Source organism: Perognathus longimembris, chromosome 4, assembly GCF_023159225.1.
Source record: "Perognathus longimembris pacificus isolate PPM17 chromosome 4, ASM2315922v1, whole genome shotgun sequence".
In the NCBI taxonomy this organism is placed as follows: domain Eukaryota; kingdom Metazoa; phylum Chordata; class Mammalia; order Rodentia; family Heteromyidae; genus Perognathus; species Perognathus longimembris.
In genome coordinates, this window is record NC_063164.1 from 46,026,624 (window position 1) to 46,444,262 (window position 417,639).

At 38.1% G+C, this 417,639-nt stretch overlaps 5 protein-coding genes across 7 annotated transcripts; 3 read left to right on the forward strand and 2 right to left on the reverse strand.

Moving 5' to 3' along the window:
- Window positions 1-28,103: 28,103 nt before the first annotated feature.
- On the forward strand, window positions 28,104-313,380 carry Ttn (titin). The gene is given in 316 exon segments (XM_048345167.1): window positions 28,104-28,300; window positions 30,709-30,812; window positions 33,574-33,600; window positions 33,603-33,776; window positions 35,318-35,605; window positions 36,162-36,247; window positions 36,826-37,070; window positions 40,969-41,308; window positions 42,000-42,152; window positions 42,603-42,740; window positions 44,378-44,506; window positions 45,676-45,813; window positions 46,417-46,554; window positions 47,020-47,157; window positions 49,958-50,251; window positions 50,353-50,475; window positions 52,150-52,434; window positions 52,697-52,762; window positions 53,762-54,020; window positions 54,230-54,293; window positions 54,410-54,625; window positions 56,289-56,431; window positions 57,356-57,561; window positions 58,480-58,713; window positions 58,820-59,064; window positions 60,318-60,604; window positions 60,717-60,881; window positions 60,991-61,159; window positions 61,277-62,970; window positions 63,078-63,359; window positions 64,775-65,041; window positions 65,133-65,405; window positions 65,779-66,042; window positions 66,153-66,413; window positions 68,823-69,083; window positions 69,840-70,103; window positions 70,197-70,457; window positions 70,589-70,849; window positions 71,737-71,997; window positions 72,468-72,609; window positions 72,702-72,867; window positions 73,847-74,078; window positions 76,080-76,364; window positions 76,579-76,704; window positions 81,231-81,419; window positions 86,930-86,986; window positions 101,687-101,965; window positions 103,596-104,159; window positions 104,666-104,947; window positions 105,054-105,332; window positions 105,760-106,038; window positions 106,136-106,414; window positions 106,529-106,816; window positions 106,931-107,209; window positions 107,306-107,587; window positions 107,679-107,957; window positions 108,069-108,347; window positions 108,449-108,727; window positions 108,963-109,250; window positions 109,376-109,654; window positions 109,807-110,088; window positions 110,189-110,467; window positions 110,586-110,864; window positions 110,977-111,255; window positions 111,369-111,656; window positions 111,903-112,181; window positions 112,366-112,647; window positions 113,810-114,088; window positions 114,204-114,482; window positions 115,203-115,481; window positions 115,586-115,873; window positions 116,028-116,306; window positions 116,428-116,706; window positions 116,813-117,091; window positions 117,210-117,497; window positions 117,614-117,901; window positions 118,499-118,780; window positions 119,173-119,451; window positions 119,566-119,847; window positions 119,990-120,268; window positions 120,361-120,648; window positions 120,827-121,105; window positions 121,553-121,831; window positions 121,932-122,210; window positions 122,348-122,635; window positions 122,781-123,068; window positions 124,472-124,753; window positions 124,982-125,260; window positions 125,940-126,221; window positions 126,335-126,613; window positions 127,584-127,871; window positions 127,980-128,258; window positions 128,367-128,645; window positions 128,731-129,009; window positions 129,815-130,102; window positions 130,245-130,532; window positions 130,986-131,276; window positions 133,200-133,487; window positions 134,029-134,121; window positions 134,246-134,531; window positions 135,583-135,766; window positions 136,190-136,279; window positions 136,376-136,643; window positions 136,742-137,002; window positions 138,665-138,874; window positions 139,103-139,180; window positions 139,273-139,299; window positions 139,667-139,726; window positions 139,969-140,052; window positions 141,632-141,706; window positions 143,866-143,919; window positions 145,820-146,224; window positions 146,667-146,726; window positions 147,111-147,188; window positions 147,347-147,424; window positions 147,976-148,062; window positions 148,280-148,360; window positions 149,563-149,643; window positions 150,048-150,134; window positions 152,277-152,360; window positions 152,580-152,660; window positions 152,810-152,890; window positions 153,283-153,360; window positions 153,654-153,755; window positions 154,588-154,695; window positions 157,442-157,522; window positions 157,714-157,791; window positions 158,034-158,117; window positions 158,270-158,353; window positions 158,642-158,725; window positions 158,949-159,032; window positions 159,705-159,785; window positions 160,094-160,312; window positions 161,375-161,452; window positions 161,650-161,724; window positions 161,918-162,010; window positions 163,012-163,089; window positions 163,286-163,546; window positions 163,763-163,843; window positions 164,016-164,093; window positions 164,584-164,667; window positions 164,921-165,004; window positions 165,198-165,281; window positions 165,492-165,782; window positions 166,113-166,190; window positions 167,319-167,393; window positions 167,551-167,634; window positions 168,165-168,239; window positions 168,852-168,944; window positions 169,524-169,601; window positions 171,001-171,069; window positions 171,261-171,380; window positions 171,517-171,813; window positions 172,591-172,671; window positions 173,410-173,487; window positions 180,774-180,860; window positions 183,176-183,259; window positions 183,743-183,826; window positions 184,891-184,974; window positions 185,086-185,166; window positions 185,278-185,361; window positions 185,443-185,526; window positions 185,675-185,761; window positions 185,888-185,971; window positions 186,101-186,184; window positions 186,319-186,396; window positions 186,796-186,879; window positions 187,315-187,425; window positions 187,696-187,773; window positions 190,915-191,028; window positions 192,347-192,415; window positions 194,744-194,824; window positions 195,674-195,748; window positions 196,356-196,448; window positions 196,881-196,943; window positions 197,371-197,460; window positions 199,074-199,124; window positions 199,721-200,122; window positions 200,292-200,570; window positions 201,037-201,312; window positions 201,440-201,579; window positions 201,874-202,000; window positions 202,093-202,356; window positions 202,875-203,141; window positions 203,279-203,542; window positions 203,632-203,771; window positions 203,921-204,047; window positions 204,173-204,439; window positions 204,543-204,809; window positions 206,339-206,605; window positions 206,697-206,836; window positions 207,263-207,389; window positions 208,226-208,368; window positions 212,622-212,745; window positions 213,204-213,470; window positions 215,058-215,155; window positions 215,915-216,083; window positions 216,177-216,443; window positions 216,541-216,807; window positions 216,899-217,177; window positions 217,270-217,678; window positions 217,784-217,908; window positions 218,007-218,273; window positions 218,847-219,116; window positions 219,205-219,507; window positions 219,600-219,902; window positions 220,869-221,056; window positions 221,351-221,465; window positions 221,575-221,859; window positions 221,947-222,098; window positions 222,940-223,087; window positions 223,239-223,416; window positions 223,786-223,907; window positions 224,005-224,292; window positions 224,393-224,689; window positions 224,825-225,011; window positions 225,522-225,637; window positions 225,727-226,026; window positions 226,215-226,514; window positions 226,610-226,715; window positions 226,822-227,018; window positions 227,101-227,406; window positions 227,507-227,785; window positions 228,293-228,592; window positions 228,706-229,008; window positions 229,124-229,486; window positions 229,790-230,092; window positions 230,217-230,516; window positions 230,611-230,907; window positions 230,997-231,281; window positions 231,405-231,698; window positions 232,538-232,837; window positions 232,950-233,258; window positions 233,347-233,537; window positions 234,581-235,010; window positions 236,366-236,674; window positions 236,811-236,959; window positions 237,045-237,077; window positions 237,171-237,300; window positions 237,387-237,686; window positions 237,778-238,095; window positions 239,034-239,330; window positions 239,431-239,730; window positions 239,824-240,138; window positions 240,229-240,377; window positions 241,033-241,183; window positions 241,275-241,556; window positions 242,837-243,139; window positions 243,843-244,145; window positions 244,246-244,527; window positions 244,623-244,922; window positions 245,016-245,318; window positions 245,405-245,713; window positions 245,823-246,104; window positions 246,203-246,502; window positions 246,585-246,878; window positions 246,976-249,942; window positions 250,224-250,544; window positions 250,644-250,928; window positions 251,027-251,326; window positions 251,619-251,921; window positions 252,282-252,557; window positions 252,661-252,960; window positions 253,050-253,352; window positions 253,625-253,924; window positions 254,712-254,999; window positions 255,320-255,616; window positions 255,700-256,002; window positions 256,103-256,408; window positions 257,288-257,575; window positions 257,671-257,961; window positions 258,051-258,338; window positions 258,713-259,300; window positions 259,391-259,495; window positions 259,925-260,122; window positions 260,222-260,518; window positions 260,613-261,200; window positions 261,292-261,594; window positions 261,704-278,809; window positions 280,065-280,361; window positions 280,462-281,049; window positions 281,143-281,445; window positions 281,559-281,855; window positions 283,104-283,391; window positions 283,517-283,816; window positions 284,060-284,362; window positions 284,452-284,757; window positions 284,846-286,612; window positions 286,918-287,211; window positions 287,992-288,279; window positions 288,393-288,692; window positions 288,789-290,855; window positions 290,950-291,252; window positions 291,569-291,874; window positions 291,967-292,257; window positions 292,341-292,637; window positions 292,760-293,065; window positions 295,116-295,421; window positions 295,507-295,788; window positions 295,968-296,561; window positions 296,667-296,954; window positions 297,050-297,349; window positions 298,083-298,385; window positions 298,637-298,939; window positions 299,044-299,628; window positions 299,743-300,048; window positions 300,164-300,463; window positions 301,065-301,640; window positions 301,733-302,038; window positions 302,709-303,302; window positions 303,440-309,051; window positions 309,329-309,485; window positions 310,213-310,904; window positions 310,993-311,146; window positions 311,623-311,925; window positions 312,062-313,380. Coding segments are annotated over 315 exon segments (100,689 nt in total). The 5' UTR covers window positions 28,104-28,300; window positions 30,709-30,721; the 3' UTR covers window positions 312,361-313,380.
- Window positions 313,381-331,068: 17,688 nt separating this feature from the next.
- Plekha3 (pleckstrin homology domain containing A3) lies at window positions 331,069-358,048 on the reverse strand. Its single transcript, XM_048345168.1, has 8 exons — window positions 357,698-358,048; window positions 352,685-352,801; window positions 347,134-347,289; window positions 343,271-343,407; window positions 340,813-340,977; window positions 337,262-337,305; window positions 334,941-335,053; window positions 331,069-333,440 (listed from the first exon to the last, which is right to left on the reverse strand). The coding sequence occupies exons 1-8, from the start codon at window positions 357,735-357,737 to the stop codon at window positions 333,313-333,315; spliced, it is 900 nt and encodes a 299-aa protein (XP_048201125.1). The 5' UTR covers window positions 357,738-358,048; the 3' UTR covers window positions 331,069-333,312.
- A 1,392-nt stretch (window positions 358,049-359,440) lies between these two features.
- On the forward strand, window positions 359,441-368,272 carry Fkbp7 (FKBP prolyl isomerase 7). Of its 2 annotated transcripts, none has more exons than XM_048345170.1 (4): window positions 359,441-359,743; window positions 360,619-360,770; window positions 364,483-364,616; window positions 366,996-368,272. In XM_048345170.1, exons 1-4 carry the CDS (start codon window positions 359,535-359,537, stop codon window positions 367,155-367,157), a joined length of 657 nt encoding a protein of 218 aa, XP_048201127.1. In that variant the 5' UTR covers window positions 359,441-359,534; the 3' UTR covers window positions 367,158-368,272. The 2 variants fall into 2 exon arrangements, with proteins under 2 accessions (XP_048201127.1, XP_048201128.1); XM_048345171.1 differs by having other exon boundaries at window positions 364,486-364,616.
- A 3,411-nt stretch (window positions 368,273-371,683) lies between these two features.
- On the reverse strand, window positions 371,684-380,686 carry Pjvk (pejvakin). Of its 2 annotated transcripts, XM_048344221.1 has the most exons (7): window positions 380,654-380,686; window positions 378,273-378,462; window positions 377,094-377,289; window positions 376,190-376,331; window positions 374,029-374,146; window positions 372,641-372,739; window positions 371,690-371,982 (listed from the first exon to the last, which is right to left on the reverse strand). In XM_048344221.1, the coding sequence occupies exons 1-7, from the start codon at window positions 380,684-380,686 to the stop codon at window positions 371,690-371,692; spliced, it is 1,071 nt and encodes a 356-aa protein (XP_048200178.1). The 2 variants fall into 2 exon arrangements, with proteins under 2 accessions (XP_048200179.1, XP_048200178.1); XM_048344222.1 differs by lacking the exon at window positions 380,654-380,686 and having other exon boundaries at window positions 371,684-371,982; window positions 378,273-378,769.
- A 1,094-nt stretch (window positions 380,687-381,780) lies between these two features.
- Window positions 381,781-402,041, forward strand: Prkra (protein activator of interferon induced protein kinase EIF2AK2). Its single transcript, XM_048345172.1, has 8 exons — window positions 381,781-382,046; window positions 382,625-382,794; window positions 386,619-386,700; window positions 389,345-389,423; window positions 391,098-391,215; window positions 391,994-392,088; window positions 397,959-398,133; window positions 401,715-402,041. The coding sequence occupies exons 1-8, from the start codon at window positions 381,982-381,984 to the stop codon at window positions 401,870-401,872; spliced, it is 942 nt and encodes a 313-aa protein (XP_048201129.1). The 5' UTR covers window positions 381,781-381,981; the 3' UTR covers window positions 401,873-402,041.
- The last annotated feature ends 15,598 nt before the right edge of the window (window positions 402,042-417,639 follow it).

Sequence of the window (417,639 nt, forward strand, 5' to 3'; positions counted from 1 at the left end):
TTAAAAGTACATCCTTTGAAAGACTTGTTATGAAACTCAGGAGGATACACTTAGCATGTTATAGAGCAAAAGTATGAAAGAAGATATTATAAGATAAATTTTAGCCTTTTAAAATAATTATCACTGAAATGTTGACAAATGTTCTATGCTTCTCTGAAATGCATTATTCAGAAAGGAAGAACATCTTTTTGGTTCCTTTAAAGATAAGAGGCAACTGTTTTTAAATTTTAAACATAGTCTGTCAGACTAGGGCAAAATCTTAAATTGAAAGAATAATTTATTACAGATTCTCGATGAAGGTGAGGAATTAATTATGTTGCTGAAAGACTGTCTACAAATAATCAAAATATTTAAATGTGATATATTCTAGTTGATATTAAAATGTTACTGAATCTTTCTCTGGGTATGTGAAATGTCTAATCAAGTAAAATGCTGGCATGTTCTTTTTTTGTGCTGCATATTCAATTTAATTAAAAAACTAAACCGTTATTTTCCCCCAAATTTGGCAAAAACCTATTAAAAACTTATATACACAGGATACTATGGATCTCATAATCTGTTAACAGTCCTATCGATTTTGTCTAATTTCAAGTATATTTTTGTATCTTGCTTAACTGCAATAGCTGAGTTAGAAGCTAAAGAGTGAAAGCTATTCACCATATGGTCCATCTCTCCCCCATTAATTTGGTGAGATTTCCTTTCCAATTTTAGGGCTTGGTTGTATTTATGTTTTGGGATTGCTAGAGCCTGTGAATTGTTGGTTTTCTATACCTTTTGTATTCCAGTTAATGTTGATCCTTTGAAGATATTCATCACAACCTACAAACAAATAAGACTTGTAAAATACCTCAATATCCATATATGAATGCATATATAAAGGAAACTCAAATATACCGTACACCTGGGCTATTTATTGGTTATTCACACCATAATGAAGAAGGATGAGCTATATTCTTCTAATTCTTCTAGAAAATGAATGAATTCTCTTGTTGACAAGATTTCTATCTGGATCAAAGAATTCTTACACAGTAACTAGTTAAAAAGATAATACCTTGCTGGGCACTGGTGGCTCATGCCTATAATCCTAGTTACTAAGAGGCTGAGATATGGGAATCATGGTTGAAAATTAATCCATGCAGAAAAGTCCCTGATACTTTTATCTTCAATTAACCACCAGTAATAAAGCTGTGGCTCAAAGTAGTAGAGTGCTAGCCTGGAGCAAATAAAGGGCTCTCTCTCTCTCTCTCTCTCTCTCTCTCTCTCTCTCTCAGTTATATAAACCTAAGAAATTAAAATAATTTTTTAAGATATACCCATGATTTATACACATCTAGTTCTGGAGAAATTTCTGAACAATAGAATCAAAATACCACCATCAAGAAAGTTAAAATGACCGGAGGAGGGGGGGCAAGGGGAGGAATGAACGAAGAGGTAACAAGTTGGATAAAAAATGTACTTGCCTTACAGATGAAACTGTAACCCCTCTGTACTTCACTTTGACAATAAAGAAAAAGAAAAAAATGAAAGTTAAAATGCAAATAAATATTTAAATTGCAATAAGTACGATTTGAGCTTCCTAGAGAATAAAAAATTGTTTTCTAGTTTTGATTTTTCCAATAAAATGATGTGTAAATATTTGGTGATACTTCTTTCACGTTCAACTGCAGGAGAAATTTGTTGTAGGAATCTTGACATTTGAATTGTTCTATAATTCTAAAATATTTGAAAATCATGATTTCAAGATTAGATAGGTATAAATTCCCTCCAATAGTACAAAGGTCCGTTAGAATTTGTCCTTTCCTTCCCAGCCTTATGAAAACAACATTTTACTTCAGGTATGCAATCTGTAAAGCTCTTCTCTTCAACTCTTTCTTCCTAGGATTTCCTTACTATATTACACCCTGTCTTCCTCTGGCATAATTCCTACTTCTTCTCAGTTCCATTTGGGACCCCAAGAAACCTTCTGGCCCAGCCAAATCCAGTGCAAATATTCTTGCTGTGTGCACTGTCAGCACTTAGCCCATGCCACATTCCTTAATGCAGAGTGTCAGAGTCCCATGGCCTGGCATCTGCCTCTTCTCAGGAGACTGTCAGCTCTTCCTTGTCAGTATGATCCATGACAGGCCTGTTTATTATTCCCAGCACCCAAAGAAGGATCACCCTCAATAAAGACTTTACTGTTGACTTGTTGTCAGAGATAAACAAAAATAAACCTAGTTTGTTTTTTCATCACTTCTTTAGAGGGATTACAGGAGGAAATTTAAAAAGAGAAAGGTGATTCTTTTGTCTTACAGACATGAACCAGAGAAAGCCACAGTCCAGTCAGGAACATGCATCAAGCCCTTTTACCACACATATGGAATTTGTGTGCAAACCCTCCAGACCTTCTGCACTAGACTGTAATTGAAATTTAAACTTGAAAATAGGTGATGGCTCCTGGAGTCCATGGTGAAGAGGAAGAGAAAAAGTGCAGGATCACTGTTTCAATACCTTTTGGTATAAGTGGTGATGGAGATCAAATCCAGGACCTTATATATGTTAGGCCAACCACTTTAACACTACACCTCTAGCCCCTCACTATTTCAGTTATTTTATGTTATTTTATCTTATGTTTGTTTTGTGGTACCAGGGATTGAATTCAAAGCCTTATGTTTGGCAAACACTCTACCACTGAGCCATAGTCCCAGAACTTTAACATTTTTTTTTCATTTTTCAGGTAGATTCAGCTAGATTCTCACTCAGTGTGACCTCAAAATGTGATGACCCTGTTAGCACCTCTCCACCTTAACTAGGATTAGGGGCATGTGCTACCATACACAGTCTCCCCTCAACATTTTAAAGCAAACATGTTAAGGCAAAAGCATCATCAATTGCAAGTTAGAAAGTGAGTATCTTATTTCTCTGAATAAATCCAAAAAACCCAATCCAGAATGTATGTACTTCTTTAAAACACTATATAAATTATCAGCATTTAATTGTAGCTCAAGCTCAGTAATGTAGTTGTGAACAGATCTTACATAAAATCAGCATTTCATACATACTTATAAATACATCTTTAAAAAGCCAGATTCAAACTCTTAGAACATTTGAATTTCAGATGAAGGAAGGAAAGAATATTGGATCTTGTTCCATTTTATGTTTGCCTTTATTTGTGACAATTCCTTACTAAAAATGACTATCTGAAGCTTTTGACATTCCTGGTATATATACGGTATTTTAACTGTGGACACAAAATATTATTCGAAGCAAGAAAACAGTACACTCTCATGTTGTGCAGGTCAATGCAAATGCCAAAGCATGACAGCCTGTTTTCCATTTATAATAAGCAGAATCTTGAGCTGCATCAGAAAGCCAAAAGATTTACATTCACTAAATGAAACAGTGTCCTGCTAAAAGAAACAACAATTCATTTTCTCTGCTCTCATCGCAGAAAATGAGATTTGAATGCTCGCTGCTGTGCATGAATTCAATCTCCTACACAAAGCACAAAACTAGTAATTTGGCCTTTTTCCATGTGTCTCCATGCTCATGTTCTTAGGTTGGTGAGCTATCCAAGTGTCAGTGCTGAAGATTGCATGTTTACCATACTTCCCAATGATTCTGATTTCAGAATTTGAGTGTTTGTCCAGCTAGCTTTTTGTTGTCTGTTGCATATTTATTTGTGTAAATCAGCTTTGAGAATATCTGATTCTACTTTTTGTACCATAAAATTAGGACTCTATCCTCCTCAAAAACAAGAGAGAATTATACATTGTTTATAAGTAAGCATTTCCAGTTTGTCCAGTAAAAATTGGGTAAACTACTGTACCCTTCTGTACATCACCTTTACAATAAAAATACAAAAAAGTGTATGAGCCTAAATATATTTTAACCATAGAAATAGGTGGAGAACATTGATCAAATCTAATTGTTCTTTAAGTTAGAACAATAATAATTACATAATTTGAAGATTTCTATTTGTGTTCTGATGGCTTCCTGCTATGGCTCTTTCTCCATTTAGAGTATTTCTTTAGAGTATTTATATTTAGAGTATTTATATTTATTTAGAGTATTTATATTTATATTAATAGTTGTGAAATAACAGCTAAAGGGCTAAGTAATAAAATGAAGTAAATTTTCCTTACTTTTTTCCCAAGAACTTTATAGATCCAAGCAACTATAATATGATACTTTTATATAACATTAGCATTAAACATCATGTAATGAAAACTTTTGAAGACAAAAAGTCAAAGAATATAATAAAATAGAACAAACTTCATCCACAGCGAAGGCTATAATGTTGCCCAAGCCACCTTTCCTCATAATAAGTATTATCCTTTCAATAAACAAGCTGGTATCACTAGGGTACTAGAAATGCAAAGTAGAAAGCACTTACTGGGCTGATTCACAAAGGTTAAAAATACTCAACTGCTCTGAAGAGTTTCCTGTAGTAGTACTGCCATGCAAACCCTGAGACTTGCCTTCAATTCAAGCTAGTACTGCTCCAGAAAGGCCTCTTATTCATTTCTCTTTTTTATTCATCCTGATTACTCTTTTTTATTTATTCCTTTCTATAATTTTATTATAAAATTTCTTATCACATTCTGATTATTAGATTGAGATTATTTAGCCCTCCCTACCCCTATCCCTCTCCATCCACAGAATCCTCAGTTGAATCAGTTAAGACAAAGATGGCATATGAGAGAACCTAACTATACAAAAACGTTGCTGCCCAATTAGAGGAATATCTAGGCTGAATAATGCCAAAGTCAGGGTAGATGCTAATATGTTGGCTAGTTTCATTATAAAGAGACAAAAAGAAGGACACAGGTAGAACTTACAAAGGGGAAGACTATGTGTACAAACATACGTGTGGGAATTGTGCCATTTCTACAAGCTACAGAACAATAGAGATTATAAACCCAGAAACTGAAACAAGAGAGGGAGGCATTCTTCCCTAGGACTTCAGAGAGAATGTGAACCTGTTGATTCATCCTTTGTGCTTAGGGCTTTTAGCCTTCAGAACTACGAAGGAATAATTTTTGCTATTTTAAGCTACCTGATTCATAGTATCCTACTATAATAGTATTGGGAAACTAATACAAAGTACCTGTTTTAGAAGAATCTGTGGAAGTCTTTCTCTGACAATAAAATCCCCAGAGACATTCATTTATAGGCACCCAACAGCCTTTAAAGTTAGCACTTCCAAGCTATGCTGGTTGCTTCCCTTCTTTCTTGATTTGAGGAGTCACCCTGATTCATTCCAGTCCATCAACAACTATTCATCTACATGAACATCACCTGCTATGTGTGTGCCATGGTGTCAGGTGTTCTAGGGAAGCAAAGAACCTCCAAGGCATGAATTTGCTACTTGCTTGATAATGGTACAATGCAAGAACAAGAAGAAAAACAAAGACAGTATACAATCCATGTAAGAAAAAAAATTGGCTTTTGATTAGGAGTAAAACAAAGGAAGGTTATAATAAGAAATATAACCAGAGTAGAAACATGGAGTGTGAGGCAGAAGAAACATTTATCCCCTGTTGTCAAAGTATTTGATTTTGGTACCCTGAATATTGTATATGTTAATCTGAATTAGGGAAGGGAAGGGGAACATCAAAATGGTAAAACAAAGGACAAAGGGTGAACCAATGCAACAGTGACACTCACAAGACAATATGTTGGAAATTAACTGTACAGCTTGGGGCTCTGAGGAAGAGGGAAAATAGGAGAAAAATGAGGGATGGGGTAATAAGTTTGATAAGAAATATACTCATTACCTATGTATGTTAACTGCAACCCCTCTCTACATCACCTTGACAATAAATTTAAATTTATAAAGGAAAAGAATTTAGGAATAGACAGATACTAGGAAACATATAATCTAGATATATGATCTCAACAGATCTATCATCCACCTACTTGTTAGAATTGGCACTTGTAAATATTCCACCCAACAACAGGATATGCATTTTTCATCCATTCATAGTCATAAAATCCATCTTAACATACATTTAAAAGAAGGAGAGGCAACTATACAAAGCATTTCATCAAGCCACAAGGGAATTAAGCTAGAAATCAGTAACAGAAGACAATTTAAAAAGCTTAAAATATTTGGAGAGTAAATGACTTTCTTCTACATGAAGCAAAAAATAAATCCAAGGGGAATTTTTAAATATTTTATAATAAGTAAAATTAAACTATAACTTCAAAAATTGTAGGAAATTGCAAAGGCAATGCTTAGAAGGAAATTTACAGCATTAAATGTAAATACTAGAAAAGAAATTTAAATCAATTGAGCTTTAAGGAAATTTTAGAAAAAAAATCTATTTAATTCTATAGTGCTAATAAAAAATTTAAAAATCAGAGTTTAAATTACTGAAAATAAGAAAATCATTGAACACAAAAAATAGCTTTCTCTGATTATTAAAATTGATAACACCTGTAGCCAGTGTAATCAGAAAATAGAAAAGACAAAATTAACATTTGAAATGTGAGTAAGCACTGCTAACCCATGTATAATGGGTACATATAAACCATGTGAACAACTTCATAATCACAGAAAACTAAAATTAAATATATATCAGATATATATATATATATATATATATATATATATATATATATATATATCAGGTCCTTGAAGGATTCAAAGTATGCCAAGCAGAAATAGACAATCTAAGTAACCATGTTTTTGTATTACAGAAATTAAATCAATAATTGATAACTTTCCCACCAAGAAAGTACAAGGTGTAGATCATTTTACTGATAAATCTACAATCATTTTTTAAATAGTAATATCAATAATCTTTTCCAGAAAAGAAATCATTCTATGAGGTGGAATTACCCTAGTAAAACTAGGTAAGCATATTAAAAGACAAAAAACCCTACAAAACAGTATCTCCCATGAATATGTAAACATGAAAACCCTCAGCAAAATGTTAACAAATCACAATGCATATGCTACAAAATTAAGAAGAGTGAGGGAGGGGCTGACTTGAGAAGGATGGGTCAGAATATTGAAAAGAATGATATGATTTGAGGAAGGCAAGGGGAAGCACAGAAATGGTGGGACGAAGGGTGAACTAATTCAGCAGTGATAGTCACATGACGCTATATTGAAAATGAACCATGCAACTTGTGGGGGAGGGGAATCAGAAGGGGAAAACTGGGAGAAAATGAGGGAAGGGGTGACACTCTTCAAAAAAAGTACTCAATATCTGACTTATGTAACTGCAGTCCTCTTTTACATTGTCTTTACAACAAAAGTGCATTGTATTCATAAATGCTTTGTTAAATGGCAACTCCTTTGTACAACTACTTCACTTTTTGAAAATCTTTTCAAAAGATATTAACAAATCTGACAATAAATGAAAAGAATTACACATGTGAGAAGTAGAATTTCTTGTAGGTATACCTAAGTATATAAGTATATCAAAATTCAAAAATACAAAAATCAATTAATACAATACAACCAAAGACAAAAGAAGAAAAATATGTCAGTTATGGAAATAACTGACAGAAATATGATATATGCTTATAATATTCTTTTAAAACTCTTAGCTAGTACTAGAGAATACGTGATAAAGAACCTCTATATAAAAGATACCACTATCTTTATCTTTAATGGTGAGGGAGTAGACACTTCCCCTAAGGGTAAGATCAAAGCAAGGATGTGCTTTCTCACCAATGTTATTGAACTTCACTTTAGAAGCACTAACTAGTGAATATGACATGACTATAATTTGCATGATTGTAAACAAAGAAATAAAACTTAATTTGATATGTAAGTGTTATGGTTTTCCAAGTAGAAAATCTAAAGACTCTCAATAAATAAGTGTCTCCGGAAGCTAATGAGTATAGCAAGTTCACCAAAAGTAAGAGACCAGCAACAATTGCATTCAGAAGAAACTCAGGGGTTGTCAATAAATGAACCATAGTAAAATAGGCCATGGCAAACACAAGCAATATGAAACCACTCCCTTCCCATAAACTGATTACAGATAGTACAGAGCTTTGACATCAAACTGCAGCATCTCACACTTCCTTGATCTCTCAGATTCCAGTGGTATTTGTGGGAGCTTTGAGAGAGGTAAACCACTTAAAATCATTGGCTGGTCAATATCATTATCTACAGATCAAAGGAGAAAAATTAGAAAAACAAGAATCCCTGGTTAGGGCTTGCATTCCAGTATAAAATTAAAATTACAGCATTGTATAAATCAACTTTTTAAAAAACAGTTAACATAATCAAGAAACACATTATGCTCTCTGATAGCACTTCTCTTCCCAGAGTAGATGATCTGCAGATTGGTAAATTGTAGCACTGGAAGAATAAATGGAATTCCCATTTTTGCTGGTACTTTACTACAAGTAAAAAAATGGGCTCATACTGGTAGCATTATTTATGTTTCTTGTTAAACTAAGCTAAAATATGTTTACATTTTTATTTTGCTTTTTTTTTTGTTGTTTTGGATATGACGATTGACCTGAGATCTCATGCATGCTAGGCAAGTATTCTTCCACTTGAACCATGACCCCAGCCTGTTTTTGTTTTTGAGACTGAGTCACTAACTTTGCTTCAGCTGGCCTCAAACTAATGATCCTCCTGCCTCTGGGCCTCCTGCATAGCTGGATTACAGGTGTATACCACAGTACCCAGCTATATACTTTAAAAAGTAGCATTTCATAAAATCACATATTTGTTAATTAAAAGATAAACTGCAAGTTGCTACTTTGACACTATTATCTTCAGACTTCTCAGAAAAGTTGTTGTGTTATTATATAAATTTTAAATGTAATTGCTTTTATCTTTTCCATTAAACATTTTCTTAAAAGTAATTTTTGGTGTTACATGTCACATGTCTAAAGTACAGGGGCATAGTACTTTATCACTTGGAAGAAAGCTCATTGATCCAGCAAAAAATCCAAATATTAGACTTTTACTTTCAAAGGCTTTGTAAATATAAGTGTGTAAACAGTGGAGTGCATTAACTCCCCTCCAAGATTTATGAATGAATATGCAAAGAACTTGCTTTAAATTTTGTTCAAATACATGTTGCCCAAACATTAATTTACTGTTTGAATTTTTAAAATATCATCAAGTGCTAGATGTGGTAGTGTATGCCTGCAATCTCAATATTGGGAAGGCTGAAGCAATAGGATGGCAAGTGTGGGGCTAGTTTAGGCCACTTAGTGAGTCCATAGCTAGCCTATACTCCATAGCAAAACTCTGTCCAAAAAAAAAAAACAAATAACAAAACCCAAATAACAAAAAAAAAAAATCCCAAGGGCTCAGATACACTTTAGTGATGGAGTGCTTGCCTAGCATATGCAAAACCTTACACTCAATCTCTTGCACCACAAAAAACAAAAATCATGAAACCACATTAAATATCCCAAGCTTCACGGAATACACATACAAATCATGATCACAATCTAAAGCACAAGACTAACCTCAGTTATAACTGACATTTTCTTTTTTGTTGTTGTTTATATGTCTATTTGTCTTTGTCCTCAAACCACTGTGTAATGTGTAATTTTGATTGGACTAAGATATGCCTTAGATGATTAGTAGAGTATACCTTGAGGTGTGCCTGTGGTGGCATTCCAAGGACACTGAAATCATGAGGACCCTGACATTTTCTTGAAACATGGTTCTCATACTTCTGTGTTAGGATTGTAACTCATTATAAAAAAAAAAACTCAGCAAGAGGAGTGGAACCATTTCCAAAAGCCCACAGAATTGGTAGCTTGTGGGATTTCTTTAAATATGAAGAATTTTTGTTGGTTGGCTTAAACACAATTGCGTGTTAAGAGTGTGTCATACAACATTAACATTTTGAATGAGGAAGAATAATTTTGGATCCAAAATTATGAATTTTCATGGTGTGTGTATGTGTGTGAGCGCACACACACGTGTGTGCATGTGCTTCACGTGTATGTGCCTGCTTTTCAGTATGAGATATCTGTATGCACGTAATACATAAAATATCAAGTGATATATTGTAGAATCAGTTTATGAAGAAACCTCATGCTGATGGCATAAGCAAAGTGAGTGATAATGAAGAATAGCTTCCCTTAATTTAATGGTAGTACTGTATGGAGTCATTAATATGCATTCTTCAGATAAAATACTCAACATCACTTAGTGTTGAGTACATGATTAAAATGTTTATTTCAAACAATATTTATAGACAGCTGTAGAAAAGAGAAACTACTGATAAAATATAGGTACACATATATCATCTTCAAATATAAACACATTTAAATTCCTTACAGACAGCAATCCAAAAAGGATTATCTCCAAATGGAATTGTGAAGTTACTTTCATTTCAATGCAATAAGGTAATAAATCTTGGTTAAAAAGCAGCTGTTAGTTTTTTTCAATCCATTGGTTATGATGTTTGAATTTTCCATAAGAAGTACTAACTCTAGATCCTTAAACATAAATTTTTCCAGGTTATTTCTCAAGGTTATTCGAGCATATATAATTAGTACAATAAAATATATCAACTCTTGTACATTGCTAATGGTTTAAATGCTGATGATGAAATGTATAGTGTTTCTATTAAATATTTAGAAACAACAAAATTTACTTGCTTCTTAGCATTACTGGAAATTCTTTAAAATATAACTTTATATCCAGTTCCTATGAAAACATTAACTTTAATATGATTATCTCATTCAACTCACTGTAGCTAGAATATAGTTGTTTTTATAAATTATTGATTCACAAGTACCCTTAATAAATACATTGATCCAATTCAAGAGAAAATATCATGGTTGTTGATATTTGCAAATAGGAATTTCTATAACAATGGTGCTTCATATGGCAAGAGAAGAATATAAGCAAGTAAAAAACGTTCTGTTTGAACTCAGGGCCTTGCACTTGATAGACAAGTGTTCTACTGCTTAGACCACACCTCCAGTCCTTTTGCTTTGTTTTTTAGATAATACCTTATGCATATATCCTAGCCAACCTTAAATGGCAAACCTTCTACTTCTCCTGCTCCTTGAATAGCTGGGATTACTGGCAGGTACCACCACATTCAGCATATGAAGAAAATTTTTCTAAATTCAAATGCAACATCGTCATTTGGTAATTTTGGTTTTCACATATGCACACAGTGAACAAATGTTCCCTCATCTCCAAATATGAAACTTCAAGTTAGCATAAGCAGAATCCATATAAATACAAAATGTATGTCTGTAACAATGACACCCATATTTGAAATTTAAGCAATTTGATATTGACTGTATATATCATTGGAAATAAATTATAGCCAAGTATTGCTTTCTTAAAATATTTTCATATGTGTTTATCTTATGTGTCTAAGTAGAATTTGCCTTCACATAGTAAGTAGAGCAGATAAAACAGACTCTTTACTAATATTGCTCTGAGAATACTAGAGGCATTTACATCTTTTCAATTGGCCAAACATAAGACTTCTTGTTAAGGTTGTCAAATCTAATAATGCTGTTTAAAATGTGATTACAGGGCTGGGAATATGACTTAGTTGTCAAATCTAATAATGCTGTTTAAAATGTGATTACAGGGCTGGGAATATGACTTAGTTGTAGAGTCCTTCCCTTGCATGCATGAAGCCCTGGGTTCGATTCCCCAGCACCACATAAACAGAAAAAGCTGGAAGTGGCGCTGTGGCTCAAGTGGTAGGATGCTGGCCTTGAGTGTAAAGAAGCCACGGACAGTGCTCATGTATTGAGTCCACGCCCCAGGACTGGCAAAAAGAAAAAAAAAAGTCAGTACACTGGTATTATAAAGTTACTGTGCATTTAAGCTTTTTCAACCTCATATTCAAATAGAAATGAGCACTTTTCATAAAGACCTAAATCATTTTGTATTATTCATCTTACAATGTTGCCGTTTGGAAGTGCTAAAGACACGAATTCAAATCCTAGTCTTGCTACAGAAGACCTCTCAAGTCTCTGATTCTCACATTTCTATAAATGAGGATGCAATTGCACCACACATAAAAGTACCCCTTGGAGCACTAAGGGGCCTCACACACAACTTGACTTTAAAAGCTAGTTTACCCAAGGTGCTTTCAGTACTTTAATGCAATAACACTTTCATAATGAACTCTAAAAAATGGAAATAAGAGGTGTTTTTATTTTATTTTACTTTTATGTGGGATCGCTCTTTCGACTTCCCCTTGCTTGGGGGGGAAGGGGCTTTTCTGCCCCTTCCTGGGTGAGCCCTTTATCGCTCTCACGTGGGAGCGATGGCCACAGGTAGCCTTGTCTCTCTCTCGAATTCCCCTCGCTTGGGGGGGAAGGGGCTTTTTCCGCCCCTTCCTGGGTGGTCCATTATCGCTCACGAGGGAGTGATGGCCACAGGTAGCCTCGGTGGCGTGTGATCGCAGGGTGCCCGGACGCGTAGGCCCCTGGAGAAAGCCTCTAGGGCTTCTGTTTATTCAAATGAGGAACCTCCCAGATATACTCCAAAGGCGGGCACAAGAGAGGGGCCCCTGATTGGTCCCAAGGAGCTGTCCCTTAAGTGATGTCAGACTTCCTTCTCTTCCGGTTAAAGACAGGAAGGGGAGGGACAGGCTGAGGTCAGCTGTGGCCCCTTAAAGGTGCAGCTGACCCCAACATCTGCTACTCTTTTTTTTTTTTTTAATTAGTAGGGGATGTTGTAAACATACATGTAGGCATAAGGCAAATGCTGACATAAGACATATATATAAATATATAGGGGGCCTCTTCCACAGAGGGAAGGGGTAGGTAAGGTGGCCGTCCATCTGGCTTTGTCCAGAGAAGCTGGAATCCTCAGCTGGTTTCTGCCAAGTGCAGGAAGGTGCAGACATCAGCCCTCTTTTGGTGATGAAGTAGAAGTAGGCTGGAGCTCTGGCATCCCTGGTAGTTCACAGTAGCTGATAATTTAAACATAAGTGATTAGTAAAACATTCTTTTTATATATAAACATTGAAGCAAAGGTGTTAAACTTTTGCGCCTACTTTTTTTTTTAAACATTAAGGTTGGGCGTCAAACCCTCAGCTCCTATTTCCCTGTAATGGGACTCCCTTAAACCAAACAGTAGGGGGAGAGGAGTGGAAGAAACATGGTGCAAAATTTCTTTAATTTTTGTACAAAACTGCAAGCGACACTGCCACAGCTAAATATTGCGCCTCAAGAAGCGCTTATTCTCTTTAGAAGAGCAGAAGAATTGCAGTATATTCCTTGTTTTCCTGAAGAGAACAAGAAGAGACATTTCTCCAGAGCAAGTGCTCTGGGTTTTTAGTTTTCCAATCTGTAAAAGCCTTTACAAGGCTCTTTCCCACTGTTTTGGGAAGATTTAAATTTTCTTAAGATATTTTCTTAAGATATATAATATGAGCATAGCTATCCTTAGTAATCATGGGGCCTACTCTCCTCTCTCTCCCTCTCCTTTTTTTTTTTTTTCAATTTTTATTTTTATTTATTATTTTTTTTCTTATGACATGGCAGGGCACCAGGCTGGGTCCAGGGAAGAAACAGGGCCGACACTGCGTCCATCGCTGGTACAGGCAGGCTTTCCCGTTTCTCCATGGAAAAATCCACTGCGGTCTTTGTTATCCTGAAGAGAAAACAAGGGGAGACATTTCTCCAGAGCAAGTGCTCTGGGCTTAGTTTTCCAATCTGTAAAGGCATATTCAAGGCTCTGGGGATTTAGTTCAGCGGAAGAGCGCTTGCCTGACTAGCGCCAGGTCCAGGGTTCGGTCCCTGCCTTCGGGGGGGTGGGGAACAACAACTATAGGTCAGAGAAGAAAAAAAAAACCAAGGCAGTTTGGGAGCAGACTGTGGAGTCAGCTTCCTGTAGCCACAGACTACCACAGTCCATGCAGCTAGCACACGTCGACCTGCATCCTATAAAGCAAAGTATTAATCCTGAGTCAGGAAAATCAAGGTTTGCGTAGTTGTTCCAAAATGACTCTGGTCCCTTGATCTTAAAAGAGTTTATGAGAGCACAGGAGAGGAAGAATAACTTTTTTTTTTCTTTTGGCTTGGAGTTTGGTGATAAGAGTCACACCTGCCTCCAGGCTGTTTAGTGATAAGAGTCACACCTGCCTCCAGGCTGTTTACTGTGACTCCACCCACAAGCTGCAAAGAACAGTTTAACATTAAGGATTAGAGTTAGATTAGTAGTCAAAAGGCAAGTAACTTTGAAACCACGTTTTACCAACACACACGGACAGACATACTGATACTTGTGCACAAGTTTTGAGGCACGCTTAGAATTTAATTTTTTTTTTAAATTGGCCATGTAAGTTTTCTGGAATTCCCGTGGCAAATGGTATTATTTTGCCCATAATAGAACCACGTAGTTGATAAAAACAAAAGGAAACCTCTCCTCACTCAACAGAATCACTCACAGACTCACAGATGCATGTTGTATACTCACAATAACTCTATGCACGTTGCCGCCGGTGCTAGGCTCCACGAGGCCCGCGCTCTCGGAGATCCGAACAATGCCGGGCCGTGACCCCCTGCGGCTCCCGTTGCTGCCTTGGGTCCCGCGTCCCCGGAGGCCAGCGCCCATTGCGCGTGGCTGCTCCCTACTTGGGACTTTAAAAGTCTCAGGCGGGAGCCCCTGGGCTAGACTGCCGCTGCCGCCCTGCCTGGCACCCGGAGGCACGAAGCTGCGAGCCCATCTCCAAGGGCTGCAGAATTCCCTCAGCCCTTGGTCAGAGTGCCATTGATCCAATCCGGCCTCTTGGGACACGGATTGATTCGGATCTGCCCCATCACCGTGGATGGGGGTACCACACACTCCGGATTACTCACTCCATCCTTCCCGAAGGCTACCGACAGCTCTGATTGCTTTTCCCGTGGGCATCCTGCCCCATGCCGGGCCGCCAATTTGTGGGATCTCTCTTTCGACTTCCCTCTCGCTTGGGGGGGAAGGGGCTTTTTCTGCCCCTTCCTGGGTGGCCCTTTATCGCTCACGAGGGAGCGATGGCCACAGGTAGCCTCGGTGGCGTGTGGTCGCAGGGTGCCCCAAAGCCGCCAAGAACGACACGGACACGTAGGCCCCTGGAGAAAGCCTCTAGGGCTTCTGTTTATTCAAATGAGGAACCTCCCAGATATACTCCAAAGGCGGGCACAAGAGAGGGGCCCCTGATTGGTCCCAAGGAGCTGTCCCTTAAGTGATGTCAGACTTCCTTCTCTTCCGGTTAAAGACAGGAAGGGGAGGGACAGGCTGAGGTCAGCTGTGGCCCCTTAAAGGTGCAGCTGACCCCAACACTTTTACAGTTCTTTTTTTTTTTCCCATTTTCCCCTTTTGTAGCTGTATTTGATTTCTGTACTTTTGTCTTGTATGTAAGTTTATCTAATTTGGGAGGTGAAACACAGAAATGTTAAGACAAAGGGTGAACTAATTCAGCAGGGATACTCATTAGACCCTTTGTTGGAAATGAACTATAAAACTTGGGGAAAGAGGGGAATCTGGAGGGAAAAAAACTGGGAGAAATGAAGGAAAGGGGTAACACTGTTCTTAGGAAATGTACTCACTACCTGACTTATGCTTTGATAGTCCCTCTGTATAACACCTTTACAATAAAAAGACTTCTTTGATAAAATAATAGACAAATATGACATATAATAGTAGATTAAAATGTATTCCTGTGTGTATAAAAAAAGTAAGCGTTCATTAGCCCATATTTTGTCATTCTCTAGAGAATGCACCCTGAACTGAATATTCTCTTTATATGCAATGGGTAATTGTAAAAATGGGTGGTAGTGTTCCAGACACAGAATGTAAAAGGTCACACTGATATATTTGGTACCTGGATACTTGGCAGGACAGAATAGGATGGCACGGATACAGTAGGATAGCATAAGACAGCATAGCATAGCGTAGGATAAGATAAGATGCCATATGTGACAGTGGCACCCTGAACAGAGCCACGGGCAGGTCCCACGCACGCAGTACTCACCATAAGATAGTACTCAGTACCAATCGCCAGGAACCAAAAAATTTCAGTCTTTATGATATTGAAGTGAAGGTTGTTGTTTTTTTGCCAGTCCTGGGCCTTGGACTCAGGGCCTGAGCACTGTCCCTGGCTTCTTTTTGCTCAAGGCTAGCACTCTGCCACTTGAGTCACAGCGCCACTTCTGGCCATTTTCTGTATATGTGGTGCTGGAGAACCGAACCCAGGGCTTCAAGTATACGAGGCAAGCGCTCTTGCCACTAGGCCATATCCTCAGCCCGAAATGAAGTTATTTTGTGTACTTTTTTGATGCTTTTTTCTAGATGGTCCGTGTAAATCAAGGCTTTGTTAAAAATTATTTGATTTCGTCTTATTTACTTTGATTTCAGTGATTTGATTTTCTTTGATTTTCCTCAAGGAACAAAAATTGTTTAAGTCATTTTAAATGTCAACTCCTTAAGGCAACCAAAGTAATGAGGAATACAACATAGTTTGTTAATTTTCTTCCAAAGTAAAGTTAAGCCTGAATAACATACTAAGTGCCTAACATATTCAGATACTACTTATAATTTTATTATTTCTATAGGAAATAATGTGTTTCACTAAAACATATCTAAAAGGAAAATATGATTTCGTGATCAAGCAAAATGACTTGAACCCTATCTACTGACCCCTCTTTCAGCATCACCAGTGTGGCTAAACCAAAGGAAATATGGATGGGCTGGGGATATGGCCTAGTGGCAAGAGTGCTTGCCTCCTCTAGATGAAGCCCTGGGTTCAGTTCCCCAGCACCACAGAAAACATCCAGAAGTGGCTCTGTGGCTCAAGTGATAGAGTGCTAGCCTTGAGCAAAAAGAAGCCAGGGACAGTGTTCAGGCCCTGAGCCAAGCCCCAGGACTGGCCAAGAAAAAAAAAAGGAAATAAGGAACACACTCTCACAGATCAGGGCCAAATAAGAAAGACACAAACAGCATCACCAGTATTCAGAGACACCCAATTTCAACATGAACCAGAAGGGCAAGGCAACACCTATGTTTTTGAATAGAAGGGAAGTCTGTTGCCCTGTGATAGAGCACAAACTGTAGTGCATGATAATTTCATGTCTGGTCTCATGTCAGTTAATCACAATGAAGTATCAATGGTGTATTTTACTTGGTGACTGATCTTAATCAATGTATGCAATGAAAATATTTCCATGGCCTTTAGTATGTTAGAATGCTTTACAATGATTAATCGACTGGTGTGTAGAAAGATCAGAAAATGTTCTCATAAAAAGCACTGCTTAGGCTTTGAGGCAAGCCTCCCAAAGGATACTGTATATACTCATTCAAGTATTTAAAGATAAGGAAAATGTATTCATAATTATTCCTTTAAGGCTAGATTTCTCAGTCCTGGCACTGTTACACATTCTTTTGTGTGGGGAAGTGGCCAATAGTCCATCACAGGGCATTCATTAGTATTCAGGGTGTTCACCCACTGGATGCCTTGGCCTGGCCCATGACCTCACTCCAAGTATCACTAGTCAGTGTCAAATATGCAAGGGCAGGAGCCAGCGACAGCCATTTTTTTTCAAGTACAACTTAATATAAGCTTAGTTAGGACTGCCATTTATAGTTTAGCAAACTTTAGAAGGTAAAATCCAGCAATGCATGGGGCCTTCACAAATCATGTTTCCTTTCTCACCCTTATTTACCTTTTTTCTTTACCTCCCCCTGCTTCTCTTTCATCTTCTTTTCCTTCATAAGTGGCTTGTTACTACTCTGGATAGATTAACTTGAGTTGAACAAGTTTGAGAGCTATTTGAGGGTTAAAATTCCAGATACATTCCTTCTATTCAATAACAACATCAAATGAAAACCAACAAAATTCCTCAGATTGAGATCTTTACACTCCAAGAATTTAGTAGGAGAAAAACTGCAGATGGTAGCCTTTTTTTTTTAACTAAGAGGTCCCTCAATGCATGTGCAATCAACAGCTATATTGATGTAAGACTTTATGTCTACTTCCATATTTCTTCTCTCTAAATCTGTCTACAGTAAGGTCACCAGGAGCAAAACCTTTCACTCTGAATGCTGAGATCCTCAGCAGACCATTGGTACTTGGAACTTAAAGAACACATTTCTCCTCCTGTTGAGTCATTTGGTCCTTATGTGTGAGGGAACTAGAGTTTAACAGGATGACAGGAGTCTTGACATAAAGTTGGTCTTATAGGTTTTGGTTTTTATGTTTGCCTCTATATCATTTAGTATACATATATATAATATGATACATATACACATATCATTTAGTATAAATCAAAATTCCAACATTTGTAGAAAGTGTTAGATTAAACCTGCTTGACGCCAGGAAGAAGATGTGATTCTACCCTGCAGGGCCTAGGACAGGGCTATCAGTTACTTGGTTCAAAGATGGACTCCTTGTGGTACCTGGAGATGTTAAAGCACATCTTGTGTTTTTCCATTTATTTTCAGAATAATTTTGGTATTTCCTAGATTTTTCTCATATTTTCCTTCCTATATTCCCTATATTTGCTTTTCTTGGCAAGATTCAGTGGTTGTGATAATGAGTGGACACAGATAAAACTTGCTTGCTTGTTTCCTTCCTTCCTTCCTTCCTTCCTTCCTTCCTTCCTTCCTTCCTTCCTTCCTTCCTTCCTTCCTTCCTTCCTTTCTTCCTTCCTTCCTTCCTTCCTTCCTTCCTTTTCAGTCGTGGGGCTTGAACTCTGGGCCTGGGCACTGTCCCTGAGCTTACATGCTCAAGGCCAGTGCTCTACCACTTGAGCCACATCTGACTTCCAGCTCGCGGGTGGGGGTGGGGGTGGGGAAGCGTGCACGCACATATATGTGATTTATTGGAGATGAGTCTCACAGACTTTCTTGCCCAGGCTGGCTTTGATTTGTGAGCCTCAGGTCTCAGCTTTCTGAGTAGCTAGGATTACGGGTGTAAGCCGCTGGTGACTGACTCTAAAACATTTTCTGCCTCTGAGACAGCTTTTGTCTCAATAGCAAGGAAACAAGAAGGATCCACTGCTATAAAAACAGTAACATCTTCTATGGTAGATCATAATCTCATTTGTACAGCACATGAGTGAACAGAATGAACCTTTTCTCCCAAAGAAAGAATAAAGTGATGTGTTTCAGACAGAAACTAAACATAAACGAGACTTTTTGCCCCTAAGTCAACAGTATTACTTCTTGCTAGCAACAGTTCTTGCTTTAGTATGAAAGTACTAGAACTCATTGTACACTTATTAAAAGCGTCAAGTACTAAAAGACTTACAAGGAGATAACCATACTTCAGGTTCAGATCTTTGTATGTGGAACTGCCTATATCCCTAGTTAATATTGTATAGGTTGCAGCCTTCTTTAACAGCTATTATTATTCTAAATTATAATTGCATTAGACATTTTTAACACAGAGACATAGTATAAACAAATACCACAGAGTTCTCATTTCTGATTTCCCATAAATTCTGATTTTTATACTCATCCTAGGAAACTAGTATATGAAAACAACTCATTTACCAAGAGAGTAAGCTCAGTCTACTCAGAAGCCAGAAAAAAATTATAGTTGGTTTCTTTGCCCCTCACTTTCTGCACATTATGGAATATACACTAACTATCCCAAGTTCTTATTTATTCTGGCCCAAAATGATTCAGAATATACTCCAATTAAAAGGCAAAAATACAAAAGCATGGACACTTGCTGCGAACCCCCACGGACCAGCCGCAGCAGTTGACAGGGTACCAAGGAGTGTGGAGTTGGCTCAGGAGTGAGAGAAGTGGAGTCGAAAGTGATGAGTTAGTCTCTGGCCCAAATAGCTCAGAGGTCTTTATTTATACTATTTTTAAGCAGCAAAATGGTTACAAAAATCACCTATTTTTTAAAGCACGTATCTTTCACACATGACTCCAAGGTTTTTTTCTTTTCCAGTAAACTCTAACCAATCATTTGCATATTGCTCAGCTGTCTATAGTTATATTAACATATCCTGTCGGACTAGACATTGGGTTTCTAACCACAATAAAGCTTTGGTCAGAGGTGTGAAACATGTCTTTATCGTAAAGCTTGCAGTTTCTGCATTATTTTTATTTGTCCTACCAAATGCCAAGTAAATTAGCCAAATATTTAACATGGTTAGTAATTGTAAAATCTCAAAGGGCTTCTCTCTTTTAGTAATTGTGCTTTAAAATCCATTATCCTTTCACTTTACTGTCAGGTTTAAGATAGGCATAAGTACACCTTTTTTGTGGTATTCTCCTGCACACTTTTCCTTCTTTAAGCACTATTGTAACTGTTTACCCATTATTCCTTTTTATGTTAAGTCATTTGTGTACCATGGCTTTCCAAACCACCTTATTCTCTCCCAAATAGAAAGATTTGTGCATCTCACTGTTTTGCCACAAATCCTATCTTCCCTTTTTCTCTCATAGTTATAATATCCTGTTCAAAATTTTTCCAGGCTAAGTGTGGTCAACAACCTTTTCCCATTAGCTGCTGCTCCTGTGGGGGCCTTCCACATCCTACTTTCTATCATATATGCCTCATAGAAAGGTTCCCCTATGGTGGGAATTAACGGTTTCACTTTTGTGGATGAGGTTGTAGGGCCCCAAATACCAAGTCCAAATTTTGGGATTTAAGAAGGGTTTTCTAGCTCTTAAAGCTAGCTACATGGGAGGCTTATTGAACTCTGGGTCTTTCTCTTCATCACTAATAGATTTCTTTCTAAGTTGCTCATACAGCTGTCTTGCAGGCTTTTCCCCTTGCAGCAATCCTGAGCTTTAACAGCTGCCATTTCCCCCACTGGTGAGGAAGTAGTTCTTTTTGTGTCAGCCACATAATCATGCACTTTCTTCTCTACAATGCCCTTATCTCCCAGAAAATATGTTACAAATACAAATACACTAATTATAAAGCATGTCTTTGGCAATGTGAGGAGAAGTAGGAGAAGCAAATGCAGTCTCTGCCCCGGGCCTTGCCTACGAGGCTTTTCCTCCCCGGGATCTGTGTCAAATGGTTGGAAAGTCAGGAGAGGCTCCTCCAGACAATAGCAAACCTTGAGGAGGATATAGAGTCATGAGAATTCTCATTCATTGATGATGAGAATGAAAATGGTACAGTTGTTTTGGAAGACACATTTGCACTTTCTTAAAAAACTAAACATGCTCTTACCATGATCCAGAGATCTTTGTCCAGATCAGTAGGAAAATCAGTCTACACAAAAGCCTGTTTATATGACAAAGCAATGAAGATGCCCTTCAAAAATAAGTGAGTAGAAAAACTTTTGTGCATCTAGACAATGAAATATTCATCAAGAAAAATACCTGAGCTGTAAAGATGCAACACAAATATACACAGAGTAATCTTAAATGCATAGCTTTGTGGTGTGTGGTCCCAGCTATATTAGAATAGGAAGAAGGCGAAAGTATAGAGACACCAAAAAGATCCATGACAGCCAAAGAGCAGGGGGAGAGAAACAAGGAAAAATGAATGGAAATGTATTAACTCATGTTAGTAATAAGACAAACTATGCTGGGGAATCAGATGGATTTCTGCTCAATTTCCCATAAACCTAAATGTCTAAAAATAAAGCCTGTAAATTTTTTCAATAAATAAAACTACAAAATAACTTTTGAAGTAGTAAGGTTTGATATCTAACTGAATTTTAGGTTTTAGGCATACATTGCTTAAGCTTGATGCTATTTACGCATCATTTTGAATACTATTTTCCCTTCATCATACGGTGATGTGTAAGCTATTCTACCTCATTAAGGTCACTGTGTAACTACCTACCTCCCATCCAAGAACATCAGTTTGATGCTCATACAACATTCCTGTTTTCCCTTGCTTTCACATTCTGGAGCTGCCTCGGAGTTATCCCTGGTCCCTTTAGACAGATGGTGGTCCTGTGCACTGGCAGTGTGGAGCATTACTGAGCCACATGTCTTCAGTCATTTCTCATGTGGTATCAAGAGAACAATTGAAATGTCAATTCACCACAGTCAATAGCATGTCTTTAGAAGTGTATTGTTATTGGAGTGTCTCTATCTTATCTCATGAGGAAGTGAGTGTGTCCTTCATATTCAAACCATCCAATCTGGAATATGAGTTGAACAACTGAAACAAGTAAAAATCAACTCAGCATAGCCTAAACATGACATTTCACACTTTTCTCAGAGAAATCAAAGGACGCTTCTGTTTGGAGCCTGAAGAATCCTCCAGTTACATTCTGTTCTTCCTCGTCTTCACAAAAGAAAATTCATAGCAGAGATCCACACACTTTCATTACATGCCACCTTATGGAAATGGATTTATCTAACACTAATAGTGACATTGAATCAGAAGGATGCATTCCAACCCCATTTGTTACCATTAACATCACCCTCCTCGAAGCATCCATTCCTGTTGATTTTTCTGCTACCATTCTCATTAGCATTTCCTACTGTGCTCATCTTGGTTTTCTGGGGCACTGTTTACTCCTGTAAGTCAGTGCTTTCCCATGCTAGTTCTCCATCCTTTGGGCCTTTGTTCACTCCTAAGTGTTTAGTGACAAACAAGCCAACAGCTCCAGTCCAGATTGCTATTGCAAGCTTTCAATTCTGTCATTTACTCAGAACACCCAGTCACATTTCCCATTGGCACCTTACTTTCGTTTGTATTAGAAGTTATCTCAAACTGGACCAACCCTTAACTCACTTAGAGCTATTATTAGTACTGCAGGTATTTAAACCAGAAATCCTGGAATTATTTTTGTGTCAATTTCCCTCACTTTCCTCATTTTGTCACTTAGTCATGGAGAAAGATTGTTTGTTTGTTCATTTATTATTTCACTTTTTTCTCAGTCATGGGGCTTGAACCCATGGCCTGGGTGCTGTCCCTGATCTCTTTTGCTGAAAGCTAGCTTTCCACCACATTGAGCTACAGCTTCACATTCAGTTTTCTTGTGATTAATTAGGGATTACCAATTTCCCTGCTCAGGATGGCTTTGAACCACAATCCCCAGATCTCAGACTCCTGAGTAGCTAGAATTAGAGGAGTGAGCCACAAGGTCTAGCTTATTTATTGTTTAAGAGTGAAAGAGTGTTTGGTATTCTCAATCTTCCTTTTGTGTTTCAAGGCAATAGAGATGCCTGCAAGGTAATTTTCATATTTCAGTTCCATGAATGTTCTCTGACCCAAAAGTCAGATCTGCCCATTAGTATACAGAACATATAGGAGATATGAAACACTTAGGATATATCTGTCCTAAATGCAAGTGATCATATCTGCTTTTGTTGGCATTTGGTGAATATCCATTATTCTCATTTTTTCAGACTTTTGTATTTTAGACTGTAACTTATTTTTTTAGCTCCCAAACCCATTTGGCAATGGAAGATCCCTTAATCCCAGGCTTATGCTTGTAGGGGTTCCTGGATGAACTGAGCGAGGCTGATCCCCTTTCGCCTGAGTAAGGCTCATTTTTTACAGCAATGTACTTTCCTGTGTACCTGCAGGTGGTTCATCTGATCTGGTTTACAGTTTCATGTTCCAGGCTTCCAGAAACCCAGTTCATTTCTTCTTTAAGATTCTACTGCTGCTTGGGCTTTGCTTTAATCCACATATAAATGTGATGTCTACTTCTGGTCACTGGTCACTGCCACCAAGAAAATTCAACTTCAACCTTGTGGAAGGGCAAGGGAGTGGGTGCCAGTGTGAGTGTAAAGAGCAGACATACTTCAAACTTGTCACCCTCCTGCCTCAGTCTCTCAAGTGCTCAAATTACAAATGTGAATCCTCATACCCAGGTAAGGCTTTAACTTTTTAATAAACATTTCAGTCATTTAAAAATAATCTTTATGTTGTCTTTAAGATGACATTATCTTAATATGTGCTAATGGTCATGTTAGTACATTGATAAGTAGTTGTGGAAATAAATCCATTTAATTATATTACTAAGGTTATTATAAAAGGGAAAAATTATAGTGGGACAAAAATATAATTATAAGGAAACATAAAGTCTTCTCCTAAATGTGAAGCAACCATCTTCTGCCTCCCATGTTCCTGGATGCTTTGTCTGCCTTCATCAGACAAAGAGTATGGGCTGCCCTGCTTGAGCATAAAGCTTGTTTGGCTCAGCATCTATGTTTCCATGCACTTCTTGAATTTGCTTTGTTCTGCAGTCTTGTGTAAAATTCACTTTGCAAGAAGCTTTTATTTCAACTCTGCTTTTTTTTTTTTTTTTTTTTTTTGGCCAGACCTGGGCTTGAACTCAGGGCCTGCGCACTGTCCTCAAGATTCTTTTGCTCAAGGCTAGCACTCTACCACTTGAGCCACAGCACTACTTCTTTCTTTTTCTGTTGATGTGGTACTGAGAAACCAAATCTAGAGTTTTGTGCTTGCTAGGTAAGCACTCTACCACTAAGCCACATTCCCAGCTCTCTGATGTATTTTATGAGTAGAAAGGATTCAGCTGATCTTATGTGAGTATATATTAGTAAAATGTACACTTTTGAAGGGCAGAGATTTCCATCTGTGTTGTGCATTGCTATAATCTCAGTATTTGAATTGTGTTTAACACAATAGAACATATACATTTTAAGTAATTACAAGAGGCATTAGTTTGCTCCTTTTTCTCAGAATATATTCTTACATTTACCTTAGAAACTTTATCAAGGGCTCGTGATATAGCTCAGTGTTAGGCCTAGTATATACAAAGCCCTGCAAATACCCTTGTTTTGTAAATATACATATATGCATAACATAGATTACTATAGTAAGGAGAAATCATAATAATTTTAAAGCCAGGTATGGCAGCATATATCTCTAATTCCAGGAGGCTGAGGCAGGAAGATCATGAGTTCAGGAGCAGCTCGGGCTACATGATGCGACCATCTTCTCAAAAATAACAAATTGCACTCATTTCTTCAGTTACTCCTAGTAATCCTGAGCCCTGGCAAATGGCTCCATGTAATCTAAAAGTTTGAAGCCAATGCTATTTAGAAGGAACTTTTGCTTGAATTCTGCCTATGAACTGCAGAAGTTTATTTGAATCATAATCTCCAAAGAATCCAATCACCAGTCTTTTCCAGATCTGTTTAGGCATCATCTAATACAATTCCAAGCACAAATTTACCATGCAGCAATTATTTGTTGAGTCAATAAATGATAGAATACAGAAATCATAATCATTTGTCATAGTGTTTGGCACTGAACATACACTAAATAAGTAGTTAGTAAATTACATTGAGTTCAAATTTTAAAGAGAGAACCATACCATACATTCCAAAACTAAGTACGCATTATATTTGAATTGCCAGCTGTTTGAGATTATCTGTATGGCCCCTCCCTAGAGAACTAAATGGAGATCATACAGCATCAGCTAACTCTAAATCTGAGCAGCAGTTCATTCCCACTGAGCTAGCTTACTGTATTCCAACTGTGGCATATTTAATTTTAAAACCAATAATTGTCATGATATTATAAACTGTCTGATGCTGTCCACTCAAAGCCCTCTTTCACAAGTACTATATCAAATTTACTATCTTTTCCTTCCTTGTTCTTATCCTTTTCCTTTTTTTCTTCCTTTATTTATTTAACCCTAAATGTTATATAAGGACGTAAAAGACAAAAGTAAGGATCTTATCAATATTTAAAGATCTGGAAAAGTCTAAGAACACTGGATAGATAGACATTCTTATAAGACACAGATTTTATTTTTTAGTACTTATAATATATGGTTCAGGTTTCTGGCTATTGAGCTTCCTGAATTATGTGACATAAGCTTGAGAATTCTACTCTTTTATTAACTCTAGTTTCAAAGTTTTTAAAATGGTCTGGCTTTAGTTCCAGCAAACATTGTTTCCAGCAATGAAACAGAGTTATGGCTGACATGATCTATGACAAGGTGGGAAGAGAATGAGGCTACCCACACATAAAATACACTTTTTTAAAGGAGCAAAATGTTTAAATAAGTGCATTGTGTCAACTTGTCAATAGAGCTGCATGAATCAATTGTTGGTAAATTTAAGCTCTGTTCAAAGTTAATAAATTAATCATTATATAAATAACTGCAAGGTATAAAAAATAAGTTGACCTGCTTTGGAGCATTTACCCAAATGACTGCAAGCAAGACCACCCTAAAGCTACCAGCACAACTATGTTCATCACAGCACAATTTACAATCGCTAACATATGGAACTAACCCAGATGCCCCTCAGTATGGATCAAGAAACTGTGGCTCATATACACAAGGGAATTCTATGCTTCCATCAGAAAGACTAACATTGCCACATTCGTAAGGAAATGGAAAGGCTGAGAAAACATACTAAGTGAAGTGAAGCAGACCTAAAGAAACATACTATGGTTTCCCTCATTGGTAATAATTAATACATGTCTAGGATAGTCCTAGCAGAAGATCACAATAGCTCAATAGCTATGTAACTATGAACACATAAGATGATGGTAAATGAAATGAACTGCAAGTTATATAAATAAACAATGTATCATTGTTATTTTCAATGTACCATGTAAAATTATACCTTTTTCTCTTGTCTTTCTTCACCATGGTTTTACCCCTGAGGTCAATGTAACTGATTTTGGTACCTTGGGTATTGTGTATATGTTTATATACATAGGGAAGGGAAGGAGAATATCAAAATGGAGAGACAAATGGTAAAAGGTGAACCATTGTAACAGCAATACTTAGAAGACAATATACTGTAAACCAACTGTACAACTCCCAGGTCAGGGAGGGAGTTGGGGAGGGGGGAAGGTAGGAGAAAAATGAGGGAGAAGGTAACAAGTTTGAAGAAATGTACTCACAGGCTGGGAATATGGCCTAGTGGTAGAGTGTACCTAGTGGTAGCCTTGCATACATGAAGCTCCAGGTTCAATTCTTCAGTACCACATATATAGAAAAATCCAGAACTGGAGCTCTGGCTCAAGTTGTAGAGTGCTAGCCTTGAGCATAAAGAAGCCAAGGACAATACTCAGGTCCTGAGTTCAAGCCCCAGGACTGAAAAAAAAAAAAAGAAAATATGTGTACTCACTGCCTTACACATGAAACTGTAACCCCTCTGTGCATCACTTTGACAATAAATAAATTAATTAATTTTAATAAGTAAGTTGAAAGGCCTAACGAGGCCCATAACACAGAATATTTTTATTTTAGGCATTTAATTTTAAATTTTAAGTTTTTTGTCTATTCTATTGATGAAAGTCTCTTTCTGTTATCCATAAAGATAATTTTCCCCTCTGAGAGTTTTATAAATCTCTCAGCTGAGCCATACTATAAAGGTCTTTTGGTAAGCACTTTTGTATTTGAAATATTCCTTGTCTGAAATTAAATTCAGTCCTAAAATAGCAACTATATCATCCCTTAGCCACTTCCCATTAGTAACAGCAAACTCTAGAGATTAGTAGAGCAACCTTTATCTTCTGGGAAGAAAAAAAAACTGTATGGATAATTTAGACCTTAGTCTTGACTACTCATTGTGAAGCAGTGTGTGTGTATTTGTAAATATTAATGGCAGACAAAAATGAAATCTGACAAAAGTGAAGCAAGTTATTCTTTTAAATAGACTACTTCTAAACTGAATACAGATTTTGCCTTTCAACTTCAACTTTTTTAGAACTATGAGACATTAATATGGCCTAAGTCATCCCAATGTACAAGTGGATTCTAGAGAATGTGTATAGTGCAGATGAAGTCTTTTCAAATTTAAGGTTTATAACAACTGATTTTTCAGAAAAGATGACGCCTTAGACAAGAGATAAATTTCTTGCTCTGCTGCATGATTGACGGGTCCATTTGGCCGAGTGGGGGAGGGGCAGGGAATGGGAGCAGGGCCTGATTCACAGGGCACCGACTTCAGATTTGGGGCTGTTTGTATAATCCTGTACGTTTGCTACTTATTGCTACATCTTTGCTTTAAACCCTCATGGACATATCTTTAACACTGGAAACACATGCTCTTCACTGAGGTTCCTTTTAAATACATTTCCATTTCCTTGGAAAAGTCTGTTGGAGGGGGCTAAATTTAGCATGGTCAATCAGAACGACAGGTGGTAGAGTGAGGCTACCAAATAGGTCCTCTCCCGGCAGGCTTTCCTAAAAGAACCAATCACCAAGGCCCCTCTGGAAGATGTGGGGCTGTCAGCAGATCTGGTAGATATAAGGACGGGCCAGCCCCTGGCTCTGGAGCAGTCGCGCATTCCCACCTCGCCTCGGGTGTAGGGATTGCACAGGAAAGCAAAACTACACAGTCTTGACTGTGTAGTTTTGTTTTTAGGTTTAGAGGCTCACCGATTCATGTCGGAGATGGTCGGAAAAACCAACTCTACATAGGACGTCGTTTCAGAAGCAACTTTGGGCTTAGTCCCACCCTTTTTAGGCGCTCTTGAGAAATCAGGTGAGTGAGAAGCCACTTTTCCTGTTAAATATTAGACCTATGTTCTTATGGATGTCTAGCTGCCGATTGTTTTTCTACATTAAGTTCTTCCATTGCTGATCTTGACCTCTAAATGTGTTTGTTAAATTCCATCTTAAAATGTGTGAGCTTTGCTTTGCCTCTTTTTTTTTTTTAATCAAATGCTTTCGACTGTCCTCACAGTCAATATTTCAGATTGCTGAAATGCACCTTATTTTCTAAAACTGGGGGTCTGATGTGGTGAGAGAAGTGTTTGCTTTCTTTTAAAGACTCTGTGTCTGTTGAAAATGTTCAAGGTTATATTACTCAGTGATAAAGCTAGACACACCAAGAATAGCTCTGATAAAATGCATGTGGTACCAGCTACACCCTGATGACTTTTTAAGGGAATCAACTACTTGAGGTATCAGTTGCAGGCGAGTGACAGAACACTTGCCTGCTGTCACTCAATGCTGCAGGATTTATTTTGGGAGCATGACATTTTAGATGCATACCTTCGGCCTTGTTAGACAAAGGCCTCTCTTTGAAAAAGCAAAGTATTAAAGCAACAAAATTCACCTACACATTAGACGTGGGAGACTAATTTAGGTCACTTCATGACAACCTTTTAGAAATTTGGAATAAGCCAATAGCATTGTTTTTTTTAAATAATCTGAATCACATTATGCATTTTAACTCAACTCACAATCCAGTTATATGATATATAATAAATGTCAATGCTAAGAAGAATAAGAAATAAAAAGCTTTTAGTTCTTACATCCATTACCATTTTATTACTTCCTGGAATTAGTTTAACAATCTCTAATGGCTGTTATTGCATAGATACACAGTACTGTTATATATCTAAGAAGATATCTATTTTTAGAAGGCAAACTAGCTTGCTAATGGGAAAGTTGAGAAGAAAAAGTTGTTTATCCTGAAGATAACCTAGTACAGAAGAGATTTCTTGACAAAAGTTTCATGTAAAACCTTTTTAAACATTATGAATTTCCCAAATCTGAATTTTGTCTCAGAAAAAACAGATTTCCTTTACCTTGTAATTAACTCCAAATTTATAGTAAGGTACAACATTAGCACCAAGAAGATTATTGATCCATAAAGCTTTGGTTAGCAAAGACTTTCATGAAGAAATAATAGTGAAGCTATTGACAATTCAGAAATTGCCTTTTTAGTTCAGAATAGTAGAAAAATCATGTTGAATAATTAGGTATGTATGCATAAGAAATTTTTTCACAGGACCTCTGAAACTGATAAAGTATTTTCTTCTACTTAGAAAAGAATTTAACTGCAAATTTTATAGTCATTTCTTTGATGTTGAATATTTTATGTTATAAAGCATAGGTCTTTTCACTTCACCTTCATTTCCCACCAGACTTCCATTATTCAGAGTTTGCAAATTGTTCCATATTAAGAACTGAAGCCAGTATTTTTATTTCATCTCTATATTAAAATTTGGCCTGCCTATTAAATTCTGTTCTGAATATCTTCTTCAGCAATGGTAATATTAATTACACATTTATAGTATGAACAGGTATTAAGAAATAGAAAGCATTCTCTACTGTCTAGAAAAGGTGTGTGTATTTGTTAAGGCTTGCCCAAAGCATATCAGGTCAGTAAAAGAATGGTTAAGTCAATATATTAGATTTTAGTGACGATTTTAAGTATTCAGACAATGATTGAATTGATGACTCTTTATGAACTCATAACAGTGAGTGAAAACTATTGGGAAGTAAAAAAAATTTTTTAAACTAATTGCCATTTGTTGGGTGCCAGTGGTGTATGCCTGCAATCCTAGCTACTCAGCACGTTGGAATCTAAGGATCTTGGTTCAAAGCCAGTCAGGGCAGAAAAGTCCATGAGGCTCTCATCTCCAATTAACCATAAAAGCCAGAAGTAGAGCTGTGGCTCAAGTAGTGAAGTACTAGCCTTGAGCAAACAAGCTCAGGGACAGCACATTGGCCCTGAGTTCAAGCCCCAGTACTAGGGGGAAAAAAGTCTCTTATACATCAAATTGATGCACAGAGTCACTGTTCACTTGTTACATTATTCTTTGCTACTCCCACATTATTCTAGCTCTCTTTTTTTTTTTCCAACTCAACCTTATTTTTCACCATTGGTAATACTAATAGATGACCCTGGAACATTCTTTAATCTGTTTGGTCCATGTTTCTCCAATTTCATCTTAAATTCGCTATTTCCTGTTAGTGTTCAGGTCATCTCCAAGGGCAGCTGTTCAAGTCCAAGCCAGGATGGGGAAGGCCTACTTTAATGCTACTGAAGACTAATGGAACAATCCATTTGGAGAAACTTGTGTCTCTGTCATCTACACAAAGTATCCTGAAATGGGCCTTGGTCTTGACACACTCATTGATTTTCCTCTTTCTTTTCAGAGTGCCTAAAAAGATGGCTACTCAAGCACCGACGTTTATGCAGCCGTTACAAAGTGTTGTGGTACTGGAGGGTAGTACCGCAACCTTTGAGGCTCACGTTAGTGGTAAGTCCACACAGAAGTCCTACTTTTGCTTTTTCTGCTTTCTCTCTAATAAAGTAACTTTGGGGGTAAGAGTCAACACTAAGTTGAAGCTGTGCTTTCTCTTTGTTAAGTTGTTAGGGTCATTTTATAAGGACAAAACCATTCACAAAGTACTGACAAAAGCTGACAATATAATGACTCAAAAGTGGCTTATTCATATTTATAATCCCACACAGCAAAAATTAATTAACATTAAATTAAAAATTGCTGTCAAAATCCAGCAACAATGTAGGAACAAATTTGGGCATTCTATATTTGGATTCTACTGCAGAGCCAGCCCTGCAGTCCGGAATCCTAACACAACCAGGTGCCAGCCACAGTGTGTCTGGACAGGTAGTGAGCGTACCTGAACTTCAATTATTTTATATGGGAAGCAACAGTGTGTCGAGCCTTCCACAGAGGCTTAGTTATTCAGTGATGTGCTAAGTCCTAATCACTTTATTCTTTTCCTTCATCTTTATTAAGTGATCCTAGTAAACGAGAGACTTTTGGATCATGTTGAAATGACAATAAATAAAACGTCAAAAATATTCTCCTTAGAATTATATTTTTATTAAAAATTATCCTCGAGTCATTGTACGAAGGGGTTTTAGTTCTACATGTCAGTTTGTGAATACAATGCACCTTGATCCTGCAATTTTATTTAAAAGGAGTTTTGTCTATTTCTTCCTTTCCTTCTTTTCCTTCTTCATAAATCAATGTAAGGATAAATCCAGAAAGTAAATGTTTCCAGAAAGTGCATAATTTTTTTTTTTTTTGGCCAGTCCTGGGGCTTGGGGGCCTGAGCACTGTCCCTGGCTTCTTTTTTGCTCAAGGCTAGCACTCTGCCACTTGAGCCACAGCGCCACTTCTGGCCATTTTCTGTATATGTGGTGCTGGGGAATCGAACCCAGGGCCTCAGGTATACGAGGCAAGCACTCTTGCCACTAGGCCATATCCCCAGCCCCCAGAAAGTGCGTAATTTTAGGAGCCTATCAGCTTATGAAAAAATGAAGATTTTAATGAACTATATTATAACTAATTTCAAAATCACCTAGTCTGTATTTCCTGGTATTGTATCTGGCTATATAATATTACATGGATCAATTAAAATTATGCTTGAACTTTAATTCAATGCATCTCTTTGTTTTCTGTTTTTTAACCTTATTGTATGTAATAAAAACAAAAAATAAGATTTCCTTTTACATTGCCTTTTCTATCTTACATACCAGTCCTTTCCATAATTGCTATTTCATTTTGCATTGCAAAAAATCATATAATCATTCATTTTCCTTTGCATGGACACCAACTTAATTCTCCTCTTACATAACGAATTCTTATTGACTTCTAAATGATTTAGTGATGTATCTTAGAATGTTTTATAATTCCTAAACTGGTTAGTTCACACAAGTGCTAATAACATTTTTAAATATATCACCATTGAAAGGGGTGACATTGATCAAGATGCATTTTATTCATAAACTGCTTTGTTGAATGACAATTCTTTTGTATAACTACTTAAACATAATTAAAAAGGGAAAGGAAAGAAGAAAGAGAGAATAAAAAGAAGGAAGAAAAGTGAGATTAATGTGGTTCAAAGCCAGCCTTGGTAGAAAAGTCCCTGTGTCTCTTATCTGCAGTTAGTCTTACACACACACACACAGAGAGAGAGAGAGAGAGAGAGAGAGAGAGAGAGAGAGAGAGCTGGAAGTGAAGCTAAGTGTCAAGTGGTAGAGGGTAAGTAAGCCTTGAGCAAAAATGCTCAGGGACAGCATCTGGGCCCTGAGTTCAAGCCTGAGGAAAGGTACCAAAACAAAGTATTATATATACAACTGAAAATGTCCAATACCTATGAATTATTAATCGAATACTATTCATTCTTCCATAGTGAGCCATTCTTCAAAAGTGATTCATTCTTCCATAGAGATCCACTAAGAACAGCCCAGTGAAATTTCATTCAGTTATTTTCACCTCCTAGCTCAAGGAGATAGATCACCAAGTCCCACTATGTCAAACTTAAAGTAAATCATTTCCTGAACTAGCATTATGACCTTTGGAACACCAAGTTTCCGTATACATAAAACAGCAGCATATCAGTGACATAGAGTTCTTCACTGGTCAGTGAAGACTTTGCTACTTGCAAATCCAACTCTGCCATAAATTTGATTTAGTCACTTACGTGAGACTCTGGCTATAGTGTTTTAGTCATGAGTACATGTAGAAGCAGGAGCATTCAGGAAGACGGTGTCCCTGTAATGGCAGAGGAGGAAGGCAAGATTCCTCCTGCTTTTGTGGGGCACAACTGTTAGACACCTTGCAGCATTTGTCCCCCAAGTTTTTGCAAACAAGATACCAGTTACTTTCTAATTTGTTCCCTTGCCTTTCCACTGTTAGAAATCCTTTCATGATTTTAATGATGTGTATTAAACTACATCAGATTGAGCACTCTGCAGAAGGTCAGGAAATGAAAATTCTTTTCCTCTCTGTGGCACTAGTGACTGAGGCTCTTGGAAAATCATGTTTCCATGTAGCAAAAGTACTGACTCCTCCATAAACTATAGAGCCTTCCTAAGCTACTGTGGCCTACAAGCTGATGTCTGTCATGTCACTGCCCTGTTGTGGCAATCAAACGGTTTCCATTCTTACTTTTATGGGGCAGGGCAAAGCCTGGATCATGATGGGACAGCACAGAGGACTTTAAGTGCCCACTTGAACGTAAGGATGAATTGTTCTTTCTTTCCAGGTTTCCCAGTTCCTGAGGTGAGCTGGTTTGGGATGGCCAGGTGATTTCTACTTCCACTCTACCCGGTGTGCAGATCTCATTTAGCGATGGCCGCGCTAGATTGATGATCCCCGCCGTGACTAAAGCCAACAGTGGACGATACTCCCTGAGAGCCACCAATGGATCTGGACAAGCGACTAGTACTGCTGAGCTTCTCGTGACAGGTAGGCTGCTGGTGACTTGCCTGTCCTGTGAGAGGTCGAGGCTGCGCAACGCACACAGGTGGAGACAAAGCTGTTTAGCTTAAAGAATTGGATTCTCCTTTCAAAATACAGTGCAAAAGTAGAGAAACACTGTCTTGGTACATATGGTAAAACATTCAAAAGTATATTAAGGGACTAGTTAAAATCCCATTTCTCAGCAAGTAGAAGGGCTGAAAGCCCGTGTATTAACCTAACAAGGAGTACAAGATATTTACCAGTAATTCCCACAGGTTGAGCCTGTCATCTACAGGTAATCTATAGACTCGGCACCATGGGAAAAAAATTTACAGTACTACACAGAAAACATACTACAAAAAAGGCAGGCAAATATTTATTTTTTCAGTATGATTCCATTTCCCCCAGAGATATTCTCATCCAGCTTAGAAGCCTTTTTTTCACTCCTTCACCATCTAGGAAAACATGCTTACTAAGAATAGGAAGTACTGTACACATTTCATAACAATATCTTGCATGAAACCCAGGATGGTACATGCTTATCCAGTAAATTATACCTTCATCTATGTCCAATTGCAGGGCCATAATTATCCTAACTAGAAGGCACACAAACACGATCCACGCAAAGCTTGGAAATGGAAAGCAGACTGACAACATCTGCAATTATGTATTCAAAAAAACACCTAAAACTCACTCCTATTTACCCTTTCCACTTGTCTTATAAAAAATTTCTTTAAATAGTCAACTCCAAAGCCCCCAATTCTGTAGCATAATTATTATGAACTCAGGTCATTATTGAGATTCATATTTTAAATACCAGAAAATATTTAGGTTATTTGAATACTAATATATTGGAAAATATTAAAAGCTTTTGAATCTCTAAGTCAATGGTATATCCATTTTACTAACCATTCAAATTCATTTTAATACAGCTTAAAGTATGCAAAGTTGCCTTAACATGTTAATAATTAATAAAAGATATGAGACTGAAAAGTGTGGAAGGGGTTCTTTAGAAATAGTACACAAGATCTAGTGTAGGCTTTAGGAGTTAAAAATTAAGACATGTGCTGGCTTAGAATGGCTAAGCAAAGATAAACTAAACATAATAAAATACTTAGCAGAATAACATTGTGTGATCTGCCTCCATTCTTGCACCATTTGGTGGGTGATCTTGGTTCAAGGACAGTCAAGGAGTGATGAATCATGGCCTGGATTTGGAATCTGAGCTGTGGTTGTTTAAAAATACTCTAGCTCTGGTTGCTCATACCTGTAATCCTAGCTACTCAGGAGACTGAGATTTAAAGATCATGGTTCAAAGCCTGCTGGGGGAAGGAAATTCCATGAGACTTTTATCTCCAGTTAAAAGAACTGGTAGAAAAGTGGTAGAGTGCTAATCTTGAGCATAAAAAGCACTCTCTCTCTCTCTCTCTCTCTCTCTCTCACACACACACACACACACACACACACACACACACACACACACACACACCCCTTCAAACTTGATGGTTCCCAAGCCAGATTTTTATTTTCTTCCTTGGCCCTTGCAGCAGAGACAGCACCACCCAACTTCACACAACGACTGCAGAGCATGACCGTGAGACAAGGAAGCCAAGTGCGTCTCCAAGTGAGAGTGACAGGAATCCCTACACCTGTGGTGAAGTTCTACCGGGATGGAGCCGAAATCCAGAGCTCCCTTGATTTCCAAATTTCACAAGAAGGCGACCTCTACAGCTTACTGATTGCAGAAGTGTACCCGGAGGACTCCGGGACCTACTCCGTGAATGCCACCAACAGCGTTGGAAGAGCTACTTCCACTGCAGAATTACTGGTTCAAGGTAAGTGCTGGTGGTGGAGGAGCAGGGATTAGGAGAGAGAGAGATCTGAGCTAGGATTAAGGGCTGGGGGGGAGGTGGTGCTGGAGTCCATGCTACCCTTCTCATAGCCCTGGAAATGCTGTGATCTGAAATCAACAGCCACCAGTCTATGGTTCTAGGGAGGAGCTCAGTACTGAAGCAATCTGCAGTTTGCAGTTATTAATCTCATCATCATAAACTAGGAAGTGTTTCCATTGACTTTTCTACATCCTCCCCCAACAACCTCCACTCCCAACATTGAACCATGATCCTCAGATCTCAGCCTCCTGAGTAGCTAGGATTATAGGTGTGAACTACCAGTGCCTAGATGATAATGGCATTTAAGAATAACAAATGATTTTAGGTAAATTTTCATTTAATTTAAAATTTCTATTTTAAAATCTAACATATTTATTCAAAACATTCTACATTTGCCCTCATAGGTACACCTAGACATTTTTAATTAACTCTGTGGTTACCATTAACAGTCTTTTAGAATGGATGATTATTTTCCCCATCAATACTCATCTTTCTCCAGGTGAAGAAGTGGTACCTGCTAAAAAAACAAAGACAATTGTCTCGACTGCTCAGATTTCAGAAACAAGACAAACCCGAATTGAAAAGGTATTTTTAGTTGTTTTATTGTCTTTAAACTGTTGTACAAAGGGTAACCATTCAACACGTGAATGTACTGTATCTTGAACAATTACACCCTTTCCATTATTCTCCCCCATCTTTCTCAGCCCCACCCATTCCTTCACATTGCCTGGTGCCATTTTCACACATGTACATTGAATGTGTTGGTCCACCCTTCCTTTCTTTCTCCATTAGTCTGCCCTTCCTCTTCTTTACCTCCCTGAAAAGGTTTATTTGTTTTTTGGTTGTTTTGGTTTTTTTTTGTTTTTTTTTTGGCCAGTCATGGGGCTTGGACTCAGGGCCTGAGCACTGTCCCTGGCTTCTTTTTGCTCAAGGCTAGCACTCTGCCACTTGACCTGTGTGCCACTTCTGGCCATTTTCTGTATATGTGGTGCTGGGGAATTGAACCCAGGGCCTCATGTATACGAGGCAAGCACTCTTGCCACTAGGCCATATCCCCAGCCCGGTTTATTTGTTTTTTAAATCATGCCATTGCTGCTTCCAGCTTGTGTGCCCTACCTTCTAGCAATTCCTTCTCAATATGGACTTTGTTTCATCTTTTCTAGAAGATTGAAGCCCACTTTGATGCCAGATCAATTGCAACCGTTGAGATGGTCATAGATGGTGCCACTGGACAACAACTGCCTCATAAAACACCTCCTAGGATACCACCAAAGCCAAAGTCAAGGTCTCCAACACCACCATCCATTGCTGCCAAAGCACAGCTGGCTCGTCAACAGTCCCCATCACCGATAAGACACTCCCCCTCCCCAGTCAGACATGTGCGAGCACCAACCCCATCCCCGGTCAGGTAAAGCTTCTTTGAACACATCCACTTCTTCTTCATTTTTAAATAGGTTTCATGCAGTCAAAAAATATAGCATGCCATAAAGCCAGTAAATAAAAAAGTTAATATCTACAAGTGAAATGAAGGACTTTATAGACTCTATTTTTGAATTCCTATTTATATTCTTTTTACCATAAAAGATGATTTAGGAGCCAAAAAGTGGCAGAGGGAAATGAAAAACAAGTTTTAGGATTTAGTCAGTCAGCCAGATCACTTGTTAACAGCTTAACATAACGCAATAATGATAAAAGTGAAATAATCACCACTGTGTATCCATCACTACCTTTAGGCTAGTCATTTGATTAGCTGTCTACCTATATTATCCATTAAATATTCACAGCACTTAATAATTGTAATCCTTAATGTTACTGGTAAGTTGCTAGAGGTCAGGTAGCTTGAAGTCTTAGTTCTAACTGTAGATTGAAGAGAATGATCTCAAGGTATGTTGTAAGATAATTACTTGAGATGTTCCTTGTAAACTGAAAATACTGTCCAAATGCTCAGGCTAAAGAAAAATAAAACTTCAAAATATTTTGCATATGATTATGTTGGGTTTTTCTAGAAATAAAGAGGATTTTTATGTTTAGTGAAAATGCTTAGTTAAGTAAGCCTGTATCATCAGGGCTCAGAAATTATACAATCAAGTGTAAATTACCCACAGCAAATGAAACTTTTGGATCTAGTTCAACATGATGATGCTTTTAATATGATAAACTAAAACATCTACAAATTTTGAGCAAACAAAAAGGTATATCCTGATCAATGTTAGTAAAATAAGAAACATAAAGACATATCTCTTCCAATACATTTTTTAATGCAGAGTAAGATGATAGTTGACCTTAAAATATTCAAACTTACTGTGAATAATATGATGTGGCTGGATGTAGCTGAAAGGGAGGGTATTTAGTTCGCTTGTATGAGATGCTGATTCAATACCTAGCACTACAAAAGGGAATACAAAATGAATAGAATAATACTTCCAAAGCAAAACATAGAACAAAAATATAATAAAAGTATACAAGGAATTTGTTTAAAATTAAGTGCCTTTCTAATTCTGGAAAGGGAGAGAGTATTTTACTTAATAAAGAATATTGTCAAATTGGGTGCTGGTGGCTCACACCTATAATCCTAGCTACTCAGGAGACTAACATATAATTATTGAGGTTTGAAGCTTTCTGGGGTTGAAATTTTCCAGAGTTATTTCTAGTTCATCAGCCAAGTGCAGAAAGTGAGTAGTGGCTCAAACTGAAAGCCAAGTGAGAGTTCAAGCCTCGGTACAGGCAGGGGGAGAGGGAGAGAGAGAGAGAGAGAGAGAGAGAGAGAGAGAGAGAGAGAGAGAGAGAGAGAATAGAGACTATCTCAATTGTTATCCATGTGGAAGAAAATAAGCATAAACTTCTACCCCACATCATTTACAAAACAAATCTCAGATTGATTAAAGAGTTAAAAGAAAAAAACAAAAGCAGAGAGAGAGAGAGAGAGATGGAAAGGGAAACCATTTATAGGGAGAGCTTTGCAAAAATAGATCACAGATTCACTGTAAAAATGAATATATATGCATATGTATAGAGAGATAGACAGATTATTGATTTCCAAGCCATTCATTTTTAGAGTAGAGCCAAAGCAAGGTCATTGCTAGACCAAATTGTACATTTGTAATAAATGTACAATGGTCCCCTTCCTATACTGTCATAATAGCCCTTAGCCTGTATAACTGCAACACATTTATGCTTGATAAGACTGTAAACAAGAAAAATGCAAATCAGTCTGGAGGCAGTGTAAGCAGCACCTGGAACTAGGATACCAAACGCAAGGGAAAAGTCCCACGAATTGATTTTAACAAAAAACCCCAAATGCATAATGGAAAAGTCACAAACAAATACTTCACAGAGGAACCAATGTAAATGCCTCCTAAATATATAAAATAAAGGCTAGGTATTTTCTAATCTCTATTGTTTGGGGGTACTTAAAAGTGAAAGCTATTGACAGTCTAATGTGAAAACTTGAACAAAAGCTCAGATTTAAAAGCATGTCTATCGCTCTAATAAAATGGTGTTTTCTCAAGCTAACTCCAAGTTTTGCACACCGTGACATCCTAATCCCAGCCAAATGGGATTTCTGGGGGAGATAACAACCTTGCTAGATTTTACTTCCAAACTGAAGGATCATTTAGAATCACAGACTTAGCTTGATCCCACATTCTGACTATCTTAATATTACAAATTATTAGTAAGCATCCAATTGCTTAGTCCTCCAAATTTACTTTAAAATAATTGGAAAATCAAAATGTCAATTTGTGGAGAAAATAATGGTTATCCCAGATAGACCTCTTCCTAAAATTCCCTAATCTCAAATTTTTCTGTAGATAAAGAAGCCATATTTCTTTGAATAAGGTGTGTGGCATCTAGCTGTGACTGATTATTTTTTTATTGTAAGTGCAGAAATAAGCACTTTCCTATAATAACTCAAATTACATTGATTTTCACAGTTATGTGCTTACCTGTGGCCTGCTGCTAATCACTCATGTCATGCTAATCATGTCTTTAACTCTTTTTGAATTAAACCCACTTTCCTAGGTACAGCCAGAACAAAGCACCAGAGGAAACTTGGACACGCCTGTCTCTTTACCTTTCATCAATTGGTGTAGGCCTTATGTCTTTGTTAGATTTCCAAGGCAATCATTTTAAGAATAGAGGCATGAACCTCACATCTCTTTTTAGTTTGATTACTGTTTCATTTATAAAATTTAAACTAATTTTCACATACACACAAAAAAGTCTTCAAGAAAATGATTAAACCTTTCTTCATGAATCAAGTTAATGTCATAATATTCTGTTAAATTACTCTGTAATTTGGTGTAAATAGCCATTGCAGCTTCAGCTTAATTAGAATGATTGTTTTCCCCATATTCAGTGTAAACTAAATATTCTATACAGTATCAGGATACATTAACAAGTGCTTTTCTTATGTGCAAATAATCAAATCATAATAATGAGACAATACTGCCACCTAGAGGGAATTTATTGATTAAAATTAAATTCATCTTGAAATTTTTTACTTTAAAATAGCTGACCAATTGCCAGAATTATTTCTGTAAATGATCAGAACTTTCCTTAAGGGCATTTAATGCCAACATTTAGGGTCCATACTCTTTGACTCATGCTATTTGTACTTTAGATACACCTAAAAAGCAAACAACAAAAACTAATTTGTAAGAAGCTACCTCATCAGTTCAATGAAAAACCACAGAATCATTAGGTTTCAAATTAGCCAATTCCCACAGCAATTATTAAGGTTAGTTAAAGGAAGTCCTCAATCCAGTACAATACGGATGGGTATAAATAAAGACAGGGCATTGAAAGGAGCAGCCTCAAGCTCTGCATAGCTAAAAAGGTTAGCAGAACCAAAAGGGTTCTGTTTTAAGGAACCCTACTCCTGACCTGGAAATTCACAAAACATAGACATGGCAAAGCCATGGGAGTCTTAGAAGAAGGGAAGGAGGGAGGAAAGCAGAAAAGGAAGAGACAGCTCAGTTAGCCTAGAGAGGCACACACATTTTGGTTACAGAAACCTTTCTGCATCTATCACCTACTTGGCATTTGCCCATTCCTGGCCAGAATTGGGATGAGAGGGAAATTTAGAGAAGATGACTACTAGATTGGCAGTGCCCCTTCTTGAGGCTTAAAATAAATTACTTTCAAGTAGCTTCTTTACACTCTGGATAGGTGGTGGCAGCATGCATTTTAAAACTCTTGTCTTTAAGAACTTCCAGATTTTCATCCCATTATCCAGATCTGATTATGCCTCCTGCAGCTTTCACCTCTGTCATTCTAACATCTGACCTCTGCCATTTGGTCTGCAGATCCGTGTCTCCAGCAGGGAGGATCTCCACGTCTCCCATCAGATCAGTCCGGTCACCCTTACTCGTCCGGAAAACTCAGACACCTACCATGGCCACAGGCCCCGAAGTGCCTCCTCCTTGGAAACAAGAAGGTTATGTGGCCTCTTCCACTGAGGCTGAGATGAGGGAGATGAGAGAGACGACAGTGACAAGCTCTACTCAGATCAGGAAAGAAGAGAGATGGGAAGGGAGATACGGTGTCCAGGAGCAAGTGACCATCACCGGTGCAGCAGGCGCTGCCACTAGTGTGTCGGCCAGTGCTTCCTTCTCAGCAGGAGCTGTGGCTACCAGCACTAAGGAGGTACTCTATTTTGATCCCTTCTTTTACATTCTGGTTTCTCGGATCCTGTTTCTGGTGTGAAACTTGGTGTGTATAGACTGAAGGTAAAATGCATAGGAATATGACAGTATAACCAAAACAGAGAAGCTGAGTGCTGGTGCCTCCCACCTGTAAACCTAAATACCCAGGAAACTGAGGTATGAGGATCTGGTTCAAAACCAGCTTGGGCAGAAAAGTCTGTGAGACTCTTATCTCCACTTAGCTGCAACAAAACAGTAAGAGGAATTGTGAGCTCCAGCCTTGAGCAAAAAAAGCCAAGCTAGAGCTTGAGGACTCAGTGAACAAACAAACCCTAATACAGAAGACTGATTTTGGTTGTCATGATCTATAAGTATATTCTTCATTAGACCAAAGGTCCTAATATCTGAGATTTGCATTAATGAGGCAGACCCTGTTTCTATGGCAATGACAAGTTTTTCTGCAGGAAGAATTTCTACTCCAAGTCACTCAGTTCCCTTTGTCTATACGTTTTTTGGCAGGTATACCTTTTTTAAAAGACATTTAAATTATCTTTAATCATATAAAGGAGTTACCATTTAACAAAGCAGTTAATGCGTACAATATATCTTGATCGGTGTCACCCCTTTCAACATTCTCACCCATCCCTGTGTGCCATTATAAAAGTGTTTGTGTTTGTTCATTCCCAATCCAGGTGAAACAAGATACTGACAAAAGTGCAGCTGTGGCGACTGTCGTTGCTGCAGTTGACATGGCCAGAGTGAGAGAACCAGTTATCAGCGCTGTAGAGCAGACTGCTCAGAGGACAACCACGACTGCTGTGCGCATCCAACCTGCTCAAGAACAGGTAAGCACTTGACCGCCAGCATCCGGAGCCAGGTCCTCTCAAGCAAGACCCACTGCTCCCCTGTGAAGCCACTGATCCAGGCTTTTAGAACTTTCTTAGCAAAAAGTGGTCTAAACTGCTAAATGGGATTAAACTGTAAACATCACAAGAGCACACCAAGTCAGAAGAAATAGCTGTATCAGACAGTTGAATACTGTATTCAAGGTTTCTATCAAGGGATTTCCTGATGTAGAGGTCAAATGTGACAATTGATGTATGGCTAAACAGAGCTATAAATCCAGAATAATTTCCTATCTCATATTTGAATTGGTTTTTCTTTAGTTTCAAATTACTCTAGCTTTCTTCCTTATCTTCTTTTGCATGACACTTATGCCTTAATCTTGATATATTATTGTAACTTTTCATACAAAGTACATTGAAGTGTTTCTTTTTTTTTCCTATGAAAATCAGATCAGAAAGGAAGCGGAAAAGACTGCTATAACAAAGGTAGTAGTAGCCGCTGACAAAGCCAAGGAACAAGACTTAAAAGCAAGAACTAGAGAAGTAATTGCAACAAAACAAGAGCAGATGCACATAACTCATGAGCAGGTGAAAACGGATTTTGATTTGGAATTCATTAATTCATTGATGATATATCATGGGCCAATGCAGTTGATAATCTTTACTATGAAAATAATTATCTCTTGAGCCATGTGACTGTGGCTACTACAAATTCCTCTTATTATGCATATATATTCCTTGGTACTGGAGACAAAGGTCTCTTTGTGTCACTAAACATCCCTCCTGAGTAACAGGGATTTCACCAGTTTCCTTCATGTTCATGACTAAGTATGTGACTGTGAAGAGGGGCAGGTGGAAGACATAGATGGTAAGGTAGAAGAAGGAGCATGGATACCTGAATATTTGAATACCTAGGTCTTTATGTGGCATGGGACAGTATGGCTTCAGAAGATGGAATGCACAGAAAAACTGAAAAGGATCTCTCCTGATTGTAAAGTTTGGAGACCAGTTGATAGAAATGTTGGTTAGTGGAACCAACTGTGAGTTAAGTTTTAGGGAAGATAAATTTTCAATCCCAAGATCCTATGATTCAGTGATGAGATGTCTGAGGATGGGAAAGAAGCAGAGAGGAGATCATCTACCCTGTGTCACCCCATTCTCCAGCATCCAGAGAGAGTGCAGCACCTTTCCTGGATTAAGGAACTAAAAAGCATTTGCTTAGTATATATACCAAATTTTTCTTCTCATAACATCTCAAATTTGAAAAAGTCAGCATAGTTAGGAAAATTTACCAACCAAATCTCATGGAAATTCATACTACAAATTATCCATGTTTGATTTCTCATATATAAATTGAGTAGCAAAATTACTTCTCAGTCTTTCCACTATTATAATATTTTGTGCCCTAAGAGTACCTTTAGCTGGAAAATTAGCATAGACTTATGTATATATGAAGCATATATTATATAGAATTAGCATGCTTTTATGTAAGTAGCATAGATACATATAATAAGACATATATGTCTATGATAATATATTACCATATATTCATTTGTAAAAATTTGAAGTTCATCTGGACATGCTTACTCAAGCCTGTAATCTTGATGAGAGGCAGAGAAATTATAATTTGAAGCCAACTTGGCAAACAAAGCCAAACAGAAAAGACAGCTCATGAAATTCTACCATAAGCAATGTCCAATAAATATGGCTTAAATCTGTCTCAAGAAAGCATATTAGTTGGGTACAGAGGCATCCATCTGTCATTCCAGTACTATAGGGAAGCAAAAATAGGAGGACTGAAATCCAGGTTAGCCTGGATACAAAGAAAGACACTATTTCAAAATAACCAATGCAAAAATAAGCTGGTCGAGTGATTCAAGTAACATAATGCCTGCCTAGCAGGCGGGAGGAGGCCCTAAGTTCAAACCCCAATAGTGGAAAATATTTTTAATGAAAGTTTTTTTTTTTAAGAAAATTGTAACTCTCTTATTCAAAACACATAGTCTTGTGTTCAACATTTTTTTCCTCTAAATAACCTAATTGATAATTTAGACCAAGAAAGATCATGGTCATATTAATTAACACAAGACTATTTGACTTAGTAATATCTCCAGAGAAGGAAATTTATTTATTCAAATTCCAATTTTGTTGTACTTAATAAATACTGTGTTACTTCTATTAGAGATTAGAAAATTATAAAGCTTTGTCTTTATTATTAAATGCAGATAAGAAAAGAAACTGAAAAAGCGTTTGTACCAAAGGTAGTAATTTCTAAAACAGCCAAAGAACAAGAAACCAGAATCACTGGAGAAATTACTGCAAAACAAGAACAAAAGCACATAACGCAAGAAACAGTAAGTCCAATTTTGTAAAGACTTTGTGGTTTGTTAACTGATTTTACATTTTGAGAAAGCTGCATGTACATTATAACCAATATTTCAAAGTGGAGTCTGTCCTGTTCTTTCTTCTTGTTACTTCTCTGTGTGTGGTATTGAAACTCTTCCATGATGGAATTTCTCCAATGTCTTTACATTATTTTCCACATACTCGATCAGTTTGAGAGAGATTGTCTAGTAAAACAGTTTAGGGCATACCGATGAAATTTTTGTGGCAGAAAGGTAGAGCTCATCTCTGTCCACTACTCTTTGGGACGGGCAATCTTTTTATGCACAGTCTGTAACCTTGGCCGCTTAGTTTGTACCACCCAGCCTTTATACAGGTGTGAGGAAGGTACATACGAGTACCTATATGTATACTTATGCCACAAGCAGTCCAACTAAATAGTGGAGGAAAGTGAAGTAATGCTGCACAATAGGGAAGATTGGAACTTGCTCAAGAAAATGCCCTAGCCTCCTGTGTGCTAAGCACAGAGGTGGAGCTGTTGGCTGCTTTTATGCTGGAGAGTCATGTAAAGGCAACTTCAGTGTCACTCAAATCCACTTTTATCCCTTACACAAAAACAGGTCTCATAGGAGAAAGGCCTCCTTCAGATTCTTTCCTTCTTGTCTGGGGGACATGTTTGCTTATATGTCTTTATCTCCGACTCTTGGCTGGGCCCAGAACCATGTATTTTAAGGGCAAATTGGGAATGCTGCATCCATAGCTGTCTGAGCAGAGGCAGTTGGCTGTGTTTCCTTCCCCTTGGAGAGTCCCTAGACCTGAGTGAGAATCCTTGAATGAAGCATGAATCCCACTTGGAGTAACGAAGAGCACAGGAATCTCCATTGCTATTGCAAAGCCAGTGATGGATAAGTTTCTAGGCATTGCCACCAGCTGCTTGGTTGATTTCTTAGCATGTCAAGATGTTTCAAAGAAGAGACATTTTCAGTAAGTTTACCCAGAGGCCCAGCCCTCAAGAAAATAAAAACATCTGTGTTGTAAGCACAATATGTAGGCATCTGAAATCAGAAAGTGACATTTTCTCCCTCATCACTGTCTTCTATACTCTGAATGTGGCCAGATCTGCTTTCCATTGCTTTTGTGCCTTTTGACACCCAAATCTTCGTTCTACTCTAAAACTCAGATGAGACAGGAAACCGAGAAAACTGCTACATCCATGGTAGTAGTTGCCACAGCAAAGTCCAAACAACTAGAAACAGTCGTGGGATTTCAAGAGGAAATTGCCATGCAACAAGATCAAATGCAGCTCACTCACAAACAGGTGATGACTTCTGGTCAATGTGAAAGTCATTCTTGCATCATTCCACCTGCAAGCCGCTTACATTTTCATCACGGGTGTTAATAATCATCACTCTTCAACTCCTTCTCTTCTTATAACTCAAACTTTCTTTCAAACTTGCCCATGAGCCTTTGCCACCATCTGACTTTCACTGTCACCTCTCATGTCTAACTTTCAGGCTTCCTTTGGATTGTTAGTAATATATTCAAGTTCATTCTGCCATCTTAATTTTGAAGTAGAAACCAGCATGGAATCAATTGATAATAGAAAAATTTTATGCTATTTATGGCTCTGCTCTCATCCCATAAGTAATTATAAGGATAACATTAAAAAGAAAAATAGAATTTATTACTCTTATATTTCTAATCATATATTTTTTTTCTTCTTGTGTAATTACTTTTTATATTTTTGCCAATGAAACAATATGAATGATCAAAGTAACTCAAATACTATACATATGCACAATTAAAATGTTTGTGAATAAGAAGAAAGATTTTCTCTGCTTTCTGGTTGACTTCTTTTATTAGAGGCTCATGAGATTTAATGAATATTTTCTTACCTTTTTATTTTAAATCATATAACCAGATGATGAAAGAAACTAGAAAAACAGTGGTGCCTAAAGTCATAGTTGCCACACCCAAAATCAAAGAACAAGATTTCATATCAAGAACTAGAGAAGGCATCACTACAAAAAGAGATCAAGTCCAAATAACTCAGGAAAAGGTGAATACAGATGTTTGAGATGTGACAAACTTCTTTTAACTAATTTCTAGCTAGTACTTAACTATTATGTGGTAGGAACTATTAATCTGTATTTTCCTTTTTAAAAATCCATAACTAAAAACAAAATAGTAAATAAGACTGATCACCATTAATTTCTGCCCATTTGATTTTCATCCATCTGTAACATTCATTTTATTCACCATTATTCTTTGCATGAAGATTCATATTATCACTTATTTTGGAAAAAATAATATAGGGAAGTATTGTGATTTTTTAATAGCTAACATTTAGAAGATCTGTAATTCTGTCATTACATGCAAACTTTCCAAGTGAAAATTAATTTCTCTTGTGTACTTAACCCTGAATAATTTCCCCCTGCACCCCCACTAAGAAGAGGGGAAGGGTCAAATCATGTGCATGTTAAGCCCCATGCAACTTAAACTTTGATTTTACTGTAACAATCAGATGAGAAAAGAAGCTGAAAAATCTGCCTTGTCTACAATAGCAGTTGCTACTGCTAAAGCCAAAAAACAAGAAACAATTCTAAGAACTAGAGAAGGAATGGCTACTAGACAAGAACAAGTCCAAGTTACTCACGGAAAGGTGATTATTGTCATTCCAAGTGTGAAATCTTCCATTGCAATATATTAATACCAATTCTCATGTGAAATATCCCATTATAATATATTAATCCAAACCTCAGTCTTTTTACATATGAGACACTATTAACCAGATTCATTTTTTAGATAATTAAACAACTAGAAACTAAAAACTCAACTTAGCTATTATTGTTAATATTACTACGTACTCCTTTTTCCTTTTTCACTGTTGTCTTCAACTTTTTATTATTAACATCCAGAATATTCCAGAAGTTGAGGATTGAAATTGCATAAAAGCTAATTTGGAGAGACTCCATAAATATAAAAAAGTAGTTGTATATGTAAATGGCAAATCTTACTATCAAGAAGATGTGTGTTTACAGAGGTCATAAATTCACTAGAGTATGAATTCCAGTAAATTGCCCATAATCTTCTTTGTGTGAAACTTTAATGTTTTCTTCCTGTAACTATCAGATAAGAAAAGAAACCGAGAAAAGTATAGTGCCTGCTCTAGCATTTTTCAGGAATGTCATAGATGATCAAAATTTTACTATGAAATAAAATGATTCATTTTTTTTAAGTTTTGTTGATGTGCTGAATCACATAAATTTGACTTTTTTTGTTAAATATTAGCTAAGGATGGAAGCTGAAATGTCTGTATCTAAGCTAATAGTTACTACTGCAAAGCCTGCTGAACCAGCCCCATTGCCAAGGACTAGGGAAGGATTTGCTACTCAGCAAGAACACATGCATCTTTTTCAAGAGGAGATGAAAACTAATGCTGTGAAGGTGAAAGGGTTGTTTCATCCCATTTCATCATCATCTGTCATAACTTTTCATCCATCATCAGTCATTGTGCTCCGAGTGATCCATTTATGTGCTTTACAGATCAGCAACATGTTAGAGAGGAGTAGATTCAGTTCAAGACCTCTAATGGAACCATTGGCATTTCTAGTTGTGAAAGAACAGATTAAATAACACCTTTATTTGTGTGTCCTAAATTAATCATCAGCATGTAACTGGTTGGGATCTTCTAAATTCTATATGTCCTTCTGCTTATCTATATTTTCAAAATATAAATGATATCTCAGTCTTCTAAGAAATATAAGCAGCTACCAACATAGAGTACACATTTGTAGTTGTCAGCCAAACAATATATGTTATATTGACTTAATATATATTAATTCAAGAAAAAATATTCACTTTCTTAGTTTAAAATATCCTGCCATAATTAATATTTTAATATGTTTTAAATTTAGAACAGGATGTATATATTTCATTTGTGTGATTTTTTTAAATTAACGGACAATTTCTGAGTTTACTCATTGTTAAATAAAATTGAACTTTAGTTACTATCCCATCATAGACAAGTTGAAAGATGAAAATAAGATACCGTAGAAATTCAATTTCTATGCCAGCCAAATTATACATTTAATATTTTATATAGCATATATTTTATAATATTTAATATGACATATTTAGTATTCCAGAAATGAACATTTTAGAATTTCTATAAAATTCAAGTCAGCAAGGTGCTGCATTTTGTTCAAAAAGAAACAAATAAGTGAACAAGCTTAATTCACCTAAACTGCATGTATAGTTTACAGTTTCTTCTAAATGCAATCTGAAATGAAGTTGGTATTTATAATCCTTCAGTTCAGATTAAGCTGTTTATGGCTTCTAAGAAGGCACACCTAGATGGAAGCTCTTCATCACTAAGGACCATTTACACCTTGCAAGGCCTTGTTTGTAACTTAACTGGTTCTGAGGATAATTTTTAAAGATACACAGAAAGCATACTTGAAACATATTTCAGATGCATAGTAAATACTATGCAAAGAAAATTGAGTATCAACAAAAGTATTTTTAAAGTACACTGGATGGCCATGGTCCCCTGAATTTTACAGTGAGCTATTCTGAAGATTGAATAGAAACATAATACCAAGCCACAGCAGCCGCTTTGCTTTCTTAAAAGAAACTCTTTTAAAACTTGTGTTCTCATTTTCATTAATCAGCTTCATAGAAAAAAAAATGATTTTTTTCTGTTTATTCATTGCTTTAATTCCCAGTAAAAATGAAAGCAAATAGAGCTTCAGTCTGAAATGTTCTCTTGAACCCAAACATGGTAGCAGTTAAATTTTAGTCACAATGTTTTCATTGATGTATTTTTGAAAAAGATATCTTTAATGACTTAAACTAATCTTATCCCTAGCAAACCACAAGTAAATTCCTGTGTTCATACTGTGCTTATGAGTTTTCACATTGACTCACATTTTGCATGCAAACTTAGAGCTCTAGCAATTGATTTTTCTGGATGAGATGATGGCAGTATTTGTACTTTTATCATTACTGTCACTGTGTCAACACCAGACTAAAAGATAACCAAGATAATTAAAAAAAAAATCAGTGACAGCTTCGTAGTTCTGATTTCACAATTGCTAACTGCTCAGATAAATTGCCAGAAAAATCCAAAAGGTCCTTATGACTTTATATTCTATTGCATTGCCCTTATTATGTATGATCTGTTATCTAATATGATTAAGCAAATATGAGGAGTATATTACATAGATGTCTACACAAATTATAGCTCATGAATTGTTAAATTCCCAGAAGCATTGCTGAGTTACATTTCTGACACATTAACATTGCTATGTAACATGGATGCTATCTGCACATCATGCCTTCAGTCATTATTCTGTTCTGGATGAGTAAGAGGAGATATCCCAGGAGGATGTCCCTGGGAGGAGATGTGCTAGTATAGCTTTGACATTGCCATGTATTAATGAGGGAAACCTTGTTTCCAGGTGGGCGTTGGGAAAAAGGCTGAAGCTGTAGCAACAGTTGTTGCTGCAGTAGACCAGGCCCGTGTGAGAGAGCCCAGAGAGCCTGGGCATCTGGAAGAATCATATGCTCAGCAGACCACTTTAGAGTATGGATATAAGGAACACGTATCCACTACAAAGGTGCCTGAGCAACCCCAGCGTCCAGCCTCCGAACCCCACGTTGTACCTACAGCAGTCAAGCCTGCCGTGATTCAGGCTCCTTCTGAGACTCATATCAAAACTACTGATCAAATGGGAATGCACATATCATCACAGGTGAGTGGTGCAGCTGGGTCTTCATGCTGTTCTCAGGACACAGTGTGAATTGCTGTGGTAATCTGAGGAATATTATCTCACTGAGTTTCCTGTTAATGCAGATCAAGAAAACTACAGATATCACATCTGAAAGATTAGTCCATGTGGATAAACGCCCCCGCACAGCAAGCCCTCACTTTACTGTTTCAAAAATTAGTGTTCCTAAGACAGAACATGGACATGAGGTAAGGAATTTATGAATCACAAGAAAGAACTGGCAAGTATCTCAAGCATGATATAGAGTTATCGTTTATGTCTGTCAATGTGCCTCTTTTGAATGGTGTCTGTCTGCCTTGAGGGCGGACTTAGGTACCCTCGGTTTGGTTTCTTTTCTCTCTCTCTCTCTCTCTCTCTCTCTCTCTCTCTCTCCTTCCTTTCTTTCTTTCTTTCTTTCTTTCTTTCTTTCTTTCTTTCTTTCTTTCTTTCTTTCTTTCTTTCTTTCTTTCTTTCTTTCTTTCTTTCTTTCTTTCTTTCTTTCTTTCTTTCTTTCTTTCTTTCTTTCTTTCTTTCTTTCTTTCTTTCTTTCTTTCTTTCTTTCTTCCATCCTGGGGCTTGAACTCAGGGCCTGGGCTCTGTCCTTGAGCTCTTCAACTCAAGGGTAGTGCTCTTCCACTTGAGCCACAGTGCCACTTCCAGTTTTCTTGTGGCTAATTGAAGATAAGAGTTTCATAGACTTTCCTGCCTGGGCTGGCTTTGAGCCATAATCCTCAGACCTCAGCCTCCTGAGTGGCTAGGATTACAGGTGTGAGCCACCAGCTCACATCACTTGGTTTGGTTTCTGGAGAAAGTAGTGGGTAGTTAATTTATTCTTGTGAAGAACAACATCCACACAGGTTCTCTGTTGCCCTTTTCAGGGAGAGGTCATACTCAGTTATTTTGATTACTGTTGTAATAATTTTGTAATGTGATTTTGTTTATTATACAGTATAACATTCCTTGAGTTTTACATTTCAGAGCCACTTAACTGAGAACCCATTTTAATAATGAATGAAGAAGTTGAGGTCACATATTCATTTACCCAATATTGCAAGAGGAGAGGTGATATTAGAAGGGGATTGAGTTGAGCTGTGAGATTTTTTTTTTTAATCCTTGAATTATCTGTTTCTCTCCTGTGTTGACTCTGTCACCAGGAGTAAATAAACACACTAGTAAACTACATAGAACAAGTCTGGCAGATTGATAGCACACTGTAATTCTCCATATTAGCTACTGATGTTATTATTCTAAGATCTTACCTTAGAAATAGAATACCAAAGACATTTGGGCAATTAAAATTTGTTTCAAGGAGTTTCAAGGAATAAATAATGTTTATGTTGGAGATAGTCTCAAATTACAAAAGAAAATAAAGTAGCCATAAACAGAGTAAAATTTAAAAAAAATTAGAATAAAAAAACAATAAGAAAGCCATTAAAATAGTTTCTGAAATCTCTATTTTCACAGGTCACATAGCTGAAATCCAGACCAGCAGTTTCATGGTATTTCTTAGAATGTACCAAATACTTTAGCAAATTCTTGATTTTGAATTTCCTACTGTAGTTTCAAATACAGCATTCACTGATAGGGATAAATAAAGAACATTATGTCCAAGCTTTAGATTATCTGAAGTCCTTTTATGATATGAAGTGTAAAATTATGAGTTCTTAATACAATTCTTTTAAGCAAATTTTTCAAAAATCTCTTTTACAAACTCAGGAATGAAAAGGAGCATTATAATCAACTTATGTCTCCTATAGTAGCTGTACATGTGATAATCAGAGTATTAAAAAATAGATAATACTAAAAATAAACTGAGATTCAACATAGGAATGCTAGTTAGATGACAATGAATGACTTCATTCTCTCACTCCTTTTCTATGTAGGCATCAATAGCCGGAAGTGCTATTGCCACATTGCAAAAAGAATTGTCAGGCACATCTTCTTCTCAGAAGATCACCAAATCAGTGAAGGCTCCTACGGTAAAGCCTGGTGAGACTCGAGTAAGGACAGAGCCTACCCCTTCACCACAATTTCCCTTTGCCGACACACCGCCAGATACTTATAAGAGTCAGGCTGGCATTGAAGTGAAAAAGGAAGTAGGGGTGAGCATTTCTGGCAGCACGGTCCGTGAAGAGCACTTTGAAGTCCTGCATGGGCGTGAAGCCAAGGTTGGTCACTGGTTTGCATGCTGTATTTTTTTAATCCACTCCCACAGTTCCATGGCAGAACAACCCACCAAGTGTGTGACCTACCTCCTTTTCCTCACCCAAACTTAAATTTTTATGGAACATGCTATTTATTTATTTTTTCTCCAAGATATTTTCATAATTTTACATGTGTTAAGAGATTTAGGAGTTGTTTATATGTGTTAGGAGATATTTTTTCTCCAGTATTGGGAGCATGTTGTAACATCTTTTGTAAAACTTGTAGGTAACAGAAACAGCAAGAGTGCCTGCACCTATGGAGATCCCTGTTTCACCACCTACTTTAGTCTCGGTGAGTAAAGGCATGCAAGGTATTGGTCCCTATGTGTATGCGCTCAAATCACTTCAACATAGATTTGCAAATCACATCTAGGAAATATTAGTGGGCTTATAATACTTATGTTCATATTACACTATTTGGCAATGAAGAGGGGATTCTGCTCAATTGCCATTCATGGATTTAACAGATAGAGTGAATTTCTGGTATGTGTGAGGTAAGATTTAAGGAGATGTGAAGATGTTTCATCCTGGTTTGAAATCTTTGCCATGCCACCAGAGAAAATACCCATATACAATCATAATAAGCATAACTGCAAAGCCTGGCACTTATGGCTCACACTTGCAATCAGGCACTTAGTCATTCAATAGGCTGAGATCTGGGGAGCATAGTTTGAAGCCAGCCCAAGCAGAAAAGTCCATGACACTAATCTCCAATTAAGCACAATAAAAAGCAAGCAGAGCTGTGGCTTTAGTGGCAGAGTTCTAGCTTTGAGCACAAAAGTCAATGACTGTACCAAAGCCCTGAGTTCAAGCCCCAAGACTGGCATACAAAAAAATTGAATAAATGAATGAGGTAATGAACACTTAAACAATTTCATAGGATGCACAGGAAGGAGGGATTCCATTACAGTTAGGGGTAATTTGGCAAAGTTTTGTTGAACAAGTCATATTTACTGCCATGCCTTCCAGCTTCATTAGGATTTGAATATGTGAGACTAAGAGAAGGTTCAGAAATTCTTAATTAGATAGCATTATTATATATAATATAATGTGTTAATACCATCACAAGGGCTAGGAAATGTCTGGAATTAATTTCAAATTGGGAATATTCCAAGTCTAAAAGAATCTATGTTTTAAGAGTTCTAGAGTCCTGATTAAAAGACATTTTGTCATAATTTTTGTGGTATCTGTGGTAATAAAATGTGCAAGTTCAACTCCCACATTTATTGTAACACAGAGAGATGGTTGATGATGGTACACACATATTATTTCCCTTGTCTTCTCTCTACAGGGCTTAAAAAATGTGACAGTCATAGAAGGTGAATCTGTCACCTTGGAGTGTCACATCTCCGGATACCCATCCCCAAAAGTGACGTGGTACCGAGAAGACTACCAAATCGAAAGTTCCATTGATTTCCAAATCACCTTCCAGACTGGGATTGCTCGTCTTATGATTCGCGAGGCCTTTGCAGAAGACAGCGGGCGATTCACCTGCAGTGCAGTGAATGAGGCTGGCACTGTCAGCACGTCCTGTTATCTGGCTGTGCAGGGTTAGTGGCTGCGGTCCTTCTCAACCCTAATCTGGGGAACTGCTCTCAGCTAGTGCCTCTTCCCAAGAGAGAGGGTCTGCATCCTTTATGAACTTGTCTCTTTTTGGAACCATGGGGGAGACTATGGGGTTCTCTTCACTTCATTGCTAAGCAGTCACTGATTGAAACAGACCAGATGACTCACCCAAGAAATTTCTGTCTTCTTTTAGTGTCTGAAGACTTTGAAAAAGAAACAACAGCTGTGACTGAGAAATTTGCCACAGAAGAAAAGCGGTAAAAGATTCTTTTGCCAAATTTTCTGCTGTTTCTGTAGTAGTTTCAATGTTTTATCCCTTTGGAATTGGCCAATCACAACATAGAAACTAATCAGAAAGGATTTCTCTTTCTAGCTTTACTGAAACAAGAGATGTGGTCATGACTGACACCACCATCACAGAGGAACAAGCAGGACCAGGAGAGCCTGCTGCACCTTTCTTCATTACAAAACCAGTGGTCCAGAAACTGGTAGAAGGTGGGATTGTTGTGTTTGAATGCCAGGTGGGCGGTAACCCAAAGCCCCACGTCTACTGGAAAAAGTCTGGTGTCCCACTCACCACTGGATACAGGTACAGTGATGGCTGAATGTTTTCTGTGTTACTTGTACAACATGAAGGAGGCCTAGAGAGAGAGCCTTCACAGTTGTTGGGAGGAGTTTTTAATATTTTCATACAGCTTTATGGAAAATTAAAGCTATGTTAAAAATATGTAGAGGATATATTTCGAAATTCTACTTTAATTCATTGTTAGTGCTAGAATAGTTCACATACACTTCTGACAAGTTTTTGAGACAATTTTCAATAAAAAGAATATATCATAGTTGTCACTATTTAAAAAATAAAGGATTGTATGATGAACTCAAGAGCTGGTTATGAATGAAAACCTATGCTAAAAAGGTACTTTTTGCAATTGAACACAAAATTTATGTTCTGACTTTCCTACAATTCCTTTTAATTCTAAAGCTGGCAACCTGATAATCTAAATATGCAGGTGCAATAATTTAATAATAAATATACAAGAGGCTTAATACTGAATATGAAGAATTTTTGTTTTTATTATCATTTGATCTTCAAAGGACATAATGAACAGGGAAAATATGTATTATTTAAACAACTTTATCATTTGCTAACAAACACTGAAAGCACATATTTTATAAGTTTCTATTTTATTCGATTATTTTTTTATTGTTACTATTATTATTTATTCTATTTTATTATTTATTTACTTATTTTTGTGCTGGCCCAGGGACTTGAACTCTGGCCCTGTCCCTGAGTTTTTGTGCTTCAGGCTAGTGCTCTACCACTGGAGTCATAGCTCCATTTTCAGCTTTTTGGTAGTCAATTGGAGATAAAGAGTCTCACAGACTTTGCTGCCTTGGGTTTACTTCAAACCATGATCCTCAGATCTCAGTCCCTTGAGTATCTAGGATTATAGGTGTGAGTCACTATTGCCTGGCTCTATTATTTATTTTAAATAATACTTAGATATACTTTCCTTTTCTATTTTTTTAAAGATAGGGTCTCACTATGTTGTTCAGGCTAGCTTTTAACTCCAAAGCTCAAGAGTGTTCAATTTCAAAAGAGAGAATAGGGGAGAAAATAGACAAAGAGATGATTCAACACCAGCACTGGTTAATTAGGGGAAAAATAGACAAGACTGCATAGAGGAGGCTATTTCCCGCCAAAGCAAGAGACTTACTCCTTGCTTACAATTTGAAGTATTTATCATGGTCTAAAAAGAATGTTAGAATTGTCTAGTGAGTGTGGTTTGAAAGTAACTAATAGTGGGATAAATGGTGGGAAACAAGGTCACAGCTCAAGGGATGGAGGGAGGAAGTCAAGCCTGGATATCTTGCCTGCCTGTGCATGAATTTATCTACTCTAGAAAGAAGGGCAAGGTGGGAGTGTTCGTAAATCACTGAGGCCTCAAGATAAGGGCCTCTGGCCATTTGAACCTAACAAAGAGATCCTCCTTTCTCAGATTCCCAAACAGCTGGGACCATAGGCACACACCACTGTGCTATTCTGAATAATCTTTAAAATAAAAAAGTAAACTTATATGGCTTGCGTTTTCCTCAGTTTGGATCAATTGGTAGTTATAACCTATGACTTTATCACATGTTTCTAGTCATTGAATTTTGCATCACAGAGTCAGTCTATCTACAAATAAATTCTTTTATTCTCCCTTGGGTTATTTGTGACTGACGTGCTTAATGTGTTTATTTCCATGAAGATACAAAGTGAGTTACAACAAACAAACTGGTGAATGCAGACTGGTGATTTCTATGACTTTTGCGGATGATGCTGGAGAATACACTATTGTTATTCGAAATAAGCATGGAGAAACTTCTGCATCTGCTTCCTTACTAGAAGAAGGTAAACATAACTCTAAGTAGCTTTTCTATACATAACTAAAATGCAGTCAGTAAAGCAGCTATGTTGTGCATTTGTTCAAAGTTCTGTCACAGTACCCTAGTTCTAATAGTTTGTCCCTACTCCTTTGGCCCCAGTTGTACAGGAAATGTTTTAGAACACATGACCTCAAAAGCCATATTGGGGATGAATTTCCAACATCCTGGGAGCAACTTCTATTTTGCTTCTTTCTGAAGATTCAGGGATTCTAACACTAGTTGCCTGAAGGAAAGCTCCAGACAGGTTAACACTGTTGAGCACACCAATGCTAGCAAGTTGGAGAGCATGTGTTTTGCCTCAAGAGGGCAGTAGCCCCTACCTTCAATGTGGTTGTTCCTTTGCAATCACATTCCTAGTTCAATAGTGCTGAACTTCTGGCCTTTTAGAGAAAAGAAGCTGGAAAACAGGATTTTCAGTGTTTATGGTTTGAAAATGGAAAAGCAGTAGAATTCATGTCAAACAAAATATATATGAAAGTCACCATTGACCTCTGCTAGTTTTTCACATTTACAATGAGGCCATCCCCTACTTTAGCTCACTTGCTGTGCTCTGTCCCTTAAGGAAGTTAACTTTATTCATTATCATTCCCGTTTGGCAGCTAATGCACAGAAAACTCAGGAAAGTAAACAAATTAGCAAAAGTCACACAACAATAAGGATAAGCTCCCAAAGGACAGACTGCTAATAAAAAAATTTTCCTACAACATTTTGACTTGTTATTTTTAAGTTTAGTTTGGAAATTAATAGGTACTAATTTAACACTTTAATAGTTGAAAATTGAAAAACTTTCCTTAGAGTATCAAATTCCCTAGTATTAGCTTGCCCAAATGAATTCTGACATGAGTGCTTTTTAATAAGATAAAAACTAACTTCAATTTGTCTCTCCTAGCTGATTATGAATCATTGATGAAATCCCAGCAAGAACTGCTTTATCAAACACAGATGACTGCATTTGTTCAAGAACCCAAAATTGGAGAAATAGCACCTGGATTTGTATACTCTGAATATGAAAAGGAATATGAAAAAGAGCAAGCTTTAATTAGGAAGAAAATGGCCAAAGATACTGTAATGGTCAGAACATTTGTAGAAGACCAGGTTAGTATAGCAATAAGCATTAACCTGGCTATTATACTTCCCTCCCAGAATGCTCCTTTTGTTTGATATTTTCATTTTAAATGAATAGCATCAGATTTAGACAACTATTTGTAAATTCAAGTTTATTACTAACAAATTTCCTGAATCTTCATGAAATGTCACACTTAAAACTTTAAAATAGATATTCTAAATATGCAACAAAATTATGACTTCAAAAATGAGATTGATATCTATGTGACTATATGTATATTTGTGCAAATAAATATATTTTTCCACATATATGGAAATTAGCATAATCAAATCCATTAAAGCCACAATTTCTCCATCTATATGATAAAGATTCCAAATATTAACTGTCACTATAAAAATGCCATTTTACACAAAATACCACAACATTCACTGGCAAAGATAACTTTTAGGCAGACTAATAACCAAAACACATAAAAGAGACCTTCTAGACTCTTCAGCCTCTTAAAAATTTAGATCAAAGCAAGGCTACAATCTGGGGATCATGATTCAAAGCCAACCCCAACAGGAAAGTCCGAGACTCTATCTCCAATTAATCACCAAGAGAAAGAAAGAAAGAAAGAAAGAAAGAAAGAAAGAAAGAAAGAAAGAAAGAAAGAAAGAAAGAAAGAGAGAGAGAGAAAGAAAGAAGGAAAGAAAGAAAGAAAGGAAGGAAGAAAGAAAGAAAGAAAGAAAGAAAGAAAGAAAGAAAGAAAGAAAAGAAGGAAGGAAGGAAGGAATAGGAAAGAAAGAAAGAAATCAGAGAAACATGGACAACACTTAGGCCCTGAATTCAAGCCCCACTACCAGCACACACACAAAAATATTAGATCAATGAATCAATTATCAACAGTGAATTTCTATCAGTGGAGATATATCTTTTTAACAAATCATCAACCTTTTAATTCATAGGAATTCCATATTTCTTCCTTTGAGGAGAGGCTGATTAAAGAAATTGAATACAGAATAATAAAGACTACATTAGAAGAACTACTTGAAGAAGATGGAGAAGAAAAGATGGCAGTTGATATTTCTGAATCTGAAGCAATTGAGTCAGGATTTGATATAAGACTCAAGAACTATAGAATTGTTGAGGGGATGGGTGTCACTTTTCATTGCAAGATGTCTGGATATCCATTACCCAAGGTAAAGCTTAAATATTTATAATTCCATGCCACAATAAAAGTACAAATAGATCACACTGTAACTATTTTATTCAATTTTTTTCACATATGTATGGTATTCTTTGCAGATTGCATGGTACAAAGATGGTAAGCGCATCAAACATGGAGAAAGATACCAAATGGACTTTCTACAAGATGGCAGAGCTAGTCTGCGTATACCTGTTGTCCTTCCGGAAGATGAAGGAATCTACACTGCATTTGCCAGCAATATTAAAGGAAATGCAATTTGCTCAGGGAAATTGTATGTGGAGCCTGCTGCACCACTTGGAGCTCCAACTTACATACCCACACCAGATCAAATGAGCAGAATCAGGTAAGACTTGTGGTAATTTCCATTGTTTTCTCTTTAAACCAAACATTTCAGAAAAAGAAAAAAAACATGATTGTTGTCATGTGAAAAAAATTGAGGGCTGAGATATCACAGTAACTTATGATTGGCAATACTGACTGTTGCTAAGAGCTGTTTTCTTTTGTAGCATATTATTAATTTTTATAGTGCTACATCTGATATTACAATAGCTATTGGGTTTTTGCTGATATGAGATCTTTATCAATGTTATAATGCATATAGCAACCCTGCAGTATAGAAATTATCATTGCCATTTTGGAAAGGGGAACACTAATGCTCTGGGAGCCTGTGAAAATTGCCTTTTATCCAGTCTGTCATTGTGCTAGTATTCTAAATCCAAGCCACTCTGGGTACAAAATAAAGATAGGGTTTTATTTAATTTTGTTGCCAAGTCTAATTTCTATATTTTTCTTTCTCTTAAGTAAAAAGTATAGTTTTCTTTTCTTTTTTTTAAGGGCTCATCAACTTTTATTTATTGGAAAGTCATGAAATTTCTTTTTTTCTGAAGAATTATTTATTGTCAAAGTGATGTACAGAGGGGTTACAGTTTCATACATAAGGCAGTGGGTATATTTCTTTTTTAATTTTTAATTTTTATTATTTTATTTTTTATTTATAAATTTCTTTTTTTCTTATTTATTGTCAAAGTGATGTACAGAGAGGTTACAGTTTCATACAGTTTCATAGGCCTTGGGTACATTTCTTGTACTGTTTGTTACCTCCTCCCTCATTCCCCCTCCCCCTTCCCTTTTTCCTCTCCCCCCATGAATTGTTCAGTTGGTTTACACCAAATGGTTTTGTAAGTATTGCTTTTGGAGTCATTTGTCTTTTTATCCTTTGTCTCTTGACTTTGATATTCTCTTTCCCTTCCTTAGTTCTAACATTGGTTTATTTAATCAATTACTATTTAATTGAGTCAAGAGTGCATGGCGACTAATTAAGTCCAAGTGATGAGGGAAAGATGATGTTAAGGATTATTTCAAGAATTTGGGTTGGGTGCCTGAGTGTGTTCAATGACTACTGACCAGGAAAACATAGCTTTCGGTACAATAGTACTTTGTTCTGGTTTGGATTCCAGTGAAACATGTAAATAAATAAACATGTAAATAAATAAAGTCTAAAATAAACATTAACAAATAAGATAGAAAGAGATTTGTTTTGCTGAATTTCCTGTGTGCTTAATGAAAAGAAAAAATCTGCTTGCCTTTGTTTTTCAGATCAGTCTCTCCACGTTCAGTGAGCAGGTCTCCTATACGCATGTCCCCTGCTCGGATGTCCCCTGCTCGGATGTCTCCGGCTCGGATGTCCCCTGCTCGGATGTCCCCTGCTCGAATGTCTCCTGGACGCAGGCTAGAGGAAACAGATGAATCACAACTTGAAAGACTGTATAAACCAGTCTTTGTTTTAAAACCTGCTTCTTTCAAATGTTTAGAAGGGCAAACTGCCCGATTTGACTTAAAAGTTGTGGGTAGACCTATGCCAGAGACATTCTGGTTCCATAATGGTAAATATAAGATTCTTTTTTCCTTATAAATCTTTACGCTTGATATCTGTGTCCACATTTTTAAATCTATTTTTAAATCTATTTCTGTTTCTGCTTTTTTTCCCCCTCACAGGCCAGCAAATTGTCAATGATTATACCCATAAAGTGGTCATTAAAGAAGATGGTACACAATCATTGATTATTGTCCCTGCATCCCCTAGTGACACTGGGGAATGGACTGTGGTTGCCCAAAATAGGGCAGGCAAATCTTCAATCTCAGTGATTTTAACTGTGGAAGGTAAAAATAAAATAAGATCAAAATAAAGAAACTGCCTTATTGTTAGGTCTATTAACAAACATTTCTAGTTGTGCTACACTTGTTCTAAATTTCAACCTTTCTTTTTCAGCTGCGGAGCATCAAGTTAAACCAGCATTTGTGGAAAAACTGAAAAATGTCAACATAAAGGAAGGTTCTCGACTTGAAATGAAAGTCAGAGCTATGGGTAACCCCAACCCTGACATCGTATGGTTGAAAAACAGTGACATCATTGTACCTCACAAATATCCAAGAATTAGGTACATTTGTTTGGAAGGAATAAAGCTAAGCTTGTCTACAAATCCAATAACCAGAGAAGTATTACTACTTTTATACTGACGATTTTCTTTCTTTTGTTTTCTTTTTAATTTTTATAGGATTGAAGGAACCAAGGGAGAAGCTGCCCTTAAAATCGATTCCATTGTCAGCCAAGATTCTGCCTGGTATACTGCAACTGCAATTAACAAGGCTGGCCGAGACACCACCAGGTGTAAAGTTAACGTGGAGGTTCAGTTTGCAGAGCCTGAACCAGAGAGAAAATTAATCATCCCACGAGGGACATACAGAGCAAAGGAGATTGCAGCCCCAGAACTGGAGCCTCTCCACTTGCGATATGGTCAAGAGCAGTGGGAGGAGGGCGACCTCTATGACAAGGAGAAGCAGCAGAAACCATTTTTCAAGAAAAAGCTCACTTCCTTAAGACTGAAGCGCTTTGGGCCTGCCCACTTTGAATGTAGATTGACACCGATTGGTGACCCCACCATGGTGGTGGAATGGCTCCATGATGGGAAGCCACTGGAAGCAGCCAATAGGCTCCGCATGATTAATGAATTTGGTTACTGCAGCCTTGATTATGGAGTTGCGTATTCTAGAGATAGCGGTGTCATTACCTGCAGAGCCACTAACAAATACGGAACAGATCATACATCTGCCACCCTCATTGTTAAAGATGAGAAAAGTCTTGTGGAAGAGTCCCAATTGCCTGAGGGGAGGAAAGGCTTACAGAGAATCGAAGAATTGGAGAGAATGGCTCATGAAGGTGCACTTACGGGTGTAACAACAGATCAAAAAGAAAAGCAAAAGCCAGACATCGTCTTATTCCCAGAGCCAGTGAGAGTCCTGGAAGGGGAGACAGCTAGATTCCGCTGCCGAGTAACTGGCTACCCTCAGCCCAAGGTCAACTGGTACCTCAATGGACAGCTCATTCGCAAGAGCAAAAGGTTCAGAGTTCGCTACGATGGCATCCATTATCTGGACATCGTGGACTGCAAATCCTATGACACTGGTGAAGTCAAGGTCACTGCCGAAAATCCTGAAGGTGTAACGGAGCACAAAGTGAAACTCGAGATCCAGCAAAGGGAAGACTTCAGGTCTGTCCTTCGACGTGCTCCGGAGCCAAAGCCTGAGTTCCATGTGCACGAACCAGGAAAACTTCAGTTTGAAGTCCAGAAAGTAGACAGACCTGTAGACGCCAGTGAAACCAAAGAAATTGTGAAGCTGAAAAGGGCTGAAAGGATCACCCATGAGAAAGTGTCTGAGGAGTCCGAAGAGCTGCGCAGTAAATTCAAGCGCAGAACGGAGGAGGGGTATTATGAAGCCATTACAGCTGTGGAGCTCAAGTCGCGCAAGAAGGATGAGTCCTACGAAGAACTCCTGAAGAAGACAAAGGACGAACTTCTACACTGGACCAAAGAGTTAACCGAAGAGGAGAAGAAAGCCCTCGCGGAAGAAGGCAAAGTCACTATTCCAACTTTTAAGCCTGACCGAATTGAACTTAGCCCTAGTATGGAAGCGCCCAAGATCTTCGAAAAAATCCAAAGCCAAACAGTTGGTCAAGGATCAGATGCACACTTCAGGGTCAGAGTTGTGGGAAAACCAGACCCTGAATGTGAATGGTACAAAAATGGTGTAAAAATAGAACGTTCCGACCGCATCTACTGGTACTGGCCAGAAGACAATGTGTGTGAATTGGTCATAAGAGATGTGACCACTGAGGACTCCGCCAGCATCATGGTAAAGGCCATCAATATCGCTGGGGAAACCTCAAGCCATGCATTCTTACTTGTACAAGGTAATTTGAAAATCTCTCACTTGGGTATTTACTATTTCTTATTTTCCCCATTGCTCATTTTATGAATTTAATTCAATATTCTTTTCTTTTTGCCCCACTCCCCATAGCCAAGCAATTGATCACTTTCACACAAGAATTACAAGATGTTGTTGCTAAGGAAAAGGACACCATGGCGACTTTTGAATGTGAAACTTCAGAGCCATTTGTCAAAGTGAAATGGTACAAAGATGGTGTGGAGATTTACGGGGGAGACAAATATAGGATGCACTCTGACAGAAAGGTTCATTTCCTGTCTGTACTGACCATTGATGCCTCCGATGCTGAGGACTATAGCTGTGTTCTTGTGGAAGATGAGAATATTAAAACCACAGCAAAACTTATTGTTGAAGGTAAAAAATAAAATAACAATTGCACTGTTTAAATTTGAAAGTTACCTTTACACTGTGATAAAATTAGCAGGGCAAATTACCTTTCATGAAAAGAATTCTTGTGGGGTTTTTTTGTTTTATTTTTTTTTTGTTTTTGCCAGTCCTGGGGCTTGGACTCAGGGCCTGAGCACTGTCCCTGGCTTCTTCTTGCTCAAGGCTAGCACTCTGCCACTTGAGCCACAGCACCACTTCTGGCCATTTTCTGTATATGTGGTGCTGGGGAATCGAACCCAGGGCCTCGTGTATACGAGGCAAGCACTCTTGCCACTAGGCCATATCCCCAGCCCCTTCTTGTTTGTTTTGTGCCAGTCCTGGGGATTACACTCAGAGTCTGGGTTCTGTCCCTTAACTTCTTCGTTGACGGCTGATGGTCAAACCACTTGAACCACAGCTCTTTGGTGGTTACCTGCAGATAAGAGTCTGAAGGGCTTTCCTGCCCAGGCTGAATAGCTAGGATTAGGTAGCATGAGCTACAAATGCCTGCCATCATAAAAAGAATTCTTTAGGAATTAGCAAAATTTATGAGTTTATAATCTTTTTTAAATTTAATTTTATTGTTAAGGTGATATACAGAGGGGTTACAGTTATATACATAAGATAGTGAGTACATTTCTTGTCAAACTTGTTACCTCCTCCTTCATTTTTCTCCCACCTTCCCTCCTTCCCAATCACCCCCCCCCAAATTATACAGATAGTTTACAACATAGTGTTTTGTAAGTATCACTGTTACATTGGTTCGTACTTTGTCCTTTATATCACCATTTTGATGTTCCCCTTCCCTTCCCTAATTCAGATAAACGTATAAACTATACCCAGGGTACCAAAATCAAATACAGTGACAACAGGCAAGAATAAATTTGACATAGTTACATTAAAAATAACAACAATGAAAAACCATCTATTTTCATATCTTGTAGTTCATTTCATTTAGCATCATCTTATATGATCATGTATACATAGTCGATGAGCTATTGTGATGCTCTGCTGGGACTATCCTAGATATATACTAATTATTACTAATGAGAGAAAACATAGAGTCGGTGTTTCTTTGGGTCTGGCTCACCTCACTTAGCATGATTTTTTCCAAGTCTTTTCATTTTGAGTTTATATCCTTAATTAAGAATTTTGAAAATCTGGATATTTTAAGTAACATTTTTTCATGTCTCATATTTTATGTTAAGTATACCTGTTTACAAAATAACTCAAAAATCAAGGTAACTCTATTTTATATAAAATGTATCAGTCTACTTTCAGGTAGATATTAAGAATATCCCTAATAGTATGTGGAAGATAAAAGAGATATAAAGGGCATTGTCTCTCAAAAGTCTAGCTGTATAACTTACTAGAGGAATTAATCAACCTTAACATACTTACAGGAGCTGTTGTTGAATTTGTGAAAGAACTTGAAGACGTAGAAGTTCCAGAATCATTTTCAGGAGAGTTAGAGTGTATTATATCCCCAGAAAATATTGAAGGCAAATGGTATCATAATGATGTAGAGCTTAAATCCAACGGCAAATACTCAATCACATCTCGCCGTGGACGTCAAAACCTCACAGTCAAAGATGTAACCAAAGAAGATCAGGGAGAGTACAGCTTTGTTGTGGATGGGAAGAAAACAACCTGTCAACTTAAGATGAAACGTAAGTCTCCCCATCTCTGTCAGCCTACAGTGAGGATCAATATGGTTTTTGACAAAAAGGATAACATTCTTTATGTCCCCTTGTTTCCCAGCCCGCCCCATTGCTATTCTACAAGGACTCAGTGATCAAAAAGTCTGCGAGGGTGACATTGTCCAGCTTGAAGTCAAAGTCTCCTTAGAAAATGTGGAAGGGGTCTGGATGAAAGATGGACAAGAAGTCCAGCACAGTGACAGGGTTCACATTGTGATAGACAAACAGTCCCACATGCTTCTTATTGAAGATATGACTAAGGAAGATGCCGGAAACTACTCCTTTGCTATTCCCACCCTTGGGCTTTCCACCAGTGGGCGTGTCTCTGTCTACAGTGAGTACTATTTACAAGTCTTCTGTTTCTCCTGTTAAGTGGGATAAAGAACTTCACTGATTTTTTTTTTTTTTTTTTTTTTTTTTTTTTTTTTTTTTTTTGCCAGTCCTGGGGCTTGGACTCAGGGCCTGAGCACTGTCCCTGGCTTCTTTGTGCTCAAGGCTAGCACTCTGCCACTTGAGCCACAGCGCCACTTCTGGCCGTTTTCTGTATATGTGGTGCTGGGGAATTGAACCCAGGGCCTCATGTATATGAGGCAAGCACTCTTGCCACTAGGCCATATCCCCAGCCCTCACTGATCTTTTAGGAACATTCCAAGCATGTATATTCATACTTTATATTTACATTCTTTTATTTGCATTGGCTTTTGCAGGTGTTGATGTGGTAACACCTTTGAAAGATATCAATGTGATTGAGGGTACCAAGGCTGTACTGGAATGTAAAGTCTCAGTCCCTGATGTGACTTCTGTCAAATGGTACCTAAGTGATGAACAAATCAAGCCTGATGACCGAGTTCAAGCCATCATCAAAGGAACTAAGCAGCGCCTTGTGATTAACCGAACTCATGCTTCAGATGAAGGACCTTACAAACTGATGGTGGGGAGAGTTGAAACAAGCTGTAATCTCTCTGTAGAAAGTAAGACATTGTGTCATTTAACTCACCATTATTTTAAGCATTCTACTTTCTCAGTAGAGTATGATCCAATAATAATAATAATAATAATCACCTTTTTGTTTTGCTCCAAGAAATTAAAATTATTAGAGGCCTCCATGACCTTACCTGTACGGAAACTCAAAATGTAGTCTTCGAGGTTGAGCTGTCACACTCAGGAATTGATGTCCTATGGAATTTTAAGGACAAGGAAATCAAGCCCAGTTCTAAATATAAAATTGAAGCTCATGGAAAAATATATAAACTGACAGTTCTAAATATGATGAAAGATGATGAAGGAGAATACACATTTTATGCTGGGGAAAATATGACATCTGGGAAACTTACTGTTGCAGGTTGGTACATCTCTCATTGATGCTAAGTTCTTAATTAAGGCAATTGTTTTAAGAAATTGCTGCTCATTCTCCTCCAAATTTCCACCCATTTCCTACAGCCATGCCTCAGCTTATGCTGATCTCTTGGCCAATATTCCGTCAACATCAGCCAGCCTAAATTCTGAATGTTGCCCACAGCTATCTCAGATGAAACTCTGTGATACCTTCCTTAATTTCCCCATGTATATGGGATTGCTCCCTCCCATCAGGTTCTTCCTGTGTTCCTCTTTGGTTGTTCTTGCCTTCCAGTAGTCTTATTCCACATTTTCTCTTCTTATGACAGAATAAACTTCTTAAGTCTCGAATTGCTTCTTTCTCTTCTTGGTGTGCTTTACAAGTTACACAATTAATAAATGTTTACTGAACTAAGCTTTATTTAAACTTTGCTACTCTAAAGATTTATTTCTTTTTAAGTACTTCTAGTTTTAATTTCACTTCTTTTTATTTACTTAGTTTTATCTTTAAATGGTTTTCCAACAGATTGACAATTCAACATATCTATGTGCACAGAACATCATTTTTTTCTTTTTCAAATGTATGCGCACATATATTATAGTTATCGTAGAGGTGAAGTACAGAGGGATTATGGCTACATAAGTCAGGCAATGTGAACATTTCTTTTTGAACAATGTCACTCCTTCCCTGGCTCTCTTACTCAGTTACCCCTTCCATCATTCTCCCTCCCTCTGTCACCTGTCCTTTCTCCAGCCAGCCACATCAATTTTCCCACCTCCTTTTTCACAAAGGTACATTGAGTATTATGATTGTTTTCATCCACCATTCTTTTTTCTTTTCATCTGTCCCCACTTCTAACCTCCCCATTCAAAATATGCTTCAACTTCCTGATATTCATTTTATCAATCGGTTAATGTTCAAAGTATATACTATGAAGTGTTACTCCTGTATATACTACTTTTACTTCTTTAAACTTTTATATTTCTCTTATTTATACCTTATGTTTTTGTTTTTTGTTTGTTGTTTTTTGTCAGTCATGGGGCATGAGCTCTGGGCCTTGGAGCTTCAGCTCAAGGCTCTACCACTTGAGCCACAGCACCCCTTCCACACCTTATGTGTTTGGACCCAATTAAAGAATTTAAATACACTCAATGTGTACCTTTCTTATAACTTCAAATAGAAATGAGATCATTTCTATCTTGATAGATCCTTAGCTTTAAAATAAAAAAAATCAAAAACATAAACCAATTAGAAAGAACTAGTAATCTTCACTAATTTTTTTGGTTCAAGCCCTGAATAGTCAAGAAAATATGTTTAAATATGTCTCCATGACATCCAGAATAAAAGCAAGCCATATGGAAAAGTGTATCATATTTGATATGGTTTCATGACTTATACTTTATTGTATGAGATTTCTTCATAAAAAGACTGATAAAACAAAATTTTAGTTTCCACTTTTCTCTCACTATTAATTACATATTCTTAAATAAGTGTAATACAAAAATCAATTAAGTCCTTATATAATTTCACTCAATATTTTTAAATTAACTGAAATAGACCAGGTATTGATAGTAACGCAAAGCTATAAAGTGAAGGAGGTATGATATTTTTTCAAAGAAAAAGTTTAAAGGTAAGAGATACACAAACACCAAAATTGTTACATATTTATTACTTTTTTAAAACAACATTAATAACTTGAACATTTTCCTCATTCAAAAGCAAACAAACTCCCAGGAAATAATACTAAAAGGAGCAAGTAGAACACTTTGAAGTAGAAGGGATTGAGTTTAACCACAGCTATGTGGCATAGTGGGCATTATGATCCTTAGAGCGTTATATTAAGCACTTGATTGACTTGCAGACTTTCTTGTGACTTTTTTTTGGCCAGTCCTGGGGCTTGGACTCAGGGCCTGAGCATTGTCCCTGGCTTCTTTTGGCTCAAGGCTAGTACTCTGCCACTTGAGCTACAGTGCCACTTCTGGCCTTTTCTATATATGTGGTGCTGAGGAATCGAACCCTGGGCTTCATGTATACGAGGCAAGCACTCTTGCCACTAGGCCATATTCCCAGCCCCTGACTTGCAGACTTTCTTGACCCCAGGATCCTCCCTGGGTACTAGCCATGCATAGTAAAAGTAAGGGATTTCTTTGATGTTTTCCAATCATCTTTATGTATTTGTTCAATGTGGTTTCAAATCAACATATCAGTTTATGAGTACAATGACTCTTGATCAATGTCACCCTATCCATCACTCTCCTCTAACTCTTCATCTTTTCAATGTGGGTAAACATAGTTTTATTTGACACTTCACAATATTTAAGAGCTCTTTTATATTTGATACTTGATTGTACAAATATTACATTATTCTATAAATACTTGTAAAGGACTCACATATGTACTTCTCTTGTTCTCAAGGGGGTGCTATCTCCAAGCCACTCACAGACCAGACTGTCGCTGAGTCCCAGGAAGCTGTGTTTGAATGTGAAGTTGCCAACCCCGATTCTGAAGGCGAATGGCTGAAAGATGGCAAACGGTTGGCACTGAGTAATAACATCAGAAGTGAATCTGATGGCCACAAAAGGAGACTGATCATTGCTGCCACAAAATTAGATGACATTGGAGAGTACACCTACCAGGTGGCCACCTCCAAAACATCAGCCAAACTCAAAGTTGAAGGTCAGCAATTCAGCATCAGATTTCTCCTTTCCATTCACACTGCTGTCTTAATTTACCATTTTAAAAGTCAAATGGTATGAACGTGTTGGAAGACATAAGTTTTCATTTTATAAAATTATAAACACTCCATTTTTCCTTATGAGCCATATACCACAAGGTGAAAAATAGCTCATCAGACATGTTTATGTGATGAAACCATTTTAGGGTCTGTGAAGCAGTTTTAAATCAGACATTCCGGTTCTGTATTCCTCTTTCAATCTTTCTTTTCAATCTACTAGGCTATCAGGGTAGGAAAATGTAAACTTCATTCAATTCAAGTTCAGAAAAATCATTACACAATGCCCATGTCCAATTGGACATGGTTTCCATAGGTAATCTCAAGATATCTTTTTTCTTTTTTTGCTGGTCCTAGGGGTTGAACTCAGGGCCTAGATGCTGTCCCTGAGACTCTTTGTGCTCAAAGCTAGCACTCCACTCATTGAGCCACAATGCTACTTCTGGCTTTTTCTTAGTGGTTTATAGGAGATAAGAGTCTCACAGATTTTATAGAACAGTCTGGCTTTGAGGCACAATCCTCAGATCGTAGCCTCCTGAGTAGCTAGGATTACAGGTGTGAGCCACCCATTGACACCCAGCATAACCATTTTCTGAGAACTATTCTTTTACAATATGACTGGATAACAATCATTTACAGGAATTCTTTTAGTTGCTTGTCATCATTAACATTATCTAAGCAAATATTCATTTCGTTTTCAGCTGTTAAAATCAAGAAGACTCTAAAGAACCTGACAGTGACAGAGACACAGGATGCTGTCTTCACTGTTGAGCTTACACACCCTGACGTCAAAGGTGTCCAGTGGATAAAAAATGGAGTTGTGCTAAAATCCAATGACAAGTACGATATCTCTGTCAAAGGAACAGTTTACTCTCTGAGAGTTAAAAACTGTGCAATTGTAGACGAGTCTGTCTATGGCTTCAAACTTGGAAGGCTAGGAGCCAGTGCCAGGCTACATGTTGAAAGTAAGTTAATCTAGAAATAGTTTACCTAAGAGTCCACCTAGGATTACCATAAGGTTAACCCTATGACTGAATATCTCCAACTTTTCTCATTAGCTGTCAAGATCATTAAAAAGCCCAAGGATGTGACAGCCTTGGAAAATGCCACCGTTGCTTTTGAAGTCAGTGTCTCCCACGACACAGTTCCAGTGAAATGGTTCTATAAGAATATAGAGATTAAGCCAAGTGACAAGCACAGATTGATCTCAGAGAGGAAAGTCCACAAGCTGATGTTGCAGAACATTTCCCCCTCTGATGCTGGAGAATACACAGCCATGGTGGGGCAGCTGGAGTGCAAAGCCAAGTTGTTTGTGGAAAGTAAGTCCTATTCAGCACCCTTTGGGCATGGCATTTTCCTTGAGGACTCCTTTGTGTTCACTAGTTTGTATTGCTTCACCCATTTTTAAATGAAAATATATTCACGGAAGTCCCTCTCTGATTCTCCCAAGCACTACATATTACAAAAACTATGAAGAGTATTGAGGTACCAGAGACCAAAACTGCCTCCTTTGAGTGTGAGGTATCTCACTTCAATGTCCCTTCCATGTGGCTGAAGAATGGTGTTGAAATTGAGATGAGTGAAAAGTTCAAGATTGTGGTGCAAGGGAAACTCCATCAGCTGATCATCATGAACACCAGTACAGAGGACTCAGCAGAATACACATTTGTCTGTGGCAATGACCAAGTCAGTGCCACCTTGACTGTGACCCGTAAGTACAAAAAACACACATGTATATACAAATACATAGTTGACTGTTATTTCATATCCTGTACATTTCTTCACTGACCACTTAGACTACTCAAAATCCTTACTAAAACATAGACTAGTGGGCTGGGAATATGGCCTAATGGTAGAGTGCTTGCCTCACATACATGGACCCTGGGGTCGATTCCTCAGCACCACATATATATTCCTCAGCACTACCAGAAGTAGTGCTGTGGCTCAAGTGGTAGAGTGCTAGCCTTGAGCAAAAAAAAAAAAAAAAGCCAGGGAGAATGCTCAGGCCCTGAATCCAAGCCCCAGGGCTGGCACAAAAACAAACAAACAAACAAACAAACAAAATGTTCTGTATGTTCATACTGAGTTAAATGCTAACATCTCCACCTAGACAAAATTTCCCAATCATAGTAGTGTTAAAGGGCTAGCTAGAACTGTGTACAATGGTTCACACCTATAATCCTAGCTACTCAAAGGGATACTTGCAGGATCACAGCTCTAAGCAACTTGGACAGAAAGACTTTCATATTGCAGCTCCAGTTAAGCAGCAAAATTCTGGACTGGAGACAAGGCTCAGTGGTATAGTGCCAACAGTGAGCAGAAAAGATCATATGGCCTGGAACACCGGTACAGGCATAGAAAAAAGAAAGAAAGAAAACAATAACCAAAAGCTACATAGAAATATGTTTCAGTGTCTTCACTTCATCACTCTGTTCATCTCTCTTGGCCTTGCCATGCACAGGGGTATACATCTCTTCATTGTATTCACCTCAACACAACTACTGACAATATCTCAAGTTTTCATCCTGTGCCTGTTAGAACCTATATCCTATTTACATTGAAATTCTCCTTGGATGTTTCTTATTTCCTCCTTTGCAGCAATCATGATTACATCCATGCTTAAGGACATCAATGCTGAAGAGAAAGACACCATCACTTTTGAGGTGACAGTAAACTATGAAGGCATCTCTTACAAATGGTTAAAGAATGGTGTGGAGATCAAATCAACGGATAGGTGCCAAGTCAGAACCAAAAAACTCACACACTCACTGAACATCAGGAATGTGCACTTTGGAGATGCTGCTGATTACACATTCGTGGCTGGAAATGCTACATCAACAGCCACTCTTTACGTGGAAGGTATGGTTTCATAAATGCCCAATCTGTAGAACAAATATGCCATGTAAAATGTTATTGGGTGATGAACAGGCAAATAAAATTTGGTATATCTACCCAAACAGATTGATCAGCAATAAAAGGTAGTACTAATACATGCTTCTATAGAAATACTTAGAACTTCATCCGAAAAGAGGCTAGCAAGAAAGAACCACATATTGTATGAGTACCTTTATAGGAAATGTGTATAACACACAAATATATTCAAACATAGATCAGTGTTTTTTTTATAGAGAGAGAGATGATAGGAAAGGTATAAGATGAGAAAGCCAGAGTTCCTGCTTTATTTGGAGGGAGGGGACAAGAATATTCTAAAATCATGATAATGACTGCCCAAATCTGCCTACCCAGGAAGCCACTGAATTATACACTTTATATTAATTATATCTCAATAAGGCTGTCAAAATGTTAACTTTTTACATGCTCTCTTTCAGCTCGCCACATAGAATTTAGGAAGCATATTAAAGACATAAAGGTTCTTGAGAAGAAGCGAGCCATGTTTGAATGTGAGGTTTCAGAACCTGACATTTCTGTCCAGTGGATGAAAGACGGCCAAGAGCTGCAGATAGAAGACAGGTCCGTTATTTTGTCTTGCTACGCTGCATTCCAGGAATTCTCAGCTTCTTTCGAATCTCGGCATTAAACTCCAATTTCCTTTCTACCCGTAGGATAAAGATTCAGAAGGAGAAATATGTCCACCGCCTTCTCATCCCGTCTACGCGCATGTCCGATGCCGGACAGTACACAGTGGTGGCCGGAGGCAACATGTCCACTGCTAACCTTTTCGTTGAGGGCAGGGATGTGCGCATCCGAAGTGTTAAAAAGGAGGTTCAGGTATTGTCTGCATTTTGGACTTTGGGGAGAAATCATCAACTGTCTGCAATGCAGTTTTCTTATTTAACTTTTGACTTTTCCATTTCCTGGCCAGTCTTTTAAAGTCTGAGATCAGCTCATTCCTACTGGCTCAGATTCTTCTACCCACATCCATTTAAGTCATAGTTTCTGCTCAATTAGGGAGCACACTTCTAACATCAGCTACAATTAAGAGAATTTAGGATGAGGTGGCAGAGTCTCAGGACTTTGTCAATGGAAAGGCAGGTGCATAGGAACTTGGTAGCTGAGATTATGTCACATGAGTGCTAAGAAGCTTGCCATTCTGAACAAAGTTAGATTCCTGGCAAGGACACTGAGCAAACACTTTTGCCCTCTACTGCCTCTCAAAGCCTGTCATCACACCACCAGAGTTACCAAGTGCCATCATGAAGAGAGAAATATTTCATCAGATTGTTACTCCACAGAGAATCATGCTTTAGAGGCTTCAGAGAGAACTTCAGTGAGAACTCAGACAACCTAGCTATGTCTTCTATCCTTTTTTTTCTCTAATTTTGAACCTTAACTTCCTCACCTTTAAAGCAAGATTAATAATTTCTCTCTAGCTCACAAAATTAGAGTCAAACGATAGGCAATCAAGTAGATAGTAATTTCCAAGAGCTCTATAAAGAATGGAAAGCCCTTAGATGTCAATTGTTGTAGTTCAGTTATTATTCATGAAGAAGCAAACATTTAAAGATGAAATAACTGTCTCTTTGAGAAGCCTCCCTCATTAATGCAGGAGCAAGCATGATTTTCTATGAAAGGAATTTGAGTACCATTTGTCCAAGATCAGACAGGAAAAATTAAATGTGCTACCATTAGCTTATATTATGCTATATGGATTTTGTATGTTTTTCAAGTAAACATTTTTAGAAACATGGTAATAAAAAGGAAATCAGCTAAGTTTTCAGTTTTCTTTTTCATGTTGTTTAATCAACAGGTTATTGAGAAACAACGTGCTGTTGTTGAGTTTGAGGTCAATGAAGATGATGTTGATGCCCACTGGTATAAAGATGGCATTGAAATTAATTTCCAAATTCAAGAACGACACCAATATGTGGTGGAGAGAAGAATCCACCGGATGTTTATCTCTGAGACCAGACATAGTGATGCAGGCGAATACACCTTTGTGGCAGGAAGAAACAGGAGCTCAGTGACTCTTTTTGTCAATGGTATGTAGAAAGAGACTTTAACACATGGGTCTCTCTGGAATAATCCTTTCTTAAGTCAGCTATTCATTGGTGGTTCTGGGGCATTTCCTAAAGAACCTTGGACACTCACAAGATGCAGTTGCATGTGTTGTTATATTGTGGAAAAGAAAGACAGCTGTTAACAGAACTATTCATGTATTATTTCCAGGAAGCACCTACTTGCTAAATCTTCATTTGCTTTATTGACACTACTGAACCTCTAGTGTATGTCAATTTTATTATGCTCCAAATGGGTTTCCAGAAATAATTAAGCTGTTTTCACTCTCTGCCCTATACCCTAACTATTTAAGTATTGGTAGCAATACCAATACCAAGCAACATGGAGACATTCAGCTTCTGGTATATAAAAGATGAGAGAACCCAAATGTCCCCTTTGAGAATCATGCTGGGCCTAGACAGCTGCAGGCAGTATGGAACAAGGAATGATTTCACATACTACCAAGCATTGCCAGGAACCTCATAACAGTCTTATAAAGCTAGAAAGTTCCATTCAATTTCAGAATTCTTCACTGGAATCTCTAAGGCTTACCAAAATTAAGACTAGCCTAGACAAGTAGAAAAAAATGGGAATTTCCTCCCAATCCCATTTTGCACTATATCTCTGAACACAAAAACACTAGGACAGATGAAGGAGCAGTAGGGATCTTGTCAAGATTCCCAGATATGAAGCACTTGCCCAATATTTTGCGAGTTCTGGGACTTGAACTCTGGGCTTGGGCTCTTTCCCTGAACTTCTTTTGCTCAAGGCTAGTGTTCCACCATTTGAGCCACAGTGACATTTCTAACTTGTTCTGGATAGTTTATTGGAGATAAGAGTCTCATGGATTTTCCTGCCCAGGCTGGCTTCAAACTGCAATCCTCAGATCTCTGCCTTCTGAGTATCCAGGATTACACATATGAGCCACTGGAGCCCAGTGATATCCAGTAACTTTTAAAGTCAGTGTAATAGTAGAGAAAGTAATTGAAAAGTAAAGTGTTTTTTTTTTCTATAATAGTATCAGATATCAGCTTCACATAGGCCTTTTCTCCCAACTTCTGGGTTCAACCTAAGTCCCCTCACTCACAACTAAGAATGTACTCTATTATCATAACCAGAAAGCTGAATTTTGTTAAGTCTGCTGAATTACATTTAACTATTCTGAAATAATTTGCATTTAGTCATTCAATGCTTACTGATTGCGTTTCACTGGCACCTGTACATAATGAAATGAGTTTGATGTACACAAATACAAACAAAACAAAATGAACAAAAATTGAATAGACTAAGCCTCTTTACCATGGTGCTTTACCTGAATGTCTTTTAAAACTAGATAGTAGCCAGGTATCAGTGGCTTATGCCTATAATCCTAACTACTCAGGAGGCCAAGATGTGAGGATCGTGGTTCAAATCCAGCCCAGGCAGGGAGCCTTTGGAACTCTTACCTCCAATTAACCACCAAAAATTCAGAAGTAGACAGAATTAGAGCTATTTCTTGAGCAAAAAGCTCAGGGACCCAGCACCCAGACTATCCCCTCTCTCCCCCCCTCTGTGTCTCTGTCTCTGTCTCTCTCTCCCTCTCTCCCTCCCTCTTCTTATCCCTGTCCTTCTCTCTCTGTTCTCTCTCGCTTGCTCTAATAAAAGTACATAGTATAGAAGTCATTCTAGAATCCTTTTATGTATTGCTGTGTCCCATGATGAAGCCACATGTTGCTCTTGTATTAAGCTGTTCAGTCCTCTGGGCATACTCCCCTAGACATCAAGAAGAGCTTCTAAAGCAATTCCTTCCACTTCCACTTGAGGGGTCAAATACCTTCTTAGAGCAGAGAGTTGTTCTTGTAATATTCTGATGCAAGTAAAGAGATCACAATTCCCCAGTTTTGTTTCTAGGCACATACCACCCAACACTAAAGTAATACAGTGTTTTGTAAGTTTTTTTGTGACTTTGCTGGTTTTCATGGACTACTTGTATCATTTACCTCTAGCCCCTGAACCACCTCAAGTTCTGCAGGAGCTCCAACCCATTACAGTCCAGTCTGGCAAGCCTGCTCGCTTCTGTGCTGTGATATCTGGCAGACCACAGCCCAAAATTTCCTGGTACAAGGAAGAGCAGCTGCTTTCCACTGGCTTCAAGTGCAAATTTCTTCATGATGGGCAAGAATACACACTTTTGCTGATTGAGGCCTTCCCTGAGGACGCAGCCATCTATACTTGTGAAGCCAAGAATGACTATGGCGTTGCCACCACCTCAGCGTCACTGTCAGTAGAAGGTAGGAAAGCCTGGCCACTTCCAGCTGAAAACACAATGCCAGCTCCAGGCTTGTCTAGGCTATTTAATTTACAATTTGGAACTCATAAAAAAAAATGGATGACTCCCCAACTTTGAAAGCACCGCATTGCAAAATAAAGATAAATGTGCATGCTTCTATCTGTGAGGTTGTAGAGTGACATAATTGTGACAAATCTCATGGTCTCTTTCTTTAGTTCCGGAAGTTGTGTCTCCAGATCAAGAAATGCCAGTTTATCCTCCTGCCATTATCACACCACTTCAAGACACTGCCACCTCTGAGGGACGGCCAGCCCGCTTTCAGTGCAGAGTTTCTGGAACAGGTAGGTGTTTGAACATATGATATTATTGATCATATTTACAGAGTACTGAAAAAGAAAAAGTACTCTTGCCTTTCCCTCCACAGCAGACATCTCTCAGGTTTCTTTTGATACATGATCATGGGCAGCCAGCAAATCACTAATTTGAATTATTCACCTAAGAATGAAAGCAATGTTTTCCACTACTGTTTTGTTCCCTTTAAAAATGGTCAGGGTAGATCAAGTGTGGTGTAACACACCTGTAATCCCAACTACCCAGGAAGCAGAGATAGGGTTGAAATCCGAGGACAGCTCAAAGTTAGTGGAAAACCGATCTGTAAAGCAAGATAAAAATGAAAGACTACTGGGTGGCTTACAAGCTAGATAGAGCACTTGCCTAAGAAATGCAAGATCTGCAGCTAAATCCTCAGTATTTACAAAAGAAACTCTCAGAGTAACAAATATTATGTGCGTTTTTTTTTCCATCAAATTTTCCACAACTCTTAAATAATTGTTTTTCCCAAATCTTAAAAAAGCCATGTTCCTTTGCAGTATGATTGTATCTGCACTTTCATCTCTTGATTGCCAAATTACAATGACAAAACTATTATTTGCTTAATTATAATAGCATAAATGCACATATCTATTAAGTCTATTTGCAAGTGCACAAGATATATTCCATTGGAAGGCAAAGCCTATAGTGAACCGAAGTTTAAGCATTCAATCTCAGAATCTATATTTCATGAGGTCAGAAATTCTGCCTGCTACCAGTAATGGTAAAAAGTATATCCTTACCCTAGAGTAATGCCTAGACATAGTAGATGCACAATAAGGAAATTATTGATAGGATAAATGAATAGCTTAAATGATTATACACCAATCACAAGATATTATTAGGATCAAGTTAGATAATAAGTCAGCATATAGGACACTGTCACCTTATAATAATCACCCAATCACAGTTAGCAACTTCCATTTTTAATTGGAACATGCTTCTGAAACATCACCAGTATTTCTCCTCACTTAACTTTGGTAAGATGTAAATATATACACATACCGTGCCAAACCAAATCATTATTGAAGATTGGCCTCAGATAGAGACTAGATAAAGCAAATAAGTGAAAGATTGATTTATCCCAAATGAAAACCACTCCTTCATTTTCTTAGTTTTTGTAAACCAACATCAAAGGGAACATCTCAATAATTGTTTTATCATGTTTCTCCCATTAGTTCATAGCATAATCTTTATCTTGCCAAGAGTTATTTTTCTAAACAAGTTAGTATTTCAGTAAGGTTTCTAATATAAGGGTCTCCTTCTTTTGGATGGAGATAAGAATCTCCATCCAAATTAATTAAATCACAATGTATGGAAAGCACCTATAGGTAGCATGGCTACAAGGTAACTTATGTTCAATGCATTTTTATAGCCACAAAGAGACTTGTTAAGATACAAGTATTGGATAAGCAAAGTGGACACATACTATTAACTTTCATCTTTTAAAACTACTAAATATCAATAAATTAGGACTGAATTAATGACATCCTAATAACACAATAAAGATAATTTAAAAATCAAATTCAACAAAGCTATATTAAATAAAGTATCCATTCATTGACTTTTAGAATATTTTCCTATAAACATATATGTGGATTATTCAAAGTGATAATAATAATCATATTAGCTATTTTTATGTAATGATCCTAAGTTTATAGATCACATTAAAGTTGTCTGTCTAGGAGTGTACAACTACATCTTAAAACTTCAATAGGGCTCTGATTTTTATGGAATAAGAAAAATTTCTCTTTGCTATATGACTAATGTCTGTAAATATTAGAATGGATCTTATAAAACATAAGATTATTATAACCCTAAGGACAGAAATATTTATACACATATAGAAGTTTTTCTGTCTTCTTGTAGACATATTTTCTATACAATGAAAATTTAAGTTATTAAATAAAATGCTCCTTATTAAATAAAATGCTTTGATAAATCATCTAATTTTATTCACTGGGACTGAAATATTTACCTAATATACCCTAATGAGTTATTGAATAAGACACTAAGCGCAGCCTTTCCAAAAATTATAGAAAGTTATGTGCTTTCAAAGGTCTTGGTCTTTCCATTTTTGAAAACTGAGTACTACCTGAAGCATAAAATCGTTCTGAGAAATCTAGTGGCACTAAACACTGAAAATTTTATCAATTAAAGGTTTCTGGTGCCCCCTGCTGGTAATAGAGAAATTTGAAAAAGAATTGTAAAATGTTACAAAGCTAACTAGCTAACTTCTTGGTAGTGTTTATTATACAGAGGATGAGCCTGTCTGACTTGAGGGCCTACAGAGTAGCAGCTGAATGAAATAACAAATCATTAGTCTAGAAACAATAGTTTCCCACTGTTAATTTAAGAATCTATTCCATTTTTATTTTACCTATATGTATTGTGCCATTGCTTGTTAAGATACCACAGCAGAGGCCAAGAGTGTCTAGACTGGGCCCCTATAGTTCAGGAGCTTAATATATGGATGAGAAGATGTATGAATACACTTAGATCCAAAGTTGTGAGTACCATCACAACACTTTATTCAGTGTTCTCTACCTGGAGTGGGGTAAGGGCAGTTAGAGAAGTATGATCAATGAGTACAATGGCACAAAGGCAGAAAGAATAACATCCATAAAGTGAAATAAGCTTTAGAGAACTTGTCACTTGCTGCAAATTACAAGTGGTTTAAGGATGGTTAGGAAGTGGTATCATGAGGGGCTAGAAGGCTAGAGAAGAAGACCACGTCCAGACAGTAAAATGCAGTATTCTGTGCTTAGGATTTGAGAGTTGATCTGGCTAATATTGAGGGACAACTGAAGGATTTTTAAGCCCCTAGGTTACATGATCAAGGTTCTCTTTGTCTTTAGAAACAATAATGTGAGAGAAAAAGGAGGAATGGCCAATGTGATAAATGAGCCCAACATGAAGCTACTGTAATAGACTTAGAGGCTATTGAGACCTTCACTAAGGGGAGGGAGAGAAGTGAAGTAGATTGGAGAAGTATTCAGAAGGTAAGAGGACCAAGATCTAAGAGTCAAGTACAGAAGTGAAAGCAGGATACGTGGAGTAGCCTCCAAGAGCCGTAAGAGATCAGTGACCAACAAAGATAATAGAGACCCAGCCTGAACACTAAGTGCATTGCCAAGAGAGGCTTTGCCTTTTAGCTCATTTGTCAAAGAAAGTTCTGGCCCAATGGCCTTCACGTGTGTCCTGGTGCCTTATTTAGTTTATCAAAGGGAAAATTGCCAGCGAAGAGAATCTTTTAAGGGAAGATATTCAAGCCTTCACCTCCCATTTCTAATGGTTATTAAAAACACAAATACACACAAAAGAACTGGTTGCAGAATGATCATTAAAATCCTTGTAGCAACATTGGTTATTGTATCACAAGGTTTTTGTTATGACATCAAAGACACCACTGCTCCCTCCAATGTTATATTCGTTATATTCTTGCTTTAATGGCTGAGTTGTACCAGTAATTTATAAAGCTTTTTATGCCTCTTATATTGTTTAATTCTCATGGCAATTGTCTTCATCGAATAGTACATGAATTACTTTATTTCCAGTTTCACAAATGAGAAATCTGGTCCAAAGATATTAAATGACAAATCTTAGGTAACATAGCTGCAAGATTGCAGTGTCAGGATTTCATTTTTTTTAACCTGTTACCCCGTAGGCAACAAGGAGCAGAGACATTTCTTTCTTTAAAAGGAGAAACTGTAGTTTATAAACAACTCACATTATAAGAAGGAAGATAATCTTCATAAATTAACATTGGTGCCAGAAATATGACAATATAATAATTCTTATTTTATCATTACTAAGGTTTTTTAAATTTTCTATTAAGATAGCTCAAATCCTTGTACAGAAATAATTTTATCCTAATGTATTATAGCTGCTACTATAAAAAGGAAATAGGTATAAAATGCTCAAATTCCATAGTCTCTCGATTAAAAAATTAGTTTCTGGACAATTATTTGTACAGATATTTGTACATATATCCTATTTGGCTGGAGCCTTTGCACACCTGCTCATTAAGAATGAAAATATGAAGGCCTTTATCTCCACCTTTCGAGTGTGTGTCTATCTTAGACTCTATGGGATATTGATCTTCTTTGGCCTCATTAATCTTTCTGTAAACTGGAAATGGAGATTTTTCCCACTTCTTATTGCCAAACACAGCCACAGTCTTAGATCCAGTCTTTCATGAGGAGGCCAAACCATGGCCATCTCAAAGCTCCTTGTATGTCAAAACCACAAACTCTTTTCTACCACATGACATGCAAATACAAAAAACAATATTACCAAATTCTGTAAGTTTTTAACATTACAAGTTCAACAGTACAACAAGCTAGAGTTATTTTAGAGTCTGCTTAGAAATGAACTGAAAACATATAAGATAATTATGTAATGTAGTCGCTAGTCTAATCAACTCTTTGTTGGCAGGTAATAAAAATCCACTCTGTTTGTGATCTAAATATCTTTTTTTTTTCCTTTTGTGATACAGATCTAAAAGTGTCTTGGTATAGCAAAGACAAGAAAATCAAGCCGTCCCGATTCTTTAGAATGACTCAGTTTGAAGACACTTACCAACTCGAAATTGCTGAAGCCTACCCAGAGGATGAAGGAACTTACACTTTTGTTGCTAACAATGCTGTTGGCCAAGTATCAAGCACAGCCAACCTGAGACTGGAAGGTAGAGTAAAACATCTTCAAGAACCACATTTAAACAAAGATCTAATCTTACAATGCCAGTAACAATTACTAAAATGTCAGTGTCAATTATCATGGGTTCCACCATTTTTCTTTTAACTCCACTAATTATTTCCATGTTACATGTGATGCTGTCGCTGCTCATATACCTTCTCCTAGGAATGACAAATCATCACCTTTTATTTTCCCTGCTTATCATCCATAAAGTTTTGTAATAATGATTGTCATTGCCAGTTTTCAGGCTTCCTAGTTAACATGTATCAGAATGGGGAGAAATAAGGTAAAGCAATACACATGTTTTGTTTCTCACTTGACTAGGATGAAAAATCTTATTTAAAAAAATATGAAAGTGTTATCATTCTCTCTTTGTGTTGGAACAACTATGATTTTACAGGAGTTATTGTAAATATTTCAGAGCTGTTCACAAGCTAGATGTTACTAAACATTACTCAAAGAATGTCTGGATGTTGAAGGGCTCTGTGATAAGGTAGCTGAACATTTCTGACAGCTGGGCTTTTAAACTGAAATCAGAAACACATCCTCACTTTACACAAGCCATTTTAACTCACAACAAGGATAACTATGGCCTAGGATGTGGCTCACCACATAGTATGCTGGAGATGCTGGATTTGGTCCTCTGCACCAAAAAAATCAACAAGTAAAAATAAAACATAGGAAAAGAAAATAAGTACAGTAAGATTTTTTTCTGGTTGTACCTTTTTTCTGAATGTAAAAACAAAGAAAAATATTTAGAAAAACTGTCATTTCTTTTCCTTAATTTTACGCATTATAATGGAATGTCTTAATGATTTTAAGTGGTTTACAAAATAGAAAACTTTGTTTTACAAACAAAGAAGAGAAAATTGAGTGCTCCAATATGGTTGCAAACTCCACTATTGCCTTCATGAACAACTTAGTGAAGTTCCTTAAGTCACTTGTGTCACAGCTTTCCTGCTTGGTCAAGTGGGGCTTGGCTTCAGTGGTGACACACAATGACCAATCATTAAGAATAAACTAGGGCTGGGGATATGGCCTAGTGGCAAGAGTGCCTGCCTCATATACATGAGGCCCTGGGTTCGATTCTCCAGCACCACATATACAGAAAATGGCCAGAAGTGGCGCTGTGGCTCAAGTGGCAGAGTGCTAGCCTTGAGCAAAAAGAAGCCAGGGACAGTGCTCAGGCCCTGAGTCCAAGGCCCAGGACTGGCCAAAAAAAAAAAAAGAAGAAACTAGATTCTAGTCCATTGCTGAAATTTGTGACAGGTCTATAGACACCTCCAAAGGAATTTTGGATTCAATACAGGGAAAGGTATTAAAAATTGGCATGCTTCTTTTCAGGATTTAGCAAATTTGAAGAAGTTACATCCAACTCTCAATGGCATGTCTCTTCATCAATTTCATTTAAGAAGGAGGCCCTTGGCCAAAAGCCCATCTTCATCCAACCTCTATCAAGCCTCAGGGTGCACAGCGGGGAGACAGTCAGATTTTATGCAAGGGTTTCTGGTATTCCTAAACCAGAAATTCATTGGTTTCATAACCAGCAACCAATTCTGCCAACAAAAGATGTAGTTTTCCACTTTGAGGAGACCACAGGCATGGCATTAATGCTTATAGTTGACGCTTACTCAGAGCATGCTGGGCAGTACTCTTGCAAAGCAGCCAATAGTGCTGGGGAAGCCAGTTGTGCAGCCACACTCACAGTGATTCTCAAAGGTAAAGCCCATCTTGCTTCAAAGACTTTGATTTGCTGCATACCTCCTAGTCCCACTGTTACTAACGAGGGTCTCTACTATTTGTTTCATTGCATACTGTGATCAGTCCCTAATCTACTAAAAAAAACAAAACCCTAATACCTAACAAATCTCTCCCCATTCAATTTTGGATTTACCTGTGTCATTCCAATTTCAATCAAGTATGTGATCTATGCATTCATGAACCAATGATTGTTTTGTGAGGTACCAACTTTGCTTGGCTCTTTTTACCTTGCTAAATAACAACACATCATTAAAATTTATTTGTTGTTTATTGTCTTAATGTATATGATGGAGAAAAGACAAATGGAGACAGAATATGTTACTTTATATAGTTGCGAAGATACCAGACAGGAAGAGCTGGGTTCTGTATGACATCCACATAGAATTTCCTCAACAACTCACCACTGGATCATTGCAAATGGACTTTCTTTTGTGTGATCCTGACATTTTAGACCATTTGTATCCAGCATGCTGCTCCCAAGTGGCAATGACATCTTTCACCTTCATCTTCCATGCTTTATTATGTTACTAACCTAAAGTGACAATGCCTAGATCTTAATATTCTTTTCTTTTTCTTGTCACTTGATTATACAGTGCAAGTCCTAGATACGCAAAGTTTGTGGGGGGGGGATGTAAGGACGTCCACCAAGTCAGGCAGTGGCAGATTCCTCTTTCACAAAAAAGAGAGCAAAATAGCAAAATATCCCAAAAGGAAATTAATTCATTTCCTTTATCTTCATATAAATGTGAAGGGCAGGTTTTTGAGAGTGTGTCTCAAAGTTCCACCCACACAGCTGCATCTGTTCAAGAGGTACAGCTGTACTAGACAGCAACCCTGTCACAAATGGCCGACAGCACTGAGTTATCTGAAGAGCTAAGGGATGAAGTATGGAAGACTCTCCTGCATCATCAAGACCTCACCATAAAGCTTGGTGACACCACTCAGTTTCTCAGTGTTATAGAAGATGAATCTTCTGTTGTTGTAACCTGGACTCATGAAGGTGTAAAGACAGAGGACTCTGAGAGAATCAAGCAATCACAAGGTGGACATATTCATTGTCTTATTATATGCAATATTCTGCTGGTAGACCAAGGATTGGACAGGTACATTGTACATAATTACTATGAAGAGAAGATTACATCTGCAGTACTACACACAGAAGGTGGTTAATTGATTCTTAGTTATGACTTGCTTCATTTCATCTTCATTACTTTATGGAGATTTATGAAGTTTTTATACAGCTATGAGAATCAAATTGATGAATATGTTAATTAAAATACCTCTAGCATTTAACTTTCATACTTAGTTTAAGGAAGTCAAGGTTTCCTTCAGATGTGCTGCTTTTCTAATATTTACCAAATGTAGATCTAATAAAGATACTAAAGGAAGCTAAAAAGTTATAGTTGGCTAAAAACTTGTATTTATTTTACTGATACTGTCTAATATTTGGATCTAATTGCTTTAATAATGAAGGCTCCCAGTTATTACCTACTCTTTTCAGATATAGAGGCTCTAGCAGTTCATAAGGAAGGCATAAAAATAGGAAACTGGCAACTGAAAGTAATAAGGCTCGGATTGGCACAAAATTAGCATTTATAGATAGATCTGAATGAATGATATTGCTTTTGCAGCCATCAATTCTCCTAGAATTGTATGATTTCCTCATGGCAAGATCATTATTGTTGTTACTATTTTGCCTGATTCTCCACTTTTTGGAAGAGCACAGATCAAATTGTCTGGACGAGGGATAACATCTCCCTCTTACCATAGCCTTGCCTCTTACACACTAATAAAATGAGAAAATCCTTTGAGTGCTGGAAGCTGGCAGTATGCAACTAAAGTCAAAGGGGCTTCATTCAGTCCCAAGGAGAGGACTTGATGAAAGATTATCAGTCATGCCTACGGGTTATGAAAAGTTCTTCCCTGATATTGGCTGCATTATTGTTGAAATGTTAGAGATGAACAGAGGGTGGCACAGTGCTATCTATCTCTGCACAGCATTTTAAAACCTAGAACTTGCTTTCTCTCAGTAGATGATTAATCAAGCTCACAACTAATGATCTAATTGGGCTCATTAATTCATTTAATGCATCTGTAGTACCCTCTCACCAAAAAGGGACTGTTGTATTTCTTAACCTGAGATTTTATTGTAGATATATTTCTGGTTCTTTTTCCATAGCCTTCTAAATGAATATCTCAAATACTCATATCTACTTATTAGATGGGAAACCCCATCATCTAGAGGACTGGCCCTCATTTCACTGTAACTTGTGGCTAGGGCTAGTGAAATAACCACATAGAATGATGATTTATCTGGAGGTATTGTCTATGACAGTTTCTGCAGCAATGTGTAATTGAGAGTTATCTTTGTCATGGAGTGGAAGAACTCTGTATCTTTTGACTTCATTTGTAAAGGATTCAGTGCCATAAATTAGTATTTGAATGTCAAATTATTAGATTGGATTAAAATGAGTATTTTTGCCCTAGGAGTTTACTTGGTTCCAATTAGTAATATTCATGTCATAAAGCAAGAACAATCTCTTAAAAGTCCAGACAGCTTTTTGTACTTACAAAGTTAAAAGAAAATATACCTTAGACATTTGAAAACTGAAGGATCAGGCATAGTTCTCTAATTATTGAACATTAAACCAATATTTACATATTTTGCCCTTGTTTTGGCATAATAAGTTTGTGTAGGCAACACAACTCAGGTAAGAATACCACTTAGGTATGCTTGAATAGAGTTCTTGAGTTTATAAAACTCAAAGATGCATCATATATTGTTTTGGAGACTAATATAGCAGCCTTTCCATCTCATCCTAATGACATTCCAACTTCTCAACATTCTTATAAACACAGCTAACTGTGCCTTTCCCAAACACTATTCTTACTAGCAAAATAATTGCAAACCAGAGCAGTTACAAAAAATTACTCTTGGTTCAGACACCAAAAGTATCCAAACACTCAAAGAAACACAAACTAAAACAATCCATGAAGTGAAAAGAGAATTGTCAAAGAAAACATCAAGTTTGTCATTCACCTCATGCCAAAGACCACAAGAAACTGAGAAGAAAGGAGTCAAGTCTACTAAGAGTGTGCCACATGGCCGGAAGAATGGCTGGTCTCAGGGTGCCACAGCTTTTCCAAGGGTAGGGAGGGGGGATGCCTTGTAGACAACTGTCTAGAAGCTATTGTAACTGTTCCTTGTATAATAAAAGCAATTTTGAGTTTAGGAGTCTTTGTCTTTCTCCTTGACATGTAATTGGGCTTGTAATTTAAAGTTTCAAAGGACTGCTTACTAGCCAGAAAAATAGTTTCATTCTGCAGGATAAACTGAGAATAGCCCTCAACTAAAAGTGCCAAGCAAGAAAATGCATGTTCCTAACCAATGTGATTTCATCTTATACCCAGTGTTTAGTCAATAGGAAACTTTAAGCACAGAATATTCCTTTATATGTGGATTGCGTTTCTGAATGCATGTGAAGGCATGGGGAAATATAGGAGTAAAAGTGAAAGTTTCAGAGAGAAGCTAAAGTGAACATGTTTTTAATCTTTCTGTCCACCTTGTTATCTACTTTATCAGCTCAGGATTTTGTTTGGCATGCACTTTGGTGACCTTGGGGGATGCAATTTACTGGATTGATAATAAAGAGAACATTCGAATCATCTGAGTCATGAATTCAATAAGAAGTATATACAGTTAATCACCAAAATCTCTATTTTCTTTTTTATTTTTAGCCCCGGAATCAATTTTACATGAGAGGATTGAACAACAGATTGAAATGGAGATGAAAGGTATTGTTATAATGAATGTGAGATTAAAGTAGAAATTCCAATGGATTAGAAGAATCCTTGAGCAGCCTTATTTCTCTTAGTATTATTAAAGAAAAATGACATAGATGTTCAAATATATCTCTTAGAGCATATATTACTATGTCGCATGCTTGGTTTAGTATGCTAATTGTTACATGCATTCCATGGTAATTTGTTGTTATGGTAATTTAAAAGTCTCATATTGGAATTTTCAATTTAATATTTGCAGCTATTTTCAAAAGTGTATATTATAAAAAGGTGTCATCTTAATGCATGAAATCATGAAATATAAGTTTGTTTTCCAAATCACAGCAAATTAAAGTTCAGCAATAGACAATAACCTGACTGTCATTTTTAGAATGCAATGTCATGAATGAACTATGACTGAAATGCTACTGTATTTAGGATGTGTGAACATATTCTCATTCTTGGTTTACAATTCATGCACAGATATCATTTTAACATTGATATGTCTCTTACACTGGCTTGCAGATAGCTGTCTCATGTGATCCTTATTGCCTGCTTTTCTTTGCATAACATTGTGACTTTATGGCTGTATTAGTTCGAATAAACGCCTTCTCATTTTACCTACTTATTTATGGTTACAGTTCTTGCATATACCTTAAATAGTTAAGTCTCAAAAATATAGTAATCTAATCTACAATCAAAAGGATCAGAAAGGGCGTTTATTCCACTCTCTGCAAGTCAGGTAAGACTTTCCTCTTAGCCATCAAAACAACAAAGCTTTCCTGCTCTCAAAACAAATATGCACAGGAATATGTTATTTTGAAATGCATTTTTGCTTGTTCAAGAAGAAAATTCAACAGTTTGAAGAAAAGACCAGACAACGAACGATTTTCGTGTCAGAATCTTTTAAACAGAGCATGGTGTTGCGTTTATTCGAACAAATATGGTGAGTGAATTTTTTTCTGGATTTGTGAGAATCTGAGCATGTACTTTTATTTCATTTCCTATTTTGCAATTTCATTTTTTTCCAACTTTTTCAAGTACTGTGGAAAATAGTAAAATGCTTTATAATTTAATATTTTTTTAGAATTATTCTATGAAGAGGAAGCTGAACATTCTGAAAGAGATTCACGGGATGCCTTTTCAGATTCTGAAGACATAGACCACAGCTCCATGACTGCTAAGAGATATGCAAGTAGAATATCATCTACAAGCTCCTGGCCTGACTATTTCAAGCCTTCTTTTACACAAAAACTTACATTCAAATATGTGTTAGAGGGTGAACCTGTTGTGTTTACGTGTAGCTTACTGGCTTGTCCAACTCCAGAAATGACGTGGTTTCATAATAATCGGCCCATTCCAACAGGTCTTCGTCGAGTCATAAAAACTGAGAGTGATTTACATCATCACTCTTCCAGTTTAGAGGTCAAAAGGGTCCAAGATAGAGACTCTGGGTGTTATAGATTATTGGCAATTAACAGTGAAGGGTCTGCTGAATCAAGTGCATCATTGCTTGTAATCCAAAAAGGGCAAGATGAGAAATACTTAGAATTTCTCAAAAAGGCAGAACAGACATGTGAAAACCTAGAGGCTCTAGTTAAAAAGAAACAAGGTAGGATAAAGGTTGACCTGAGATTTACTGGTTCTCCCTTTAACAAAAAACAAGACGTGGAACAAAAAGGGATGGTGAGAACTATACACTTTAATACATTAAGTCCTGGCAAGAAGGCAGATTACACATATGATGAAGAATGTGTAGAAAGTAAATCTGATGTAGGAGGATGGCTTAATATAGGTGAAAGCTTCTTGGATGAGGAGACCAAAATGAAGTTGCAACGTTTACGAGAGGCTAGAAAAATACTAATGGAGAAAAAGAAGTTATCCCTTTTAGATATGTCATCTGGAATAGGCTTAAAGACTTTGAGAAGTGAAGCTGGTGATGAAGGCATTCTGTTTTCTATGGAGGAAATGAAGAGCATGTCTTTGTCTGATGTAGGTGAAAATAGGGAGAAAATAGATCTTCCAAGTCAGAATATTGTCCAAAATCCATATGCCTTTCCTAATCAAATAGCTCAGAATATAGAATCTAGAGAACCTCCCACAAGTGTTCAAGCTACTGTTGATGAAGAAATTCTCAAGACTGAAATTAGACTGAGCCAACAGGCACTTCTAGAAGAAAGTCCACCAAAAGACTATGTATATGATAATTTTCTGGTGAATGAAAATATTCAAGCAAGACAACAGCTAGAAGGAATTATGAACAGCACCAAAAGCACAGAGTCATCTGCATATATCACTAATGTATATAGGAATGAAGAAATATATGAGATTCCTGACAAGATATCTCAGGTTCCAGTGCCACACACTAGGGAATCTTTGGATGCATTTATAAATATCAAAGAAAGTGAACAGATAAGCAGTGGAAGAATTGCACAGAGTGAATGGAGGGAGTCACAGTACTCTGCTTCCACAGAAGTTGAAGAATTACAAGCTGAACCAGAGGAAAGAACAAAAATTTTTGAAAATCCTTTCCAAAAACGTCCTCAACGTTGTCCACCTTCCTTTCTTCAAGACATCGGATCTCAAGAAGTCTATGAAGGTGACAGCTGCAAATTTGTATGTCATTTTCAAGGATATCCTCAACCCATAGTGACATGGTACAACAATGATAAACCAATCCCACGGAATCAAGAGTTTACCACTCATACTTTGGAAAACTACTCAACATTAACTTTTTCTTCCATTCATCCACAAAATGAAGGTTCTGTGACTTGTGTGCTGTTTAACCAATACGGAACAGTAAAAACAACTGGTACACTCAGAGTGAGAGCAAAACAAAGATATGATGTCCAACCACACAAAATTTCAGCATTCCATGACTACACAGAGGAGGAGGAAGAGCTGGCTTTGATGTTTGACCAAGCAAAAAGCAGCCATCCATCTCTGGGCCAAACCAATGTCCACATGTTATCAATGAATCCACCAGGCTCTGCCTCTGCAAAAACCGAACTGCTGTCTTTCCCTGTAGAAATTCAGATAACAGCAGCCACGCCAACCCCAGAACAGGATAAAGATTCAAGAGAAGTATTTCAGCTGGAACCTGAAGCCACATACAGAGATCAAGCTCGTCAGTCACCAAAACACAAATTTATATTCTCGAGCGATATTACTAGTGAGCCACCAAAAATTTTACAAGAAATGCCGAAGCATGCCAGATGTAGAGAAGGGGATTCTGTAATTCTTGAATGTGTGATATCTGGTGAGCCTCAGCCAGTGGTAACATGGTTTCAAAATGGAGTCCCTTTAAAACCAAACCAAAAGTTCCAATGTGAAGGAATTAATTGTAGCTACAGATTATATATCAATGACGTCAAATCTCAAGATTTTGGAAATTATAAATGTGTTGCTGAAAACAATTCAGGTACAGCTGAGAGTATTTTGAATCTAACTGTAGAACCAGTCACGTATAGGGAATATAGTCAATTTGAAAATATTAGTGAAATGTATGCACAATATCCTGGAGATCAACAAGCACAAATTCAGAGAAAACCTGTACAGTCTCATTCTTATGATTATTCAGCTGATCCTTTCACTCCTCAATCAAGTGTAAAAGAATATTCTGTAAGGGAGTATTTTCAAAGCCTTGAGAAGGTAGAACAGGAAAACCAGAAAGATCAGGTATACCATACAACATCTAGAGAAAGACTACCCAGATTTATACAAGATGTTTCTCAACCCACAAAAATCAACCATCCTCTCACACCTGAACTCATACAATGGGCAGATGAAGAGAAAGAGGAACATGTAAATGAAAAGGCAAAGCTGCACCAAGCAGAAGGTATCATTTATCCATTTGTTGATTTAAGTCCAGATAATATCAGGAAAGATGAAAAACATGATTTTGGAAAATCTGGTGGATATGAATGGGAAAATGTACAAGAATGTGATACAAGTGACTATTTATTAAATCTGCACTCCAAAAGAACTTCAGAAAAAGTTCAAAATACACAGGATTCATCTCGAATTACATATGAAGAACCCCTGGTAGAAGAGAGGTACTACCCTGGAAAGAAGGTAAAGCATAAAATAATTGCATTTGAAAAGTTAAGACATGTAGAAAAAGGAGTTCTAGAAAAAAGACCTACAAAGAAATCATTTGTTAGCCCTCCTCAAAGGAAGCTTGATAACACAGACTTTTTGTTAAAGCAAAGAGAATCAAGATCGGGCAATCTAAATGCAAATATACATGAGGAAGAGAAAATACTTTCAAACACAGAACCAGATTCATCTAACGTTATCATGAATTTAAAGCTACTTTCCTCTCAAATTCATAAAGAATCTGAAGTGCAAGAACAAGAGCAACAGAAAGAAATGGGTTCCCCAGATCAATCTGTTGTTCCCGAAACCATTGAACATGAAGTCCCTATTACATTTGACCTAAAGCAATTTCATTCACAAATAGAAAATGCAGATATACAATTCCAAGAATTAAAGAATGGACAAGAAGAAGCTTACTCCAAGATCGAACACCCTACTTCAGAATTCACAGATGCTCCACACATTGTTTTTGATCTAAAACAAGTATATTCTTATATAGGAGATTCAGTCAAGGAGTTCCAAGGAGAAGAAACTAGACAACAACAGGAAACATATTATAAAGAAGAACTTCCTACTTCTGAAACTTTACAACATGGACAGAAACAAAATATATCAATTTTAGAAACAGATCCTTCTCTTAAATCAGAAGCAATCCATAATGAATTATGGGCCTTATTTCAAGCGCCATCTATAAATATAGGAGAAACTGATATTTTGGGGAAAGATAGTTCTCTAGAAAATGGAGATGACAGTTTCATCTCACATTTGAAAAAAGCAGCAAGAGAGGAAAGACTCTTTGAGGCTAATGTAATTGAAGAAGAATCCACTTTTGGAGATGAGCTGGCATTAAACCAAAAGCAAGAGGGTAGGACACGGGAATTTACAACTGGAAATTTGGAAGAGCACAGAGATACTGTTGAGGAAACAGATATGTTCCACAGACAACTCTCTTTGAGTCAGTACTTGCCTTTCTTGATGACTGAAGAACAGAATCCAAGTGAACAAATAAGCAAAACAATTGATGCTTCACAAGACAAATGTTATGAAGAAGTTCAAATTCAAAAAGAGGTCTCTTTCTCCACCACAGAAGAAAAGACAGAAGCTTGTTTTCCTGAAAACCTTCCTCAGTTGGAGGAAGTACATACAACTGAAGAAATAGAATCTGAGACCTCTCTAACACAGTATTTACTAGCTACAGGAAAGCACCAGGTTCCTCAAACTAAAGACACCAAACATAAAGCAGAGCTTGTTCACAGTGAATCAGTCACTTCAATGGAGGTCGAAGAAGTCACATTCAACACTGTGTATGAATATTACAAACAAAAACAGGAATCCCTAGATCGCCCATATTCCCCTGAATCTGATATTTCAATTGATGTGGGAAGTACCAGCAGTGAAGATATCTCTGAGTTAGATCAGTTCTATACTCCACCATCATCTGTGGAACACTTTGAGTCTCAGAAATCTCCTGATTTCTACTTTAATCCTTCAGATACAACTAAGGAATCCTTGGTTGATATAGAAGGCAAGACTTTAGAAAGATATTGCCCACCCTTAGAGGAAGTTGCTGAAAAATACTTAATACCTTCTGAAGGTGAAACAATGGAAAGATATGCCACACCCCCGGGGGAGGCTCTAGAGAGATTTTCTACACCCCCAGGGGAGGCTCTAGAGAGATTTTCTACACCCCCAGGGGAGGCTCTAGAGAGATTTTCTACACCCCCAGGAGAGGCTCTAGAAAGATTTTCTACACCCCCAGGGGAGACTCTAGAGAGATTTTCTACACCCCCAGGAGAGGCCCTAGAGAGATTTTCTACGCCCCCAGGGCAGATATTAAAGAGCGAAGTTACAGCTAATAGAGGACCAAAACCCACTAGTAATGTAAAAATATACCCATCAAAAATAGAAAGGGAAGACAGTACTCCAAACGAGCATTTCCATACACCTACAGAAGAGAGAAGTTCAACTTATGAAATGTGGCGTTCTGATTCATTTGGCACACCTAATGAAGCCATTGAACCAAAAGACAATGAAATGCCTCCATCTTTTATTGAACCTCTGACCAAAAGGAAGATATATGAAAACACAACATTAGGCTTCATTGTTGAAGTTGAGGGCCTTCCAATACCGGGTGTGAAATGGTATCGAAACAAATCTTTGCTAGATCCAGACGAAAGAATCAAAATGGAAAGAGTGGGTAATGTGTGTTCTTTGGAAATTTCTAACATTCAGAAGGGAGAGGGAGGTGAGTACATGTGCCACGCTGTAAACATCATAGGAGAAGCAAAGAGCTTCGCAAAGGTGGACATAATTCCCCAAGAAGAAAGAGCCGTTGCGCTCCCGCCTCCAGTCACACATCAGCATGTCATGGAGTTTGATTTGGAAAATACCACCTCATCAAGAACACCCTCTCCTCAAGAAATTGTCCTGGAAGTTGAATTGAGTGAAAAAGATGTCCAAGAATTTGAGAAACAAGTGAAAATAGTCACAGTTCCTGAATTTACTCCTGATCATAAGAGCATGATTGTCAGTCTAGATGTTCTGCCATTGAGTCTGGCAGATCCACACCTGAGTTCTGTAGGAAAAGAAGACAGAGATTTAAAAATTGATTTAGAAGTATTTGAAATGCCTCCCCGCTTTATAACACCTATTTGTGATTTTAAAATTCCAGAAAATTCAGATGCTGTTTTCAAATGTTCAGTCATAGGGATCCCTGCTCCTGAGGTTAAGTGGTATAAAGAATATATGTGTATTGAACCAGATAATGTAAAATATATGATCAGTGAGGAGAAAGGATGCCATACCCTTAAGATTCGAAATGTCTGCCTTTATGATAGCGCAACATACAGGTGCAGAGCTATGAACTGTGTGGGAGAGGCTATCTGCCGGGGCTTCCTCACCATGGGAGATGTTGAAACCTTCAGTATGCTAACACAGAAGAGTAAAGTGACCTTAAGCAGTGTGAGGGAAGAACTAGTCTTAAGAAGCAAATATGCAGACAGCTTTTTTGAATTTCAGGTGGTGGAAGGGCCTCCCAGATTTATCAAAGGCATTTCTGACTGCCATGCACTGTTAGGAACAGCTGCATATTTCCAGTGTTTAGTCCGTGGCTCTCCAAGACCCACAGTTAACTGGTACAAAGATGGGAAGCTGGTCCAAGGAATAAGATTCAGTGCTGAGGAAAGTGGCATAGGATTCCACAATTTATTTATAACAAGTTTAGTAAAAAGTGATGAAGGTGAGTACAGGTGTGTAGCTACAAACAATTCTGGAATGGCCGAGAGCTGTGCAGCCCTCACTTTAACATAAAGACCCACATTTCAGGACTTCAGTAATTATTAGTACTGGAGTGCTTTCATATTTTTTCCAGAGAATATGAATCTAATACACTTTCAAATATGTCTGTTCTATTTGAATCACAATTCTGAAGATTCTCGGAGAAGCTATCTCATCATGTGGAAATTTCATCTTTGTAATCCATGTAAATATTCTGTTATCTGCACTGTGGTGTCATCACTTCTGTCAATAATGCTGTGTATCCTCAAGCACCATTAAATATCTTCTTGGCTACATAATTGTTGTACTTCGCCTTTTTCCCTTCTTCCTCTTCTGTACAATGATTCCACAGAATGCATTCTCTTTCAGCAGATAAATTCTACATGCAAAAATACAATAGAAAACTGTATAATTGCTGGGTGCAGGTGGCTCACACCTGCAATCCTAGCTACTCAGGAAGCTGAGATCTGAGGACTGATCATAGTTTGAAGCTAGCTTGAGCAAAAAAGTAAAAGAGATGTTAATGTCCAGTTAAATAAGGAACAAAAGCTGAAAATAAAGATGTGGCTCCAAACCGGGAGCTGATGGCTCATGCCTGTAATCCTAGCTACTGTGGAGGTTGAGATGTGAGTATCATTGTTCAAAGCCAACCCAGGCAGGAAAGTCTGTGAGACTCTTATCTCCAATAAACTACTCAGAAAAACTTGGAAGTGGCACTGTGGCTCAAATATTAGAACTCTAGCCTTGAGCACAGAGAGGCTCAGGGACAGAGCTGAAGCCCAGTGGACGGGAAAAAAAAAAAAAAAAGACGTGGCTCTAGTGGTAAAGAGTGGTACTAGCCTTGAGTGAAAAGCAAGCAGAGCACAAGGCTCTGAGTTCAAGACCCAGACTGGCACATGTATGCACACACACACACACACACACACACACGTACACACACACACACACACACACACAATGAAGTATATGTCAGATAAATTGGTAAGGGAAAAATCTCTCTGCTCCCATTCTAAGTCATTTTTTGGAATTTTAATGCTTTTCCATCCAAACCTATGTTTATTTGCTCTCTGTAGAATAAGCTAACTAAATAATAAAAGCAAGCTATGCCCGTATGCACTGTTCTAAAGTGCAACTTTCATGCGTTAATTTACCTTTAAAAGTATTTTCATAATTAATATCCCTCTTGTTTTCTATAGTATTTGAAGGGATCATTTGTATCCTCTTTAGAAATATGATTTTTCTAGAATTTTTATAAATATGTAGACAATGATCATTTCACATTTGGAATTATTTATAGTGCAGCATGTGTTTAATATGGGACTAAGAGAGGGAAATTACCATATTGCATTTCTGTATATATTTAAAACTGCATTCTGATTTTAGAATATTTAAAGGTAGAAAAATAAAGAAAATGAGACATTGTTATAACGGAAATCAATATGGTAATCTGTGTTTCAGATTATACACAAATAACAAGATCCTAAGATTCAATATCATATTTTACTGATTTTTATTGTTGAAACTAGCTGCAGATTTCACTGTTTATAAATATTTGTTAAGTATAAACTAAAAATTCACAAATTCCTTAATATTTTACCTATGAATCCATAAATGTTCTCATGCGAGATTTAAATGAAAAGCTAGTATAAGACCTCAGAGGTGATATTCAATACTAAAGATCTGTTGTTATCCTACTGGTAAATACTCTTAATTATGATTGATAATAAAATTTTAGTTCTATAATAGATGAGAGAAATAATAGAATCTACAAATGAATCTAACCCCTCTCCACTTCTTAAAGTAGTATTACTTAGTGACTATCTCTCATCCACAGGAAGCAGCATTAAGTGTCATGACTATATTAAGCACATTAATTTTAAATATAGAACATTTGATGTAAATTTGTCTTCAAAATAATTCAAATATCTGATTGTTTATTACATTTCTTTCAGCTATTACATTCGTACTCCCACAACAAGAATTCCCTAACAGCTATCCAAACTAAAAGAAACTAAAAGAATATACTGAAAATCCAAAGAGCCCTCAGGATTTTCTGTTTGCCATCCACAAAATGTTTACAATTAATTTAGAGTAATCATAACTTATAATGAGATAGATTAAACACTAAGTAGTAATCATCTGCTTAAGCAACAAGTGCATAATATTGATAATAATTATATTGTATCATAAATCTATAAAATCAAATGAATTATGTGAGCTTGGTATCTAGGTTTTATTCTACTTTAAGCCATATAATGTTTATTAATACTAGCCATATAATGCTTATAAAAGTTAATTCGGAATTCAGATCACTACAAACATGACAGACACATTTACCCTCAGACCATATTCAATATGTTTCTTGAAGAAAGAGAAAAAAGGAACAGAGAGAAGAAGGAAGGACATGTTTTATTTTTCTAGATTTTTAGAAGGGCTGAAGATTATATTTATTTAAAAAGAGGACATAAAATGATTTTGCCCATTAAAATTCTGTTAGTCTCAAATGCACTGAACTTGATGATATGTAGAATAACAATGACAAAATAAAAATAAACCTTTCCCATACCTACTTTACATATTGATTTGCATATATAGTTAAATGATTTTTTTTCTGTTTGAAGACACATTACTTAAGAGCCTGAAATATTGATTTTCCTGGTGCTAAAGAATGCATTGTATTATACATAGTCAAATTTAGACATTGTTGTTACTGCTTCATGTACTTTTAACTGCACTCTTATGTTTCAGCACATTTGAATTTTATTTACTATCTTTTCATGGTTAGTGCACCATGTTTTGAAGTAGGAGCAAGCCATTGAAAATATTAACACATTAGTGAGTAAGGGCATTTTAACTATATTCACATTTATTCATTTTTCTAGATAATTTAGGAGTTAAAAAGATAGGAAAACTAATAGAAGTAGTACAAATTAAATATCAAGTTAAGTGGCCATCCTTACTTTATGAAGCTAATCAATGTTTTTATGGGGTTGCTAAGAGCAAGTGTAAACCTCTAAGTATATGTTCTACATGTTACATATTCTAACAGTATATTTATAGCCAACAGACATAAGTTCAGTCTTATAGTGCTTACTCATTAATATAGAAGAGAATTGAGACTATGAATATTCTCTGTAAAATGAATGAAGTACCCTAATAACATAATACAACCACTTCTCAGTAAAGCCATGAAACTATTTGCAGCAAGGCTATGCTATGTCCTTAGCAGACTTAGTGAAAAGTCTTAATTCCCTTTTATCAAGTTGCTTTCATCCTGTCATCCATGATACTGTTTAAGAGTATCTGTCATTCACTGTTTCCTGATCAATAATGCTGTATAGATTTTCCCTACAGAATAGACTACAAAAATTTAATATTGGAGTCTTTTTCTCTTATTTCTTAATTCCTTGATTCTTCTTATCAATGTTCTATAAGAGCTATGTTGAAGTAATGTGACAATTTACACTGGCAAAAGAAAAGCTGATTTTCTAGTAACTGACAATAATGGCTCCTATGCAAATTAGTCTTCTTAAACTAAATTAAATGTTTACCTTAGATCATCAGCCTCTAAGCTGATGCCAGTATGAAACATCTTATATAAACATCTTACATAAAATATATCTTGTATAAAGTATAAGATGTTTTCTTTGGAAGCAATCAGTCTTTAACAAAGAAGATCATTTTTAAACATATTGCAATTGTGTCATTTCATATAATAAACTAAAAGAAATTAGAAATATGTTTTGATAATCTCAGAATAATCTAATGGCTCCAGAAAAAATAGGCAGAAGTTTCTCAGTTTGTACTTAATTCTTTGATTGCTTTTTGCTGTTGTTAACATCTTATAGTAAAATAATAATATTTTCTCCATACAGAGATTTCTAGTTTTCTATCTGCTGATGAAGAAGGACTTCAGACCTACAATTCTGAGCTTCAGCTATGTAATATAAGTGAAACACTTGAACTTTTGTCTGAACCAGTTCACTCAACTAAAACAGATTCCCCAAAAGAAGGCAGGGCTCCAGTTTTTATCAAAGAAGTTGCAAATACTGAAACAAGTATTGGGGATGTTGCTAAACTGTCTGTCACTGTCATTGGCGTTCCCAAGCCTAAAATTCAGTGGTTCTTTAATGGAGTAATGTTAACCCCTTCTATTGACTACAAATTTGTTTTTGATGGTGATAATTATAGCCTGATAATTCTATTCACCAAAGTTGAGGATGAAGGAGAGTATACATGTATGGCCAGTAATGAGAATGGAAAATCGGTATGTAGTGCTTATCTAAAGATAAATCCCAAAAGAGAAGGACACAAAGAGATAGAAACAGATGCAGCAGTGCTTAAGTCTCAGAGAAAGCTGGAGGGTCCCTGTCGCCCTTACTTTCTTAAAGAGTTAAAACCAGTCCACTGTGCTGTGGGGCTCCCTGCCATCTTTGAGTACTTGGTAAATGGGGATCCACCCCCCACCGTTTTATGGTTCAAAGAAAATAAGCAGCTTTGCACCAGTGTTTATTATACCATCATTTATAATCCTGATGGATCTGGGAAACTCATAGTCAATGACCCTCAACAGCAGGACTGTGGCCTGTACACCTGTAAAGCTGAGAACGTGTGGGGTAAGTCCACCAGCACTGCACAGCTGCTGGTGCTCCCGGAAGACACAGACATGAGTGATGCCCCAGGCAAAGCAAAGTCCATGTCTGAGGCTCCTGATGATGTTTCAGAGATGCTATTAAAGAGCCCTGCAATTGGGACACTGGATTCAGAGCAGGAAATGTTAGCTTTTGTTAAGGACACCATTTTGAAAGGTTCTTTAATTGAAGAAGAAAAGGAGCAATATGAACATATTATGAAAGCCAGTGATATGAGCCATGGAGTTAATTTAGGGGTTCAGCAATTACAGTCCACAGTCCTTTTGGAACAGGACAGGCCTACTCCTGAAAGCAGCAGGGAGCTTTCTTCTCTCGGTGGTACTGTTCATGTGCAGCCCATTCAGGAACCACCTCCCAATGTACAGCTGCAGATTATCCAGCCCCTGAACACTCCCTCCAAAGAAGATACTCTGAAGTGTCAAGAGCCTGAAAACATTTTCCCAAATGCTTTGTCTGTAGAACAAGTAAGTTCTGAAACAGTAGCTGAACCTGAATGGATTCATCCACAATACTCAACAGAACCACCAGCACATTCTGATTCATCATCTGTAATTGAAGAAACATCCATCTCTGGAGTGGAAATAGAACGAATAAAAACTCTTCCAAAACAAGAGACACAAAGTGCTCTGCTCCTGAGTCAGAGCTTACCTGAAGGACAGGTGGAAAGTTTTCAGGGTCCCGTTGTTGAGATCTCTGAGGTAAACTATGAGCCCCAGGTTTCTTCAGAGCACATATGCACAGAAGGAAAAATCCTGATGGAAAGTGCAGATCAGCTAGAAAGTGCAGGGCAAGATTTTGCTGTCAAGACTGAGGAAAGCAAATCCTTAAGGTTTCCACTAGAACTTGAGGAAAAGCAAGTCTTACTTAAGGAGGAACATTCTGATGACCCAGAAATGTCCCTGAACCAAACCACTGAATATAAAAAAGAGCCTCAGGTGATAATGGGAGTGCAAGAAGTGCAGGGAAGTGGCATTTTATCAAAGGAAAATCGGCTTCCTAGTATTCCAGAAGAACAACGATTGAACCTAAAAGCTCAGATCCGGAGGGCTCTGCAAGCTGCTGTGGCCAGTGAACAGCCAAGTCTTTTCTCTGAGTGGTTAAGAAACATAGAAAAGGTGGAGGTCAAGGCCATAAACTTCACCCAAGAGCCCAAACGAATCCTGTGCACCTACCTTATTACTTCAGTGAAGTCTTTAACAGAAGAAATGACCATTGCCATTGAAGATATTGATCCTCAAATCGCTAACCTGAAATCTGAACTTAAGGATGCTTTGTGCTCTATTATATGTGAAGAAATAAACATCTTAATAGCTGAGGATCCCAGAATTCAGACAGGAAACACACTAGACCTGCAGAACAAAATGGCCTGTTTTTCAGATCCACAGAAAGGTGATGCCATCACTGAACCAGAAGTCGCATCTAAATACTTTGTTTCCACTGAAGAGGTTAGTTGTTCTCATGTGGAAAGTCAGGTCAAAGAGGTGGATCCCACTGCCACTGAGAAGGCTGCTTCCTCTGCTGTGCCCGATGAAACTCAGGAAGAGATTCTGAAACCCTTAGAGGAAAAAGAGAACCCCTCTGATGGTGCTACCCAGGAGGTTGCTTTGGGAAAGACACAGGTTGCTGAGGATAGCTTAACTAAAGAGCATCAACCTATTATACTTATGCCCTTAGTAGATGTGCTTTCTGAAGAAGGTGATATTGCATATCTCACATCATCAATAGCGAATGCTAATGAGGTAAATTGGTATTTTGAGGGTAAACTGGTATCTTCAGATGAAAAGTTCAAGTGTTTACAAGAGCAAAATACATACACACTAGTAATCAGCACAGTAAATGCAGAAGAACATCAAGGAGAATATGTCTGTGAGGCCTCGAATGACAGTGGGAAAACAACAACTGCAGCCAAACTCACTGTAGGAAAAAGAGGTTGGATATTATGAATGATATGGCTCAAGCTCTAATACCCACTGGATTATAATATAGGTTTCATCACAACTGTCACATTTTTCACTATCAGAATGCAAGTTATTTAGAACAAGAATAAATTCACAGACATAATCATGGTTATTATATTTTCTTCTACTGCCTTGTTGGGTAGTACACTATCATATCCATGATGCTATTTTCAAATAAAACATATTTTATATGTTTTATGATATTGATGAATATGTTTTTTATTTTATCTGCCACTATTTTAATGATATGTAATAAAAAGTTATCTGTGAACAGCTAGCTACTTCAAAATAACCACTCCCATCTATAAACTGAAAATAACCATGATTAGTTGTCCGTTTGTGTTTCTCATTTGGGTTTATTTTTTGCTATTGCTTCACTTAATCACCTTACTTAATGTATCATACTTTATCACATCAGTGTTCCTGGTAAGCATGGTATATTTAAATGGTATATCATGCTTTAATGCATGTACACCCAAAGCATCTCATTTTAATAATACTTTTTCACAAGTCACTGCATTGTAACAATTGAATATGTTGAAAGCTGCTTATTGTCTTCTTTTGCCTTCAGTGATCTCTCTCGTTTTCCAGGCATTTGTCTTAAACTGCTGTAATCCACCTCACGAATTTCAACTGTTTTACTTCATTAGCAGCAGCAAAAGTTAGAAGAAAAAGAAAAGCATGGGATGCTTGATAAAGAGGAATGCTAATGTATTATGTTTCCTTTGCAGTTGCCCCTGTGATCAAGAGGAGAATTGAGCCTCTGGAAGTAGCTCTGGGTCACCTTGCCAAATTCACCTGTGAGATCCAAAGTGCACCCAATGTGCACTTCCAGTGGTTTAAAGCTGGCCGAGAAATTTATGAGAGTGACAAGTGTTCTATTCGGTCTTCAAATTATGTATCCAGCCTGGAAATCCTAAGGACTCAGGTAGTCGACTGTGGCGAGTACACCTGCAAAGCTTCCAATGAATATGGCAGTGTCAGCTGTATGGCCACACTAACAGTGACAGGTAAATGTGTACATGGTCATGGAGGTTGTCACTTTGTTTCACATTGTTGCTAATGTTATTTCCTTTGCAGGAGCAGAAAGCACTACCAGCCAGACACACCAACAACCACAGTGGGAACATGGTGGCTAGGAACTGCACAGCTGGTGTAGAATGAACCATTATTCTATCCAGTTCTGTTTTTATTAGCAGCCAAAGCAAAAAGGAGATTAAGAACACCATTAAGTCATCAAATGAGCCTGGCTAAGTCTTTAATATAAAATATTTCAAAAAGAGTGTGGCAGTGATAAAAAATAAATAATATCCCCATGTATCTAGAACTAAATAGTCCATTAGAAACAGAATTACCATAAACTATTTAAGTCAGACTCCAAGAGTACAATTAAATCCTAAGTAAAATGAGGGAGGATAACTAATATAGAACTACAAAAAAAAGACTCTTATCAAAAGCTTTATTCCAAACTTAAGGAGGAGACCCACTACACAAATATTATGTTCTGTTTTGTAATTGACATATAGGATTACTTTCACCAAGTTAGTACTCACCAAATGCTTGAAATTGGTTTTAAAAAACATCAATAGCTGCTCTGTGCTCTCTCCCTCTTTGTCTCTCTCTGTGTGTCTTCTCTCTCTCTCTCATTCTCTCTCACACACACACTTTCACACTTTCACATTTTCTTTCTCCCAAAAGAAAGTGTGAGTAGTGAAGAATGGTCACAGTGCCCTGAAATAATGTACTGCTAGAGGGTTATATATTTTTCAATAAAAAGCATCCAAAGGCAAAAACACATGCAGCGTATATCCTGGACATAAACAAAGCAGAGTTCTCCTAAGCTTTCTCTTTCCAGACACCTCTTTAATCAGAAAATCAATGAGATGCCAAGAAGCCCAGCCCATAATGGTCCAGCCAGTGGTTTTCATTTTGTAATCAAAATAGCTCCATACAATCAAGTATATGGAATTATTTTACATGATTTCTTTGGGTGTTTCTTTACTCATATAAGGCCAATTCAGTAATATGACTGAATCAAAGCTTCAGTAAGAGGAAAGGACAAAGGAGGTTAACTTAATAAAGCTAATCGGCAAAAGAGATTTCTAAAATCTTGCTACAAAATGGAATGGAAATGAGAAATGACAATTAAATGTTTTTGTAAGTTTGATATTTAAAGTCAAACATTTAAAGATATCGTGACATTTAACATGAGGGTTTGAAAGTCCTTAAAAAACTCTTTCAATCTTCTTCTCACCTAACACTAATACTCTTTAGAGTTGAGTAGTCAAGTACCATTTCTTTGTCTTTCTTACAGTCTTCTCATTTTCAGAATTAAAATCACAGCTGAATTGCTTATCAAATAATTCAAATTAATCCACTAGAATGAGGACAAAGCTATAGCAATGTTGCTTCCAAAAAAAAAAAATTCGTTCTCTGATAGATACAAAGTGATGTGCCATTCCCTTATAAAGAACACTCCTCCTTTTCCTTGAAAGAATCTTTGGGTCTTATTAAATAGATCACGTTAAATAATATCTCATGTTTTCCTAAAGAATAACTCATCTCTGTCTTGGAATAATATAATTATGGCAAGATCTTTGGTGAGAACTACCTGTAATGCTTGAACATTTTCTTTTACAGAGGCATATCCACCAAGCTTTCTCTCCAGACCCAAGTCTCTTACAACTTTTGTGGGGAAGGCAGCCAAGTTTCTCTGCACAGTGTCAGGGACTCCTGTGATTGAAACCATTTGGCAGAAAGATGGATCTGCCTTGTCCCCTTCACCTAACTGTAGGATTACGGATGCAGAGAACAAGCACAGTTTAGATCTTTCGAATCTTACCATCCAGGACAGGGGAGTTTACTCTTGTAAGGCTTCCAACAAGTTTGGAGCAGATATCTGCCAAGCAGAGTTGATTGTCATTGACAAACCACACTTCATTAAAGAGTTAGAGCCTGTGCAGTCAGCCATCAATAAGAAGGTTCACCTTGAGTGTCAAGTGGATGAAGACAGGAAAGTCACAGTCACATGGAACAAAGATGGGCAGAAAATTCCCCCTGGGAAAGATTACAAGATCTATTTTGAAGATAAAATTGCATCACTTGAGATCCCTCTGGCCAAATTAAAAGATTCCGGAACCTATGTATGCACAGCTTCCAATGAGGCTGGGAGCAGCTCTTCTTCAGCCACAGTCACTATTCGAGGTAAGATTCCCAAAGAGCCATTTGTCACTTCCTTCTTTGAAAGAGAATCTTAGTATAACATTATTCATGTGCTTTGGTATTAAAATAATTCCATTTAGCCAACATGTGGATCTGGGAAAGTTCTGGCATTATTTGAATATATTTTCTGAATCTTCTTCAAAATTCTTTTGTTCTGTTAAAATTATGTGTGTCATGTACCAAGCTTGCTTAAAATTTCTAAGATCTTCATGTGTAGGCAATTTGTAATTATCTTCTTTTATTAAGTACCTCTTTGTATAGATACTCCCTTTGCTTCCTTGTTTGTCTGTCTGTTTGATTCTAAATCAAGGAACTAGTAATGTGCTTGAAATTTCCAACCAGCTGTCAAATACATCACTAGTTTTCCAGAAATTTCATGAAGCTATTTTTCTATGTCCTGTCTTTTTTGTACTATGAGTCTGCATATCTTCTGTGGAATGTATCCTTCAGCTGTCTTTTCCATTCTCTCTTTTGTACACTTCACGTAGAACCACCATCCTTCGTGAAGAAGGTGGATCCCTCTTACTTAATGCTCCCCGGTGAATCAGCTCGCCTACATTGCAAACTGAAAGGCTCACCTGTGATCCAAGTTACCTGGTTTAAAAATAACAAAGAACTTAATGAAAGTAACACAATCCGAATGTCTTTTGTCAATTCTGAGGCTATCCTTGACATCACGGATGTGAAAGTTGAAGACAGTGGCACTTACTCATGTGAAGCCACAAATGATGTGGGTAGTGACAGCTGCAGTACAGAGATAGTTATCAAAGGTTTGTTTACTATATTGTGGGCTCCTGGTTCTCTGAGGGGGGGGGGGAATCCCTTTTTCGGTGCTGGGCATGCATTACTTACCCAATGCTTTCGTACTTTTTGTAGAGCCTCCTTCTTTCGTCAAAACTCTTGAACCTGCAGATATAGTGAGAGGAACAAATGCCCTACTACAGTGTGAAATCGCAGGCACAGGTCCATTTGAAATTAGCTGGTTCAAAGATAAGAAGCAAATACGAAGTAGTAAAAAATACAGGTTGTTTTCCCAGAAGTCTCTTGTGTCTCTGGAAATCTTTGCTTTCAATAGTGCAGATGTTGGTGAATATGAATGTGTTGTGGCCAATGAAGTTGGAAAGTGTGGCTGCAGTGCAACACATTTATTAAAAGGTCAGTGTGTGAAAAGCCACTATGTCTTTAATGAATTGCCCAGATCACTTTTTTAATGCATGAAAAGAAAAATGACACTTTTGTTCCTCTGGTCTTCTCCTAGCCTTAAAATTTTACTTTGTCTTGGTTCAAACTTGGGACTCAGGGAACAAAATCAATGACTGTTCATCTTATTGGGATGCCATTGTAAATATTTATTATCTAATAATGTAATCAGGTATTTTGCCAGCTGATAAGCATTTATCTTCTATGTTAGTCTCTTGGATAGAATTGTTAATCCTTGAAATCTTTTTCTTTCTAATTAATCAATTCTATCAAATAGTAGTAGTGGGAAAGACAAATGTAATCTAGGTAGAAACTCTTAAGAAGAAATAGTGCTGAGAGTGTGTGGGAACTGATATGTTACCTGCTCTCTTTCTTTAACTAGAACCGCCAACCTTTGTCAAGAAAGTAGATGATTTTACCGCACTTGTAGGACAAACTGTTACCTTGCAAGCTGCTGTCAGAGGGTCCGAACCCATCTCTGTCTCATGGATGAGAGGCCAAGAGGTTATTAAAGAAGATGAAAAAGCCAAAATGAGCTTTTCCAATGGTGTTGCTGTCTTGATAATCCCTGATGTACAGATTAGTTTGGGTGGCAAATATACATGTCTGGCTGAAAATGAAGCTGGAAGTCAAACCTCTGTTGGTGAACTGACAGTGAAAGGTTAGTGTAGGAACATTTTGAACTTGAGTCATCCTTTCCTTTTAAAGTGGACCCCTTATCTACATGTAGGTATACTAACGCTTTCATACCATTGTAGAACCTGCAAAAATCATTGAAAGAGCAGAGCTGATCCAGGTGACTACAGGGGACCCAGCCACGCTGGAGTACACAGTCACAGGCACCCCAGAACTCAAGACCAAGTGGTACAAAGATGGAAGACCCTTGGTTGCCAGTAAAAAGTACCGAATAAGTTTTAAAAACAATGTTGCCCAACTCAAATTTTATTCAGCTGAATTGCATGACAGTGGCCAGTATACATTTGAGGTTTCCAACGAAGTGGGCAGCTGCTCCTGCGAGACTACATTCACGGTATTAGGTTAGTATTTTCAGAAAACTATGTTACCTGGTTCTTTAAAACAAATGACCAAAACTGAGCCACTGAGCACTTTCCCATATTCTTCTTGCTTTTTCCTTCTTGTGTTGTGAACAGATCGAGACATCGCTCCATTTTTTACCAAACCTTTACGCAATGTGGATAGTGTCCTTAGCGGTGCCTGCAGGCTAGACTGCAAGATTGCGGGTTCCCTCCCCATGAGGGTGTCCTGGTTGAAGGATGGTAAAGAAATAGCTGCATCTGACAGATACAGAATAGCCTTTGTGGAAGGCACAGCGTCTTTGGAGATCAGCAGAGTAGACATGAGTGATGCAGGGAATTTCACTTGCCGAGCCACCAATTCTGTGGGAAGCAAGGACAGCAGTGGAGCCCTGATTGTGCAAGGTTGGCAGAGACTTTGCATTTCATTTGTACTATAGACATTGTTCAGATTAAGTGTTCTTCCCTGAGAGCTCACCTCTTAACTCTTTAAAATTCTTCCTTATACTCCTTCTTCAGAACCACCCAGTTTTGTAACTAAACCAGGATCCAGGGCTCTTCTCCCTGGCTCAGCGGTCTGCTTAAAGAGCACTTTCCAAGGGTCCACTCCTCTTACTATCAAATGGTTTAAGGATGACAAAGAACTGGTTTCTGGTGGAAGCTGCTATATTACCAAAGAAGCTCTAGAGAGTTCCTTGGAACTCTATGCAGTAAAAACGTCTGATTCGGGCACGTATACATGCAAAGTTAGCAACGTTGCTGGAGGCGTGGAGTGCAGTGCAAACTTGTTTGTAAAAGGTTTGCCTTCTTTTCTTGACATCTTTGTTCTATCTTGTTACATGAGATCTTTTTCTTCTTGGTCATGTTTCTTAATAAACTGCTTTCCTTCCACAGAACCTGCTACATTTGTTGAAAAGTTAGAGCCATCACAGCTGTTAAAGAAGGGAGATGCCACGCAACTAGCTTGCAAAGTAACTGGTACCCCTCCAATTAAAATAACATGGTTTGCAAATGATAAAGAGATCAAGGACAGCAACAAACACAAAATGTCTTTTATGGACTCGATTGCAGTTTTAAGACTAGCAGATATTGCCATCGAAGACAGTGGTGAATATATGTGTGAAGCTCAAAACGAGGCTGGCAGTGACCATTGCACTAGCATTATAATAGTCAAAGGTTTGTGTCCACTTTGTCCTTGCATTATCATGTTTTGGGTCCATAGCACAGACCCCTTGCCAGCTAACATGTCATTCCTTTTCTACTATAGAGTCACCTTACTTTACGACAGAATTTAAGCCAATAGAAGTATTGAAGGAATATGATGTCATGTTATTGGCTGAGGTGGCAGGTACACCTCCCTTTGAGATCACTTGGTTCAAAGACAACACAATCCTGAGAAGTGGTAGAAAGTATAAAACCTTCATTCAGGATCAACTAGTTAGCCTGCAGATCCTCAAGTTCATTGCTGCTGATGCTGGTGAATATCAGTGTCGGGTGACCAACGAGGTGGGCAGCAGCACCTGCAGTGCCAGGGTGACTTTAAGAGGTTAGTGTCGGCTCAAATTAGAGCCTGGCTCTTCTGTAGTGTTTATTCTTTACATTGAAATACTAGTTTTCTATAGAGCTAGTATTGATTGAAAACCCATTCTTCTATTAGAACCCCCATCCTTTATAAAGAAGATTGAGAGCACCAGCTCCCTCCGCGGAGGCACAGCCGCCTTCCAGGCCACTCTGAAGGGTTCCTTGCCAATCACAGTGACTTGGTTAAAAGATAACGATGAAGTCACTGAAGATGATAATACAAGAATGACGTTTGAGAACAACGTGGCCAGTCTGTACCTCAGCAGCATTGAAGTCAAGCATGATGGGAAATATGTCTGTCAGGCCAAAAATGATGCAGGAATACAAAGATGTTCAGCATTGCTGTCAGTCAAAGGTTGGTTTAGAAAGGTTGCGTTGGCTTTGAAGAAGAAATACAGATGTCAGCTTATCAGAACAGCATCTCACAACCTACATCTATCCCTTTGTTTTCTTCAGAACCTGCAACAATCACAGAAGAGGCTGTGTCCATAGATGTCACCCAAGGAGACCCAGCTACTTTGCAAGTTAAATTTTCAGGAACTAAAGAGATAATAGCCAAATGGTTTAAAGATGGCCAAGAACTGACCCTAGGACCAAAATACAAAATCAGTGTCACTGACAGGGTCTCAATACTAAAAATTATCTCTACAGAAAAGAAAGATAGTGGAGAATATACATTCGAAGTCCAAAATGATGTTGGGAGAAGCAGCTGCAAGGCTAGCATTAATGTATTAGGTTGGTATTGCTTATCAGTAAAGAGGAGCTGGGCATTTCTATGCTTCTCTCTCTCTTACAGTTGGAGAAAATACAGGGCTTGGGTATAACTCAGTGGCAGAGCACTTGCCTAGAATGGGCGAGACCATGAGCTCACTATTCATTATAGCATACTAAAAGAGATGAAGGGGAGAGGTAAAAGGAGAATGAGAGAGAGAGAATAATTTTTCCTTTCTTTTGCTTTTTTATTGGATAGATCTTATCATACCTCCTTCATTCACCAAGAAGCTGAAGAAAATGGACAGCATTAAAGGGTCTTTCATTGACTTAGAATGTATAGTGGCTGGGTCACATCCCATAAGCATCCAGTGGTTCAAAGATGACCAAGAAATATCAGCTAGTGACAAGTACAAGTTCTCTTTTCATGATAATACTGCCTTCCTGGAAATCAGTCAGCTGGAAGGTTCTGACAGTGGTACCTACACTTGTTCTGCCACCAACAAAGCAGGCCACAACCAGTGCAGCGGGCATCTGACCGTCAAAGGTTGGCAACTTTTACCTCTATTCATCGAGAGTATTGATCACTCATTTCTTAATTCTCCTCTTCATTGTTCAGTTATAAAACAAAATTTCCATCTCTCTATTTTGCTTCTTGTTCTTTCATCCCAGAACCCCCTTACTTCGTGGAAAAGCCACAGTCACAAGATGTCAACCCCAGTACACGGGTTCACCTAAAAGCACTTGTGGGTGGCACTGCACCCATGACCATAAAGTGGTTTAAAGATAACAAAGAGTTGCACTCTGGGGCATCTCGCTCCATTTGGAAGGATGACACCTCTACCATTCTAGAGCTCTTTTCAGCCAAAGCCTCCGACTCTGGGACCTACATTTGCCAACTAAGCAATGATGTTGGCACAGCAACCAGTAAAGCCACTGTGTTTGTTAAAGGTCTGGTGTCAACATCTTCTCATTTTCTTGCTTTTCTATGTTTTCTTGGGGAGGGGGTAGAGGAAAGATGTGTATTAAGAAAGCATTGCTAATTTTACTTTATTGTAAAAAAAAATTCCCAATGTCACACTCCTTTCTTTTTCCATCTTCAGAACCTCCTCAATTCATTAAGAAGCCCAGTCCAGTTTTAGTGCTGAGGAATGGACAGTCAACAACATTTGAATGTCAAATAACAGGCACTCCAGAGATCAGAGTGTCTTGGTATCTGGATGGGAACGAAATAATAGATGTTAGGAAACATGGCATTTCCTTTGTGGATGGTGTAGCCAGTTTACAGATTTCTGGTGCCAGGGTAGAAAATAGTGGGACTTACGTTTGCGAAGCTCGAAATGACGCAGGCACAGCAAGCTGCAGCATTGAACTGAAAGTGAAAGGTTGGTTATCGGACTATGCTTTGCATTTGGGCTATGTTGCCTGATGGTCTTGGGTCTTCCCTGGAGTAAGTTACTCTTTGTCTTCCTTTAAACCCTGTAGAACCACCCACTTTTGTTAGAGAGCTGAGGCCTGTGGAAGTTGTGAAAGACAGTGATGTGGAACTGGAGTGTGAAGTTACAGGAACCGCTCCATTTGAAGTCACTTGGCTGAAGAATAATAAGGAAATTCGAAGTGGCAAAAAGTATACAGTGACTGACCAGGTGTCAGTGTTTCACCTCCACATAACAAAGTGTGACCCTTCTGACACTGGTGAATATCAGTGCATTGTAGCCAATGAAGGTGGCAGCTGCTCTTGTAGTACTCGAGTTGCCCTGAAAGGTCAGTGATAAGCAAGGAGAAGCTACCAACTAAAATCTCTGAATGGTCTTTAATCTTAGGATGGGTTGGAGTTGAAAATGTCTATCCCATCTTTACACACTGTCTTATTGAATCACAGATCCACCATCTTTCACCAAGAAGATAGAAAATGTCACCACTGTCTTGAAAAGTTCTGCCACCTTTCAGGGTACTGTGGCAGGCTCACCCCCCATCTCTATAGCATGGCTAAAGGATGACCAGATTCTTGACGAAGATGACAATGTCCACATTTCATTTGTGGACAATGTGGCCACACTTCAAATCAGGAGTGTGGATAATGGACATAGTGGGAGATACACTTGTCAAGCCAAGAACGAGTCAGGCGTTGAGAGGTGTTATGCCTTCCTTTTAGTACAAGGTTGGTGCGCTATTCCCCTTCCATGGAAATCTGTGGAAACCATTTCATAAACACACTTTAGTTCTCATGGAATTATCAGTGTAACTCACCTCCATTTTCATTCTTACTACAGAACCTGCTCAAATCATAGAGAAAGCTAAATCATTTGATGTTACTGAGAAAGACCCTGTTACCTTGGAGTGTGTTGTGGCCGGAACACCAGAACTCAAAGTGAAATGGCTTAAAGATGGGAAACAAATCGTACCCAGTCGATATTTTTCAATGAGTTTTGAGAATAATGTAGCCAGTTTCAGGATCCAGTCAGTAATGAAGCAAGACAGTGGGCAGTATACGTTCAAGGTGGAAAATGATTTCGGAAGCAGTAGCTGTGACGCCTACCTGAGGGTGCTAGGTGTGTATCGCTGCCCAGTCAACTCCCTTGTTTAGAATATGTCCTTTATAATAAAGTCCAGATCATCTCAAATCCACATTAATGGATGTGTTTTTGCTGTTTGCATTGAACAGATCAAGATATTCCTCCAACATTCACCAAAAAATTAAGTAAAATGGATAAGGTTCTGGGCTCTTCTGTTCATATGGAGTGCAAAGTGTCTGGCTCACTTCCTATTAGTGCTCAGTGGTTTAAAGATGGCAAAGAAATATCTACAGGTGCAAAATACAGACTTGTGTGTCATGAGAACACTGTGTCACTGGAAGTTAATAATCTGGAGTTAGAAGATACCGCAAATTACACTTGCAAGGTGTCAAACGTAGCAGGAGATGATGCATGCAGTGGCATCTTAACTGTGAAAGGTTAGAATTTCTTTACCTTCTTGGTTCCTCTTTATGAATATTTTGAGAATATGTTACTCTTATTCTTATATCCTTTAAGGCTAAACTCTCAAAACTTCTATTTCTTTAGGTATGTGTTTATTGAATTTAAGAAAGATTCGGCCATTATCTCTTTTTCTGAGTTTTTTTCTTATATGTACCTCAACTGGTCAAAATATTTCAACTACAAGGGATGTAATAAAAATAAATCTCTCTTGAAATCTACAGAACCACCAAGCTTCCTAGTGAAACCTGAGCGGCAACAAGCCATACCTGATTCTACAGTAGAATTTAAGGCAGTACTAAAAGGAACACCACCGTTTAAAATAAGATGGTTTAAGGATGATGTGGAACTTGCCTCTGGACCTAAATGTTTCATTGGTTTGGAAGGGTCAACTAGCTTCTTAAATCTCTATTCAGTCGATGCTTCCAAGACTGGACAATATTCTTGCCAAGTTACCAATGATGTTGGTAGCGACTCTTGCACTACAATGTTGCTTGTGACAGGTGTGCAAGTTTGATTGTTTTATGTTTCTGTCTGGCCTGTAGCTCTAGTTCCTCTGTGCTGTTCTAATGTATCTTTCTAACACAATGGATTGTATTTGTCAGACATCACTCATGTTTTCTCTTACCTATATATGACTAAACTTGTGTTATTCACCTCATAATCTTCTCTTTCTTGACTCTCTAGAACCACCAAAGTTTGTAAAGAAACTAGAAGCATCCAAAATAGTGAAAGCAGGTGACTCTACACGCTTGGAATGCAAGATAACTGGATCTCCAGAAATCAGAATTGTGTGGTACAGAAATGAACATGAACTCTCAGCCAGTGATCAATACCAAATGACCTTCATTGACTCAGTGGCTGTCCTACAGATGAACAGTCTCAGTACTGAGGACAGTGGAGATTTCATTTGTGAGGCCCAGAATCCTGCTGGCAGCACAAGCTGTAGTACCAAGGTTATAGTAAAAGGTAGAATCTTATTTCCATTTTCTTAATTAATGGAAACTTACCTTCTTCTCCCTGGATATCACAGCTTTGTATTCTTTTCCACTATCTCAGTTTTCATTTCAGATCATAGGATGCTTCCTTATGCTAGTATTATTTCCTTTTTTAAATGTTATTTCTTCTTAGTTATTAGTTATTAGTCATTAGTTATGACCTAGTCATTTTGAGATATTTTTCCTGTTATTTCAATGTCATAATTTTTATCATCTCAAAATACATTGGCCAAGCATCTAATGTGATGTTTTGAAGACATACACCAAAAGCAGCATTTGTAAGATTAGTCTCTTGCCTTCCATAAACTTATACATATAGTATTTTCTGCACTTGTAATGTGTATCTTAATAACATGGTTATTCATTACATTTATGCAATGCGCAAGCAGGATCGACTTTAACATTGAATTTTTGAAAGGAAAATAATATGTTTTTTAAGAGTTAGTTTCTGTCTTTAAGCATATGACTATTCCATGGTGAAAATAGTGTTGGTATTTCCTGCTGTCATTTTCCAGAGTCAAAATCTATCTATATAATATATATTTAATATACATACATACATTTAGTATACATAATATACATACATATATTTAATATACATACATACGCGCTGTATATTGATAAGGACAATATACAGAGTGAAAGGTTTATTTTTGCCACAAAGCCCAAGTGTATCATGTTGCAATGCAGTTGTTGCAATCACCATTTTCCAAATAGGAAAGCATAGATCTCAGCTATCACGGTGGCTTTAGACTACCTCAGCTGTTAAACATACACATTCCAGACAGTAGAATTCCATAACTCCTGCAAATCATTTTTGTTAATATACTTATTTGATTACAAGTTTTGTACTGACTTTGGTAAAGGAATGAGAAAGAGTAAATCGAATTTTGAACTGCTCAATCACAACATCTAGGATCTTTATATGTTTCCTACTCACCTAGTTGATTATCTTATAAAGATTAATGGCCTCTCAGAAGCAGTTGTTGTCCAATTGTAATTATGTTGGATGCCATTTACCCATTATGGTCTCTTACAACATTCTTCCAATTTATGAACAAGAAATGAGCAAAAAGCCTTTATTCTAAAGAAACTGAATAGTCCAATTCATGAGACATTCTTATTTTCCACAGAGCCACCTGTTTTTAGCAGTTTCCCTCCTGTAGTAGAAACTCTTAAAAACACTGAAGTTAGTCTTGAATGTGAGCTGTCAGGAACACCACCATTTGAAGTGGTATGGTACAAAGACAAGCGGCAGCTCCGAAGCAGCAAGAAATACAAGATCTCCTCTAAAAACTTCCATGCGAGTATTCACATCCTCAATGTGGAATCCTCAGACATCGGTGAATATCACTGCAAAGCACAGAATGAAGTGGGAAGTGACGCTTGTATTTGTAGAATACAATTAAAAGGTAAGTATGTTTCCTCTATGTGGCAGACATGCCAGGAATGCATGAAATGCTCACTTCTCTCTTCTGCTATCTGGACCCTCTTTGAAACAATCTCCATCCATCTTTTCCTGTTCAGAACCACCAAAATTTGTTTCCAAGCTGAGCAGCCTGACTGTAGTAGCTGGAGAACCTGTGGAGTTACAAGCATCCATAGAAGGTGCCCAGCCCATTTCCGTCCAGTGGCTGAAAGAGAAAGAAGTGATTAGAGAAAGTGAAAACATCAGAATTACATTTGTGGACAATGTCGCAACCCTACAGTTTGCAAAAACAGAGCCAGCTCATGCTGGGAAATATGTCTGCCAGATCAAGAATGATGGTGGAATGAGGGAAAGCATGGCCACGCTGACTGTCTTAGGTTGGTACCACAGTCTACTGATAGAAATGGATGTCAGATGTTGGAATAACTTATAGGCAGAATCTTTTGTTCTGAATTCTTCTACCACCAGTTTGATCCTCACCTATTTGGAAGATGTAGGGGAAAGACCTAATGAATCTCTCTCAAACACCCTCTACTTTTTCTATGATTTAAAAAACTAGGCATCTGCTTTATGGTGCATATACTACTTGAGATATACTACTTGACATATACTACTCAAGTTAATATCTTGAGATATTATCAAATACAATCTTGTATATCTTTTCACTAAGCAAGAATCAATTTGGAAGCCCAACATGTAATACCAGGAAATTTTGTTTCCAGAGTATTGGTTGTTAAAGCTGATGACAGTCCAAAGATCAACATTTGATAAGGACAAAAACTGTTTGCATAACAACTTTCAAACTATTGTTAGCATTTAAATGAAAGGGAAATACCAAAAAATTCATAACTACAGGTAGTCTTAATCTAAAGATGGCCAAGTGTAAATCAAAACACACTGCCTATTGTACATTGTCTAAATTGTTTGGGGAGTTGTATAGTTCTCAAATATTTTCTTATAATAGCTGCTATATTATAATTGCCTATAATTCTGAGTCACATTTAGGTCAAGAGAGAGAAGTCTATCTTAATGAGCTCAATAACAGAGATACATAAAGACTGCAGACATTGACAGGTGGATGTCACATTGCATTTCAGAGCCTGCAGTCATTGTCGAGAAGGCAGGATCCATGACAGTGACTGTAGGAGAAACATGCACCTTGGAATGTAAGGTGGCTGGCACTCCTGAGCTCTCTGTTGAATGGTACAAGGATGGAAAGCTGTTGACCAGTAGCCAAAAACACAAATTTAGCTTCTACAACAAAACCTCTTCCTTAAGGATTCTCTCGATTGACAGACAAGATGCAGGCACATACACTTTCCAGGTTCAAAACAATGTTGGAAAAAGCAGCTGCACGGCTGTGGTTGATGTCTCAGGTTAGTTCTGGTTTCTTATGCAAATACATTTTGCAATTTTTTCTTCTTTCATATCTCTTTCATTCTTTCAAATTATGATGAGTCTTGTGCCTTTCCTTCTGCAGACCGAATGGTTCCTCCTTCTTTTACCCGAAGACTGAAAGATACTGGTGGGGTCCTGGGTACCTCTTGCATTCTGGAATGCAAAGTAGCAGGATCCTCGCCTATCTCTGTTGCCTGGTTTCATGAAAAGACTAAGATTGTCAGTGGAGCAAAGTACCAAACTACTTTTTCAGATAATGTCTGTACATTGCAGTTGAATTCTCTGGACTCATCGGATATGGGCAATTACACATGTGTGGCTGCTAATGTTGCTGGGTCTGATGAGTGTCGTGCAGTGTTGACTGTACAAGGTCAGTGTTGCAGTTCATTTAGCAAGGAATTTCTTAAGATTCTTTGGGCACTTATTCCACTAATACCCCTTCAAAGGTTGTCTTAGTGTTTTAATTTAAAACCACAATGAAATTTGAAACTTATAGGATCTTTTCATTATCTCCCTCTCTGTAGAACCTCCCTCTTTTGTGAAAGAACCTGAACCTTTGGAAGTACTTCCAGGTAAAAATGTAACTTTCACAAGTGTTATCAGAGGAACTCCTCCATTCAAGGTTGGCTGGTTCCGAGGTGCCAGAGAACTAGTGAAAGGAGACAGGTGTAACATCTATTTCGAAGACACTGTGGCAGAACTGGAACTATTTAATATTGACATATCTCAGAGTGGGGAATATACCTGTGTGGTTTCTAATGACGCTGGCCAAACATCCTGCACTACACGGCTCTTTGTAAAAGGTTTGCTCAATTGTATTCACTGTCTTCCTATATTCCATGTTCTTCTATCTTTTTGAGGAGTGGGGGGGGGGGGCGGGGTATGTGTGTGTAACTCCTGTGCTTTGCTTTGTCACTTAACCAGAACCAGCTACATTTGTGAAGAAGTTAAGTGATCACTCTGTAGAACCAGGAGCATCTATAATTCTGGAGAGCACCTACACAGGAACACTGCCAATTTCAGTCACCTGGAAAAGGGATGGTTTTAAAATATCTTCATCTGAAAGATGCAGCATCATCACAACAGAGAAGACTTGTATCCTGGAAATTCTGAATAGCACAAAAGGAGATGCGGGACACTATTCCTGTGAGATTGAAAATGAGGCAGGAAGGGATGTGTGCGAAGCTCTGGTATCTACATTAGGTGTGTTCTCTTAGTCTCACAAATGTTTTGCATCCGTCTTTAGTGGAACATAGTGTGTTTGGTTTTCTGTAACTCCTCTTCCTGATTGTGAGCCTTTCTTCTTTAGAGCCACCTTATTTTGTTACGGAACTGGAGCCTCTGGAGGCATCTGTTGGAGATTCTGTTTCTTTGCAATGCCAAGTTGCCGGAACACCAGAAATCACAGTGTCTTGGTACAAAGGAGATACCAAGTTGCGGTCAACTCCAGAATACCGAACCTACTTCACAAACAATGTGGCCACTCTTGTTTTCAATAAAGTGAGCATCAATGACAGTGGCGAGTACACATGTATAGCGGAAAACAGCATAGGAACTGCTACTTCTCAGACTGTCTTTAGAATTCAAGGTGATGATATTCTTTTATACCTGAAGAATTTTCCCCCTATTTTCTTTACTCTTTCATCTTTATAGGCAATTGTTTATTTCAACTACTAATGCTTCGGGTATCATTTGCCTTCCTACAGAGCGCCAGCTCCCACCTTCCTTTGCAAGACAGTTAAAAGACATTGAACAAACGGTGGGGTTGCCTGTTACTCTCACTTGTCGACTAAATGGCTCTGCCCCTATCCAAGTGTGCTGGTACAGAGATGGTATACTTTTAAGAGATGATGAAAACCTACAAATGTCATTTGTGGATAATGTGGCAACTTTAAAAATTTTGCAAACTGACTTGAGTCATTCTGGCCAGTATTCTTGCTCAGCCTCCAATCCACTTGGAACAGCATCTTCGAGTGCTAGACTGACAGCCAGAGGTTGGTTCCCATGTCATTCTTTCTCTTTGCAAACTATCACATCTTTGTGAAGGTAGAAATAGCCAACAGAAAAACAAAACAAAAAAAATACTTGACCTTTTCTTGTCATCTTCTAGAACCTAAGAAATCTCCCTTCTTTGACATCAAGCCGGTATCAATAGATGTTATTGCTGGAGAAAGTGCTGATTTTGAGTGTCATGTTACTGGTGCTCAACCAATGAGAATCACTTGGTCAAAAGATAACAAAGAGATTCGTCCTGGAGGAAACTATACAATTACGTGTGTGGGCAACACTCCCCATCTGAGAATTCTTAAAGTAGGCAAAGGAGACTCTGGTCAATATACTTGTCAAGCAACCAATGATGTTGGTAAAGACATGTGCTCTGCTCAGCTGAGTGTGAAAGGTATCTCCACATGGCATTGACTTGCACTTGCACTTTTCACCACGTGCATTTAATTTTCTTCTAAAAGTTTTCTTTTTAAACACTTGATATAAACTAATTGAACCACACTGGAATTTGTGTATTAATGTTAGATGTCTCTATTTAACCAGATTTCTGTCTTCTCATTAACATGTTCAGTACATAGGTGTGTTTATAAGTGTAATCCTATCAAAGGCAATTATTTCATTGAATCTTGTAAGATATTATTTCAACGATCCACTCTACTTTTACATTCCTTTCTGTTATATAACTCGCCCTGTTACTGTTACTAAATTTTGATCAGATCTATCTAAAAAATATTAACTAATATAGTTTAACTTATATGCCCACACTACAATGTATTAAATAAACTCTCTATTAAAATATTAAAAGATTATTTAGTAAGAGATTATTTATTTTACCACAAAGCTCATAGAAAACATATTCTTAATAATATATTAATGTAGCAATAAACCAGCTTAAATATGATGGCTTTTTAAATAGAGGCTTCAGCTACGAAAGGAAATTATTTTAACATGCAGACATCCCTTCTTGATTTTTTCCTGTTTGGTTTAATAGAACCTCCAAAGTTCACTAAGAAATTAGATGCTTCAAAAGTGGCAAAGCAGGGAGAATCCATCCAACTGGAATGCAAAATAAGTGGTTCTCCAGAAATTAAAGTTTTGTGGTTCCGAAATGACAGTGAACTTCACGAAAGCTGGAAATACAACATGTCATTCACTAATTCTGTGGCCCTACTTACCATCAACGAAGCCAGTGCTGAAGACAGTGGGGACTACATCTGTGAAGCACATAATGGCGTTGGTGACGCCAGCTGCAGCACCGCCCTGACAGTTAAAGGTTAGACATTCTCTACTTCTTATTTCCTTCTGCTCCAGTCGGGACTTTATTCCCAGCAATATTATAAGATTCAAAACTAAAAGATATGTTTGTCTGTTCGCTTGTTTTCTGTTTAGTTTGTGCCAGTACTGGGGCTTAAACACAGGGCCTCATCATCTCACTTGGCTTTGTCACTCCAGCCTGGTGCTCCACCATGTGAGCCACCCCTCCACTTAAATTAGTTGTCATTGTGTGTTGTCACTTTATCATAGCAGTCACTCTACATGATCCCTAATACATAGGAAGTATCTCTAGATTCTAGAAACTCAAAATCTAGAACCTAAATATCTTTTTTTTTCTTTTTGGTAAGCAGCTGTTCTCATTTCCATCCTCTTTTTGTTTTTTTCTGGTAGCTCCTCCTGTTTTTATCCAGAAGCCTCCTCCAATAGGAGCCCTTAAAGGTTCTGATGTAATTCTCCAATGTGAACTTTCGGGGACTCCCCCCTTTGAAGTGGTGTGGGTTAAAGATCGGAAGCAAGTCCGAAGCAGCAAGAAATTTAAAATCACTTCAAAAAATTTTGATACAAGTCTTCATATCCTTAACCTTGAAGCCTCCGATGTAGGAGAATATCACTGCAAAGCTACTAATGAGGTGGGAAGTGACAGCTGTGTCTGCGCAGTCAAGTTTAAAGGTTTGTACATGGGGGCACAAAGATGCATCTTCCTTGAGAACTCTTCTTGCTTGACTAATAACTATGTTGCTTAGATTCTCACTTCTCCCTCCAACCCTGAATTTATTTCATCAGAACCTCCACGCTTCGTGAAAAAGCTCAGTGATACCTCCACCCTTATTGGAGAGGCTGTCGAGTTACGAGCTGTGGTGGAAGGGTTCCAGCCAATTTCTGTTACCTGGCTCAGAGATAAAGGTGAAGTTATCAGAGAGAGTGAAAACATCAGGATATCATTCAGTGACAATATCACAATCCTCCATTTGGGAAGCCCAGAAGCATCACATTCTGGGAAATATGTGTGCCAGATCAAAAACGATGCTGGGATGAGAGAATGTTCAGCAGTCTTGACCGTTCTAGGTTAGTAGCCAAATCGTCTAGGACAAAAATGAAGCCCATTGAATGGGTACATTATCTTCCAACCCAACTAGAATCTGCCATACTTCAACTAGGCTGTTTGAAAGGTGACTTTGTTCTCAATGCCAACTCCTTCTTCTTTTAGAACCAGCCAGAATCATAGAGAAACCAGAACCCATGACAGTCACTACTGGAAACCCTTTTGCATTGGAGTGTGTTGTGGCTGGAACACCAGAACTTTCAGCCAAGTGGTTCAAAGATGGAAGAGAACTATCTGCAGACAGCAGACATCACATTACATTTGTCAAAAACGTGGCTTCCCTTAAAATCCCCTCTGCAGAAATGAATGACAAAGGGTTATATAGCTTTGAAGTGAAAAATAGTGTTGGCAAAAGCAATTGTACTGTCTCTGTCCATGTTTCTGGTGAGTAGGCAGACATGGTAATGAAAGAACAATTTTGATGAGATAGATAAATAGAGCAGCTATTTAAATTGAAAATATCTTTCTCTACCTAGATCGTGTTGTACCTCCTTCCTTCATCCGAAAACTGAAAGATACCAATGCCACCCTGGGGGCCTCAACTGTTTTAGAGTGTCGCGTCTCTGGCTCGGCCCCAATTTCAGTTGGCTGGTTTCAGGATGGAAATGAAATTGTTAGTGGACCCAAATGTCAGTCCAGCTTTTCTGAAAATGTCTGTACCTTGAGTCTGAGCTTACTGGAGCCCTCTGACACAGGCACCTACACTTGTGTGGCTGCCAACGTGGCTGGTTCTGATGAATGCTCTGCAGTTCTGACTGTCCAAGGTCAGTTTCAAGGCTGAGACAAGATTTCTCTTCCCTTTCGCTACTTGACTTAATTCCTGGGGGACTCCTTTGTCTTCATTTTTCATCTTCATTCCCTTTTCTTTAAGTAACAAACACTTCTCACTTGGTTTTTTCTCACTCTCTCTCTCTTGATCTGCCTTCCCCCTGGGATATCTAGAGCCACCATCTTTTGACCAAACCCCTGATTCTGTGGAAGTTTTGCCTGGAACAAGCCTCACATTCACCAGTGTCATTAGAGGCACCCCTCCCTTCAAGGTCAAGTGGTTTAAAGGCAGCAGAGAACTGGTGTCAGGGGAGTCATGCACCATCTCTCTGGAAGACTTCATCACAGAACTGGAGTTACATGAGGTGGATCCGCTACAGAGTGGAGACTATTCCTGCCTGGTGACAAATGATGCTGGAAGCGCTTCGTGTACTACACATCTCTTTGTGAAAGGTTTGCTTTTGTTTTTCTTTTTTTTTTTTTACTAGAACATTTATTATTTTTTTCTTATTTATTGTCAAAGTGATGTACAGAGAAGTTACAGATTCATACATTAGGCATTGCATACATTTCTTGTACTGTTTGTTACCTCCTCCCTCATTTCCCCCTCCCCTCCCATTCCCTCTCCCCCCATGAGTTGTTCAGTTGATTTGCACCAAACAATTTTGCAAGCATTGCTTTCGTAGTCGTTTGTCTTTTTATCCTGTGTCTCTCCATTTTGGTATTGCCTTTCACTTTCCTAGTTCTAATACCAGTATAAAAAAACACGAAACTACAAAAGACCAAAAAGAAAAACACAAGGCAACAGCATGCTTTTGAGTTTCAATTCCTATATCTTCCAAACTTTTTCTAAGTCTTCATTGCAAGGTAGAAATTTACCTTCATGTTTTCTCTTTCTAGAACCAGCCACGTTTGTGAAAAGACTGGCTGACTTCAGTGTTGAGACAGGAAGCTCTATTGTTCTAGAAGCCACTTTTACTGGCACACCTCCCATCTCTGTGAGCTGGATGAAGAATGAGTATGCTCTTTCACAGTCTCAAAACTGTAGTATTACCATGACAGAAAAATCTACCATACTGGAAATTCTTGATAGCACAGTAGAAGATTATGCCCAGTATAGTTGCCTGATAGAAAACGAGGCTGGGCAAGACATATGCGACGCTCTGGTGTCTGTCTTAGGTGTGTGACAGTTACTGGTATTTATTGTTGTCTTTTCTTTCTTTTAAAATGTCCTCTTGTGGTTAGCACCATTGATTGATTATCATCATTTGTACCTTAGAACCGCCTTATTTTATCGAGCCTCTGGAACATACAGAAGCAGCCATTGGAGAATCTACAACCTTACAGTGTAAAGTGGACGGAACCCCAGAAATTAGAATTTCTTGGTATAAAGAACACACAAAGCTACGATCCGCTCCTGCATATAAAATGCAATTCAAAAATAATGTTGCCTCTTTAGTCATCAACAAAGTGGATCACAGTGATGTGGGAGAATACACCTGCAAGGCAGAAAACAGTGTGGGGGCAGTGGCTTCTTCAGCTGTGCTCGTTATCAAAGGTGATGACGTTTTGCTTCACAAGTCTTGTAATGTGTTGACAGACTAATTTTCTTAAAACCAAAAATTTTAATGGGATGAGATCCATTGCAGATGTTTTCTCACTTGTAAACAAGTATTATCTGTAACTTCTTTACAGAACGCAAACTCCCACCTTCTTTTGCAAGAAAATTGAAAGATGTTCAGGAGACCCTTGGCTTCCCTGTTGCATTTGAATGTCGCATCAATGGCTCAGAGCCTCTTCACGTGTCTTGGTACAAGGATGGGGTACTTCTGAAAGATGATTCCAATTTGCAAACATCTTTTGTTCATAATGTGGCAACTCTTCAGATTTTGCAAACTGACCAGAGTCATGTTGGTCAGTACAATTGTTCAGCTTCTAATCCTCTCGGGACTGCTTCATGCAGTGCCAAACTCATTCTCTCAGGTGAGTGGAGTAGTTTATTGTGCGACCCTTTAATACAAAGGAGCTTCTCTGTTTGGGGCTACCAAGGAACCTGTGCTCTTTAGTTGTGTTCTATGTCTGGGAGTCTAGACATTGAAATCACTATGATGCTCTTCATTCTTTTCAGAGCATGAAGTGCCTCCTTTCTTTGACCTAAAACCTGTGTCAGTAGATCTTGCTCTTGGAGAGAGTGGCTCTTTTAAATGTCATGTCACTGGAACTGCACCAATCAAAATCACCTGGGCCAAAGATAACAGAGAAATTCGCCCTGGAGGCAACTACAAGATGACTTTGGTTGAAAATACTGCCACACTAACTGTTCTCAAAGTAGCCAAAGGTGATGCTGGACAGTACACCTGTTATGCAAGTAATGTTGCTGGAAAAGACTCTTGTTCTGCTCAGCTGGGTGTACAAGGTACTTGTTACAAGGATGAACCCAAGATGTCTTTTGTATTTTTAAAAATCTCTTAATAAGAGGGGTAGATATACTAGTAAAGTATGTTTAGAACCATAGTTTAGTAATTAGAAATGACCACATAGGGCCTTAGAGATTAAACTAAGTGGCAAATTGCTTGACTAGAAGCTACAAATCCCTGGAGAGAAAGAGACAGAAAGGTAGAGAAGAAGAGAGATAGACAGAGAGACAGAGAGAGAGGAGATCAAATGTACCAAATGCTCAAGGGCCTACAAAATGGGTCTGTTCTTAAAAATTACTTTAAAAAGATGAAACTGGAAAGACAAGAACTGAAAATATTTTTTAAAGTATCCAAATAGAGACCAGGGCAAAAATCAAACAAAACTTTGACCACCCCCCCCCCAAGAAATTATCATAGGATTAAAAATGAAAAAAAATTCCAAACCACTTATTTTCCATAGTAAACAAATAGACTTCCCCCTCTTAGGTATAGCATAATGTCTAAAAGGTCCTTCAGAAGAATCTATATTAATCAAAGGTGAGCTTTGCTTTTCCTCCATCAGCCCTGAGTGCATCATTATCTGATATTATGGAACATGTTCTCAGGCCTTTCACAACTTCTGTTACCAGAAATTAAATATCTAACCAAAGGAACTATTAGCCTAACCCATTAGAGCATTTTTATGACTCTTTATGGAACAGTTTATAAATAACTTGAAGTTAAAATAGAATTAGAAGCAGCAGCCCATTTGTTCTCTGACATATAGCTAATCATTTTTATCACTTAAGTCAATACTTTTATTATGGGTAATGAAGTAAGCTTTTGCTTCAATCATGTCAAAACGATTACAAAGGTTGGAGAAATCTCTACTAAGGTATATAAGAGATTACTGTACTTTTAAAATATTAAAATATGTGATTCATTTTTCTCTGGCCTTCATGATACATAAGTAATGTCTTTGTCGCCTTATGAAATAGACAGTCCTCCAGTGGCTCACACACAGACAGGTAATCAAATTATCTCATTTTTTTCTGACTCCAGAGGACTCTGTTCTATTGCCTCAGTCTGGCACTAAAGAAGTGATTTCTCTTGCTAGAAAGAGAGACAGACTGTAAAGAATGTCTTTTTCCCTCCTGTAGCCATCTTATTTAAGATGGGTGCTCACAGAAAGATAAACATATTTTATTTCAGACATTTTCTATTAGGTTTCACTTACCTATCATTTTCTGAACTGCCTCAAGTGATATTTGGTTTCTGGAGCTAAAGACTTCTCTGAAAGTGGTTTCTCTTTTTTTCCATATCTTGAATTATAAATGTTCTTCTTTTCTTTTTTTTCTTTTTTTCTTTTTTTTTTTTTTTTTTTACTGTCTCTTACCCTGTGTTTTCCTTCTTGGCGCTGTAGAACCACCTAGGTTCATTAAGAAGCTAGAACCTTCAAGAATTGTGAAACAAGATGAATATACAAGATATGAATGCAAAATAGGCGGATCTCCAGAAATCAAAGTTTTATGGTACAAAGATGAGACTGAAATTCAAGAGAGCAGTAAGTTCAAGATGTCCTTCGTGGACTCAGTGGCAGTGTTGGAAGTGCACAATCTCGTGGTGGAAGACAGTGGAGACTATGCGTGTGAGGCCCGCAATGCAGCAGGCAGCGCAAGCAGCAGCACCTCCTTAAAAGTTAAAGGTCAGGCCCTCCCCTGCCTCTGGGTTTTCACAATGGCCTCATTTGGGGAAGGGGGGAGGTGGTTCTTCTTCATTCCTTTAACACACCATTGTTTTTAAGTTGTTCATGCATACAATAAAAGAAATCAAAGGAGATATGTTCTTTCTCTGACAGACTAAGAAACTGATTCTTACCTTCACCCAGATGTTAAACTAAATTCAACCTGATTTTCCTATTTTCTACTTCTAGAACCACCTATTTTCCGCAAGAAACCTCACCCTGTGGAGACACTTAAAGGAGCAGACGTGCACTTTGAATGTGAGCTTCAGGGCACTCCCCCATTTCAAGTTTCTTGGCAGAAAGACAAGAGAGAACTCAGGAGTGGCAAGAAGTACAAGATAATGTCAGAGAACTTCCTTACAAGTATCCACATTCTGAACGTGGATACAGCAGACATTGGGGAGTATCAGTGTAAAGCCACCAACGATGTGGGCAGTGACACTTGTGTTGGTTCCATCACAATGAAAGGTTAGACTAGTTTCATTCTCTTCTGCTTATTAGTTTCCTACTAATTTCAATATTTATACTTTTTTCTTTTTCTGAATCATTTTATATATCATCTGCTTCCATTTTTTTCATCATACCAATATATTTATACAATCTTGCCAACTGGTTTCAATGACATTTAAGAAGTTAGCTAAGAGTCAGGTATCAGTGGTATTACAATAGCCAGGTACCAGTAGGATAACAGCCCATTCCTTTAATCCTAGCTACTCAGAAAGCTGAGATCTGAGGATCACATTTTGAAGCCAGCCTGGACAGGAAAGTTCATGAAACTCTTATCTCCAATTAACCACCAAAAATTTCAGAAATGGAACTGTGACTCAAGTGGTAGAGTGATAGCCTTGAGTGAAAAAGCTCAGAGAGAGTGCCCTGACCCTGGGTATAATATCCAGGACTGGTGCACACACACACACACACACACACACACACACACACACACACGTTAGATGAGACAATATGTTCAATTTCTTTTATTACTTAATACAAACTTGAGGGTAACTTTGGCCTCATCTACCAAGAATGCCTTATTTTAGAAAAGGAGATATGGTATTATCACTTGTTTGATTTCATGCTTACATTATTTGAAGGAAACTCTATCAGTCATACACATCTTAAAACATTGACTTGCTTCTCTTTGCATCAGCACCACCAAGATTTGTGAAGAAACTCAGTGACATCTCTACCATCATTGGAGAAGAAGTCCAGCTGCAGACGACAATTGAAGGAGCTGAGCCAATTTCAGTGGTGTGGTTCAAAGATAAGGGGGAAATCGTTAGAGAGAGTGACAACATATGGATTTCTTATTCAGAAAACATTGCAACTCTGCAGATTTCAAGAGCGGAGCCAGCCAATGCTGGGAAATATACCTGCCAGATCAAAAATGATGCTGGAATGCAAGAGTGTTTCGCCACACTATCTGTTCTTGGTTAGTACAAATTGAAAGTTAGGAACACAAAGTGCATACTTACCAGGGTCTGTTTCCTTTCCTTTTTAAAAATTTTGATTTCACAATGTGATACGATTTTTTTCTTATTCCAGAGCCTGCAGCAATTGTGGAAAAGCCAGAATCCATGAAAGTTACAACAGGAGACACCTGTACCTTGGAGTGTACAGTGTCTGGCACACCTGAACTCAGTACTAAGTGGTTTAAGGATGGAAAGGAGCTGACAAGTGACAGCAAATACAAAATAAGTTTCTTCAACAAAGTATCTGGCCTTAAGATAATTAATGTGGCTCCCAGTGATAGTGGGATATACAGTTTTGAGGTACAAAACCCTGTTGGTAAAGACAGCTGCACAGCCTCCATCCAGGTCTCAGGTTGGTTGACTTCTCTTTTCATTCTTCATTGTAACAATGTAGTTCCCAGCTATCTGTATGCTTCAGTTTAACATGAGTCTCACATCCATTTACTTCGTAAAACTAGAGGTTAACACACCTATAGAATTAAAAGGAAGTGGCCTGGTGCTGGTGCCTCATGCCTGTAATTTTAGATACTCAGGAGGCTGAGATATGAGGATCATGGTTCAAAGCCGACCTGGGGGGAAAGGCCATGAGACTCTTAACTCCAATTAACCACCAGAAAACTGGAAGTGACATTATGACTCAAAGTGGTACAGTGCTAGTCTTGAGTAAAACAGGCTCAGGTACAGCTCTCATGCCCCAAGTTCAAGCTCTGTAACTGACCAAAAAGAAAAAAAGAATTAAAAGCAATCATATTCAAAAGTTATAGTCCTTTCTTTTGCAAGGGATTCCAAAAGCATGGTAGGAGTGAAAACCAATCCTTGGGAAGGGTTAGAGTAGTTTTCCCACTATTACTTATGCTAGAACATTTTCAACGTATGAAGACACACAACAACAAAAGACTAAAACTTCTGACTGGGAATGTGGCTCAGTGGTACAGTGCTTGCCTAGCAAGCTCAAGGACCTGAGTTTAATTCTCAGTTGGAAGGGAGGGAGGGAAGAAAGGACCCCAAATAGTAATCCTACAGATTCTCTAGACTTCTGTTTATATAATGTCACAGAGGATTTTTTGAGACTTACAAAAGAGCTTGACAGAGCTAATGAAGTTACACCAAAAAGATAAGAATTCTCTAAACTCAATGTGATTATGCATGTCTTCCATTCCAACACATTGGGGACAGAGGAAGGATTTTGGGTTTGAAGCCAGACTGAACTACGTAAACAATATCCAAAAGAGTAATCATTAAAAATATAATTCTCTTGAGTGACTTTATAACCAATATTCCTCCATTTTATTTATTGTTGTTCTCTTATAAATCACATTCAGATCGGATTATTCCTCCTTCATTTACAAGAAAACTGAAAGAGACAAATGGTTTATCAGGCTCCTCCATTGTGATGGAGTGCAAAGTCTATGGATCACCCCCAATCTCTGTCTCTTGGTTCCATGAGGGAAATGAGATCAGCAGTGGAAGAAAATATCAGACCACTCTTACAGACAACACTTGCGCCTTAACTGTAAACATGCTAGAAGAATCTGATGCTGGTGACTACATGTGCATAGCTACAAATGTAGCTGGTTCTGATGAATGTAGTGCACCCTTGACTGTGAGAGGTTAGTTCAAAATAGAGTAAAATGGAACTACATTTCTGACATGATTAAGCACTGTTATCATCATAGTTCACAAATGCTAAACTGTCCATGTTGTGTCTTTTCATTTAGAACCTCCATCTTTTGTTCAAAAGCCTGAGCCCATGGATGTCTTAACTGGAGCCAATGTCACTTTCACAAGCATCATAAAAGGAACACCTCCTTTCAATGTTAATTGGTTCAAGGGTAGCAGCGAGCTAGTCCCTGGGGCTAGATGTAATGTATCCTTGGAAGATTCGGTAGCTGAACTGGAATTGTTTGATGTGGATACATCCCAAAGTGGAGAGTACACCTGCATTGTCAGTAATGAAGCTGGAAGAGCTTCCTGTACGACAAGTCTCTTCATAAAAGGTTTGTCAGCTATCCCATGTTTACAAAATTGATATTAGTGTACTGATCAGATATGCTGTATCTATGTGTATATGCATTGGTTTCATGTGTTCAATCTGTTTACTTTAGCTCCAGCCAAATTTGTGAAGAGGCTGAATGATTACAGCATAGAGAAAGGAAAACCCTTAATCTTAGAGGGAACATTCTCGGGAACTCCTCCCATCTCAGTTACCTGGAAGAAAAATGGGATAAATGTAACTCCTTCTCAGAGGTGTAATATTACCACAACTGAAAAGTCAGCCATCTTGGAAATTCCAAGTAGCACAGTAGAGGATGCAGGACAGTACAACTGCTATATTGAAAATGCTTCTGGGAAAGATTCCTGTTCTGCCCAAATTCTGATACTAGGTTTGTCATGTTCATTCACACCTTTGTATCCAAGTTACGATTCTCACATGTCACCCTCATAACTGATTATCTCTCTTGGCTACAGAACCACCATATTTTGTGAAGCAGCTAGAGCCTGTGAAGGTGACTGTTGGAGATTCTGCCTCTCTACAGTGCCAACTTGCTGGAACCCCTGAAATAGGGGTGTCTTGGTTTAAGGAAGATACAAAATTGAGACCCACCACTACCTACAAAATGCACTTTAGGAACAACGTGGCTACACTGGTTTTTAACCAGGTTGATATTAAGGACAGTGGAGAATACATCTGCAGAGCTGAAAACAGTGTGGGAGAAGTTTCTTCATCGACTTTCCTTACTGTTCTAGGTGATTACGATATGAAAAGTGATTTAATTGGGCTTCTTTTGAGATAGCATTTAAAATACCTTGTGGGGGCTTTCTTTGAGGGATAATCTTCCTGAATTCTAAGCTTTCTGCTTATATTATTCCATCTTTAGTCAATAGCTGATCGTTTTCTATATTATTTGAGGAGACAAATGATTACTAAGTGCAATTGAGAGAGTGAGTGGTTTGGTCACTTTCCTCTATAATTAAATCCTTAAGAAAAATAAGTGACTATATATTTTTAAAAAACTGCACTCCATGTATGTCTTATCCAGATTTCTAGAAGGCAGTCTTAAACAATAGGAGGAACTGATATATGACTACATTAAATCATATCCACTTTTTAAAAAAATAATTTTATTTATATTTATTTAGTCAGTCAGTCCTGGGCCTTGAACTCAGGGCATGAGCACTGTCCCTGGCTTCTTTTCCACTCAAGGCTAGCACTCTGCCACTTGAGCCACAGTGCCACTTCTGGCCGTCTTCTATATATGCGGTGCTGGGGAATCGAACCCAGGGCTTCGTGTATGTGAGGCAAGCACTCTTACCACTAGGCCATATTCCCAGCCCCCAAATCATATCCACTTTTGCAATGGACTTTATGTGTCTTACTGTATAAGACTTTCCCCTAAATCTCTGTTTCCCTCTATCCCCAAGTTAATTTAGGAGCTTTGAATATTTCCTAATATCTTTACAGAAAGTTCATGTATATTTGTGAGAACAAAATATGTAATAAGTTAAAAATATCCCAAAGCCAATGTTGATTGCTTTAATCTTCTTCCTTCAGAGCAAAAGCTTCCACCATCCTTTTCTCGACAACTGAGAGATGTACAAGAAACAGTTGGACTGCCAGTGGTTTTTGAATGTGCCATAAATGGATCCGAACCGATTTCAGTATCTTGGTTTAAAGATGGCAAACCACTAAAAGATAGTTCAAATGTGCAAACATCATTTTTAGATAATGTTGCCACTCTCAATATTTTTAAGACAGATCGGAGTCTTGCCGGCCAGTATTCCTGCACTGCTACAAACCCAATAGGCTCTGCTTCTTCTAGTGCCAAGCTCATCCTCACAGGTTAGTGGATTCTTACATTTCTATCCATGTAATTGAAGTTATTGTAACTAACTACAAAATTAGGGAGGAAATGCTACTATTTCTGTAAGCTGAGGTGATCTAGCCAAGAGCCTGAAAACTTGTCTTTGTGCTCTCCTCTTAGAGGGGAAGAACCCACCATTCTTTGACATTCCTTTGGCTCCTGTGGATGCTGTGGTGGGAGAGAGTGCTGACTTTGAATGTCATGTCACTGGGACACAACCTATCAAGGTCAGCTGGGCCAAGGACAAAAGAGAGATTCGAAGTGGTGGCAACTATCAGATTAGTTACCTGGAAAACAGTGCCCATCTGACAATCCTCAAAGTGGACAAAGGCGACTCTGGACAGTACACCTGCTTTGCTGTGAATGAAGTGGGAAAAGACTCCTGCACAGCTCGGCTTAATATAAAAGGTAGCAATTGTTTGTGCATGGGGTGCAGCTACAACTGTCCTACTAGCATAGTTTTTATTTTGGATGAAATGTAAGGCTCCATTTGTAAGCAAATGACATGAAAATGTCTAAGAGGTAATAACTTTCTCTAAAGAAAGAAGTAATCTTAAACTATTTTCTTTCCTAAAACCGTGTATGTCTTACCATACTTTAAGAACAAACCTTTTGTTTTACAAGGGTCTGCATCTATAAATGGCTATACATTATTCTCATCATCCATGTTCTAAGTCAAAGAAATGTTTAGAACAAGCTTGTAGAAAGAAGCAAGAATGCCTACGAGTCTGTCCTCCTACACAATGGATTGAAGTGATTAGCCTTGGTTTTTAACTAAAAGCAGGACTTCCCTTTCTTGGAAAACCTTATATAAATAATCGAATTATAGATTCTATTTTCTATATCCTCAATTTTTTACAGAGCGATTAACCCCACCAAGTTTCACGAAAAAGCTCTCTGAGACAGTAGAAGAAACGAAAGGAAATTCATTCAAACTTGAAGGGCGTGTAGCCGGTTCCCAACCCATAACCGTTGCATGGTACAAAAATAATGTAGAGATACATCCGACTTCAAACTGTGAAATCACATTCAAGAACAATGCTCTACTGCTACAGGTCAAGAAAGCAGGCATGGCTGATGCTGGGTTGTACACTTGCAAAGTGTCAAATGATGCAGGCTCTGCTCTGTGCACCTCTTCAATTGTCATCAAAGGTCAGCTACCTTACAGCCACATCCTGTTGTATTTTCTTTTCACCATTTGCTACCAATACATATTTCTTCTGACATCTTGATTAAATATGTTATATGAGACAAAAATATCCATTATCTAGTCAGAATTTCATCATATCACATGTGTTCACTAAAATATATTATTTTAACCTAATAATTCCTAAGGTCAATGCCATTTATTAGACTGAGATCAGTTCTCTAATCATATCCCAAAATTCTGTTATAAGTCAAAGCCTACTTTGAAATGTGTGTACAAGTAACAGATACTTTCCCAAAGCTCATTTACTTTGAAAAACATTAAAAACTGCCAGAGAACAATTTATTGGTTTTGTTTACTATTAATGAAATGCTGAAAAATTCCCCTTCTAAGTATATTTCCAAAGGATTGTTGCTTAACATATATTACTCAAAGCTTTTGTCCTGTAATTCAATATTAACTTCAGAAAATAGAATAAAATTTGCTCAAAACAAAACCAAATATGGATGGAAGATATTATATATCATTATAAAAAACATACTAAATACACAGTCATAATTTGAAGCAATAAAATACACTGTTGTTTAAAGGGATCATTATTTGGTTTTCTGGCTATAATGGCTTCATCCAGTTTACATTAGAGATTATAAGAATTACTTTCAAACTAACTTCTTAGAACATCTTAGAGCTAATAACCAATTGACAATTTTGTTGGCCATCTCAGAGTGCACAGATAGTGGGTTAGTATCAATAGGATAATATCATTAACAAGATAGTAGTACCTGGTTATCTAAACTAATTCTAATTCTCCACTCATTTGATGGAATTGAAATGCATTTAGTTGATACATTTACTAAAATAAAAATCATTTACTCTTATCAGGTTTATATTCATGATGATTTTGCCATTGAAGAGACAGATGCTTTCTATAGAATTCTAAGGCTGCCTAGTGAGGCATTTTAAAAGAATAATTATCAGAAGTTATCACCTTCACCTTCTTCTTCTTAGTTATAGGTCCTGGAATCAATGAATCAAACTATTACATAACACCAAGTTTCATGTGGCATTCTCTCATATTACTCTTTTATATCCATTTTCAGTTGAGCACTAAGTTTCATTATCAATTCCTTGACCTAGGATTGAATTTTAAATGCAACTAGACCTGTAGCTAATAGCTAAAAATAAACATCAGGGAAAAAAAATCATACATTAAGATTAGGACTCATACACTGCTCAGAGTATGGCTCTCTTTCCCAGAGAGTAATGCTTTTTGCTCCAAATGTAGTTTTTTTTTAAAGGTGAGAATCCCTTAAAAAGCTAGCTTTTTGGTTCAGTGAAAATGAAGCTGGAGGCAGATTTTAGAAAATAAAAAATCTGTTACATGACTTAGAAGTTGTTGGCAGTGTCATGTTTGTAGTGCTTAATAAGGACACAGATGCTTGAGTGGCTTGTGGACAGCATGGCATCTGTTGTTTGCTTGTTTCTAAAATCTTTATGTTTGAAAAAAGAAATCCAACATATGTTAACAATTGCCCCCCAGAGAAGAGTAAAGCATGGCACAGAATTCCATCCCTTTGCCTATTACCTGTTAGAATGATTGACCTGTTGAAAGAATAACTGTTTTACTCTGTTCCTTTCATGGAACTTAAAACTTTCTTTTAGGGCTGGGGATATGGCCTAGTGGCAAGAGTGCTTGCCTCATATACATGAGGCCCTGGGTTCGATTCCCCAGCACCACATATACAGAAAATGGCCAGAAATGGCGCTGTGGCTCAAGTGGCAGAGTGCTAGCCTTGAGCAAGAAGAAGCCAGGGACAGTGCTCAGGCCCTGAGTCCAAGCCCCAGGACTGGCCAAACAAAAAAAAACAACAAAAAAAAACCTTTCTTTTACTTCATACTCTTCATGAAAAATCTCTTTTCAATTCCAGAACCCAAGAAGCCACCTGTATTTGATCAGCATCTTTCTCCAGTAACAGCGAGTGAAGGAGAATTTGTACAGCTCAGCTGCCATGTATGGGGATCTGAGCCAATCCGAATCCAGTGGCTGAAGGCAGGCAGGGAAATAAAGCCTTCAGACAGATGCAGCTTCAGTTTTTCTAGTGGGACAGCCGTGCTGGAACTCAAGAATGTGGTGAAAGCAGATTCAGGAGATTATGTGTGTAAAGCTTCAAATGTGGCTGGAAGTGACACCTCCAAATCCAAAGTGACAATTAAAGGTAGAGACACCTCAACAGCCAATGAATGGAATTTAATTTTTAGAAATACCAATTATTGGTCATTGTAATTTTAACTTCCTTATTATACCTGAAATATTGGGTGATATGACAGAACTAATTTCAACACAAATAATGTGAAGTTATCCCAAGTTCACAACCTACTCCTTGACTAGATTGGAAGAGTCCAGCATATCCATAAGAATATGTGTTGTGCTCTTCCAAAAATTATGTTCTCTCAATGTGATATAAAGTATCCCTGGAAGAGTTCTATAAAATCAAGCCAAATCTAGGAATATAAAGTTAAAAGCTACTTGTGATTATAGCTCCACTTACAAATACTTGTCACTAGAGAAGTCTAGGCAACTGCTATATCGCCTATAAAAACAGCCATATTTCCTATCTCATTTTCATATATGTAGCAAATCTTGGAGTACCTGATATTTACAATACTTCCAAGCTCTTATAACCTATTTTTACATGGGGGAATATTAGACACAGTTTTAAGGTTGTAATAACGACACATGCCAATGTGTATTTTCAGAAAAACCAGCCACAGCACCATCAGCTAAGAAAGCAGCAGTAGATGGCAAACTGTTTTTTGTATCTGAACCTCAGAGCATTCGGGTTGTAGAAAGTAAGTATTTCATGAAAATACATCATCATTTCTTACACCTTTTATGAGCTGAGTTCATTTTGGAGGAACCAATTTGGGTAACTTGTCCAGTTTTTGAAATAAATTTGTTTTTGTTATTCCATAGAAACAACTGCCACATTCATTGCAAAAGTTGGAGGTGATCCAATCCCAAATGTTAAGTGGACAAAAGGGAAGTGGAGACAACTGAACCAAGGTGGTCGTATTTTTATCCACCAAAAGGGTGATGAAGCAAAACTGGAGATTAGAGACACCACAAAAACTGATTCTGGATTATATCGCTGTGTTGCTTTTAACAAACATGGTGAAATAGAAAGTAATGTTAACTTACAAGTGGATGAAAGGAAGAAACAGGAGAAAATTGAAGGTGATCTTAGAGCAATGCTGAAAAAGTAAGTTCACACATAAACATGCATGGGTATCATTTATCCACAAACAGACTTCTCAAGAAGTCAGCTTATTGCTTAGTTTGTCATATGGCATACAACACTTATGAGAAACAATAAGCCAGTACCCAATATTTGGGTTAAAATTGGTAGTTCATTAGCATATATTTCTGAATTATCATAAGAAAGTTTTAAGAATGACGTTCATTGTAAAGCTTTTAAACAAAACAACTTCTCCAGAGAAGTTCAATGAGTCTAAAGTATCTAAACATGATTTTCTTGTCTTTACATATGACTTGTTAGGCTCTAAATTATTTTTTTAACATTTTATGCATGTTTAACAATTGCCAAAAATTTCAATACAATTTATGTTTAAAATAATTATTAAATCAGCACTCAATTCTATACTTCCCCCCCAATGGCATGAAATATTTACTTCTTGTGAAGTTTTCAATTGCTGTTATTCTCTTTACATTGCTGTCTTTTTTTAGCATGATATTTTCTTTTAATTTAATTATTATCAAAGTGATGTACAGAAGGTTTACAGTTTCATTTTTAAATATGGTATTTTTTTTGCCAGTCCTGGGGCTTGAACTCAGGTCCTAAGCACTGTCCCTGGCTTCTTTTTGCTGAAGGCTAGCACTCAACCACTTGAGCCACAGTGCTACTTCTGGATATATATATAGCTGAGGAATCAAACCCAGGGCTTCATATATGCGAGGCAAGAACTCTACCACTAGGTCATATTCCCAGCCAGTATTGCAGTCTTAATTAGGCTCTCTGCTCAGAAAGTTTACAGAAACATTTCTATTATTCTTCCTTTTCATATACTCTCTGATTGAATTTCTATACTTTGTAACAAGTTCAGTACTAATCCAGTCCATCTCCAAATGCAGATTGGTTTTTATTGTTTTAGTCAACATGCTAAAATTAATATTTGTTGACTAAAAACCAAGAAATATTCTTCTGGGAGAGAAAATGACATTCATAATCTTTCAATTGCAATAAATAATTTAAAATAAATCTAAGTCAAATGATTTGTATTTATTTTATCTAGGACACCAGCCTTAAAGAAAGGATCTGGAGAAGAAGAAGAAATTGATATCATGGAACTTCTCAAAAATGTTGATCCTAAGGAATATGAAAAATATGCCCGCATGTATGGAATCACTGACTTCCGGGGGCTCCTCCAAGCATTTGAACTTCTTAAGCAAAGTCAGGAAGAAGAGACACATCGATTGGTATGATTTTTGTGTACAGCATATGTAAAAGAAATCCTATTTGAAATACCTAGCGTATTTCATATTAACACAATTACTTGTTACCATAACCCTATAGTTATGAGAGATCAACTAATGTACTCTAACATCAAGAATAAGGATAGGAAGTGGGAGAAGGAGAATGTAATCATAATACTCAATGTGTGTTTTATGAAATTAAGCAAACTGAGGGTTAGGAGGTGCTGGGTTGAGAGGGATGGGGAAGAATGATGAACAGGGGAAAATTAATCAAGATGCATTGTATTTATAAATTGATTTTTGATTAGTATCTCCTTTGTGCAACTATTTAAAGATAATGAATATAAAATTTTAAAATGGAAGTGGACAACAGTAATACATATAAATTTTTATTTTTTATGTAATACTTATTTTTATACTCCTCAGGAAATTGAGGAAATAGAGAGGTCAGAGAAAGACGAAAAGGAATTTGAGGAACTTGTATCATTTATCCAACAAAGACTGACTCAAACAGAGGTAAAATGAAATCTGCTGGTAATGAAGAATACAAAGTATTAACCAAAAAATAAAAAAGAAAGAGTTATTCATGTGTTTCAATTCTTTCTTCCCTAGCCTGTCACTCTGATCAAGGATATTGAAAACCAGACAGTCCTCAAAGATAATGATGCTGTCTTTGAAATTGACATTAAGATTAATTACCCAGAAATCAAGCTCTCATGGTACAAAGGGACTGAAAAGTTGGAACCCAGTGATAAATTTGAGATAAATATCGATGGTGACAGACATATACTCAGGGTCAAAAATTGTCAACTGAAAGATCAGGGCAATTATAGACTGGTTTGTGGACCACATATTGCAAGTGCCAAACTAACTGTAATAGGTAAGAAAACACTTCACCAAATCCTTATGAGCTTAAATTACTAATTGAGCATCTCTTCATGTGATATTAAACAAAACATGTTACTGTGTCCCATACAGAGCCTACATGGGAAAGACATCTTCAGGATGTTACTTTGAAAGAAGGCCAGACTTGTACCATGACATGCCAATTTTCTGTGCCAAATGTAAAATCTGAGTGGTTTAGAAATGGCAGACTACTTAAACCCCAAGGTAGAGTGAAAACAGAAGTGGAACACAAAGTCCACAAACTGACCATTGCAGATGTTCGAGCAGAAGATCAGGGTCAGTATGCCTGCAAACACAATGACCTTGAAACTTCAGCAGAGCTTAGAATTGAAGGTGAGTAAAAGGCTGTGACTGCATAACTCCAATGACTTGTGACCAGCATAGTGCAATGGCAAACACTGTGAAAGGCCCCTGACTTTCCATTAGCAAATAGATCCCAAAGGGCCTCTGTGTTTTCTTTTTCTAATATGCACACTGAAGATGTTCATTCTCATCTCAAAATTCATACCAGTTATAAGGAAAGTACTGAAATAAGTGCCATTTCTTTTAACTCTTTTATACCACCAACACATTTTAATCTAGTCATGATTTCTCCACAATTATTTCTACTTAAAATCTAAATTCTATAATTCTAATATCAATCATTCTGGTTCCCAGAAGGAAGCTTTGAAAAGGATCAGATATCATAGCTATAGAGCTAGAGAATCTTGGCCAGGAATTAATATTTTGCTTATTGGACTTAATGTGATTTGATGTGCATGAAATATGGGTAAAATTAACAACAGATATGGCAAATAGCAATCATTTTTCAAGAACATTGATTTCATTTGATGACCATATTCCAACTTTCTGAAACATTGAAATTAAGTGAAAGTTCAATACCTAAGAACGATGATATTGATTTGCTAATTACTTAATTGTTGGTATTTTCCAATGACACCTCTCAAACTTCTCTGAGAAGTTTTTACTATGATAATAGCATCTACATCCAATTTTTAGTGCTCATTTTTACTAGTTCAGACACAATTACATGATACCTTATTTACATAAACATATTAACTTTTCTGACTTAATTTAGAATGAATATCAATGTCTGGTTGTATTTTAAACTTCAATACTTGTTCATTGGTTTTCAAATGAGACAGCATAGTTGAAAGTGTTTCTAGCATAAATGACTAAATACTTTAGTTATGATTTTTTCAATGTCTATAGCTCACCTGGGTATCTTGATTGATAAGACATTCAGGGAACTGTTTCACATATAATTTCAGATTTCAGTGGACTCTCTATTCCAGTTAAGTCTCTTAGAAAGTATCTTTTCCATACACAATGCGTTGACTCCTTTGTATCTGCCCATATGTGTATAAAAAGCAGGTTTCTGAATCTGAATAGTTGGAAATTTAAAAGTGAAGATTTTATGTTGTATTTTAATTAATTTGCCTGTGTATCTAGTCTGTGCTTGCATATGTATGTAATATATATAATTATTTTACAGACACAAAAAGAACTCAACAGAGTAATTCACTGTAGAGTAGAACCTCCTGTTCCACTAATACTTTTGAAATTTAATTTTATATTTTAGTTCTAATCTCTCTTGGACAGTTCTTTTATATAAATAATATAAGGACTTCCAGAAACTTCTTTACATTTTCCTTCCTTTATCCTATAGAAAAGCACCTAAGAATTAGGACAGTTTTAATTCCTGATGCAAGAAGAACATTCTGTTCTGGAATTACACTTTTGTATGTTTGCTGCTCTTTTACAATTGAATACAAAAATGGAGAAGTCATGACTCAGTCTAGTTTAAGATGTGTTGGTGGTATAAAAGAGTTAAAATAAATGACACTTATTTTGGTACTTTCCTTATAACTGGTATGAATTTTGAGATTCTGTAACTGTAACCCCCATTCATCACCTTCTCAAAAAAATAAAGTTAAATTAAAAGAGATTCTGTACTTTATAATGTAACATCAAACGCATTTTGTATTCAAACAGCTGAGCCAATTCAGTTTACCAAGCGCATACAGAACATCGTGGTGAGCGAGCATCAGTCTGCCACCTTTGAGTGTGAAGTGTCCTTTGATGATGCGATTGTAACATGGTACAAGGGACCTACAGAACTGACTGAGAGCCAGAAATACAACTTCAGGAATGATGGTCGCTGCCATTATATGACCATCCACAACGTGACTCCAGATGATGAAGGTAACTTTAATGAGTTTCCCAATAACTATATATTTAACCCTCACCTATTCCATACATTACTACATGTGTATACATGGATACTCACATTTTATTTTTTAATGCATGCAAATAAGCACCTCAAGTATTTAACTTAAAGAGATATTATCTTAACTTAAAGATATTATTAACTTAAAGAGATATTATTTGCAATATCTCAGAAATCTCAGATTTGATGATTTATCTCTGTAGGTGTGTATTCAGTCATTGCTAGGCTGGAGCCCAGAGGTGAAGCAAGAAGTACCGCAGAACTGTATTTAACAACCAAAGGTGAGGAAACACCCAGTTCACACCACATTGCAATCTGGAAAGCAGTCTGCCCAGACAATTCTAAATACTTTATTTATTTATTTTTATTGCAGAAATCAAGCTTGAGCTGAAACCTCCTGGTAAGCTTTTGTTTCTATCTTTCTTACAATAAATTCAGCATAATTTGTTACTATCAGAAGCCAAACTAAAAGGTCTATTGTTTTCCTTTATAATAAAATAATATCCAATAAAAACAAAAATGATTTCAGTAAACTAAGAAAACTTTAGGCCCCATGAATTAGAGCAATTAGAGATAATTTGATCTCATGAAGAAAATAAATTTTCCCAGTGAAGAAACTGGCCTGTGTTATTCCACACAAAAATATAATACCTTGCTATCTGTATGTGTGTGCTATTGGTGTGTGATAGTAAAAACATATTTTAGTTGTCTAATCAATATCTGAGTCCTCAGTTCCTCCATGCTTACCATTTGATGTCACTTTCCAGATATTCCTGATTCCAGAGTTCCAATCCCAACCATGCCCATCAGAGCTGTCCCACCAGAAGGTAAGACCTCCTGTCTGTGCTCAGAGCAACCATGTTCCATGTCATATTCTCCACTGTGCTTGTAAAAGCCAAAGTGAAAGTGCAATTACAGTAATCAATATATGCTAGGTTAACTTGCTCTGCCTTATGAATTGACACCCTCTACCTCTGAGGTGCAGAATGAAATGCATGAGACTTTTCATTACACTTCACATAAGACAGGAAATTAAAATGTATTACTGACGATAACATCTGTTTCTTAGAAATCCCTCCTGCAGTTGCTCTTCCTATCCCTCTTTTGCTACCATCACCTGAAGAAAAGAAACCACCAGCAAAACGTATTGAAGGTATTATATATCATCTATCTAAACTCCAGAATATGAAATTTCCCTATGGCTGACTGCAAAAAAATAAAATAAAATAACTGTCCCTTAATACAACACGTTTGCCCTCTAGTGTTCAAGAAGTTAAATTACCTTCAAAATAGTAACTAAATGTATAAGACATTTGCTTAAAACCCTAAAAATCATCAAATAAGCCAAATACTAGGCTTAACAGTAAAATATAATGTAACCAACTTTGCAGCATGCAGCTTCTGGAAATAAACCATAATGGTTTATAATAAAATAAAAACAATGGTTTCTTGATTCCATTTTAATTTTAACTACTGTTTAAAGTTTGTTTATTTGTCCAAAAGTATGGTGAAGAATAGCTTTGACCTATCCAACTGGGTCTTTTTATGCAGTTTTATGGCTAGTTTTTATTTTAAGTCATGAACTAAGCAATAAAAAATCATAAGTATGCCAAGGAATTTCCTTTGCAAATAGTAAATACTTGAGAAATTATAGTGTTTATCCCACAAAGCTATTTAATGAAGACAATCAATTGCCTCAGAATTTAGAGTTGTTAGTTCAGAAATGCTATTATGATAGAACTCTGTCTGCATAGACAGAAAATATTCTCCATATCAAAGTCACATTTTTCTATACTCAAGCCATTACTGTTGTTTTAAGGTTTCAGATGTTCTCTACTAACACCCACTACAATTAGTACCAGATACTTGAGCCATTTTTCAACTAGTATCAAAGGAAATTCAATTCACAAAAATTCAAGTTTAGTGATCAATACACCACAGTTACTAAAGAGAAACAATAACATACTTCAATATATTTCCTCCATGCATAACATCAGGATAGAAGAATCAATAATCAAAAACTTTCATTTTTATTTCTGATGTTAGAAATAATTGTATGTCTTACATAAATTGTGTACCTTAAATAAATGGTCTGCAATGTCTACATGATTAAGTTTGAGTAGCTACTTGTAAAATCTAGGAAATCAAATCATGCTTTAACAATTAAGACACAGCTATCTATACATGAGTACTAGCAGCCCTAATCAAATGTGATTAGGAAATGCTGTCCAGGTATAAAAACCACCAAACAAAAGTAGACACTCTACTAGGGATAAGACTTTAATTTCCGCTGGGTACTGGTGGCTCACACCTACAATCCTAACTACACAGGAAGCTGGGATCTGAGGATTGTGGCTCAAAGCCAGCCCAAGCAGGAAAGTCCATGGTACTCTCCTGTTCAATGAATCAGCAAATTACTAGAAGTGGAGCTGTGTATGCTTTCCATATATAACCACTACTGAGGTTTGCTCTGTACATTTTGAAAACTTGAATTCATAGCAGACATAAAATCAGTTAAGTATGATCAAAATACATAATACATCTCCCTCCAAAACTTTTGGTTTTGCATTTGAACCCAAGATCTTTCTGAAACAAATACTCTGTAATCATGTTCGTACTCTCTTGGAGTCACCAAATATCTGAAAAGATAAACTATGTCAAGTAGTTTATCTACTTAGTTATTTAGACCTAGTTACATCTTAGTTATTTACACCTAATGTCTTCTTTGGTAGTGACCAAAAAAGCTGTGAAGAAAGATGCCAAAAAGGTTGTTGCGAAGCCCAAAGAGGAGGCACCACCACCTAAAGGTATTGTAAATCTTAATCTGTGAAAGGAAGAGGAAACATAAGAATTTGAATGGTCGCTATTATTTCATCCTCTCCAATCCTGTTTCACTCAGACTCCTGTCTTCCTGTGTGTATACCTGCACATAAAACCCAATAGGAAGACCAGAGAATTCTGGCTAGTTATCTCTGGCTGGTAATTTAAAGGAGACCTTATCCTTTAGTCCCAGAACTGGTCTTAACCAAGACCTCTTTTTTTTTTTTTTTTTTTTTTTTTTTGTCTTTTCCTTTTTTGGTACTGGGGATTGAACCCAGGACATTGCTAAGCAAGTGCTTTGCCACTAAACTACATCCCAGCCCCCAAGTAATCTTAAGAGGAGGCCAAGGGTAGGTGCTAGTTCCAAGAGACAGCCCAACTCAGGGTCCTCCCTGCCTTTCCTGATCTAAATAACAATGACTGCATGAATTAGGAAGAGGAACAAGTTTTGAAAGAAGATAAATTCAAATCACCTTAAGTTTTAATACTTCCTGGAAGAATTTTGGGAAGAGAGTGGGTAACTAAATTTAAACCTGTGTTTAATTTGTTGTTTTGTGCCCATCCCTGGGGCTTGAACTCAAAGCCTAGGTACTGTCCCTGAGCTTTTTTTTGCTCAAGGCTAACTGTACCTCAAGACACAGCTCTACTTCCAATTTTTTGGGGGTGGGGTGGGGAAGTTAATAGGCAGCAACAGTCTCACAGACTTTCCTGCCTGGGCTGGTTTGAACCATAATCCTCAGATCTCAGGCTCCTGAGTAGCTAGGATTACAGGCCTGAGCCAATGAGCACCCATTTGCTTCAGAGTAGAGTAACTCTTTAACAGGAGAATACAGAAAAGCATGGGGCACATTTGTTACTCAGACTTTCATGAGTGGTCATTTGTAAAATGTAATAAACCAAGAGGAGCAATCTCATGAACTTATAATTAATAACCAAAAACAAATTAAAAATTACACAGATTGCTTTTAGCATTAAATATATAAACAGTTCCTTCATATTTTATATAAATACCAATTACTTGATTTTTTTGTTTTTTTTTCAAATTTTTGTTATCAAACTGATGTACAGAGAGGTTACAGTTTCATATGTTAGGCATTGGATACATTTCTTGTGCTGTTTGTTACCTTGTCCCTCATATCCCTCTCCCTCCTCCCCCTTTCCCTTCCCCGCCCCCCCTTCCCCGCCCCCCCCCCAGGTGTTCAGTTCACTTACACCAAACAGTTTTGCAAGTATTGCTTTTGTAGTTGTTTGTCTTTTTTTACCCTGTGTCTCTCAAATTTGGTATTCCCTTTCAATTTCCTGCTTCCAATACCAGTATACACGGTTTCCAATATACTCAGATAAGATTACAGAGATAGTGTAGGTACAACCACAGGAAGGTGATACAAGAACATCATCAATAATAGAAGCTACAGATACACATGGGACGTTGAAAGTAGTTACAACTGTGATATAACAATTGTTTCCATAACAGTTCATTTACACTTAGCATCATCTTATGTGTTCATAAGGGTATAGCTTTGTGATGCTCTGCTATGACTTGCCTAAACCTGTACTAATTATTCCCAATAAGGGAGACCATAGAGTCCATGTTTCTTTGGGTCTAATACCAATTACTTTAAATAAACCTAACCTAGAATCAATTAGCAGCCATATATCACAAAAAATGACTAAGGCTCATGGCCTGTAATCCTAGGTACTCTATACACTGAGATTGGAGGATTACAGTTCATAGCCATCTTGGACTCTTATTTCCAATGAACCACCAGAAAGCCAGAAGTGGAGCTATGGCTCAAGTGGTAGAATCCTACCCTTGAGCTACAAAGTTCAAGGACAGGCTCTGAATTCAAGAGCACAAGGGAAGAGGTAACAAGTTGGATAAGAAATGTACTAACTGCCTTACATATGAAACTGTAACCCCTCTGTACTTCACTTTGACAATAAAGAAAAAAATTGAAAAATAAAAGAGGACTGGCCTGTGCACGCATGTGAACACACAAACACAAACATGCATACACACACACACACACACACACACACACACACACACACACACACAGAGAAAATTTTAAGAGAAATGCCCAGGACTGATAAACACTAAACCTTATATGAGCTAGAACTAAATGTGCACTTTATGTTTTTGAAGTTCCAGAGGTTGTCAAGAAGCCCCCGCCTCCTACTACCTTGATTCCTGCAGAAGGTAAATTGTAAAAATTTATGTAACTTTTTTTTTCTGTTTACTTGTGAGACCTGATTTCTGCAACTTAAATGTTAGACTTCCCACTGATTGTAAACTTATAGAGCCTTCCTCCTCTGCTGTATCAAGATGAAAATGAGCATCAGTAAGTAACAAGTGGCTATTTCATCACTCCCATCCCAGTTGAGAGGTAGGGAGAGAAGCAGTGAAGACCGGAGAGAAAATGCTTATATCTTACTTCTTAGTTTTAACATTGTACTCAGCACAAATTTTATGGAAGCTACAAATCATGGTAGCATTACACACGCACACACACACACACATATATGCACACACACGTAAACAATTGAAGTTTATTCATCCATTATAAAGAACGATATTGTACCATTTGTAAAGAAAAGGAAAACCTGGAAAAATTATGCTTAGTTAAGTAAGTTAAGTCCAAAGAAACAAATGATGTATGTTTCCCCTTCTATGTGGAAGCTAGAATTAGCTCATAAACTTATAAGTAAATACATTGGATAGTATGCAAATGCTTGCAAGTATATTGACTGAAATATGGTAGATTCAAGGGAGAATTCAAAAATTCCTTAGAAAGGCAGAGTAAAGTTTAACAAAATAAATCCCAGAAAGTGGGTACTTGAAAGGAGTGGGGTGAGATCAAAGGGGAAGGGTTAGACAAATGAAGAACAGAGGGAAAAATGCAGTCAGTAATTCCATGTATATCCTACAAAAGTAAGAATTGTTGACAGAAGGGGTAGGTAGGGGATGGATGGGTGAGGATGTTGAAAGGGGTGAGATTGATCAAGATGCATTGTATTCATAAACTGCTTTAAGTGGCAACTCCTTTCTACAACCATTTATAGATAAATTTTTTTAAATAAAAAATGAATTAAATTGGTTAATCTTAAATATTATTAAACTGACTCCCTAGTCAGATAACTAGTCCACAGTGTGTCAGTAGAGGGCCTATTCAACAGCCAAAAATGTAGTGTAGGGATAGGAAGATTGTGGTTCAAGATTAGTCCAGGCAAAACAAATGAGCAAAACTCCACCTCAAGGGACAAGCAGGAGGTTATAGTATATGCTAATAATCTCAGCTGTGTGAGAGGTATAGGTAGGGGGATCAGAGCCTAAAGCAGTCCAGGACAGAAAGCAGGAAACGCTGTCTAAAACATAACCAAAAAAAATAATTTAAAATGTAATGTAGGTTCAAAAAGAAATGTGATAGTGTGCATAATTTGAGCCTTGAATGAAAACTAAACATAGAAACATGAAATTATCAAATCTTAAAATATTCCAAGGGAAGTTACCAGGAATTCAACAAACTGAAGTTGCTATAAGAATATGATTGTGTGTCCTTTTGATACTATTTATTGACTCCATGTTCTTTACACTGAAAAATTCCTCAAATTAATTGATTTTCTTTTATTTGCATTGTACAAGGGAGTTTCATTGTTATTTTCTACATATTGTTATTTTCTACATATTGTTACATATTGTCTACATATTTTCTACATATTGTTATTTTCTACATATGTTATTTTCTACATATGCATATAATATGCTTTGATCATATTTACCCCCTCTATACTCTTTTGTGTCCTCCTTTTTAAATTTTATAGAGCTTCATTATTTCCAAATATACATCTAATTTACTTTTATCACCTTTGTAGATACTCTTTGTTGTATTCCACAGTTAATAAAAACTTAATTAGAATCGATACAGAGAAAAACATTCAAAATTTCAATATAAGATCTGAGATACTCAATATTGTTTGAATTATCTATTGTATTGATCTTATTTCATAAAGCAGTTGAATTGATGCAATTAGTATAACTGACCTATATTCTTATAACTTATATTCCTTCCTTCCTTCTTTCTTTCCTTTGTTCCTTCCAGCTCCTGAAATTATTGATGTAACCTCTAAGGCCGAAGAAGTAAAAATAACAACCATAACCAGGAAGAAGGAGGTTCAGAAAGAAAGAGAGGCTGTGTACGAGAGAAAGCAGGCAGTCTATGAGAAAAAGGAAGTTTACATAGAACCTTGGGACGAACCCTATGAGGAACTGGAAGTGGAACCATACACGGAGCCATCCGAGGAGCCCTATTATGAAGAGCCAGATGAAGACTATGAAGAGATCAAGGTAGAAGCTAAAAAGCAAGTTCATGAGGAATGGGAAGAAGACTTTGAAGAAGGGCAAGAATATTATGAAAGGGAAGAAGGTTATGATGAAGGGGAGGAAGAGTGGGAAGAATCTTACCAAGAAACACAAGTCATTCAAGTTCAAAAGGAGGTTCATGAAGGTATGTATACATTGGATTACTTGTCTCCCTCTTTTCCACAGTTTTGCTCAGCTCATTATACTATTAAACTGATTTGCGGTAGATATGAAAGAGAAAAAAAATTCAATTTTTGTGCTTAGAAGTCTTTAAAAGTCATTGAACTTCAAAACAGTCATTTTCTTCAGAATTCCTGTCATGCTTTGACGTAAATTGCCTAATATTTAGTCCTATTGCTAAGACTAAATTCCAAATGCTGTTCTAGTGTAGAAGTTCAATGTCCACAAGTATAATTTGCATCTCTACTTGTTCTTCTTTGAAACTCAGCAACAGGAGTAATAATAATATGCTACCCATTCCAATTCTTTACATGACGTTATTCTTAAATTTGATCATTAACAATTAATACATATTATTAGAACCAACTGATTTAAGCACCTCTCTTTACATTGTGTTTTTATTAAAGAATTACATGAGAGAAAAATTCCAGCAAAAGTGCCAGAGAAGAAAGCACCACCTCCTAAAGGTATGTCATTGAAATGATTTTAAATAGATCAGTACATCAACATCATTATCATGGTTTGTTTGACAAAGATATATGAATCACCAGTTAAATCCAATAGGCACAACTTCTTCTCTAAACTTTATTGTATCCATGAATATTTTTCTTAAGATCTTCTATCTAATTCATTTAATTAAAAAGATAATAAATGAACATTATGGTTTTTTTTAAAAAATACAACTAAGAAATTTGATTACAGTAATTTGTACTTGAATTTTAGCACATCAACTTTATCTCTCTCTAAAAAAATTATACAGATCTACAAATAGATGTGTGTGTCTGTAGAGAGAGTGGAAGAATTTTAATAGAAATTCTAAAAACACTGCAATTTCTTTAAAATGCTTGCAGTTGTAAAGAAGCCAGTAGTTGAAAAAGTTGAAAAGACATCTCGAAGAATGGAGGAAGAAAAAGTTCAAGTCACCAAAGGTATATCATCATTTAAAGTATTTCTACTATCATTTACACAAGTAATCTGTTTGCTGACATATACTCACATTAGTTTTTATAGTCCTCTAAATTATTTGTACCATTTGTGAAAAGTAATATCCTTTACAATACAAATATATTTGTACATATTTTTTAAGTACCTGAAGTTTCTAAGAAGATTGTTCCACAAAAACCTTCCCGGACTCCAGTACAGGAAGAAATTATTGAAGTAAAAGGTATACATCTTTGTCTTTCAGCTACAGATTTTAAATACTATTTATACATATGGACAGCTGTACATATATTAATCAATGCTTCACAGATCACTATCAAAATAACATTTTAGGATACCAATTTGATGTGGAGTTGTGCATAAATATAATTGAAAGCATATAATAATAATCTATTTTTTAGCTTTGCTTACATATTACTTATTCAAGGAGGTTTCATATGGAATGAACAGCCTTCTAACATTACTATGCAATGGATTCCATTGCATCTTATAGTTCCCATCCTTTGTTTCATATGACAAAATCCTAGTGGATTTGGAAAAGTACCACATTGTGTGTGAAGAAGTTGTGTCTATTTGATTCTGACTTAACAGTAACTTATAGAGGCTGCATGTGTTCTTAGTCCATGATTTGTTTCCTTGTCAATACTAAGTCTCTTCTTGACCTCTCACATTAACCTGCTTATTCTGTGTCTAAAGACTTACATTGTACTATGTGTCTCATTTGATGTCTTATCCTAGAAGAAGAAATACTAATGTGAAATGCTCTCTTTAAAGTACCAGCTGTGCACACAAAGAAGATGGTTATTTCAGAAGAAAAGATGTTCTTTGCTTCACACACAGAGGAGGAGGTGTCAGTCACAGGTATAGGCAAATTTGAACTTGGGGACTCAAATGGAAAATTGTAGATAAATTTTTATCCTCTTTTTATCTAGCATGTGTGTATAACTGTCTCCTTGTAATTTATTCTCTGTCATCATTTCATTTCATGTTTGTCTCTGACTTAATATTGGTAGCTTTAAAAATTACAATGGCCACCAACAACACGGCTTATCAGTAATTGAAATGTATATTTTTTAAGTCCCTGAAGTACAAAAGAAAACTGTGACGGAAGAGAAAATTCATGTTGCTGTTTCTAAAAAGATTGAACCACCACCTAAAGGTATTGGTATCCATTATTTTAAAAAACCATTTTTTAATTATACTGAAGATACAGTGTCCTGGAGCCACTTCATACCAGCTCACCAGAATCTAGGATTACATTTTCAAAAATACTTTTAGCCAAATTAAAGTTGTTAATTTTGTTAGCTAATAATTTAAAATTTAATATATTAAAGTTAAATTTGCTGGATGCTGGTGGCTCATGCCTATAATCCTACCTACTAGGAGGCTGAAATCTGAGATCTGATCCAGACGGAAAAGCCCATGAGACTCTTGTCTCCAATTAACCAGGAAAAAAAAAACCCTAGAAGCAGCAGTACTATGGCTAAATGGTAGAATATCAGCCTTTGAGCAGAAAATGTCAAGTTAAGAATGTGAGCCCTGAGTTCAAGCCCCAGTAATGGCTCACATACACACACAAACACACAGTTAAATTGTATTAATGTATATTGTAAATTGTATTAATGTATAGTTAAGTAAATTAATAAGTATTCAAACCTTTCTACTTCCTCATTTTCTGCATTTTACCATCACAGGTGTTTCTGAGGTGGTTTGTGTCTTTGTCTATGTGGTAAAAATAGTACATGCACATGTCTTTCCAAGTCCAAGACAAGGAAGTCACACTAGTAACTCAATAACAGCATTTACACCACTATAGAATGTTATAGTAACTGCTATATACCAAGGCTCCCTCCGCTCTCTCCTAGCTAAAATTTAAATGTAAACATTTAGGATTAAAAAATTCATATAATCTAATGTGATTGTTCTCATGTAACTAACTGCCTTATCAGGAGACTTACCCAATTCTATAAAGAAATGCTACAAAAATGAAAAAAAAGTCAAATCCATCTGAATCAAAAGTTATATTATGAGAAAGTAAAATTGCTAAAAGGCTCCCTTCAAAATGACTTATGTTCATCAAATCATGGGTCTCCAAAAAAAGCAGCTTCTGCCCCTCTGAAGAAGGGGTGCTCCCAACCCACTTGTTCCTGAGCAAGTAGAATCTCCTGTAGTGCAAAGAGACAAATGTTATTGACATCTTTCTAATTAGCCATCCAGGCATCTCCATTTACCATAGATTCTAACTCATAATTTTCTTGTATTTCATTAGTATAAAAGGGGAATGTCTACTCTTTATTTCTAAGTCTTACAAGATGCACATTTGCTAAAAAAAAAAAATAATATATATGTTTCTTTTTAAAGTCCCTGAGCCTCCTAAGAAGGCAATTCCAGAAGAGGTTCCTGTTCCCACTCCTAAAAAAGTTGAACCCCCAGCAGTCAAAGGTAGAATCATGTTTTTGAAAAGATAGCTCTTAGCTTCCATCTTTGTGCCTCTTTTGCCTCTATGGTTTATGTGTCTTCAAAACAGTATTGCTAAACCATCAGTAGAACATTTAATTCTATGTGTATTGATCTCACTAATTTGTAGCAATGTGTTGCATGAATAGCAGTAGCAGTTTTTCATGGCAGACTATCCTCCCTGGGTATTGATCTGCTTTCTGTAATAAGTGTAATGTCTACACGGTGTTGTTGTATTTTTACCATTTCTTTCTATCCTTAGTAGAGTATATGAATTTACTTTTTAATTCTTGCACTCTTACGGAGGAATAATGCTTGAATGTAATCTTAAGTGTCTCAGAAGGAGACTAAAATATTCACCATTTTTTTCAACAATGATATATTTAAAGTTCCTGAGGTTCCCAAGAAACCTGTGCCAGAAGAGAAAAAACCAGTTCCTGTACTCACAAAGAAAGAACCTACAGCTCCCCCAAAAGGTACACCGCACTGACAATGGGGAGACCCTTTGCCCAGCTCTTGGCTTCGCATGGTCTTCAGATGCACTGTGCTATCCTTTGTTTGTGTCTCTTACAGGCTTCTCATGTTTTTCATGTTTGTCCTCTTTGGGGTTGTCCTCCTGAAATAGATTACGAATAGTGCTGAATATTCCTAAGGCAACACTTAAAAGTATTATTATCAAAAAGAATAGCTATGTCAAACTGGTATCTTAAATGTTTAATATCTTCCCTCTTTTAGAGAAAGATTTGTGAAATTTGTCTTCTGCAAGACATTTTTCTAGGAAGAAGAAAATACATTATTCTTTATTTATCATATGCATATGTGCCTTCTTCATGAAAACAGATAGGTTGTAAGACAAGGACAACTGAAGAGTGTTTGGCAGAAGGGAATGCCAACTAGAGAAACTGCCACACTTCTTCCAAGCCAATAATGGCAAGTCTTCAGTAACAGAGAACACTGAGATTTTTTTTATATTTATTTTCACCAAGTTTCTTGAGATATTAATTGAATTTCATTATTTCCAGTGATGATGAAATTTTATGATTAGCTAGTTTCATTTCTAATGTGTTGCCAAGTTATTTCAGTAACTAATTGCTTTGGGTTTTTTGTTTGTTTGTTTCTTTATTTGTGAGAAAAAAAACATTACTAAGGAGTGAAGCTCCAAATTTCACACATTTGGTCAATTACTAAAGAATGAAGTTCCAATTTCACACATCTGATCAGTTACTGAGAGAGAAACAGCAAGACCTCAGCACCATCTGATTTGGAGCTTTTCTGTCTTGCAAAAATCTTAGTCTTGAAAAATATTACCTTTTGCCTGATTGTTTTTTTTTCTTTCTGAATCATATCTGCTTCTCTCTTTCTAAAACTTTGCTCATTCAGAAATATGGACCATTTTTTCAATCATATAGTTGAAAAAAATGATCCTTTATTATCTAACCCTTAAATATGAAAATCGTATTCATCAAGCCAATGCCATTTGAAATAGACTTTGTAACCTCCAAAGAAGAAGCAGGTATTTTATTTTACTAATGAAAACAAAAATCATAGTAACATATGTATAGATATGTACAGATGGTGCTTACATAGACAATATTATGTATGTGTGTAAATATATATACATATACTTGTGTACAAATGTACATCTACTTGATTATACAAAATACTACAAACACAAATATAAATTCAGGGGTTCAGAAAGCTGCCAATATCTATTTTTAAATGAGTACAGTTATTTCCAGGAATACATAGGGTTAAATTCATCTTCCATTTAACAAATTAACCCCATCAATAATGGTCATAGATAAATCAAACCACTATGAACAGTTTTAGGGTAAGAGAATTTGTCTGAAATTGTAGAGCCTAAGGATAAGGAGAATGATATGCCTATAACCCCAGCTACTGAAGAGGTGGAGACAAAATTGTAATCTGAGACTGCCCTGGACAAAGCTAGTATATCTTATATTAAAAAAAAAAACCCAAAACAAAAATGGTCTTAGAGCTTGGTTCAATTTTGATAGAGCACTAGCTCAAGAAACCTGTAGTCCTGATTTCATACCACAGTACTGATGAAACTATAGAGTCTATTAGAGAACTATAGAGTCTATTAGTTATATAAATATCCTCACAAAAAGCCTTTGATCATATTGAAACCTCTGCTCTATCACTTCCTGTGTTTTGCCTACACTACAGACAATCAAAAAATTAAAAAAAAAAACAGAATAAGAGAGGATAACTACAACTATTTTATTACTTTATAGTACTTGGATTAAAGAGTCTTAAATCCATTGTCATTATGTATATAATGTCTGTACTGTCCATACTGTACATTGTTTATAAAATGCTAGTTGTTTTCATCACATACCAACATATAAGTAAATTATACATAATGTAATATATATTTTCATATACATACATACTTTGTCTAAATGTCTCTAAAACATTATTTGTGGCATTTATTTTACCATGACCTTCATAACATTATAAATGCTCTGAATTTTTATTTTGCTGATGCATAGGTAATTTATGACATTAATACAACACACAAAGATTGTGGATTCCCATAGTCTATTCACTGAGATGAAGTATGTGTGAACTAACAAATTATTCTAAACTTTAAGTCCCAGAGCTGGCAAAGAAACCTGTCCCTGAAGAAAAGATTCCTGTTCCAGTGGCAAAGAAAAAGGAAGCACCCCCAACTAAAGGTAGGGTGACTTGCTTATTAAACAAGGCCCATGTTTACGTCTTGAGTGCAAACTTTCTGTGTTCATCTGTTGAGTTTGTTTTTATTCAAAATGAATGTTTTATGATGTGAGAGAACTCAACCCAAGTGGTTGTTCACCTGTCTATTTTCTTACAAAATAACTATGCTTTGGCCACTTTGGAAAAGATAAAGTCATTTATTTAAAAAATGTCTTTTCAAGTTCCTGAAGTACAGAAGAGAGTTGTCACAGAAGAAAAAATAACCATCATTACTCAAAGAGAGGAATCTCCACCGCCTGCAGGTACTTAATCCCATCTCCATGAAATAACCTTGTCTTTCCCCCAAGCCTCTTTGATTGCATGACATCTTTAATAGCCTTGCCAGTCTTGTTTCTCATTTGTTTTGCATCTTGGGGTATACAATTTTTAAAATCACACACTATTCTTTAAGTGCCAGAAATACCAAAGAAGAAAGTTCCTGATGAAAAAAGGCCTGTTCCTCGGAGAGAGGAAGAAGCCCCACCACCGAAAGGTATTGTCATTCCATCCTTTTTTTTTTTTTTTGGCTAGTCCTGGGCCTTGGACTCAGGGCCTGAGCACTGTCCCTGGCTTCTTCCCGCTCAAGGCTAGCACTCTGCCACTTGAGCCACAGCGCCGCTTCTGGCCATTTTCTGTATATGTGGTGCTGGGGAATCGAACCTAGGGCCTCGTGTATCCGAGGCAGGCACTCTTGCCACTAGGCTATATCCCCAGCCCTTGTCATTCCATCTTTCCAAGAGCTGTCTCTATGTAATAACTACGTGTAAGGATATTGTTAGGTTTGTGATGTGAATGCCTTGTAGGTGTAAATGTGTGTTCTGTGTTTGGCTTCAGTGAGAAAACACTGAATCTCTGAATGTGCATACTATTTTTTTAAAATGCCAGCTCTGCCTAAGAAACCTGTCCCAGAGGAGAAAGTTCCAGTGCCAGCTCCTGTCACTAAGAAAGCTCCTCCTCCCAGAGGTAGGATTCGTCTCTGTCCCCTGATGGTCATCTGTTAGCATATGAATTCTTTCTTCATTTGTCCAGTGTCTCCTTGTATTGACCTGTTGTCTTGCTTCTGAGATATTTTGGTATATATATATATATTTATGAAATATATATATTTTATATATATATATATATTTGCAAAAGACTGCGTCTTTTTTCCATTCCACTGGAGAAAGTGATCTATGTAAATCTTCCTCAACCTGAAGAGAAAGAGACTGGTTGAAATTCTTCCTTTTAAAACTTCAACTTTAATACTTTCCTTAAAGCTGAAGTTTCTAAGAAAACTGTCGTAGAAGAAAAAAGACTTGTTGCGGAAGAAAAGTTATCTGTTACCGTTCCTCAGAGAGTGGAAGTCATGCAGCATGAAGGTACAGCCCCGGAAGTGAGGGGAGGAATGAGTTGGGGTTTCTGAAAAACTCTTCTTTCAATGTGATTGTTTTCCTTGTCGCTTGTCCTTATCTGTTATTTGCCCTTGTGTTGGTATTGGAATGTGTCTATCTGTGTAGCTTTGTGCAATAGTCTTGTGCCTACATTGATCTTGAGTCATTCTAAGAAAGGGAATAGGGTACTAAATATACATTGTTTTGGAAATTGGTTCACTGAGACTTAATGAGAACTTCTCTCTCTCTGTCATGGGCTACACAACCCTTATCTTCAATCAGCCCTCTTCTTACAAAGAGGATATACTATGCCAGAAGATAGAATACATCGGCAGTGAATGCAAGAATGTTGAACTTAAATCCAAATCTTATTCTCCCCTTCCCCAAATCCCAATCCTGGGGCTTGAACTCTGGGCCTGTGCCCTGTCCTAGAGTTTCTTCTGCACAAGGCTAGCACTTGGTCCACAGCATCACCTTCAGTTTTTTCTGAGTAGTTTATTAGCGATAAGTCTCACAGACTGCTGCCCAAGCTGGCTCAAACCACGATCCTCAGATCTCAGCCTCCTGAGTAACTAGGATTACAGGCATAAACTGTTGGCACTCTGCTCAATCTTTTTTGTGTGTGTTCTGCACTTGGGGCTTCAATTCAGGGCCTAGCGGCTTGTTTTTGGTGGTTAATTGGAGATGAGCATCTCATGGACATTCTTGCCTGCGCTGGCTTTGAACTGTGATCTGCAGATCTCAGCCTCTTGAGAAGCTAGGATTACAGGAGTATGCCACTGATGCCCAGCCCAATCTTATCTTTTAAACATATCCACAGAGGAGGAATGGAGTTACTCCCAAGAAGAGGAAAGAGTATCCATTTCCATTTATAGAGAAGAGGAAAGAGAGGAGGAAGAAGAACAAGCAGAGATCATAGAATATGAAGGTAAAAGATGCAAATAAATTAGAGATAATTTCTAGCAAATAAGCTAGAGTATTGATGAGGCATTCTCTTTCACAGATTGCTAATCAGACTACTAAACAGTAGCTCAGAGATCATCCTCTGGCCTTATTGTTCTTGCACAGCGTGTGTGTGCGTGTATGTGCTTGTGCATGTGTGTGTGTATGTGTGTGTGTCTACTGGTCCCAGGGCTTGAACTCATGGCCTGGATGTTGTCCCTGAGCTTTTTTGCTCATGACTGCCTCTATACCACTTGGGCCACATCTCCACTTCCAATTTTTTGTTGGTTAATTGGAAATAACAGTCTCACAGATTTTCCTGTACCACCTGGCTTTGAGCCTCAACCCTCAGAGTAACCCTCCTGAGTAACTAGGATTACAGGTTTAAGCCACTGGTACTTAGCTAAACTATATCTTTTAATCTGAGCACAAGATTAAGTATAGAATGACAAACCCTTTTGTATTATTTTGTAGGTATAAAATAATAATAAATATGTAATTTATAATAATAAAAATGTAATTTGGAAAAAGATTCAGGAACATTACACCAGGGTAGATTAAATGTATACTTTCTTGGCTACATAGGGAAATTTTATATATGTGTATGTGTGTGTATATACATTGTATATATGTGTTTGTGCATATATCCTATCATGACATGAGACAGGACTTATCATCTTGGTTATCCAATGTCTAAACAGTTTTTGTCAAATATATTTTTACCACAGTCCACATAAGGAATATATTTTACATTATAATCCTGCACACACTTATATGTATACACACAAGCATATCTGAGACAATGTTTTGTAAAACAATATTACCCTGATATATTTTGATTGTTTCTAGTTTTTGACTTAAAACTTCAAGTGAGAATCCATCAAATGGATTTCATAAGTTATTAATGTGTCCTTAATCACAGTTTTTAAATGAACAAGGAAACACAATGCCTCATTATTTTATAGAAGTCATGATTCTGAAACACTGGCTACAAAGCATTCCCTCTGTTTCCCATATGGAATAAATAACTCTGTTGTACCTGTGGTCAAACTCAGATATTTCAACACATACAATGCTAGTTCAATATCATTTAAGGATTCAAATATCCAACTTCATTTCATTGGTCTATCTCTTTAGTGAATTAAGATATCACTGAATTCTCTGCTAAAATCCAACATTCTTGCTAAACCTATATATCTAAAAATACATTCCTAAGAAAGTACTAATATTGCTCTGCTTTAGAGGAAAAGAAGTGAATTACATAACAAATTTTCTTTGTAATGAAATATAAGTAGTATTGTAGTGCCTTTAGATATCTTCAAGTACATCTCTGGTTCATAAAAGGTTCTAACCCTCCCTTTCTCTACTTGGAAATTTAAGATTCAGTCTTAATGGAATAGCTTAGAATATATCTGGATGGAGCACAACTCCCAAGAAGAAGCCTACCTGTTTTGTGCTTCCTGGAAGAGTCCTTGATGTTGGGCATAGTCAAAAATCAGTCGATTTGAAAAGACTCTTTTCCAAGTATTTTGTAAAAACAAAATGTAACATGTGTATAATGAAAGTTCTCATTCCTTAATTCTTGGGGTACTCTCAGTTGTTGTTTTTTTTTGTACAGTATAATCTATAGCTCTAAGTTACAACTGTAAGTCAATGTTTCATACTCTTAAATAAAAGTGTAAGCCAACCAGGTGCTGGTGGCTCATCCCTCTCATACCATCTACTTAGAAGGATGAGATTATTGGAATGGCAATCTGAGGCTGGGAAAGGCAAAAAAAAAGAAGTTCTAGAAACTCTTCCTCAATAAAAAGCAAGATGCAGTGTAACATGGCTGCTACCCCAGATACCAAGAAGCCTAACACAGGTAGATCAAATGTATGCCTATCTAAAAAGTAGCCAGCAAAAATCATGGCTGGAGGCATGGCTTAGTGGTAAGAGCACTGTTTAGGAAGCATGAGGCCCTGAGTTTAAACCCTAGTACCACTAAGATAGATAGGTAGGTAGGTAGGTAGGTAGATAGATTATAGATAGATAGATAGATAGATAGATAGATAGATAGATAGATAGATAGATAGACTGACCATAGGACAAGGAGGCATTCTATGATATTTTTATATCTTTATTAAGCTGAAAAGATGGGTAGCTCATTAGACTTACCTTCATTCTAAAGAGCACAGGTGTTTTAAATTTGACCTTTCTATTCTATAACTAATTTTATACACAAATGCTCAAAATCACGTGAAATCTTCTGAATCTTCTACTTAAGTACCCTCCCCCCAACTTGAAAATAAACATCCTGTGATTCAGTTTTAAAATGTCAAGAGTACATTTCCACTTTACAACCATCCAGTCTGGATTGTTGGGTTATTGTTAAAATTTATCTTCATATTCTTGTATTCTTATTCAATTAGCCACTAAAATTGTTTTATCTTATAGATGTTCTGATATTTCCATGCATATAAGCATGACTATAGTACACTAAATATTAAACTAGTGTACATTACCTTCATTATAATAATTTAATTTTAATTAAACTAGTGATATATAGTTCCCATTCTCCTTATTGAAACATATGTTTTAGTTAGGTAGTCCTTGGACTTTTTAAATGGGAACAATCAAGAATTCAGCAAGTGTTCATCTTTTGCTATGTTAATTAGTTTTTGAAGTGATAAGTTATAGCCAATATTCAATATGAAAACTCTACAATTTGCTTTAAAATTAATATTTTAAAGTGATGGAGGAACCTGAAGAATATGTTGTGGAAGAAAAGCTGCACTTTATCTCTAAGAGAGTGGAAGCGGAACCTGCCAAAGGTATCTAACTCTTAAGTTAGTTTTATTTCTACCCTGACCTGCTTCATTCTTTATGTTCTCTTATATTGAATTTACCATCTTCATTGCAAATACTCATAAGTAAAATGGCTAATAAAGAGATTTTTTTAAAGATTTTTCTATTGAGAAGAAATCTGGACTTTTTTTCAAATGTATTTTATAATCTTTTCAAGTGCCTGAGAAGCATGAGAAGAAAATTATACCCAAACCAAAAGTTCCTGCTAAAATCGAGGAGCCTCCACCAGCTAAAGGTACCATTTTTCTCCAAGCAATGCAATACTATTTTGATTGCAAATACAATAGATATTTTCTAGTTTACCTTAAGTTTTTGTCAGCACAGATGTCTAAATGTTTTTGTCTAGTACAGTCATGAATGTTTTTGTCTAGTGCAGCATGGACACATGTGTCCATGTGTGATCTTTCAAGAAGTAAATTCTAAGTGAAGTGTCATGTCTTATTGTAAAACAAACTGGTATTCTTAATCTTTCTAAAGTTCCTGAACCACCTAAGAAAATTGTGCCAGAAAAGAAGGTTCCAGCCCCAGTTCCTAAAAAGGAAAAGTTGCCACCAGCCAAAGGTATATTGGATTTTATTAATAATCTTTTCTTTTAAAAAAATCTTATATTTGTACATCTTCAAATTTTTATAACATTAGGAAGAAACTAAGTGTGCCTGTGTTTAGTGCTTTTCATATTATGTGTTTGACCACGTTGCCTGATGTTTTTTAAGTGCCAGAAGAACCAAAGAAACCAGTTCCAGAAAAAAGGGTTCCTCCCAAAGCTGTTGAGGTAGAAGAACCTCCTTCAGCCAAAGGTAAACAAAATCCTCCAACACACATGCGCATGTGCGTGCACACACACACACACATTGAGAACCTTAAAGTCTTGTCTTTTGTTCTCTAGTTGCTGTCCTTTGGGTCACACCTTTTATAATGAGATCGTTTGTGTCTGTTGGTGGCAGTGATTGTATTATGGCTTTGTCTTTGGGTAGAATATTACTTGTGATGTTTTAGATGTGTGTGCCTTATAAATTCTTCTACTTTAAAATCATGGTAATCACTTTAAATGATATTGCTACCTAACCCAAAAATTATCTTTTAAGTGACTGAGAGGCACATGGAAATTACCCAAGAAGAAAAAGTTCTTGTTGCTGTAACTAAAAAAGTGGAGCCTCCAAGGAGGAAAGGTACATCAGCATTCCAATACTCACACTATTTCCCAGTCCTCTTTCCTTGCCAAGTGCACTGACTATGGTGTGGGCTTTTGTAGTCCTGTCTTCCTTGTAAAATACTGTTTGATGTTGTAAATGATGAAATCGTTGAGTCTTTTATGTCTGAGTTACTACTTCATGGTTGCATTTGTGGTTCCATGAGGAAAACAATTCTTTAAAGAGATATCTGTCTTTAAAGTGCCAGAAGAACCTCAGAAAGTTGTCCCAGAAGAAAAGTTTCCAAAACTCAAACCTAGAAGAGAGGTGGAGCCACCAGCTAAAGGTATATTAACTCTAAAGAAATCACACCAAGTATCTGGTGTTAAAACTAATCTATTAGAAGTGGGATCCTTAGAGAAAATAATTTAAATAGATACTATAAATAAGTGATATATGTAAGTTCTTTCATATCACTTTAGAACTAAACATTCTAAAACCAGAAAGTACTTTTTTTATAAAAAAGCTAAATCTCCTCCATATGTGTAGTTTTCTTTAAAACGTATTTGTCATCTCATATGTGTGTTGTCCATCCAGCAAACTATTCTTTTTAAATGCTTGTTTTATGTGATAATTTTTTATTTCATTTTAAAGTATTTTAAATCTTCAATTTTCTACATTGTACCAATAGAAGTTATGAAAATACCTCAGAATTAAGGTGAAGACAGTATTTACATAATACAAGTTTCTTTCTGATGCTTATATTTAGTTTCAGTCATTGTTTGTGCATTTTTGTTTGTGTTTTTTGGGGTCCTCCTGTTAATGCTACTTGGTCTTCCTAAAGTTCCTCAGTATCTTTGAAGCACTATTTATAATGACATTAGACTGTGTTTTTTTTCAAGTTTATTGATTTTTCTTGCCCTTTATATGAAAACCTTAATGAACACCAGTATGGATATTTTTGTCCTTTGTTTACTCAAAATTCCTCTTAACACTTTTAATTATTACTCTTTTAAAGTGACAGAAATCAAGAAAAGAGCTATAAAAGAAGAAAAAGTTTCCATTGAAGTGCCAAAGAGAGAATCACATCTCACTAAAGGTATATTAAAATTTGGTTAAATTACATAAAGCATGAAGCTATAAATCCATTTGTCCTGCGTAGTCCCAATTTGATTCCTATACTTGCATTGGTTTACTCTCGATTAAAGTAACTAACTTGAACATTGAAATAATTAACTACTAAGTGTACATTATATGATTCATTGGCTACAAAAAGACAATCAAGTTCTCCTGTAACTGGTGCATGAACCATCACAAAAGAATGAAATAAAAAAAAAAAAAACATTGTCACTACCATCTCTAAAAGTGCCCCAAATAAATTGCTGTCTATTGTCAATACTATTCTAGAAGTAACTATAACAGAAGAGAAAAAATGGTCTTACACACAAGAGGAAGAAATTGTTTCAGAACAACAGGAAGAGGAATATGAAGAATATGAAGATTATGAGGAGTATAAAGAATATGAGGAGTATGAACCAACAGAAGAATATGACCAATATGAAGAATATGAAGAACGTGAATATGAACATTATGAAGAGCATAAAGAGCATGAAGAATACATCACAGGTATGAGCACAACTGCAAAATTCCACACTAAATATGCACAAATTCAACTAGAACAGGATTAAAAAAAATGGAGACCCAAAGAGATTTGGAAATGACTTTGCTTCATTTAAAAAACAAAGAATATTCTTGAATGTCTTCTGGAAGATAACAACTCTCCATAAATCTTAAAGTTATTGTTAGGGTTCTTATCACCATAACTTTACAATGAGGGCTTTCAAAATAAAAGCAGGTCAAGGATTGTGTTTTACTTAATGAAGCTCAGATTTGTATACATAGAGTTTTGGTACCAAATAATTCATTTTACTCAAAGAATAAATTCCTATTGAAATTTTCAGACAAATCAGTATTGTTTCATTTGCTCAGTTTTTAGTGTTTCATAGCCTAGAATCTTCTAGAGAAAATTCTGGTTTTACAGATATCATTAAAAACTAGCATTATATTGCTGGGTGCCAGTGGCGTGGCTCCCATCTGTCATCCTAGCTATTCAGGTGGCTGAGAACTGAGGACTGCAGTTCAAAGCCAGCCTGAGCAGAAAAGTCTGTGAAACTCTTCTTATCTACAATTAATTACCAAGAAAACAAAGTGGAATTCTAGCTTAAGCAGTAAAGTGCTAGCCATGGACAGCTCAAGGACAACACCCAAATCTCAAGTTTGAGTCCCAGAACCAGCACCGAAACAAAACAAAACTAGTATTATAGTTTGAGGAATTTTAATCATGACTTTGTCTTTCTAAAGTGAGACAAGAATTTGTAGGAGTTACAATTACCTAATTGAAATCACCAGCAAGGAAGAAAGCTTAGAGCAAGCTTATTTAAATGTTTCAGACCTACTCTACTTGGATGTCTAATTCTTACCTCTAGAGATTATACATATACTATAGGTGAAAAAAATCTTGCGTTCCACTTAAGAAGTATTTTTTTGTTTTATGTCCTTATTATGTTTATTGTTTTCCAAAATTCATGCATATCTCTTCCATGTTGAAGAATACTTGACTTGCAATGTAGTACATTTTTAGTTGTGCTCTAAACTCTAACATTAAATAACTTGTGTGTATTTTTAAAGAACCCAAGAAGTCTATTCCGATAAAGGCTGTCCAAGAAGAACCCGTTCCCACAAAACCAAAGGCCCCACCAGCAAAAGGTAGAGTGAGAAAAACTCCTTTCTGGGATCTTTTGCTTGCTGCACATCTGTCCACTATAAGTATATGTTGAAGTGGCTCTGTGTAAAATCATGTGTGTTTGGAAATACATTGCATTATGTATCTCTTAGCTTTTTTTCTTACTAATGCTTAAAATACCAGATTCACTTTTTTAATCTCTTAATTTAATATTTTAAAGTGCTGAAGAAAGCTGCCCCAGAAGAAAAAGCACCTATCCTCATTCCTAAGAAACTCAAACCACCACCACCCAAAGGTATACTGCAGAATAATAAGTCCCCCCAAACAACTCCATTACTTCGGTTCTATAATTGTGTCTTACTATCTTGTCTGCCGTTTCTGTACATTGGTCTGGTCCTGACTCTTACATGTCAACTTTTCATGAATGCTTGTTCCATAGTGTTCAAATGGTTGGTTCTCATGCTCTTTAATAATTAATGTCTTTCAAGTTCCTGAAGAACCAAAGAAAGTTGTTGAAGAAAAAATACGTATTTCAATTACCAAACGTGAAAAAGAGCAGGTGACTGAACCAACTGCTAAAGGTATAATCATTTCCTTCTCAGATTGTGGTCTTTTGTAATGTCTTTCTAAAATTAATGTTTTGGTATTTGGCTTTATTTTGTTGTTTTGGGTCTTTCTAGTTAATTGTTTGGAGGATGTTTAATGTCAAAATTTCATAAATATGAGACAGGAAGATATTACATTTAAAAGGAAAAAAACCTTTGAGATATAGCCACACTATCTTATGCAGTGTCTATGACCATGTATAGCACACAGTGTGACACAATATGTATAAAATGGAATGCTCAGGCCTCAAATCAGTGACTATTTGGCATATTCCTGATATACTAAATTGATGTAATATTATAATAGCATTCACCAAAATGCTAAAACTATTCATTCTAAACTCGTGTAGAAGATTTTCAAATGAAAGCTAAGTCAAATGTTCAGTTTTTCTTGCTTTGGATTAATAGACATCACTTATTTGCAATTTGGGGAACTGTATTTATCCAGAAGTTAAATTTATCTTTTCTTTAAAAGATATTCTTATAAGCATAGACACTTGAGCACAAACATCATTTCCTGTTTGGGTTCTGATATAAGGCACCCTGACTTGAATACTTCTATAGATTATCATTTCTATGATCTTCAGAATTATTGTCACAGGAAATATATATATGTATATGTATATATATATATGTATATGTATATAGCCAATGCTGGGGCTTCAACTCAGGGCCTGGGCACTGTCCCTGAGCTTTTTTTGCTCAAAGGTACCACTATACCATTTGAGCCACAGCACCACTTCTGGCTTTTTCTGTTTATATGGTACTGAGGAATCAAACCCAGGGCTTCTTGTGTGGTAGGCAAGCCCTCTAGCACTAAGCCATATTCCCAGCCCAAAAGTGTAGTTTCTTATAGATTAACACATATCTGTTACATTACAGATAGATAATTTATCTGACTAAAATAAAAACAAAGCTACCATTAACTAGATAGCCAGGTTCTGATCATAAAATGTCCTTATATTTAATATTTCAAGTGCCTCTGAAGCCTAAGAAAGTTGTCCCAGAAGTAAAAGTTCCTGTTCCTAAAAAGGAAGTAGCAGCTCCAGTTAGAGGTAATATTAAGATATCACTTGTTTTGATTACTTGTTTTGTCTTTTTTTCTGTTGAATTTATGCTCAGTTCAATATGTGTGGTTCTTTTGTGGGAAAGGTAAAGCCCATTCTTTTGTTAGAAATGGACCTCTGTTCTTAAAATGTCTTAATTCTGTTTAACTGGAAAATGTCCAACTTAAAGATAATGTCTTTAAAGTGCCAGAAGTACCTAAAAAACACGAGCCAGAAGAGGTTGCCTTTGAAGAAGAGGTCGAAACCCACGTTGAGGAATATATTGTACAAGAAGAGGAGGAGTATGTTCATGAAGAAGAGGAAGAATATGTTCACAAGGAAGAATATCTTCATGAAGAAGAAGAGTATGTCCATGAAGAAGAGTACATCCAAGAAGAAGAGTACATCCATGAGGAAGAGGAAATCATAACCGAGAAAGAAGTAGTGCCAGTGATACCAGCCAAAGGTACTCGATGCCTCTTGCAAAGTGCAATGCAGCAGCATCCTTGGAATTTGGGTAACTGACTTAGTTCAGTTCTGGGGTGGTACAGTATTGGTGACCAATTCTGCAGATATTTTTAGAAGCAGATATTTTTAGATGATGAAACATATTTATGGAGAGCTTTTCACGCTTTATATCTTTCCAACAACATCTTGAACATTCTTAATAATATCTTTAAAGTGCCGGAAGTACCCAAGAAACCCGTACCACAAAAGAAAATGGTTCCTGTTCCTCAAAAGAAAGAAGCTCCACCAACAAAAGGTATACCACCACTCCCATGCTGGGTAGATAGGAGACTTAATCTGTCCTTAAATAATCAACTCTCTTCTGACTGAAAATCTTGTATGTGTTGTGATTGGTGAAAACATTAAATGTGCTTGATATGAATGTATGTGACTCATAATTATAACAACAATAAATAATATCTTTAAAGTGCCTGAGATTCCTAAGAAGCCAGAAGAGAAAGTTCCTGTGCCTATTCCTAAGAAAGAGAAGGCTCCACCAGCTAAAGGTACATCCTTTTACAATCCATCAAGTGGAATAATTGAGTAGCTTACCCAGGTAGTGTAGCCTGGTGAGCCGCCCCAGTCCTTTCTCTGTGACAATAATAATGCCATAACAAGGACCACTCAACTGGTCACTGAAGTAGGTTACCATATATTTATCTCTGAATTTTGTCATTTAAGCATGCTGTCTGCTTAATGGTTGTCTCCTGATCTTCTTTGGAAAATTCTTAACATAAAATAAGTTCAACAATGTCAAAATAGCCAAAGCTATCATTTGCCAGGCCTTTTGTGTTGTCTTTATCAATAGTCTTCCTTTAATTCAGTGTGTTTTTATTTTAACTTTTGTGTATGTCCTGCCCATTGTTGTGGCTATTATTTTCTGTCGTAAAGTGATATTGTAACAATGTGTGTGATTCTTCAACTAAGACCTTAAATTTCACAATTCTTTGCTGTTGCTAAACAACATGACCTTAACCATATCTGGTATCTTTAAAGTTCCTGAAGTCCCCAAGAAACCAATGCCAGAGGAGCAAGTACAAGTGCCTGTTCCGAAAAAGGTGGAGGCCCCACCAGCCAAAGGTACATGAACTTGCAACATCGCAGAAGGTTTTATTTTCATAGGAGTAAAGCACAAAAAGTAATTGGCTCAGTTCTATGTGCTTTAAGGATACAACTCTTGAACAGGATATCTTTATGAACATGAAAATATTTTTTAAATGCTTCTTAGAATGTTTTGTTATCACTTGATTGCCTTATCTTAATTTTTGAAACTATACTTGAACCTTGTGTTATTATATTGTATAAAATGTTTCTCTCCATCCTTTCATTAAAGTGCCAGAAGTCCCCAAGAAGCCTGTGCCTGAGAAGAAGGTACCAGTGCCTGCCCCTAAGAAAGTTGAGGCTCCACCTGCAAAAGGTAAATCACTTTATCATTTTAAGTACCTGGGGGAGAAACCTCACATTTATGAATATTATTATACAGATGCCCTCATGATATTACATTTTTGAAATGTCTTATTAAGAATGTCAGGCATTTAATAATTTTTTACATACCTATGGCTCTAAGACAATGTAAGAGAACATATTCTTAAAAACAAATATCTTTAAAGTGCCAGAGGTGCCAAAGAAGCTCATCCCAGAAGAAAAGAAACCAACTCCTGTCCTGAAAAAGATGGAAGCACCAGCACCGAAAGGTACATTCATCTCTAACAGAGATAGGGCCTAATGAAAAATGAACGGGTGTTTGACAGCTTCACTAATTATAATTAATGCTTGATGATATGTATGTTTATCATAACTAATATTTTATGGTCATAATATATGTGCTTTCTGTGTTTTTTTTCCTTGTCTGAATATTTTTTATAAATGTGATGCTTGTGCAATTAAATAAAATATCTTTAAAGTGCCAAAGAAACGTGAAGCAGTCCCAGTTCCTGTAGCTCTACCTCAGGAAGAGGAAATTTCATTTGAAGAAGAAATTACCCCTGAAGAAATGCTACCTGAGGAAGAGGAAGTTCTTTCTGAGGAAGAAGAAGCTCTACCTGAAGAAGAGGAAGTTCTTCCTGAGGAAGAGGAAGTTCCTCCTGAGGAAGAGGAAGCTCCTCCTGAGGAAGAAGAAGAATTTGCACCCGAGGAAGAAGTGGTGCCTGAAGTTCTTCCACAAATTAAACCTAAGGTGCCAGTACCTGCACCAGGTATAACAGCTCTTCTTACAATAAAGGCTTTTCTGTGTGATGTTCTAAAATTCTTTTTGTTCACCTCTAATTTTGTTGATAATATTTTGCTATGTTGTCTTACCATCTAAATCTTAGAAAACATTTCAGACTTGTCCTGCTTTTCTGTACCTGTCCATTATTATTATTATTATTATTATTATTATTATCTGAATGTCTCCAAGTTTTGTTCTATGAAATGTTTAGTTATTGATGGTCTTATTTCCATGTATCCTTTTGTTTATACATGTGTGTTTGTTTTAGTGTTTAACGTTTTAATATCTTAAAATGAGATTTTTTATGTGTCTCAAGTACCAAAGAAAACTATACCTGAGAAGAAAATTTCTGTTCCTGCTCCTAAAAAAGTGGAACCTCCACCTCCTCCCAAAGGTATATGTCCCCCACATGAATAAGCATTCTCTACCTATAGCTTTACCAAATAAAATATGATGCAGCTGTATTTCAGGGGAAAAAAATCCTAGAATGCCACATTTTTACTTTTAAAAGTGTTTCAAGACACTGATAACCATTTTTATCTTTTGGTGCTTTGAATTATATATACATATATAACATAACATACACATATGAACAAGCAAAAGTGAAAGTCTTCCCAAAATTAGTATCAATATTCTAATTGACTTCCAATAACTTTATTAAATAGAATATTTGCTCAAGTCATTCATTTGCAAAGCTAAATTACCTATAGGAACAAAATTACCTGAAAAATATAATGAATAAATGTTCTCAAATTTAATCCTTCACTGATATTTTATTAAATGCCTTTATAACACCAGTCTGTAAGAAAAAAATGATTAATATATTTATGGAAATTTTTAATCATTTAAGTTTTCTGATACATGTGTATAAGTGGTAGCCTAGGAGATTTTGATTTCAAGTTTGATTTTATACCTTGCAGCACTACCTTACGAAAATCCTTTAGGCAACCTGAGCCTCAATTTTTTCTCCCATAAAATGGGGAAACTAGTGAGTTCTAGGGGGCCAAGATAGTATTGTGACAGTAAAAATCAAATAAGAAATAAAAGTACCCTATTATTGAATAAATAAAATAAAGATGAAGCATGTTAAATTAGGGTACCATGCAGTATATGTGAACCGTTATGTCTTAAAGCACAAAAATCTTTTCTGTAAAATGTCATAGAACCACTATGGAAAATAAGGATCACTCTTCCACTCTACCAGCACTGTAGTCATATAATCTGTGCAATGAAAAGACTGGCCCTTGGTTGGATTTCAAGAATTCTCAAGTATTTTCTAGATAATAATAAATTGTTAATGTAAGCTAAACAGGAAAATACTAGCATCTGTTCCCAGATACTTGAATAGATTGCCAATCCTTTGATCTACAAATCCTAATCACATCACACTAGCTGAGTCCCTAATTTGCATTACTTCCCTTTCCTAAGTGACTGTCACTAGTTGGTCTTTCCATGTGTGTTCTTGTTGCTGTTTTTCTTCTCCTTCTAAATAAGTTCTTATCATAAAATAATGTCTTTAAAGTGCCTGAGATCAAGAAGAAAGTGCCAGAGAAGAAAGTGGTTGTTCCTAAGAAGGAGGAGGCTCCTCCTGCCAAAGGTACTGCTATTGTCAAGAATATTAGATGCTGCCATTTCTTCCCTTCACCCATGAAATCAAAATATCCTGTTTGGTCCTTATTAAAATTGCTTATATTATTGCTACATGTCTGTTGTCTGTGTGTTTGTGAAACTGAAATTATACAATATCTTTAAAGTGCCTGAGGTACCTAAGAAACCTGAACCAGAAAAGAAAGTGCCTCCTCCAACTCTTAAGAAAGCCACAGCTCCACCTGCCAAAGGTACCTGGTGTCTCTGGGATATACTTGATGCACCAATGTTGAACTGTGGTCTCATTCACACAAGAGCATTCAACATAAATCTTTGTATCCTGTGCTCTGTGATTGACATTCTTCACTTGTGATTTGTATGTACCTGTGTTGGTATCATGTCCATTTTTTATTTTATGTTAGTATATTTTACATTATATCTCTATATATGTTGTTTCTCAAAAGCACATAGACTAAAGTTATGTATCTTTAAAGAGCCACATGTGACCAGGAAACAAATATATGAAGTACCTGTCATTCCTCTTAAAAAAAGAAGAAGAAGAAGAGGGTACAGTAAAAATTAGGATTTCTCTTTAATTGGCTCTTCATCCTAAACCACAAACCTCTTTATTCTTCTCATACTCTGTGAAATGTCCACGTTTTATCTCATGCATGTGTGTTGTGATATTTACTCCTTTGTGTTAAAAATATGGGAAGCTTGATCATATATTCTTCTTTGGCTCTTGCATTTTAAGTGCCTAAAACAATCAATATCTTTCAAGTTCCTGAGGTACCTAAGAAAGTAGAAGAGAGACAAGTCATTCTCCCTAAGGAAGAAGAAGTTCCACCCTCTGAAGGTAGATGACTTCCTAAGAAAATAGCATGCCAAAGGCTTCACTGTGTTACCATTGTCCAGTATTTTAATGAGGGGTGCATATTTCATCTTAGGATACAAGCATATTCAAACCAATTATACATATACATTATCTAGTAGAAATTGGGAGGGCAAACTAATGAGTTTGAATCTCCTTCTTAGCTGTTTTGTCTGTTTGTTTGTATGTTGGTTGTATATTTGATTTCAGTGGAAAGTTTTGAGGGGAAACTTTGTTGGGGAAATTTTTTCACCAAAGAACTTGATTGACAATAATGGAATGGGATTTCCTGAGAGAAATTTCAGGTCAACCTGAGAAACTAGTGCAAAAAATCTGACTTCTGTGGCTAAGTGGCTGTTTGACTCCAAACAAGTCCACCTTCCTAGTGAACTACAATAATTTCAACTGAATTATCAGAGCTTCTATATAACTCCAAATGCTGCGAAGAGCCTAACTTATTTTGATTATCAGTAGATTTTCTTTTAAAGATTAATGAGTTTTATGATCATTTATATACCTGTGGAGGTAGAAGAGCTATCATATTAACTCAATACTCAAGAGAATTTTTAAATGACATATAAAATAATCTTTTTGAAGTGTTTGAGGAACCTGAAGAAGAGCCAGTTCCAGAAGAAATCCCAGAGGAGCCACCTAGCATAGAGGAGGCAGAAGAGGTGACACCACCTAGAGGTACAACCCTTCTTATAAGTTAGACGCTTAAAATACTTGGTGTTCCAAATCTTGTTCTAAATTTGTCCAAATCTAATATTCACCAGTATTCTTTTCTTATATCACATCAGTGACATTAGAAGAATAGTTATTCTTGGTGCCTGAGGCTGTGTGTCCCTTTCTACTTTCTCACTTTTCCTACTTCATCTATAATATAACTAAGACTAAAAGATGACTTTTTTCTTGTTGGCCTTTTAATCCTTTCTTCTTAGAATGTAATTCTTAGTTTTGTCTTCATTCCTAAAGTGAGGAAGTCTATTTGTTTAGTAAAAGTATTCATGTTTTAGTATAATTCTTACTTGTTTGTTCCTGAAGACTATGGCACTCTCTTGCATGCTTAATGCTATGTTTGCATATTTGATGAATAAATATTATCCTTCATACACCTGTAGAGTCACTGTTTCATCAACACTACCACCACTTAGATTGCTAATCTCTTTTTAAAATAGATACATGGTTTTTGTTGTTTTGTTTGCTATATAAGTATTGTTCTGTTCATTGCATGCTTTTTAAAAATTATGTCAATAAAATATTTTTAAGTGCCTGAAGTTGTTAAGAAGCCAGTTCCTGAAGCACCTACTCCTGTTCCTAAAAAGGTGGAGGCACCACCAGCTAAAGGTATAGCAAATCCTAACTGATGTCATTAAATGTGCATTGATTTTCATTCTAGAGAAAAATATTTTCTCTTTTACTTCTTTCTGATAACAATTTAAACAGCAAATTAATGACAACTAAAAATATCTCATTCCATTTTCTAGACCTTTTTGGAATGTGGATGGATGATTATGTGTAAATTATTCTAGAAGCTTATTATTTTAAACAGCTGAAAATTTTGTAGGATAGTATATCTCTTTGTATTTCTAGGCATAACAATGAATCCCTCTTTCTCACTTCCTACTCCTGGATTTTGTTAGAGTTTTGCTATACAATATAATTTTCACTATATTTGTGATTTTATAGAGAAAGATCTGTTCTGATACTTGAATAATATTTTGAATAGCTTTGTGTCCCTTTTGTATTATTTATACTAAGAATTCAAGGTTATTATAAAACTCCTCACTGCCTCCTAATTTAGTTAATGATTCCAATAATATCTGCAGCCATCACAATATACTGTCTATATCCCAACCAACTCCTCAACAAATATAATAGTGCCCATCAGAACATGAACTCTACATCAGAATCAGAGTACTCTTAAGACAGTACTACCCCCACCCCCAATTCATCAATCGGCACCACTGGTTTACACCTGTAATCTTGGCTATTCCACAGACAGAGTTCTGAAAATTGTGGTTCACAGAACGTCTGGGCAGGAATACTGTGAGATTCTTATCTCCAATTAACTAGCAAAAGACCAGGAGTGGAGCTGTGGCTCAAGTGATAGAATGCTAGCCCTGAGCAAAAGAGCTCAGAGGACAGCACTCAGACCCTGAGTTCAATCCCCAGGACTGGAACAAAACAAAAAGAGAAGAAAAAAAAACCCTCTTCATTATAGTAAAAATAGTAGAAGTTGGCTCAAAATACTTATAATCTCTACTATTAAAAAGAGAGAAAGAGATTCTTACCAAGCTGTGGCTCTTGCCTCTGATCCTAGCTACAGAGCAGACAGATCTGAGGATCAAACCCAGCCCCCACAGAGAAGTCTGTGAATCTCTAACTCCAATTAACTAGCCAAAAAGATAGGAGGTGTGGCTCAAGTTGTAGAGCAACCAGCATTGAGCAAAAACTGCAAGGGCGAGAGTGCAAGGCCGTGACTTAAACTAAGCACTGGCAAATAGCAAAAAATAAACAAAATGATAAAAAAAAAAAAAAAAAAGATTCTTCATGAATGTATCTTCACTTCTAGTACAAATAAGAAAGTTAGGAATGTATTATAATTGTCTCAAAAGTAAGTGTCCAACCAAACAAAGTAACTTTGACACTTTGATAATCACAATGTTATCATTGTTCCTACTGTTTATATTTGTGTGTATTATTGAGCATTGTCAGCTAATGAAAGTGCCTAATATCTTTAAAGTACCAAAGAAAATTCCTGAGGAAAAAGTACCTGTTCCTATCAAGAAAAAAGAGGCACCACCAGCCAAAGGTACAACTTTTTCTTTTAAACCCCAACTTTCTCCTTTATCTTTCTTCATTAACATATGTGTATAGATTTGCACATATATGTATATGTAAATATATAATTATGTATCCTTGTGTCCTGAATGTTTTTTGATATCTGTTGTCTCTGAAAACTTACTCTTGACAAGTTTAAATGTTAAAAATATATCTTTAAAGTGCCTGAAGCCCCAGAAAAAATCTTGCTAAAGAAGGTCCCAGAAAAGAAAGTCCCAGAAAAGAAAATCCCAGAAAAGAAAGTTCTTGTGCCTAAAAAAGAAGCTGTTCCCTCTGTTAAAGGTATTTTGGAAAAGATCTTTGATTTTCTTGTGTTGTTGCATGCAAATCTTTTGTCATTTTTGTGTTATATTTTTGTGTATCTTTGCATCTCCTATGTTTTTAAAAAATAAGTCTCTTAAAGTAGATACTCTTTCAGGGAGAACATTTGTTGAAGAAAAAGTATCAATTTCCTACCAGCAAGAGGAAGTAGTAAAAGAACGAATAGAATTAGAATTAGTGGAAGCAAAAGTGGAAGAATTTTTTGAAGAAGAAGAGTTCCATGAAGTTAAAGAATATTTTGAAGAAGAAGAGTTCCATGATGTAGAAGAATTCATCAAAATAGAAGAACGCCAGTTTCAAGAAGAACAGAGAGTAGAAGAAGTCCATAGGGTGATAGAATTTTTAGAGGCCGAAGAAGTGGAAGTATATAAAAAACCTAAAGCTCCACCTAAAGGTATAGGAATTCTGCAGATACTACAAACTGTAATATCCTACTCCAACTGACTTTCTTTTGAAAATATTTTGTATGTTTGGTTGGGAACATTAGAAACCTTACGAAGTACTTTAAGTATGAGCTTGATTTATTCGATACAAAATTTATATTGAGTAGAGATTAACCACAGAATATAATTTTGTAGGCAACAAAGTAATATTTGATACTTATTAATGTAGGTAACTCTATGAATTTCTGAGTTCTTTTTGAAGTATAATCAAGAATGTTAAATGATTGTTGCAGGTAGAGGGATAACTATCCAGTGCCATTCATTGCGTAAAAGAAACTCAGATCACTGAGAAATTTACATGTCTGGGCAAAATAACCATGGCTTTCTTAATATATTAGTCAATTGTGTGCTCACTAATTAATTACATAGCACAAGATTTTGGCATGTAATGGTATCTTTTGTAGAGAAAGAAGGAAGTAAATGAACTATAGTTAATGACACCTGCATTCTAGTGAATTCTGAGGCTAAACCACAGCATAAATAAGTTCTCAACAATACCAATCCAGATCTTGCATGAGTTAATACATGTGTAACATAAGGATTATGTGCATACAGTCCATGTACAACATAGGTAGCACAATCAAATCTTTCTAGAAAGTAGTCATAGTATAAGTGTAAAGTATAAAAAAATCATTTTGTGGTCCCTCTTGGCACTAACTTTAGTGGTAGTGTTTCATACTACTTTGGGTTCATTCTAAATCAATATCTAAATGCTAATATCTTTGAAGGACCTGAGATATCTGAGAAAATCGTCCCTCCAAAAAAGCCAGCAATTAAAGTTGTCCCTCGAAAAGAGCCACCAGCTAAAGGTATTTTATTAGTGAAAAATCACTTACCTCATTTGATATACAGTCACACCTTGGTTGCTTTACAAGTTTGCATCCTACTTGATGTTTTTCTTCTGTGTTTTGGAAACTCTAAAACAAACTAATATCTTTAAAGTTCCTGAGATCCAAATGGAAGTCTACCAAGAAAAATGTTGTCAGTGTTGTTAAATGTAAAACATCTAAACCAAATACTTTTACTAACCATACACTTTGGTTCAGTTTGGTTCATTAATGAGTTTATTGATAAATTCTTATTTTCTTATTGATTTACTAATTGTATTAACCCATTAAATATAAATCTATTACAAATGTGTGGCTAATATCCCTGTTTTATTCATTTTTGTTAACTTGTTGAGTATCTCAGTAGAAAAAAATTTAAATCTTTTAAAATAATACAAACATATCTTCAAAGCCATTGAGGTATACAAAGAAGTTATCTGTGAGGTACCTTTTTTCTGCCAACACAAGCAGAATTTGCACAAGATAAAGGTGTTTTGTGAACTCTTCATGTCCAGTTCCTACACTCTAACATGAGAATTCCCCTGGATTTGTTGTTGTCATATTTGTTATCAAACTTGAACTTATGTTAAATATTGTCCTGTGTGATGAAGTAATATATGTGTTTCATATTTAAGCCATGTTATACCTGTTATGTCTTATGGTCTAAAAATTCTTTATGAGCATTTCATATAAAAGAAATCATTACTGTTATCTTTAAAGTACCAGAGGTGGCAAAGAAAATTGTGGTAGAAGAAAAAGTACCTGTTCCCGAAGAACCCAAAGTTCCACTAGCTAAAGGTATCTGCCTTTGCTGATTCACTACTAATATTAAATCCCTTTGCATTCACTTTTTTATATACTTTCTTTTTAAACAACAATTAAGCACAATGAGCTCCTCAACTTAACTTTTAAATATGATTCATCTTGAAGCTCTTGTTGTTGTAGCACTGGAAAGAAATATTTTTCTGAGTGACCAATATGTCAAAGTATAAAGCTTCTCAGAATAAATCATAACTTCATCAACAAGGCAATCCAGTGAAATGCATTGTGGATTGACTTAGATTTGTGGAATTTTTTACATTTTCCTTGTTAGATGTCCCCTTCTGCTTTGATAATCCAGACCTAATTATGTAATTAAATTAAGACAAATAAATATCTTTAAAGCACCTGAAGTACCCAAGAAAACTGTACCAGAACAAAAAGTTCAAGATGCCATTTCGAAAAAGCCTGAAGTTCCATCAGCTAAAGGTATACACTGATACTAATCGCAACTTGAAATGCCTCTTTGGTTAGTTTTTCCTTGTGTCAGACTAAACTGCATATTATATTTTTTCTTTTATTTACATTCTTCATATCTTAAATTTCTTATGAATACCAATTAATATACTAATATCTTTAAAGTTCCTGAGGTGCCTAAGAAAATTATTCAAGAAGAAAAATCATCTATAATTCTTGCTGAAGACACAGAGATATACAGTGAGTGTAGAAAAATGAACAGTTCACATTTGTTTTACGTGTGTTCGTACTTTTATTGTATGTCTGAGTAGCTTTAAAATGTAAGTGTATTAATATCTTATTAAAGTTCAACACAACAATATTCAGCGAAAATTAAGTAACTGAATGGCTATATGCTTCAAATAAGATAATTTCCTTGCTAATTTCAAAATTCGTTGTGTACATAAAACATCACTCACTTTACTCATCACTTTACTCATTTGTCTTTTGGCTGGTTTCTAACATGTTCTAACATGTCTGTACACAGACATCTTTTGTTTTACTATTATCATCTTTTGCTGTTCACATTTCACTCATATTTTGTCAATCCTATTTAGTGACCACAAATTTACAAAACTACTACAGTACAAAAGAATTATCAACACTTTTTGTTTCCTATAAAAGTATCAATTTAAATAGTAAAATAACATAAAAAGTCAATTATTTTTAGTAGAAAACTACTCAACATTCTGAATAGTATGTGCTAGTAAAGCTAGTCTTCCATTTTTTAATCTAAAAAATTCTCATTAAGACTCATTTTGGGGAATGTTTTTATATTAGGTTGAGATGAAGATATATATAAATTTAAAGGTATATATGTGTGTGATACATATATATGTGCTCACTCCCTTCTTTGAATATCTTTTTCCATAATTAAATTTGGTTATTGTTATCATCCAATCTGCCTTTCTAATAGCCAAAGAAATTCTTGATAGTCTTCATTTGTTTTATTTTCCAAATAGTAAGTCATTTTTCTTGTTCTTTTCTGCTTTTTTACTTTTATTGCTGGGTTTTGTTTTTGGGTTTTTTTTGTGCCAGTACTGGTGCTTGAACTCAAGGCCTTGAGAGCTTGCTTGGCTTTTTTCTGTCAAGGCTAGAGCTCTACAACTTAAGCCATTACTTCCACTTCCAACTTTTTACTGGTTAATTGAAAATAAAAATCTCATAGCTTTTCTGCCTGGGCTGGCTTCAAACCACAATCCTCAGATCTCAACCTCATAAGTACCTAGGATTTCAAGTGTGAGCCACTGTTACCCAACTTTGCTTTCTACTTCTAATCTATAGATGTTTCTCACACTCATAATAAACTAAAGCCATACATTAAATGTGATTTTAAAACATGTATTACTTTTATTAAAAATTCTAAATTTAAATTTGAAATATGAATTAAATGCAGAGAATTTTCCTACAACACAACTACTTCTGTGTCCTTTATATACAAATCCACTAAAAGTGACAGTAATAGGATAATTTTACCAATAACTTTCTGCAGATAAATGGAAGAATTGCATAGTCTTTGGCTCATGAGGTCCTCAATTTTGTTATTATGATCATAAAGAAGAACTTGGCATCTTGTATCACAAGATTGAGAATGATGTTTATTTAAGCCAATATGTTCTTCTATATCCTGCCACTAATTTGCATAATGAGTGTGGATTATGTGTTAAGTTTTTAATATTATTCTCATCTACTTGACATACTTCTAATTGTATAATACTAATATCTTTAAAGTTTATGAAGCATCTGAAGAATCAATAGTAGAAGAAAAGGTGCTTGTGACTCAGCCACAAAAGACAAAAACCAAAGTACTAAAAGGTATATATAACACTCCAATTCAGTCTGAATCAAACTTATCTGGGACTCATTTTAGAAGCTTAAATTTCTCTTCCCCATTTACAAATACAACTTCATTCATATCTTTTAAGTTCCTGAACCACCTGAGAAAGTTGCTGTAGAAGACAAAATTCAAGTGACTATTCCTAAAAAAAGAGGAACACCAGTACCTAAAGGTATATTTCAACTACATCAAATTCAAATTCAAATGTCTTTGGCTTTAAGATTTTAAAAAATCATATTATTTATTTCATTGCCTTTACAACATTGTAAACCTACTAATATCTTTAAAGAGCCTGAGACAACCAGAGAAGTTTTTCCAGCGTGGAGTTGCCTGAGGCTGTTCCTGAAATTGCAGAACATCCTCCAACTGAAGGTATAATTCTCTAGTTCTGAAAATCTTAAGAAAGTCTTTCTTCCTCCGTGTACAAAACATGTTTAATGGCTTACATACATTCTCACAACCTCTAATGCCTGATACTTGAAGGCATCTAACAAGGATGCCCAACACATGGAACTATAACTTGCTCCCAAATAATACATCAAGTATTAGAGCAAAAAAACAAAATTTGTTACTTAAAATTCCTGTTATTTTACCTTTCTTTGTGTTTCATGTCATTGTCTTTGCCTTTCCTAAATTAAAAAATACTAATATCTTTCAAGACTTTGAAACCTACAAGGAAGTGTTTGCAGAGAGAAGAATACATGTTACCAAAAGAAGTAAAGTCCCACCACCAACAGGTACAAGCCCAAAGAAAGCCTACCTTCTTACAACCTTATGTGTGTAGCTGTAGTTAATGTGTGTAAACACTAATATCTTCAAGGCTGAGCTGCTGCTACTCTAGTTGTTCTGCCTGTAATATTGGGGCTCCCCATTAGACACCTTAGTACCCTCGTGTGTGTGTGTGTGTGTGTGTGTGTGTGTGTGCGCGCGCGCGCAATATTGAGGCACTGGTGGATTTTAAGTTCTCACTTGGATTTTGTTGCTCAAGGCTGGTGCTCGGCCACTTGAGTCACACGTCCACATCCACCTCATTTTGTGGGAGTTTCATGAAATGTGCTACCCCAGCTAGCTTTGAACCTTGATCCTCCAATTTTAGCCTACTGTGTAGTTAAAATTGTAAGAATGAACCACTTTAATTTATAAGTCTGAAATCCTTATGTTGTTCTCTTCTCCTCTATCCTCAAAATATACTTGCTTTAAAAAAAAAAAAAAAGCAACTTAGTTAAAGGCTCAAAAAAAAAAGCCAACCCAGATCAGGAAGTTGCTATTTTGATCTTCTCAAACTGTCACAGACAGATGAGTAATGAAAATCATTTTTTACTTTCCCTGAGATAATTTTCTTTTTTTTTTCTTTTTTGTTGGTTGTGGGGCTTGAACTCTGGGACTGGGCACTGTCCTTGAGCTCTTTAGCTCAAGACTAGCATTCTACCACTTGAGCCACAGCACCACATCTGGTTTTCTGATGGTTAATAAGTCTCATGAGCTTTCCTGCCTGGGCTGGCTTTGAACCATAATCCTCGGTTCTCAGCCTCCTGAGTACCTAGGATTACAGATGTGAGCCACCAGTGCCTGGACATGATGTAATTTTCTATGCATCATTACTAATAATGATAGTGCCTGACAAGACCCAGAAAACATTTCCTAATAATCAGAAATTTGGAGAATCAGGTTCCAGGAGCTCCATTCTAGAGCTGCATATACTTATTACAGAAACTCTTCATTGCTCATTATAACTCCCAAGTGCGGTGCATTCATGTCTTTAAAATGCCTGCAATCACCTCAAAAGTGCAATCACCTGCAATCACCTCATGAAAGCCAGACCTGTGGTGGTTCCCTCTAAAATTGATCCCCTCCCTCCAAGGGCATCATGGCTGCTATTATTCTTTCCTTCATTTATTTAGTAGCATTTGGTAAGTTTATTATGGCCAAAGTGGCCACAAAGTGGAAATTAATACATAAAACAAATGAGGTATGATTCCTCTCACCAAGAGTCTATAGCTCATCCATTTCTGGAGGAAGTACCCTGCAGCCACAGAAATCTCTTTGGCTCACTTCATGGTATTCATGTTTCTACTGATCCTTTGAAATTCTGACTCTAATACTAATATCTTCAAAGAACCTGAAGCTGTGAATGAAGTTGTTCTTGAAATAAAAACATTTGAAGATGTTCCTGAAGAGCCAGAAACACCACCCATAACAGGTACCTGTCACCTGTAAGCAAAAGTGGAAGAAGAAATCATCTGCCCTTTGACTTCCATCTAAGATTTTTTTCTAACACACTTCCTAACTCCTAAATGTATGATTTTACTAATATCTTTAAAGTCCCTGAAGCTCCACAGTTAGTTCTGTCTCTGTAGAAAGGATTAATAGAAATTCCTGCTGAAACTAATCCTTCTTCTAAAAGTATTCTTGGCACAAATACAACCTGCCTCTCCATGAAGGACTGATTCCAGGAAATCGCCTCCTCCACTGCAGATTCCAAAATCTGCAGATGCACTATTTCCTTACACAAAATGACACAGCATTTGCATACAACCCAGGCAATGCTTCCATATGCTGTACATTGCTCTTTTTCAGATTATTTACAATAGCTGAAACAATGTAATTAATATGTAAATAGTTCTTACAATGTTCAGGCAAGGAAATATTATAGGTAGGAAAACTCTGTATTTAAAGTCATATTTCACATTTAAATTTAGAATTATTGAAAGAGTATTGTTAATATATATTTTAAAATCACATTTAATGGGGGCTGGGGATATGGCCTAGTGGCAAGAGTGCTTGCCTCTTATACATGAGGCCCTGGGTTCAATTCCCCAGCACCACATATACAGAAAACGGCCAGAAGTGGCGCTGTGGCTCAAGTGGCAGAGTGCTAGCCTTGAGCAAAAAGAAGCCAGGGACAGTGCTCAGGCCCTGAGTCCAAGCCCCAGGACTGGCAAAAAAAAAAATCACATTTAATGTATGGCTTTAGTTTATTATGAGTGTGAGAAACATCTATAGATTAGAAGTTAAAAAGAAGGGGCTGGGAATATGGCCTAGTGGCAAGAGCGCTTGCCTCTTATACATGAAGCCCTGGGTTCGATTCCCCAGCACCATGTATATAGAAAACGGCCAGAAGTGGCGCTGTGGCTCAAGTGGCAGAGTGCTAGCCTTGAGCAAAAGGAAGCCAGGGACAGTGCTCAGGCCCTGAGTTCCAGGCCCAGGACTGGCCACAAAATAAAAAGAAGTTAAAAAGAAATTACAGACGTAATTTTTCCATCTACAGTTGGTTGAATGGAGGACGGGGAAGTCTGACTCTACCATGAGAATGCAGGGTCTCATAAGAACGTCTCTGTAGTATGAAGTAGGACAAGATCCTCTCAAGGATGCCAGGAATCCCTGTAAACTAGTTTATTGATGGAACAAGAGGAGAGAGGGAAAGAGCAGACACTTTTTAAAAGCTTCATTTGCTAACTTTGTGGCTACTATTTTCATTAATCATTTTAAATATTCCATGTGAAATACTAATATCTTTCAAGTGCCTGAAGCACCTCAAGAAATTCTGCCTGCTAAGAGAGCTCCAGCCAAGAAAACAGAAGCTCCTTCAGCTAAAGGTACAAGTCACCAAGCTCTCAGGCTCAACAACTAGTTCTAGCAGTTCTGAAAATATTTTACTGCTCCTAGTCATTTTCAAACTACTAAATGTAAACATACTAATTTCTTAAAGCGACTGAAATGCATCAAGAGACTGTCCCTGAAAAGAAAACATTTGGGATTCCTCACAAGCGGAAAGTTCTTTCAGATGAAGGTATAATTCACTGGAAGTTTGACAGGGAAGAGAAAATGTTTTATTCCTGTCTCAGTGTGTTTCCTGGTTGTTTTGATTCATTTAATGCCTAAATGTAAAAATATTAATATCTTTAAAGTGCCCGAGGCTCCTAGAGATGCTATGCCCAAAAAGAAAATACACCCTCCCCAAAGGCCTGAAGTTGTGCCTGTCAAAGGTACATTCCTAACTTTTCTTTTCATGCATCATAGAGAGGTGGGGGAGACAGAAAGTCTTGGAAATGTTTGTGATGTATGTCATTTGTGTCTGTGTGGATTCCTTTGTCTCAAATATAAATTTACTAATATCTTCAAAATGCTTGAAGCCCCCAAAGAAGTGCCCCCCACCAAAAGAAAATAACAGAAGCTTCCACCTCAAAGCCAAAAGCACCACCCAGTAAACGTACTGGCTATCCTTGATTGGAGGTTCAGTGGTGGGAAGAACAACTCTTTCAATTGTTATTGTAAATGTTTCAATGTGTCTGTTGGTCTTTGTACTTTCTAAGTGTAAAAATATACTAATATCTTTTAAGTGCCTGAGGCTCAAGAGATTGTTCCTGAAAAGAAAGTGTCAGTGGTGCCTAAAAAGCCAGAAGTCCCACCTGTGGCAGGTACTTGTCACTGACCTGAAGCTTTCTAAGCTCTACGTCTTCTGCTCTTGCAAATACAAAATTCTAAGTATAATTTCACTAATCTCTTTAAGTGTCTGAAGTGCCCGAAGAAGTTGTCCCTCAGAAGAAAGTATCTGCAGTATCTCCTAAAAAGCCTGAAGCCCCACCTGTTAAAGGTAGACACCTTGATGTTAGTGCATTTGATAGCATCCACTTGTCTTTACTGTGTCTAATTATAAAAATGCTAATATCTTTAAAGTACCTGAGGTGCCAAAGAAAGCCATTCCAGAAAAGAAGGTGCCAGAATCTATCCCCCCAAAACCAGAAAGCCCACCTGTGGAAGGTAATGTCAGAACTATTCAAGTTATGAAGACAAATAACTATTCTTTTTATGAGGTAATTATATGAAGTAATCAGGAAGTCTTAGTTTAAACATCTTACTAAATAATATAGGAAAAATATCAGTAGCTATCTAAAATAGCTTGGTGAATGACTATACAACATAAGTTTCATTTTCACATTTTCTAAGCACATGTTATGTGTTATTTTTGAAGTGCCTGAAGTACCACCAAAAGAAGCCATCCCAGAAAAGAAAGTACCAGTGACTCCTCCCAAAAAGCCAGAAGTTCCACCTCCTAAAGGTAGGTACCATTACATATTGTTGATCACCTGTCTCAGAGGACTGGGGAAAGTGTATCAAAGTGTCCACTAGTCTCATGCATTACATTTTCTTGGATATTTTGTCAACATTCCTTCTTTATGGTTCTAACTAAAACATACTAATATCTTCAAAGTTCCTGAAGCCCCTAAAGAAGTTGTACCTGAAAAGAAAGTATCTGTGACTGTTCCCAAGAAAACAGAAGCCCCACCTGCTGAAGGTATTTGCTCCCATTGCTATGTCAAGAAAATATCATGTCTTATATTCCCCATGGTCAAAAACTATGATTGTAAAACATATCTTCACAATTCATGAATTCTAAACCTACTAATATCTTTGAAGTGCCTGAGGCTGCTCAAGAAGTTATTCCAGAAAAGAAAATCAGTAGGAGACTTCCCACAAAACAAGAAGCCCCACCTGGCACAGGTATATGTTAGCTCAACATGATTCTACAGAAGGAATGCCTCTCCCATCTTGAAAATAAATGTATCCTACAGATCATCATTAACCTAAGTATTAAACTACTAATATCTTTCAAGTACCAGAAGTTCCTCAAGAAATTGTCCCAGAAAAGAAAAGACCAGTGGTGCCTCCTATAAAGCAAGAAGCCCCACCAGCCCCAGGGACTTGTTACCTGTCTTTATTCTGTAGAAAGAAATATCTCTTCCATCTTAAAAATAAATGTAGTCTCGTGGTCTTCATTAACCTAAGTGTAAAATTACTAATATCTTTCAAGTGCCTGAAGTTCTCCAAGAAATTGTCCTTGAAAAGAAAACATCAGTAGTGCCATCTAAAAGGCCAGAAGCCCCTCCTGTGAGGGGTATATGTCAGCTGAACATTATTTTGCAGAAAAAAACATGTCTTCCCCTTGAAAATAAATATAGCCTATTGCTATTCTAAATCCTAATTGTAAAATTACCAATATCTTTCAAGTGCCTGAAGTTCCCCAAGAAAGTGTCCCTGAAAAGAAAAGACCACTGGTACCTCTCAAAAAGCCAGAAGCCCCACCTGTCACAGGTACTTATCACCCATCCTTATTCTACAGAAGAAATATTTATTTCATGAAAACAAGTGTAGACCTATGCTCTTCAAAAAAATCTAAGTGTAAAATTACTAATATCTTTCAAGAATCTGAAGTTCCCCAAGAAATTGTCCCTGAAAAGAAAAAGCCAGTGGTGCCTCCTAAAAAGCCAGAAGCCCCACCTGCCTCAGGTACTGGCCACCTGTTTTTATTCAGTCAAACAAATATCATTTTTATCTTTTAAAAAATGTGGTATATTGCTTTTCAAAACTCTAAATGTAAAACTGCAGATATCTTTCAAGTGCCTGATGTTGATCAAGAAGTTGTCCCAGAAAAGAAGATCCCCAGTGTACAGCCCAAAAAACAGGAAGCCCCACCTGCCACAGGTATATGTCAGCTAAACATTCTGCAAAAGAGATGCCTCTTATCTTATAAAAATAACTGTAGTCTCCTGGTATTTATTAACCTAAATTTAAAACTACTAATATCTTTCAAGTACCTGAAGTTCCCCAAGAAATTGTCCCAGAAAAGAAAAAGCCAATGATGCCTGCTAAGAAGCCAGAAGCCCCATCTATCCCAGGTACTTGTCAGCTGTCCTTATTCTACAGAAGAAATAGCTCTTCCATCTTGAAAATGAATATACTGCATTGGTCTTCATTAACCTAAATGTAAAACTACTAATATCTTTCAAGTGCCTGAAGTTCCTCAAGAAGCTGTCCCAGAAAAGAAAATCTCCAGGGTACTGCCCAAAAAACAAGAAGCCCCACCTGTCACAGGTATATGTCAGCTAAATATTATTCTACAGAAGAGATGCCTCTTCTCTTGTGAAAATAAATGCAGTCTCTTGTTCTTCATTAACCTAAATACAAAACTACTAATATCTATCAAGTGCCTGAAGTGCCCCAAGAAATTCTCCCTGAAGAGCAAAGATCTGCAATGTCTCATAAACTAACAGAAACCCTGCCTGTCCCAGGAACTTGCCACCTGTTCTTTCTGTAGGAGAAATATGTTTTCCATCTTGAAAATAAATAAACTGTGTTGGTCTTCATTAACCTAAATGTAAAACTACTAATATCTTTCAAGTGCCTGAAGTTCCTCAAGAAGTTGTCCCAGAAAAGAAAATCCCCAGGTTACTGCCCAAAAAACAGGAAGCCCCACCTGCCACAGGTATATGTCAGCTAAACATTATTCTGCAGAAAAAAAAATGAATTTTTGTTTGAAAATACAGTCCATTGCTAATCAACAACCTAAGCATAAAACTACCAATATCTTTTAAGTGCCTGAAGTTCCCCAAGAAATTGTCCCTGAAAAGAAAAAGCCAGTGGTGCCTCCTAAAAAGCCAGAAGTTCCACCTGTCACAGGTACTTGCCACCTGTTTTTATTCAGTCAAATAAATATCACTTTTATCTTTGAAATAACAATGCAGTATACTGCTCTTCCAAACTATAAATGTAAAACTTCAAATATCTTTTAAGTACCTGATGCTGATCAAGAAGCTGTCCCAGAAAACAACATCCCCAGGGTCTTGCCCATAAAACAGGAAGCCCCACCTGCCACAGGTATATGTCAGCCAAACTGTCTCTTCCCTTGTGAAAATGAACCAGTCTCTTGGTCTTCATTAACATAAACATAAAACTACTAATATCTTTCAAGTGCCTGACGTTCCCCAAGAAATTCTCCCTGAAGAGCGAAGACCTGTCGTGTCTCATAAAATAACAGAAGCCCTGCCTGTCCCAGGTACTTGCCACTTGTTCTTTCTGTAGAAGAAATGTTTCCATCTTGAAAATAAATGTACTGTGTTGATCTTCATTAACCTAAATGTAAAACTACTAATATCTTTCAAGTGCCTGAAGTTCCTCAAGAAGTTGTCCCAGAAAAGAAAATCCCCAGGGTACTGCCCAAAAATCAGGAAGCCCCACCTGCCACAGGTATATGTCAGCTAAACATTATTCTGCAGAAGAAATGCATTTTTGTTTGAAAATAAATATAGCCAATTACTAATCTAAAAACCTAAGCATAAAGCTACCAATGTCTTTTAAGTGCCTGAAGTTCCTCAAGAAACTGTCCCTGAAAAGAAAAGACCACTGGTACCTCCTAAAAAGCCAGAAGCCCCGCCTGTCACAGGTACTTGCCACCTGTATTTATTCCCCCAAAGACATGCTCTTACAGGTTGAAAATGAGTGCAGTGCAGTGCTGTTCAAAAATCTAAGTGTAAAATTGATAATATTTTTCAAGTGGCTGAAATTCCTCAAGAAATTGTCCCTGAAAAGAAAAAGCCAGTGGTGCCTGCTAAAAAGCCAGAAGCCCCACCTGTAACAGGTACCTGCCACCTGTTTATATTCTGTTCCATCTTGATAAGAGTTTTAGTCCTTTGTTCTTTCTTAACTAATTGTGAAACTATTGATCATTTTCAAGTGCCTGATACTACTCAGGAAGTTGTCCCAGAAAGGAAAATTCCCACGGCCCTACCCAAAAAACCAGAAGCCCCACCTGTCACAGGTATTTTTTACCCTGCTCCTCAGAAGTATCTCCCCCCTCTTGGAAATACCTTTAGCCTGTTTACTCACTGATCTAACTGAAAAAAATACTAATATCTTTCAAGTGCCTGAAGTTCTCCAAGAAATTATTACTGAAGAAAAAGGACCAGTGGTGACTCCTAAAATGCCAGAATCCCTGCCTGTCACAGGTACTTGTCACCTGTCCTTATTCAGCAGAATAAATATCTCTTCCATTTTGAAAATAAATGCAGTACATTGGTCTTCAGTAACCTAAATGTGAAATTACTAATATCTTTCAAGCACCTGAAGTTCCCCAAGAAATTGTCCCTGAAAAGAAAAAAACAGTGGTGCCTCCTAAAAAGCCAGAAACCCCACCTGCCAAAGGTACTTGTCACTGACCCTGGGTTTTATGAGACCTAACTCTTCTCCTCTTGAAAATTTTGCTCTATTGGTATTCATGATCCCTAAATGTAACTTCACTAATATCTTTTAAGTGCCTGAAGCACCCAAAGAAGTTGTCCCAGAAAAGAAAGTGCATGTGGTTCCCCCTAAAAAGCCAGAAGTTCCACCTGTGAAAGGTATTTATCGCTGACTTTAAGCTATATGCACTCTAACTCTTCTGTTCTTAAAACATTTTCATCTATTGCCCTACATAAGTCCTAAATATAATTTTACTAATATCTTTTAAGTGCCAGAGCCTCCCAAAGAAGTCCCTGAAAAGAAAGTACTTGTGACTCCACCTAAAAAGCCAGAAGTTCCACCTGTGAAAGGTATTTGTCACTGACTTCAGTCATCACAAGATCCAGCTCTCATACTTTGGAAAACATTTTGGTCTATTGGTCTTCAGGAGCCCTAATGTAATTTAACTAATCTCTTTTAAGTGCCTGAAGTTCCCAAAGAAGTTGTCCCTGAAAAGAAAGTGCCTGTGGTGCCGCCTAAAAAACCCGAAGCCCCACCTGTGAAAGGTAGTCACCCCATTGTGACTGTGCTTAATAGCGTTTACATATCCTTGCTATCTAATCATGAAAATACTAATATCTTTAAAGTACCTGAGGTGTCACAGAAGGCTGGCCCTGAAAAGGAGGTACCAGAAGCTATTCCCCCCAAACCAGAAAGTCCTCCTCCTGAAGGTAATAATGAAACAATTTAAAAAAAAAAAAAACAATTATCTTTTCAAAGATTAAAATTTCTGCTTCCTGTTAGAAAAAATTCTTTTTTGAAAACTGTACTGTACACATTAGTCAATTTCAATATTAACATGATCTAATATCTTTAAAGTGTATGAGGAGCCTGAGGAAATTGTTCCAGAAGAGCCTCCAGAAGAAGTTGTGGAAGAACCACTGCCGGCCGCCGCACCCCCCAAAGGTACATAGCAAACTGCAAGAACACCTCGGCCCATCTCACCCCAACTCTTGTCTTCCCAATTCTGGACATGATGAGCTTTCATGCTTCTCCTCAAAGCTTCTAAAATATCAACTCTAATATCTTTAGTGACAGTGCCACCTAAGAAGCCTACTCCTGAAAAGAAAGCACCTCCTGCCATTGTCAAGAAACCCCAACCATCAGCAGCCAAAGGTATTTCTCCCTGCTTTTGACTTCTTACAGACGAATGTCTGTCTTTAAAATAACACATTTCACTGCTCTAGCTAATAGTGTCTATATAACATGGAACTCTGAGCTTAGAGCTACTACTATCTCTTAAAGTGCCTGAGGAGCCCAAGGAAGTGGTTCCTGAAAAGAAAGTGCCTCGTGTGGTCCCCAAGAAGCCAGAAGTCCCACCTGCAAAAGGTACATGTGCCAGTCCTCTAATTGATGGAGGCAGAAACAGCCTCAAACTTTTTTTTAAGTGTTTTGTTCTGTGTAAATGTAATGAGTGTTTGCTGTTCATTGTTCATAATGTTAAAATACTAATATCTTTAAAGTTCCTGAAGTTCCAAAAGAAGTTGTCCCAGAAAAGAAAATAGCTGTTCCCCCAAAGCCAGAAGTACCATCAGCCAAAGGTACCTATTACTAATAGGATTCTACAGAAAATTGTACATGCTTGGTCCCAAAAGTCACTTGTTATCAAATTCTTTGCCAATATTCTTACATCTTTAACTACAATGCTGCTATTTGGGAATTTTAGGGTTTGTATGCTTTAAAAGAAAAATCACGACTTAAAAAAAGATGTATTTATTACTCCCATTTGAAGGTTACTAGCATTACATTATGAATCTTATGAGTTATCATTTTCTTCTCCAGTAGTAGAGATAAGGATTCAGGGACAGATCACTGACCTTGTTGTGACTTTTGTTCTTAGATCTGTCCCTGAGTTATTTTTAACAAAATGTAAAAAATAAAAGTTTCATAAATTTCATGTACTTGTCAACTATCCTTAAATAAAACTAATATCTTTAAAGTGCCAGAGGTGCCAAAGAAACCTGCCATAGAAGAGAAACCAGCAGTTCCTGTTCCAAAGAAAGTGGAGTCTCCTCCCCCAGAAGGTACTCATAAGACCATTGCTAAGCTGCTGCTAAGGATATTTTGAATCTAAGCTTTGTTCCTCTTCTTTTCTAACTCTTTATCCTTTGTCATTTTCAGTTATTTGTCTTACTTCATTATTTTATATTAACTCTGATCTCAAATCTATGCTCGCATTCAGTCAGCTGTGTCTATTCAGGTCCTAGTAAGCTCTATTATACAAAGCTTCTGTAAAGTACACAGAAAATAATAGGGGAGAATTCATGAGTATCAATGATTTTAACCACCAAAAGGGCTTTCCAAGCCTTCAAACCAATAGAAATAGAAGTTAGTGCAGATAAGATATATTTCATATTAAAAATAAGAAAGAAATCAAGATTGCCATTTATTTCCTTGGTGTTGTGTGCATTTTAGAGTTTTATCCCACACACTGAAATAATTCACTGATATCTTTAAAGTGTATGAAGAACCTGAGGAAATTGCTGTTGAGGAAGAAGCGCCAATTCCTGTAGAAGAAGAAGCTCCAGTAATTGAAGAAGAGGAAGAGCCAGAAGCCCCACCCCCACCAGGTACAAGGCATTATCTCCTACTGGATAAAATACATTCATTTGATTTTCATATTTATAATATATCTTACTTAAGGTAAAATATCCATCTTCTGTCTCCTAGCTTGAAATTTACCTTCTTTGATGAAAATAAGAGTTCTTTTCACACATAAAACATTGGTCCTGTGGAATTTTACAATGTACACTTCAAAAAATAGCTGTGATGCATTTCATTTGTTCATTTAACTTGTTCTTGTAATCATTTGACTCTAAAAGAAATTCCTATTCTTCAAGTGCCTGAAGAGCCCAAGAAGATTGTCCCAGAGAAGAAAGTTCCTGTCATCAAAAAACCAGAAGCTCCACCTCCTAAAGGTACTTATGTTATACAAAGTACATCTTTGTGTCATTTTTTTCACATTATCTGAAATTCATACTCTTTCTTAGTGTGTATTCTTCTGTATTATGTATTTGTTGACTGTTACCTGTACGTCGTGGTGTTAGACTTGTAAGATTAATGTGAATATATTACATCTTATAATTCTATGTAGTTTAATGCTACTAATATCTTTAAAGTACCTGAGATGCCAAAGAAAGTTGTCCCAGTGAAGAAAGTCCCAATTGTTAAGAAGCCAGAACCACCAGCAGCTGAAGGTATTCATTTACATCATCCTTGATTTCCTAATTCTCCCAAAACTACACTATTGTCTTATAATGGGGCCCAATAAGTTTCCTTTATGTTATTATAACCTAGAGACAAAGATATCCTTATTTGTTTCCACTAACTTTAATACTACTATATTAATTACAGAAGTTTTATTCTTAACATTTTTAATGTTCTTACATACTCTTGTTAAAAACAAAACTAATATCTTCAAAGCACCTGAGTTGCCCAAGAAACTTGTTCCAGTAAAGAAAGAACAGCCTGTGCCTGTTACCAAAAAGCCAGAAGTCCTGCCTGAAAAAGGTATCTACCAAGAAGAACTATATAACCATTTACGTATTTTATATTAGTGCTTAAAGGAAGCAATACAATATATGTAATTATACACAAGTCACATTTCATAGAAAGAAGGGGAAGATGATGAAGGCAAAGAGAAAATTAAACAGATGGGGCAGGAGATTATAAATGAATGTTGTGTGGAGACTACAGGTGGTAGTGCTCAGTTCCGCTTATTCATTTAAATATTGCCATTAACAAGAAACTGTTTTAGACAATAGGACTTTGGAAGTAGAGTTGTCACTCCAGTGGTAGAGTGCCCGTTTTGAGCAAAAAAGCCAAGCAAAGGTGAGAGGCCCTGAGTTGTAGCTCAAGTACGAGCATGAATAGAATAGAAAATTTTAAAACTTGATATTTTCTTCAAACAGCTTAAATCTGGTCAGAGAAAAGATAACTCTAATACAAGTGCAATGAATAATAATATTTCCAAACAGTACAAAGAAGCAATGTATAGAAACAGAGCAAGCAAGGATTAATTTCAATCAGAGGCATCATGGAAAGCTGTATAGAAGAAATAGTTTCAATTGTTGATGGACTTTTGCATGCAGAAATTGGGAAAATAGTATCTTAGACAAAGAAGAACTATATTGAAAGGCAGAGTATCTAGAAGTACTGTCAAGTAAATGTAACACAATCTGAGTATACATTGGTTGTGGAATATCTTGAAAGATATTACTAGATATAAAGAAAAGGCTTATATTGTGACATTCTTTGAACGACAGTATAAACTTTGGACTTCATGCACAGGCAATATGAAGCTTCAGAAGTTTTGAAGGAAGGTCACAGAGCAATAGGTTTTGAGCTGTAGAGAGATAAGTGGCTCAAACTACTGCCAGTTATAATAGTAAAAGGTGCCATACTTTAGAAACCAGTTTCCTCCATGAACTCTTGTAAGATGAAGGTCTTCATGTGCCGTCTCTTTGCAAAATCTTGCACACCTTCGTCTAAGTTCTAAGTAGTAAAGTAAGTCAATATTTTTTAAGTGCCTGAAGTACCTAAGAAAATTGAGAAAATCATCCCAGAAAAGGAAATGTCTGTTCCTATGCCTGAAGAGCCAGAAGCTCCACCCACTCCAGGTACATGGCCATTTTATAAATCTTGGAAAGTTGACCATGATCTCCATCTCTTCATCATCTTGCTTTGGCCGTGTGTGTGTGTGTGTGTGTGTGTGTGTGTGTGTGTGTGTGTGTGTGTGTGTTAGAGAGAGAGGGAAGAGAGAGAGAGAGAGAGAGAGAGAGAGAGAGAGAGATGGATTTACCCATTAGCTGTCTCATGTATTGATGTTATGATATCTTAGGGACAGCTAAATAATAAAGAGAGACTTATGAATCAATACATTGCAGCTTAGCAATTGCAGTGCTCTTTACTGAGTAGAGCCTAATATAAAATACTGCTTTTTTAAGCTGAAGAGACTCGTGAAGAAATAATACATGAAGAAAAAACAACCATAACCATTGGTAAAAAAGAGACTCCCCCCGTTGAAGGTATATGCTTATATAAATACATATTTTTTAATCTCTTGAAAACTTTCATTAGAAATACAAAGGTTTTTGTCTATGTGGTAACACATTCTTACTAGAAACTATATTAAAAAGTATTCCAGTACTTGTTGAAACACTTGGCTTATCAAATTGTTTTACTTCTATTAAATTAGCATCTTTAATACAGATATTCTTAGTAGTAACTAATTCAAAAAGGAATGGTTGTTTGGATCAAATTTTGAATAATTGCACTGTATCTTCAAATGATTTTCCAGTAATACATTTTTAAGTCATCTCATCTGCAATCCACATACATGGAACTAAACTCACTGTTAATAGAAAACAAATGTAAGAAAATGAAAATCTTCCCTCTTTTTCTAAACAAATAACTGCACAAATTGTGTATTTTTGTCTGTGTAACTGTAATATTTGCATCTATGTAAAATTTGTATGAGTCTGTGGGAAGAAGTATATGTTACAATCTTATATCCTTTATGAATATTCTTTAAAGAACGTGAAATACAAAAAGTTATTGAGGCTGAAGAACCTAAGCTTGAACCTGGACTTGAACCTGAACCTGAAACTATACCTGAACCACAGCCAGAAGAAATAGCAGTCCAAGGTATTCGATTAGCTGGACAAAAATCTTCATCCTCATATTCTTCATCTTGAATTGTCTATGGTTTATGTTGTCTCTACATGTTAGTAGGTCTCTTTACATTTGTATGTAATATGTTGAACACATAAATCTTATTCATATGTGTCCATGTGATTTGAACTACTTACACTGTGTTAACATGGCTTATTTGGAGATTTCTTATGTTGTCTTTGTTGTGTTCTTATAACTTATATATAGATGTTGATGTTTCTGTGTTTCATGTTGGACACATTGTTTTGTATGTTGGACACCAATATTACATATCAAAAAAGTAGACTTTTCATTTCAAATATACTTAAATTTCTATCAAATATAGTATACAGACATGTGCAAACTAAAATATACTAGTACTAATGCTTCTGAAATACTTTTTCAAGAACCTGAACCTGAAAAGAAGGTTATTGAGAAACCAAAACTCAAACCAAGACCCCCAGCACCAGCTCCTGCTCCACCAAAGGAAGATATAAAAGAGAAAATGTTCCAACTTAAAGGTATAAAATGTCACTTTCGAAGCCTTATTAACCTGTTTCAAACTTGTGTTCAGCCAACTGAAGAGCTTGCAAGAAATCTATTACTTTTGGAAGTGTACACTTTTAGACATGATCGTTCTATGAGAATTGGAACCATTAATTTCTGCTGCTCCAAAAGACCATGAGTTGGCTTGTCAAGCCATGCGTGCTACCCTAATGTCATTTGACATTACTCATCATTGTGCCTGGCATCTGTCTATGGCGGCTATATAGCTAACCTTCTAATGTGAAATGGTGGAGAAATAGCTACTTTATTTCAAAGCCTCATTGCTGTGCATATCTTGAAATCGTAAGCATGTAAAATAGGTAAGAAATCTTTGCAAGATACTTTAACATTGCAGTAACAAAGTTATATAAATGCCAAAACTTCTCCTAAAATTACATGTTCTTTTAAATATACTGTAATATATTTTTGGTGTCTAAAGTAGATGATGTGGGCTCATATATCATTGGAGGAAAAATGCACAAATGCCTGAAACTGCTGCTCCCCACTTTCCTTCTTGTTTTTGTTCTGGTTCTTTTGTTGTTGTTAACTTTATAAAACCTAGTTATGCGAAATGCTTGGAAAGAGTGTTTCTGGATACATTTGTTATCTAGCATCTCTTTTCTTTATTGAACTTCCCTTCAAACATTCTGTGTTTTGATGTTTTCATTTTTCCTTTATTGATGCAGTATTGTGTAATTTTTTAAAAATCATATCAATAGGTCTGAATTAAATTGGAAAAACTATATTATTTTATTTTCCTAAACAGCCACCTCGGTGGTAATATTAACATATTTGTCACTTTAAATGAAAATAGCTATCTTATATAGATAATGTTCTCAAATTTTTTGTACATCTACAAAGCCAGAATCTAAGATATTGCTTCGAGCCATGCTTGCCCCTCCACAACACTACTTAGTTTTAGGTCAGATGTAGACAAACAGGGGTTTGGGAGGAACCTCTTAAAAGTGTCACCCATCTATTGAAATCTATTGATACTCTTTGAAGACACACCACTTAAGTACAATTGATAATTAAGGGAAAACTTTTTCTTATGAATAATTTTTTAGGAGCACCTTCCTTCTTTCTCAGGAAGTCTTCATTTAAAATTCAAGCTTGAAGTGAAATTGCAGCCCATTTTTGTGCTTCAGTGCTTCTTTGATGCTCATCAGTGGCTGTTCTTGGCTGTGATTATTGCTTTCTGGTTGTAGGCAAAGCTTGATTTTGAGCACAAAATTAGTCATTTGTCTCAGATTAAATGTTCAAATAATAAAAGTATGGTCATATTCTTTAAAGCTGTTAAGAAGAAAGTTCCTGAAAAACCTGAAGCTCCAGAAAAAGTTGAGATCACACCTCCTCCAACAGGTATTTCACAGGCTGGAGAATTCATGTGTACATATTAGCTCTTTGATCTCTCTTCCTATCTTCTTAGACTCCTCTCTCTCTCTCCCTCTCCATATATATATCTATATCTATATATATATAGATATAGATATATATGATCAGAGGAGGAAAGTTCTGCCATTCATTTCTTGTATTTTTGTGGCTTTTACAGTCCTGGCTCATGTGTGTTAGTGTTTTCTTTGTCTCACATCAATTTCATACATTATATGGATATTTATCTTTGTCTCATTTCCATATACTTACTTGCTTTTTTCTAAGCTTAAAAATATCATAATTTTTCTGCTTAGCTGAAATTGATATCAGGAGACATCTAGTTTAAAATGCCATGGATACGAGGTTTTGTGTGGACAGAAGCATTTTAACCAGTGTGATGTTACAGGCCATGTCATTCCATGTCATCCTCCTTCCATACTACTAAACCATTCACATGCTCATCAACTCCAAGTTATCCCTTTAGATGGATCATATCACTGCAGGTCATTTTCCAAAAGATATTTTTCTTTAATCTTTTCCCTGTCTAAAGTTAGACCCTAAAGAAAAAAATCATAAAAATACAGAAATTACCTATTTGAGATAAAATTAGTCTACCATGTTTAGTGGGTAGCAGTATTCTGTTTAAGCAATCAACATATCCATTCTCAGAAACTGAATCTATCCTTTATTACTGTGGAGTTTTTCTTTGATCACCTATATACATTTCTTGGTTCATATAAAATGTTTCTGATATTCATATAAAATATTTTTATCATAGGTAACAACTAATAAATATTCAACATTAACATAATGACATATTATGGTTTTAAATTTTGAATCCCAAGCATCAATAAGATATTTTAAAATAAAATATTAATAATATGGATAACTGTGCACAGATATATATTTAGTATGTTCATTATAGAATTAAGGGAAATGTGTGTTTCGTTATGTCACAACATGTTAATTATATCATGGGTTCCATCAATGAAAATAATTATTCATGAAGAATCTTGATAATTTACTAATAGTATTGAAAGTAGGCACTATTGACCTTGGATAAAAATGAAATGTTTAGTTGCTTAAAAGTTGACTTTATAAAACATTATATAAAACAAAATTCATACTTTTATGTTTCAGTTTTTGAGGCTTAAGCAAAGTTAATTTTACACTTACAAAATATTGTTTGATGAATTTCAACTGTCTTCTTTAAAGACTAAGGCAGGAGCACTGATATTTCAAAACCAGCCTGGGCTATACAGCAAACCAAACCCTGTCTCAAAACACTGAAAGAAAGAAGAAAGAAAAGAAAGAAGGAAGGAAGGAAGGAAGGAAGGAAGGAAGGAAGGAAGGAAGGAAGGAAGGAAGGAAGGAAGGAAAAGGAAAGGAAAGGAAAGGAAAGGAAAGGAAAGGAAAGGAAAGGAAAGGAAAGGAAAGGAAAGGAAAAAAATTAAGTTACCAAATGGGACAATTTGTAGAAATATCAAAGATATTCAGATTTCATGAATGAACAAATACAAATAGATGTTTTAAATTAGATTTTAATTGACATCAGTAGAAGGTAAAATGGTTCAATAACATTATATTTTATTTTATTTTTGGTTGTTATTTCCTATTTAAATCCATAGAATCTATAATAGCAATAAGTGGCTCTCAAAAAAAATGTTCCAGATGATTGATATTCACTGTAGCTGCAAGAAAACGTGATTTAGAAATCTTTGGGTCATTTTTCATTTGAACAAGATGAGAAAATGAGCTCTGTATACTAGCTTTGAGATGCTGTAGTTCTATAATTAGTATCATTTCAAAAAAAAGAGGTTTTAAGGAAAAATATTTCACTTCAGAGAGTGACATTTGACCTTTCCATGACATGAAGGTCAAAAGCTATATACCTTTGCTTCCTCTTGAGTGGAGAACACTACACTATAGCAATAATGCCTACCACTATCATTTAATGTATGTAATGGTTAGGAAGATACCAGCATAGAATTAGGCAATAGCAATTAAAAATTAGAGAAAAGATGCTAGGAAGATTCTATTTGATGAAAAAATTTTTTCAGTATAGAGCAATATCCTCTAGGTCCATTAAAATGACATATTTACCTGCAGTTAAATTAATGTGATTGAATTTTATCACAAGATTGTACAGGTGTTTTGAGAGGAAATAAATTGAAATTATTTGCTTTTAAATTTGGTGACTATATATGCAATTATATATATATTCTACTTGACCAATTTGAAAAGAGACATTTTGTCTTACTGAGGTTTCATTTTTATATGAATTCACTTCAAAATTTGAAATCATATTCTTTTAAGTGCCTGGACCTGAAAAGAAAGTGCGCAAATTACTTCCTGAACCTAAACCTCAGCCCAAAGAAGAAGTTGTTCTGAAAAGTGGTATAGTATTTTTCTACTGGAACACAAGTTTCATGTATCTAAAATTTTAACTTGAAAGCTCACAAAATATTTGTCTCTTGTTTTTACGATTACCAATTTATCAAAATTTGCTGGTGGTTTCATTAAAAATTACAAAGACTAATATTTTAAAAGGCAGAAATTTTATGAGCATTCTCCAAACTTTAAAATTTATAATGTTAATAGACATAACTAAATTCATACTCTAAACTAGCACAGTGAACACAAGTGTCATTTTTATAATCAAATTATGTAATAAAATACACTAAAACTATTAAATATTTTACACAAAACTATTTAAGCCTAAATTAGCACTCATTTTTAAAGTGCAACTCAGGATTACCATAACTAATAACATGATTTTTTAAAAACTGAACATCTCTTACTAAATATTAAAGAATTAGAAGGGGGATAGTCACATGAATCAAGTGCTAACATTATCTTCAAATAATATTACTGACCTCAAGATTACACATTTCTTTACATATCCTCCCATTTAAGTAAATGTTCTGCTTCTTATTTGAATAGTCTGTAATGAATTAAAATACTGAATTATTAGAATTCATTGCTATTCAAATGATTTGGAGCCACTTTGCCATGTGATTGTCTCTAGACAATAATATCTAAAGATACATAAAGTGAATTTGAGTACTATGTGAATTAACATCAGCAACCTAGATTTATTGTAGATTGGCATTTTTTGTTTAAATCCTAATTTCCCCAGGCACTAGCTTGCATGTTTTCCCTTGCTTTGTGTGTTACTTGCATTCATCAAGCATCATCTCCACCAGTTTGTCTTGGTTTACATATAAACCTTTTTGTCTTTTTAAGTTCTAAGAAAGAGACCTGAAGAAGAAGAACCTAAAGTAGAGCCTAAAAAAGTAGAAAAAGTTAAAAAACCAGAAGGTAGGAATCTCAGTGACCACTTGTACATTTATCTTTTTACAAAATGGACACTTAGCAAAAGGTTTATCTTGTAAATATCAACATAGCTTCATACTTCATCTGTATGTGCTGTGTGTTTTCCATTGTCTGCTTTCTGTTTAATTATTTTACAGTACTTCTTAAATCAATTTATATCTTTTCTCCCAACTTTATTATTATTATGTGTTCTAGTTCTCTCAGAGGAAATGATAGAAATAATCAAGATGCTTGTAGAATAAGCTCAAGGGAGGATGATGGGAAATGTTTCATAAAATTCAGGGGCTTTAAAGTGGGTTGGTTTTTAATGTATTGCCAATTTTCAGTGAGTGTAATTATTGAGAATTATTGCAGAAGTAATTTAGAAATAAACAGGGAATGGGCATAAAGAAAAAGTGGATAGAATAATGTAAGGGAAAATAAATTGAAACACATTCAAAAATACAAATCAAGTCAGATGATAAAATATGGGATTTTTGTACAAGTCTTCAGTATAGTATTTAAAAGTAAATTTTAAAATTTGATATTTAAAAATAATTTATTGCTATGTGTTCAGATCTTAATACTAGAAAATTACCTTATTATCTTAAAGTACCATCACTACCGCCCAAAACTGCTGAAGAGGTTGAAGCTCCTCCAGCTACTGTTCCACAAAGAGAAAAGAAAGTTCCTGAACCAACAAAAGGTACTTTCTGGTACTTTCTTAGTCTCTCCAAAAATACAAATAGGTGTCACTGAAATGTCATTATGCTGTCATCTAGATTTGAATACATGACCTTCATCTGGTTATCATATTTTTCTTATTTACTACCTCATTTATTAATTTGCCATCTCACCCATCTGTTAAATAATTTGGAAAAATATATTACCAGGCAATGAGCTGAATAACAATGTTATTATAAATCCAATAAAATTACATTAATGTACTTTTTGACAATTTAGTTTAAAATTAATGGCAACTTTAGAATAAAAAAATGAATTTGAAAACTGCTTGTGTATAAATTCTAAAATCTTCCATGTAATGGCAAATGTGCCTAATTTTAGCTTTAACTTTCTAAGAAGAAAAAGAAACTATAAAAATACTGTTCAAACCCTCTCATTTCTTGAATTATTTTAGTGCCTGAAATTAAGCCAGCAATACCTCTTCCTGGACCTGAAGCAAAACCAAAGCCTGAACCGGGTGAGTGAACTCACACAAAAAAATACAGAGTTAATGTAAAAAAGTAAGTGAAAGGCTGGGGATATGGCCTAGTGGCAAGAGTGCCTGCCTCATATACATGAGGCCCTGGGTTCGATTCCCCAGCACCACATATACAAAAAATGGCCAGAAGTGGTGCTGTGGCTCAAGTGGCAGAGTGCTAGCCTTGAGCAGAAAAAAGCCAGGGACAGTGCTCAGGCCCTGAGTCCAAGCCCCAGGACTGGCCAAAAAAAAAAAAAAAAAGTAAGTGAAAGTCCAATGATTTCTAATGGCTCAATATGTTATCTGAAAAAAGAGTTAGTTGAAGAGTTCAGCATTAGAACAGAAAAGGTTAATGAACAACCCTCCCCCCATGTAGTTTTAGAAAGTGACAAATGAATGTATTAACACAATGGCCATCTTTCTACAGAAGTGAAAACGATGAAAGCACCCCCTGTGGAACCTGCACCAACCCCCATTGCCGCCCCAGTGACAGTGCCAGTGGTTGGAAAGAAAGCAGGTATCTGCCCTGTAGTTACCTTGTTGCTAATTTGCCTTGGTAGCTTAATAAAGTATTCCCACTGTATTAAAATTCAGTCCTCTTTTTATATTGAGCATAGGCATAATTTCAACAGTGGGAATGAGTGATCAGTTCTGACATTTTCCTCATCCAATATGTCTTAATCGTCTAATCGCTCACCCAATGCATGCATTTTGTGTTTGAATTGGATTGTGCATCCTTACAATACATCATTTCCTTCATATGCTTTTGGGACTAAGTAATGAAGATGTGTAGGATTGATGAAAATGAAGGGACAGTCATTTTCTAACTACATATTTATAACAGTCCCCTAGAATTATATCCTTATATCCTACAGGGATCATTCCTCATTTAAAAAAAATTATGATAATAAAGTTATGTAAATGGACACTGTTGTTGTTGCAACCAATTGTGCAGTTCAAAATGTCTAAAATGGTAAATTTTATGTAAGGAATATTTTACCCCAAAAGAAAAAGAAAAAAGATCGCACAATTCAGCTTTTAAGCTGGGATAAGGATTTGGTTAACAATAATTTTCTTATATATAGTAGTAATGGTATAATCATCTCAAGCCCAGTCCTTGTTATTTATGAACTATTTAGTAGTTTGTTACTTAGATGATAATTTCAAAACCAAACTGATTTTACTATGATTATTAATCATAAATAAATATGCATCCTAATTATTTGGCTTGTGAGAAAATACATACTCTATATTTTTATTTAAAAGAATCTCCCAATATTTGAGTTTTGATTATGTTTAATGACATGGAAAAATACTGTTCTTTGGGCAGTAGATTAATTTTTAATATTCATGGTACTTTTGGTGATATAGATATTTTTCTGTTAAATGTTTTTAAAAGTGAATACATCATTATTAAGCCAATTTCCACACATTTCCCCTGGGTTTGTTTTTCTACTCAACTTAAATATAAAAAGAAGGGCTTTTTGTTCCTTCTGGCACATTTCTTTTTTTCCTACACTTATTCTTTATTGTCACCAACTTTTTTGTGTGTTTTTTCATAACCCAGACATACAAAAAAAAATCATGTAAAATACTTTGCATAGCTAAATAAGGGCAAAACGCTGCTGCACAGGCCAACAGCAAGTCTTCCACAAATACAAAGAGAATAGGGGCTGGGAATATGGCCTAGTGGTAAAGTCCTCGTCTCGTATACATGAAGCCCTGGGTTCGATTCTTCAGCACCACATATATAGAAAAGGCCAGAAGTGGCACTGTGGCTCAAGTCGCCGAGTGCTAGCCTTGAGCAAAAAGAAGCCAGGGACAGTGCTCAGGCCCTGAGTTCAAGCCCCACGACTGGCTAAAAAAACAAACCAAAAAAAAAATACAAAGAGAATAAAATGCTTGTCAGGAGATTTTTTTAGTCTTAAATGATGGTGGCAATCTAGCTTGATCACATCAGTCAAGACTATGCCCTCTTGGAAATATCAAAGAATTCTCCATGCAAGTCATATAAGTGAAACCAACTTCCCTTTACACCTTAACAAAGAGCAAGATTCATCCCACGTGGCTTACTCGTAAGCTTGAAATAAATCTGAAGTTGTATAATGCTGAGTCTTCTCTTTATTTCAGAAGCCAAAGCGTCTAAGGAGGAAGCTGCTAAGCCTAAGGGTCCTATCAAAGGTGCGATTCATTCCTTTCAGACCTGTATGGTAAACTTCCTCTTGTGAATGCCCAAACTCTGCATGCAAGGGGAAAATAATTCCAACATTTATACCAATCTTGATTATTTCTAATTGATTTTGCTGAAAATAAAATGCCCTATAATACTTTTACTCCACTTCTAATATTATTCAAGTGGATATCATGTATATAACCAACTAAATTTTGGCATAATGAACCTGGCATAATGTACTCAATATTTATACCAGAGAGATAAAATTATTAGAAATTTATACATATATATATATATATATGGTCTCGCAGAGACTTTTACTGCCTGGGCTGGCTTTGAACCATGATCCTCAGATCTTAGCCCCCTGAGTAGCTAGGATTACAGGCATAAGCCACCAGCATCTGGCTAAATATTAAGATATGAAAAAATGAAGTGCATTTGTTATTCATGAATTCTATATGCTATCTAGGTTCCTTTTTACCATGCAATTGCCTGGCCTTTAGTTTTCTGTTCTTGTCTTCTAGTTGTAGCTGGGTTTGTCCAGTAGGTACTTAGCTACTCCCATCAAGTCACTAAATCAGATTTTCATTTTACTTTGAATTAGGTGTAGCCAAAAAGACTCCTTCGCCAATTGAAGCTGAAAGGAAGAAGTTAAGGCCAGGAAGTGGTGGGGAAAAACCTCCTGATGAAGCCCCATTCACCTACCAGCTAAAGGCTGTGCCGCTGAAGTTTGTGAAAGAAATTAAAGACATCGTCTTAACAGAGGCAGAGTCTGTTGGCTCCTCTGCGATCTTTGAGTGTTTAGTCTCCCCATCCACTGCAATTACAACGTGGATGAAAGATGGCAGCAATATCCGTGAGAGCCCAAAGCACAGGTTCATCGCAGATGGTAAAGACAGAAAGCTGCATATCATTGATGTCCAACTCTCCGACGCTGGGGAATACACCTGTGTTTTACGTTTGGGAAATAAAGAAAAGACCTCCACGGCCAAACTTATTGTAGAAGGTAACTTTTGGTCTTCTGAACATTAATCTTATCATGTAGAATAAACTTGGTAAAAATAAATCTCAATTACAAATTCTATGAATATTTTAGACAATAACCACTACTTGCCAAGTTTTGTTTCATTGAAAGTGTTGCATTGTGCTGAAATATATACTGCAATTCTCCACAGAACTTCCTGTGCGTTTTGTAAAAACACTGGAGGAAGAAGTAACAGTGGTGAAAGGCCAGCCATTGTATCTGAGCTGCGAGTTAAACAAAGAGCGTGATGTGGTCTGGAGGAAAGACGGGAAGATCGTGGTAGAGAAAGCTGGTCGTATTGTGCCAGGTGTCATTGGCTTAATGCGAGCTTTGACCATCAACGATGCAGATGACACTGATGCTGGAACATACACCGTGACTGTGGAAAATGCCAACAACCTGGAATGTTCATCTTGTGTAAAAGTTGTAGGTTCGTATCTGGAGAGCTGAGGATGGAGAATTGCTTGAGCACAGGAGTTTAAGACTAGTCTAATTACACTTGCAAGACACTGTCTCAAAACAAATCAAAAACAAAACAAACAAGTAACAGGTTCATATTTTGCAAGAACTTTTTCCCTCCATATCTGAATATCAGAAATCTTGGACCTTGTGTTGGAAAATACCAGTTTATCATGACAGATTAATTATATCCCGATTTATAAATTATTTTCTATATTAGAAATTCACTAACATTGTTTAGGTAACTTATTAAGATCATACTTCTTTTCCTCTTTTTAAATTTTTTTCAATATTAAGCCACTTTTTTATTTCTATTATATTTAAGCAGTTGTACAAAGGGGTTTTATGTCACCTCATTAGTTTATAAGTACAATGCATCTTGATCAGCACCATCCTTTCTCACCTCCTTTTTCTTCTTGTCTCACTCTTTTTAATAGAAATCATTAGAGAATGGCTAGTGAAACCTATTCGAGATCAACATGTAAAGCCCAAAGGCACAGCCGTCTTCACTTGTGACATTGCAAGGGATACACCAAATGTGAAGTGGTTCAAAGGATATGATGAAATTCCCTTAGAACCAAATGATAAGACTGAGATATTGAAAGAAGGAAATCACCTAATTCTCAAAGTTAAGAATGCGATGCCCGAAGATATTGATGAATATGCAGTAGAAGTTGAAGGGAAAAGATATCCTGCAAAACTGACACTTGGAGGTATAAAAATCTTACCTTTTATTCTGAAATAGGTTTTAAGTGTTTAAGGCAGAATAACACATCAAAAACATGAAAGCAAGCCATTGCTAGTTTTAAAGCATTGTTACTTAATCTCTGACCAATGCAGAGCGTGAAGTTGAACTGCTTAAGCCAATAGAAGATGTCACCATTTATGAGAAAGAGAGTGCCAGCTTTGATGCAGAAATCTCAGAAGCAGACATCCCTGGACAATGGAAGCTGAAGGGAGAACTCCTAAGGCCTTCACCAGTAAGTAATTCCCCACTTCCAATTGTTATTCATACAATTTAACTACATTCTATATACATGTTTGACATTCAGATTTATTATAAATAGTGGGGTTACTATGGATTCCTAAAGTCTCCAAGAAGGAAATCCATTATTTGTAGGCAATGTGGACACTTTTCATAAAATTGTATGACAGGAGGCATTTTGCTTACATTTATTAGTAGTACTTTCTATAACTCTATAGAAATCTAGACCTAAAATATTTCTCCTCTAAGGAATACATCTTATGCGAATGTGCTTTAATTTTCTTTTCAGACTTGTGAGATCAAGGCAGAAGGTGGAAAACGCTTCTTAACTTTGCACAAAGTCAAACTAGACCAAGCTGGTGAAGTCCTCTACCAGGCACTGAATGCAGTTACAACCGCCATTTTGACAGTCAAAGGTACAGGCTTCTACGACATATGCAGTAGATTCAACTTTATCTCCCACCCCATGCATTCTGATAAACCACATTCTTAATATTTGACTTTTCAGAAATCGAACTTGATTTCGCTGTGCCCCTAAAGGATGTTACTGTTCCAGAAAAACGACAAGCTCGATTTGAGTGTGTCCTTACCCGAGAGGCAAATGTTATCTGGTCTAAAGGACCAGACATAATCAAGGCATCTGACAAATTTGATATCATTGCTGATGGAAAGAAACACATGCTTGTTATCAATGATTCTCAGTTTGATGATGAAGGAGTGTATACTGCTGAAGTGGAGGGCAAGAAGACATCTGCACAGTTATTTGTGACAGGTAAGAGCAAATGAGACCTGTGACATTCCATATGTATATACATAGGTTAATTTAAAGGCAAGATACCATTTCTAAAAGCTGTGACAATCAGTGCCACAATATTCTTTCACAATGTTACCAAAAAAAAAGATAGCTTTTTAAAATGGAGAATAACTCTACTTGAAAAGAATATAATAGATGCCATGTGAATTGGTTGTTTTTTTTTGTTGTTGTTGTTGTTGTTTTTGGCCAGTCCTGGGCTGTCATCTCAGGGCTTGAGCACTGTCCCTGGCTTCTTTTTTGCTCAAGGCTAGTACTCTGCCACTTGAGCCACAACACCACTTCTGGCCATTTTCTGTATATGTGGTGCTGAGGAATCGAACCCAGGGCCTCATGTATACGAGGCAAGCACTCTTGCCACTAGGCCATATTCCCAGCCCCAATGCCATGTGAATTGGATCCCAATAGCCTATATAGATTAGTGTGATCTCTCTGTAGATAAATTGTTTCTGAGTATATTATCTATACTTGCATTACAGGTATAAGATTGAAATTCATATCACCTCTTGAAGATCAGACCGTGAAAGAAGGTGAAACAGCAACTTTTGTGTGTGAACTCTCTCATGAAAAAATGCATGTCGTCTGGTTCAAAAATGACATCAAACTCCACACAAGCAGAACAGTACACACGTCTTCTGAGGGCAAGACTCATAAATTGGAAATCAGGGAAGTGACACTGGATGATATATCTCAGATCAAAGCACAAGTCAAGAACCTGAGCTCCACAGCCAATCTGAAGGTCTTAGGTAACTGGGGCCAACTCTAACTAGGCCAAACAGTTTCTAGATGGCGGGAGCAAATAGTAATTGTTTTAGCTTTCATATTCTTTAATAGACTTTAGTTTTCCACACTCTTCCCATAATGTGTTGAATGTCCTTGACAGAGGCCGAGCCCTACTTCACTGTGAAATTACATGACAAAACTGGAGTTGAGAAGGATGAGATCATTCTGAAGTGTGAAGTGAGCAAAGATGTGCCAGTGAAATGGTTCAAAGATGGTGAGGAGCTTGTACCTTCACCCAAACATTCCATCAAGACAGATGGCCTGCGCCGCATCTTGAAAATCAAAAAGGCAGAACTTAAAGATAAAGGCGACTATGTGTGTGATTGTGGCACAGACACAACCAAAGCAAATCTTACTGTTGAAGGTAAGTTGTTCCCAAACTAATTACTGGCCAATTCGGAACCTGCAGTTCACCTGTTCAGTCACACTAACAAAACTTTTATATACTTTCAGCTCGACTAATAAAAGTAGAAAAGCCTCTGTATGGAGTCGAATTGTTTGTGGGTGAAACAGCTCGCTTTGAAATTGAACTTTCAGAACCAGATGTTCATGGACAATGGAAGTTAAAAGGAGAACCTTTGACTGCTTCTCCTGTAAGTCCAGAATATGGGACCACATGGGAAAGGGAGTTGCCTCATTTATTATGTTCAAAAAGAAGGAAAAAGAACTCTCTTGGTGACTTGCAGAAAGACCTCACTGGTATAAATAATATTGTTGTTCTTCTAATCCTCATTGTAACCAGGACTGTGAAATCATTGAAGATGGGAAGAAGCATGTTCTGGTTCTTTATAATTGTCAGCTGGATATGACTGGAGAGGTTTCCTTCCAAGCTGCTAATGCAAAATCTGCAGCCAATCTGAAAGTGAAAGGTATGCTCTACCTGCTAGGGACCTTTCCATATTTTCTTTGCAAGACTTTCTTCTGAAACCCTGAGCTGGTCTGGGGTTGTTAATGGAAGTGTTTTCTAACCTGATCCACTGACATCTTCTTTCAGAACTGCCACTCATCTTCATCACGCCTCTCAGTGATGTAAAAGTCTTTGAGAAAGATGAGGCTAGATTTGAGTGTGAGGTATCCAGGGAGCCCAAAACATTTCGTTGGCTGAAAGGAACCCAGGAAATAACTGGTGATGACAGATTTGAGCTTATCAAGGATGGCACTAGGCATTCAATGGTGATAAAGTCAGCTGCCTTTGAAGATGAAGCCAAATACATATTTGAAGCTGAAGACAAACACACTAGTGGCAAACTGATTATTGAAGGTAAATATTGTTGTCAAACAAGCTGCCATTAATTTTTCCCTTCAGTTTCATAATTCCTTGATAAAGTGGCTGGATTAATGAAGGAATTTTTCTTCCTTGACAGGAATCCGGCTCAAATTCCTTACTCCTCTCAAAGATGTAACAGCCAAAGAGAGGGAAAGTGCTGTGTTTACTGTGGAGTTGTCCCATGACAACATCCCTGTTAGCTGGTTCAAGAATGACCAGCGCCTACATACCAGCAAGCGAGTCTCCATGCATGATGAAGGGAAAACACACTCAATCACATTCAAAGATCTGTCTATTGATGACACCTCCCAGATTAAAGTAGAAGCTATGGGGATAAGTTCAGAAGCTAAACTCACTGTGCTCGGTAGGTGCTTTTTTGTTTTTTATTTTATTTATTTTTTTTTTTTTTTTTTTTTTTTTTGCCATTCCTGGGCCTTGGACTCAGGGCCTGAGCACTGTCCCTGGCTTCTTCCCGCTCAAGGCTAGCACTCTGCCACTTGAGCCACAGCGCCGCTTCTGGCCGTTTTCTGTATATGTGGTGCTGGGGAATCGAACCTAGGGCCTCGTGTATCCGAGGCAGGCACTCTTGCCACTAGGCCATATCCCCAGCCCATTGTTTTTTATTTTTATTGTTATTATAAAGGTGATATACAGAAGTGTTACAGTTACATAAGTCAGGTAGAGTACAATCCTTTTTTGACAGTGTCACCCCTTCCCTCACTGATAGGTGTGATTTTTTAAATTTAATTTTATTGTATTAAATTAAATAGAAATTTGTAAGACATCTATTATATAAAATAGTCTACCTGGTTCTATCGTATGTTATCAGGCTTCCTTCTAAAAACATTTTTTTTGTAAAAAGTATAAGGAAATTAAAGTAATTAAGATTGTCTCTTTAGTCCACAAAATAGCCAGTTAAAGTGAGGATTAAAATGTGTTACTAAGCTAGGCATTGGTGGTTCACCCTTGTACTCTTAGCTTTCTCAGGAAGCTAAGATCTGAGGATTTTAGTTCAAAGGCCAGCCCAGGATGGAAAGTCTATGAGACTCTTATCTTCAATTACCTACCAGAAAGCCAGAAATTACTCTGTGGCTCCAAATGGTAGCCCACTACTCTGAGTTCAAGACCCAGGACTGGCACTAAACAATCAATCTTAATAGCTGTTGTAACTATGCTAATGGTTCATGCCTGTGATCCTAGCTATTCAGAAGGCTGAGAGTCTGAGACTCAAGTTCGAAAGCCAGCCTGGACAGAAAGTTAGTGAGACTTGACCTCCAATTTCCTAGCAAAATGCTGGATGTGGAGGTATGGCTCAAGTGGTAGAGTGCCAGCATGAATGAAAAAGCCATGCAAGAGTATGAGCCCCAAGTTCAGACTCAGTATTGCCCCTGCACACATGTGCAAAATAATAATAATAAATGAACATTTATCCCTGTAATGGTTAAAATAAGAATGTGTCCTGTTATCAAAATCATTTCAGAAAAATGTTTCTCAAGCTTCTGATAAGAACAGATAAAAGAATCGACTTTATAAGCATTATTTTGCTTTGCCCCTGAATGTCAAGAAGATTAAATATTAATTCTACTAATATAAAGACACTATTAAATGAAAATGTTGGGTAGATAAAGAAAAGCAATATTCATCTTAAAGCTTAACGTCACAATACAATTTATGGAGAAATTAGAAAATTGAAAAAATAATGAAAGAACATAGATGAAGGCTAACTTGCTTAGTGTCTGACAAGTTCTATTTCTATTGTTTAGTTTTTTTAAGCATGTTGAATGACGGAAGAGTTAGTGAAATTGTTTAATAGACTTAGCTGTCAAACTTCAGGAGAGATTGTCCATTCTCTGGGTGAGGAATAAAGTTTCTTCACTTATGCTTGACTTGCAGAGGGAGATCCTTACTTCACAGGAAAGCTTCAAGATTACACAGGCGTAGAGAAGGATGAAGTGATTCTTCAGTGTGAAATTAGCAAAGCAGATGCACCAGTGAAGTGGTTTAAGGATGGGAAGGAAATAAAGCCATCAAAAAATGTGGTGATTAAGGCAGATGGCAAGAAGCGCATGCTGATCCTAAAGAAAGCCTTGAAATCGGACATAGGACAATATACCTGTGACTGTGGAACAGATCAGACCTCTGGAAAGCTTGACATTGAGGGTAAGGAAATTTCCATGACTTCTACTCTTGAAGCTGCTGGGGTTATTTCTGCCACAGTCTCATTTCACATGCTGACCCTTCACTTTTCCAGATCGGGAAATTAAACTGGTACGACCCCTATACAGTGTGGAGGTGATGGAGACTGAGACGGCTCGCTTTGAAACTGAAATCTCTGATGAAGATATCCATGCCAACTGGAAACTCAAGGGAGAGGCACTACTCCAAACACCTGTAAGGCTATTTCTGAACTTGTCAACATCAAGAGGAGCAGTGTAAAATAAAAAAGGACAGGCGAAAAGTCAGAGTGCATGCAGGGCATTTAAAATATGGTCTTGGGTTCTCTACTAGATTGAAAGCCAATATTAGATACTGAGGTCTGCCAATGAGCTTGGATAGTTATGAATTGCTTCTGATCTAGCATAGTATCACTTAAATGTATTCTGTGGTACTGATAATGGGCTTTGAATTTTGTATGTAAAGTAAATGTTGCTTTCCTAATAGTACATGTAAGGTTATCACGTGTGCAAATACACACACACACACACACACTCCTACTTATTTGAAACACTGTTTTAGTTAAAGTATTTTATCCCTAGAGGGAAAAAAATCACAAAGAAAATTACGAACTACAAAAGTTTTTTACTGTTTATGACACAGGATTGTGAAATTAAGGAAGAGGGCAAAATACACGTCCTTATTTTGCACAACTGCCGCCTGGATCAGACGGGTGGGGTGGACTTCCAAGCAGCCAATGTTAAATCTAGTGCCCACCTCCGTGTTAAGCGTAAGTATTATGTATTTTTTGCCAGAAATTCAATGGGTATATGAAGAATGTCTGGTATTTGAAAATTGTATCCAGTATTTGAAGGGTATGTGTTATTTGAAAATGGATGGACAGGAAATTAATTGGAATTATTTAAGTAACTAGAAAACATTAAAGTGTGAAAACTAGTATTTTCTTGTTTGATATACTAAATTAACATGAAATGCTAAGGTCTTAAAATTTTTTCATTGACCCTAGCATTCAAAACAAAAGAAAATTTAGCAAATCAGGTTTCTTTTCCTTGTAATCCTTTCATTCAAAGTAGACAAACATGCATTAAGGTTTTAGCTGAAGACTCCTGAAGGCCGTATTGTTCCATGGGCTGTAAAACCATAGAGAAAAACCTTTGCTGTGTGGGCATTTTACACTCAAGAAAGGAGGCTGGGAGTGCTAGGCTCACATTTTTGGAAGGTGTGAAGTGGCGATCCAGAGAAACGGGCTATGTGACTGAGGGCCCCTGGTCCTCTCCCAATCAGAGTCTTAGTTATTTTGGAAGTCACATACCTTATGTAGCCAGAAGAACTTGATGCCTGGCAGGAAGACAGATGCAACGCAGATTTCTTGCTGACCTTTTACATCCCAAAGAAAGGACTCCTACAAATACCAGCTCTCCAGCTACCAGCGCTCCCCTTTCTCAGCACCACAGGGCCACGTTCACCTGGGAGTTAAAACAGAGGCCAGTCCTGTGGCTCCTTCCTTCTTGAAGAAAGAAACCATGGGGATTAAAAACTAGGTCTACTTATTCTTTTGGAATTACAACATGAGTAACACCAAGCTTTATCTTTCATCCCGTAAAGCACGGGTAATTGGTCTTCTGAGACCTCTCAAGGATGTCACAGTGACTGCAGGGGAAACAGCCACCTTTGACTGTGAGCTCTCTTATGAGGATATCCCAGTGGAATGGTATCTCAAAGGAAAGAAATTGGAGCCCAGCGATAAGGTAAAATGCAGGCAATATTGGCCTTTTCCGACCCTTTCTTTTTTCCTTGAGCTCTTCTATCTTTGTTTGCTTTTCCTTTATTCTTTGAACCTTCAGATGTCTCCAACTCTATCTTGGCCTTTCTCTTTCATCTATTCTGTTTTCTGCTGAAACTCTAAAACAGATTTTGGGGGGGGGGGGGTGGCGGGGGGGGGCGGAATTTGGATTTAGCCTAACAGTATCTTTACAGAAATAGAATAAAAAGTTGGCTAGCAATGATAGCTTGTTAGAGTAACTTGACGACAAGAAGAATCAAAAAAGTCTTTCTAAGTAGATGATCTTAAAACATGAAGTTTTAAGTACTAACTTTCACCATGCTATCTAGTGTTCTGCATATAAGGGGATTAAGAGGAGAAGACTGAAATTCCATTTCAGGCAGTTATCAAGTAGTTGAGATAACTTCTGGGCAGATTTGCTCTTCAGGCATTTTTCCAAAGCTATTTTTAATACTCAAGTGCTTTGGTCCGTGTGAATTCTGGAATGCAAGTAGACTATTTAAAGTGCAGCTGATGGTACTGACAAGAAACCAGGGTTCTGTGATCATCCACATGTAAGAACACAGAAACTTTAGGAAGTTTGAGTAAATCACCAATTCTTGGTATAAGCTTTTACTAACTTTCTCTAGGCCCAATATTTTACCCACAGGTAAAATCAAAAGTGGTTATTCATACAAGCCCCAAGTAAACTTTGCCTAAATTGGCCTATGTATTTTATCTCATCAAATTAATGTATATACTTATATAAGCTTGCTAATTCATCTTTAATTTGAGTTCTTTAAAGTATACAGGAAATGTCTAGCATAGGTTGGAATAAAATGCACAAAACAGTGCATCTTCTATGTTCCATTCTAAAATCACAAACAGTATCAAGTGTATATCAGAGCTCTAATATGAATCATTTTTTTAAAAATTAAGTAAATCGGGCTGGGAATATGGCCTAGTGGCAACAGTACTTGCCTTGTATATCTGAAGCCCTGGGTTCGATTCCCCAGCACCACATATATAGAAAAACAGCCAGAAGTGGCACTGTGGCTTAAGTGGCCGAATGCTAGCCTTGAGCAAAAAAAGAAGCCAGGGACAGTGCTCAGGTCCTGAGTCCAAGCCCAGGACTGGCCAAAAAAAAAAAAAAAAAAATTAAGTAAATCAACTGCACAACTGGGGGGAGGAGGGAGGAGGGGAAATGAGGGAGGAGGTAAGAAGTTAAACAAGAAATGTACTCACTGCCTTACAGATGAATCTGTAAGCCCTCTGTACCACACTCTGACAATAAAGAAAAAAGTTTAATAAAAAATTAAGTGTATATAATTAAAAGGTTTTGTTTAACACAGACACCAAGTTTATTGAAGTATTTGAATACAATGCCTTTGAACAATTGCTCAAAAGTAAAATTTAAAAATCAGCTAGTATTCTACTGAACTAACTAAATGGTCATACAGATGATAATCACAAATTGGCATTCTTTTTTACCAACTATGAAAAGCACAAGTATACTCCAGTTATAGAAGGTGAATTAATTTATACACTAGAAAATTTTCCTTTCAGCAAAGTCTCTAAATACTGTACTGAGTGATGGGTTATCTCCACTTAAAGCTTGCTGATTTTAAAATGTACAGTTTTCCTATTAAATGTGATTTAATTAATTCATGCCTAAAAGCAAAGAATCCGTAGACTTTCCATAATTCTTTCTTGATCTTTAAATTTCTAATACTGCTAAAGGATAAATTCTATTATTGTTGTGCTGATAGATATCTTTTGATGAGAATTAATGCTTTTTATTAAAAAGTCAGTCTCCAAAACAAAAAAAGAATATATCTGTCCTAATCTTAATGTAAAAACTATACTATTTTAAATTAAAAACATAGATTTCTAAAAATCTTATTCACATTTCTTTTACAGCCTCCTCCCCAATGTCTTAATGTCACTGAAATTGTTTCCTAAAATTAGAAAGGATCAGTTTACTATAATTCTAGACACTCCTTTGTGTCTCTCTTGGCATAGGAATTTTAATCCTACAACCACCCCAAAATACTTGTTTTATGCACATGCCTTCATACTATTTATATATCTCTTTTCCAAAGCAGTACGTTAATAGATAAGATACATTTGTGCATGAATTACAAATGAAGACTTTTTAGAAATAGTCATGAGTTATATACAGTTCTAACTTTGATATTCTCAATTATGAAGGTAATTATAAGAATAACATGTCCTGCACTTCATTAGGGAAAATAGTTTTCAGTGAAACTCTATTCTTAATGATTTCCCTTATTATCAACAAAAGAAGTAGGAGGAAAAAAAACCCTTTTACATAATTCTTAACTCTAAGTGAATTCTTTAGCAAAGCAAAACCAAACGTTATAGCAGGGTACACAATTTTAGGCATTTTAGAAGGTCTTTTTTAGGTCTGGATATAAGACCTTGTCTTTACTACCAGGATAGCCCTATCTGAGCCCCACTACTTTCTGACTTTTTAGTACTGAGGCTCAAACACAAAAAAAGAGAAGAGTCAACATCTTTCATTTGTAGTTCTAAAAAAGATTAAGAAATCAAAAAATTATTTTAATCACAGCTCTACTGGGTTTAATTGCTAAAACAAAGGAAGAACTCTAGCTAGTTGTGGCATGGTAAATACCTTGTATTTAAAGAGGGGAGGAAGAGAGAAAATCTACTTTCAGGTAACATATCCAATCATTTTTTCTTTCTCTTTTAGCTTTTCTGGGTCTTCCTTTTTATATGCAAACTGAAAAACTGAATGTAGGAAAATAAAAATTATGTTTATTTTTTAAAATATAAACAAGTGTGCCAATCCTGGGGCTTAAACACTGGGCCTGGGCCCTGTCTCTGAGTTTTGTTTTGTTTTGTTTTGTTTGCCAGTCCTGGGCCTTGGACTCAGGGCCTGAGCACTGTCCCTGGCTCCTCTTTGCTGAAAGCTAGCACTCTGCCACTTGAGCCACTGCGCCACTTCTGGCCATTTTCTATATATGTGGTGCTGGGGAGTTGAACCCAGGGCTTCATGTATGTGAGGCAAGCACTCTTGCCACTAGGCCATATTCCCAGCCCCTCTGAGCTTTTTTGCTCAAGGCTATGACATAACCACTCAAGCCACAGCTCCATTTCCAGCTTTTTTTTTTTTGGTAGTTAATTGGAAATAAGAATTTCATGGACTTTCCTACATGGGCTGACTTTGTACCACAGTCTTCAGATCATCACCTCCTGAGTAGCTGGGATTACAGGTGTCAGTCACCAACTCCCAGCCATAAATACATAGCTTTTTAACAAGATAACAAATGTAAACAGAAATTAGCCTAGGCAAGTTCAGCACAAAAAGTCCCCAAGTACTTATGTAAAAGTAATTATGAGAGCCTGGAATTTTCTTAAGGAATTTGAAACTCAAAATTATACAGGACACCTTGCTCTCTCTCTCTCTCTCTCTCTCTCTCTCTCTCTCTCTCTCTCTCTCTCTCTCTCTCTCTCTCTCTCTCTCTCTCTCTCTGTCTCTCTCTCTGCTGGAAACAGTGGCTTAAACCTATAATCCTAGCTCCCCATGGACAGAAATTAGGAGGATTGCAATTTGAGGGGACACTGAGCAAAAAGTTCATTGAGGCCCCTATCATGGACAATAAAAAGCTGGTCATAGTGGTGCATACCTATCATCCCAACTATGCAGAAAGCATAAAGAGAATAGTCTTAGTCTGGACTGACTCAGGCATGAATGTGAATCCCTTTTGAAAAATAACTAAAGCAAAAATGGGCTAGGGGGCTGGGGATATAGCCTAGTGGCAAGAGTGCCTGCCTCGGATACACGAGGCCCTAGGTTCGATTCCCCAGCACCACATATACAGAAAACGGCCAGAAGCGGCGCTGTGGCTCAAGCGGCAGAGTGCTAGCCTTGAGCGGGAAGAAGCCAGGGACAGTGCTCAGGCCCTGAGCCCAAGGCCCAGGACTGGCCAAAAAAAAAAAAAAAAAAAATGGGCTAGGGACAGGGATCAATAGTACAGCACCTACCTAGCAAACATAGGGACCTGAGTTCATATTGCTAAACCTATGTATATACTGCCAGATATATGAAATATAAAATAAATGTGTTTTATATATGATTATAAGAGAATCTGGATAGCTCTATTTAAAACTATTATCTAAATCAATTAAGTTAGTCTATGGAAATCACACTTTTATATTTTCTTAAACTGAACTTTTCTAAAAAAACAAAACTAGGTGGTCACACGTTCAGAAGGAAGAGTCCATACACTCACCCTGAGGGATGTGAAGTTAGAAGATGCTGGCGAAGTCCAACTAACAGCAAAAGACTTCAAAACTCAAGCTAATCTCTTTGTGAAAGGTAACTATGAGGCTTATTTGAATACATATGTAATGCACAGGCTGATAAACAATGCCAACTCTCAATTATCTTTTTTGTGTTTAGTTTCATAGATGAATAAAGTCAACCAATTAGCCAAAAAAATCTGGTTTGACTTTGAGACCTAACAAACTATTTTATAAATTTTTTTAAATTTATCCCCATAGTTTGTCTTTCATATTTGACTAGTTTAAAAAAGAGGAGAAGAATTATTAATCCTCACTTTATTAACCATGAGTTGTCAATTCTTTCTTGGATGTTTCATAATTCTTAAAAATGCAAATAATGATAAAACATCATTATTAGAGGAAAATGCCTGTGTCAAAACTAAACTTACAAATGAACAACCCCTGGAGATGCCAAAAAGAGGTTGGGAAAGTGCCAGAACTCTTGGAGAAAAGGGAAGAAAATTCCATGGCTAATGAGTATGATTGTTTCAGAACCCCCCATTGAATTCACTAAGCCTCTTGAGGACCAGACGGTCGAAGAGGAAGCCACTGCAGTCCTGGAGTGTGAAGTATCAAGAGAAAATGCAAAGGTGAAATGGTTCAAAAATGGGACAGAAATCCTCAAAAGCAAGAAATATGAAATTGTCGCTGATGGCAGGGTCAGAAAACTTATTATTCATGACTGTACCCCAGAAGATATCAGGACATACACTTGTGATGCTAAAGACTTTAAGACTTCCTGTAACCTGAATGTTGTGCGTAAGTATTCTTTCACAGGACTTGTCACTTTCAACTCTTTATAACAAACAAACAAGCAAAAACACTTTTTGTATGTTCTTCTTGACCCAGCTGCATTTCTTGACAATTTACAACATCAACACTGGCCTAACCTGATCCTTTATGTTTTTTACCAAAACATTTGTATTCATTATATACTCTGGTAAAAGACATCAATCACTTTTGCTCTGCTTCTTTTCTTGGAGTATTGAGCAGATGTGCTCTTTGTCTACATGGGAGAAGCCTACTGGATGAAAATCCTTTCTATGGATGAAAATAAAAATAAGAAAGAAAAGTTAAGGGACCCAGTTTTTTTTAAGTGAAAATGATTTCCATTTAAAGAAAAAAAAATTTTAGACCCAAGGATCAAGTAGAAAACAAGCATGAAATTCATTTGAATAAAAACATACTTGAGATCTCCTGTAATAGAATGATAAAGCCCACTACATAATTCAATTTCTAAGAATAAGAAGGCTTGAGCAGTTGGAGCAAGGTTTAGATTCATTTAATCCTTGATTTTTTCCATGAAGAAAGATCTCTAGTTGTTTTTAGCATTATTTTTTCCTCTGTAGAAATGTAACATCTTTGTTCAAAATGCAGTATGTTAACTCATTTGTTTCATTCATTCATCTGTCCAGTGAGGACATTTTCATTGTGTATTTTTGTGCAATATTTGTTTGGTGTAGTTGCTCCTCATTTGTCAACAGCTAAAACCTAGTAGCCCTGACTGTGCTTCATTCCTTTTGTACTGTGCTATTTCTTCCATTTTGTGGTTGCTGTGGTTCAGCTTAAGACATAGTAGCTTCTTGGGTCTCCTTCTTCCTTCTGTCATCTGCCTCCACTCCAAAAAGTTCCAGCTGCAATGGCCTATCATCAAGCCTACCAGCCAGCATTTTTGCAGAATCTCACTGACTAAGAACTGCCATGTTGGAGAGGACTCACAAGGAGCTTTGAAAAAAAGGAAGGGCACAAAGGCAGTTCCATAATCCTAGAAAGCAGCTGAATTGTAAAGATTACAAAAGAGTCAAAATCGAAATCACCCTTCCATACAAAAGAGTTTGTTGCATTCATAAGTTATATGCCTGAGTAATTACATGTGACACCTTTGAAGCTGAGCTTTATTTTAATGCAGAATTTATGTAACTTCAATTACACTCATGCCTGCTAGCTACAACAAAGCTGATCACAGTGCTTCATGCTGTCTTCTCTTTGAATTTTACTAATTTCTCAAAGACTACATTGGCTGCTTTAAGGCAATGTTTCTTTTCTACTAGTGTTTCAATATCTTTCAACTCTGGCATGGCATCATGGAAGATTTTTCTTTCATTTATCACCCAAAAGGGCTGAAATATACATATAGAATGCCTAATAATAGTATATAAACTACATAAATACATAAAAAGAAAGGTAGGGTGTCTGAATTGCATCTCCAAGTGATTTCAAGGTCCATTATAACCTATTAAGATGGATAGACCCTTACAAATGACATTTTTCTTAATGTACACTGTAGTAATCTCAGAACAAATTCCTAGCAACCTTATTTTGAATTCTGATGAAACTTTTTTACAGCTCCTCACGTGGAATTCTTAAGACCACTAACTGACCTACAAGTTAAAGAAAAAGAAATGGCTCGTTTTGAATGTGAAATTTCCCGGGAAAATGCTAAGGTCTGTGATTTTATTATACCTGCCATATTGTATTGTCAAATAATTTTATATTTCCTTTGAGGATAGCCAAAACTGGAAGAAAGGTGAGAAGAAAGAAAACAAAGAAGTAAAACTTTCTACCACTACTTTAGTTTCAAAGATTATTTTTGTATGGAACATGCACTGAATTGTTCTCTTTTAAGTATTATTTTTTGCCTATTACTTGAAAAGTAACTGACTCACAAGAGATTCAAATATTATTCTGATCTATGTGGAATTGCTATTTTTTTAGATTACAAGTGATCAACTATCAGCAATTTCACATCCCCCAACTAAGTACCTCTGGTGGCAAGTTCCTTCAACTGATGTTTCTCTTCTTCCACATAAAGGGAGTTAGTCTATATGATGTCTAAGGCCATCATGGCTCTAAACTTAGATGGTACCATTATTTTTTAATAACTGATGACACTATCTTCCTTTGGGGAACACTTCACAAGCCACATTTATAGTATCTATTTTGCTGACTTCAATGCAAGATTTTTTATAAAGACAGATGCTTTCTCTATAAGGGTCAAAAGGCATATTAGTTTCAATAATAAAAGGTAAAATTATTCTTGTTTTTAAATTTATATTTATACATACCACCTTACCCCTTATATCAGTAAGTCCCATTAGTTGCTTTCTGACAAATTCAAGCTCTTAGTTTCTTTTAGGGATACCCATGTCAAGAAACAATACAAAAACTGATCAAGTAAACTAATAAAGACATTTATTTTATAGGTTCAGTGGTTTAAAGATGGTGCTGAAATTAAAAAGGGCAAAAAGTACGACATAATATCTAAGGGGGCAGTACGTATTCTTGTCATCAACAAATGTCTACTGAATGATGAGGCTGAATATTCCTGTGAAGTCAGGACAGCAAGGACTTCTGGCATGCTGACAGTCCTAGGTAAGAGTGAAGGCTTTCTTTGCGGAAATATATGTTAGATAAAAACATAGTAATAACTTCCAGTTTAACGGACTTTTAATATTCTGATTGCAGAAGAAGAAGCTGTCTTTACAAAAAATCTTGCCAATGTAGAAGTTAGTGAAACAGACACAATAAAACTTGTTTGTGAGGTTTCTAAGCCTGGAGCAGAAGTAATCTGGTACAAAGGGGATGAAGAGGTCATTGAAACAGGAAGGTTTGAAATACTTACTGATGGAAGGAAGAGAATCCTGATCATTCAGAATGCTAACCTTGAGGATGCTGGCAGCTACAACTGTCGACTCCCAAGTTCTCGAACTGATGGCAAGGTCAAAGTACATGGTATGTCAATCACAACAAGATCCCATTGCCATTTAAAAAATGCGTACTAGAGTATGAGTGCCTGAGTTTTCAATATATTGCAACTTTTCCTTGCCAGAACTTGCTGCTGAATTCCTCTCAAAGCCTCAAAACCTTGAAATACTTGAAGGAGAAAAAGCTGAATTTGTCTGCACTATATCAAAGGAAAGCTTTGAAGTCCAATGGAAGAGGGACGATCAGACACTTGAATCTGGAGATAAATATGACATCATTGCTGATGGCAAAAAGAGGGTCCTAGTGGTGAAAGATGCCACATTACAAGATATGGGCACTTACGTGGTCATGGTGGGGGCTGCCAGAGCAGCAGCTCACTTGACAGTTATTGGTAAGTCTGCTCTTGCCTTTTGGGTATGTTCTAATTGTTTCTACTACTTTGGCCCCTCCTTATACTATAAGATCTTCTTGATTATTTGCAGAAAAACTCAAGATCATAGTTCCTCTTAAGGACACTCGGGTGAAGGAACAACAAGAAGTTGTCTTCAACTGTGAAGTCAATACTGAAGGTGCTAAAGCCAAATGGTTCAGAAATGAAGAAGCCATATTTGATAGTTCAAAATACATCATTCTACAGAAAGATCTGGTCTATACTCTTAGAATCAGAGATGCTCGATTAGATGACCAAGCCAACTACAGTGTGTCTCTGACCAACCACAGAGGAGAAAATGTTAAAAGTGCAGCTGATCTCATTGTAGAAGGTAAGTGATTTATATACTATTAGAATCATTTCTCATTGGTTTTTCTTATGAGAACAACTAAAATCAGCATTGTCCCTTTCTTTTTGAAACAGAGGAAGATCTGAGGATTATTGAACCTCTTAAAGATATTGAAACAATGGAGAAGAAATCTGTTACATTCTGGTGCAAAGTGAATCGTCTAAATGTAACACTGAAGTGGACCAAAAATGGGGAAGAAGTCGCTTTTGACAACCGCATATCATACCGAATTGATAAGTACAAACACTCTCTAATCATCAAAGATTGTGGCTTCCCAGATGAAGGGGAATACATTGTCACAGCTGGACAAGATAAATCTGTGGCTGAGCTGCTCATCATAGAAGCCCCCACAGAATTTGTAGAACACTTGGAAGACCAGACTGTCACGGAATTTGATGATGCTGTCTTCTCCTGCCAGCTCTCCAGAGAGAAAGCAAATGTAAAATGGTACCGAAATGGGAGAGAAATCAAGGAAGGCAAAAAGTATGCAGGAAAAACTTCTGATTCTCTTTCTGCAGTTATTTGTAAACTTTAGACAATTTTAGCAGTCACCATATAAGCTAACCAATAATTCAATCTCTTCCTTAGATACAAATTTGAAAAAGATGGAAGTATCCACAGGCTCATTATAAAAGACTGCAGGCTGGATGATGAGTGTGAATATGCTTGTGGAATAGAAGACAGAAAGTCTCGAGCTAGACTTTTTGTAGAAGGTATGTATTCAATAAAAGAATAATTCTATTAATGGCCAATCTTGAAAGGTGAATTGAAATGCAAGTGTATTTATACATACTTTACTTATTTTTCCCAGAAATCCCTGTTGAGATTATCAGGCCTCCGCAAGATATTCTTGAAGCCCCGGGTGCTGATGTTGTCTTTTTCGCTGAGCTCAATAAAGATAAGGTAGAAGTTCAGTGGCTGAGAAATAACATGATTGTTGTCCAAGGTGATAAACACCAGATGATGAGCGAAGGAAAAATACACAGGCTACAGATTTGTGACATTAAGCCCCGTGACCAGGGTGAATACAGATTTATTGCCAAAGACAAAGAAGCCAGAGCTAAACTTGAATTGGCAGGTAAGTCCTTAATTTTGATCTTGAAATATTTTTACTAGGCAGGTGCTAGTGGCTCACTCCTATAATTCTAGATACTCAGGAGTCTGAGATTTGAAGATAGAGATCCGAAGCCAGCCCAGAGGGGGAAAAAAAAATCTGACAGATTCTTATCTTAAATTAACCAACAAAAAGCTGAAAGAGGAGGAATGGTTCAAGTGATAAAGTTCCAATGTCAATCTTGAGTGAAAAAGACAAATGAGAGTACTACGTCTTGAGTTCAAGCCCCAGGACCTGTGCAAAACTAATAAAATAATTAATTAATTGATTAATTAAAGTTGATAAATAAAAGATACTCCCATAATAACACAGATAATATATAGATTTCAGATTTTAGAGTTACTTGAGAAAAGAATCCTTGTGTTAGCCTATTAGAACTTTACAGTTCGCAGTGTTCTCAGCTGTAAAGTAACTGTAGCATACTTCCAATATTATACTACTAATATTACTAATATAAAAACTGCATAGTAAAGGTGTTGTGCTATATTTTGACTATAGTATGTTACTCAAAATCATCCCTATGTTGTTTTTCACTAGCTGCACCTAAAATCAAGACAGCTGATCAAGACCTTGTGGTTGATGCTGGCCAGCCTCTGACAATGGTGGTGCCTTATGATGCCTACCCCAAAGCAGAAGCAGAATGGTTTAAAGAAAATGAAGCTCTCTCTTCAAAAACTGTTGATACTACAGCTGAACAAACTTCTTTCAGAATCTTAGAAGCCAAGAAAGGAGACAGGGGAAGGTATAAAGTTGTGCTTCAGAACAAACATGGAAAAGCAGAAGCATTCATCAATTTACAAGTTATTGGTAAGCCTTGAGTGACTTACACTCAATTGGCACAGCAAAACATAAAGGCATGATAACATACTACAACTTCTTTATTTATAAATTTTAGATGTTCCTGGGCCAGTACGGAACTTGGAAGTGACTGAAACCTTTGATGGTGAAGTGAGCCTTGCTTGGGAAGAACCATTAACAGATGGTGGAAGCAAAATCATAGGTTACGTTGTTGAAAGACGTGACATCAGAAGAAAGACCTGGGTTCTAGCTACTGACCGTGCAGACAGTTGTGAATTTACTGTCACTGGATTACAGAAAGGAGGAGTTGAATACTTATTCCGTGTGAGTGCAAGAAACAGAGTTGGCACTGGCGAACCAGTGGAAACCGACAACCCTGTCGAGGCAAGGAGTAAATATGGTAAGAAGTGTTTAAGTAACTTGAAAAGTTGCTTATCTTTGCTTTTTTCTCCAATGTATACTAAATTCATGTTTGGGATTTGTGAAATCCAGATGTTCCAGGCCCCCCTCTGAATGTAGCCATCACTGATGTGAACAGATTTGGTGTCTCATTGACATGGGAACCACCAGAATATGATGGAGGTGCTGAGATCACAAACTATGTCGTAGAATTAAGGGATAAGACTTCTATCCGATGGGATACTGCCATGACTGTAAGGGCAGAAGACTTGTCTGCAACGGTCACTGACGTGGTAGAAGGCCAGGAGTACAGTTTCCGTGTCAGAGCCCAAAATCGAATTGGAGTAGGAAAACCAAGCGCAGCCACACCTTTTGTCAAAGTTGCTGACCCAATTGGTAAGTTCATAAAAAAAGAAAAGAAGGGAAGGGAGGGAGGGAGGGAGGGAGGGAGGCAAAAAACTGGGTGCTAGGCAAGGAATATGTCCTAGTGGTAGAGTGCTTGCCTCATATACATGAAGCTCTGAGTTTGATTCCTGAGCATCACATATATAGAAAAAGCCAGAAGTGCCACTTTGGCTCAAGTGGCAGAGTGCTAGCCTTCAGTAAAAAGAAGTCAGGGACAGTGCTCAGGCCCTGAGTTCAAACCCCAGGACTGGCAAAAAAAAAAAAAGAAAGAAAGAAGGAAAGAAGGAAAGAAGGAAGGAAGGAAGGAAGGAAGGAAGGAAGGAAGGAAGGAAGGAAGGAAGGAAGGAAGGAAGGAAGGAAGGAAGGAAGGAAGGAAGGAAGGAAAAATAAAAAGGAAAAGAAAAACTGGTTGCTGGTGGTTCACACCTGTAACCATAGCTACTCAGGAGGCTATGATATGAGGATTGCAGTTTGAAGCCAGCCCTGGCAAGAAAGTTCATAAGACTCATATTCCAGTTAACCACTAAAATACCGGAAATGGAGCTGTAGCTCAGGTGATAGCTCTGACCACTATAACACAGCAAGAGCACTCAAGTTCTGAGTTCAAGTCCCAGGTCCCTCCCCCCAAGAAAGGTAATAACTATTGCCTAAAATCAAGAAATTAGACTTATTAGTCATTCAAATTAAAGTTGATGAAAAGGTGTAACATAGAAAACCTTGAACAAACTTGTAGCAACCTAGACTGTGCTTACTTTCATTCAGTGAATTTAGTAAACCTGATATTTTGATGAGGTTGGTACAGTTGTTTATATCATGTGTTAATAAAATGCCACTATACTTCTCATAAGAAGTTATATGAAAAGCCAGTTGCTGTCAGAGAAATACAATAAATAAATAGTAAGAATATAATTTAAAAATATGGTTAGTAAATTTTTCTAATTCTTTCTTCCATTCTAGAGAGACCAAGTCCTCCTGTGAACCTGAATTCCTCTGAGCAGACCCAGTCCTCAGTTCAGCTAACATGGGAACCTCCTCTAAAAGATGGAGGGAGCCCAATATTGGGCTATATTATTGAACGACGTGAAGAAGGAAAAGATAATTGGATTCGTTGCAATATGAAACTTGTCCCTGAACTGACCTACAAAGTAAGGAATTTCCATCTAAAAAATTCAACATGGGCTGGGGATATGGCCTAGTGGCAAGAATGCTTGCCTCAGATACATGAAGCCCTGGGTTCAACTCCCCAGTACCACATAGACAGAAAATGGCCAGAAGTTGCGCTGTGGCTCAAGTGGCAGAGTACTAGCCTTGAGCAAAAAGAAGCCAGGGACAGTGATCAGGCCCTGAGTCCCAAGCCCCAGGACAGGAGGAAAAAAAAATCAATATATGATCTTTATTAGAGATGTGGATTTTTAAACAATATTAATTTATGATTTTAGGTTACTGGATTACAAAAAGGAAATAAATATTTATATAGAGTATCTGCAGAAAATGAAGCTGGTGTTTCAGATCCATCTGAAATTCTTGGTCCTCTAACAGCAGATGATGCATTTGGTAAATAGCTATTTTTATTTTTCAGATTTGGGAATAGCACATGGCTATTTCAGGGTACCAGGAACTTAACAGTGTTGATGGAAATTCATTAACTCTCCTTTTTTGGTAGTTGAACCCACAATGGATTTAAGTGCATTTAAAGATGGCCTGGAAGTTATAGTCCCGAATCCTATCAAGATCCTGGTTCCGAGTACAGGATATCCAAGACCAACTGCAACCTGGTCTTTTGGAGATCAAGAACTAGAGGCAGCGGACCGTGTGAAAATGAAGACCTTATCTGCCTATGCCGAACTTGTCATTTCTCCAAGTGAACGTCCAGATAAGGGCATTTACACACTAAAATTAGAAAATCCAGTGAAAGCAATTTCTGGGGAAATCAACGTCAATGTAATTGGTAAGAAACTAAACTTTTGTTTGGCAGTATTAATAAATAGTGTCTCAAGCCAAACCACTGACTTTCACTGCTTTTTATCTTTTTAAGCTCACCCAAGTGCACCCAAAGAACTGAAATATGGTGACATAACCAAGGATTCTGTCCATTTGACATGGGAACCGCCAGATGATGATGGAGGAAGTCCATTAACTGGATATCTCATTGAAAAGAGAGAACTCAATCGGAAAACATGGACTAAAGTGAGTCATGTGAAGCAATGCATCAACTCCAGAAAAGAGTAGGAGAAAGCTCTGACAGCTAGAAGGTCAAGCAAATGTACATGGGCTAAAATCATTTGCAAAAGGAGCCATTCTAAATGACAAACTAAGCCATTCTAAAGAATCAGAATTATCAGTGGTGGTCATTTTCTTTCTCCACTCTGCTAGATTACCTTAGTTGGCATCATCTGCCATTCATATATTTATACACATATATATGCACATGCATATATATGAATAAGTATGCATGTGTGCATGTACATGTATGAATACACAAATGTGCATATAAAAGTATACATGTGCATACACATTTTTGACAGTTCTAGGAATACAACCCAGTCTCACACATTGGGCAAGAACTATGCCACTGAACCGTACCCCAGTCTACTAGTTATTATTCTCTATCCTTGTTTAAAATCAAATTTCTATAACTAAGCTGATAAAAAGAGCCAGCTCTTTATTTACAATCTTTTACAGTATATATGGACTACAAAACAGATTCTCATTTTATTGAGGGTCAAATAGTATTATATATCCTACTTTGTAGTTTTTCTGTGATACAAAATTAATAAGAGAATGGTCCTTAGCATTCACTGTTCTGAGCAAGCCAGGCATGGCAGAGCACTCCAGTAACCCTAGCATTTGAGAGGCAGAAAGACCATACATTCAAGCCACACTGGGCCACATAGCAATAATATGTCTCAAAAAATGCAACGGTGAAAGTTTGTTTATATCCCTACTCATGGTTAGAAATAAAATAAATCTTTTTACTTATCAAAAGTCCCTAGAAAATAACTCATCAACTTACACTTCTTTATCCTAGGTAATGGATCTTGTAACTGATCTAGAATTCACAGTTCCTGATCTTGTTCAAGGAAAAGAATACTTATTCAAAGTCTGTGCTCGTAATAAGTGTGGCCCTGGTGAACCTGCATATACAGATGAACCTGTAAATATGTCAGCTCCTGCAAGTAAGTACAAGTTTGATGGTGTCTTACATACTCTCATGGTATTCATTATTTGCTTTTGATTAGAAAGTTGGAGTTCAGGCTGTAGGGAAAGGCAGAAGATGGCAATATGAGAGATGGCCTAAAAACTAACTTTCTCTTTAAAACATTATAGCGGTACCTGACCCCCCTGAGAATGTTAAATGGAGAGATCGGACAGCCAAGAGCATCTTCCTCACATGGGATCCACCTAAAAATGATGGTGGCTCACGCATCAAAGGATATATAGTTGAAAAATGCCCACGTGGTTCTGATAAATGGGTCGCCTGTGGAGAACCGGTTGCAGATACAAAGTAGGTTTTTAAAATGAGCACGCCTTCAAAGGGGTGACATGGGCCAAGATTCATTGTACTCATATACTGCTTTGTTGAATTGCAACTCCTTTAACTACTTAAAGATAAAAATAAAATTTAAATACATAAACAAAGAATGTTTTAACTAACAAGCCCATGAGGAATGTTTATTCTTACATACCTGTGCTCCATATTTGCATTAGTTATATATAAATATCTAACAGTTAATAATAATATTTGAAGCAGGCCATGTTTAATTTGAAAGCTAGTATCAGTCAAGTGCCACAGATCTTGTAAATATTATGTATGACAACTAGATAGTAAAACATGATATCCTTGTAACAGTATAAATGTTTTCATTTCTCACAGAATGGAAGTGACAGGTCTTGAGGAAGGCAAGTGGTATGCCTACCGGGTGAAAGCCTTGAACAGGCAAGGTGCTAGCAAGCCCAGCAAACCCACAGAAGAAATCCAGGCTGTGGACACACAGGGTATTTGTTTTCTTACTTTAATCTTACCCATCAGGCCTAATTAAAGTTTATTTCTGCTTGAACTTGCTAACCACATAAATAACTTTCTCCAATTCAGAGGCCCCAGAAATTTTCCTCGATGTGAAGTTGCTTGCTGGCCTCACTGTAAAAGCTGGAACCAAGATTGAACTTCCTGCCACTGTAACTGGAAAACCTGAACCAAAAATAACTTGGACAAAGGCTGATACACTTCTTAAGCCAGACACAAGAATCACCATTGAAAATATTCCTAAAAAGTCCACAGTGACTATCACTGATAGTAAGAGGAGTGACACTGGCACCTACATCATAGAGGCTGTGAATGTCTGTGGCAGGGCCACAGCAGTGGTGGAAGTGAATGTCCTAGGTAAGGAAAGCTCCCATTTCAAAAGGAACCAAGAATTCATTGTAGCTACTTGCTTGAATAAAACATGCCTAATTTTCACCCTGTATAATGCCATTCATAGATAAACCTGGACCACCAGCTGCTTTTGACATCACAGATGTAACCAACGAGTCATGTCTTCTTACATGGAACCCACCACGAGACGATGGTGGCTCTAAGATTACAAACTATGTTGTGGAAAGAAGAGCAACTGATAGTGAAGTGTGGCATAAGCTCTCATCAACTGTCAAGGACACAAATTTCAAGGCAACAAAATTAACACCCAATAAAGAGTATATCTTTAGAGTTGCTGCAGAAAATATGTATGGTGTTGGTGAGCCAGTTCAAGCCTCTCCAATCACAGCCAAATATCAATTTGGTAAGTTTCTCAAGCAGCATACATGTACACATGCATGCACATACACACACACACAGTAGCTTATGTTAAACTTGCATTTGGATGTCATATTTATTTATAGGACATACAACTTTTATATTATAATTGTGCCTTTAGATCCACCTGGACCTCCAACTCGCCTAGAACCCTCAGATATCACTAAAGATGCAGTGACTCTTACATGGTGTGAACCAGATGATGATGGTGGCAGCCCTATCACTGGATACTGGGTTGAAAGATTAGATCCTGATACTGATAAGTGGGTTCGATGCAATAAGATGCCAGTAAAGGATACAACATACAGGTATGCCCAGAACCTTCATCAAGTGTGAAAATGGCAGAATATTCAAATTTCACTCTGTTCTGTATTCTTTTTTGATAAAATTTGTGCTTATTCATGCTATTAAAATCTAACGAGTTTTAGTTCTCTTTTAGCACATCATTTTTGAATTACATAAAACCCACTCAAGGAGATATTTCTTAATTAACTATACAATACTAACTTTCTGGAAGTCTCAGTTTGGTCCTCTACTATAATTAATCATTACTGTAGATATTTAAATTAGCTTAATATGCTTGATCAAATCTAAAATATGTGAATTAACAATTTAAGTATCTTGAGGGTATGAATGGGAGGGGAGGAAAGTGAGGGAGAACACTGGGAGGGATGGCATTGAACAAAATGGATTGTACTAATATCCTGACACAAGGATTGCAACCTCTGTATACAACCACTTAATAATAAAATAATAAATAGTGTATAGGCTACTGCTTCTTACCAAGATGTTATACATTCTGTTTGTTTCTAACTCAGAGTGAAAGGTCTCACCAATAAGAAAAAGTACAGATTCCGTGTGTTGGCTGAAAATCTGGCTGGACCTGGAAAACCAAGCAGATCAACTGAACCAATCTTAATAAAAGATCCCATAGGTATTAATTGACATGATGTTCTGTGGTTATTTTGAGGCTTATATTAACTTCTTTTGGACAAAGCAAATGCTTATTTCATTATGTTGCAGATCCTCCATGGCCTCCTGGAAAACCAACTGTTAAAGACATAGGCAAAACATCATTAGTTTTGAATTGGACAAAGCCAGAACATGATGGAGGGGCAAAGATTGAGTCATACATCATTGAAATGCTAAAGACTGGAACAGATGACTGGGTCCGAGTAGCTGAAGGGGTTCCGACCACTGAGCATTTACTCACAGGGCTCATGGAAGGGCAGGAATACTCATTCCGAGTTAAAGCTGTGAACAAGGCTGGAGAAAGTGAACCCAGCGAACCCAGCGACCCTGTGCTTTGCAGGGAGAAACTTTGTAAGTCACTCGGGATGGGGTACATAATTATCCTAAAGTCTATCTGCAAGGTACAATATGAAAAAGAAGAACCATAGAATCTCCCTACTTTTTCTCCCTAGCCTTATTATTTACTAGGACTACCAGAGCATTCAGTGGGAACCGCACATTGGACAATAAAAAGAATTTGTTTTTCTTTTCTTATTCAGATCCTCCATCACCACCTCGTTGGCTTGAAGTTATTAATATCACAAAAAATACAGCAGACCTAAAATGGACAGTCCCTGAGAAAGATGGAGGGTCCCCCATCACCAACTACATCGTGGAAAAGAGAGATGTGAGAAGGAAAGGCTGGCAGACAGTGGATACCACTGTCAAGGACACCAAGTGCACAGTGACCCCACTGACTGAGGGCTCTTTATATGTATTCAGAGTTGCTGCCGAAAATGCTGTAGGACAAAGCGACTACACTGAAATTGGGGATTCAGTGTTGGCCAAAGACACCTTTAGTATGCTTTCCAATTTAATCTTCATGGCAAACATTTTAGTAGATGATAACTTTTCCTGCTGGTTTTTTCCTAATCATTGATGCTTTTTCTTTTAGCTACACCTGGACCACCTTATGCCCTGACAGTGGTTGATGTGACAAAACGGCATGTTGACCTAAAATGGGAGCCACCGAAAAATGATGGTGGAAGACCAATACAGAGGTAGAACTTGAATTCTTCACACAAACTAATGTTGTGTAATGACTACAACTTAAAAACCTTCATTTTTTAAATTAATTTTAATGAAATGGCTGTGTTATTTCAATAGATACATCATTGAGAAGAAAGAAAAGTTAGGCACCCGTTGGGTGAAAGCTGGAAAAACCTCAGGACCTGACTGTAACTTCAGAGTGACAGATGTCATTGAAGGAACAGAGGTCCAGTTCCAGGTTCGGGCAGAAAATGAAGCTGGAGTTGGTCACCCAAGTGAACCTACAGAAATCCTGTCAATTGAAGATCCAACAAGTAAGTAATGCTCATCATCCAAAGTGCATTGGCTAGAACTTGATGATTAGACTGTGATTACAAACGTGTCTTTTTTTCTCAGGTCCTCCCTCTCCTCCCCTCGACCTACATGTGACTGATGCTGGGAGAAAGCACATTGCCATTGCTTGGAAGCCTCCAGAGAAAAACGGTGGAAGTCCTATTATAGGATACCATGTTGAAATGTGTCCAGTAGGCACAGAAAAATGGATGCGAGTTAATTCTCGCCCAATAAAAGACTTGAAATTCAAGGTTGAAGAGGGCGTTGTTCCTGACAAAGAATATGTGTTACGAGTGAGAGCAGTTAATGCTGTTGGTGTCAGTGAGCCATCTGAAATCTCTGAAAATGTGGTTGCCAAAGATCCAGATTGTAAGAACACAGTGTCTTTTACAGTTAACAATATAAGCTTTTATTCATGCATTGCATTTTGACCTACTTACCTTTCTTTTCTTTGGGATTGTATTTATAGGCAAGCCAACAATTGACCTGGAGACTCATGATATTGTTGTTATTGAAGGTGAAAAGTTAAGCATTCCTGTTCCCTTCAGAGCTGTCCCAGTTCCAACTGTTAGCTGGCACAAAGATGGCAAAGAAGTTAAAGCAAGTGACAGATTAACAATGAAAAATGACCACTTCTCAGCACATCTTGAAGTTCCCAAGAGTGTCCATGCAGATGCTGGAGTTTACACCATTAACCTGGAGAATAAGCTTGGCTCAGCAACTGCCTCAATTAATGTCAAAGTCATAGGTAATCACTCTTTAGCGAAACACCAGTCACTCTTAACATGTTGAGCTAATTTTGGGGTATTAGTGTAAATGGCTTAATGGGTTGACAAGACCCAAAAAAAAGTGAAATTGCTAGATAAACTCTGGTCAGACTATTTTTTCCTGTCTTATTTGCATACAACATCCAATGTAAGTAGAAGACAGAGCATACTCAAAGAATGATTAAATGATTAAGGTTTATTTCTGAGTTGTATAAATTCACATTCAGGGGTAGTATCATTTTCTAACCTCCACAGTCACCTTGATAGTATTTCAAAATTTGTGGGGCCGTTTTTGCTTAGCATAAAGACTCTGAGGTTGATGCTGTGCTTAGTAGTTAATGGCCTCGGATGCTAAATGAAGTATGAGGGATATTGTAGCACTCGACTTTCCCTCCCAAATGTCAACTAGGCTAACATAGAGATGGTATACTATTAAAATGCTAATATTTCAGGATTGCAATAATAATTGTCAATTTTATTTATAATAGGTCTACCTGGTCCATGCAAAGATATTAAAGCAAGTGACATAACCAAGAGTTCTTGTAAGTTAACCTGGGAGCCTCCAGAATTTGATGGTGGGAGCCCAATTCTTCATTATGTTCTGGAACGCAGAGAAGCAGGGAGAAGGACATACATACCAGTCATGTCTGGAGAGAACAAACTGTCTTGGACAGTAAAGGATCTCATACCAAATGGTGAATACTTCTTCCGTGTTAAAGCAGTCAACAAGATTGGTGGAGGCGAATATATTGAACTGAAAAACCCTGTCATTGCTCAAGATCCAAAGCGTAAGTTTAATTATAAATGTATAAATAGCTAGGAATTAATATTCAGGAATCTTGTTCAAAGAAAGTGGTTTACCTATATTAACTGGCTGAGTTTTATTTTTCTTGTCCTCCAGAACCCCCTGATCCACCTGTAGATGTTGAGGTTCATAATCCTACAGCAAAGGCAATGACTATTACCTGGAAGCCACCTTTGTATGATGGAGGCAGCAAGATAATGGGGTATATCATAGAAAAAATTGCCAAAGGTGAAGAGAGATGGAAGAGATGCAATGAACACCTAGTACCAGTTCTGACCTACACAGCAAAAGGACTCGAGGAAGGAAAGGAATACCAATTCCGTGTACGCGCAGAGAATGCTGCTGGTATAGGTGAACCTTCTCGTGCCACTCCTCCAACCAAAGCTGTAGATCCAATTGGTATGTTTTTACTTAATGGAGTGGCTGCTCTGCCAGTGTAATATAAATGAGACTCATTTTTGTCAAATATTTTCATTATCATTATAAAAAAAATTCTTGTCTTTAATCGTTCCAGATGCCCCCAAAGTCATTCTGAGAACAAGCCTAGAAGTGAAACGAGGGGATGAAATCGCACTTGATGCAACCATTTCTGGATCACCTTACCCAACTATTATATGGTTAAAAGATGAAAACACTATTGTACCAGAGGAAATTAAGAAGAGACCAGCACCCCCAGTTAGGAGGAAGAAGGATGAAGTTCAAGAAGAAGAGCCATTTGTCCTGCCCCTGACAGAGCGTTTGAGCATCAACAACAGTAAACAAGGAGAATCTCAGCTGCGTGTTCGAGATTCTCTGAGACCAGACCATGGCCTCTACATGATCAAAGTTGAAAATGACCATGGTGTTGCTAAAGCTCCTTGCACTGTCAGTGTGTTAGGTAAATAGCTAAAACTACATGCAGTGGGAAAAACAAGTCAAAATAAGAGTTTTAGTAAAGCATATAAACAAGAAGGGATACTTAAAAGAAGGGAGAACTAGCTTCACTAATTCCCAGTCATATTTATCTCATGAGTATATTTAATAAACAAGTGATCTATGACTAATTAGATTATTTGATACAAAAATAGATGTGTGAAATCCAGAAGTGATGTCAAGGGAACATAATAGCATTTATATTTTCTTTGGCAAATTTACATTTTGTATACATGTTTTTAATCTCTGTCTTCCTCTGAAACATTAGATACCCCAGGACCACCAATCAACTTTGTATTTGAAGATATTAGGAAGAACTCAGTTCTCTGTAAGTGGGAACCACCCCTTGATGATGGTGGCAGTGAAATCATAAACTACACTTTGGAAAAGAAAGATAAAACCAAACCTGACTCAGAATGGATTGTGATCACGTCAACACTTAGACATTGCAAATACTCAGTAACAAAACTGATTGAAGGAAAAGAGTACCTCTTCCGTGTCAGAGCTGAAAATAGGTTTGGACCTGGACCACCATGTGTTTCAAAGCCACTTGTTGCAAAAGACCCATTTGGTAAGGTTTCCTTAGCATTAAGTTTGACTTTTTTGCTGTGTAAGTTGTTATATACATTATTACAATTTGTAAAATTAAGTTCTTATATTAGGAAATTCAAATATATTATTACTGTCTTAATCAGAACCACCCGATGCACCTGATAAACCCAATGTGGAAGATGTAACCAGCAACAGTATGCTGGTGAAATGGAATGAACCCAATGATAATGGAAGCCCTATCTTGGGTTACTGGCTTGAAAAACGGGAGGTTAATAGTACACACTGGTCTCGTGTCAACAAAAGCCTGCTAAGTTCTTTGAAAACCAAAGTAGATGGCTTATTAGAAGGACTCACCTATGTCTTCAGAGTATGTGCTGAAAACGCAGCTGGACCTGGCAAGTTCAGTCCACCTTCAGATCCCAAAACAGCACGTGATCCAATCTGTAAGCAATTCCTTAAAAAAAGTGTGAGAAAGTAAGCCTCTGTACATTCAACAACCATCAGTGCATTTGACTGCTGTGTTTTCATTCATTCTAGCTCCACCTGGGCCACCAATTCCAAGAGTTGCTGACACAAGCTCTACAACTATTGAACTAGAATGGGAGCCCCCAGCTTTCAATGGCGGAGGGGAAATTATTGGCTACTTTGTTGATAAGCAATTGGTTGGCACAAACGAGTGGTCACGCTGTACAGAGAAGATGATCAAGGTCCGTCAGTATACTGTCAAAGAAATCCGAGAAGGTGCTGATTATAAACTCCGAGTGAGTGCCGTCAATGCAGCTGGCGAAGGGCCCCCTGGAGAAACAGGGCCCGTGACAGTGGCTGAACCACAAGGTACTTAAGAGTTATTTGAGAATATTTTCCCAAACACAGAACTCTATTTTCTTATTTCTTCAGCTAACATATGACTATTCATTCAATAGAGCCTCCAACTGTGGAACTAGATGTTTCTGTCAAGAGTGGAATACAAATAATGGCTGGGAAGACTCTTAGGATTCCAGCTGTGGTGACTGGCCGGCCTGTGCCTACCAGAGTATGGACCATAGAAGAAGGGGAGCTGGATAAAGAGCGTATTGTAATAGAAGATGTTGGAACCAAATCTGAATTAGTTATCAAGAATGCATTGAGAAAAGATCATGGTAGATATGTAATAACAGCTACAAATAGCTGTGGTTCTAAATTTGCAGCAGCCCGGGTAGAAGTTTTCGGTAAGGAACAGTGTTGTTTTTTTAATTCCATGAATTTTTTAAAGTTTTAATTTCATAGAATTTTCCCCATATGATACTATCTTATTACACTGATGTTTTTATTGTCATTTTATGTTTTTCTAGATGTCCCTGGTCCAGTTCTTGACTTAAAACCTGTTGTAACAAACAGAAAGATGTGTCTGCTTAACTGGTCTGATCCAGCAGATGACGGAGGAAGTGAAATCACAGGCTTCATTGTTGAAAGAAAAGATGCCAAGATGCACACTTGGAGACAAGTAATAGATACTGAGAGATCTAAATGTGACATAACAGGTCTAATTGAGGGACAAGAATATAAATTCCGTGTTACTGCCAAGAACAAGTTTGGCTGTGGCCCTCCAGTTGAAATAGGACCGATTCTTGCAGTTGATCCACTAGGTAAAGGAGGTTTGCACTATGTTTACAAAATAAATATTGGTTTGTTACTAGTTATATTATGTGTTTACTGAGCTTTATAACTTTCAACTTCCAACAATCTAAAAATCTGGAGGCTAGAGAGTAATAAGAATAGTAATTCAAATAACAGCTAGCAACTTTAAATATACCATATTTGCTAAAAAAAAAATTCTGGTGTAATTTTCATTCTGAATATATTAATCATGCATATTTTTGTATACTGAAAAATCTTGATCTACGGGGGGTTGGTAATAACTTAGAAATCATTTGAAGTATTAGATCTTCCTGATATAATACTTAAAAAGTTTACTGCATTTGTTAATACTCTATTGAGTTCCTTGAAAGATTAGAGGACAAATAACCACTCATCTTAGGTTTAATATCTTCACTTATTGCCTAGAATCTCCACAATGGAAGTATAGGAAGGCTCTCAAATAAGAAATAACCTCAAAAGAATCGGGGGGAGGAGGAAGAAATCAAACTCACAGAGACAAACATGAAATTTTAAAAATACAGTACATACTTGCTGATACACACTCACATCCCATTTAAGAAAGTTAAACCTTTAAGGAAGATTCATTCCTCAAGACAGAAAAATTAGTTATTCACTACTACTACAACCTGAAAATAAAATTCCATCCTACATCTGAGTTACAGGTCATTGGTTCCTCAGGTTGCATCAGAGGTATCAAAAGCTGATACCTCAGAAGCTGGAATTCCACTACTTCTAGTTGTACCAATAGTTCGCTTGCAGAATTTGAGTGGTCTTGCCATTCAGATCTTACTCTCACCTCATCATTTTCTTTTTCCTATGGTTAAAGGTCCTCCAACATCTCCTGAAAGGCTCACATATACGGAAAGGACAAAGTCCACCATCACTCTTGACTGGAAAGAACCCCGTAGTGATGGTGGCAGTCCCGTCCAAGGCTACATCATTGAAAAACGTCGCCATGACAAACCTGACTTTGAAAGAGTTAACAAGAGACTCTGCCCAACCACATCTTTTCTGGTGGAAAATCTTGATGAACACCAAATGTATGAGTTCCGCGTCAAAGCTGTCAATGACATTGGTGAAAGTGAACCATCCCTACCTCTTAATGTAGTCATACAAGATGATGAAGGTGTGGATTCTGAATATAATCATTTTAATGTACTTTACAGAGTTGCACCTAACCCACAAGTTGAGAAAACAACCTTATGACTTTTTTTTTTCTCTGTTCCTTCTCTTTGCAGTGCCTCCAACTATTAAGTTGCGTCTGACTGTTCGAGGAGACACTATCAAAGTGAAGGCAGGAGAGCCTGTTAACATCCCTGCAGATGTGACAGGCCTTCCAATGCCTAAGATTGAGTGGTCTAAGAATGAAACTGTGATTGACAAACCTACAGATGCACTTAAAATAACCAAGGAAGAAGTATCCCGAAGTGAGGCAAAGACTGAGGTTAGCATTCCCAAAGCAGTCCGGGAAGACAAAGGCACTTATACAATCACTGCTTCCAATCGGCTTGGCTCAGTATTCCGAAATGTTCATGTTGAAGTCTATGGTAAGTGGCTTGCTTTCTTCTATAAAGAGGAAATCCATTTTCTGACCAAGAGCTGTCTTCTCAGTCTTCTCTGTTGGTTCATGTCCAGACCGTCCATCTCCACCAAGAAATCTTGCTGTTACTGACATTAAAGCTGAATCTTGCTACTTGACCTGGGATGCACCTCTAGACAATGGTGGCAGTGAAATCACTCATTATGTCATTGACAAACGTGACGCAAGTCGGAAAAAAACCGAATGGGAAGAAGTCACTAACACTGCTGTAGAGAGAAGATTTGGGGTAAGTGTTGTAAATATCTTCTTAAACATATTGCAAGGACATAACCCTGATTTATTTTAGCATAACCTTGGAAGTTAGTAAGCAAACTCAGAATCACATTAATGAAGCTGTCATTACTATGTTGAAAATGAACTATACAACTGTGGTTGAGGATGGGAGGGAAAAACTGGGAAAGAACAAAAGGAGTAACATTGTCCAAAAAGAAATATACTCATTACATAACTTATGAGATAGTAACCCCTATGTACATACATCACCTTTATCACAACAACAAAAAAGAAGCTGTCATTTATTATAAAGCACTTACACTATAAACTTAAGGTAGGTCACTGAGTAAATATTATTTAGTACACAGACCACTCTTTTGCTTGAGAGATTCACTATGAGGATGAGGTATTTACATAGTTTGATTTTAAAGATGTTTCTCCTGTTTTCTGTATTTTCCAAGTTTATGTATACATGTGGGGGGGGTGTCTGTGTGTCTGTATGTCTGTGTCTTATGGTGATTCCTCCCCAAATAAGTTGAGGTTTACAATGAATAAAAATCAACCTGAGATGCTGAGCACTGATGGCTCACATCTGCAATCCTAGCCACTCAGGAGGCTGTTCAAAGCCAACCTGGGCAAGAAAGTCCAGGAGATTCTTATCTCCAATTAACTACCAAAAGGCTGGAAATGGCACTGTGACTCAATATGGTAGAGCACTAGCCTTGAGCAAAAAAGCTAGGGACAATGTGCTCTGATACTGTTAGACCTAGCGTGTGCACACACACACACACACACACACACACACACACAGCCAACCTAAGTATATTTATTATTTTATTATTTTAAATAGTTCTGCAAAGTTTTAATTTAACAAAGCAGTTTATGAATACAATGCATCTTGATCAATGTCACCCCTTTCAATATTTTCATCCACCTCTCCGGCTCCACCCCTTACCTTGCTTTTCTTAATGTTATAGATTATACATTGAATGTCTTGACTGCATCCCCCCTTCTATTTATTCTTTTGTAAGAAATTTCTATTTATTTAATTTCTAGATCTGGAAACTTATCCCCAATGGTCAATATGAGTTCCGAGTTAGAGCAGTAAATAAGTATGGAACCAGTGATGAGTGCAAATCAGATAAAGTTGTTATTCAAGATCCTTATCGCCTTCCTGGACCTCCTGGAAAACCGAAAGTTTTGGAGCGCACCAAGGGATCCATGTTAGTGAGCTGGACTCCACCTTCAGACAATGGCGGCTCCCCAATTACTGGCTACTGGCTGGAGAAGAGAGAAGAGGGAGGTGCCTACTGGTCACGTGTTAGCAGAGCACCAATAACTAAAGTGGGACTGAAGGGTGTGGAATTTAATGTTCCTCGTTTGATTGAAGGAGTTAAATACCAGTTTAGAGCCATGGCAATCAATGCTGCAGGAATTGGCCCTCCCAGTGAACCATCAGATCCAGCTGTTGCAGGAGACCCGATATGTAAGTAGTCTACATTTCTGAGATTCATTTCTGAAGGGAGAAATGGCTAAATAACTCCGTTCCCCAGTTTTTCATATTTTCCATAGTTAGGCTGTACCACAGGAATTAAGCCAAAAGTAAAATGTTAATATTTTAGAAATATTTATTGAACAAAGACAAAGTTATCAGACAGAGTCTGCAATGTTACAAAAGGATTATTCCAAAAGATCTATGAACAGGTTAGTTCAAAAAAATTAAAATGCCATGACCTTAATTGTTAATTCCATTTGCTATATCATATTTTATTAGATTCTTTATAGAAAAATGTTATTATTTATCTTAAAAGATTTAAAATATTCTCAAATGCCATTTTGAGCATATAGATAACAAAGTGCTCATGAATACATCTTGTATTAAATATGGGCTATGTTCAAGAGGAAGAGTTACAATTAAAAAACAAAATAGGGGCTGGGAATATGGCCTTGTGGTAAAGTGCTCACCCCATATACATGCAGCCCTGGGTTGGATTCCTCAGCACCACATATATAGAAAACGGCCAGAAGTGGCGCTGTGGCTCAAGTGGCAGAGTGCTAGCCTTGAGCAAAAAGAAGCCAGGGACAGTGCTCAGGCCGAGTTCAAGCCCCAGGACTGGCAAAAATAAATAAGTAAAATAAAAAAACAAAATAAAAATTATGATTTAAAAGCATAGAAAAGAGCTACAGTTAAAAAGCAAAGAGCTTGTCACTTTTCATGTCTGTAATTGTGGCTTCTCAAGAGGCTGAAAGCTGAGGATCGGAGATGCTTACTTTCAAATACCCATGAAAAATGCCAAAAGTAGAACTGTGGCTCAAGTGGTAGAAAACTAGTCTTGATCACAAAAGCTCAAAGATAGTACACAGGCTGTGAGGTTAAGCCCCAGGTCCAGAACACACACACACACACACACACACACACACACACACACGCACACATACACGCACACACGCACACACACATACACACACAAAAGAATTTCTGTAATTATAAAGCACTCCCAGAAATGTACAAAACCATTATATGATTATTGTAAATACTGATCCTGATCCTCTCCTTAAGAGCATTAAGATTAGTTTATGTTAAAGGCTTCCCAACTTGTAATGAGGGTATCTTTTTTAAAGTTTCATATTATAATAAATGAAGTTTTCAGTAAAAATGTACTGTAGATTCAATGAAAGAAATTCAAAGTAAAATAGCTTCTTACTGACCTTGTAGATCTAGGGATATTGAGTAGTCTTCCTTTTCCCAGTTAATTGCTTGTTTTCTGTGCACCAAAATATTCTTAGAATACATAAAATATCATTACATTGCCTTCAACGTTGGATTTTCCCACTTATTAGATCCACCTGGACCACCTTCTTGTCCAGAGGTTAAAGATAGAACAAAGTCAAGTATCTCATTAGGATGGAAACCTCCAGCTAAAGATGGCGGTAGCCCAATCAAAGGATACATTGTAGAAATGCAAGAAGAAGGTACTACTGACTGGAAACCAGTCAATGAACCAGACAAACTTCTAACTACCTGTGAATGTGTGGTGCCTAATTTGAAAGAACTCAGAAAGTACAGGTTCCGAGTCAAAGCTGTTAATGAAGCTGGTGAATCCGAACCAAGTGAGGCCACTGGCGAGATCCCTGCCACTGATATCCAAGGTTAGACTCCTTATTCACTTTACATATTCCCCTTTTATCTTATTGTGAAATGGATTAAACTATTGACTATGTCAATTGCTTTTTCTTTTTTGAGAAATGGCAACTTAATCCTGTTATATTATTCATGGTATTACAGAGGCACCAGAGGTTTTCATTGACATTGGAGCACAAGACTGTCTGGTTTGTAAAGCTGGCACACAGATTAGGATCCCTGCAGTCATCAAGGGACGCCCAACTCCAAAATCATCTTGGGAATTTGATGGAAAGGCAAAGAAGGCAATGAAGGTAAGAAAATAACATTTGTCTTCTATTTCTCAGTGAAGTCATTCATTAGGAAAATTTGTGCTACAACTATCTTCTTTTCAAATAGGATGGAGTTCATGACATACCTGAAGATGCACAGGTAAGAACAAATAATGGAAACAACTCAGAATATGGTTGGTTTCATTACTGTAGTTATTCCACTCAATATCTGACTATTATTTTCTTTGCGTAGTTGGAGACTGCTGAAAACACATCAGTAATCGTTATTGCAGAGTGTAAACGAGCTCATTCAGGCAAATACAGCATCACAGCCAAGAATAAGGCAGGACAGAAGACTGCAAACTGCAGAGTTAAAGTGATGGGTAAGTTATGCTTTAAAAGTTACTTCAGAATCAGAACATTTTTAAACATCCAAGAAACACTTTACATTGTGATTTGCATGTAACAGATGTACCAGGCCCACCCAAAGATTTGAAAGTCAGTGATATCACAAGAGGTAGTTGCAGACTTTCATGGAAGATGCCAGATGATGATGGGGGAGACAGGATCAAAGGCTATGTTATTGAGAAGAAGACTATTGATGGAAAAGCTTGGACTAAAGTCAATCCCAACTGTGGAAGCACATCATTTGTGGTGCCTGATCTCATCTCTGAACAGCAATATTTCTTCCGCGTGCGAGCAGAAAATCATTTTGGTATTGGCCCCCCTGTAGAAACTATTCAAAGGACCACTGCCAGAGATCCAATATGTAAGCTTTTACATCTAAGTTTAAAATGCCTTTTCATGTATAACTATATTTTAAAGACAATACTTAATGAATCTTATAACTACTTTTACAGATCCACCAGATCCTCCTATTAAACTCAAGATTGGCCTTATAACAAAGAACACAGTACACCTTTCATGGAAACCTCCAAAGAATGATGGTGGGTCCCCTGTCACCCACTACCTTGTTGAGTGCCTTGAGTGGGACTCGACTGGGAAAAAGAAAGAAGCATGGAGACAGTGCAATAAGCGTGATGTGGAAGAACTGGAATTCACTGTTGAAGACCTCAAAGAGGGTGGGGAATATGAATTTAGAGTCAAAGCTGTCAATGCTGCAGGAGTCAGCAAGCCTTCAGCCACGGTTGGCCCTGTGATTGTCAAAGACCAAACATGTAAGTACCAATATATTGACAAAGGATTGCCTCTTGACTTCCTTGATATTTACTAGTAATCCAAATTTTTAAAAAATGAAGCTCATATAGGCTTAGTGTAAACATGAGCACTTTACTGAATTGCTCATTCCCTCAATTGGCACAGGACTATCAAGTTTCCTTAAATGTCACCTTTTCTCTATTTAAAGGAAATAATATTTGCAATTTCCTCAGTATAATTTTCTTCATGGCAAGTTGTCTTTATTTACCAGAAGTAATGAAAATGGTTCCACATGCCCCTCAAAATGAGCAAAAAGTAGCCAGTCATTTGCTTAGCAAATGAACTTTACAGTATAGTTTCCTAGTCTCTATTTGAGAAAAGGCTGTATCCATTTTAATAGACAAGATATATGTAATGATACTTCCTGTCATTACTGATACTGTCATTGTTACTATATATTTGTTCAGTCTCTTTTCTAAGTGTAAGAGGACTGGAGTCAGTTACCACTCTTTTTCTATGCTATTATATGAATTTGTGGAAAAAAGGAAAATTGCTTTGCTTCTTCTACCACTTACATTCTTCAAGAGGAATTTATTCCAGAGTGGGCACCCTGACTCCCTTCATAACTTGGCAAAATATTGAAGAAAATATCATGACTGAATTCCCAAACCTAAGCCATTATGATTTTCACTCCTTTCCACCCTTTGCTCAGAATATGCACATGCATAATGATGCCAGATGAGAGGTCATAGCTGATGTGTAGCTACATGTGTGTACCGTCAAGGATAATAACTATATGTACCTGTTTTCTAAAGCTAGTGTAACAGTGTTAAAGATGGACTTGATTTTTATATTAGACTGGAGAACAAAGTATGCCTATAGTAGATTCTTCTTTCTATCCTGTGGTGCTTTTTGCTCTTAATGATAACTTATTTTGATCCTTCTGTTACTAATCTAGGCCCGCCATCAATTGAGCTAAAAGAATTCATGGAGGTTGAAGAAGGAACTGATGTTAGCATTGTGGCCAAAATTAAAGGAGTGCCATTCCCAACACTTACCTGGTTTAAAGCTCCTCCAAAGAAACCTGATAACAAAGAACCCATTGTCTATGACACCCATGTCAACAAACTGGTGGTGGATGACACTTGCACTTTAGTCATTCCCCAATCTCGCAGGAGTGACACTGCCTTATATACCATCACTGCTGTAAATAACCTTGGAACAGCATCAAAGGAGATGAGACTGAATGTCCTTGGTAAATACTGCACATTTTGGCTAAAACAACATGTTTTTGGGATAATGTTTAGCCTTAGGCTTTTTCAACTGATAAAATTTCCCTTCTTTAAATCATTTAGGTCGGCCTGGCCCTCCAGTGGGACCTATAAAGTTTGAATCTATTTCAGCAGAACAGATGACAATATCTTGGCTTCCACCTTTAGATGATGGTGGGTCTAAAATTACAAATTATGTCATTGAGAAAAGAGAAGCTAACAGGAAGACATGGGTACGTGTCTCCAGTGAACCTAAAGAATGCATGTACACAATTCCCAAATTGCTAGAAGGCCATGAGTATGTATTCCGAATCATGGCCCAGAATAAATATGGCATTGGGGAACCACTTGACAGTGAACCTGAAACAGCGCGGAACCTCTTCTGTGAGTAGTGTAATATTTTTGCATACAAAGCCTTCCTAATCTATGTTTTGTAGTAATTTCTTATAAATAATGTATTCATGTCATTTTTCCCAGCTGTCCCTGGAGCACCAGATAAACCAACAGTTAGCAGTGTGACTCGTAATTCCATGACTGTCAACTGGGAAGAGCCAGAATATGATGGCGGCTCTCCTGTGACGGGTTACTGGCTAGAAATGAAAGACACCACTTCAAAGAGGTGGAAGAGGGTTAACCGGGACCCTATCAAAGCTATGACTTTGGGTGTTTCTTATAAAGTGACTGGCCTTATTGAAGGTTCTGATTATCAGTTCCGGGTGTATGCAATCAATGCTGCTGGCGTGGGCCCAGCAAGTCTTCCATCAGATCCAGTGACTGCTAGAGATCCAGTCGGTAAGCCTTGAAAACATTCCATATCTTTTTCTAATTTCCAAAAGCGTAATGGAAAACCGAAGAATACTAACGTACACTGGTTCTTTCTAGCTCCCCCTGGTCCTCCATTCCCTAAAGTGACAGACTGGACAAAATCATCTGCTGACTTAGAATGGTCTCCCCCATTAAAAGATGGAGGATCCAAAATAACTGGATATATTGTTGAATACAAAGAAGAAGGAAAAGAAGACTGGGAAAAGGTAGTTAAAACTACACTGTAACAATATGTATTAGAAATGAACCTAAAATGTAGTAGTATACATCATCCCACTATATTCAATCTATATTATTGAATTAATAAATAAATAATCATTTGATAATTCAAATATCTGCTAAAGTCAAAATTTTATTTAATTAGGCAGGAAGAATAGGTTCTAGTGGTCTAGAACATACTATATAGAACATGACTATATTTTATAATAATTTGTGACATAGTTTGTAATAAACTAAAAGAGAAGAATTTGAAAGTGCCTAACACAAAGGAATGGAAATACTTATTACTCTAATTTGATCATTACACATTGTATACATATAGTGAGTTATCACATTCTATTCTATAAAACAATTGTAATGTGTCAATTAAATAAAAGATCAAAAGTTAAGTCATGTTATTAAGTTATATTTTGGTAGTAAACCCTAAAATTGTGGAATAGACAATACAGTTTTTTTTCAATCCTTTTCCAGTAATTTGAAAACATAATTCCTAGCAAGTTATTCTATTTAGTGGTGCCTATGATAGCTGATCTCTAATGAAAACTGCTGGCTGTATTTTAGAAAATTTGCCAGTATAGTTATTAAAGTAATAAGCTATCAAGAACTATTCTAATTATAAAACATTTGTGATTCTTCCCTCAGGGTAAAGATAAAGAAGTGAGAGGAACAAAACTTGTTGTAACAGGATTAAAAGAAGGGGCATTCTACAAATTCAGAGTAAGAGCTGTCAACATTGCTGGCATTGGGGAACCTGGAGAAGTCACAGATATCATCGAAATGAAGGACAGAATTGGTAGGTTATTCAAACTTCTATTATATCCTCATTGTGTATGTTTCAAAGTAGAAAACAGAAATCACATCTGAAATTTTCTATTGCTTCCCAGTTTTGCCTGATCTTCAGCTTGATGCTAGCGTCAGAGACAGAATAGTGGTCCATGCTGGTGGGGTGATCCGAATCATTGCCTATGTATCTGGGAAGCCTCCTCCAACGGTCACCTGGAGCATGAATGAAAGAGCCTTACCTCAAGAAGCCACCATTGAGACCACAGCCATTAGCTCATCTATGGTTATCAAGAATTGCCAGAGAAGCCACCAAGGCGTCTATTCTCTTCTTGCCAAAAATGAAGGAGGAGAAAGAAAGAAGACAATTATTGTTGATGTCTTAGGTACACACTTTGGGCAGCTTTTTAAGTTGGCATTTTAATTATATCTACAACAAATCCATTTTGTAAGAAAACTATGTCACAAAACTCCTGAAAAAGAAAGGGAAAAATCATCCACAATCCATTTCACAAATTTTAAAACTTTCTGCTTTTTTAATCCTACACACATCCTACATGGCTATATGCATTCCCACTATACATGAAGATTTATTTGCATGCCATTTTTATATTACATGACACCATAAACATCTACTATGGTACTCTATAGTTTTCATAAGAGCAACACTCTTATACAAGACCATGAAGGTTTAACAATGTACCAGTGGTGACCTTTCATGACCTAAAACCCTATCCTTGTTTTCTAATTATCAAATAATGCAAAAACCTCCTTGAGGGTTTCAGTATTCTTGTTGAAGAGAAACATCATGTTTGGTTATCAATACTGCATTTCTACTCACTAAACATGAAGTTAAACTCCACAGGAAATTTTGGGTTTTTTTGGCTGTTTTAGTTCAGTGATGTGCTCAGAAAGTAAATTCTAATGCACAGCCATTCTCCAGACAACCATAGTGTCAGTGTATCAACAGTCAGTCCTCCATTAACATAAGTAATATAATAATGACATAAGGGAAAATATTTCATTCAGCATTAGTTACAACTTCCTAAACACTTTTACTCATAAACAAATATTACTTTAATTGGATAACTGGTGCATTTCCACATTAAGATTGTAACCTTACAGTGTTCTCATAAGAACTGTGATTATGATCTCTTGTACTACTCATTGAGTCAGTAGTACACACACACACACACACACACACACACACACACACACAAAATTCCTCCCCCCTTCCTTCTTAGAACAAGAAAGTACTTGTGCCTGTAGCATTTCAGCCTCCCATCAAACCCGTGAGTTTTAGTTTTTGTAAGCATTTTATTTTCCCTTCAGCTTCTAATGAAACCATGACAACCAATAATTGTCTAACTTACTACTTCATTTAAAAATATGGTTGTGCCAGGTGTGGTAGTGTGTATCTCTAATTTTAGCTATATTGGAGGTTGATGCAAGAAGATTCTGAGTTTGAGACCAGTTTGGGCAATACAGACTTCAACTCAAAAAAAAAGACAAACAGATACAAAGACAGCTGAACATAGATAACAAGGGGAGAAAACCAATGTAATAAGCACAAAACCTTATTTTCTACACAAGCACATTTGGGTATTCATTTTTAAAACAAAGTAGCATAGACAAACAGGTTTAATTCTTTTCTTCTTGTCTCCAGATGTGCCAGGTCCTGTTGGAATACCATTCCTATCTGACAACCTAACCAATGACTCCTGCAAATTGACATGGTTTTCTCCAGAAGATGATGGAGGCTCTCCAATCACCAACTATGTCATTGAGAAGCGAGAAGCTGACCGCAGAGCATGGACCCCAGTGACATACACAGTTACCCGTCAGAATGCCACTGTCCAGGGTCTTATTCAAGGAAAATCTTACTTTTTCCGAATAGCAGCTGAAAATAGTATTGGCATGGGCCCATTTGTTGAGACACCAAATGCACTTGTCATCAGAGATCCAATAAGTAAGCACAATTCAAACCAAGTTTATGTATAATCAGTCCTATCTTTACTTATTGACAAGTGAATAGAAGAAGCAGAGAAAAGAATGCAGTCATTAAATTCAATGTGTATCCTATGAAACAGGGAAAATTGAAGGAATGAATGGAGTTGGGAGGGATGGAGGAGAACAATGAAAGGGGGGACATATATAAAGATGAATTGTACTCAGACTAACAGTTTGAATTGTAACCCTTTAGAAACTACTTAAAATAATTTTAAATATTAAATGACCACAAAAAAGACTATAGTTACAAAATATGAATGTAGGCCATACATTGTGCTAACAGGCCAAGCACTTACTAGGCTACTACTGCTCAGTGTCTGGTTTCATAGTCTTTGTAAAATAGATTATAAAACTATATAGGCATCATAAAATTCCTTACATGTATACTACACTGACTTTATTTAACTTCCCATCCTGGGACATAAGCAGAAATCTAATTACTCTTCCAATTCTGAAACTGCCAACTTTGAAGCCCTTCCTTAAACTATCCTCAATAAACTTCTATTTCTTCATCTAGCATTCAAAGAAGTTAGATTTATTTGGTACCTTTAAGCCTTGATTTATTGAAACCAATAGTTAGAAGTTTAAATATGATAGACTAAAGAAATATTTGCTACATTCTTAATATGACACCTTTTTATTCACTTTAATTATTCCTACAGCTGTCCCAGAGCGTCCTGAAGACCTAGAAGTGAAAGAAGTTACTAAAAACACCGTAAGTTTAACATGGAATCCTCCAAAATATGATGGCGGATCAGAAATTATTAACTATGTCCTAGAAAGTCGGCTCATTGGAACAGAGAAATTCCACAAGGTTACAAATGACAACTTGCTTAGCAGAAAATATACTGTTAAAGGCTTAAAAGAAGGAGACACTTATGAATATCGTGTCAGTGCTGTCAATATTGTTGGACAAGGGAAACCATCATTTTGTACCAAGCCCATCACTTGCAAGGATGAGCTAGGTATGTACTAACTACAGTTTATACCTTGAAGACTTATACATACATTTGTAGCTTCCACAAGACACTAGTAATGACTCATTTTCATAATTATATATTTTAGCTCCCCCAACACTTGACCTCGACTTCAGAGATAAGCTCACAGTTCGAGTTGGTGAAGCTTTTGCCCTCACTGGCCGTTACTCAGGCAAGCCAAAGCCTAAAGTTAGCTGGTTCAAAGATGAGGCTGATGTGCTCGAAGATGATCGCACTCACATAAAGACCACTCCGACAACACTTTCTCTAGAAAAGACCAAGTCCAAACGTTCTGATTCTGGCAAATACTGTGTCGTTGTGGAGAACAGTACAGGTTCCAGGAAAGGTTTCTGTCAAGTTAATGTTGTTGGTAAGTATTACTGAGCAAGAATAATAATCTTCTGCTCTTTCAAAGTCCAAAATTGGAGTAATGGTTTGTGCTCTGATATTTTTTCTTTCTTGCAGATCGTCCTGGACCACCAGTAGGACCTGTCGTTTTTGATGAAGTAACCAAAGAGTACATGGTTATCTCATGGAAGCCACCTTTAGATGATGGAGGAAGTGAAATCACCAATTATATTATTGAGAAGAAGGAGTTGGGTAAAGATGTCTGGATGCCCGTGACTTCTGCCAGTGCTAAAACAACATGCAAAGTTCCCAAACTGCTTGAAGGAAAAGATTACATTTTCCGGATCAATGCTGAAAACCTGTATGGAGTAAGTGACCCTCTGGTGTCAGACTCGATGAAAGCCAAAGACCGTTTCAGTATGTATTACATTCTTTCTTGGTAATTCAATGTTTGATATAATTTAAAAGGAAGAATTAAACTTCTAACACATTTTACTAACACTTCCCCAGGGGTTCCTGATGCACCTGAGCAACCAATTGTTACAGAAGTCACCAAAGACTCTGCCTTAGTAACCTGGAACAAGCCACATGATGGAGGAAAGCCCATCACAAACTACATCCTAGAAAAGAGAGAAACTATGTCAAAACGATGGGTTAGAGTTACCAAAGAAGCTATCCATCCATACACAAAATTTAGGGTTCCTGATCTTCTAGAAGGATGCCAGTATGAATTCCGGGTATCTGCAGAAAATGAAATTGGCATTGGAGATCCAAGCCCACCATCTAAACCAGTCTTTGCTAGAGATCCAATTGGTATAGTATTGAAGCATTTATTCCATTTGCATATTATCCATGTTATTTTCAGCTACATCCTAAGTATGGTTTTTTTTCTTTTATAGCTAAACCAAGCCCACCTGTTAATCCTGAAGCAATAGACACAACGTGTAATTCAGTTGATCTCACCTGGCAACCACCACGTCATGATGGTGGGAGTAAGATACTAGGTTATATTGTTGAGTACCAGAAAGTTGGAGATGAAGACTGGAGAAAAGCCAACCACACCCCTGAGTCATGCCCTGAAACTAAATACAAGGTCACTGGTCTTCGGGATGGTCAAACCTATAAGTTCCGAGTAATGGCAGTCAATGAAGCTGGTGAATCAGATCCAGCTCATGTTCCAGAGCCAGTCTTAGTAAAAGACCGACTTGGTGAGTAAAGGTTTCCATCTGCATTTTCAAGGTTGTATGATGGCTGTATGCACTTAAGTGTAATGCACATTAAACTTCAAACCTGAATGCACTATTCTCTTCATTCTAGAAGCCCCTGAGTTGATCCTTGATGCTAACATGGCTAGAGAACAACACATTAAAGTTGGTGATACTCTAAGACTTAGTGCCGTCATCAAAGGAGTGCCATTCCCAAAAGTAACCTGGAAAAAAGAAGACAGAGAGGCTCCAATTAAAGCACGAATTGATGTTACTCCAGTTGGTAGCAAGCTTGAAATTCATAATGCTGCCCATGAAGATGGTGGAATTTATTCCTTAACAGTGGAGAATCCAGCTGGCTCAAAAACTGTCTCAGTGAAAGTACTTGTGTTAGGTAAGAATTTTAAAATGTATGTCATTGCAGTAAATTATAATGCTTGTTTTCTTCTAATCTGTATTAAACTATGTATATAACTATTTAATACTTTTCAGATAAACCTGGGCCCCCAAGAGATCTGGAAGTCAGTGAAATTAGGAAAGATTCTTGTTACCTTACTTGGAAGGAGCCACTGGATGATGGTGGTTCTGTTGTGACAAATTATGTGGTTGAGAGGAAAGATGTTGCTAGTGCCCAGTGGTCACCTCTTTCCACTACATCAAAGAAGAAGAGTCACATGGCCAAACACCTTACTGAAGGCAATCAGTATCTCTTCCGAGTAGCAGCTGAGAACCAATATGGACGGGGTCCTTTTGTTGAAACACCTAAACCCATCAAGGCTCTGGATCCTCTCCGTGAGTTGCTTTCCTTGGATAGTAAAGAATGATTTGAATATTTTGGCTGAATATTACTTATTCATTATAACTTTTTTTGAAGATCCCCCAGGGCCACCCAAGGATTTACACCATGTAGATGTTGACAAGACTGAAGTCTCCCTGGTTTGGAATAAGCCAGATCGTGATGGTGGCTCCCCAATCACTGGATATTTGGTGGAATACCAAGAAGAAGGTGCCAAGGACTGGACTAAGTTCAAGACTGTGAAAAATTTGGAATGTGTGGTTACAGGACTACAACAAGGAAAGACCTATAGATTCCGTGTAAAAGCTGAAAATATTGTGGGTCTTGGTCTCCCTGACACAACTATCCCAATAGAATGTCAAGAAAAATTAGGTAATTTTTTGAACTGACATTATTACATTCTATCTTCTTTTAAGCTATTCCTATTTTGAAAACATAAAGATCTAATTTGCTCCTATTTGCTTTGCAGTGCCTCCCTCTGTGGAACTGGATGTGAAGTTAATTGAAGGGCTGGTAGTAAAAGCTGGAACTACAGTCAGATTTCCTGCTATCATTAGAGGTGTACCTGTGCCATCTGTAAAGTGGACAACCGATGGGAGTGAGATCAAAACAGATGACCACTACACAGTTGAAACTGATAACTTCTCTTCAGTACTAAGCATTAAGAACTGCTTAAGGAAAGACACTGGAGAATACCAAATCACAGTTTCCAATGCAGCTGGTAGCAAAACAGTGCCTGTACATCTTACTGTGCTTGATGTTCCTGGCCCACCAACAGGTCCTATTAATATTCTGGATGTTACACCTGAGTACATGACTATCTCGTGGCAGCCACCTAAGGATGATGGAGGAAGTCCTGTGATAAATTACATTGTTGAGAAGAAAGATACACGGAAAGACACATGGGGTGTGGTTTCTTCCGGAAGTAGTAAGCTGAAACTGAAAGTCCCACATCTGCAAAAGGGCTGTGAATACATTTTCCGAGTCAGAGCAGAGAATAAGATGGGTGTTGGCCCTCCCCTTGACTCTATACCTACTGTTGCTAAGCATAAGTTTAATCCTCCATCTCCTCCTGGTAAACCAGTGGTTACTGACATTACTGAAAATGCTGCGACAGTGTCTTGGACCCTGCCGAAGTCTGATGGTGGCAGTCCAATAACTGGTTACTATGTGGAACGTCGAGAAATAACTGGCAAATGGGTGAGGGTTAACAAAACACCTATTGCTGACTTGAAATTCAGAGTGACTGGACTCTATGACGGCAACACATATGAGTTTAGGGTTTTTGCTGAAAACCTTGCAGGACTAAGCAATCCATCTCCAAGTTCTGACCCAATAAAAGCTTGCCGACCTATCAAACCACCAGGGCCACCCATTAATCCTAAACTGAAAGACAAGAGCAAAGAATCAGCTGACTTGGTGTGGACAAAGCCTCTCAGTGATGGTGGGAGCCCCATTCTTGGATATGTAGTTGAATGTCAGAAACCTGGCACAGCACAATGGAACAGGATCAATAAGGATGAACTCATTAGGCAGTGTGCTTTTAGAGTACCTGGGCTTATTGAAGGAAATGAGTACAGATTCCGCATAAAGGCAGCCAATATTGTGGGTGAGGGAGAACCAAGAGAACTAGCAGAATCTGTGATTGCAAAAGATATCCTTCATCCTCCAGAAGTAGAACTTGATGTTACTTGTCGTGACGTTATTACTGTTAGAGTGGGCCAAACTATCCGCATTCTTGCTCGAGTCAAAGGCAGACCTGAACCAGATATAACTTGGTCTAAGGAAGGCAAGGTATTGGTCCGAGATAAACGGGTTGACTTAATTCATGATCTACCTCGTGTCGAGTTACAAATTAAAGAGGCTGTTAGAGCTGATCATGGCAAGTATATCATCTCAGCTAAGAATAGCAGTGGACATGCCCAAGGTTCCGCTATTGTTAATGTCCTAGACAGACCTGGGCCTTGCCAGAATTTGAAGGTTACCAATGTAACAAAAGAGAACTGTACAGTTTCTTGGGAAAATCCACTAGATAATGGTGGCTCTGAGATAACAAATTTCATAGTAGAATATCGTAAGCCAAACCAGAAGGGCTGGTCAATTGTTGCTTCAGATGTCACTAAGAGAATGGTTAAGGCCAACCTTTTAGCCAACAATGAGTACTATTTCCGAGTTTGTGCTGAGAATAAAGTAGGTGTTGGGCCAACCATTGAAACCAAAACTCCAATTCTGGCTATTAACCCCATTGACAGACCAGGTGAACCTGAAAACCTTCATATTGCAGACAAAGGCAAGACGTTTGTCTATCTAAAGTGGAGGCGGCCTGATTATGATGGTGGCAGCCCTAATCTATCATATCATGTTGAGAGGAGGCTTAAAGGCTCTGCTGACTGGGAAAGAGTGCATAAAGGAAGCATAAAGGAAACCCACTATATGGTTGACAAATGTGTTGAAAATCAGATTTATGAGTTCAGAGTACAAACAAAGAATGAGGGAGGAGAAAGTGATTGGGTAAGGACAGAGGAAGTGGTTGTGAAGGAAGACTTACAGAAACCTGTACTTGATCTAAAATTAAGTGGGGTGCTAACTGTCAAAGCAGGGGACACCATTAGACTTGAGGCAGGTGTTAGAGGCAAACCCTTTCCAGAAGTTGCATGGACCAAGGACAGAGATGCTACAGATCTGACAAGATCACCAAGGGTCAAGATTGATACCAGTGCTGATACATCCAAATTCACTCTCACTAAAGCAAAGCGAAGTGATGGTGGGAAATACGTAATCACAGCAACTAATACAGCTGGCAGTTTTGTGGCCTATGCCACTGTCAATGTTTTAGATAAACCTGGTCCTGTAAGAAATCTGAAAATCACTGATGTGAACAGTGATAGATGTACTATTCGCTGGGATCCACCAGAAGATGATGGTGGCTGTGAAATCCAAAATTATATCCTAGAAAAATGTGAAAGCAAGCGTATGGTTTGGTCCACCTATTCTGCTAATGTCTTGACACCCAGTGCTACAGTAACTCGTCTCATAGAAGGAAATGAATATATTTTCAGAGTCCGTGCAGAAAATAAAATAGGTACAGGGCCTCCAACAGAAAGCAAACCAGTCATAGCAAAAACCAAATATGACAGACCTGGTCGCCCCGATCCTCCAGAGGTCACTAAAGTTAGTAAAGAAGAAATGACTGTGGTTTGGAATGCACCTGAATATGATGGTGGGAAGTCTATCACAGGATACTATTTGGAGAAAAAGGAAAAACATGCAGTAAGATGGGTGCCTGTTAACAAGAGTGCAATCCCTGAGAGACGTCTCAAAGTACAGAATCTCCTCCCAGGACATGAATACCAGTTCCGTGTCAAGGCAGAAAATGAAATTGGAATTGGAGAGCCAAGCTTACCATCAAGACCAGTGGTGGCGAAAGACCCCATAGGTAGGACATCCTTGCCTTTTTGTGATATTATATTAATTCTCTCAAGCATAGAAGTTTTAGATATTTTAGTCATTATATCTCTTCAAAGACCTTTTGCCAAATCATCACAAACATGCAACAAAGTATAGATTTGAATTTGTTTGAAGAAAAATGAAACCTTAGTCATGGAAAAAGTGAATGACCTATCTTTGATTAATCAAGGGTCAAGCACACAACATTAAGTATGATCATATCACTAGAGGGAGTCAATAATGTCTACATTTATTTTTGTATGTTTTCAGAACCACCTGGTCCACCTACCAATTTGAAAGTGGTTGATACAACTAAAAGTTCCATCACCCTCGCGTGGGGAAAACCAGTCTATGATGGTGGTGCACCAATAATTGGATATGTTGTGGAAATGAGACCAAAAATAGCAGATGCATCACCTGACGAAGGCTGGAAAAGATGTAATGCTGCAGCACAACTTGTTCGCATGGAATTCACAGTGACCAGCTTGGACGAAAACCAGGAATATGAGTTCAGGGTGTGTGCCCAAAACCAAGTTGGCATTGGGCGCCCTGCAGAACTAAAGGAGGCTATCAAACCTAAAGAAATCCTTGGTGAGGCTCTCCTTTTGTGCTTGATTTGTTCCCATTTCAATTATCCTATGATTTCTCCATGTTATAAATGTCAACTAATGACCTTAATAACATTTCTAGAACCTCCGGAGATTGACTTGGATGCCAGCATGAGAAAACTGGTCATTGTGAGAGCAGGATGCCCTATTCGACTATTTGCAATAGTGAGAGGGCGACCAGCCCCCAAAGTCACTTGGCGAAAAGTGGGTATTGATAATGTCGTCAGAAAAGGACAAGTGGATCTGGTTGATACTATGGCCTTCCTTGTCATCCCCAATTCTACCAGGGATGACTCAGGAAAATACTCCTTGACCCTTGTGAACCCAGCAGGAGAAAAGGCTGTATTCGTGAACGTCAGAGTGTTAGGTGAGTAACTTGAAAGCTTCTCACTTTTCCTATAAAAACAAATTTGTTATTATGGATGCTAATGAGACATGTGCATCTGATTCTGTGGTTCTTTACAGATACTCCCGGACCCGTATCAAATTTACAAGTTTCTGATGTCACTAAAACATCTTGCCATGTGTCCTGGGCCCCTCCTGAAAATGATGGTGGAAGCCAAGTGACACATTACATTGTGGAGAAACGGGAGGCCGAGAGAAAGACATGGTCCACCGTTACCCCAGAAGTTAAGAAAACAAGCTTCAATGTAACCAATCTTGTTCCTGGGAATGAGTATTTCTTCAGAGTAACTGCTGTCAATGAGTATGGCCCTGGAGTCCCAACAGACATACCCAAACCAGTGCTTGCATCAGATCCTCTAAGTACGTAATCCCCCTTCCTCCTCTTATTTTCAGTCCGCTACTTTAGCATGGCCCAGACACCCAGCATAATTGTAATCTACTACTGGAAAGGACTGACATTGTAGTGGAGGCCCTAATACATGCCTTTCCCTGTCCTGAAAGTCACTTCAATCTACCTCATCATAAGCTTTTTACTTTCAGTGTCTTAAACTACAGAATTCCTACCCTTTGAGGCAAATGCATACTAAATCTCTTTATAAACTAACAGAAAACAGGTGAGTCAATAATTTTCTAAATTGTATTTTCTTTCTAGGTGAGCCAGATCCCCCAAGAAAACTAGAAGTAACTGAAATGACAAAGAACAGTGCTACCTTAGCCTGGCTACCTCCTCTGCGTGATGGAGGTGCTAAAATCGATGGCTATATCATTAGCTACAGAGAAGAAGATCAGCCTGCAGATCGCTGGACAGAGTACTCAGTGGTAAAAGATCTCAGCCTTGTTGTTACCGGCTTAAAGGAAGGAAAGAAATATAAATTTAGAGTAGCTGCCAGAAATTCTGTTGGTGTCAGCTTGCCAAGAGAAGCCGAAGGAGTATATGAAGCAAAAGAACAACTGTGTAAGTAATCAAGGCTTCATTCATATAATTTTACTCTGAGAAATCTAGCTCTAGAAATACTTGGCAACCAGTAGAGAACAGTGACTTTTTTGCAGCACATTTGGTTCCACAATATTTTGTATATGCACCCAGACGTATAAGACTAAAAGAAGTTTCTTAAAATAATACCTATCCTTAAATACGCTGCACCTGATTACCTTCTCTTCAATTAAAATTTCCTTTAAAATGTAGGCAGTGATACAAATATTAATTTAAACCCACCCATAGGTTACAACCCACAATAGAAAAATACTAGATTAGTTCCCCACCACAGAAAATGTAATTCCAACCCTAATCAATGTGTTTCCATTTTCCTTTTAGTGCCACCAAAGATCCTTATGCCAGAACAAATTACTATTAAAGCTGGAAAGAAACTCCGAATTGAAGCCCACGTGTATGGAAAGCCCAACCCCATCTGTAAATGGAAAAAGGGAGAGGATGAAGTTGTTACATCCAGCCACTTGGCAGTACACAAAGCTGACAATTCTTCCATTCTGATCATAAAAGATGTTACTAGGAAAGACAGTGGTTACTATAGCCTCACCGCAGAGAACAGCTCCGGAACAGACACTCAGAAAATCAAAGTGATAGTCATGGGTAGGTTAAGTTTGACACAAATGACCACTGAAATATGAAGATGAGAAATGTATTTTCCTACTAAACCTCTGTTCTTACTGTCCTTTCTTCTTGGTTCATATAGATGCTCCTGGGCCCCCTCAGCCTCCATTTGACATTTCTGATATAGATGCCGATGCTTGCTCCCTGTCTTGGCACATTCCTCTGGAAGATGGAGGCAGTAACATCACCAATTACATAGTAGAGAAGTGTGATGTAAGCAGAGGAGACTGGGTCACAGCTCTTGCTTCAGTCACAAAAACTTCCTGCAGAGTAGGAAAACTGATCCCAGGCCAGGAGTATATCTTCCGGGTCCGTGCTGAAAATCGATTTGGCATTTCAGAGCCTCTCACATCTCCAAAGATGCTTGCTAAGTTCCCATTTGGTATGTGTGTCTTGGGAAACAAAAACACATTTTTTTCCTTCCTAAGTTGTTGCTTAAAGTACTGACATTTCTCTTATCTTCATCTCCAGGTGTTCCTAGTGAGCCAAAGAATGCACGAGTCACTAAGGTCAATAAAGACTGCATATTTGTTGCATGGGACAGACCAGACAGTGATGGAGGGAGCCCCATTACTGGTTACCTGATTGAGCGCAAAGAAAGAAACAGTTTGCTGTGGGTGAAAGCAAATGATACTGTTGTCCGGTCAACTGAATATCCTTGTGCTGGCCTTGTAGAAGGTCTTGAGTATTCTTTCAGAATCTATGCCCTAAACAAAGCTGGATCAAGCCCACCCAGCAAACCGACAGACTATGTAACTGCAAGAATGCCAGTTGGTGAGTAGTTGTTTTTAGAATAATAGATGCACTTTAAATCTTGGGGCCTCTGAAGATTCCCAGGAAGATGTACTACATGTAATGAAGATGTAGTGCATCTTCCTGGTGTACTATATGTAATTCTCTAGTCAGAAAATCAAGCACAAAGATGATTAGTAAAACAAGATGACTATCATCCTATTGATTGTTACTTGGAGGCAGGAGGGGTGATGTTAGGAACTTCAAACTTCTGCTATGGAGATCAATTCTGAGACTATTTATTTTGGTTTTAGATCCCCCTGGGAAACCTGAAGTTATTGATGTTACCAAGAACTCTGCATCCCTCATTTGGGCCCGTCCTAAGCATGATGGAGGCAGCAAAATCATTGGCTATTTTGTAGAGGCTTGCAAACTTCCAGGTGATAAGTGGGTGCGATGCAATAGTACACCTCACCAGATTCCCCAGGAGGAGTACACAGCTACTGGCTTAGGAGAGAATGCTCAGTATCAATTCAGAGCAATTGCCAAGACTGCTGTGAACATTAGCCAGCCTTCTGAACCTTCTGATCCAGTGACTATCCTTGCAGAAAATGGTAAGCTTCTGTTGAGTGTTATAGTGTTAAGACATATGGCATTCATGATGGCCATCTCTCCTAACTAAAAAAAATCTAAAAGGGTATTTAAATGATGAGTACCTTATGTACAAATTGTAATTAAGGAGAGTCTCAACACACTGAACTAAAAAGCAGGATAGCAAACTATTAAGACTATATACACTCACATAATGATGATTTTTAAAAAGCTAAAGGTTAAATTTTAGGAATTAATACAATTGTGGGAATTTTTAAAACAGTATCTTTAGGATTGTTCAATTTTTACATCAAATTTGTTACTTTTATAATGAGTACATTACTTTAAAAATTCTGTTCTTGATGATTATAAGAAGGTTGAGCAGGGAAATTAACAAGGAAAAGATGTCAGGGAAAGGGTTAAAAGTCTCAGGAGGAATACATTTTGTGCAGAGAGCAGTGACTATAGTTAAAATTATGTCAAAAGTGTCATATGGTTATCTCTTAAAATTGCTAAGCGTATATTTTAAATGGTCTATCCATAAAAAATGCTGAGTAGGTGAAGTGGTGAATATGTTAGACTGAAGACTCCATTATTATAAATAAAAGATTACATTGTACTCTAAAACTTACACACTTGCATATTAAAAGTAAATAAGAATCACATTCTTGTAAGAGACAAAATGTATAAGTTTCTTGCTATTATTAACATTTATATTTATTTGTTATATAAATTTGTTATATAAATTACTTGTGTTTTGTGTGTTCTTGTTTTATGCTTATTGAGTCCTTTTATCTTATTACTTTCCAGTTCCTCCCAGGATAGAGTTAAGTGTGGATATGAAATCTTTGCTTACTGTGAAAGCTGGAACTAATGTATGCTTGGATGCTACCGTCTTTGGTAAACCAATGCCAACAGTTTCTTGGAAGAAAGATGGTACACCTATAAAACCAGCAGAAGGCATAAAGATGGCCATGAAGCGGAACCTGTGCACCTTAGAGCTATTCAGTGTGAACCGAAAGGACTCAGGAGACTATACCATTACTGCTGAAAATTCAAGTGGTTCCAAATCAGCCACCATTAAGCTTAAAGTATTAGGTAATTTAATCAACTCGTTAACATTTTACCTAGTTAACAGGATATAAATAAAACCTACAACATAATATATATTCTAATGTGTATTTCCTAAACACAGAATTAATCTTATCAGAGACCAACAGTGTTTCTGAGCTGAGAAGAATATTAAAGATCATATATTCTGGTTAGCTAGTCAGGAAACTAAGATACTGAAAAAATTATGTTCAAGATCATACAGGAAATTAATAATATAGATAATGTGCCCAGCCCTCTCAACTTTTCTACTCTGTGCTCATTCCCCTGTTATTGAAAGACTTCACTTTTCTTCTGTATTCTTTCAGATAAACCAGGTCCTCCAGCATCTGTTAAAATCAATAAAATGTATGCAGATCGTGCAATGCTTTCTTGGGAACCTCCTCTTGAAGATGGAGGCTCAGAAATCACCAACTATATCGTTGACAAACGTGAAACAAGCAGGCCTAACTGGGCTCAAGTCTCTGCTACTGTGCCCATCACCAGCTGCACTGTGGAGAAGCTTATAGAGGGGCATGAGTACCAGTTCCGTATCTGTGCTGAAAACAAATATGGAGTGGGCGATCCCATCTTCACCGAACCGGCAATTGCTAAAAACCCATATGGTAGGAACATTTTTCTATAGCTTTTACTTTTCCTCCCTCTACCTTTGAGCTTGGGAACTTACCTTTTCAATCGATCTCTGCAGACCCACCTGGACGTTGTGATCCTCCTGTTATTAGCAACGTAACCAAAGACCACATGACAGTCAGCTGGAAACCCCCAGCGGATGACGGTGGCTCACCTATCACTGGATATTTGGTTGAAAAGCGGGAGACTCAGGCACTTAACTGGACTAAGGTCAACAGAAAACCAGTTATAGAAAGAACAATAAAAGCAACGGGTCTCCAAGAAGGCACTGAATATGAGTTCCGAGTTACAGCCATCAACAAAGCTGGACCAGGCAAACCCAGTGATTCATCCAAAGCTGTTTATGCTCAGGATCCTCTGTGTAAGTTTTTGTGGAAGAGTTCCATCCTGTGTGTTTCAATCAGCATTAGCAAGGATTTTTGTTTTAATTAAAACTGTCTCTTAATGTTATTTATTCTCAGATCCTCCTGGCCCACCAGCTTTCCCTAAAGTATATGATACAACCCATAGCTCCGTGAGTTTATCTTGGGGCAAGCCAGCTTTTGATGGTGGTAGCCCTATTATTGGTTATCTTGTTGAAGTAAAACGAGCTGACTCTGATCACTGGGTGAGGTGCAATTTACCAGAGAAGCTACAGAAAACTCGCTTCGAGGTTACTGGCCTGATGGAAAATACAGAATATCAATTCCGAGTCTATGCTGTGAATAAAATTGGATACAGTGACCCCAGTGATGTGCCAGATAAACACTGTCCCAAAGATATCTTAAGTAAGTATTAGCAAGAGAAGTAGGACTTTTCTCCTCAGTCATAGTCTAAGAGAGAGAATAAAACTCCATTATGGATATGTGCTCATGTACAAGCTGTGGAAGTTGTTGCTCCTGGAATCCATTTTAGGAGAGCTGGGTTGGTATGTCATGATATAACAGTGATCTGCGGGTTTCAGAAGCATCTCATATACACATAAACTTTCATGTCTTCAGAAGATTATGGAATGCAGTAACTTTATCCTGAGAATAAAGAGGGTTTTTTGATTGAACTACGTAGTGAACATATTCATCATTCTGGATTTTATTTACTCTTACAATTTGCACTTTTAGTCCATAATTCTGTAACTGACAGGTTCTCCATCTTAAGTTCCCTTTCCCCTATTTCTTTATTTCGTACGTTTCCATAAACATTCTCCACTTAAACATTAAAAATTCCTTGACATTATGTTTTAGCTACTGTTACTTTTCTTCCTACACTGGAAGAGAGAAAAACCAATCACTTACATTACATACATATATGTGGAGTTTGAATGTATATAGGGTTCATGAGAAAAAGAGGTATGCATCTTTCAATGAATACATGGTTGAGCCTAAAACTCACTAGGAAATGGGAAGATCAGTATTGGTATAGAGTCTTGAATTAATTTTGAGGGCTATGTTTAGAATTTTTTTTCTTTATTGTCAAAGTGAAGTACAGAGGGGTTACAGTTTCATATGTAAAGCACTGCCTTACATATGAAACTGTTCAGAATTTTTTTAAGAACTATTAATAGGCTTTAAAAGGAAATATATTTTAGAATTGATAAGGCTAGTCCTTAGAAATACATTTGAGCATTACATTTTTTTTGGTCTAACTTTCTTTATCCCCCAATTAAACAGTTCCACCTGAAGGAGAACTTGATGCTGAATTAAGGAAAACACTTATACTACGCGCTGGTGTTACAATGAGACTGTATGTTCCAGTCAAAGGACGCCCACCTCCAAAGATTACTTGGTCCAAACCAAATGTTAACTTAAGAGAAAGAATTGGACTGGACATAAAGTCAACTGACTTTGACACTTTCTTGCGCTGTGAAAATGTGAACAAATATGATGCAGGAAAATATATCTTAACCCTGGAAAACAGCTGTGGTAAAAAGGAATATACCATTGTAGTAAAAGTACTTGGTAAGTCTACTTGAAACAAAGAACAATATGAGTTTACACTAATCACTTATGTATTTTTCACATGCTCATTCCTTATTTGCTCACAAATTATCTAGATACTCCTGGGCCACCTGTCAATGTGACTGTCAAGGAAATATCCAAAGACTCTGCTTATGTCACCTGGGATCCTCCCATAATTGATGGTGGAAGTCCCATCATTAACTATGTGGTAGAAAAACGTGATGCAGAGAGGAAGTCCTGGTCTACAGTGACAACTGAGTGCTCAAAAACAAGCTTCAGAATATCTAACTTGGAAGAAGGGAAATCCTACTTCTTCAGAGTGTTTGCTGAAAATGAATATGGAATCGGTGATCCAGGTGAAACACGTGATGCTGTCAAGGCTTCTGGTGAGCATTACCTACCACCCCATCATGTGAAGGGACACCCCTACCATAGTCACCTGGGACTTGGACTTATCACTTCTTCTTTGCTTTAGAAACCCCAGGACCAGTTGTGGACCTGAAAGCATTGTCTGTAACTAAATCATCTTGTACCATTGGCTGGAAGAAGCCTCGCAGTGATGGTGGAAGTCGAATTACTGGATATGTAGTCGATTTTCTGACAGAAGAAAATAAGTGGCAGCGAGTTATGAAATCATTAAGCCTGCAGTACTCAACAAAAGATCTGACTGAAGGGAAGGAATACACCTTCAGAGTGAGTGCTGAGAATGAGAATGGAGAAGGAACTCCAAGCGAAGTCACTGTTCTGGCAAAGGATGATGTTGGTAAGCCTCACCACATACATCTTTGTTCTCTACTTATTGTCATCAGAAATGCATGCTTGCCTTTACTGGTTCACCAAGAAAAAGAAACCCTTTATTTTTTTATTTTTTTTTATCAAACTGAATTACAGAGAGGTTACAGTTTCATACATTAGGCATTGGATACATTTCTTGTACTGTTTGTTACCTCGTCCCTCATTCCCCCCTCCCCCCTCCCCCTTTCCCTTCCCCCTCCCATGAGTTGTTCAGTTCATTTACACCAAACAGTTTTGCAAGTATTGCTTTTGTAGTTGTTTGTCTTTTTTTTTACCCTGTGTCTAAAAGAAACCCTTTAAAATGATTATGATCTGAGTTAACTCATCTCTACTGTTTCACAGTGGCACCCGATCTTGACTTAAAGGATTTACCTGACTTGTGCTACTTGGCTAAAGAAAACAGCAACTTCCGTCTTAAGATCCCCATAAAAGGCAAGCCGGCACCATCAGTATCCTGGAAGAAAGGAGAGGATCCTCTAGCAACTGACACACGAGTTAGTGTGGAGTCATCTCCAGTTAACACAACACTTGTAGTTTATGATTGCCAAAAATCTGATGCTGGGAAATACACAATCACACTGAAGAATGTTGCTGGCACTAAGGAAGGAACTCTTTCCATAAAAGTTGTTGGCAAGCCTGGCATTCCCACTGGACCAATCAAATTTGATGAAGTCACAGCAGAAGCCATGACCTTAAAGTGGGGACCTCCAAAGGATGATGGAGGTTCTGAAATCACCAACTATGTACTAGAGAAGAGAGATTCTGTAAACAACAAGTGGGTGACATGTGCCTCAGCTGTCCAGAAAACCACATTTAGAGTAACCAGACTTCATGAGGGTATGGAATACACCTTTAGAGTCAGTGCTGAAAATAAATACGGTGTAGGAGAAGGCCTGAAATCAGAGCCAATCGTTGCTAAACACCCATTTGGTAAGTGTCTCAAAGTCAAAAGGCATAAAGCAAAACATGATTTTGTGATGTTACCTTACTATGAATCTTGCTTTATCTACTTCTTTCTAGATGTGCCTGATGCTCCCCCACCTCCCACTATCGTGGATGTCAGACATGATTCAGTATCTCTAACATGGACTGACCCCAGAAAAACTGGTGGTTCTCCAATTACAGGTATTCAGTTTACTCTTATACAACAGCTTTCATATCAATATTCCATCTAAATATTTCCCTGAAAAAAAGATGAATATCTTCTCCCATATCTTCATATTCAATGTTGTATTTTTTCAATATACAGGGCTAATGTTTAATTTCATTGGAAACTTTTCTATGTAACAGTCAACGAAGTCTTTCATAATGAGAGTATCTCTTTTTTCTAATGAAAAGGGATTAAAATTATGTATATTACAAATAAAAAATGACACTATGCCTGGTCATTTTATATATATATATATATGTTCATATATATATATATATAATGGTTATATGTTCAGTATGTCCATATATAAAGAAGTTGGGGGAAATATGAAATAAGCCTACATTTAAAATAAGCCTACATTTATATTTTCTATTTGAGCTGATACACTCATGCATCATTTTCAGGGTATCATATTGAGTTCAAGGAAAGAAACAGCCTTTTGTGGAAGAGAGCTAACAAGACTCCTATAAGGATGAAAGACTTTAAAGTGACAGGATTAACTGAAGGTCTTGAATATGAATTTCGAGTTATGGCCATCAATTTAGCAGGAGTGGGTAAGCCAAGCCTGCCATCAGAGCCAGTTGTGGCACTTGATCCAATTGGTAAGTCCTTTTACTAAGAAACGCTGAGAGGTATTTGCTACAGGAAGCAAACATTGGTACTACTCTGAGTGATTTTGATTGTTTGTTTGTTTGTTTCAGATCCTCCTGGAAAACCTGAAGTTATTAGTGTAACAAGGAATTCAGTGACTCTCATATGGACTGAACCCAAATATGATGGTGGTCATAAGCTAACTGGATATATAGTAGAGAAGCGGGATCTACCTTCTAAGTCTTGGATGAAAGCCAACCATGTTAATGTTCCAGACTGTGCTTTTACTGTAACTGACCTTGTTGAGGGTGGAAAATACGAATTCAGAATTAGAGCCAAAAATACAGCAGGTGCCATCAGCGCTCCATCAGAAAGTACAGGAACCATTATTTGCAAAGATGAGTATGGTAGGTCAATTATACTATTTTACTTAATTAAAATATAGCAAGTTTGCCTTTCTTGCTTTTCTGATTAAAATGAGGTTTTTTTTCCCCTTTGCAGAGGCACCAACCATTGTCCTTGATCCCACGATAAAAGATGGCCTAACAGTTAAAGCAGGGGACACCATTGTTTTAAGTGCCATTAGCATTCTTGGCAAACCACTTCCAAAGTCAAGTTGGTCCAGGGAAGGAAAAGATATTAGACCATCAGATATTGCTCAGATAACTTCCACCCCAACAAGTTCTATGCTTACAATCAAGTATTCCTCCAGAAAAGATGCTGGTGAATACACCATCACTGCTACCAATCCTTTCGGTACAAAGGAGGAACATGTGAAGGTAACAGTCCTGGATGTGCCTGGACCCCCAGGTCCTATTGAAATCAGTAATGTTTCTGCTGAAAAAGCAACGCTTACATGGACACCTCCCTTGGAAGATGGTGGATCACCAATTAAATCTTACGTTCTTGAAAAGAGAGAAACCAGCCGACTTTTGTGGACAGTGGTTTCTGAAGATATTCAGTCTTGCAGACATGTGGTAACCAAACTTATCCAAGGAAATGAGTACCTCTTCCGAGTTTCAGCTGTGAACCACTATGGCAAAGGAGAACCTGTGCAGTCTGAACCTGTCAAAATGGTGGACAGATTTGGTATGTAGCACATGTGAGGGAAATGACATGTAAACATTTACAACAGAGTTCAGGAAATCATGGATTTCTCACAAATCTGTTTTATTTGTAGGCCCTCCTGGTCCTCCTGGAAAACCAGAGATATCAAATGTCACGAAAAACACTGCCACTGTCAGCTGGAAAAGACCTACTGATGATGGTGGCAGTGAGATCACAGGATACCATGTAGAAAGAAGAGAAAAGAAAGGCTTGCGATGGGTGAGAGCAACAAAGACACCTGTTTCTGATCTCAGATGCAAAGTAACAGGCCTACAAGAAGGAAACACCTATGAATTCCGTGTCAGTGCAGAAAACAGAGCAGGAATTGGTCCACCCAGTGATGCCTCCAATCCTGTTCTAATGAAAGATGTAGCATGTTAGTATTTACCTTTTTCAACACTACTTCTTTGAGAGATCTATTATTAGATATAGATTATCCAAAGCCAAACTCTTAACATATACTTCTTATCTTTTTTCTTTTTCAGATCCTCCAGGCCCACCTTCAAATGCACATGTCACTGATACTACCAAGAAATCTGCTTCTTTAGCATGGGGCAAGCCTCACTATGATGGTGGACTTGAAATCACTGGCTATGTGGTAGAGCATCAAAAAGTAGGAGACGATGCCTGGATAAAAGATACAACAGGAACTGCCCTCAGAATCACCCAATTTGTTGTCCCAGATCTTCAAACTAAAGAAAAGTACAACTTTAGAATTAGTGCCATCAATGATGCAGGTGTTGGGGAGCCAGCTGTGATTCCAAATGTGGAAATTGTAGATCGGGAAATGGCTCCTGATTTTGAACTAGATGCTGAGCTACGGAGAACACTTGTGGTTAGAGCAGGACTCAGTATTCGAATTTTTGTGCCAATTAAAGGTCGTCCTGCTCCAGAAGTGACATGGACCAAAGACAATATCAACCTGAAACACCGAGCCAACATTGAGAATACAGAGTCATTTACTCTTTTGATTATTCCAGAATGTAACAGATATGACACTGGCAAATTTGTGATGACCATTGAAAACCCTGCTGGGAAGAAAAGTGGCTTTGTTAATGTCAGAGTCTTGGATACACCAGGTCCTGTCCTTAACCTGAGGCCTACAGATATCACAAAGGACAGTGTCACCTTGCACTGGGACCTCCCTCTAATAGATGGGGGCTCACGAATTACAAACTATATTGTGGAGAAACGTGAAGCAACAAGGAAATCTTATTCCACAGTCACCACTAAGTGTCATAAGTGCACATATAAAGTTACTGGGTTGTCTGAAGGCTGTGAATACTTCTTCAGAGTGATGGCAGAAAATGAATATGGAATTGGTGAGCCCACAGAAACCACAGAACCTGTAAAAGCCTCTGAAGCACCATCACCCCCGGACAGCCTTAACATTATGGATATAACTAAGAACACAGTCAGCTTGGCATGGCCCAAACCTAGACACGATGGTGGCAGTAAGATCACTGGCTATGTGATTGAAGCCCAAAGAAAAGGCTCTGATCAGTGGACCCATATCACAACTGTGAAAGGTTTAGAATGTGTTGTGAAGAATCTAACTGAAGGGGAGGAATATACCTTCCAAGTGATGGCAGTCAACAGTGCAGGGAGAAGTGCCCCTAGAGAAAGCAGACCTGTCATTGTCAAGGAGCAGACAATGCTTCCAGAGTTGGATCTCCGTGGCATCTATCAGAAATTGGTCATTGCCAGAGCTGGTGACAACATCAAGGTTGAAATTCCAGTGCTCGGTCGACCAAAACCCACAGTTACCTGGAAGAAAGGAGACCAAGTCCTCAAACAGACACAGAGAGTCAACTTTGAAAACACAGCAACTTCAACCATCTTGAATATCAATGAGTGTGTCCGAAGTGATAGCGGTCCCTATCCACTAACTGCAAGAAACACTGTTGGGGAGGTCGGTGATGTCATTACCATTCAAGTCCATGATATCCCAGGTCCACCAACTGGACCAGTCAAGTTTGATGAAATTTCTTCTGACTTTGTGACCTTCTCCTGGGACCCACCTGAGAATGATGGAGGTGTACCAATAAGCAACTATGTAGTAGAAATGCGTCAGACTGATAGCACTACATGGGTGGAGTTAGCAACCACTGTGATCCGCACTACCTATAAAGCCACCCGTCTTACTACTGGAGTGGAGTATCAATTCCGTGTAAAAGCTCAAAATAGATATGGAGTTGGACCAGGCATCACATCAGCATCTGTAGTTGCCAACTATCCATTTAAGGTTCCTGGGCCTCCTGGTACCCCTCAGGTAACTGCAGTCAGCAAGGACTCGATGACAATTTGCTGGAATGAGCCACTTTCTGATGGTGGAAGCCCCATTTTAGGATATCACATTGAAAGAAAAGAACGAAATGGTATTCTCTGGCAGACTGTGAGCAAAGCATTAGTACCAGGCAACATTTTCAAATCAACTGGACTTACAGATGGCATTGCTTATGAATTCCGAGTAATTGCAGAAAATATGGCAGGCAAAAGCAAGCCAAGCAAACCATCAGAACCAATGTTTGCCTTGGATCCCATTGACCCACCTGGGAAACCAGTACCTCTAAATATCACTAGACACACAGTGGCACTTAAATGGGCTAAGCCTGAATATACTGGAGGCTTTAAAATTACTAGTTATGTAGTCGAAAAGAGAGACCTTCCTAACGGACGGTGGTTGAAGGCTAACTTCAGCAACATTTTGGAGAATGAATTTACAGTCAGTGGCCTAACAGAAGATGCTGCCTATGAATTCCGTGTGATTGCCAAAAATGCAGCCGGTGCTATTAGTCCACCATCTGAGCCATCAGATGCCATCACATGCAGGGATGATCTTGAAGCACCAAGGATAATGGTAGATGTTAAATTTAAGGACATAATTATATTAAAAGCAGGGGAAACATTCAAGCTGGAAGCAGATGTTTCAGGTCGCCCACCTCCAACAATGGAATGGACCAAAGATGGAAAGGACCTTGAAGGCACAGGAAAATTAGAAATAAAAATTGCAGATTTCTCCACTAATCTGATAAATAAGGATTCATCAAGAAAAGATAGTGGTGGCTATATCCTTACAGCAACCAATCCTGGTGGTTTTGCCAAACACATCTTCAATGTCAAAGTTCTCGACAGACCTGGGCCACCTGAAGGACCATTAGCAGTGTCTGATGTAACAGCAGAAAAGTGTGTCTTGTCATGGTTGCCTCCACTGGATGATGGAGGTGCCAAAATTGATCATTACATAATACAGAAACGTGAAACTAGCAGGTTAGCATGGACAAACGTCGCCTCCGAAGTCCAGGTAACAAAACTAAAGGTCACCAAACTTTTGAAAGGCAATGAATACATATTCCGGGTCATGGCTGTAAATAAATATGGAGTTGGGGAGCCACTAGAATCAGAGCCTGTGCTTGCAGTAGATCCTTACGGACCCCCTGATCCACCCAAAAACCCAGAAGTTACAACTATTACTAAAGATTCCATGGTTGTCTGCTGGGGACACCCTGACTCTGATGGTGGAAGTGAAATCACAAATTACATCGTGGAACGGCGTGATAAAGCTGGCCAACGCTGGGTGAAATGCAACAAAAAGACTCTAACTGATTTAAGGTATAAAGTATCTGGACTAACAGAAGGACATGAATATGAGTTCCGGATCATGGCTGAAAATGCTGCAGGGATTAGTGCACCAAGTTCAACCAGTCCATTTTATAAAGCTGCTGACACTGTGTTTAAACCCGGCCCACCAGGTAACCCACGGGTTCTTGATACAAGTAGATCATCCATTTCAATTGCATGGAACAAACCAATCTATGATGGTGGTTCAGAAATCACTGGATATATGGTTGAGATTGCACTGCCAGAAGAAGATGAATGGCAGATTGTCACCCCACCGGCTGGGCTTAAGGCAACTTCCTATACTATCACTGGTCTCATAGAGAACCAGGAATATAAAATCCGCATCTATGCCATGAATTCTGAGGGACTTGGGGAACCTGCCCTTGTTCCTGGGACTCCAAAAGCTGAAGAAAGAATGCTTCCTCCAGAGATTGAACTGGATGCGGACTTGCGCAAAGTCGTAACTATAAGAGCCTGTTGCACCCTGAGGCTTTTTGTTCCAATCAAAGGAAGACCTGCACCTGAGGTGAAATGGGCCCGAGAACACGGAGAATCTTTAGATAAAGCCAGCATTGAATCCACAAGCTCTTACACCCTACTTATTGTTGGAAATGTCAACAGGTTTGACAGTGGCAAGTACATACTAACCGTAGAAAACAGCTCAGGTAGTAAGTCTGCATTCGTCAATGTTAGAGTGCTGGATACACCAGGCCCTCCACAGGACCTGAAGATAAAGGAGGTCACAAAGACATCTGTCACATTGACATGGGAGCCTCCTCTCCTTGATGGAGGCTCAAAAATAAAGAACTATATTGTTGAAAAACGGGAATCAACAAGAAAAGCATATTCGACTGTTGCAACAAACTGCCACAAGACTTCCTGGAAGGTAGAGCAGCTTCAAGAAGGCTGCAGTTACTATTTCAGGGTTCTTGCTGAAAATGAATATGGTGTAGGCCTGCCTGCTGAAACTACAGAGTCTGTAAAAGCATCAGAACGACCTCTTCCTCCAGGAAAAATAACTTTGGTGGATGTCACAAGAAACAGTGTGTCTCTCTCTTGGGAGAAACCAGAGCATGATGGAGGCAGCCGAATTCTAGGCTACATTGTAGAAATGCAGAGCAAAGGTAGTGACAAATGGGCCACATGTGCCACTGTCAAAGTCACTGAAGCCACAATAACTGGATTGATTCAGGGTGAAGAATACTCCTTCCGCGTTTCAGCACAGAATGAAAAGGGTGTCAGTGATCCTAGGCAACTGAGCGTGCCAGTGATTGCCAAAGATCTCGTCATTCCACCAGCCTTCAAACTCCTCTTCAATACTTTCACTGTACTGGCTGGTGAAGACCTTAAGATTGATGTGCCCTTCATTGGACGCCCTCCCCCTGCTGTAACCTGGCATAAAGATGATATACCCCTGAAGCAGACAACTAGAGTGAATGCAGAAAGCACAGAAAATAATTCACTTCTGACAATAAAGGAAGCCTCCCGAGAAGATGTTGGGCATTATATAGTTAAGCTGACTAACTCAGCTGGTGAAGCCACTGAAACGCTCAATGTTATTGTTCTTGACAAACCAGGGCCTCCAACTGGACCAGTTAAAATAGATGAAGTGACAGCTGATAGTATCACTCTGTCCTGGCAACCACCAAAGTATGATGGTGGAAGTTCTATCAATAATTATATTGTTGAGAAAAGAGACACATCTACAACTACCTGGCAAATTGTGTCAGCTACAGTTGCAAGAACAACCATAAAGGCCTGCCGATTAAAGACTGGGTGTGAATATCAGTTTAGAATTGCTGCTGAAAACCGATATGGGAAAAGTACTTATCTCAACTCAGAGCCCATTATTGCCCAGTACCCATTCAAAGTTCCTGGTCCACCTGGCACACCATTCGTTACACTCTCCTCCAAGGACAGCATGGAGGTACAATGGCATGAGCCAGTCAGTGATGGAGGAAGCAAAGTCATTGGCTACCATCTAGAACGCAAGGAAAGAAATAGCATCCTCTGGATCAAGTTAAATAAGACACCTATTCCTCAAACCAAATTTAAGACAACTGGTCTGGAAGAAGGCATTGAATATGAGTTTAGGGTCTCTGCAGAGAACATTGTGGGCATTGGCAAGCCAAGCAAACCATCAGAATGCTACATAGCTCGTGACCCATGTGATCCACCAGGACGACCAGAGGCAATCATTGTCACAAGGAATTCTGTGACTCTTCAGTGGAAAAAGCCTACTTATGATGGTGGCAGCAAGATCACTGGTTATGTTGTTGAGAAGAAAGAACTACCTGATGGCCGCTGGATGAAAGCCAGTTTTACAAATATCATTGACACCCAATTTGAAGTAACTGGCCTAGTTGAAGATCACAGATATGAATTCCGGGTCATAGCTCGAAATGCTGCAGGAGTGTTTAGTGAGCCTTCTGAAAGCACAGGAGCAATAACAGCAAGAGATGAGGTAGATCCACCAAGAATAAGTATGGACCCCAAGTACAAAGACACGATTGTAGTTCATGCTGGTGAGTCATTCAAGATTGATGCTGACATATATGGCAAACCAATACCAACCACTCAGTGGATAAAAGGTGATCAGGATCTGTCAAGCACAGCAAGGTTAGAAATTAAGAGCACTGACTTTGCCACCAGTCTCAGTGTAAAGGATGCAATACGTGTTGATAGTGGCAATTACATCCTGAAGGCCAAAAATGTTGCAGGAGAGAGATCAGTTACTGTGACTGTTAAAGTTCTTGATAGACCAGGGCCACCTGAAGGACCCATTGTAATATCAGGAGTTACAGCAGAAAAATGCACACTGGCCTGGAAACCTCCACTTCAAGACGGTGGGAGTGATATCATAAATTATATTGTGGAAAGGCGAGAAACCAGCCGACTTGTTTGGACTGTGGTTGATGCTAACGTGCAAACTCTCAGCTGCAAAGTTACTAAGCTTCTGGAAGGCAATGAATATATTTTCCGTATAATGGCTGTAAACAAATATGGCATTGGTGAACCTCTTGAATCTGAACCATTAGTTGCCAAGAATCCATTCGTAGTACCAGATGCACCAAGAGCTCCAGAAGTCACAACAGTGACCAAAGATTCAATGATTGTTGTATGGGAAAGGCCAGCATCAGATGGTGGCAGTGAAATTCTTGGCTATGTTCTTGAAAAGCGGGATAAAGAGGGCATTCGATGGACAAGATGCCACAAGCGTCTGATTGGAGAACTGCGCTTAAGAGTAACTGGACTCATCGAAAATCATGATTATGAATTCCGAGTATCAGCTGAGAATGCCGCTGGTCTTAGTGAACCCAGCCCTCCTTCTGTTTACCAAAAAGCTTGTGATCCTATTTATAAACCAGGACCTCCAAACAACCCCAAAGTCATGGATATTACCAGATCTTCAGTTTTTCTTTCTTGGAGCAAACCAATATATGATGGTGGCTGTGAAATACAAGGATACACTGTTGAAAAATGTGATGTGAGTGTTGGCGAGTGGACGATGTGTACTCCACCAACTGGAATCAATAAAACAAATATAGAAATAGAGAAGTTACTTGAAAAGCATGAATACAACTTCCGTATCTGTGCTATTAATAAAGCTGGAGTTGGTGAACATGCAGATGTCCCTGGACCTATAATTGTTGAAGAAAAATTGGAAGCACCAGACATAGATCTTGACCTAGAACTAAGGAAAATTATAAACATAAGAGCAGGTGGCTCCTTACGGTTATTTGTTCCCATAAAAGGTCGCCCTACACCAGAAGTGAAATGGGGAAAGGTGGATGGTGATATCCGTGATGCAGCCATAATTGATGTCACCAGCAGCTTCACGTCTCTTGTTCTGGACAATGTCAATCGGTATGATAGTGGAAAATATACTCTCACATTAGAAAACAGCAGTGGACAAAAGTCTGCCTTTGTTACTGTGAGAGTCTTGGACACACCAAGCCCACCTGTTAATCTGAAAGTCACCGAAATCACCAAAGACTCAGTATCTATCACATGGGAACCACCTTTGCTGGATGGAGGATCCAAAATCAAAAACTACATCGTTGAAAAACGTGAAGCCACAAGAAAATCATATGCTGCTGTTGTTACAAATTGCCATAAGAATTCTTGGAAAATTGATCAACTCCAAGAAGGCTGCAGTTATTACTTTAGAGTCACAGCTGAGAACGAGTACGGTATTGGCCTTCCTGCCCGCACTGCAGATCCAATTAAGGTTGCAGAAGTCCCACAGCCTCCAGGAAAAATAACTGTGGATGATGTCACCAGAAACAGTGTCTCTCTCAGTTGGACAAAGCCTGAACATGATGGTGGAAGTAAAATCATTCAGTATATTGTGGAAATGCAGGCTAAAAACACAGAGAAATGGTCAGAGTGTGCTCGAGTAAAGTCCCTTGAAGCAGTAATTACCAACCTAACTCAGGGAGAAGAATATCTTTTCCGAGTTGTTGCTGTAAATGAAAAGGGGAGAAGTGACCCCAGGTCTCTTGCAGTTCCCATCATTGCCAAAGATCTGGTCATTGAGCCAGATGTAAGGCCTGCATTCAGCAGTTACAGCACACAGGTTGGCCAAGATTTGAAAATCGAAGTACCAGTTTCTGGACGACCTAAGCCAACAATTACCTGGACGAAGGATGGTCTTCCACTGAAGCAGACCACAAGAATCAATGTTACTGATTCACTTGACCTCACTACACTCAGCATTAAAGAAGCTCATAAGGATGATGGTGGACATTATGGAATCACAGTTGCCAATGTTGTTGGTCAGAAAACAGCATCTATTGAAATTATAACTCTAGATAAACCTGATCCTCCAAGGGGACCTGTTAAATTTGATGAAGTCAGTGCTGAGAGTATTACATTATCCTGGAATCCTCCATTATATACTGGGGGCTGCCAGATCACCAACTACGTTGTTCAGAAAAGAGATACAACCACCACAGTATGGGATGTTGTTTCTGCTACTGTTGCTAGAACTACACTCAAAGTAACCAAATTGAAAACTGGTACAGAATACCAATTCAGAATATTTGCTGAAAACAGATATGGGCAAAGCTTTGCTTTGGAGTCCGAACCAATCATAGCTCAATATCCCTTCAAAGAGCCAGGCCCTCCAGGAACACCATTTGCCACAGCCATTTCCAAAGACTCAATGGTCATACAATGGCATGAACCAATCAATAATGGTGGAAGCCCAGTCATAGGTTACCACCTTGAGAGAAAGGAAAGAAATAGCATTTTGTGGACAAAAGTTAATAAAACCATTATTCATGACACCCAGTTTAAAGCACTGAATCTTGAAGAAGGCATTGAATATGAATTCAGAGTTTATGCTGAAAACATTGTTGGTGTGGGTAAAGCAAGCAAAAATTCTGAATGCTATGTGGCCAGAGATCCCTGTGACCCACCAGGAACCCCAGAAGCAATAATAGTTAAAAGAAATGAAATCACCTTACAATGGACCAAACCTGTGTATGATGGTGGAAGTATGATTACAGGCTACATCGTGGAGAAACGTGACTTACCTGAGGGTCGCTGGATGAAAGCCAGCTTCACAAATGTCATTGAAACTCAGTTTACTGTGTCAGGTCTTACTGAAGATCAAAGATATGAATTCAGAGTCATTGCCAAAAATGCAGCTGGTGCAATAAGTAAGCCCTCTGACAGTACTGGACCAATAACTGCCAAGGATGAGGTAGAACTCCCAAGAATTTCAATGGATCCAAAATTCAGAGACACAATAGTGGTAAATGCTGGAGAAACATTCAGGCTTGAGGCTGATGTCCAAGGGAAGCCCCTACCTACCATTGAGTGGTTAAGAGGAGACAAGGAAATTGAAGAGTCTGCCAGATGTGAAATAAAGAACACAGATTTTAAGGCTTTACTTATTGTAAAGGATGCCATCAGAATTGATGGTGGACAGTATATATTAAGAGCCTCCAATGTTGCGGGTTCTAAGTCATTCCCAGTAAATGTAAAAGTACTGGATAGACCAGGACCTCCAGAAGGGCCAGTTCAGGTTACTGGAGTCACTTCTGAGAAATGTACTTTAACATGGTCCCCACCACTTCAAGATGGTGGCAGTGACATTTCTCACTATGTTGTTGAGAAGCGAGAAACAAGTCGACTTGCATGGACTGTTGTTGCTTCAGAAGTGGTCACTAATTCACTGAAAGTTACCAAACTCTTAGAAGGGAATGAATATATTTTCCGAATAATGGCTGTCAACAAATATGGTGTTGGAGAGCCTTTGGAATCAGCACCAGTACTAATGAAAAATCCATTTGTGCTTCCTGGACCACCAAAAAGCTTAGAAGTCACAAACATTGCCAAGGACTCCATGACCGTCTGTTGGAACCGTCCAGATAGTGATGGTGGAAGTGAGATTATTGGTTATATCGTGGAGAAAAGAGATAGAAGTGGCATCCGGTGGATAAAATGTAATAAACGCCGCATTACAGATTTGCGACTGAGAGTAACAGGGTTAACAGAAGACCACGAGTATGAATTCCGAGTCTCTGCTGAAAATGCTGCTGGAGTCGGAGAACCCAGTCCAGCTACACTTTATTATAAGGCTTGTGATCCTGTCTTCAAACCTGGCCCACCCACCAATGCACACATTGTAGACACCACTAAAAATTCAATTACACTTGCCTGGGGTAAGCCCATCTACGATGGTGGCAGTGATATCTTAGGATACACTGTGGAAATTTGTAAAGCAGATGAAGAAGAATGGCAAATAGTTACTCCACAGACAGGCCTGAAAGTCACTCGATTTGAAATCGCAAAGCTCATTGAACATCAAGAATATAAAATACGAGTCTGTGCCCTCAACAAAGTTGGTTTAGGTGAGGCTGCATCCATTCCTGGTACTGTGAAACCAGAAGACAAACTGGAAGCTCCTGAACTTGACCTTGATTCTGAGTTAAGGAAAGGAATCATAGTTAGAGCTGGTGGATCTGCTAGAATTCATATTCCATTCAAAGGTCGTCCTATACCTGAGATTACTTGGTCTCGAGAAGAAGGTGAATTCACAGATAAGGTTCAGATTGAAAAGGGAGTAAACTTTACCCAACTATCAATAGATAATTGTGACCGAAATGATGCTGGGAAATACATTCTCAAGCTAGAAAACAGCAGTGGATCTAAGTCTGCTTTTGTGACTGTGAAAGTCCTTGATACCCCAGGACCACCTCAGAATTTGGCAGTCAAGGAAGTGAGAAAAGATTCTGTCCTTCTGGTATGGGAACCACCTATCATTGATGGAGGTGCAAAGGTTAAGAACTATGTTATTGACAAACGTGAGTCAACCAGAAAAGCATATGCTAATGTGAGCAGCAAATGTAGCAAAACAAGCTTCAAAGTTGAAAACCTTACAGAAGGAGCCATCTATTACTTTAGAGTCATGGCAGAGAATGAATTTGGAGTTGGTGTCCCTGTGGAAACTGCAGATGCTGTGAAAGCTGCTGAACCTCCTTCCCCTCCCGGAAAAGTTACACTCACAGATGTGTCCCAAACCAGTGCATCCCTTATGTGGGAGAAACCTGAACATGATGGTGGTAGCAGAATCCTGGGGTATGTTGTTGAAATGCAGCCCAAAGGAACAGAAAAATGGAGTGTTGTGGCTGAATCCAAGGTCTGTAATGCAGTTATTACTGGTTTGAGCTCTGGAAATGAGTATCAGTTCCGTGTCAAAGCTTACAATGAAAAAGGAAAAAGTGATCCAAGAGTGCTTGGTGTTCCAGTCATAGCCAAGGACTTGACTATACAGCCTAGTTTTAAGTTACCATTTAACACATACAGTGTCCAAGCTGGAGAGGATCTTAAAATAGACATTCCTGTTATAGGCCGACCAAGACCTAAAATTTCCTGGGTCAAAGATGGTGAGCCTCTTAAACAGACAACAAGAGTAAATGTTGAAGAAACGGCTACTTCAACTGTTTTGCATATTAAAGAAAGTAGCAAAGATGATTTTGGAAAATACACCATAACTGCAACCAACAGCGCAGGTACAGCAACAGAAAATCTCAGCATTATTGTTTTAGAAAAGCCTGGACCTCCCATTGGACCAGTGAAGTTTGACGAAGTTAGTGCAGACTACGTGGTCATATCTTGGGAACCTCCAGCCTACACTGGTGGCTGCCAAATAAGCAACTACATTGTAGAGAAACGAGATACCACCACCACCACTTGGCACATGGTATCAGCAACAGTTGCAAGAACAACAATTAAAGTAACCAAACTGAAAACAGGCACTGAGTATCAGTTTAGAATTTTTGCTGAAAACAGGTATGGAAAAAGTACCTCCTTGGATTCTAAACCAGTGATTGTGCAATATCCATTTAAAGAGCCTGGCCCACCTGGAACTCCTTTTGTGACATCGGTCTCAAAAGATCAAATGCTTGTTCAGTGGCATGAACCAGTTAATGATGGAGGCAGCAAAGTTATTGGCTACCATCTTGAACAGAAGGAAAAGAACAGTATTTTATGGCTCAAGTTAAATAAGACTCCTATTCAAGACACCAAATTCAAAACAACTGGGCTTGATGAGGGCCTTGAATATGAGTTCAAAGTTTCTGCTGAAAACATTGTTGGCATTGGCAAACCAAGTAAAGTGTCCGAGTGCTTTGTTGCTCGTGATCCATGTGATCCACCTGGTCGTCCTGAAGCCATTGTTATAACAAGAAACAACGTCACGCTGAAATGGAAGAAACCTGCCTATGATGGTGGTAGCAAAATAACAGGTTATATTGTAGAAAAGAAAGATCTACCTGATGGACGCTGGATGAAAGCTAGTTTTACCAATGTATTAGAAACTGAATTTACAGTGAGTGGACTTGTAGAAGACCAAAGATATGAATTCAGAGTGATTGCAAGAAACGCAGCTGGCAACTTTAGTGAACCATCTGAAAGTAGTGGTGCCATTACTGCCAGAGATGAAATTGATGCACCAAATGCCTCACTGGATCCAAAATATAGAGATGTCATTGTTGTTCATGCAGGAGAGACTTTTGTTCTTGAAGCTGATGTCCGTGGCAAACCTATACCTGATGTCATTTGGTTAAAAGATGGAAGAGAACTAGAAGAAACAACTGCTAGAATGGAAATTAAATCTACTCTTCAGAAAACAACACTGGTTGTCAAAGATTGTATACGGACTGATGGAGGGCAGTATGTTCTAAAACTCAGCAATGTTGGTGGTACAAAATCTATACCAATCACTGTCAAGGTGCTTGATAGGCCAGGACCTCCTGAAGGACCTCTGAAAGTTTCTGGAGTTACTGCAGAAAAGTGTTACCTGGCATGGAGTCCACCTTTGCAAGATGGTGGTGCTAATATTTCACATTACATCATTGAAAAGAGAGAGACCAGCAGACTCTCCTGGACCCAGGTTTCAACTGAGGTACAGGCCCTCAACTACAAAGTCACTAAACTTCTTCCTGGCAATGAGTACATTTTCCGTGTCATGGCTGTGAATAAATATGGAATTGGAGAACCTCTAGAATCTGAGCCTGTTATAGCCTGTAATCCTTATAAGCTACCAGGGCCTCCTTCAACACCTGAAGTCTCAGCAATCACCAAAGATTCAATGGTTGTTACATGGGCACGCCCAGTAGATGATGGAGGTGCTGCAATTGAGGGATATATTCTTGAAAAACGAGATAAGGAAGGCATTAGGTGGACCAAATGCAACAAGAAAACACTAACAGATCTCCGGTTCAGGGTAACTGGCCTTACCGAAGGTCATTCCTATGAATTCAGAGTTGCTGCCGAAAATGCAGCTGGTGTTGGTGAACCTAGTGAGCCATCTGTTTTCTACCGTGCCTGTGATGCCTTATATCCACCAGGTCCACCAAGCAACCCAAAAGTGACAGACACATCCAGATCTTCTGTCTCCTTGGCCTGGAACAAGCCAATTTATGACGGTGGTGCACCTGTGAAAGGCTATGTTATTGAGGTCAAAGAAGCTGCTGCTGATGAATGGACAACTTGTACTCCACCATCAGGATTACAAGGAAAGCAGTTCACAGTGACCAAACTTAAAGAAAATACTGAATATAACTTCCGCATCTGTGCCTTCAATTCTGAAGGTGTGGGAGAGCCTGCAACCATACCTGGCTCAGTTGTTGCTCAAGAGAGAACAGAACCACCAGAAATAGAACTTGATGCTGATCTCAGAAAGGTGGTCATTCTGCGTGCAAGTGCCACTTTACGCTTATTTGTCACAATCAAAGGTCGACCAGAACCTGAAGTCAAATGGGAAAAAGCTGAAGGCATTCTCACAGAGAGGGCTCAGATTGAGGTAACCAGCTCTTATACTATGTTAGTGATTGATAATGTTACGAGATTTGACAGTGGTCGGTATAATCTGACATTAGAGAACAACAGTGGCTCCAAAACAGCTTTTGTTAATGTCAGAGTTCTTGACTCACCAAGTGCCCCTATAAATCTGACTGTAAGAGAAGTAAAGAAAGATTCTGTGACACTGGCCTGGGAACCACCTCTTATTGATGGAGGAGCTAAGATTAAAAATTACATTGTTGAGAAGCGAGAAACTACAAGAAAAGCCTATGCTACTATTACTAACAATTGCACTAAGAATACTTTTAAAATTGAAAATCTTCAAGAAGGATGTTCTTACTACTTCCGAGTCTTGGCTTCCAATGAATATGGTATTGGTTTGCCAGCTGAAACAACTGAACCCATTAAAGTATCTGAACCACCACATCCCCCTGGAAGAGTTACTCTTGTCGACGTGACCCGCAATACAGCTACAATTAAGTGGGAGAAACCAGAAAGCGATGGTGGCAGCAAAATTACTGGTTATGTGGTTGAAATGCAGACTAAAGGCAGTGAAAAATGGAGCACCTGCACACAAGTTAAGACTCTAGAAGCAACTGTGTCCGGCCTAACTGCAGGAGAAGAGTATGTCTTCAGGGTAGCTGCAGTTAATGAAAAAGGAAGAAGTGATCCAAGACAGCTTGGTGTGCCAGTAATTGCAAAGGACATTGAAATAAAACCATCAGTTGAACTTCCTTACCATACTTTCAATGTAAAAGCTAATGACCAACTCAAGATTGATGTGCCATTCAAAGGAAGACCTCAAGCTACTATAAGCTGGAAAAAAGATGGTCAGATACTTAGAGAAACCACAAGAGTCAATGTTTCCTCTTCAAAGACTGTAACAACACTGTCTATTAAGGAAGCTTCAAGGGAAGATGTTGGAACTTATGAATTGTGTGTTTCAAATAGTGCTGGATCCATTACAGTTCCTATCACAGTAATTGTCCTTGACAGACCAGGACCTCCTGGACCTATACATATTGATGAGGTTAGTTGTGACTTTGTAACCATTTCTTGGAATCCTCCAGAATATGATGGTGGCTGCCAAATTAGCAATTACATTGTTGAAAAGAGAGAAACCACATCTACATCATGGCAGGCAGTTTCACAAGCAGTTGCAAGGACATCCATTAAAATAATCCGATTGATAACAGGAAGTGAATATCAGTTCCGTGTTTGTGCAGAAAACAGGTATGGAAAGAGCTCCTATAGTGAATCCGCTGCTGTTGTTGCTGATTATCCGTTCAGCCCTCCAGGTCCTCCTGGTACTCCTAAAGTTGTACATGCCACAAAATCTACCATGATTGTAAGCTGGCAAGTGCCAGTCAATGATGGAGGAAGTCAAGTGATTGGCTATCACCTTGAGTATAAAGAAAGAAGTAGCATTCTTTGGTCTAAAGCAAATAAAGTCCTCATTGCAGATACTCAAATGAAAGTCTCTGGTCTTGATGAAGGACTGCTGTATGAGTATCGTGTATATGCTGAGAACATTGCTGGCATTGGTAAATGCAGTAAAGCTTGTGAACCAGTCCCTGCAAGAGATCCATGCGATCCTCCAGGACAACCTGAAGTGACAAATATCACAAGAAAATCAGTGTCACTTAAGTGGTCTAAACCACATTATGATGGTGGAGCAAAGATCACAGGATACATTGTTGAACGTCGAGAACTACCGGATGGCCGGTGGTTGAAGTGTAATTTTACTAATGTACAAGAGACATACTTCGAAGTAACTGAACTGACTGAAGATCAGCGTTATGAATTCCGGGTTTTTGCAAGAAATGCTGCTGACTCAGTTAGTGAGCCATCTGAGTCCACTGGACCTATTACAGTTAAAGATGATGTTGAGGCCCCAAGAATTATGATGGATGTCAAGTTCCGAGATGTCATTGTTGTCAAAGCTGGAGAAATCCTTAAGATAAATGCAGACATTGCAGGGCGACCTTTGCCAGTAATTTCCTGGGCCAAGGATGGAGTGGAAATTGAAGAAAGAGCAAGAACAGAAATCATCTCAACAGATTATAATACCTTGTTAACAGTTAAAGACTGTGTAAGACGAGACACTGGACAGTATGTCCTAACACTGAAGAATGTTGCAGGAACTCGTTCCATGGCAGTTAATTGCAAAGTACTTGATAAGCCTGGCCCACCAGCAGGACCACTTGAAATAAGTGGCCTCACTGCTGAGAAATGCTCGCTGTCCTGGGGACGTCCCCAAGAAGATGGTGGTGCAGATATTGACTATTACATTGTAGAAAAACGAGAAACAAGCCGCCTCGCATGGACAATATGTGAAGCAGAGTTGAGGACAACATCCTGTAAAGTGACGAAGTTACTAAAAGGCAATGAATACATCTTTAGAGTAACTGGTGTGAATAAGTATGGTGTTGGTGAGGCCCTAGAGAGTGTGGCTGTGAAGGCACTAGATCCATTCACAGTTCCAAGTCCTCCCACATCTCTGGAAATTACATCTGTAACCAAAGATTCCATGACACTTTGCTGGTCCAGACCAGAGACTGATGGAGGCAGTGACATCTCTGGGTATGTAATTGAAAGGCGAGAGAAAAACAGTCTGCGATGGGTACGTGTAAACAAAAAGCCAGTCTATGATCTGAGAGTAAAATCCACAGGACTTCGGGAAGGATGTGAATATGAATATCGGGTTTATGCAGAAAATGCTGCTGGCCTGAGTCTTCCAAGTGACACCTCTCCCTTAGTTCGAGCTGAAGATCCAGTATTCTTGCCATCTCCTCCATCAAAACCCAAAATTGTAGACTCAGGCAAGACATCCATAACTATTAGCTGGGTTAAGCCCTTGTTTGATGGTGGAGCCCCAATAACTGGATACACTGTAGAATACAAAAAGTCTGATGAAACTGAGTGGAAAACTGCCATTCAGAGCTTACGAGGGACAGAATATACAGCAAGTGGATTAACAACAGGGGCTGAATATGTCTTCAGAGTAAGATCTGTCAATAAGGTTGGTGCTAGTGATCCCAGCGATAGCTCTGACTCTCAAGTAGCAAAAGAAAGAGAAGAAGAACCTGTATTTGATATTGACAGTGAAGTAAGAAAGACTTTGGTTGTCAAAGCTGGGTCATCATTTACCATGACTGTGCCTTTCCGAGGAAGACCAGTGCCCAATGTGTCCTGGAGTAAGCCAGACACTGACCTTCGCACTAGGGCATATATCGATTCCACAGACTCCCGTACATCACTTACTATTGAAAATGCCAGCCGAAATGACTCTGGGAAATACACATTAACAATTCAAAATGTTTTGAGTGCTGCTTCTTTGACCTTTGTTGTCAAAGTTTTAGATTCCCCTGGTCCTCCAGCCAATATTGCTGTACATGAAGTAACCAAAGAGACTGCAGTGTTATCCTGGGATGTCCCTGAAAATGATGGTGGGGCACAAGTGAAGAATTACCACATAGAAAAACGTGAAGCCAGCAAGAAAGCATGGGTCTCTGTCACCAACAACTGTAACCGCCTCTCCTACAAAGTTACCAACTTACAAGAAGGAGCAACTTATTACTTCAGAGTCTCTGGAGAAAATGAATTTGGTGTTGGCCTACCAGCTGAAACTAAGGAAGGAGTCAAAATAACAGGTACGTTTTAAGAACAAAGAAAATCAACATACCCATATTAATTTTGCTAGAATAATGTGAACCATTCTAGTTTCTCATGATCTATCATCTTGTTCACACCCCCAAATATTCACACTATAACACAAGCTGAAATTTCTGATAGAGATGTTTTTCTTGATTAAATATAAGAAATGTAGCTGGGCACTGGAAGCTCATGCCTGTAATCCTAGTTACTCAAGTAGCTGAGATCTGAGGATCAAGGTTCAAAGCAAGCCTAGGGAAGAAGAGTCATAAGACTCTTATCTCCAAGAAAAAACAGCCAGAAATAAAGCTGTGGCTCAAGTGGTGGAGCACTAGTCCTAAGTGAAAAAGCTCAGGGAGAATGCCACTGCCGTGAATTCAAGCCCTAAGACTGGCACAAAAAAATTAAAATAAAGAAATTTATATAGCTAGAAACGCAACCCAAAATATGTTTGGTTAAAATGTAATCAATTCTAATTGCATATATATGCACACAAACAGTTATATGTATGAAGAAAGTATATGATGAAGTTTCTTACAAAAGAGAGAATATTTACAAAGCTGTTTCTCCTTTATATAACAATTATGAATTGGGGCTGGGGATATAGCCTAGTGGCAAGAGTGCCTGCCTCGGATACACGAGGCCCTAGGTTCGATTCCCCAGCACCACATATACAGAAAACGGCCAGAAGCGGCGCTGTGGCTCAAGTGGCAGAGTGCTAGCCTTGAGGGGGAAGAAGCCAGGGACAGTGCTCAGGCCCTGAGTCCAAGGCCCACGACTGGCCAAAAAAAAAAAAAAAAAAAAAAATATGAATTGGAGATCATTTTTTTTATCATTTGAGCTAGTCATTTTGACACCTAATTTAGATTTGAATTCTTATTCATGTAATGCCATATCTTGGGAGAGCTTTGGTTGGCTCAAAAGCTAAACTGACCATATAAAAAGAGTTAAGTCAGGGGCTGGGAATATGGCCTAGTGGCATGAGTTCAATTCCCCAGCAAAAAAAAAAATATATATATATATATATCAGCCAGAAGTGGTGCTGTGGCTCAAGTGGCAGAGAGCTAGCCTTGAGCTAAAAGAAGCCAGGGACAGTGCTCAGTCCCTGAGTCCAAGCCCCAGGACTGGCAAAAAAAAAAAAAAGTTAAAGTAAATGAATAGCCTTCATTTTAAAGGGTTTTTTTTGACAATACATGAAGGATATATGTGGAGAAAAAGTTATAATTGTTACTTTTGTTCAATGCTTTTTCTTAGAAAAACCAAGCCCACCTGAAAAGCTTGGAGTAACAAGTGTATCCAAAGACAGTATTTCCCTGAGCTGGCTGAAGCCTGAACATGACGGTGGGAGCAGAATTGTACACTATGTCGTTGAAGCACTAGAAAAAGGACAGAAGAACTGGGTTAGATGTGCAGTGGTAAAGACAACCCACCATGTTGTTTCTGGTCTAAGGGAAAATCATGAATACTATTTCCGGGTCTTTGCTGAAAATCAAGCTGGCCTGAGTGACCCAAGAGAGCTCCTGCTTCCTGTTCTTGTAAAGGAACAGCTAGGTATGTTTAAAGTTCAAAATTAGGACTTATCTACATTGATTAATTTAATTGTTAGAAACTCTTTTCTACCTTCATTGACTATACTTTTATTTTGTTTTAGAATCACCTGAAATTGACATGAAGAATTACCCAAGCCATACTGTATATGTTAGAGCTGGTTCTAACCTTAAAGTTGACATTCCAATTTCTGGAAAGCCATTACCCAAAGTGACCTTATCAAGAGAAGGTGTCCCTCTGAAGGCAACCATGAGGTTCAATACTGAAGTAACTGCTGAGAACTTGACCATAAATCTAAAGGAAAGTGTTACAGCTGATGCTGGTAGATATGAAATCACTGCTGCCAACTCCAGTGGAACAACCAAGGCTTTCATTAACATTATTGTATTGGACAGGCCTGGTCCTCCAACTGGTCCTGTAGCTATCAGTGATGTAACTGAAGAAAGCGTGACTCTCAAATGGGAGCCACCAAAGTATGATGGTGGAAGTCAGGTTACCAATTACATTGTACTCAAGAGAGAAACAAGTACTGCAGTATGGGCTGAAGTGTCTGCAACAGTTGCAAGAACCATGATTAAAATCATGAAACTGACCACAGGAGAAGAATACCAATTCCGCATCAAGGCAGAAAACCGCTTTGGTATCAGTGATCACATAGATTCAGCTTGTGTTGTTGTCAAACTGCCATACAGTAAGTTGTGAAACTTTTTTAAGATTCCAGATTTTCGTTTGCTGCTAATATGTTAAATGTTTCTATTAACCATGGGCTTTCTCTCTTTTATAGCAACACCTGGACCACCATCTACACCATGGGTATCTAATGTTACTCGAGAAAGCATCACTGTGGGGTGGCATGAACCCGTTTCCAATGGAGGCAGTGCAGTCCTAGGCTATCACTTGGAAATGAAAGACAGAAACAGTATTTTGTGGCAAAAAGCCAACAAAATGCTCATCCGTACAACTCACTTCAAAGTCACAACAATCAGTGCTGGGCTTATTTATGAATTCAGGGTATATGCAGAAAATGCTGCTGGTGTTGGGAAACCCAGCCATCCTTCTGAACCAGTCTTGGCCATTGATGCCTGTGGTATGTATTTGTCATGAGAACAGTCTTATCAGCTTAAGAATGCAAATATCATTCCTTTGAAGCAAAATGAGATGACATGAATGCCATTAACCTTCCTTCTCTTATTACCACAGAACCCCCAAGAAATGTTCGTATCACTGATATTTCAAAGAACTCTGTCAACCTTTCATGGCAACCACCAGCTTTTGATGGAGGAAGCAAGATCACAGGCTACATTGTTGAAAAACGTGACCTTCCAGATGGCAGATGGACCAAGGCCAGCTTCACCAATGTTATTGAGACTCAATTCACTGTCTCTGGCTTAACTCAGAACTCTCAGTATGAATTCCGTGTCTTTGCTAGGAATGCTGTTGGTTCCATGAGCAATCCATCTGAGGTTGTAGGCCCCATTACATGCATTGATTCTTACGGTAAGTATTCATAGTTCTTTGAATCCTAGTAGCTACTTAATTCATTTTCCCCTTAGTTTAATAACTTACTATGTGTTTTAATGGGCTTTGGAAGAAATTATGAACTATCTAAGCTACTGGGAAAAATTCCTTAACTTCTCCAGATCTCTTAACTAAAAATGAGAGATGTGAGCTATAAGATATCTAAGGCTATCTTCAATCTTTTACTCTTTGACTGTCTGTGTTGATGTTTTTATTCTTAATTATCAATTATTATCTCTGTGGGTGCATCACCCAGAATACTGCCCAGGATATCGCCCAGAATTCACTTCCTTAGTTCTACCATCCCAAGGATTGGTTCATTTTACACCAGAAAAACTAAGGCTTAGATGCTTGTGTGACTTCCTCAAGGTAAAGAAACTTGTTAGTGATAAAGTGATGTTGTTTAATGCTCTCTTGACATCACTGTGAATCCAAAATACTTATACTTGACTATTCAGAAAATAAGTGACATACCCACCTAGTAATAGTATGTAATTATAGTTGCTAAGAAAGCGAAGTACCTTGTGAAACTGTTTCTAAAAGTTCTCTAATTTCAAGAAAGGAAGTAACCACTATCTGTCTGTGTGAAGTATTTGGTCCTATCCTCACATTAAGAATTGCAGGACCTCACTTTATCAGTCAAGATTTGTGGAAACTGAGTTTACAATCTTAGTTAGTGCTTCTTCTTCATAGCCCTAAACAGCCTGACATAAAATCTGCATACCATATGTGTGTATAGATGTATATATGTGAACACACACACACACACACACACACACAGAGTGCAGACTTTGAGGGTCTGACATTTATTGTCCACACTTGTTATATATTAGTGAACTGAGACAAGGAAATAAAAGGAATAAAGGGTAGTCACAGGAAGAAGGAAGAGAAACTAGAGTGAAAAAATGTTTCATGCTGCTTCTTCAACAATGTTCTCACTACCACATTGTGTTTCATGTCTAGAATAAAATGTGTAATTACCTTTAATGTATATTTAGAAGATACTTGAGTCAGTATGCAATTATTGCCATGTTACTACAGCACAGAATCTGTTTCCCATCTGAGATATTAGTGGCTAATAAAACTTAAAAAATAATGTTAATAGACTTAGAACTACAGTATACATACACATAATTGAGTAAGGGCCAGTAACCTCATTTTGAGGCTGTTGTAGCCATTTTTCATCTTCATAATATTTTATGTATTTCTTATCTGTTTCTCTTTAAGGTGGACCAGTAATTGACTTGCCTCTAGAATATACAGAAGTTGTCAAATACAGAGCAGGTACATCTGTGAAACTCAGGGCTGGCATTTCTGGCAAACCTGAGCCCACGATTGAGTGGTATAAGGATGATAAAGAATTACAAACCAATGCACTGGTATGTGTTGAAAACACCACTGACCTCGCATCTATACTCATCAAAGATGCCAACCGCCTTAACAGTGGAAGCTATGAATTAAAACTAAGGAATGCCATGGGTTCAGCCTCAGCCACCATCAGAGTGCAGATCCTTGGTAGGTGCTTAATACAGATTAACAGCATAATCATGACTAATGTTACCTAAACCTTAGCAATTTGAAATCTCAGTAAGCTTTTAAGAAACACTAGTAATATTCTTTCATTTTTTTTTTATTGACAGACAAACCAGGACCTTCAGGTGGGCCAATTGAATTTAAAACTGTCACTGCTGAAAAGATAACTCTTCTCTGGAGGCCTCCAGCTGATGATGGTGGCGCGAAAATCACTCACTACATTGTAGAGAAGCGTGAGACAAGCCGTGTTGTGTGGTCTATGGTGGCTGAAAATCTGGAAGAGTGTATTATTACAACCACCAAAATTATCAAAGGAAATGAGTACATCTTCCGGGTTCGAGCTGTGAACAAGTATGGAATTGGCGAGCCATTGGAATCGGATCCAGTTATAGCCAAGAATGCCTTTGGTGAGATACAATTTATTAGTTAACTGAAATACATTACAAATTTAGTCATCAGCTATTCTGTGAATGTTCTCTCAAAATAGTTATATTATTTTTATTCTATTTTATATCACATTGTATCTCATAACTATCCTCTTCATGGGGTAAGAAAGAGACAAAATGAAATGATTTATTTTTAGATAGGATTTAAAATCAAAATATATACTCATGTTGATCTTATATACTGGTCTTTTTGTTTCTAAATAGTTACACCTGGGCCACCAAGCATACCAGAGGTGACAAAGATTACCAAGAATGCAATGACTGTTACCTGGAACAGGCCTGTTGCTGATGGTGGTAGTGAAATAAGTGGCTATTTCCTTGAAAAACGAGACAAGAAGAGTCTAGGGTGGTTTAAAGTACAAAAGCAGACTATCCGTGACACCAGACAGAAGGTAACAGGACTCACAGAGAACAGCGACTATCAATACCGGGTTTGTGCTGTCAATGCTGCTGGAATGGGTCCATTTTCTGAACCATCTGATTTCTACAAAGCTGCAGACCCTATTGGTAAGTACTCACAAATGAAGCATCCTTTGTGTGGCCAAGCTGAATGTTACTGTGTTGTATAATAACCATCTTGTGAATGGTCATTCCAGATCCTCCGGGCCCTCCTGCCAAGATCAGAATTGCAGATACAACTAAGTCATCCATCACCCTTGGCTGGAGCAAACCTGTCTATGATGGAGGCAGTGCTGTTACTGCCTATGTTGTTGAGATGAGACAAGAAGAGGAGGAAGAATGGACTATTGTCTCTACCAAAGGAGAGATTAGAACTACAGAATATGTGGTATCTAATTTGAAACCTGGAGTTAATTACTACTTCCAGGTGTCTGCAGTAAACTGTGCTGGACAAGGAGAGCCTATAAAAATGACTGAGCCTGTACAAGCTAAAGATATACTTGGTATGTACAACTGGTATGATGATGCTTTTATTAGATTACTTTCAGTCCTGATTTTCTTGCTTACTTTATGTCTATTTTGTGTCTACAGAGGAACCAGAGATCGACCTAGATGTGGCTCTCAGGACCTCTGTTATAGCTAAGGCTGGTGAAGATGTACAAGTGTTGATTCCCTTTAAAGGCAGACCTCCACCTACTGTCACCTGGAGAAAAGATGAGAAGAACCTTGGAAGCGATGCCCGATATAGCATTCAAAATACTGATTCATCTTCATTACTTGTGATTCCTCAAGTTACTCGCAATGATACAGGAAAATATGTCCTGACAATAGAAAATGGAGTTGGCCAACCAAAGTCTTCAACAGTGACTGTTAAAGTACTTGATACACCTGCTGCCTGCCAGAAACTGCAGATGAAACACGTGTCCCGAGGCACAGTCACTTTGCTCTGGGATCCTCCTCTCATTGATGGAGGATCTCCCATAATTAATTATGTCATTGAAAAGAGAGATGCTACCAAGAGAACATGGTCTGCTGTGTCACACAAATGTTCCAGTACAAGCTTTAAGGTAACAGATTTGTCAGAGAAAATACCATTCTTCTTCAGAGTTCTTGCAGAAAATGAAATTGGAATCGGGGAACCCTGTGAAACTACAGAGCCAGTAAAGGCTGCTGAAGTACCTGCTCCTGTACGTGACCTCTCAATGAAAGATTCAACAAAGACCTCTGTTATCCTGAGCTGGACCAAACCTGACTTCGATGGTGGAAGTATCATCACAGACTATGTTGTGGAAAGAAAAGGTAAAGGTGAACAAACATGGTCACATGCGGGTATAAGCAAAACCTGTGAAATTGAGATTGGCCAACTTAAAGAACAGTCCATCCTGGAATTCAAAGTGTCTGCTAGAAATGAGAAGGGGCTGAGTGATCCTGTCACTATTGGGCCACTTACAGTGAAAGAACTTGTAATTACACCAGAAGTCGACCTGTCAGAAATTCCTGGAGCACAAATCTCTGTGAGAATTGGACATAATGTACACCTTGAATTACCTTATAAAGGAAAACCCAAACCATCTATCAGTTGGCTGAAAGACGGTTTACCACTGAAAGAAAGTGAATATGTTCGTTTCAGCAAAACTGAAAACAAAATTACCTTGAGTATCAAGAATGTCAAGAAAGAGCATGGAGGAAAATACACTGTTATTCTGGACAATGCAGTGTGTAGAAATTCATTCCCCATTACAATTATCACTCTTGGACCACCATCAAAGCCCAAAGGACCCATTCAATTTGATGAAATCAAGGCTGACAGTGCCATCATGTCCTGGGACATACCTGAAGATGATGGAGGGGGAGAGATTACATGTTACAGCATTGAGAAGCGGGAAGCTTCACAAACTAATTGGAAGATGGTATGTTCAAGTGTTGCCAGGACAACTTTCAAAGTTCCTAATCTGGTCAAAGATGCTGAATACCAGTTTAGAGTCAGAGCAGAAAATAGATATGGAGTCAGTGAACCACTTGTCTCAAACATTATTGTTGCAAAACACCAGTTCAGGATTCCTGGCCCCCCTGGAAAACCAGTTATATACAATGTGACTTCTGATGGCATGTCACTGACTTGGGATGCACCAGTATATGATGGTGGTTCAGAAGTTACTGGATTCCATGTTGAGAAGAAAGAAAGAAATAGCATCCTCTGGCAAAGAGTTAATACATCACCAATATCTGGAAGAGAATACAGAGCTACTGGACTAATAGAAGGACTGGATTACCAATTCCGTGTTTATGCTGAGAATTCTGCTGGCCTAAGTTCACCTAGTGACCCAAGCAAATTTACCTTAGCAGTTTCCCCAGTAGGTAAGTGACTATTATTTATTTAAATGTTTAAGTCCGCAACTGTGCTTGTAATAAATTGATCAAACACTGCTTTCTTCCATATATCACATTCTTACCTATCTGCCTGTCACAAGTGAACTGGTCATATAAAGCAAGAAGAATGATTTTTAAGTCAATTTAATAAAAATAATTTGAAGTTCCCTGAAAGACTAGAACAGGAAACTTGAAACTAATGACTGTATTCTGAAATTTCACTCATTACTTTTCTTCCATTGATGATTGAGAAATGGAGTAATACTGCATTTAACTTCCTTCTAATTTTTTAGACCCACCTGGCACTCCTGACTACATCGATGTCACCCGGGAAACTATCACACTTAAATGGAACCCTCCATTGCGTGATGGAGGCAGTAAGATTGTGGCCTACAGCATCGAGAAACGGCAAGGGAATGATCGCTGGGTTAGATGCAACTTTACTGATGTCAGTGAATGTCAATACACAGTTACAGGACTGAGTCCTGGGGATCGATATGAGTTCAGAATCATTGCAAGAAATGCTGTTGGAACCATAAGCCCACCTTCACAGTCATCTGGCATTATTATGACAAGAGATGAAAATGGTAAATATTTTTAACTGATTTCCAAAATGCATTCACATTTTAGAAAGTTTTTGAGGAGGTTTCTTACATATGTCTCTGGTTTGTAATCCAACAGTTTAATGAAAATCTAAATAAAATATTAGATTCTACCATAAAAAATAATAAAAATAAAGAAATGTTGTTGGCCCCTAGACTGTGAAAGAGGCACAGAAATATCATTTCAATACAAACTACCCCAGGTTGCTATGTGGATGACATAGATCTTTTTTACCTCTTAGATGAAAACAAGAACAAATGTAATTGACTTCAGTTATTTTTACCACGTGTATTTTTGCTCAAGTCCCATATAAAATGCACCTAAGTAGAAACAGGGGTCTTAGCTTTGAAATTAGAAGTCCACCAATAATAGCTGTCTACACTGGAGTTATTAAGAAACAATGTACACCAAATTACACAATCATCACTTTTCTTAGATACAGCTGATAGCTTCTAACAATAGCATTCGGAAGTAAATAACTTATAGCTATTTCACTTCTGTTCTTGCAAATGGCAGTGAAAAATAAATAACATGACAAGTGTAACAAAGGAAATATCTTATAATATGCAAATCTTTGCCAGCATCCTCTGGCATAAATAATCCAGTAGTCTGAACTCTAATTTTTTTCAACCTTAGTTTCAAAGCTGCTTTTGCTAGTCATTCCTTCCCAGGATTTCTGATAGAGCACTAATGATAAAACACATTCATGTGTGTCTTTATTAAGCCAAAATAAAACATACTATTCTTTTCTGTATCTTTTACAGTTCCACCAACAGTAGAGTTTGGCCCTGAGTACTTCGATGGTCTTATAATTAAGTCTGGAGAGAGCCTTAGAATTAAAGCTTTGGTGCAAGGAAGACCAGTACCTCGAGTAACTTGGTTCAGAGATGGAGTAGAAATTGAAAAGAAGATGAATATGGAAATAACTGATGTCCTTGGATCCACCAGTCTCTTTGTTAGAGATGCTACTCGGGAACATCGTGGTGTCTATACTGTAGAAGCCAAAAATGTATCTGGCTCTACAAAAGCAGAGATTATTGTGAAAGTACAAGGTATTTTTAAAATAACTTTTCAATGTTAAAATGTATGGGACTTGGGTAGGGACAACTTAATTATACCTTACTGAACAGGAAAATAAACTAACTCTGTAAACTTTTGCTTATAGATACACCAGGAAAAGTGGTTGGGCCAATAAGATTCACCAATATTACTGGTGAGAAGATGACCCTGTGGTGGGATGCACCACTCAATGATGGCTGTGCACCTGTCACTCACTACAACATTGAAAAACGAGAAACTAGCAGACTTGCTTGGGCACTGATTGAGGATAAATGTGAAGCTCACAGTTACACTGCTATCAAATTAATAAATGGCAATGAATACCAGTTCCGTGTCTCTGCAGTTAACAAGTTTGGGGTTGGCAGACCACTTGAATCTGACCCTGTGGTTGCTCAGATACAATACAGTAAGTCTATTTTCACTGAGTGGTGCTATAATACCATAAGCTTAACTTTTCAAGCAAATATATCTGATTTGTGTGTTCATTTTCCTAATTTTGCAGCTGTTCCTGATGCCCCTGGAATTCCAGAACCTAGCAATGTAACAGGCAACAGCATTACTTTGACATGGGCAAGACCAGAATCAGACGGTGGCAATGAGATTCAACACTATATCCTGGAAAGGCGAGAAAAGAAAAGCACAAGATGGGTAAAAGTTACCAGCAAACGGCCAATCTCTGAGACAAGATTCAAAGTCACTGGTCTAGTCGAAGGCAATGAGTATGAATTCCATGTCATGGCTGAAAATGCTGCAGGAGTAGGGCCTGCAAGTGGTATCTCAAGACTAATTAAATGTAGAGAGCCTGTGAACCCACCAAGTGCTCCCACAGTAGTCAAAGTGACAGACACATCAAAGACAACCGTGAGCTTAGAATGGTCCAGGCCAGTCTTTGATGGTGGCCTGGAAATAATTGGATACATTATAGAAATGTGCAAAGCTGACTTAGGAGACTGGCACAAAGTGAACACAGAGGCATGTGTGAAAACAAGATATACCGTCACAGATCTGCAAGCAGGTGAAGAATACAAATTCCGGGTTAGTGCTATCAATGCTGCTGGAAAGGGAGACAGCTGTGAGGTGACTGGTACAATTAAAGCAGTTGACCGATTATCAGCTCCTGAATTAGACATTGATGCAAACTTCAAGCAGACTCACATTGTTAGAGCTGGGGCTAGTATTCGCCTCTTCATTGCTTATCGGGGCAGACCTACACCTACAACAGTATGGAGCAAGCCAGACTCTAACCTTAGCATCCGAGCTGATATCCATACAACAGACTCCTTCAGTACCCTTACAGTGGAAAACTGCAACAGAAATGATGCAGGGAAATATACCCTTAGTGTGGAAAACAACAGTGGCACTAAGTCTATCACGTTCACTGTGAAGGTGCTAGACTCTCCAGGACCACCTGGTCCCATTACGTTCAAGGATGTGACCCGGGGATCTGCAACCTTGATGTGGGATGCTCCTCTCCTTGATGGTGGTGCCCGAATCCATCACTATGTGGTAGAAAAACGAGAAGCAAGTCGCCGTAGCTGGCAGGTGGTCAGTGAAAAATGCACTCGCCAGATCCTCAAGGTCAGTGATCTGACAGAAGGAGTTCCGTACTATTTCCGTGTTTCTGCAGAAAATGAGTATGGCATTGGTGAGCCCTATGAAATGCCAGAACCAATTGTAGCCACAGAACAGCCTGCTCCACCTAGACGACTTGATGTCATTGACACTAGCAAATCATCTGCAGTCTTAGCTTGGCTTAAACCTGACCATGATGGAGGCAGTCGAATCACTGGCTACCTGCTGGAAATGAGACAAAAAGGATCTGACTTCTGGGTTGAAGCTGGTCATACCAAGCAGCTGACTTTCACAGTGGAGCGCCTTATGGAGAACACTGAATATGAGTTCCGGGTGAAGGCCAAGAATGATGCTGGCTACAGTGAACCTAGGGAAGCTTTCTCGTCTGTCATCATTAAGGAGCCTCAAATTGAGCCCACTGCTGATCTCACTGGAATTACCAATCAGCTCATAACTTGCAAGGCTGGAAGCCCATTTACCATTGATGTGCCAATCAGTGGTCGTCCCACCCCCAAAGTAACATGGAAACTGGAAGAGATGCGACTTAAGGAGACAGATAGAATGAGTATCACAACAACAAAAGATAGGACCACCCTATCTGTAAAAGACAGCATGAGAGGTGACTCTGGCCGATACTTCTTGACCTTGGAAAATACAGCTGGTATTAAAACGTTCACCATCACAGTTGTGGTCATTGGAAGACCAGGTCCAGTAAGTGGACCTATTGAGGTCTCATCTGTGTCAGCTGAATCATGTGTCCTGTCATGGGCTGAACCTAAAGATGATGGAGGCACTGACATTACCAATTACATAGTTGAAAAGCGTGAGTCTGGTACAACAGCTTGGCAGCTTGTCAATTCTAGTGTCAAGCGTACTCAGATTAAAATCACTCACCTCACAAAGTACAAGGAATATTCTTTCCGTGTCAGCTCAGAGAACAGATTTGGTGTCAGTAAGCCTCTGGAATCAATACCGATAGTTGCTGAACATCCATTTGGTAAGAAAACTAAAATCATACTACATTCTCTCTTCCTATTTCTATTGAATTTTATCAAATTGTACTTACATTTGATATCTTTGTTTATACTTAGTCCCACCAAGTGCTCCTACCAGACCCGAAGTCTACTATGTATCTGCCAATGCCATGTCTATTCGTTGGGAAGAACCCTACCATGATGGTGGCAGTAAAATTGTTGGCTACTGGGTTGAAAAGAAAGAACGGAATACCATTCTTTGGATGAAAGAAAACAAAGTGCCATGCTTAGAGTGCAACTACAAAGTGACTGGTTTAGTTGAAGGACTGGAATATCAGTTCAGAACATATGCACTTAATGCTGCTGGTGTTAGCAAGGCCAGTGAAGCTTCGAGACCTGTAATGGCTCAAAACCCAGTCGGTAGGTATGAAAATCAAAGGTTAGCTGGGAATATGGCCTAGTGGCAAGAGTGCTCGCCTCGTATACATGAAGCCCTAGGTTCAATTCCTCAGCACCACATATATAGAAAAAAAGCCAGAAGTGGCATTGTGGCTCAAGTGGCAGAGTGCTAACCTTGAGCAGAAAGAAGCCAGGGACAGTGCCCAGGCCCTATGTCCACGCCCCAGGACTGGCAAAAAAAAAAAACAAAAAACTCAAAGGGTAATCATGTTTATTATAACTATTTGTACTAGAACTCAGCGGTGTATTTTTAACCTTTTCTTTGCATTGCTTCTAGATGCACCAGGTAGACCAGAAGTGACAGATGTCACTAGATCAACAGTGTCCCTGATTTGGTCTGCTCCAGTGTATGATGGAGGCAGCAAGGTGGTGGGCTACATCATAGAACGTAAGCCAGTCAGTGAGGTTGGAGATGGCCGCTGGCTGAAGTGCAACTATACCATTGTATCTGACAATTTCTTCACTGTGACTGCTCTCAGTGAAGGAGACACTTATGAATTCCGTGTGTTGGCCAAGAATGCAGCAGGTGTAATTAGCAAAGGATCTGAATCCACAGGCCCAGTTACTTGCCGAGATGAGTATGGTAAGAAAGAGTCAATATTCTCCTTTTACATGATCACAGTTTTTGTGGAAATGAACTCAGATATTCATTCACATCCATTTTGTCTGTCACAGCTCCTCCTAAAGCTGAACTAGATGCAAGATTACAAGGTGATCTGGTGACCATCAGAGCAGGTTCAGATCTTGTTCTTGATGCTGCCATTGGTGGCAAACCTGAACCAAAAATTATCTGGACCAAAGGAGACAAGGAACTAGACCTCTGTGAAAAAGTCTCTTTGCAATACACCGGCAAGCGAGCCACTGCTGTGATCAAGTTCTGTGACAGAAGTGACAGTGGGAAATACACATTAACAGTGAAGAATGCTAGTGGGACCAAGGCTGTGTCTGTCATGGTCAAAGTGCTGGGTAAGCATATCAAATGGCCTTGCATGATTCCAGCATTTTCATGTGTGCACAGAAAGAATACTCTTCTTGTCCTTCTGTTTCAGATTCCCCTGGGCCATGTGGAAAACTCACTGTGAGCAGAGTGACAGAGGAGAAATGCACTTTAGCGTGGAGCCTTCCTCAGGAAGACGGAGGAGCAGAAATAAGTCACTACATTGTAGAAAGACGAGAGACTAGCAGGCTTAACTGGGTGATCGTTGAAGGCGAATGCCCAACGCTATCATATGTAGTCACCCGACTCATCAAGAACAATGAATACACATTCCGAGTGAGGGCAGTAAACAAATATGGCCCTGGTGTGCCTGTTGAATCAGAACCAGTTATAGCCAGAAATTCATTCAGTGAGTATTAGTATTTTTAAAACAATAGGATGATTGAAATGTAGTGGGATGAAGGGAGAAAGGTGATCAGATTATTTGTGACTTTAATACAATACTGTCATCCTTATTTTCATAAAATATAGCTATTCCATCACAACCTGGCATACCTGAAGAAGTTGGAGCTGGCAAAGAGCATATCATCATTCAATGGACAAAACCTGACTCTGATGGTGGCAATGAGATCAGCAACTACCTAGTAGACAAACGTGAAAAGAAGAGTCTGCGCTGGACACGTGTCAACAGAGACTACGTGGTGTATGATACTAGGCTTAAGGTGACCAACCTAATGGAAGGTTGTGATTACCAGTTCCGGGTGACTGCTGTGAACGCCGCTGGTAACAGTGAACCCAGCGAAGCTTCCAATTTCATCTCATGCCGAGAACCATCATGTGAGTTCTAAGAATCAGACATTAACTAATGCCCATCAAAACCATATGACACTGAGCCAGGCTAAGTATCTAATCAATGTCAGGCTTTCCTCGGAGATGTGTGACACGAGGAGCAGCTAGAACAATGCAGACTCATCCATAATGCCTTTCTGCTGTTCACCTCCACCACCCATGATCCATCTGTGTAGTTTCTGAACAGTCAGCAATTCCAGGTTTTAAATAGTTTGTAAATTTTCAGTTTCTACATACTTTATCATCCACTCGTAATTTTTTAATTAAAGCGTTTTAATTCCTTTCTCTGTTCAGATGTTAATGCTGAGATCATATTTAGTTTTATAAGCTTCCCCTGTTTTTCCGTGGGGTTTTTTTGGCTCATGAATTTTTGTTTGTCATGGAAAATGTAAGAGTGGAATATTAATACATTTCAGTTTAGTTCTGTAATGTAGGAATTTTTCAAAAAAATATTAAAAGATGGACTGGAGCTTTTTCTTTGTGAATAGAAACTGGATGCCGAAGTGAAAAAAAAAAAAAACATATGACAAGGTCAGGCATGATGGCTCATACCTGTAATCCCAGCTACTCAGGAAGATGGGAAGATTATAGTTTCATACTAGCCCCCCACCACACACACACACAAAAAAAAATGTGAAGCCCTATTTCAAAAATAACCCAGCCCAGTGCCAGTGGCACACACCCATAATCCTAACTACTTATGGGGCAGAGAGCTGAGGATTGCATTTCAAAGCCAGCGCAGGCAGGAAAGTCCATGAGACTCTTATCTCCAATTAAACCATGGGAAAACTGGAAGTGGTGCTACAGCTCACTTAGTAGACTGATAGTCTTGAGCTGAAGAGCTCAGGAATAACACCCAGGCAAAACTACAATTTAAAAAAAAAACTAAAAGCAGAAGACTAAGGGTCTTTTATACAACCACTGATTTAAGTGGTAGAACACTTGCCTAAAATTCACCAGGCTCTTAGTCCAATCTCCAGCACTGAAAAAAAAAAGATAATTTTCCACCATAGTTAAAAGACTTATGAAAAGCAAATGTGTAGGAAAAGCATTTACTTCTTTTACTTATAAGTGTAATCTTAATATAGCCTAAGTTAGAAAGCACATTATTATTTATATGATGCTAGAAATTACCATTGCTGAAGATTGTTGCAGTGTTTTTTTGTTGAATGAAAAACAATTATTCTACTGTCAATATGAAAGGAATACTTTATAAAGCTTAAGGATAGAGAAAATATGGTATGCTGATAATAGGTAATGCAAGGGGGGAAAAAGGCAGAATCCTCTTTGAGAAGCTTAGCTCTAACATAAAATACCTAGTATTCTAATAGGTCACTAAAGAAGAAATAGTTATATGAGCTTCAAATACAAGTAAACACTCCTTTTATGCAAACTGAGTCCCCGAATTAAAAGTCACAAGGTATTGAGAGTAAGAAAGTGAGGATGAGGGGCTGGGAATATTGCCTAGGGGTGAGAGTGCTTGCCTAATATACATGAAGCCCTGGGTTTGATTCCTCAGCAACACATATATAAAAAACGACCAGAAGTGGCACTGTGGCCCAAGTGGCAGAGTGCTAGCCTTGAGCAAAAAGGAAACCAGGGACAGTGCTCAGGCCCTGAGTTCAAGCTCCAGGACTGGCAAAAACCAACCAAACAAACAAACAAAAACTACTCAGAAAGTGAGGATGAGGAATTTGATTTCTGTATTCATTAGAAATGTAGAGATGTCAAGTGATATTAACCTAGGGAAAGATGAGCAAAATAAAATGCCTTTGCTAATAGGTGAAGCAATGAGCTTAGCTAACAGAGAGCAATATACCATAACTAACAAAGTAGTAGGAAAGAAACATCTACCTTCTAGTACAAATTAATTCTTACAATAATAGCAATAATATAGCATACAGTCTTGCCCTAGAAAGTCAGAACTGAATTACAAAGATGGTCTTGATGAATGTGGATAATACCTTTGTGAATCTTCCAAACTAAATATACAATTCCTCAAGTGTAACACTTACATCCCACTTTTCAAATTCTACAGACACCCCTGGACCACCTTCCGCTCCAAGAGTTGTGGATACTACCAAGCGCAGCATTAGTTTGGCATGGACCAAGCCCATGTATGATGGGGGTGCTGACATCATAGGATATGTTCTTGAGATGCAAGAGAAGGACACTGCTGAGTGGCTGCGAGTGCATACCAATGCAACTATAAGAAATACTGAATTCACTGTGCCAGACCTGAAGACAGGCCAGAAATATTCCTTCAGAGTTGCTGCTGTGAATGTGAAGGGTATGAGCGAGTACAGCGAAACAATTGCTGAAATTGAGCCTGTGGAAAGACTAGGTATTTATAATACAAACTTTTGATGGATTATTTTTCTCATTCCATCTGTTTATAAACTAATTCAATTTTGATGTTTACTTTCCAGAAATACCAGATCTGGAGCTTGCAGATGATCTAAAGAAGACTGTGACTGTCAGGGCTGGGGCCTCATTGCGCCTGATGGTGTCTGTTTCTGGAAGACCACCTCCCATCATCACATGGGTCAAGAAAGGCATTGACCTTGCAAACCGGGCAATTATTGACAACACTGAGAGCTACTCTTTGCTGATTGTGGACAAAGTTAATCGGTATGATGCTGGAAAATACACAATTGAAGCTGAAAATCAATCCGGCAAGAAATCAGCAACAGTCCTTGTTAAAGTATATGGTGAGTATTTTTCTTAAAATTAAATCTCTAAAAACATATACTTTGATCCTTATTAATTATCTCTGTAAAGAGAATTTTTACCTTTATTGATTCTATTTCCTACCAATTTTTTTTAAAAAAGATACTGCCAACCAATTAGGCAAAGAAGAATTATGAGTGTTGCATATTCTGTTTTTTAGATACTCCTGGTCCTTGTCCTTCAGTAACAGTTAAGGAAGTATCAAGAGATTCTGTGACCATCACTTGGGAAATTCCTACGATTGATGGTGGGGCTCCAGTCAACAATTACATTATTGAGAAACGTGAAGCTGCCATGAGAGCATTCAAAACAGTAACTACCAAATGCAGCAAGACGCTTTACAGAATTTCTGGACTCGTAGAAGGAACCATGTACTATTTCAGAGTGCTGCCAGAAAATATTTATGGCATCGGAGAACCTTGTGAAACATCTGATGCAGTTCTGGTCTCAGAAGTACCTTTGGTGCCTACAAAACTAGAAGTGGTCGATGTCACCAAATCCACTGTCACCCTTGCCTGGGAAAAACCACTCTACGATGGTGGTAGCCGACTCACTGGATATGTTCTTGAGGCCTGCAAAGCTGGCACAGAAAGATGGATGAAGGTTGTTACTTTAAAACCCACAGTCTTAGAACACACCGTTATTTCCTTAAATGAAGGTGAACAGTACTTATTTAGAGTGAGGGCACAAAATGAGAAAGGTGTGTCCGAGCCAAGAGAAATTGTCACCCCTGTGACTGTACAAGACCTCAGAGGTATGTACTGAATACTCAAACAACAGTAACAGCAAATAAAATATTCACAATTCATAATGCCTCATTAGGGGTAACATATAATACTTCTTCCTTTCTTTCTCATAGTGTTGCCAACAATTGATCTTTCTACAATGCCTCAAAAGACTATCCATGTCGCAGCTGGAAGACCAATAGAGCTGGTGATACCTATTGCTGGCCGTCCACCTCCTACTGCTTCCTGGTTCTTTTCTGGCTCTAAACTTAAGGAATCAGAGCGTGTCACAGTTGAAACTCACACTAAAGTAACTAAATTAACCATCCGTGAAACCACTATAAGAGACACTGGGGAATACACACTTGAATTAAAAAATGTTACTGGAACTACATCAGAAACCATTAAAGTTATCATTCTTGGTAAGAATGTGTGACAAAGACACAAGCAAGTTGATGTTTGGTTACCCCATCTAATTTGAAGTAAAAATTAATTTTCTGGATGTTTTCTTTCACAGACAAGCCTGGTCCACCAAGTGGACCTATCAAGATTGATGAAATTGATGCTACATCGGTTACTATTTCCTGGGAACCACCAGAATTGGATGGCGGTGCCCCTTTGAGTGGTTATGTGGTGGAACAGAGAGATGCTCATCGCCCAGGCTGGCTACCAGTTTCCGAATCTGTAACTAGACCAACATTTAAGTTTACCAGACTCACTGAGGGGAATGAGTATGTGTTCCGTGTCGCAGCCACAAACCGCTTTGGGATTGGCTCTTACTTGCAGTCTGAGGTCATAGAATGCCGCAGCAGCATCAGTAAGTCCTTGAACCCTCCCACCACTCTCTCTACCTTTGATTCTGAATATTCCTATAAAGGAATTTGCTGTAAGTAGACCCTAATGTAGAGAAAAAAGCTCACAAATAATCTCCAGAATTTTATTTATTTATTTTTGCCAGTCCTAGGGCTTGAACTCTGAACTTGGAGCCTGGGCCCTGTCTCTGAGCCTCTTTGTGCTCAAAGCTAGTGCTCTACCACTTGAGCCATAGCCACAGTGCTACTTCTGGCTTTTTCTGAGTAAATGATTGGTGATGAGAGTCTCACACTTTCCTGCTGGGCCTGGCTTTAAACTATAATCCTCAGATCTCAGCCTACTGTGTAACTAGGATTACAGACATGAGCCCACCAATGCACAGCTTCCAGAACCAAAGATTTCTAAACCTTTTTTTTTTAGAGGTTTCCTTTATACAAAGAGAAAAGGGTCAGAAAAGAATAGATAATATAGATAGGTAGGTAGGTAGGTAGATAGACAGATAGATAGATAGATAGAGGACTAGATTAAAAGAAAAAATACAAAGTGAATATATAATAAATGTATAAAGTTGAAGAAAATAAGGAACAGCCAAAAATGTATAAAAAGCAGGCACTTGGAAAACAGTTATAAGGCTTATACATCATTTTAAAAACCAACTAAAAGCTCAGATACTCAAAAGTATGAGTGTTTTGCTTTATTCCTACCACTGTATTGAATTTACCTCTGTCTTGCTGCAGGTATTCCTGGACCCCCAGAAACACTACAGGTATTTGATATCTCCCGTGATGGCATGACACTTACTTGGTATCCACCTGAAGATGATGGTGGCTCACAAGTGACTGGCTATATTGTGGAACGCAAAGAAGTGAGAGCAGATCGGTGGGTCCGTGTCAATAAAGTACCAGTGACAATGACACGGTATCGCTCCACTGGCCTTATTGAAGGCTTAGAATATGAACATCGTGTCACAGCCATTAATGCAAGAGGGACTGGAAAACCAAGTCGTCCTTCCAAACCCACTGTTGCCATGGATCCAATTGGTAAATAAATTTCATATGTTTATATAACTTATATATGGCAAAACTCATCCTTCTTAAATCCATGTTCTGTGAGCTCTGTTTTGGAGTCACCACTGCCTCAAACTATAGATTGTAGAATACAAATATATGAAAAACAAAAAACAATCTAATACTAACAGTCTATATTTCAACAACTCAACTGATTATACGGCACAGTTAAATTTCAACCTCACAGATCTCTAACAAGTTTATGTTTGTCTTTTTCCTCCTAGCTCCACCAGGAAAGCCACAAAATCCAAGAGTTACTGATACCACCAGGACATCAGTCTCCCTTGCCTGGAGTATTCCAGAAGATGAAGGAGGATCTAAAGTCACAGGCTACTTGATTGAAATGCAAAAAGTAGATCAACATGAATGGACCAAATGTAACACCACCCCAACCAAGATTCGAGAGTACACTCTAACACATCTACCTCAGGGTGCTGAATACAGATTCCGAGTCCTAGCTTGTAATGCTGGTGGGCCTGGGGAGCCTGCTGAGGTGCCAGGAACAGTCAAAGTCACTGAGATGCTTGGTAAGACATGTGACTGCTTATTTTTTGCTGTAATTGTCTTAAGACATGCTGTTTAATCCCTTCTCATAAAAACATTCTAAATTGTAACTCTGCTTTATCCACAGAATATCCTGATTATGAGCTTGATGAAAGATACCAGGAAGGTGTCTTTGTAAGACAAGGTGGAGTCATCCGGCTTACCATACCAATCAAAGGAAAACCATTCCCTGTATGTAAATGGACCAAGGAAGGCCAAGATATTAGTAAGCGTGCCATGATTGCAACATCTGAAACACACACTGAGCTTGTTATCAAAGAAGCAGACAGAGATGATTCTGGAACTTATGACTTGGTTCTGGAAAACAAATGTGGCAAGAAGACTCTTTATATCAAGGTCAAGGTGATAGGAAGTCCCAATACTCCAGAAGGACCACTGGAATATGATGACATACAGGCACGCTCTGTGAGGGTCAGCTGGAGACCTCCTGCTGATGATGGTGGTGCTGACATCTTGGGCTACATCCTTGAGAGAAGAGAAGTGCCTAAGGCTGCCTGGTATACCATTGATTCCAGAGTTCGAGGTACATCTCTGGTGGTGAAAGGCCTCAAAGAAAATGTGGAATACCATTTCCGTGTTTCAGCAGAAAACCAATTTGGCATAAGCAAACCCTTGAAATCTGAGGAACCAGTTGTACCCAAAACACAACTAAGTAAGTGTTCTTCCAACTATAAAATTGCAAAACTTGCCTTAAGTGTACTTTTATTTTAAGTGAAAGGAATGAGCTTGCACATTGATGTGTATTTTTTTCCACTTCTACTTATAGATCCTCCAGAACCTCCAAGCAATCCTCCAGAAGTACTTGATGTGACCAAGAGTTCTGTTAGCTTGTCCTGGTCCCGACCCAAAGATGATGGTGGCTCTCGAGTCACAGGCTACTACATTGAACGCAAGGAGACATCGACTGACAAATGGGTCAGACATAACAAGACTCAGATCACAACTACAATGTATACTGTCACAGGGCTTGTTCCTGATGCTGAATATCAGTTCCGCATCATCGCGCAAAATGATGTTGGGCTCAGTGAGACGAGCCCTGCCTCAGAACCAGTTGTTTGCAAAGATCCATTTGGTAAGGAAAATTTCCAAGGGAGGAGTGACATTAAAGAAGTAAGGCAGCTTTAATCTGTTTCTCTTATTTCCCCAGTAAATCTGAATTTCTTTTCAATTGTCTTCAAATACTTTAGATAAACCAAGCCAACCAGGAGAACTTGAGATTCTTTCAATATCTAAAGACAGTGTCACTCTACAGTGGGAGAAACCTGAATGTGATGGTGGCAAAGAAATCCTTGGATACTGGGTTGAATATAGACAGTCTGGAGACAGCGCTTGGAAGAAGAGCAATAAGGATCGCATCAAGGACAGGCAATTCACAATTGGAGGGTTATTGGAAGCTACTGAATATGAATTCAGGGTTTTTGCTGAGAATGAGACCGGACTTAGTAGACCTCGGAGAACAGCTATGTCTGTGAAGACTAAGCTGACATGTAAGTTGCATTTAGTTATCTGCTTATGACTTGTAAGCAACATAACACATTAACTTGAACTCTGCCACTATTCCAAGTAGAAATTGAAAGCTTTATTGGAGAACATCTGCTGGGAGAAAAAAACAATCACCCACTTTGGCATACGCACACATTGATAAACTCTGTAAGAAGCTATCCCAAGTACATCATGCCAGCCGATGTTAGGTGTAGGGAGCTACAAGCACATTCCTAGAACAATTTCTCCCTCTAATGCAACAAGTTTTTTGAATCTTCTAGCAAGATTGGAAGGGCTAACAAATCTTCAGCAAATGTATATAAGATAAAAAATACTATAGGCTTGCAGAGAGAACTCATTTCTCCCCAACTTCCAATTACATTATTATTATCCTCCCAACTGTAAGGGAAAAGCCACTCTACTTAATAAAATGATGGCAGATTTGATCAGTCGTAGTTTCTCCATAGGATCTTAGGAAGAATCTGTCAGAATTATACTTAGATGCAAATAGTATCGAATAAATAGAATAAATCCATGCCTGACATACATGGACAGTGGACTACAGGTTCAGTATTTAGTAATGCATTTATCTTTTATCACCTTCAGCTGGAGAGGCCCCAGGAGTCCGTATGGAAATGAAGGATGTAACCACCAAATTAGGTGAACCTGCTCAGCTCTCATGTCAGATTATCGGAAGACCCCTTCCTGACATTAAATGGTACCGATTTGGTAAGGAGCTTGTACAAAGCCGCAAATACAAAATGTCTTCTGATGGACGCACACATACTCTGACAGTAATGACAGAGGAACAAGAAGATGAAGGTGTTTATACCTGCATAGCTACCAATGAAGTTGGAGAAGTGGAAAGCAGTAGTAAACTTCTCCTGCAAGCAGCACCTCAGTTCCATCCTGGTTACCCACTGAAAGAGAAATATTATGGTGCTGTGGGCTCAACACTTCGACTTCATGTGATGTACATTGGTCGCCCAGTACCAGCCATGACTTGGTTCCATGGCCAGAAACTCTTGCAAAACTCAGAAAACATTACTATTGAAAACACTGAGCACTATACTCATCTTGTCATGAAGAATGTCCAACGAAAGACTCATGCTGGAAAATATAAGGTGCAGCTCAGCAATACTTTCGGAACAGTTGATGCCACTCTTGATGTGGAAATACAAGGTATTTGTGCTTTGCTTTCAGTGATTTTATTTTTTTTTAAGATTCAGGAAATGCATTGTGAATTCCACAACAATTGTATTGTCTCCCAACAGATAAACCAGATAAACCAACAGGACCAATTGTGATTGAAGCCCTACTAAAGAACTCTGTTGTGATCAGCTGGAAACCCCCTGCTGATGATGGTGGCTCCTGGATCACAAATTATGTGGTAGAGAAATGTGAGGCCAAGGAAGGGGCTGAATGGCAATTGGTGTCTTCAGCCATTTCAGTGACCACCTGTAGAATTGTGAACCTTACAGAAAATGCAGGCTATTATTTCCGAGTTTCAGCTCAGAACACCTTCGGCATCAGTGAGCCTCTAGAAGTCTCCTCAATTGTGATCATTAAAAGTCCATTTGGTAAGTATAGCCTGATTTCTATCTCATGTCAAAAAAAATCTGTGTTTACATTCAATCCCAACAGTAGAGATTTCTAGGAAATGAGATGAGGCTCAAATAAAGTACAGTGCTTTTTCTAACTTTAACTTTACTTATCTAAAAGGAGAAATATTCCTCACCTCCTCCTTTTTTTTTTTTTTTTTTTTTTTTTGCCAGTTATGGGGCTTGGACTCAGGGCCTGAGCACTGTCCCTGGCTTCTTTTTTCTCAAGGCTACTCTACCACTTGAGCCACAGTGTCACTTCCAGCTTTTTCTGTTTATGTGGTACTGAGGAATCGAACACAGGGCTTCAGGCATGCAAGGCGAGCACTTTACCACTAAGCCCTATTCCCAGCCCCTCACCTCCTACTTTTTGGGGGGTTTTATCCAAGTTTCTTAGCATAAAGTAACCATTTTCATTTATGTAGAGTAGCTACTTTTAAAAGAACTTCATATTCCTTCTGTTCCTTTAGAAATGTGAAGATTTTAAGGACTAAATGTAGTTCAGTGATACAGTACTTGTCTAGCATGTAAAAGATCCTGGGTTTGATTCCAAGCGCCATAAGGGAAAAACAAGCTTTTAGTAAAGCTGCCTATTTCACCTCATTACTCAGCTTTTGTGGTGTTGTTCTTTCTTTTTTTTTTTAAATAGAAAAGCCATGTGCTCCTGGTAAACCAACTATTACGGCTATCACAAAAGATTCTTGTGTTGTGGCTTGGAAACCACCTGCCAGTGATGGAGGGGCAAAGATTAGAAATTACTACCTTGAGAAGCGTGAGAAGAAGCAGAATAAATGGATTGCTGTGACAACAGAAGAAATTCGAGAAACAGTCTTCTCAGTACAAAACCTTATTGAAGATCTTGAATATGAGTTCCGTGTGAAATGTGAAAACCTAGGAGGAGAAAGTGAATGGAGTGAAATATCAGAACCTGTCACTCCCAAATCCGATGTCCCAGTTCAGGCACCGCACTTTAAAGAGGAACTGAGAAATCTAAATGTGAGATACCAAAGCAATGCTACCTTGGTCTGCAAAGTGACTGGCCATCCAAAACCTGTTGTGAAATGGTACAGACAAGGCAAAGAAATCATTGCTGATGGACTGAAGTACAGGATTCAAGAATTTAAGGGTGGCTACCACCAGCTCATCATTGCAAGTGTCACCGATGATGATGCCACCGTTTACCAAGTCAGAGCTACTAACCAAGGGGGATCTGTTTCTGGCACGGCCTCCTTGGAAGTGGAAGGTAAAAGCAAATCAGAGAACATAAGTTTTGTCTCAGATGACTGCTCATTAATCTTTGAGGAAATATGTTACACTTAAATGGGTATTATTAGGTATCACTAAATCAATCATATTCTTTTTTCTTTTATTCTGATACAGTTCCAGCTAAGATACACTTGCCTAAAACTCTTGAAGGCATGGGAGCAGTCCACGCCCTCCGAGGTGAAGTGATCAGTATCAAGATTCCTTTCAGTGGCAAACCAGATCCTGTGATCACCTGGCAGAAGGGACAAGATCTCATTGACAATAATGGCCACTACCAAGTAATTGTCACACGATCTTTCACATCACTTGTTTTCCCCAATGGAGTGGAGAGAAAAGATGCAGGCTTCTATGTGGTCTGTGCTAAAAACAGATTTGGAATTGATCAAAAGACAGTTGAACTGGATGTGGCTGATGTTCCTGACCCACCTAGGGGGGTCAAAGTCAGTGATGTCTCACGAGACTCTGTCAATCTAACATGGACAGAGCCGGCTTCGGATGGTGGCAGCAAAATCACCAACTACATTGTTGAGAAATGTGCAACTACTGCAGAAAGATGGCTCCGTGTAGGACAGGCCCGAGAAACACGTTACACTGTCATCAATTTATTTGGGAAAACAAGCTATCAGTTCCGTGTAATAGCAGAAAACAAGTTTGGCCTGAGCAAGCCTTCTGAGCCTTCTGAACCAACTGTAACCAAAGAAGACAAAGCTCGAGCTATGAATTATGATGAAGAGGTGGATGAAACCAGGGAAGTTTCCACAACGAAAGCCTCACACTCTAAAACCAAAGAACTCTATGAGAAATATATGATTGCTGAAGATCTCGGCCGTGGTGAGTTTGGAATTGTCCACCGTTGTGTTGAAACATCCTCAAAGAAGACATTCATGGCCAAATTTGTGAAAGTCAAAGGAACTGATCAGGTTTTGGTAAAGAAGGAGATTTCCATTCTAAACGTCGCTAGACATAGAAACATCTTATATCTCCATGAATCATTTGAAAGCATGGAAGAATTAGTCATGATCTTTGAGTTCATATCAGGACTGGACATATTTGAATGCATTAACACCAGTGCTTTTGAGCTTAATGAAAGAGAAATTGTAAGCTATGTCCATCAAGTCTGTGAAGCACTTGAGTTTTTACACAGTCAGAATATTGGACACTTTGACATTAGGCCAGAAAATATCATTTACCAAACAAGAAAGAGTTCCACAATTAAGATAATAGAATTTGGTCAAGCCCGTCAGCTGAAGCCAGGGGACAACTTCAGGCTTCTTTTCACAGCCCCTGAGTACTATGCACCTGAAGTCCACCAGCACGATGTTGTCAGCACAGCCACAGATATGTGGTCCCTTGGTACACTGGTGTATGTGCTGCTGAGTGGTATCAACCCATTCTTGGCTGAAACTAACCAACAAATGATTGAGAATATCATGAATGCTGAATATACTTTTGATGAAGAAGCCTTCAAAGAAATTAGCCTTGAAGCCATGGATTTTGTTGATAGGCTATTAGTGAAAGAGAGAAAGTCTCGCATGACAGCCTCTGAGGCACTCAAGCACCCATGGCTGAAGCAAAAGATTGAAAGAGTCAGTACTAAAGTCATCAGAACATTGAAGCACCGGCGTTACTACCATACCTTGATCAAGAAAGACCTCAACATGGTTGTGTCTGCAGCCAGGATCTCCTGTGGTGGTGCCATTCGATCTCAGAGGGGAGTGAGTGTTGCTAAAGTTAAAGTAGCATCCATTGAAATTGGTCCTGTTTCTGGGCAGATAATGCATGCAGTTGGTGAAGAAGGAGGAAGTGCCAAATATGTATGCAAAATTGAAAATTATGATCAGTCTACCCAAGTGACCTGGTACTTTGGTGTCAGACAATTGGAGAACAATGAGAAATATGAAATGACCTATGAAGATGGAATGGCTACCATGTACATCAAAGACATCACCAAGTTTGATGACGGTACCTACAGATGCAAAGTAGTCAATGACTATGGTGAGGACAGCTCTTATGCAGAGCTGTTTGTTAAAAATGTGAGAGAAGTTTATGACTATTATTGCCGTAGAGCCATGAAGAAAATCAAGCGCAGAACAGACACAATGAGACTCCTTGAAAGACCACCAGAATTTACCCTTCCTCTTTACAACAAGACAGCTTATGTAGGTGAAAATGTTCGCTTCGGAGTAACTATAACTGTCCACCCAGAGCCTCGTGTAACATGGTATAAATCAGGTCAGAAAATCAAACCAGGTGATGATGACAAGAAGTACACATTTGAATCTGACAAGGGTCTTTATCAACTAACAATTAACAATGTAACAACAGATGATGATGCCGAGTATACTGTTGTGGCAAGAAACAAATATGGTGAAGACAGCTGCAAAGCAAAGCTGACTGTAACCCTACACCCACCTCCAGCAGATACCACCCTAAGACCCATGTTCAAACGGCTACTGGCAAATGCAGAATGCCAAGAAGGCCAGAGCATCTGCTTTGAGATCAGAGTATCTGGTATCCCCCCACCAACATTAAAATGGGAAAAAGATGGCCAGCCACTCTCCCTTGGTCCTCACATTGAAATTGTCCATGAAGGCTTGGATTATTATGCCTTGCACATCAGGGATACTCTGCCTGGAGACACAGGCTATTACCGAGTCACTGCCACAAACACAGCTGGATCCACCAGCTGCCAGGCTCACTTACAAGTGGAACGCTTGAGATACGTCAAACAAGAGTTCCAGAGCAAGGAGGAACGGGAGCTGCACATAAAGAAACAGATTGACAAGACACTACGAATGGCTGAAATTCTTTCTGGCACTGAAACTGTGCCACTCACTCAGGTAGCACAAGAGGCTCTAAGAGAAGCTGCCATCCTTTACAAACCAGCTGTCAGCACTAAGACTGTGAAAGGAGAATACCGACTTCAGACAGAAGAAAAGAAGGAGGAGAGAAAATTCCGTATGCCTTATGAAGTACCAGAGCCACGCAAGTACAAACAGACTGTGGTAGAAGAAGACCAGCGTATCAAACAGTTCATACCTATGTCTGACATGAAGTGGTACAAAAGGATACGTGATCAATATGAAATGCCTGGGAAACTTGACAGAGTTGTGCAGAAGCGACCCAAGCGCATCCGCCTTTCAAGATGGGAGCAGTTTTATGTGATGCCCCTTCCACGCATTACAGATCAATACAGACCCAAATGGAGGATTCCCAAACTGTCCCAAGATGATCTTGAAATGGTGAGACCAGCCCGCCGACGTACGCCTTCTCCTGATTATGACTTTTACTACTACAGACCTAGGAGACGTTCTCTAGGTGACATCTCAGATGAGGAATTGCTCCTCCCCATTGATGACTACTTGGCCATGAAAAGAACAGAGGAAGAGAGGCTGCGCCTGGAAGAAGAGCTTGAGTTAGGCTTTTCAGCTTCACCTCCAAGCAGAAGCCCTCCACGGTTTGAGCTTTCTAGCCTACGTTATTCTTCACCACAAGCTCACATGAAGGTGGAGGAAACAAGAAAAGATTTCAGATATTCAACCTATCACATTCCTACAAAGGAAGAAACAAGTACAAGATATGCAGAGCTGCGAGAACGGCATGCCCGAGCCACATACAGACAGGCCAAACAACGGGAGAGGATCATGGCTGAGAAGGAGGATGAAGAACTCCTCCGGCCACTGACAACCACTCAGCGTCTCTCAGAATACAGAAGTGAGCTTGACCACTTGTCAAAGGAAGAAAAGTCTAAAAAGAAATCAAAGAGGCAGAGACAAGTGACAGAAATAACAGAAATAGAGGAAGAATACGAAATTGCAAGACGGTCTAAAAGAGAATCTTCCTCATCTGTGTCTCGACTACTGAGACGACGTCGCTCCCTGTCTCCAACTTATATTGAATTAATGAGGCCAGTGTCTGAACTAATCCGCTCACGCCCACAACCGGCTGAGGAATATGAAGATGACTTGGAAAGAAGGTCCCCTACTCCAGAGAGAACTCGTCCACGCTCCCCCAGCCCTGTGTCTAGTGAGAGATCACTCTCGAGATTTGAGAGGTCTGCAAGATTTGACATCTTTTCCAGATATGAGTCCATGAAAGCTGCTTTAAAGACTCAGAAGACATCAGAAAGGAAGTATGAGGTTTTGAGTCAACAGCCTTTCACACTGGACCACGCCCCTAGAATCACCCTGAGAATGCGCTCCCACCGAGTGCCCTGTGGCCAAAATACACGCTTCATCTTAAATGTCCAGTCTAAGCCAACTGCTGAGGTTAAATGGTACCACAATGGTGTGGAACTCCAAGAAAGCAGTAAAATTCATTACACCAACACAAGCGGAGTCCTGACCCTGGAAATTCTCGATTGTCAGGCTGAGGACAGTGGAACCTACCGTGCCGTGTGCACCAACTACAAAGGTGAAGCTTCTGACTATGCAACCCTGGATGTGACAGGAGGGGCTTATACCACCTACGCATCCCAGCGTAGAGACGAAGAGGCCCCCAGATCTGTTTTCCCTGAGCTGACAAAGACAGAGGCATACGCGGTTTCATCATTCAAGAAAACATCTGAGATGGAAGCATCTTCTTCTGTCAGGGAAGTGAAATCACAGATGACAGAGACCAGAGAAACGTTAGCATCCTATGAACACTATGCGGCTGCAGAAATGAAAAGCACGGCTTTAGAAGAAAAGTCACTAGAAGAAAAATCTGCTACCAGAAAGATCAAGACAACACTGGCAGCAAGAATTTTAACGAAGCCACGGTCCATAACTGTCTATGAAGGTGAATCTGCCAGGTTTTCTTGTGACACAGATGGCGAACCAGTACCAACTGTGACCTGGCTGAGGGGAGGACAAGTGATAAGCACTTCTGCCCGCCACCAGGTGACCACCACAAAATACAAATCCACCTTTGAGATCTCAGCAGTGCAGGCTTCTGATGAGGGCAGCTATAGTGTGGTGGTAGAAAACAGTGAAGGGACACAGGAAGCACAATTTACTTTGACTGTTCAAAAGGCTCGGGTTACTGAAAAGGCTGTGGCCTCACCACCAAGAGTCAAATCACCAGAGCCTCGGGTAAAATCTCCAGAAGCAGTTAAGTCTCCAAAAAGAGTGAAATCTCCAGAACCAGTTAGTTCTCATCCAAAAGCTTTGTCACCCACAGAGGCAAAGCCCACTGAGAAAATTCAGCAGCTCCCGGTTTCTGCGCCACCAAAGATAAGTCGGCACCTGAAAGCAGAAGCTTTTAAAGACATTGCAAAACTCACCTGTGCTGTTGAAAGCAGTGTGTTATGCGCAAAAGAGGTCGCCTGGTATAAAGATGGCCAGAAACTCAAGGAAAATGGGCATTTCCAGTTTCATTACTCAGCAGATGGTACCTACGAGCTCAAAATTCATAACCTCACAGAATCTGATTGTGGAGAATATGTTTGTGAGATTTCTGGAGAAGGTGGAACTTCCAAAACTAGCTTCCAGTTTATTGGACAAGCTTTCAAGAGTATCCATGAACAGATATCAAGCAGATCAGAAACCAAGAAATCAGCCCCGAAAACCGCTGAGCCAACAGAAAGCAAGAAAACTGAACCAAAAGCTCCTGAGCCAGTTTCCTCAAAACCAGTAATTGTTACTGGGCTGCAAGATACAACAGTTTCTTCAAACAGTGTTGCTAAATTTATAGTTAAAGCAACTGGAGAACCCCAGCCAACTATCATCTGGACAAAGGATGGAAAGGTAATCAGTTCTTAATTGTTAGAGGCTGAGATATGAGAATCTTATCTCAAAGCCAGCCTGGGTAGACAGTCTGTGGGACTCTTATCTCCAATTAACCACCAAAAAGTCATAAGTGAATTATGGCTCAAGTGGTAGAGTGCCAGCCTTGAGCAATAAAGCCAAGTGAGAGCACAAGGCCCTGAGTTCAAGCCTCAGTTCTGGCACCAAAAAAAAAAAAAAAAAAAAAGCAAAAAACAAAACAACAAAAACCCTCACCTCATTCACTTGCTTTCCACAGGCTATTGCACAAGGAAGTAAATATAAACTCTCTGAAGACAAAGGAGGATTTATATTAGAAATTCTTAAGACCGAAACTTCTGACAGTGGACTTTACACTTGTACAGTTACAAATTCAGCTGGATCTGTGTCCTCTAGCTGCAAGTTAACAATACAAGGTAAGTGGGATATTTTTCTTCACCAGAACTTGTCAGAAAATGATATCAAGGAAATATTTTTGAACATCCCTCCCTTACATGTATACAAGAAAGTTTTTAAATAACCTTTTTTCTAACTTCAGAATAAATAACATTTACACACAAATGTAAAAACATACATATTTGAAGTTAATATACACTCATATTAGTACTAAAAGCAGGTGTAATTATATGTGGTATTACATGAGTTCCACAAAAACTTTATTCTGTTCCCAGAGATATTAAAGATTAAAGGCAAGTAAGTAAACAAAATGGCACTGCTCCCATAAACCTTTACTCTGGCTATATTCCAAAGCAAAACAAAGCTAATGAAAGCCCTATATCAATTCCCCAGTTAAAGTTAGTTTGCTTTCATCACAGTCTTCTAAAAGATAATATTTCAGTTATCCCAAACTCTTTTCACATATCTCCTGTATCCTTTGACTGTTCTTTTCAAATGCTTTCCTTAGGCCATAAAAAAAATCATCTTCAGGTAGTTCCGTTTAAGGAATCTACACTGACCTCAAAGGTCATGCAGAACAGTTTACCAAGTTTGGAACTGAGGCAAAACTGGCATGAACTACAGGGCATAGAGAAGTCAACATATTTTTTAAGTCTCTATATTATGTACATGCAGAATGTACAAGATTAAAGGGTAGGGGGAATCACCTTACAATTATGTCTGGCTTAACAAAATTTTCTTTTTCAGCCGTGAAAGACACTGAGGCACAGAAAGCATCAACACAAAAAACTTCCGAAATTACATCACAGAAGAAGGCAGCTGTCCAAGAGGAAATTTCTCAAAAAACTCTATCTTCTGAAGAAATCAAAGTATCAGAGATGAAATCTCAAGAAAAACTAGCCATCAAGGAGGAAGCCTTAAAGCTTCTGATTTCTGAAGAGATGAAGAAATCAGCAGCAACCTCCCTAGAAAAATCGATTGTCCATGAGGAAATCAGCAAAACATCACAGGCATCAGAAGAAGTTAGAACTCAAGCTGAGATTAAAGCATCTTCCACTCAAATGAGCATAACAGATGGTCAGAGAGTGACTTTAAGAGCCAGTATTGCTGGTGCCACTGATGTGAAATGGATGCTGAATGGCATTGAGCTTACTAACTCTGAGGAGTACAGATATGGTGTTTCAGGCAGTGATCAGACCCTCACCATCAAGCAAGCCAGTCGCAGAGATGAAGGAGTCCTCACCTGCATAGGGAAGACCAGTGAGGGGATCATCAAATGTCATTACGACCTGACCCTCAGCAAAGAACTGTCAGATGCTCCAACCTTCATCTCACAGCCCAGATCTCAAAATGTTAATGAAGGCCAAAATGTTCTCTTTTCTTGTGAAATCACTGGGGAGCCATCCCCTGAAATTGAGTGGTTTAAGAACAACCTACCAGTAAGTAAGATTGTGACCTATTAGTGAAGAAAATCTAAAATACCTTGTCATCTGCTGAATAACAAATATTTTCCCCCTTTCCTCTTAGATTTCTGTTTCTTCAAATATCAGTGTAAGTCGCTCTCGAAGTATATATACTCTTGAAATCCGAAATGCATCAGTAAGTGATAGTGGGAAGTATACAATTAAGGCCAAAAATTTCCATGGCCAATGTTCAGCTACTGCTTCCTTAACAGTCCTTCGTAAGTATATCTTTCCCATTTTCCTCATTTGTTTGAGGCTTTCTTGCCTGTGTTGTGAGCACAGAAAAGTCTTGAGAAGCCATTTTAAATTCTATATATGAAAGAGCAAGAGGCAACCTGTGTGATTTCAGATTCTTTATAGCTAAATAAAAACTTGGATACATTAAATTTCAAAGTATAGTTGCCAACTGCCCTGAAACACTTACCTCCTGAATGTACAATATGTCGATTATTTTGTCTATGACTAATCATTTTTTCCTAGTATTTCTAGCACCTGCATGTAATGTAATGATAGAAATATAAGGATTTCATTTCTTGGAGAATTGAGCTAGCTCTTGACAAATGTATGTATATATGTATTTGCTTATGCTTCAACAGCAAATTGTTTGGATTACGTTTCTGTGTAAGTCACTGTCTGCTGTCATCAATTAACCAGATGTCATTGATGGTTTTTGTGTATCTGCTATGCTCCACAGCTCTGGTTGAAGAACCTTCCAGAGAGGTAGTATTGAGGACAAGTGGTGACACAAGCTTGCAAGGAAGCTTCTCGTCTCAGTCAGTCCAAATGTCTGCCTCTAAACAAGAGGCCTCCTTCAGCAGTTTCAGCAGCAGCAGCGCTAGCAGCATGACTGAAATGAAATTTGCAAGCATGTCTGCCCAAAGCATGTCCTCCATGCAAGAGTCTTTTGTAGAAATGAGTTCCAGCAGTTTTATGGGAAAATCTAGTATGACACAACTGGAAAGCTCAACTAGTAGAATGCTTAAAGCAGGCGGAAGAGGTGAGCAATAAAATTACTGGTAGAGGTAGACAAGCCAAGTAGCGCGGTGTCATCTTTAATACATACAATTCAGTAGACACAGAAATCATTATCATTTTTAGTGATCCTAAAACTTTTTTGTTGTTGTTCCATAAAGGAATTCCACCTAAAATTGAAGCTCTTCCCTCTGATATCAGCATTGATGAAGGCAAAGTTCTAACAGTAGCCTGTGCTTTTACGGGAGAGCCTACTCCAGAAATAACATGGTCCTGTGGTGGAAGAAAAATTCAAAACCAAGAACAACAAGGGAGATTCCACATTGAAAACACAGAGGACCTGACAACCCTAATCATCATGGATGTACAGAAACAAGATGGTGGACTTTATACCCTAAGCTTAGGGAATGAATTTGGATCTGATTCTGCTACTGTGAATATAAATATTCGCTCTATTTAAGGGGGCCTGGGCTCTTAAGCTCTATTCTCATTCTTAACTTTTCACAAATGATTCACATGGACTAATCTTTCTGATCTGTAAATATTTTTTAAGAAGTAGTTTTATATCCATCTAAATGAGTCGAAATTCAAAGGTACACAGTTCAATCTTTTCATAATTGTTGACCTAAGAATATTATACATTCATTAATGACATGTACATACTGTATATAGCCGGATCAACGGTTATAAAGTTTTGTACCATTTATTTTATGACATTTTACACTGTAACATTTGAAACTAACCGTTGGTAGGAGAAAGTTTCTTGTGGAACGAATACCCTGCTCAACACTCAATCAATCCTTGTGCCTCAACATACTGTTGATGTCTAAGTATGCCTCAATGGGTTGAGAAATTCCCCATTGAAGATGTATTGTCCACCTAAAAGATGATGATACTGCGCATGTCACATAATATGTGCAACATTACCTATCAAATCAGAAATGTAAGGCATTGGTGATGTTTGCATTTACCCTCCTGTAAGCACCACTTTAACGTCTTACATTTTCTCTGATGATGTCACACTTAAAATTATCATGACTTAAATATTACCAGAGCAAAGTGTAACGGCCAACACTTTGTTCGCTCATTTCACACTGTCTCTGACATAAAGAGTGCCTGGGTAGCTTGGAAAAGTACCATCTCCTGGCCATCCCCTCATTTAACCAAGCTAGCCAAGTGTTCCTATGCCTGAGCAGTGTCAACTCCTGGAGGTCCCCGGTGCAGCCAATGCCTTTGTGTGGTAGCTCTAAATTTAAATTACACCTGACAAGCTGGGCAACTAAGCTATGAGCCACAGCAAAATACAAGTTCAACAACAAAATGAAGCTGTAGTTAAATTAAAACAATATTACCAACTGCCCAAGCATATCAATTTGACATAGTTCTTTTCATGCAAGTATAATTTCAATTGTTAGTTCTAATTGTTGGATCTCCTTGAGATGAAAACAACAAAATAAAGCATGCTATCTGCACCTCAAAATGTGTGGTTGGTCGTTTTCTGTGCGATTCAGGTGTGAGAGATGTATGCACAGCCAAGCATCACATAAATGATCATAGGTAAGCTAGAGCAACACAAGTTTAAACTAGAACATGTTAATACATTTTTTAAAGGAAACATCCAAGTTACTGTGCTGAATGTACTCAGCATCCAAGACATTTTGTTTGAATAGCCTAGATAAAATTATGGACAAATTTATTCTCAAAAGTTTGTTTTCGGGGGCTGGGAATATGGCCTAGTGGCAAGAGTGCTTGCCTCCTACACATGAAGCTCTCGGTTCAATTCCCCAGCACCACATATATGGAAAACGGCCAGAAGGGGCGCTGAGGCTCAGGTGGCAGAGTGCTAGCCTTGAGCGGGAAGAAGCCAGGGATGGTGCTCAGGCCCTGAGTCCAAAGCCCAGGACTGGCCAAAAAAAAAAAAAAGGTTGTTTTCTAAACTTACCAAAAAATAGTTTTATGGAGGCCAATCATTACCCATCACAGATACTAAACATCTACAATGCACAGTATTTTGTGCTAGACACCACAAGGAACAATGAGTAAGATGCATAAGATGCTATGCATCCTGTCAAGTATGGTAAAGAGAAAATCAGTTTGAAGATGAATTCATATTGCCTATTCCAGACCCAGAATTAAAGACTTTTAAACAGTGCAGTTTAAATACATTTTAATAAAACGAGTTAACTACCAATTAATAAAATACCTTCTGCTATTAAAAAAAACATACTGGTCCATTTCAATTAGCTAACATAGTAGCTGCAAACCTACAGTCGATTATATGCCTACAATGATCTCAATATAACTTCAAGAAGCTAAAGCTGAAGCAAATGCATTGTCCATTTATTTATTCAGTATATGTTTTCTAGCCTAAAAGCAGACCTATATTCTTATAATCATATATAATGGATGGTTAGCTGCTCTAATCAGCAGTAAAGTATCCTGCCCAGCAGGTGAACCTTTCTCCTGAAGTAGATATTCAATAATAAAGATACTAATTCTTTAAGGGATTGCTCTCAGGGAAGAGAAGTGACATAAAAGCAGGGCAGGGAAGGAAAATTAAGAAGGGTGTCAACAGGGACCCAACCTCATCTTAAAAGGAGCACCAGTTCTACCAAAGATGCTTCCCTCTAGGTACACAGGGGGTGGAGGAGTGCTCTTTTGTACCCACCAGCCAGTCATGGCTACAGCGTGATGAAGGATGAATCTGTGACAGAGAAAGGAAATAAATTCTCAGGTGATCTCCAAGTGAGGAGGTGACAAAACTCACCTGTTATGGCAATTCTCTGCCAACTCAGGCAACTAAACATCCAAAACTCAAGAAGCAGTGGGGAAAGTGGAGGTACATAGATCCTGAGGCGTCTGGGCCAAGCCAAAAGCATTCATGGCATCATTTCACATTAACATGTAAAATATTCTTACTTAAAAATGAAAGGCAGGTCTAATAAGGCTGTTGCCTGAGGATGGTTCTGGCCTTGACTATTAATGTTAAGTCTTCATAAGTCCTAATGATTGCTGACACACACCGTCCTTGCTAATGATGACAGCACTTCACCTTTCCCAAAGCTGCAGATCCCAGGCCCCAAGATCCTGAGAATAAGGACAGCAACCTGTGGCATTAGGGAGGCATGTGCTGGTTGCCTTTCATACTTGAGCTTAAGCCCACCACCTCTGAAAGCCACATGCATTTGTATCTGATACAATTTTAACAGGAAGAATCCTGATTAGTCAGAGGCACTCCAGCTAGAATGCAGGAACTCTTTCCAGAGCAGGTATTCCACAAGGAGGGTAGAACTTGAACTCCCAAGAGTGGTCCATCAGCAGCACCTTTGCATCATTTCAAAGTCAGATAAGCTCTTCTCATCCCATCAACAGGGGGTGGCAGAGAGCTGCAAGCCAATGTGCTTGTTTCCCAATTTCATTCCAACCAATCCATGCTAAGCAGAACAATGTGGCAATTACTCATCTGTACTGAAAGAGTATCTAGTCATCAGAATGCTGAGGTCAAATCTAGGGCCTATTTGCTAACTAGTATGACCTCCAGCATGTAACTGAACTCTACTGTATTATGTCCTCATCCATAAACTGGAGAAAATAGCATTCACAGAATTGTGGGAATTGAACAAGTTAGTACACATAAAACTCATAGAAGTGCTTAGCATGATATATAATAAACACAGGTACCACTTACTATGCAGAATACAGAAGTTAGAGACCAGAGATGGTCTTAGCTAACACAGGTCACACTGATGCTCACTACATGTAGTAGTTTGGTACGGCAGATGGAACCAAGTATTACTGACAAGATGGCATGTACAAAACAAATTAATTCTGTTCTCTACATTTGTTCCTTCTGAGGCTTGTCAGGGTTCTGTCCCAAGCCTCTTTCCTTTCTGTCTCTATATTCATGAGAATTCCCTGTTGTGCAAGACTGTCTAAAAAGACACTAGCTAAATAGGGTTAGGAACTGTCTTATCCTCACTTTAATTATATCTGTGAAGGTGCTACCAGAGAAATGCTGACACTTCAACGTATCTTTGGAGAAAGAACATAATTCAATCTGTAACATTAGATATGATGGACATAGGACAACACATTTTTACAGGATCTGGTTTTATAAATGGTGGTTTTATCTTTATCCAACAGTAAATGATCATACAGATGAATAGTGTAGAAGTAAGAAGGTAGTTAAATAGCCAGTAAGGTAACAGCTTAAATAAGTTTCCATGGTGACTGATCCACTAGGAATGTTTTATGACTATGTTCCAGCACAATAAAGTAATGTGTAATTTCACTTACTCTATCCCAAACAGAAAAAGACTAGCTTCCTTGTACTGGGAGAAAATAGTGCCTGCTGGATAAACAGAAGGACTTTGGATACAGACGGATCCACAGATCAGACTCCAGGTCAGAACTTCTCAAACTTTTCCTTAGAATGTGTATGCCTGGGAGAAATTTCTATGCAGTTTGTCCTAAAAGAAAGTAGTGACAAACTCCTTTTGTAACTCCTATAAGGAATCTGGTCTTCCAATTCCTTTCCTTCTGCAGCCAGAAGGGCTCAGCTAAAACATATTGTATAAAGCCTCCTCCTAAATCAGGAACTCCTGAACCAACCAGATTCTCAGGAATAAACAGTTTTGGCTAGGGATGAAATATGTACAAATTCCTTGAATTAAAAGGGAAGTCTCCAGGGATGTTGAGGAAACTGGCACTATACCACCTCAGGAAGAAATACAGGGAGAATTCTTCACTGCAATTATGGCACATGAATGAAAGCAGCTTTTGGTTGGCAGTTGCCAGCTCTGAGACCCCTAAGAATCAGCTTCAAGATTTTGGTCAGGTGAAGCACACAGTACTCCTTACTCTACAACCTGCTAAGAAGCTTCCTACATCCACAAGACACCAAGTGTCCCTCCTCGCCTCCCAACTCTCTGCTCAGAACAACTCAAAGTAGCTGGAGAGAAGAGACACCAACAGCCCGTCACACCAAGGCCAGACAAGAAACTAAGCCGCCCTAACACTAAGAAGAGAATGAGGCCTCTGATGGAGGTATCCACCAGGATAGCAGAAAACAGAGGATACTGAGAACTATTGTCTTTGAATAACATAGAGGGTTAGCTATAGACCTGGAGCCAGTGCTGGCTTGCTACCACTTCATAACAACAAACAACAAACCTACAGGAGGGGAAAAGAGTCTGTTGTTTAGAAATTGTTGTTCCCAGGAAGGGTCAAATGCAAAATGTCTTCATTACAATCTCTGCAAAGAAGCCCTTCATTTCCACCTTCTCAGAGACCCAGGAAATAGGGTAGCTTCCCTAACCCAGTGTGTCATGAAAGGACAGTGTCCTTCAAAGTAAATACTATGAAAAGAATAATGTTCCACTGAGACAAAGTAAAGCCAGCTGAGTCCTGAAATATTTAGGACTGCCACCATGGTAGCAAAGGTTTCTTATGTGGTGAGGGCCTGATAAGACATGACAGAGAATCTGCAGGATTCCATTTTAGTGTGAGTTTAGGAAGAGTAAGTTTCTAAAAGGAAGATTCTTCTATTTCAAAGAGAATTCTCAAAGTAAAGGTAATGTGTGTGGAAGTATCCTTGCAAGGGCTGTTCTTACTGCTCCTTAACACAAGCAGTTGAGGAAAAAGGTTGAAGGCTGCCTTCAGCCTGGTGCCACTGTTAGCTTTCTTTCCCTATCCCAAGGAAGAGTGGAGAGGTGGTAATAGTGGTCATTTCCTTCATGCCTGCTCTAGGTCAGGAAATCTCCATCTAGTGAGGACAGAGTACTCATTTCATTTTCCAACACTGCATGAAAACATCACAACTTGCTAAAGACACAAAACTAGAGAAGCAAAAAGCAGGGTGGATAAAATATAGATTTACCCACACTAATACTTACCCCATGGGTTTCTTAAATTTTAATCACCTTGGAATCAAGGAATCACCTTGAGAAAATGCAGAATCAGGATCAGCTGATAGAATGAGGCCTATGACACTGTATTTCTAGTAAGCTGTCAGAGAAGCAGATGCTAGTGAGTCTGTGATAATAAGGACCAAGACAAGTGTCTTGGTTTTTCAGCCTGTTGGATTATGACCCAAAGTTTAAAGAGATAGATACATATTCAGGATATAGATCTTTCTCACACATTTGCATGTGTGCACACACACACATATATTACCTCTTCTTAAATACATCAGGAGTGGGGCTGGGGATATAGCCTAGTGGCAAGAGTGCCTGCCTCGGATACACGAGGCCCTAGGTTCGATTCCCCAGCACCACATATACAGAAAACGGCCAGAAGCGGCGCTGTGGCTCAAGTGGCAGAGTGCTAGCCTTGAGCGGGAAGAAGCCAGGGACAGTGCTCAGGCCCTGAGTCCAAGGCCCAGGACTGGCCAAAAAAAAAAAAAAAATACATCAGGAGTGAGACTTTCCATCTAGCTCAGTACCTCTCAACTTTCGCTAGTCATTGGAATTACTGAAGAAGTTTTCAAAAAGTACTGATGACTGAGTCCCATCTCCAGATTTTCTGCTATATAAATAATTGGTCAGAATCAACCTAGACCTTATGAAGTTAAAGTGTGCTCCCATTAAAATAAATTAAGGATCACCTTTTGACTAGTCAAGGTAAGGAATGGTCAATCAATACAAGTAAGGTAAATATAATTTATGCTTTCATTTGAAGATTAACTATCACTTCTATTATCTCTTCTCACATTACAGCACTTAAAACTAGCCAATCAGATTTTACATTTAAGAGTGCAGCAAACTAATGTTCTCTTTTTGAAAAGCAGACAATTTTCAAAATCCACCCTTAAACTTCCAGAGCTTCAAATTGTTCTTAGTGACAGCAAAGTTAGTAAAAAAAAATTTCCCCCATATGGCTCAATCTTCTTTTTTTTTTTGGCCAGTCCTGGGCCTTGGACTCAGGGCCTGAGCACTGTCCCTGGCTTCTTCCCGCTCAAGGCTAGCACTCCGCCACTTGAGCCACGGCGCCGCTTCTGGCCGTTTTCTGTATATGTGGTACTGGGGAATCGAACCTAGGGCCTCGTGTATCCAAGGCAGGCACTCTTGCCACTAGGCTATATCCCCAGCCCCAGGCTCAATCTTCTTGGATAAGTAAAATGAGTGCAATGCTTTAAACAAGCAGAGTTTCTTAACTAATGTACAGAATATATACCTTTTTAGAATCTGCTAGAGGGAAAAGCTTTTTCTTTCCTTTTATGAATAGAAACCTTATCCTAAAGATCTTTCAAAATTAAAGTGCTCAGTTATATCAGTCTAAATCTATTTGCTAATAGGATAGACTTTATTTAGTAACTACATCTTTTACCAATTTCAGTATTTCTAAATTATCTTCTAAAGTCAAAGTTTTTCATCTTAATATCCATAAACTTGTTGTAAGAACTATTACATTAGTTGCCTCTAATCAAAAGAAAGACACTTAAAAAGCAGAAATTCATGTGCTTATGTTTTTAATATTATTTGTATACACACATAGTTTAACATTTTCTACTGCTTCTTTATGATTATGTTAAAATACTTGATAAGTAAATATGAACAAATACTACTGAACTAGTTAACTGGAGAAAAGTGAAAATTCAGGAAAGCCTATTTTATTTAAGACAGTCAATTTAAACTATTAAATAATAAAATAGTTAAGTTTTAAGTGCACTTAAGAATTAGAAAATTCAAAACTTTAAAATAAAATAGCAAAAATAAACACTACTAGCATAGCACTTAGTAGTCAATAAAGAGTGACTGAAGGATTTTTAAGTGAATAAATGTATAATCTATCTGAAATTAAATTATTAGCCACTCCTTTGGGCTCTGTACCAGGCTCAAGTAATTCTTTTCCAAATCAATAAGCCAAATAAAGATACCAAAGAAGCCATTTAGGGGGAAAGACTCAACAAACATCAATCAAAACTGGAGAAAAGTCAGGTGCCAATGGCTCTCATCTATAATCTTAGCTACTCAGGAGGCTGAGACTAGGAGTCTTCAAGATTGTATCTCCAATTAATAAGCAAAAACTCAGTCTGTCACAAAAGATTCTTATAAATTTTAATAAAGAAAAGATTAATCATTGGTATGTTTTACCAGGCTTCCAGACTCAACATTCAAGAACACTAGTCAAAGTGGCCAGAGGCAACAAAACAAGGAAAGCTGTAACATGCACATTTCCCTTCTGAAGGCACTGAAATGCTATGCTATTGAATTTTGCCTACTAAATCCCTGCTTTTAAGAGAGGCATTCGGACCACGCCTATTACCAGGCCTAGTTACTTTGGGAGACTGATATAGGAAGGATCAAAATTCAAGGCCAATTTTAGTGAAAAAGTTCACTAAACTTCTCAAACAATAGTTGGAATGTGGTGCACATGCCTGTGGTCCTAGCTTTATAGAAAGCAGACACTGGGGGGCTGGGAATGTGGCCTAGTGGTAGAGTGCTTGCCTAGCATGCAAGAAGCCCTGGGTTTGCATGCTCAGCACCACATAAACAGAAAAAGCCAGAACTGTCACTGTAGCTCAAGTGGTAGAGTGCTAGCCTAAGAGCAAAAAGAAGCCAGGGACAGTGCTCAGGCCCTGAGTCCAAGCCCAGGGGTGGCAAAAAAAAAAAAAAAAATGCAGAAACTGGTGCAGATTGCAACAGAAAATGAGATCCTATCTCAAAAATAATCAGTGAAAAAAAGAGGGCTGGAAGCATGGCTACACAAGTTTAAGGCCCTGATTCTTTAAGGCCCAAATTCCAGGAATGAAAAAATAGTCTTGGCACATTTTCCCCCTGAGCATCATTGAACAGTTACAAAGTTTTCAAATTCATCAAGGCACTAGAAGTGAGTAATATGCATTACATACAAAGAGATATACCCATAATATGAATAAGATCTAAAAGATATGTATGTACATATAAGTTCATACTAGTTGGACAGTGGAAACTGTAAACGGAATCAATCATGAGCTGTACAACTTTAGTTATTATACGCAATTAAAAATAAAATCTATTGAAGTTCTGCAAAGTCAGACCATAACCATTACCCTTCCTTTTTTTGTTTGTTTCTTTTGGTACCAGTCTGCTGCTTGAACTCAGGGCACATTTTGCTCAAGGTTAGTGCTCTACCACTTGAGCCACAGGTCATTTCTGGTTGGGGTTTTTGTTTGGAGTTTTTTGTTTGTTTGTTTGTTTTGGGGGGGTTGATGGTTAATTGAAGAAAAGAGTCTCATGAACTTTCCTGCCCAGGTTGGCTTCAAACTACAATCCTCAGATCTCCGCCTCTTAAGTCTATCTACGATTACAGAAATAAGCCATTAGTGCCCAGCTTACCCTGTGTTCTTTAGACGGGTATCTTTGCCATTTCCCAGATCCTATTTGGCCCATGGAGACATAAGTAGATAGGTCACTTTGTACTACTCTTTTATTTTAACTCGAAATCCCTAGAAACCAAGCTAGTGGATCAGAGTTGTTGGCATAACAAGAAGAAGAGGACAGAGTGTGTTTATCATGTTAAACCTCAGGTATTTACGGTTACACATAAATCTAGCCAATCACCATGGAAAAGGACTAAGAAATAGAGCCAAATGAGTTGTATGCTAAGCTCTCACCCAAAGAAGGCATTATGGTAAAGGGTTGTAGACAATCATCCAAGTTCATGACAAGTTCATGCCTCACTCAGAAGATATACTAAAACAAGCTAGCAAACCCAATAACCACAAATACCAAAGGAAGAGAGTTTATTCCTATTTAATTCAAGCACAGTCTAATTCTGGTGTTGAGTTAAAACATACCCGTTATATAATTCCTTTACCATACAAACTTGGCAAATAAAGCTTTTTAATCATATGGACATATGTATTTTTTCACTGGCAAAAATCATAACCCCTATTATCTGCAGGCCACACTTTTTGAATGTAGTCAAATAAACAAAAAGAAAAAACCCAACTCTCTGTGTTGACTCTCTTGATGACTTCTACAGCAAGCTTGCTTCATCCTTCATAGTTAGGACTTTTTAAAATTATAAAACTAAACAAAGGATATATCACAGATAAAAATAACTCTACGTTGCATTGTTCGCAACCAAAAAAATCATATACCCATGCACACACAAAGAAAAGCACTGAGCCGGGTTCTGGTGGCTCATGCTTGTAATGGTAGCTGTTTAGAAGGCTAAGATTTGAGGATCTCAGTTTGAAGCCAGCCCAGGCACGACAGTCCCTGAGACTCTTACGTCCAATTAACTACCAAAGAGTCAGAAGTGTAGCTGTGGCTCAAGTGGTAGAGTGCAAACTTTAAGCAAATAAACTCAGCGAGAGAGCACTCAGGCCCTGTGTTGTAGCCTCAGGAGTGTGTGGGGGGGGGGGGGGGGAGACAGAAAAAGGGAAGAAAGAAAGAAAAGAAAAACAATACACCCAGGTATGGGGGCAACGGCCTGCAATCCCAGCTCTTGGGACCTGGAGGCAGGAAAATAAAGAGTCCAGCTTGGGCTACACAGTGAAGATCTATCTCAAAATAACAGTAACAACTAACAATTTTAAACTAAAAAAACAAAAACCACTACAAATCCCAGGACTGTATTTCAAAGGAAATGACCTCATTCTATCTAGAAAAAGCAATTCATAGCTCCTGCACAGAAGGATTAAAAAGAAAATGAAAGAGTTAGAATGTCCATCTGGCCAAAAATAGCTATCAGGAATATTCAACTGCTACACACAAAAAAATAAAGTATACATACTAGAGAGCTGTATCACATTTATTATTACAGGCTTCAGAACATGAGTGCATCACTATTTAAGTACCTGCTTTATTTTATTTATTTATTTATTTATTTATTTATTTAGGCCAGTCCTGGGCCTTCAACTCAGGGCCTGAGCATTGTCCCTGGCTTCTAGCACTCTGCCACTTGAACCACAGTACCACTTCTGGCCATTTTCTATATATGTTGTGCTGGGGAATCAAACCCAGGGCTTTGTGTGTATGAGGCAAGCATTCTTGCCACTAGGCCATATTCCCAGCCCTAAGTACCTGCTTTTAATGAGCTAATGCCAACTAATGAAATGGATAGCTCCATAAAATCTAAATCAATACCCAAGAAAAAGGTCTAGAAGACCATATACCAGAAGAGTGGTTATCACTAGGGCAAAGTGAATTTTGGCTTACTCATATTGTCTACAGGACTTTTAATCAACAGTATATAGGCAAGCGTTGATTTTTTTTTTTGAAGAGTGGAAAATAACTAGTTATCTTAGATGACACAGATGAGAATGAAATTTTCTACATTTCCTTTCATTATGCAAGACTCAATATTCTTCACCCTTTAAGATTTCATCTCTCTCAAATACATCCTGTGTTCGTTACCAGGAGAGGCTGGGAAAGAAAGGAGAGTGCGGGTACATCTCCAGATGGCTAAAGATTCCTTCACGGCATACTTCTCTCTCCTGTGTTTATAGCTATCCCCAGACTACCAAAGCAAGTAATATCTATTACACTGAGATTTATCTGGGTTAGTCTTTTGTGCAAACTCTAAAAATACAGTGACTTGCTAGGTGCCAGTGATACATGCCTATAATCCTAGCTACGTAGGAGGCTGAGATCTGAAGATGTCGGTTAAAAGACACCCCAGAAAGAAAAGTCCATGAGATTCTTATCTTCAATTACCTTCCAAAAAGCAAGAAATGGCACTGTGGCTCAAAGTCATAACTAGCCTTGAGCAGAAAAGCTCAGAGACAGCACCCAAGACCTGAGTTCAAGACCCAGAAACCAGAACCAAAAAGATTAACAACAATGTCCTCCTCCCATCCAACAGAGTAAAACTCAGGAAGAAATTTATCAGTTATACATTTAATTCATCTGTTGTGATCTTAACACATTAACCATAGAAATACATCCCTCATTGACATCAAAGGGATTGTTTAATGTGTGAATACTTCTGCACATTTAGTTTGTTCTTTCTATGGCAATCAAAACTTCATGTTCCCTGGCACTAAATTCTGGGTTTGTGGATACATTCTACACTATTTACATAACATATAACACTCCTGCAAAAATATCAAGGAATACATGAAATAAAATTCTAAATAAAAGAAACAATTTAAAATTTTAATAATGACAGAATTTTTATTGTTCTAATCAACCATGAGTAGTTGATTGTAAGTTGCTTACCACAGATCAAAAGTTAACCTTGTTTCTTTGCACCTTGGTCACTCATGTTCTTGTTCTTTCATATCTGGCATGAGGCTAAAATTAGGCTTTTGACCTATGGTAAATGTTGTAGAACATTTTATTACTGAGATGTGTAGAAGAGGATGCATAGTAAAGGAAAGAAAAGCACATTCTATGCTATAAAAATTAATTTTTGCATTTAGAGAAAGGGCAGCACAAGGGCTCCAGCCATGCTGGAGAAAAAGCTTTAGGAATGAGACATCAAAGCAGACATAATACAGACCCAGAGGAGACAGTTAACAATAAGAGCCAGGAAAATGAGGAATTGCCAGTAAAAAGGGAACTTCAGTCATTTGCTTTAGCTACTACCTATTTTATCTGTTATAACAATGTTATCTAGATAATTTGCAAAGAGGTTTTATTTTATTTTGCACTAAGCAACAGTTCAGTAATTAAAAAAGAATGCAAATAAATGTCGTTAGAGGTAAATATCTCCTTTCCCAAGGTATGTAGGTCATTGTCCATAAAGAAACCTACTCCCATTTTATCTCTAAGAATTTGTGTTATGTACTCCCACACACACATCCCCCCATCAATCCAGACACAAAAGGTATTAGCTGGGACAAAAAAAGAAATTTAAAAAACTAGGCTCATAGCAACTTCTTCCAAAAACACAACTATCTTGTTTTTTTGTTTGTTTGTTTGTTTTTTGGGGGTTTTTGGCCAGTCCTGGGCCTTGGACTCAGGGCCTGAGCACTGTCCCTGGCTTCTTCTTGCTCAAGGCTAGCAACTCTGCCACTTGAGCCACAGCGCCACTTCTGGCCATTTTCCGTATATGCGGTGCTGGGGAATCGAACCCAGGGCCTCATGTATACGAGACAAGCACTCTTGCCACTAGGCCATATCCCCAGCCCCAACTATCTTGTTTTAAGACATTAAAATAATCTTTTAAAAACCTACAATGAAGTTTCAGAATTGAATATACTATTTAAATCAAACTTCCCCTAAAACATTCTGATTATAAAATAAACTTAAAACTACTGGATAAATGCAGATGCTTTGCTTATAGAAGTACATAACATTTTCTGAAAGGTATATAACCATTCAGAAGAAGGAAATGGATGCCTTACTGGGATCTACCAAATCTCTTTCTATGCTCTCTACATGCAAAGAATGTTACATCTACTATCTGGTGAGATACAGTCAATAATATCTCTGTAGCTTTATTCTCTGCACTTCATATTTAGATAATGAAATTATACTAATATAGCTTCAACACACTTCAAAATTGTTATACAACTTCAAACTTTGAAAGTAACTTTTACTGATTAGATTTCTTAAGGCATTAACATTCTTAGAAACATAATATTTAATGACTGAATACTTCGTGCAAAACAGGATCAACATTATCCAACACTAGATTTCTCTACATACTAGTAAATAAATCTTGCCATATGGTGACATCTTCATTTAAGTCTAAATAGGCTATTAAGTGATGTTGGTGACAGTAATGATGAAAATTTAAAAAAAAAAAAAAGGCCAGGCTTCAATGCAGGAGGCTGAGACCTGAGGTTCACAGTTCAAAGCCAGCTCAGGCACAAAAGTCCCTGTGAAAATCTTATATCCAATTAATTACTCAGAAACCAGAAGTGGCACTGTGGCTCAAGTGGTACAGCACTAGTCTTAAGCACACAATGAGGCTTAGGGACAGCACCCAGATCCTGAGTGCAAACTCCACAATCAACAAAAAGAATGGAAAAAAATCAGAATAGTGAACACTAATTTAACACAGATTGGGTGCTAGGCACTATTCTAAGTGTTTTTATAAACTGATATTTCTACTCCTCACAACCATATGAGGTAGGTAGTACAGTGAAAGCATATAGATTAAAATGTATTGAAGAATAAAAAAAATTACTAGAAAGAAAAGTGTAGAATACTAAAGACATTTTATTTTCTATACAATATTAAAATTGAAATCTAAATTAAAAATGACAGACTGATGACATTATTTCCTTTACTTCCAAAACTCCAAAAAGGCATTGAGTAATAGAAATGCTATTAATTCATAGTAACAAATTTTTAAAAGTATAAAGCTAGAAGATTTCAACAAAGATAAACAGGAAGCAGGGAGCCAGTGGCTCATGCCTCTAGTCATAGCTACTCAGAAGGCTGAGAACAGAGGATCTGTTTGAAACCGGCCAGAGCCAAAAAGTCCATGAGATTCTATCTCCAATTAACTAGCAAAATACTCAAATGGAGGTACATCTCCAGTGGTAAAGGACTAGCCATGAGCAAGCAAGTCAAGCAAATCCTGAGTGCCTAAGTTCAAACACTGTTATCAACATACAACAACAATAATGAATAAAACCTAGTCACTAACCCAGCAAGAGGAAGAAGTAAAAGCACCCAGAGGAAGAAGCAATAAACATAGTTCAGTGACAGAACATAGGGGTGAGATACAGAACTTTTTGAGGTACAAAACACAGTTGGACACATGTCCTCTATTTCACTCTCCAGAGCCAACCAACTGCCTCTCCATCCACCCTCCATCTTCTGTAGACCCTGAACCAGAGGGTCACCAGTCTTAGGAATGGACTCCAGTGCGATGGAGTGGGGCGTGAGGAAGGCTGAAAATACAGAGGTTAAAAATATAGAAGTTAAATAAAGGCCATCATCATTTAATTGGGCTCATCATCCATCTTCACCTACTCTACGGACAAATCCAATGGTACCAAAGAAAAGACCTCTAGTGAAATTTTAGGAGATCTCAACAGACAGGCAGGCTCTCTGCATAGTAGCCCTTCATACAACTGAAAACTCCACCCCCTAAGGAACTATGAAGTCAGCTTTGTAGTAATAGACAATATGAATAGATGATCTTTCCAAGTTTTCATGTATAGCTTCAGACAGAACCCAGAATAGACAAACACGAACCCCTGAGTTCAAACCCCAATACCACTAAAAATAAATAAATAACATACACAAGTAAACAGAAACATGGAGGAAAAAACAATGAAGAAAACAGAAAAATCCAGAAAATGAGAAAAATCCAAATTGTATACTATGGGAGGTATGGAGAGTGAATCTATAAAATAAAAACGGGATTTTATGGTAAAAATAAGATCTCTTGGATACCACCCATTTTGTTTACTCATAGATTTATAGGCATACTCTAGGTACTACATATGAGGGAAACCATGCAACCGGTGTTTCTCTGGGTCTGGCTTAATATAATTTTTTCCAAGTCTTTCCATTTCCTTATGAATGGTATACAATAGCATTCTTTCTAATGGATGAATAGAATTCTAATGTGTATAAATACCAATTTTCTTAGTCCATTTATCAACTGAGGAGCATCTAAGCTGATTCCACATGTTGCCTATGGTAAATAATGCTGCAATGAACATGGCTGTGTAGGTTAGCCTTTGTGTATCCTTGTTTGTGCTCTATTGGATAAATGCCCATGAATGGAACTGCGGGGTCACAAAGGAGTTCTATGTTTGGTTTAGAACCTCCATACTGCTTTTCAGAGTGGTTGAACAAGTTTACATTCCCACCAACAGAGTAATAGCCTTCCCTTTTTGGCATATCCATGCCAGCATATATTATTGTTAGTTTTCTTGATAGTGTCCATTCAGAATGGGGTGAGGGGGCTGGGAATATGGCTTCGTGGATGTGGTAGAGTGCTTGCTTAGCATGAAGCCCTGGGTTCGATTCCTCAGCACCATATAAGCAGAAAAAGCCAGAAGTGGTACTGTGGCTTAAGTGGTAAAGTGTTAACCTTGAGCAAAAAGAAGCCAAGGACAGTGCTGAAGCCCTGAGTCCAAGCCCCAGGACTGGCAAAAAACAGAATGGGGTGAGGTAGAATTTCAAGTGTTGTTTTGATTTACATTTCCTTTATGGCCCAGTGATATTGTCTATTGGCCATATTTACTTCTGAGAAAAGTCTGTAAGTCATGGAATAGCCTATTTATTAATTAGGTTCTTGTTTCTTGGAGGGTTTTATTTTTTGAGGGTTTAACTTTTTGCGCACTAAGTATATTTTGGATATTTGGCTGAAGTACAATAGACTGTATGGAGAGCTCAAATAGTATAATTCTTTAGAAAGACTAAGTCAAAGACTAGTCAAAGGTACTTATTTTAAGTACCAAGAAATGGGTACTTATAGGAGAAGGAGGCGCCCAAGGGGAGAGGGATAGAAGAACGAACTGGGAAAAGGATTACCAAGAATGCACAGTATATACTATAGAATTCAGGAAATATAAGGGAAGGGATGGGTTAAGGGGAAGTGAAGATGTTGAAGGGATGACACAGACCAACACACACTGTATACATAAACTAGTTTGGTAAATGGCAAAAAAAAATTCGCATAACTAAAAAACTAAGAAAAGTGATGGAAGTGGGTTGGGAGGGATGGATGAGAATGTTAAAAAAGAGTGACACTGATCAAAAGGCACTGTATTCATAGACTGCTCTGCTGCATGAAAACTTTGTACAACTACTTAAAGAAAATAAAAATATTCAAAAAAATCTTAGAAATTAAAACATCACAGGCAAAGAAAATTCAGCAGCAGAGCTGGGAGATAAGAATAAGAGCAAAAGAACCATAACTTAAGGAGAAATTATGAAGATTTTTAAAACTAGAGGATCAATCTGGACCCAACATTCCAAAAGGAATTCTAAAATAAGATAAAGTACAGGAGTGAAAATTATTAAAGATAACAGAGGTTGCAGGATATAGTTTAATAATAGAGAACTTGTTTAGCATTCGGCTGTTCCTGGGAGGTCCCCAGCACCACAAAAGAAAACGGAACAACACCGGGGGTGATATCACAGTAGCAGACTTCAAACTATACTACAGAACCATAACAACAACAACAAAAAAATCATAGTACAGGCACAAAAACAGACCAAAGACCAGTGGAACAGAAGACCTAGAAGCCACAGTGCCACAGCCATTGGAGGATGAATATGGACAAAACACCTTATGTACATGTATCAAAGTAGAACAATGAAGCTTATTGAATTTGGGAGGGGGAACAGAAAATGACGAATGACAGGAAGAGTCTGATCAAGATACACTGTATGCATACAGAGACATTTCAAAAGGAACCTACTAGCCAAGCACTGATGGCTCACACCTATAATCCTAGCTACTCAGGAAGCTGCGATCTGAGGATGGCAGCTCAAAGCCAACCCGGACAAAAAAGGCTGTGAGACTCTTATCTATAATTAATCACCAAAAAAGCCAGAAGTGGAGTGATGGCTCAAGTGGTAGAGCAATTGCCTTGAGCACAAGTGCCCAAGCCCCAAGTTCAAGCCCAGGACCAGGCAAAAAACAGATAAACTCCATTTGCAACTATTTGATACTAATTAGTAAGATGAGGGGGGGGGGGAGAAATAAAAGAAAAAATAACAAATCTGGCAGGTATGGACAGAGGGATAAATTAATGTAAACACTATGGAATTGAGTATGGCGATTCCATGAGAATAAAAATACTTGGGTGCAAGAGTTTAAATCCGTAATTTTAGCTTGGGAGGTGGAGACTGAGGGAATGTTTGTAAGACTCCATATCTACCATTGGGCAGATCACTGTGGTGGTGTGTGATGGTCATTCCAAGCTACAGAGGAAGTATAGTGCCATACACTTATCTCAGTAATATAGGGAAGCCCTACCTGGAGTACTGCAGTGCAGGCTGGCCCAGGGAAAAAGCAAGACCCTATCTCAAAAACTAACCAACTCAAAAAGGGATTAGAGGCATGTAGTAGAGCACCTGCTTCGCATTGTGAAGATCTGAGTTCAAATCCTAGGATTGCCAAAAAAAAAAAGAACAAACCCCAAAATAGATTTAAGTTATGCCTGTTCTTGGGAATATATCCATAGGAGTATATTTACTGTATCTCTGTTCATGAAAGCCACATGGTGAAATCAACCCAAGTTCCCTACAATTAATGACTGGATAAAGAAAACATTATATACATTATTTACTCAGCATAAAATAAAAAGAATGGCATATGCCATGTGAATGAAATAAGCCATGCTCAAAGGCCCAATACTATCAAGTACCTGTGTTTCACACCTATAATCCTATCTACTTAGAAAGGCAGTTTGAAGCCAGTGTGGACAGAAAAATCTACAAGACTCCATGTCTAACATAACTACCAAAAAAACAGGCTGCTATTTTTCACTGTAAGTCTTTTGTTCCTATTTGAACTTATAACTATGAAAAACACTATTCTTTTAATAAAAAAAGAAAGCTAAAGACTTAAAATTACAAAGACAACATATACTTGAAAGGATTGGGGAGCCACAAATACCTGAAAGGGAAATCCCCTCTACCAGCTACTCGGAAGTTACTGAACTTACTTCTCCAGGGCTATTTAGAGAAAGCTCTACGAGCGGGGCTCCTTATAGCCTAACCTGGCTGCCTATAACCCCAAGACACATCCTCTATTCACCAAGTGACAACAGCAAGATTCAAATGACAGATCTACAGGCACCTCATTAAATAAAACAAGAACAGGATAATCCAAGTTAATGATATAATCATGTACATGGATTTATATAAATGACAATTTGGAAATAATGAATTAGAAAGATATACCTGAGATCTTGTGATGTGATACCAAAATTTCTAATTGTGATAATATGTAGTAAAAAAACATAATTTATGGTCACGTGTTCCAGGGCACCTAATAAGATTATTTTTTAATCTTAGCTTGGAATTTAATTAGCAATAGCATCCCATCATGGTCTTTTCCAGATTGAAGATAACACAATCCATCCACTATAATGCAACAAAATTCACATTCAGTTCATTTATACAACAACTCTCAAGGTCTCTTTAATCAGAGGAGTGGTTAGGCTCAAGTAGCAGGGACCAGTGTGTGAAAAGTAAACACTGAATTTGGACATACTAAACGTATCGCAGAACTGTTCTATTTGGCTTATCTTCTCCTTGAAAATAGAACAATTCTGAAAAGTCAGCACACTTGAAAACATACAGGGTTTTTAAAAATACAGCTTCCTTTAAGTTGTACCAGGTCGTTTCATGCTATTAATTCATTCGTTGAAGCTTACATGTAAGGTAGGTGTCATGGTGTGTGTCTCTAGTCCCAGTGACTTGGGAGGATGAGGTAAGTGGATTGATTGTAATCAACAGTTCACACTTCAGTCAATAACATGTACCACACTTCTAGCCTAGGCAATAGAGCATGAACCTGTTCTCATACACCAAAAAATTCAAAACTGACATATAAGTCTAGATATACTCCCTCAAAAAAGAAATTTCACAGATGTATTTGGTTCCTAAAGGAAAAGGGGATGCCAAATCACAAAGTCATTCTTAGGGATACCAGGACACCTACAAAAGCACCTGTTTCAAAAGAGAAAAATAAGACAAACTCAAAATGATTGCATCTTATTTTTTAAATGTTTAGGGAAAGCAATTCACCAACTCTTATACTTCAGTAAAGCAGTAGATATATCTAATTGTTTTCCAAGTTCAAACACTAATTATACTACTTCATTATAAATCTATTGTCTCAAAAATATTATATCATATAAGAAAAGAAAGAAATAAACCTAACTACCTAAAAAACTTTTTATCAGTAGCACCTTGATCTTCATGGTTTTACCCTATGCAAGTTGCTAATAGAAAAACAAGCAAAAACTAACCAAAAACACAATTATCCATGAGCTAGCGGAAAACCAATTTGGTCAAATTAAACATGAAATCCAACATATGAACAGGAAAGATGCCATTTAATGTGGAATATCCTTATAACCTCTGCATCATTTAAAATCACACTTTGAGAAAGTTTATCTAAGTACAAATTAATGTGTATAGATTATCTATATTCATTTTAAACTTAAGGAAGAAAGACTATAAGTTTTTATTTAGTAAATTCCAAGTATTTACTTGATAGCCACTCCATTTCATAGGTAATAAAAGCTAAGTGTGTGCTTTCATGAGATTTCAGCAGCAGGCCTGAGTGTAGAAACAAAATGGAATCGATACAGAACACTGGATACTACACATAACATCAATAAATGTAAAAAATACAATGTTTTGTATGCTAGGTTTGAATGCAAAAAACACATATTTATTAAGCATATGATTAACTTAAAAACACCAAGCGAATTTGTTTTAAAGTGCTGCTCATCCAAAACTTTGGACAAAACTATCACCCCAAAGTGAATTTAAAAAGCAAACAAAAAGTAGATTACACTTGACAACATATATGTGGGAAGACACTACCAAAAAATGCAATTTGTTCTTTAAATTAAATAATGCCATTCTCAAATGATACAGAACCATAATCAAGACAGAATTTCTTTTTTGTATAAATATTCATAAATAAAAAAATTCTCTATATAGTCTAAAAAGCTGCAAACAACACCTTACAACAGCAGCTTAATGTCTATTTTAAGAAAAAAAAAAGCACTAAAAATCTTCTTCCACAGAAAGTCATTTATTTCTCTGGTCTTAGTGAGCTAGGTCACCACAGCTTTAGCCTTTTTTGTAGAATGTAAATAAGAACTTACACATTTCTTAAATTTGGTAGGTCACAAAAGTTAGAATGCAATCATCTTTTGATGCAACAATAAATAAATAAAAATTAAATATTTTAACCCAACATTTGGTATTGAGAAATCAGTAGTGTCAACTTCACAACTGAAGGACAGCACAGTATAATTTTTTTTTAATGTTCAATATGTCACAGAATTTAGGCTGAAGATATCTAGAATATTAAATGCTTCCTTTTTTTGCTTCAAGGAATACAATACAATCAGCATTGAGCTGTTATGGATGTTAAGCTGGGATGAGTGTGACCTTTTGGTCTATGGCACAGTTTCATGTATCACACTTTCATCAAACTGAAACCTTGTGAAATTTCATGTTTATAAACTACAATGCATACTGGCCAAACTGCCAGTCCCTCACAGTTTTTTTAGAAAAATATCTACATTTGTCCTTATGGATGTCAAAATGTTACACCATCATTTGTTTTAAAAAAAAAAAAAGATGCACATTCATACTTGTGAAGTTATTAGGAAAATACTCTTGCAAATAAACTATATAAAGATAAAATACACTTCAAAAGTATGTGGGTCATTTTTCTTTTGTGTATTTTACAATATTCTATAAAGTGCAGAGAAATCCTAAGTATAGGGAAAAACTACTCCCAGTAACAAGTTTAATTACAGCAGCTTTTGCATAGCAATACTTAGAGGAAGTTGAACACTTCATTTTCCTCAAGAAGAGAAGGATAGAAGAGGATCTTCCAATTCAGAATTTTTTTTGGCCATAAGTCTGCTTTCTTCAGGAATGGTTGCTGATGACAAGTCTCCATTGAGTGTATTTCTTGAACAGTGAACAGGTCCTATTAAGAATAAGAGAGCTAATGACTAGTTTAAAAAAGAAAATCATCACAAGTGATTCTTTAAAAAAAGCATCATGTAGAGAAGCACAGCAACATACAGAACAGTCAGGAATCTGAATTAAAAGGAATAAAGTACAGAGGCATTCATAATTTCTATCCCCTTCTTCAAATAATAGCTTTTACACATCCTCAACTTCTTCAAAGCTCTGTCTCGTCCAAGTATTGCTCAACTGACTGGGGACAACTGTTCCTTGCTACCTTTTTCCTTCTGTCACGTCTCTACCCATTGTCTAAACTTACATTCAAAATGGTACTGATTGCTGAGAGTATAGTTCAGTAGCAGAGGCATGTATGATGCTCTGGGGCCAAGCTCAGGCACCAAAAGAGAAAAGAAAAAAAGCTGGCTAAATGATAATGAGCAAAGAGTAATGGCCTAAAACAACGAATGTGTTATCAGTTCTATTTTTTTAAATGGGCATTAAAAATATATAATCATTTTTAGTTATTTGACAATGGCCCCAACAATCTACTTAGAATCTATGTGAACTCTATCTCATCCCCCAGCTAAATCTGTTCATCTTTTCAGTGAAGTAACACAACTCTTCATATTATCAATATATTCAAATACTAGAAGAGTAATACCTCTGTTCCGTCCCATTTCAGCCATACCCTGACTTAGCTAAGCATCTCTAAGCTTTCTAAAGAATCTAACAACCAATTCTCATCTTGTTCCCATAAAAGAACTAAAAAAAAAAAAAAATCTGTGTTCCCACCAACTGACCTACAAAAGATCACAAACTGTTTCTTAATTGAGAACTGTATATAATTTCCATCCTACAAGTTTCATGGGAAACAGCAAAGACTACAAAATAAAAGTCTACTCATGTAGAGATAATTTTAATAGTTTGTGTTAATTGGAAATCAGGACTACTGTTGATATAAGTCTTTTGACACACTTTCCAAGCACATCCTAAGCAGACAAAAATAAAATGTATTTTAAATAAGTCATATAACCTTTCTTAAAAATCCACGGTATGCTGCCTTTGTAATAGGGAAAAAACAGTGCAGGAATGAATGCTTACCACCACCAGAAAAAATTACTTTCCTTTTCATTAAGCATTTTAAAGCAAAAAAGCAATGTAACAAAGCTGATTTGTTCTTCTTGGGGGTTAGAGCTTGTATTTCATGCTCTCTTCTGCAATGTTTTCTTACATGCAAATGTACCAGTAATAAAAAATGATGATATTCAACAAATATATTTCTAAGATATGGTATTCACAAAGTGATCCTCAGCACTTCTTAGTTAACGAGGCTGTTAGTTAGAGCAGCTGTTGAGTGTGTTGAGTTTTACTTAGCTATGAATTAGGAATTAATCCAGGAACAGTACAGAGTTCTTTGTGAACAGGGTTCCAATGTCAGTATCCTTCATTTCTACAAAGCACAGTCTCATAATAATTTTGTGAGTAGGCTAAAGAAAGAGACAGAACCTATATAACTTACTATCTGAGTCTTCAAGGGGAATGTCATTACAAGAGTCTGTATCTGAATAGGTTCTTCGACGTCGGGAGAGTCGGTGAAGTGTAGACACTGGCTCTTTTATACAATAGCTACTCCTGCAGATTAAACAAAAAGCATGAAATTGTAATGACTTAATGACAACACCTGTGACTTAACTGATTTTTTTTTTAAAATAACTGCTCTGGAAGTGAAAGAGGATTTGTCACTCAACCTCCACTGTTAGCAATCTGCTACTTATTCAGAAGTCAAAGTTTAAGTCCCCCCTTAGAACTGAACCATAACCTGGAGAACATGGACCCAGGCTGTACCAAAAGGAAAAGGTGTGAATGTAGAAGTGCCTTCCTACAGCAGGTCCAGGAAGGCAGCTGACATAGCAGAAGGTTTACAAATAGTTGAAAATGTAAAAGTTACACATTTTATAACTGCTTGTATCTAAACTCAATCCACATCTGACTAAAAGCAGCAGAATGAAAGGGGAGGGCAAGACACTTAAAGGTAGATTTACAGACAGAATGATAAAGATGGCAAAGAGGAAGATAGGAGAACTTTTAAATTATCAGTCCAAGATCTAAAACAGAAGTAGATACTACCATCTAATAACACATCGGCTTCGCCCAACATTACTAAACTTAATAACAATTATGATACATCAGGAAAAATATTGTTACTTGTTCATTTTACCTTATTTGACAAGATAGGACAAAGTATAAGTCAGAAACATTTTTATCATAAAAAGTAATTATTAGCAATCCATTAAGATTCTATTTTTCAGAAAAGTCCAGTTAGTCAAACTCTTCCTGACCAACCTGGATATAAACAATTAAAGATTTTATAATTATCAGAAGAAAAAATATTATGACAAAACAATAAAAAAGATTCAGTACTTAACAGTCAGTGAAGAGAAAAGCCAACAAAACTAAAATTTCACTACTTGCCAAATTAAAAAACCACAGCAACTTAAAAGAATATTATCTAACAAAGTAAAAGTTGAGCAATTTAAGATATTAACAATATCTTGAAGGTTATAAACCATTTTTTGTGATATTGAGTTTTTAAATCAGGGCTTTTAGCTCACCAGACAGGCTCTCTACCACCTAAGAAATACTCTCAATCCTTCAGGAATTTTTCAAATAATATCTCACATGTATGCCCAGCAGCCTATCTATGCTTACTGCATAAATCAGCTGGTAGTCATGTGCTTCCACACCTGGCTTGTTTATTGAGATAGAGGTTTCACTAGCTTTGAACTAAAATCCTCCCGATCTTTGTCTCCCACATAGGATTACAGGAGTGAGCCACCAAGCCTGGCTAGAAGGCAAACATTTTTAATGTGCTAATATATACTTTAAATATACATTCTTTCTCTCTTTTCATTAAAATGTTTTGTCTCTTTCTAAGATAATAACAACATAACATGAATATACAATGTTATAAAAAGCTGAGAGGCCAGGTGAGTCTCACACTTACAATGCCAGCAATGTTAAAGGCAGAAAACAGGAAAATCATAGTTCAAAACCAGTATGGATGAAAAGTTAGTGAGATCCTAACTTCAATCACTAAGCCAGACATGGTGTGCTAATCACCTGTGATCCCAGCTATCTGGGAAGCAGTGAAAGGTTGGTCAGAGGCCAACTTGAGCAAATATGCCACACCCTCTAACAGAAAAACAACTGAAACAAAAGGGTTGGCAGTGTGGCTCAAGTGGTAAAGCACCTGCCTAACACGCTTGAAGTCCTGAGTTTAAACCCCAGTACCATTACTGAAGGAGTTTGGGGAGGTTAAAGAAAAATGAGAGTCAGCTCGAGAGCCTCAATTTCAAAAATATAAATTTCTTGGGGGACACAGGAAAGGCCACAGAAATAGAGGGAAAAAGGGTGAACAAATGTAGCAGTAGCACTCAGTAGACATTATGTGGGCAGGGAAGGGAGGAAAAAATGGGGAGAGAGCAAAGGAAGGAGTAACATTGCCCCAAAAGAAATACACTCCCTACTTGACTTTGAAACAGAAATCCCTCTGTACATCACCTATGTGTATATGAATATTTGTTTAACTCACTTGATACATAGGAGGTGTAACTGCTGGCAAAATGCTCACTTTTGGGTTACTTTATACACTTGTGTTTTCTTTCCTGACTCCCTTCCCAAGCCAGGCTCTGACACCAAACACTAAAAGGTACTCATTAGGGACATTATAAGTAGCAAATGAGAACTGGATCCTACCATTTCCCAGCAGTTGTTAGGAAGCCAAAGAATTTTCCTGACTAGACATAAGGTTGTGAGAAAGAAAAGAGAAGGTTGTTTTACCTGTCTGAACTGCAAGAACCAGGATGGCTCACAGAACGTTTCATCTAGGAAAACAAAATTAAAACAGTGTAATTCTTATGTCAAGTAGAATAATGTACCTCTATTACTGTTATTATAATTAACATGAATTTATTCATAGAAAATAATGCTTGGCAAAAAAGGCTTACCTTTTGACTCAACATAATTACAATATCTCCTGGCAGTAACTGGAAACTTCCTCAATACATAACAAAAACATGCCATATTTTTCTCTCAATACTAAGAGCCAAATTTTATATATATAACTTGAATATGTAAGTATATGATAAAAATATAAAAACAGGGCATATGTAACTAATCATAAAGCTACTTGTGATAAAAAGGAGTACCTAGCAAGCCACAAAATAATAAGTGTCTCTCTTTTCTAATAGGGCTGATAAAGTCTGGTAGCAAGCGATTTATAATTCAGGTAGCTAACATAGAGATGTTCTGAAGTATAGTTTCATGCATTAGTAATTCAAGTCCTGACAGAACTCAGACAAGGCCTAAGCCTTAAAATAGGCTTGTTTATAAAATAAATATCTGATTAATCAGAGCATTTAATAATATACAAACACTAAACATAATTTAGAAGATCCAACTACACCATCAAAACATAAAGGAAGCTAGGAATGGTAGCTCGTGCCTATAATCCTAGCTACTCAGAGGCTGAGATTAGAAGGATCATGGTTCAAACCCTGCTCAAGCAAAAAAATAGTTTGCAGGTCCCAATCCCAACTGAGATGTCGTATGTACCTGTCATCACAGTTCAAATGAGATGCATAAACAGGAGGATTACTATCTAGGCTAGCACATGGAAAAAGCTGTCCCAGGAATAACCAGAGTAAAAGGGATAGAGGCATGACTCAAGTGGTATAGGTACCTGCATACAAGCACAAAGCCAGTTCAAACTCCAGTACCAGGACAGAGACAGAGACAGAGAGGCAGAGACTGAAAATGAACAAGCCAGGTAGAACCAGATTAGCCTCAAGTTTAACAAGGAAACAGAAAAGCAAAGTTTATGCCAAAGATTTAGCATAATTGCTTTTACATACATGAGCCAGAGTATTAAAAGCCCATGTCTAAAGTTTATGTCGTATAAATGGTATTTGGAACATGAGTTGCTACTTACTGAGAAGGCCCAGTTGAAATGATAACAGATATGACCTACTCAACATGCAGTCCAGGTACCTCTAATACGACAGAGGTAGACATTAACTCTCTTAGCAGAAATTATTGCTTTTAGGATTTTTCATCCATGACATCCTCACTACAATAACCACTCATTCCTTGAGTTAGAGTAACAATTGTCTGAGCTCTCGTGGTGACTTGCAATCAAGTTAGATATAAGTTTATTCTAAGACAGACTCCATAGGATTAAATGCATAAATTGTTTACAAAGATCAGGTGAAACAGTTTTAGAATATCTTATCTTTTTCATGTAAATAAACTGTTATGGAAAGTATTTTTCATTCTTATGGAAAGTATTTGATATTTTTTGTTTTTTTGTGTTAGTCCTGGAATTTGAACTTAGGGCTTAAGTGCTCTGAGTATTTTGCTCAAGACTAGTGCTGTACCACTTGAGCCATAGCTCCACTTCCAGATTTTACAGAAGTTAACTGGAGATAAGTCTCATAGACTTTCCTGCCCAGGCTAGCTTCAAATCACAATCCTGAGTAGCTAGGACTATAGGCGCAAACCACCAGCACTCAGCAGCTTGTTATTCTTTCAAAAAATAATTTACTATTGAAAATTGTCTGACCTAATCCTCCCAAAAAGAAGGAAAAAAGAAAACTACCATAACCCACAATTGTTGCATTTTATTTCAAGCAAAACTAGTATTACTAAGAAAAAGAAGTGACCTCTACCCTGATAGGTCCTACAAGAGTTTATAAGGTTTCTAGTAATTTTTTCACTCTTAGTTTTCTTTTAAAAGTTATTACAATTTCTTTTTTCTGAATAATTACTTATTTATTGTCAAAGGGGTTACAATTTCATACTTAAGGCAGTAGGTACATTTCTTATACAATTTGTTGCCTCCTCCCTCATTTCCCCCCTCCCCCTTTCAGTTTCCCTCTCCCCCCATGATTTGTCCAGTTGGTTTACACCAAATGGTTTTGTAAGTATTGCTTTTGGAGTCATTTATTTATCTTTTTATCCTATGTCTCTCAATTTTGATATTCCCTTTCCCCTTCCCTAGTTCTTATACCAGTATATACAGTATCCAGGGTACTAAGATGAGACACAGTGATAGCGCGGGGACAACAGTTTCTTGCACATAAATATGCACATGATTCTTCCCAAGGTGAGCAGGTTATTGGAAAACTGCAGTGGCTTTGACTGAGCTTAGTTCACTTGATGCTGACAAAGCATGTCTTTAAAATGACACTCAAAAATAAGCAAAAAGGGTTCAACTGTCAAATTTCAGAAACACCATAAATTCTTCCTCTCAGAGATTCCTAACATACTTCAGTATAAAAGTCGGGGGGAGGACTCTAAGAATTCCTAGGAGATTGTTCCTATTTGGCTGGGAAAGAAAACCTAATTCATCAGGTTATACAAAGCTTCCCAATTTAATCTGATCCAAAGTCTCATTTTCATGGCACATGTGTCACAGAAGGCACTATTAGTTCATCACCCACTAAACAGAAAATAACGTTAACTTAAATTTCACAAAGCTAAACTTCCCAGGTTGTGTAAGAGACAAGAAATACAATGGATTCTCTACGTCTAACAAAGAAGTCTTCAGGTAACAGCTAAGAGTAGCCCTGTGGCACTCACCTCTTGCAAATAAACTCATATATATATATATATATGGTACACACACACACACACACACACACACACACAGAGTTTTATAGAATCTTATCTCACCTACTGATTCCCCACAGCATGCTAGAGCAGGTGGATTCACTTGCAAAGGACAACAAAGCCTCCACCCCCAACAAAGAGTTCTTGTTGTTCAGACTGATTAATAGGTAAGAAAAGAACATTAAGCACCTATCATCAAGCAAGTCAGATCCTCCACAGCAACCCTCTGATATGGAAAGTTACTGTTTTATAGAGGAAGAAACTAAAGCCAAGAGGATTAAGTGAGGAGACAGCTCAAACTGAAATGCTGATTACAGAATACGGTTCCCCCAGAACGTGTTTCAGGCCCCTTTCAACTTGATTATAAAGTTCTGCTTCATTGTACCTATGTGAATTAAAAAAGAGTGTCGTGAGTTTTTCTGTTCAAACACAAACAATGCTTACAATGCTTTCTGGGCACTGGGGTCTAAATGGATGCAAGAGCAGCAGCAGCAGCAGCACAAAGGCACTGAGCATAGCCCCTTTGAGGGGGAGAAAGGATCCCACACTAGCACACATATGAGACTCTCCACCAAAAATCCTCTACAGAATACCAGCACACAACAAAAACAAAACAGCCTGCCTGCCAACTTGCTTCTGCCCCACTGCTACTTTCACCCTCAAAAAATAAAAACAAAGGAAAATCCAGACAGGGTATCTCTAGAACAGCAAGAATTTCTAACCATTTGAACAGGAGAAGGCGACACAGGAGAAACCAAGGGATCCGGATGGGGCAGTTGAAACATCTCAGGTTTAAACTTGGCATTCGCTATCTTCACACATTCCTCAAGGGTTGTGATGAATGTATTACACGTGGCACTAAGCAAGGAGGAGGCTTCATTCATGTTCTGAAAAATTATACACAAAGGCTTGAATAGACTCATACAGAACCACATGGCATCATAAAATCTCACAGTCAAATGATGAAACTTTATCTCCAGTGAGCACATTACTAGGTTATCTTTAAACACCCTAGCAATTTATTTAAAATACATTGCAAAAGAAAGCTAAATCAATGCATAAAGAGAAATAGCTGTTTCTTGGGTAAATGATATAAGAAACTAAAATTCTGAGAAAAAATAAATGCCACATATAGCATGTTGGGAAACTGTGTCAAAAATGTCTTTTTTAGAAGCCAGGTATGGTGGCATACACCTGAAACCCCAGCACTAAGAAAGCTGAGGCAGGAGGATCAATTCTAGGTTTGAGGCCAGCCTGAGCTACAATGTAAGACTCTTATCCCCCTAAAAAAGTGTCTTGGATGAAATGTAACCTAAATTGCTATTCTATAATTTTTTTTTCCCCTTCAGACTCCTGAAAGTGGTCACAGCAATGGAAAATCCTCAGTTACTCAGTAGCAGAACAATTCCTGTCCATTCTACATTTTTTTCTGACATGTTCCTTAGTAGAATAAAAAGCTCAATTATTCTTCCTGACCCTCACGGATGTATAAAAATTGATCTAAGCCAATCACAACTATTCCACAACCCACAATTTATCAATTATTGGCAATTTATTGTTATTAGTTTCCTTTGAGCTAGACAAAACTGTAGGGTCTAGCACTTTTGTTACCTGATTTTAAAAGCAAAGAAAAGTTAAGGAGGTCTCCTTCCATCCTTCCACCCTGGCCACCCTCTTGCCTCTGTACCCTTGTCAATTACCTTGAATGTTGACACTTGAGAAGAAAAAAAATTCGATATACCAAGACTGGTAGAAAAGGCCTAGGTTCCTGATACTGCCACTGAGCTACTAGAGCAGTGTGAAATAAACTACCTATCTCCAGAGAGCTAGTAGTCAAACAGTTATCAGTTCAACATGCTCCAAACGAGGCTTTTCTTACTTAACACTACTCTCCAAGAGGAAAAATCACAGAAGAGGAAAACAGCCCATTCACTGCCTATTCATCTGAACTTTTAATTCTCTTAATGTTCTGAGAACTATTACTTTTTGTGTGTTTGTGTGCCAATACTGAGCTAGAACTTAGGGCCCGGGCCCTGTCCCTTAGCTTTTTGCTCAAGGCTAGCACTCTATCACTTGAGCCACAGCTCCACTTTCGGCTTTTATTTACCTATTTATTTACTTAATTTGGGTTGGTTAACTAGAAATAAGAGTCTCACAGACATTCCTTTCCAGACTTTGAACTGCAATCCTCAGATTTCAGCCATCTGAATTGCTAGGATTATAGGTGTGAGCCACTCTACACCTGGCTCAAACTCTTAATTTTGTTTTTTGTTGTGTTTTGGGTGTTTTTGCCAGTCCTGGAGCTTGAACTCAGGGCCTGAGCACTGTCTCTGGCTTCTTTTTGCTCAAGGCTAGCACTCTGCCAACTTGAGCCACAGTACCACTTCTGGCCTTTTCTATATGTGGTGCTGAGGAATCAAACTCAGGGCTTCACGTATACAAGGCAAGCACTCTTGCCACTATGTCATATTCCCAGCCCCTCAAACTCTTAATTTTAAGCTACTTCATAAGTTATCAGCTCTCCAGACCTTATTACCAATAAAAAAAGAAGAGAGGGGCTGGGGATATAGCCTAGTGGCAAGAGTGCCTGCCTCGGATACACGAGGCCCTAGGTTCGATTCCCCAGCACCACATATACAGAAAACGGCCAGAAGGGGCGCTGTGGCTCAAGTGGCAGAGTGCTAGCCTTGAGCGGGAAGAAGCCAGGGACAGTGCTCAGGCCCTGAGTCCAAGGCCCAGGACTGACCAAAAAAAAAGAAGAAGAAGAGAGGTTTGTTCAATGAACTCATGCAATCAGCAGCCCTGAGGAAAAAACTAAAATATTCCTTTCCCACCACAACCTCCAAATTTATCAGACTGGCTGAAGAAACAGGCCTTGATTCCATGGAAACCCTGAGGAAAAAACTAAAATATTCCTTTCCCACCACAACCTCCAAATTTATCAGACTGGCTGAAGAAACAGGCCTTGATTCCCTGGAAAAATGTGCTGCTTCCATGCTTCTCTGGCACAGAGATAGAAAAAGGAACAATACATTTCCAGACAGTCTACAGCAGGAAGAGCCCTAAAGAGTTGAAAATAATTGGTGAAACTGCTTCTCTGTCATCAGACAGGCAGGATGACTGAAAATGCTCCACTGTAGTACAAAGCACAACCGGACAGGAAGGGATGCTCTTTGGTACCTCTATGCTGGGAGGTGAATGATTCTCATCATGGTGGACAAACTCCTGGATTGTATGCACCTGTTGCATCAGGAGGTCACAGTAGAGGCGAAGTTCAGACATTTTGGTTTTCAGAGATTCACTGGTTTCACTTATTTCTGGAAGAAATATAATATGATATTATAATATATGTGCAGGCAATTAGACTATTTCATATTCTTCGGGGAATCTAAAAATCTGTAATCATTTTAAACATAAGGCAACAAGCAGAAATATCTATAGCTTAGGAAATCTGAACCTCCGGAAAAGAATCACAAAGTCCATAAGACATACCTTTTGGATTTTTTGTTTTTGTTTTAGAGGTAGTTGCTTTTTATTTCAAAAAGACAACTGTCAATATTATCAAAACAGTTGCACTATTGGTTTCTCTCTCTCAACTGGCTCCCAAGTCACCGCAACAAAAGAGAACACATTTTAAGCCAGTAAACTTCAGAATACATATCTACTACACCTCACAAAAACCCACCTCTAAGAGAAGAGTGGGTGGGTTAAAAAGAAAAAACAGGGCTGGGAATATGGCCTAGTGGCAAGCGTGCTTTGGCCCATATACATGAGGCCCTGGGTTCAATTCCCCAGCACCACATATATAGAAAATGGCCAGAAGTGGCGCTGTGACTCAAGTGGCAGAGTGCTAACCTTGAGCAAAAAGAAGCCAGGGACAGTGCTCAGGCCCTGAGTCCAAGTCCCAGGACTGGCCAAAAAAAAAAAAAAAACTTGGAAAGATCAGCACATTGCCAGACTCAGACTGTAGAGAACATTCAGCATTCCTTCTAATCCTCTAGTTAGCTGTGCTTTACCCATGACCCTCTCTCATATATTGAAATGCTGTTGTAAGTTACACCTATGGCCTCTATTTCCAATATCCATAAAGTAGCTACCTCCACTGAATAAACTATGATTTCTTTTTTTCAGTGGTTGGTCATGGGACTCTAACTCAGGTCCTAGGCACTGTCTGAGCTCTTTTGTTCAAGGCTAGTGCTCTATCACTTTGAGCCATAGCTTTACTTCCGGGTTCTGGGTGGTTAACTGGAGATAAAGAGTCTCATCCTGAACTTTCCTGCCCAGACTGGCTTTAAACCATGATCCTGAGATCTCAGCTTCCTGAGTAGCTAGCTGTAAGCCACAAGCACCCAGCTTAATATTCATTTTTTACTATAAAAGATATACCCAAGTGTGGAGAATGTGGCGCAGTGGTAAGAGTGCTTGCCTAGCATGCATGAAGCCCTGGGTTCAATTCCTCAGTACCACATAAACAGAAAAGGCCAGAAGTGGCGCTGTGGCTCAAGGTACAGCACTAGCCTTGAAGCAAAAGAAACCCAGGGACAGTGCCCAGGCCCTGAGTTCAAACCCCAGGACTGGCAAAAAATAAAAAAAAGTGTGTGTGTGTGTGTGTGTGTGTGTGTGTGTGTGTGTGTGTGTGTGTGTGTGTGTGTGTGTGTGTGTGTGTGTGTGTGTGTGTGTGTGTGTGTGCGCGCGCCCAGGCCCTGAGTTCAAACCCCAGGACTGGCAAAAAATAAAAAAAAGTGTGTGTGTGTGTGTGTGTGTGTGTGTGTGTGTGTGTGTGTGTATTCAAGCTGGGCACCAGTGGCTCCCACTTGTAATCCTAACTATTCAGGAATCTGAGGATCACACTTGAAGCCAGCCTGGATAGGAAAGTCCATGAGACATTTACTTCCAATTAACTACCTAAAAACCAGAAACGGAGCTGTGGCTCAAAGTAGTAGAGTACTAGCCTCAAGGAAAAAAGCTCAGGAACAGTGCTCAAGCCAAGTTCAGGTCCCACAATGGACCAAAAAAAAAGGTACTCTCAATGACAACTTTTGAAAATAGAAACAAAGAGAAAGAGAGAGAACCTGTCATCTCACTTTCAGGATAAAGCCAATGCTTTCATATTTCTATATGAGAGTGCCAGGGTTCCCCAGTCCTAAAAGAAGCAAAATAATATGTACTTTAAGTTTTATGCATGGCTATTCAAAATTTCTCCTGCACTGATACAAAGCACAGGAGATGGCACATTCAGAGACAATGGCTTCAGACCCAAAAAAGAATGATAAGTTTCGCATGGGCAAATCCATGGCAACAAAAAGAAGAGCAATTGGGGCTGGGAGTATGGCCTAGTGGCAAGAGTGCTTGCCTCGTATACATGAGGCCCTGGGTTCGATTCCCCAGCACCACATATACAGAAAATGGCCAGAAGTGGCGCTGTGGCTCAAGTGGCAGAGTGCTAGCCTTGAGCAAAAAAGAAGCCAGGGACAGTGCTCAGGCCCTGAGTTCACGGCCTAGGACTGGCCAAAAAAACAAACAAACAAACAAAAAAGAAGAGCAATTAATTCAACACTAAGGGGCACCTGATCCATTCCATGATCCACAACTTCTCTTTAGATAATGGAAGAACTTGACAGTCACATGTCTGGGACAAAGTTTAATTTAAAGACAAGGAAATTATCACTGGAGGTTTTTATATAACATCTTTCCACTCCATTAGTCACTCTCTTCCATTTGAAAGCTGTATTTCTTTTGTGAAATGGGTTTGACATACAGAAGTTTTTACCTTTAGGGTCATTACAGCTATTGTACATAAGTATTTATTTTCCTCTGGTCTTTTCACAGCTTCATTTGCATATTATGCCATCTTCAAAACTTAATGTATAACTTGCATTCTTCTTAATAATTCCAGTTAAACCAAATATCCAGCCATCTCAGACCCTTACAAGCCAACAGAGATTAAACCTGGTGTCTTTCCTGTCCCTCAGCTGCACTCAGTCAGTGGCACTGCTTTCTAGTGTAACTGTAAAACCACTTTGCTAGAGTGACCCAAACCAGCTCTATCTGCACATCTGACCTAAGTGAAGCCAATTCATTGTACTGTATTCATTCTAGTTCATATATCTGTCCTTTGGTAACAGGATTTTTTCACTTACCACCATGTCTTTAAGGTTCATCCACATTGCAACATGTGTCAAAGTTTCTGAATGAGTATCTTTTTGTACATGTTTTCCATGCTTTGCCAATCTATTCATCTATATAGACATTTGGAAATGCTATTTCTGCCTTTCGGCTATTATGAACATACATTCCTTCTAATCCTACCCTTAGCCATATTTTATCCATAATATTCTTTTACATATTGGGAATACTGTTATATGTTACAGTCTCAATTTCCAATAATTATCCATGATTTAGTTGCCTTCACCAACTCAATTAATTTTTGAATGTAAAGTCAAATGCAATGACACCTGCAGAAAGTAAAATACAGAAAAGAAAAACCCTATGATGGCAATTCCAAGATAAAGTCATCATTGTCATATTACATCCTCATATATTTGAACTAATGCCATAAACCATTTGCTAGGCTTATGATTTTTATCTAATATTTCTCAAATAATAACATGTTCATGATAAAGCTAAAAGGTACCAAAGGTTTATATACAATGAAAAGTGAGTTGCCTCATAAATTCTTCTTCCAAAGACAACCAATTCTTACATTATTTCCTATGCTGGTCAATGAATGCTAATACCATATGCAATTTTAAGTCCTGCTTTTTTCAAATTTTTAATATTGGACATTTTCTCACATCATTAAGCATCTTGTTAACATTTTACTGGTCACATAATAAACCAGCCTATAGAAGCAATAGCTTACTGACTGAACCCTTGCCCTGAATTTTCCCTTTACATTATTTACAAAATTTTACTCTGATGATCTATACATATACATTATCTCCTGGGTATATATTATATTCCACATTAGCAGAGTAATTTGTTTATATGTTTAAGAAAGTAAATTTACCACATGGCTAAAAAAAAAAAAAAAATCTAGTTACCTTTTTCTTTTTTTGTCCTCGTATCAGTCAAACATGCTTTGGAGCTTCCCAGAGCAACCAGCCACCTTTGTCTTTCAGCTGCATTTACTGCCTTCATGTAAAAATGCTGTTCTCCTGGAATGATTAACTCCATTCTTGTGTTGTCTGCTGAATGGACTAGATGGTAAAGGAAAAATTCAATTAGACTTAAATGATGTGGAGACAACTAGTTACCACTCTACACAGTATCAACTACTTCACACAAATCCAGCACAAACTCATGACCAGGCACTATCTGTCTAAGGCACCACCCAGGGCACCCTCCGACCAGCCATTCTCATAACCCTAAACTGACAGTGTCACCAAAGCAATGAAGCCTATGGAAGATAAAACAGAGACAATTAGCTACTGAGCCATATGAGTGCTGCCTTGGGCCATATACACCACCTGAAATACACATACAATGAGTACAATACTCACCACTGGAGTCTACATGCACAAGGCAGTACAAGGCATACTGAAAGAGTGCAGTAAGTGATCATTATGGCCACTTTCCACGAGAATAGTATTCAGTGACATAACCATAATTAACCTGAAAGGCATATGATTTTTGAAGACCTTAAGCTCTTCTCTCCCTTCCATATTCTCTCCTATAAACAGAAAGGTGCTGATATTTTTTAAAGAAAAGAACAAATGGAGAATTATGACAGGCCTGGCACAATGATTCACACCTGTAATCCCAGCTATTAAGGAGGAAGATCTCTGATGCCAGTTCAGACAAAACATTAGTGAAATCCTATCTCAACAAATACGTCAGATGTGAGAGTTATACCTATAATCTACACAGGAGAAATAAATACAAAAATACAGGTCTAGGGCTGGAAATGAACAAAAAAATAAGCCTTTTTCAAAAATCTACTAAAGCAAATAACAGCTAAGGGAATGGTTCAAGTAGTAGAGCACTTGCTAAGCAAGCATGAGACTCTGCATTCACAGTACTGCCATATGTATGTATGCATGTATACATACATATCCAACTCCAAGGAAGGCCCTATCTCAAAAGTAACTATAGTCTTTAGAGATGGAAGCATGACTTAAGCAGTGGAATGTCTGCCTAACAAGGACAGAGCCTCTAATTCAAACCCTGGTACCACAAAATAAAAAGGAAAAAAAAAAGTAAATAAATTCACAAATTGGACTTCTTTGACATTAAGTACTTGTGTTGGTCATGATGCCATAATGTGGGAGACTGATGGAAGGGGTGACACTGATAAAGATGTACTGTAGTCAGGATTCTGATTTTGAACTAAAACCCTTTTGAACAACTACTTAAAATATAAAGAAAAAAAGAAAGATACCACAAACAGTATAAAACCCAAACTAGAGTGGAAAAGAGTATCTGCTATACAAAGACTCATCCACAGTATACAAAGAACTACAAATCAATGTGAAAAAGCCAAGTTTAGAAAATGGGATAGACTTGAAAAGGGAATCTAAAAGAAGAGAACATTCAAATAGGACATTAATATCTAAAACACAAATAATCAACATCACTCATTATTTTTTTAATTTTTATTGTCAAACTGATGTACAGAGAGGTTACAGTTTCATACGTTAGGCATTGGATACATTTCTTGTACTGTTTGTTACCTCCTCCCTCATTCCCCCTCCCCCTTTCCCTCTCGCCCCAGAAGTTGTTCAGTTGATTTACAGCAAACAGTTTTGCAAGTATTGCTTTTGTAGTCGTTTGTCTTTTTATCCTATGTCTCTCGATTTTGGTATTCCCTTTCACTTTCCTAGTTCTAATACCAGTATACACAGTTTCCAAAGTACTCAGATAAGATACAGTGATAGTACAGGTACAACCACAGGAAGGGGATACAAGAGGAACATCAACAATAGAAGCTACGGTTTCACATGGCATGTTGAAAGTAATTACAACAGTGATATAACAGTCATTTCCATAACATGGAGTTCATTTCACTTAGCATCAATCTTATGTGTTCATAAGGGTATAGCTATTGGGCTCTTGTGATCCTCTGCTGTGACTTGCCTAAACCTGTGCTAATTATTCCCTATGAGGGAGACCATAGAGTCCATGTTTCTTTGGGTCTGGCTCACTTCACTGAGTATAATTTTTTCCAAGTCCTTCCATTTCCTTACGAATGGGGCAATGTCATTATTTCTGATAGAGGCATAAAATTCCATTGTGTATATGTACCACATTTTCCTGATTCTAAAGCCACCAGCACAACAATGTTCATTGCAGCACAATTTGTCATAGCTAAAATATGGAACCAACCCAGATGCCCCTCAGTAGACGAATGGATCAGGAAAACATCATTCATTATTAAGTTAAATCTACAAGTAACCACTACATGAACTAGAAATAAAAGTTTAAAAACAGTTACCAAGTTTTGGCAAGGACACAGAATAATTGGTAGGGTCTTATTCTGCTAGCTGAAGAAGAAACTGATAAAAAAAAAAAAAAAAAGAACTTTGGAAAGTTTTTGGCATCATCTGTAAAAAAGATTCTTCCCTTAGTCAAATTCTAGCCAGACTCCTTTGGATCCTTTGTTGAACTGAACTCCTATCTTCATCCTTGTAACATCTATTTTCAAGAACTCAAAGTCAATAATCCAGACCCCATCTCCGGCATACACACACACATACCCCTCTTACATCTCATCCTTTGCTTATTTGACCAAATTCATTTCCCACTGGCCTTCAGGGACTAACTGCTCACTGGGGCCTGTCTTCACCAAGAATCTCAGTATGTGAGTTTAGTCAGAAACTCTACTTATCTCAGTAACTTGCATTTGCCAACCTTCTCATCCTGTTTCCTGGGCTAAAAATGCCAATTTTTCTATGTTTGGGGGGAAGATTACTTCAAACTCTTCTACTGCAAAACCCCATTATGGAAATCCCTATGTGAATTAACAAAGTTCTAAATAAAGTTATGGCTTTTGTTTTAACAAAATGTCAGCAATAATATTTTCTTGACCACCTATGAAAACGAAATGTATGAAAGAAATATTCAATCCCTCACAAATTCTCTTCTTTTTTTTTGGTACTGGGGATCGAACTGCGCTTTGCCACTGAGCTACATCCAAGCCCTCCCTTCTTTTTTAGATATGCAAATATGCACTGGTCAGAAAGGTACATTTATATTTGATAAGGGAAATGGATAAGAATTGTCTTTAAACACTACTGAGCTGGCTGTTCAGTGGTGGCCAGCTTGATTAATATTATACATTAAAGACACTGTGCCTCTTTTAACATTTTTTACATATAAAGAAGAAATGTACATATGAGCTTTCCCTATTATAGTCTCAAAATGGAAACCCAAAAATCCATCAGAACTAGAGCAGATATATTGCTTGTGGGATTTCTACACAACAGAATACTACACAACAGTAAGAATGACCAAACCACTGTTACACAGACACTAAAGAAAACACTCAACTGTATTAAAAGTAGACAATACTTATCTAACGATTAAAAAACAACAACTAGGTGATTAGTTAATTTTCAAAGGGTTAGTGGCTAAGGTTACTCCAGTGATCAGCCTTCTGAACTATGAAAATATCCTACTTTTTTATCTCAGTACTGGCTACACAAGAAATTAACATTTCTCAAGCTAAATACTACTTGGAATTTGTAACCTATGTGCTATTCTTTAATAAAGTGATCATTTTAAACAATAACAAGGATGCTGGTGTGGTTTAAAACTGTTTTAGAATTGGCAGAGAATTCTGAGGCTATCCTTTAAATATTCTCAAGGTTGGAAAAACTTTGAATTTGGAGGATAGTTTTGATTTCTGATCAAAGTAAACTTGGAATTAAACCATAGATTAGACAAAACTACCACTTTTCAAATAGTAACTAATCCTATGAAGGTGCTTTTCTTGTGTATTTATAAATGAGCTCATAATGCAGTTCCAAAATACAATTTGTACACTGTTACAGTAATGACAGAAAAGCTAAAAATAAATTACAGAAATCACAAAAATGAATCCCAACAATGAAGAGACTGGGGCAGGAGGACAGTAAGTTGGAGGCCAGCCTAGGCTACAAAGCAAGACCCTGACTAAAATTAATTAATTAAAAAGTAAATATCATCAACAGCTGGGAATGTGGCCTAGTGATAGAATGCTTGCCTAGCATGCCTAAAGCCCTGGGTTTGACTCCTCAGCACCACATATACAGAAAAAGCTGGAAGTTGTACTGTGGCTCAAGTGGTACAGTGTTAGTCTTGAGCAAAAAGAAGCCAGACACGGTGCTCAGGCCCTGAGTTCAAGCCCCAGGATTGGCCAAAAAGTAAACATCATCAACAACAAAAAGTAATGTTTTCTTAAAAAGAGTCCTGCCAAGATGATGAGCAGTCACAACTAAAGCAAAAGAATATATACTAGAAACAGAAAATTGTCTTGTTTCCCTTGGTAAAGCTTACTAAATTAGTAGAAGATAAGTAGGAATGAAATAGATGGAGGAGGTACAGGGGAATAACAGAAGTAGTAATCCAGCCCTGGAAAACATACCACAGTGCAATAGTGACTGCTCTGGTTTAATCTAAGTAAGAAAATATATAGAATAGTAAGATGACTCTGGAGTATTTCATAGCTGTGAACAAGAGCTCACCATATCAGAAGTATCCTTAGCCCAGAGAAGTGGCTCTCACATGTAATCCTAGGTACCTGGGAGGTAGAGATAGGTTATTAAAATGAAGGGCCAGCTCAGGCAGAGGAGAGAGAGAGAGAGAGAGAGAGAGAGAGATCATCTCAAAGAATAAGCTAGCCAAGTGCAGTGGACATACAAAGTCAGGCCCAGACAGATGCTCAAGGCCCTATCTGAAAAGCAAACGAGAGCACAAAGATCTAGAAGCATTAATCAACTGTTAGAGCATCTGCAAAGAGAGCTCAAAGCATTGAATCCAAACCCCAATATGGGGAGAGGGGCAAGAGGAGACACAAGAAAAGTTCTGGTATACTCTTTGGAGAATTTAAGTCTTTTCATTATTATTTTGTCTGATTTCATTGTACACGCCTTCACTTCTCACACTCAACCACATACAGAAATTAACCAAGGGTCTGTGAAACCTGGAAATTACAGCCTGTCTTACTGTTTTATTTCTTCCCTCTGGAAGGAAAGGGATCCATCTTGGTCAGAAAGGCTTATCTCCAATTCAGCAGAAAATCTGAGCATATGATTCCAACTTTATACTTTAACAAAAGCCCTACCAAGCTGGCCAATCATCCTTAGAGCTCAGTTTTCAACCTTTAGAATACCCTTTCCGTAAGAATGAAACAGAACACTTGTAGTAGACACAGTATGACACAGAAGTAGCTACTACAAGAAATTATTTGTCAAGTCCAAACGGGAAGATTAGCATAGTATTTTAAATTCAAGAGAGAATTAGCAAAACCTGTAATTGACAATACTAAATGTCATGCCTAATTACTAAGGAATTAAATGCTATTAGAAAATCTCCACACAGAAATGCTTTTTTCTCATTTGGAGCATGCTATGGAAATCTTTGTTACCTGACCTCAAATTCTACATCTCCACTTACCTTTAATTTCACAAACTGCCATCTTTATACTTCCTTTGCTCCCTTTGCAAACATCATCCTGTGAATCATAGTAGGATAGGATTCCATTATCTAAAACAAACCAGCGAGGCTGCCAACCTGAAAATATAAATAACAAAAGGTTAGTAAGAAATTATTTTATCACACACAAAAAAAACTGTGATTTCACAGCTGCAGTAATGGCTCAAGTGGTGTTGAGCAACTGCCTAGCAAGCCTAAGGCACTGAGTTCAAATCCTAGCACTACAGGAATGAAAGGGAGGAAAGGAAGTGGGGAGGGACGGAGGAAGAAAATGACAAGGAAAAGGAAAGAAAGAAACTTATCATGATTCCAAATCTGGCCATACATATTATTTCTTGGCTCTCACATAACATTCTGAAATGTGTGGGACTTGAACTCAGGACCTGGGCACGGTTCTGAACTTTTCTGTTCATGGTTTTCAACCTACCACTTGAACCACTGCTCCACTTCTGGCTTTTGGTGGTTAACTGGAGATAAGGGTCTCATAGACATTCCTACCTATGCTGGCTTCAAACTTCAATCCTCAGATCTCGGTCACCAGGACCACAGTAGCTTAGGACTACCAGTGCCTAGCTAACAATGAATGTTTAATGGCCAACACTTTCCCCAAATGCCCTTGTTACAATCTCCTTTGTTGGTAGAAATTTTTAGATTGGCATGGAGTAATATTTTATTCTAAACTCACAACCTTCTCTGTAACAATCCATAGCCTCAAAGGCAGCCCCTATAAGGAATTTAACATAACTACCCCTTTCCCTAAAAGAAAAAAAAGAGCTACGATTAGGATATAGACTTTGTTTCCTTTATTCAACGTGCTTGGAACCCTTAAGCATTTGAGATATCAGATTTTGGATTGCATATAAACAAAAAAAAAATCTTGGAAATGAGATCAAAATCTAAACATGAAACGTATTTGGGCTTTTTGTTGATGATGTTTACCTTATTCACATAGCCTGTAGGTTTTTCTGTGGCCAGGCACATGAAGTGTGGAATTTTCCACTGTGGAATCATGTTGATACTTAAAAAGTTTTGGATTTTTAGAACATTTCAGATTGGGGATACTCATAAATAGAAAAACCCTATCAGCAACAGAGACTTTAGTCCCTGTTTTACTACTATTTTTGTTGGATAATCTGGGGTAAATCCTTTCATTTAAATAAATCACTAAAATTCCTAGTTTCCAAAAGAAGTTTAAAAAGTGACCTCACAAGTAAAATCTAGCCTCCTAATTCTGCAGTATGACCTTCTCTTCTTATGAAAGATGGTCACTAAGCAAACCCCCTTTGCATGCAGTAAAATCTTTAAGCATTCTAGTCTTTTACACAGCCTTTCTACCCTGTGGTAGATTCCCAGACCCCCTCTCCCATCTTTGCTACTATATGACTAAGGCAAAAAGGCTAGAAACTTCAATCGTTCATTTAGTTGACAGTTACTCAGGAACTAGAGCACAGGCCACCACAGACTTGGCTCTTAGGTAACGCTGGCGACAAGATGATGGTGCTCCTCAAGGCCCAACTCCTACTCTCCTTTCAATCCAACCTCGGTGTTCCCTGGAATTTTATCAAGTATGCACTTGGTCAGTAACACACTGACCCTGCTAGAGGCAGTATGACTGTCTTTTTCTTTCTGTAACCATTTCGTCCCCAAGTCTGGACTAAATGAAACCACATTTCAAAATTCTGGTTGCTTTGGTAGCCTACTATACAATTAATTCAGTTTGTTAGGGACCAGACAGTACCATGACAGATGTGTGAATCATTCTCAAACTTTAACACAGAGCAGAATTTAGCATCCCCCTAAAGGTTGTTTTTGTGGGTTTTTTTAAACTATAACACATTTGAAATAGGCTATCATCATTAAAAGGTTAAACTTGACTTTGCATACCTTAAGAACAAGGAATGTAGTTTGGTGCCAGTAGCCTATACCTGTAAGCCTAGCTACTTGGGAATGCTGAGTGAGAATAAGAGGAACAAGACTCAGTGCCACCAGAGCACACGGAGAAAGATTAGCACACCAGGAAAGCTGAGAAGTGCAACAAGGTTCAAAGCTAACCTGAGCAGAAACTCCACCTAAATGAAAGAAAGCTAGACTAGGAACCTGTCATCCCAGGCTAAAATATGTGGATCATGGCCAAGCAGGCACTGAGCAGGAAATGAGACTCTGTCTCCAAAACAATCAGTGCAAATAAAGATAGAGGCACGGTACCAGCCTACCAAATATGAGACTATGAGTTCAAACTCCAGTACCACCATGAAGGACAAGGGGGAAAAAAAAAAGAGTGAAGGAATGCTATTTAACAGTAAAGAAAAAGGGATATAATGAATGAATGAATAAAGCAACCTTCATTCAGATACCTGGAAAATTCATTGTTATAAACATTTTATTTCCTAGTGAGGGCTGGCAAGCTTAAAAGTAAGCTCTTTTGAAATGAAGGAATGTATTTCTCGAATGTATTTCTCTGAAAAAAATGTTGAAATGAATATACTATCTTTCCAAATAATTCATTCTGACAAACAAATCATTAAACAGTGTGTGGTGAAAAGATACTCCTCCGAGCTGGGAATGTGACTTAGCCATAGAGTGCTTGCCTATCATGCATGAAACCCTAGGTTTGATTCCTCAGCACCACATAAATGGAGAAAGCCGGAAGTGGCACAATGGCTCACGTGGTATAGTGCTAGCCTTCAGCAAAAGGAAGCCAGGGACAGTGCTCAAGTGCTGAGTGCAAGCCCCAGGACTGGCAAAAAAAAAAAAAAAAAAAAGATATTCTTCCACTCCAGGTTTCCTGCCTGGGCCTATTGGACATACTATGATTTTGTAAGCCTGTGTCACTGTAATTACTACAGCTTTGAAACAGTGTGTGAAATGATTCACTTCGAATTTGTAGGAACATGGAAGGGAACCATGGTTGAATATGTTCATCTAATCAAGTCTCAATTATTGCTATACACTTTTGAAGAAATATTGAATGTAACAATGTCTGATTCCCACATTTATACAAAATAGGGCTATTCCTGTGAAATAAATTCATAAGCTATTCCTTTTTTTAATTGTTTGAAAAAGCATATTGTTTTTCCCCTCCACTTACCAAGTGTTTCTGAAACACTTGTTCTCATTTTAAAAAACAAACTCAAATAATACTATCATTACACCAGAAGGTTTCTTACATCCTCAACTTTCTGACCTAAGATGAACTAAAATTAATAACTATCATGCTACAAAGCCAATTTTAAATTTTAAAAATGGAATCCCTCCAAAGAAGACTTTTTCTGCCCAAGTGAAAAATGCTTAGTAAAAAATATTTGCCTTCTGTTTTAAATGTTTCCTGCTAAAACATGTCATCCATATATTTCTAAGCCAGATGTGTGTCAAAAATAGAAAAGCATTTCCTGCTAAAAATCTAGCTTTCACACCCTAATGAATTAAAAACTCAGGGACAAGTACTACTTATGCCTTTATATGTTTCTGTGCTGATGTGCTACAAGATCAGGAACAAGTTGAGGGTACCATAATCAAGAGCTCAAGACTTTTTGTGGAATAAGCCGGCAGCAGGACATGATTTGCCTATTATGCTGGGCCAAGAAATCTCTTTACTATTCAAAAGTACATTCATCCCCCTCCTTCCAATTTGGTGTGATGTTAAATTTTAGAAGTTGGAAGGGCCCTCCAGGATAAAAAAAGTTATTACTCGGCCTAGCTGAATGAAGATAGCAAAGATTGCACTACAATTCTTAACAAAAACTGCTTTTAAGCCTAGTGCTGGTCTGGTGGCTCAGGCCTGGAGCTGATAGCTTACAAATATCCTAGCTATTCACTGAGATCTGAAGATCAGGGTTTGAAGCCAGCTCGGGCAGGAAAGTCCCCTAGGACTCTATCTCCAATTAACCACCAAAAAGCTGGAGGAGAATTGTTGCTCAAGTTAAAAAAATATATATATGGGCTGGGAATATGGCCTAGTGGCAAGAGTGCTTGCCTCGTATACATGAAGCCCTGGGTTCAATTCCCCAGCACCACATATATAGAAAACGGCCAGAGGTGGCGCTGTGGCTCAAGTGGCAGAGTGCTAGCCTTGAGCTAAGAGAAGCCAGGGACAGTGCTCAAGCCATGAGTCCGAGGCCCAGGACTGGCAAAAAAATAAAATAAAATAAAAAGTTCAGGAACAGCACCTAAGACCCGGCCCTGAGTTCAAGCCCTAGGAGGAGCAAAAAATAAAATTAAAAACCAATAATAATAATAATAATGTTTTTAATTGCTTTTTAAAAGCCAGGCCGGCAATGCCACAGCATGGAGACCCATTCCCCCGCTCGTCTCTCATCTCTACATAAAACACCTAACTCTTGGAGCTTTCGTCTAACCCTTCCACAGGTGAAACTGGAAGGGGTGGGGCGCGCCTCCCTTGGACCGCACTCCACGCCCAGTATTTCTCACCCTCTGCCTGAACCCCCAAACCTCCGGATACCTCACAGGAAACCAACCGCGGTTCTCCCCGAGCACAGCTTCCCAAGCCGCGCCTGCTGAGCAGCAACCTCAACAAGTGGGCTTTCAGAATAAACCGTCACCCGGGAACTTAAAACCGAAAACATCTCTTTAAAAATGAAATCTCGGTCGTCAAGGTCCTTTCCGGTCCCGTACTCCGACAACTGAGGGACGGAAACAACGCTGACGAGGAAGTGTGTGATTAAAAGCAGAGACGGCCACCAGCACACGGGGGGGAGGGGGCGGTGACAGGGAAAAGTCGTCCGGACTCCAGAAGGCCACCCCAAGTACCATGACTCCGCCAAGAAGTGCTCAGGGAGGGAGGCGCGCTTGCCATGCTTGGGCGGGTGCGCGGTCTCGAACTCTCCTCCCGCCGAGGCAACTCGGGCCCCATCACCGACAGGAAGGAAAAGGATTCGCTACGAAGGCGGCCGCGGGCCGGGCGGAGGGCGAGGGGGCCCCCGCGCCTGCCCCACGCGGGCCCCGGTGCCCCCATACCTGTGAGATAGTTGGTCCACTTGTACAGAACGCCCTCCATGCTTCAGAGCCCGGCTGCGCGCATCCTCCTGGCCGGCGCCGGCCGCGCTGATCCGGGAGGCGCAGGGCCTGGGCCGCCCCGGAACCCTCCGGGGCCCCCGCCGGCCCGAAACCGCCCTCCGGCCGCGCGCGCCGCAGGGACGTGGCGGCCCTCAGAGGCCGGGACTCCGGGCGCCGCGTGGAGCTCGGGGACCGCGAGGCGCGCGCTCAGACATCCCCGGGCGAACCTCGGCAGTGCCGGCTAGAGCGCAACCACGGACGGCAGCCCTCCCGCTCGCACTTCCGCGGCCCGCCGTCGCCTCCCCGCCGCCCGCCCGCCTTCCCTCCTCCCCACGGGCTCCGGTTTGTTTTCATTGACCCCGACGTCGCTTTCACTTCCTGGATGAAAGGGGCCGGCTCGTCCCGCGAAACCCCACCCCGCGGCGGGGCCGGAGGCTGCGCGGCGCCCCTCGGCCTGCGCTGCGCGCCGTCTCCCTCCGCGCGGTCCCGCGTCCCGCCTGCCGCCAGCAGCCGTCCGACCGGCGGGCCCGGGCCTCTGGCCTCTCGCCACCCCCGCCCGGCCCTGGGCTCCTACCCCGCGGAGACCCAGCCAGACAGTCCCGCGGGCAGTGACTTAGGCCTCGGGCCATGAAACCACCAAGCCTTGGGTCCTTTCGGTGATCCAGTTTTTGTTTTAAATAAAAAGCTGCTTATTTCCGCCTGCTTCCTGTCCTCACGCTCTAGGGATCCGAGAAATTCTCTCCCAGGAAGCCAGTGTGTATCTGATGCCCGCCCCCCCTGCCCCCCCTGCCCCCCCCCTGCACCAGGGATTGTTTTCATACCTGCAAATAACCATGGAGAGCCACCGTTTCACTGTTTTATTTAGAATAGAAAATGCGGAACTAAATGTCTTTATTCCAAAAAATAGCTTTCTGTTGTTATGATTTTGGGAGGAAAAATTCTTCCTGGACGAGGTAGTTGCCAAACAATTTTCAAATTTGTGGAATTGTACAAACTGTAAACCATCCTGTAGAACTGGCTTCAGACTGAGGTTTAGCAATCATTGAGATGTTAAAAACACCCCTCCTAGAACCTAATCAAAAAGCATCTGGCTCATCTAGGTATTCAATTAGAAATGAAGTGAGTTGATGTCTGAATCTGTAACTCAAGTATAGTTCTATTTTACTTAAAACTTATGTGATAGATATAATGTTCACAGTAAGCTCTTCTATGTTTGAAAATTATGCATCCTAAAATAAGAGGAAGGGATTGAATAAATGCCCAATACACAAATTTCCTTTCTTGGGTGATCTCAAGTCCAAGACCAAACAAACAATGTCGCTTTCCTACACTGCTGAAGGTCCCCAAGTCAAGGGCGGCCCCAAGAGGTGGGGGACAGAAACGCAAGCCAACAGCAGGTCTGGAATCCCAGCTTTTTACCAAGCAGGAGGGGAACAGCTAGCTGCCTGGCTGTTTGAAGGTCCAAGTCGCCATCACGTTGCATGTGACCTATGCAGCCTGCATCCTCTCAACGCATGAGACTCTGACCCTAAGAAAGCGCTTCATACACACTGCAGAAATATCCAGAGAGCATCTGCCAACCACCCACTGGGACACAGTCCTGAATCCATGCTGGCAGAAAAGCCTCCCGGAGCACTAGGGGCGGGACCCGTGAGACCACGCCCTCGAGAAGCCACGCCCCCTCCCTTTATGACGTAGAAGAATGACTGCCACGCATCCGACTTTGGCCCCGGGAAAAGCTAATCAGCATTAAAGATTAATTTGGGAGAGGGGTCTTGTGGGGTCTGCTCTAGGGACCATGCATTTCTTTTTAAGATTAGCCCTTTTCTTTTACCTGTGGGGACTCTTAACTGCCCAGGGACAGAAGAAAGAAGAGAGTACAGAAGAAGTGAAAATAGAAGTTTTGCATCGTCCAGAAAACTGCTCTAAGACAAGCAAGAAGGGAGACCTGCTAAATGCTCATTATGATGGCTACTTGGCTAAAGATGGCTCGAAATTTTACTGCAGGTAGGAGATGCTGCAAACTGCCTCTTCACCCCCTCCTCTATCCAGTTGATACTTTGTCTTACCCCTCTCCCCCAACCAGAAGCTTAATCGGTTTGCCATTTGAAAACATTAGCTCAATAAATGGCCTCCCCCTAAAGACTACCTCCTCCTCCACCTTTACCCTTAGACTCCCTAGAACTAATTTAAGTTGCTGCCTGTAAGTGTATTTACACTTTTCACTTCACCCAGAGTTGGTGTCTCTTTTCAGAGAATTTACACAGGATAGCTAAAGCAATTTTACACTAGCCTTTAGGCTGGGTGAGTCCATTTTCTCTCTACAACCACAGTAAGTAAAAGTGCCATCCCTAGTAATTTCCTCTGGGCCATGTCCTCTTGCCTGACCACCAGTCACTGGCTGCCTACTATGATGGTTTATTATACTCAGCACAATGTCCTTAACTATGCGATTAGCCTGGAAAAATAAGACTGGGGAAATTAAGTTCTTCCACACTAGGAGAACATAGATTTAATGGATGATTTCAATTTCTATTAAGTTGAAATTTAAGGCTAATCTAACCCTTCATTTCTTAGAACAAACCCAGAAAAGTTAAATGAACTGCTAGCAGTGAACCTAGTTAAAGGCAGAAGAGCCACTGAAAAGTTAATTGCTGAAGTTTTCATAATGATGAACGTGAAAAAGAAAATGAGATGACTCCCAGTGACTATGTGATAGCTCTTTCTGCCATTTAAAGGGAAGTTTGAGCAAACATTTCACAAGAGGGTTCAGAAAGAATGAGAAAAGAGGCCCCCATTTAAAATTACAGCAAAATGCCCAGCTGGATTTTCAAGTTTTGTTTCTTGAGATCAGCATCCATTAGTATTGTTTTCTATTATAGCCGGACGCAAAATGAAGGCCACCCCAAATGGTTTGTTCTTGGTGTTGGACAAGTCATAAAGGGCCTAGATATCGCTATGATGGATATGTGCCCTGGAGAGAAGCGAAAAGTAATTATCCCTCCTTCATTTGCATATGGAGAGGAAGGCTATGGTAATGTGTTTAATATTTCTTTCTCCTTTTAGTTATATTGTACTCTGTATATGTATCAAAAACATGAAAGCAAGTCTCAAAGACATATTGTACATAATTTTCACATCTTGGTAGGACTCTTTTTAAGAAAACATTATTTTTTGTTGTTGATGATGTTTACTTTTTGGCCAATCCTGGGGCTTGAACTCAGGACCTGAGCACTGTGCCTGGCTTCTTTTTGCTCGACTTACACTGTACCACTTGAGCCACAGCACAACTTCCAGCTTTTTCCGTATATGTGGTGCTGAGGAGTCAAACCCAGGGCTTCAGGCATGCTAGGCAAGCATTCTACCACTAGGCCACATTCCCAGCTGTTGATGATATTTACTTTTTAATTAATTAATTTTAGACAGGGTCTTGCTTTGTAGCCTAGGCTGGCCTCCAACTTACTGTCCTCCTGCCCCAGTCTCTTCATTGTTGGGAATCATTTTTGTGATTTCTGTAATTTATTTTTAGCTTTTCTGTCATTACTGTAACAGTGTACAAGTTGTATTTTGGAACTGCATTATGAGCTCATTTATAAATACACAAGAAAAGCACCTTCATAGGATTAGTTACTATTTGAAAAGTGGTAGTTTTGTCTAATCTATGGTTTAATTCCATGTTTAGTTTGATCAGAAACCAGAACTATCCTCCAAATTCAAAGTTTTTCCAACCTTGAGAATATTTAAAGGATAGCCTTAGAATTCTCTGCCAATTCTAAAACAGTTTTAAACCACACCAGCATCCTTGTTATTGTTTAAAATGATTACTTTATTAAAGAATAGCACATAGGTTACAAATTCCAAGAGCTGAGGCTCTAAGTTCAAACCCCAGGACCAGGAAAAAAAAAAGATGCACCTCACTAGGAACACACCAGCACCTTCATTTTACTCAGGAACCTGAGGCTCAAAAAAGTACATACATGAGAACATTGTGGTTAACTATCAGTCTACCCACATTACAGTCTTGGACAAGATTAAAAAGTATTAATATAGGGGCTGGGATGTAGCTTAGTGGCAAAGCGCTTGTCTAGCAAGTGCAATGTCCTGGGTTCAATCCCCAGTACCAAAAAAGAAAAAAAAAGTATTAATATAGACTGCAATCATTTAAACAAATAGCTTGTGGATTGCATGGCTTCTTAATAGTAAATTGTTTTCAAGACCTAACATTACCTGTGACTTTGTTTTAGGTAATACTTGAAGAACTTTTCCTCTGCGAAATGTCCTTGCCTCATGTCACTGACCACCCCTGCATGTTTTGAAATGCATGTGACTTTTTAGTGCTTTCACTAATGATATGTGGTATGTACAGATAGCTTAACTTAACTCCTATCTCCAATATAAGTGATTCTATAGCCAGAGCATATTTTTCTCTTTTATATTTCAATTTTTTGTTAATAAAGAGCTGAATAGAAATATTGTCTACATTTATAAAAATAATTGTTCAGAAGTCCCAAGAAGTTTGAAAAAGGGGAAAAGGAGGGTTTGTATTTTTCTATCTTAGAATAAGCAGACAGAATAGGAATGGGTTTTGTGAAAGTCACCCTTGAATCTATCCTTAGCTCCTTTATTGTGAAGTCAGGTGATACATAGGACATTAGATTAAGGCCAGAGTCACAGGATACCTGCATAGGGTGTTCTATGCCCAGCTTTAGAAATTACTGGTCCACTTCTTTTAGCTGTCATTTGCACTGTTTTCTACTTTAACCATAGAACTATTTTAGCAAGAATTCCCTACTTTTTCATTAAAGATATTGCTGCTTCTTTCAAAGGACAAACTTACTTTCAAAATATAACTACTCACCCACTCAGCAGGTATTTGAGTGCTGTAATAGATCACGTGACCCGGGGAGATCAGTAAAACCCTGGGAACACACTGGGGACACAGGCTAACCTTTGCCTCTTACTGGTTCATTTTTGCTGGTCATTTTCATGAAAAGCTTATCTGATAAGTTTACCAACATTATCTGTTACATTAGTTCACAGGCAGCCAGTACTCACACCTATAACCCTCACTACTCAGGAGGCTAAGATCTGAGGATCACCGATTCAAAGTCAGCCAATGAGAATCTTATCTTTAATTAACCACCAAAAATCCAGAAGTAGAGCTGTGGCTCAACTAATAGAGCATCATCTTTGAGCAGAAAAGCTCAGGGACAGTGCCAGGCCAGAAGTTCAAGCCAGGCCTGGCACCAAAAACAACTTAGTACCTAAAATATTTTATTGTGATTATAAATTTCTTTCTACAATTGTTTCTGGGTGTTTCTGTTGTCATCGTAGTTTTTAATGTCCATAAATAGGTTTGATCATATAAATCATAGCAATATTTATGTTTTATTTGTGCTTCTGAATAACTATGAACTACTTTTTCTAAGTAATTGCTTTCCTACACTTTGAAATTTTTCTCATATACTTCTTCTCTGTACCACTTTTCTGCTCTATGATGATGGGGTATATTAATAAAAATGTTACAATTTGTATTCATTTAAATTTGATTAGGAAATATGTCCTGTAGGTTCTTTGAACTTACTTGGTTTAAAAAATATATGGATGGCCGGGTGCTGGTGGCTCACACCTGTGATCCTAGCTAATCAGGAGGCTGATATCTGAGGATGCTGATTCAAAGCCAGCCCAGGCAGGAAAATCCATGAGACTATTAACTCGAATTAACCACTAAAAAGTGGGAAGTGAAGCTGTGGCTCAATTGGTACAACACTAGCCTTGAGAAAAAGCTCAGAGACAGCACCCAGGCCCCGAATTCAAGCCCCAGGACCAGGCACAATAAAGGAAAAAGGTGTGGGTGGTTAAAGATACACACACACACACACACACACACACACACACACACTCATATATATGAGAAAAGAAAGAGAAGAATTTTCAGGCCAATCTGGGCCTCAAAACTAGATAAAAGTTAATAAGACTTTATGTCTAAAATAAGTTCAGCGTGATAGTACACACCTGTAATCCCAGTTGCTCGTAGAGTGGAGGTAAGAGAATCAAGGTCTGAGGCCAGCTTGTGCAAAAGCAAAATCTAAAAGCAAAAAGGGGGAGGGCACTCAGTGGTAGAGTACCTACAAGTGAAGGGCCCTTAATTCAATCCCCAATACTACTACCACTTCCCCTCCAAAAACTCAAAAAGTTAAAAGACCATACACAATTTTAAAGCAAGAAATTAAGTATTTAGAAAACAGTTCTAAATCATGTCTGCCCCTGGCTATGTCTAAGAAATATACTTTTTTTTTTACATTTTTTTCTTTATTGTCAAGGTGTAGTACAGAGGGATTACAGATTCATATGTAAGGCAGTGAGTACATTTATTGTCCAACTTATTACCTCCTCCCTCACTTTTCCCCCACCTCCACCCTCCCCCTTTCCCTCTCCCCCCATGAGTTGTACAGTTGGTTTACACCAAATGTTTTTGTAAGTATTGCTTTTGGAATGGTTTGTCTTTTTATCCTTTGTCTCTCAAATTTGATAATCCCTTTCCCTTCCCTAGTTCTCATACCAGTATAAACAGTATCAGGGTACTCAGTTGAGATACAGTGATAATGGTACCTTTTGGTTTTGGGTTTTTTTCCTGCCTGTTTTATTGATTTGTTTTGTTTTGTTTCTCTTGCATTCCCTCCCTGTTGTTGTACCCCGAAATAGACTTTTGTATAATTCAAATTGTTAAAAATGTATTCCCTCAGCAGAAGGCAAGATTCCACCAGGTGCAACACTGATATTTGAGATTGAACTTTATGCTGTGACCAAAGGACCACGGAGCATAGAAACATTTAAACAGATAGATACGGACAATGACAGGCAACTTTCTAAAGCTGAGGTAATTCAAATTTCTTATTTTTTCCATTATAATACAAATATATCCTCTATTGTAAGCAGTTTTTCAGGTCTATCTAGCATGGAGTCTGATCACTTTGTTAGAGCTATTTACTTCAAAATCTAAACTCTGAGGAGGAAAAACCTGCTTTTGCAATACAGTGTTTTAGAGTTATCTTTGTCAGTTACCTTTGTCCAGACAAGATTATTGAAATCCCAAACTGCTCATCTGGCCAAGGCTCTTCCAGTTTCTAGATAATAGGAGTATGTCTCTATTTTCCAACAGCTCTATAAAATTTATATTAAGGCAATAATCCCAACTCAGAGGATGGTGAGAATGACACACAATTACATTTGAGCTGGGTAGACCAGGAATTTGGCAAGTAGAGCAAAGAATTCAGATCCACCTAATATATGAATTGAGGGATTCATTCAAACCTTGTAAAAAATAATAATAATAGTAAAATACACTATCTTTTCCTGTTTTTTTTCAGAACAGGATACTTTTATAACACATAGGATATAAACTTACCTAATCATGACTATTTAGGAAGTGCCATCATCCCACCCTGTAGATAGGAAAAATGATACTAAGACAACCTGCCCAGCAAAACTAACTTAGCAAAAGCTTACATAGCTGCAGGCAGCAAAATCAGGATTATAACCTGCTCCTTAACTGTGGGTTCTACATGCATGTTTCCAGGGCTAATGCTTGTTTTACCAGAGCCTGGCACCTTACCTAATTCCACGGGTCTGCCCTCTTGCTTAATTTGAGTAACTCAAGTTTTCACCCTTCATCACTTATTTGGAAGCAGTTAAAAGTTCATAATTCAGGGCTGGGAATATGGCCTAGTGGCAAGAGAGCCTGCCTCGTATACATGGGTTCAATTCCCCAGTACCACATATATGGAAAACAGCCAGAAGTGGCGCTGTGGCTCAAGTGGCAGAGTGCTAGCCTTGAGCAGAAGGAAGCCAGGGACAGTGCTCAGGCCCTGAGTCCAAGGCCCAGGGCTGGCAAAAAAAAAAAAAGTTCATAATTCAGCTGGGTACCTTGGCTCATGCCTGTAATTCCAGCTACTCAGGAGGATGAAATCTGAGAATCAGAGAAAGTCTGTGAGCCTTTTTATCTCCAATTAACCACCAAAAATCTAGAAGTGGAGATGTGGCTCAAGTGGTAGAGTGCTAGCTTTGAGCAAAAAAAAGCTAAAGACATTCAAGCCCTGAGTTCAAAACCCATTACCAGCACATGTACGCACACACACACACACACACAAAGCCACATTTGAGACAGCTGATACATATTCCATTATAGTACATTAATTGTTCTAAAGTCTATTCATGATGTATTGAACTTGGGATATGTATCACTAAAAAAAAATTTTTAGAGAACAATTCTAGTTTTCAGAGTGTTCTTGCCTCTAAAATGTCCTAGCTTTCCAGAACATTATCTTCAGACTATTATACATTGCTTTCCTCAGTTATTACATGGCTTAACACTCTACAGTGGAAATATTATTGAGCTACATGGTAATTTCAATTCTTTTAGTAGTCACATTTCAAAAAGAAAGTTAGCCACAGTGGTACATATTTGTAGTCCCAGATACTCAGCTGAGTCAAAAGGACCTCTGGAACCCACAAATTCCAGAGCAGCCTATGAAACATAATAAGACTCTTTCAAAAGAAAAGAAGAAAAAAACAAAGAGATAAGATATAGGTGAAAATCTGACATTACTGTTAGATCATAATAGTTATGTAGACTTGGAGGAAAGCAATAGAAGCATAGAAAATTTTACTTCAGAATCTATGGTTTGATTTTATTGCTTATACATATAGCATATTCATAATTTTAAGGATTACAGAAGTGTTAGTATAGCTTTTATTCACTAATGAAAATTCTTTTTTTTCTTTTTTTTTGGGGGGGTGGGCGGCCAGTCTTGGGCCTTGGACTCAGGGCCTGAGCACCATCCCTGGCTTCTTCCCACTCAAGGCTAGCACTCTGCCACCTGAGCCACAGTGCCACTTCTGGCCATTTTCCATATATGTGGTACTGGGGAATCGAACTGAGAGCTTCATGTGTAGGAGGCAAGCACTCTTGCCACTAGGCCATATTCCCAGCCCACTAATGAAAATTCTTAAGACTGACTTTTCCTTTGACATGTGATCAATATAAATTATTATAAAGCATTTACTTTCAATAGAATTTAATGCATCTACCATTAAACAGGATTAGCTCATTTGAGTACCTTTTCAAAAATTGCTTCGAAGGTTAAAAAATATTATTTAATGTAAATTTGATAAGCGCTTCTTTATTTTAAACATTACTCAGAGTTACTGGACATTTCTAATGCTATTGTAATAAAGAAATATTCTTTTGGCCTTCTAGATAGACCATTACTTAAAAAAAGAATTTGAAAAAGATGAGAAGCCACGTGACAAAACATATCAGAATGCAGTTTTAGAAGATATTTTTAAGAGGAATGACCATGACAAAGATGGCTTCATCTCTCCCAAAGAGTACAATGTATACCAGCATGATGAGCTATAGCGTATTTTTATCTCTATATTTTTAAAGAAATTTATTGTACTTTATATATAAAGTCACTTTTCTCTAAATTGTGTTTCTCTAAATTGTGTTATTTTTTCCATGAGAAGATAATTTTTGTTTTCCTCAATGTATGTAATTTTTTTATGTAGTAAATATGAGTCTGTTTAGCAGATTTAACTCTCAGGAAACACATGGCTGTGTTTCCTAATCCTTTGGTCTGTGAACTCAATTGCAGCGCCATGAAATAGGCTAATGTCCCAGTGTGTAAAATCTCCCTTTCTGGGTATGGGAGAATATGTATGTTTAAATCTGCAAGCTCATCTGGGTACTGGTAGCTTACATTGTAATCCTAGCTACTCAAGAAGCTGAATACTGAGAACAGTGTTTCAAAGCCAGCTAGTTCTGTCTGAAAAGTTCTGCTTGGTCAGGAAATTAACCACCAAAAAGACAAAAGTAGAGGTATGGATCAAGTGGTAGAGTACCAGCTTGTCGCAAAACATCTCTCTAACAGTGTATAGGCCCTGAGTTCGAGCCCTAGTACGAGTACTACAAAAAAAAAATCAGCAAGCTCTTTTCAACTCTCAACAGCATAGCATATATAAATGTGTATTACTTAAGATGTTAAAATATCTCATATTTTTAAATACTCAGCTCAGACTCAGAAACTAATGTTTTTATGGTTATACATTCCATGAAATTACTGAAAACAAAAGTCAGGACTGAAGAGTCTTGTGGTATGCCCACAGTATGATACTGGTTCTATATCTCTATCCTGCATATAAAATCTCAACATGGTTTGTACTTTCTTTTGTACTTCTAGCCTTCAGTATTTCTTCCAATCAGAAATGTTTATATTTGACCAAAGCATTTTCCATTGTTAGCAGTCTTGTAGTCTACATTTCAGAAAGCATTCTAAAAATGTGACCCCTCTACCTTCACCAAGGCTTATATAAATGTACCATCACAAACTTTTGCCCATAGTTGTAAATCAGTGCCATAAAATTCATTTCTAATTTTCTGTCTCTAGCTATCTCTTTCCTTGTGGTTTTACAACATCCTTATCATTAATGGTGAGTGATCTGTACTGTATGGGATTTTGTAAACATTTAAAAATGAGATTACGGGGCTGGGGATATAGCCTAGTGGCAAGAGTGCCTGCCTCGGATACACGAGGCCCTAGGTTCGATTCCCCAGCACCACATATACAGAAAACGGCCAGAAGGGGCGCTGTGGCTCAAGTGGCAGAGTGCTAGCCTTGAGCGGGAAGAAGCCAGGGACAGTGCTCAGGCCCTGAGTCCAAGGCCCAGGACTGGCCAAAAAAAAAAAAAAAAAAAAATGAGATTACGGCCAGGTGAACACTGGTGGCTCATACCTGTAATCCTTGCTACTCAGGAGGCTGAGATCTGAGGATCACCTTCCAAGCCAGCCCCAGCAGGAAAGTTCACAAGACTTTTCTCCAGTTAACCACCAGAAGCCAGAAGTAGCCTGTGGTGCAAAATAGTAGAGCACTAGCCTTGAGTAAAAAAGCTCAGGGACAGTTCCCAGGGCCTAAATTCAAGTCCTATAACAGACAGAAAAGAAAGAGAGAGAGAGAGAGAGAGAGAGAGAGAGAGAGAGAGAGAGAGAGAGAGAGAGAGAGAGAGAGAGAGAGAGAGATTGCTCATTGCTACAAATGAACATGTACCATATCATGATGTGCCATGATATGGTCCACCTTATTGAGAATAATAGGTAGGGGATGGATGATAGGAAAGATACTGGTGCCAAGGGGCACATATTTAAGTGATCATGTAAAATTTTGTATAGTGTATATGTGGGCAATTGGTCTAACAGTAAGTGGCTCTGCCCAAGATAAACCAGTTCAAGGAAGTGGCACTGTGGCTCAAGTTATAGAGCACTCACTTTGCACAAAAGAAGCTCAAGAACAATGCCCAGGCCCACAGTTCAAGCCTCAAGACACACCAAAAACAAAAACAAAAACAAAAAACAAGAGTTCAAAACGAAGAAAGCTGTTTTCTAAAACTTGTTCTTCCCAAATCATTACTTATGTTTTAACCACTTTAAATATATTGCTAGGAATTCCATTTAAAAGTGTAGATATAACATAAACTACCAATTACTAAATACTATATATGCTTACAAAGAATTTAACACTTTATCATCTATTCTTTCCTTCTAGTGTTTTCATTCCTATCCTCATTTTCTAATTTCTCTTGACTTGTTCAATCATTAGCTCTTACCACTTCTTTCAGAAAAAAAAAAAAACCACATGGGCTGGGAATATGGCCAAATGGTAAATTGCCCGCCTCATATACATGAAGCCCTGGGTTCGTTTCCTCAGCACCACATAGAAAAAGCCAGAAGTGGCACTGAGGCTGAAGTGGTAGAGTGCTAGCCCTGAGCAAAAAGAAGCCAAGGACAGTGCTCAGGTCCTGAGTTCAAACCCCAGGACTGGCAAAAAACAAAACATGCTTTATTGAAGTAAACCAAGTTGTTACCTGAATCTGTAATCTGCCCTTTTTGTTCCATTGTTTTTCATTCAATGTAACTTAAACTTACATTTTTAAAAAGCATAACAAACTGGCTGTGGTGATACCTATAATCCCTGCTGCAGAGGTACAGGTAGGAAGTTTGTTGTTTATGGCCAAACTCAGCAAAAAAGAAGGGGGAGACATTATCTGGAAAAAAACTAAAAACAAATGAAAAACCTTTGGCTCAAATGGTAAAGTGTTCCACATATAGATGCTATGAAATGAATAAAAGATATACCCTAAAAGTTTTTCCTTTAAATAATTAAAAAATAATCTTACTCATTCTACATGGAATAGTACAAATATTTCATTATTTACATAATTTGTATGTATTTACCTGACTGAGTTCTGTGACTACATTTTAGGTGCTATGATTTTTAATATTTTTGTAACTTTTTTCATATAAAGGTGGCTAATTTCATACAGCTGTATAAAATTTCAAGTGTCTTATAGAATAGAATGGAATGTAGCGGCTCAGGGGGCTTGAGGTTGGTAGTTTGAAAACAGACTGGGTAACATAACAAGATTCCATCTCAATGGAAAAAAGAAAAAATGTCTTTCAGAACTATGTTACATTTTTTATTTTTTAAGAACAAATACACTTGGCCTATATTCCTTAAAATAAGTTTGAGACGTTAGATCTTTCAAAATCTCTAAAATGACAGTAGTGAGTTTTATGAAGACAAAAAGTAGCAAACATGTTTAGTAGCTCATCATACTATCAGTCACACTATAAGCTATGTATGCAAAACCCCAGTCTGAGTTCAGTGTGTTTTTAATATGATACTGCAATTAAACATTTAGTATTATATTAAATTATTAACACATTTTTCTCATTTTACCAGATCCAAGGCACTAGTAAAGGGTCATGAGGTAGTCACTTGTGTATTCTTGTCATCCTTAAATGTGGAATTAAGCTATGAGTAAAAATAAAATTGGCATTTAGGGAAAAAAATCTCAATTATATAAAAAGTTATCTACAGTGATAGAATTAATCCCAAAAATGATTCTAACATAACTGGCTAATTTTTGATAGAGTATGTGTATTCTGAACTTTATGGATACAAACAAAGTTATTAATCTTCATGATAATTTAAGAGGTTATCAGTGTATCATGTATGCATGGCAGAATGATATTTACACAGATTTTCTTTTTTTCTTTTTTTTTTTTTTTTTTTTTTTTTGCCAGTCCTGGGCCTTGGACTCAGGGCCTGAGCACTGTCCCTGGCTTCTTTTTTGCTCAAGGCTAGCACTCTGCCACTTGAGCCACAGCACCACTTCTGGCCATTTTCTGTATATGTGGTGCTAGGGAATCGAACCCAGGGCCTCATGTATATGAGGCAGGCACTCTTGCCACTAGGCCATATCTCCAGCCCTTACACAGATTTTCTGTTTCTTGGTTCATCGAACACAATTTAGGGAAGGTTTATGGCACAAGTTTACTTAAAACAACAACAGAGTATGCTCGTTTTTCTTTTTTATTATTATCATACTTTTTTCTTTATTATCTAAGTGTGGTACAGAGGGGTTAAAAATTCATATGTAAGGCAGTGAGTACACTTCTTCAACTTGTTACCTCCTCCTTCATTTTTTCTCTCCTTGCCCTCTCTCCCCAGGAGTTGTGCAGTTGGTTTACACCAAATGGTTTTGTAAGTATTTCTTTTGGAATGGTTTGTCTTTTTGTCCTTTGTCCTCAATGTTGATATTCCCTTTCCCTTCCCCAGTTCTAATACCCGTATAAACAGTATCGAGGATATTTGGATAAGATATAGTGGTAGCAGGGGTACAACCACAGGAATACAAGAGAAACAAAGCTAAACAAAACAGACAAGAAAAAAAAGGTACAGTTTCACATGGCATGTTGAAAATAATTACAACAGTGTATGTATAACTCTTGTTTCCAAAACGTGGAGTTCATTTCACTTGGCATCATCTTATGTGATCATATGGATGTAGCTATTGGGGTATTTTGATCTTCTACCATGACTAGCCTAATCATCCTTATTTCATTCTCTTGTGCCAAATATCAAAACAAGGGACAGCATGAAGCCTCACATACTTCTGTCCATCCACAGAGCACTGGAAACACCCATAGACTGTCTCTCTCTTCAAGTTCCCCATTCCACAGAGTATGCAAGGCCCCTTAGGAATGTTGTGATTAAGTAGGTTAACTCGGATGTGTGTCCCCTCCTTGAGTGAAATGTCAGTCATGCTAAGAGGTTTGTCATAGTAGTCAGAAAAAAGATCATCCAAGTAAAGTTGTGAACGAGAAATGGCATCCATCACTCTTCTGTCTAAAAGAACAAATAAAATACATATGTATTAGAAGTTTAAAAAATATATGACCCAAACCTGGTGCTGACAGCTTACACCTAAAATCCTAGCTACTTAGGAATGTGGGAACAGAAGCCTCTCAATTCAAGGCCAACCTAGGCAGAAATTTCAAGAGCCCCTATCTAAAATAAGCATCAAAAAGCAAGGATGGAGGGCTGGGGATATAGCCTAGTGGCAAGAGTGCCTGCCTTGGATACATGAGGCCCTAGGTTCGATTCCCCAGCACCACATATACAGAAAACGGCCAGAAGCGGCGCTGTGGCTCAAGTGGCAGAGTGCTAGCCTTGAGCGGGAAAAAGCCAGGGACAGTGCTCAGGCCCTGAGTCCAAGGCCCAGGACTGGCCAAAAAAAAAAAAAAAAAAAAGCAAGGATGGAGATGTGGCTCTCATGTAGTAGAGCATCAGCCTAGCAAATGGGGCCCCAAGTTCAAGCCCCAATACCACCAATATTTTTGCATTTCCCAAATTGCCTTTTATGAATATGTAAGTCTAAGACATCAGATGTGAACTAGCTTGGCTTTTAAAATTAAGTTATTCCTTAACAAATGAGATTACTAGATAACTTCAAGTGCTACTAAAGGAAGGAAAAAATTTCATTCAGAATATCCAATAAACATACTTCTTTCAAATAGTATGTTTCTCAGCCGATAGAACAGTGCAAATGTTGCTGTTTCTTCCCTTTCAAATCCTCCTTTTGACACTGATGTGACACAAAGGTCTACAAAACAATTCAGAAAAGATGTTAGAATTCAACAACTCATATTTTACTGGTTGTTGTATGAGGGCAATGAATTCCAGTACATGTCATTTATTTTGTTTTCCTAAGTTACACATTTGGGAAAAGATAAATTTGTGTGATATAAAATTCAGAAAGCACAAGCTACAAATACAATAACCAAGTCTCTAGTCCACTTCACACTTGGCCAATCTTCTACCTTAAGGGCACTATTGTCTTGCATATACTTCCAAAAATACTACTCATTGTGTGAGCATAAAGGAGAGTGCATAAAATTCTTTAGGTTCCAAAAGTTACATGTTATACACATTTATTTACCTCTAAGAGGATTCCATGTCAAGCTCTACAGAGCTAGCTCACTCTTACGGCTTCATAGTATTCTGTTGTATTGATTGGATCTATCCCTATTTCACAAATCCCAATAGGTTTGTGTCCCATCTTTTGCTACCAGGAGATAAATATTTTTATGTGCATGTCATTTCACATATATTTATACCTGAAGGGTAAATGTGTGGAAGTATATAGCCAAAGTATACATATATTTCAGATTTTAATGGGTGTCAGTCCTCCTCGCCACCACCAATTATCAATATACCTACAATGTCATAAATAGAATGTCCTTAAAATGTAAGTTCATTTCTAGAATTCCTATTCCCTCCTCCCATAGCAGAAAGGAATGAAAATAGGCCTAAAATGACTAATTACCATAGCTAAGAGGCTCCCTTGCCCAATCTTTTTGTCTGGACTTGTGTGGATTGGAAGCCAACTGACCTTAAAGACCTGTGAAATGCAGAATGCTGCACAAAGCTACTATATATAGAGAAGACAGTTGTGAAAGAAATTCTTTGTTGTTCTAAAGTTACGTTTTACAGAGACATTGTATCTAATACAGGTAATACTAATATCCTTACTATCTACCCACTCCTACCTGCAATGATTAAATAATACCAATTAGAAGGTCATTGATTATCTTCTCCTTGGAAGCCAAGGAATACTTTATCAGTGGATTGAATTTTATCTCTTATCTATAATCGTAAGTGGTTTGATAGGTCTGCAACTTTCATTAAGGAACACAAAATAGGTTGTTAAATAAGTAAAGAAGGGAGGGCCCCTTGCCAGCCACTTCACCTGAACATAACATTGGAATGCATAACTCTTCTATCATGAGAGAAGAGAGAGAGAGGGAAAAAAAAGAGGCGTATGGGGAGAGAGAAAGGAAGATAGAGACAGTTTCCTATCAAATTCTCTTTAAATAAAACAAAATCACTCACCAAAGGCACCATCCAGGTATATGAAGAGTTCAAAAACACTGAAAGCTATGGTTGTGTGTGCGGGAAATACAATAGCCTTTTCTCTTCCCTTGGGATTCTGTTCATCCATAAAATGAAACTATATTAAAGAAATAGGTGAAACATTACTAAGGAACAATAAATAACACATCAAACTCACTTTGGGGGAAACAAAATACTACTACCATGCCTAAAACAAAGCAAAGCAAGAAATTATCTGGCTTAAATTATACTGCTTATAATATAGATCCGAGCACTTCACGGTCTGATCAGGGAAAGACTTCTTTTTTGTTTTGTTCACATACTTTGGTGTGGTACTGAAGCCAACAATTATTGCCACCACAGTAGTAATACTTTCACCTGTCAAAGATTCTGTTTATTAACGAATTTTGGAAAGCAACTATGTTCAAATGCTAGAGTTGTTTTCAGCTTAGCCTTTCTACTATTCCAAAGCCCCAGAGCTGTCAGTAGTGATCAATTTATTTTCCAAAGTAATCATCAACAATCAAGTAAGGGCTTCAGTTTATTAAAATGATCAGAATTTGGTGAACAGCTAAATATCAGTCAACAATTGAACCTTTATTTGTAAAGATATCACAGTTTGGTAATTGATGAGAGAACTCTTTACATAGATTACATATACTTATATATAAATCTACTGGAGATTGAATTGCTTCCTTCAAATCCAGCAAGCGCTGAGCACTATTTAATTTTCCAAGGGCTCTTCATAACCACAAGCAACACTGCCTTTCTGCTGCTCCTTGACTGATGTACCCATTACCATTTAATTCTCTTTTAATGACTGGATTTAATCCTAACAAGTCATTACTAGATGTTACCGAATGGCAAGGATAAACAGTATCTGAATTAAGCTTAAAATAAAAAAAAATCGAATTTTAAAGGCTTTAAAACTTAACAAAGCATGTTGGGCTATTGATAAAAATCAATTTAGAAAAGTTATCTTAATACAAAAAATACAAATTTAACTTAAAAAATAATTCAAGTATGAGCTGGGTATTTGTGCCTTACATCTATTATCCTTGCTACTCAGAAGAAGGTTTTAAGTCAGCCCAGGCAGGAAATTCCTTGAAACTCTTATTTACAATTAACCAGTAAAAAGCCAGCAGTGAAGCCCTGGCTCAAGAGGTAGAGTACCAGGTTTAAGCAAAAAAGCCAAGCAAGTATGTAAAGCCCTGTATTCAAGCTCCTGTACTGGAGCAGACGCAGACACACACACACACACACACACACACACACACACACACACACACACACACACGAAGTATGAGCTAGGCATTGTTGGGCACTGGTGTCTTACATCTGTAAAAATAGCTAGCTACTCAGGAGGCTGAAATTGTGAGATTTGAGGACTGTGGTTCAAGCCAGCCTAGGCAGAGATATTCTTTATACACTATCTCCAACTAACCAGCAAAAAGACAGACTAGAGGTGTTGGTCAAGTAGCAGAGCACTATCTGAGTAAGCAAGCTGGAGCTGACACAAAACCCTGAGGTTAGACCAGAAAAAAAAGTCAAGTATAAAGTATATTAATTAAAAATAAGATGAAAGACTAACTTCAGTACTCCTATTTATTATTTATTTATTTTGCAAGTCCTGGGCCTTGGACTCAGGGCCTGAGCACTGTCCCTGGATTCTTTTTGCTCAAAGCTAACACTCTGCCACTTGAGCCACAGCGCCACTTCTGGCCATTTTCTATATATGTGGTACTGAGGAATCAAACTTAGGGCTTCATGTGTATGAGGCAAGCACTCTTGCCACTAGGCCATATTCCTAGCCCCTCATATTTATTTTTAAAATAGCCATGTTAGGACTGGTGGCCTAGCTCAAGTGCCAGTACTGCAGAAAAATATCACAAAAAAACTTTATGCAAGTAATTCATGCTAATATTACATAAGGATTGGTGTTTTATCTGCATTATACTACATATGTTTAGAACTCACATTTTCATGATTTTTTTCTTACATTCTAATACACTGCCATTCCTGAAAAAAAAAAATGCTACACAGCTGTAGCTCTTTCCTCTCTCAACTTGACAAAATGCATAAATTCCATTATCAGAGTACTCTGTAAATGTTCCCATGACAACTTTGAATTACTAGAAGAAGCTGAATGAGTGTGTTTCACCCGCATTGCTTCCCCTCGAATTCCAGCATGCACGGACAGCGAGCACTGTCTGGTGGTTCGAATGCTTTCCATAACCACACACAACACTGCCTTTCTGCAGCTCCTTGACTGACGTATCAAGCTGTGGTCAAAGTTAATTTTTCTAAAATAAAGAAAAAGATACATTCACTAGATTCATTAACATCTGATTACACAGAGCAAAAATTTTTGCTGTCATACATGGCTACTCATTCATGATCTATCTCAAAGCAAATCAAGGCAGACAATAGCATTCAGAGAACACATAAAAATGGAATAATGTGCCTCTCCCTTTGATGTTCGTAAACTTGCTCCTATGGAATGTTTGTGTTCTGTTTGTTGGGATACTCTTGGAAAGATTCTCTTACTCCAATTGTTGTAGACAACTGCATTATTATTTGGTTTAATAAAACAGCAAACATGAACAGTGCCATGATTTTATAAAACAACTGAACAGGTTTTTTGTTTGTTTGTTTGTTTTTTTGCCAGTCCTGGGCCAGACTCAGGGCCTGAGCACTGTCCCTCGCTTCTTTTTGCTCAAAGGTAGCACTCTGCCACTTGAGCCACAGCACCACTTCTGGACATTTTCTGTATTTGCAGTGCTGGGGAGTTGAACCCAGGGCTTCATGTATTCGAGGCAAGCACTCTTGCCACTAGGCCATATCCCCAGCCCCAAATGAACATTTTTTTAAACCAATTATTTCTGGTTATCTACCCTTCCCCAAAGTATGAATACACTAATAACTTGAAGTATTCCAAACAAATCAAATCAAGTTGTAGCAGTAACATATCACCTGGATGCTTTCAGTAATCTTCATAATGAAGTTATTGTAGTTTAAAAAGTTATAAGGAAAACACTGAAGTATGTTAGGATTATCATACTGACCTTGTAGTAATTTCCTTGAGTAATGTTGATACTTCCACTTCATGTTTGGTTACTACACCAAAGGAAGCTTTGACTGCAATGGAATCGGACCCAGTCACATTGATCCCAACATCATTGACAATGTGGTTGCCTCTCCTTCCATAGAGTGACACATCTGATTCATCTTCATAATTCAGCAGCTGATAGGATGAAATTCCTTTACAAGAAAGACCTTAGTGTTTTAAATATCTCAAATTCAACTTACAGATTATATACAGCAATATATTTATTTATAAAAGAAGACTTGCTCTCCCAATGGTTAATGAGGAAAGCAACAGTTCAATCCAAGGTTAAAAAGAGCATTTCAGGGAGGCTGAGACGGGGTGGATAGTGATTCCAGGTCAGCCTGGGCATGTACATGAGACTCCCTCTCAACCAATAGCAGGGCACGTTGGTGCATACTTGTCATCCCAGCTACAATAAGTGTAAAATAGTGTAGATGATGGTCAAGGCATGCACCCAGTTAAAAAGCAAGACCTCCTATAAAAAATAACCAGTGCTAACAAGGATCAAAAGTCTGGCTCTGCTGTAAAGCACCTTCCTAGCAAGTATAAGGCCCTGAGTTCAAACTTCAGTACTCTCAAATAAATAAATCATTAGCAGTTCAGCCACTTTTACAAAAAAAGAAGCAAATATTTAACTTTTCTGTTCAGATAATAAAAGATCCAGGAATTGATTAAGGTAAAAGAACTGTTTTATACCACCAAAGCAACTATTAGCTAGCTTTTAATTACATTTCAGTTTGCCATTTACAATAATTGAGTTATAAACAAAAATACACAAATCAACTAGGTATGAATTTTGTCCTCAAAGAAGCATTATGCCATCTTATTCAATTATGTGATGTGGGTAAGATCAAATACTATCCTACTTTATAGGTGAAACATATTAGGTCATTTTTCTAAGTTGACTTAGCTGAAACAACCCATAATTGGCAGATCTTTAAAGATTATTCAACCAAAAATATGTTTAATACTACATACATTTTACACATTATTCATCTTCATAATATTATTATTATCACAGTAAAAGCTGCATTTATCAATGAAAATGTGCATTACTAACATAACAATATATATAACCTATATAGGTTTACTAAAAGAGCTCCATGTGTAGTCACTCCCAAACATTGAAACTTACCAGCTGAAATTTCTCTGTCTCCTAGGAGAATATCTTTCAGTGTGAAAGGTGTTGAGGTAAATTTATATCTAGGAAACAGAAAACATCGCTTCTTTTTGACCACCAGACTTAGAGGTTGGTATTTGTCAGCTTCACTGAGGCTTGGAACAGGAACTAATCTCCCTCCATCTCCAACTTGCTTGACAAAGCTCTTAGTAGCAGCAGCAAACATATTAATAACAAAAGTTCATCAACTGCAACTTTCAGGTAACAAATCCATTTTCAGAAAAGAAAATCAGACACAAAACTATGCCTTGTCTGATCTTAAATACAATTACACGCAACCAAAATACATAGCATGGTCTTACTTGGTAGTTTACCAGTGTACAATTCACAACACTACCTCCCTTCATGTGCTTAGGTAATGAATAATAGATCACCACGTAAAATGATACACGAAGAGCAAGTCTAATTTGTAATGGAAATCTATAGCACTAAAATATATACAGAAAACTAATTCAGACACACTACTAATACCCTTGGTGAAAATCATAGTTTGATAGTAATTTGCCTGTAGCAGTGGAGCAATTTGGAGGAAGCACAAACCTCTATACAAAATGATGGAATGTAAGCACAACATTATCTACTATTGTGGGCATAGTCCTGAGGGAATTCATTCACAAGTCAACCAGGTGAGTTTTGATCATGGAGAAATATTCTTTTGAATCCTGGTAGTATAGAGTTATTGCATGAGTATTTTGTTCCTTTAATGTTTTGGGTGTTTATAAAGGCAAGTGCCTGGTATCAATTACAAATTCTGAATTCATTGAGGTGATTTGTATGCATATATTTATAAAATACTAAATAAAAGCCACACCTATTTTTTAAAAAATATGCAGTAGTTTCTTACTTAGAAGCTGAGCACTCAAGTCTCCATCACCTGAAATGGAGTTCTGCTATGCTCATTCTTTATGTTATTATTCTTATGATAGTTACTCCACCTACAAGGGGAGTTACATAGGACTTAATTTTGTTTAATTAGCTAAAATTAAGTTTAAATTTAAGGGAAAAGACTTCTCTAGGTGACATTTACTTTTCTTTAAAAAAAAACAAAGCCAGTACTGGGGCTTCAACTTCAGACCTGGGTGATATCTCTAAGCTTTTGTGCTCAAGGCTAGCACTTTGCCAGTTAAGCCAGAGCATCAATCCCAGCTTTCTGGTGGTTCATTGGAGATAAGAATCTCATGGACTTTCTTGCCTGATCTAGCTTTGAAGCATGATCCTCAGATTTTAGCCTCCTGAGTAACTAGAAGTAGCATGAGCCACTAGCACCCAGTAACATTAATATATTTTGAAACAGTGTATCTGTCACCAGATACAGGTGAAGTTCGTGAAGTTTTTCTTCAAAGGTAGGAACTCTTCACTCAGGGTCTGTGACTTCTATCCAGAATAAGAATTTCTGGACAAGTCACAGTGGTAAGAAAACTTGACAGAGCTTTATTAAGTAAGCAAGCAGGTAAACAGACAAGCAGACAAACAGAAGGGCGGGGACACACTCTAACAGAGTGTGGGTGCTCTTAGGGGTGGGGAGTATTTATATGGTAAAGGTAAGGGGGTCCGGCTTCAAAATTAGCTAGTTTCATCTTTGATCTATTTACTCATGGTTTTACTTTCTGAGTTTCTGGATGTTTGGGGCATTTCTTTCCAGGTAAATGAATCCTGCCATGAAACAGATTTTCACCCTTGAGATAAAGCAGGTACTCTGCTATCTGCATTTTGAATAGGAGGTTGCTTAAGTTTTGGGGAAGCATTTTTCACAGGGAGGCACACATCCTGTCAGACAAGTTGTTAATTCCTGGGGTAAGGAATGAATCCCTCAGGATGAAATGCATACTGTTGTCTCTGAAGGAAAGATGGCACTTCTTTGTTTCTAAATACCTTACTTCTGAGTTACCTCCACCAGGCCACATTTTGCTCAATTTATCCTGCCTCATTTTCCCCTAAATGACTTTTTTCCCCCCTCTCCTTTTTTTTTTCCCCCCTCACTTTGGGGCTTGAACTCAGAGCCTGGGCACTGTCCCTGGCTTCAATTTTTGCTCAAGGCTTGAGCTACAACACCACTTCTGGCTTTTTCTATAAATGTGGTGCGGAAGAATCAAACACATGTTTACGAGGCAAGCACTTTACCACTAAGCCATATTCCCAGCCCCTCAAAACAGTGATATTTCTACTTCTGCCTCCCTAGTGCTGGGATTACAGGCATTTGCTACATAGTGTCCTGTTTAACAAATCACTTAACATGCAAAAAAAAAAAATCTTCAGGGGCACCAAGTAAGCTCAGAAAGCCTACAAGTGACTAGCAATCTTTTGAGATGTTTATTGTCACTCTGTGTGACCCTCACCAAAGGTAGTAGTACATCCCAGGCAAACGCCATTACAAGCAGTAACACAGGTGTGTAGATGCAGCGATTGATGAAAGTGGTCCACAGAAAGGCTTTCCTTCCGGGCTCCACCTTTCCAATTTTCTACTTGTGGTGAAAACCTACAAACACCTAATGGGTGGAAGAAGAAGGTCTTCAGATGTCATCTGCTAGCTCCTAATGCCTGAGCTCCTGGGCCAAGAGAGGTCAGCTTTTGACTCCCAGAAAGGATAAATATAGGTTCTCAAGTTTCCTAGCCATGTTTGGGAAGATTTCATAGGAATTTTGCCCTGGAATTTAAAAATCTTCCTTAAAGTGACACAACCCCCAACCTCTTCTCCCACATAGAAACATGCTGGGCCTTCCCGGCCCTGAGCCCACTCTGACAGTTTTCTCTCTGGAGTGGAAGCAGCATCCTTCTAAGGACAAAGGAATGTGCGGATCTGCGCCACGTTTCAGCAGGCCGGGAACTCCCGAAACCAAAGTGGGCAAGGCTTAAGGTGAGCTGAGCTCGGGTTGGTGGATAGGACATGGAGTGGAGAGGAGGGGGTGGGACCAGGCACCCAGAAACCCTGGGAGCAGAGGGCGGGAGGGATGAAGGCCAGTCGGGGCCTGGGCTGGCAGAGGAGGAGGAGCCAGGATTGAGGGGCAGGGCCTCTCAGGAGCATGGGCGGGGCTTTCCAGGACTTGGGGCGGAGTCTCTCAGGACCTGTGAAGGTGTCTGACAGAATCTGGGGCGGGGCCTCTCAAGGGCACGGGCGGGACTTGTCAGGACCTGGGGCGTGGTCTCACAGGAGCATGGGCGGGGCTTGCCAGGACCTGGGGCGGAGTCTCTCAGGGGCATGGGCGGGACCTGTCAGGACCTGGGGCGGGGCCTCTCAAGGGCACGGGCGGGGCCCCTCAGGGGCAAGGGCGGAGGCTTGTCAGGATCTGGGGCGTGGTCTCTTAGTGGCAAGGGCGGAGGTTTGTCAGGACCTGGGGCGGGGTCTCTCAGGGGCATGGGCGGAGGCTTGTCAGGATCTGGGGCGGGACCTGTCTGAATCTAGGGCGGGGCCTGTCCGGGACCGGGGCGGGGCCTGACAAGAGCTGGGACGAGTCCCAGCAGCGAGGCGGACGCCGCAACGCCGAGGGTCCGCCTCTCCCCCTCGCCCAGCCCGTACCCCTCCGCCGGAGGAACGCTAGCACGGAGGAGCAGGGGGAGTCGAAGAGGCGGTCGTGCTGGAGAGCTCCACGGGCTCCGATCGACGTGGGGAGCCAGGCCACAGCGCCGCGCTGCTCTTCCAGCCTCTGCCTAGCCATCTCTTCTGGCAATGTCCCACAGCAGGCATCGCGCCGAGGCCCCGCCGCTGGAACGCGAGGACAGCGGGACCTTCAGGTCAGCGTCCTGGCCATCGGGACCACAGGGCCATGAGTGGTGGGCAGCAGAGGCGGGGGCGGGGAGCTGGCTCTCCCGTGGCATTCTGGGTAAAGCCCCTTCCCGCCCACCCTCTTCCCGCGGCTGCGGCGCGCGGCTCCGCCCTCCCCGGAGCCGGGCTGGGGTCCGCCGCCGCGCCCCGCCCTTGGGGTGGCTCTTTGCGGCGGGGTGGTGGGAGGTGGCCACTGATGCAAGGCTCCCCCAGGCTTCGTGGGCATGGTCTTGAGAGGATGCAGCGCTGGTGCCCACTCTGTTCCCTTACGTACCCCCTCAGCCTGCATTCAAGTTGTGTGTCTCAAGACTTCCCTCCTTCCTCGTGCTTGGCCCTGGGAGTGACTGCCTGCCGCACCGAGGCCGGGAGGCAGGTGCACCCAGGCCTTGCCAGCTCTAGCCTCGGCCACCTGGGAGCTAGGAACTTCCCTTGCCACCATCGGTAGCAGCTGAAACTGGCCAGTGTGTGTGTATGCTCTGCTTACCCATGTCCTTAGACACGCAAAGCACACACTTTGCTATTTTGTTGTTTTGTTTTGTTTTTGCAGTTTGGGGAAGATGATAACGGCTAAGCCTGGGAAAACACCGATTCAGGTATTACACGAGTATGGCATGAAGACCAAGAACGTCCCGGTTTATGAATGTGAAAGATCCGATGTGCAAGTAAACGTACCCACTTTCACCTTCAGAGTAACCGTCGGTGACATAACTTGCACAGGTCTGTATGCACAGTTAATCTCTATGAGCATGCAGGTTGGAGACTCACACTTGGTATTACTTTTCGACGTGGAATCATGTCTTATGCTAGATAACAAAGAGGAACGGGCTCTGAAACAGATTTCTCTCATCGCAGGTCATTAGGATTTTTCCACTGTATCTGGCTGCCTAATCTTCTTTTCCCCAGATACAAGGAAACTCAGAAGCTGAAATGTTTCTGGCATCCTGCAAACCTCTTGCACCCTTGCTTTTAAAAGTCATCGAAGAGGGACTGGGACTGTGGCTTAGTGGCAGAATGCTCACCTAGCATACATGAAGCCCTAGGTTTGATTCCTTAGCACCACATAAACAGAAAAAGCCAGAAGTGGTACTGTGGCTCAAGTGGTAGAGGGCTAACCTTGAGCAAAATGAAGCCAGGGACAATGCTCAGGCACTGAGTTCAAGCCCCAGGACTGGGGGGAAAAAGTCGTTTAAGAGAAGTCCTTAGAGCTGTCAAATTGCTTAATTTCACAAATGATAGCAGGTACCAGGAGGCATGAGCCCAGAATTTTCTGAGCTCTTCCTTCTCTTAATGGACATATTGAGAACCGTACATCTCTTGATTCTGTGTCCACAAAAGATGAGGAAGAGCAGAAGGTTCTCATGCACTTTATTGCGTGGTAACTTCTGACCTTGAAACTTTACAAGTATTGTGTATAAATTGTATCCTCTTTTTATACTTGGAATTAGATAAAGATTTACATGCCCAAGGTCACAGGAGTAAAGTTTCAAAGTTCCAACTGGAGACTATTTCATCCTGTGAGCCTGAGAAAATGGTAACTAAACCTGCCCATTATTAAATGTTGGCATTACCTTTTTAAAAAGCATAACTATTTAACTGCAAAATAATTTTAAAATATATTTAATACCAGCCGCACGCAGTGGTTCATACCCATAATTTTACCTATGTAGGAGACTGATGGAGAAGATCATAGATCAAGTCTAACCCAGGGCAAAAGATTTATGAGAAACCAGGTCCACCCAAGGGAAAGTGAGATCCTACAACAAAAAGGACTGGGGATATAGTTCAAGTGGTAGAGTACCTGCCTAAGAGGCACAAGGCCTTGAATTCAAACGCCAGTACTGCCCAGAATAAAAAAAGATGTAAGTATGTATATATGTATGTATATATGTACATAGATACATACAGACATATGCACACATATATATGTATGTATATATATTCAAAGAAAAACTAGAAAAAATTGAAGTTCTATCATCTAGTAGTATGAAGGCATCATTTGTATCTCTGGAAAGCTGGATTTGTCTAAGTTCTGTTGTTTTTTTCTATGTGAAGCAATTGGATTACAGGTGCTAACTAGAACTGTTGGGCCAATGGTTTTTTACTTTAGCTGATCAGTTTTTAAATATTCATGGAAAAGTTGTCCGTTTCTCTTTTCATGTGTTTTAGGGGAGTTAAGAACTATTTCATCCAATTTGCCTCAGACCTCTTCTCATGCTACCCTGTCTTCCTGTGCCAGCTTGTCTGCCACAGATCTTATTTTGACTGCAAATAGTATCTAAAGGATTATAATTCTGAAATCTCTATCTTCAGCCCAGACCTAGTTATAAAACAATGTATCTGCCTATGTGCTGGCTGGGTATCTTTGCTTAAATGAAACAAGGCACCTCAGTTTATCATTGTCCTAAGTTAAATTTCATTCCCTTTCTCTGTAAGGACACCACAATCACCTACTTGCTAAGTAGAAATATGGGGGTTGTCTTATGTCCTTCTCCTCTAGTTTCTTCTTGTCTTCTCAGTCACTGTACCCTATCTCTTAAGTAGCAATCGAGTTCTCTTCACTCTTCCTATTGCTACTGTCTAGGAGGCCACTGCCATCTTTCGATTGCCTGTAACTGTCCTTTCTTCATATGATCTGCAATATTCACTTTCTAGGTGACAACCCAAGTGTTCTTTCTAGCATTGAGATTTGTTTTCTTTTTTCTTCTTTCTTTTCTTTGCTTTTTTTCACTGCCAGTACTTGGCTGAACTCAGAGCCTGGATACTGTCCCTTAGCTTTTTCACTGAAGGTTAGCATCCTTGCACTTGAGCGACAGCTCCACTTCTAGCTTCTTGGTGGTTAGTTGGAGATAAGAGTCCCACAGACTTTTCTTCCTGGCCTGGCTTTGAACTATGAATCTCAATTCATAACCTTCTGAGCATCTAGGATTCTAAGATTATTGACAACAGCCATTGGCACCTGGCTTTTTCTTCCTTTACTTAAAATCTATGCAGTGGCTTCCCCATCCCCCTGTGGATAAATGCAGACATCTTAACATCATTTGCATTTTTAAAAATGTAATAATCAAGTATCATCACCCTCACTTTTAGGCACTTAATGAAAATACAAAGTATTAAGCCATCCCATATGCATGGTTTAAGAAAATTTCTTGGTAGTTGCTATATGCTGTAAGATTTGCAAAGCACAAATTTGTAATACCCTTTGTTTGACCACTTTCACCATCCCCTGCTCTAGCGCTCCAGCCTTTTATCTCAAAATTCCTACCATCACACTCTTATGCTTCAGCTATATTCAGCTTCTTGGGCTTTGAGAACACTATGTTCTGGTTGCCTGTGAGCTTTTACATATGCTTTCTCTTTATCTAGAATGTTCCTCCTGCTCTCCCAGCTCTCTCTACCTTCCTAACTTCTACTCATCTTTCAGTGTCTATTTAGTTCTCTCTTCATGAAACCTTCTTACATCCCTACCAAATAGATGAGGTGCCACTTTCATATTTTAGTTTTTAAGACAAGGTCTTCCTGTATAGCACAGGCTGGCCTCAAACTCTCAATTCTTCTGTTTCTGTCTCTAGAGTGCTAGGATTACAGGGATTATAGACATTTACCACCACACCTAGCAAGATGTTTCTTTTATGCAATTACCCACTACTTGTGACATGCAGAGTTTCAAATACTTTGTTTTTCTTTTTTTGCTTTTTTTTCTTAAATTTTTATTGAAAATGTGATGTACACATCAGTTTGATAATAAAAATTTGAAAAAAAAAAGAAAATGTGATGTACAGAGGGGTTGCAGTTACATAAGTCAGGTAGTGATTACATTTCTTTTTGAAGTGTCACCTCCTCCTTCATTTTCTCCTAGTTTTTTTTTCCTCTCGGGCCCCTCCCTCCAAGTTGTCACCAGACAGAATTCCATACTGGTGTGTTATCCCTTGAAGAGAGAACTCTGTTCTGTGTCATGTCCTAAATGTCTGTGTTAATAGATAAAAGAAGATAGCTTGTGTATCCTCTGACACTTGAGGGCCACACTTGAAATTTATTCCATGAGTTTAAGGGTTGGAAGGCTTGAACCCAGAAGGAACAAACAAGATTGAATTTACCGTTTGTCAGGTATCAGTACTTAGGAAAGTTTAGAGTCCTCTAATGTACCCAGGTAATGGATACAAAGTGTATGGATGGCATATAACATAAACAGTCACCTTCATATGTCAGCCCCTCCCTACTTTACTCAAACTGTTTGATCTAGAATAGGGGCAGGCTGCTAGCTTACATTGTACTCAGGTTGCTCTCCAAACAGTTTGGCTTTAAGTGCATTCTTTAGCGAATACTTCTTGCTGCCGGAGAATTTCCTTTCTGTAACTGTTAATGTATGGATTTCACATGGTGAATTTTTTATTAGAGTATATAACACTTGCAAATGCAGTGGCCTGTGTGTTACCAAACATTTATATATAAAGCAAGTAATAACTTTATTTGGTATTATGATATCTATGAAACTTACACGTTTTCACAGGAGATACAAACTTTCTTTTTAAACCTTAATTCAGGCGAAGGTACAAGTAAGAAGCTGGCGAAACATAGAGCTGCTGAGGCTGCCATAAACATTTTGAAAGCCAATGCAAGTATTTGGTGAGCTAAATTTCTTTGTATTCTGCAGCTCAAAATTATCATGGCTGAGGTAAGATTAAACATTTGAATGTGCTCACAAAAGCAAGAGATTGAATAATTATTAGTATTTTAGCTTTAAATTTCTATTTGTGAAAACCTGTCATCTGCTAAAGACATTTTACCTACATAAATGCAGCAGTAAGCAGTTAAACAAAGGCTCTGGTAAACTACACTTTATTAGCTCATGATGGAGCACAACAGTAGAAAACTAGTGTTTCTGTCACGTATTATATCCTTTAGTAAGACTTTATTTGTACACTGAAGAAAACAAGTGTGAGGTGGAAAGAAATCAGTAAATATATAGTTCTTTTTTTCTCTCAGGCAGAAATCTTTCTTTGTAGTGCAAGCTGGCCTCAAACTCATGGTCCTCCTGCCTCAGCCTGTTAAGTGCTGGGATTATAGGCATGCACCATCATATCTAGGCAAAAATACTCTTAGGAATTCTCACTTGGAAGTAAGATACAGAGATTTTTTTCTAAACTATAGAATGCATACCAAATACTAGGGAATGTGAAATCAGATAATAATTCTCAAAATGTGTTTCCAAATTAACTTTTGTCACTTTCTTGAAGTGCTTTTGGAAAGAGTAATGGTTCTGGAGCATCTCTTGGATCATAAAATATCACCTTTTGGTTTCTTTATATTTTTCTTTTACATATACTCAAATATGCTTGAGTTCAGGCTGTCATGACGACAGTAAACACCAGCAAAATTTGGGATAGATGTCTTGTTCTTCATCCATATCAAAACTTTTGAATGTCTTGAGATAGCTAGGTTCTCATGCACTATTTTTTTAAAATCATTCTAAACCTTCTGGGTCATTTAAAACTAACCAGTGGCCAGATGCAAGTTGTTCACACTTATAATCCTAGCTACTCAGGTGGTTGAGATATGAGGAGCACAGTTCGAAGCCAGCCGGGGCAGAAAAGTCCCCATGAGACTCTAATCTCCAATTAACCACTCAAAAGCTGGAAGTGGTGCTATGGCTCAAAGTAGTAGAGCACTAGCCTTGAGGAAAAAAGCTCAGCCAACAGTGCCCAGGTCCTGAGTCCAAGTCCTATGACTGAAAAAAAAATGAAAAAAAAAAAAGGCAAAAGTGGGGTTGTGGCTCATGTGGTAGAGTTCTAGCCTTGAGCACAAAACCTCAGGGACAGCACCCAGACCCTGAGTTCAAGCCCCCAACCATCAAAAAACAAAAACAACTAAATAGTGCCATGACAACCTTCTAAATAAGTACTTGTCAAGACAAACCCTTGGATCTAACAGATGATGTTGGTTTCTCACATTTGATTTATGAGAACTTTTAAGACATACCCAATGGCCTGATTGAGTTTGAGCTTTGCCACTAATGGCAATGCCTATGGTATTTTCTGAAAGTTTTGAGCACATTTATAGAAATTAGTATATGGTGCTTTATTTTATGACCATAAGAAGGCCAACAAACTTTGTATGTAGTAAATAACCTGAAATCAGGTCCCAATTGGCTTAATTTACTACAAAGACTTTCTTACTTCTCCATTACAATTACTTAGGTAGCTTCACCATGCAGCATTCTAAGTGAATACTTTTCAACTTACATAATATGTAAGCCTGGAAGGTCTGGCATTTGCAATAAAAATGAAAGCCTTGAAGTGGCAATAGTCAATTTAGTCTTCAATTGCTTATGTGGTAGTAACCTTGGCATTTGATTATTCTGCATTAGGCATGTGTCTCACAAGTAATGGATAATTTCAAATTACCTAGAAGAGATTGTCCTCTTTTTTTCTAATCATAATCTCCACATAAAGAAACTAGATTCACGCGGCCTTATGTTTTTTGCAGGATATGTATAACTCAGAGAATTATCTTAGCACTGAGCAGATAATGAAACAAATAGATCTCTCATAGTTATCTAAATGAAAAAAAAATTATGATCTGTGTTGTCCACATTGCTAAATTTCCTGCCTACCAGTCTTCCTTTTTGTGTAGTTGTAATAGTAGTGTACTTTAAGTATATTTCTGCGAAGCACCTATAATAAATCCTATGTAAGTAAGTAAACATAGGTCTTACTATCAAGGAGTGACAGGGAGAGATTAGGTGGTGAGTGAACAAATTGCATATACATACATATAATCAGTTTGTAAGTACAGTGCATCTTGATTGATATCACTCTTTCATCATTCTCCCAACCTTACCTTTTGCCTTACATGTGCCTTTAAGGAAGTTTAATTGATAGTCAATTTTCTTAAGAAAGTGTCAAATAGAATGCTATAATGGAACTGGGGACATAGCTTAGTGGTAGGGTTTTCACCTACCATATGGAAGGCTTTGGGTTCAATTCCCCAGCACCAAAGAAAAACGATAAAACCCAAAGAAAAGAAACAAATGAAAAATGTTATAATGGTTCAGAGGAGTGAGATGAAGACCCATTGAAGTTAAAATAGGCTGCTTAGAAGAAGTGACATATATATGTTACTTGGATGATCATTGCGTCGGGTTCATATTAGAACAAGGTGGAGAGAAAGGCATCCTCTGTGTGGGGAATGACAAGAGTAGGTCATTTATTGTCATTTATTTAGTACTTTGGAGGAAATTATTTTAGCTAATACTTAAATCCTTGTTTAGCTTTGCAGTTCCTGACCCCTTACTGCCTGATCCATCCAAGCAACCAAAGAACCAGCTTAATCCTATTGGTTCACTACAGGTAAGTTGTAGAGTTTCTCGGTACTTATTATTTTGTCTACTGATAAAAGATACAATAAATTGGTAGCATTTTTGTGCAAAGACAAGCAATTGATAATTTAAGATAAAAATGATAAGGTACTGTGGTTTCTAAGTTAAAACCATTAGATTTTATAGAGTGAACTTGATACTATTTTCCTTCACTTTTCTTCCATATGCCCTATTTACATTTATTTTGTGAAATTGTCGTTGAAAATCAGTGAGTAGAGTATTTTATATTTTAAGAATATTTCTTAAGGGGCTGGGGATATGGCCTAGTGGCAAGATAGCTTGCCTCGTATACATGAGGCCCTGGGTAAAATTCCCCAGCACCACATATACAGAAAACGGCCAGAAGTGGCGCTGTGGCTCAAGTGGCAGAGTACTAGCCTTGAGCAAAAGGAAGCCAGGGACAGTGCTCAGGCCCTGAGTTCAAGGCCCAGGACTGGCCAAAAAAAAACAAAAAAAAAAAGGATATTTCTTAAGCCTGGTGCTTATGGGTCATGCCTGTAATCCTAGCTACTCAGGAGGCTTAGGATCATGGTTTAAAGCCAGCCCAGGCAGATAAATCAGAGACTCTTATCTCTAATTAACCAGCAAAAAGCTGGAAATGGAGGAATGGAGGGATGGTTGAAACAGTAGGGGACCAGCCTTGAGTTCAAGTCCTAGCATTAGTGTACCTGTGTATATGCACGCACACAGACACACACACACGAATATTTCTTGCCTCTTTGGTGACAGACATCTTTCTACTTCTGTTGAGACAGAAGGCTTTATGAAAGAGCCAAAGTCACGTAACTTAACTAGGAAAAGTGAGGTAGCCCACTTATTTGCTTACAAAAAAAAAAAAGAAATACATTCATATCCACACATGCAAGGACACACACATACATACAAAATGTGCCCTCTCTCTCTCTGCTTTAAATTTCTGCATGTAGAATATCCTTTTTGCAGATTATCCAGAGTGTTGGACCACTCCTTTCCCATTATTCAACCAATCCATTGATCTCTTGCTCCAGCTCTTGATTTTTTTCTGTAGTTTCCTTCACCTTCTATGTCTGTGTTCCTCACTTGCTTTTGATTGAATGCAGTTAGTCAGGCATGGGTCTAGAAGTCCATAGCTAGGAGGGGAGAAGCTTTGGGAACTGAGAACAAATGTCTTCTTTGCTACTGGCTTGTTTTTCTTGTTGAACTCTGATATTATGTTATTATAGCTTAATAGAAAGAAATTCTTTTCATCTCACAAAATTGCTTCCGTTATGGTATTGCAGGGCATATAAAGTATGAAAATATCTGTGGAAAATGCAGGGTCTTTATTTTTCAATCAAAGAATGCCATTATTCTTTTCAAACAAATAGCATGGGATCAAAATTAAGAAGGAATACCATTTATATGATTGAGCCATTCTACGGTTAAAATTACTATTTAAGGGGCAGGGTATATGGCCTATTGGTAAAGTGCTTGTCTAGCATGCATGAAGTCCTGGGTTTGATTCCTCAGCATCACATAAACAGAAAAGGTCAGAAGTGGCACTGTGGCTCAAGAGATAGAGTGCTAGCCTTGAGCAAAAAGGATCCAGGGACAATGTTCAGGACCTGAGTCCAAGCTCCATGACTGGAAAAAAAACTACTATTTAAGCCTTATCTCAATTTTATAGGAACTGGCTATTCATCATGGTTGGAGACTTCCTGAATATACCCTTTCCCAGGAGGGAGGACCTGCTCATAAGAGAGAATATACCACAATTTGCAAACTAGAATCATATATGGAAACTGGTAATTATTTTTTAATTATACACATTTGAATGATTTTCAGATAATGAATGACCATGAAATTTATGTCATAGTATCTTTTAAAACGTATCTTGGAAATAATTGATGTGCTTCTTTTCTACTATCTGTAACTTCTTATGGATAAGGAATATACATATTAAGTACAAGAATACTTATTTTCCTAATTTAATGTTTTTGAAAATCAGAGGGTAATGGAAAGATATACAAATGATTGACTCTCTACTTTAAACATCTACATTGATGTTTTACTGACTAAAAACAAACAAACAAAAGTCTGGTGGCTTATTCCTATAGTGCTAGCTCCTCAGGAGGCAGATACTAGAAGAATCGCAGTCTGTGACCAATCCAAGCAAAAGTTTAGCAAGACCCTATCACTACATACCAGGAAGCATTGTTGCTTACATTTGTAGCCCTAAATATGTGGGAGGGAGAGACAGGATAATCTTGCTTGAAGGCTTAACAACATGTGCAAAGTTAGGAAGATCCTATCTGAAAACAAAGTAAAAGCAAAAATAAAAAGGCTTGGGAGTATAGTTCAAGTAATAGCTTGCCTACAAGGCTGAGTTTAATTAATAATATTGCAAAAATAAATAAATAAAATTTAAAGTGATACTTTGGTTCTCAATAAGATTAAGGATTATAAATCCTAATATTCTTATAGGAAAACCATGAGGTATCCATTAACTAATTAAACACAATGCTTTACACATTTGATTATCCTTTATGGATACTAATCTACTTTATTTACTTATTTTTTTAGGAAAGGGAGCATCAAAAAAACAAGCCAAAAGGAATGCTGCTGAGAAATTTCTTGCCAAATTTAGTAACATTTCTCCAGACAACCACATTTCTCTAGTAAGTAACTAACAATCAGTTATTATGTTACTGTGATTAAGCATCTCTCACTATAGAAAACCCTCCTTGAGGGCTGGGGATATGGCCTAGTGGCAAGAGTGCTTGCCTCGTATACATGAGGCCCTGAGTTCAATTCCCTAGCACCACATATACAGAAAGTGGCCAGAAGTGGCACTGTGGCTTAAGTGGCAGAGTGCTAGCCTTGAGTAAAAAGAAGCCAGGGACAGTGCTCAGGCCCTGAGTCCAAGGCCCAGGACTGGCCAAAAAAAAAAAAAAAGGAAAAGAAAACTTTCCTTGATTTCTTATGGAATAGATATGACAAAATTACAAATTTTTAAAAGATACCATTGTTCAGTTATATACTTCTGCAATTTTAGCTTCTTCTTATATGTAATCCCAAGTTACAAGAGTAACCAAGTAAAATAGCTTAGGAGACAGAGTAAATTCAGAATTACAGGCTGGGATCTAAAAATGATAGTTAACTGAGGGTATGGCTAATGATAGAGCTTGTTGTTAGCATGCATGAGTGTTGGTTTGAATCTCAAGCACATAAATAAATAAGAAAGGTGGGACAGTAGTGTCATTTCTGCTTTAGAGTAACAGCACATTTCTATTCCTTTGTTTGTTAATTCATTTATCTTCTCAGCGAGAAGCACTCAGCTCACACTGTGTACCAGGGTTTGTGTGAGGTACTGTGATACAGTGAGTAACCAGTTCTTTAATTTAAGGAATGTATAGCCTGCCCAGCACTGTTGGCTCATGCCCGTTATCTTAGCTACTCAAGAGCTGAGGATTGAAGTTCAAAGCCAGCCCAGGCAGTAAAGTCTGTTAGACTCTTATCTTCTATTAATCACCAAAAAGCCAAACATGGAGCTGTGGTTCAAGTGGTAGAGTGCTCTCCTTGAGCAAAAGAAGCTCAGGGATGATGCCCAGGCCCTGAGTTCAAGCTTTAGGACCAGCCCAAAAGAGGAAAGACAGAGAGAAAGAGAGAAGAAAAGAAAAGAAAAGTATAGCCTACTGGAAGATGAACGTATGCTATAGACTGGTCCTGAAGAATGATATAGGGAACATGGAAGTGGCACCTAGCCTTCTTCTAGAGGATGAGAATGGGGGAAAGGAATTCTAGAGGCAAGAAAAAGTGTGTGCAAAACCCCTGAGGTGAGCATCAGTCTTAGATCCCTTGGTGAGTGTGTCTTCAGCAGTGTCTGAGGGAAGCAATCTTAAACAGTAAGGCTAGAAAGACAAAAAGGGACAACATCTTATATGGACTATTAAATTAAAGAGCTGGTTCTTTGAATAGTGCAAAGTAATTGGAGAATATTACCTGGGGAGGATCTAATTTGTAGGTTATTAAGGATTAACCTACATTTAGCTGGATTATGATGAGTAAATTAATATTAAGATCACCGGGACTGGCTAACTAGCTGTTAGAGAAGACAAATGAGAAATAGTAACCTAGGGCTGGGGATATGGCCTAGTGGCAAGAGTGTTTGCCTCATATACATGAGGCCCTGGGTTCAGTTCCCCAGCACCACATATACAGAAAAAGGCCAGAAGTAGTGCTGTGGCTCAAGTGGCAGAGTGCTAGCCTTCAGCAAAACGAAGCCAGGGACAGTGTTCAGGCCCTGAGTCCAAGCCCCAGGACTGCCCCCACCAAACAAAAAAAAAAGAAATAGTAACCTAAACTAGGTGGTGTCAGAGGAAATGAAAAGAAATGAGTGGATTTTTAAGAGATTGGAGGAAGGAGCATGGTAATTGATATGTAAAGGTAAGGACAGCAAGGAAACAGATGCTTTAGTCTGGCAGCTAAGAGATGGTGGCAGCCTTTTTTTTTTTCTTTTTTCTTTTTTTTTTTTTTTTTGCCAGTCCTGGGCCTGAGCACTGTCCCTGGCTTCTTTTTGCTCAAGGCTAGCACTCTGCCACTTGAGCCACAGCACCACTTCTGGCCGCTTTCTATATATGTGGTGCTGAGGAATTGAACCCAGGGCTTCATGAATACGAGTCAAGTACTCTTGCCACGAGGCCATGTTCCCAGCCCCATGTGGCAGTCTTTAATAATGGTAAGCACAGAGTAGGAGGGCAGACTATACGTTGAGACTGAATTAAGTATGGACTATCCAAGTGGAGATATTGAAGAGGCACCTGGGACAGAATACAGGAGAATCAATATTGTATCTGAGATCAATTATGGATCATTCCTCTATGATGAGACATCTTTGTAAAATATTCATAGTATATTGAAAGAATAAATGTGTCATAGAAAAGTAGAGCTAGTTTTATAGACAAGGATATTTCATAGTTGATAAATAGGTGACTACAACTAACCCAAGGAAAAGAAACAGTTCTTTTAAACAAACAGTTCTATTAAAGCATAACAAAGGTACATGGTTACATAGTTATTCATTAGGATTCAGTAATCCTACTAATTTAAAAATACAGAATATCAAAATTATGGTTACATGTTTATGCCTATCAAAAATAAACTGAGGGGGCTGAGAATATGGCCTAGTGGTAAAGTACTTGCCTTGTATACATGAAGCCCAGGGTTCGATTCCTCAGCATCACATATATAGAAAAAAGCCGGAAGTGGCACTGTGGCTCAAGAGGTAGAGTGCTAGCCTTGAGCAAAAAGATGCCAGGGACAGTGCTCAGGCCCTGAGTCCACGCCCTAGGACTGGCAACAAAAACAAAACAAATAAACAAAAATAAACTGAGGATGTCCACTAACACCATCTTCATTGACCTTGTTCTACAAGTGATTAGACAAGTGAAAAACAATAAGAAATTGGAAATGAGAGGAGATATAAATGATTTTCATTACAAATAATCTGATTATATCCCTATAAAATCCTAGAGATAAACTGTTAGAAACAGTAAGAGAATTCATCCAAGGCAACTGATCATGCAACAGAATCATTAACTTCTACATACTAACATCATGAAGGAAAAAGCTACAAATGGTAGGTTAAAAAGATTAAAAATATATTGTCTGGGAAGGAGACTGAATGGGTATAGGTAAGGCGAAGATTAGTTTTGTACTGCTATCCTATTTGACTTTTTTCTGTATATTTGTGTCATTTTAAATTTAGAAAGTCTGGTATCATCTTTACAGAAAATGAAAATATCTTGAATGAGTATACTAGAAAAATAATCAATAGTTTTCCTATTTATAAATAGTAAGGGCTGGAATGTAAATGATGCATTCATTTTTTTTTAATCATGAAAAAGATGGTAGGGGGCTGGGAATATGGCCTAGTGGCAAGAATGCTTGCCTCATATACATGAAGCCCTAGGTTCGATTCCTCAGCACCACATATATAGAAAAGGCTAGAAGTGGCACTGTGGCTCAAGAGGTAGAGTGCTAGCCTTGAGCAAAAAGAAGCCAGAGACAGTGCTCAGGCCCTGAGTTCAAGCCCTAGGACTGGCAAAAAAATAAATTAAAAAGGTGGTAGGCTTGGGAATACATTTAAAAGTATGAAGACCTGTGACAAAAGACTAAAATTCTACTGAGGGATATAACGGGAAATTCATAAATATAATGCTATCTCTTCATATTTTATAGAGAGGTGGTCTTGTAAATATACAAATGTAATATGATCTCTTTCATGGTTCAGCAGAATTCTCAAAAAAGTAAGGCTCATTAATGTGACTAATGCCATCTAGGTAGCCAAAAAAAAAAAAAAATGTATAAGCAAAATGGGAAGAAGTCAGCTTTGTCACGTGATTATAATGGAGTTGCTTTCAGTAGCACATATAGAGCTCTTCCACATTGGTAAACAAGACAGCCTAGTAGATGAAATATGAATGATTAAAGAAACAGAAAAAAAATGTTCCAGATATTTTCACCTTTAATCTGGCAAAAACTACAAAGTCTGATACTTTGTATTGAAAAGGGGATAGAAAAGCAGATCCTCTTGGGCTAAGTGGGTTCAAAAATCTGGTTGTCAGTATTTATCAAGACTAAAAGTGTTAATATGCTTTGAGTGGATACGTCGTCTTCTAAAAATAATTCTACACAGAAACTCACCGAAGTACAAAGGATTACTTCTTATTGAAGTATTGTTAGTAAAAGTGGAAAACTAGAGACAACCTAAAAAGACCATCATTGGAGGGCTGGGGATATGGCCTAGTGACAAGAGTGCTTGCCTCATATTCATGAAGCCCTGGGTTCAGTTCCCCAGCACCACATATAGAAAAGTCCAGAAGTGGTGCTGTGGCTCAAGTGGCAGAGTGCTAACCTTGAGCAAAAAGAAGCCAGGGACAGTGCTCAGGCCCTGAGTCCAAGGCCCAGGACTGGCAAAAAACAACAACAACAAAATCACTGGAGACTAAGATAAATGTCATACAAAATGAACAACACATGAAAAACTTTCATTTTTGTTTAATAGGATGTGTGTGTGCAGACAATAATTATGGAAAGTTACCAAATGTTTTTAGCAGCAAGTACTCAGAAGTCTTCTAAGGAAGGGAAAATAAGAGAGAGCAACTTTATTCTTTATTATGTATTTGGTCATGCATCATATATTTTTTACCTTGTAAATAAATTGTTTATTTATTTGATCTTTTCTTTTTCCTCTATTGGGTACAGAGGAACCCAGGGATATGCATGCAATGCAACACTTTACTAATATGCTATCTTCCTAGTCCTGAAAAAACAATATTTTTAAAACTTATGATCCAGGGCTGGGGATATAGCCTAGTGGCAAGAGTGCCTGCCTCGGATACACGAGGCCCTAGGTTCGATTCCCCAGCACCACATATACAGAAAACGGCCAGAAGCGGCGCTGTGGCTCAAGTGGCAGAGTGCTAGCCTTGAGCGGGAAGAAGCCAGGGACAGTGCTCAGGCCCTGAGTCCAAGGCCCAGGACTGGCCAAAAAAAAAAAAAAAAAAAAAAACTTATGATCCAGGAAAATAAATTTTCACTTAGAAAATTTAACAAGTTAGTTGACTGTGTATCATGGCCATGTCTAAGATTTTTTGAAAATCCCTTTACTTCTGTCATGCTCACTGATGAGATTTACTTCAGAAAGAATTAATTGTGTTTAGTCATAGTGTGGGAAAGCAATTTGAGAACCATAAACTAAAATGTATATTTAAGTCATCCTGAGAACAGAGATGGAAAGAATATAGGGGAGAATAAAGGAAAGAGGAAAGGAGAAAGAAAAAGGAAAAGAAAATAAACTAAGTTCCTGTGAAATACATGTGATTAGCGCTATCTGCTATTCATTTGAACAACTCTCCTCAAGCCCATCTCTTACAGTTCAGCTTTTCCACCTGAGAGTAATCAATTATAATGTTTGTTATTTAATATAAAATACCATAAAGATGTGGAATTTTTTTTTTAATTTTAGTTTGTACCTTGCTTATTTGGGCAGATTCAGTTATTTGCTGATTTGCTCATGGTACTCTCAAGTATCTTTACACCTTTCAATGTAACTATTATTTGACAAAGCAAGTTTTGTACTATACAAAGGTCTGGGATTTGCTTGCTTATTTTTTTTCCCTCTGATGTCCTGAGGGCCCTTCTAAGTCTCAGATGTGCCTTGTAGATAAAAGGCACCAACTTGGTCAACAGGGAATGAGAAAAAACAGTGCATTAAGGATCTCCACAAGTCAAATACTTATGTTGGTATACAAAGTATTTTTAAACACAATATATTTACTTAATTTTTTAAGTTTCTTAATATTATGGTATTTGTTAAGGATATGTACCCCCTATTGTTTTCTAGTTTAAATTGGAAAGATAATGATATGGTACCTATTTAAACATGTTTTATGAAATATGTGAATACTTAATAAATACCTTTAATTATGCTGAAACTGGTATTGGAACACAGTCCTAGTTAAGAGCTTGAATTTTTCTTTCTCAGACAAATGTAGTAGGCCATTCTTTAGGATGCACGTGGCATTCCTTGAGAAATTCTCCTGGAGAAAAGATCAACTTACTGAAAAGAAGCCTCCTGAGCATGCCAAATACAGACTACACTCAGCTGCTAAGTGAAATTGCCAAGGAACAAGGTTTTAACATAACCTATTTGGATATAGGTATGATTTTTCCTTTGATTTATCCCATGACATGTTTCTTAATAAAATCGTTTGAGAAACAAAAGTTTTTATTATAGTTCACTTTTTTAATTTAGCAATCCAACAATATACTGACAGCTAATTATCAGAGCAGAAGTGTGTGTGTGTGTGTGTGTGTCTGTATGTCTGTGTGTGTGTAAGTAAACACATATAAATAGCCAAGCAGTGGTCTAAGGAGATTACATGTATCAACTAACTATATTCACAAACTAACTTTGTAAAGTAAATTCTGTTACTATGTATGTATGTTTGTGTGTATGTATGGTTGTATGTATGTATGTATGTATGTATGTATTTTTTGCTTGCCATGGGGCTTGAAGTCAGAGCCTGAGTGCCAATCCTAAGCTTTTTTGCTCAAGGTTTGCACTCTGCCACTTGAGCCACAGCTTCACTTCAGGCTTTTTGCTGACCAATTGGACATAAGAATCTCATGAACTTTAGTGCCCAGGCTGGCTTCAAAGTAGTCAGGATTGTAGTCATGAGCCACTTAACGCCTGGCTGTTACTCTTTTTTTGTTATTTTTGGTGGGGCTTGAACTCTGGTCCTGGGCTCTATCCCTGAGCTCTTCAGCTCATGGCTAGTGCTCTACCACTTGAGCCACAGTGCCATTTCCGATTTTCTGGTGGTTAGTTGTAGATGAGAGTCTCACGGATTTTCCTGCCCAGGCTGGCTTTGAACCATGATCCTTAGATCTCAGCCTCCTGAGTAGCAAGGATTATAGAAAACTGGAAGTGGTGCTGTGGCTCAATGTAGCAGCACACTAGCTTTAGCTGAAGAGCTCAGGGACAGTGCCCACGCCCAGAGTTCAAGCCCCATGACTAATTAAAAAAAAAAAACATAAATGGAAAATTTCATGCAGAAAGATGGTCAGGAAAGGTGGATGTGGTAAGACCATTCATTCAGTATTTATTATCTACATTTCTTTTGAGGGTTAGGGACTGTGGAATCTGGGAAAAGGGAAGGGAAACCTAAGCTGAAGTTTGTGATTATGAATTAATGATGCCTTTGAAACATTTCGTATCAATTTTATGAGCTGAAGACTTCTTACAAATGTAAAATTAGCTCCTGGCTAGCTTCCATGCAGCTACCTTCAAAGAAGATACACAGTTGACAAAGAAGGATGTAAAATGTTCAGCATTATTAGCCAATAGGGAAATATAATCAAAGCCATAATGAGGTACCATTTCATACCCATTAGGATGACTGTAATGAAGAAAATGGAAACTGATTATAGTGGCAGATGCCTGCCTTCCTAGCACTCAAGGAACTGAAGCAGGAAGATTGTCTAGCCTGTGCTAGACAGGGACTTTGAGACCAGTCTATGCTGTAAAGCAAGACCTGTCAAGAAAAAAAAAAGTGGAAATAGCAAATGTCTGTGAGGATGGAGAAAAACTGGAATTTTCCATATTGTTGGTGGGATATAAAATGTTTCAGATACCATGGGAAAGTTTGTGAATTCCTCACAAATGATCATATCATCTAGCAACTGCATTCCTAGCTATACTCCAAAGAACTGAAAACTGACGTTCAAACAAATCTCCATACATGTATGTTCATAGTTGCATTATTTACAAGAGCCCAAAATTGGAAATAGCCCAAATGTCCATCAAGAGTTAAGTGGAAAAAGGAATGAAGTTCTAATACGTGATACAATATAGAGAAACCTGAAAAAAAAATGCTAAGTGAAAGAGCCAGATAGAAAAGGGGACCTATAAATGATTCTAGTTATATGAAATAGCCAGAAAAGTTCGATCCATAGGAAGATGAACAGGATACAAATTGGTAGATAACAGGTGTTAGAGAGGTAGCAATCTTGTGTGACTGCTTAGTGAGTAGAGGGTATCTTCTTGTGTGATGAATATGTTTTGGATAGATGTAGTAGTAATAATGAATATATTCAATACCACTAAATTATTTAGTTTAAAATGGTACATTTTATATGAATTTTACTCAATTAACAAGAAAGAACCTAGGTGCTAGAACTAGATATTCATTAAATAATCCCATTGGGTCTTGATATTTTTGACTAGGTAGGATAATAACATAGTTCACAACCAGAGTAAGTCCTGCTTTATAGTTGAATTTTGCTTCTTCCCCTTGCTTCATTTCTCCACCTTTTTTAAATGACTTACCAAATGATGAGAAAAGCATTTCCTACATTTAAGTGGTCTTTTTTTTTCTTATTTTGTCAAAGTGATGTACAGAGAAGTTACAGTTTCATATGTTATGTTAGGCCTTGGGTACATTTCTTATACTGTTTGTTACCTCTTCCTTCATTCCCCCCTCCCCCCTCCCCCTTTCCTTCTCCCCCCATAAGTTGTTCAGTTGGTTTACACCAAATGGTTTTGCAAGTATTGCCTTTGGAGTCGTTTGTCTTTTTATCCTTTGTCTCTTGATTTTGATATTCCCTTTCACTACCCTAGTTCTAATACCAGTATATACAGTATCCAGTGTACTCAGATGAGATACAGTGATAGTGCGGTACAATCACAGGAAGGGAATACAAAAGGATCATCAACAACAGAAGCTACAGTTTCACATGGCATGTTGAAAGTGATTACAACAGTGATATAACAGTCGTTTCCATAACATGGAGTTCATTTCACTTAGCATCATCTTATGCGTTCATAGGGGCATAGCTATTAGGCTCTTGTGATCCTCTGCTGTGTCTAGCCTAAACACTGTGCTAATTATTCCCTATGAGGGAGACCACAGAGTCCATGTTTCTTTGGGTCTGGCTCACTTCACTTAGTATAATTTTTTCCAAGTATAACATCATAACTCCAGCTGTGCATGTTTTTAATTTTTTTTTTTTTTGCCAGTCCTGCGGCTTGAACTCAGGAACTGAGCACTGTCCCTGGCTTCTATTTGCTCAAGGCTAGCACTCTACCACTTGAGCCACAGAGCCACTTCCGGCATTTTCTATATATGTGGTGCTGGGGAATCGAACTCAGGGCTTCATGTATATAAAGCAAGCACTTTACCACTAGGCCATATTCCCAGCCCTATGCATGCTTTTAAAACCTAGGCATATGAAGGTCAAAGTAAGGTCTTTCCCTGAACCAGGTTATTCCCCGTTTCAGATACCTACTGAGCATTATTTCCTTGTGGAAAATACAGTCTATGTGGTCCTCTAGAAAAAGGTTCTTTCCCTTTTCGAAATGTTGATGTGGTTCAGTGGTTTGCAAACACTATTCAACTAGTCATATTAAAGTTGCTTAGGGAGTTTCTCTCAAATTCCGGAACCAGCCATCTCTTCTAGTGTCGCCCTTGCTGATTGAGAGGGCTAGCAGGAGATCTAGATATCTGCATTTCTTTCAGGTTCCCTCAGATTTTTATGAAACACAGTTTGATCCCTGTGATAGTTAAGCAGCCATCATTTTGTCTATTGTTTTAAAAGCATGACAAAGGTGATGAGTGAATGGAATTGTGTATGCTTAAGAAGAGAAGAATATACTAAAGAGGAAGAGAATACTAAAAAAACAGGATCTGCTTGTATGCATACTTGGTACTAACCATCATGTTTGCCTGTGTCATTACAGAAGAACTTAGTGCCAATGGACAGTACCAATGTCTTGCTGAACTGTCAACCAGTCCTATCACAGTCTGTCATGGCCTGGGGATCTCCTGTGGCAATGCGCAGAATGATGCAGCTCACAATGCTCTGCAGTATTTGAAGATAATAGCAGAAAGAAAATAAACTTGGGGCAACTTAAAAAATTAGGTATAAAAAGCTCCTCTCACCAGTTTCCAAGTAAAGCATTTACTGTAATGTGAGTTTGTTGTTTCCAAATCTTTTCAGATTCCATCAACATTCCAGATCAGTTATCTCCTCGTAGTGATTACTAAACTCTTTTTAATGGCTTCAACTTTGTATTGGCATATTGTATTTATAAAGTTTGTATCACAAGACAGCATGTGGTGCCCATTTTACAGGCCCAAACAGAAGAGGAAGAAACTGCATGTTTGATGAAGAATACAGCTACTGCTAGCAACAGTATTCTGGTGCTTAAACTTTTTTTCTGCAAAGCTTTGTAAAGAGAATAAATTAGCGTGTTGAGGCTTTTGTTAAACATCATTCGAAAATTTCAGGGAACACGATTGGTCTGCTGTGTATTTGAAACCATGTAATAAAGAGCTGTTGTGATAATGAGGTTCTGCTCATTTTATTAAAGAGCTAGCAAGTAGTCTATGGCCCTGGTTCTTTTTAGGCATTCTTCAGAGTATTTTAATGTGCATAAGGCTGTAATTTACATAACTGTAGCTTACCTCCCAAAGTAAAAGATAAAGGATCCTATGACCAAAGCAAAATTTGCAGACATACACATAATTCATCATTTTCTGATTTTCTTGACTGTTTTGCAAGGTTTTATATTTCTTTGACATAATCATGTGTAGATGAATTAGTGGTTGAAAGAGCACTAGAAGAATTTTAAAAAACCTTTCCAGGTCACTCAATTCTGATACAAGAATATTTGAAAGAAATGAATGCTTAGAAACCTAAGTTTCACAAATTTAGTTCTTTGTTTTTGTTTTTTACCATTCATTTCCATATGTCATCTTCTTTCTGTCATGTCAAGAACCTAGCTTGTTCATGAGATAGGAATCTCAGTCCTGTGTTTAGAGCCCAGGAAATACTCAGAAACAGGCTCTGAATGATGGTCAGCTTTGACTATCTCTACTAGTAATCCTAAAGGAAGTATATAATAGATATTTCTTTGTTGGGGAAAATGTGATTTGAATCCATTGAGGATAATGAGACTACACAATGAAAGAAAACTTCTACTTGTAACTCCTTTAAATGTCTAAGAAGCACTTAATTTCACATTTTAAATAGTGAATATCACTTAAATCATAGGAATTTCTTATGAGTTTAAGGAATAGACTTTAGGAACTGGACACAAAGTTTAATTATAAACAATCTGATTGAACTAATCTTCAGTTTCTGTGAGTAGTCTGGAATATGTCTCAGTCTAGAGATGACATTAGAATCTTTCACATAAAAAAAACCTGAAAAACTAGTCATAGAGTCTTTCACATAGTGAAATGCCAGCTTTGAAGAGGATAATTAGGAAGATTTTGTAAGATAAGGAAGAAGATGAGGCTCAAGGGTGGGCAAAAAGTATAATTTTGTTGTAAACAATTCAAGTGAGGAACTCTAAGGATAAGGTGCCCAGAAGCTGAACTCTTTCTCTGTGACTTTTCCTTGCTTCTAATTCTGAAAAATGTGTGCTTTCTTCTACACCATTCAAATATTATTTTTGTTAGCATTTTTTGGGGGTGATCATCAGGTATCAACACCACTTTGTCCGCCGTTCTGTTAAGGACTCAGTGTAATTGGTTTTGCCTGTTTAAACAGATTAGCTTCCTGAATGGGCTGAGCAGGCAGCTGTGCTATAGGCATTTTTATAAAATCAGTTCTAATACATGATAAACCCCCAATAAAGGATAAGTGAGTTATTACAGATGAAGATAGCAATAGTCTAATGAATGTTGGTAATATTAATACAATAAACTATTGAGCACTAATGGGCCCACACTAAAATATATTGCCTTTAGGGATGCAGTGTTGGCCTATCATATAGTTTAATGAAGACTCCCTCCCTTGTTCTCCCTTTCTGTGCTGTGGGATTTAGTTCCCTTGCTTCTGGGAGCACTGCTCATAGATCTTAACTGCAATCTTCATAACTGTCCTGCCCAGAGAGAGCCACCTCACATGATTACACTTTCTGAAACATTGTAGTCCTATTGCTCCTGTTGGGGCAATCTGAAGCCCACTCCAACTTCAAAGTTCCCCATGGATCATCAGAGGCTGGTTTTGTGATTACAATAATAGCCTGTATTCTCCCTCTTCTCAATGGTGATTCCATTCTTTCCAGAGATAGCAATCTGCCCACTGCCTACTAATATCTATCTCACAATCTGCTTCCCAGGTAGCCCAAAGTGGTGGGAGAAAGGAGGTGGTGCAGTGGGATTTTGTACCTGGTTCTCCTATCATCTGGTTTATAGGATGAGAGCCCACCATCTTCTCTCTGGTGGCAGGTACAACATAACCTCTAGCATGCTGTGATAATACTGCCATCAATGCATTCACCAATAGAAAGCTGGGAGATGGCATGTCAGCAAGAGAATTAACCTGATAGACACTACTAGCAAGTGGTTGAAAAAAAACAGTAGAGACCAGTAACTAAATATAAGGGATTGATAGGCTAGTTTATTGAAGCTCGACTGACCACTGGGGGTGTGGGGGGGAAATACATAAGAATACAAATTATTTTTTTTCAAATTTTTATTATCAAACTGATGTACAGAGAGGTTACAGTTTTATACGTTAGGTAATGGATACATTTCTTGTACTGTTTGTTACCCTGTCCCTCATACCCCCCCTCCTCCCCCTTTCCCTTCCACCCCCCCCCACCCCGGAGGTGTTCAGTTCACTTACACCAAACAGTTTTGCAAGTATTGCTTTTGTAGTTGTTTGTCTTTTTTTACCCTGTGTCTCTCAAATTTGGTATTCCCTTTCAATTTCCTAGTTCCAATACCAGTATACACGGTTTCCAATATACTCAGATAACTTTACAGCGATAGTGTAGGTACAACCACAGGAAGGTGATACAAGAACATCATCAATAATAGAAGCTACAGATACACATAGGACGTTGAAAGTAGTTACAACTGTGATATAACAATCATTTCCATAACATGGAGTTCATTTCACTTAGCATCATCTTATGTGTTCATAAGGGTATAGCTATAAGAATACAAATTATTTTAATTCATATTTAAGTGTGAAAGCCAAAAAAAAATCTCTGTGGTAGCATATAATATAATGTGATTCACACCTGAAGCCAGTTGAGGACTAGTGTCAAGAGTGAATCATGATGTTCAAAAAGAAATGTACTTATTATGTAAGTGTAACCTCTCTGTACATCACCCTTACAATAAAATGAAATTTAAAAATGAATCATGAGAAAAATAAGAAGTCTAAAGAAGCTAAAACTCAACAGAAGTGCTGTGCTGAGGCCAGGACCTTGTTTGGGAAGAAAAAATAGAACCTTGGCATGAGGTAGGACAATCTGAGTTCATGCAGTCTTGAATCCTGAGGCTTCCTGAAATTTATAAGGCTATAGAAGTGCCCCTGTCTTTCTAATAAGGGCTAGTGTGCCTGCTGAAGACAGTAAAGAAATTTGTCTATTAGGACAACAAGCCCACTAACCAGGATCCGTCCTCATTTCCTCTCTTAGCATCTAGGCCAATAAAAAGCTAGGTGCTGGTGGCTCACACCTGTAATCCTAGCTCCTCAAGAGGCTGAGATCTGAGGATTGCATTTGGAAGCCAGCCCAGGCCAAAGAGTCTGTGAGACTCTTATCTCCAATAAATTCAGAAAAGCCAGAATTCTGAGGGCTGAATGCCAGTGGCTCATGCCTGTAATCCCAGCTATTTAGAAGGCTGAGATTTGAAGTACATGGTTCAAAGTCAGCCCAGGCAAGGTTGTCTGTGACACTCTTAACCTCCAGCCAACCCACCACCAGAAAACTGGAAGTGGAGCTGTGACTCAAAGTGGTAGAGTGCTAGCCTTGAGCACAAAGAGGTTCAGGAACAGGCCCAGGTCCTGAGTTCAAGCCTCATGACTGACAAAAGAAACACAAAAAAGATGTCACATAATTTTTTAAAATAAAATGAACAGTTAAAACTCTCCTGCATCATAGGTTAAGAATTAAAACTTCTGTGATAGAATGACCACTAGGTTCTATTATAAATATTTGTTTTTCTCTTTTGAGCTCAGGCCTTCATTTATGCAATAGTGCAATATCATTTATGACCAGATGGGTATGCTCTGCACAGTATTTATTGATTTGAAATTCAGAAATGTACAGTATTAATTCTTTTTTTTTTTTTTTTTTTGGCCAGTCCTGGGCCTTGGACTCATGGGCTGAGCACTGTCCCTGGCTTCTTCCCGCTCAAGGCTAGCACTCTGCCACCTGAGCCACAGCGCCCCTTCTGGCCGTTTTCCATATGTGTGGTGCTGGGGAATCGAACCGAGAGCTTCATGTGTAGGAGGCAAGCACTCTTGCCACTAGGCCATATTCCCAGCCCACAGAAATGGACAGCATTTATTCTTGAATGCTTAGATGTTCCCTGAGTCTCTGTGGTTCTTCTTGTTATAATCTGTGTTATTCTATCTGATAGTTTATAGTTTTTTTTTTTCAAATTTTTATTATCAAACTGATGTACAGAGAGGTTACAGTTTCATACATTAGGCATTGGATACATTTCTTGTACTGTTTGTTACCTTGTTCCTCATGCCCCCCTCCCTCCCCCCCTTTCCCTCCCCCCCCCGAGGTGTTCAGTTCACTTACACCAAACAGTTTTGCAAGTATTGCTTTTGTAGTTGTTTCTCTTTTTTTACCCTGTGTCTCTCAAATTTGGTATTCCCTTTCAATTTCCTACTTCCAATACCAGTAAACACGGTTTCCAATATACTCAGATAAGATTACAGAGATAGTGTAGGTACAACCACAGGAAGGTGATACAAGAACATAATCAATAATAGAAACTACACATACACATAGGACGTTGAAAGTAGTTACAACTGTGATATAACAATTGTTTCCATAACATGGAGTTCATTTAACTTGGCATCATCTTATGTGTTCATAAGGGTATAGCTATTGGGCCTTGTGATGCTCTGCTATGGCTTGCCTAAACCTGTACTAATTATTCCCAATAAGGGAGGCCATAGAGTCCATGTTTCTTTGGGTCTGGCTCACTTCACTTAGTATAACATTTTCCAAGTCCTTCCATTTCCGTACAAATGGAACAATGTCATTCTTTCTGATAGAGGCATAAAATTCCATTGTGTATATGTACCACATTTTCCTGATCCATTCATCTATGGAGGGGCATCTGGGTTGGTTCCAGATTCTCGCAATGAAACTGCAGAGCTTCTGCGCGGCAAAGGACATAGCTCACAAGATAAACAGAAAGCCCACAGACTGGGAGAAGATCTTTACCGGACATTCAACAAAGGTCTCATCTCTAAAATATATGCAGAACTAAAACAATTACCTTCTTCCAAAACAAAACCGCAAAGAACCAATAGCCCCCTCATCAAGTGGGCTAAAGACTTTATTTTTAATCAGAAATGATTAAGATAGTTTGATAGTTTATTTTAAATCAGAAATGATTAAATTGAGAACTTTGTTGCTATTAGATTAGTGCTAAGAAAATATGATGAGAACCATATAAAGTGAGTGTGTAATTAAAATTATACATTTCTAGAGAAAATGAACAGGTAAAAATAATCATATATTTTATTTAGCTAATATACCCAATATTTTCAACATGTAATAAATATAAAAATATGGAGGTATTTTACATTTTTATATACGAAGTCTTCAAAAAGCCAACTTACATTTTATACTTACAGCATATGTCTATCCTCTTCTTCTTCTCCATCCTCACTTCTTTCCTCTCTTCCTCCCTCCCTCCCTCTCCCTCTCCACCTCCCTCTCTCTCTTCCCCCTCCCTCTCTCCTTCCCTTCTTTGCTCTCTCCCTCTCTTTCTCCCCCACCTCTTTCTAATTCACTCTCCCCAGCATCTTGCCACGAGAGCTAAGATTATAACCCTCAATCACCACACCCACCAGTACATGTCTTTTTTCACTGAGCATATTTCAGTGGCTTACTGGCCAGATTGTAGTAAGCAGCCACCGTGTGGACAGCTAAGGTTCACTTCTCCAATTAACTTTTCGGATCGCTGAAGGTGGGGCTCCTCTGCACACCACTTCTTCCTCCCTAAGGAGTTTTCAATCGCTTCCTCAGACATTCTCCATATTCTTTAACAATGTACATGTAATTCCAAACAAGTCCTTTGATTATCATAGAGAAGAAAGACTCTTGGTTTACTATTTCCACCAGAGAATATCACTCTAAGAAAGCATTTTGTTGTCAGATACCCAAACTGAGCTATAAGCTTATAAGAATCTGTCATGTGCAATAATTGTGTAATGGTGATCCCATAAGATTATAATAAGGTTAAAATTTTCTATTGCCTGATGATGTCATATGGTCATGGCATGGCACATATTTTAGTATTTGTGCTTCTTTGCTGCTGGTGTAAATATACCCACTGAGTTGTCAGGTGTAAAAGTATGGCAATACAATTAAGTACAGTATATAACACTTGATAATATGACAACTGCATTACTGGATAATGCATTTCCAATGCTGTACCTTTTATTGTTAGTGTGCTCTCCTAGTCATTAAAAACTTACTATAAATCCTGTGCCATATTGTTTATCTTCTGTTTATCACATGCAGTGATTGCTGTGGATTGTCTGACCTACAGCAGGTTTTTACGGGCACACTCTGTGAAGGGATGTTTGCACAGAAAGGACACTTTCCTCATAATTTGGTCACTAATCAAAGCACAACTATAAAAGAACTCAGAGAATGATGTAATTAAAGATATATTTTCCAAAGTGTGCTTTGTTGAGCTAATGCTACTTACTGTATGAAAACAGATGCTTTCATTTTCATCCTTATGAATAGATCTTTTCTTACTCTTTCATGATACATAGTGTGTTACATAGCGTGATCTGTCTTTTCATATTTGCAGCTTCTAGAATGGTGCCATACATACAGGAGACACTCCTTTCTTGACCTTCACATTAAAGCTAATATTTAGCAACAGACATCAACCATAGGACCTTTAACTCATTGGACACTAGGGGGAGACATTACCAGCATGTAAATATAATCCTGGTTCTTCAAATCCCTGAAAAGCCACTAAATATCTCTTCTTGCAAAAACAACATCCAGACAGATGGTACTAACAACCATTCGTTTAATGCCACTGGGGCCAGTGGGCTCATAATGGAATCTTTTGCAAGCAGCTAATCTAAAACTGATCTAGCTGAGACTGAGGTGATGAACCTGGATCATGGAACTTGAATAAAACTTGATAGAGCAAAACTCCCTTATGCAAGCAAGAAGTGATGTTTTCCCCTTGGCATTTAATGTTAACATCTGTAAATTTAATTGATTTTACATGTACTATATAATCCTTAATTTATTGTGATCCTGGAAGATCATTAGGTCAACATGAACTGCTCCAAGGGGTTCCTAATCAATGATTGAATATTACTTCCTTTGAAATGAGGTCAGTGTTTAACTGTACATGCTACTACATAATCTTGACTTCACTCTTGAAGGAATCTCTTTCATTCAAATGGTAAATGAAATATTTGTTACAGTCATATTCATTAGCTTGACAGGCCAATTTGAGGCAATTAATATCTTTATGTCTTCTTTGTTGAAGGATTGTTATTGACCCTCCTTTACAGTGTTGTAAATTCTGAAGGGAAAACTATGAGGAGAGTATTTTATGCTCATCACTTAGGACAGTGACTGAGCATGTGCTCATGTCTCAGAGGTCGTTGTCTTATAAGTACCACATGCTAACCGATTGCGCCACTGGAGCTCCTGGTCATTGTCTTTTCTTCTAGAAAATCCCTAAAATTCAAACTCTTTACCATTCTTTAACCATCAGTGCTCAGTGGTTTGTGAATCTACCTTTTACAAGAAAGTATATAAATGACTGTAAATGTTGACTTCAATAAGCCTGGGCTCAATGCTCACAGTGACAAGTGTTCCTGTAAGCTTCCACTTGCCTTTTCCTGAGGTCTGTGTGGGGTGAATGGGGCTCCCAGGAAGGAAAGTTTAGGGACCCTCAGAGCTCCTTTAGGAAAAGAGAGGCTGAGAAGGAGAAGCAGGAACTAGGGGCTACAGGACAAAGGATGCCTCAGAGCCAGGCATTCTTAGAGACACTAAGCACTGAGATCTCACTAGTGAAAAAAAAAATCACAACATTTAGGAAATGCAAGATGCTGGCAGGTGGGTGAGTCTTCCCAGTCCATTCCAGTACCAACCAGGAAAGGCAAACTCAGAGTACCAGGAGGTGCCCGGAGAGACTGCTGCTAGGAAGGGATCTGTGGTGAGAGCAAGGAGTTCTAAAATAGTAAATCCACCTAGGATGGGAGAATAGAAGAACAGAGGAGTCAGGAAAATGTCATAAAAGCTTTAGAAAGTGATGGGCAAAAGCAGGGCCCTAATAACTAGGGAACTTATCCAAAAGAAATATTACATAAGCCCTGTCCACAAACAAGTTTCATTTACTCAATGAAGTCAGGATTGGGAGGGTACGATTACATTCTTTTAAATGTATGTTAGGTATCTAGGTGGATGTGGTAGTCAAAGAATCTAACCCAAGCACTTGGGAGGTGGAGTTACAAGGATTGAAGATTCAAGGTCAGCCACAGCTACAGAGCCTATCTCAAAAATGACAACATCAGGGCTGGGAATACGGCCTAGTGGCAAGAGTGCTTAACTCACACATATGAAGCCCTGGGTTCAATTCCCCAGCACCACATATACAGAAAACGACCGTAGATGGTGCTGTGACTCAAGTGGTAGAGTGCTAGCCTTGAGCAGAAAGAAGCCAGGGACAGTGCTCAGGCCTTGAGTCCAAGCCCTTGGACTAGCAAAAAAAAAAAAAAAAAAAAAAAGACAACATCAACAAAAAAGCATATTATAGGATATAGTTAATTAAGTTTTACAGTGATGGGCTTGAACCTAAGCAATTGCACATACTGGGTATGCACTCTATCCCTGAGGTTTGTCTTCATTCTCAAACAGCTATTTTATTTTTATTTTTTATTTATTTTATTTTTTTTGGCAAGTCCTGGGGCTTGGACTCAGGGCCTGCACACTGTCCCTGGCTTCTTTTTGCTCAAGGCTAGCACTCTGCCACTTGAGCCACAGTGCCACTTCTGGCCATTTTTTTTTTTTTTGTATATGTGGTACTGGGGAATTGAACCCAGGGCCTCATGTATACGAGGCAAGCACTCTTGCCGCTAGGCCATATCCCCAGCCTCAAACAGCTATTTTAAAAATCAAATGGACAAGCTCTCTAAGCCTGGACCTGAGCTGCAGCAATATGGCCAAGTGCACCAAGAAGGTTGGTATCATCAGTAAATGCAGGACCTGCATCGTCAAAGTGCCTCCCTCCCGAATAAGGTGAAGAAAGTAAGAATCGGCCAGTATGCCCAATACACTTGTTCCTTCTGTGGCAAGTACCAAGATGAAGAGGTAAGCTTTGCAGATCTGGCACTATGGTTCCTGCATTAAAACAGTGGCTGGTGTCCACCAGCCACCTGGACCTACAGCACCATTTCTGTAGTCACAGTCAAGTATACCATTTGAGATATCCCTAGCCTACAATAAATGGGTTAATTAACCACCACAAAAAAAACCCCCAAAATCAAATGTACAAAACTCACAAAGAGGACCAATTATCTGATTTAATTAAAAATCCCCAAGAAAGGCAAGTGTGTTGACATAGACCTGTATTCTCAGCACTCAGAAGGCTGAGGGAAGAGTAATGTAAGTTAAGAGGCCAGCTTGGGCTACACAGTGAGACCTTGGCTCAACGAAACTCAGCCAACCAAAGAAACCAACCCCGCCCCCCAAAAAAAACGCAGAACATTTTTTCACTTACAGTAGGCACATTTAAATAGAACATAAAAAGAAAGGAAATAGCTACATAAGAAAAGATATGCCAGATTTTATGAACAATAAAAAGTTGAGAGAAGCAATTTTAATATGTGATAAATTCAAGGTGAAAAGCATCAGAAAGAACAAAAGGAACATAGCAAACATATAAAGAGTAACTGATGGAGAAAATCAGATTCTTACAACATACACATGTAATAAAAAGCAACTACTGATAAGGCAGTGGGAATAAACAAATTAATTCTATTTGAAGATTTAATCACAACTCTCTGAACCTTGTCAAACATGAAAAGCAACTCATAATTATACTATTAATTTATGACAATGAGTTTAAACTCAAGAAATACATAGGATTTTAGAGTCAACCAAGAATGTATATTCTTTCTAATTTTTGGCAAAGCATCCATAAGAAGCTTTATGACCTATCATGCTCTCAAATAAAACAAAACAACAGTAAATTCTGAAGAATCAACATTGGGCAAGTTATATTCTTTTTAAATAAGTGAAAAAGAACTAGAAATCAATAGCAATTTGAGGTCTAAATCCCAGTAAGTTAAAAAATACTTGGCTAAACATATTTTTACCCAAGTATTGTAGAAAAAAATCCTTCCAAATTTATAACTGAATAATGCGAGACAATCCATGTGAAAATTTGGGCAATATAAGTAATATATAAGAAGAAATATATAGATTTAAGTATATTTTGTGGAAAACACAGGGGAAATAAACTAAGGAGAAAGGGGGTATAAAGACACATAAATATAGCAAAGAAATGAAAAAGGAAAATAATAATGGACCATAAAGAAAGTATGGACAGCAGATATTATTGATGAAATCAAAGATAATTCTACTAGAGAGACCTTTGGCAGAAGAAAAGTCAACCAACAAAGTGACCTAGGGAGAGATGTTAAGAGACAAAAATGCACAATAAAAAGAAGAAAACAATTACAGACACAGCTGACTTATGATATAAACCTCTATTATGAACAATTATAACTTTCAAAACATAGATGAAGCTGGCAGATATTCAAAATACAAAACCTCCAAAAATCCAGAAATCTGAATTGGCTAATAACTGTCAAAGAAATTGAATTGAAAATGAAAACTTCCAAAGAAGGAGGTAGTGGAGGGATAGCCCATACATAAAAACACTTGAGAAAAGTTCAAGCTTCCAAAGAATAGATAAATTCTATTTCATATGAATTATTCCAGAACATTGAAGAAATGAAAGCCACTGAACTGTTGTGTGATTCTGTAACCTTAAAAACAAAATTTGATAAAAGAAGATGATTACAAATGATCTCTCTTATAAACTCACTGTGCCTAAAGATATAAACACGGACTACTATGCTGAAAATTCAATGAAGAGAACAAGTCTTTCCTGTTTTCTATCTGCATTGTCTAAATTGTGCCTAACATCTTCATAAATATTAGTAGAATGGGATAGGTGCCAGTGGCTCATGCTTATATTCCTATCTATTCAGAAGGCCATAGTATTATGGTTAAAGGCCAGCCTGGAAAGAAAAGTCCATGAAACTCCATCTCCAAATAACCAGCAAGGAAGTAGAGGCATAGCTCAAGTGGTAGCCACCAGCATCATGTGGAAAAAGCTGAAGAAGAGTTTGAAGTTCTGAGTTCACACCTCTGTAAAGCATCAAACACAAAACAACAACAACAAAAGGATTAAGCAGCAAAAAGCAAGGCTGGAAGCATGGCTCAAGAGGTAGAACATAATTGGAGCAAGTGTGAGGCCCTAAGTTCAAATTGTAGCATGACCAACAGAAATGAAGCAAAAGTGTATATGTGTGTGTATGTGTGCACGTGCATTTGTGTGTGTAAAATAGAAAAGAAACTTAAGGTCTAGTTTTCTATTTAGCATAATTTTATTCAACAGTTTTCAAAACTCTGCATGCATAATAGGCATTAGAGGTTTAAAGATGCTTGTGATATAATTTTTGTCACATGAATATGTTAGATTGCAAACTGGAAAGGGAGATAAAGGTTGCAGATAGAACTAAGATTGTTAATTAGCTGACTTTAAAGATCTAAGAATCACTTGAGTTACCTTTCCTCTTCTGGCTCGTTGCTGGTTAAACAGGAAATAAGGGTCTCTTGGACATATCTACCTAGATTGCCTTGGAACCACAATTCTCATATCTCAGCCTCCCAAGTAGTTGAGATTATAGACATGGGTCACTAGCCCCTAACTCCTAGGTTCTTTTATATTTTTTTAACCATATTTATGTGTACTTTTTAAATTCTGGGTTTCTTCACTACTTCCCATATTTGTTTCCTGTTGAAAATTTTCTGCTCTGACATTGGGCAAGTTATGTAATCCTTTTGCGCCTATAATATCTATAACTTGAGGTTATATTTCTGCTTGCATGTTGACTGGGGAGTACTTCTTGGAAGATGGAAAGAGAACTCATTACTGTAGTTGGTCCTAAAATAGCTTCAACAGAATTTCATAATCTTAATTTTTAAACACTTATCCAAGAATTATTTTTTTTGGTTGATTGTGGGGCTTGAACTCAAGGCCTGGGTGCTGTCCCTGAGCTGTTTTGCTCATGGCTAGCACTCTGCCACTTTGAGTCACAGCTCCATTCCCCGTTTTTGAGTGGTTAACTGAAGATAAGAGTCTCACAGGCACTTCTCTGTCTGGGCTGGCTTTGAATTTCGATCCTCAGATCTCAGCCTCCTGAGTAGTAGGATTACAGGAATGAGCCACTGGTGTTTGGATGCTTTTTGTTATCTTGATCAGAGTCTAGACATTACTGGCTTGTTGTTGTCAATTGTTTTTATAAGAAGAGGCTGATTATGAACTTACTTTGTAGCCCAAACTCACCATCCTCCTGCCTCTGCCTCCCAAGTGCTAGGATTACCTGGGCACCACTATGCCCAGATTTTTAATTTAAATGTATACTATAAAATATGCAAGACAGGAAACCTACTCATCTTTGATAAGCCTGAATATTGAGTCCTTTCCCCTTATTAGGAGTATTGGTCATGATGAATGTGGAAATACATCTTTATGTATGCTAACACCCCATCCCTTAGTTGAAAGAAGATATAGTCCATTAGAAAAGAAGAGACCTTCTTTAGCAGATCTATTTATATCTAGTCTTAAGTGACAGCCATTTTCAGAAATAAGAAACCAAGTATTCCAGAAGTAGTTAATGCGGTTGAGATTTTTGGATTTGAATCATGGATTATAGAATCATACAAAATCATAACATCACCTTCAACTCCTTCATTTAAGAATTGGGGGCTACTCAAATTAAGAGGATTGGTAATTGAGACAGATTGGTACCTATAATGTTCAGACTTTTGTAGGCTCTAGGTATTAGAAGAGGTGATGAAGAATTACATTTTTCTTTTTTTTTTAAAGATGATTTTTTGCTTTATTTTATATTTTGCCAGTCCTGGGGCTTGGACTCAGGGCCTGAGCACTTTCCCTGGCTTCTTTTTGCTCAAGGCTAGCACTCTACCACTTGAGCCACAGCGCCACTTCTGGCCATTTTCTGTATATGTGGTGCTGGGGAATCGAACCCAGGGTTTCATGCATGCAAGGCGAGCACTCTATCCCTAAGCCATATTCCCAGCCCCAAATTTTTCTAAGGAAAGTCTGCCAATGCATTTGATATTGGCTGTATCCAGTCATATTAGCTATGCCTTCGCAGCTGATATTGAATGATATGCATGGAATGAATCAGGACTGTGTTTTAGGAGGCATTTGCCACACAGGAAAACTATTATTTGGAATGTTCACTAGTAAGCTACTGCTAAGAAGGCCCCATGCCAAAGGGAAATCTCATTAATTCAACCTCCCTCGAAGGGTAATAACTTGCAATGATCATTACATGGATTACTTGGTCCTGCTGGGTCCCAGCTTGTGAGAGTCTTTCTGATCAAAGTTATCCTCTTGAGTAGGCTATGGTTAAATCACTTTAATCTCTGTGTTCATTCCGGTTGTCCTAGCCTAAGAGATTGTACTGAATTGACTTGCTGGTTTGTAGTTTCCTTCTTCCTCTTCCTCTTCTTCTTCTTCATTCTTCCTCTTTCTCTTCCTCCTTTCCCTCCCCTTCCTCTTCCTCCTCCTCTTCATTTTCCTCCTCCCTTTCTCCTCTCTCTTCTTCCTTTTCTCCTCTTCTTTTCCTTCTTTTTCCAAAACAGGCATAAGATTGTTGCAACAATTGAGTGGAAAGGGCCCTTGTATCTTTCCACAAGTGGTCATCAAGAGTTACATCATATAAACATAGTATAACATTTAAACAAATACATCAACACTGATAAAATATATAAATAATATTTATATAGATCTATTTTATTACCTTTTTTGGGCGGTCAGTCATGGGGCTTGAACTCAGGGTATGGGTGCTGTCCCTGAGCTTTTTCGTTTAAGCCTAGCATTCTATCACTTTGAGTAACAGCTCCACTTCCGGTTTTCTGATGGTTAATTAGCGACTTTCCTGTGCCAGCTGAATTGTGATCCTCAAATCTCAGTCTCCTGTGTAGCTAGGATTACAGGCATCAGCCACCAGCATTCAACTCTTTTTTTTTTTTTTTTTTTTTGCCAGCCCTTGGACTCAGGGCCTGAGCACTGTCCCTGGCTTCCTTTTGCTCAAGGCTAACACTCTGCCACTTGAGCCACAGCGCCATTTCTGGCCGTTTTCCATATATGTGGTACTGAGGAATTGAACCCAGGGCTTCATGTATGGCCAGTAGGCCATATTTCCAGCCCTCAACTCATTTTTTTTTTTTTTTGGCCAGTCCTGGGCCTTGGACTCAGGGCCTGAGCACTGTCCCTGGCTTCTTCCCGCTCAAGGCTAGCACTCCGCCACTTGAGCCACAGCGCCGCTTCTGGCCGTTTTTTGTATATGTGGTGCTGGGGAATCGAACCTAGGGCCTCGTGTATCCGAGGCAGGCACTCTTGCCACTAGGCTATATCCCCAGCCCTCATTTTTTTAAATTAAAAGTTTTAATCATGCTAAACTGAACACATATAACATAAGATTTACCATCTTAGCTATATTTTCCTGAAGTATTGTGGATTAAACATCTTAACCATTTTTAAGTGTGTATATCATTGTTGGTTGGTATATTTACAGTGACATGCAAGCAAATTCCAGAATTGTTTTCTCTTGTAACTCCCACCCCATTTTCTCTTCCTTCAGTCCCTGAAACATTCTTCCTTCTGCTTACTATTCCTTCTGCTTACTATGTCTGTGTATTTAATCTCTCTGTGTCTCTCTGTGTCTTTATCTCTGTGCTGGTATTGAGGCTGAAAATCAGGGCCTTCCATTCTTTTTTCTTTTCTTTTTTTTTTTTTTTTGGCCAGTCCTGGGCCTTGGACTCAGGGCCTGAGCACCTTCCCTGGCTTCTTCCCACTCAAGGCTAGCACTCTGCCACCTGAGCTACAACGCCCCTTCTGGCCGTTTTCCATGTATGTGGTGCTGGGGAAACGGAGAGCTTCATGTGTAGGAGGCAAGCACTCTTGCCACGAGGCCATATTCCTAGCCCATCATTCTTGGTTAACTTTTTTGCTCAGGGCTAGTGCTCTACAACTAAAGCTTATGCCTCAATTTCCAGTTTTTTGCTGGAGATAAAGGTTGATGAGATTTGTCTGCCTATGCTGGTTTGAACCATGATCCTCAGATCTCACTATCCTGAGTAGCTAGAATTATAAGCATTATGAGTCAACAGTGCCTGGTTTTCATATTTTGATACTGTATGTACCTCATATAAGTAGGAACATATAATATTTGTCTTTTATGCAGGACATTTTGCATAGCACAATGAAGTCAAAGTACATCCATGTTTTAACATGCCAGGATTTCCAATCTTTATTAAAAAATTTCCCCTCCTTTTTAAAGACAGAAAAATAATCCTTTTA

Coding starts and splice junctions, on each gene's coding strand:
- Fkbp7 (XM_048345170.1), top strand. CDS start 359,535: ATGCATTTCTTTTTAAGATTAGCCCTTTTCTTTTACCTGTGGGGACTC. Junction 359,744..360,618: donor GGCTCGAAATTTTACTGCAG/GTAGGAGATGCT, acceptor TTTCTATTATAG/CCGGACGCAAAATGAAGGCC. Junction 360,771..364,482: donor ATATGGAGAGGAAGGCTATG/GTAATGTGTTTA, acceptor GTATTCCCTCAG/CAGAAGGCAAGATTCCACCA.
- Pjvk (XM_048344221.1), bottom strand. CDS start 380,686: ATGGCGTTTGCCTGGGATGTACTACTACCTTTG. Junction 377,290..378,272: donor AGACAGAGAAATTTCAGCTG/GTAAGTTTCAAT, acceptor TTTCTTGTAAAG/GAATTTCATCCTATCAGCTG. Junction 372,740..374,028: donor ATACCTGGATGGTGCCTTTG/GTGAGTGATTTT, acceptor ATTGTTTTGTAG/ACCTTTGTGTCACATCAGTG.
- Prkra (XM_048345172.1), top strand. CDS start 381,982: ATGTCCCACAGCAGGCATCGCGCCGAGGCCCCGCCGCTGGAACGCGAG. Junction 382,795..386,618: donor CGGTGACATAACTTGCACAG/GTCTGTATGCAC, acceptor ACCTTAATTCAG/GCGAAGGTACAAGTAAGAAG. Junction 398,134..401,714: donor CATAACCTATTTGGATATAG/GTATGATTTTTC, acceptor GTGTCATTACAG/AAGAACTTAGTGCCAATGGA.
- Plekha3 (XM_048345168.1), bottom strand. CDS start 357,737: ATGGAGGGCGTTCTGTACAAGTGGACCAACTATCTCACAG. Junction 352,802..357,697: donor GTGGACCAACTATCTCACAG/GTATGGGGGCAC, acceptor TTATATTTTCAG/GTTGGCAGCCTCGCTGGTTT. Junction 340,978..343,270: donor ATTCACCTCCCAGCATAGAG/GTACCAAAGAGC, acceptor ATAATTTTTCAG/AACATGAATGAAGCCTCCTC.